Below are 576,716 nucleotides of genomic sequence, written 5' to 3' on the forward strand. Positions count from 1 at the left end.
TGAAGTACTTTCTTTGATTATAGATTAAAATAACAAGCCATGGTTTGGATGGATGGATGTGTGTAGGTATGAATGTGATCAATGGGCCTGAAAGATACTAGAGCCATTGTCTTTACGAGTGGCCCCTGTTTGCTAGGTTTTCACCATCGCACTTACCCAAGGTGCCACTGGAGTGGTTGTTCACCGTTTGGATGTATGATTTTTCTTTACTTTTTTGAATGTTTTTGTATTTCTTCAGGACATTTTTCTGAATTTTTTTGTATTTTTCGATATGCAGGGGAGCCTGATGCTCTATTCAACTTAAGTATAAAACCGTTTGAGGTGCATGCTATTGATTGGATCTGCAAGCGGTTCTCCTTCTGATGTAGCCAACTGATATGCCCTGGACCCGAATACAGCAGTGACAACATATGGGCCTAGCCAGTTTGATTCAAACTTGCCCTGATGTTCTTTGTTTGGTTGGTTGCAAGGATTCTCTCATAGAACAAGATCACCTACCTCAAATGTACGAGATCTAACTCAGTGATTGTAGCTTCTGCTCATGCACTGCTGATAGGCTTTTAGATGGTTGTACGTAGCTTGTTGCTTCTCATCAAGTAACTCTAAGTCCTAAAGGCATGAGACTTTGTATGCTTCATCATCGATGAGATTGTGCAATGAAACCCATAAGGATGGTATCTCGACCTCAATAGGTAAGATAGCTTCAGCACCATAGACCAATGAATAAGGAGTTACACCTATAGGGGTTCAAATGCTAGTTCGATATGCCCATAGCACTAGATTCAATTGAACATGCCAATCATGACCGACATCATTGACTATCTTCTTTAGGATTCTTAATATGTTTTTATTGGATGCTTCAGCCTGAACATTGCCTTGTGGGTAATAGGGGGTGGAAAAGCGATGTTGGATATGAAATTTCTCACAAAGTTCACAGACATCTTGATTTTTGAAAGGAAGACCATTATCTGTGATGATGGACATGGGCACACCATACTAGTAGATGATGTAGTTAAGGATGAATGAGATGATCTTCTTGCTGGTGACTTAGGTAAGTGGAATAGCTTCAATCCACTTTGTGAAATATTTGGTGGCGGTAATAATGAATTTATGGCCGTTAGATGAAGATGGGTGAATCTTACCCACAAGGTCAAGGCCCCATTGAAAAAAAGGCCATGGTGTTGTGATTGGTTGTAGTTCCTGGGCTGGTGCATGTATCAGGTCATCATGAACTTTACATTTGTTGCATTTTCTGACAAAGTAGTAGGAATCTTTTTCCATAGATGGCCAATAGTATCCATTGCGTAGGAGTTTCTTGGCTAGTGATGGACCACTTGAGTGAGTCCCGCAAATTCCTTCATGGACTTCTTCCAAAGCCTTTGTTATCTCACCTTGTTCCAGACATCGAAGGAGAGTACCATCAAGACCGCGTCGGTATAGGGTTTCAGCAATAATGGTATATCGAGCAGTTTGGCGAATGAAGGTTTTATGTTGGTTATTTGATTGTTTGGGAGGAAGGTTGTGATCATGGAGATAGGTGTAGAACTCACCGTACCATGGGGATTCAGAACCGACAAGGTAACATATCATCTCAGATTCAGGGATATCATAAGCGGGGATCCAAAGCTGTTCTACCAAGAACTCATAGCGTGTTGAATTTTGTGGAAGATCTAGGAGAGATGTGATGGTAGCCATAGCATCAGTAGCTCAATTATGATCTCTTGGTATTTGCTCAAAAGTGATAGTAGTAAATGATGTCTTTAGAGTGTCCACCATTTGCTTATATGGCATGATTTTATCATCTTTGGTCTGATATTCATCTATTGCTTGTTGAATGACTAGTTGGGAATCGCCATATACTTGCAGTTCTTATAATTTCCATTGTACGGCTAACCTGAGTCCTGTGATCAAGGCCTCATACTCTGCTATGTTGTTTGTGCATGGAAATGTGAGCCTATAAGACTTCAGGATGCTATCACCCTGAGGTGTGATAAACAAAATGCCTGCCCCCAAGTCGTGCCTAGTGTATGAACCATCAAAATATAGTTTCCATAGTTGTGTTGTTGTGATCATGAATATCTCTTCATCTGGAAAATTGGAAATGAGAGGATGATTGCCTATGAGTGGTCCATCAGCCAACTAATCTGCAATAACTTGATCTTTGATAGCTTTACGGTCCATGTACTCAATGTCAAATTCACTTAGAATCATCACCCATTTGGCCAAGCGGCCTATCAATGATGCTTTATTAAGTAAATACTTGAGTGGATCAATCTTTGCAATGAGTTGTACTTTGTGTGTCAACAGATAGTGCCTCAGTTTAGTGGCTACTAAGATTACTGCTAAGCAAGCTCACTCAATAGGTGTGTAATTGAGTTCATAGCCCACCAGTATGTGAGAGATGTAGTAAACAACACACTCTTTTCCTTCTGCATTATGTTGTGCCAGTAGTACACCCAATGTTGTACTTGTTGCTGAGATATAGAGTAACAACAGTCTACTTGGATCTGGTGGGATCAACAATGGTGGTTTCATGAGATAGTCTTTAAGTGTCTAAAATACTTGCTGGCATCGGGCATCCCACTGAAAGTGGATGTTCTTGTGTAGCAGGTGTGTGAATGGGTGACACTTATCAGCCAATTGTGCAATGAATCTTCGGATGGATTGAAGTCGTCCTTGTAATGTCCTTAGCTGACTGATATTCTTTGGAGGTGGCATGTCCATGATTGCTTTTACCTTTGCTGGGTTGACCTCAATACCTTTGCTTGAGATAATGTATCCTAGAAGCTTCCCGGAGGTCACTCCAAAGACACATTTCTTTGGGTTGAGTCGAACATGGTATTGTTCTAGTCTATCAAATATTTTATCTAAGATGTGGAGATGCTCTTCTCTGGTGAGTGATTTTGCTAGTAAGTCATCAACATAATCTTCCATCATGGTATGCATCATGTCATGGAAGATGGTGGTCATTTCTCTTTGATAGGTTGCTCCTACATTCTTTAGATCAAAGGGCATTACATTCCAGCAATATGTGCCCCATGGACATGTGAAGGTTATCTTATGTTGGTCCTCTGGTGCGATCTTTATTTGATTGTATCCTGAAAAGCCATCCATGAGTGAAAGCATGGCATGTCCTGCTATCAGATCCACTATGATATCAATATTTGGTAGGGGGAAGTCATCCTTAGGACATGCCTTATTCAGATCTCTGAAGTCAGTACAAATGTGTTTGCCTCCTTTTGGTTTTCCAATAGGCACAATGTTGGAGATCCATTCTGCATAATCAATTGGCCTAATGAAACCAACATCTAGGAGTTTCTTGAGTTATGTTTTGACTAGCACTGCAATCTGGGGATGCATCTTACAAAGCTTTAGCTTGATAGGTTTGGCTCCTTCTGCTACGGTGAGGTGATGCATGACTAAATCAGGATCAAGCCGAGGCATGTCTACATATGACCATGCAAAGTTGATCTGATGCTTCTGGAAGAACTCTATAAATTGAGGTTGTTCCTCTGGAGTGAGAAGAGATGCCAGATGTATGAGATGAGGATTTTCAGGAGTCCCCACATTGTATTCTTTGGTTTCCTTGATGAGAATCATTGATCATTCCTGTTGTACATTAGCAGGGAGAATGTCAAACCCTTCATCCTCAAGCACCTCAGAGAGGTTTTCACCATTGGATATGCTCTTTCTTTTTACTTTTGTTAGATCAAACAGTGCCACAGTGTGGTTTTCACTGGAAGATCCATGTTTTATTGTTATATTTTTGCAGCTGAAAGGTTTGGCATCCACCCTGAAGTATGTTGCGCTATTAAGTTCAATGGCGAATCTAGCTTTGTGATCCCCACTTGGTAGGTTATCCCTTAATTCCAAAACGTCAATGATGGCCTCATCATTTTGGAAGAAGTCAAGACATGGAGGATTTGGTTGGTTCCATTCAATGAGTTCAGGGTGGATAATGGGCATTACTTTGTCAATTAGGTTAAGTGCATTAGATGTATCAGTGAGGGTTAAGACATTATGGTGAAGGTTGTTAATGGTACTCTCCCTGTCAAAATCAGGCATAGGATGAGATGTAGGGTCTATGGAAGATGTTTCCAGTTTAGGAACCCAAGTGGTCTTTATCTATGCTTCTCCATAAACAGGGATGTCTTTGCGTGGTGGAGGTGGTGATGTGTCTTCCTCATCTAAAGTATTAAGCTGTACATAATCAAATTCCCATTCATGTGAGTCAGTCTCTGAATCGCTTTCCAGCATCCGATTACTGTACCATACTGGGATGTCCTTTGAGTTAAACACTGCAGGTGTGATTGGTTGATGTACCTTTGTAGTGATCGGTGCCATAGGAAGTTTGATGGGGATAAAAGAATCTGGTACAAGAAGTATCGGTATTGTTGACTTAGTGGTTTTTGCTGGAACTGTTGGTGCCATAGATACTGCTGCGGGGTCTGATATAGTTGTTGCTGCTAATGGTGCTGCTGATGGGATTACGGGTTCATTTGGTGGAATGAATGGCATTGGTGATGGTTACGTTGGGGTTGTGAGCCTCGATGGGGTAGTTGGGGTGGTTCTTGAGGCTGCTTTAATGATGAAAGGTGTCCTTTTTGCCATAGTCTGACATAATGGTTTGCTGGGTTTTCCTTTGAATCTGAGTTTAGGAAAGATTTCTTTCTCAAAGCCTAGGCCTATATTACCTTTGGGCTTTAATTTTGGCAGCAGAGGTTCATGTCGTCCTTGTTTGCAATATCCCAAAGCACTCTGACCATCATATCCCATTCATTGCATAATGAGGAGACCTTTGCCATACTGATCCGTAGGAAGTTTAACTAGCAGGATATCAATGGTGATGGGATCTTTATAGATCCATTTTGCTAGGTCCTCATCTTGGGTTTCTTCCTCTTGACTCTTTCAAAGGATGAAAGGCGTCAAAGCACATGCTAGTGTGATTAGTGGTTGCTGGATTAACTGCTGTGGTTTACCATGTGTTCTAGGAGAAGTGGGCATCTGTCCCACACAAAAGAATTGACTCAAGTTGTATTTCCTAGGACCTTCCTCTGCTATTTTCATCTTAAGCTTTTCTTGCTTGGGTATAGTGGTGTTTTAACTGGCAAGAGAGGCTGGACTTATATATGATGTGGAGGAAATGGCTTCTCTATTATTATGAATGGTAATCTTTGGTTGATGGCTGATGTTATGGCAAAATGCAAAGGGATTTGCATCGCCCAGGATTGTGATCTCTACACCGTTATGTGGGAACTTGATACATTGATGGTAGGTAGATGGAACAGCTTGCATGTCATGTATCCAAGGTCTCCCTAACAATAGATTGTATGGCAGAGGAAGGTCTAGAACCTGACAAATGATGTGCTTTACCACAGGGCCCACTCGGATTGGTAGTACCATAGCTCCTTTGGATGAATGCTCTACATCGTCATAGGCTTTGATTGTGATCTTCTTACGAGGATCCACTGATTCTACCGCATATCCCAATGCGGTGACCAACTGTAGTGTATAAATATTTAGGCCTACTCCATTATCAATCAAGACTTGCTTGATCCTATGATGGTTGATAAAGCCTTCAATGTGTAGTGAAGCATTATGAGGTTGCTAGAAAGAAGAGTTGTCACTTTCGGAAAAAGTGAGACAGGGTGATGGCTTTAGACTTCCAACCATGGCTTGAAATTGGTCTATATTTAGGTTTGCAGGGACTGACACCTCTTGGAGTGCTTGATCCAAGATAGTTTTATGAGATGGCGATAGATGCAAAAGCTCTAAAATGGATATAAGCGCAGGCATTTTTTCTAATTGTTCCACAATATTGTACTGCTTTGGGATGGAGGTGGTACCTTGTGGAGCTTCCTTGATGGTGACTTTGCCATGACGTGTAACAAAATTGCAATTTGAGTTGGGATTTTTGAATCTTATAGTTTCAACTTGTTCACTGGCCTCGTATAGATGATTTACAGTGTAATTATATGCAGCCTGTGTATAATCAGTGGTATCAGTGCCTTGCCTGGAAGTGGAAGGACCCCTTTGATCTTGTAATGGAAGTGGATTTTTGAACATCAGATGATCATTATTGGTTGTTTTTGGGTCATGTCTTTCTATTTCAATTTCTCCTTGATCAATAAGATCTTGAATGAGATCTTTCAATCGGTGACAATTACTTGTCTTGTGTCCTCTTCCTTGGTAGAATTCACAGTGTTCAGTATCTCTCCACCATGCTGGTTTGACTTGAGGCTCATAGTTTGATAGTTTAGGTAGAGTGACCAAATTTTGAGAAATGAGTTGTCGCAATACTATTTCAATGGGTTCTCCTAAGGGAGTGTATGTGCATTTTTGTTTTTGCTGATCAGGTCTTGGTTCATCATGAGATGTGATGCAACCTTGATTAGAAGGAACATTTGTATTATTCTGAGGTGGAGGATTTTTTCCTATAAATCAAACCATAGGTTGTGCGTTTTGGATAGTCTAGGCATCCACAACCCCATCATTGATGATATTCTTGTTTTTATTCTAGAAGCTTGGTTTATCACTATTGAAGCGTGGGTGAGGACTATCTTTTGGTTCATTAAAGATTTTGATGAGTCCTTTCTTGATAGGTGCCCTTTCACATTTCAAACCCTTGGTGATCATATCATTAAAAGAGTCTGTGTCTTTGACATCCAGGTGAAATTCCATTTCTTCGTTTAAGTTGGAAATGAATATTTCCACTAGTTCTCATCCAGGTAATTGAAGAGAATGTCTGCTAGACATTTGGTGCCATCATTGTAGGAATACTAAGAATAGTTCACCTGGTTTTTGTTTGGTGTTGCACAGATCAGCCATGGTGATGTCGTGTTCAATGTTATGAGAGTAATGAGCAAGGAATTTTTGGATAAGTTCCTCAAATGTTCTAATGCCACCTGGTAGTCAGGAAAACCATGACGTGGTTGTTCCTCCCAAGCTTTGGGGAAAAAGGCGCATTAGGTATGTGTCTTCATATGCTACTTTGAGACAAGCAGAATGAAATTCTCGGACATGATCGCAGGGATCCCCTTTTCCTCTATATTTTTCAAATTTGGGTGTTTCAAATCCTCACAGAAAGGGTGGCATATAAAGATTCCTATCAAAAGGATAGAGACAGATGTCGTTGAGTGAGAATTGATTGGTCTTGACACCACTATGAATTTGTTGAGCGAGATTCTTAACTTGTTGCTGCAACGTCTCCATTTCATTTGGAGGAGGAGGTGGTGGGCTACCTCAAGGAATATTATATCTGATGGGATCTCTACCTCTTTCCTCTTCATGGTGAATTTGTCTTTCTGATGCTTGTCTTAATTGGGCAAGATCAAAGTCAGAGGGGAGTTTTTCTCCTTCTTGAGTGAGCTTTAAGAAGTGAGCATCCGCATTGCTCCTGAGTATTTCATCAAAAAAAATTTTAAAAGGAGGGTTATGCTGGGCCCTTTCTATTGTTGCAGGAGTAGGAGTACTTGGGTTTTCATCATTCACATTTCCTCCAAGTGCTTCTTGAAATTCATTGAGATTTTCCTCTTCTTCTTCTTCTATTTTGATTTCTCATTGCCTTGACTGTGATCGGGTTTGAGCCATTTTGCTTGCAAGCTGTTGTTGAAGTTGTGTGAAAATGATGATGAGTTTTTGATGAAATGAAAGGTTGATGGTTGGTGAATTGTGTTGCACTGGATCTCTAGCACTTTTAAGGTGGATGTAACAAAAATTCCTTCTTTGAATTGCTTGTTTGTTTGATAAGTTTTGATGTGATAAGGTGTAGAGAAATTTGAGATGTGTTACAGATTTAACTACCTAGTAATGAGAGGATTCACTCATGAACTAGTTTTAACCTACGTAGATGTGTCTCTTAGGATGAGCTTATCCTAGATGTAGAAATAATATAAAAAGTGATGTGATGTGTTTGATTCAAGCAATATCTAAAAGAGAACTTTGGGACAAGAACCTCTTAATGTTTTGAGAGTTGGAATGAATTGATGATGAAGTGATGATGGATGAATAAGATGATGGATGAAAAAAATGTTTTCAACTTCAATAAAAACTTTGTGTTACAAATGGGACAAACTCTACCTCTTCCCTTTCGGGTGTTGGTGGTATTTGTCGAGCTGTGTTGTATGTGATATAGATGTTTGGGAAAATTTGGGATTAATCTTACCTCGGTTTTTGTGATAACTTAGAGCTCTATATTACATAAAAGCTCTGCGGTTCAAAGTCTCTGAATCAAATTCGTTTGTTTTGCCTTGAAGGTAGAGATGCATGTGACTCTATGTGAGACAAAGATTTGTCTATTTATATAGAAGAATTTCCTCCTTTTGATCAAAGCCTTTGAGCTTAATGGTCTTCTTTTCAAGTTGATATTCTGATGATGCTTCTTCTTTCACAAGATGTGAAGAATGGTCATAAAATTTGACTCTTTGTTGTTTGCACTTTGTTTTTGATGTGTTTGGTTGTTTTGAGAAATGTTATGTTGGATGAATACTTTGTTTTTCGGATTGATTTTCTGATTTTTCTTTGACAAGAAAACAAAACAAGCACACAAACACATGAATGTTTCCCTCAAAGGCACAAATGAGTATGGGTCTAGATCAACCCAATCCTTAGACTTGTATATGACCCTTCCTTTAGATGTATTTTAAGGTGTATTTCCAAAGCTTGAAGTCGGCTCAATTTGGACTTGGTCTTTAAAATGAACACACTTCAAACACTTTTTATCCCTAAGGTCAAATGGCCAGTTGTGATAAATTTAGCTCACATCTTGATATTTCTTTGACTTTGGTACCACATACCTTATGAATCCCATCGTGGCAGGTAAGGATGTGATATACTAAGTCTTGTACGAGCATAACAAATAGATGATCCCTATGATGGGGGAGTCACCACTTTTATCAAGCCACAAGTGACTTTTCAAAAAGCTATGTTTCTACTCAAGGAAATAAGTATGGTGAGTATCTTGGGAGCAAAACCATCTATGCTCTTGCACCTAATTATATCGCAAATATCCTCAATCAATAGAACGGGTGGGCTACTATTTAAAGGTGTTTAGTCATGTTCAATGTTTTTAGACATAAGTTCATTATGCAGTGACTCACTTAAGAGCCTTGTAACTGGTGGTGGGGCCCATTTGTCCTTTCGGCCAGTTACACTATAGGAACAACTATACCCAAGGCTATAGCTTTTTCTCTCACCTAATTTCTATAGCGGCTTGAAGGATTTACCACGCGAGGTCAATCCCAAGAGTGATGTGTCTCTTGGTAGGCCTCTCTTAAAAAGATAAAATTTTGAGTGTTACTAACACTTTTCTCTTGCACCTAGGACCACGAAAGCCAAGGGAGAGGATAGTGTGTGTTAGAAATAGGACCACTTGACCAACTCTTTGCACAAGTGTGCCAAGCACAAAAAACACTTGTTCTTTTTAATCTATCATTGCAATGTGATCTAACTATTTGGAGATGTTGCTCCAACAATCATGGTGTTCTTTTTAACTTCAAAGGCAAAATATTTTGTAAACTAGGAACTTTGAAATCCTAGTCAACTAAATTGAAAACACGTCTTGCTTGAAGTAAAATTGTTTTTGAGCTTGAAGGAAAAATAGCTTGTTCTTTTTAGATTTCCCAAAACAAAGTGTTGATTGTAAATTTCTTTTAAGTTGATGCAAGAAAATAAATTTTGTTTTGTTGATTTTAAGCACCAAAATGAAGTTTGTTTCCTAACTTGCAAGAAATAAAGTTGTTTTGTATAAGTTTGTGGTTCCTTTTACCTTGGAACAATGAAATTCTTTTTAAGAGCCCTAAACAAATGTCTGATTCTTTTTTAAAAGCCTGATTCTTTTTTAAAAGCCCAAATTTGAAATGTGAAGTTAATTTTAAACCAAAATAAAAAGTGAATTCATTTTTAAAACCAACTTCAAAAACAAGTTAGTAAAAAATATAAAAATACTTTTTAATATAATTTAAATCTGCACAAAAGAGAAAAATAGTTAGTAAAATCTGCCTATTTGGTGGGCTTCTACAAGCCTAATTTTTTTTTTTTTGGTTACAAGGTGATTTGTACAACATTCTGTTACAATAGCGGTAGTCTGCATTTGAACAGAGGTGCTATTTAACACAAACATGCTAAAAGAAAGGGAAAGACAGAGAAGGCAAAAGCACTGAAACAGGGTGAATAGCACCAAAACAATGTCAAACGTGCCAAAACAGTGTCAAAAGCGCAACCTGTGTGACATTTTCAACATTCAAACATGTTATTGGTTAAAAACAAGTTGATCTTTTTGGTGTTTGGATTCATGTCAGGTTCACCAAATGATGCTCTACAAAAAGGATTAGAAAATCTGTTTGATGGCAACACACACAAGAACACAAGAAACAAACATTAGTGTTAGCAACAAAAGATTATCCTAAACAGGCATATCAAGAGAGATATTAAGCATGAAATGGAAAGCATATAAACATAGAATAAAATGGCTAATCAAGATGCTCATAGTTGCTCCTCCCTTGTTCCTATCCTCTCCAAGTCCCAAATGAGTGTAGCTCTCAGCTTTTAGCACTAGCCATGGATACCATATGGAGATTCAAGATGGTTGAATATGATAAGCAAATGCTATGCAAGTGTAGATAGTGATGCTATGAGAAAGCTCTATGCTAATGCCAGTATAACAACAATACTCTAATGCTTCTTCTTTGCTTGAGGAGAAGGGTTCTATTTATAGAAGAAATGGGGAAATGAAGGGTTAAGATTGAGTAATCTTAACAAGGGTTAGGATTGAAAGATATTCAATCCATGTGAGACTTTCAACCCAATCCCATGTTGACAAGTGTCACCATGAGGAGGCTTGAGAGGAGAGATAAGGAGCATTAAATGCTTGAGGGGACATGATGGTTACCCTAGTCAAAGAAATAAATGCTTTGAAGAGACACATGGGTTGCATTAGGGTTAAGTTAGGGGTCAAAGTCCTTAACCATGGGTGCAAGTGGAATTAACCATTAATGGTCATGTAAGAGCCATAAGTGGTTTGGAAGACTTTAGAGGTTAATTTGTTGAACACACAAAGCATTAATTGCTTTTCAAAGACTTTGGAGTCTTTGAGAAGTGACTCCAATTTGCTTAGGAATGTGACAATATTTAGGGGATGGATTAGGTTAATTAGGAAGTGTTTAGAAGAATCTAGAAGGGGTTTAGGCATGCAAGTGGATTTTGTAGGAAAATGAAAGTGGAAGAAATTTTGGTATTTTCAATTAAAATAAAATCATTTATTTCAATTAAATGGTGTAATTTGCATTTGGATAAATATTCAAATAAATATTAATCTATTTAAATGAGAAAAGGGAAGATAAAGCATTAAAATGCTTGAAGACTTTGAGGGAAACCATTAAAGGCTTGAAGACTTTAAGGAAATACCATTAAAGTCTTAAGAAGACTTTAAGGGAAGCCTTTAAGTTTGAAGACTTTAAGGGAAACCATTAAAGGCTTAAGAAGACTATAGAAGGAAGCCATCAAGTTTGAAGACTTTAAAGCCATCAAGTTTGAAGACTTTAAGGGAAACCATTAAAGGTTTCAAGTGGGTGAGGATAAATAGGATTTTAAATAAATAATTTATTTAAAATAGATGTGCAACTTGCTTTTGTAGGAAAATACAAATGGGTAGAGGATAAAGGTGATTTAAATAAATAATTTATTTAAAATAATTGTGCAACTTGCATTTGTAAGAAAATGCAAGTGGGTAGAGGATAAATGTGATTTAAATAAATGTTAATTTATTTAAATGTGAGAGGTGGGATTTTGGGGGATTTAAATAAATATTAATTTATTTAAATGGGAGAGAAGATTTAATTAAACAAATATGAGTTATTTATTTAATTAATGGTCTGAATTTGGTTAAGTGAATTAAATCAAATAAATTGAATAATTTATTTAATTAATAGGAGAAGAGGGTTAAGATGAATTAATTAAATATTAATTTAATTAATTATTAATTGATGGTTAAATAATCAAATAAATATTAAATATTCATTTAATTAAGTGGATAGATTTATGTGATTACAAGAATGATTTCTATTTTTGAGCACATTGTGCAAATATTAGTTATTGGAGTTTCAATATACTCAAATATTTCCTACAAACAAATGGGAAGGACAATGTGATAAACTTATAGGCCACTAAGAGGGGGAGAGGGGGTGAATCAGTGCAAGCAAAAATAATAAGAATCTGATCACCAACTTTAACAACTTAAAACTTTTCAAACATATAAGAAATATCACCACATATGGAATCATCCAATAAAGCAAATTCCATACAACACACAAAATTTATACGTGGAAAACCATATGGGAAAAACTACAGTGGGAGTTGGTACCCACAAGATTCACTTTCTATAGAATAGAAATCTTAATTGGTTAAGGTCTTACAATTGTGCCCAATTAGGAATAGAGTTGGTTAAGAGTCACCCGGTTAAAGGATTTCAATGATAAGCCCTTTTAGGATCTATGACATGTTAGGATCAACCTCATGTGAGGATTTAAGACTTTGATATACAGATACCTTGTTATGGGTTTTATAGATTTAAGGCCTATTAGGACCTACCCGGTTAGGGGATTTTACTATAGCAAATTGTTAAGGAAAAAATAGTGAAAAAATATTCATATAACACCTTTTGTGTTTACTAAAATCTATTTCAAATCGTCAAAACATCAACAACACTTCATTACAGAGCTTCCCTAATAACCGCACTATCACATTCATAGTATTTGCTAATGATTTCTCTCTTTTCACACACACTGACTTCATACCTCATCACATTTTATAAACATATCTTTTAGTTGGTTACAACCTTAAAACAATTTCCTAGGTTCAAAGAATCTATACCAACTTGCATTTCACTCTTTACTTATGTCGGCCACCAACATAAGAAATCAAAACCTGTGTCAGTTTACTAATTTAAGTGAGTTATATCACTAGTGATTAAGTTTTCTTCAATTTTATTTTCTCTATACATCGAATCTCGCTCATTCGGTTGAATCTGCTAATGTAGTCATGAACATAGCTCCAAATACCTATCTCCAACACTACATTAAAACTGCATCATCCAACTCTTCAAGAATCTGCTATACCGGTTGCTTGAAAGCAACACTGTCCTTTGTTTACCAGTCGAAGTCCTAATTAGCAGTTCTCTATCAAACTATCTTCTAGACTGGTTAAACCTTACCAGTTGACTTCTAAGACTTAGATGACTACAAAAACTTGTTGCCATCAATGACAACATAAAACTTAGTCATTAAACATGAATCTCAATCTGTTCAATCAATCATCTATCAGTTGCATATCAACAACAATCTTTACCAATTTAGTCAAATGCCAATATTCTCCCCCTTTGGCATTGATGGTAACAATTAGGAAAAAAATTTCAACTAAATATACAAAACAAAAATTGACTCTACACATACTCCTCATTAGAAATTGCAAGATATTACAAAAAAATTCAAACAAGTACAGGACTCCTACAAAATTTTGACTGACTCTTCAACTACTACACCCCCTTTGACAACAATGCCAAAAAAAGAAGGAAATACATGAAATACAAATACATGTGATATCAAATTTGCATCAGAGCATATATATAGATAGAAGAGTTATAATGTCTTTACAATGCAATTCTAGAAAAAGCATCAAAAAAATTAGACTTCAACTATTTCAAGTCATTATCCCCAGTTTCCAAAATTGTGTCGGTTATCTCAACATGTGTCTTTATCTACCCAACTAACTCCTCCATTGCATCTACAGTACTCATTTTTTGATGTAGCAAGAATAGCTTCAGACTCTTTGTAGGCTCTCTGCAAGTTTTCAACTTTTGGAATCAGCTATGTCTATAGCTCCTATAGTGATCTAACTCTATTTACCTGTTCATGCTCATAAACTTCAAGTTTATGTTGGAGGTATGAAAATCATCTACAAAAACTTATAGCTGAGGCATTCAGTCATTTAAATATTTTATTCAAAATTTCAAGGTCTTTCTCAACATCTTCCTTTTTCCTATTTAGATCAGCACAAAAAATTGAAAGTTTAGAAACATTTGAGAAGATTTTACCTCTGTTTTCTAGTATTGTCTTCAAATAGTCCTTATTGATAGTAAGTGTAACTTTTCCTTTGTCAATTTATGTCATTAACTATTTTGTTCTCTTTTTCTTATAAGCTTTTTCAACACTTATATATGTTGCATCTTCAAATGTTTTAATTTTCTCTCCAACATCAACTACCAATTAATGAAGCTTATCAATTGGAGTAACATGACTATCAGTATCAGTCTCTGGTAGGAGACTTGACAAAATTTTGACTGCATTTCTTATTGTCTTGCCTCCTTTTGTTGCTCTTTCATCCTCTTCTTCTATGTCGGGGATTGCATGGCTATTGCAATCTCCATCAATTCAAAAAAACTCAATTTATCCATATCCAAGGGTCCTTGGATGCTTAATTCATCATCATCCTCATCAATAATATTATTTTTGGAATTAAGTGACAAGGGTATCACTTTAGGCTCTATATCCTCTATTTTCTTCTCCTCTATTTTCTCTTCTACTTCATCCTCCTGTTTTTCCTTTTCCTTATCCTTATCATTATATTTCTCCTTGACTTCCTCACTAGCCTTTACAAGTGGTGGTTGTGCAACAACAGTCTGATTATCTATCGTTGGCTCCTCATCCTTCCTTTCTTCTTCATCTTTCTTTTCTTCTTGTTCCTATTTATGCTCATGTTGTTCAAACATTTGAACATCAACATCATATACATCTATATTATCATCAATATTATCAACATTATGTTGGCATTCTACACTCTAATGAGAATAGTTGATGTTGTCATTGATCGCAACCAATTGCCAATCAACCGGCAATAGGTTTTTACATGCATCGGTAGGCACTTACACCGACATTCAGATTTCATCAACAACAATGCATACTGGCACTCATGCTGACATGGGATGAACTTTTATTTATTGTAATATAATTATCTTTTGTAAGCCGACTCGGTATATTGTCAAAGACTCATATAAGTATGAGATCTCATAAGTAATTTTGTATGTAGTATGGAGAGATAATTGTAGAAGATGAATATTGTATAAGGTGATTAGTGACAGTGAATGTTTTTGGTTAAGGTATCTATTTGAGCTTAAACTGGTATTGAACATGGCATTAGAGATTTTGTTTTGAGTAGTACGCTGTATTGGGTTTAATAATCCATTTTGTAGTCAGTGAGCTCTAGGCTGTTGGCCTCCCTGCATGTACAGGCCCCTATTGTAAGTAGTATTTATTCATTGGCTAGTGAGTAAATATTCTAGGTCACAAATCCACTAAGGTTTTTCCCACACTGGGTTTCCTCATTAAATATCTTGTGTTATGGTGTGTTTCTATGTTGTCTCTATTATTTTTGTTTACTGCATTAATTCTTATTTATCGGTACACTATTTTGAGTGGCAAAGTGATAAATAAGTTTAAATATACAACTAACTGGTTAGACACTGATTCACCCCCCTTCTTAGTGTCTGTATAATTGTTATTGAATCTAACAACTGATATTAGAGCCTAGTCCTCAATTTGCAAAAGCCTAATAGCTTGAGGAAGATTCTAAAACTAGTATAGATGGAGAACTTAAGAAAATAGTTGGAAGCAACTATTGAAGATTTTGATGCAGAAAAATTGAAGAATATCAAACTTGAAAATGATCTGAGGATTGCACTAGAATTCAATAAAGGACTTCAGGAGAAACTGGTTATAGCACAAAACAAGAGAAAGGAAATTCATGAACAAATGCAGAAACATGATGATGAAAAGGAAATTCTGAGTAATATTGTAGACAAGTTGAGATAAGAAAACACTAATATGAGGAATGAAATGCAAGATATGACTATGAGACTATGTAACGATGTAGAAGATAGGAAGAAGAATGAAGAAGACTTGACTAGGAGACTTAATGATGGAGCAAATGAAAATTTGAGACTTAATCATGAAAATGATATGCTAAAGACAGATCTGATTCACATGCAACATGATAACGAGGATCTTGCAAGACAAGTTAGAATTCTAGAAAATGAGTTGATCACTGCAAAAGAACATGAAGACAAATCTAAGAAAAGTTTAGAAAAGATTGATGACATGCTGAAATGATAGAAAATTGATGGATATACAAATGGACTTGGATTTGAACATGGAGAAAGTTCTGGTACTACAAATAATCATGATCACAGTAAACCGGTAAGACAACCTAATGCTTATAAATTTAATGGGAAATGTTTTAATTGTAACAAGTTTAGTCATAGAGAAAATTGGTATAGATTTAGAAATAATTAGAATAACTCACCCACTAGTCAATTTTCTAAATGAAACAAAGTTGGTCATAATTCAAAAAATTGTAGAATGAATGTGAAATGCTATGTTTGTGGTAGATTTGGGCATTTATCTAATCAATGCAGAACAAAAACCCATCAAGGATATGGAAAGGCTATTCAGAGGAATAATGTAACTTGTTATGCATGTAGAAAGATTGGACATATTGCAAAATCCTGTAGAAGCAAGAATACATTGACAAACAATAAAGGATCTAGTTTGAAGGGCAAAGAAAAGGTAGATGAAGTAAAGAAAGAATTTCCAAAACAATGGATTAAGAAGAGTGATTAGAGAATTGATGAAACTGTCTTAGCACCTGTAGAACAAAGTAATCCTCCACTGGTAGGAGATTCTTCATCCGATTGAGGAATAACCTTTAGGGGGTATTGCAACAAGCTGAAAATCATGCATTCTACCCTCAGTTGATGGTGAGAAGATACATTTCTTCTTTACCGATAGATGGGTTAAGTTTTCACTTAATTGGTGAGCATTTAATGTGGTTGTTGGAAGATATTTCATTATATAACACCAGAAATCCCTCATTTTTGAGTCACCAAGCATTCAAACAATAAGAAAACATGAAACTGAACAAGGGCATTCTAAGGCAAAGCTGCGAAGTGACTTTCAGGTATTTAGGGAATTTTAGCTAAGAGGTATTTATTAGAATGGCAACTTCCTCTTCTATTCTTGAGTTTATTGAAAACCCTACCATTGTTGAAAACATCTAGTGCCTTAGACCAATGTTTAAGATTATCCTTGAGATTACAAAGCAGGATGATTCTGTCAGAGCTTTTTCAAAAATTCCAAAGGGTGTCACATTTGCTAAAGACCCTATAATCTACACCCATTGCAACATAGAAGACATAGGGACCGAGGATTTAAAGAAAATATTTAATGAGGTTATTACTGATGAACAAGGTGTGATTAAAACTAAACATAAGATTGTGGAAGACTTAGGTTTTGTAGAAATACTAAAAATTCTCGTATTTCCAAAGGAAGTCGTAAGACTTGTATTGAGCAGAGTCCATGGAGAGTTAATTTGGTTAGAGTCAGTTTGCAAGATATCCAAGGAAGCAATTAAGGTAGTTACTGGTTTACCTTCAACTTGTAGTAGGCCTGATAAAACCAAGAAAATACCTAATAGGGGAGTTATGGAGTTAATCAGAGCAACATCTAATAGTAGATCATTTAGAGTCAATGATGTTAAGGATATAAATGTGAGATATGTGAGTATGGTACTTGGATATAAAGCAACACATGCAAATAGACTAAATTTGGTTTCTAGCCTTTATATTCATAGTGCATATGAGATGGTGAACAATAATGTTAAGATTGATGTTTATGAATGGCTTAAAGATGAACTAATTGACAATTTGAAGAAGATTAAGGGAGATAAGAAAGGTACTTTCCATTTTCGAAACCTACTAGTATGCTTAATGCTATACTTTACCAAAGAGATACCCGACATAGGTCACAAATATTTTGGTTATGACATCCTGGTAGGCAAACAGATTCAGGAAGCTTTCACTGGTATGGGCAGACTATGATAAGAACATTCCAGATTACTTTAAATCTTTTCAAACTAAGATGAGAGCTAGAGAAAGGTTACCGTAGAGCATAGTTGATAAGTATGACATACAAATTTGTTTTTTCATTAAGCGAGATGAGACTTGGATGGAAGCAGTAAACCCCTAGAACTATTTGGGTTACTGATATGGGATATGAGGTAGACATACCTATTCTAGAGACATATACAAAAGCTCTACTTGAAGCACCAAGGGAGCCATCTAAAGAAATATTTGGCAATGCTGAAACTATTGCAAGTAATGTATCTATGCAAACATAAAGGAAGAAAAGAAACAAGTTTATCAAAGATGTATCTAAGAAGGCCAATGAAATTAAGGAAAATGTTATTAATCTCAGTGGTATATCAGCTAGTGAGCTTGAAGGACTACAATCGGAAGCTCATATTTCACCGGTTGTCACATCTTCTAACACTGATAGTGGGAAGGAAGCTAAGTTTAAAAGAGTTTAAAGGAAGAAGAGAAAACCCTCACTAGTACCCTCTCCTTCTCCTAATAGGACTAGGAAACTAAGGAAGAAACAACAGGCAGTTAGGGAACTACAGAAGAAGCTTACACCAAAGAAGAAATAGACATCGACTATCCCCACACTAGATGATCTACTGAATGAGATAACACACAAAGGTAATTTGGTAAATGTAAACAAGCAGTATCAATCTTTTAAGGATTCTAACAAAGAAAGTATTGAAGAAAGCATTATTCTACATTTGGATATTTACAAGAAAGTTTTGATTGAAGTTGTGGATGTTTTACCTAATGATCTTTATCTTAGACTTGAGGATAAAATGCTATCTATGATGGAACTAGATAAGAAGTTGAAAGTTGAAGCACTTTTGGTTGTGCATCTAGTAAACTCTAAGGAAGAGATAGATGAGCTTATATTTGAAGATAATTGGTCTGTATTTGTTAGTGGGCATCGGCAAGTAAGTCTGATGGCTAGAAGAGTTAAGGAGATTATAGATGAGACTGCAGATAAATGGGACATATTTTTTGTTGAGAAGGAAAAGAAAGAGGAAAGAAATAGACCAAAAGTGGAAAATACATTCAAGTTATATCAGAAAGATAAGGGAAAAGGTAAAGTTGGTGGTGTACCTACTATAAGAATAATAGATAACATCCCTCCACTAGCTCAAGGCATCCCTCCATTAACTTCAACATCATCGGTACATATAGCTAATCCATCGGATATGGCTATTGAAGGTATAACTCATGATGATACTAACCCAGAGTCAGAAATACTTTTTACCATGAATGTGGACACATAGGATATAAACATTGTTGTGAATAAAGAGACTATAGAGGTTAAGGAAGATGATGTCAAGGACAGTAAGATCTCTGAGATACCGACAGACACTATTGACTCCGAGGAAACAAGGTTACTGGCACAAGCTGAGCAACTAAAGACTAGGAAAATGATGTAGATCCATCCATGTAACCTACAAAACACCTCAAAATGTATGACATTGACCCCTCAAAAAAAAAATGGGATCCTATCAAGGCAAGGCTCTACAACATTAGTTCAATCTTCTCACCATCTTCAAGACTTGTGCCTACTCAATCAGGGGTATCTTGCTACAACACACTCCATGATACCTCCAAGGGTTACAAATCATTTGCATACTAGTTTTGGGTCATACAAGAGTCCCCAAGGTGAGACAAAGCACTAGTTGTAAGGGTTCATGCCCATTCCGTACAGTACCGTACCATAGACCAAAACTCTAAAATTGCAGGGAAAACATAGAATTCTATTAGTTTGTTGGCATCAAAACTCTTCTTTGTATAGTCACACCTTGGGAATTGGATCCACAAGGTGTATATACCACTCCACAACTTCTCCCAACTAAAAACAAGGAGTTTAGACCCATTGGGGGAGTTTCAAATTAACAAAATGTAAAAAGTGCATAAAAGTTGCTCATGACAACTTTTGACAACTTTTGCAAAAGTTGTCAAAATGTCATCTTTTTCCTCCTAATGCCTTGGGTCAGGTTTAACCCTTCCTAAAACATCTTAAAACACTAAGCCAACACATTTGATCCCCTATTGTCCAAAAGTCCTAATTGGCTCATAGAAATGCCAAAATAGGAGTTTGGCTCACAAGATGGGATTCATTATTACAAACACACAATGCATGATTGAAAACCTACACAAACATTCTAAAGACATATTTAATGCCTTAGCCTCCCTTCTTAGAGTCTAACTTATCATCATGAAGGGTTTGATGGGGTGCTCCTACATAATACTCCCTGGAAGAAGAAATCTCAAGTCCACTTGAGATGAGAGTCTGCAGGTCTGCATCATGATCTCTGATCTATTGTTCTATCATCCATACTACTTCAGAATCAAGTTGTCCTTTCCAAGCCACCAAATAATCCATGTAAACTTTGTTCCTAGTTTTCTTTACAACCCTAGTATCTAGAACATTATTCAACTTTGGTGGTTCATGTTTGGGAATGTCATCATCAGCAACAACCTAAATTGTGTCTTCTCCTACACCAACACTACATTTATAAAGAGTTAAGTCACAAACATTAAAAATAGGTGACAAACCAAGATTAGATGGTAGTTGAAGTTCATAGGCATTTGGACCACATTTCTTCAAGATTTGGCAGGGGCCAATCTTTCTTTGCATCAACTTTGTATATCTGCCTTTTGGAAGTCTTTCCTTCTTCAAGTGAACCCACACCAAGTCTCCTACATCAAACTAAACATCTATCTTCTTTTTGTTAGCATGAGATTTATATTTCTCTATAGATTGTTGAAGATGAGTCTTAACTTGGTCATGGATTTTTTATGGCAGTAGCAAAGGTTTCTCCATTTGCACTAATGGCTTCTCCTTGAGGTAGCTCTCTCAACTCCATCACACCCCTTGGGTAGATGCCATATACAATCTGGAAAGTTGACTTACCAGTACTCCTATTCACTATATCATTGTAGGAGAATTTTGCCTAAGACAATATACTATTCCACCTTTCTCCATGCTATCTAGTAAAACACCTTAGTAGATTCCCTAGTGACCTATTTATAACTTCAGTTTGGCCCTCTGTTTGGGGATGGTAGGCCGAGGAGAAGGATAAATTTGTACCAAGCTTCTTCCAAACTATCCTCCAAAAGTGACCAATAAATTTTACATCCCTATCACAGACTATTGTCAAAGGCAAACAATGTATCCGGACAATCTCCTTAAAGAACAAGCCTGCTACATAAGAAGCATCACAAGTGGTTTTGCATGGAAAGAAATGTGCCATCTTACTAAACCTATCCACCACTACAAAAAAACTATCATATCCTTTCCTCGTCCTAGGCAATCCTAAAACAAAATCCATACTTATGCTTTCCCATGGTCTTGAAGGTATAGGTAAAGGCTGGTATAGGCCTATAATGGTGGACTTTCCTTTTGCCTTTTGGCAAATCACACATGTCTCCACAAATCTCCTGACATCTGCCTATAGTTTGAGCAAAAAATAGTGTCACTTCACCAAATCTAGTGTCTTGTCAAGACCAAAATGGGCTGCCATTGCTCCACAATGTTTTTCCTTAATTATATTCAATCTCATAGAGCATTTGGGTATGCATAGTTGTGCACCCTTAAACAACAATCCATTTTGAATAAAAAATTCAGAATACTCAACATGAAACCATTCATCAAATAAAGCACATACCTTATAGGTCTCTCCAAAATCTTCATCTCCCTCATACATGGCTTTCAAAGAGTCTATCCCAACACTCTCTGACTAAATCTGATTTGTAGTTAGGACTCTTCTGTTCAAAGCATCTACCACCTTATCTTGACTCCTTTCTTGTGTTTAAGAATGAAAGTGAAATCTTGTAGGGTCTCTACCGACTTCATGTGTCGATGATTCAAATTTTCTTGGCTATTTATAAATCTAAGGGCATGATTGTCTAAGAAAATTATGAATTCTTTTGGTGGCAAGTAGTGTCTCCACTTTTTCAAGGATTGGACCAGAGCATACATCTCTAGGTCATAGGATGAACATCTTCTCTTTGCCTCATTCAACTTCTCACTGAAGAAAGCAATAGGTCTTCCCTCTTGACTAAGAACTACTCCAATAGCCATGTGACTAACATCACACTCCACTTGGAAGATCTTGTTGAAATCAGGTAGGGCAAGGACTGACTGGTCTACAACTTTTCTCTTCAATGTTTCAAAAGAGTTATTTGCTTCTTCTATCCAACTAAGCCTGCACTTTTGTCTTCCCTTTATGGTATCAAGTATAGGAGCACAAATATGGTTAAAGCCTCTTATAAAATTCCTATAGAAGGTATCTAAGCCATGGAAACTTCTGACATCATTCATTGTTCTAGGTGTTCGCCAAGACAATATGGCACTCACCTTTTCTTGATCCATTTTCAATTCACCATATGAGATTACAAACCCCAAGTAAATGATCTCTTCCTGCATAAAGAAACACTTTTCCATGTTCATCATTAATTGCTCTTCATAAAATCTTCTTGGGACCAAGTCTACATGTTTTACATGTTCTCCTTTAGTTTGATTCAGAACTAGAATGTCATCTAGGTAGACTATAACAAATTTCCCTATGAAATCCCTCAAGACTTCATTCATTAACCTCATAAAGGTACTAGGAGCATTGGATAAGCCGAAGGGAATGACTTTCCACTCATACAACCCCTCATTTTTTTTAAAGGAAGTCTTCCACTCATCTCTTGGCCTAATCCTAATCTGATGATAGCCACTCTTTAAATCAACCTTTGTAAAATATATAGCACCCCCCAAACAATCTAACAAATCTTCAATCCTAGGAATTGGAAACCGATACCTGATAGTAATATTGTTGATATCTCTTGAGTTGGTGCAAAGCCTCCAAGTGCCTTCCTTTTTGGGTGCCAAGATTATAGACTCCACATGGGCTCAAAATTTTGCCAATCAATCTAGAATCAAACAACTCTCCAACGTATTTTTTCATCTCAACATTCTGATCCAGTGTGAGCTTGTATGCTACTTTATTAGGCAAGGTGGATCCAGGTGTAAGGTCTATACAAGGGTTTATGTCCATCATGGGAGGTAGTGACCTTGGCATGCCATTAGAGATGAAACCCTTCTACTTGTCTTGTAGTTGTTGCACTATAGGGTCAATCAACCTCAATCTATCCTCTTTCTTGTCTTTGGACCTCTCCATCTTTGTTATAGTTGGAATAGGGATCAGGGAATAATAGACCATGCCTTCATTTGCCTTGTTCTTCATGAACTGGTTCTGTCCTAATACCAACACCTTGGCCTCCTTTTGTTTGGTCTCCTCATCATCCTCCATTAAAGGTAGCAACTCAATTACCTTACCCTCTTTGGTGATGAAATATGTATTCCTAGCACCATCATGTTGTGCCTTCAAGTCAAACTAGCATGGTCTCCCAAATAGGAAATGACAAGCATCCATCTTTGCAATGTCAAACATCAACCTATCTCTATAGGTTCCAATCTAGAATTCTACCCAAGCCTATTCTTCCACAACAATGTGTTGTCCTTGTGTGAACCATGAGACCTTGTAGGGGTATGGGTGAGGTAGTCTCCTTAGCTTTAGTTTGTCCACCATCTCTAGAGACACAAAGTTCTTAGTTGAACCGGAGTCTATTAGGACCTTTCATACTTTTCCACCCACTTTGCAAGTGGTCTTGAATAGAGACTTCCTCTATGGGGGTTCTCTATCAAACATCTTAATAGTGGTTACTACTCTTCTGATCATCAAAGCTTCACCTCTTTCAGGGTAGCCATAGCTATCAGGGGTATTGACACTTTGGTATGTGTTTGTACTTGCCAGACTTTGGTAGTTAGCTTCTAAGATCAAGTTACTTCTCCCAAACACCTTGGAAAACAAATTATGGATTCAAACACCCTTTTGGAAGTCATGCAAATCTGTAAAAGGAAGGATCAGGGTATGAAAAATAAAGGTCTTTACCAACAGGATGTTAACTGTCTTAAAGGGCTAAATAGGCCTCTTTTGTGAAGCAACTATACTCAGATGAATGAACCAACTAATTAAAATCCCATGAGAATGTGGGGAACCATAAAAAATGATGGATTCTAGGACTATACACCTATAATCATCACCATTTGCACACAAAGGTAATTTAGTTGTTCAAGGTCTAGGTAGCCGTATAGAGATGTCTACCTAGGGTCGCTCCAACACACCTCTCCCTTGCTCCTGCTGCAAAAAACTCTTGGAATCCTATAATACATTTACCATACTTTCCTTTCACCAAATCCCATGAGTCTCAGATTGGTAAAGTGCAAGATATGGCCATGGAGGAGGAAAAACCCAAGGTAAACCATGGTTTTTCGAGTACCTACAATAAAAATTGAATATCAAGAGCAACACACACAATTAAGACTTCAAATAAAAACCAAAGAAAATTTAACTCTCCACTCTATCAAATCCACATCATTGGGAGTGGACCCCAATCTGAATAGTACCGTACCATGGACCAAAACTCCAAAATTGTAGGAAAAACTCAGAATTCTATTAGTTTGTTGGCATCAAAACTCTTCTCCATACAATCACACCTCAGGAATTGGATTCACAAGGTGTATATACCACTCCAAAACTCATCCTAACCAAAAACAAAGAGGTTAGAGCCATTGGGGGAGTTTCAAATTAACAAAATGCAAAAAGTGCATAAAAGTTGCTCATGACAACTTTTGACAACTTTTGCAAAAGTTGTCAAAATGTCATCTTTTGCCTCCTAATGCCTTGGGTCAAGTTTAACCCTTCCTAAAACATATTAAACCACTAAATCAACACATTTGATCCCTTATTGTCCAAAAGTCCTAATTGGCTCATAGAAATGCCAAAATAGGAGTTTGGCTGACAAGATGGGATTCATTATTACAAACACACAATGCATGATTGAAAACCTATACAAACATTCTAAAGACATATTTACTGCCTTAGCCTCCCTTCTCAAAGTCTGACTTATCATCATGAAGGGTTTGATGGGGTGCTCCTTCACCAAAAAATAATAGAGGTTAAGACAACTAACATAGGGAAACCAAAATCAGAGAAACCGATAGTTGTACAGACTGAGAAACAGTCTGAGGTAGAGGTTCATGTTGATTCTAGGAAACTAGAAGTTGTAGAGGTTCTTAATCAAACTGATAAACCATCAAAGGAAGAGGTACATACATAGACAAATCCACTAGAAGAAAATGTAAGTAAAGTGGAAGCATCTAATGGAAATAAAGAGGATATAGTGAAGGTAATTGGATAAACATCTGTTGAGAAGAAACCCATAGTAGAATAGAGCACATCTACAGGTGAATTTAGACCTACTAACATAACAAAGCTTCTATTGGATCCCATCAAGAGGGTAACCAATTGCAATACCTCAGTATTTAAGGCAATTGATAACACATTACCTGTCCTGAAGATGATTGCACCTAATTGTCAGATAGAGCACATTAATGATTCTATAGGCAAATTGGACACATTGTGCAAATTTATTGTTGATAATGTAATAACCATAGATAAGGTGACTGATGATACCATTAAGGAGAGAGTTGACAAAGAGAAAAATACATTCTTTGAGAATACTATAAAGAATTGTACCAATCACTTGGACACACTTTTACCGGTACTCAATTCTACAATTTTGGAGTATAATGAGTTATATAGAGAAGCATGTAAACCTCATTGTTTGATAGAGGACATTGATGAGGAGATAAAAAAGACACAAAAAGAGATTGATTATATTATCGATAATATGATAGGTTCTTTGGGACTTATATCAGTTTTTGAGCAGGAAATGGCAGTTTTTGAGGAGTTGGAGAAACTCTAGAAAGAGAAATCAAGGATAAGGTTAAAAGCCTAGGAAATCAAAAGTAAACTTGGTCCAAAATTGGACAGTCTTATTACTCAGTGGGTTGAATTATCTAAGGTGAAAGGTAAAGGAGAATGATCACTGGAGCAACAAATGCACTATCTCACCAGTATGATCCAACAGACTGAGCCAACTCTAACTGACAACAAGAAGTTTATATAGAGTTTGAATCTAGTTTTGGTGGACATTTTTGAAATAGTAACCAATTAGTTACAAACCTTGAGATAGTATTTTTTTACTCTTTTGATTATTTATGACATCCTTTGTCATTGATGTCAAAGGGGGAGTAATGCAGAGAAAAGTGCATGTACAGAGGAGATCACTTGCTCAAGGGGAGCACATCTTTTTGGATTTCAGTTTTGGGATAATAGTTTTGGATTTTTCTCATGAGTGTTGCCATCAATTCCAAAGAGGGAGATTATTGGCATTCTACACTCTAATGAGAATAGTTGATGTTGTTATTGATGACAACCAACTAGCAACCAACTGGCAATAGGTTTTTACATGCACTGGCATACACTGGCACTAGCAGGTTCTTACACCGGCATTGAAATTTCATCGGCAACAAAGCATACCAACACTCAAGCCAACATGGGATGAACTTTTGTTTATTGTAATATAATTATATTTTGTAAGCCGACTTGGTATATTATAAAAGACTCATATAAGTATGCAATCTCATAAGTCATTTTGTATGTAGTATGGGGAGATAATTGTAGAAGGTGAATATTGTATAAGGTGATTTATTGACAACAAAGATTTTTAGTTAAGGTATCTATATGAGCTTAAACTAATACTGAACCTAGCATTAGAGATGTTGTTTTGAGTAGTAAATTGTATTGGATTTAATAATCCATTTTGTAGTCAGTGAGACTCTTCATTGAGTAGTGAGCTCTAGGCTATTAGCCTCCCTGCATGTGGAGGCCCCTATTTTAAGTAGTATTTATACATTGGCTAGTGAGTAAATTTTATGGGTCACAAATCCCACTATTTTTTTTTCCCACACTAGGTTTCCTCATTAAATATCTTGTGTTATGGTGTGTTTCTATGCTATCTCTATTATTTATGTTTACTAAATTAATTCTTGTTTACCGGTACACTATTTTAGGTGGCAAAGTGATAAATAAGTTTAAATATACAACTAACCAGTTAGATATTGATTCACCCCTGCCTCTCAGTGTCTATGGAACTATCATTGAATCTAACACATTATCAATGCTATCATGATCAGGGATAAATACTATCTCAGTTTGTGTATTAACTAGTTGATCATTTATCGGTTATTCTCCTATCACTATTTCTTTTGGTTCAAGCTCAATTATTTCAACTCTCTGTGGTTCTTCTTCCTCATCTCTTTCATCTTCAATAGGAATCAACCCCAATGATTTCCTATTAAAATATTAGTTTTTTTCTAGACTTATTGGGTCTCTCCAAGAAGCATTCTAGTCAATCTTTTCTTTCATCTGAAGAAAGATCTTGCATTTAACAAAGCATCATCTATTTCCTCCTTGGTTGCCTCCAGTTGAAGATTATTAAGTATAAATTCAACAAATTCTCTATCTTGTCTCATAACAGTCTACCATCTAGCATCAATCTTGTTGCATAGAGAATTAGGAATCTGCCCTTGCAGCTCAATAAGAGCCTTGCTATATTTGTTCATCATGTAAATAATTGCATCCTCTATCTCCCTTTTTTCATATTCATTAAACATTTAATATAGTTTCTTTATACCTCTCAATAAACCATATTCTTTAATGTTTATAATTAAATTTTCAAGAGGTGAAAGTTATTTTCTCAGTTTCTTTGAAGATTTCCTAGTTGACTTACCACTAACCTTAGGATTTTTGACACTAGTCGTTAGGGCTTTCTTTTCTTCCTTAGATTCTATTGCTTCTTCATCAATAGATACCATTTTCTTTGCCTTTTTCTTCTTCCTTTTTCGAGATACCGATGGAGGAGGTGGATCAATAATATTTCCTTTTTCTTAACAACTACTTGTTTACCTTTTTCTGCAGCTTTCTCCTTTCCATCTTTAGTTTGTACACTGATGGGGGTACCAGTTGGTACACTTGTTGTACCTTCCTATTCAGCTACATGATTGTCTCTTACTACTACAATTTTTTCTTTAGTGGATCCATCTTGCTCAGCAAAATCTTCAACCTCATTTCTAGCCTTCTTAACAATAACCATTTTTTGCAATTTAGAATGCACCTGTAATGATATTTCCTTGTACATTCTAAACCTTTGAGTAGCGGAGTCTTCTAGTTGACTAAGTAAGTTATCAGTATAAGAAATTAGTATATCTTTATCTACTTCATAACCCATGGGCATAACCCATGTGGCCCTGGGTTCAACAACTTCCATTATACATGTATCGGTATAAACCATAAAGAAAATTATTTTCTCATACCAATTTACAACTTCTATCGGTAACCTCTCCCTTGCATGCATTTTCTTATGAAAATATTTAAAATATTCTCATGATCTTATCAAAATAATTACCAATAATCTTAGTGCTATTCTTCATTTGCATCAATGTAGGCGTTCCTTCAATCCATTGAATATCACCAATACTGGGGAAACAATTCTGAAAATAAAATAATAGATTAATAATCAATTGACCAAATTTGAATGTTAACCTCTTGTCCTTCTTGATGGCTTTCACATTTAGAATAAATTGACTTCTCAATGCCTCTGAGAAGTCATAGTCAACATCCTCTTTGATCATCTGATAAGCAGTATGAATAGCAGCTACTAGTACATTGTTCATTCTACTTGAATAGTATATTTGGTATTCGATCACCATTGAAGCATATTTCATTGACGCATTATAGATTTTGTTCGTTTACATTGCTCTGCCATCCCATTTAGATCTTGTTAACTTTTCTACAACATTCTTTAGAATGGCTCTGAGTAAGGGGACCTCATAGGTGGCACAAAATTCAGTGACTACGTGAATGGCTTCCTTAGAAATTTTATGTGGTCTATCTAGCCACATAAATTGATCATGTATCCTACTAAGCACAAATATCACATTTTCATTGTCAAAATCATTGACTAAATTGAGTGCATGAAGAAACCCTTTATCGGTAACCTTTCTAAACTGTTCTTTCAAAATACCATTCTCATCACACAGTGCTCTATACTGATAAAAAATAGCCACCATACCCATATCTCCCATTTTTTTAATGATAAAACAACCTAACATCTTCAACATGTAATACACCATAGAGAACTCTGAATAGGGCTCAAGCAAGATCAATTTCTTCATATTTGAATGAGTGTCTCTTAAATTCTAGTCGCGGCCTATTAGTAACATCAACTAAATGTGGAAAATCCATGTTCAATGCTTCAGAAGATAAACAAATAGAAATATCTTTGGATAAATACCTTTTATCTCTATTACACCAAGGGTTCCAAACACCGACTAAGATTTCTCACATTGGTCACTAATTCGTAAATCACTTCAATCTTCTTAAATCTTTGTTGACAGATTAGATGCTGCCATGATAAGCTCTGCTCTACTCTATTATCTCTCCAAATGCTCAAAAGAATGCAATGTGACAAATAATATTCAAAAGGTTCCTTTAATTTTCTTATTATCTACCACATTAATTGCTATTACCGGTAAAACCCTAAAATTTCACTTAACAAACTAATACATACTATGGATTACCAAAGATAGATCAAACTTAATGCACTTCATCCATGGGTTCTTCTAAATATCTATCAATAATCTCTCTCCAAGTTGTATAAACAACTCAGTTTACTGATGAAGGGTTCTCCACACTAGGTGAAGAAATATACTCCTCAAATGGTTTATCATCGCTTTTCTTCTTCCATATGTTATTCATTCCATCTCTAGTTTCCTCAATATCAACCTTCTTCTTTCCTTTCCTATTAGCAAAAAGATTTATAGGTTGATTCCTCTATGCTTTACAAAACTTAGCAATGTGTCCTATTTGATGATAATGAAAACAAGCCATGCTAGATACTCTCTAAGGTCCTGCATTTCCTCTACCTTTCCTTCTTCTATAGTTCATTGACACATGACCAAATTTATTATAGATTGTGCAAACCACATTCATTCTCTTGTCGATCTCATAGGGGCTAGACCGGTTAATGTAGGGTCTTTTCCAATTTCTACTTCTCTAGTCTTTGAAATTCCTTCTCCAATCACCACCAAATCTCTGATTTAGGTGAGGTGTTAGATTGTTTTCTCTATACTTGCATTCAATAGATCTTTTCCCATACATGTTGCATGTGTATAAATAACCTTCAAATCTTCTCAACACATATCTATGATAAAAATTAGTTCTATAACCAGTATTAACATGACATTTGCTTCTAGAGTCATTAGCAGTATGTACTAGTTTGTGACAATTCAAACATGTAGGTTTATAAGGTTTCTTACTGGTGGATCTATGAAGCTTAGGTGGAGGTTTACCTCTATGCATGTTATCCTTTGTACTAGAAGACTCACCTTTCTCAAATATTGTATAACCCAATCTAGCAAGTATCACTTTTCATCCTCTGAGCTTGGATCTGTTCATCAAGTATGGTAGAACTTTTGTTAAAATTTGTAAGCTTCTCATTAGCATCATCAATTTCCTTTGTAAGACCTTCATTCATTTCAATAAGGGTCTCTCTAAGATATATTACCATATAAAGATCCACTTTGATTTCTTATTTTTGTTCATGCTAATGAGCATACATGGTGCCAACTTCTTGATTCAGCTTAAAGATCTCATGTTATTTTTCTTTAATCTTGTCTTCTTCTTTCCTCCTTGCCTCAAGTTATTGACTCATCTGGATAGTTTGGGCTTCTATCTCTCTCCTCAAGTTAGCATTTTCTTCATTCAACTTGTCAACCTCATCAACCAATGCATCTATGTTAGCCTCATGAGAAGAGCTACATTAAGGGGCTTCCAATAGTTGTTCAGTTAACTCTTTTTTCTTAGCAAGTGAAGCTTTATACTTGCCTCTCAAAGTTTCTAAGGCTTCCTCTATTTTTGGAAGTCTTTTGGACATCTCTCTATAGCTCATTCCTTCCCCCATGTTTACCTTAGGGATTCCTTCCAAGTGGTTAAACCTCCAGGAAGTGAGGCTCTGATACCAATTGATAAAATTATAAGGAACTGAGAGGGGAGGGTGAATCAGTGCAAGCAAAAATAATAAGAATTTGATCACCAACTTTGAAAACTTAAAATGTATCAAACATATAAGAAATATCACCACATATGTAATCACCCAATAAAGAAAATTCCACATAGCATAAAAAATTTATACATGGAAAACCAAATGGGAAAAACAACGGTGATAGTTGGTACCCACAAGATTCACTATCTGCAAAATAGAATTCTCGATCGGTTAAGATCTTACAACTATGTCCTATTAGGAGTAGACCTAGTTAAGAGTCACCTGGTTAAGGGAATTCAATGATAAGCCCTATTTGGAGCTATGACCTATTAGGATCAACCTCATGTGAGGATTTAAGACTCTGATATAGAGCTACCCTGTTAGGGATGTAGACACTCAAAATTGATCATTAGTCCTACATCGCTAACCTAATTTTTAACATGTCTTCCATGTCACATTTGATTTTCATCATATTTTGACATTGTGCCATTATTATAATTCAAATTCTCTATTTTCTTAACCATTTAAATCATTTTATCATTAATCATTCATTTCCTAACATTAATTGAATAATCTTTATTATTTGATTAATTCAATCCCACTTTAATTAAATAATCTTTATTATTTAATTAAATTCAATTTCATTTTTCTCATAATTGAATAATTTCTTTAAATTATTTAATTAGCTAATTATTTAATCATAATTAAATAAATTTCTATTTATTTAATAAAAACTTAATTATCTTGTTCCAAAAACCAAAAATGGAAACAAATCTTATTTGTTTTTAATTTAATTTCTAATTATCCTCATCCAAATACAAAAATGGCAATAAATGAAGAAAATGATTTAAAAGTGAAAATAAATCATTATCGAATTTAAATAAATTATTTTCTCATATTCTCCTGATTTTTGAAAATGGAAAGTATGTTGTCATCTGATTTATATGGTTTTACAAATTCATTATCATATCTTCCTAAAAATTGAAGATGGAAGTAACTAGTCAGCTTCTGATTTTCTTGGTTTATCTTCTTGGAAAATATCTCTTTAATCTCAATTTAAAATTTGAAAAAGGAGATATGCCTAGTCAAAATTTGTTTTATGCCATCTTTTTGAATCCACCTTCATTCTCCAATCTTGTCTTCAATTTTCTATAAATTCATCAATCTTTTCCATAATCTAAACCATGCTTTGAGTATCCTTATGTTGTCTAATTTTCTATCATTTTGTCGTCAACTTGCTTTCATTTTCACTTGTGTTTGTAGGTGACATCCACATAATTTCAAGGAGAAAGAAGAACAATGGAAGGGAATGTAAAAAACATTTTCGTTGGTTTGCATTTATTTTAAATGTTTTATTTCCATACCTTTATTGAATATGTTAGGAATATTCTCATAGAATTTAGCTTTGCGGTTGGCAAATTTGTGTTATGATTTCCTTTGCCTAATTTCCTACATCACATTTTTTGGTGAACCTGTCATGAACATGCAAAGTCTAACAATTCTTTGAATCTATTTTTGCATGCAGGTTTTATGTGAGGATCTATTATTGCATGTCGGTTTTATGGAGTCTAAACAATTATTTATGCAAGATTTCTTAACATGCAAATAAACAACAATTGTTTACATAGTTTAATTAAATGGTTTGAATAAACAATAATTCTTCACATAGCCTAATTAGGAGGTTTTAATGAACAACAATTATTCACATAGCCTAATAAGGAGGTTTTATTGAACAATTCTTCATATAGCATAATTAGGAGGTTTGAATGAATAACAATTCCTCACATAGCTTAATTAGGGGATAAATCAACAACAATCTCTCATTACAATCTACTAAGGGTTTCAAAATGAATCATCACATAGTCTAATTAGGAGATTGAATGGACAAGAAATTCTCATTTCAATTCATAAGGTGTTAAAATTAACCCCACAATCTTCATCTAGCTTTCTAAGTAGGGGTACAAATTGGACATTTATTGATGATTTGTGTAGCATATTGGCATTCCTCGGAAAAATATTTCATTGAAACTATTAATTGATTTTGTGCAGAACGTGGTCAAAGAATCTTATCAAAACTGATTGCTTGCAATTTTTAAAGTAGTTGCACACGTTGATTTTTTAAGGTTAATGAACACCATGTTTTCCATGTTTATTTTATTTTTCTCATGTGTTTTTACCTTGAGAAGCGGGACTACCTCCTAATTTTCCTAATACTTTGCATAGGCATTGGTGAGAGGGAATGACCCAAAGTGTTGACAGGGCTAAGGCTAAGCCTCTTCCAAACCAGTATAAATAACACTAGTTGCAATGAAAGTTGTAGACAATGGGTGCCAGAATGGCATAGTGACAATTAAATTTTCTCGATCTACATCCACCCGAATGGATTCCTTGACTAAGAACCTTTGTGTTTAGAGACCAAAAACCATCTATTCATTGCTACTAGAGGTCAGACCTCTGATTTTATCTCACATTTTTATGACTCATAGTAGAGATAGAAATTTCACCATGGGGAGTTTTCATGGGAACTGATGCTTCGCTGCCCGAGAGAAGTGAGTGTCATGGAGGGGAGCCAGTGGGGTCAAGCATCTAAGTCTCCTCTATGAGTAGGCATAGCTGGAAAATCAAGTGAGATCCAATGACTATTTTCCTTTCCAACCATAGGATTTGTTGTTGAAGGTGCATGATTGTCTCGGGTCATCAAAGTCAAACAAACATCTAGTCTTCTATGCTTGTAAAAAGTTGAATTAAAAGGAATTATCACAAGTAGTCTTAAACAACCTTATTTTGAAAGTTTAAACAACATTCAAAAAGTCAAAAATAAGTTTCAATTGTCCAAACAAGATTCAAACAAAGTCAAACTTGGTCCAAATAACTTCAAAATATTCATCCAACAATTTGCAAATTTTTTATCAACATGGCTTGTCAAAAGATTGGGTATCCTTTTTTCAACATTCATGTCACTTAGTGATAGGTTTTGCATAGTCCAACTTAGGTCTTAGGAAATATTATCACATTCCTTCATTTTAATCTATTTCATTTGCAGTGTCCTCATTTTTCACTTAGGTTTAAAATCATTTTCGTAAGTCTTCATTTCATTATTATCATTGAAAAATTAGGTATTTTCTTAGGCTGCAATTTTCATTTTCAAAGTTATTAATCTTCACATATCCCTATCACATTATCTTTGTCATTGCATAGTGCAAACTCTAGGTATTCTCATAGATTGACATTGTAAAGCATTTCCAATCATATCCTTCATTCATATCTTTTTTTCATATCATATCATCTCTATAGATGTCTAAAAATGGTCAATGCTTGCAGAATCATACTTTAACATTTGCGCATTGCCTCATTTTAGGTTTTTTCCATCACATTAACACTTCTCCTAGGATTTGCACTTGGTCTTTATCATTTGCAAGCATCGAGTCATTCTTCTACATTCTTCATTTACCTCGCTCTCAAATTTGGTCTTGTCGACAACAATCTCCAGTCATGATTTTGATCAATCTTATCCTGTCGCATCAATGTGCGTATTCATTTGTCATTATTGTGGACATCGTCAATCCTAATCAGGGTTTTGTCCTCTTTTCAATCTTGTCATCTTGCGATCAATTCATCATCGATCCTTGTCCTCTGATCAAATTGTCATTAATCTTGTCATCATGCAATCGATTTGTCATCAATCGTGGTCAATGTCAATCTTGTCATTTTGCAATCTATTTTATCATTGATCCTTGTCCTCTTGTCAATTTTGTCATTTTGCAATTGATTTGTCATCGATCATTGTCATTCTCAATCATGTCAATTTGGATCAATTAGTCATTGTTCCTCATCAATTGGCACATTTATCAATCAAATTGTTTGTCAGCATTGGTCATTTATCAAGTCAGAATCATGATCAAATCGAATCGATATCAATTATCTTTTGTCAGGACCTAATTGTCATCCTTGCATTTCTAATTCATCTTCTAGGGTTTCATGATTTAATCATTTAACCTTGTTTTTCATTTCTCTCTCTAGGATTAATAAATTATTTATTTATCCTAAGTCTTCTCATCGCAATTAAATGTTCATTTAATTGGCTAATTATTCCTCTTTTTGTGAATTAATTAATAAATGACAAATTATTAATTAATTTACCTAATTTCTCCTAAATTTCTAATTCCTATTTTTCATCAATTTCTAATTCACCTAATTTCAATTCTCTCCTATTTTTTTCCTAATTTCATGGGAATGACATTTCAATTTGTCATAATTTTTCATAATTGACAATCAATCAATTTTGACATAGAAATTTGTCATAAATTGTCATAAATCATCAATCAATCAATCTTGCATAGAAAGTGCATTTTTGTCATAATTTTCATAATTGACATTTTTGATTTGCAATTTCCATTCAAGCTTATTCATGCTAATCTTATCATCTCTCCAATTTGTCTATAAATTGGATGAGTTTCTTCAATCCCAACTAATCACTTTTTCTAATCACTTTGTCGAATCAATCACGCTTCCAGTACTCTTGCGCCACTATCTTGTCTACTTGCTTTCATCTCATGTGTATGCACTTGAAGGTGAGATCCACAAACAAAGGCTATCTAAAGAAGAAAGAAGGACAATGGAGCCACATGAAGGAAGCATTCAAATCTACATTTGGTTTGCTTAGTTTTTAGTTTTGAATGTTTTGCTTTCATGTCTTTATTGATTGTGTTTAGGATTGATCATTGCATTTGAGCTTTTGTGATTGAGCTAGATTAGTTTTGATATGATTTGATGATTTCCACATTTCCTAGCTACATTAATTGGTGAACCTGACGTGAACTAACCCTCTAATCATGCTTTTGAATGCTTTTGAGTTGATGTGCAAGTAAAAAACCCAAGAAATAGGGTAATACAGGGTTTTCTAGGAAATTATGCATCTGTGTAAGACAACCTGTGCCTGTGTCAAGAATTTTGTGCCTATGTTAAGGACAATTTGTGCCTGTGTCAAGAATTATGTGCCTATGTCAAGCATTCTGTGCCTGTGTAAAGTCCAGAAACAGAGGTAAAAATGCAATATTTTTACTTGAAAATTGTTTTGTTTTGCATTTTGTTTCTACTTTTTGGTTTTTGGTACTGATTCTCTATGTAGCACCTTGGCCTTATGCATGGAAAAGACAACAAATGAAACTACTAACATGCTTTATGTAGGCTCAATAGTCAAAGACTAAACATATCAAACTTTTGACTTGGGTTTTTGTAGGTTGCCTTGGACATACAACTAAACTTTGTGTTTGTAATTAATATTTAGGCACCTAGTATGATTTCTAAATAGGATGGAATGAATGTATGTTTGCTTTGATTATTGAGTTTGACATTGGAGTAGGAGAGTATGCTCTCATCCTTCTTAGGGTGATCAGAAATCCAGATCTTCGATACCATGCTCATGTTTTTGATTGTGTGTCACCTTTAGAGGGCCTGCCTTCCCGACCATTTTCTTTCGCAAGCAAGTGACAATCATGAGAAGGGAATGACCCAAAGTGAGTATGGCTAGAATACCTTGGCATTCTAACTCACTATAAATAAATACCTAATGAGTGAAAGCTTTGAAGGAAGGGTTACATGGGAATTGTAGTTACTTGGGAAGTGATGACCCTTGAACTCTTTCTCATATCAACATCTAAGTAGGACCTCATGATCTAAATCATGCTTGCATGACTACATTTGTTTGGTATCTTGGTGGGCTTAATGTCTCAATCACACTTGTGTGACATCAAGGAGTAACACTTAACAGAAATCCTTACTAAACACCTTGTTTTTAGAGGCCAAAAACCCTTCTAGTTGCTTGAGAAGGACAAGTTTGGATACTTGGAAGAGATACTAAGTTCACCATGGGGATATTTCCATGGGGACTAATGCTTGGCTGCCCTGAGAAGTGAGTGTCATGGAGGGGAGCCCGTGGGGTCAAGCATCTATGTATTCTCCTTGAATCCCATAATGAGTCTACCTCTCAAGTACCTAATGTCCTTGCCTACCATAAGTAATGTTGGAATGAGCATGATTGTCTTGAGTCTAAGTTAAAATATCTTGTCTTCTTTGCTTGTCAAAAGTTGAATTGCATCTCATTTCAACCCAAGACAAATTGATTCAAAATAAGATTAAACACAAGAACATTTCATCCAACAAATTTCAAAACACCTTCAAACATGGTTGTCAAACATTTTTCAAAATCTTATCTCAACATTCATGTCACTTAGATTTAGGTTCATCCTAGGTTTGAATTTTGCAAATTCATTGTCAATTACCAAGGTTAGGTTTCACCTAGGTCATACTCCTTTGCATATCAATAAGGGTCATCCATTTGCATGTGTCCTCTTGCATTAGAGTAATACCATTGTCATACATTTGCATTTGCATACCCTAGGTCTCTTCATTAAGATTAGGTCATTATCATATCATATTAGGGTCATTTGCATAGTAATTGTCCCTTTGCATATAGTGTCAAAACTAGGTTTTGTCATACTTGAGTAATCCAAATCTTTGATAAACCCTTAGTCATTGTTAAGAAGTATTGACCTTTTCAAACTTTTATCTTTTGTCATTTCTTCAAACCTAGCTTAGTATCCAAGCATATAGGGGAGACATTGTCATTTTGTCCTTTGAGGTCTAGACATCATTTCAATTTCCTAAGGGTCTCTTTTAGATTTGCATTCCAAAAAGTTTGTCAAAATCTTCAAAAACAACCAGAAACATAGATTGTCTTCTTTCCCTAGATTGCATTTTCATCTATTTAGTTTGCATTTAGCTACATATCATACATTATCCTTCAAAAATTTCAAAAATATTACATTTGCATAAGTGACATGCCTATTGAAACAAGGTCAAAATCTAAGAAGATGGGCAAACCAACGTATCAACCCATTGACAACATAGCAAATTCACAGTTTCAAACTAGTCAAACAGTGCAAGTTGAAGGTTCATCAAACACATCATTACCACCATATGGAATGGTTCAACTTGGACCACCTCCATTATATGAACTAGTATTTGTACCCATGAAACCAGGACATGGGAGTGTTCCACCAACACCAAAAGGAAATGCACCTTTCAATTGGAATCAACCAAACCTGCAACATGACATTCAAACTCAAACATTACATGAGGAACAAACTCTTTCACAAGGATTTGGTTTAGATCAAGGCATTCAACAAGAAACAAATCCAAACATCCAACCAAATTCTTCATCAGATTCTGATGCTTCTGATGATGTTGATATGTTCCTTCAAGATCCAAAGTTGACAAAAAAGATGGATAAATTCTTGAATAAGGTCTTTAAGATGTTCTTGCAAAAATATCTTAACATGATGAGTAATGTGGCTTCCTCAAATGAACAAATTAATGTGCAAACACAACAAGGCGGTGAGCTATTAAGTTTCTCTTCACATCCAAATGAAGAAAATGTGCAACACGAACTTCAACCTACCTTGATGAGTAAACGTGCTTCAAAGGCATTGATAGTGACTATTCCTCAAAACTCACCATTTGAGACAATAAATAATCCATTATTTAACACAACACTTGTAACACAAGATCAAATGAAGACCACGCAAACATTGACAATTGTCCCTCAACAAGAAGTGGTTCCTTACATGCATAAAATTGGATCAAAATCTAAGATGCAAGAAAGCTTCACGACTAGAATGCTTGATATCACTAATGTCCAAAACAATTCCACAATGCAACAAAGTTCTTATGTCCCGTTAAGCTCAATATATTTGCCAAACACTATTGTGACAGATCCTTCAATAATGGCGACACAAAGAGCTATGGATAGTGGTTTGCACCAACAACAAATCTTGCAACAATTGAGTAATACACAAACAGTACAATCGAATGTGCAAACAAACAATGCACAACAAAAACAATATTGCATTTGACAACAAATTGCAGCACCTTCTACTTCATTATAAGTTAATGTAAACTTGCAACCATCACAATGGATTGGACAAACAACACAGCAAGTCAATGCAAGTGCCATACCCCATCTTAAGGAGAAACAACAAAAACCACCTGAACAAAGCTTTTTGCAAATGATGGGATTCACACCATGATGACAACAATTGGCACAAAGTCAACACATTCTGATTTGTCAACATCGACAACAACATGTGCCTCAATATGTGCCAAGGCAAACAAGTTATCATACTTCACAACCACAATTGGTGTTTGTGCAATATCAACAACATCCTCAATTGCAATATCAACCTAGGCTACAAGAAGCATAGCAACAAGGTCAATATCAAGGCATGGCACAACCACAACAACAAGAGGTGTACCAAGAACATTATATGCCAGAGACACCAAAGATGGCAATTTCAGAGTATCAACAACCGATCGAAAATATGATGTATCAAGAAAGAGTACCCACTAGGATTAATGATGGACTTCCAAAATCTGATACAATTGCGCAACAACTTGAGAAATTGCAACAACAAGTTGATGCATTGGAAACCAAAGGAACAAAGAAGCTATATATGGATCAAGATTTATGTCCTAATCCATTCGACAAGAGCTTATACATGCCTCCATTCCCTAAGCATTTTGAGGCACCTAATTTTGAGAAATATAAAGGGAATGGCAATCCAAAAGATCACATTCGAGCATTTTTCACGGCATCTACTAAAGTGAGTTATGAAGAAACATATTTAATGTGCTTATTTGCATGAAGTCTCACAGGACAAGCCATGGATTGGTATTCGCATCTGCCAAGAAACATAAAGACTTGGTCAGAGCTGGCTCAAAAGTTTATATCTCATTTCACATTCAACATCGATAGTGACGTGACCATGTCAGATTTATGCAACACTAAGAAAAAGCAAGGTGAACCATTGGTGACTTTCTTGCAATGATGGCGAAGCTTGTATAGTCTTTCTTCCCTAGATATACCTGAAGAACAACAAGTGAATCTGTTTATCCAAAATTTGGTCCCAGAAATGATGTATGAACTAAAATTGAAGAGTCCCAGTACTATTGAGAAACTCATTAAGAAAGAGATGAACATTTAAACTACTCTTGTAGCTAAAGGAATCATTAAGATTAATAAAGACAGTGACAACACAAATAATTCAAGGGACCGAAATAGATTTTGGTATAGAAACAATAATGTCACTAATGATGGTGTTGTTGATGCAAGAGTGATGAATGCAAATCAACCTCCATTCACAATCAAGAAATTGAGTGTTCCTAATATGTCACCTATGGAACAAAATCAAACACCAATGAGCAATGTTACTCAACAGCCACAATACCAACAACATACTCAACAATACACTCAACAATATAATCAACAATAAGGTCAACAACAAAATCAGCAACGCAAACCTTTCCAATCGAGGGATGGACCTCCTTGATAGTTTACACCATTGGGAGAGCCTATTGAATTAGTAATGAAACAATTAATACAAGTGAAATTTATCAAGCTACTAGATATCAAGGCAGAACCAGTGGTAAAACCACATTGGTGGAATGATAATGCATATTGTGAGTACCACCGATCAAAAGGACATAAAACCATGTCATGTTTTCAATTGAAACATATGATTCAAGACTTATTATAGAAAGGAGTAATTGACGTAGATCCACCAAATGCAACCTCTAACACTGATCATACAATTTTCAAAACTCCTTTGCTTGATCATGACAAGGGTGAAGCATCCTCTTCAAACTCTACCTAAATAGAAAATTATGCAAACACTAGTTATAACAATGTCATCAATTGTTTTTGAGTGTCAAATGAGTATGTTTCCACCATACGAATAAAGGAACAAGATCCTTCTTGCGCGTTCACCACTCGTCGATCCAAAATAGTCTTGAAAGGAGCTCCCGCAGCTCCTCCCAAGCCAACTCCTACAAGTCTATATAATCTCTTGGATCATCTAGGAAAGACACCTGCACAAATATCAATCCTTGAGTTGTTGAAAATGTCCCCCATGCATCGTGCAGTCCTAGATAAAGCTTTAATTGAGTCCACTATCCCGACAGACATTGATGTTGACCAGTTTCAAGCTTGAATTGGACATCTAGTTGTTTCCCAAAATGTTGCATTTTCTGATAATGATATCTCACCTAATAAGCTTCCTCATAATGATCCTTTACACCTTGAAGTCTTTGTCCATAATTGTAAAATCTGATGAGTCTTGATAGATGGCAGAGTGGGTCTTAATATTTGTACCTTGAGAGTGGTCATTAGCCTTGGTTATACAGAAAAGGACATTGATGCTTCTAGAAGAATAACAATCAAAGCATATGATGATACTAAGCACCCATCTAAAGGGATAATTACCTTACCTATCAGAGTCGGTCTAGTGATAGAAAACACTTCCTTCAAGTCTTAGACCTCGATCTCCCTTACAATATGATTCTTGGCCATCCTTGGATCCATGCAATGAAAGTAGTTCCATTGACCTATCATCAATGTTTAAAATATCCTTACAATGGAACTAAGGTAACAATTCCAGGAGATCCTAATCCATTTCAATTTTGTCCTGCCCTAAAAGATTCTCCGCAGCAACAAGTCCCAGTCAATAGAGAAGCCAAATTAGATAGTTATGTGGATCCTAGTTAATTGTTAGATGCTGTCAAAGGAAAATTGAAGATACAAGACCAAGGATGAGAAGAATATTCAATGGATCAAACATTCCTCATCGGGAATTTACCAATATCTCCAAAATCATATAGCAAACCACATTTGTTGCAAAAGGAACCTATGTTGGTTATTCAATATCAGCCTCCCACTATATTTACAAGATGGGGTGAACTTGACAAAGAAACTTTAGATGATGATGTCATAGATTGGCTTTATAAGGATCCAACTGGGACCCCACCTATCAAGTTACAAGTGGAATGGTATGGCAAAGGATTTACTATGCTGTAGAAGAAAGGATATGATGGTTGCAGTGGCTTAGGCCCGGACAAGAAGGGAAGGCTAGAACCTATTATACCCAAAATGTGGCCTCCAACTTTAGGGTTAGGTTTTGTACCATTGCAAATTGGATCCTCATCTACCAAAGTGACCACGTGTGGAAAAGGGTGTAACTCTAATGATGAAATAACACCTGAGGATACCTGACCTGAAACTGATTCCAATGAATGAGTGGAGTTCTTTTTCTTCTAGCTCCTATACCCTTGACAATATTTTCCTCGACCCTAATAATTTGCCTATGGAAGACAAACATGAAATAACTCCCCTTCCTAAAACATGTCCTAATGCTTGGATAGAGTCATTCTGGGACCCAAGCTCTGAATTAGATTCCAGCAGTTCAGATAGTGATACTACAGATGTTTACTTCTTTACCATCTCAGTCCTCTCCCTCCTTAAAACTGATGATGACATGCCCCTCATCCATCCCCAGCTTATCCAACATGACAAACAAGAACCACTCACATTGGATTATTTTCAAAATGATGAAGCAATTATAGAATTCCTTGGACTATGGGAAGGCATACCACAAGGTGATCATAAGGTAGGATTTGTTATTGATTTGGATTCCACAACATATTTTGGGGAGCCAACTCCCTCTTCTAGTCATCAAAATGAAAAAAGAAAAGAAAAAGGAAAAAATCAAAAGAATAGGTCTTTGAGTGAAAATCGTAAGGCACTCTCTAATCATACAAAAGTAAAAATAAAAGACGTACCTGTGGGTGAAAACCTCTCTGAGGTGCCCAAAGGTGGAAGAGTGGACATACCCCTATCAAGCTAGGACAAATCAACATTGCTTGTGGAAATGACCAAGGAAATCAATTTGGGTACACTTGACAACCCTAAGGTCATTCATTTTGTTGCTTCTCTATCAAAATAGGAAAAGATAGATTTTGTCAATTTCTTTCTTGAGAAGAAGATTAGCTTTGCATGGTCCTATGTAGATATGCTTGGCCTCAATCTAGAATTAGTCCTTCATCACTTGCCATTGAAAGTAGGTGCCAAGCTTGTCAAACAGAAACTTAGAAAGATGCATCCCCAGGTGGCTCTTTTAGTCAAGGTGGAACTAAAAAAATTACTAGATGTGGGCTTTATTAGACCCATTGATTATGCAGACTGGATTTCAAATTTGGTACTAGTTAGCAAAGTAACTGGGGGCATCAAAATCTGTATAGATTTTAGGGATCTTAATAAAGCATGCCCTAAAGATGATTTTCCACTGCCAAACATAGACATCATAGTTGACATGACTGCTGGATATGAGATGCTCTCATTGATGGATGGTTTCTTTGGCTATAACCAAATTTGCATTGCTCTTGAAGATCAACATAAGATAGCATTCACCTATGCTTGGGGTACCTATTGCTAGAATGTGATGCCCTTTGGTCTTAAAAATGTAGGCACAACATATCAAAGAGTGATGATGACAATTTTTCATGATTTCATGCATACTTTGATGGAGGACTATGTTGATGACCTGTTATGCAAATCTATCACAAGGGATAGTCATTTAGCCATCCTGGGCCCAATCTTTGACCGAATGGTGACTTACAAGCTCAGACTTAATCCAAAGAAGTGTGTCTTTGGTGTCACAGCTAGCAAATTACTAGGATACATTGTTTCTCATAGAGGCATTGAAGTCGACCCTGCCAAGGTTAAAGCAATAATGGATATGCCTCCTCCTTCCAATCTCCAGCAATTAAGAAGTCTAGAAGAAAAGCTCCAATCAATCCACCACTTTATCACTCAGTTGGCAGACAAATGTCATCCATTCTAGCATCTATTGCATAAAGGAGTTACTTTTAAATGGACTGAGCAATGTCAATTAGCCTTTCAAGCTCTTAAGGACTATTTGTTGTCACCACCTATCCTAATGCCTCCTATAGAAGGAAAGCCATTTATATTGTATATTTCTACAACCAAAATGGCACTAGAAGTTCTCTTGGCCCAACAGGATGAGAACGGCAAAGAGAGAGTTGTTTATTATATTAGCTGGACACTCGTAGGCTATGAGCTGAATTATTCAACTATTGAATGGGCATGCTTAGCAGTGGTATTTGCAACACAAAAACTCTGACTCTATATGCCAAATCACCAAACATTGCTGGTTGCAAAAATTGATCCCTTGAAATACTTGCTCAGCAGAGCAGCTCTGATGGGTCACCTGGCAAAGTGGGTGATGATCCTCAGTGAATTTGATATTGAGTATATGGAGCGAAAGGCAATAAAAGGACAAGTCATAGCTGATCAACTTGTAGAGGCTCCTATTTATGATGATCATCCCATGTTGACAGATTTTTGAGATGAATCAGTCTTTGCTCTTACATCTTCTAATGAATGGAAGTTATACTTTGATGGGTCCCATACCAAGTTCGGGTCTGGAGTAGGCATATTGTTTGTCACCCCCCAAGGTGATGCTATTCCCAGGTCCTAGAGAATAACTTTCCATTGTACCAATAACATTGCAGAGTATGAAGCACTGGTCACAGGACTCTGAGTAGCAGTCCACTGGAACATCACACATTTACAAGTCTATGGAGATTCTCAATTATTCATCTGACAAGTGAATGATGACTATGAAATAAAAGATGAAAAGCTTATTCCTTATAAGCATATGGTAGATTTCTTCAAGACCAAATTCACAGTTATCCATTTCAGTCAAGTTCCAAGAATGCAAAACAAGTCGGTAGATGCGATGGCTACGATCGCTTCCATGTTGAATATGCCCCATAATATGGACAAGTGTGAATTTTTGGTCAAACAATTGCTTGTCCCTTCTTTTGACATTCTGACAGCAGATGTGATGTGCATTCTTGTTGGTCCTAACTCCCCGTGGTACAATGATGTATATCAATATTTGAAATCCTAGACCTTACCACCTAACCTTTCCGCTAACCAATGTCGAGCCTTCATCTAATAGATGACCAAATATGTCATCATTGTTGACACCCTTTACCATCATTCCTTTGACCATACCCTCCTCAGGTGTTTGGATTCTGACAAAGCACAAATGGATTTACATGATTCTCATGATGGTATATGTGGGGGCAATTTCAATGGTCTATGCTTAGCCAAAAAGTTGATTTGTGCTGGGGTATTATTAGCCCACTCTGGAAAAAGATGTTCACGATTTTGTTAAGAAGTGCTACAAGTGCCAGATCCATGGAAATTATATTCATGCACTAGCCCAAGAGCTTCATTCTTTCATATCTCTGTGGACCTTTTCTCAATGGGGATTGGATCTTATTGGCAAGATTCACCTGACATCTGCAAATGGACACAAGTTCATCATTATAGCCACAAAGTATTTTACAAAATGGATTGAGGCTATCCCCATGACCTATATCACTGGTGTCCAAATTTCAAAATTCTTGCTAAATTATATCATATGCAGATATGGGGTACCCCTTGCCATAGTCACAGATAATGGTCGACCCTTCAAGAATAAAGATGTCAAGGAACTCTGTGAAAAGTTTCATATCCAACACCATTTCTCCAGTCCATACTATCCATAGGGTAATAGTCAAGCTGAAGCATCAAATAAAACCACTATCAAGATCCTGAAAGAGGTTGTTAATGACGCTGGTCGAGATTGGCATGTACAGTTGAATCCAGCACTATGGACCTATCACACTTCTATCTGCACACCTACTAGCGCAACACCTTATTCCTTGGTGTATGGTGCAGAAGCCATTTTACCTTTGGAGGTGGAGATTCCTTCCTTGCGTGTTTCCTTGCAACATCTGATTGATGATGAGACACACAAAGTCTCTCAGTTGCATTAGCTTGAGATGTTAGATGAGAAACGTCAGACAGCCCTAACACATTTGCAAGCATATAAAAATTGTCTCCATCGCTCTTATAATAAGAAGGTCAAAGGGTGACACTTAGAAGTGGGAGATCTGGTTTTAAAGGCAAACCCCAAGAATGCATAGTCTACTGACATCACCAAAGGCAAGTTTGAACCTAATTGGGTTGGGCCTTTCATAGTGACTGCAGCCTATGGCTCAGGGGCATATCAACTTGCCACTCCAAAAGATGAACCTTTGTCTGATCCTGTCAATAGCATGCACCTTTGCAAGTACTGGGTATAATTTTCTATCAACACTTCTTCAAGTATGATCCTAAAAAAATACAAAAAAAAGGGTCAAAAAAATACAAAAAAATACAAAAAATAGTCAAAAAATACAAGAAAATACAAAAAAAGTGAAAACAAAAAAAAAAAAGAACAAAAGAGTAAAGAAAAATGATTTGCCCTCTAGTGAAAACCTAGCAAATAGGCGCTTTGGGCAGGTACCATGGTGAAAACTTAGCAATCAGGCGCCATGAGTAATAAGATCATTGCTCCGTCATCTATCATGACTTCTAGCTATGCTTTCTCTCGGCTGGTTTGTCATGTCTATCTTTGTCTTGACCCAATGTTCTGTTTCAGGCCTGTTATTGGTCAACATCATTGTCTTGCATACTCCAGTTTCTTGTACATATGTTTCATTCCTGGTCTATATATATGTCTTTCGGATGTGCATTGGGTGCATTCCCCGTGTCATGATCAATCACTGGAACTTTTAAAAAATTGAAAAATGTCCTGAAATAATCCAAAAAAAAAAGAAAAATGTCTTGAAATAATCCAAAAAAATTGAAAAATGTCCTGAAATAATCCAAAAAAATCAAAAAATGTCTTGAAATAATCTTTAAAAAATCAAAAAATGTCCTGAAATAATTCAAAAAAATTGAAAAATGTCCTTAAAAAAATCCCTAAAAATTCAAATAAAGACCTAAAAAAATGAACAAACACATTATAAAAACTAGCAAAAACAAGCATTTTGCAATAAATTATCCCCTTTGTGCATAAGACCAATCACTAAGCATCCCTCCAATGACACTCACAATCAAACACTATGCTTTCTTGAAATCATGCATTAACAGATGACCTTTTTCAATCAAATCAAACATTCAAACTGATTAAAATTGTCTTATCAATCGAAAATCAACATCGATATCACTCGTCCTTGGCACACTATCATGGGTCTTATACAAGGTGTGGTATACTCGAAACCAGACTGTGTCTTGTATTAGACGGGGTACTGCATTCCCTGAAACCAGACAACATGATTGTCCTATCAACACTTTCAACTTTTGACAATGAAGATCAAGATGCTTGTTTGACTTGTTGAAATTAGCGAGTCTTATCTTTTTATTGATTTATCTTTGGCTTCGATCATGTTCCTATGTTGCTCGATGATGTCACTGAGTGTTTTAGAGTGACCGGGATGGTTCATGGTCCCTTTATTTCTTTTTTGTTGTGATTGTTGTTTGTCTACAATGTGTCTGTCTTTTGCAAAAAGGGTTGCATTTCAACTCTAGCCTTCAATGCCATGATGCTACGCATCCATTTTGCTACATTAAAATAAAGGTTCTCACCTACAAAGTGCATTACTGAAAGCAAGTTTTTCTTCATCTCTAACTGTCCTCTGTCTCATTTCTTTTTACTAACATTTCTTTCATCAGTTCAGATAGTTAGTCCGATCTAGTGCTCCGATCTCCACACATAAGCTGCATCCTGCATTCATTGGTTAGAACATTTGCATTATATCAAACATCACATCAATCATCATATCAAGCATTTTATTCATTCCATATTATAAATGCATCAAAAACACATAAAAAAATTATCCATACATGTTCATAAATAGTGAATAAGCCATTCATACATGGAAAATAACATAAGTCATAACATATTGCATCCCATCATATCGATGCATATCATATCATATATCACAATAATATCAGAGTACAAAATTGGACTGTCTACCCTAAGTATGGCCCACAGGCTAACTACATAATGTCATCTATTTGTCCTAAGGAGCACATGCCTCTATCACTAGGTGCTCCCTCTATCCTCCTCATCTTGGACATGTCTCATGGATGATGTCCCTCCTATCCCAGGTCCTAGCTGTGGTGGTCTCATAGGTCCACTCACCCCCATGCTACTTAATGACCTTCGAGAGCATACCCTACTCTCTATCCTCGATCGTGCCTGATATGAAGCTACTCTCTACTCTGGTGGAACTACACTCTCATATAGTGTCCTCCAATGGCGTATCTCCTCTCCGGTCTCTACCAGCATCTGTGCCATCTCATGTGCACTGGCATCCCTAATCGACCCAATGTACTCAGTGACTCTCTGTTCTTCTTGCTGTGTCTGAGCTATTGCTGCATCTCAAGCCGCTGTGAGTCTGGCTATCTCTACTCTGAACTGCTCATGCTCTATCCTCAAGATGGCATTTTGTCTCTCTAATGTTGCAATATGATCCTACTGACTCACTATGGTAGCCCTGTACATCTCCATATCCTCTATGCTAGCTATCTCCGACTCTATGGGTATATCCTGCAATGCCTCTTGATCACCTGAATCTGGCTCATCATTGTCATCCCCCTCATCATCTCTATCCTCATCATCCCCTTCCTCCTCATCACCACCCTCATCCTCCTCATCCTCATCATCTACCTCCTCCTCTCCTATGAGTGGGAAGTCCTCCTATCGCCTAGGTACTAGAATGTTCGGATCTGTCAATGGCACTAGCCGTCATCGTACAAACCATCTCTCATACTCCTCTATCATCCTAGCATCTGCCACATCTGCCCTCTAATCCCACTATCTCTATTGTAGCTATGTGAAGTCAGCATATGCTATGTGTGGTTGAATCATACTTCCCCACTGACTCGTCTCTCTGTGAGATCGGGAAAAGTGTGCAGTCCTTCTAGGTACATCCTGCCTCTCTCCAAACTGTCATCTGACTCTCTCTAGTAGGTACATCTCAATCACTCTTTTGTGATTCACTGGTCACCCTGTTGAACACTATATTTGAAATAAAAAAAAATCTTCCCATAGGCGTGAAAACTAAAAGATTATCGGCCAAAATATCATATCGAGCATCTCAAAAGGAGTTTCATCGAAAGAATGCTTTCATCGAAATAGAGCATGACATGTAAAACACTATGTAAAGATGTCTTCGGTGGAATATCACTTTCGATAAATGAAGGGAGCTGCTCATCGATACTCCAGTTTCATTGAAAAGTGAAAAGAGCAAAAGATGATGTCAAGGAGATACAACTGTCGAAGAATTTCAAAAAGCATTCATCGAAAAGCAAATCTCATCGATAACATTATATCGAACAAAAATAGAGGGATTTTATCAATAAAGGGGATATCAAAGGAAAAATACTTTCGAAGAGCTTGCATGAACTTTCACCAAAGAACAGAACTCATCGAAATATGATTTCGATGAAACTTACGAATGATTCATCGAGAGAAAGTTCATCGAAGAAAAGATGATTTCGAGGAGATTAGAAAATGGTTTTTCGACATGAACTATTTGCCGATGAAGTGATATCGAGGAAAGTGAGCTTTCGATGAAAGACCAAAGTATTCAGCCGAAGACAAGGGTTTCATCGAAAAACTTGATTTATGATCATTTCAGTTGAACAGTACTTCCCGCGAAAGAGTTAAAAGCCCAAGTGAAGAATGTCACATCTGCAATTAAGTTTAAACATTTGAATAGCTGTTATAGACACAGAGACATTAACTATGCACAAGTTGCCCATGCAATTACAGCTGAACTGATTGAATCTTCATAAGAACCGTATTGTTGCTAAAAGACTGAAAGTTGCAAGGAATTTGCTGAAACTCGTGAATGACAATCAGAGGAGTTAGACATTTCTCCAAGTACGTGTAATTTCTCATATTTACTGAAATTATGGAACCTTCTTCTTCTTCTAAAAAGAGTAGAAAAGGGAAAGAATTAAACCCTAAAGAGAAGCCCAAATGACAAAAAAAGGAAGGTAGAGCTTTGACTCAGGATTTGCTAGACCAGTGCTCGACATCCAGTGTGAGGTCTAAAAAGATCAAGAGTGAAGAAGAAGGATTGGAGGATAGATTCAAACATCTGGGAGATATATGGACTGAAATCAGGGGACATGAGTTGTTCCTGTTTAGTTACAAGAGAAGGGATGCTCCTGAGCCCATAAGTAACCTATGGAAGAAAAACTTAGGGAAATTGGTAGTCCCGAATGTATTTGTAGATGTTGAGTTAATGAAAGCTCTGGTAGATTTCTATGATCCAAGAACCAAAACCATATGCGACTACCGAGGGAATCCCTTGGTGGTGATTAACAAATAGACTATTGATATGGTGTTTGATCTAGACTGGGAGGTGGAAGAGAAAACTAATATGCAGAAACTATCACAAGAATTCTTTAGCTTGGAAAACATCTACAGGACGTGGAGATTACCCATTCACCAACCGAAAGTAGGCCGGTCCTTTGTTCCATTCAGTAAAAATGACAAGGTGACATTTGACGTCAACCAATTCCATCCATATTTTAAGTATACATATTATGTTGCAGCCCAAGTATTAGGCTTGGAGGCTCATCCTCTCATGGATATTGGGGTTATGGTTCTGTGTGCTAATTTACAATCGAAAGACCCTAGGTCATTTGACTATGCCACTTATGTTGCATATGCCCTAAATCATGGGTTGGAAAAGTTAAAAGGCAACCTTGTGAATATCCATTTCTCATTGTACTCTTTATTGATGCACATCATTCTTTATTGTGGACAAGAAATCAGTTTCTGGTCAAATGATTTTTGCATCAAAGCTTATGATAAGAATGGTTTGAAGAAACCAGTTTAGTTGTGGGTTTCTACATGGGATCAAAGATTCATGAACAATCAATACTGGCACTTTCAGGAATATTTTGTGAAACCCCTCAGTGCAGCCTTTGGACAACATAGAGATTATACTTTGTCCCCCAAAATTAAGAGATTCCTCAGGACAAAAGACTTTTCTCTAGAGTCTCAGATTGATCACAACTGGGGTGACTGGTATTGCCACATTAACCATATAGAAATCAGGGTATTTGGGTATGAAGGAAAGCCATACATGCTTCCAATTACAGTACCAAACAGGGTGGCTAGCCTAGAGATTGTGAGACAATTATCTGCTGTCAGTGCTAAACATCTTATGGATTTTGGTAAACAATCCATTGTTCCAGGGTTATTGGTGTTTTCTGATTTAATTGTTAAAAGTTCCAAAAGCTATCATTTACTTCAAAATAAATTAGATTATTATGGCATGACTCTAGGTGATCCTAGAGAAAACTTTGATCCTAAGGGATATATAAGAGCTGCTAGGGTGTCACAAAAACTAAAAGCTAGAGTACATGTGGCTAAAATGCCAGATGACTTAATCAAGAACCTTGAAAGGGAGGAGGCCAGGGTTTTGAGAGAAAGGAGCGGAATGACTTGGGAAGCCTTCAAATGGAAAAGAGAAAGGGGGATGGTGGATGGAGACTTACTTGGAAACCTCCAAGATCCTCTGGAGATAGCCAAAAAGCTACTTCAACATGAAGCAAAAATTATGCATAGAGTGCCCCCACAATTCCTTCATTTTATCGACACTGAAAAGGATAGTCAACCATTGGCTCACATGTCACCAAAATCAACTGCTAGTAGTATCCCTGCTGACTCTCCTAGAGAAGATTATCCTCCTAGTTTTGAAGTACAGGTGAATGTGGACACTGGTGAATTTAACATTAGAGATGTAGTTGATATAAGGATGACAGAGCATGAGGATTTCATTGCTGATGACGGATTCTCCTCTTCGAAGGAATTCCTTTCATTCTTGTATCAGTATAAAGGGGCACATGTGAAACGAAGCATGGCTGGAAGACCAGAAGAAGAACAGATGAAAAGACTACAAGATGAAATCGATACCCTCATGAAAGATATGACCCATGAGAAAGGGAGGAGAATATTAAAGAGGTTGGTGTTATCATCTTTTTTGGTTGGGACATAAATTCAGCACTTCTGTTTGACAGATTCTTGAAGAAGCAAGACTTGAATCAACAAGTCTTGCCTCAAGAAATAGATAAATTGTTCCTAGGCTCCGGGTATGATCCTGACAAAAAGGCTCTCCTACAATGGGCATTATATCCAAAGGGAAAAAGGCCAATTATTGTGGATATCGAAGAAACCTTTGGACACCTCATGATTCATCAGGTTGGAAAGACTGACCCTAGGGTCACTGCTAAATTGAACTTGGATGTTGCCAGATTAAATTTGGACCAGACAAAGTTTTTGGTTAGGGAAAACATCACCTATAAGGGGTTGTATGAAAAATCTAAAGAGGAGAATCAAAAGTTACAAGCGAAAATATTGCAACTTGAGACAGGAACTCCCTTAAATGAATATACCTCATATCCCACAGGACATAGCTTGGATGATGTTTCTGATGCTCTGTATTGGAAATATCAAGTGGATAAGGCTACCAAACAAGCAAATAATCTCCAGCAAAAGATGGATAAAATGGTTAATGATATCATCGGATACCGATTCAACACCATGCTTACACATGTTGAACATTATTGGAAGGTGTACACTGGAACCATAAAGGCATTAAGAGAGCATGAAAGATTAAAAGCATGATTGCACGAAGTGATAATCAGTGTTGATACGATGACGCCAGAGGAGAAAGCTGAAGGGACTGCGTACATGGAAAATCATGTTAAACTCGAAGATACGCTAAAAGGAGATCTTAAGGAATTGGATGATGGGAGACCTATTGGAATGCCCTCGGTTTATAAAGAAGGAGAAGTAATATCTCTGGAAGATTTGTGGGATGAACTTGTCAGCATCAGGGATCGGGCTCTATCAAAAATGGATCGAAGCAAAGACATGGCCCCTACCATCAACCAGATGATATTCGAATACCTTTCACAAGGAGAAGAATTGAAGAAATAGAGTGTTAAAATCAAGACTTTCAAAGATGATGATTATATTCATCATTTAGGAATTCTTAATCTCTTTTTGCTTAAGTTTGTTAGGAATATTCAATTTAACAATTAGTATTTTGAAAAGACATGTCTTTTCATGAATAACTTTTGCTCTCATATATATATGAGAATGGTTTTTGTAATATAAAAACAAGAGATAGATAGGAACAAGATAGCAATGTATGACAGCCTGTAAGTTTTCTATTATACAAACTTTAACGGAATACATGCTATGATCAGTTGTTTTTTCTTTGCGTATGTGTTGTGGATTATTTCATTTTGTTTTGGCAATTGCTTGTGATATTATCTAAAGAGATAAGGTTATTCATATTCTTGGAATAAAATTTATGCTGTATGTTATAAGGTTGAAATAAAAGTTCTGCTTGTGAATTATAATTGTTCTTTGCAGTGCTTACTTGATTGGTCCCTTAAAGGTAGGGTTAAATTCATTCAAGCAACTTATGATATAAGCATTCAATTGATCTCAAAAGAAATAATAACCGACAGGTCCATAAAGGGGTGGGTTAAAAAACTGTCTCACAAGTTCGCACAGTAAATCCTAAAGAAAATATAATGACTCTGTAGCCCAAACAGCAGAGAAGGCACTGGTTATTTACAGATTACACTTATCACTATATTCATCATATATTATTTTAAAGCAACAGGAGTAACTAAGTAGGAAACATAGATCAAATAGCTTCTACAACAAAAATCTTGAACTCATTTGCTATATCTCCATCCTAAGAACTTATGCCATTCTGAGATAGGAGGAAATCAGATCATGACACTTAATCTTCTATAAAAGGCACTGGTCATTAAAAACAACCGGTGAATAGGTATACCTGCCTAGGTCCTGCAGAGCCTGAAGTGAGAGAGTTAACATCTAAACAGGTTTTCTCTATAAGTTGGCCAAGTCAATTGGAGGGTTTGATCATAAGAGTTGGCATTTCCTTAGAACCTATCCAATCTGTTGATTTGAGACCCAACACGCCCAATCAGGTATCTCTCCTATCTTCAATATGATAGCTCATCATGATCATCTAACCATCCAGGGCAATCAAGATATGGCCTCCATGTGAACTCTCTCAGTCTGTCTAGCTCGTGTCGCCAATACAATATGTATCCAAATGGACCCTGTCTTAGTGCTCCCCCATAGCAATACACATATGGCTAGTGTGGTACTACCTATCTCTCTGTAATTGGTCGACATATGGCTATGTGCTCAAATGCCCATACCTGTAGCAATGTGACTCCACAGCTCAAAGTCTGCACTCCCTGATCTGCTATCTGATGCAACTGAAAATATAGCATAGCTAGTACACATGGTCCCCATGCGTACACTATCCCCTCTATCACCATCTGCTCTAGCACTCATCCCCATCCAATAGGGAATCCATGTCCTCATGTGTCTCCTGCTAGTAGGCATGCTATCACCACTGCTATCACCACATATCATCGATCATACTCTGATGCCATGGTCTCCCAGTTGATCTCTCTCTCGATGATATCCAAATCATCTGCGTCACACTCAAATAATCTACACAATGCATCTCTCCCTATCACTAGGTCATACTCTACCATCTCCCCATGAATTAGATTGTGGAGGATACACCATACATCCTCTAGTGTCACAGTCGCCTCTCCAGTCACCAGATGGAATGAGGAGGTCTCTGAATGCCATCGCTCTGCCAATGTGGTAAGTAATCCTATTTTTGCCCTAATCTCAAGGATGAATGTGATATAATATACCCTAAGTCCTACTAAGGTATCTCTATTCGTGCTCCTGAGTCTATGTCATAGCATGATATAGTTTGGTCATTTCTCCCACATGATCAATGGATACTATCGACTCTGCATCACAATTGGGGCACATTTTGTTATTATTAGGGTTTTCTCCTATTTCATGGCCAAATTAGGGTGTTCTCTATCTATTTTGACCTATCCTACCCTTATCCCCCCTTTTCGGATCATTCGCATGCCATTTTTGACCAAATTAGGGTTGCCAATGCACAACTACGCCTGTGTCAAGCATCCTACACCTGTGTCATACAACTTGCACCTGTGTACCCTACACAAGCACAAAAGACATCACACAAGTGTAGGATTCACCCTACACAAGTGCAAAATCAGTTTTTGCATTCCCTATGGGCCCCGCAATGTCCTGCAAGCGATCAAATTTCATGAAATTGAAAATATGGGATTTTGAGATACATATCGCTGCTCCCACATCGTCTGGTCATCTGTAAGTACATACATATTTTTTGAGGTGATCCACCATTGGAATGTTCACCATCTCTCTGCAGGTGTCCTTGTCCAGAGCAACAAATTCTCCTCTTTAGCTAGTGCAAATGAGCCATTTTCACTCTCTTGGTCTCATTTATAGATCTTTGTCAGTGCATAGATGGACATGCACCCTCTCCCTCTCATCGTGGTCATGGTATTTTGCACCATCAATTTCTTTTCCTTCATGCATCCAATCTTCGATTGTTAGTCCATTCGATCCTATCATTTTTATCAATCAATTGGCCTCTTTTTTGTATGTTTCCAGCCAATTCCTCGAGGGGGCATACATATGTCATTGTCAATTGTCTGGGGCATTTTCATTTAAGTTCTTTGAAACAACGCTTAGAATTGCATTGTCTCAAAGAGGGGCAAAATGTAGACATCTAAAAATGGTCAATGCTTGCAGAATCATACTTTAACATTTGCGCATTGCCTCATTTTAGGTTTTTGTGTCGCATTAACATTTCTCCTATGATTCGCACTTGGTCTTTATCATTTGTGAGCGTCGAGTCATTCTTCTACATTATTCATTTACCTCGCTCTCAAATTTGGTCTTGTCGACAACAATCTCCAGTCATGATTTTGATCGATCTTATCCTGTCGCATCAATGTGCGTATTCATTTGTCATCATTATGGACATTGTCAATCCTAATTAGGGTTTTGTCCTCTTTTCAATCTTGTCATCTTGTGATCAATTCGCCATTGATCCTTGTCCTCTGATCAAATTGTCATTAATCTTGTCATCATGCAATGGATTTGTCATCGGTTGTGGTCATTTTTAATCTTGTCATTTTGCAATCTATTTTATCATTGTTCCTTGTCCTCTTGTCAATTTTGTCATTTTGTGATCGATTTTTCATCGATTGTCATCATTCTCAATCATGTCAATTTCGATCAATTAGTCATTGTTCCTCATCAATTGGCACGGTTATCAATCAAATCATTTGTTAGCATTGGTCATTTATCAAGTCAGAATCATGATCAAATCGAATCGATATCAATTATCTTTTGTTAGGACCTAATTGTCATCCTTGCATTTCTAATTCATCTTCTAGGGTTTCATGATTTAATCATTTAACCTTGTTTGTCATTTCTCTCTCTAGGATTAGTAAATTATTTATTTATCCTAAGTCTTCTCATCGCAATTAAATGTTCATTTAATTGGCTAATTATTCCTCTTTTTATGAATTAATTAATAAATGACAAATTATTAATTAATTTACCTAATTTCTCCTAAATTTCTAATTCCTATTTTTCATCAATTTCTAATTCACCTAATTTCAATTCTCTCCTATTTTTCTCCTAATTTTATGGGAATGACATTTCCATTTGTCATAACTTGTCATAATTGACAATCAATCAATTTTGACATAGAAATTTGTCATAAATTGTCATAAATCATCAATCAATCAATCTTGCATAGAAAGTGCAAAATTGTCATAATTTTTCATAATTGACATTTTTGATTTGCAATTTGCATTCGAGTTTATTCATGCTAATCTTGTCATCTCTCCAATTTGTCTATAAATTGGATGACTTTCTTCAATCCCAACTAATCACTTTTTCTAATCACTTTGTCAAATCAATCACACTTCGAGTACTCTTGTGCCACTATCTTGTCTACTTGCTTTCATCTCATGTGTATGCACTTGAAGGTGAGATCCACAAACAAAGGCTATTTGAAGAAGAAATAAGGACAATGGAGCCACATGAAGGAAGCATTCAAATCTACATTTGGTTTTCTTAGTTTTTAGTTTTGAATGTTTTGCTTTCATGTCTTTATTGAGTGTGTTTAGGATTGATCATTGCATTTGAGCTTTTGTGATTGAGCTAGATTAGTTTTGATATGCTTTGATGATTTCCATATTTCCTAGCTACAATCTCTTGAGACCATATCATATTCATATCATATCCTTAGGTCATTGTCATTATAATTGTCCTCTTGCATTTAGTCTCAAAATTAGGCTAGTCAAACTTGCAAAATCAAAACTTTAGATTAAAACCTAAGTTGTTGTTAGGGAGTCTTGACCTTGTCCAATATTTATCCTTTTGTCATTATCATTTTGTCAAACCTAGCTTAGTATTCAATCGTATATGAGAGAAATTGTCAATTTGTCCTATTACCATTTTTTCCTTTGTCCTCTTAAGGTATTGACTTCATTCCAATTTCCTAAGGGTCACATCTTTAGGTTTGCAATCTAAGAGTCTATCCAAACCTCAAAAACAACAAAAAAAATTGATTGAATTATTGTCCTAGATTGCATGATCATTCCCTAAGATTGCATTTAGTTGCATATCATTGTCATTCCAAAAATTAAAAAGGTTAAAAAATATAAGTTTCATTGTCAATTACCTAGGTTGCATTAGTTGCATACATCATTCTTAAAATCCAAAATCCCAAAAATATTGCATTGCATAGTGATATGTCTATTGAAAGAAGATTCCAAGCTTGTATGATGCAACAAAGTTTGACATATCAACTGATGATTGGAAAAATGAATAACACAATGGAATCAAGTTTTAATCCAAGGCAATCACAATTATATCCAACCCAACAACAAAGAATCATTTATCAAACTTTTTATGATGAAACAAGTCTCCAAATATGACAATTGGAGGAAAATCTAGCTCTATCTTGGAACAAAAAGTGAAAAACTATGAGAATATTAGGTCCCAAACATCCAAACTTTTACCAAAATTTTAGGCTCCAAATCCAAATATTGAGCCCATTGATGTAAAATCTCTCATCAAAGGATCATATATACTAGCTCTCCTCACACAAATAGAAATGATGAAACAAATTCAAGCAAAGAGCACAAATTTTAACCATGTTCCATATCAAGTTTCATTCAACCAAATCCCACGTCAAACCTCATTTGATCAAACTCAATTCAAACAAACTTTGGATCAATAAGCAATGATCCAACCAACACAACCAATAGTTCAATATATCCAACATTTTCAATCAACACAACAAATCATCCAACATACACAACCAATGATCCAACATATTCGATCAATACAACCAATGGTGCAATTTCAACAATTTGTCCAACCATACACACAATGTCAACAAATGGTTCAACCAACTATCAAGTATCAACACCAAGTTCAATCAACAAATCAATATCAACAAGTGAACTCACAATACTGGTTCACACTTTTTGACCAACTTTGACACTTAGATGAACATTTTGAAAAAAAAAATCACTTTCTGACACCTATAACTTTTAAACCGTTAAGAATTTGAAGATGATGTAAACTAGTGATTTGTAACATCTTGTTTTTAGATTCTAAATATATTTTTTTCAATTTTTTTTGAATAAATGTTTACTGATTTTTCCATCTCCCTCAAAAAGTAGTTTAATAGAAAACAACATTTTTTAAGAGTAATGTGCATCCCGAAACACATATTTTTTTTTTATAAATGATAAAAACTTAATTATTTTGAATTTGGTTTGTAACATCAATGTTGAGGGCATGCAGTTGGTTTGATAGCAATATGTTGAATATTTTTTATTTTATTAAGTTTTGAAGTCCTACTAATTATAATTTAGATATAGGTGTACGTTTGAACACATACATTATTCTATATATATCAAAATTCAATTTTATTAATTTTTATTAGAAAGAAGACATCAATACCTAGTGCATAGATATTTTTTAGAATTTTCTTGAATTAGTTTGCTACTTTTTCCAATGCATTGAACAAAGAAGTTCATGTTCGGTGAAACACCTACATTATTAAGAAATAAAATAAAAATATATTAAAACTTATACTATTTGGAAAGATTATAATATGGAATAAATACTTAAAAATATAAAATTTCTAAATGAATTCATTTGAGGCCCCAAAAGATAATGTAAAATTAGTTTTTTATCAACATTTGATAGATGCAAAGGAGACTCCGCTGCAAGTATGATTTAGAAGTAGAGAGGTCCTATCCTAGAAATTTTGATCTAAGAGCCTTTGATCTAACTCTATTCAATTAATTACTTCAAATGGGACCTCTTAAACCTTAAATCATTATATTTTCTAAAAAATGTATGATTTCAACAAAAATCATGATGTACCAAAAAGTGGGAACCAACATTGTGAGTTCACCCCACTTACAACCAACAATTCAAAAATAAAAGTTGCAACATAAACTAGGACGGATGAAAAACATGACACACCAATGAAAAATAAAAACATAACACAAATCCAGAACCAAGTCACTTTCAAACAAGTCCAAAATCCAAACCCAATCATGTCAAAATCTCACAAGAACTCAAATGCATCTCCAAAGAAAGGTAGCTTTATTACAAAGCTCTTAAGGAGAGTCCTGAATGATTTTTCTCAAAAAGACCAAAATCATATGCTCATTTGTAGCAATGGCTCATCCCCTCATAAACATATTTTATAAATACCAAGAGGGGGGGTGAATTAGTATGCCTAAAAAATTAACCAAACTCTTAAGCAATTTTACTATAGACCGGTGCAGTAGTTTAAACAAAAAACTGGTTAAACTATAAACAAGAAAAATAGAAAATAGAGCATTCATGCACAAAAGCACAATCACAATAACATAAGATATTTTGATGTGGAAACCCAAATGGGAAAAACTGCAATAAGTAAGACTCACAAGTCAACTGTTTGTAGAATAGTAACCAGACCGGTTAAGGACAGACCAGTTAAGGCCTTACAATGTTCTTCACCAGAATAGATCCTATTAGGAATCCAGATCTCTGTTAGGAGATAAGTCTTATTAAAGACTACCCTATTAAAGGATTTAAGATCCACAACAGTGAACAACCTTGTTAGAGGATTTACAATAGGCTTGGCTGGGCCTACCCGGTTAAGGGTTTCAGACTTGTCGAAGAGATTACTTATCAACAAGTGAATGATCTAGATAGTAGCACATAATTCTTTATTAGATCCTTGACAACTCTCTTTTAATGCATTACAACATTACTTCAGTCTTCTATCCTTTGCATGTTCAATCTCTATTGCACGATGCTTCTATAACAACTTTTCTTCTTCAGCATACATACACACATAGATAAATCTCCAAAACCCTAGACATGATGTCCTTAAATAGGAATCTGATTTCATGTCAGTCTAATAAGATTGGATTACAATTTCCTAGGTTCAATGCATCTAGACAAATTTGGTAACACGACACAGAAGCACCACCAAAGTGTCAGTGGATGATAACTCATCACACTATACAAGTTTACTAGTTGAATCACCATATCGATGTCAGTGGATGATTTACACTCATCACACTTTATAATTATACTGATTTAACATAGTATACCAATTATCAGTTAACAGATAAAGACTGGAAAACTTGAATAGTGTTCTGATAAAAAAGATTAATTGCCGCTAGGGGTCCTTGTTCTGCTTGAGGTCTTCATACATGCTTTGACCGGTAAGCTTCTTCTGCAAAACACTGATAGTCTTCTACAAACAAAGACTATACATATAATGGCATATAATACCAGTGTGAACAATACAACACATATTATCGGTTGAGAATAACTCATATATAAAATAAGTGTGTGTCCATCAATGACAATCATAACTTAAACATCATCAAAATACCAACAATCTCCCTCTTTGGCATTGATGGCAATAGAGGCAAATTTGACATCTAAGTGCTTACAAAAAAAAAATGATGTCATAATCAAAATTGCTCCCCCTAAGCATTTACACTACTCCTTTTGCCAAAATCAAAATTACAAGCATGTGCATCTTCTATTTGCATGAAATTTTCAATACTACTCCCCCTTTGCCAACAATGACAAAGTAATGGAAACACTCCCTCTTTCATAGAAATTTACTAGTTATATTGCATAACATAAAAATAGAGTATATGTTCATGACAATAAAGAGTATAACTTCTTAAAAATAGATTTAAAGTTTTTCAGAAAATCCTTCATGTTTAAAGACCATGAATCGAGAGGTGAAGCAACAATTTCACTCTCGGTCTTCATCTAGAAGGCTAATTCTTCCATGGAATCGATAGTGCTCATCTCTTGTGTGACAATAATAGCCTCCAAATTCATAAATCACTTCTAAAGAACCTACAATTTTGGTAATAGAAGCAAATGGAGCTCCTGCAAATCTTGAGTCTGCTTGCAGATATCTGATTCAATCTTTGCAATCTGATGCTGGTGAGTATGAAAAGTTTGTCCATACACTGTGAAGGAGTCATATGGTAATTTGAAGCTGTCTATATACTGGTTTAACTCTGATATCATCCCTTTGGTTGATCAGCTTGTCTTTGCCTTCATTGAATTGTTTCACCAGTGTAACTTTGAGTTCCGTTTAATGGTTTTTCTTTACAATGGCCTAGGCAAGATCTTCCAAACATTGTACTTGATCATCCACTACTATGCAAAGAAGTTTTAACTTGGCCAATGAGGAATCAGTGCTGGGGAGGTTAGTACCGGGGATTATATTGGAAAGAGTGTCGACAACAAATTGAATGATATCATGTTCTTTCTTTTTCCTCAGTTCTTCCAATCAATCTTGAGCTAGCTAAATGCTCCTCAGTAGCTCATTTTCATCAACTGATTGAGTAATATAGGAAAGTGTCAAATCGGTGTGACCGGTGGGATCAACCTGCTTAGCTTGATCTCTGGTTTCCTTAGGAGTCTTTTCTCCTTCCTTTGCATTGATCTCCTCTTGTCTTTTCATCTCCTCTTCTTCTTTTTCCTGGGCTTCCTTGGTGGCCTTCTCTTTCTCCTCTTTCACTCTCTTCTTCTCTTCTTCCTTCTTCCTTTCTTCTTCCTTATTTTCCTCTTCTTTCTTCTTCTTCTCATCTTTCTTCTTTTCTCTCTCTCTCTTGTCTCGCTTTCTCTGCTTTCTCTTTCTCTTGTTTTTCTTTCTCCACTTATTCTTTCTTTGACTTTTCCTTCTTCACTTTCTCTTTTACCTATTTCTCTTTCTCTCCTCTTTCTTTCTCCATTTTCTCCTTATCTACTTCCTCAGGTTGAGTACCTTCAGCATGAAGAGCACCCACATCAATAGGGTTAATTTGTTTAGTTACTCTCTCACCCTAATTATCAAAGGTTTAATTTGGTTTGGTTGTAGAAGTTCAGGCTCTTGCTCAGCCTCCTAATTAGCTTCAGATACCTTCTACATTATGATAGCTTCTTTAACCTGCAAATGGGTGTCTTTTTCTACTTTAGAGGTTTTGCCTCCAAGTAACTGAAGTCTTCTTCTTTGGATGAAAAAGATGCCTTTGTACTGATTAAAAATCTCAAACAATTCTGAATTACAAACATCAAGAAAATATTGGGCAAAAATTGCTTCCCTAATTTCTTACTCCTTTTCAATGAGAATGCACCATTTATTATCCAAATAATTATACAAATAATTAGGAACAACAAGTTTAATGTCAATTGGAGACCGATCATTATCACACAAATATTTAATGACCTCTAACTCTACCTCTTCCTTTCAGTATCGCTAAGACCATCAAAATAATCTTTTAGATCCTCAAGAATTTTTCTTCTAACATTCTTCATAATCCTTTGAAAATGTGTCATAGGCTGGTAAGAGGCAACATGTATATTTACCGATGCAAAGGTTGTGGGTACATTACTGGTTGTCTTCTTCTTCTTGTTAGGTTGCCTTGTCTTCTTCATTTCTACCTCCGGTTTAGTGTCCTCTAAATCTGGTGAGTTATTCTTGGTGTTTCTCTTCCTTTCAAATACCTTTGGCGGAATGGCCTCCAGTTTCTTTTTGGCTGGTGACCTCTTGGTCACTTTAGGACTAGCAGTAGATGTAACCAGTATCGATGCCGATGGCACATCTTTCCTCTTCTTCTGCTTTGGTACTTCAATATATTTGATCCTCTTTGATTAAGTACCAATCCTCTTCTTCTTTGGATCTAGTGGTGAAGCAAGTAGGGTAGAGGCATACATGTTATGTGGTATTTTGGTGGTGTAACTATTGTGACATTTTCACACATCACCCAATTGCAAATGGTGACCCCTATTTTCTTAGCATACTTGTAAATAAAGTGTCTTAGTTTAGCATAGTTTAGAGTTAGAGTCTTAAAATTCAAAACTGCAAAACAAATTTAAGAAATTGAAAAATACAAAAAAATTCAAAATACAAAAAAATTCAAAAATTGAAAAATCCAAAAAATTTAAAAATAAAAAATTTAAAAATTTTGAAAAATTGAAAATTTTGACTAAGGCATTGTGATATGTCTCACTTTTCTTTTACATACGTTATGCTTTCCTTTTACATGCATCACACCTTGCTTTCAAATACATCATACATTGTCATCACACACTACCTTTGTGCATTGCTCTCGCAGTGATGTTGCGTTACTACTACACTTCACTTTTGCATTGCCTTCACCCATTGCTATCGTACATTGCTTTCACACATTGCATTGCACTTAATGCACTTAGTCGTCATGCATTTCCTTTCTACATCGCTGTCACGCCCTCATCATTGTGTTTCTCTTGCTCTTATCATGGATTTTTACATACATCATGAGAAGCCTTTGTTTTTATGCAATAGCATTGCGCTCGTCATGCCTCACATTCATCACACATTGAAGACTTAATTAATTAACAAAGAAGACGTTTTTTGGTGAACATAGAATGAACAAGGAGCATCATGTGATGAAGTTGCCAAATGAATGTAATAGAGAAAAACAATGCTACCTTACAAGCACTTTACAAATATTATCAACCAAACTTGCATCACGTGACATATCCTCATGTTGCATTCAACATGATGATGCAATGGATTGATGAAGGAGAATTAAATATGAGGCATTTTGTGTTTAAGTTTGATGTGTCTTAACAATTATTGACTGAAGGATATTTAATCAAGGTGGCGAATGGAAATACATACGATGCAAAATACTTGATCAACCTACAAGGCTTGGAATCTCCATGACACAACTCTAAGTGCATTCAATGATCGATCTAGAAGTTGATAATAAAAACCAAGATTGGCAAAGATTACAAAATGATGAACCATAGAATGAAAGGAGGGAGCGCTCAAGTTCATTTCTTTTAATCGGTGCCTTGTGTTGATTCAACAAGAATCAGCAAGGTAGCTAAATCACAAATCTCTATTTAATGAAGGTGGTGAACATTGTATTTGGAAAATCAAACTTCACAAAGAGAGCCTTCCACGATGCAATATGTGTACACAAATGAAGTTGTGTCACATGAATGGTGCAAGCATAATCAAGGACTCAAACAATGATTGGAGGAAATTAATTAGATACAATATATGAATGCAAGCTTTATCGGTGGTATCAAAAGCTCAGTGTGGCTCATTAAAACAAAGTCACCAACACTACCATCAAAGGATGCGATTATTAAGTGGAAATGAAAAATTCATAAGCTACAAAGAGCACCTATTTAAGACTGTGATTGCATCAAACACAGGGACTTGAGCCACTATATTTGAATCACTAGTGAAGATCACTTTGATGTAATGTTTTGATCCAAATCTACAGATGACATTAGCAAGTTATGCTCAGTAGTTATTAGTGGCATCAAATTCCTATTAGCATTAGTTCTCTGCACTACCATCTCCATGATTTATGGGAAACCATCAGTTGCATGGTAGTAGTGTAGTTGCTATGTTTAAGCTAACTAATGCAATTACTTTTCCCCATGAATAACAAACATACAACAACCTATTCTACCTCTTCCACCATGAGTTTTGTTTTATGCATTCATTTTGCCTTTGTTACCTCTACAATTCCTTTCTTTTGTGGTGATGGTTCTCTTTGTATAAATTCACGTATTTACACAATGGTTAATACAATGAATTAATATAATTTCATTCTTGTAACTCTGTTTTTCTTCTCTATTTTCAGGAAGTTTTGTTTCTTACATCCTTGCTAGGTCTATATTTTGCTATGCAGAAAATTTAACATGGTATCAGAGCCCAAGAGCTAGGAGGAAGGACAAATTATTTGCTAGAATATTTTCTAAAGAATAGAAGCTTACGTAAACCTTTTTTTCTAGAGCATTATCCTTGATTCCTTTTTTTATGCTCTTATTTGCATGGACCTTGCCTTCATCATCTCCTTTATGACACATCATTTCAGTGGACCTGTCTTGTTTCTCCATTGGCATATTATGAGCGAGATTTTCTACTGTTGGTGTTAATGCTTCTTTTTTTTGTTTCAAGTTTGATTAGTTCATTATTGGCACCTATATTTTTGACTAATAGCTTCTACTTGCATGGTTGAGTAGTGTCGTTTGGGGTCACTCATGTAGATTCATGTGCCACGTGCATCTTTGAAAGTATCAGATGTTTTGCCTTTCTTTTCAATCTAATTATTGTTCAAGTATTGTTGTCAAGGGAACTCATATAGATTCTTGATCTTGATCATCATCTTACCTTTTGAGGAGGCTCTCCATTCAACACTATGGAAGCAGTTACCATTCGATAGCTGTCCATACTTTTCTTGTCTTTAAAAGGATGTTCTTCTGCACTTCATATAGTTGCATCTCTTGTAATTTTGAGGGGGGTTTTTCTTCCCACTATGTTTTCTATCTTTCATCTTATTAGGTTTATCTCTCCTTAGTTTATTGTACCACCATCTCCATGATTTACGGGAAACCATCAGTTGCTATGTTTAAGATAACTAATGAGATTAATTTTCCCAATGAATAACAGACATGCAATAACCTATTCCACCTCTTTCACCGCAAGTTTTGTTTTATGCATTTGTTTTGCCTTTGTTACCTCTGTAATTCCTTTCTTTTATGGTGATTTTTCTCTCTGTATAGATTCACGCATTTACAAAATGGTTAATACAATGAATTAATATAATTTCATTCTTGTAGCTCTATTTTTCTTCTCCGTTTTCAAAAAGTTTTGTTTCTTACTTCCTATCTAGGTCCATATTCTTCTTGTTGGCATTTTGGCATTAAGTTGTCATTGATGTCAACTGACATGATGGATAGTGGTATGAGTGTGAGAAGACAGAATGATGGGTTACTAGTAAGGCATAAACCAGTCGAAAGGATAGCTACTTGTTTATGATGAAGAGGCACAATGTTAAAGTTGTCTCAAACCACTTGAGGTGAAACCGGTATAGTGTGCACTACCAATTAACAGTAGAAGAAAGCTCTACCAGCAAAGGGATGTACCGATATGTGTTTTCTAGACTGACTGTGTGTTGGTGGGCCACGTCTTGATCATTGTGATTCCATGTGGAGCGGAGGTGGCAAACATGTTGTGGTTGGTGAAGCCTCATCGACAAGGTTGATTAAACAGATAATCACCATTAATGAAATAGCTACAAATCATGTGATTGTAATTGAATGTTGTAGCTCAAGTAAGAAAGAATGATAGAGAAATATCAAGGAGTAGTTGGTGCCTAGATCAATGCAAAGGAAATCCGATTTAAGAAGACCTCGAAAACGAAACAGATGAAGTGTTTTATGTGTCGACAGATTTCAAGGCAAAAGATATGGTTCGAGATTGCTATTTTGAGAAAATGTGCATTGGACAATGGAAACCATGTATAGATGCATCCATGAAGGACAAGTGATAAATCCAAGACAAGCTAGATTGGATCTCATGAAGATCATGTCAGGAAGAGGAAACTCTAACCGCTCCAATGTTTGAATTGTCTTCTAATGGGAAATCATGGTATAACATATGAGAGCTTAAGAAAGAATGAAGTTGATGTTGCAAAGAAGGAGAAGATACAAGTGAGAGTGAGTAAGGAGAAGAATTGATGGCCTTAGAAAGGATTTCTAAGAAAGTTGTAGTGTGTATAAGAAAACATACCGGTGAGAGGATTCTACCAGCATAACTATAGTTTTGTGTTTGAGCCTAACCGATAAGGTGTGGCAGAGCAGGCAACATCCAAGTGAGATACAATGTGTCAAGAGTCTATGTTAGAGAGGGAGAAAAATATAACAGAGGCCAAGAATCAGAAGAAAGTAATTTCACAACTAATAGTGTGAAATTCAGTGGAGGAGGAAAGACTATCAATTGGCAATGAGTTGTTTTATCTAAGTGTTGCATAATTTATTTGCAACAAGAAGCATTAATTGTATTCAAATAGTATTTTTTCAAGATACATCATCAAGTTTAAGCTTGGTGTAGGGGTTGATGCCCTAAAAGTGCATAGGTTGGACCTCCTTGGGTTGGTGCCCTAAATATTGTAATTCAGTGTTTTACCTATGAGGCTGGATTGGAGCAGTAGTCTCCAGCAGTATTTCTCACCAAGGTTTTTCCCATATTGGGTTTTCCTCGTATACCTATTGTTGTGAGTTGCATTTCTATGTTTGGTCTCTTTAGTTTTCATTTTTCTTTATTGGTTTGGTTTCTTAGAGATTGAGTCATTAACCAATATTTTGAAGTTGATTTGAAAGTCAAAAGATTTAAGAACCACCTATTCACCCACCCCTCTTAGTGGTACTCTATGTTCAACAATTGGTATCAGAGCATAGGTTCATAGTTATCTTTAGACATTGGGTAGATTCTAGACTTTGAACACAATGGAAAGAAATGAATCTGCTTCCTCTAAAGCACCCATGTTTGATGGATCTAACTATGCCTTCCAGAATAGAAGAATGGAGACCTATATTTCCTCCCTGGGTTTTGATGTGTGGATGTCTGTCAAGAATGGATATGCTATCCTTAGTGTTTTGCCTACTAATTCGGATGCCAAAAAGGAGTATGAGAATAATGCCAAGGCCAAACATGATATCTTGAGTGGGCTGTCTGATAATGAGTTTGTCAAAGTCATGCATTGTGTATCAACCAAGGAAACTTGGGATAAACTACAGAGGTTGTTTGAAGGAGATACAAAAGTCAAAGAGGCCAAGCTGCAAGCACTAAGGGGCCAACTTGAAAATATCAAGATTAAAGATTATGAAAAGGTTGTAGATTATCTTCATAGACTTGAACAAACTATGAATACCATCAGAGGACTCGATGAAGAGATTGTAGATGAGATTCTTGTCAAGAAGGTTCTTATATCTCTCACACCTAAGTATGATCTTAAAGTGTTTTCCATAGAAGAAGCTAAGGATATGAATATTTTTACAATGGATGAGTTATTTGGGTCTCTAACAGCCTATGAGAGGAGAAAAACCAATGATACTACCTTAAGAAAAGAAGCAGCATTCAACATCACCAAAAAGGGAAAAGAAGAAGCCTCTCATCAACAATCCAATGAAGAATCTAATGCTAAAGTAGCTAAATTTGTCAGGAAGCTCAAGGGAGGATCCAACTGGTATAAAGGGAAGCTACCACTTAAATGTTTCAACTGTGGCAAGGTCGGTCACTTTGCTACAAAATGCCCCCATAAAGAAACTGGTGGAGATGAGTCAAGAGAGTTCAGAAAATCTACAGGCAAAGATAGAGAAATAAATACCTACTAGAAAGGAAGGAGAGGCTATCAAAATTAGAACAACCTATGTACTATTGAGGATGGCACAACAGATGATGAAAATGCATCCGAAGATGATTACCATGAGAATGATAGAAAAATCAATCTCTTCATGACACTTGGTGAACCAATTGATGAAAATGAGGAAGAGGAGGATATTGAAGTTGAAGTGGACTTGGAGGGTGAGCTTATTAGTTCTCCTGAAGAATTCTAAAACAAGAAGAGAACTCAAAAAGGTCAAGCTTTCTGTAGTAGATGAACAAGATCTCTTGAAACAATCTCTGAATGAGTTCAGTCAAGTTATATCTGACATAAAATTATAGATGGAAGAAACTAAAAGGATATGTGAAGCTACAGCCTCCAATCTGACAAAGAAGGAAAAAGAGCATTAGGAGTTGGAAGAAGAAATAGTAAAACTTAGAAAGGAGCTTGAAGAAAGTAAGGAAGAAATAAAAATAAGGAGCAACTATGAAGGCATCACCAAGTCCTTAGATAAGAAGTTGAGCAAATAGAAGCAATCCAAAGACACCGATGGCTTAGGCTTTGAAGAAGGTCAAAGTTCAAATCACAAAGATAAATACAGAAAAGAAATAATGTTCACCTCTTCACTTAAAGGTGAAGAAAAGAAGACATTCATTCTAGGCAAGGATACCGACAAAAAGACATATGCAGATGTTGTTGGAAATCGCCACTCAAATCAGTATACAGTAATACATCGGAGGTCACACTTTTTGCACCAACATGCATATCCAAGGAGAAATGTAAGAATTGACCATGAAGGATTCACTAGACTCAACAACATGAAGGAAGACCCCCAATGAGGTAGTTCCATTTAGGACCAAGACAACCTAACCGGTATGTTCCAAACTTTCATGGTTACTGTTACCGGTGTAACAAATTTGGGCATAGAATAGATGACTGTAGATTAATCAATAAGCCCTTTATGAGTTATGAAAATAGAAATAAATTTAATGCACTCTGAGATATGAATGTTGTCTGCTATCAGTGCAATGGATATGGTCATAAGAGTTTTTATTGTAGGAAGAATAAATCAGCACCCTACAATAATTTTAAGGACATCCCCTTAAATGAAAATGTAAAATGTTATAATGGTCAAGAGTTTGGACACATAGAAAAGTTATGTAGAAACTAGAAGATCAAGTAGAAGAAGACAAATCCTGATTAAGAGCTGGTAACTGAATCTGAGCTCAATATAGGAGCTGACAAGAAGAAGGAGACCAAACCAGTTTGGGTTGAGAAACAAAAGGAAAAGGCAGAATCAAGTCTCATAGTACAGACTGCTTTACATACTGAAAGGAAAAATCTATGGGTGGTAGATAGTGGTTGCTCAAACCATATGATTGGTGACAAAAATAAATTCATTAAACTTGAAGACTAGAATGGTGGATCAGTAAGGTTTGGAGACAATTCTTCCATCAAAATAAAGGGAAAAGGAATTCTAAGCATTGATGGAAAAATGAAGGCACATGATGTATATTATGTGGAAGGCCTAAAGCACAATTTGTTGAGTGTGATTCAAATGTGTGACAAAGGTTACAAGTTCACCTTTGACTCAATCAGTTGCTAGATAAAGAAAGATAGTACCAGTAAAGTTGTAGTAGAAGGTAAGAGAACATATGGAAATGTCTATAATATGAAGGAATGCTATGAGTCCCAATGTAGGTTAGGACAAATAGATGAAAGTTGGCTATGGAACCAAAGATTGAGACACATAAATTTTGATAATCTAGTTGCAATAAGCAAAAAGGAGTGTGTGAGGGATATTACACCTATCATCAAGTTAGTAAATTTTTTTTGTGATGAATGTGTAAAAGGTATGAAAACTAAAGTGAACTTCAGGACAAAAGAGCACAACACCTCAAGACCACTTGAAATTGTGCATATAGATCTATTTGGTCCAACTAGGACAAGAGCACTTGCAAGTGAAAGATATTTTATGCTCTTTACTCAAGAACAACATGGGTCACCTTTCTACAAGATAAATCCCAAGCATTTGAGAGATTCAAGATCTTTCAAAAGATGGTGGAAAAGGAAAGTGGGTATAGGTTAAAATTCCTAAGATCAGATAGGGGTGGAGAGTTTACATTAAATGAATTTGAAGATTATTGTGAAAAATAAGGAACTAGAAGGCAATACTCTACTCCTAGGACACCATAGCTAAATGGTGTGGTAGAAAGGAAGAATGGGAAAATCAAGGAGATGGCCAGAACCATGTTAAATGAGGCCAGTCTATCAACACATATTGGAAAGAAGTTGTTCATACAACTACATATACCTCAAACTGGGTTCAATTAAGAACAAACAACAAAGTGACACCTTATGAGTTGTGGTATGACCGGAAGCCATTAGTCAAATACTTCAAAGTATTTGGAAGCAAGTTCTTTATCAAGAAAGATATGGATGGTCTCAGAATTTTTGACTCCAGGAATGATGAAGGAATCTTCCTTGGTTACTCATCCAATAGAAAGACCGAAAAATGCTACAATAAAAGAGTAAGAAGAGTCATCGAGAGTGTGCATGTAAAAGTTGATGTAGATATGCACAAAGGATGTCAACCATAGATTAATTGGTATGATAACTCTGATGATGAATATGATGAAGTTCAATCAGATATTGAACCAGAGGAACCATAGAAGAAGGCCTCCAACTGATATGTATAGCTAAATCACTTGAAAGAGAAAATTTTGGTAAACAAAAGTGATGGTGTACAAACTAGAAGAAGACTTGCATGGAATGATGAACAAGTCAACCTATGCCTCATGACTGAAGTGGAACCTAAAACATTCAATGAGGCTAGCAAAAGACAAGAATGGATGGATGCCATGGAAGAAGAACTACAATAGATTGAGAAGAACAAGACCTGGGAATTAGTCCCTAGACCAAAAGATAAGAACATCATTGGTACAAAATGGGTATATCAAAATAAGATGAATGAAGAAGGTAAAATTGTTAGGCATAATGCTAGACTAGTGTGTAAAGGATACTCTCAGGTAGAGGGGATTGACTTTGAAGAAACATTTGCACCGGTAGCTAGATTAGAAGCAATTAAAATGTTTCTAGCCTTCCCTACCTATAAAGGTTATAAAGTATACCAAATGGATGTAAAATCTGCCTTCCTAAATGGAAATTTGGAAGAAGTGTATATGGAGCAACCAAAATGGTTTCTGTTGCATGATGAGAAGACATTTGTGTGTAGGTTGAAGAAGGCCTTGTATGGTCTAAAGAAAGCTCCTAGAGCATGGTAATCAAGATTAGAGCACTACCTAAAGGAGCAGGGATTTAGAAAGAGAAGTGCAGATAGCAATTTATACATAAAGAAAGATGGGAACCACATAATCATTGTGGTTGTGTATGTAGATGACATTATCTTTAGAGGCAACAAGGACACCCTCTGCAAAGAATTTGCTGATCAAATATAGTCAAAATTTGAGATGTCAATGCTTGGTGAATTGATAGACTTCCTTGGCTTGCATATATTACAACAAGATAAAGGAATCTTTATCTCTCAAATCAAGTATGCAAAGGAGATGTTGAAGAAATTCAAATTGGAAGATTGTAAACCAGTAAGTACTCCCATGGTGAATGACAGCAAATTGAGCAAGACTGATGAATCACTAGTGGTGGATCAAGCTATGTATAGCTCCATGATAGGTATTCTATTGTATCTAACTACTTCAAGATTGGATATAGGTTAGGCAGTATGCATGGTGGCCAGATTCCAAGTTGCAACAAAGCAGTCACATATGAATGTTGTTAGCATAATTTTTAGATACCTAGAAGGAATGCTCAGTGATGGTTTGTGGTATCCTAAACAAAGATATTTTATGTTGGAAGCATACACTGATGTTGATTGGGCAGATTGCATTGATGATTGAAAGAGCACAAGTGGTGGTGCATTCTTTCTAGGTGATTGGTTGGTCTCATGGCATAGCAAGAAGCAGGACTCAGTCTCTCTATCTACTGCTGAAGCTAAATACATGCATGCTACTACATGCTGCTCTCATGTGCTTTGGATGAAGCAGACTCTCAAAGATATACAGGTGGAAATCACTGATCCTATTCTCATCTGGTGTGACAAATTGAGTGCAATCAACATAGCAAAGATTCCAGTCACACATTCCAAAACAAAGTACATTGCAATCAAGTATCACTTTCTCAAAGAGAAAGTTGAAGGATAGGAGGTAACGATGGGTTATGTTCATACTGGCAAACAAGTAGCAGACATTTTCACCAAACCATTACTGGTCAACACTTTTGAGTATCTCCCTTTGTCATATGGATCAAAGGGGGAGTGCACACTACCCTTTGTCATTGTGCCAAAGGGGGACAAATGTCTAATCTAGAGTGTCTTGCAGAAAGTTGACATCAATGCTAAAGGGGGAGATTATTGGCATTTTGGCATTAAGTTGTCATTGATGTCAACTGACATGATGGATAGTGGCATGAGTGTGAGAAAACTGAATGAAGGGTTACTAGTAAGGCATAAATTGGTCTAAAGGATAACTACTTGTTTATGATGAAGAGGTAGAATGTTAAAGTTGTCTCAAACCACTCGAGGTAAAACCAGTATAGTGTGCACTATTCTTTTAATAAAAGAAGAAAGTTCTATCGACAAAGGGATGTACTGGTATGTGTTTGCTGGACTGACTGTGTGTTGGTGGTATTGTCATTCTACACTCACATGAGAATGGTTGATATTATCATTGATGGTAACCAACTCGTAATAGGATTTTATAGGTCCACCGACAACATAGACATCATCTACCAGCACCGGTAGACACAACAAGTTCATTCACCGAAATCTAGTTTACATCGGCAATGAAGCATACTGACACTTAGGCCGATATGAGACAAAGTTTTGTTTATGTGAATTGTATTGTAATGTAATTAATTATTTATAATCTGACATGATGTATTGTAAAGACTTATATATGTATGAGATCTTATAGGTCATTTTGATATAGCATAGAATAAAGATGATTATGTAATAAATCATAGAAGATAGTGAAAGGATTTTGTAACAAGTGAAGATAGGTTATGTGACCGAAGATAATATGTCAACAAGGTTTTCGGTTAAGGTTTCTAACTGAGCTTAAACAGGTACTAAATCAAGCATTGCATATGTTATTTTAAGTAGTACATTGTCTTAGATTTAATTATCCATTTTGTAGTCAGCGAGACTCTTTCATTGAGTAGTGAGCTCTAGGTTGTTGGCCTTCCTACATGTGTAGGCCCCTATTGTAAGTAATATTTACTCATATTGGCCAATGAGTAAATATTTAGGGTCACAAATCCCACCAAGGTTTTTCCCTTACTGGGTTTCCTCACCCAAATATCTTGTGTTATGGTGTGCATTTATTTTGTCTCTATTATTTCTCTTTACTGCATTATTACTTGTTTAGTGGTACATTAATTTGGGTTGCAAAGTTATAAATAAGTTCAAATATTCCATTACCCAGTTAGACACTGATTCACCCCCCCTCTCAGTGTCTTTGGGACTATCATTGCATCTAACAATTGGTATCAGAGCCTAGTCCTCTATTTGAAAAAGCCTAACAACTTGAGGAAGATTCTGAAACTGGTACTGATGGAGAATTTGAGAAAACAATTGGAAGGAGCTCTTGAAGATTTTGATGTAGAAAAATTAAAGAATATCAAACTTAAAGATGATCTAAGGACTACCCAAGAATTCATTAAAGGACATCAGGAGAACCTGGTAATACTACAAAACTAGAGGAAGGAACTTCGTGAGAAAATGCAGAAACAAGATGATGAAAAGGAAACTCTTAGAGATATTGCAGAGAAGTTGAGATAAGAGAACAATAACATGAAGAATCAAATGCAAGATATAACTATGAGACAATGTAAGGATATTGAGGATAGGAAGAAGAATGAAGAAGACTTGACTAGGAGACTTAATGATGGAGCAAATGAAAATCCGAGACTTTGTCATGAAAATGATATGCTAAAGACAAATCTGATTCACATGCAACATGATAAAGAGGAGCTTATGAGACAAGTTGGGATTCTGGAAAATGAGTTGATCACTGCAAATTAATACAAAGACAAATTCAAGAAAAGTTCAGAAAAGCTTGTTGACATGCTGAAAAGACAGAAACCTGATGGAGATACAATTGGACTTGGATTTGAACATGGAGAAAGTTCCAAGACTGCAAACAATCAAGATCACAACAAACTAGGAAGACAACCTAATGCTTAAAAATTAAATGAGAAATGTTTTAATTGCAACAAATTTGGTCATAGAGAAAATCAATGTAGATTTAGAAATAATCAGAATACAAATTTACCCACCAGTTAATGTTCCAAATGCAATAAAGTTGGTCATAACTCAGAAAATTATAGAATGAATGTGAAATTCTATGCTTGTGGTAGATTTGGACATTTATCTAATCAATGCAAAACACAAACTGGTCAAGGGTATGGAAAAGCTATTCAGAGGAGTAATGTAACTTGTTATGCATGTAACAAGATTGCGCATATTGAAATTTTTTGTAGAAGCAAGACTATGCCAGAGAACAATAAAGGTTCTAATAAGAAGGGAAAGGAAAAAGTAAACAAAATAAAGAAAGAATTCTCAAAACAATGGATTAAGAAGAGAGATCTGAGAGTTGATGAATCTGTCTCTGCACTGGTAGAACAAAGTAACCCTCCACCAATAGGAGATTCTTCATCTGACTAAGGAATAATCCTTAGGGGGTATGGCACAAAATTGAAAATCATGCATTCATGCATTCTACCCTCAGTTTATGGTAAGAAGATATATTTCTTCTTTACTGGTAGATATGTTAAGATTTTATTTAACTGACAAGCATTTAATGCGGTTGTTGAAGAAATTTTTGGTTATAAAGAACGCAAAACCCTCATTTCTAATTACAAAGAATCCAAGCATCCAAAGAGCATGAATTGAATGAAGGCATTCAAGAGACAAAGTAGCTAAGATATTTTTAGGGCATTTTAGAGGATTTCACTTGCAAAAAAGGTATTTATTTCAGTATCATGGCTACTTCATCTTTTGTAATTGAATTCATTGCAAACCCTACTATGGTAGAGAATATTAAGTGTCCTAGATCCATGTTTAAAATCATTCCTAATATTTCTAAGCAAGATGATTCCATCAGAGCCTTTTCTAAGATTTCGAAGGGAGTTTCTTTTGCCAAAGTCACAAGGATTTATATTCACTACAACATAGAGAATTTAGGGTCTGGTGATTTGAAAAACATGTACAAAGATGTTATAAGTGATGAACAAGGTTTAGTCAAGCCAAAGCATAAGATTGCTGAGGATTTAGGATTTGTTGAAATTTTGAACATTCCTGAATTTCCGAATGAGATAGTTTGTCTTGTACTGAGCAGAGTTCATGGGAAATTTATGTGGCTAGACTCTATTTTTAAAATCACTAAGGAAGCAATCAAGGAAGTTATTGGTTTACCCTCAACCAGTACTAGGTTTGACAAAGGGAAGAAGATACCTAAAAAGGGTGTTATGGACCTAACCGGAGCTATATCTGACAACGGATCTCTTAGGGTTAGTGATATCATTGATGCAAATGTGAAATATGTGAGCATGGTATTTGGATACAAACTCATGCAAATAGGTTAAATTCTATTTCTAGCTTGTGTATACATAGTGCATATGAAATGGTGAAGAACAATGCTAAAATTAATAGCTATGAGTTGCTTAAGGATGAACTGCTAGATAACTTGATAAAGATTATTGGTGATAATAAGGGAACATTCTATTTTGGGAATCTACTTGTGTGTTTAACACTTTACTTCATAGAGAAGATACCCGACATTGGTCACAAGGACTTTGCATACTTTGCATATCACATCCTTGTTGGTAGACTGATCATGGAATCTATTACCGACATACGTGCTAACAATGATGACATGGTAACAACCTATTTTAAAAACTTTCAAACCAAGATGAAGGCTAGAGAAAGGATATCGTTGAGTATTGTGGATAAGTATGATAAGCAAATATGTTTTCTGATGTCATGGAAATGGGGACAAGGCAACAACAAAGTTCAATGTTAATAAGTTAGTTTCAACCATAAAAACAAAACAAAGAACTAAAAACCATTCCAAACATATCAAGAGAGATTTCAAAAAGCATGAAAGAAGTTTAACAAAATAAAAGAAAGGAGAAGAGCCTCCCTAAGATGCTTCCATGATGCCTTTTGATGCTTCTCCCTTGTTTCTCTCCTCTCCAAGTCCCAAATGAGTGTAGCTCTCAGCTTTTAGCACTAGCCATGGATGCCATAGGGAGATTCAAGATGGTTGAATATGATAAGCAAATACTATGCAAGAGTAGATAGTGATGCTATGAAAAAGCTCTATGCTAATGCCAGTATAACAACACTACTCTAAAATGCTTCCCTTTTTGCTTGAGGAGAAGGGTTCTATTTATAGAAGAAATGGGGAAATGAAGGGTTAAGATTGAATGGTTTAATCAAGGGCCAAGTTTGAAAGTTGGGGATCCATGTGCACAATTGGCACCAATAAAATGGTGACAAGTGTCAACATAGGATTGGGTTGAGAGAAGAGGTTGGAGGCATTAAAGGCCTGAGAAGACCTCATGGTTATCTAGAAGGTAAGGGTCAAGTCTAAATTAAGATTACCCATTGGATTAAGAGTTAATCCAAGGATAAACCTTTGTGCAAATGTTTAAGAGATAATCATGGTCAAAGCATTAATGGCCTGATGAGACCTTTGGGTTGGGTAGAGGTTGAGTCAAAACAAATGTTTTAACCATGTGGGAGGGTTGAATTAACCATTAATGGTTATTGGAGACTTTGGGGATTAAGTGGTTGAAGGTTGAAAGCTTTCAAAGGTTATCCAAGACTTTGAGGGTTAATTTGTTGAACACACAAAGCATTAATTGCTTTTCAAAGACTTTGGAGTCTTTGAGAAGTGACTCCAATTTGCTTAGGAATGTGACAATATTTAGGGGATGGATTAGGCTAATTAGGAAGGGTTTAGAAGAATCTAGAAGGGGTTTAGGCATACAAGTGGATTTTGTAGGAAAATGCAAGTGGGAAAAATTTTGGTATTTTCAATTAAAATAAAATCATTTATTTCAATTAAATGGTGTAAGTTGAATTTGGATAAATATTTAAATAAATATTAATTTATTTAAATGAGAAAAAGAAGATAAAACATTTAAAATGCTTGAAGACTTTGAGGGAAACCATTAAAGGCTTGAAGACTTTAAGGAAAACCATTAAAGTCTTAAGAAGACTATAGAAGGAAGCCATCAAGTTTGAAGACTTTAAAGCCATCAAGTTTGAATACTTTAAGGGAAACCATTAAAGGTTTCAAGTGGGTGAGGATAAATAGGATTTTTAAATAAATAATTTATTTAAAATAGTTGTGCAACTTGCTTTTGTAGGAAAATACAAGTGGGTGGAGGATAAAGGTGATTTAAATAAATTATTTATTTAAAATAATTGTGCAATTTGCATTTGTAGGAAAATGCAAGTGGGTGGAGGATAAAGGTGATTTAAATAAATGTTAATTTATTTAAATGTGAGAGGTGGGATTTTGGGGGTTTTAAATAAATATTAATTTATTTAAATGTGAGAGAAGATTTAATTAAATAAATATGATTTATTTATTTAATTAATGGTCTGAATTTGGTTAAGTGAATTAAATCAAATAAATTGAATAATTTATTTAATTAATAGGAGAATAGGGTTAAGATGAATTAATTAAATATTAATTTAATTAATTATTAATTGATGGTTAAATAATCAAATAAATACTAAGTATTCATTTAATTAAGTGGACAGATTTATGTGACTACATTTTCTAATCAAAAGAAATGAAACATGGATGGAAGTTGTTACTCCAAGAACTATTTGGATAATAGAGATGGGATATGTGTTAGGTCTTGGGGACAATTGAGAGGGGGGGTGAATCAGTTGTCTTAAAAATATTAAACCAAAAAAAACTTAATCAAATTACTGCTTAATATTGGTGAGATAGATTTAAAAGATAAATGCAATACCGGTGAAGATTAATGCATGAAACTAAAAGACAAAGTCATCCACAACACATAATACCAATATTTGTATGTGGAAACCCTATAAGGGGAAAAACCATGGTGGGAAACCTTACACACAATCAGATGATACTACTATAGATAGTAAGTGTACATAAATGGGGTCTACACATGCAGAAAGGCCAAGCGCCTAGAGCTCACTACTCAATCACAAATAGGAAGTCACACTGACTTACAGTTGGATGGTTAAATCCAATAAGAATGTACTACTCAAAATAGCATCTTCATATGTTGGATTTTGTGTAAGGCCCTCCCCAACCAAGCTTTAATTTACTTAGTTGACCATGTTTGACCCTATTAATAAATGCTATATAATTCAATAGAATGGACTATGTTAGATAGATAGATTGGTGAGAAAAGTAATTAAACCAAGTTATAGAATCATTTCACCTTGTGGTGTACATTTTGATGGGTTATCAATTTGAAATCCTAAAAGGTCCACTGATTGGATAATCTTGATCTAACGTATGTCAGCTATATCTAGATTTAGAACCTATATGATTCCATGAATTGGATAATATTGATGTATGATTGATGCTTCATTTATATTCCTTATGATATAGAACTCTATATGATTCTAGAATAGGATAAATTTGAGATGATGTATGTCATTATTAGATTTTTAGGACTCTACTATGATGATAGAAATAGGATGTATGTTTTATGTATAGATCAAAATTATGAGAATTATGATAATTGCTTATGTGGATTTATTTAGATATAAGATATATTGAATTGTTCAAATGTAAATTGTATGCAGAGTGTTTGATGTGTATTCTAATTCATGTGTTTAATATTAAATGAGGTTATTTGAAATTACTAATGTGTAATTGAGTTGCGCAAGAAAAGTTATCCATGTGACCATGGAAATATTGTGGAGAAACAAACCTAGACCTATGTACGTTCGTAAAACCAGGGTTTGTCTATTTGGAGAGACAACACCCCATTTGTGTCGTATTTTATTTGTAATAGTAAATGATGCATGTGTGTTAAATGTTATTTATTTGATTTATTTAAATCCAACAAGAGACAAAATTTCTTGTGTAATTTTGTAAAAGTATTTCTATTGTGTCGCTTGACACATGTGATCGATTTATGTTTTTCTTTTTGGATTGTCTCTTGGAGGGAGTTATTTCACCGTATCTTTTTCAATTAATTTAATGTGTTTCTATATCTTTCTAGGGCAAAGAATCTTTGGGGTGTTCAACTTAAGTTTGACCCAAAAATTAACTTCAGAGGGGTTTAGAAGGGGTTAAATGGACACCTAGGGGTAGTTTAAACGTGTTGCCTAAAGCCCATAAGGTATACCTAAGGGTTAGGAGTAATTTTAGGCATGTACCAACTCCCATATGACCATTTAGACACCTTAAAAAGTGACTTTTATAAGATGTGCGAAAATTGAAATTAGAAGGCATCATCTACGTTAGTAGCTTTCCTTTTGGATGTGAGATCCCTTTCCCATTCTCTCCTACCTTTCCTTTTCAGTTTTAGTAACTTGTGAGAACTCTCACTAAGGTCTTCTTAAGAAATAATTAGAGATTTTTTGGGTAATAACCCACTCTCCATTTTTGGAGACAATGCAATTTTGGAAAGAGAAAGGATTTGGTGTAGGAAATTTGGCTAAGTGTAGAGAAACTAGGTTTGTGGAATTGGGCTGCTCATCCTCAACTAACCTTGCATACCTTTGGGCAGTTTGAAGGTTGGTTTAACTTTTCTTTGTATTGTTTTTATATTGCATGTTATTTAGAAAAGAATTGCTTGTGTAAAAAGACTAGCTTCTTGTATGTTTTCCTTGCAAAATTATTTGAGTTGTATGTTTTACTTATTGTATGCATTTTATGTGCTTTGGGAGTAACCAAGGCCTCCTACTCTTGGGAGAGAGGATGGTCTTGTGGGTGGTAGAAGTTTCATAGCCCTCGAGTGAGAGGCTCTCATTGTGAGAGTGTTCTCAAGGGATATTTATGTGACCCTTGTTGCATGGCATGTTTATGTATTTGGGTGTCATAAGGAAGGAAATAAGGCTTGAATTCCTTGGGGGGCATAAGGATGTGAGGCTATTATACTTATGATATATTTTGGTTTTCCATGAGGTAGCTTTGTGTTTTACCATTCTTGCAGTCTCCTCAGGGTACTTGGTCCACTACCACCCTTGAAAAGACATCACATTCTATGGTTCAGTGTAGCCCTGGGATGAGAATATTTTGTGATTGTTTTCTCCTACTTGTTGAGTTTGCGTGTGTGTAACCTATCTAGGGCTTGGTTCTCCAAGATTGAGGGTGGCTACTAGTTAGCCTAGGTTGGGAGGTGAGCACTCCATGGTCATAGCTTTGATTAAATTGCAGGTTGTTCGAAGAAAAGAACAGGACAAGTGGAAGTTTGTTGGAGTTATTTCTTGCAGAAAAATATTTGTAAATGTAATTATTATTTTGAAAGTCCTCATTTAATTGAAAAGAGAGACCTATTTGTAAAGTAACAATAGTATGTTTGAAATATGTTTTAAAAAATTGTAATATTTTTTCTTATTAAGCTAAATTGCGGGAAAGAAATGAGAAATCCCATTTGTATTTTTGGCTATAATGTATCTTAAATGTACTCTAAATGAATGAATTTATTTGGTTAAGTAATATTCCATTGCAAAAGAAATACTTTATCTTAGATTAGGATCCCTGTAGTTGCTATTAGTAGTTTGCATGTCAGTTTGGAAATGAAAGTCTATTTTGCATGTGAAATTTCAAAAAAATAAAAGAATCAATTTTATTTCCTATGCATACCTTTAAGATTAGTTTTATAACTCATTTATCTGGTTGCTATTAAATTTAATAAATTTTGTCATTTAAAAAGTTGCTATTAGATTTATCAGATTCTATCATTTGCTATTGCAGAAATAAAACCCAAAGTTAATTAGAATTAAATGAAATAAATATTTTCTAAAGATGTTGTTCTAAGTATATTTAATACTGTTAATTACTTTATTTTTGCAGAAAGCAAAGCCATATTTAGATAGCCTAACTATTTCTTTTGGTAACTAGGACATTAATAAAAAGAATTAATTAAAATGATTAAATTTGAAGAAATTATCTAATCCGTATTATATGTTTTAGAATAAAAATAGTTGCATAAAAACTGATTGCCCTCATTCCAATATTATTATATATATATATATATATATATATATATATATATATATATATGTATGTATGTATGTATGTATGTATGTATGTATATCTATATCTATATATATATATATATGTATATATCTATATATATAGATATACATATATATATATACATATATATATACATATATAGATATACATATATATATAGATATACATATATATATACATATATATATATATATACATATATATATATATAGATATAGATATACATATATATACATACATACATACATACATATATATATATATATTTGTATATATATTTATAAATATATACATAAATATGTATATATATGTAGCATCGTAAATTGTACGCACTTGCTAGGGTGGTACAATTTCACACCTAGTTTAGCACCCGCCTTGGCGCATTTTGTATTTTGCATTGCATTTCCCCTTTAGCACTTAATTAATCAAATTAATTAGGTCTAAGGTTCTATTTCATCATCTTCCATATCATAAAGTTGGGCCCTTTTATTAAAGTGTGCCCTTTTCATGTTATTCCTCCTATACATCATTTAATCAAAAACCGTAATTAGGTCCTATTTCAAACTTGGGGGCTTGATTTTGGGGGTCAAAACATCTCAAAATCACCTATAACTTTGGGATTCTCTCTAAAATCATCATATCCGACGGCCCCGAAAATTTGGTGAAAAGTTGTCGGGACCATGGTGCCCGGAAAGGACCATGGCGCCCGGAGTGCACATGGTCTCGGACATTTTTCTCAAAATTTTAGGAGCGCGATCCAATCATAAAATAAAGCTTAACCCCAAGAAATTGGTGGGAGGTTCAATCTCGGGGGCATGTTAGTGCAACAAGAGGTTATGAACACTTCTTTCAAAGATCTCCTTCCTAAGCATGAATCTTTGGAGAAATATGTTCATGTTCCTCCTAAAAAGCACTCCCTTCATGAGGATCCTTTTGTGCAAGAAGATGACATTATCCCTACATTTCCTAGTGATGGCATTTCCTTTTCCAACAAAATTCCCACTAGAGATGATGAATTAATGCTAAATGCTTACCCTTCTCCTAAAGTTTGTCTTACCCATAAGCATCCCTTAGAGAAAGAAGATGAAATAATAAGCAATTTCCTTAATTCTCCCTCCCCTAAAGATCATATTGACCATATTTTGAGGAAAGAGGATGAGTTTAACACATCTATTGATGCTCTCTCTCCTAAGGATGAGGAATTATTAAACAATGTTATCTCCTCTCCCAAAATTAACAATACTTCAAACATTCCTTTCAACAACCTCACTATTTGGGATGAACCATTAGAAGAAGGTGAAGATTATTCTCTACCCCATGAGAGAACCCTAGCCAAAGGGGATGAAATCAAGATTGAAAACTCCCTTGATAGTTTCTCACCTTCCTTGAATCTCAATTATTCTCCCTCTAAAAATAAAGCATCTCCCTCTCCTCAACTTGGTTCTACTCATAAGGATACCCTAGTTCAAAGCAAGATGGTTAACATCTCTTTCAAATATTTCCCTCTCAAAAGTAAGACTTTAGAGAGTAATGTTGATCCTTCTCCTAGAGAGTTTATTCCCCATGTAGATCCTTTGATGATAGAGGATGATATGACCTTTCCTAGTATTACTCTTCCTACTAGAACATCAATGCCTACCCCTTGTCTCTCTCCTAAAATTGATTTAATCCATGATAAGATTTTAGTGCAAGAGACGACTATCAATAATTCTTCCAACACTTTTGTTCATTCGTCTAAACCATCCTCAATCAATTTGATACATGTGAATGAGACACCTAACAAACCTCTCTTCACTATCCAAGGTGCTTGTCCTTCTCAAAATTCTCAACCTTTAAATAAGCCTATCTTAGTGGTTCAAGGTGGTTATGCTAATCATTCTTTTTTCACTCCTAAGAAACCTGTTATTACTATGCAAGGAGGTTATTCTTCTAAGAGCCCTTATGAGTATGCTAAGCAACTGACTAGAGAGAGTTATAATGCGGTTGCTCATACCTATAACACAAGAAACAATAGGCAACCTAATCCTCCTCCAGTTATCCCAACTTCACTTCCTCCTTCCCAACCTATTCTTCATCAAGCTCCACGTATTTCACAAGCTCTTGGTAAGGAATATGATCTCATAGAACAACCTAAAGCTACCCCTGCTAAGATATCCCTTTGGGATTTGATCCAAACTTCTTCTGTTCATCATGGAATGTTACAAGATGCCTTGAAAGATTTGAATGTTCCTCCACCTAATACATCTAGTAATATAGTATCTTTGGTTAAGTCTATGATGAATCCTAAAGCTCAAATTGTGTTTACTCAAGATGAATTGCCTACTAGTGAAATTCAACATCAATATGATCCCTTGATGATTGTGGTTATCATAAATGACACTGCTATAAGACGAACACTGGTAGATAATGGCTCTGGCCTTAATGTTTGTAGCATTAATCTATTGCATAAGATGAATGTGGATACATCCCTTATTGAGCCTGAATCTCATCCCATTCGAGGCTTTGATAATGTGGCTAAGTCTTCATTAGATATTATCACCTTACCCATCATAGTGGGACCTGTTACTTTGCCTCCTCCTATCCATGTTATGTTAGGAAATCTAACATACAACTTGTTATTAGGGAGACCTTGGATTCACAGTATGCAAGCTGTCCCCTCTACATTGCATAGACAAGTTAAATTTATTTATAACAATAAGACATATACCTTGATAGTTGATACTAATCTTCAGGCTTGTTTGCAAACATCTACTTCCAAAGGGAGTTCTTCTAAACCTTCCTCTTCTAGTGATGACTCTTTAAACAAAATACCTATGGATGAATCATCACCCTCTGATAATCAAAATTCTTTGGATGAGCCTAAAGTTCCTGAAGAAAATTCTTCTCAACTTGAATCTACACATGAAAAGGCTTTTGATCCTGAGAAGGTTCTTGCAGAAGATGATTGGGGATCTCTTGATTTCAATCCCACCTTTGTAGGTGAGTATAAGGTTCCTCCTAGAGAGCTTAAAGTTAAAAAGAAGGAAGAAACTAGAGATCAATCAGTCTTACCTGAACCTATGAGCAATAATTTTGTGGCTACTTCTCAAACTTCTTCTCCTCACATCTCTAATTCTGAAGAATTTGATTCTCTGTCTTATGAAAAACTACCTTCTCTTTCTGAAATGGCTAATCGTTATGGTCGTGGTTTTCACATTTTGGCTAAGAGTGGCTATAGTGGAAATGGTTGTGGCACAAATGAACAAGGAATTAAAGTTCCTTTAGAACATAACATGCATGAATATTCATTTGGACTTGGATATAATCTTTCTAAGCCCACCAAAGCATCTAAAAGACCATCTCTCAATGTGAATGCTATATTTAGTAGTGATGATGATCTCACTTCAACTAAATCATGTTCTACTTCTGTCAGCTCTCATTCCCCTCATAAGGAAATTTTGGCGATGAACAAATCTCTTTATGACTCCCCTCAAATTTCTAAATCCACTTATGAATCTTTATCTCTTATTCATCATAAAGTCCTTTCCCCCAAGGATAAGGCTCTAATAAATTACTCTCATCCCTCTTCTAAGATTTCTTGTGACTTTTCTTCTTCACTTTTATACATGTTTTTGATCTCACTTATAGTTGAGCATTTAGCATGTCATATTAAAATACCTCATCATATCTCTAAATAACATTAATGGCTATTATGTTGCTCATCATTATGTGACATTGGTAGCTCATTTACTGGGGGCTCATTGTCATTCATGATGGTACAATTTCAAGTGCAATCATATTTTTGAAGCAACATAATAGCCTAATTTTCTATGTTATCTCTTTTTCTTATGGAGACAAGAGCGATTTCATACATCTCTTCTTTTTATGGTTAAAATTTCCCTTTGGCGTAATAGTGTGGAAATATTGATCATCTTTTCTTTAGAATCCTCTTTTCCTAGATATGGGAGAAGATGTGTATTCTCTTTCTTATCCTACCCACTTCTTGTGAGGAGCATTTTACATACACTAATGTCTTGCTTGCATGAACTCATGTGAGTATGTAGTACATTTTTCTTATGTCTAAATCTCTCCCTAGAAGATTGTGTAAGTCCTTCTCATTGTCCTTATCCTTGGGAGGCAATGATCTTTCCTTATTTTATCTAAGGATCCACTTTTTCCTATTTCGTGGATGGTGAGAACTTTATTACTTGATGTTATTCCTTGTATGCATTTGTTGTTGTTTGTTCAAGGATTCTCTCTTACAAGAGGTGTAAGCCCTTGACTACAACCTCTTTTGCACTTGGTAAAATACATCCATGATGAATTCACTCTCCCAATTGGGTTAAAAAGAGCATCATCCTTCATTAAGAATCACTTTCACCTCGCAAAAGAAGGAAGTATTGCATTCTTATTCTCTTCTTTGTCTTATTCTAGAAATGTTATATTTGTCTAAGACAATTCCTCTCGGGGATAGGTGTCTTTTGTACAAAGATCTCTTCTCCTCTAAGGATCTCCTTTACACATACTACAAAATATCCCTTTTTCAACTATCTTATCTTTTCTTCTCTTTGCATTTTGTTTCCATTTACATCCTTCATCTTGTGTTAGAGAACTCTCAAATCCTCACACTCTTTGTTGTGTTGGAATTGAGATTTAGTCCTCTTTCTTACCAAATGATTCTCCATTAGTTTTTTATCTCATATCAAATCCTCTTGTGAGAATTTGTCATCAATATTATTTAACAATTCGAAGTGGTAAACATGATACCCTATTTCAACTCACTAAAATTAGCAAGCCAAAATAGGGGGGGGCATATAGCTACCCTCGAATTTTCATCACCTTCCTTAGTAAGCATTAGGTGATTTTGTGATCTAACATGTGTTTTGTAGGGTGCGGTTCCTAACTGTGTACTGCAGATACCGCTAGGGGCTTCGTTTGACAGACTTATGGATATATCCTTTTTCAAATAATCTTTACTTTTCTATACTTTAGCTTGCATATGCATGTACTATTCATATGACCGCTAAAGTGGGGGCTAAATGTAGCATCATAAATTGTATGCACTTGCTAGGGTGGTACAATTTCACACCTAGTTTAGCACCCGCCTTGGTGCATTTCGTATTTTGCATTACATTTCCCCTTTAGCACTTAATTAATCAAATTAATTAGGTCTAAGGTTCTATTTCATCATCTTCCATATCATAAAGTTGGGCCCTTTTATTAAAGTGTGCCCTTTTCATGTTATTCCTCGTATACATCATTTAATCAAAAACCCTAATTAGGTCCTATTTCAAACTTGGGGGGCTTGATTTCGGGGGTCAAAACATCTCAAAATCACCTGTAACTTTGGGATTCTCTCTAAAATCATCATATCTAACGACCCTGAAAATTTGGTGAAAAGTTGTCAGGACCATAGCACCCAGAGAGGATCATGGCACCCGGAGTGCACATGGTCTTGGACATTTTTTTCAAAATTTTAGGAGTGTGATCCAATCATAAAATAAAGCTTAACCCCAATAAATTGGTGGGAGATTCAATCTCTAGGTCAGCCAAAAGCTGAAATTACGACCTAGGGTTTCATATATAAGAGCTCTCTTTCTTCATTTGAAAGGATCCAAATTTTGGATTTCAAGGACCTTCTATGTAGCGAAAGAGCAGATCTTTGAAGACTTCAACAACATTCAACATCCATCCATCAAGCATTCATCCATTTAGGGCTTTGAAGGCATTGAAGAGCAATAAGGGATCACCGACTGAAGATTGGCTTGTACCACTCCCTTGGGGTTGGGTATGATTTCATGTTGTTTTCATGTCTTTGCATAAGCGTCATTATATCATTTGTATTCATGCTTTAGATCACTTTGCATCTTGATTTGGAGCATTTACATTATCATTTACAAGCAATTAGGGTTTACTTTCTAGGTTGCTCTAGTTTGCTTACTTTCATTTTAGGATCTTGCACACACACAAGGTCTGCACACACATTACTTTTACAATACAACTTGGCTATTTGTGGAGGTGGAAATCACCAAAGCGGGGGTTTGACTAAGGCAAAACCCTATATAGCCGCCCACCACACCTTTTCAGATATAAGTGCAGGTTTCAAGATTTGGACGATGCCGCAAGTTACAGATCCGAAAGAAGCAGATGGAGACCAAACTTCACACCAAATTTCAGAACAAAAGACCAGGACAGGGGTGTGGGGCACCCTAGTCCTGCTAGGACAAGGGCACTGGGTGCCCTGGTCCCTGGGATAGGGGCGCTGGGTGCCCTGGTCCCTCTGTCAGATAGCAGTTTTCAGCATTTTTGACAGCTTTGCAAAACAACAGTTTCTGGAGCAGTTTCAGGGGCAGAATCAGGATAGTGGCGCCCGTGCCCCCATCCCGAACATTTTCACTCAGATTTTAACTCTGGGTACGCATTTTCATTCTTGTCTTGTCCTTGTGTTTACATCTTTCCTTTGTTTAAGTTCAATCCTATAATCTTGTTATTAGTTCATACTTGCACTTTGGGGTTAGGAATTGAACTTGCATCATTTTATCTTTCAATTACAACAAAGGAATAGAAATCCTAATAGGTAGCCCATGGCTCTCTCTTTCACCAAAAAGAAGTAGCCAATTGTGTGATACCTCAAGGCTCTTTCGTATTCCACAGTGTGTGGTTGAAAGTGAGATTAGGGCATGTTTGCTTAGTGTCACTTTTTCTCCTACACAATATAAACAAATACATATATATATATATGTTTTATTGCATTTAAATAAAAATATATATATTAAAACTATTTTTTTTTTTTAAAGAAGCAGTGGTTAGGGCACGGGCTGAACCCACTATGCAAAGCATAGTGGTCAGTGCGGCCTGAGCCACCACTATGGGCATCCATAGTGGACGGTGCCACTGTGCCATCCCACAGTGGACTACCCAAGGGCCGCCACTATGGGAAACCACAATAGACACCGCCACTATGGAAACCCATAGTGAGCAGAGTCCGGGTGGAGTTGTCGGCACCCTCCACTCTCTCCACCTCTCCTCCCCTTCACTGAAGACTCTCTAGGGCCGCCCGCTCTGCAAAACTCACCCCTACATAAAAATAAATTTGAAACCCTAACCAAGTATGGGTTAGGGTATTTGAAAGAAAATAAATGTAATAAGGAAATAAAACAAAATAATAGGGGCATTTATAATGATAAAAAAAAATAGGGTTTCTTTATCTTTTAAATATTTAGGTTAAGTTTTATGGAATTGTATAATATAGAAAAATATGTATTTCCATATATTTGCGTTATGAATTAAAGAGGAAAAAAAAAAAATGTAGTTTTTAAAAAGAAAAAATATATAAATAGTCTATAATATAATGGATTATTTATAACATTCATACTTTTATAAATGTTGAATGAACATTTAAATATAATGAATAGGGCAGAATGTAGATTAAGTGTTTTTATAACTTAAATATGTCTTTAGTAATTAAATGGGCATATTTAAAAAGGGTGTTTAAATTTTGAAATACTTATGGAGTTTAATCCTTTAAGAAAATTTATAATAAGTTTGGTAAGTTGGTTTTAGCTAAGGGAAAATATTTTCTGTCCACCTAAATATAGATTTTGATGAGATTATACTTTATAGGAAAATATTTGTTGTGAATTTAATTCGACCCTTTAGTCGATTTAATTTAAGCACATTTTAATTATTGATTTGAATGAATTTTAGAAATTATAAACTTTTGGAGAATAACTATATCTACGTCAATTAATTGACTAAATTAATTTATTGATTTAAAATCAATGAGATAATAAATACTTCTTTTAAGTTTTCCGCATTTGATTTAAAATTAATATCACTTACTTGAGTTAGTGGTTAGAATTAACTCACACATAGATAAGCCATACTTTTTAGTGCATTTCATATTTGCTAATTTAATGTTTTAAGTTGTGTTTTAAAAAAAAAAAATTATCCCGTTCATACCCAAAAGTTTGGGCATGACATTTTGGTATGAGAGCCCTAGGTTAAAACACTTGTGAATATGGGCTACATTCATAACTTAGTTGAAACCAAACTATGGCTCGAAGGATAACACCTAGGTAAAAACTTGCGAAATAACAAAGTGAAACATAAGTGAAAATTCTTGTAAATCAATAGATTAACATATATCAATTCAAGGGGTTCCAAAGGGTCACTAAAAGCCTTGAAATTTGAACTTATTAGTCATAAGGTTTATGGCATAATAAAAACCCCAAAGGCTATGAAATTTTTAATTATTTATTTATATGAAGTATTTTCGGAGTTTAATCACAGAATTTAGCTCCTTAGTACTTATGGGGTACCATTCAATTGGAACCTAAAATGCAATAATTGCCCTAATCAAATCAAGTATGAGGAGTTAACTCTTCACTAAAATACTCTTGATGGTAACTAAGAGAATGCCTTCCATCGATATATGTTCTTGACATGGCAAGTCAAGCAAGATATTTAAACCTAAGATAAAGGCACAATAAACAAGATAAATAAGATGGAGACAGTTCAACATTAAGTTTTAACCTATGTGAAAATTATGATGGTTAAAAAGATCAAGGCTGCCATTGGAGACATGAATGAAGAAGAGTTAAAAGGAACTCTTGTGAATCTCTGATAGAAGCATTAACCTATCCTAATGACTAGGTACCTTAAAGAATGTGGTTATGCTAGATTTCTTATTAAGAGCATTTGTTAGACAATTTTTGTAGTAATGTCGTGAAGATAGAGTTGGGATAATCCTGAAGATAAGGACTAAAATGATGAATGGCAAACTCCTTGATCAGAAAACCCTAGTAATACTATAGATGAGTTAAATAAGGAGAAAGGAGGCATGGACTTTTTTGGGTGAAAACATGTAATTACAATAAACCCTAAAGTTCATCCATGGTCATATAATTGGGGAAACAAGCAAGTAAAACCTCAACTAGTTCCTCTATGGGAAAATAATCTTGGAGAAAGTAAATAGTGGAAGAGAAACTAGAGTTGATTTGGGAATCATACAAAAATCCCCATTCAAGTGCAATGAGTGTATTAGGATCTTATAATCTAGAAATGAGTAACTAATATTCATTTAGAAACTAAGGAGGAAAGTGCAACCCAATCATAGTTAGTCGCTAGGTACAAGACTGTATGTATCACAATTTAACTAGTAGGCACAATCGAAGAAGTTTTGCAAATTATGGCACTGAAGTGTGAAAGTATATGAAAACATTAAGTATGGATGAAGCAACATGCGAATGGAAATGGCTTTTGGAAAGATAGTATAACAATAATATAATACCAAAGCTTTAATGAGAATTAGTTGTGAATATAAAATATTTTATGGGAAGATTAATAAGGAGCCGAATTATTTGGTTAGCCAAGGGAGAACTTAGAAAATTATGGGAGTCTTAAGACATTGGTAATTATTGGACATCCTTATGTTATACCGTAATTGGGTAACTGGATATTAGGATGGTAAGATGGTTTATTTAGATTGAAGAGATCAAAGATTGTGATATGTCAAAAATGGGCTAGTAAGTAAATATAAATAAGTAATATGGAACGAGATAACTACTCTTTTACTAAATTTTAAACTAAAAGGATGGGTGTTGGTCACTTTTCGAGTGTAGGCCCCCTTGACTTCATAGTTTCATAAGTGAAGTAGGAGAGACTAAGTCCACTCTCTGAGTTGTTTGAAATATGTCTTGAAATGTGTGGGCAGAAATTGTTGTCAACTGATATTGATCTTACTTGACAATAATTCCACCCCAAATGGCTCTTAACCTTAAGTGTTCGTAATTTGGCAACAAGCTCCTACCTAATGAAGGCAAGTGAATGTTCAAGGTGAAAATATAAGGGGCTAGTATAAGGTGCTAAGAAAACAAATGATATCCCTAGTAAAATTATATGATTAAATTATACAAATCCTAAGTGGTTTTAAGTAAACAAATGTCAATTTTGTACTAAACTATCAACCGTGTGTGTAAGACATGAAAGTGTTGATACTTGAGCTACCATGTAACATTGAATCAAGGTGTAGCATATTAAGATAATTAATAGAAGCCATATTAAATTAAGTTATTAATGAGGGATGTAATAACAGGATGGAGGAAATTGGATATTTATTAAATAATTGATATTGAACCAACTAAGTATATAAATGTCTATTTAGCAGAAGATGATCTAATTAAGTACTATTAAAGGCAACTGTAATGAAAGGGACTTTTGAGTGAAATTATTTTTGCCCTTATAAAATTTATTCGATCCACTTGATAATAGGAGTTATTGTATTTGTTATGTTAGTAATTTTCTTAATCCTATCGCCTAGGAGTTTTATCGAGACCTAAGGTTTTGTTGGATCAACTTGTTAAGCTTTAACCTCTAATTAAGCATAGATTGCATATAATTAAGTGTTCAAAAAGATTAGTGCAAGAGGAATGGATGAAGAATGGTAGAGTTAGTACAAGCACCTGATTGAATATAATTAAGGATGTTAATAACCCTAAATAGATAGTGGATTATATCAGAAAGTGTTGCTCAAAATAGTAAGCACGTGAAGGTTAAAATGGAACACAATTTATAAAAATAATAAAAAAGATGAATGCGATCTCTTGTGTATAAGAATTTATTTCATAATTCAATAAAGGATTATAAAGAATCTAAGAACTTTAAGAGTCTAACAATCACTTCCTAACACACTCAGGACATGTGATCTTGGGTGATGTGTTGCAGTTACTCCCTAGGGTATGACCAGTATGGTCATCTTGTTTCAAGTTTTGATTCGTCTGTACTTTCAACTTTCTTTGAAAAGTATATTATGACCTAAGGGCTAGTACTTTATTTAATTTATTTATTTTCATTTTTATGAAGAGAGAACCACTAAATTTATGTTTCTTTTTATTGGAACTATGGCACTTGCCATGTTTCTAGTTTTAATATCTTTCAATTGCTAGCATTTTTCTTCTTTTGAAGGGACTTGGTAAAAGTAATTTTTTTTATTTTGACCTTTTAAAGTATCAAGTGGTCATTTTGATGGTTGATATAGCTAGCCCTAGTGATGTGATTGTGCAAATGTCTATCATGTTCATTGAACCACTGATAGTGTGTCAAGGGAGAATACCGCAAGGAGTGAAATTAGGCACAAAGAATTAACAAAGAATATATTTTATCAAATTAAGATAAAGGAAGGAATATCCTCCTAAGTAAAATTTATTGCGAGTAAATCTGAAAGAGAAAAATTTATAACAATAGTGTGACCTAGACCTAATGAATTGCGAAAGTGATGTTTGTCGACTGGTAAATTTGGCAAAATGTATGGAGATGATGGCGTGGATGATATCTAAAATAATTATTAATAATTTCCATCACTCCCTTAGAATGGGATTGTAATGTACCTTAATGTTTGGAAAATTGTGAAAAACGTACCCTATGAGACTTAAAACTTGGTGCCTAGAAATATAAACATTGTAATCCCTATTGGTAGAAAACTACCCTATATAAGGGTGGATTTGAAGAACCTAAATTTGATTATGCCTTGTTACCTAAGGAAGATGGAAGAAATTATGCACCTAGGATGGTTTAGCAAATATTTTTTTAACACCCTAATGAGGCGCCTTGATGTAAAATAAGTAGATTCATTAAGAATTAATTGTGATGTCAATTCTCTTTAGTGGTAAGCATGGATGACAATTGCGATGGGATAAACATGTTTTACACGAACCCTTAATAAGTCTGACTCCTAGAAATTAATAAGTAAACTACCTTGTGTAACCTTGATTGTGGGAGTTGATGTGTGTTATTGATATGATTTGGATGGCACATTAATGTAAGTTGTTGAAAAGTAGAACTTTGTAAGCACCTAACTGAGATCGTAGGGAAATGTAATAAAAATACTATGAATTTAACCTTGTGAAGATAGTAAGTTAATTATAATAATAAGTTGATTTTGGTAATTCACCTTTCTAGTAGGCAAGATAAGATTTTGAGTAACTTATTGAAATTGTGGGAAATGTTATGTCCCTACTTCGTAATTCTACTCATGTGACTTTCAGGAGTAAGTCAAACTCTAGGGGAGGAGGATTTAAGGCCCTCCCCAACCAAGCTTTGATTTACTTAGTTGACCATGTTTGACCCTATTAATAAATGCTATATAATTCAATAGAATGGATTGTGTTAGACAGATAGATTGGTGAGAAAAATAATTGAACCAGGTTATAGAATCATTTCACCTTGTGGTGTATATTTTGATGGGATATGAATTTGAAATCCTAAAAGGTCCACTGATTGGATAATCTTGATCTAACGTATGTCAGCTATATCTAGATTTAGAACTTATATGATTCCATGATTTGGATAACATTGATGTATGATTGATGCTTCATTTATATGCTTTATGATATAGAACTCTATATGATTTTAGAATAGGATAAATTTGAGATGATGTATGTCATTATTGGATTTGCAGGACTCTACTATGATGATAGAAATAGGATGTATGTTTTATGTATGGATCAAAATTATGAGAATTATGATAATTGCTTATGTGGATTTATTTGGACATAAGATATATTGAATTTTTCAAATATTAATTGTATGTAGAGTGTTTGATGTGTATTCTAATTCATGTGTTTAATATTATATGAGGTTATTTCAAATTACTAATGTGTAATTGAGTTGTGCACGAAAAGTTATCCATGTGACCATGAAAATATTATGGAGAACCAAACCTAGACCTATGTACGTTTGTAAAACCAAGGTTTGTCTATTCAGAGAGACAACACCCTATTTGTGTCGTATTTTATTCGTAATAGTAAATGATGCATGTCCGTTAAATGTTATTTATTTGATCTATTTAAATCCAACAAGAGACAAAATCTCTTATGTAATTTTGTAAAAGTATTTTTATTGTGTCGCTTCACACATGTGATCGATTTATGTTTTGGTTTTTGGATTGTCTCTTGGAGGGAGTTGTTTAACCATAGCTTTTTCAATTAATTTAATGTGGTTCTATATCTTTCTAGGGTAAAGAATCCTTGGGGTGGTCAACTTAAGTTTGACCCAAAAATTAACTTCAAAGGGGTTTAGAAGGGGTTAAATGGACACATAGGGGTAGTTTAAAAGTGTTTCCTCAAGCCCATAAGGTATAACTAATGGTTAGGAGTAATTTTAGGCATGTACCAACTCCCATGTGACCATTTAGATACCTTAAAAAGTGACTTTTCTAAGATGTGCAAAAATTGAAATTAGAAGGCATCATCTACGTTAGTAACTTTCCTTTTGGATGTGAGATCCCTTTCCCATTCTCTCCTACCTTTCCTTTTCAATTTTAGTAACTTGTGAGAACTCTCACTAAGGTCTTCTTAAGCAAGAATTAGAGATTTTGTGGGTAATGACCCACTCTCCATTTATGCAGACAATGCAATTTTGAAAAGAGAAAGGATTTGGTGTAGGAAATTTGGCTAAGTGTAGAGAAACTATGTTTGTGGAATTGGGTTTCTCATCCTCAACTAACCTAGCATACCTTTGGGCAGTTTGAAGGTTGGTTTAACCTTTCTTTGTATTTTTTTTATATCGCATGTTATTTAGAAAAGAATTGCTTGTGTAAAAAGACTAGTTTCTTGTATGTTTTCCTTGGAAAATTATTTGAGTTGTATGTTTTACTTATTGTATGCATTTTATGTGCTTTGGGAGTAACCAAGGCCTCCTACTCTTGGGAGAGAGGATGGTCTTGTGGGTGGTATAATTTTGACAACCCTTGAGTGAGAGGATCTCATTGTGAGAGTGTTCTCAAGGGATATTTATGTGACCCTTGTTGCATGGCATGTTTATGCATTTGGGGGTCATAAGGAGAGAAATAAGGCTTGAATGCCTTGGGGGGCATAAGGATGTGGGGCTATTATACTTATGATATATTTTGGTTTTCCATGAGGTAGCTTTGTGTTTTACCATTCTTACAGTCTCCTTAGGATACTTGGTCCACTACCACTCTTGAAAAGACATCACATTGTGTGGTGTAGTGTAGCCCTGGGTTGGGAGTATGTTGTCATTGTTTTCTCTTGCTTGTTGACTTTTCATGTGTGTAACCTATCTAAGGCTTGGTTCTCCAAGCTTGGGGGTGGCTACTAGTTAGCCTAGGCTAGGAGGTGAGTACTCCATGGTCATAGCTTTGATTAAATTGCAGGTTGTTGGAAGAAAAGAATAGGAGAAGTGGATGTTTGTTGGAGTTATTGCTTGCAAAAAAATATTTGTAAATGTAATTATTATTTTGAAAGTCCTCATTTAATTGAAAAGAGAGACCTATTTGTAAAGTAACAATAGTATCTTTGAAATACGTTTTAAAGAATTGTAATAATTTTTCTTAGTAAGCTAAATTACAGAAAAGAAATGAGAAATCCCATTTGTATTTTTGGCTATAATGTATCTTAAATGTACTCTAAATGAATGAATTTATTTGGTTAAGTAATATTCCATTGCAAAAGAAATACTTTATCTTCGATTAGGATCCTTGTAGTTGCTATTAGTAGTTTGCATGTCAGTTTGGAAATGAAAGTCTATTTTGCATGTGAAATTTCAAAAAAATAAAAGAATCAATTTTATTTCCTATGCATACCTTTAAGATTAGTTTTATAACTCATTTAACTAGTTGTTGTTAAATTTAATAAATTTTGTCATTTAAAAAGTTGTTGTTAGATTTATTAGATTCTGTCATTTGTTATTGCAGAAATAAAACCCAAAGTTAATTAGAATTAAATGAAATAAATATTTTCTAAAGATGCTATTCTAAGTATATTTAATACTATTAATTACTTTATTTTTGCAAAAAGCAAAGCCATATTAAGATAGCCTAACAATTTCTTTTGGTAACTAGGACATTAATAAAAGGAAATAATTAAAATGATTAAATTTGAAGAAATTGTCTAATCCGTATTATATGTTTCAGAATAAAAATAGTTGCATAAAAAGAGATTGCCCTCATTCCAATATTATTATATTTGTATATATATATCAAATTCATATGCATGTATAAATGCATAAATGTATTCATTTCTTAAAGTTAAATAAAATAAACTTGTTTGTTTAAAATATATATATATATATATATATATATATATATATATATATATATATTTGTATATATATATATATATATATATATATATATATTTGTATATATATTTATAAACACATGTATATATATACAAATACATATATTTAATATATATATATACATTTTATTGCGTTTAAATCAAAAAAAATAAATATTAAAACTATTTTTTTTTGAAAAAGAAATAGTGGTTAGGGCATGGGCCGAACCCACTGTGCGAAGCATAGTGGTTGGCGCAGCCTGAGCTGCCACTATGGAAACCCACAATGAGCGGAGTCCGGGTAGAGCCGTCGGCGCCCTCCGCTCTCTCTGCCTCTCCTCCCCTTCACCGAAGACTCTCCATGGCCGCCCGCTGCGCAAAACTCACCCCTGCATAAAAATAAATTCAAAACCCTAACGCAGTATGGGTTAGTGTATTCGAAAGAAAATAAATGTAATAAGGAAATAAAACAAAATAATAGGGGCATCTATAATGATAAAAAAAAAATAGGGTTTCTTTATCTTTTAAATATTTAGGTTAAGTTTTATGGAATTGTATAATATAGAAAAATATGTATTTCCATATATTTGCGTTACGAATTAAAGAGGAAAAAAAAAATATATATATATATATGTAGTTTTAAAAAAATATATATATATAAATAGTCTATAATATAATGGATTATTTATAACATTCATACTTTTATAAATGTTGAATGAACATTTAAATATAATGAATAGGGCCAAATGTAGATTAAGTATTTTTATAATTTAAATATGTCTTTAGCAATTAAATGGGCATATTTAAAAAGGGTGTTTAAATTTGAAATACTTATGGAGTTTAATCCTTTAAGAAAATTTATAATAAGTTTGGTATGTTGGTTTTAGCTAAGGGAAAATATTTTCTGTCCACCTAAATATAGATTTTGATGAGATTATACTTTATAGGAAAATATTCGTTGTGAAATTAATTCGACCCTTTAGTCGATTTAATTTAAGAACATTTTAATTATTGATTTGAATGAATTTTAGACATTATAAACTTTTGGAGAATAATTATATCTACATCAATTAATTGACTAACTTAATTTATTGATTTAAAATCGATGAGATAATAAATACTTCTTTTAAGTGCTCCGCATTTGATTTAAAATTAATATCACTTACTTGAGTTAGTGGTTAGAATTAACTCACACATAGATAAGCCATACTTGTTAGTGAATTTCATATTTGCTAATTTAATGTTTTAAGTTGTGTTTTTTTTTAAAAAATTATCCCATTCATGCCCAAAAGTTTGGGCATGACATTTAGTACCAGTGTAGTTTTGATATGCTTTCACAATAACTTAGCTTCATCTTCAAATGATGTCTGCGAGTATAGCTCTGCTTAATATCGGATATACCTTCGCACAAATCCTTTTTCACATTCCCTCATCGATCTTACAATTAAGATCTTACATTTATACCATAACCTAAGACCAATTTTAGTAGGTCGGCTCTACAAGATATTATAATAAAATATTTTACAAATAATAAAAATATCTAATGCAATAACCAATTGAACATGTTGGCTTAATGCATTTACAACAATAATTAATCATCTCCATAGCGTGCCATGCTGATCTAGAAAAGATAAACCTGCCGGTGTAACCCTAGACCTATTTGCTGGTAATAGCAAATATGCAAATACGAATATGCCAATAAATAATTCTCCAAGATAAGATGTCCAAACAATGTCTTCAACATTACCAAGTGTTTTCCAAGTCATTCCAAGTGCCGGTGATCATTATTTCCTATCGGTGTACCATATATCAGTGACTGTGCAAAAGTCACTTGCTTGTCGGTGAGTGTTGTTGGATCTCCAAAGTGCTAGAGTTTTAGTAGGTGTTGACATCAATGAAAAAACCATACCAAAATACCAACAATCTTCCCCTTTGGCATTGATAGCAACACAAGATGGAAAAACCATCAAAGTGCCAAAACAAAAATGGCAAGTATAAAAACCAATAATCTCCCCAAAGTAGCAATCTCTCCCTCTAAGAGTAATATGAGTTTCCTTTTCTGTACCAATCTCTTCCCAAAAGATAATGTATAATGTGTTTTTCCAATAGATATATCTCCCCCTTTGATATCAAATGCCAAAGTTACAAAAAAAGTCCATATACAAAATACCAACCAATTTCAATATACCAACTACTCCCCCTGAGAAGTAGTTTCCTCATCAAAGCCAGAGTAAGAATATATTTCTGTTATTTTTGCCAGTTGATGACAATCATCAACTATCTAAGTATCTATCGGTGGGGGTATGACCCCAAGCTGATCTCTTAGATATTCAAAAGTCTCCTTAGGTAGAGGTTTAGTGAAAATATCTGCAATCTGTTCTTTAGTATTCACATAAACCATTTGGCCTATTTTTGCTTCAACATTTTCTTTTAGAAAGTTCAATTTGATAGAAACATGTTTAGTTTTAGAATGTTGTACCAGATTCTTGGATATATCAATTGCTACAGTGTTGTCACAATAGATAGTTATAGGTTCCTTGCAATTTACCTTTATGTCTTTTAACATTTGTTTAAGCCATAATACCTATGTACAGTTTGTTGCTGCTGCAACATATTCTGATTCTACTGTTGATAAAGATGTGTAACTTTGTTTCTTACTTAACCAAGAAATTAATCTGTTTCCAAGGAAAAATGCTCCACCGATGGTGCTTTTTTTGTCATCTACATCTCCTGCCCAATTTGCATCTGTGTATGCACATAATTTAAAATTTTCATCTCTAGGATAGCATAAGCCAAGATTTGTAGTGCCTTTTAAGTACCAAAAAATTCTTTTTATTACTGATTCATGATTTTCTCTAGGATTACTTTGAAATCTTGAAACAATACATACTTCATTCATAATATTTGGTCTTGTTTGTGTTAAATATAGTAAACCTCCTATCATAGATTTGTACCTAGTTAGATTAATAGGCGTTGATTCATCTCTTAGTGATAATTTGTCATTTGTAGTCATACGTGTACTTACCAGTTTAGAGTTCTCCATCCCAAATTTCTTTAGTAGCTCTTTTAAGTATTTAGATTGACTCAAGAATATACCTTTGTCATTCTATGAGATCTACAATCCTAAAAAGAATTTTACTTCTCCAATCATAAATGTTTCAAATTCTTGTTTCATTTTGATAGAAAAATCCTTACATAATCCATCTTCTCATCCAAAGATTATATCATCAACAAAAACTTCTATAACCAAGATGTCATCATTAGTCACTTTATAGTATAAATTACTATCTGCATTTCCTTTAGAGAAACCAATCTTCAAAAGATACTTATCTAATCTTGCATACCAAGCTCTTGGAGCTTGCTTAAACCCATACAAAGCTTTCCTTAACCTGCAAACCATATCTTTGTCTTTTGTCAAAGAAAATCCATCAGGTTGTTCAATGTAAACTTCTTCTTCAAGAATTCCATTTAAAAAAGGATATTTAATATCCATTTGATATACTTTATAGTTATTATGAGCTGCAAAAGCCAAGAATAATCTAACGATGTCAATTCTAGCTACCGGTGCAAAGGTTTCATTGTAATCATTTCCTTCTTTCTGAGAATATCCCTCACATACTAGTCTTGCTTTTTTTCTGATTACTTCACCATCTTCATTAAGTTTGTTTCTAAATACCCTTTTGGTTCCAATAATATTTTTATCTTTAGGCTCTTTAGGCTCAGGAACTAATGTCCATGTGTCATTCTTTTCAATCTATTCTAATTCTTCTTCCATAGCTTTAATCCAAAATTTATCTTCACATGCCTCATTAATTGATGATGGTTCAATTTGAGAAATAAGACATACCTCTTCATTTACCAATCTTCCTCTTGTCATAACTCCTCTATATTTGTTTCCAATTATCTAATCTTCATAAAGATTCAATCTTACATACCAGGGTGTCTTTGTTTACTGCTATTCCTCAGTTACTATGGAATTTTCAAATGATACTAGTGTAACTGGATCTTCACTCTGTACAGGTGGATTTAGTGTAGGTTCATTTGTTAGAATTTTTGTTGCCAGTTCAGAATCTATATACCTTGAAGTTCCTTTGAATTGTTCATCAAACTTTGCATTTGTGCTTTCAACAATTTTCTGCAATCTCTTGTTAAAACATCTGTATGCTTTTCTTTTAGATGAATAACCTAAAAATATTCCTTCATCACTTCTAGGATCAAACTTTCCAATGTACTCATCTATTCTAATATAGCATTTACTTCCAAAAATTCTGAAATATTTAAGAGTAGCAGTAATGCCAAACCATAGTTCATGAGGGGTCTTACTGATTTCACCTTTGACGTGAACTTTGTTGAATGTATAGACTATTGTACTTACTGCTTCTCTCCAAATATACATGTGGTAGATTTGATTCAGACAACATACTTCTTGCTGCATCCCAGATAGTTCTACTCTTTCTTTCTACAACTCCATTCTGCTGTGGTGTCCGGGGAGCTGATAGTTGTCTTCTGATTCCATTCACTTCATAGTAAGTATTAAATTCCTTAGATGTAAACTCACCTCCTTGATCTGATCTTAAACATTTTATTTTCTTACCGGTTTCCTTTTCAACCATTGCTTTGAATAGTTTGAATTTTCCAAGTGCTTTTGATTTTTCTCTAAGAAAAGTAACCCAACACATTCTAGAGTAGTCATCAATTATTAGGATGAAATATCTATCACCTTGTAAACTTTTAGTTCTAGCTAGACCACATAAGTCAGTATGAATTAAATCAAGAGCATTATTTGATTTTTCTGGAATACTTTTGAGACTAGCTCTAGCCTATTTTCCAAATTGACATTCCTTACATACTGTGTTGTGAGGTTTGACAATTTTAGGTAAATCTCTAAATACCTTAGTAGTACTGATCTTTACCATGCAATCAAAATTTACATGACAGAGTCTCTTATGCCATAGCCAACTTTCATCAATATGTGCAATCAAGCATGTCTTTTCACTATTATTCAAATGAAAGATATTACCTCTAGTCTGATTACCGGTTGCAATTTCTAAACTAGTTCTGTTCATGATTTTGCATTTACCATTCTTAAATTGTAACTGAAATCCTTTCTCAACTAATTGACCAACACTCAAAAGATTATGCTTTAAACCTTCAACATAGTAAACATTGCTAGTGTTATGCTTACCATCAAGAGATATTGAACCCTTACCTTTGATTGAACAAGCTTTGTCATCTCCAAATCTTACTAGACCTCCATTGTACTCCTGAAAAGTTAAGAATATGCTTTTGTCACCAGTCATGTGATGTGAGCATCCTGAATCAATGATCCATTCATCCTTAGTTTCAATTCTAGCAGCCATGGCCTGTTCTACCTGTTGAACAGTAGGTGCCAATTGATATTTTGTTATATCAACAAAAACCCATCCATTGTGTATCAGATCTTCATCAGTATCATTAGTCACTCCTTCATCAGCAACATAAAAATATTTGTTCTTATTCTTCTTGAATTTGTATCTCTGATATTCAGGGTTAGGTTTGTATGTCCTTCTAGCTTCTTCTCTTAACCTAGCATGTCTATCAGGGCATCTTGAAGCCATATGACCAATCATATTGTAGTTAAAACATTTAAAGGGTGCTTTACCTTCATACTTACTTCCAACTGGACCTTTAGGCATTTTTCCTACAAATAGTGCTTCAAGTTGTTCAAGTTCTTCATTTTCTCTCCTGCTTTCTTCAAGTTCTTTCGCATAAAAGGCTTTCCAATCAGACTTGTCAAATGATGGTGTAGATGATGTTGATTCCTTAAAAGGTAAGTCTATTTTTATAGTAGCAACAGGACCAAGTTCCTCAATTTCAAAGGCTGATAGTTTTCCAATCAATGTATCCCTAGTTACTGATGTGTTAGGCATTGTTCTATGTTCATTTATTGCAGTAACTTTTATTTTATATGCTGGTGGAAATCATCTTAAAACTTTTGAAACAATTTCATCTTCACTTAAGGTTCCTCCACAACATTTTATACCCAGAATAATTTCATTTACTCTTTCCGTAAAAGCAGAAATTATTTCATCCTCTTCCATTTTCAGACTTTCATACCTGACCTAGAAGCTTTCAAGTTTTGCAATTTTGACTGTGGAATCTCCTTCATTCAGTGTTTCCAAGTGATCCCAAATAGCTTTAGCAGTAGACCTATCTGATAATCCCATGATTTGCTGATCTGATAGAGCACTCAAGAGTGCTTCTCTTGCCTTGCAATCATTCTCCTCATCTTTAGTCAGATTTCGTGGATTAGGATGACTTACAGTAGGAGCAGTATATCCATTCTTTGTTACATCCTAGATGTCCTTTCCAATGCAATTCAGATGTGTCTCCATCCTGATCTTCCATATCCCATAGTTGGTTCCATCAAGTTTAAGACTATCCTTCCTAAAATAGTTAGTAGACATTGGATCTCCTCAAGCTATTAAGCTTCTGCAAAAGAGGACTAGGCTCTGATACCAATTGTTAGGTCCCGAGGACAACTAAGAGTTGGGGGGGTGAATTAGTTATCTTAATAATATTAAACCAAAAACAACTTAATCAAATTACTACTTAATATGGATGAGACAGATTTAATAGATAAATGCAATACCAGTGAAGATTAATGCATGAAACTAAAAGACAAAGTCATCCACAACACATAACACCAATATTTGTACGTGGAAACCCTTTAAGGGGAAAAACCATGGTGGGAAACCTTACCCACAATCAGATGATACTACTACAGATAGTAAGTGTACATAAACGGGGTCTGCACATCCAAAAAGGCCAAGTTCCTAGAGCTCACTGCTCAATCACAAATGGGAAGTCACACTGACTTATAGTTGGATAGTTAAATCCAATAAGAATGTACTTCTTGAAATAACATCTTCATATGCTCGATTCAGTATCGGTGCAGTTCTAATATGCTTTCACAAAAACCTAGCTTCATCTTCAAATGATGTCTGCATGTATAGCTCTACTTAATCTCGCATATACCTTCGTAGAAAACATTTTTTCCATTCCCTCATCGATCTTACAATTAAGATCTTACATGTATACCATAACCTAAGACCAATTTTAGTAGGTCAGCTCTACAAGATATTATAATAAAATATTTTATAAATAATACAAATATCCAATGCAATAACTGATTGAACATGTCAGCTTAATGCATTTACAACAATAGTTAATCATCTCCATAGTGTACCATGCTGATCTAGAAAAGATAAACCTATTGGTGTAACCTTGGACCTATTTGCCGATAATAGCAAATATGCAAATACGAATATGCCAATAAACAATTCTCCGGGATAAAATGTCCAAACAATGTCTTCGACATTACCAAGTGTTTTCCAAGTCATTCCAAGTATCGGTGATCATTGTTTCCTATCGATGTACCATATACCAGTGACTGTGCAAAAGTCACTTGCTTGTCAGTGAGTGTTGCTAGATCTCCAAAGTGCTAGAGTTTCAGTAGGTGTTGACATCAATGACAAAACCATACCAAAATACCAACAATATGAAGTGGATTTGAATATTCTTGAAGTTCTTATTGATGTTGTAGATTATTTTCCTAATGACTTATATTTGAGGTTAGAGGCTAAAAGAATGTCGGTTATGGAATTGGATAAAAAGTTAAAGGTTGAAGCATTGTTGGTGGTTCACCCTATTAATTCCAGGGAGGAGATTGATGAACTGATTGCCAAAGCCAACCAATTAGTTTTTGTGAGTGGTCACTGGTAGGTCAGCCTAATGGCAGGGAGGGTGAAAGAAATACTAGATGAAACTACTGACAAATGGGAAATATTTTTTGTTGAAAAAGAAAAGAAAGAAGAAAGGGATAGAACAAAAATGGATAATTCTTTTGCAAACGTAAAATTGGTAGTGTACCTGTTATAAAGGTCAAAGATAACCTTTCTCCACCAGCATAGGACACCCCACCAATAACTTCAGGGACGCCGATACAAACTGATAGCCAACTGGAAAAGAAGGCTAAAGAAATAACATATGATCTAGACTGTGAAATTATTTTTACCATGAATGTAGATACACAAGATGTTAATATTGTGTATATCCCCACCCCGATCAAGCTCTGGTTAACTTTGTTGACCATGGTTGACCATATTAATAAATGTTATAATTAAATAGGATGGGCTATGCTAGATGGATAGATTAGTGGGAAAAATAATTAAACCAGGTTATGGAATCATTTTAGCTTGCAGTGCACATTTTGATGTGTTATGGATTTAGATCCTATATGATCCACCAATTTGATAATCTTGATATGACGTATGTCAGCTATCTTAGAATTTGTAGTACTTCATTTTGATGCTTGAAATTTTGGATGCATTCTTGATAAATGATTTAATTCCATGTTTATGATGATGATGCCATTTAGTAGATTATTGTATGTGGATGTTATCAGATAATTTGATACTTGATTTTAATAATTGAAATTTTATGCGATGTCTGAATTGTATTCTTTTTCATAATATTATATGTGATTTTTGGAATTACTAATGTGAAAGTGACATGTGCATGAAAATTATTCCATGTGACCATGGAAATTATTTGGAGAATCAAGCTTAGGCCTATGTGCGATTGTGAAGCTGGGGGTTGTCTATTTGAAGAGACAACCCCTCTTTTGTAAATGTGTTTTAATTTGTAAATGTTATGCTTGGATGTGTGTTTAATTTGGAAATTATTTAATTTATAAATGTTGGCTTGATGATGATGATAATGTATTCATCACTTGTTGTCATTGATGAGACACTCTCACACACATATATGATAACATTGACTACCAGTGTAACTTCAATTGGTTTTCACTACCAACCGGTATGTTTTAAGGTCTATTTCTAACCAGTACTTTGTGTCAACCGGTATGTGCCTTAGAGATAACCTGTGGTAACACTAAGTCGACATTAGAATTAGGATGAAGATGAAGAATAAGATCAAGTGGAAGATTCCATAACAACGATTCACTAGTTTTATTCCAACTGGTATTAAACTGCTCTAACCGGTATCTATTTTTGTGATGAGTTACCAGCACCATTTGTTTGGTGGTCATTTTGTGATGAGTTATGTTTAAGATGTCTAGATTCACTGCACCTAGGAAATTGTGTTCCTATGGCCAACATAAGGTTTTTATGTCTGTTTAAAGACATCCTAGTGAATCATTTGATGATGATAAAGAAAAGGAAGAGTTGTTGTGTGAAAAAGATTTTGTTGAAAGGTGATAAGTGTTAAGATGTAGGGAAGTGTTGAATGTACTTAGAAGGAGCTGATCAAGCAAGTTTTGTGCTACTTAAAATAAATCAAGCCATTCTTGTTGTTCTCTAACCATTAAAAAAGATTCAAATCCCTTAATCGGGTAAGATCTAACAAGCTTTATTGTACAAATCCTCTAACAAGGTGATCTATTAGTTTGGATTTTCAAATCCTCTAGCGAGGTTACTCCTAACAAAGTAGTACTCTTGATAGATGTAAGTTGTGTTTAGAGTCGCCATTTTATTTCAAAGGTCCCCCCTTCTTTTTAAAAATAAAAAAAAAACACCTATCTTATTCGAGGTCTCCTCTTTATCATCTAAGTATCTATCGTCTTTTGGATAGGTTGGTTAAGGTTGCAAGTTTCCACGGTCAATTGCTCCCCTCCCTTTGAATCGCTTTGAATCATTTCGAACCTCGGTTCGAAGTAGTTCAAAGTGATTCGACCAAATTTCTCATACTAACACTCTTTATTTGGCAGGAAGTATTTTTATCACGGTGGCCCTTTTTGAAATACTTTGAACCATTTTGAAGCTTGGTTCAAACCTATTCAAAGTAGTTTTTGGCAAGTACCGATGTCAGGAGTTCATTTTTGGAGTACGTTGCGCCGCCTTTTTCTCAGAACAATCAATGATCCCGTCGGCATGTCAAATCAAAAGATTTTATTTCTTTTTCAAGGAAAAGGGCATCATTGTTATGAGTGTGAGTAGACCTTCGTTTCATGCAAGATTGGATATCACACGAAATAAATTATTATTAACTCATGCGGAAGGGTAAATCATTAATCGAGGCATTTATGCATCAACGCCTCGAGCATGTCAATCCTGATGTGAGCTGATAAACTATCATTATCTGACCTTCCCATGTATAAAATTCCCCTGTGATAAATTTTCATTTAGTTTCCTGGTAAGTTATCCGAAAACAAAGAAAAAGGATAAAGGAGAGGGGGTCCGATTTCGGAGAGAAGGAGTAGTTAGGGAAGCTAGAGGAGATTATTTGCTTTTCAATGGAAAACAGGTGAGAGTTTGGTAACCTTTGTTCTGTTATGCAAAATTGTTATTTTCAAAGGTTTGTGTAAAAGAGGTCTTGCTTGTTTAAGATTAAGAATGAAGTCGGTTATGCATTTTCTCGGTAATGTTTCTAGCCTTGAATGTAAAAGACCAGTGATTTGTGATATCAATTTAGAAGGGGTAAATGTGGAAAATCTTCAAGCAAGTTTTCTTGCGAATACGGAAGAGGTTAAGGGATGTATGGAAATATTAACGAGCGGGTTAATTGAAGCCACTACGTTTCCCCCTGCCTTCGTACACCCTGAACTCTTACAACTCTGCATTGACCATTATGATGTAAGAAGTAAGAGCATAGTAAGCAAAAATGGTAATGTCATACTTTCTATCTCCAGAGAAACCATTTCTTCTATTTTGAAATTAACAACAAGTACCTTTGCCGCTTTCTCACCCATCCAAGCTGAAGCTGAGTATCGGGAAAACCCTAGTGTGTACCGAAACACTCTTGCCAGGAAATGGACCAAGGTTAACTATGGAGGTGGGTCTAGACTTCCCAAGGTCATTACTAGAAGCCACATGAAACCCCACATACACGACCTGGTGGTATTATTACACAGGGTGAAAGGTTCAGCTGATGTATGTTTGTTCGAAGAATGGATGTATAGGTACATTGAAATTATCCTAAAAGGTGAACAATGGATAGATTGGGCAGAGATTATTGCCACTTCCCTGAGAAGCCAACTCAAACGTGCCAAAGAATCTAGAGAAGATTTCCGTATGGCCTCATATTTGACTTATTGTATTGCCTGCACCTGTGATCTAGCCGCTCTTCCACATGAGGTATGGAATGAGGAAATGACCATTTTCCAATATTGCCCATTGTTGCAAAAAGACAGAGTCCTGGAGGATTTCCGTAAAGTGCACGATATATTGTTTGAAAACATTTATTTGGCTTTAGAAGGTGTTCAAATGCCACGACTCTCTTCTGAATCGCTGAAGCTGGTTCAACATTATGGGAGTTCTTTTATTCAGTTCCCCAGGTTCACATATTTGAGAGTCGGAGGGTTTGAGGAAGAACCTGTGAGGTTGCCTCGATATGCCCTTGATTGTTTCATTTTAGCTGAATTGTGTAGGCAACTTTCTGCTGTTATTAAGGACAACCTCCCTCAGGATAAATGGGAAACGGCCTTCCCTATTAAGCTGCGCTCCCTGGTGTGTAATAACATGAATGACGCTTCCATCATCGGAAGCAATTTGCTGGGATTCAATCTTGGTTTCTACCGCAGCAGGAGAAACTTCGATAGTAAAGGATATGGCGCTCTAACCCTCGGCCTTGAAATCAACTCAACAGTTGCTCCGCAGCTAGAAGATTTATGGGAAGATTGTGAAAATGAAGAAGAAGTCTTGAAAAAGGACCATTCTAGACTCACCCTGCAGCAAATTAATTCTTTCAATTTGAAGTTCAAAACACAAGGGATCGTTGAGGATGGTTCATGTTTAGTTGAACTCGAATGGGAAGAATCAAATGAAACAAAATTCTTGATAGTAGATTGGAGCAAGGAGGAAGATGATGATATTAATTGGAGAGCCAGATCCATATTAACTTATACGGATGATTGGCTGCAGAGGAAAAAGACTGGAAACATCACTGAGTCTTCTACTAAGGTGATTTATCTCTCGGAACCGCTTCAATCTGACATTCCACTTTCTCATGTTGCAGGTGATTCATTAGCCTCAGATAAGAAAATAAAGTTTCCTTCCCAAGTCACGGCTCCTAGAACGAGATCCCATTCCAGGAACAAAGCTTTGAAGCAGCCTAGTTCCCAGAAGCAGAAAATGACATCACCAGAGCGGGATTCAAGTGACAAGTCTCCTTTTCGAGATGAAGCTGACGATGAAGTCCAATTCATTGAAACACCAAAGGCAGATCAACCCAAGTTTTTGACTCCGACTAAAGACACTCAGATGGTATCAACCACTCCCACTGTTCCTTCATGGTTGTCAAATTCAATCAATAAGAAACGGAGTTTACAACCAGTGGCCTCGCCAGTAAAGGACATTGTCACTAGGTACGCGGCTAGAGGGTCTAAAGCAAAGAAAATGAAAACGGATGCTTGTCTCACTAAGGATCTGGTGACGGGGAAAATCACAGCGGAAGTGGCTACTTATAAGCAGAAAAGGGAGTCGGGGGAAATTGATGAGGAAGGATTCAAAGTCACTTCTATTGAACTAGGTACCCTTAACAGGAATACTGGCAATAATTTCTTTAAGTTTTCTGCTGACCACATTCTCACTCAATCAGAAAAAGATTCTAGGGAGAAGAAAGAATTGAAAACAATGGTGGTGACAATGGCCACATACATCAATTCACTGACTAATTTAGGGCCTAACTCAATAGTCCAGCTGCCTCAGCCATTCGACCCAAATTCTACCGAAAGCCAGAAATTGATGAAACAAACGCAGAGGGGAAAATTGTTGTCTGACGCTGTGGTTAGTTGGGTAAATAACATATTAGAGCAAGGCAGTAAGTTTATTTCAGAGATTACTAGTATCTATTCCGAGGGTGAAGCATTGCTCGAGGAGATTCAAACTTTGATACCAGTATGGGAGACAGAATTGTCACGGTGTCGAACCATAGTTTCCCGGGTAATTGAGGTTGAAAAGTTTGGAGTTCTCAAATTCTTAGGTGAAAACTCCATGAAGGCCGTGGACCCGTGCACCTTATTTATCCTGAAAAGTAATATGAGCTGGAAGGAGTCCATCTACCAAGAAGCCATCAAAGAAGTCCAGGGCATCAAGAATCAAATCATAGACATACATAAGGAACTAGTTAAGGACATGAAGACTGTCAACCCCACAGGCATCCTACAATTGGATGAAGGCAACATGGACATTGAAGTGTTAACTAAAAATTTCACCGAAGCAGTCGAGCGGATTAGGGACAAAGAAACGCCCAAGGTCGATGATTTCACTTCATTGGCAGGTACAGAATCCATGTTGCGCCTCAATGAGAAGCTGATGCCATGTCAGAGCCTAAACATGAAGGAATACAGGTGGCAGAAGGATGCATGTAGAGCTCGGTTGATGAGTTTAAAGATCCCGCACTCACAGGCCACGCAAGAATTCATGTCTTCTTTCCAGAGCTGGAAGTTGGTATGTCAGACCGTCGGAAATGAAGAAGAAGCCGGCGAATATAGCGGAAATTGAATCGTCACCTGCTGGCGTTCTATCTTTTTGATAACTGCTTTTTAGTTTTATAACGGTTTCTTGTATTAATCCGATAGGGCTGAGTTTTACGGGAGGCCCTTCGGGATTTCAAAAGTAACTATAAATGTTGGGGCATAAAACTATTTTGGGGATTAGCATATAGAATAGGATAGGAGAGGAAGTTAAAAAATAGTTTTTATATATAGATTTTTTGGAAGAACAGTAAGGAAGGATAGTATATGCATGTTTTTAGCTTCCAAAGACTTTGTGCGTTGAAGTTGGATATACATATATGAAAGATTTTGAGTTATACTTTGAAACTTTGCGTTCTGAGTGTTGAATTGTTATCACTTTGTGGAGATAATTCAGCGATTCGAAATTTCCTTATTGCTGTTGGTTAGTTGTAAGTTCATCTTTTTCCTGTTTAGATATATGTGGAAAATCTAGCAGAAAATCCATTCTTTGAAATAGATTTTGTTGATTATATGTGTGTGAATTTTTCCTATCTGCGATCTGTATTTTATAATTACCTCATTACCTCGGAGTAGTTGAGAGAACCTTATGCACTTTCAGGAAAAAGTGTGATTGTAAAAAACTGAATTCATTGTAAATCAGATAAGGGAGCTGTACCTTTAGAAAAATTCAGAGAGGAAGTTAAAATGAAACTAATACTTTCTCAACTGTAGTGAAAGATTCTATTCTCTTCATAACATTGGGCATAGAGTAAATTAAGAGAAATTAAGTAAGAGGACAATCTGTTCACTAACAGATTTTTGGCGACTCTGCTGGGGATCGAATCGAGTCCTTTGAAGGAAACTTAATCTTTAATGTAATGTATAACCATGGTCCTTCAACATAACGAGATCTTTCCTGTATTACAACCCAATCTTCGATTTGAAGATACTCAAGAAGACATAATTTCAGACCTAGCGGCAACTGCTTGGTGAGAACGTAGAAGTGGTCAACACTATCAGCAAATATTAGTGGTCCTGGAAATAGAGGAAGAAAGAGCCGAGTTCTTGAGAGGAGTGCCGGAAGTTCAAGAAGCGGCTGTTGTGAATAGACTAGCCCAGGCACCTGCCAGACCTTGAACACATCAGTAGTTTAGAAACTGGCTACTCGTAGATACACAAGAGGGGAAAGAAAAAAGGGGATTCTTGATGAAAACTTTGAGTTGTTACAAAACCTAAAACTTTTGCCAGACTTTAGCAACCCTAAAAAGAAGCACATCAAATCCCAAAGTAGGCCAAACTCACCACCAAAGCCTTCTCCCTTCTCACCTCTAGTTCAATCCTTTCTTCCATTGAGTGCCCTTGTCCCAGCCTGTATATCAGTTCCACCCTTGCAAGTTGTACCACCCAACATGGCTGTTAATCAACCTTGGGGACATAACATAGGTCCACTGAATTTAGGCATGAATCCTGCACCACTTCCTAAAGGAGCTACTGAGGTTTTACCCAAGTTTAGTGGAGATGGCAAAGTCTCAACAGATGACCACTTAAGTGCTTTTCATTCTGCCTGTGCTGTTATAAGCGTCCCTACACAGGAAGTTGCTGTGAGGTTGTTTGTACGAACCTTGACTGATGCTGCTGCTGATTGGTTCAATCATTTGCCCCATCTTTCTATTACTAGTTGGGATGATATGAAAAATGCCTTTGAGAATAGATTTAAAACCCCTGAAAATGAATGTTCTCTATTTGCCCAACTCAGTCAAATGAAGAAAGATATGCATGAACCTATGAGAGAGTTTGTGGCCAAGTTCAATAGACTGGTTCAAAGAATTCCCACAACGTCAAGACCTAGTGAAGAAAATCAGAAATCATTTTTTATTAATGCCGTTCCAGCAGATATAAGTTTTCATCTTATTAAAGATGCTTGTGCTGATTTAGGCGCTGCTCAGAGGTTGGCCATTCAACTGGAGGATGCATTCATTAATGCCGGTAAATGGAAAAGAGAGGTACATACTCCCGGGACCGTTTCATCTGCTACCCCCACAGACCCAGTCTTACAAAAACTGATGAATGACATAGCAATGATGAAGAGGCAGCAGAATAAAACACATAATCAGTATCCTCCCCCTTATCAAGACATTCAAAGATGACAGCAGTCTCAAAATTTTGGGAGAACTCCCCTACTAACTGCTCCTCAGCCGAGACTACAAATCGAAGAAGCCCCTAAAGAAACAATGTGTTCTTTCCACATGTCTTCAGATCATGATGAATGAGAATGTCTTGACTGGCTAAATTGTGTTCAGCTAGCAAAGAACGCTCTTATGGCAGAAGCGATAATTGAAAAAAAGGATATAGAAAAAGATGAGTCCAGTAGTTACTTCCTAGAATATGAATCTGATTCAGAGAGAGGAGGTGATGTTTTTACAACACTTCAAGAACCTGCCTACACAGTCATGACTAGAGGCCAAAGGAATCAAAAATTCTATCCTGGAAACACCCCAAACGTATCAAATTCTAAAGGTAAGGAGCATGTTCAGGCTGATACCATGGAACCTAAGATTTTGTTCAGGGCTGAAATGAAAGCTAGTGCCTCAGCTTTTGATATTGTAGAATTCTGTAAAACTTCTTCCATATCCATTTCACTAGCTGAATATTTAAAGCTTAATCCTAAGGAGTTAGATAAGTTGGTTCAATACATGAAGGGAAGTTCAGTCACTAGCGCACATGTTACAGATAATGTTTTTGAGGATGTAGGAACTGCTGATAAACTCACTTTCGTATCCGAGAGATGCTCAAAGGACATTGAAACCACTGCTAATTCAGTCCAGAAAGAAACGGAGGAGAAAAAGCCCAATCCATTTTATATATCTTTGTTGTTAAACGGTTAAAGGCTTAGTAATTGTATTATCGATTCCGGAGCGTCAGACAATATTATGCCACAGCCAGTTGCAAAAGCCTTTGGTTTGGAGCTCACAAAAACTTTTGGGTGTTGCTATGCTATGGATGGGAAGCAGGTACCCCTGGTTGGCCAAGTAAAAGATGTACAAGCGGTCCTTTACGCTTGTCCTGAAAAGAGAGTGAAGCTTACTATTCTGGTGGCTGATATTCCAGCTAGCTATGGGATGCTACTTAGCAGAACTTTTTGCAAGGATATAGGTGGAGAAATTAAAATGGACTGGTCTGAAGCATATATTCCCGTGGGAAAAAAGAAAATAAAGTTAGAACCTGAGCCGAAAAACAAATATACTGTGGTACCTTCTGACAATCCCAAAGCACAGATATTATATGAGGAGTGTCAATTCGGGAATTATATCATCTTACCCGAGAAGTCATGCGAAGAGAACACGGTGAGTGCTGAAGAAACCTTGTGGACTTTAGAATTTGATGGAAGCTGCTCGAACTCAGGCTCAGGTGCTGGTGTAGTACTCATATCACCTTCTGGAGAAATTTTCCCTTTCTCTTTCAAGCTGGATTTCCATAATACAAATAATACAGCAGAATACGAAGCGTTACTTCTAGGTTTACAAGAAGCAAAGGAAAAGGGAATACGGCAGCTAAAAGCAAAGGGGGATGCTGAACTCATTGTTAAGCAGGTAAGAAAACAATTCTCTGTAAAAAATGATCGACTGAGGCATTACAGAAATCTGGTTTGGGATGAAATTGAGTCATTTGAAGCCTTTTCTATTGAATTCATCCCTCGCGCTCAAAATACCAAAGCTGATTCTTTAGCTGTCTCTGCATCTTTATTATTGCCCCATCCTGAATTCAAAAACAATGCTTACAGGATTGAGGTGTTATACAGACCGAGAGTTCCAGATAATATTAATCATTGGTAGGTCTTTAATGATGATGAACAATTAAAAGAATTCATGGCTTGTGCGGGAGATTTCGCTGAAATCCTTTTTGAAGGATCTGAACATGGGGGAAAACCAATCGGTGAAGAATCAACGGAAACAGGGGAAGTGATCCAACTTCAAGGAAACAGGATTCCCAAAGGCCTGGTTTCTTTGGAACATCTTTTTGGTAGAAAAGATGACAGTATTTTAAGGAAAGATGTTGGTTCTAATGAAAATAAAGGGGAACATGAGAAGATCAACATTGGAAGCGAAGAGGATCCTAAGCTGATCTCTATAGGCAAAACTTGTTCTGCAAGGGAAAAGAAGAACTTATCCGAGCTTTTAATCCAATATTGAGATGTTTTTGCATGGGGTTATGGCGACTTAAAAAATTTCAGAAATGGTGAATTCGTACATCACATACCATTGAAACTAGGGGCCACCACCTTCAGACAAAAGCTTAGAAATTATAACCCTAAAGTCTCAGAAGCCATTTTTAGAGAGGTGGAAAAGATGTTGAAGGCTCGTATAATTTACCCAATACATCATTCAACATGGGTGGCAAATATCATTCCGGTGAGGAAAAAGAATGGCGAAATAAGGATTTGTGTAGACTTTAGGAATCTGAATCAAGCAAGCCTTAAAGATAACTATGCACTTCCTACTATGGATCATGTCCTGCAGTCAGTAGCTAGATCTGAAGTAATGTCGATGCTGGATGGTTACTCAGGATATAATCAGATTAGTGTCACCCCAGAAGATCAGCATAAAACAGCCTTCATCACTCCCTAGGGTACTTTTGCTTACAACCGGATGCCTTTCGGTCTAATTAATGCTGGAGCTACTTTTCAGTGAGCGATAAATTCCTCTTTCAGAGACCTGTGGGATAAGATAATTGTTATATATCTTGACAATTTAACTGTCTATTCTAAAAGAAGGAAACATCATTTGAAGGACTTAGAGAAAGTGCTGGAAAGATGTAGACAGCATGGTATATCTTTGAATCCAAAGAAGTCTATTTTTTTCGTTGAAGAAGGTAAATTGCTCGGGCATATTGTTTCTAAAGAAGGTGTAAGAATCGATCCAGAGAGGGTAAAAGCAATACAGAAGCTGGTTCTGCCTACAAATAGAAGTGATTTGAAATCTTTCTTTGGTCAGATCAATTTCCTGAGAAGTTTTGTACTTGAATTTTCTGAAAAAGTGAGATACATGCTAGACATGATGAGCGAGAAACGTCCTTTCAGATGGCAAGAGGAGGGTAAGAAAGCTTTTGAAGACATCAAAACAGCTATTGCAAGTGCTCCAATGCTGGTAAGCCCTAATTTTGAGAGAGACTTCATTATTTATTGTTACGCTTCTGAGCATTCTCTATCTAGTATTTTAACCCAACCCAATGATGAAGGAAAAGAAGCTCCAATCGCCTTCATGAGTGTTCCATTAAAGAAGCATGAATTAAATTACAGTCCAACAGAAAAACATGCCTTTGTTGTAGTAAGGGCATTGAAACAATTCAGGTATTACATACTGCACTCTCACTCTGTTGTATATGTGCCTGAGACCGCAGTCAAAAGTATCTTGACCCAGCAAGAAGTAGGAATGAATAAACGAGCGACTTGGGTAGCTAAAGTGCAAGAATATGATTTAACAATCAAACCTACTTCTCTGGTAAGGGGGCATGGTTTGTGCAAAATGATAGCTGAGAATAGGGATGTATCTCTTGGTAAATCCGAGGAAGCTCATACGGTTTTGCTGGTCAGTCTAACAGATCCTTGGTTCTCTGACATTGCATATTTTCTTTCATACGGTGAATGCCCATCGAATATGAATTATAAAGAAAGACGGAATCTCAGACTGAAGGCCACCAAATATGTAATTTCAGATGGTGTTCTATATAAGAGGGGAATTGATGGAACATTCTTAAGGTGCGTGGACATAGAGCAACAAGGAAAATTGTTAAAGGCGTACCATTCTGAGGCTTGCGGAGGGCACTTTTCATCCACTGTTACTGCCTTTAAAATTCTCAGGAGTTGTTTTTACTGGCCAGGTATGTTCAAAGATGCTTATAAGTTTGTGAAAAACTGTGAAAAATGTCAACTTTTTACTGGACGTCCTCAATTAGCAGCATTACCTCTCAGACCTATAGTAATTGATGAACCTTTTCAACAATGGGGCATTGACTTTATTGGGCCTATAAATCCTCCATCAAGCGCTGGACATATCTACATTCTAACAGCAACAGATTATTTCACTAAATGGGTGGAGGCGATTCTGACGAAGAAATCTAACTCTCAAGTGGTATGTGAATTTCTGATGGAGCAAATTTTTGTTAGATTCGGTGTACCTCAGAAAGTGGTTTCAGATAATGCCACTTATTTCTCATCAGGGGAAATATCACTTTTCTGTTATGAGCATGGGGTATCATTAGCACATTCATCAGATTATTTCCCACAGGGAAATGGACAGGCAGAGTCTAGCAATAAGAATCTAGTGGCCATCATGAAAAAATTGGTATCTGATAATTCCCAAGATTGGCACAAAAGGCTCTATGAAGCATTGTGGGCAGATCAGATCACACCAAAAAGAGCTATTGGGATGGCTCCGTTTGAATTAGTATATGGGATTGGAGCTCAGGTATCTTTACCCCTGGAGTTATCGGCAGCTAAATTGCAATCAGTCATCGAGGATCAATTCTTTAAAAATTCATTGGAGAAGAGAGTCATGTACCTGCACAAGCTGGAAAATGAGAGGAACAGATTAGTCGATCACATCACGGAACACCAGAGGAATGTAAAGCGCATTTTTGACAGGAAAGCTCGACCAAGAAATTTCCTTAAGAATGATGAAGTGCTCCTGTGGGATAAGAGGAAAGAACCGAAAGGAACACACGGAAAATTTGAATCTCTTTGGAAAGGTCCGTTCTTCATTTCAGAAGTGGTTGGTCCTAACACCTTCCGTTTGAAGTACCCAGATGGAACAATTCTGCCTTTTACATACAACAGGCAGGATTTGAAGCTGGTCAAATTCTAAGTTTTGATGTCCCCTGCTGTGTACATAGTTTTTTGTTGTGCCTAGTTTTCTCGTTCTTGTTGTTTTCTTTCTTGTCTGCTGTTTTGAGTTCCATCTCTTGTTTCTGAGTTCTCTGTGTATTCCACATACACAGCCCCCAGTCAGAGCCCCTGTAAGTTATGTTTAGAGTCGCCATTTTATTTCAAAGGTCCCCCCTTCTTTTAAAAAAAAAAAAAAAAACACCTATCTTATTCGAGGTCTCCTCTTTATCATCTAAGTATCTATCGTATTTTGGATAGGTTGGTTAAGGTCGCAAGTTTCTACGGTCAATTGCTCCCCTCCCTTTGAATCGCTTTGAATCATTTCGAACCTCGGTTCGAAGTAGTTCGAAGTGATTCGACCAAATTTCTCATACTAACACTCTTTATTTGGAAGGAAGTATCTTTATCACGGCGGCCCTTTTTGAAATACTTTGAACCATTTTGAAGCTTGGTTCAAACCTATTCAAAGTAGTTTTTGGCAAGTACCGACGTCAGGAGTTTATTTTTGGAGTACGTTGCGCCGCCTTTCTCTCAGAACAATCAATGATCCCGTCGGCATGTCAAATCAAAAGATTTTATTTCTTTTTCAAGGAAAAGGGCATCATTGTTATGAGTGTGAGTAGACCTTCATTTCATGCAAGATTGGATATCGCACGAAATAAATTATTATTAACTCATGCGGAAGGGTAAATCATTAATAGAGGCATTTATGCATCAACGCCTCGAGCATGTCAATCCTGATGTGAGCTGATAAACTATCATTATCTGACCTTCCCATGTATAAAATTCCCCTATGATAAATTTTCATTTAGTTGCCTGGTAAGTTATCCGAAAACAAAGAAAAAGGATAAAGGAGAGGGGGTCCGATTTCGGAGAGAAGGAGCAGTTAGGGAAGCTAGAGGAGATTATTTGCTTTTCAATGGAAAACAGGTGAGAGTTTGGTAACCTTTGTTCTATTCTGCAAAATTGTTATTTTCAAAGGTTTGTCTAAAAGAGGTCTTGCTTGTTTAAGATTAAGAATGAAGTCGCTTATGCATTTTCTCGGTAATGTTTCTAGCCTTGAATGTAAAAGACCAGTGATTTGTGATATCAATTTAGAAGGGGTAAATGTGGAAAATCTTCAAGCAAGTAAGAGCATAGTAAGCATTGACCATTATGATGTAAGAAGTAAGAGCATAATAAGCAAAAATGATAATGTCATACTTTCTGTCTCCAGAGAAACCATTTCTTCTGTTTTGAAATTAACAACAAGTACCTTTGCTGCTTTCTCACCCATCCAAGCTGAAGCTGAGTATCGGGAAAACCCTAGTGTGTACCGAAACACTCTTGCCGGGAAATGGACCAAGGTTAACTATGGAGGTGGGTCTAGACTTCCCAAGGTCATTACTAGAAGCCACATGAAACCCCACATACACGACCTGGTGGTATTATTACACAGGGTGAAAGGTTCAGCTGATGTATGTTTGTTCAAAGAATGGATGTATAGGTACATTGAAATTATCCTAAAAGGTGAACAATGGATAGATTGGGTGGAGATTATTGCCACTTCCCTGAGAAGCCAGCTCAAACGTGCCAAAGAATCTAGAGAAGATTTCCGTATGGCCTCATATTTGACTTATTGTATTGCCTGCACCTATGATCTAGCCGCTCTTCCACATGAGGTATGGAATGAGGAAATGACCATTTTCCAATATTGCCCGTTGTTGCAAAAAGACAGAGTCCTGGAGGATTTCCGTAAAGTGCACGATATATTGTTTGAAAACATTTATTTGGCTTTAGAAGGTGTTTAAATGCCATGACTCTCTTCTGAATCGCTGAAGCTGGTTCAACATTATGGGAGTTCTTTTATTCAGTTCCCCAGGTTCACATATTTGAGAGTCGGAGGGTTTGAGGAAGAACCTGTGAGGTTGCCTCGATATGCCCTTGATTGTTTCATTTTAGCTGAATTGTGTAGGCAACTTTCTGCTGTTATTAAGGACAACCTCCCTCAGGATAAATGGGAAGCGGCCTTCCCTATTAAGCTGCACTCCCTGGTGTGTAATAACATGAATGACGCTTCCATCATCGGAAGCAATTTGCTGGGATTCAATATTGGTTTCTACCGCAGCAGGAGAAACTTCGATAGTAAAGGATATGCAGCTCTAACCCTCGGCCTTGAAATCAACTCAATAGTTGCTCCGCAGCTAGAAGATTTATGGGAAGATTGTGAAAATGAAGAAGAAGTCTTGAAAAAGGACCATTCTAGACTCACCCTGCAGCAAATTAATTCTTTCAATTTGAAGTTCAAAACACAAGGGATCGTTGAGGATGGTTCATGTTTAGTTGAACCCGAATGGGAAGAATCAAATGAAACAAAATTCTTGATAGTAGATTGGAGCAAGGAGGAAGATGATGATATTAATTGGAGAGCCAGATCCATATTAACTTATACGGATGATTGGCTGCAGAGGAAAAAGACTGGAAACATCACTGAGTCCTCTACTAAGGTGATTTCTCTCTCGGAACCGCTTCAATCTGACATTCCACTTTCTCATGTTGCAGGTGATTCATTGGCCTCAGATAAGAAAATAAAGTTTCCTTCCCAAGTCACGGCTCCTAGAATGAGATCCCATTTCAGGAACAAAGCTTTGAAGCAGCCTAGTTCCCAGAAGCAGAAAATGACATCACCAGAGCGGGATTCAAGTGACAAGTCTCCTTTTCGAGATGAAGCTGACGATGAAGTCCAATTCATTGAAACACCAAAGGCAGATCAACCCTAGTTTTTGACTCCGACTAAAGACACTCAGATGGTATCAACCACTCCCACTGTTCCTTCATGGTTGTCAAATTCAATCAATAAGAAACGGAGTTTACAACCAGTGGCCTCGCCAATAAAGGACATTGTCACTAGGTACGCGGCTAGAGGGTCTAAAGCAAAGAAAATGAAAACGGATGCTTGTCTCACTAAGGATCCGGTGACGGGGAAAATCACAGCAGAAGTGGCTACTTATAAGCAGAAAAGGGAGTCAGGGGAAATTGATGAGGAAGGATTCAAAGTCACTTCTATTGAACTAGGTACCCTTAACAGGAATACTGGCAATAATTTCTTTAAGTTTTCTGCTGACCACATGCTCACTCAATCAGAAAAAGATTCTAGGGAGAAGAAAGAATTGAAAACAATGGTGGTGACAATGGCCACATACATCAATTCGCTGACTAATTTAGGGCCTAACTCAATAGTCCAGCTGCCTCAGCCATTCGACCCAAATTCTGCCGAAAGCCAGAAATTGATGAAACAAACGCAGAGGGGAAAATTGCTGTCTAACGCTGTGGTTAGTTGGATAAATAACATATTAGAGCAAGGCAGTAAGTTTATTTCAGAGATTACTAGTATCTATTCCGAGGGTGAAGCATTGCTCGAGGAGATTCAAACTTTGATACCAGTATGGGAGACAGAATTGTCACGGTGTCGAACCATAGTTTCCCGGGTAATTGAGGTTGAAAAGTTTGGAGTTCTCAAATTCTTAGGTGAAAACTCCATGAAGGCCGTGGACCCATGCACCTTATTTATCCTGAAAATTAATATGAGCTGGAAGGAGTCCATCTACCAAGAAGCCATCAAAGAAGTCCAGGGCATCAAGAATCAAATCACAGACATACATAAGGAACTGGTTAAGGACATGAAGACTGTCAACTCCACAGGCATCCTACAATTGGATGAAGGCAACATGGACATTGAAGTGTTAACTAAAAATTTCACTGAAGCAGTCGAGCGGATTAGGGACAAAGAAACGCCCAAGGTCGATGATTTCACTTCATTGGTAGGTACAGAATCCATGCTGCGCCTCAATGAGAAGCTGATGCCATGTGAGAGCCTAAAGATGAAGGAATACAGGTGGCAGAAGGATGCATGTAGAGCCCGGTTGATGAGTTTAAAGAACCCGCACTCACAGGCCACGCAAGAATTCATGTCTTCTTTCCAGAGCTGGAAGCTGGTAAGTCAGACCGTCGGAAATGAAGAAGAAGCCGACGAATATAGCGGAAATTGAATCGTCACCTGCTGGCGTTCTATCTTTTTGATAACTTCTTTTTAGTTTTATAACGGTTTCTTGTATTAATCCGATAGGGCTGAGTTTTACGGGAGGCCCTTCGGGATTTCAAAAGTAACTATAAATGCTGTGGCATAAAACTATTTTGGGGATTAGCATATAGAATAGGATAGGAGAGGAAGTTAAAAAATAGTTTTTATATATAGATTTTTTGGAAGAACAGTAAGGAAAGATAGTATATGCATGTTTTTAGCTTCCAAAGACTTTGTGCGTTGAAGTTGGATATACATATATGAAAGATTTTGAGTTATACTTTGAAACTTTGCATTCTGAGTGTTGAATTGTTATCACTTTGTGGAGATAGTTCAGCGATTCAAAATTTCCTTATTGCTGTTGGTTAGTTGTAAGTTCATCTTTTTCTTGTTTAGATATATGTGGAAAATCTAGCAGAAAATCCATTCTTTGAAATAGATTTTGTTGATTATATGTGTGTGAATTTTTCCTATCTGCGATCTGTATTTTATAATTACCTCATTACCTAGGAGTAGTTGAGAGAACCTTATGCACTTTCAGGAAAAAGTGTGATTGTAAAAAACTGAATTCATTGTAAATCAGATAAGGGAGCTATACCTTTAGAAAAATTCAGAGAGGAAGTTAAAATGAAACTAATACTTTCTCAACTGTAGTGAAAGATTCTGTTCTCTTCATAACATTGGGCATAGAGTAAATTAAGAGAAATTAAGTAAGAGGACAATCTATTCACTAACAATAGAGTATAAGCTTCTAATCAAGCTTGGAATCTCTAACAAGATTCGTTCCTAGTAGAGCTCTTTGTAAGACCCTAACCAGTCAGTTTTCTATTATTGTAGATAGTTAACTTGTGAGTACCATTTCACCGTGGTTTTTACCTATTTGGGTTTTCCACGTATAAACACTTTTGTTATGGTGGATGTTCTACTTTATGTGCATTCTATTATTTCTTTTTGGATAGCATGCATTTTGTTTAATTGCTTGGTTAAATTCATCTACTGGTTAGTGTTTAAATTAGTGAGTATTTTGGTGTCACTTATTCACCCACCTCTCAGTGCTTTTCAAGTCCATCAATTGGTATTAGAGCCTAACTTCTTTGAAGCCTAACTGCTTAGAAGGGAATCTTGAAACTACTATGGGGGATAGAAGCTACTTTGAGATGGCTAGAAAGCTAGAAGCTAGTAGAAATGAAGTTGAATCCCTTAGGGGCAAACTAAAAGCTTCTCAAGTCAAGAGGAGAGAGCTATCTGAAAAACTGTTATAAATATCTGACAATAGTTCTTCAAACAAAGCTAATATTGATGCTTTATTAGAAGAAGTTGAAAAGTTGCAGGGTGAGAAATTGAATCTAAGGAGAGAACTAGAAGGTCTCACTATCCACATGAGTCAGGAACTAGAATTTGGAAGAGCTGTTGAAGATTTTATCAAGGAAAGAGATCAAGAGATTCTAAAAATCAAATGGGAAAGAGACACCATGCATGAGGACTTAATAGCTGAAATAGTAGAAAAGGAGAACTTAAAGCTAGACCTTGAGTTGGCATCATCTCTAAAAGAGAATATATCTAAGCATAATGAAGACCTTGTCAATAAGATTACTAAAGCCAATGAGAAATTGGAAAAGTTTGTCAAAAGTTCTACCATGCTGGAAGAACAAATTCAATCACAGAGAATGAAGGGTGATATCTTTGGACTTGGCTTTCATACAACTAAAAAAGGTGAATCCTCTGGTACAAAGAGAAACTATCCAAAGAATAAAAATGCTTCTAAAGTCAATAAGACTACCGGTAAGAAGGATTTTAAACCTGTCTTCTTTGTTTGCCATAAGCCTGTTCATACTGCAAATGTTTGTAGGAACAAGCCTAACAAAAATCTGGGCTATAATACTGATGTAAGGTATGTATCTAGAAAGTTTGAATGACATTGATACATGTATGGAATGTATGGGCATAAACATATTGAGTGTAGATATGGATCAAACAATCCTATACCGCACATGCATCCTAGACCATATGGTGACCGGACAAGGAATCTTGATAACCGCATGAATAGGAACTGGAAAAGATCCTATGACAACTAGTTTAGTCCATTCAAAATTGAAAAGGTAACAAATTTTGTACATACCTTTTGCAATAAAATTGGTCATGTGGCTATGAGCTGTAGAAAAAGAATAGGAAAAGGAAATTCAGGACCCTGGAGATCATTTGGTATGGTATGTTACCACTACAACAAACAGGGGCACCTGGAAAAGTTTTGCAGAACTAGAAACATCAAACTGGTCAACTCTATTAAGGATCAGAAAGGCAAGCAAAAAATTGACATTGAGGAAACAAGAGAAGATATGAACCAGACATGGAAGAAGAAGAGCAAAGAATTTCCTATAGAAGAAATCATTCCTTCACCCAGTGAAGAGAATCCAACACCGGTGACTTAAGCTTGTCTAAAATGACTAAGGGGAGTGTAATGGTAAAACATATTTCGGACCCCTTTTGTAAAATAAGTGTAAGGATTCCCACATATACTAAGAGGGGGGGGGTGAATCAGTATCTAACTGGTGAATAGATTTTCTTAACTTAAAACATGTAGAGCATATTATAACAGTGTACTAGTATGAAAGAAATAAAAGCAACCACATAAGAAACACACCATAACACAATGTTTTAACGAGGAAACCCAGCGTGGGAAAAACCTCGGTGGGATTTGTGACCCACAATATTCACTTACTGGCCAATAAGAGAATATTACTTACAAGAGGGGCCTGCACATGCAGGAAGGCCAAGTTCCTAGAGCTCACTACTAAAATGGGAAGTCTCACTGACTTACAATGTGGATTATACAAATCTAATAACTTGTATTGCTTTACAATAACATCTTCAATACCAGATTCAATACCAGTTTCTGCTCTGTTCTTTACATATACCCTTAACCTAAATTTCACATAATAGGTCTTCCTTATTTCGCTTATCACTTACTTACAAAATGTTCTACAATGACTTCTTATATATATAAGTCATTTTACAATGATATCAAGTCGGCTTACAAAGTTTTTCAAATAATAAACAAAATATAGTATATCAAAAATCTTGTCGGCCTCTATGCCGGTGTGCTTCCTCTATCTGTGTTGGTGCCTATGTTCTGAGTGCCAGTGTAGAGTGTGTTTTGCTGATGTCGGTGTAATGCCTTGCTGGTGCCATAGGATTGTAAGGTTGCCATCAATGACAAAACCTTCAATCACCTACAATGTCTCATTGGAGTGTGCATATGCCAACAATAAGCGGGAAAGATTTTTTTTGAATTTTGAATTTTGGTGACTTTTTGTTTACATGTTATGAACCGGTATTTCACTTAAGTGGTGAATTTAGGGTTTGTAACCTAAAAGTGTGAGCATTTATTGTGGTTAGTAAAATGGATAAAAGCATGTTTTGCCTTATCATTTTTACCCTAACCCTTTTGAAAATAAAATGAAGCGATTGCAAAGCAGAGCGAGATTGTCATGGTGCGAATTGGCAAATTACTTTGTGATTAAGAGAAATCAAGTTGAATCAAAAGCTACAGAGAAGCGAATGAGATTGCATTTGAATAGTTAAATCGGGAAACTAAACGAAGTGCAAGACAATTAGGTATTTCTTTGTACACCACCTCGAATCTTGTTTATCTAGAATGGCATCTACGTCTAAGTCTATAGAGAGATTATTGATCACTACTGAGCCTGAGGAAGCTGTAAAGGTAGAGGAAATAAGGTCTTATAATGCATTGTCACAAGTCCCAAGGTGATTTGTCCAGCTATATTGATTGTAAAATTGAAGATTTGGGAACTCTTCACATTTATACTCAGCTAAAATCACTCTGTATTAAGGAAGGAAAGATTGAAGCTAAATATGCTAGGGTTTTTGAAAAAGGATTCCAAAATGCCACCTACCTTCTTGAAGATGTTGAGGAAGATCACATTAGAATAATCTTGAGTCAAGTCCATGGAGAAAATATGTATCTAGAAAGGACTCACACAATTACCAAGGAAGAAATTAGGGTTGTAACGGGGTATTTCTCAACCAGTAAAATTCTTGAGCTGAGGAAAATTTCAAAAGACACTGTCTTCAAGCTAACCAATTCTACCTATGATAGGCTTTCTTTCTTTGTTAACAATATTAGAGATCCTGTGGTGAAACTTGCAGCCATGGTGATAGGCTATCGAGTATTTTACTCCTATACACTTAATAGTGTTCCATCCACAGCAATTCATACAGCTCATAGTATGATTGTTGGAAATGAAGACTATGATATATGTGAAGCTATCTGAGTCCAACTATTTCTAAATTTGAAATCAATTAAAAAGGACAATACTAATAAGTTCAAGTTTGGTCAGCTATTTGTTGGGTTATTTTTCTACTTTCAGAACTTTCTACCAGGTATAGGCGACATTGAATGGTCCAAAGAACAACCAGTCAATGCTCAGATAAGGAATAGCATTAAGGTTGTGAAGAATACCTTTTCAGCTACCACCAATAGGTACTTTAATGAATTTCAGAAGAAAATGAGCTTGAGAATGAGGATACCTGAAGATGTGGTAAGACATTTTGAAAAAGACATAATCTTCATGGTTACCACTGACTTTTTCTTAATGCAAGCAAGAGAACCTAGAGAGGAAGAGATGGAAGATATGAGCTATGAGGTTAATCATGACTTACTGGTTGGCTATGCTAATACCCTATTAGCATCACCTATAGACAAAAAGAAGGAAAAATTGGACATCTTAGCAATCCAAGCTGCACCTGCTGAAACCAGTACTACACCTGTAGCTAAAGCTAAAGGAAAGAAAAAGAAAAGTGATGAAAAATCTCCTATGAAGAAAACTATAAGGGTGACTTAGAGTGTCCTAATCAAGAAGGAACCAGCACCTAAAATAATTGAGAAAAAGGAGAGTGCACCAAAGAAGAGGAGGAACACAAAACTAATTTTGCAACCAAAGTCCGAGGGAACAGAGTCTGAAGAAAAACCTAAGAAGGAGAAGGCAATTGGAAGAATACCTAACAAGGTACAGGTAGTGCCAAAGGCAACTACAGCATTAGAAATTGCCACCTACAAACTTGACACAATATTTAAGAGAACAATGAAGTCATTGGGAAGAAACAGGTTTGAAAATGTTAAAGAACATTATGATTCTTTTACTCTAGATGAGCAGAAGCAAATACTCCAATAGGTAATAATCTTGTTGAACCACTACTATAGATTTTCACATGATTTAGAGATAGATATTTTAGTATCTTTGTATAATACTTTGTTAGGTAAATGGGAAGAAGCCACTCAGTTGGAAAAGAAGATTATTGATGAAGTATTGTACAATATTTTCCCACATTATCATCAGATGGAATTAGTGCTTTGACTAAGGAATATAAAGTATATTTTGATTTTAAAATGAGGAGATTGAAGCTCCTTAATGGAAAAAGGGTAGTTATTGAGTCAAAAAGTCACCAACTAGCCTGTGTAATCAAACAAAGGGAAGATAACCTCCACTCTATCAATAAGGATGAAACCATAGTTGATGTCTCTCCACTGGAAATGGATATAGAGGAAATTGTTCTAGCTGATATAGTTTATCAAAACAAGAAGATGGATGACTTTGCTATTCTTGTTGCTGAGGACATTCAAGATATAGTGGACCTATCTAGAGACATTACTACACCAGATATGGATCATCCCACAACCACAAAATTATAAGATACGTAAAGTGATCAACTGGGTAATCAACTAAAAGAGGTCAGTAAATCGACAACTGAACAACTGGAGAAACCCCAATCTCCACTGGTCATAGAGATCACTCAAAAGGAGTCCACTATAGAAGCTGTTACTCAACAAGTAGAAGTTACAATGGAAGAAAATAAAGAAAGAGCCATCATTAAGTGTATACCCCCTGAACTGGCAAAGCAAAAACTGCTTGATGATGATGATGAAAACTCTTTAAGTATTTTAGGTCCTATCAATATGAATACCTTGAGTGAATCTAAAAGGATGAAGATTGCTAATGTTATGCAATCTCGTTCACATAAGAAGAGGTTGAAAGAACAAAGAATTGAGGAAGAGACAATCCAAAATGTTGTAAAAATTTTGTCTGGATTACTACTAGAAACCTATGTCGCACATCTTCCCACTCCTATCAACAAAATTGGTTAGTTAGTTATAGAGGCATCTAATCAAATCAAATCACTTGAAGATGTTGCTCAAATATCTACTAAGAAGAGCCACAAAAAGGCATATGGAGATAAGCTAGCTAAGCACATTGAAAATTGAAAAATGGCTTTATCTCATAATGGCAGTCTATTGAAGAAAGCTATTGAATGTTGGTATTTTGGATATGTTGATATGGTTTTGTCATTGATGTCAACACTTGTCAACACTTATTAGCACTTAGAGATTTGGTTATGTTCACCAACAAGTTAGTGATGCATGCACAGTCACCGGTATTTGGTTCACTGGCAGGTTATATTGTTCACCGACACTTGGAATGACTTGGAGCCTACTTAGTTATGTCGAAGACATTGTTTGGATACTTTGTCTTGGTGATTTGTTCATTGCTTTTTTTGGGTTTGCATATTTTCTATTACCAGCAAATAGGTCCAAGTTATGCACCGGCAAGCATATCTATTCCAGATCAGCACAACACATCATGGAGATGATTTGTTATTATTGTAAATGCATTGAGCTAACATCATGCATCATATATTATTTTATTTGTAATTGATTTTAATGTAATATCTTTTAGTGAGCTAACCTACTCAATTGGTCTTAGGTTATGGTATAAATGTAAGATCTTATTTGTGAGATTAAATTACACAAGGATAGGATTGAAAAAGGGATTGTACTAAGGTATATGTGAATATAAGAAGAGCTATACACACATACATCACTCAAGATTGAAAGAAGGATTGAAGAAGGCATATTAGAGCTAAACCAGTACTGAATCTAGCATATGAAGATGCTATTTTGAGTAGTACATTATCATTGGATTTAACCATCCAATTGTAGTCAGCGTGACTCCCATTTTATGATTAAGCAGTGAGCTCTAGGCACTTGGCCTTTCTACATGTGCAGACCCACTATTGTACACACATACTATCTGTAGTAGTATCATCTAATTGTGGGTGAGGTTTCCCACCATGTTTTTTTCCCTTACAGGGTTTCCATGTAGAAATATTGGTGTTATGTGTTGTGGATGTTATTGCCTTTATGTTTCATGCATTAATCTTTACTGGTACTACAATCAACTGATAAACTATCTACCAGCATGAAGTTTGGTTTACCGATATTAAGCATTAAGTTTTGGTTAAGTTGATTTTGGTTTGAATTTAGTTGACAAGTGATTCACACCCCCACTCTCAATTGTCTCTGAGACCTAACAATTGGTGTCAGAGCTTAGTCCTCTTTTTGCAAAAGTTTAACAGGTTGAGGAGATCTAATGTCTTCTAACTATTTTAGGAAGGACAGTCCTAAAATTGATGGAACTAACTATGGCATATGGAAGATTAGGATGGAGACACATTTGAATTGTATTGGAAAGGACATTTGGGAAGTTACAAAGAATGGTTATGTTGCTCCTACTCAAAGTCAACCTAATACACCTACTTTGGCTAAAGATGAGGAAAATGATTGTAAAGCAAGAGAAGCACTTTTTAGTGCATTGTCAGATCAACAAATCATGGAATTATCAGATAGATCTACTACTAAAGATATTTGGGATGAATTGGAAACACTGAATGAAGGTGATACCATAGTCAAAATTGCAAAAAGTGAATTCTTTCATGTCAGGTATGAAAATCTGAAAAATGGAAGAAGATGAAAGGATTTCTGCTTTTATGGAAAGAGTAAATGAAATTGTTTTGGGTATACAATGTTGTGGAGGAACCTTAAGTGAAGATGAAATTGTTTCAAAAGTTTTAAGAGCATTGCCATTGATATATAAAATGAAAGCAACTGCTTAAATGAATTGAGAACAATCCCTAATACATTAGTAACTAGAGACACTTTGGTTGGAAAACTTTCAGCTTTTGAACTAGAGGAATTTGGTCATGTTGCTACTATAAAGATAGATTTAGCTTTGAAGGAATCAACATCATCTGCATCATCATCATTTGACAAATCTAGTTGGAAAGCCATTTATGCAAGAGAACTTGAAGAAAGCAAGAGAGAAAATGAAGAACTTGAAGCACTATTTGCAAGGAAAATGCCTAAAGGTCCAATTGGAAGTAAGTATGAAGGTAAAGCACCCTTTAAATGTTTTAACTGTAATAAGATTAGTTATATGGCATCTAGGTGTCCTGATAGACATGCAAGATTGAAAGAAGAAGCTAAAAGAACATACAAGACTAACCCTGAATATCAGAGATACAGATTTAAGAAGAATAGAGACAAATCCTGTTACCTTACTGATGAAGGAGTCACTAATGATTTTGATGAGGATTGGATAGACAATGGATGGGTTTTTGTTCCTATAACAGAAGATCAACCGACACCTACTGTTCAACTGGTAGAGAAGGCCCTAGCAGCTAGAATTAAAGATAAGGATGAATGGATCATTGATTCAGGATGTTTACATCATATGACTGGTGATACAAGTAAATTCTTAACTGTTTAGGAATACAATGGAGGTCTAGTGAGATTTGGAGATGATAAATCTTGTTTGATCAAAGGAAAAGGGACTATATCTTTTGATGGTAAGCACAATACTGATGATAATCTTTTGAAGGTTTGAAGCATAATCTTTTGAGTGTTGGTCAATTAGTTGAAAAAGCATTTCAGTTACAATTCAAGAATGGAAAATGCAAAATCATGAACAAAACTAGTTTGGAAATTGCAACCAGTAATCAAACGAGACGTAATATTTTTTATTTGAATAATAGTGAAAAGACATGCCTGATTGCACATATTGATGAAAATTGGTTGTGGCATAAGTGATTTTGTCATGTAAATTTTGATTGTATTTTGAAAATCAGTACAACTAAGGTAGTAAGAGATTTACCTAAGATTTTTAAACATCACATTCCGGTATGTAAGGAATGTCAATTTGGAAAGCAAGTTAGAGAATCTTTTAAGAGTATTCCAGAAAAATACACTAATGTTCTTGACTTAATTCATACCGATTTATGTGGTCCAACAAGAACTAGAAGCTTACAAGAAGATAGGTACTTTATGCTAATCATTGATGACTATTCTAGAATGTGTTGGGTTACTTTTCTCAAAGAGAAATTAGAAGCACTTGGGAAATTCAAGCTATTCAAGGTGAAGGTAGAGAATGGAATCAGTAAGAAAATCAAATGTTTGAGATCAGATCAAGGAGGTGAATTCACATCTAAGGAATTTTAATACATTCTATGAAGTGAATGGAATCAGAAGACAGCTATCAGCACCCCAGACACCCCAGCAGAATGGAGTTGTGGAAAGGAAAAACAAAACTATCTTGGATGCAACTAGAAGTATGTTATCAAAAGAAAATATACCTCATGTATATTGGAGAGAAGAAATGAGTACAATTATTTACACATTCAACAAAGTTCACATCAAAGGTGAAATCTGTAAGACCCCTCATGAACTATGGTTTGGTATTACTCCTGCTCTTAAATATTTCAGAATATTTGGAAGTAAATGCTATATTAGAAGAGATGAGTATATTGGAAAATTTGATCCTAGAATTGATGAAGGAATATTTTTTGGTTATTCATCTAAGAGCAAGGCATATAGATGTTTTAACAAGAGATTGCAGAAAATTGTTGAGAGTACAAATGTGAAGATTGATGAACAATTTAGAGGAAATTCAAGGTACATGGACTCTAAACCAGCAATAGAGATAATATCATATGAATGTACATTGAGTACACCAATACAGAATGATAATCCAGTCACACCTACATCATCTTAAAATTCCACAATCACTAAGGAATAACAGCAAGCAAAGACACCCTGGTATGTAAGATTGAACCACTCTGAAGATAAGATAATTGGAAACAAATATCAAGGAGTTATGGCTAGAGGAAATTGATAAATGAAGAGGTATGTTTTATTTCTCAAATTGAATCAACATCAATTAATGAGGCATGTGAAGATAAAGTTTGGATTAAAGCCATGGAAGATGAATTGGAACAAATTGAAAAGAACAACACATGGACATTAGTTCCCTGGCCTAAAGATAGAAATGTAATTGGGACTAAATGGGTATTCAAAAACAAACTTAATGAAGATAGTAAGGTAATAAAAAATAAAGCACGACTAGTGTGTAAGGGATATTCACAGAAAGAAGGAGTTGACTATAATGAAACCTTTGCACCGGTAGCTAGAATTGAGGCAATCGGATTATTCTTGGCTTTTACAGCACACAAGAACTGCAAAGTATATCAGATGGATATTAAATGTTCATTTCTGAATGGAGATCTTGAAGAAGAATTTTATATTGAACAACCTGATGGATTTTCTTTGACAGATGACAAAGATATGGTTTGTAGGTTAAGGAAAGCTTTGTATGGGTTAAAGCAAGCTCTTAGAGCTTCATATGCTAGACTGGATAAATATCTTTTGAAGATTGGTTTTACTAAAGGTAATACTAACAACAACTTATATTACAAAGTAACTAATGATGACATCTTGGTTATAGAAGTTTTTGTTGATGATATAATCTTTGAAGGAGAAGATGGACTATGTAAAGACTTTTCTAATGAAATGCAGCAAGAATTTGAAATGTCTATGATTGGGGAGATAAAATTATTTTTAGGATTATAGTTTTAACAGACTGATAAGGGTATATTCTTGAGTCAATTTAAGTATTTGAAGGAATTACTAAAGAAATTTGGCATGGAAAACTCTAAACCGGTTAGCACGCCTATGACTACAACTGATAAATTATCATTAAGGGATGAATCAAAACCTATTAATCCGACTAGATACAAGTCTATGATAGGAGGTTTACTATATTTGACACAAACAAGACCTGACATTATGAATGTAGTATGTATTATTTCAAGATTTTAGAGTAATCCTAAAGAAAATCATGAATCAGAAGTAAAAAGGGTTTTCCGGTACTTACAAGGAACTACAAATCTTGGCTAATGGTATCCTAGAGATGAAAACTTTGAACTATGTGCATACACAGATGCAAATTGGGCTGGAGATGTAGATGACAAGAAAAGCACCACCGGTGGAGCATTTTTTCTTGGTAGCAGATTAATTTCTTGGTTGAGTAAGAAACAAAGTTGCACATTTTTATCAACAACAGAATCAGAATATGTTGCAATAGCAACTAATTTCACACAAGTATTAAGGCTTAAGCAAATGTTGAAGGACATAAAGGTAAAATGGAAGGAACCTATAATAATTTACTGTGATAATACGACAGCAATTGATATATCTAAGAATCCGGTACTTGACTCAAAAACTAAACATGTTTCTATCAAATTAAACTTTCTAAAAGAGAATGTTGAAGCAAAAGAAGTGAAATTGGTTTATGTGAATACTAAAGAGCAGATTGTAGATATTTTTACTAAGACTTTGCCTAAGGAGACTTTTGAATATCTCAAAGAACAACTTGGGGTTATACCACCATCGATAGAGACTTAGACAGTTGATGTTTGTCATCAACCGGGAGAATTAACAGAAAATTTTTTTGTTCCGGCTTTGATGAGGAGAGCTACTTCTTAGGGGAAGTAGTTGGTATTTTGTATCTGAAACTAATTTTTGTATTGCTTTGGCATTTGATGTCAAAGGGGGAGAGATATCTATGGAAAAACACATGAAAAACACATTAACCCTTGGGGGAGAGATTGTTATTTTGGGGAGAGACTATTTGGAGAGATTGTTGGAGAGTTTGATTACTCTTTATATTTGTATTTTGATTTCTGGTAAATGATCTCTTTGGAAGATTGTTGGTTTTTGGTATTTGGCATTTCTATTTTGGCACTTTGATGGTTTTTCCATCTTGTGTTGCCATCAATGCCAAACGGGGAGATTGTTGGTATTTTGGATATGTTGATATGGTTTTGTCGTTGATGTCAACACTTATCAACACTTATCAACACTTGGAGATTTGATTATATTCACCAGCAAGTTAGTGACTCATGCACAGTCACTGGTATTTGGTTCATCGATAGGGTATATTATTCACCGCCACTTGGAATGACTTGGAGACTACTTGGTTATGTTGAAGACATTGTTTGGATACTTTGTGTTGGTGATTTGTTCATTTCTTTGTTTAGGTTTACATATTTTCTATTATCGACAAATACATCCAGGATATGCATTGGCAGACATATCTATTCCAGATCAACATAGCACATCATGGAGATGATTTTTTATTATTGTAAATGTATTTAGCCAACATCATGCATTGGATATTGTTTCATTTGTAATTGATTTTATTGTAATATCTTTTAGTGAGCTGACCTACTCAATTGGTCTTAGGTTATGGTATAAATGTAAGATCTTATTTGTGAGATTACTATATGCAGGGATAGGATTGAAAAAGGGATTATAATAAGGTATATGTGAATATAAGTAGAGACATACACACAAACATCACTCAAGATTGAAGGAAGGATTGAAGAAGGCATATCAGAGCTAAACTGGTACTAAATCCAGCATATGAGGATGCTATTTTGAGTAGTACATTATCATTGGATTTAACCATCCAATTGTAGTCAGTGTGACTCGCATTCTGTGATTGAGCAGTGAGCTCTAGGAACTTGGCCTTTCTACATGTGCAGACCCCTTATTGTACACACATACTATCTGCAGTAGTATCATCTAATTGTGGGTAAGGTTTCCCATCATGGTTTTTCCCCTTATAGGGTTTCCACATACAAATATTGGTGTTATGTGTTGTGGATGTTATTGTCTTTTTGTTTCATGCATTAATCTTTACCGGTACTGTAATCAGCTGATAAACTATCTACTAGCATAAAGTTTGGTTTACCACTATTAAGCATTAAGTTTTGGTTAAGTTGATTTTGGTTTGAATTTATTTGACAACTGATTCACCCCCCCTCTCAGTTATATCTGGGACCTAACATTGAATCTGGAGGAAAGTATCTTTCCTCTACCTTCAATATTACTTTCTTTGATTCTGATATTTCTAAGAATCAAGTTGAAACTAAGTAGAAAATTGAAAGGTTATGCAAGGCATATATCCCACTCTAGGACTCCATTCATGTCTTTAACCAGTCTATAGATAAACTACATGACAGACTAATCAGGAATGATAATGAGAGAGCTAAGAGATTTCAATCTCTAAGAGAGCTCAAGAGTCAACTCACCTCACAAATTGACATTCTTCAGAGAGCCTACTCTAGTGCAGAAGCTATTCTTGCTACTCCTGAAACGTGCACACTTGACTCAATGGAAGAATTATATTCTCATCTATTGTCTACCTTAGAGTATAGAAATAACATACCGAAATCATGGCAGAATACTCTATCCTAGATGAAGCAAAATTTCAATCATATTTTCATGAGAATAGCTAATGCATGAATTTTTTGTTTCAAATTGTAATATATGTTGAACTCTTTGATACAGAGTTTCTATATATATGTATATATTTTACTTTATAATTTTTCCATTGTTGTTAAAGGGGAAGTAATAATATGTATGTTTGTTTTTGAAAATTTTGTATTTATGCATGCATTGAGGGGGAGTATTGCATTCAAGCGAGTATGAGTATATATGTGTAAATATGTTGTGTATGCACACTTAGCGGTATTGTATTACTCAAAATTTTCTAAGTGTTGCCATCGATGCCAAAGGGGGAGATTGTTGGCTTGATGATGATTATAATGTATTCATCACTTGTTGTCATTGATGAAACACTCACACACATATATGATAACATTGACTACTAGTGTAACTTCAATTAGTTTTCACTATGAACCGGTATGTTTTAAGGTCTATCTTAGACTGATACTTGTGTCAACCGATATGTGCCTAAGAGATAACCTATGGTAACATTAAGTCGGCATCAAAATTAGGATGAAGATGAAGAAGATGATCAAGTGGAAGATTCCATAACAACGATTCACCAGTTTTATTCCAATCAGTATTAAACTTCTCTAACCGATATCTTCTTTTGTGATGAGTTACCAACACCGTTTGTTTAGCAGTCATTTTTGTGATGAGTTATGCTTAAGATGTCTAGATTCACTGCACCTAGGAAATTGTGTTCCTATGGCTGACATAAGGTTTTTATGTTTATTTAAAGACATCTTAGTGAATCATTTGATGATGATAAAGAAAAGGAAGAGTTGTTATGTGAAAAAGATTTTGTTGAAAGGCGATAAGTGTTAAGATGTAGGGAAATGTTGAATGTACTTAGAAGGATCTAATCAAGCAAGTTTTGTGCTACTCAGAATAGATCAAACCATTCTTGTTGTTATCTAACCATTACAATGGATTCAAATCCCTTAACCAGGTAAGCTCTAACAAGATTCATTGTACAAATCCTCTAACAAGGTGATCCATTAGTTTGGATTCTCAAATCCTTTAGCGAGGTTACTCCTAACAAGATAGTACTCATGACAGGGTATAAGCTTCTAATCAAGCTTGGAATCTCTAACAAGATTCGCTCCTAGTAGAGCTCTTTGTAAGACCCTAACCGGTCCATTTTCTAATACTGCAGATAGTTAACTTGTGAGTTCCATCTCACTGTGGTTTTTACCTATTTGGGTTTTCCACGTATAAACACTTGTGTTATGGTGCATGTTCTACATTATGTGGATGTTGTTATTTCTTTTTGGATAACATGTATTTTGTTTAACTACTTGGTTAAATTCATCTACTAGTTAGTGTTTAAAGTAGTGAGTATTTTGGTGTCACTGATTCACCCACCCCCCCTCTTAGTGCTTTTTAAGTCCATCAATAAATTCCATAAAAAAGGTACATTTTCCATGTGTGATTTAGTGATGTTTAATTATTTTTGTAGTGACACTTGACACATATGTTGTAGGATGAGTTGGCATTGTCATGTCCCTTTTGAGAAAATTTATTTTACCAATGCATATATTTTCAATTATCCTAAAATGGTCCCAAGTAAACCTTGGATAGGGAGCCATTAGAAAGGTCAACTCAGGGTTGACCCGTAGGTAAACTTTGGGTGGACTTCTAGGGGGTTAAACTAACTCCTAGGGTCAAGTTAGGGTCATTTTTAGTGGGCCATATGATGTACCTATGGATGAAGGACAAATTTTTCATGTGTCCACTCCCTAGAGCTTATTTAAGCTCCCCAAAAATTGAGTTTCCCAAGTTGGCCGAATTTCATCTTTAGAAGAGCCTTCCTAGGTCAAATAACCCTCCTCATGAGTGGCTTTGGTCTTCCCCATTCCTTTTACCCTTTTTGAGGTGTCTTGGCTAGAGAGTTTGTAAGGTATTGGGAAGACCAACCAATGAACATTCTTCAACCTTCCCAAGTGAGTTGGAAAGGGTGATAAGTGTCTTCATAGGGAATAGTTTGGGAGAGAGAAGTTTGATCACCCACTCTCCATTTTGGAGATTTAGATTTTGTTGAGCAATTTTTTGGCAAGTTTTTGGTAGAGGATAGCATGTATTTTGTTTAACTACTTGGTTAAATTCATCTACCGGTTAGTGTTTAAAGTAGTGAGTTTTTTGGTGTCACTGATTCACCCACCCCCCCCTCTTAGTGCTTTTTAAGTCCATCAATAAATTCCATAAAAAAGGTACATTTTCCATGTGTGATTTAGTGATGTTTAATTATTTTTGTAGTGGCACTTGACACATGTGTTGTAGGATGAGTTGGCATTGTCATGTCCCTTTTGAGGAAATTTATTTTACCAATGCATATATTTTCAATTATCCTAAAATGGTCCCAAGTAAACCTTGGATAGGGATCCATTAGAAAGGTCAACTCAGGGTTGACCCGTAGGTAAACTTTGGGTGGACTTCTAGGGGGTTAAACTAACTCCTAGGGTCAAGTTAGGGTCATTTTTAGTGGGCCATATGATGTACCTATGGATGAAGGACAAATTTTTCCATGTGTCCACTCCCTAGAGCCTGTTTAAGCTCCCCAAAAATTGAGTTTCCCAAGTTGGCCGAATTTCATCTTTAGAAGAGCCTTCCTAGGTCAGATAACCCTCCTCATGAGTGGCTTTGGTCTTCCCCATTCCTTTTACCCTTTTTGAGGTGTCTTGGCTAGAGAGTTTGTAAGGTATTGGGAAGACCAACCAATGAACATTCTTCAACCTTCCCAAGTGAGTTGGAAAGGGTGATAAGTGTCTTCATAGGGAATAGTTTGGGAGGGAGAAGTTTGATCACCCACTCTCCATTTTGGAGATTTAGATTTTGTTGAGCAATTTTTTGGCAAGTTTTTGGTAGAGGATTTTGGCTAAGTCTTGAAGGAGAAAGATAGGGGATTTGGGAAGCTCTTCTCTAAAGGATTCCTCACTCTTTTGTTGGCAGATTTGGGGTTGGTTATTTTCTAATTCTTGTATGTTTTTGTGTTGTTAAAAGTTTTTGTTATAAGATAATTTCAATTTGGTTACTTTGTGTGTGGAAAGATTGTTGAAGTTCTTCCCTATGAGTTTTCCTTCTTTTTGTTATTGTGTTTCCTTGAGTTTTGTTTTTGGGAGTTTTCAAGGACAAACTCACCCTTGGGAGGGTAGAGTGGCCTTAGGGTGAAGGGCTATTTGATAGCCTATGAGTGAGAGGATCTATTTTGAAGAGAGTGAATCACAAAGGATTTTTGTGACCCTTGTTGCATTGTGATTTGTTTATGCAATGGGGGTCATAAGGGGAGTTTTGTTGTCTTGTATGCCTTGGGAGAAATAACAGGTTATAGGGACAAGTTTGGAACTTGTGGATGTGTTTATTTGCAGCCTTGTTATGACATTATGTTCTCTACTTGCAGAATTCTCCTCGAGGTACATAGTCCACTCTCACCCCACTTGAAAAGTCACATATGTGATGTTGTTGAGCCTTGGGTTGGGAGTGTGAATGTTATGAGTTTTCTTCTTATATGTGTTTGAATGTGTGTCTCCCATATAGCCTTGATTATTGTGTCTCCCATATAGCCTTGATTATCCTAGCTCGAGGATGGATTCTAGTAAACCTAGGTTGGGAGGCAAGCCTCCATGGTCACAACCCTAAAGTTTTTATTGCAGGTTGCTTAGGAAAAGATTTGTCTTGGGGAAAAGATTTGGAAGGGAAAGCTTTCAAATGATTCTATTTCTTATTATATTTAGTTACAAAAAGAGCATGTATTTGGCAAGCCCTCATTTAGTAGAAATGAGAGTCTTGATTTTGTTATTTACCTATTTGTATAAAAGAAATCATGATGTAATAAATGTATTTATCTTGACTAGTTAATTCAAATAAATAAAGAGAATAGAAAGGGCTTTGGGATTATTTCTTTGTATTTATTTATTGCTTAAAAAAAAAAGGAAAGAAATTTGCTTATGTTTATTAGGTAACGAATAATATGCCTGTTGAAGATGGAAAGAAAAATAGTTGTATATTTAAGTAGTTTCATTTTTATGTTAATCTACAAAAGGATATGTGTTAAAAATGCAGAAAGAGAGAATACTTTTAAAATGCTATATTTGAATCTTCTAGAAGTTTGGTCCTTGTTGTTGTTGATTTAATAGATTTGAAAGAAAAGTTAGTAGCAGCTATAAATAAAATTATTACTGCTATATTTCCTAATCTGAAAATGCAGGTAGAAGTAGAAAATATTGTAAATCTAGATATTGTTATTTTAAACCAAATAGGAAACTATATGTTAATAAAAGAAAACAAGATTTATTCTATTTTGTTTATTTATCATACCCATTCTAAGTTAGAGTAAGAGAAAATAATAGTGCAGATTTAAATATTTAAATTATGTGTAAGTTTTATATTCTAAATACCCATTATGTAGCATCAATCTAATCTATTGTTAAAGGGGTAAATCTAACAAGACATTTGTTGGATCTAGTTTAAAAAGAAAAAATGGAGTTCATATTCATTTAAATGAGGATTTTACATGCATTAATATTTTGACTAAAATGATAGCATCATTTAAAATTGTACAGAAATATTTATTACATTTAGTATTCTGATTTAAAATAACATATTATTTAACCTATGCAAATACAATGCAACATTTTATATTTTGGTTTAACAGATCAAAATATTTAAATCTGAATATAAACATAATGTGCATAAGAATATATATATATATATATATATATATATATATATATATATATATATATATATATATATATATATATATATATATATATATATATATATATATATATATATATATATATATATATATATATATATATATATATATATATATATATATATATATATATATATACTCATTTATATAAATAAATATAAATATATACATATATGTAAATGTATATAAAATATACATACTTTTGGAATTTATTCCCTAAACTCTACTTATGCCTTTTGACTGAATATATATATATATATGTATATGTATTATATATATATATTATATATTATAATAAAAACTGCCTTTTGAAAAAAATAATAATAATAAAAAAATTTGCAAGTAAAATTTAGGTTTGGCACGGCGGATGGGGTCGAGGAGCCCTGCAGGCCATGACCACATAGTGGTTTGCAGGCCACTGTGTGTGTCGTGCCCCCTATGCCAAACCCCTAGCCGCCCCTTCCTCGTGTTAACCTCGGGAGCTCTAGGGTAGCTTTGCGCTGCCGCGTCCTCTGCCATGGCGTGACCTCCTCTGCCATGGCATGAACCCCTCTGTGTGCCTCCTCGTTGACTTTTCTCATACCTACAACATCAAAAAATTCATCCACCATAAAAATATTTCATGGTGGAATCCTAATCCAACCTAGGGTTAGGGTAAAGGTAATATAAAAAAAAAAACAAGAGGAAATAGAATAGGTTGTTCTCTTTTTTTTTAGAGAAAGAGGAAACCCTAAATAGGGTTATACCCATAGGTTCTTTTAATAAGAGAATAAAATAATAAGGGAGGGGCTTGGAATTTTAAATAAAAGGGGAGGGAAAAGATTGGTTTTAAAATTTAAAATGGGGATTGTCTCATTTAATTTAAGATATTGTTTTATCTAGTTGACTTTTTATTGAGATCATAATTAAAATTGGGAATTGATCATTTATAGAGAAATAATATACTCTTTTGAGTAAATTTATTAAAAAGGTTTATTGATGGGAATTTTATAAAGTTTCATGCTTAAATTTAAACCAAGAGGTAATGTAAACATTGAATATTAAATATTTAATATTTAATGTTTGGAGGAGTAATATTTAAAGGCTTATTAGAAGAAGTTGTAGCTAGGGAAGAAACATATTGGAGACAAAAATCTAGGGAAGTTTGGCTTTTAGATGGGGATAGAAATACAAAGTTCTTCCACTCTTCCACCGAGCTAAAAAGGAGTCAAAATAGGATATTTTGCATAGAGGATCCCAACAGGAAGTTGTTTACTAAATCAGAAGACATTTCCTTAGAGGCAGTTAACTTTTTTAAATCATTACTATCCTTGGGGGGTGGGTGTTGTTCAAATGATTTTATTTCTGATATTCCCTCCTTAGTGTCCCTTGAGGATAATAGGATATTGATTTCTCCTTTCTCTTTAGAAGAAGTCAAATGTGCGGTTTTTGATATGAATCCCGACAAGGCCCCAGGGCCGGATGGGTTTACCACTTTATTCTTTCAAAAGTGTTGGGACTTTGTGGGCAGAGATGTCCTCTTGGCTCTTGAATAGGCTAGGAGAAATAAGTCAATCTTAAAAGAACTTAATACCACATTGATTTCTATTATCCCTAAAAAGGATGTCACTAAGACCTTTGCTGATTTTCATCCTATTGCTTTATCCAACACCCTATATAAAATCTTTACTAGGGCAATTTCCCTTCTATTGGCAAGAATTCTTCCCAAAATCATCTCCTTAGAGCAAGGTGATTTTGTTCCCTGTAGAGAAACACCAAAGGGATCTATTGTGTCTCATGAAGTGCTACATTCTATCTCTATTCAGAGGGTCTCATCCATGATTCTCAAATTGGATATGATGAAGGCCTATGATACGGTTGAATGGGGGGATTTAGGTTGTGTTCTTCTCAAGTTAGGTTTCTCCAAGGCTTGGGTAAAATGGATCAATGATTTTATTTCTTTTGCAAGATTATCAGTTTTAATCAATGGTTCTCCTTGTGGTTTTTTCTCTTCTTCTAGAGGACTGAGATAGGGGGATCCTCTGTCCCCTTTCCTGTTTATACTTTTAGTTGAATCCTTTAGTTGGGCAATTAAGGCTGCAAAGTTAAAAGGATTATGGAAGGGAATTGTGATCCCTAGGGTTCCCATCCCTATTTCACATTGTTTATTTATAGATGATACTGTTCTTTTTGGTCAGGCTTCCTTGAGGGAGGCAAATACTATAAATGAAATTATTCAAAAGTATGCAACTTTTTCTAGCCAAAAAGTGAATGTTGAGAAGTCAAAAATATTCTTCCTTAACACATCATAGTTAGTTTAGCAGAGATTGCAATCCTTTTGGGGTTTTGAACCTAGTATCCCTCCTTGTAAGTATCTCGGTATACCATTTTTTATCAAACAAGACAAAATAACCTTTTGGGATAAGCTTATTTATGTCATCTCAAAGAGGATTTTATCTTGGAGCCACAAATGGTTAAGCCTTGCAGGGAAAATTGTCCTGATCAAATCTGTGTTGAATGTGGTCCCTATTTACCTTATGTTAGTGTTAAAAACCCCTAAATCAGTGATGGTGATCCTATAGGACACTCTTAGGTTCTTTCTCTGGAATAGTAATATAGATGGGAGGAAGAAACCACCTCTAGTTGCATTGGATAAAATCTATTTGCCCAAGGATCTGGGGGGTATAGGAATTAGGAACTTGGAAAAACAAAATCTGGCTTTGGGAGCTAAATTGGTCTAGAAGTTGTATGATAATTCTGATTCTTTTTGGGCACAAATCATGTTTGCAAAGTATTTGAATAATGGGCCTAGGGAGTATATATTTCAAATTTCAAACTTACCTTTAGGATCGGTTATGTGGAATTTTATTTGCAAATGTAGGAATGTCATTTTGCCACATCTTTCTCGGATTATTCATAATGGGAAGAAGGTTAGATTTTGGGATAAGGTGTGGAATGGTCATACTGCTTTATGAAATATAAGGGATTGGTCCCCTTTGATATCTACTCTTTCTTCCCTTTAGGGGGTCTTTGTGGTAGATTACATCAAGGTAATTCATAGTGGAGATCTTAAGTTGGCTAAATGGAAGTCCATTGAGTTCTTGGATGTTGAGAAAGATCTCAAACTACATTATGCAAAGGTTTTGGAAGAGAGAATGATTATCCTATCTAACTCCAAAGATGAACTTGTTTGGACAAGGAAAATCTCGGGCAAATATATGGTTAAAGATGGATATAATTATCTTGTGTTTGTTAAAGACTCATCCTCTTGGCCACATAATATTTTTTGGCATTCGACCTATCTGCCGAAAGCTGGGGCTTTTGCCTGGTTAGCAGTTTAGGATAGGGTACTTACAGGCATGTGCTTGGTTAGACTTGGTATCCCTAATGTCTTTTCTTGTATGTTATGCAACCAAAATTTTGAATCCTCCTCTCATCTTTTCCTTCATTGTGATTTTACATTTCAATGTTGGTAGTGGCTTTTTCATAAATTGAATCTGACTTTTGTTATAGGGAAAGATCTCATTTCTTACTTTAGAGCCTGGCCTCTTCTACTTGCTTCATCTTTCTATGCTTGTCTTTGGATCGTTTCTCCTTCTATTTTAGTCTGGAATGTTTGGTTAGAATGGAATAATAGGATCTTTAAAAAAACTAGCTCTTCTCTTGAGGAGATCTTAATGAAAATTGAATCTTCTATTTCAGAAGTTGTCTTGACTTATATCTTCAGGAACCTAGAAAATCTTTCTTGTTTCTCGCACTGGGATAGTAGGGTGACTAGGGTCTGGAAGTTGTTATCTATCTTGCCTTCTGATGGATCAATTTTGAAAAACAATGATGCTTTAACCAAAAGAAATGTGGCTATATGGAAGCCTCCTCCTCATGGGCATTTTAAATTGAATTTTGATGGTGCTTCTCATGGAAACCCTAGTTTGGTAGGAGTAGGTATGGTGATTTTTGACCATCATGCTAATATTGTCCAGGCTAGATGTCATGCTATTGGGTATAAGTCCAATAAATTTGCATAATTTAATGCCCTGTCTCAAGGCTTGGATATGGCTATATCCTTGGGAATTAAGGATCTTGTAATTGAAGGGGATTCGATGGTAACCATTCAATGTGTTATGAAGAAGAAATCTAACTGTTGGAAATTACAATATGTTCTAGATTTAGTTTTACAATAGTTGGCTTTTTCTTATTCTGTCTTGATCACTCATTGTTTCAGAGAAATTAATAGAATTGTGGATTTCTTGGCAAATTTAGCCATAAACAATAATGCCAATTTGTATGATATAAATATGGAGGAGATTTTGGCTTCCCTTCTAAAATATCAGCAATAAGTCTTTTTGGTTCTTCCTAAGTATGGATATCATAAAAAATTTAGTGCCCTTATGCCCTGAGAGGTAGGCATGTTTGATGTATATGGGCAGGTGGTAATGATGCTTAGTAGGCAACTCCTAGTTGGCTATTAAGTATGGTTATGATTTGGCATAGGCATCAAGGATGGGTACCTTTTATGGTATTAAGGTGGTGCCCTTTCAGCAGTCATGTTTTGGCTTGTTTACTTGCTCTGCTCTCGCACGAGTGTTTTAAAGATTTTATTGTTACGTGATGTACATAGGGAATATGATTTGTTTGTATTCGGTCACATTTTTTTGTGTTGTGATCATGGTGGGATAAGTAGTTTGTTATGTGGCATTGGTTGGGATATGAAGTACTGCTTTCTCCAGCAACCACCATCATGCGAAGTCCTTCATTTATGTTGTATCTTGCATAAGCTTTAATCTTTCTTTAAATGCATTGTAATCATGAACTAGTGTGATTTGACCGACTCACATTTTTGGTGGTTGTTGTCTTTAAAAGCTCATATCATTTTCACTATAGCAGTAAAAATTTGAATTGATCTTGTTGGGCTCTTTTCAGATGTCGAGTGTTATTGCTCTTTCAAGATATAGGATCATTGTTGACTGCCAGATTGAGGAGGATAATGAGGTTCTGAGTAATAATTATGAAATGCTTGGGAAGGTGTTTTGTTTTCTTACTCTTCAGGTGGATTTTGAGGTTCCCAGGTTGGTGGGAACTCTCTGGTTGCAGTCTGGTCCTTCCTTTTCTAGCTCTGAGATTTTGTCTCAATTTCTCACTGTTTGCCATGACATTTTTCTTGATAAATATTTGCTCCAACTCTTGGTTCATGCGTTCATTTCTCCCTCGATTTTCTCCTAGGAGCTTGTTAGGTCTGCATTGGATAATTATCATTTTGAGCTGGGTTCTTTTTATTATGGGGGCTTTCTCCCTCGTTCTGATCTATTGGATAATGGGAGGTGTGGGGAATTATTGTTTGAGTTGAGAATGGGTTTATTATGTGACAGATTGGTTGACATTTTGAATGCATTTGAAACCTTGTTAGAATCGGTTCCCTCATAGTTTGTGGATAAAGCATTGGTGGTGCTTATGGGTTTACATTCTCTACTATCTTTTGGTTTTTTGGCCTCAGCTCCTCTACGGCTAGAATTTCCCTTACAAACCATCCCTCCTTTGAGCATGGATAGAGAGCCTCATGTTGAGAGCTCAAGTTCTTGGTTTCATATTTAACAATTTTATGCAGATATCTATGGGTTGATGTCTTTTTTATGTAGGGTTTTGAAAGGTTTCTATGCTCAAATTTTGGTGAACTTGGGAAGCTTTGATGCTAAGAACCTCTTCTACAGATCATATCTCATGGGCTGGGTGGTTGTCTCTCATGTTTTTTTGGGCTCATATGGACAGTTATATGTATATCTTTGAAAGTCATGTAATGGGAGGGTGATCACAATCAGATATGTAATTGGGTGTATGGGGTTTTTTATTTTTTGCATTTTTGGGTCACAACCGGAGGTCTTCTTGTGGGTTCTTTCCTATTGGTATGCCTTTTGAACCCGTTTGTATCAAAATTAAAAATTAATAAAATATAGTTTAGTGGCTCTCCCACTTTTATCGAAAAAAAATAATATTTAAAGGCTTATTTAAGTTATAAAAATACATTTTGGAAATTCAAATGGTATACATTAGTTGGAATAAATTAATGAAGGTTATCAAATGATTATTATTGATTTAGTGAGAGGGTATTGTAGTGGAATAATATACTTTTCTAAAATAAGTTAATGAACTTGATCTTGTGTACTTATTTAACCCTACAAGAACCTTTTATTAAATAATTTAATTATTATAATAATGTTTGGCACTTTAATTCTAATTTCTCAATTAAATAATAATAATACATTGAAATCATGTTAATATTGAATTAATAGATTTAAGAATTAATTAAGTTAAAAATGAAGAGATTATAATATCAACGAATGGGGGAAACTTGATATTTGATAAATAATTATTGATTCAAGAAATTGTATTAATGTCAATTTGGTAGAATTTGGGCCATTTAAATATCATAAAATGTAATTAAAATTGAAGGGGTTTTTGAGCAAATATATTTAATATCTAAATGGATATTATCCTTATAAAATTTATTTATTTTTTTTGATAATAGGAGTTATCATAATGGTTACCTAAGTAAAATCTAATCCTATCGCTTAGGAGTTAAAATTGAAAATCTAAGACTTCTAGTTAAATTTTAATTCCTCACTCACTTTAGAAACCCATTTTAATATCAATTAAGATTTCATTTGGAACAACTTGTTTATTTGTCACATCTAATTAAGCATAGGTTGCATGTAATTACGTGTTCAAAAACAAAATTTGTTGTTGTGTTTTTTGCCCAAAAGTTTGGGCTTGACATTTTGGTATCAGAGCCCTAGGTTCATACACTGGTGAACATGGGCTACATTCAACTTACCTGAACTGAACTATGACTTCAAAGTATAATACCTTGGTGGAGACTTGTGAAATAACAAAGTGAAAACATAATTGAAAATTCTTTTTAAACCAAAGGATTAACATATATCAATTCAAGGGGTTCCTAGGGTCACCAAAAGCCCTGAATTTTGAAACTTATTAGTCATAATGGTTATGGCATAATAAGACCCCAAAGGCTACAAAAATTTCAAAATATATATAGGAAAATATTTTTGATAATGGAATTTAGATCATTAGTAGATATGGGGTTTCCATTCAATTGGAACCTAATTGCAACAATTGCCCTAATCAATCAAGTATGAGGAGTTAATTCTTCAATAGAATACCTCTAATGATAACTAAGACAATACTATTCGTCGAGTATGTTATTGGCATGGGAAGTCAAGTAAGCTAATTAGACATGAGATGAAGGTGCAGTAAACAAGATAATTGAGACAGATACAACTCAAGTTAACTTTTTAAGCTATGCAAAATTACAGTGGTTTGAGAACCAGGACCGCCATTGAAGGCACCAATGAAGAAGAGTTAAGAGGTACTCTTGCAATCTCAGAAAGAAGCATTAACCTATCCTAATGAATAGGTACCTTAAGTGTGTGGTCATGCTAGGTTTCTTATTAAGAACATTTTTTAGAGAATTCTCGTACCAATGCAAGAAGCTAGTGTTGGATAACCTTGAAGATAACGACTGAAATGGTGAATGAGAATCTCCTTGATAAGTGAACCCTAGTAATACTATAGATGAATTGAGATAAGAAGAAAGGAGTCATGAAACTCTTAGGTTAAAACATGTAATTAGAATAAACCCCAAGTTCTTCCGTAAGTTAGAGAATTGGGGAGACAAGTAAAGTATAGTCACAACTAGTTCCTTTATGGAAAGATAATTTTGAGAGGACTAAGTAAATGACAAAAAGGGTAGAGATGATTTGGGAACCATGCAAAACCCCTATTAAAGTAAAATGAGTGTATAAGAATCATTATCTAATAATCAAGGAGTGATTAACTTATATCCATTCAGAACCTAAGGAGAAAAGTGCAACCCAATCATGACTAGTAGCTAGATGCAAGACAGTATGGAACTCAATTCAACTACTTGGCACAACCGAAGTAGGTTTGTGAAAATCATGGAACTCAAGTGTGAAAGTATGTGAAACATTAAATATTGATGAGACAACATCCAATTGGATAAGGCTTTTGGCAAGATAGTATAGCAGTATTATAAGACCAAAGTTCTAATGAGAATTAGTTGGCAGTGTAAGATGTTTAATAAGGACAATGATAAGGATCCAAATTATGTGGTTAGATAAGGGAGAACATGGAAATTATGGGAGTCTTAAGACATTGGTAATTATTGGACACCTTCAAGTTATGTCATAATTAGGTAACTTGATAATTACAATGATAAGGTGGTTTATTTGGAATCAAGATAGTCCAAAAGTTGTGATATGTTGGAATCGGCTAGCAAGTAAATATAAAATAAGTAATATGGAAAGAGATAATTTCTTTTAAAATTTAAATTAAAAAGGTGGCTGTTGGTTTCTATGTTGGTCACTTCTCGAGTGCACCCCCCCTTGTTTTCATAGTTGCATAAGTGGAGTAGGAGAGGGTAAGTTGATTCTTCGCATCATTTGAGAATGTTCATAGTATATGTGGAGTAGGAATTAGTTGTCAACTGTTATTGATTTTACTTGACAATTATTCCACCCCTAATTGTTCTTAACCATAAGTGTTAGTAATCTGGCAACATTCTCCTACTTGATGGGAACAAATGGATGATTAGAAATGAAAATACAAGAGCTAGCAAAAGGTGCTAAGAGAACAGATGATCTCCCTAGTGAAATCATATGATTGCATTATATGAATCCTAAGTGGTTCTAAGTATATAAGTATCAATTTTGTACCCAACTATCAACCCCGTGAGTAAGAAAGACATAAAAGTGTCGATGCATGAGTTACCATGTATCATTGAACCAAGATTTAGCATATTAAGATATTTAATGCAAAACCTAGAAGAATTGATGAAGAATGGTAGAGTTAGTAAATCACCAGTTAGAATATAATTATGAACATTAATAACCTTGAAGGGATAGAAGGTTATATCAGAAAGTGTTGCTTGTAATAGCAATCACGTGAAGGATAAATGGAACACAATCTATAAAATGATTGCTATCTCTGGTGTAATAGATATGTCATAATAATAAGGAAATATAAATGATCTAAAAATGTTAAGAGTCTAATAATCACTTCCTAACACACTCAGGACATGTGATCTTGAGTAATGTATTGTGGTTACTCCCTATAGTGTGGCTAGGATGGTCACCTTGTTTTGAATTTTGATTCAATAGTGTTTCAACTTTCTTTGAATAGTATATTGTGACCTTGGGGGCAGTACTTTCTTTTATATTTCTTTTTATGGATGGACCACTAAATTTATGTTTCTTTTCATTGGAGCTATGGCACTTGCCATGTTGCTAATTTTAATACTTTTTAATTGCCAACATTTTTCTTCTTTTGATTGGATTTGTCAAGTGTAACTTTTACTTTGATCTTTTCAATTGTCAAATGATCATTTTGAATGTTCATATAGCTAGCCCTAGTAATGTGTTTTGATTAATGTATATCATGTTTATTGAACCATTGATAGTGTGTCAAGGGAGAATACCGCAAGGAGTGAAATTAGGCTCAAGGAATAAATAAAGAGTATTATATCAAATTAGGATAAAAAAAGGAATATCCTCTTAAATAAAAATGTTTTTCCAAGTAATCTAAGCGAGAAAATTAATAACAAAAGTATGATCTAGACCTAATAAATTGTGAAAGTGTTGATAATTGTAGACCTGCTAATTTGGCATGTGTATGGAGATGATGGCGTGGATGATATCTAAAATAAGTATAATTATTTTTTTTCATTACTCCCTTAGAATGGGATTGTTATATACCTTAATATTTGGGTTTGTGATTAATGTAACCTTTGTGACTTAAACCTTGGTGCATAGAAGTCTAAACATTGTAAGCCTTGAGGTAGAAAACTAACCTATTAATGGGAAGATTTGAAGAACTTAAACTTGGATATACCTTGTTTCCTTATGATGTGGAAAGAAATCATGCACCTAGGGTGGTTTAACAAATATGTAATTAACACCATTATGAGGCACCTTGATGTAAAATAAGCAGATTGACTTTGGATAAAGTAAGTTATGATGTCAATTATCTTTGGTAACATGCAATGGATGAAAAGTGCAGGGGGATAAACATGTTTTAAACAAATCCTTAACAAAGTATGACTCCTAGAAAATTAATAACTAACCTAATATGTGTAACCTAGATCATGGGAGTTGATGTGTGGTATTGATATGATTTGGATGGTGCATTAATATAAGGTAAGTAAGGAATGTGTAAGATAGAATTTTGAAACACCTACCTAAGGTTGAGGGAAAATGTAATAAAAATGCTAGATATGTACCTTATGGAGGAAATAAGCTATTACGAAAGAAGGATGATTTTAGTACTGCACCTTTGTAGTAGGCAAGATAAGATATAGATTAATTTAGTAAAATTGTGGGTAATGTTGTATTTCCTATCCTAGTCATGCGACTTCCAGAAGCAAATCAAACTCTAGAGGGGGAGGATGTAGAGCCCCTCCCCGATCAAGCTCTAGTTAACTTAGTTGACCATGGTTGACCATATTAATAAATATTATAATTCAATAGGATGGGCTATGTTAGATGGATAGATTAGTGGGGAAAATAATTAAACTAGGTTATGGAATCATTTTACCTTGCGGTGCACATTTCTATGTGTTATGGATTTAGATCCTATATGATCCATTGATTTGATAATCTTGATATGATGTATGTCAGCTATCTTAGAATTTGCAATACTTCATTTTTATGCTTTAAATTTTGGATTCATGCTCTATAAATGATTTAATTCCATGTTTATGATGATGATGCCATTTAGTAGATTATTGTATGTGGATGTTATCAGATAATTGGATACTTGATTTTAATAATTGAAATTTTATGCGATGTCTGAATTGTATTCCTTTTGATAATATTATATGTGATTTTTGGAATTACTAATGTGCAAGTGAGATGTGCAGGAAAATTATTCCATGTGACCATGGAAATTATTTGGAGAATGAACCCTAGGCCTATGTGCGATTATGAAGCCAGGGGTTGTCTATTTCGAGAGACAACCCCTTGTTTGTAAATGTGTTTTAAATTGTAAATGTTATGCTTGGATGTGTGTTTAATTTGGAAATTGTTTAATTTATAAATTCATAAAAAAAGGGACATTTGCCATGTGTGATTTAGTGATGTGTAATTCTTTTTGTAGTGTCGCTTGTCACATGTGTTGTAGGATGAGTTGGTATTGTCATGTCCCTTTTGAGGAAATTTATTTTACGAATGCATATATTTTCAATTATCCTAAAATGGTCCCAAGTAAACCTAGGATAGGGAGCCATTAGAAAGGTCAACTTAGGGTTGACCCGTAGGTAAACTTTGGGTGGACCTCTAGGGGGTTATACTAACTCCTAGGGTCAAGTTAGGGGAATTTTTAGTGGGCCATATGATGTACCTATGGATGAAGGCCAAATTTTTCCATGTGTCCACTCCCTAGGGCCTGTTTAACCTCCCCAAAAATTTAGCTTCCCAAGTTCGCCAAATTTCATCTTTAGAAGAGCCTTCCTATGTTAGATAACCCTACTCATGCATGTCTTTTCTCTTCCCCATTCCTTTTACCCTTTTTGAGGTGTCTTGGCTAGAGAGTCTCTAAGCTATTGGGAAGACCAACCAATGAACATCCTTCACCCTTCCCAAGTGGTTTGGAAAGGGTGAGGAGTGTCTTCAAGTGGTTTGGGAGGGAGAAGTTTGATCACCCACTCTCCATTTTGGAGACTTAGATTTTGTTGAGCAAATTTTTGGCAAGTTTTTGGTAGAGGATTTTGGCTAAGTCTTAGACGAGGAGGATAGGGGATTTGGACAGCCCTTCTCCAAAGGATTCATCACCCTTTTGTTGGCAGATTTGGGGTTAGTTGTTTTCTAATTCTTGTATGTTTTTGTGTTGTTGAAAGTTTTTGTTATAAGATGATTTCAATGTGGTTACTTTGTGTGTGGGAAGATTGTTGAAGTTCTTCCCAATGATTTTTCCTTCTTTTTGTTATTGTGTTTCCTTGAGTTTTGTTTTTGGGAGTTTTCAAGGCCAGACTCACCCTTGGGAGGGTAGAGTGGCCTTGGGGTGAAGGGTTGTTTGACAGCCTATGAGTGAGAGGCTCTCTTTGGAAGAGAGTGAATCACAAGGGATTTTTGTGACCCTTTCTACATTGTGATTTGTTTATACAATGGGGGTCATAAGGGGAGTTTTCTTGGCTTGCATCCCTTGGGGGACATAAGGGGTTATAGGGACAAGTTTGGAACTTGTGGATGTGTTTATTTGTAGCCTTGTTATGGCATTATGCTCTCTACTTGCAGAATTCTCCTCGAGGTACATAGTCCACCTTCACCCCACTTGAAAAGTCACATATGTGACATTGTTTAGCCTTGGGTCGGGAGTGTGAATGTTTTGAGTTTTCTTCTTGTATGTGTTTGAATGTGTGTTTCCCATCTAGCCTTGATTATCATAGCTCGGGGGTGGCTTCTAGTAAGCCTAGGTTGGGAGGTGAGCCTCCATGGTCACAACCCTAAAGTTTTTATTGCAAGTTGCTTAGGAAAAGATTTGGCTCAGGGAAAACATTTGGAAGGGAAAGCATTGAGATGATCCTACTTCTTATTATATTTAGTTACAAAAATAACATGTATTTGGCAAGCCCTCATTTAGTAGAAATGAGAGGCTTGATTTGTTATTTACCTATTTGTATAAAAGAAATCATGATGTAATAAATGTATTTATCTTGAGTAGTTAATTCAATGAAATAAAGAGAAGAGAATGGCTTTTTGGATTATTTCCTTGTATTTATTTATTGCTTAAAAAATAAAATGGAAAGAAAGTTGCTTATGTTTATTAGGTAATGAATAATATGCATGCTGGAGATGGAAAGAAAAATAGTTGTATATTTAAGTAGTTTCATTTTTATGTTAATCTGCAAAAACATATAAGTGTTAAAAATGCAGAAAGAGAGAATACTTTTAAAATGCTAGATTTGAATATTCTAGAAGTTTGGTCCTTGTTGTTGTTGATTTAATAGATTTAAAAAAAAAGTTAGTTGAAGTTGTAAATAAAATTATTACTACTATATTTCCTAATCTGAAAATGCAGGCAGAAGTAGAAAATATTGTAAATCTAGATATTGTTATTTTAAACCAAACAGGAAACTATATGTTACTAAAAGAAAACAAGATTTATTCTATTATGTTTATTTATCATACCCATTCTAAGTTAGTGTAAGAGAAACTAATAGTGCTGATTTAAATATTTAAATTATACCTGTAAGTTTCAGGTTCTAAATACCCATTATGTGGCATCAATCTAATCTACTGCTAAAGGGGTAAATCTAACAAGACATTTTTTGCATCTAGTTTAAAAAGAAAAAAAGGAGTTCATATGCGTTTAAATCAGGATTTTACATGCATTAATATTTTGACTAAAATGATATCATCATTTAAAACTGTACATAAATATTTATAACATTTAGCATTCTGATTTAAAAGAACAGATTATTTAACCTATGCAAATACATTGCAACATTTTATACTTTGGTTTAACAAATCAAAATATTCAAATCTGAATATAAATATAATGTGCATAAGAATATATATATAAATATATATATAGACACATTTATATAAATAAATATAAATATATACATATATGTAAATGTATATAAAATGTAATGCTCCACTAGGAACCCTGAAGGAAAACCCACAACAAGGATGAAATGATTTTTTTTTTTTTAAAGTATAAACATCATAAGTGCATTATCACAAGATGCATGATAACACAAGTGGATGACTTACACCAGAATTCCTTAAGGGTTACCAACAAAGAATTACTTCAAGAATAAATTTCACAACATCATAAAACCACATATGCATCATTAACTCGATGATCTCAAGAAGCCATAAGCAATAAAGATTCCTCATAGAAAGATAGAAAGGGTACAACATAATTTCCACTTCAATAAGCATTTACTATCATCATCAAGGAAATTGATAAAAAGATCCAAACATAAGATTACACGTATCAGAGCCCATGTTGCAAACATTGGGATCTCTAGTGTCATGTGTGCCCTCTATTGGTGTGAGGTGTATAGACCTTATGTGTATGCTTGTCCTCCCTTGTGTATGTGAGTGATTGAGTAAACCTTAACTTATGTGTGACGTGTGTGTTCACACCTTGTTTTCACCTTCTTGATGTTGGTGTTTGAGTGATTATATGTGCATTGTGTGCTTATTGATGTCTTGGTCTACGATTACTCATATTTTGAAAGAGAGTCATATGTACCTTCCCTTATTGAGTGTTATACTCTTTAGACTAATCCATTTGGGTTGGTCAGTGCTTGTCTTGAATCTGAAAGTGCATATCGTGCCGGTTTAAGATTATGATGTAGCTTAGTGTGGTCCACTTGAAGGACTAGTATGGTAAATATTGAATGTTTATTTTGTAGAAAATTAAACGATTATCACTCTTCCTTCTCTCTCTCTTTCTAGAAATTAAAATGTTTGGGATGTGTGTAATTATCTTTGATTTGAGTTTTCTGTATGTTGCGAGAGAAAGGTTGTGACTTCTTGAGCCCTTGTTTGAACCTCATGATGATTATGTGTTTTTAAATAATAAAAGGGCTTTGGGTTTGAAAGTTAATATTGGCTATTGGGAGAAAATTGTATGTGTGCATTTAAAGTATTCTCCATGTGTATTTTGTAGGAGTAACATAATTAAATTTTATCTTAAGTGAGGTGTATTAATATGTGAATAGTTGAATTATGTGAAACTGCTTGGTTTGTAGAAGAAGTATTAAAAGGAGCATGTTATTGTAGCTTCGAGAGAGTATTAATGTGTTCCTTGAAAGATTGTTTTATGTGTTGCATTAAATCAGTTTGATTGAGGATCTATTTTAGCAAATGCTCCATTGAACTTGCTTTTGAATTTATGTAATTGTCTTATTATGTTTAGGAAGTGCGAATGAAAAGCTTGTTTGATGTGTATGCATTAATATGCTTTATTTGGGTGATAGCTCCTTGCTTACCTTTGATCATAATGTGATTTCTATAATAGGTTGCAAATTATGACATGTGTCGATATTGTATTATTATAGTGAGTGTTCTCAAGAGGTCTGGTATTATCGAAAAGATTGCCTGTTTTGATCACTGTTTTGCTTGGAAAACTAGAACATTCTGTTGCAACCATAATAATTGGGAATGTTTTGTTAGGCGGATTGTCATCCTTCTAAAATGGTAGCGAAATGAAAACCATGCAAATAAAATGATAGGCTTATAATGAGAAATTTTATAATGTAGTGTGATCTTGATTGATCTTGTGTCCTTGTAGGAAATAGTTTGGTTATCAAACTCTCTTTCCCTTCTCTTTGCCTAATCATAAGATTTTTAGAAATGATATTAAGGAACGCATTGATTTAAATAGAATGTTTATAAAACATGTGAAATTGTATTATTGCATTTTGGCTTCATATTGATAGATGAAAGTCCTCTTTAGGAAAAGAATTTGCTTAGCTAGTAATTTAGTTACGGATGCTTAATGAAATTTGAGAAAGATATAGGAATGATGTTATTTCCTCATGTAATTGTGAATTGTTAATAATTTTAGTACTTGTATCTAGAGTAAACTTGATTCAGTTATTTATATAGAAAGCATAATTAAAATCTTCCTTGAATAGATGTTAGCGTACTGAAAAGTACTCCCCGTAAATGTGACTAAAACAATACTGGTGTATTTGTGTGTATTGTAAGAAACCAGTACTTATTATATGTGCCCATGGATTGGTGAAGTAATCAACCATGGAGGATATGTTGATTATGAGTATGGGAAAACCATATTGTTTATGTGATGTTGCTTATTTGTTTCCCTACTGAGTACCAAACCTCGGGTTGTGGGTAACTCAGTATGTTGAGGGGTAGTATTAGAAGTAACCGTTCCTTGAATAGTATGGATTGGTGTATGAGTAATATCAGCACGAAGCAACTTTAGCTTCTCTACTTCAAGGAATGATATAGTTGTACTATTAAACTATATCAAAGGTGTACTCAATACATTCCCTTTTGATGAATCTATTTATAGGTTTATATGTGACAGCCTATTCCTCTCCTTTATTTGAGCATTTTGGATGGTGATTCTTGTGTATAGTGATGGTGTGATTTGGAAGATCCTTTGCCTTGTCTTCATGAAAGGTAGGTTTATCCACATGAGCTGCTAGTTAGTACATGTTGGTGGGCATGTGGGTGGACCCTAGTCATGTATACCTCTGACTTACGGTGAGTATCCTTCTAGATACATCGCTATGCGGGATGTGACCTGCGCGTGCTTTTTCTATGAGGTACACTACCATGCAGGATACGTCCATTGCATGTTTTCTCTGCTTGGGGTATTGCCACGCTGCGTGACGATGTGATGCGGGGTGATGTCGAGGTGCACATCGCCATGCCATGTGGGTAGTGTGACTATGTTGCACCACATGATGAACTACTACAATAGCTAGTCAGTTGTTCCTTCCTTCCTCGTTGGTGGCTAGATGTTAGTCACATAGTGATGTTATGTGCAGTTGTGATATTCTTATTATTTCTTTGGGGACCAGCAATTTATTTTACTTTGACTTTGAAGGTTTAGCCACGATCTTGTGATCTTTTGCACTTTTGATTTGGTGTTGCAAATTCTGGATTATTTTCTTGCCTTACTATTAGAATTGATGATTTATTATCTTTATTCATCTGTACTTTGGTGGCTAAACTGGTTTATCCTTATTGTTTTTGTATGCTGGTCTTGTGTTGAAATGTGGAATTCCTCTCCAAGGATGTATGATACGGACTTGGTAGAGTGTGTACGAGGAAGTTGATGTAGGGAACCTTGAGGATGGGGGTATGTGAGGCTGTGTTGCAGCTGGGATCCACTACCTACCTATGTGTGGTGATTATCTCTTGGAGGCTAACCACCTTACTCAACAAGAGATGTTCACGAAGGTATTGTATGGAAGGTAGCACCGCAATGGTGTGCCTAGAACCATCGAGCCTTGAGTGAGATATTGGATATTTATGATCATATTGTTGTTCTGAGATCAGGCATAGAGATGCTAATTGTGCATGTTATCTTTGATCAAGCATTAAACATGCTCACATGTGGCCTTTTGTGTTATGCATTCTAGTTATGTGAATGGTTATTATGTGTATCATGGAGTAAATTGTGTTAACTTGTCACTATGTTATGGGACATAGTCTTTGGAAAGGTTTTTATATTCCTGGCAAGTGTAAACAATTGAGTTATTTTCATTGCTCTTATTTCATGAAAGTTAAATTGGTTGTAGAAATTGATATTTTAAGCTTGTTTTATGCGATAAAATTTTATGATAAAGATGTATTGTTAAAAGAAATTGATCGTGATGGCATGTTTTCTTGTCATTTTTGGTAGATGATTATGGTAATTGTGTTTACCTCTTTGTAATGCTTTAATTTGGTGAAATGGAAGGGAGAAAGTTCTTGTATCTCTCCTATGATTATTGATAATTCCTAGAATATTTTAAGGAATGTATGGTTTTAGATGTATCTTGCCAATGGATAATGGCGTTTGTAAAGGATTTTGCAATAATATTTCATTTATTTATGGAAAGATTTCTATGTGCAATATGATCTTTGTTCAATGAGTTTCAGGGCTGATGCGTACGACATGTTCTCCATCTAGCCTTACAACTTCCAGGAGGAAGTCGGAACCTAGGGGGGAAGAATGTAGTACCCCTGCCCTAATCAATTTCTAATCTTGGTTTAATCTTGGTTAGTTTATCTTAATATAATGTTATAGTCAGATGTATTGATTTAATGCATAGCTGTCGATGTGGCTTTTGCACCAGTTGTATGCAAGTTGCTTAGTGTTCCTACTTCATGGTATTAATATCGGGCTAACGCTTTCATTAAGTTTATATATATGTATGCATGTATGACTCTTGGTTGCAAGAAATTTCAGATACAACACCGCATGAGTGCAAGGTTCGTCTTCACCTGGATGTGCAGGTTTGAATGTACGTCTTTAATCCTTAGAGTTGGATTAGGCGGTCATAAGACCCTAGTTGACCATAGTCATGCTCAAGTGAGCATCGTCAGTCATCATCGGTATTCCCTTGTTGTTTGGGTTTGTGAGTCATCTGTCTGGTTGACTTTCTTGGTTTGCGTGCTTGGTGTGTATGGTTAAATTGATTAATTAGTCCTTAGGATTTAATTTGATTAAATATGTGTTTGTGCATTAAAGATTAATGGACTAGATTAATCAGGATTTCTTTATGTGAATTATCGTTGATTTAAATTGCTCGATTTAAATTGGGAGCAAGTTCAATTAAATAGTTAATTTTAATATTAAATTTGTTATGTTTATGTTGTTGAAAAAGAAAGATTTAAATTTATTTGCAATAGAATTAATTTAACCTTCTTGGCATTTTTGAAATGGAAAGGTTAAAATGAATTAATTGAGAAAATCAATTTTGAATTGAAAAGCAATTTAATTTGTTGATATAGTTGGAAAATAAAGATTTTTGTGAATTATTTTTAATAAAAATTTTAATTCCAAAAAAATGAAATTTTGGTCAACTCTTCCTTATAACCTAGACTTTTAGAAAATTTTAGGATGATGGATATTTTTGGAAAAATGTTTGTTGGAAAAATATTTGTTGAAAGAAAATTTGGGGGTTTTGGAGGAGGAGAAATTTCTTGAGCCTGTAGGTTGGGCTCCTCACTGAATCTTTTCCAGGATTTCTATAAGAGGTAAGATTCTGGTTTATATTTTGGTTCTTTGCTTATCTGAAATTATTTTGGATTTTGAAGAAATCTGTTGGTGGAGATTATAAATAAATAAAAAATCTTAGCTATTGGGGAAAAAAAAAAATGATACAGTTGTGATCGTAATTCCAATCCAATTCCTTCTTGTTCTATTTCCATTTCAATTCTGGATTATGGTTGCTCTGGTTGTTTTTAAAATTCAAAAAAAGGAAACAAAAAAACTTGAGATGGTTGTTCTTCAATGAAATTTGTTGAAATTCTAAATTAATGCTTTCACATTCAAGTTTTAATCAGAGATATCTGCCTGTTGGTTGATATATGAATGTTAATCAATCTTATTTGGCCAATATGCTGTTGGTTTTGGAGAAATTTTCCCCTTTCCTAATCTGGGTATTTTAAAATTTCAATGGGAGAATAAAGATAAAAATTTATTTTATTTCAGTCTCTATGAGACTGTGTTTTTTTGTTGCTGTGTATGAAATTCTTTTCTAACAACAAAGTTTTTTTAAAAAATATATATATATCTATTGGGGTTTTGGTTTTAAAAAAAAAAAAAAATGATTTTTTTTTAGTCTCTGGGAGACTGTTTTTTTTTTAGACTGTGTTTTACACAATAAACAAATTTAAAAAAAAAAAAATGGAAATAAATTATGTTTAACCCCATCCACGTGGAGAGATTTCCCCACCATGTGGAGGGGTGTTGCTTTCCCTTTGGGCAGCAGCACTTCCCATTGGGGGCTGCGTGCTCCCTTTAGGAACAGCAGTGCTCCCATGGGGGTTGCGTGCTCCCATTGGGAAGCACTCCCAAGGGGGGGGGCCATGTGGAGTTCCACGTGGGTACCCTCCCCCACATTTATGTTTTTTTTTTGTATTAAAAAAATATAGAAAGAAACGTTTTTTTTAACGTATTTTTAAAATATGTATATATATATATATATATTATAGTTTAATATTAGTAAATTTAATTTTAAATTAAGTTTTTAATTATGTTTGATATTTTAATTAGTTTTTTTTATTGTGATTAAATATTGGCATTAATTAATTGTATAAGGTTAAATATACAATAATTAATTTTCAAACCTTATCTTACTATTAATGCATATTTTTTTTGTAATTAAATACTTAATTTGTTAATTATGTTATTAATTATTAATTTGTTATATTTAATTAATCATGGATTATTAAATATATTCATTAATTAATAGTTAAATTTAGTAATTTTCTTTATATGCTCAAGGAAACAATTTGTTAATCTGGGAATGGATTTTCTTTATTTGGCTTCCCTAAATATGTATATTTCCTTGATCTGTATAGTGTAAATTGGTTCTGGAAATGACAGATGTGTAGGATTTATTTTGAACTAGTACGTCAATGATGGTTTAATGGGAGATTAAATATCTTAATTAATTGGTTAATGGTTGTTTAAATTATATTCTTGTGAATTGGTTAAAGAACTCGTTATGGCGTATTTATGTATGTTCGATGCAATGAATCTTAGAGAGTTAGAAAACCAAGAACAACCTGTATCTAAATGAAGTAGATAACTGCAATCTCTTATAGATCATGTAGGAAAACTTGATCAACTTTTAATGTTTAGATCCATTCGAAAAAGATTGTATCTGCTGAATATTACCTATGCGAGTTTAATTTCTGTATTTTCTTTTGCTTATGTAATGGCAAGTCATGCTTTGTTTGATAGGACCCTGTCATATGGATTTACTTGGGGTACCCTTTTCGGTCCTTGATTCCGAGTTGACTGTTGTTTTGTGGTAGTGTCGTATTTGGTGATATCCTTTTTTGTGTGGGTGTCGAATGATGATTTGTGGTTGACCATAGTTGATCAGTTCTCTAGTTAGAATACCGTCAGTAAGTGTACATCTTTTGAATTGTGCTCGACCAGATGGTTGTTCCCTCCTTCTTGAACTCCGTTCGTCTGACCATATCTATTCCTTGGTATTTTGAGTTCGTCTGAGTATAGTCTAGGGTCATATGGGAGAGTGGCTTTCGATTGGGGGCCGCACCCAAAGTGGCTACTAGGTAACCCATCGAAAGTGAGTCTAATAAGTGATAACCTAACAGTAGATTAGAATGTAATCTCTAAGTAAGATATTTCTGCCTCACACATGGGACGAGTGCTAACATAGACTCGACATGCTGTGAGAAGGCCTAAAATGGAAAACCATCATCTTTGTCTTCACGAGAGGATGTGTGGGTCCACATGAGGCTTGGATGGGTCAGAGGTTCGGATTAGGTTGCTAGGGTAACCAGTGTATGGGGTCAGAACCTATGAAGACCTGCCATGGTAACCATACCAGGTTGTGTGATGACACTTGTCCCTACGTTCGCTAGTGTGTTGTCGTATTGTCCTGTTAAGAGCATGTTTGTGGGTCATCCTTTTGTCTTTGCCCTTGTAAGTATCAGTTTCATGTTAGACCTTGGGTGGTGATGACTCAACTTTGTGGATGCTCCAATGGACTTTTGTATTAGCTTTGATTATGTTTAGTTGGATCCTTTTTTTTCCAAGGATTGTTTATGTATTTATTGACCGATGCGGTCACTGGTATATTGTTTATGTTTCACCTTGATGACTGGATTGAAAATGGTGTAACCTCTTGTATTCTTAACTTTATTAATTATCAGAGGGGTCTTACAGTTGAGTAGACCTGGAGATGTAGCCCTTTAGGGGTGAACTCTGAGATCATTATGGTGTTATGTGATGTTATTCTCTTATGTTTCCTTATTCAACTTTATCATGTATGAATAGCTTATGTTAGAATGTATAAGTGGATAAGATGGAATTAACTTTAAATGCTTATATGCAGTCCTTTCTTGAATGCCATTTTGATCGAATGCATAAGTGGTTTAGATGAGATTTATCATAGATGCATGTATGCAATCATCTTTTAAAATGCAATAAATTGGTATTTGAAAGAATGTAACTTAGAGTAATGGAATATATTCAGTTGTTGTTAAGGAAATTAAGTATGCTTGAAAAGATCTCATATGTTTATGATGAAATTCTAGTGTGTTAGAATATTAGATGTATGGCTTGTAGATCTTAATGGATGAATCTTTGTTTGTGATTTATATTTCCATCTTCTGAAAGAAACTATCTTGATTAAGAATTATCTCGTTATTAAGATAATCAGCTTATTGGATTAATTGTGAGAGTTAAGTGAATTGTGAAATTTAAGTAATCTCGTTGGGAAACTCTTTAGGTGTTAGTTGATGTCTTTTGCTATGTAATTTGAATCTTTGATATCTTGTTGTATCTTAATGTGGTGAAACTTTTAAAAATAAAAAATAAAAAATTATTGCACTCCATTCTTAAGTTTTAGCTTATCCCTTCGGGGTTTCCTGGCGGGGCATTACATTGCTCTTCCAATACATAGCTTCTCAATAAACATAAAGGATAGATCACATCCAATTACAAGGTTACATAAGATCAATATTACAATGATACAATGACCACATAGGTCTACAAATACCAATAATCTTCAAAACAAGAGATGAAGCATGAGTCATGAACCACAGGAACACCTGCGAAGCCAATCCTCCAATGAAGGCACAAATTTGAACATCCGATGGGAAGTGGCACTACCACTCGATCATGTAATTCCCAAAATGGAATCACCCCACTGTGCTAGGAGATAGCTGAGGACCCTCAAACAAGCATAAGTGTAACATGATCGATAAAACAATATGATTCCATGATAGCACAATAAGACTCCACAAGAATCTAGCTGACTCAACTTCACAAACACAAGTGAACTGACATCACAAAACACAAGTGAACCAAATGAGAGAGTGTAACTGCATGGCTTAAGATGGTTACCCTAGTACAACCTCCATAGGTCCCGGCTCATTGTCCTGGTAACCTCTCTCAACTATTCGGTTCCAACTAAGTCTCATGTAGACCCTACCAAACTTTCATGAAGACAAGGTGGTTGGTTTGCCATTCCAAGCCTTCTCAGAACATTATGAGCCCTATACAAGCACTCACCTATGCACAAGGTACAATTATCTTTATTATTCATATGACACTACCCACCTAATAAATTCATTATATTACCAGTTATTATCTAACTTTTGTTGGGTCATAATACCTACCACTTTGGGTGCAACCCCCAAGTGAAAGCCACTCTCTCAAAGGACACTACACAAGCAAGGTCACTCCCCAAGGCCCTATGGCGAAAGAGGACAGACATAACACCACTATCAAAAACAAGTGGTAAAACATGGACATATTGACTCTTGACTAACCATAAGGCAAAGACACTACATGGTTAAGACAATAGAGCCAACATATATCACTTGGTCAAAGGTACCAATTACACCACCATAGGATGACTGAACCACAGACCAAAATATCACAATACACACTTGCAAGGATAGCAAAATACATCAAATCCGCACTCAGATAATCTTTGAAAATATCAACATCATAAACACTTGCAACATCATTGATTGAAAATTAAATAAAATACTCCTTTCCAGTAGTCACATCCAATCAATTTGCAAATCAATATTCCAAATCTACCCATTTGAATCTCTAATTCATGCCTTAAGTTTCATTGATAAATTCATTAACCACATAATAAAAATTAAATGAAAATCACATTACATCATGCAATACCACTTTGAACTAGTAACACTTACCTCTTCAAACTGGTAACACTTACCTCTTTGAACAGGTAACACTTACCTCTTTCAACATGTAACACTTACCTCTTCGAACAGGTAACACTTACCTCTTTTAATAGGAACAAGTAACACTTACCTCTTTGAATAGGAATAGGTAACACTTACCTCTTCAAATAGGAACAGGTAACACTTACCTCTTCAAATAGGAACAAGTAACACTTACCTCTTTGAACAGGAATAGGTAACACTTACCTCTTTGAACAGGAACAGGAAACACTTACCTCTTCAAATAGGAACAAGTAACACTTACCTCTTCAAATAAGAATAGGTAACACTTACCTCTTTAAACAGGAACAGGTAACACTTACCTCTTGAACAGGAATAGGTAACACTTACCTCTTCAAATAGGAACTGGTAACACTTACCTCTTCAAATAGGAACAGGTAACACTTACCTCTTCAAACAGGAATAGGTAACACTTACCTCTTTGAATAGGAACAGGTAACACTTACCTCTTCAAATAGGAACAGGTAACACTTACCTCTTCAAATAGGAATAGGTAACACTTACCTCTTTGAATAGGTAACACTTACTTCTTCAAACAGGAATAGGTAACACTTACCTCTTTGAACTATCCATTTCCAGAATTATTTCACAGGAACACACATACAGTGCCAATCTCCAAAATTACAAGGAAGAGTTTACCAGAAAAGTAAATGGTGAAATAAACACACTGGAAAGAATAGATAGCCAAATCATTACAGAATAGAAACAAGGATGCACCCAGCAAGCCCAATCTAAAATTCTTTCTTCTCAAAGAAGAGATAAATCAATAAATTGATTTCCAAGAACAAAACACACAGCAGATAGAGAAATGAGCCATTTCTTTCCTGAATGCAACCATATGATATAGATTTCATAAAACCAGTAGTAATAAACACTAATTCTTCCATTTCAACTATTCCACAAACATCTATAGGAAGACTGTATAAATTTCCATGCATAGGAAACAAACTGAAAATTACAAAACAAATTCAAAACAAGAAGGAAACCTCCAACCTTGAAGCAATTAGAAAGCAAAAAGGGATGAGGAAACTCCAGTCTTGTAGCCAGATCAAATTTCTAGCTCCTTCAAGAAGTTTTTCTAGAATTTTCTCTCCAAAAATTCTCTTCTTCTTCTACCATGAATGCCCAGAATGGATGCCCAAAATATCTTTTAACCCAAGCTTCTAGGTTAAAGTTTTTCATCCAATTAGATTTAAATATTTTAAAACTAAAAGGCAATCATATTTATTTCTTTCCCAAAAAATAATTATTATTTCCAATGATTAAATTAAAAAGGCCAAATGGAAAAATAAAAAGGAAAACTTTTATTTATTTCTTTTTCTATAAATACTTTCTTCAACATAAGCATTTAACCTTTTTAATTGGCTAGGCAATATATTTATTTCACAAAAATATCAATGCAACTTTACACAATAAATTAAGCCATTTAACCATTTAATCTAGCAATTCATCAATTTAAATCAATTAATAATCCCAAAGCATATTAATTAAATGATTATGCCAACACAAGATAGTATCATCCATTTAAATTAAATAACCATTTAAATAAATAGAAACCCTCAAAACCAGGAAAGATCAAATGATGACTCTCAAATGACCAAACCAAGGCACTATGACATGCATAACAGCCAGACGAGAAAACACAACCGACTGACAATCAAGATAGGGTACAAAAACTATCTCCTCCACTCCCATCTGATATATAAGGCATGCTCAGACCTACGAAACCAAGTTGAGTCAATACCCCGTACCTACCTGATACTAGTACCTACAATGTCTTGCACCAAATAACCACACATGCATATAGACCAATATATATACAGAAATGGTAAACACACCGATGAAGGAGAATCGTGATGTTCCCTATCTCACCAGAGTGAGTGAAGGAAAATCATCCCCTCACATCCCAATACACTTGCAAACATGCAACATATAAATAACGCACCGCAATAGAAGGGAAAAGTGTTAGTCCATGATAATGATCCATAAAATAACATTAATTATAAGCACTAAAATACTGCATAAAATCATACACCATAACTCTAGATAAAACATGAAATAACATCGCATAATATCTGAATCAAAGTACAAAAATGTTCCATAGACAGTTACTGAAGTAACTCAAAACATACAAAAGAGGCTGATCGAGGAGGGGTACTACATAAAATATACATACTTTTGGAATTTATTCCCTAAACTCTACTTATACCTTTTGACTGAATATATATATATATATATTATAATAAAAACTACCTTTTAAAAAAAAATAATAATAAAACAAAAATTTGCAAGTAAAATTTAGGTTTGGCATGGAAAATGGGGTTGAGGAGCCCCGCGGGCCGTGCCCCTTGTGCTAGCCACGCCACTATGTGGGCCGTGACCCACCCTGTGGGGCAACCCACTGGTGGCATCGTGGTCACCAAACCCTCGGCCGCCCCTTCCTCCAATTAACCCTGCGAGCTCTAGGGTAGCTTTGTGATGCCGCCTCCTCTACCATGGCGTGACCTCCTCTTCCATGGCGTGAACCCCTCTGTGTGCCTCCTCAGTGACTTTTCTCATACCTGCAACATCAAAAAATTCATATCCGACCTAGGGTTAGGGGAAAGGTAATATAAAAAAAAAAACAAGAGGAAATAGAATAGGTTGTTCTCTTTTTTTAAAAAGAAAGGGGAAACCCTAAATAGGGTTATACTCATAGGTTCCTTTAATAAGAGAATAAAATAATAAGGGAGGGGCTTGGATTTTAAATAAAAAGAGATGGAAAAGATTTTTTTTAAATTTAAAATGGGGATTGTCCCATTTAATTTAAGATATTGTATTATCTAGTTGACTTTTTATTGAGATCATAATTAAAATTGGGAATTGATCATTCATAGAGAAATAATATACACTTTTGAGTAAATTTATTAAAAAGGTTTATTGATGGGAATTTTATAAAGTTTCATGCTTAAATTTAAACCAAGAGGTAATGTAAATGTTGAATATTAAATATTTAATATTTAATGTTTGAAGTAATATTTAAAGGCTTATTAAGTTATAAAAATACATTTTGGAAATTAAAATGGTATACATTATTTGTAATAAATTAATGAATGTTATCGAATGATTATTATTGATTTAGTGAGAGGGTATTGTAGTGGAATAATATACTTTTCTAAAATAAGTTAATGGACTTGATCTTGTGTACTTATTTAACCCTAGTGGAACCTTTTATTAAATAATTTAATTATTATAATAATGTTTGGCACTTTAATTCTAATTGCTCAGTTAATTAATAATAATACATTGAAATCATGTTAAGATTGAATTAATAGATTTAAGAATTAATTAAGTTAAAAATGAAGAGATTATAATATTAATGAATGGGGGAAACTTGATTTTTGATAAATAATTATTGATTCAAGAAATTGTATTAGTGTCAATTTGGTAGAATTTGGGCCATTTAAATATTATAAAATGTAATTAAAATTGAAGGGGTTTTTGAGTGAATATATTTAATATCTAAACGGATATTGTCCTTATAGAATTTATTTATTATGTTTGATAATAGGAGTTTTCATAATGGTTATCTAAGTAAAATCTAATCCTATCGCTTAGGAGTTAAAATTGAAAACCTAAGAGTTGTAGTTAAATTTTAATTCATCGCTCACTTTAGAAACCCATTTTAATATCAATTAAGATTTCATTTGGAACAACTTGTTAAGTTGTCACATCTAATTAAGTGTAGGTTGCATGTAATTAAGTGTTCAAAAAAAAATTATTGTTGTGTTTTTTGCCCAAAAGTTTGGGCATGACATATTGTTATGGATAAAGATACTTTAGAGGTTAAGGCAGTTGATGCTATGAATATTGAGATCTCTGAGTCACTGGTTAACATTGTTGACTCTCAAAATATTGAAATACCGTCAGAAGCTAAGAAACCTGACACTGAGAAACTAGCAGAAGAAGAGGTACATACACAAAGTGAGAAACCAACAACAATTGTAAATAAAGAGGAAATAAATGATGGAAACAAGGAATAAATTATTAAGGTAATTGGTCAAGTGTCTAACGAAAATAAAGTTATTACAAAACCTAGCACATCCACTGTAGATTTTAGACGACCTACAAATGTTACTGATTTACTTTTTGATTCAATAAGGAGTATCACAGATTGCAATGCCATAGTATTTAAGGCCATTGATGATACATTGCCTGTTTTGAAAATGATTTCACCAGCATGTAAGATAGATCATATTGATGGTTCTTTGGGTAAATTGGACGCATTGTCCAAATTCATTGCTTCAAATGTTCTAACTTTAGATAAGGTAAATGAAGAAACTATTAAGGAAAGGGTGAATAAAGAAAAAGGTGAATTCTTTCAACTATCAAGGACTGTACTGAGCATATTTATTCCTTATTACTGGTACTTAATTCCATAATTTTGGAATACAAAGAATTGTATAAGGAATCCTGCAAGCCTCACCACCTAACTGAAGACATTGATGAGTAGATTAGGAAAACACAAAAAGAGATAGATGACATAGCAGATAATATGATAGGTTCTTCAAAACTTACCTCATTTATTGAACAAGCAATGACAGTTTTTGAGGAAAAGATTGAGAATTTGGAAAAAGAAAAAGAAAGGATAAAGATGAAGGCCCGAGAGCTGAAAAAAAAACTTGGTCCTAGATTGGACATCCTTATAACTGAGCGGGTTGAGCTATCTAAAGAAATAATTCAAGGAGACCGATCAGTGAGCAACATATGCATTATCTGATCGACATGATCCAGCAAACCGAAACCATTATTTCTGATAGTAATAAATTCATGCAGAGCCTGAATCTAATTTTGGCAGATATCTTTCAAATTGTAAACAACTGGTTACAAGCAATGAGGTAGAATTTTCTATTCTTTGACTCTTTTTGACATCCTTTGTCATTGATGCCAAAGAGGGAGTAGTATAGTAAAAATGCACAAAAGAAATCACTTGCTCATGGGGAGCACACTTTTTTGGGATCAGTTTTGGACTTCATTTTTGGACAACAGTTTTTGGATTTTTCTCATTGTTAGGATTAATGATAGTCCCAAAGATACTGAGAGGGGGGGTAAATCAATATCTAACTAGTGAGAAGAATATTTGACCTTATTAAGTATTTTGCATTCCAAAACAGTGTACCGGTAAATAATAGTTAATGAAGTAAATAGGAACAATAAAGACATCATAGAAAACACACCATACCACAAGATGTTTAATGAGGAAACCTAGTGTGGGAAAAACCTTAGTGGGATTTGTGACCCACAGTACTCATTCACTGGCCAATGAATAAATATTACTTACAATGAGGTGCCTGCACATGCAGGAAGGCCAACTGCCTAGAGCTCACTGCTCAATCTACAAAATAGAAGTCTCACTAACTTACAAAATAGATTATGAGAATCAAATACAATGTACTACTCTAAATCAACATCAACTATGTCAGGTTTACTACTCGTTTAAGCTCATACTATAACCATAAACCTTATACAAAATCTGCCTTATGCATTTGCATATATCTTCCTTAATATTTGCTCATTCCATCTCATCTATCATCCTTCTTTTAAAATGATTTACAAGATCTCATACATATATGAGTCTAGTACAATATGCCATGTCAGCTTTACAAAAGATAATTACAATTATATATAATAAACAAAAGTTTATTCATGTCGGCTTGGGTGTTGGTATGCATTATTGTTGTTGTCGGTGAAATGCCTGCAGGTGTCGGTGTCTGCTAGTGGTTTACTAGATGAATGCCACAAGGTTGTCTGAAGGTTGCTATAGGGTTTCCATCAATGACAACACCATCAATTCTCATTAGATTGTATAATCTCAACAATCTCCCCCTTTTGTGTTGATGGCAACACTCATGAGAAAAATCCAAAAACTGTTCCAAAAAGTGAAGTCCAAAAATTTATGAAAAATATGTGCTCTCCCTGAGCAGTTGATCTCCTCTGAATAGCCATTTTTCTCTATCCACTACTCCCCCTTTTCCGTCAATGACAAAGGTTGTCAAAAATATGTCAAAAGATTGCAAAATTTCACCTTGAGGTTTGTAACCGGTTGCTTACAATCTAAAATATATCAACCAAAACCATGTTTAAACTTTGTATGAATCTATTACTATCATTCATGGTTGCCTCAGTTGGTTGGATTGTGCCAGTGAGATGATGAATATGCTCTTCTAGTGATCTTTCCCCTTAGAATTAATTCCTTAGAGATTTCATTTCTCAAAGAGACAAGGTTATCCAATTTAGGACTAAGTTTATACTTAAGCTCTCTGGCATTTGCCTTGATCCTTGCTTTTTCTTTCTTAAATTTCTCCAACTTTTTTGCAAATCCTGCTATTTCTTGCTCAATAATTGATATAGGTTCGGATGAACCAATAATGTTATCAACTATATCATCTATTTCCTTTTATACTCTGCTTATTTCTTTTTCAATGTCCTTAGTCAACAGATGTGTCTTGCATGTATCCTTCTACAATTCCTTATATTCCAAAATTGTTGTATTCAGTGTCAGTAAAAGTATGTTAATGTGTTCCGTGCACTTCTTTATTGCATCCTCAAAGAATTTTTCCTTTTCTTTTTCCATTTTCTCTTTGAATTGTATCCTCATTTATTTTATCAACTATTATTATATTTCCAGTAATAAATTTAGACAATGTGTCTAACTGACCTAAAGAATCCTTTACATGATCTATATTGCACTTTGGTGCAATCATCTTAAGAATAGGTATCGAATCATCAATTGGGTTGTAGGCCAATGTATTATAGTCAGTTATTTCTTAATAGATTCTAGAAGTACCTCTGCCACATTTGTAGGTCTGAATTAGGATGTCTGACCAACTACTTTTATTATTTCAGTGCTTCTAGTATCAGTAACTAATTTGCTTGTATCAACCTCTGGTGGATCAGTCCAAGTTTGCATTTCAACTAGCAATGGTTTGGGTTTCTTAGTGATTACCGGTTTCACTATCTCAATATGTACCTGTGCCTCTATCGGTTTCTCTATTGGTTTCTCTATGTTATCACCTGTTGGTATTTCTGTCTTTGTCTCTGTAGGTATCTTAGTACCAACATCTATACTACCAGTATTCATTCCACGATCCAAAGGTTGCTCTGAATGCTCTATTTTCTCTGTTTGTATTTCAACCTCAACATTTTCTATCAGTTGCTCAGCAATGTTTCCACTGTCAGCAATATCAATCTATACCTCTGTGTTGTCCTTGTCCATAACAATGTTCACTTCCTGAGTATCAACATTCATGGTGAATAGAATTTTTGATTTAGGGTTGGTGTCATCATGTGTTATGTCTACACTTTCAGGAGCCGGTGTATCATTAGTATGTATCGGTGTAGTCTTCAAGGGTGGTGGTAAGTTGTCAGTTATTTTGATGTTTGGTATTCCACCAAATTTACTTTTCCCTTTGTCCTTCTCCTTTTGATATACCTTAAATGTTTTCCTAGGTCGGTTCAATTCTTCCTATTTTTCCTTTTCTACAAAAAAGATATCCCATTTATTGACCATTCCCTCTACAATTTCATTAGCTCTACCAGCCATTAAGCTCACTTTCCAGTGACCACTAGCAAAAACTAATCTATTAGCCTCACAAATAAATTGATCAATCTCCTCTCTAGAGTCAATTGGATGTATAGTTATAAGTATTTCAACCTTAAGTTCCCTATCTAACTCCATTACTGCAATCCTCTTTGCATCTAACCTTCTATACAAATCATTTGGTAAGTCATCTACAACTTCAATTAACACTTTCTTGTATATGTCTAGATGTAGAATTATACTATTTTCAATACTTTCTTTTTCTGAATTAGTGAATGTGTTATACAATTTGCATGCATTTGCCAAGTTACTGTCTTCAGTGATTTCATTCAATAAATAATGCAAAGGTGGTATAACTTGTTTCTATTTCTTCTTAGGTGTTAACTTCTTTGCTAGTTGTCTTACTGCTTGTTGCTTCTTTCTCAAGGTTCTTGTTTTCTTGGGTGAAGGAGAGGGTACCGGTGAGGGTTTTCTCTTCCTACCAACTCTCTTGAATTCAATAGGTATCTTGCTATCAGATGATGTACCAACCAGTGAAATGTGTGCCTGTGGTTGCAATCCTTCCAGTTCACTTGCCCTTATTCTAGTAATATTCATGATATTTTCTTTGATTTCCTTAACTTTTTTGATGCACTCCTTATATAAATTTATCTTTTCTTTCTTTGTTTCATTGTTTTTACACCACTCTCAATTATTTCTGTATTACCAAAAACTTCTTCTATTGGTTCTCTAGGGGCTTCTTATAGGGCTTTAGAATAAGTCTCAATACTATTCACATCAGCCTCATAACCCATTTCAGTTACCCATATAGTTCTAGGAAGAACTGTTTCCATCCATATTTCATCTTTCTTAATCACAAAATAGATTTCTTTGTCATATTTATCTACTACACTCTGTGGTAGTCTCTCTCTAGTTTTCATTTTGGCTTAGAAAGCTTTGAAACATTCAGTTATATTGTTTTCCTTAGCAATACCCATGCCAGTGAAAGCTTCTTGCAATTGTTTACCTACCGGTATGTCATATCCAAAATCTTTCTATCCAATACCAGAAATTTCTTTTGAGAAATACAACATAAGGCATACCAAAAGATTAGAAAAATGAAATGTCCCTTTATCATCACCTTTTATCTTTTTCAAGTTATCTATTAGTTCATCCTTTATCCATTCACACACCATATCATAAGCACTTTTTTAATGCAAAGACTAAAAACTAAATTAAGTCTATTTGCATGTGTAGTCTTGTAACCTAAAATCATACTTATGAATCTCACATTGATATCCTTGATGTCATTTACTCCCAGAGATCTACTATTAGATGTTGCTCTGGTTAAGGTCATGACTATGTTGTTAGGTACCTTCCTTGTCTTGTCTAGTCTACTGTCGGTTGAGGGTAAACCTATCACTACCCTAATTGCTTCCTTGGTGAGTTTGCAGAATGAATCTAACCAAAGAAATTCTCCATGTACCCTACTTAGGACGATTCTCACTACTTCCTTCAGAAATTCAGGGATGTCCAAGATTTCCATAAAACCTAAAGTCTCAATAATCTTGTGCTCAGGGTTGACATTGCCGTTTTCATCACAAATTATGGTTCTAAACATCTTTAACACTTCCTCAGAACCTAATTCTTCAATATTGTAGTGAATATAAATCCTAGGGTCCTCATCATAAGCTACACCTTTAGGAAAAAATGCACCTATGGAATCATCTTTCTTAGCTATCTAAGGAATAATTTTGAAAACGGGCCTAGGGCATTTCACAATTTCCACAACGGTAGGGTTTGCCATAAATTCGAGAGAAGAAGAGGAAGCTATTTGAAAAATACCTTAAGCTACCTGATAATGTTTGAGTGCTTAAAAGAAATCACTTCACTTCTTTGCCTTTGAATGCCTCCAGTTAGATTTCATGGCTCTTTGCTAGTTTGAATGCTTGGTGAATCGAAAAAGAGGGAAAACCAATGATTTATAATGAGTTTTCTTTCAACAACCACATTAAATGCTCACTAGGTAAGTGAAAATTAACACACATGCCAGTAGAGAAGAAATAAATCTTTTCACCATCAACCGAGGGTAAACTGCATGATATTCAACTTGCTGCAATACCCCCAAAGGGCTACTTTTTAGTTGGATGAAGAATCTCCTATCGGTGGAGTAATACCTTGTTCTACCAGTGAAGGAATAGTCTCATCAACATTAGGATCTATCTTTCTAATCCATTGTTTTGAAAGTTCTTGCTTTACCTTATCTACCTTCTCTTTGCCTTTCAAACTAGGTCCTTTATTATTTGTCGATGAAGTCTTACTTCTAAAATTTTTTTGCAATATGTCCAATCTTGTTACAAGCATAACAAGTCACATTATTCTTTTGAATAGCCTTTCCATATCCTATGCTAGTTTGTGTTCTGCATTGATTAGATAAGTGCCCAAATCTTCCACAAACATAACATCTCACATTCATTCTATAGTTTTTTGAATTATGACCAACTTTGTTGCATTTGGAACATTGACCGGTGGGTGCATTAATGTTCTGATTGTTTCTAGATCTACACTGATTTTCTCTATGACCATACTTGTTACAGTTAAAGAATTTCCCATTAAATTTTTAAGCATTAGGTTGTCTTACCAATTTACTATTATCATGATTATTTGCAGTACCAGAACTTTCTCCAACTTCAAATCCAAGTCCATTAGTATCTTCATTAGATTTCTGACTTTTCAGCATATCATCAAGTTCTTCTAAACTTTTCTTGAATTTTTCTTTATGTTGATTTGCAGTAGCCAACTCATTTTCCATAATTCCCATTTGTCTCATAAGTTCAGTTTTATCATGTTGCATGTGAATCAAATCTATCTTCAACATATCATCTTCATGACTGATTCTTAGATTTTTATTTCTAGCATCATTGAGGCTCCTAGTCAAGTCATCTTCATTCTTCTTCCTATCTTCAATGTCTCTACAAAATCTCATAGTCATATCTTGCATTTCATTTCTTATAGTATTGTTTTCTTGCCTCAATTTGTTCACAAGCTCATTAACAGTTTCCTTTTCATCATCATCACTTTGCATCTTCTCATGAAGTTCCTTTCTTGTACTTCTAGCAATAGTAAGATTCTCCTAAAGTCCTTGAATAAATTCCTATGCAGTCCTTAGATCATCTTCTAGTTTGATATTCTTCAGCTTCTCTGCATCATAGTCCACAAGAGCTCCTTCTAATTGTTTTCTTAAGTTCTCCATCTATACCGGTGTGAGAATCTTCCTCAAGCCATTAGGCTTTTGAAAATAGAGGACTAGGCTCTGATACCAATTGTTAGGATTAATGATAGTCCCAAAGATACTAAGAGGGGGGGTGAATCAATATCTAACCGGTGAGAAGAATATTTAACCTTATTAAGTATTTTGCATTCCAAAATAGTGTACTGCTAAATAATAGTTAATGCAGTAAATAGGAACAATAAAGACATCATAGAAAACACACCATAACACAAGATGTTTAACAAGGAAACCCAGTGTGGGAAAAACCTTGGTGGGATTTGTGACCCACAATATTCATTCACTGGCCAATGAATAAATATTACTTACAATGAGGTGCCTGCACATATAGAAAGGCCAACTACCTAGAGCTCACTACTCAATGTACAAAATAGAAGTCTCACTAACTTACAAAATGGATTATGAGAATCCAATACAATATACTACTCTAAATCAGTATCAACTATGGCAGGTTCAATACCGGTTTAAGCTCATACTATAACCATAAACCTTATACAAAATATGCCTTATGCATTCACATATATCTTCCTTAATATTTGCTCATTCCATCTCATCTATCATCCTTCTTTTAAAATGATTTACAAGATCTCATACATATATGAGTCTATTACAATATGCCATGTCTTCTTTACAAAAGATAATTACAATTAATTACAATAGATAAAAGTTTATTCCTGTTGGGTGGGGTGTCAGTATGCATTGTTGCCGTTGCAGGTGAAGTGCCTGCCGGTGCCGGTGCCTATCGATGGTTTACAAGATGAATGCTATAAGGTTGCTTGAAGGTTGCCATAGGGTTGCCATCAATGACAACACCATCAATTCTTATTAGAGTGTATAATGCCAACACTCATGAGTGTTGCCATGAATGCCAAAGGTGGAGATTGTTGGCATTCTACACTCACATGAAAATGGTTGATGTTGTAATTGATGGAAACCAAATGGTAATAGGATTCTATAGGTTCACTGGTAACATAGACATCATCTACTGGCACTAGGAGGCACAACAAGTTCATTCACCAACATCAACTTTACTCTACCAATGAATCATACAGACACTTAGACCGACATGAGACAAAATTTTGTTTATGCGAATGGTATTGTAATGTAATTAATTATTTGTAAGATGACATGATGTATTATAAAGATTCATATATGTATGAGATCTTATAGGTCATTTTGATATAGCATAGAATAGAGGTGATTATGTAATAAATCATAGAAGATAGCGAAAGGATTTTGTAACAAGTGAAGATAGGTTATGTGAGCAAATATCATTCGTCGACAAGGTTTTTGTTAAGGTTTCTGACTGAGCTTAAACTGGTACTAGATCAAGCATTGCAGATGCTATTTTGAGTAGTACATTGTCTTGGATTTAATTATCCATTTTGTAGTCAGTGAGACTCTTTCATTGAGTAGTGAGATCTAGGTTGTTGGCCTTCCTGCATGTGCAGGACCCTAGTGTAAGTAATATTTATTCATATTGGCTAGTGAGTAAATATTATGGGTCACAAATCCCACCAAGGTTTTCCCCTAACTAGGTTTCCTCACCAAAATATCATGTGTTATGGTGTGCATTTATGTTGTCTCTGTTATTTCTCTTTACTTCATTATTACTTGTTTACCGGTACATTAATTTGGGTTGCAAAGTTATAAATAAGTTCAAATATTCCATGAACTAGTTAGACATTGATTCACCCCCCTCTCAGTGTCTTTGGGACTATCATTACATCTAACACATGGGCCATGTCTTGATCATTGTGATGCCATGTGGAGCAGAGGTGGAAAACATGTTGTGGTCAGTGAAGCCTCATCGACAGGGTTGATGAAACTGATAATCACTCTTAATGAAACAACCACAAATCATAGGATTGTAACTAACTATTGCAGCTCAAGGAAGAACTAATGAAAGAGCAAGATCAGGGAGTAGTTGGCCCCTGGATGAATGCAAAGGAAATCCGATTTACAAAGACCTCAAAAAGGAAACAGCTGAAGTTTTTTATGTGTCGATAGATTTCAAAGTAGAAGATCTTGTTTGAGATTGCTATTTCTAGAAAATGTGTACTGGACAATGGAAATTATGTACAGATGCATCCTTGAAGGATAGGTGATCGATCAAAGACAAGTTGGATCAGATCTCATGAAGATAATTTGGGGAAGAGGAAACCCTAATCACTCTAAAGTTTGAATTGCCTTTTGGTGGGAAATTATGGTATAAGAGATAAGAGCTTAAGAAAGAATTAAGTTGATGCTATGAAGAAGGAGAAGAGAAAAGTGAGAGTGAGTAAGTAGAAGAATTGCTAGCCTTAGAAAAGATTTCTAATAAATTTGTAGTGTTTAAGAGCAAGCATACCAGTGAGAGGATTCTACCAACATAACTTTAGTTTTGTATTTGACCCTAACCGGAAAGGTGTGGCAGAGCAGGTAGCATCCAAGTGAGACATAGTGTGTTGAGAGTCTATGTGATAGAGGGAGAAAAAGATAACAGAGGCCGGGAATCAAAAGAAAGTAATTTCACAGCCGATAGTGTGAAATTCAGTAGAGGAAGAAATACTATCAACTAACAGTGAGTTGTTTGATCTAAGTGTTGTAGAATTCATTTTTAACAAGAAGCCTTAATTGTATTCAAATAGTTATTTTTCAAGATACATCATCAAGTTGAAGCTTGGTGCAGGGGTTGGTGCCCTAAAATTTTAGGGGTTGGAACTCCTTGGGTTGGTGCCTTAAATATTGTAATTCAGTATTTTACCTATGAGGTTGGATTGGACCAGTAGTCTCTAGCAACATTTCTCACCAAGGTTTTTCCCATATTGGGTTTTCCTCATATACCTGGTGTTGTGAGTTGCATTTGTGTGTTGGGTCTCTTTAGTTTTCTTTTTGCTTTACTGGTTTAGTTGCTTAGAGATTGAGTGGTTAACTAGTATTCTGAAGTTGATTTGAAAGTCAAAAAGATTTAAGAACCACTGATTCACCCCCCCTTCTTAATGGTATTCTATGTTCAACACTGCTATGCAGAAAATTTAACATGGTATTAGAGCCCAAGAGCGAGGAGGAAGGACAAATTATTTGCAGGAATATTTCTGAATAATTGAAGTTGACGTAAACCTTTGTTTCTAGATCATTCTCCTTGCTTCCTTTTCTCATGCTCTTGTTTGCACGGACCTTGTCTTCATCTTCTCCTTTATGACACATCATTCCAGTGGACCTATCTTTTTTTTCCTTTATCATATTATGAGGGATTTTTTCTACAGTTAGTGCTAATGCTTCTTGGTTTTGTTTCAAGTTTGATGAGTTCATTATTGGCACCTATATTTTTGACTAGAAGCTTCTTCTTGCATGGTTGAGTAGTGTCATTGGGTTCACTCATGTAGATTCATATGCCACGTGCATCTTCAAAAGTGTCAGATGTTTTACCTTTGTTTTGCATCTGATTATTGTTCGAGTAGTGTCGTCAAGGGCACTCATAGAGATTCTTGATCTTGATTGTCATGCCCAAACTTTTGGGAAAAAAATGGAACAACAATTTTTTTTTAAACATCCTAATAAAACTAAATGTGCTATAATAAAGATGGAACAATTAAGTTTTGTCTTAACTAAAGGTTAACTCAGGAAATAAAAGAGTGGCTTACTAAAGTTGATACAATTAACTTAACCATGCATGCGATAAAAATTTAATGTGGAAATAATTCTCCAAAAAGTGTCATTACCATTTTGTTTATTAATAAATTAATTTAGCCAAATAATCCTTAACTTATTAGCCAAGACATATTAATTATCTCAAATAATATTTAATTGCTCCTTGGAAGAATTAGAATAATGTTAGCATTTAGATTATTGAATTTAAATATTCATTCAAGCAAATGTAAATAATGCGATTGGATTCGACTATAAAGTTAACTAAAACAATTCTAATAATAGCCTAAGAGATTCATTTCCCGAAATGTCAAATTTGATCCCTTACAATTATTAAATATCGAATATTTGATGTATGGCCAATATAACCCCTACAGGCTAAAATTTTACATTATACTTTTAATAATTCTCATTAATAAAATTTCCAAAAGAAATTTAATCCTAAACATCCATATATATATATATATATAGACATATAAATACTTGCCTAAATTATGAAACTTCATTTAAAGCTAAATGTCTTTTTATTCATTAATAGAAATGATCTTTATTTTCTAAACTATACTTAAGTTGCACATAGGGGTTATCCTTTTAAAATTTGAAAAGGTTATCCCACCTTTCTTATTTACTTTATTATTACTATATTTTTTTTGAACCCTAACTAGGGTTTTGATAACCTTACTCAACTAAACTTGCATTCCTCATTTTTCTCTCCAAAGGCTAACCCTAACCCGAAATATGGGTTAGGGCTCCTTGGACTAACATTTCTTTTTTTTTGTGTGTGTGTAAGTATGTGTGTGCAGGGTTTCATGGTGGCGGGGGCGAACATGGCTGAAGAAACCACGTGGAGGGCCGAATGAAATAGTGGAGGAAGGGATTCGAGGGCAGAGAGGGCACCATAGTGGGATGACTCACGGTCATGGCTGCGTACAACTATGGGTCTCGGCCCATAGCCATGGCCGCCCATGATTATGGGTCTTGGCCCACAGCCATGGCCACCCATGACTATGGGTCATTGCTTATAGCCATGGATGCCCACGACTGTGGGTCATGGCTCACAGCCATGATGCCCATGACTGGGGTTGCGGTTCCCTGCGACTGTGGGTCACGGCCTTGGCTGTGAGTCCACGCCCAAACCTGGTTCTTCATACCTCAAGAAATTTTTCTTATTATAATTTTTTTTTTAATTAATAATTATAAAATGTTATTAAATGCATAATAAAAAAATAAACAGGTATGTATGAATATATATTATTATATATAAATATTTTTGACAACAACATGCATCAGTATTAAATATTTAAATAACCAGAATACTAAAGTAAGATTATTTTCTCTTTATTTCCAGTTTGCTCATATTTTATTAAATACATATGTTTTAATACAAATGGAGCATGTATATATATATATAGAAGTATATTTATAAATATATTTCTATGATTAAATCTATATTTCAATAGATTTAATAGGCTGATCTCTAATTACAGAATAGAAGTATTTTTTTTATTTATTTTCATTTAGAGCATATAGTTTCCTTTTTGTTTTAAAATAAGATTATCAAGATTTATTTTCTACTTTTATAGAATATAAAAATATGTCAAAGTTTTATTTATTTACAGTAGCAACTAACTATTTAAAAAGAATCTATTTAATCTATAAACAACAAATGTGATGCAATATTAATATTCACACTAAAAATCTATTTACTTTATTTTGTAGTATGAACAATAGATAAATATAAATATTTCTTCTCTTTTACCAACATCTACACTTCAACATTTTATTTATTTCCTTTCTTTTACAACAGCTATAAGGAAGAAATAATTTTTCGTTTCAAGAAGAAAATACCAATAAAGAATATCTCAATATCTATAAAAATATAACTTCAAATTTTATTTTATTTTTCTTTGCAAGATCAAAATCTAATAAAAGAATACATCTTGTTTCATGATAAAACATAGACTAATAAATACATTTAATACATCATGATAAACTTTAACAAATAGGTAGATACCAAACTTAGCTTCTCATTTCTACTAAATGATGGCTTCCCAAATACATATATTTTTGCAACTAAATACATAAGACATAGGCTCATCTCCAAGTTTTCCCTTGCAAATATTTTTCCAAGCAAACCTACAATGAAACTTTGAGGTTGTGACCATGGAGGCTCACCTCCCAACCTAAGCTTACTAAAAGCCACCTCCAAGCTCAGAGAACCAAGACCTAAACGGGATACACACAAGCAATACACAAATAAGCAAGGCAACTTCACAACATTCACACTCCCATCCCAAGGGTAAACAACATCACATATGTGACTTTTCAAATGGGGTGAAGGTTGACTAAGTACCTTGAGGAGAAATCTGCAAATAGGAGAACATATTTCCATTGCAAGGCAACCAAGAAACACATCCACAAGTTGCAAACTTGTCCCAACAATTCCTTGTGTCCCCCAAGGCATACAAGCAAAAAAAACTCCCCTTATGACCCCCATTGCATAAACAAATCACAATGCAGCAAGGGTCACAAAAATCCCTTGTGAATCAATCTCTTCCAAAGAGAGCCTCTCACTCATAGGCTGTCAAACAACCCTTCACCCCAAGGCCACTCTACCCTCCCAAGGGTGAGTTTGGCCTTGAAAACTCCCAAAACATAAATATAAAAACTCAACCAAAAATACATAGGGAAGAACACAACATCATCCTATAAAAATAACAATGGAAGAACAAATGCAACATACAATCTTTTCAAAATTAACAACATATATGAGGTAGTGATTTAACCAACCTTGAATCTGCCAAAAGGATGCAAAGTAAGTTTGTAGGAGAGCTACCCAAATCCACAACTTCTTCCTTGTCAAGACTTAACCAAAATATCCTATACTAAAATTCCAAACTTCTCAAGATTCTAAGTCTCCAAAGAGGGAGAGTGGGTGATTACCACCCTATGTCTCAAACCCTTCCCTATGAAGGCTCCTCTCACTCTTTCCAACCTCTTGGATAGAGTGTGAGCTCACATTGGTTGGTCTTCCCAACCTCTTACAGGCTTACTAAAATTGGCAACTGAAAAAGGGGAAGAGAAAGTGGGGAAGAGGAACTGACACAAGAAAGGAAGGTTGTCTAACCTAGGTGGAATCCTCCAAAGTTGGATTTCGTCCATCTTGGAAAAATCAATTTTTGAGGTGACTAAACAGTCACATGGGAGTGGTCACATGCTTAAAATTTCTTCTAACCCATAGGTATACCATATGGACCTTTGGAAAAGCACCTAAACTAACCCTAGGAGTCAATTTGACCCCTTAGAAACCCACCTGAAGTTTACCTACGGGTCAAACTTGAGTTGACCACTCCAAAGGCTCTCTACCCAAGATTAATCTGGGACCACACTCAAATATTTGAAAAAACAATGGTTGAAACAATTTCCCTCCAAGAGACATGTCATTATCAACACACTTTACAACACATGTGTCAAGTGACACAATAAAAGTACATTACTTAATTACAAATGGATAATATTTTTTTTTGGATTAAACAATTAAATAAATACAATTTAACACACATTCAAACATTTACATTTACGAATAAAACACAATACATACGAGGTGTTGTCTTTCCAAATAGACAACCCCTAGTTTCACAAACACACAAAGGTCTAGGCTTGATTCTCCATATAGTTTCCATGGTCACATGGATTAGTTTTCCTGCACATCTCATTCTACACATTAGTAATCCACAAATAACCACATATAAAAAGAATACAATTCAGTCACTCTACATACAATTTCTATCATACTAATCAAATTACCATATATCCAATAAAATCCACATAAAGCAATTCACTTTACAACATTATCATAATCCTCATAAATTTCAACCATTCATAAGACATGCATCCATATTTCTAACATCATGAGAAAGTCTTGCAAACCAAAATAAATGACATACAACATATCAATGTTATCCAATCCTAGGATCATATAAAATTCTATATCCATAATGCATAGAAATGAAGCATGAATAATAGGTCCAACATGAAAATAATTGAAATTCTAGGATGGGTCGGGGTAGGGCCTCATATTGATCATCATCTTTCCTTTTGAGGAGGTTCTTCATTTAGCACTATGGCAGCATTTACCATTTGACAGTTGTCCACACTTTTCTTGTCTTGAAAAGGATGTTCTTCTGCACTTTATATAGTTGCATCTCTTATAATTTTGAGGGGGGGTTTTGTTCCCACAAGGTTTTCCCTCTTTCCTCTTATTAGGTTTATCTCTCCTTAGTTTTCTAAACCACCATCTCTGTGATTTACGGGAAACCATCAGTTGCTATGTTTAAGCTAGCTAATGTGATTAATTTTCCCAATGAATAATGGACATGCAACAACCTATTCCATCCTTTTTACAGCAAGTTTTGTTCTATGCAGTTGTTTTGTCTTTGTTACCCCCACAATTCCTTTCTTTTGTGACCTGATGGTTCTCTTTGTATAAATTCACAAATTAGACAATGGTTAATATAATGAATTAATATAATTTCATTCTTGCAACTCTATTTTTCTTCTCTTTTATAGGAAGTTTTGTTTTTTACTTTTTAGCAAGGTTTGTATTTTTCTATCTAGAAAATTTAACAATTCTGTCACCTTGGATTAGGTAACTTGAACTCACCTTGTCCCCATAGCGATCAGAATTGAATCAATAGTGATGTGATTCTCAAAGAGGTTTCATGGTATACAAATTGCGTAGTGAATTCAACTTTGAAAAGCCATGATTCTGAGTCTTGATCAAAAATTCATATTTCATAAGGGATTAGTATCCTAGCAACAACTAGAGCATCATGCTCTTATCAACCCAAGATATAACAAAGGCAACAATTTGAATAGGTTCCTAAGTGGAGATTCTAATTTCATCTTCAAATCATATTTTGGTCAAAACCAAATTTGAGTCACCCAGGGATCTTACCTTTGACAGTGACTTCATTTGAAAGTGATAAATTCAAACTCCCAAACTACATCAAATTCATCTTATATCTGTCAGCAAATTATGTCTTTGGCAGCAATTTAGAAGAGGTCATGATCACTATATACTGAGTTTGACAAGGTGGCTCGGGTGATATTTAGTGGTGGACTTCTGTAGACAATGATTCATACTTGTTAACAGTCTTTGAAACCAAGATCAATTTTGACACAGTGGTCATCATTGGGTAGCAGAATTAACTTTATTAACAAAACTCCCCAATCAGATTGGTTATTATTGGTGAATATCTTATTAGAAACAAAAGAAAGATAGTGAATTCATATAGAGGTGACAACACTATTTGTCTAGTGGCAGCGAATTTACATTTATTTTGATCACTATGTTTGATCAATATATCTATAAGAGGCAATTAGATCAGTATATTAGTAATCTTAGGTTTAAGATGAGCTTCTTTAGTCATCTTTGATAAAATTTCATCTTACACTAATTAGTTTTGTCTTATTCGATTATTGTATGATCTTGATTACAATTCCCTTCTTTATTTCATTTTGATTGTCTTAGAGTGTTTTGAAAGGATTTTTTTTTTTAAGATGATTATATTTAGTCAATGGTTGAAGGCATGACTTAGAATTACATGATTTTTTTTAAGGTTTTTATGTCTAGATAATCAATTCCATATTCACAAGAAAATGTTATCATGTGTGCTGCTAACTTTCTCAAATATTGAAGGTGTGTAATGGTTGGATTACAAAAGGTTCTTATCAATGAGGACTTGAATAGAGTCATCATCGAGTGAAAGATCACATCACATTGGGGTAACTTAGGTGACACGAACCTTGGGTGCGCCAACATGAAGAAATTTCAAAGTCTTCTTTACAACACTTGGCTATTAGGACCCTAGAAGGACAACTGAGAGGGCAGGTGAATCAGTTGTCAACCAGTTATATGAAATTATAAACCAAATAATAATTATTCCAACTTAAACTTAGTGTTAGTAAACTAATATAACCTATTGGTGAACATATATCAGTGACTATGCATAAGCCACCAACCATATTGGTGAATGATATTGTCAGTTCAATAGTAAACAAATAAAACCATAGTACCAAAACAACAATATAGATCTCCAAGAAAATAAATGTTGACATCAATGACAAAATCAATGCAACACATGACAAAGTCATCCATAATACCAACAATCTCCCCCTTTGGCATTGATGGCAACACTAGATGGAAAATCATCTAAGTGCCAAAGATAGAATGCCAAAAACCAATAAACCAATCAATCTCCCAAAGATAGATCAATACAAAGTTTGTTACAGAACCAAAAACCAAAATACATCTCTCCAAAGAATATATCTCTCCCTCAAGGAAGAATGTTTTTTCATAGATATCTCTCCCTCTTTGATATCAAATGCTAAAGTAGTTAAGAATTGAAAACATAACATTCAACCAACTACTCCCCCAGAGAAGTAGCTCCCCTCCATCAAAGCCGAAAAAAGATTTTTTCATTTGTCCCTATTAGTTTGATGCCAATCTTCATTATCTAAGTCTCTACCAGTGGGGAAATTACCCCAAGATGCTCTCTGGGATATTCAAATGTTTCCTTAGGCAAATAATTTGTAAAGATATCTACAATTTTCTCTTTAGTATTTACGTAAACCAATCTTACTTCATTTGCTTCAATATTCTCTTTTAGAATATTGTACTTAATAGAAACATGTTTTGTCTTAGAGTGAAATATCGGATTCTTTGATATATCAATTCCTGCTGAAATATCACAATAAATGATTATTGATTCTTTGCATTTTATCTTTATATCCTTCAACATTTTTTTAATCCATAATACCTAAGTGCAATTAGTTGCTGCTGCAACATATTTCGATTTTGCTATTGATAAAGATGTACAAGTTTTCTTCTTGCTTATCCATGAAATCAGTCTGCTACCAAGAGAGAATGTATTGCCAGTGGTACTCTTGCTATCATCTACATCTCTTGCCCAATTTCCATCAGTGTATGCACATAAATCAGAAATTTCATGCTTAGGATACCATAAACCAAGATTTGCTGTGCCTTGTAGGTACCGAAAAGTACTTTTAACTGCTAATTCATGATTTTATTTAGGATTGCTTTGAAATCTTGAAACAATACATACTGCATTCATTATATCAGGTCTTGTTTGTGTTAAATACAGTAAACCTCCAATCATAGATTTATACCTTGTTGGATTAATAGGAGCTGAATCATCTTTTAATGTCAATTTATCAATTGTGGTCATAGGAGTTCTTACTAGTTTGGAATTCTGCATACCAAATTTCTTCAAAATTTTCTTCAAGTACATTGTTTGACATATGAATATACCTTTATCTATTTGTGAAATCTGCAAACCTAGAAATTTTTTTATCTCTACAATCATAGACATTTCAAATTCTTCCTGCATCTTGTTAGAAAAGTCCTTACATAATCCATCTTCACCTCCAAAAATTATATCATCTACAAAGACTTCAATAACTAAAATATCATCATTAAGTTTAATTCTATATACCCATTTAGTTCCAATTACATTTTTGTCTTTAGGTCAGGGAACCAATGTTCAAGTATTATTCTTTTCAATTTGTTCTAATTCATCTTCCATTGCTTTTATCCAATGTTCCTCCTTACATGCTTCAATAACAGATGTTGGTTCAAATTGAGAAATTAAACATACCTCTTCATTTATCAATCTTTCTCTAGTCATAACACCTTGATTCTTGTTTCCCATTATTTGATTCTCTAAATGATTCAATCTTATATACATAGGTTTGTTTTATTAACATTTCTTCAGTCACAATTGAGTTTTCTGATGATTCCAGTGTGACTGGATCTTCATTTTGTATTGGTGCAATCTGTGCCATTTGATCTATAATCATTTCAGCTACCGGTTCTATAGAACTTGAATCTCCTCTAAAGTGTTCATCTATCTTCATATTAGTACTCTCAATTATTTTCTGTAACCTTTTATTATAACATCTATATGGCTTACTTCTAGATGAATAACCAAGAAATATTCCTTCATCACTTCTAGGATCAAATTTACCAATATACTCATCTCTTCTAATGTAACATTTGCTTCCAAATGTTCTGAAATACTTAAGAGTAGGAATATGACCGAACCATAGTTCATAAGGGGTATTACTGGTTTCACTTTTGATGTGAACTATGTTTAAAGTATAAATCATTGTATTCACTGCTTCTCTCTAGTACACATGAGGTAGATTTGCTTCCATCATCATGGTTCTTGCTACATTGAGAATAGTTTTATTATTCCTTTCCACAACTCCATTCTACTAGGGTGTTGAGGGTGCTGATAGTTGTCTTTTTATTCCATTCACTTCATAGAATGCATTAAATTCTCTAGATCTAAATTCTCCTCCTTGATTTGATCTTAAATATTTGATTTTCTTGCTAGTTTCATTCTCTACCATTGCCTTTAATATCTCGAATCTTCCAAAAGCTTTTGATTTCTCCCTAAGAAAAGTAACCCAACACATTCTAGAATAATCATCAATTGTTACAATAAAATATCTATCACCTTGTAGACTGCTTGTTCTTGTTGGACCACATAAATCAGTATGAATTAAATCAAGAATATTATTGGATTTCTCAGTAATGCTCTTAAATGTAGTTCTAACTTTCTTTCCCATTTGACATTCCTTACATACCAGATTATGAGGTTTCACAATCTTAGGTAAATCCCTTACTGCCTTAGTTGAACTGATGTTTACAATGCAATCAAAATTCACATGATAGAGTCTTTTATGCCATAACCAACTTTCATCAATGTGTACAATTAAACATGTCTTATCACTGGTATTCAAGTGAAAGATATTACCTTTAGTCTTATTATTGGTTACAATCTCCAATCCAGTTTTGTTTATGACCTTGCATTTTTCTCTTTTGAATTGTAACTAAAATCCTTTCTCGACCAACTGACCAACACTCAAAAGATTAGTCTTTAAACCTTCTACATAATAAACATTGTTAGTAGTGTGCTTACCATCCAAAGATATAGTGCCTTGTCCATTGATTAAACAAGATTTGTCATCTCCAAACCTTAGTAGACCTCCATGACTTTTCTAAAATGATGTGAATGTTATTTTATCACCATTCATATCATGTAAACATCCACAATCTATAATCCATTCATCCTTTTCTTCAATTTTTGTTGTCAGTGCCTTCTCTACCAGTTTGACAATAGGTTTCAGTTGCCCTGATACCACTTGTTACAAGTGCAGTTGTCGTTGCACCAGAAGATTGAACCATTAATGCCTGATACAACCACTAGACTTCTAGAATCCACATGAGGTGGTTAATGATGAATACTAAAATACTAAGAGGGGGGTGAATTAGTAAGCCCAAAAACTTAACCAAACTCTTAAGCAATTTTACTACAGACTTGTATAGTAACAAACAAGCCAAATAGCGAATAGAGAATTCACCCATAGAAGAAAAATCACCATAACATAAGATATTTTGATGTGGAAACCTAAATGGGAAAAAATACAGTGAGTAAAACTCACAAGTCTACTATCTACAGAATAGTAACCAGACTGGTTAAGGTCAGACCGGTTAAGGCCTTACAATGTTCTTCACCAAAACAGATCATATTGGGGATCTAGGTCTTTGTTAGGAGATAAGTCCTATTAAATACTACCTTAATAAAGGATTTTAGATCCACAACTATGAACCACCTTGTTAGAGGATTTACAATAGGCTTGACTGGGCCTATCTGGTTAAGGGTTTCAGACTTGTCGAATAGATTAGTAATAAACAAGTGAATGATCTAGAAAGTAGCACAAAATGCTTGATTATATCCTTGACTGCTCTTTGTTAATGCATTGCAACATTACTTTAGTCTTCTATCCTTTTCATCTTCAATCTCTATTGCATGATGCTTCTATATCAACTTCACTCTTCAATACACATACACACATACATTAAAACCCTAGACATGATGTCTTTAAATAGGAAGCTGATTTCATATCGGTCCAATGAGATTGGATTATAATTTCCTAGGTTCAAAGCATTTAGACTCATTTGGTAACACGACACAAAAACACCACCAAAGTGTCAATGGATGATAACTCATCTCACTATACAATTTTACCAGTTGAATCACTACATCGATGTTGGTGGATGATAACTCATCACACTTTACAATTATAATGGTTTAAAATAGTATACCAATTACTGGTTAACAAACAAATACTAGAAAACTGGAACATAGTGTTCTGATAAAAAACATTAACTATTTCTTGGGGTGCTCATTCTACTTGAGGTCTTCATACCACTTGATGTCTTCATATCACTTGAGGTCTTTAGTCATTCTTTGATCAGTAAGCTTCTTTTACAAAACACCGATAGTCTTCTACAAACAAAGACTATACATACAATGGCATATAATACCGGTGTGAACAATACAACACATATTATTGGTGGAGAATAACTCATACATAAAATAAGTGTGTGTCCATCAATGACAATCATAACTAAACATGCCAACAACCACCTCAACTAAGTACAAAACATTATCAAAATGCCAACAATCTCCCCCTTTGGCATTGATGGCAACACTTAGGAAAATTTTGACATCTAAGTGCTTTCAAAACAAAAATAGATGTCATAATAAAAATTGCTCCCCCTAAGCATATACACTACTCCCTTTGCCAAAATTATAAGCATGCACAAATTCAATGCTACTCATAAAATTTTCATGATGGAATACTACTTCCCCTTTGCCAACAATGACAAAGCAAAACATGCCTCAGCAATTGACCAAAATCATATTACATAATCATGAAAACAGAGTCAGATCACTATGACCAGTGGGATCAACCTATTTAGCCTGATCTTTCTCTGTGATTGCCTTGGGAGTCTGACCTCCTTCATTTGCCTTGAGATCTTCTTGACTCTTCTTCTTCTATTCTTCTCCTCCTTCTCCTTCTCCTCTTTCTCCTTCTCCTCTTTCTTATATTTCTCCTTCTCCTCTTTCTCATGTTCTTGATTTGCCTTCTCCTCTCTCTTTGCCTTCTCCCTCTCCATTTTTTCTTTCTTAAGTTTTTCCTTTTCTACTTTCTCTTTCTCCTCTCTCTCTTTCTCCATTTTTTTTTTCTCTACTTTCTCTTTTTCCAATTTTTGTTTCTCTATTTTCTCCTTCTCCACTCTCTCTTTTTCACTTGTCTCCTTATCAGCTTTCTCCTTATTGGCTTCCTCTAGTTTAGAACCTCCAGCATCTAATGCATCCACATCAATAGGGTTATTTTGTTCAGTTACTCTTTCACCCTGATTATTGAACATTTCATCCCATTTGGATGTAGATAGGTCAGGCTCTTGCTTAGCCTACCGATTTGCTTTGGATACCTTTTGCATCTTGACAACTTCTTTAGCCTATAGATGGGTGTCTTTATCCACCTCAGAGACTTTACCTCCAAGTAACTAAAGTATTCTCTTTTGCATGAAGAATATGCCCTTGTACCAATTAAGAAGCTCAAATAATTTATAACTAGAGGCATCTGGAAAATATTGAGCAAAATTTTGCTCCCTAATTTCTTGATCCCTTTTAATGACAATGCACCATTTATTATCCAAGTAATAATATAAAGAATTAGAAACAATAGACTTAATATTCGTTGGTGACCGATCATTATCACACAAATATTTAATGACCTCTAGCTCTACCTCTTCCTTTTCAATATTTCTAAGATCATCAAAATAATCTTTTAGATCATCAAGAACTTTCCTTCTAATATTATTCATAATTGTTTGAAAATGTGTCATAGGGTGGTAAAAAGAAACATGTATATTTACTGGTGCAGAGGTTGTAGTTACATTACCGATTGTCTTCGTCTTCTTACTTGGTTGCCTTGTCTTCTTTATTTCTACCTCTAGTTTAGTGTCTTCTAAATCTAGTGTGTTATTCCTGGTTTTTCTCTTCCTTTCAAATACCTTTGGTAGAATGACCTCCAGTTTCTTTTTGGCTGGTGACCTCTTTGTCACTTTAGGACTGGCAACATATGTAATTGGTGCTCATGTCGATGGCACAACTTTCCTCTTCTTATACTTTGGTACTTCAATAGGTTTGATCCTCTCTAAGTAAGTATCGGTCCTCTTCTTCTTTGGTTCAAGTGGTGAAGCAAGTAGGGTAGAGGCATACCCTATGAGTACATCATTTACGACTTCATAGCCCATAGGATCAACTTCATCTTGTCTAGGCTCAACCACTTCCATTATGCAATGATCCACTTTGATTGTGAAATAGATATCATCTTCATACTTTTTAACCAGATCACTTGATATTCTTATTCTCTGGTTCATTTTCAATCTAAACTCATCAAAATACCTATTCAAAGTCTTTGGATAAGCAAATCCCACTACTTGCAGACTCTCCTTGATTTGTCTTGAAACTGGTAGGTCATTTGACCATTGAACATCACCGACTCTTGGAGAATTCCCTTGAAAATAGAAAAGCAAACCAACAAGCAGTTGACCGAACTTCAACCTTAGTGCCTTGTCCTCTTTGATGGATTTCAGATTCTCCATGAGTTGTTTTTGCATGTAGGTACATAAGTCATATTCTGCATCTTCCTTGATCATCCTATAAGCGACATGCACCACAACTATAGGAATAGAATTCATTATACTAGCATAGAATAATCTAGACCCAATCACCATGCATGCATACTTTACAAAGTCATCTCTTATGGTGTTTATAGTCATTGCCCATTGCTCGCTCATAGAACTGCTGAGCTCTGTCACTTTGACTTTTGTGATCTTGCAAAGAACAGGGATTTCTCAAACATTGCAGAAATCAGTCAGGGCATGGATTGCCTCTGGTGTGATATCATGGGTTTGCTCAAGATACATCTTGTCACCATGAACCCTATGAAGAATGATCCTTATATGATCTTCTGTGAATTCCTCGAGAAAATATACTGCATTGTGGAATTTCTTTTTCTCGATCATGCTATACTCTGGTTTAATCGTCTTATCATCTCCATAGAACAAACTCAATTGGGAGTGAATCACTAGACACCCTAGGTCTTCCAGTTTGCAATCAATGTATCCTAAAACATTTTCTTCAACAATGACTCCAACAGGAATGTGAGATAGGGCATTATATTTCACCTTCTTCCTAAGAAACTAAGATGACTCCTCAAGTTCAGTAGAACTAGAAGGGATTTTGGATGTAGATGCCATGTCTAAATAATTTTGAATGATTAGAGTGATACGACAAAAAATACCTTTTCACTCTGAACTAGGGTTCACCAATGTCGAATTTGAACTAGGGTTCACCGATGTCAAGCACAAAAAAATTCTCCAAAATCTTGTTTTACCACTCTAACCTTCTCTTTGGATAACTTGAAATGGCTACAAAATCTGGTGCAAGATTTCTTTTCGGATTTCTTCAAATGCAAGATTGATCGCTCCTATTTCGCTTCTCAAGGTAGAAAAATTCTTATTTGAAAATAGGTAAGTAAAAATGATGACAAAAGTCACTTTTAAACATGCTCCTACCTACCACAATAAATGCATCACTGATAGGGTACAAACCCTAACTTTACCAATTCATTTCTTCTATCAGTTGATAGGTAACTGATACTGATAAAGACACTTTAGTGATATACACCGAGGGTGTGAAACATTGTTACCAATATGTAACCCCTTAATATTTTCAAAGCTTAATCTGCCAATTCAGGGGTCTCCACACTAGGTGCAGAAATTGGTGGATCTTGTAGCTTCTCTTCAGATTTCTTCTTCCAAATTTTATTCATATCAGCCTTAACGGTTTCAACATCGACCTTTCCTTCTAGGTCAATCGATATGTCTCCCAATTGATTCTTTCTTAGTCTACATGTTTTGGCATTGCACACTCCAATGAGAATTGAAGGTGATTGAAGGTGTTGTCATTGATGGCAACCTTGTAGTCTTGAGGTTTCTTGGAAATCACAACCATCGGGAGGCACCATCACCAGCACCAACAGGAACTTCACCGGTAGCGACAACAATGTTCACCTGCACCCTAGCCGACAGGAACAGACCTTTTGTATATTGTATTTAATTGTAATATCTTTTTATAAAGATGACATGGCATATTGTAATAAGACTCATATATGTATGAGATCTTGTAAATCATTCTGATATGTATGTATGCATAGGACATGGATAGAAGATGAATAAGGTAGCAGTAATGAGCAAATATTAAGGCATATTTTGTATAAGGTTATGGTCATAGTATGAGCTTAAACCAGTACTAAATTTGGCATAGCAGATGCTATTTTGTAGTAGTAAATTATATTGGATTCTCATAATCCATTTTGTAAGTCAGTGAGACTTCCTTTTTGTATTTGAGCAGTGAGCTCTATGTTGTCTTTATTGTTCATATTTACTATATTAATTCTTGTTTAGCGGTACATTGTTTTGGAATGCAAAATACTTAATAAGGTCATAAATTCTTTTAACCGGTTAGATACTGATTCACCCCCCCTCTCAGTATCTTTGGGACTATCATCAATCCTAACAATTGGTATTAGCAAGTGAATGATCTAGAAAGTAGCACAGAATGCTTGATTAGATCCTTGACTACTCTCTCTTAATGCATTGCAGCATTACTTCAGTCTTCTATCCTTTTCATGTTCAATCTCTATCGTACGATGCTTCTATATCAACTTCACTATCCAATACACATACATTAAAACCCTAGACATGATGTCCTTAAATAGGAAGGTGATTTCATGTTTGTCCAATGAGATTGGATTACAATTTCCTAGGTTCAAAGCATCTAGACACATTTGGTAACACGACACAAAAACATCACCAAAGTATCGATGAATGATAACTCATCACACTATACAAGTTTACTAGTTGAATCACTGCATTGGTGGCGATAGATGATAACTCATCACACTTTACAATTATATTGGTTTAACATGGTATATTGATTACTAGTTGTAAAGCGGAAAATCGCGGTCGAACCCTAGTTGGTCTCCCCTCTTCTAACTCCTAGGAGAGAGAAGGGAGGTTCGCTAGGATTCGATGGGTTTTCACTTAGGGGGAAGACTTTACATTCAAAAGAGGGGTTGAAACTCATAAGATTCAATCCCACACGATGTAAGATTGGATGCTAAATGAATTTCAAGGTTTAGGAAAGCAAGGCTACCCTCTTTTGTAAAGAATGTTGATTAAGGAAATTAAGCTAAGGATGCATAGAAAGTCATAAAGATTCACTTATAAACTGAGTTCGGGTTATAGGATGAAGCTGCGGACCTGGAATTAGCAGTAAAATGTCGATACGGCGCTGTCCTGCAAATTTGAGCAAAAGTTGTCGGGACGATGGCGCCCGGCGCCACGGTCCTTCGAAAAATCTGCGAAACGAAGGGGGATCTGTTTGTCTCGGCACAAGGATTCCAGATCTTCAATCTCAGCCGCGTACCTACAACCTACACACAGAAAAGCGAAGACAATTGGGGGGTTAGGGATTAGGGGTTTGCCTTTAGGTCAAACCCCGGTTTTGGAATTAACCAAGAAATGAGCAAGTGCTATAAATGTAAATGACTGTAATGTAAAACAAGTACTAATACCTTGTTCTAAGGATGTTTGTATCCTTATGTGCAAAGGTTTAGATGTTGTATGTTGTATGTTGTATGTTGTATGTGATCTCCTCTTCAATGGTTGAATCCTTGTCTTGAATGCAACACTTAGCCTTGAATGGAGACTTAGAAGGAATGCTTGAATGCTTGAATGCTTGAATATAATTTCCACGCCTTTTCCCCTCATATCGAATGAAAGAGGAAAATGTAGTTTATATACTTGTCATTTAGGGCTGATAGACTGATTTTCCCGACCTTAGGCCAACCAGGGAAGTATATTTCCAAATTGCAATCAAAAAGACCCGATATCGCTTAGGAAACCGGGCCCAAAATAAGACCCAGGGACCAGGGCGCTGGGCGCCATGGTCCTGGAGGACCAGGGCGTTGGGCGCCCTGGTCCTGAGGGACCAAGGCGCTGGGCACTCTGGTCCCACCTCCCGGGACATCAGGGTGCTAGGAGGTTCAGGCCAGGGTGCTTGAAAAATGCAGTTTTCAGTGTCGTGAGCGAGTTTTGGAGTCTCCATTCAGGTTGCGTGTTGCGTCGCCATCGTGAAGACCGAAATGCAGTCGGAATTGCAAGTGTCACAATTTTAGGACACTACATTTAGCCCCCACTTTAGCAGGAGTATGTATGCTCATACTTCTGGTAAAGTACAAGGAAACAATATTGAAAGACTTTCACCACGTCAAGGAGGCAAGATACACCAAGCCCCCAGTGGACTAAGGATCTTACAACTTCGATTGACAAAGTAAAAGGGAAGATCACAAGGAAGGACCATGACTGTCAGTAGTAAGGTTCCCTCGCTATGAGTCATGCAAAAGAAATACCAAAAATCTTCAAGACAAAGCTAAGTTTGCCAAGAAATTTTCAAGTATCTTTGAAAGGATAGACAGGGTGTATGCCCCCCTACATTAAAGCGATCGCACATGCCTCAACGGGGGTGATAATTTTAACGTAGTGATACACATAAGAAATGAGAAAGGAAAAGGAGCACGTTATCACAAAGATTTAGCCCCCAAGTGTGAGATAAACCCAAGGATAATAAACACAAACACAAAGCACGAGGTAACTTCGCTTTCCTCGGGGTCAGTATACTGTATGATAAGTCATGTATATATCATATGTATGTATGCATAATTGTTCTTCATTCCCCAATCAAGGAAGGTCACCTAGAAGAAGGGAACACATGTGTCTTTTGAGTCAACATGAGAGAGATCGAGAGATCTCAATGCTTTGCATCGTCCTCAAGTAGACAACACTAAGGACGACAAATAGAAGAATGAGAATAACATATAGAAGAAGTAACACAAGAGAGGAGGAGAGAATCTGCTATGCTAATGTAACTAGTCTAGCACGTCATCTACCCCCCGATCTTGCTGATCAATGTTTCAGGAAGGCAGGGAACACGCTAGAGGAGGAACATCCAACACAGCAGATGGAGCTATCACAAGATCCAAACAAGGGCTATGTTCATGTTCCAAGCCACATTGTTCTTGTCTAGGAGCTAGGATAAGTGCTTTAGAAAATTTATTAGATAAATGGTTATCGACATCAACAAGTTCATATTCACTATCAGAAGCAAGAGGAGTAATATTTTCATCATGCATAACATTTTCATCTATATCATCATCAAGATTTATAAAAATAGGATCTTTAACTCGTACAGGATCAAGACCATCATGCATCTTATGTTTAGGAAATTTAGGCTCAATATCCGGCTGAGGAGAAAATGGAATAATGCTTGTTGAAGGTGTTTGTGGAGATTGCAAAGTTTGAGAAGCAGCTGCTTGAGCCCTAAGATGACGCTTTCGTCGGTGTTCCCATGCAGAACGATTACGTCTAGTCTTAGTAGGAAGTGTAGAAGATAGAGGAGGAGGAATGTTCTCATCCTTATCACTTGGATGTTTAGGTTGTGGTCTCTTAGGCTGGATAATAGGAGAAGAAGAAGGTCTCTTCTCTCTATAGAAGGCAGGAGGAGGAACTACTCCATATAAAGGAGGAGTTTTTGGTTTAGGAAGAAGACCAAGTCCATCATGACGAGGAGGTATAGGTCTACTTTTAGAAGATTTATTAGGCATAGACATAGTCGCATCCATAGGGACGGGTTGGGAATCTTCTTGGGGAAAGACATTAGTTTTGTCTTTCAAAGGAAGAATTTCCTTCTCAAGAATGATAGGAATGTCAAGTTTAGGTGCTCTAGGTTCACTTAGAGATAGGATCATATCTGTTTTCCACTTTTGATAAGATTTAAAAAGATGATCACTTCGCAGAGGAAGAGATTGGAATTGTTTAGGCCAAAAGTAATCAATAGGAACACTAGAGGTTCTTTCAGCTGGTTTAAAGAGACTATGATTGACAGTAACAACTTCACCGTTATGGGGAAATTTTAAACACTTATGAATAGGAGAAGCAATAGCTTTCATGGAAGATAGCCAAGGATAGCCAAGCTTCACACGAAATTGTTCGGAAGAAGGAATAATAGCAAAGTTCACATCAAGAGATTTATTATGGACCTCAATAGGCAATGTAATAGAACCAATTGCAGGAGAAGAAAATGCATCAAATAGTTTCACAATCACATCTGTTTTGTCATAGATCACTTGATTCAATTGCAAAGTAAAAAGAAATTCTTCAGTAATAACATTAACCATGCACGAAGGATCAATAAGCACTCCACGGCAAGGCATATTCTTGACTTTTGCAACTATGTATAAAGGACCATCAGGTGCCCTAATGGTTTCACTAGAATCAAATGTGATGGAAGGTTCTTTAGGGTTTTCTTGCTGCTCTACAAAGTTAATCACATTCGGAGTCATAGAAACAAGACCATCAGATGAGAAAGAGGAATCATTAGCCTCAATCACATTAGAAGTATGAGAAGTATGAGAAGGTAATGGATCAGTAAAAATCTGAAGATTTTGGTTAGGAGGAGCTACAGATGTGTTGCCTTTATCATTCACTCCAGAAACAGAAATAGTATTATTATCAATCAAATCTTGAATTTTACCCTTTAGAGAAAAACATTTTTCAGTATCATGCCCAGGCTGACGATGAAAGTGACAAAAAGCTTTGTGATCAAAATAAGGTGAAGTAATCTTTGCAGGATCAATTTGTCGTATAGGAGGAAGAGTAAGCACATTTTGTCCCAATAACTTATTCATAATATCATGCAATGATTCATTCAAAGGAGTATACTTTCTTTCTTTCTTGAAAAATTTAGAAATAGGAGGCACACCTGATGCTGCATTCACATTGTTGTTGATGATGTTTTCATTGAATTTGATGGAATCTCTATTTGGTTTAAACTTCCCAAATGGTTGTTGACTGCTATCACCCTTATCACTCGGAGCCATAGGATGTGATTGTTCCATTTGACTCACAGTCAGTTGATAATTGTGAAGAGTGGCACACAACTATTGGAAAGAAGTAAACTCAGAAAACAGGAGTTTGTCTCGAATATCTTTTTGCAAATTAGAAATAAAGATTCTTTGAATATCATTATCAGGCACTGGAAAAGAAATTTGAGCATACAAATGCTTATATCTACCAATGAAATCAGTCACTTTTTCTTTAACACCTTGTTTACAATGCATTAAATCAATCAAAGTAACTTTAGGACTTATATTATTTTGAAATTGTTGAATGAAAGCATTTGCAAGTTGTTCGAAAGAAGTAATAGAATAAGAAGGCAATGAGCAATACCATTGTATGGCTTTGTCTCTTAATGTTCTGGTGAATAGTTTTGCAAGCAACCTTTGGTCATAAGCAAAATCAGTACAAATTGTTTGAAAAGTCTTAACATGTGTTAGAGGATCTCCTTTACCATTATAAAGTTCCAAATGCGGTATTTCAACATGTTTAGGAGGAATAGCTCGAACAATGTCAAGAGAAAGTGGGCTCGCAACATCAAATGTGGGCACACTAAACTTAGATTGATTCATAGAGGCAATTTGTTGCTGTAAAGAAGAGACAGTTTGTGCGAGATTATTAATGGTAGCTTCAGTCGAAGAGTTCATATTAGGTGTGTTAGATTGAGATGGAGGTGTGATGTTATTGAAAGAAGGTAAAGAGTAAGGTGGTGGGACCCTATGATAGTCAACCATAGGGGATGATTGGATACGAGGAACACTACAAGGAGGAATGGAATGGTTAAATGAATTGCCCCCTTGTGTCATGTTCATTTGTGAAGATGTAATAGGAACACTTATTGAAGGAATGAATGAAGAAGTCGGATTAAATGAAGGAATAGGGTTAATTGAAGAAGGAGGATTGCCCCCATGACTGGTAATCACAGGAGGAATGTCTTGTATAGAGGTAGCCATGATGTTTGATGTAAAGGTAGGTAAACTAGCAATAGAAGTGGTCAAAGGAATAGAATGATTGACTTGTGTAGGAGGTTGTGTATAACCTAAAGATTCAGCACAACTCTTCATAGGCATCACATTCGAATCCACAATGTGTGCGATACCACGTAAAACATCAATTCCATTCTTATCACTTTGAAGCATACGTTTTAGACCCTCAATTAAAGGAAGAGCTTGACTATCGGGATACTCATGAGACATCCATTGGTGAAAATCGTCAAATTGGTTATCCAATTTGGAAAGTTGTTCAACAGAAACTTCATGGGGAGCTTCTTCATCATTAGGAGGATTAGAGGAATTTCCCATGTCCTCGTTAAAAAGGCTACTCAAATTAGGTTCCATCTCCTCAGTAGTTAAACCTCGGAAAGACTTAATTCTACGGCTTTGTCTAACGGGAATAGTGTAAGTAGGGCTTATTGTTGTAAAACTCATGCACTAGAGAGAGAGAGAAAATTTTGATTTTAGAGGTGGCAATTTTCAGTAAAACCAGCCAATCTTCCAGATTTAAGCTATTAAATGCAATCAAAACAGTCTCCCGAAATTTCAGAAAAAATGTTCGGGACCGTGGCGCTCGGAGTGCAACACGGTCCTTGCAACTTTTTTCAAAATTTGCAGGGATGAAAGGTATGATGATTTTAGAGCTAATCTGAAAAAATTGAGGGATTTTACGATCTGTAGATAGGCCAAATTAAAGTTGCAAATTCAAAATTGAACCCTATCAAGATTGCCGAAAAATGCAAAATTTGAATTTTGAAAAAGACAGGGAAACTGAAATTTTGGATTTTATGATTTTAGAGGGAATGTCAAGAGTAATGCAAATTTTGAAATTTAAAAATTGATTCAATTTCACGCAAAATTCAATTTTGAAAGCGGAAATCAAAGTTGTTGTAATTAAGCACTTAATTTCAAAAGTCACAAAATGCAAATATTTGAATAAAGCACTGAAATTTCGAATGAATGCAAATACAATTTTTAGATCTAAGACAGTAAGAACACAATTTTGACACAAAATTTCAATTTCGATAATTTTTGAATGATTAGGAGCCTTAGACCAAGCAATCACAAGACCAACTTTGACTATAATTTTGAAAGTGTTATAATTGACAAAATCAGCCAAAATTCTGGATTTTAGCAGAAAAATACAGCAAGATCTCGCTCCCGAAATTTTGGAAAAAATGTCGGGGACGATGGCGCTCGGAGTGCAACACGGTCCTCGCAACTTTTTTCCAAATTTTCAGGGATGAAAGATATTGTGATTTTATTGCGGAATCCAAAGTTACAACTGATTTGGAGATGTTTTGATTGGTCAAATTGTCGGACAAAGGTTGAATCAAGAGGGTTTCAAAAATTAGGGTTTTGACTTTTAACCACTTAATTTTCAGAATTAAAGCACAAATATGAATTGATAATTTGTAATAGAAGAACAGATCTGAAACAAGCATTAACATTTAGACATTTCGCAAGTTTAATTACTAAAAAGAAATTTTAGGGTTTTAATGCAATCACCTCTAAAACTTTGCCAAAGATCAAACATGGAAATGTAATCAATTTTTTCAGATCTAAGCATGAAAAATCAGAAAGGATGTTCACGTCGGGTTCACCAAAATGTAAAGTGGAAAATCGCGGTCGAACCCTAGTTGGTCTCCCCTCTTCTAACTCCTAGGAGAGAGAAGGGAGGTTCTCTAGGATTCGATGGGTTTTCACTTAGGGGGAAGACTTTACATTCAAAAGAGGGGTTGAAACTCATAAGATTCAATCCCACACGATGTAAGATTGGATGCTAAATGAATTTCAAGGTGTAGGAAAGCAAGGCTACCCTCTTTTGTAAAGAATGTTGATTAAGGAAATTAAGCTAAGGATGCATAGAAAGTCATAAAGATTCGCTTATAAACTGAGTTCGGGTTATAGGATGAAGCTGCGGACCTGGAATTAGCAGTAAAATGTCGATATGGCGCTGTCCTGCAAATTTGAGCAAAAGTTGTTGGGACGATGGCGCCCGGCGCCACGGTCCTTCGAAAAATCTGCGAAACGAAGGGGGATCTGTTCGTCTCGGCACAAGGATTCCAGATCTTCAATCTCAGCCGCGTACCTGCAACCTACACACAGAAAAGCGAAGACGATTGGGGGGTTAGGGATTAGGGGTTTGCCTTTAGGTCAAACCCCGATTTTGGAATTAACCAAGAAATGAGCAAGTGCTGTAAATGTAAATGACTGTAATGTAAAACAAGTACTAATACCTTGTTCTAAGGATGTTTGTATCCTTATGTGCAAAGGTTTAGATGTTGTATGTTGTATGTTGTATGTTGTATGTGATCTCCTCTTCAATGGTTGAATCCTTGTCTTGAATGCAACACTTAGCCTTGAATGGAGACTTAGAAGGAATGCTTGAATGCTTGAATGCTTGAATGCTTGAATGCTTGAATATAATTTCCACGCCTTTTCCCCTCATATCGAATGAAAGAGGAAAATGTAGTTTATATACTTGTCATTTAGGGCTGATACACTGATTTTCCCGACCTTAGGCCGACCAGGGAAGTATATTTCCAAATTGCAATCAAAAAGACCCGATATCGCTTAGGAAATCGAGCCCAAAATAAGACCCAGGGACCAGGGCGCTGGGTGCCATGGTCCTGGAGGACCAGGGCGCTGGGTGCCCTGGTCCTGAGGGACCAGGGCGCTGGGCGCTCTGGTCCCACCTCCCGGGACATCAGGGTGCAAGGAGGTTCAGGCCAGGGTGCTTGAAAAATGCAGTTTTCAGTGTCGTGAGCGAGTTTTGGGGTCTCCATTCAGGTTGCGTGTTGCGTCGCCATCGTGAAGACCGAAATGCAGTCGAAATTGCAAGTGTCACAATTTCAGGACGCTACACTAGTTAATGAACAAAGACTAGAAAACTGGAACATAGTGTTTTGATGAAAAAGATTAACTACCACTCAGGGTCCTCATTCCACTTGAGGTCTTCATACTGCTTGATGTCTTCGGTCATGCTTTGACCAGTAAGTTTCTTCTACAAAACATTGATAGTATTCTACAAACAAAAACTATACATACAATGGCATATAATACCAGTGTGAACAATACAACACATTTTATTGGTGGAGAATAACTCATACATAAAATAAGTGTGTGTCCATCAATGACAATCACAACTAAACATGCCAACAACCACCTCAACTAAGTACAAAACATTATCAAAATTCTAACAGTTAAGCCATGTCACAAACTTGAGCATTACGCTACACAACACAAGGTGACCAAGGGCACACACATTGCAACAATCCCCCCCCAGTGCAAGTGCGGGGTTTGAACCTATGACCAAGCTCTGATACCAATTGTTAGGACCCAGGAAGCACAACTAAGGGGGGGGTGAATTAGTTGTCAACCACTTATATGAAATTATATACCAAATGATAATTATTCCAACTTAAAATTAGTGTTGGTAAACCAATATAACCAATTGGTGAACATATACCAGTGACTGTGCATAAGACACTAACCATAGCGGTGACTGTGCATAAGCCACTAACCATACTGGTGAACCATATTGCCAGTTCAGCAGTAAACAAATATAACCATAGTGCCAAAACAATAATATAGATCTCCAAGAAGATAATTTTTCACATCAATGATAAAATCAATTCAACACATGATGAAGTCATCCATAATACCAACACAGGCCAACAAGATGCATAGGAGCGATCATAGAAAGTAGCATCGTCAAGGCAGTCAGCTTCACTTTAGAAATGCAATACAATGAGCTCATTGTTGAATACGTGAGATACTGCGATCTCAATATTATACTGCATTGAAACAAGTCAAGCCATCTTAGACAAAGGGAAACAACAGGTTGCACAAGACAAAGTAGTGTCACCCAAACTAGTCAATGAGAAAGTAGGAAGTGACACATACATAAACATTGAAGACCATAATGAGAAATATGTGACATCTCCTCCCCAAGAAGAGAATCACATGATAGAAATATAGGTTGAATAAAGATCAGCTATACTCATCTGGTAAAGAGAAGAAGGATCGATGTACTTCAAAGAATGATGAGGATCATGTATAGGTTATGCTAGGGTCTAATGCAAGCGATCAGTGTGACAAACAACTATCAACATCAAATAAAATGATATAAGCATCAACATCACGCACTCAAGAAGAATTTTCACAATCTTGAATTTCCTTCAAAAATTGAAGAATCATTGCCAGTATAGCCAAATGAATGTAGGTGATTGTGAATGCAGGTGATAGTAACAAGGAAAATTTAAGAAGATATAATCAAAGTTAGGAGATCAAAATGAGCGGAGTCATCATCACATCAAATGTTTGTAAATATTGACTATCAAGAAATATGTCTTAGTCAATTGCACACTTATGATGAGTTAAAATTAATAAAGCTAAGGTGGGGCCAAGCAATTATATGAACAATAATATCATTTCACAATAGCACATCCTAATTTGATGAGCCTAACAAAGAAGAAGATTACTACATGGGAATGAAGTTTGATATACCTACCCGCATCACTTATTGGTAAAATTTTGAAGGAGGAAATGTGTCCCCTCAAATGTAATCATGTCATTGGTCAAGCATTAAATACTTTGTAATAGGTTCAACAAACCATAATTAATGTTTCTACCTTGTAATCTTGGTCATTGATCTGAAATTGATCTAAGCCACTGAAATGTAATGAGATCATCATTTAAGGCCTCACTTCTTCATTTGTAAGTTTAATAGTTAGTGAATAGTTAGTTGTCAATAGACATTAGATAGATGGCATTTTAGAGTAGTGCAGAAAGAGAAGGTAAAGATTGTTGCCAAGACATTGTTGCAAAGGACATGCAAACTTCATTAAACAAATGACGAATTCTATGTGTTTATTCAACAATTTGCATGATCTTTATACTTCTCATTTTAATTTCAAGTTAATTAGATGAATGGAAGACTTGTGTGATTAATAGTGAAATTCGTATATCCATACTACTAACACCTTTGCAAGGGTAACATACTTTGTGTAGTCAACTAGATTCATTTATTGAAGCTTAATTTCGATTATCATTCTTCATTTATATGAATCAACTTGATGGTGTCTATTCTTGCGGTGATAATTTGAAATCATAAAGCTATCCTTAGAAGATTTCACTAGTCTTCTAGAGATGTTCACTACGTGTCCAAGAAAGACTTAGTTAGAGTTTCATCAAAGATCATCCATCACTCTTACATTCCTAGAGTTAGACTATATCTCTCTCAACCCCTTATCTTTTTCCTTTTTTTTAAATCAAGTCAAGTGAAATTCCATTTTCCAGCATCATTTGATTATTCTAGCATTCAAGTGTTCAACGCAAGTCCCCTAATAGGTACAACAAATCACATCAACACCATTGAAGCTATGTGAGACATTAAGACCTAACATAAAAGAACCTTGAAGTCATCTCAAGTGATCGTTATGTGAATCATCAGCATTTGATATTCTTTACTCAAGAAAGGATAGAGTATTTAGTTCTTTATTCTATGTGTTATCACTGATTAAAAATGGGCTTTTCCTTTCCCATAATTGGCTATGATTTTGAAGTCTTGAGTAAGATGCATTTTCAATTACTTCAGCTCTATGTTAAGTCTTAGGGGTTTAGGGTTTTTTGATTTTAAATCACCTAATGTTTGATAAAAACCCTCTGGTTTCTTTTCTTTCATTACTTTATCCACTTAAGTAATGGGTCCTGGGATCATAGGAAGTGTCCCCCCTTGTCTTTTGCCTAGGTGGTCATGTGAATTAATCACAAAAAATCTATGCCGTATGTGTATTTCTCCTAAAGTTGTCAGGCCCAATAACCAGTATGCATCTCACGGATGGATCTATGGCTTTCGCTATTTCACTAGGTGAAGTTGCACGTGGTTTAAAACCCACGAAGTTGCGAAAAGGCTTTGCGTTCTAAATGGCGATTTTGGTCCGGTCTAAAGAGGTCTCATCTTGTCCAAGATCCAATGGTTGGCGTTATTTCACAACCTGAACCTGCAAGTGAAATACCTTTCATGAAATGGCGAAAGCATTTGGTGAGACCCTGCATGCAAGGATTTTCTAAGTGACTAAAAGGTGATCAAGTCCCTTTTCATCTGATGGTTTGCGTTATCTCACAGGATGAAAATGCTTGACAGTTATCCTTCACAAAGTTGCAAAATGACATGGCATTCCATGTAGACAGTCTAGCTAGTCGAGAAGGCGAATAGAGTGGTGGCACACAGCATAAGCTATAATAGTTAGCAAGTCGGGGTTAAAGGCTAAAAGGCGGGTCCCAGAGGTGAGTTAGGTCATAGGATAGGAGATGACCTGGTAGATACAAGTGTCAAGAATTAATCAAAGCCTAGTGTTTTCTCTCAGCAAATGAAAAACTGACATGTCAGCTCTAAAGGTGACTGGACGCTAGGTGTTTAAAGTTGAGTCAGAGGGCCCACCCCTCCCGGGGTCTATTCAAATGGTTAAGCACCGAGAACCTAGAAAATGATCTGACGGCTTGTGTGATTTTGCAAGAGTAAGATGCTCATGCTTTATACCCTACAAAATAGCAAAAGTAAAAGAGGACTGTCCATGTCTCATGATAGATGGTAACGTATCCATGGACACATGCTTTTAAAAGAAGTCGTGGGCCCACCAAGGTGGAACCGGCGGTATAAAAGAAAGACACACGGCCGACATTGAGTTGAATGTGAAAGGGTTTTTAAAGCTAGTGGTTGATAGCCACGTGGTAGCATGTAGCCAATAAAGAAGTGGGACGTAGTGCCAAGCCAAGGCTGTTAGTTAGTGTAACGGCTGATCAAGTTTCTTTTGATTGGACGGTTGGCACTATTTTGCAGGACCAAACTGCCTGATGGTTATGCTTCGCGAAGTTGTGAAAGAACTAAAGGAAAGAATTGTAGGAACGTTGTGGGCCATTGGAGTGAAAAATATGAATTCTCCCATGAATTCAATTTTGAAAGGATAGCTCAAGCATGCGGAATCAATGTTATAGTTAAGACCTTGGGTACAATATATGATTTCCTATCAATCGGAGGAAGGTATCTTTTTAAAGAATTATTGCAGAGGAGAGGATACAGAGCTATTTTCTTCAAATACAGAGTGAGTCAATTCAGTTGCAGAGCAAATTCCTTCGAGTTAAGAATAGGTTTTCTCGTATTCTTTTATAACAATTTCTATTTGGTGTGTTTTAGATAAGATATTGATTTGTCACAGAATTATTTAGGGGCAGTATTTATTTCTTACGTTTTTAAATGGCACCTAAGAGAGAATTTTATGGGAAAGTCAATTATCTGGAAAGACCTATCTGTGATGATTTTCTTGAATAGCTGATGTTATCAGCTAACTAGGCATCAAATGTCATGCCCAAACTTTAGGGCACAAAAACGGAACAACAAAATTTTTTTTTTGACGTCATGTACTCGCTATAAATCCTAATACATAACAACTATATTTAAAGTTTTGTCTTATCTAGGATGTAAATAAACTTACTTACTAAGGTTAAGTTAAATAACCAACTCGAGCGAGTAACTTGATTGGTGGAGATTAATTTGCATTGCGGATTAGTTAGCTAGCTCCATTACCTAAGACAAGTGGTCGCTAATTAAATCAAGGAATGATTGGTTATCTTAATGTATTAAATCATTCCAGGTCATATAATGATATTGTTGATGATTATTTGATGCTCATATAAAATTTATTATACACATCCACCCGATGAGGGTTTTCGAATTACTACAAGGTCATTTGCCCACTAAAACCGACAATAAACTAGGGCCAATTCTAATTTTCCCTAAAACCCTTGATTTTGTCAATTAATTTTCAATCCGACCAAAAAACCGGTCTCAAGGGCTTAAGGTTCATAAATTTACAATTTCCTCCTTTTTTTAAATTTTCCTAACGTCCAAATATATATGGGGGGGGGGTAAGTCCATTGATTAATTAAATATATTGCTGGATTAAACGTATAGTTTACCCAACTATAGTAATCCTTTATTATTAACCCCCTTGAATTAATTAAAATTAAATTTCTAAAGAATGAGGACATATAATAATTCAAATATTAAATTAACCCCTATTATCAAAAGTCTAAAATTCCATAATAATTCATTTATTAAATTTGTCCCCAAATATATACATTAAAATCAGGGTTTAAAATTCCGTAATATTTCAATTATAAACTTAACCCCAAATTATATACTAAAATCCAACTTTAAATTTCCAATTTAAATTCCTTTTATACATATATATATATATATATATAAAATCACAATATAAATTCTTAAATTCTAACCCTCATTATAAATTAAAAATCAATTTTAATGTTCCAATCTAAATCTCCTATATATATATATATATATATATATATATATATATATATATATATATATATATATATATATATATATATATATATATATATATATCTAATTACCTAAAATGCTAACCCTAACCCGAAATTGGGTTAGGGTTGCTTTTCTATATTTTACCTCTTATTTTATTTCCTCTTTACCATTTTATACCCTAACCCGAATGGGTTAGGGTTTTATATTACCTCTTTTTTTTTGTTTTCATTTTTGGATGTGACTGCAGGTACAGAGGCGGAGGATTTCATGCGGGGAGAGGCAGAGGGTTTCGCAGGGTATCGGGCGCCGCTGTGCATACGCACAGTGGCGGCAGCGTCGCCCACTGTGTGTACACACAGTGGCGGACGGCATAGCCGCCGCCCACTGTGTATACACACAGTGGCGGGCGCCGTTCACTGTGCGTAGCACAGTGGCGGCCGCGACCGCCCACTGTGTTACACACAGTGCGGTGCCCTTCAACACCGCCACTGTGTGTAGCACAGTGGTTCGGTCGTGGCCGTCCACTGTGTTGCACACAGTGGCCCGCGTGACTTTGCTTCCCCTTTTTTTTGCAACATTTTTAATAAATTTCGTGGGTTGATAAAAATGGTATAAGATGTGGTTTTTTTGAATTTCAAATGTATATTATATATATATATATATATATATATAATATGCATAGTATCATTTATGAATATGAAGATATTTTCTTCTACAGGCATCCACAGAGTATATATTTTTTTTGATGCAGAATATATATATATATATATATATATATATATATATATATATATATATATATATATATATATATATATATATATATATATATATTAAGAAGTCCATTCTGCCATTCTTTTATATGTTTTGTAACAGAGATGCACAGGATTCATAATATATGTCTTTTATTTCGTTGTTACAAGGGACGCACTTACAGGAAACTTATATATATATATTTTATATACATATAGGTATATATTTTCAATATATATACTTATATACATATAGAAATATATATATGACTAAATGTTGAAGTAATAGGGTTAAAAACCCTTATATTGATCTGAGATTTTTAACCATCTACATTCTGTTTTTAGTCTTCTAACAGCATTTAGAATAGGTCTATTTTATCCTTCCTTTTATTTAAACTTTCTACAGCAATAAAACAATACTGGATTCTCCTTTCTTTCTAACAGACATAAAATAACAAGATTTAAAACTATGCAAGTAAATAGGGGATCCTAATGCATTTTTTTTATTTTTTTTTCCTTTCCTTTCTTTAACATTGCAGTAAATAAACTAGTAAATAGTAAATAAGGAATCCTAATGCATTTTTCTGTTTCTTTTCTTTAATATTTGCAGTAAATAAACAAGTGAATAGACCAGGTTTAAAATGTAGACTACAGCAACACAATAGACATCATAATAAAATAAAAATTTACACTACTTTCCAGAATGATAAGTTACAATAGCCCAAATATGAAAATGGGTAGAAAATCTAACAGTCCCTTTTTTTTTTTTTCTAATCTTTACACAGAAAATAAAAATTACATTTATTTAAACAGAAACATAATCATTTTAAGCCCTATATTTACATATGCACTTTCTCTCTCTCTTTTTTTTTGCTACAAATCATAAGGTTACATTTCTTTCTTCCTTTCTGCATTTAAATAAAAATAAGAAATCTGAATAGAAGTCTGCAACACAACAATCTGCAACTCCTAGTCTTTTTCCCAAAGCAACCTGCAAGTAAAGTTTTAGGACTGTGACCATGGGATGCTCACCTCCCAGCCTAGGCTTACCAGAAGCCACCCCCGAGCTAGGAGAATCAAGACCTAGACGGGTTACAATCAACCAATATAACACAACAATAGGGCAAACACTCAACACATACTCTTTCCCATCCCAAGCTACACTTTCACCACACTTGGGGTGATCAATCTACAGGTGGAAGTGGACCAAGTACCATTGGGGAGACTGCAGCCAAAAATATAACACAAGCCACCTCATGGCAACACAAAATACTCAACAGAATTCATCCCAACCACCTTATGCCCTCCCAAAGGCTCAAAGCCATTTCTCTCCCCTTATGACCCCCAAATGCATACACAAGGCTATGCAGCAAGGGTCACAAAGGACACCCTTGAGATCACTCTCCTTAAGGAGAGCCTCTCACCCAAGGCTGTCATGCTTCTTCCACCCCAAGATCATCCTACTCTCCCAAGAGTAGAAGATCATGGACACTCCCAAAGCAAGAAACACAAAATAGAAAAAAACATAGAAAAGAACTACACATTATTTTCTTCAACAACATTATACATACACACTTTCTTTACAAGCATTTCTTTCCTTCAACAAAACAACATAACTAACATAGACAACATAAACAAGAGGAGATAACAACCAACCTTATTCTGCCAATAGGTATGCTAAACTTAGTTGGAGATGAGCTGCCCAATCCACACAACTTTCTGCAATTCCTTGGCCCCCAAATTCCTCTAATTCCTAAAACTGGTTTTTCCTTCCAAGTTTTTTTTTCCAAAAATCTCCAAGGATGGAGAGTGGGTGATTAGCTCACTAAGCTTCCATTCTTATCCTAAGAAGGCCTCTCTCACTCCTTCCAACCTCTTGGATAGAGTGAGTGATCTCCCATTGGGTTGGTCTTCCCTAGATCTTACACACTCCTTAACCTAGGTGCCTAGAGAAGGGAAATGGAATGGGGAAGAGGGATTACTATCTCCAAGGAGGTTCTCCTACCAAGAAGGGCACTCCTATAGATGGAATTCGTCCATCTTGGGAAAACCACTTTTTTGGGTGGTTAAACTAGTCCTAAGGGAGAGACACATGGCCAATTTTGGCCTTCACCCATAGGTACCCCATGAGGCCTAATAGAGAAGCTCTAAAATTGACTCTAGGAGTTGATTTGACCTTCAGAAAGTCCACCTGAAGTTAACCTACGGATCAACTCTGAGTTGACCTTCCTTGTGGCTCTCTAACCTAGATTCCTTGGTTCCTTCAAGGATAATTAGGGGATATAACATTTAATCAAAAATAAAACTCTTAAAAAGGTGACATGACAAATTGCCAACACAACATACTACATAGGTGTCAAGTGACACTACAAAATAATTCCACATCACAATAAACACATGGCAATTGTCCCTTAAACAATTTAAATAATCCAATAAATACAAATTACACTCATGCAACATTTTACATTTACGAATAAAATACAGTACATACGGGGTGTTGTCTCTCCAAATAGACAACCCCTGGTTTTACTAACGCACATTGGCCTAGGCTTGATTCTCCCTAATATTTCCATGGTCACATGGATATTTTCCTGCACATCTCAATTTAAACATTAGTACTTCCCAAATAGCCTCATATAATATATAATCACATAATCAGAATACAATACATTCATTCTGCAAAGACTTGACATTATGAAATATGATTTGTCACAAATCAAAGCAATTTCCTCATAATCCTCGAAATTTGATCCATCTACAAGATATGCAAACATTTTCCTAACATTATATCAAATCCTGAAATTCAGATAATAACCTGCATCATCACAATATTACCCTAATCTAGAATCACATAATATTCTATAATCCACAAGGCATAGAAATGAAGCATCCACACATATCAATGTTACCAAAATCGCGGAACCATGAAAAGTTATATATCCATAGTGTGTCAAAACTAGCATCCAAAATAGTTCCAAAATTAAAATAACTGAAGAAATAGGATGGGTCGGGGTAGGGCCTCACATCAAAAGCAAAAGAATTAGTGCCTAGAGCTCCCCGTTTGAAAGTAGGAGAAGGACTGTATGACAAGGGTAACTGGTTGAGAGACCCATAAGTCAGACTATCTGGGTTGGGGTTATTTAAGGTTGGATTTGGAATGAGAAATTCTTTGGCTCCACAAAATAGTATTTGGGAGTTAGATGATGGGAAGTTGGTAGTCCTAGGGATATTTATGGATATGGATTTGTTGACCCAAATTGCACTAACTATGATCCAGTCACAAGGAGAATTGGAGACATAAATAGAAAAACCCTTATTGAGATTAATATTGAAGAATTCAGAAAGGCTTTTGGGCTTAATGAGTTTACCAATTTTCTAGAACCCATAAATTTCAAATCATTATCTCAAATTTATAGTGCATAGAGGAATCATCTTAGGAATGGGTCCCTCAAGGAATTTTTTGTGAAAATAGGTGGGTTGACCGTTGTAGGACCCAACATAGAAGACCCATTTTCATTGAGTATGTTCACCCTCAGGGCTAAGGGAATGTATTGGGAAATTTGCCAAGTTTTGGGAGAAGATGTTGAAGTGAATATGCCCAATCACTACTTGTTAATGATTGCTCAGGTTTTGAATCCTTCTCTCCCAATTACATTTGACTATGCTTCTTTCATTGTTGATACTATCAATGGAGGGTTAACAGGAATAAAGAATGGAAAGGTGGATAGGCCTTTCTGATGGTACTCACTCTTGATGCACCTATTTCTTTTCAAAGGTGGTGATTACTTTGCCAGTGGATTGGACCTCGTCAAAGAGAAAGAAGGAGAAAAGATGCCAGTACAACTATGGAGTACTATGTTGTCATGGGATAGAGAGGATGCCAGTTTCTTGAAGTTTGACAAATACTTTGCATCCCAGATCAGAACTCTTCTCTGCTCGGAGAACCCAAGAATCCCCAAGGTTCTTTTGAAATTCATAAGTCCAAAAGAATTTACAGAGAACATAAAAATTGTTCACAATTGGGGTTACATTTATCTATACCCAGTCTCAATAGTTTTCCAAGTGTTTGGTTTTAGAAGCACCCCATTCTTGTTACCCTATCAGGTCCCTCTCAAAGTGGGAATTGCAGAGATCCTTAGACAAATTGGTGGTGTACAAGAGGCAGAACTGACAGGCAGGGGTAAAGGGACTATTTTCCCTACAGTTACCATAGCCCACCAATTTGTAATAACAAAGGGTGGTTGGAATTTCTTTGAGGATTTTCTCAAGCCTTATCATTTGTCTACTGCAATATCCAGGTGTGCTGATCCAGAAGATTTCTTCAATGACATGTTTAGAAAGAGAGCAGCGTGCAAAGGTAGGCCCCATCAATTTTAGTTTCCTAAAGACCTCATCAGCAATGAGTTTGATCTAGATGAGCAGGAGCTGAGGAAGGAGAAATGGGTGGCTTATAAGAAAGCCTTGGATTTTGTGCATCAGTTTGATGCCAACTATGACCATTTGTCTAGCTTTTTCCCTCTGCAGGAGAAAATAAAGTTTTTAATTGTTTGCTTTGAGGATGTGATGTAGACCCTGAAGGATAACAGGGAAGTTGTGATTAAAGGTAACCCTGAAAAGGCAAGAGTGGTTGTAAGTAGGTCAGCTTCCAGCAGAGCAATCCCTCCTAGTGATTATACACTACACAAGAAATCTAGTTACAGTGTACTGATGCCTACAACAGGGGAACCCTCTACCTCTAAAGGAAAGAGGAAGATACAAGATGTCATTGACATCCAAGAGAGCCCAAAGCAGCAGAGGGTAGGGAAAGAAGTACAATCAAATGCACCTTTGTATTCTCCATCCCAATCCCCTATCCACATAGGAGATGCGCAAGTAGTAGCTAAGCAACTCCTACAGTTAGGCAGTCTAGGGGAAATTGGCTACACATATGATGAAGTGGAAGAAGGAATGCCAAAAGAACCCCTTGCTACTGAAATGGACATTACCAGCACTGAACTCAAAGGCAAGGAATGGGATCTTGAGATAAAGAAGCCAAGTAATGTCTTCTTGGCTAACAACAATTTTGTCACATCAGGAGCATTTATGCAATTTATATGGAAACAGAACATAGATAAGTACAATGCTAGACGTGAAAAGAGAAATGATGAGTAGCCTAATAAAGATCTAGCCTTGGTAGAGTAGGAAATAAAGTAAGAGATGATGGAAGAATTCAAAACCATCAACCCTGAGCAAGGGAGAGATATGGTGGCACAAGCTGGAGTGCTTATTTTACCTGAATGGGATATAGTAAATGCCCTAGTACTAGAAGCAGTGAGAAAGGAGACCAAACCCATGGAGGGAATTACTTTCAGTAAGGATAATGTTGCACTTGTCATGTGGTCTCTCAAGAGAAATGAGAGTAAGAAAAGCAGAGATACCCCAAGGTCAAGTTACCTTGGTGGGATGATGGTGAAGAGAGTGTAGAATACAGGAGTGGTGGAAGCTGCTAGCACTGTGCTAGAGACTGCAAAATTTATTGTTGCAGTAGCAGAAAAGGAAGCCAAGGAAAAATAGGTTCTCCAAGTCAAGTTGGAGATAATTTTGAAGGCCTATAATAGTGCTAAGGAGGAAGTAAGAGGTAAGGATAGCATCAATGCTAAGCTTCAGAGCTAATTGACTGGACAACACCATCAAGGTGAGTCTTGAACACTGATGATCTCCTCTTTTCCTGCAAGACCTCCACCTACTAGCCCTATCATTGAGTTTCCACCATCTCCAGCACCCTCCATCTCTCAAATGGTTGAGATTACTCCTCAAGAATTAGAAAATTTAAAACAGGCTCAGGCCTTATATGCAAAGAAGTATGAGGAGAGAGTAATGGCTACAATTTCTAGTTTTGCAGATACAATGAATGCCTCATTGCTATATAATAACATAAGCAAGATTTTGGATATGAGGAATGAGCTAAATGGGGATAAGGATATTTTGGCACCCATTCTTGACAAGTGGAAGCCTAGAGAGTAGGACTTGGAAGCTATCTGTGCATCTTATGATGAAGCTGGGGCTGATCCTACCATTAAATCCACTTGTGACATCGCCAAGGATCTAGTAAAGCTGGCAGGAGAGGCAGACAATGCTGAGAAGAAGATCAACCTGTATAAAAAGGAATATATTGATCAAGTTTTTGAATTGATTCCAGAAGTTTTTGCCAGCCCAAATCAATTAAAGGACAAACAAGTGTGGCTTAAAGAATTAGAAGCCAAATTGTCAACCAGGATAAAAGAAATTATTGATTTAGATGATGCTTCCTTTTTTGTTGTAACAATTTAGGAGATAGAAAGAATTAATTCTCATTATAGTTTCCTCAATTCAGAGGTTAACAAGATGAGGAATTCTTGGAAAAGGCTGACCAAGGCTAAGAAAAAGGTGATTAATTTCACATGGCCAACTGATGATGTATACAATGAATGGATAATGAAATATGCCATCTAGGAAGCATACTAGTTAGAGGGTGCTCCGAAATAGTTGGAAGAGGTTACAACCAGACAACAAGTTGAAGAAGTTGTAGAAGTCGAAAAGGACTTGTATTGGTTTTGTAAAAGGCTTTGCAACCTCTTTTGGAAAAGAAATGATTGTAACTAATTCTCCTCAGAAATTCTGAAGCTTTGTGCATCCATGTTGTTATAAATGGATACTAGGACTAGGTAAAGATGGATCGCAAAGAATTGTAAGAAAACACTAGAGAAATTCATATCTAAGATTTTCTAAGTGTAATGGAGGAATTTCCAAAGTTTTTGTAGTACTTTCTTGAAAATATATCAATATACAGACCATTGGCTTTTGAGTAAACTTTGTGTCATCTTCAAGTGTGTTTACAATTTGTTTACTATTTTCTTTTTGAATAATCCAGGGTTATTTTGTTTTGAATGGGGTTGCAAGGCAATTTTTAGTAGATGTGTTCACTGGCTTTTCTCTTCAGGAGGGAAATTAAAGATGCGGGGATCACTCCTACTAGTAAATTCTTTGGAGGGAACTTTGAATCTTGATGATCATAGTTTAATTTGATATGCATAAATTCTTATAATTGTTAGGCATGTATAAGGATTAACAGAAGCCGAGCCAATGGGATGTGTAAAGATATTTTGTTTGGGGAGTATTATCTAAATTTAGATGACTCTGTGACCTTGGATAAGGCACTAGTATTGATTGAAGTTCTTTATTACATGTTTTGTTGGCCACAATGTTGAATATGAGTATAATTTTCATTACTTCATTTCAGTTAGTTTCAAGGTGAATAGATCCACTAGTTTTCTGGACTAGTTTGCTGTGGATTTATCTTTTGAAAGTGTGAATTCAGTTCACAAAGGTATACCCGCCTGGACTTTGAATAAGTCCAAAGTGTAGAAGGTTAAATCAAAGCTTGTCATATGTTGTCCTAAGAGTTTCCTTCCCCTTAACATCCCTCTTGCAGAGAGTTTGATCATCTTATTATAAGGATGTTGAAGTGAGTCATATTTTGAAGACAACAAAAGTGGTGACTCTTCTAGGGAGAATTACAATAAGGATCCAGACATAGATTTGTGTTGAAGCATATAAATAATAACTATTGTGTGTTTGTGGAATCAGACTGCTTGTTTTCATAATTCCCATATTTTTGTGGGTGGCGACTCTGTTATGTTTTTGAACCAGTGCTTGTGAGATACAAATATTTCTAAAAGGAAAACAAGCGGGATGCAAGGAGGAAAAAACACAAGATCATTCATGAAGAAGCATCCTCATGAAACCTTGCAAGAAGTTTTGCCAGAATAGTCATGAAGAGGCCAAAAGAGGTCAGTGCTTCATGAACCATCAAACGCTACCTTGGTGCAAAAGGGCAATAGTACTAGTAAGGCACTTGATCGCCCTGTATATGCAAAGTCTAATTCCTCATCTAGAGATTCTGAAAATGATGTATTAGGTTTCCATTCTAAATTGTTTGGAAATATAGGACCAGTTCAAATGCAATTAAAAACTTTGTGCCTATAATAGTGGATGGGAACATTAGTTTAATCGACATAGATCAAGTCAATATATCTGATTCAAAGGAAACTTTCCCTGATGAAGATAAAGTATCTCAAGAAATTGAGGATCTGAATAAAAGTGTTCACCATCTAATTTCTCTAAGAGCTCAAAAGGAAGCAAATAGGGAGAAGCAAGTCAAAGCCAAATTAATGGAGAGAGATAGGCTTCTTAGACAGATAGCTGATCTTGAAGTACTTGCTAAGGAGAAAGAAAAGAGTGATGAGGAAGGCCCTATGATTAGAGAGATTCTAATCCCCAAAAGTAAACAAGCTTATAAGTCATTAGTTTAGCCAACCAGGGAAGTATTTAGTGACTCTTAGCTTCCTAGAACTAATATGGACAAAGGAAAATAGAAATGGGTAGAAGATGGAAGGGAATCTAAAGTTGCAGAAGATATCTCTCATAAGCTTCTAGCACATGAGAAAGAGATGGAAAGAATGAGGAAAGAAAAGGAGGATCTCCAAATGGAATTAGAGAAAGTGAAATTGGAAGGAGAAAATTAGGAAGTAAAAAGAAAAATTAGTTACTTAAAGGCTCCCCCTATCACATTTCCATCAGAAGATCTTAGCAAGCCTAATCCTCAACACATTTCCCTTCCCCAGGCCAACACTCAACCGATAGTACATGCTAATATTGCCTCAGTAAGTCAAATCCTTGTGAATAAATAGTACACCCAAGTACATCAATCTCCAATCCCAAAAGTTAAAATGACCATGGGAAGTAGTAATGCTATTACCCCTTTTCAAAGGAGACCAATCAATTTAGAACAATATAGACAATTGTTCTTTGATGGGATCCTAGGATATCCCAATCATGTTCCTAGTGAGTTAAGAGACAGACTCCATAATTTTGCTGGGAATAATGCCATTAGTGCTGAGGAACATCTAAAGTCTTTTGGGGACCTAATAAATGATTATGAAATAGTGGATGAGGATGTTATCATGAAACTATTTGTCCAATCCCTGGTTGACGATGCAAGAGATTGGTACAGATGTCTTCTAGTAAATAGCATAGCATCATGGGAGGACTTTAAAAATTGTTTTCAAGAGCAGTATGGTGACAAGACTAATGTGAGCTTCATGCTCAATGAATTTAAGAACATCAAAAAGTCTAAAAATGAAATGGTCACTGATTTCAATGCCAGATTCCAGAAGGCCATGCATAGATTGTATCAAGTGATGAGGCTGGATGACAACATGTGTCTTAATACATACTATAATGCATTTGATTCTAAGATGGCCTATATCTTGAGAGATAATATTATGGCAAGAAACAAAACAACAACCTAATAAAGTTGCTAAGGAGGATGATAAGATAGAGAAATTGGTTACTGCAATGAATAATTTGACTGCCAAGGTTGGTAAAAATGATAAACCTCATTATAACTGGCAAGATAGACCTCCTAGATTGCATGATATGCCATATAATACCAATTGGAAAGATGGAAAGCCCTAAATTGAGAAGCCCAAAATTGCCCAAAGTCAGGACACTCCAGACCCCTTGAAAGGGAAAACTATTAATAATATAGAAAATACTCCCTGGTGTATTGCTTGTGATGGACCACATTCTCCTCATCAGCGTTTAGTGGCTCAGGCTCTTGAAGAATCTATGAGACCAGAAACAGAGCCTAACATCAATATGTTTGAAACCATCATAGAAAGTGATGAGGAATCTATGCAAAGTGGATACAATGATGTGATAGATAATGAAAGGTTAGTTCAAGGACAATTAACCTTAAATTGGCATCCTACATTGAATGTGGTAACAATTGACGATGAAGAGGTTCGTCTTAGGAGGCCTAGTGAGGAAGAAGTTAAAAATCTCACTAAAGTTGCCATTGCCAAAGCAAAACACAATTATAACCTAAGAACCACTAAGAGAGACACTGATCAGGGTGAGCTGGGTTCTATGTTCATAAAAGAGGTCACCCAAAAGGGGGCATCAAGTAGTGCTACCACTATTCCTAAGGTCGGTCAAGAAAAAGGGGAACAAGTTAAAGATGTACCCAAAGGCACAAATGATAAAAATGTTGGTGATGTACAAGGAGCAGCAACAGTGAAAAAGGCAAGTCAGCTAAAGACAAAGAGAGTCAGAGCTAACACTAAAATAAGCAATAGCTCCACATTTGACATGGCTCAATCTCTTACTCAAATGAAGGTCACAATCCCCTTAGTAGAATTACTGAAGATTAAGGAACATAAGGATGTAGCCTTGTCTTTATTTTCTAGTATATCTGATAGTGACATAGTCCTACCCACTGATTCAGTTAGAAAAGGAAAAGAACCAAAGTTCCAAACCCCAGAGGTATATGTTGGAACCACTATTACTCAAGAGCCTTCATAGGTAGATCCTTTTTATGTTACTTTATTAGTAAACAACTGGTTAATAAAAAACTATATGATAGATTCAGGAGCTGCTGCTAATGTAATGCCCTATGGTGTTATGAAAGAATTAGGATAGTCAATAACTACTGTATATGGAAAATGTTATGCTATGGATAACCGGGAAGTGCCTGTGATAGGCACAATAAAAGATGTTGAGGTAAAAATAGTAGCATTCCCTGATGCTACTTACAAAATGGATGTTATTTTTACTAACACTAAACCCCACTATGGTATGTTACTTTCCAAACAATGGGCAGCAGCAGTATGTGGAAATGTTCAACTGGACTTATCCTATGATACCATTCCAATTAATGAAAATTAGGTCAAATTGTACAGAGAGCCAAGAGCTCCTAGGGTAATTGAAAATGTAGACCCTAGTATGCTCAATTCTATGATTGATATAGATCTAGATAACTTTAGGCTTCAACCAATTTTACCTTAATTGAAGAATACTGACCCTATTGTGGTTGAATTACAAGTGCAACAATATGGATTGTGGCAAATGTATTTTGATGGAGCTTTCTCCAAAGAAGGATCTAGAGTAGGGGTTCTTTTTGAGTCCCCATCAAGTATAACTTTTAAGTATTCATTTTTGTTGGCCTTCCAGTGCACAAATAATACTGCAGAATATGAAGCCCTATTACTGGGACTTGAGGTTGCAAAAAGGCATGGAATCCAGCTGTTGAAAGTGATGGGGGATTCAAAATTGGTTGTCTCTCAAGTGAGATCTAAATATGCATCCAAGAATGATAGATTAAAGCAGTATATGCATGCTATTTGGGATGTTATCGAACATTTTGATGCATTTTCTATTAATTGGATAAAGTGAGCAAAGAATATTATGGTAGATTTCCTAGCTAATGTTGCTTTGAAAAATGAAGATGCAACACTAACCGGTATTTCCACTATGGAAATAAAATCTAGGCCTGCTATTCTTGATAATGTGTACAATTGGCAAGTTTTTGCTAATGATGAAGACATTCTTAGGTTTATTCAATGTGTTGATGATTATGATGGACAAAATATTGATTTCAATGCATTGGTGGAAGTGGTAGACAATAGAGAAACAGTATTTGGAAATGATTTGGTCTAGTTGGAAACTAATGAAATACCTAAAGAATTGGTAGAGCTTGAGAGCATGTTCAATTACAATGATAGTCACTTACATCAGCAGTTTACCACCAAATTGGAAGAATTAGAGGAGGTAAATTTGGGGACTGAATCATCCCATAAGTTAGTATATATTGGCAAAAAATCACCTTCTCATGTAAGAAATAATCTTATTAATTTTTTGAGGAAATACAAACATGTTTTTGCTTGGTCTTATGAGGACCTAAAGGCGTATAGACAAGATCTTTTTCAGCATGAAGTTCCTTTACTTCTAGATGCTAAGCCTTTTAGACAAAAATAGAGACCTATTAATCCCTTATTAGAAGCTAAGATGCAGCAAGAGCTGACTAAATTAAGAGAAGGGGGGATTATCAGACCTATAAGACATTCTTCATGGGTCTCCAATCTGGTCCCAGTAAGGAAGAAGAATGGGGACATTAGATTGTGTGTAGATTTTAGGAATTTAAATGTTGCTTCCTTGAAGGATAACTACTCATCCCCAAATATGGAAGCCATGCTACAAAGAGTGACAGGATGTGACCTTTTATCCATGATGGACGGTTTCTTAGGATATAATCAAGTGTTAGTGAAAGAGTCTGAACAGTTTAAAACAACCTTCACTACTCCATGGGGAACCTATGTTTATGTGAGAATGCCATTCAGACTAAAAAATGTTGGAGCTACATTTCAGAGAGCCATGGATGTAGCTTTCAAAGAATTCATTAACATCATCATGGTGGTTTATCAAGATGACCTAACTTGTTTCTCTAAGAAAGCTGATGATCATTGTGGACATCTAGAGAAGGTGTTCAATAAAGCCTTGGAATTTGGTGTATCACTAAATCCCAAGAAATGTCATTTTGGAGTCACTGAGGGAAAGCTATTGGGACATATAGTTTCCAAGGAAGGAGTAAGGACAGACCCTGAAAGAATTGAAGCAATCAATAAGGTGTCTAAACCTAAGAATGTAAAAGGTATTCAATCTTTCCTAGGCAAAGTAAATTTTGTTAGGAGATTCATTGCAAACTTTGTAGAGATAGTGAAGCCTATTGTCAAGCTGCTCAAGAAGGATACCAAATTTTTTTGGGACTGAGAAGCCTCAAAGACTTTTGCTGAAATCAAGAAGGCAATTCAGGAAGCACCAGTGCTAAAATCTCTTGATTATAGTAAGCCTTTCTCTCTATTTTCCTTTGCTTCATATCATACAGTAGCAAGAATATTGTTACAAAAGGATGATGAGGGATATGAACATCCTATAGCCTTCTACAGTAAGTCTTTGCAAGTAGTGGAACTAAAATATGAAACCATGGAAAAACAAGCTTACGCTTTGGTCAAAGCTGTCAAAGCTTCTAGGCCATATTTGGTGAATGCAAATATCACTACCTATGTCCCACATGCTGTAGTTAAGGATATTTTGTCTCAGCCCGAGGTTACTGAGAAGAGATGCAGATGGATCAATAGAATTCATGAATTTTATTTGGAAATAAAGATAACCAAATTGGTGAGAGGTTTAGGTTTGGCTAAGCTCATGACTGAGTCTAATCTCACGAATGTAGAAATACATAATGTTGAAGTTAGAGATGCTTTAGTCACTAGTATTGAGAGGCAGCCTTGGTACTCAGAGATAGTCCAATTTTTAAGAGATGCTACATTCTTAGAAGAAATGACACATAATCAAAAAAGAACTCTGAAACTCAAGTCCAAAAAGTATGTGCTCATTCAGGGTGACCTTTTCTAGAAGAAAAGAGATGGAGAGTTACTAATGTGTTTGGATGAATTCCAGGCCAAACAAGTGTTGACTGAAATGCATGATGGAGTATGTGGAGGCCATTACTCTGCTAAGACTACTACTAGTAAGATAATCTAGGCTAGATACTATTAGCCTACTCTATTTAAAGATACTCATGCATATGTTCAGAAATGTGACCCATGTCAAAAATTTTCATCCAAGCTGAAGTATGAAGGAGCCTTACCCCTAAATCTAATCTCTATAGAAGCTCCTTTTGTCTAGTGGGGCATTGATTTTATTGGAGAGATTGTTGAGAGGTCAGGGAGAGGTCACAGATGGATCATATTGGCCACTAAATATTTCACAAATCGGATAGAAGCTATCCCTACAAGAAGACCTTCTAGTAAAGTTGTCATTGACTTTCTGATGGATAATGTTGTAACTAGATTTGGAACACCTACAAGATTGGTGATGGATAATGCCATGTGTTTCAAATCAGAAGAGTTTGTAGGCTTTTGTACCAGTCATAGAATACTCATGTCCTACTCTTCACCTTATCACCCTCAGGGGAATAGACAAGCAGAATCCAACAATAAAAGCCTTCTAACTATCATCAAGAAAATCCTTGAAGAAAATAAGAGATCTTGGGATCAAAAAAAGAAGTTAGCTTTGTGGGTAGATAGAATAATAGTCAAGAAGGCCATTGGAATATCCCCTTTTGAACTGGTTTATGGTGCTCAGGCCAGATTGCCAGTAAATAATCTACTTCCAGTTTACAAGTTCTTGCAAGATGAGGATTTGGAATTATTTGAGCCTATGGTAGACAGAATGATCCAAATTGTGGAGGTGGAAGAGCTCAGAGCTTTAGCTCACAAAAGAAATCAGAAGATCCAATTGCAAACCAAGTACCTTTTTGATAAAAGGACATCATTAAGGAAGTTTCAAATCAATGACATTGTTCTCCAAGGGAATGCAAAAGGACAGGACAAAGGAAAGCACAAAAAAATCAAATCATTATGGATTGGTCCTTTTGTGGCCTATGACATAAATGGTAAGGATTCATATTTTGTGAAGAATATGAATGATGAGATACAGGAATTTCCAGTGCATGGACAATTCCTGAAGCATTACTTCTCTTAATGTCCATGCACAGTAGGTCTTTTGTTTGTACATATTTTGTTTCTTTCCTACTTTTCTGTTTGGGTCTGTGTTTTGGTCTATTTCTCTAGACTTTCTGTGTTTTCTTGTGTTGACCTTGCGATCAACCATCCACATTCAGAGCTGCTGTTATCACTGATTATAAATGGGTTTTTCCTTTCCCATAATTGGCTATGATTTTGAAGTCTTGAGTAAGATCCATTTTCAATTACTTCAGCTATGTGTTAAGTCTTAGGGGTTTAGGGTTTTTTGATTTTAAATCGCCTAATGTTTGATAAAAACCCTCTAGTTTCTTTTCTTTCATTACTTTATCCACTTAAGTAATGGGTCCTGGGATCGTAGAAAGTGTCCCTCCTTGTCTTTTGCCTAGGTGGTCATGTGAATTAATCACAAAAGATTTATGCCATATGTTTATTTCTCCTAAAGTTATCAGGCCCGGTAACTAGTGCCCATCTTGCGGATGGATCTATGGCTTTCGCTATTTCGCTAGGTGAAGTTGCGCATGGTTTAAAACCTACGAAGTTGCGAAAACGCTTTGCATTCTAAATGGCAATTTTGGTCTGGTCTAAAGAGGTCTCATCTTGTCCAAGATCCAATGGTTGGAGTTAGTTCACAGCCTGAAACTGCAAGCAAAATACCTTTCATGAAATGGTAAAAGCGTTTGGTGGCACCCTGCATACGAGGATTTTCTAAGTGACTAAAAGGTGATCAAGTCCCTTTTGATTTGATGGTTCGCGTTATCTCGCAAGATGAAAATGCTTGATAGTTATCCTTTGCGAAGTTGCAAAATGACATGGCATTCCATGTAGACAATCCAACTAGTTGAGAAGGTGAATAGAGTGGTGACACGCAGCATAAGCTACAATAGTCAGCAAGTCAGGATTAAAGGCTAAAAGGTGGGTCCCAGAGGTGAGTCAGGTCGTAGGATAGGAGATGTCCTGGCAAATACAGGTGTCAAGAATTAATCAGAGCCCAGTGCTTCCTCTGGGCAAATGAAAAACTGACATGTCAGCTCTGAAGGTGACTAGACGCCAGGTGTTTAAAGCTGAGTCAGAGGGCCCACCCCTCCCAGGGTCTATTCAGATGGTTAAGCATCGACCAACTAGAAAATGATATGACGGCCCACGTGATTTCGCAAGAGTAAGATACTTGTGCTTTATACCCTGTGAAATAGTGAAAGTAAAAGAGGACCATCCATGTGTCATGATAGATGGTAACATGTCCATGGACACGTTGTTTTAAAAGAAGTCATGGGCCTGCCAAGGTGGAACCGACAATATAGAAGAAAGAAATGCGGCCGATGTTGAGTTGAATGCGAAAGGTTTGTTAAAGCCAGTGGTTGAGTGCCATGTGGTAGCACGTAGCCAGACCCAGTGCGGAGCCAAGGCTATTAGTTAGTGTAATGGCTAATCAAGTTTCTTTTGATCAAACGGTTGGCGCTATTTCGCAAGACCAAACTACCCGATGGTTATGCTTCGCGAAGTTGTGAAAGAATGAAAGGAAAGAATTGTAGGAACGTTGTGGCCCGTTGGAGCGAAAAATATGAATTTTCCCATGAATTCAATTTTGAAAGGACGGTCGAAGCATGCGGAATCAATGTTGTAGTTAAGACCTTGGGAACAATATATGATTTCCTATCAACCGGATGAAGGTATCTTTTTAAAGAATTATTGCAGAGGAACGGATACAAAGCTATTTTCTTCAAATACAAAGCGAGTCAATTTAGTTGCAGAGCAAATTCCTTCAAGTTAAGAATAGGTTTTCTCATATTCTTGTATAACAATTTATGTTTGGTGTGTTTTAGATAAGAAATTGATTTGTCATAGAATTATTTAGGGGCAGTATTCATTTCTTATGTTTTTAAATGCCACCTAAGAGAGAATTTTATGGGAAAGTCAATTATCTAGAAAGAGCTATCTGTGATGATTTTCTTGAACAGCTGACATTGTCAACTAACCAGGCATCAAAAGCAAAAGAATTAGTGCCTAGAGCTCCCCGTTTGAAAGTAGGAGAAGGACTGTATGACAAGGGTAACTAGTTGAGAGACCAACAAGTTGGACTGTTTGGGTTGGGATTATTTAAGGTTGGATCTGGAATGAGAAATTCTCCAGCCCCACAAAACAGTATTTGGGAGTTAGATGCTGGGAAGTTGGTAGTCCCAGGGGTATTTATGGATATGGATTTGTTGACCCAAATTGCACTTAACTATGATCCAATCACAAGAAGTATTTGGGACATAAATAGAAAAACCCTTATTGAGATTAATATTGAAGAATTCAAAAAGGCTTTTGCGCTCAATGAGTTTACCAATTTTCTAGAACCCATAAATTTCAAATCATTAGCTCAAATTTATAGTGCAAAGAGGAATCATCTTAGGAATGGGCCTCTCAAGGAATTTTTTGTGAAAATAGGTGGGTTGACAGTTGTAGGACCCAACACAAAAGAGCCCTTTTCATTGAGTATGTTCACCCTTAGGGCTAAGGGAATGTATTGGGCACTTTTCCAAGTTTTGGGAGAAGATGCTGAAGTGAATATGCCCAATCACTACTTGTTAATGAATGCTCAGGTTTTGAATCCTTCTCTCACAGTTACATTTGACTATGCTTCTTTCATTGCTGATACTATCCATGGAGGGTTAATAGGAATAAAGAATGGAAAGGTGGATAGGCCTTTTGGATGGTACTCACTCCTGATGCACCTATTTCTTTTCAAAGGTGGTGATTACTTTGCCAGTGGATTGGACCTCGTCAAAAAGAAAGAAGGAGAAAAGATGTCAGTACAACTATGGAGTACTATGTTGTCATTGGATAGAGAGGATGCTAGTTTCTTGAAGTTTGACAAATACTTTGCATCCAAGATCAGGACTCTTCTCTGCTTGGAGAACCCAAGAATCCCCAAGGTTATTTTGGAATTCATAAGACCAAAAGAATTTGCAGAGAACATAAAAATTGTTCGCAATTGGGGTGACATTTATCTGTACTCAGTCTCAATAGTTTTCTGAGTGTTTGGTTTTAGAGGCACCCCATTCTTGTTACCCTATCAGGTCCCTCTCAAAGTGGGAATTATACAGATCCTTAGACGAATTGGTGGTGTACAAGAGGCAGAACTGACAGGCAGGGGTAAAGGGACTATTTTCCCTACAGTTACCATAGCCCACCAATTTGTAATAACAAAGGGAGGTTGGAATTGGTTTTAGTATTTTCTCAAGACTTATCATTTTTCTATTGCAATATCCAGGTGTGCTGATCTAGAAGATTTCTTCAACGACATGTTTAGAAAGAGAGCAATGTGCAAAGGTAGGCCCCATCAATTTCAGTTTCCTGAAGACCTCACTAGAAATGAGTTTGGTCTAGATGAGCAGGCACTGAGGAAGGAGAAATGGGTGGCTTATAAGAAAGCCTTGGATTTTGTGCATCAGTTTGATGCCAAGTATGACCCTTTGTCTAGCTTTTTCCCTTTGGAGGAGAAAATAAATTTTTTAATTGTTTTCTTTGAGGATGTGATGCAAACCCTAAAGGAGAAGAGGGAAGCTAGGATTAAAGGAAACCCTGAAAAGGTAAGAGTGGTCCTAAGTAGGTCAGCTTCCAGTAGAGAAATCCCTCCTAGTGATTATACACTACATAAGAAATCTAGTTACAGTGTGTTGATGCCTACAATAGGGGAAACCTCTACCTAACAAGGAAAGAGGAAGATACAAGATGTCATTGACATCCAAGAGAGCCCAAAGAGGCAAGGGGTAGGAAAAGAAGTACAATCGGATGCACCTTTGTATTCTCCATCCCAATCCCCTATCCACATAGGAGATGAGCAAGCAGTGGCTAAGCAACTCCTATAGTTAGGCAGTCTAGGTGAAATTGCCTATACATATGATGACGTCGAAGAAGGAATGCCAGAAGAACCCTTTGCTGCTGAAATGGACATTACCACCACTGAACTCAAAGGCTAGGAATGGGATCCTGAGAGAAAGTAGGCAAGTTATGTCTTGTTGGCTGACAACAATTTTGTTACATCAATAGAATTTATGTAATTTATATGGAAATATAACATAGATAAGGACAATGCTAGATGTGAAAAGAGAAAAGATGAGCAGCCTAATAAAGATCTAGCCCTGGTAGAGGAGGAAATAAAGAAAGAGATGATGAAAGAATTCAATACCATCACCCCTGAGCAAGGGAGAGATATGGTGGCACAAGCTGGAGTGCTTATTTTACCTAAATGGGATATAGCAGATGCCCTGGTACTAGATGCAGTGAGAAAGGAGACCAAACCCATGGAGGAAATTACTTTCAGTAAGGATAATGCTGCACTTGTCATGTGGTCTCTCAAGAGAAATGAGAGTAGGAAAAGAAGAGATACCCCAGGGTCAAGTTACCTTGGTGGGATGATGGTGAAGAGAGTGCAGAATATAGGAGTGGTGGAAGCTGCTAACACTACACTAGAGATCACAAAATTTACTGTTGCAGTAGCAGAAAAGGAAGCCAAGGAAAAAGAGGTTCTCCAAGTCAAGTTGGAGATAATTTTGAAGGCCTACAATAGTGCTAAGGAGGAAGTAGAAGGTAAGGATAGCATCATTGCTAAGCTTCAAAGCCAGTTGACTGGACAACACCATCAAGGTGAGTCTTCAACACTTATGATCTCCTCTTCTCCGGCAAGACCTCCACCTACTAGCCCTATCATTGAGTTTCCACCATCTCTAGCACCCTCCAGCTCTCAAATGGTTGAGATTACTCCTAAATAATTAGAAAATTTAAAACAGGCTCAGGCCTTATATGCAAAGAAGTACGAGGAGAGAGTAAGGGCTACAATTTCTAGTTTTGTAGATACAGTGAATGCCTCATTGCTATATAATAACATAAGCAAGATTTTGGATATGAGGAATGAGCTAAATGGGGATAAGGCTATTTTGGCACCCATTCTTGACAAGTGGAAGCCTAGAGAGCAGGACTTGGAAGCTATTTGTGCATCTTATGATGAAGCTATTGTTGTTCCTACCATTAAATCCACATGTGACACCACCAAGGATCTAGTAAAGCTGGCAGGAGAGGCAAATAATGCTGACAGGAAGATCAACCTGTATAAAAAGGAATATACTTATCAAGTTTTTGAATTGATTCTAGGAGTTTTTGCTAGCCCAAATCAATTAAAGGAGAAACAAGTGTGGCTTAAAGAATTAAAAGCCAAATTTTCAGCTAGGATAAAAGAAATTATTGATTTAGATGATGCTTCCTTTTTGGTTGTAACAATTCGGGAGATAGAAAGAATTAAATATCATTATAGTTTCCTCAATTCAGAGGTAAATGAGGAATTCTTGGAAAAGGTTGACCAAGGCTAAGAAAAAGGTGATTAATTTCACATGGCCAATTGATGATGTATACAATGAATGGATAATGAAATATGCCATCCAGGAAGTAGAGTAGTTAGAGGGCGCTCTGGAATAGTTGGAGTAGGTTACAACCGGACAAGAAGTTGAAGAAGCTACAGAAGTTGGAAAGGACTTGTAACGGTTTTGTAAAAGGCTTTGTAACCTCTTTTGGAAAAGAAATGATTGTAACTAATTCTCCTTAGAAAGTCTGAAGCTTTGTGCATCCATGTTGTTATAAATGGATACCAGGACTAGGTAAAGATGGATTGCAAAGAATTGTAAGAAAATGCTGCAGAAATTCATATCTAAGTTTTTCTAAGTGTAATGGAGGAATTTCCAATGTTTTTGTAGTACTTTCTTGAAAATATATCAATATACAGACCATTGGCTTTTGAGTAAACTTTGTGTCATCTTCAAGTGTGTTTACAATTTGTTTACTATTTTCATTCTAAATAATCTAGGGTTATTTTGTTTTGAATGGGGTTGCAATGCAATTTTCAGTAGATGTGTTCACTGGCTTTTCTCTTTAGGAGGGAAATTAAAGATGTGGGGATCACTCCTACCAGTAAATTCTTTGGAGGGAACTTTGAATCTTGATGATCATAGTTTAATTTGACATGCATAAATTCTTATAAATGTTAGGCATGTATAAGGATTAACAGAAGCCGAGCCAATGGGATGCATAAAGATATTTTGTTTGGGGAGTATTATCTGAATTTAGATGACTCTGTGAGCTTGGATAAGGCACTAGTATTGATTGAAGTTGTTTATTACATGTTTTGTTGGTCACAATGCTGAATATGAGTATAATTTTGATTCCTTCATTTCAGTTAGTTTCAAGGTGAATAGATCCACTGGTTTTCTGGATTGGTTTGCTGTGGATTTATCTTTTGAAAGTGTGAATTTAGTTCACAAAGGTATACCTGCCTGGACTCTAAATAAGTCTGAAGTGTAGAAGGTTAAATCAAACCTTGTCATATGTTGTCCTAAGAGTTTCCTTCCCCTTAACATCCCTCTTGTACATGGTTTGATCATTTTATTATAAGGATGTTGAAGCGAGTCATATTTTGAATGCAACACTATTATCAATAGTGCCTCAAAGTACCATTAATGGTAACATGTTACAGTTGTTCGTGGTGAGATTTTTCAGTTGTGGTGTGTGTTTGACAAGTTGATTTAGGTCCATGCTATGATGTCTATGGCATTATATTTTTCTGGTGGTTGATTTTATTGGAATTTGCATGAATATTGCATTAATGAAATGTTATGTTGTCATTGATATTAATTAACTGATAATGATGTTGTTATAATCTTGTTTTGTAACAGGTAGGAGGAGCTACTTAAGGGAAATGCAATCGGTAGGTGAGTTTGTGGAGGACACCAGTATTGCTATATATTGGAGAGATCAACTGGTAAACCCTACCTGTTTCTATGATAATCCCTAATTGAGTAATTCTGGTGAATTGGTTGTATTGGTTTATGATTTGGTGATGAGCAGTAATGATTATGACACGTATGCATGTTGTATGAAGAAGAGTTTCAAATGGTTTTTGGCGCATTGAGATAACAATTTTTATATTCGGAATGAGAAAGTTCATTGCATGTAATACAAACTGCGTGATGAGTTATAGAGTTCGATGAAGTGATGATCAAGGAGCATTAGAGGCTATCTTGAATGATGTGCCAAGATTGTTATGTAATCCAATGCTCATACTTGAATCGACTTGTTTGTAATCTCTATGAGAGAATTAGGTTTGTGTTGTGTTACCAACCTATTGATTTTTTTATAAGGTCATTAAATTGTTTTGTTTCAAAGTTGGCAAATTTTTAGCTGAGTGTGGTTGCCAAACTAGATGATGTATCTACAGTTTGTGTAAAGGTAGATAGGAGCATGAAAAGGAATTGAACAATAAAGTGTAGTGTTCTTCAAACAAAATAGCAAACCCATGTTGTTCTCTAACAATTACAATAGTTAAATGCCTTAACCAAGTAAGCTTTAAAATGCTTATTTCTTTCTAAATCCTCTAACCAGGTGGTCCATTAGCCTAGATTTCAAATCCTCTACCAAGGTTACTCCTCATAGGGTATTGCTTCTAATAGGGAATTATCATCAATCCCTTAATCGGGTGGTCCCTAATAGGATTTGTTCTTAACAAGACTTTTTGTAAAGCTTTAATAGGTTTGGCTCCTAGAAAGGAGAACTTTAGAAGAGTTCAAAATACTTGTGGGTATTCATCCCAATCGTGGTTTCTCCAATTTGGGTTTCCACGTCAAAAATATTGTGTCAAGTAGTGAATGTTTTTGTGGTTATGTTTGTTGGTATTATGGATGTGTTGCATTGGTTTTGTCATTGATGTCAGAACTTATGAACCCTTATCCTCTTCTAGATCTTTGGTTATGTTGAACTGGCACATTATGTTCATCGGCAAGTTCAATGACTTATGCATAGTCACCGATATTTGGTTCAGCGATAGGTTATATTGTTTACTAGAACTGAGGATGATCTGTTATCATCTGGAGATCACTTGGTTATGTCGAAGACATGGTTTTGAAACTTGGTTTTGGTGACTTGGTTATTGGTCTAATTGAGTTGAAATATTTGTTGTTACCAGCAAATTGGTCTAGGTTATGGACTGGCATGTGTTATCTATTCTAGATCAGCACGACACATTATGAAGATGATTCAATTAATTGGATATTATTGTAATTGCATTGAACCGACATGATGCATCACATCTTGACTCATTTTTTAATTGATTTCATTGTAATATTCTTGGTGAGCTGACCTACACATTTGGTCTTAGGTTTTGGTATATATGTAAGGTCTCATTTGTGAGATTATGTAATGGTATATAATATGGTATGGTAAGGTTGTGATATTTGGTATATGCGAATATAAGAAGAGATACTCATGCAGACATCATTTGAAGATTCAAGGAAGGTTTGAAGGAGATAATCAGAGCTTAACCAGTATTAAATCAAGCATTAGAGATGCTACTTTGAGCAGTACATTATCATTGGATTGAATCATCCAATTGTAGTCAATGTGACTCCCATCTTGTGATTGAGCAGTGAGCTCTAGGCAGCTGGCCTTTCTGCATGTGTAGACCCCATTTGTACACACATACTATCTACAGTAGCATCATCAGATTGTAGGTAAAGTTTCCCACCATGGTTTTTCCCCTTATAGGGTTTCCACATAGAAATCTCTATGTTATGTGTTATGGATGTTGTTTCTCTTTCTGTTTCATGCATTAAGTTTCACCGGTATTAATATTGACTCTTAAATCTGCTAAGTGGCATTAAGTTTGGTTTACCAGTATTATGTATCAAGTTTGATTAAGTTATAGTTGGGTTGAAATTAATAGACAACTTATTCACCCCCCCCTCTCAGTTGCCTCCGGGTCCTAACAATGTTTACTGTGGTTGAAATGCTTAACTACTAAATCCACTTTGATAAGTTATGTTAACTGGAAACAATTTGAAATGAGGTTTTACTTATGTCAGTAAAGTATTTTTATATTTGTGAGTTTCAAGTTGTTTTACTCTTAATCTATTATTATAGTCAACCAGTTTAACTTGACAATGATATTGCATTTGTAGTTTAGTGGTTTAACTTGTCAATTCTGAGTTTGCTTTGAGAGGTTGATTTTGAGATTGGTGGAAGTTTATATCAGTTTTCTATCTACGGATTCACCCCCCCTCTCAGTAGTTAACCGGATCCTTATTCTTTCATCATACCATCAATTGGTATCAGAGCTTCTCAAGTCCTCCAAGGTCTAAGCCTAACAACTGAGGTAAAGATCTTTTAGAACATGATGAACAAGGAAGGTCTGAAGTTTAATAGAGAGAACTACAAAATATGGAGTGATAGAATGAAAATTTATATCAAGAGTCTAGGAAGTGAATACTGGGAACATGTTGGTACTAAATATGTTGCACCTAGTGGGATTATGATTGATGATCAAAAGAAAGAGAAACAAGAAAATAATCAAGCATTGGAGGCTATTATCAATTCTTTGGTTGATACAAAGTATGTATATGTTCCTGGTTTGGAGACTACTTATGAGGTATGTGAAGATTGCCAAAGAAGAGAGTATAAGAGGAAAGTTTGATGACATGCGGATGGTTGAAGGTGAGAATATACAATAGTATGGTCAAAGGATAAAAGAGATAGTTTGTGAGATGAAGAGTGTTGGTGGTAAAGTGGAAGATTCCATAGTGATTAGTAAGGTGTTGATAACCCTACTACCGATATATGCTATCTGAGTTGCAGTTATTTAGGAGCTAAAGTCAATTGACAAAACTAAGGTAACCCTTGACTCCATCATTGGTAATCTTACTGCTTTTGAATTAAATGTTTGTGATGGTACTGTTCATAAATTTGAATTTGCATTTAGAGCTTCATTTTCTAACACATCTATGAGGAAAACTAGAGATGTAAGTCACAATTATCAATCTAGATCCAACTAAGAAGTTGATGATGAAGACAGTTTGGTTGACCTTGAAGCATTGTTCGCCAAGCAGTTTCCTAGAGGAACCAATAAATACATAGGTAAATTACCTTTGAAATGTTTTTCATTAAACAAGATTAGACATATTGCAGCTAACTATCCTAATGGTGATAATGAACACAAGCAAGAGAAGTTCAAGAAGTACAAGGGAAAAGGAAAAAGAGATTATCTTATTGCAGTTGATGGTGGTATCATTGATGAGGAATCTGAGGGTGATGCTAATAAAGACATTATTTTTGTAGCCATAAAAGAGGAGATGTTTGATCAGAAAGAATTAGTTTCTCACATGGATAATTATCATAATTGGATCATTGATAGTGATTCTTCACATCACATGACTGGTGACTAGACAAAATTTCTTTCTTTGAAGGAATTTGATGGTAGAGTTATGAGATTTGGTAATGTCTCCCCCTACATGGTAAAAGGTAAGGGAACTATTTCTCTTAGTGGAAAGAATAGTGCAAATGATGTCTACTGGGTTGAAAGAATAAAGCACAATATTTTGAGTGTTGCTCAACTCAATGACAGAGGATATCCATTGGAGTTTAAGAATGGTATGTACAAAATCTATGGGAGCAAAGGTGAACTGATTGCAATTGGCAAGTAGACTAAAGGTAACCTGTTTCACCTAAATCCTAAGTCAACAACTATTTAATTTCTAAAGTAGATGATAGTTGGCTTTGACATATGGGATTTTGTCATATAAATTTTGATAACATTGTTAAAGTGAGAGGTTTTCCTCAGTTGGACAAACTGATTAATGCTCTATGTAAGGAATGTAAGTTCAAAAACATGATATCCTCAAATTTTAAGAGAAAATCTTTTTCAGTGGAATATTTGTTAGATGTGGTTCATACAGACCTCTATGGACCAATAAGGACTAAAAGTGTTCAAGGTGATAGATATTTTATGATCTTTACTGATGATTGCTAAAGAATGATGTAGGTCACATTCTTGAAGGATAAAACAAAATCATTTAGTAAGTTGAAGGCATTTAAGGCCTTAGCTGAAAAGGAGAGTGGTAAGAAGATAAAGTGTCTGAGGACTGATCAAGGTGGTGAATTTACTTTTGAGGAATTCACTAGATATTATGAAGAAAATGGCATCAAAATGACACATTTCTACACCAAGGAAACGACAGTAGAATGGTATTGTAGAGAGGAACAACTAGTCATTTGTTGAAGCTACTAGAATGATGTTGTTACAAAGAGGTGCAGCAAAAGATTTCTGGAGAGAACTTATCAGCACAACTATCTACACTATGAACCAGATATTGGTAAAGAGAGGTAAGGATAAGACTCCTTACGAATACTAGTATGGTAGATCACCTAATGTCAGTTATTTTAAGATATTTGGCAGTAAATGTTTTATTCAGAGAGGTGACTATGTTAGCAAGTTTGAGGTTAAAAGTGATGAAGGTATATTTCTTGGTTAATTCACCAAGAGGAAGGCCTGCAAATGTTATAACAACCAAACATAGAGAATCATTAATAGTGCTTATGTTTGAGTGGATGAGTATCTTGAAGTCTTAGGGGAAACTAGTGTGGAGAAAAAGGATGAAGATCCTTGCATTCTATTTTTTAGAACCAGAACCAGTGAAACCTGAAACTTGTAAAGAGAATATTGTTGTACTAGTTCAATCGAAACAAGTAGATTTAGAAGAAGATGATTATAATGAAGAAGAAGAACTTGAAGATAGTGATCATGTTATTCTAAGGTATGTGAGACTCAATCACAATCCTGACTAGATTATTGGAGATAAGGATGCTAGAGTGTTAACTAGAAGAAGAATTAGAGAGGATTCTTGCATGATCTTGACTATTGAGCCTAGAACTGCTAAGGAAGCATTTGGAGATGATCATTGGATTAAAGATATGGAGGAGCAACTTGATCAAATTGAGAAGAACAACATATTGACCCTAATACCCAGACCGATTAGTTTGCAAAATGAATGAAGATGGTATAGTAGTCTGACACAAAGATAGATTAGTTTGCAAAGGTTATGCATAGGAAGGAGGAGAAGATTATGTTGATACTTTTGCACTAGTTGTTGGACTGGAAGGTGTCAGGAATTTACTTGCATTTGTAGTATATAAGGGATTCAAAGTATATTAGATGGATGTGAAATTAAAATTTTGGATTGGAATACTGGAAGAAGAAGTATACATTGAGCAACCAAATGGTTATGCTTTGACTGATGAAGAAGACATGGTATGCAAATTACACAAGGCACTATATGTGAAAGAGGTATTAAAGTCATTTGGTATCAGTGACTGTAAACTAGTTGGGAAACCAATGGTTACATGTTGTAAATTGTCTAAGGAAGATGAAGCCACATCTATTGATGAGGAGCACATGTCAATGATTGGGAAATTGCACTATGTTGTTAACAACAGACCAGATATAGCTCATGTAGTTGGTCTACTTGCTAGATTTCAGAAGAATCCAAAGGAAATAGATTTGATAGCAACCAATAGGATATTCAAATATTTTAAATGTACTATTGACTATGGATTAGGGTATCCATATGTAGGTAAATTTGATTTGAAGGTGTATACAGATGCATACTAGGTAGGTAAAGTTGATGATAGGAAAAGCACAACCGGTGGAACAATCTTTCTTGGAGGAAGACTTGTTTCATGATGTATCTATTGGCATTCTACACTCTAATGAGAATATACTTGATGTTGTCATTGATGGAAACCAATTGGAAACCAACTGGCAACAGGTTTCTGCACATGCACGGGCATCACATAAATCATGCACTGGCAGGCATAGGCATAGGCACCAGTAGGCACATTCACTGACATCTAGATTACACCGGAAATGAAGTATACTGGCACTCAAGCCAACATGAGATAAAGTTTTTCTTATATAAATTTTATTGTAAATATAATTAATTATTTGTAAGTTGACTTGGTATATTGTAAAGACTCATATATGTATGAGATCTCTTGGGTCATTTTGATATGTAAATGGTAGAACATTATTGTATGAAGTGATATAGTGGACAATGAAAGGTTTTGGTTAAGGTATTTGACTAAGCTTAAACTAATACTGAACAAGGCATTTGAGATGCTATTTTGAGCAGTGCGCTCCAAGAAGTTGGCCTTCCTGCATGTGCAGGCCCCTATTGTAAGTAATATTTATTCATATTGGCTAGTGAGTAAGTATTGTGGGTCACAAATCCCACCAAGGTTTTCCCCACATCGGGTTTCCTCATTAAATATCTTGTGTTATGGTGTCCATTTATGTTGTCTTTGTTATTTCTGTTTACTGCATTATTTCTTGCTTATTGGTACAATGATTTTGGTTGAAAAGTTATAAATAAGTTTAAAAATTCTATCAACCGGTTGGACACTGATTCACCCCCACCTCTCAGTGTCCTCAGTACTGTCATTGAATCTAACAATTGGTATCAGAGATTGGTCCTCTATTTTCAAAAGCCTAATAGCTTGAGGAAGATTCTAAAACTAGTACAGATGGAGAATTTGAGAAAATAGTTGGAAGGATCTCTTGAAGATTTTAATGTACAAAAATTGAAGAATATCAAACTTGAAGATGATCTGAGGATTGCACTAGAATTCATTAAAGGACTTTAGGAGAACCTAGTTATAGCACAAAATAAGAGAAAAGAACTTCATGAGGAATAATATTGCAGACAAGTTGAGACAAGAGAACACTCACAAGAGGAAGGAAATGCAAGATATGACTATGAGACTATGTAAGGATATTGAAGATAGGAAGAAGAATGAAGAAGACTTGACTAGGAGACTTAATGATGGAGAAAATGAAAATTTGAGACTTAATCATAAAAATGATATGCTAAAGATAGATCTGATTTACATGCAACATGACAATGAGGAGCTTACAAGACAAGTTGGAATTCTTGAAAATGAGTTGATCACTTCAAATGAATACAAAGACAAATTCAAGAAAAGTTCAGAAAGACTTGATGACATGCTAAAAAACCAAAAACCTGATGGAGATATAATTGGACTTGAATTTGAAATTGGAGAAAGTTTTGGGACTGCGAACAATCAAGATCACAGTAAACTGGTAAGACAAACTCATGCTTATAAATTCAATGGGAAATGTTTCAATTGCAACAAGTTTGGTCATAGAGAAAATTAGTGCAGATTTAGAAATAATAAGAATATCTTACCCACCGGTCAATGTTCCAAATGCAACAAAGTTGGTCATAACTCAAAAAATTGTAGAATGAATGTTAAATGCTATGTTTGTGGTAGATTTGGGCATTTATCTAATCAATGCAAAACAAAAATTGGTCAAGGATATGGAAAAGCTATTCAGAAGAATATTGTAACTTGTTATGCATATAACAAGATTGGGCATATTGCAAAATTTTGTAGGAGCAAGACTTTACCGGCGAACAATAAAGGATCTAGTTTGAAGGGTAAAGAAAAGGTAAATAAAATAAAGCAAGAATTTTCAAAACAATGGATTAAGAAGGGAGATCAGAAAGTCGATGAATCTATCTTTGCACCGGTTGAATAGAGTAACCCTCCATTGGTAGGAGATTATTTATCTAAGGAATAACACTTAAGGGGTATTGTAGAAAATTGAAAATCATGAATTCTACCCTCTATTGATGGTGAGAAGATACATTTCTTCTTTACTGGTAGATGTGTTAAGTTTTCACTTAACCATAGAGCATTTAATGCAACCCTCATTTTGACTCACCAAGCATTCAAGCATTCAAAGAGAGCAAAATTGAGCAAGGGCACTATAAGGCAAAGTAGCAAAGTGATTTTTAGGCATTCAAATTTCAAGCTAAGAGGTATTTATCTTTTGAAATGACATCTTCATCTTTTGTACTTGAGTTTATTGCAAACCCTACTGTGGTAGAAAATGTTAAGCACCCTGGGCGCGTATTTAAAATCATCCCTGAAATTGCCAACCAAGATGACTCTATTGGAGCTTTTTTGAAAATTCTAAAGGGAGTCACTTTTGCTGAAGACCCTAAAATGTACATTCACCACAACATAGAAAATCTAGGAACTGATGATTTGGAGAACATATACAATGGCATCATTACTGATGAACAAGGTTTAATTAAACCAGAACATAAGATAGTTGAAGACTTAGGATTCATTGAGATACTAAACAAACCTGAATTTCCTAAGGAGGTAGTCCATCTAGTTCTGAGTAGAGTTCATGGGGAGCTCATGTGGCTTGACTCTGTTTTTAAAATCTCTAAGGAGGCAATCAAGGTAGTTACCGGTTTACCTTGAACCAGTAGTAGGCCTGACAAAACTAAGAAAATACCTAATAAGGGAGTTATGGAGGTAACCTGAAGCTACATCTGACAACAGATCTCTTAGGGTTAATGACATTACTGATGCTAATGTGAGATATGTGAGTATGGTACTTGGATATAGAGTAACTCATGCAAACAGATTGAATTCAGTTTCCAGCCTTTGTATTCATAATGCATATGAGATGATAAAGAACAATGCTAAGATTGATGTTTGTGAATGGCTTAAAGATGAACTGATTGATAACTTGAAAAAGATTAAAGGTGACAAGAAAGGGACTTTTCACTTTGGCAACCTTCTTGTGTGTCTGATGCTTTACTTCACCAAAGAGATATCCGACATTGGCCATAAGGACATTGGATATGACATCCCGGTAGGCAAACAAATCAAGGAAGCTATCACTAGTATGAACAATAAGAGTGACAACATTATAACAGATTACTTCAAAAACTTTTAGACTAAAATGAGAGCTAGAGAAAGGTTACTTTAGAGCATAGTAGACAAGTATAACAAGAAAATTTGTTTTGTTATTAAATGAAATGAGACTTGGATGGAAGTAGTAAGCCCTAGAACTATTTGGGCTACTGAAATGGGATATGAAGTTGATTTACACATTCTTGAAACATATGCTAAAACACTACTTGAGGCACCTAGAGAATGATCTAAAGATACTTTTGGAAATGCTTAAACCATTGAGAGTGTTGTTTCTATGCAAAAATAGAGGAAAACAAGAGAGAAATTTATCAAAGATGCATCTAAGATGGCCATTGTAATTAAGGAAAATGTGATTAATATCAGTGGTATATCAACCAGTGAGATTAAAGGACTGGAACTAGAAGCACATGTTCACCAGTTGTCACTTCTTCTTATACTGATAGTGGGAAGGTAGTTGAGTTTAAAAGAGTGGAAAGGAAAAGTAAAACCCCACCGGTACCTTCTCCTAAGAGAACTAGGACACCAAGGAAAAAGCACCATGAGGTTAGGGAACCTAAGAAGAAACTTACACCAAAGAAGAATCAAATACCAGCTACCCCTATACTAGATGACCTACTGAATGAAATAACACAAGAAGGAAATTTGGTAAATGTAAATAAATGGTATCATTATTTTAAAGATTCTGACATAGAAACTATTGAAGAAAGCATTATTTTACATTTGGATATTTACAAGAAAGTTTTGATAGAAGTTATAGATGATTTACTTAATGATTTATACATGAGATTAGAAGCTAAAAGGCTATCTATGATGAAATTGGATAAGAAATTGAAGGTTGAAGCACTTTTGGTGGTACATCCTATAAATAGTAAAGAGGAAATTGTTGAATTGATATCTGAGGCTAACGAGACTATATTTGTCAGTGGGCACCGATAAGTAAGCCTGATGGCTGGAAGGGTTAAGGAAATTATAGATGAGACTGCAAATAACTGGGACATATTTTTTGTTGAGAAGGAAAAGTAGGAGGAAAGAAACAGACTGAAAGTGGATAGGACATTTAAGGTTTATCAGAAAGATAAGGGAAAGGGTAAAGTTGGTGGTGTACCTACTATTAAAGTAATAGATAACATCCCTCCACTAGCTTAGGACACCCTTCCATTAACTTCAGCATCACTGGTACATGCACAAAATCAACCAAACATAGAAACTGTTGAAGTAACTCATGATGATACTAACCCAGAGTCTAAAATACTTTTCGCCATGAATGTGCATACATAGGATATAAACATTATTGTGGATAAAGAGACTACAAAGGTTAAGGTAGATGATGTTAAGGACAGTAAGATCTCTGAGATACTGGCACACACTATTGACTCTCAGAAGACTGAGATACTAGCACAAGTTGAGCAACCAGAGACTGAGAAATGAGCAAAGGATAAGATAACTAACATAAAGCAACCAGAATCAGAGAAATTGGCAGTTGAAGAGGTACTTATACAAATTGAGAAACCATCAAAAGTAAAGGTACAAATAGACATAGAATCCAAAAGAAAATGTAAGTAAAGAGGAAGCAACTGATGCAAATAAGGAGGAAATAGTGAAGGTGATTGGGCAAGCAGCTATTGAGAGGAAATCCATAGCAGAACAAACCACATCAACAGGAGAATTCAGATCGATGAACATAACAGATGTTCTATTGGATTTTATCAAGACGATAATAGATTGCAATGCCTTAGCATTTAAGGCAATTGATAACACATTACCTATCTTGAAGATCATTTCACCTACCTGTAAGATAGATCACATTAATGATTCTATAGGTAAATTGGACACATTGTCCAAATTCATTGTTGAAAATGTCATAACTATAGATAAGGTAATTGAGGACACTATAAAGGAAAGAGTAGATAAAGATAAAGGAGAATTCTTTGAGAAAACCATCAAAAACTGTAATGATCATGTGGATTCACTATTACTGGTACTCAACTCAACAATTTTGGAGTATAAGGAGTTGTATAGAGAAGCATGTAAACCTCACTATTTGACAGAGGACATTGATGAGGAGATTAAAAAGACACAAAAAGAGATTGATGACATTGCAGATAATATGATAGGTTCTTCAGGACTTATCTCATTTTTTGAGTAGGAAATGGCATTCTTTGAGGACAAGTTAGAGAAACTTGAGAAAGAGAAAGCAAGGATAAGGTCAAATGCCCGAGAACTCAAAAGTAAACTTGGTCCAAAATCGCACAGTTTTATTACTCAACGGGTTGAGCTATCAAAGGCAACAGTTCAAGGAGAACGATCACCAGAGCAACAAATGCACTATCTAACTAGCATGATCCAGTAGACTGAGACCATTCTCTCTGACAGCAACAAATTCATATAGAGCCTAAATCTAGTTTTGGGAGACATTTTTTAGATTGTAACCAACCAGTTATAGGTGATGAAGTAGCATTTTTGTATTCTTTTTGACATCCTCTGTCATTGATGTCAAAGGGGGAGCAGTATAGAGAAAAATATATGCACAAAGAAGATCACTTGCTTAGGGAGAGCACACTTCTTTTTAAATTTCATTTTTGGATAACAATTTTGGATTTTTCTCATGAGTGTTGCCATCAATGCCAAAGGGGGAGATTGTTGGAATTATACACTCTAATGAGAATATAGTTGATGTTGTCATTGATGGAAACCAACTAGAAACCAACCAATAATAGGTTTCTACACAGTCATCATGCGCCAATAGGAATGTTCATCGATATCAAGATTACACCAGAAATGAAGTATACCGGCACTCAAGCCGAGATGGGATAAAGTTTTTCTTATATGAATTGTACTGTAAATATAATTAATTATTTGTAAGTTGACTTGGTATATTGGAAAGACTTATATATATATGAGATATGTTGGGTCATTTATATATGTAATTGGTAGAACATTATTGTATGAAGTGATATACTAGAAAGCGAAAGGTTTTGGTTAAGGTGTCTGACTGATCTTAAACTGCTACTGAACTAGGCATTTGAGATGCTATTTTGAGCAGTACATTATATTGGATTTAATTATCCATTTTGTAGCAATGAGACTCTTTTGAGTAGTGTACTCTACACAGTTGGCCTTCTTGCATGTGTAGGCCCCTATTGTACATAATATTTATTCATATTGGCCAGTGAGTAAATATTGTAGTGTTATTTAAACAGATTGGCAAACACCGATTGTTCTCTAACAATTACAATGGTTAAATGCCTTAACCTGGTAGGATTTAACAAGCTTAATACTCTCTAAATCCTCTAACCAGGTGATCCATTAGTTTGGATTCAAAATCCTCCACTGATGTTACTCCTCATAGGGTATTGCTTCTAATAAGGCATTATAGTCAATCCCTTAACTGGGTGGTCCCTAATAGGATCTGTTCTTACTAGGACTTTTTGTAAAGCTTTAATAGGCTTGGCTCCTAATAGGGAAAACTTTAGAAGAGTTGAGAATACTTGTGGGTATTCATCCCCACTATGGTTTTTCCCATTTGGGTTTCCACGTCAAAAATATTGTGTCAAGTGGTGAATGTTTTTGTGGTTATGTTTACTATGGTTGAAATGCTTAACTGCTAAATCCACTTTGATAAGTTATGTTAACCAAAAACAATTTGAAATGAGGTTTTACTTATGTCAATAGAGTATTTCAATGTTTTTGATTTTCAACTTGTTTTAGTGTTAATCTATTATAACAATCAACTGCTTTAACTTGACAGTGATATTGCCTTTGTAGTTTAGTGGTTTAACTTGTCAGTTCTAAGTTCTCTTTGAGAGGTTGATTTTGAGATTGGAGGAAGTTTATATTAGCTTTCCATCTACTGATTCACCCCTCACTCCCCCCCCTCTCAGTAGTTAACCACATCCTTATTCTTTAATCATACCATTGGATTTATGTATTGTGTGATGTAATTTTGTAATTAGGTGTTAAGGGCTTCCCCAACCTTGTAGTCAAGGTTCATGATCTATATAAATGGGTGTAATATTCATATAATCAAGTTCATATGTGTTAAGTCTATTGTTGGATACTATTGGTAATTTCTACTACTAGAATATGTTGTTGTCATTGATGCCAACATAATCCTATGTATTACTTTTGTGTTTGTAGATTGGGAAGATCTTATGATCTAGTTTTTAGCATTGTTTTGTTGATCATTGTTTTGCAGAGTTCAATATTTCCTTTGGTATATTCTAATGTAATTAGATCATGTGCTATTTTTTTAGATATTGCTTGGGATGGTCTTGTTTCTTTTCAATTCAAATGATTCTTTATTTGGCTCTTTGCAGGTTATCTTTCTTCTTGACAGTTGTTGATTGGTTGTGTTCTTGAGCTTTTAGATGTTGATCGATGAAGATTTGATAAGTGGTATTAATGCAGTTGTTTTTGATGATTCTAACATGCTTGTTGGTGTTTCCTAATTATTTCCTACTTTTTTTGGTGATCTGCGTTGATCATTGTGTTATTTTTTGGTCATTTTCATCAACCAGTGATGATTTTCATGTTATGCAGTTTTCTTAGTGATGTAGTGTGTTGTGGTTGGTCTTGGATTAATTAATGGTGGAGTTGTGCATTTTGGAATTTGAATTAGGCCCATGTTATGTCATGTAACTCATTATATTTGTTTGATGGTTGATCCTTGCATCTTGTGATGTAATTTTGTAATTGTGAGTTGAGGATTTAGTTGACCTTGTTATCAAGGTTGATGAATTATATATATAGGTGATATATTCATGTAATTTAGGTATCAAGGTTGTCTATATCCTTAGAGAGAGGTTTATGCATGATCAAGTGATCTATCTTTCAATGTTGTGTTGGAGGAGAGATTGGTGTTGGAGAGAAGACATCTCTTCTTAATCAAAACTATAATCGAGCATTTGGAGATGCCATTCTTTCAGTTCAATCTTCCATATTGTAGTCTGAATTTTATTGTAAGTTAGTGAGACTACCTTGATGGTTTTACCCTTTTGAGTCATTATATTTGAGCAGTGAGCTCTAGACAGTGTGCCTAAATGCCTCTACATTCCCCATTGTAATATTTTCACATACTACTCCAGAGTATCATCATGTTATGGTGGGTAGGTTCCCACCATGGTTTTTCCCTTAACCAGGTTTTCCACATCAAAAGTCTTGGTGTTGTATGTTGTGTTGTTAATTTTCTTATCTTCATTATTTCTCTAGTTTATCAGATCTAGTTTTGAGATTAATTTTTTGTAATCGGGTGAAGATTGATTCACGCCCCCTCTCAGTCTTCCTTCTTGGTTTCTGCTAAAAATTGGTATTCTAGAAAGATCCTTTGATAGTGTAGACACCCAAAATTGTCCAGTCTAATTAAATAAATATTTTATTTATTTAATTATCTAAGCTTATTTCTTCTATTAATTAAATAAATCTTTATTTATTTAATTAATTCATTTATCCTCTTCTAGCCTTATTTCTCATTTAAATAAATACATTTATTTATTTAAATTATCCTTTTCCTAAATTAAATAAATATCTTATTTATTTAATTGATCCCACTTCTTCTATTAATTAAATAAATCTTTATTTATTTAGTTAATTCATTAACCTTTTCTACCCATGACACATGTCATTCATCTCTTAATTCATACACTACCTACCCCTTTCATTATTTTATTATTTCTTTTACCTACCCTCTAATCATAGCCGACCTCCTTTTACACCTCTCAATCTTATCCCTCCATTTCATATTGTGTTTTCTATATAAGGAGATGCTTCCTTCATTATCAAACCCTAACTAACCAATTACTTGATCAATTGACTACTTGGCATTTGCGATCCTACTTACAACCACATTCCGTTCTTTGTTGAGCTCTTGTGCACATAAAATTTGAGAGCAAATATATCAAGCAAGATCAATGGAGATATGAAGAATGGAGATCCAAACCCTAATGGACATGTGATGGTATAATCTTTATGATTTCATTTGATTTGCATTGTCTTAGGTAATCTTCATATGTTATGGTGGATCTTTGTTGTTGTTAGGCTAGGGTTTTGTGGTTGAATTCATTTAGCCTTTCAATATCGTTATTATTGTTATCCATTTTCACCATATACAGATAGAATTTTAATCACTCAAGGAGATCTACGATAACAGCTCAAGGTATTATCTTTAAGAATAGTCCAAGGTTTGATTGAAGCAACTATTCTATATGGAAGGATTGGATGGACGTGCACTTGAAATGTCTTGGAGAATATTACTGGAAGATTACAAAGAATGTCTATTCTATTCCTCTGAATGGAATGAAAACTCCTAATGAGATCAAGGAAGTTGAACATAATATTAGAGTGAAGGAAGTATTTCTTAGTGCCCTAACTGATTCAGAGATAAAAAATGTGATGGGACTTTAGACTTCACATGAGATCTCAGACAATCTTGAAATCTTGAATGAAGGAGATAAACAAGTGAAAGTTGGTAAGTTGCACATTTTGAAAGAAAGATATAAGATGTTGAACATGAGAGATTATGAGAACATGCACTCTTTCATGGCTAAGGTTAATGACCTTGTCATAAGTATCAGATGTGCTAGTAGAACCCTTCAAGAAGATGAAATTGTTGCTAACATGTTGAGATCCTTGCCTCTTGGTGTAGGAGCACCTCATCAACAAGATATTTATCACCCTAAGGATGAAGAATATGATCATTAGGGTGTGTTAGTGTGTCTTGCATTTCATGTATGCAATAAACCCGACCATGTAAGCCCATGTCACCAATTAGGAAATTTGAGAAGCCAATTGGGACAATGTAGTAAAAAGAGGTATTAGATGGTTTAGATTTGTGTTTGATAGGTTTTATAAATTTTTTATGTGTGTTTGGTTGGTCCATGTGTGTGGATCCTAACCTTAGAGAGTATGAGAACTTTTTGTGCAAAAATGCAACTTTTGAGTGAAAAAGTGCAACTTTTTGAAAATCGGTAGGGGGAAGCCATTAAATGGCTCCAACCTACTCCAAATTATATGGGAAACCATTTAAGAGTTTTATAAGCCTTATGGGAATGATTCCCAAGGTTTTCATTGTTGGAGTTGGAGTTTGTGATGCAATAATACTCAAAATACTTCAGTTTTCCTAGAAATTCTAAGTTTATAGGTGTTATACATGCCTGCACGGATTGATCTGAACTCCACCATCCATGGAGTAGATAGGGAGATGAAATATATTTCTTTTGGTAGTGGTATGAGGTCTTAACTATTCTGGAGTAGAGAGAACCCTCCATTCTTCTTACTGTAACCCAAAAATTGAGGGTTTGGAGAGGGTTTTAAATAAAAATGGCTTTATGTTGCACTCCAGTCCACTAGAAGACTATTCCTTTGGAGGAATGAAAGATAAGCCTTTTTAATTTAGTTTTTGATGGTTTTTTTTAGGGAATACTTGGTTTTGAGGAAATGGAAGTGAATTAGGTAGGCATCTCTATGTGACTATGTAGGACAAGATTTAGGACAGTCATCATAAGTTGTCATAGCAGTGGATTCTAGGCATGTAACCCTGGAATTAGAAGTTTATAACTATTTCCCTCATTCCCATTAAGTTTATTTTTCATTTTGTGTACTAATAAAGGTAGTTGCTTTGGAAAATAGGGCTAATTGCCCCTATTAGGTCTCTTAACCTCTAAAGGAAATAGACCTTGTAATTGTAGATCTGGCCAAACCATTTTCAGGATCTATGTAACTTTGAAAAGGGTGTCCAAAATTCTAATTTATTTTTATGGGTGTGTGGCTCATTTTTTAGTTAAGGTCTTTTCTATCGTCAAAGAGGGCTCCAAGCCTAGGGGTAGGTTTACAAAGGAGGTACAATGAATTAGAGCCCTAAACTAAAACCAGTATTTAGAAGAGTCCTTAGTTGATATGTTCTAGTAAACTTAAAAATGCCATGGAGTAGGAGTCACCGGTAAAGCATGTTTGAGGTATTGAAGCCTTTTACCAATCTTGAGTAGGCCTAAGCCTAATGAATGTGTGTGTAGGTTCATTCAAGGTATAGAGTCCTTCCTTGTAGGATTCTTGTGAGTAGTTAAGGGGTCACTAGCCTAACCTTGTTTGGGCTTTTCAATAGGAGTTTGGGTAGGCCTCTGCATCAAGTGGTATCAGAGAAAAGGACTGTCCTTTGGAACAGAAGGAGAAGACAAGATTTTAGAAGAAGAAGGATCCCATTAGGCACCTTCAAGAATGACCAATGTAGAATTGAATGTCCTAGTGAAGAAGCAAATGGTAGAGAGTAGAGTGGTCAAGGCTGAGAATTAGGCCTTGAGAAATGAGATGGACCTGTTGAAGGACAGAGTGGAGAGGGGAGAGAGAGACTCTAGAGAAGAAGGGGATGAAGAGGAGATCCCTATGCAAGAGGAGCTAGAGGTACTTGCAGACTATAGACCCTTGTTGAGTGTCCTCAAGTCCATGGAGAGAAGAACAATGGATGTGAAGATGGATCTACCAGTATTTGCAGGCAAGATGGAGCTTGATATAGTGATGGAGTGGATAGACTCCTTGGACAATTTTTTTGAAAATGAAGACATACCAGACCACCAGAGAGTGAAGATGGCCCAGTCCAAAATGAAAGAGGCTGCACTAACTTGATGGACTTTCATCCAAGATGAGAGGGTGAAAGAGGGAAAGAGAAGAATAGCTACATGGAAGAAGATGATGGCTTTGGTGATAGAATCCTATGTCCTAATGGATTACAATATCCAATTGCATAGGAGGAGACATAATTTGAAAAAAAAGGAGTTGGATGTGAGTTCCTATATTGAGGAGTTCATGAAGTTGTGTGTGAGGATGAAGGTAAAAGAAAGTGAAGATGAGAAGGTGGATATGTATCTCAATGGGTTGAGATTTATAATCCAAGAAGACTTTAATCTCCACACCCCGAAAATAGTCCAAAAGTGATTTCAATTAGCACTCAAGGTGGAGGAGAAGTTGAAGAGAAGGCAGGATCAAAATGACAAAGGTAAAGGGAGACAACAAAGAGGAGGAAGAGGCCCTTTTAGAGGAAGAGGAAATGGTTTTAGATAATAGGGAGACTCTAACCAAGAAAGCAATAGAGGAGAAAGTAGTTACAATCAAGGAGGAGGCTACAATCCAAGAGAGAGATTTAGGGGTAGAAGACCACCCTCTAGAGGGAGATCCCAAGGTAGAGGACCTCCTAGGTGCTAAAACTATGATCAAGAAGGGCATATGGCCAATAAGTGTCTAGAGAAGGCTTCTAGCTCCATGGGAGAAAGGATAAGCAATTTGGTCCAGGAATCTGATTGTCAAAGTGTGGCAAGTGCAAGCACTTATCAAAGTGTTAATGTTCTTGATATTTATGGATATCCTGAAAGAGGAGAGACTTTGATGATGAGGAGATTAGTAACCACCATGAAAGTAACTGACAAGGAGCCTACACAAAGGAAATCTCTTTTCAAAACCACTTACAAGGTAGGTGGAAAGGTATGAAAGGTTATGATAGACTCTGGATCCACTAAAAAATTTGTGTCACTTGAAATGGTAGAAAAGCTTAATCTTAGGAAGCTACCTCACCCTTATCCCTATAAGGTTTCATGGCTCACCCAAGGTTAGCAAGCAGTGGTGGAAGAGCAAGCTTGGGTGGAGTTTTAGATTGGATCTTACAAGGATAGATTTCTATTTGACATAGCCAAAATGGATGCATGTCATCTCTTATTTGGGATACCATGGTAGTATGAATTGAAAGATCATCATGATGGGTTGAGAAACACCTACTCAATCACCAAGGATGGGAAAGTGATAGAGCTCTTACCTCTGATAGAGGAAGAGATGGAACCAAAGGGAAAGGATACAAGAGTGTTGATGGTAGAAGGTAAATATTTCATGGAGGAGATTGCACAAAAAGGTGTAGTTTTCTATGCCCTCATGCCTAGCCCCAAGGTGACAAGGATAGAGCAATATACAGTAGAGAAAAAAGGAGGACCAAAGCACATAGACCCCCGAAAGTCAAACCGGTACTTGATAAGGATCAAGGCATCATCTCAAATGGAATGCAAAGGTCCCTACCACTAGTGAGAGACATTAGTCATTGCATAGGTCTAATCCCTAGATCTACATTGCCAAACAAAGTAGCCTACAAGCTCACCCTAGACTAGAATGCAGAAATGGCAAGATAGATTGAATATTTGCCTGATTCAAGACTGATTGGAAGGATTCTAAGCCCATGTGTAGTACCAATAGTCCTTACACCTAAGAAAGAAGGCACTTGGAGGCTTTGTACAGACTCAAGATCCATCAAAAAGATAACCATAAGGTATAGGTTCCCAATCCCCAAAATACAGGATTTACTTGATTGCTTAGGGAGTGCTAAGTATATTACAAAAATGGATCTAAAAAGTGGATACCATCATATTAGAATAAGGCCAAGGGATGAATGGAAAACAACTTTTAAAACTAATGAGGGGTTATATGAATGGAAAGTCATGCCATTTGGGTTGTCCAATGCACCTAGTACCTGTATGAGGTTAATGAATGAAGTCTTGGTGCAATTAATAGGAAAATTTGTCATAGTATACCTAGATGATATCTTGATCTTTAGTCACACAAGGGAAGAGAACCTCAAACACATAGATATGGTTCTCAAGAGGTTACATGAAGAGTAACTAATGATCAATTTGGAGAAGTGTTTGTTCATGCAAGAGGAGATCATCTACTTTGGTTTTGTAATCTCACAAGGTGAGTTGAAAATGGACCAAGAGAAGGTGAGTGCTATATTGTCTTGGCCTACACTTAGAAATATGAATGGCATCCAAAGCTTCCATGTTTTAGCAGCTTTCTATAGGAAGTTCATAAGAGGATTTAGTCATGTTTGTGCACCCATACTTGACACCATAAAAGGAGGACAAAAGTGCAGCTTCACTTGGACCAAAGAGGTAGAAGATTCATTTGAGACATTGAAGAAGAAGGTTGCAGAACAACTAGTCCTTGCCTTACCAAACTTCAACAAGATATTTAAAGTGGAATGTGATGCAAGCCATATGGCTATTGGAGCAGTGCTAAGTTAGGAAGGAAGGCCTATTGCTTTTTTCAATGAAAACCTAAATGATGCTAAGAAGAGATACTCATCTTGTGACTCGGAGATGTATGCTCTAGTATAGTCTTTGAAGAAGTGGAGGCACTATTTATTACCTAAGGAGTTTATAGTTTTTACTAATAATTAGGCACTCAGTTTTATAAATAGTCAAGAGAAGCTAAACCACCGGCACATGAAGTGGGTAGAGACCTTGCAAGCTGTTGTTCACCAAAAGTGATAACCCAAGAACACCTGCAATTGAACTATGAAGTAGCCAATTCAATCTATGAAGAACTTCAGGGCTTGGACAACATGACAAGGATATGAATCCTTCTACTCTTCAGGCTCTGCAAAACCTAGGCGGGTATACCTTTGATGCTTAGAATTAAACCTATTACACATCTATGACAGCATCAACATAAATAGATAGATCTCACTAAGGCTCCAAAACAAGTAGTTTATTGCAGATGGGCTAGATCTACACATAAAACTCAACTATACTTGAGCATGAGATAGATGAAACATTTCAAAACATAACACAAACTAAAGGTATTCTGATTGGATTTTAAATTGGTTTGAGAACCCCTTTAATTGCAAGATCAGTGCCTTATCCAAGGGAAACAGAGTCATACATCAAACTATAAATGAAAGCTTCGATTGCAAATCCATCTTCATTATTAAATATTCATGCATTAATGCCTTGCATAAATGCATTACTAAGATCATTCACAAAATCATCAGATCTTGAAACTATATTCCATTTTTTATGATTTATTGTAGAATTTAAATCCTTCCTTGAAGAATCCCTGCAAACAATCATAACTATCTCCTTGAGATAACAAATTTCATCCTCCTTGAGGATCTGATTTGATAAAATGGAAATACAAATCTAGAGACAATCCTGTGTGAATTTATGTATGCCTTACATACACAAGACCCTGCAACTAAAAACACCTATAGCAAGAATTGAACTCCATTACTGAAGGAAAAGCCCTGCCCTATACAATCTTCAAGAACGCTGAAAATTGGAAGCCATGAAAACTGGAGCCATTCTCACAGAATTCTGGAACCCTTACAACTGAGAAGAATTCGGAATAAAAAGAGGAGAGAAGAAAATCAAATCTGCAACTGAATTGCCAAGTGTCTCCTCTCTAACTGAATTCTGTTCCCGTGGAAACTGCTTCTAAAATATCTCACATTTGTCAAAATTAACTTCAAAATCGGATTCCTCACTCCGAGAGCTTTCCGAAAACATATAACACTTTATACTTTGGCCAAAAATTGGACCCTGGGCGAATTAATTCTCATCATGGATCCGTCATTTAAATATTTCGAATTTCAATATAGTTTGAACTATATTATTTAATCATTTTAAATTTGATTTTGCCTCCATTTGTGCTCTGACGCCTTGCCACGTGGCGGCCTCTGATTGGTCGATGGGGTTGACCGGACGCCACCTGGGATGACACCTCATCATCGCCACGTCATCTGCTTCGTCACTGCCACTTGGCTGGCACGTCATCGCCACTGGACTGCCACCTGTGCGCCAACTGTGTGCCACCTCACTGGGACCCGCCTACTGGACTGCCACCTATCACGACACGTGGACGGCTCTCGTTCACTTTCGCTATTTCGCGGGGTTTAAACGACGTGCATCTTGCCTTCGCGAAATAGCGCGCGCCGTTGATCTCTCTCGAACTTGCTCGCTCGTTAACCCGGCCTTCGTCTGCAAAATTTCGCCTGTTTGCCTCGGGAAGCGTGCCTGTGTGGGGTCCACTTGGTCTTCATCCAGTCAACTCCTCTGTCCCCTCGAGAATCGTGCTCACGCATGGGCCCGCCTTTTGCGCCCATAGGCACCTTGTGTCAAAAGCCTTTATGGCTTAGACATTATAGTATAGTGCATTTTTGTATATAAATACTAAAAGCTCCCAGTGCACAGCCAATGTGGGATAATTATTTATGCCTGGGACTGCATTTTTGAAGCTTTTGCTTAAGCTTTAATGGCTGCAACTTGAATGTCTATTGCCTAAGGTTTAAAACGCTGCCCCTTCACCATCCACGCAAGGGGAATACTGCCAGCCAATACTTGCATTTGATAAAACATGTTTAATATGGCCTCCAAACAACCACACAAAGGGGTTTTCTATTGCTGAATGCATTTTAATGTTTCAAATCCCTTTGTATAGACAGTTACCTGGGGATTACTAAAGTCTTCTACAAGTTCTCCAACACCATGCTGCCCGATCTCCATTGCTATCTGCTGCACATTACTTCTCACACCTCTTTCTAACTTCATTTTGCTTGCTCTCTATGATGGTTGTTACCACGTGGGAAGGGGAAGATTTTAGTATTGCTATTTGATTGAAAGATTTAATTAATTTCCTTCAATCACCACTCCACATAGAATACACAGCAGGGAGGAGAAATGTCTGGCATTGCATTTGCCAAAAACATTTGCTTTTGAGTTTTTCTGTGTTGGCTGCTACCATGCCCCTTTTCAAAGATTTAAATGATTCATTTGCCATTTTCTATTACCACACAGGGAGGGAGGACTGTTGAAGCATTGCATTTACTTTAATGTTTTAATTGCTGCTCTTTCTTACAGCCCCTTTGCCAAAAACGTGATCAGCCATAGCATGGAGGAGAGGATTGCTATTTGCATTGGCTGGTGTTTTTAAAGATTTAATTGAGTTGCTGGTAATGCCTCCCACCAATGGCATTTGCTTAAGTTTTAAACGCCTTTCACCATGCCACACACTGGAGGAAAGAAGATTGGTTGCCAAATTTCATTTGCATTGAAAAAAATCTTTAGCTTTTCAACAGCAACCTTCTCTGCAGCCCCAAATTCGACTCCATGTTGGCATTAATTTGTCTCTGTAGCCTCTTTGCATATCATGTAAACTGTTGGGAAGAACGTTGGGGGGCACATGAAGGTTATTGGTTTTAATTGGCATTCATTTGCCAAAATGCAATTGCTTAAGAGTTTCTTAATTTGTTGTAGTTTCACGTGGGGAGTTTGCCACCAAAATCATTTACCATTGGATTTTTTCTTGTCTTCAACACCTTCTTCAACCTTCCACGCCTAGCCAATACATTTTAGTGATGGTTCCATGTGGAGAGAGGAAATTGATTTGTAATTGAGAATTGCATTTGGTCTGCTCTTGCCGGTTGCCATTTGCATCTGCCTGAAGACTTATTTCATGACACTAAACACTGCCCATTTGCATTGATTTAAAACCTTATTGTTGTCTACTCCCAATTCAACTTCGGCATGCCACGAAATAAGAACAATTCGCCACAAAAATTAGTGCATAAGCATGAGCCAGGTTGGGCGCCAAAGTGGGTCCGACTAAAAAATTTTTCGTTTTGATTCAACTGACCCCTGGAATGCTTCACAGACCTCAAACACACTTCTGGAAATGATCGGCACCATTTTTGGATCATAAAATTGCATTTTACATCCTTCAGGCAATTACGCCACAATTTTCGCATTTAATCGCGAAGACGTAATTTTCAAACCTGTCAAAACACCTTTCTGGAGCTCGCCATCTGACAGGCGTGTACTTTGATATACAAGGATGACATCTATTAAATGGTTTCTCAAGATGAGTCCTGAGCGAAGAGATATTAATTTCCGAAAACGGCCAACTGGCTTTGTCGACACTGCGGACCTGATGAAGTCAATGTTCTGGCAACACATGATGCCTTTCTTAAAAATACCAAACGACCTCCGTAGGCTCTCAAATTTGGAACATAGGTACCTTTAAGTACATATTAAATCTTTGAATTCTCAATTCGATCACCCGACTGACAGGATGCAAACGACGCGCTCACCAAAACGGCTACATTAACTGATCTAACACTGGAAGTGCAGATAACTGAATTTGATGGCAAAATGAGTCCTTTTGAAAACCGATCAAACGGATTGATAAAAGCTTGAAATTTGAAATGTAGCTCACCATTTATACCAACATTTTCCTGGAACAAACATTCTGACATGACATTCACCGAGACATTTTTACACTTGTGCAAGCATCACAAACTACAAACGGATTTGGCTACGAAAACGGAGCAAACGGATTCGTCAGGACTTGAAATTTTGCAGGGTAACTCAGTTTTATGCATAGAATTGAATCCACTTTTAATTTCTTCATGATGATGAATAGGGAAAAAGATATAATCGCTCAAAGTAGGCTACTTAATAAAATTTGCACTTGTGCCTAGAATGCACTTTCAGCTCACCCCTCAAAACGGGTACTTGATAAACTTCTCCAAACTGAATTCTGAAAGTTGCAACACATTGAATAGGCCAAATGAAAGGTGTGGGACATGAATCTCGAGCCTTACCCTCTCAAAATCAACTGGATCCATTTTACCCCCTTGCAAAGTACGCCATTCAAACTGACTCATTCGGGTACCTTTCTGACATACTGAGCAAAATTTTGAAATAGGCCTATAAACTTGACTCGGTTTTAAATACTCCCAACAGTGGCTCTGACTGGGGATGGTTGATTGCAAGATCAACACAAGAATCCAGATATCTATGGTTAAGCAGACCACCCAAAAGATGGGTCATTCTTCTCTTAATTCTTCTCTTTTCAAAAACAGGGCTTCCTTATTCTACCCAAACAGCAGGGCACTTTATTGAAAACCACACAACTTAAAGCAAAGCAACTGTACAAAATATACAACTTATCAATGGCCCCGGGCCATCAAAACTGAAATCAATTCTTACCTCTGTCAAACACATGATTTTCATTTCCACACACTGGAGGTAAGTTGAGATCATCATTCCAATCTGCCTGATCAAAAACACTTCCATTTCCAATCAGCTGATCACATAAAACATAATCAGCAGCATGTTCATAATCATGATATCTTTGAAAATCAAACACATGCTGAAAGGACTGATCACTAGGTGACATAAGAGTGCCATACTCTTTACCATTCTTTCCCAACTGAAATGAAAAGTGGCCTAACTCATTCTGAAAGTTGAAAACATCAGGCACATTTGTATTACTAGTTTGCTCAAATGATGAACACTCCTCCACAATGATGGCTTGCAAACTAGAGAGGAAAACTTCCTCATAACATGACTGCAATTCGTCTCGCTGATCACAATTCCTATCAGCACTTTGCACACATGAAAATACATGATTGTCACTTGTCAATGGTTCATTTCCCACTTGTAAATCTGAGAAGACTACTTCAAATTTGTCATTCTTTTTAACAGCAAGATCCACACAATGCATACCAAAATCTGAGTTCATATCAACATATGAATCTACATTATCACACCTATCAAGCGTATATGCATCTTCATCTTGTCCATCACTCAAATCAAAAATAGGGAAAGAATCAATAGCATATGTATCATACTTCACACCCTCAAAAACATCATCAATATCTAAACAAGTACTGGTTGGGCGTGAGAGATTGGGCACATTTTTGGATGCATACCTCTGAAAATCAGCAGCTAAGAGCTCTGAAATTTGTTCACTACTTAGTGAACCTTCTTCATTTCCATTTTTCTTGGCTTCATCCTCTGAGCTGTAAACATTGTCCCAATCTGATAAAGGTATTAAATCAATAGTGCTCATGTCTCTATGCACATTTGTTTCATCATTGCAACAACTCACATCTGCATCATAACCTTTATCATGCTGCTCATAAAGTGTTGCTATATGTTGCAACATAGTTTCATAACTGGGGTTGCAAACATTTTGTGGATTGAACTTAACAACAAAGTGACCCATATCATTAAAATCTGAAACCTCAACGGGCTCATGAATACTCGAACAATTACTTATTTTCTCATAAATTTCTTCTTGCTCTGAATACACATCTAAACTGTCATGCTGAGAATAAGAATCATCTTCAGCATCATAGGAGGCATATCCACTCACAGATTCATCTCCCTCACTGTCCTCAATCTTGTGTACATTTTCAGATTTAATTGCTTCAATCTTATCTATCCATTCTTTAATACATGCAACACTCTCTTCTCTCAAGGTAGTAGACCAATTAATTGAGTCAGGCTCATCAAGCTCTAAAAATAATTCAATCAAAACAAACTCATGGGGTCTAGCATCAGCTGGAAACTCATTTAATGCAGCTATGAATCTTTTATAAAAAATACATGATGACTCTTCCTCTTTTCTTTTCCCTATTTTCTTTCTTAAAAACCAGATGAATTTCTCTCGGATCTTTTGAAGACATACTACAATCTCTTTATCAATCTCTTTCAGATTTGACAGAGGATTTGGAGATCTAGGAACTACATCTAGATCCATCGAGTTTAAAACATCTACTGAACCACTATCATAACCATGCATCTCACTATTTTACAAATTCTTTTCAAAATACAAGCAGTCACTACTTTTCAGAATCATACACACTTCTCATCATATCTCTGACTGAAAACTTATTTCAATGAAGTATGTAAATTGTAAATTTCTTTTCCTTTCAATAGTGACCTTTTCACCTTATAAGGAACATGAATTGTCTCATTAATACTTTGAGGAATACCTGGAGTAAATTTGTTGCTTCTGTTCACTTCACCTTTGACTGAAAATTTGAAGAACTCCTCCAAATCTTCGGTTCGTTCTTACAGAGTCGCCACCTCCCTGAAGAGGAATAAAACTTAACCACTGATCTTCACTCTGAACACTTTCAGATTTCTGGGTCTCACCACACAGCAGAGTCACACAATATTTTTCAAATGTCTTAGCAACAAGAATTTCCAGGGTAAACACTTCCAAATCTGAAAATGACTTTCAGATTTGTACACTTCTAAGACTCTTCCCCAAATGAATTTTAGCTAGACTCATGGGTTTGACTGCAATCAACAAGGTTACTAGAATTTTTCTCAACCATACTGAATAATGCAATTATAAAACATTGATTCTTATCCCCAGCAGAGTCGCCATTTTTGTTGTTCACCAAAAGTGATAACCCAAGAACACCTGCAATTGATCTATGAAGTAGCCAATTCAATCTATGAAGAACTTCAGGGCTTGGACAACATGACAAGGATATGAATCCTTCTACTCTTCAGGCTCTGCAAAACCTAGGCGGGTATACCTTTGATGCTTAGAATTAAACCTATTACACATGTATGACAGCATCAACATAAACAGATAGATCTCACTAAGGCTCCAAAACAAGTAGTTTATTGCAGATGGGCTAGATCTACACATAAAACTCAACTATACTTGAGCATGAGATAGATGAAACATTTCAAAACATAACACAAACTAAAGGTATTCTGATTGGATTTTAAATTGGTTTGAGAACCCCTTTAATTGCAAGATCAGTGCCTTATCCAAGGGAAACAGAGTCATACATCAAACTATAAATGAAAGCTTCGATTGCAAATCCATCTTCATTATTAAATATTCATGCATTAATGCCTTGCATAAATGCATTACTAAGATCATTCACAAAATCATCAGATCTTGAAACTATATTCCATTTTTTATGATTTATTGTAGAATTTAAATCCTTCCTTGAAGAATCCCTGCAAACAATCATAACTATCTCCTTGAGATAACAAATTTCATCCTCCTTGAGGATCTGATTTGATAAAATGGAAATACAAATCTAGAGACAATCCTGTGTGAATTTATGTATGCCTTACATACACAAGACCCTGCAACTAAAAACACCTATAGCAAGAATTGAACTCCATTACTGAAGGAAAAGCCCTGCCCTATACAATCTTCAAGAACGCTGAAAATTGGAAGCCATGAAAACTGGAGCCATTCTCACAGAATTCTGGAACCCTTACAACTGAGAAGAATTCGGAATAAAAAGAGGAGAGAAGAAAATCAAATCTGCAACTGAATTGCCAAGTGTCTCCTCTCTAACTGAATTCTGTTCCCGTGGAAACTGCTTCTAAAATATCTCACATTTGTCAAAATTAACTTCAAAATCGGATTCCTCACTCCGAGAGCTTTCCGAAAACATATAACACTTTATACTTTGGCCAAAAATTGGACCCTGGGCGAATTAATTCTCATCATGGATCCGTCATTTAAATATTTCGAATTACAATATAGTTTGAACTATATTATTTAATCATTTTAAATTTGATTTTGCCTCCATTTGTGCTCTGACGCCTTGCCATGTGGCGGCCTCTGATTGGTCGATGGGGTTGACCGAACGCCACCTGGGATGACACCTCATCATCGCCACGTCATCTGCTTCGTCACTCCACTTGGCCGCCACGTCATCGCCACTGGACTGCCACCTGTGCGCCAACTGTGTGCCACCTCACCGGGACCCGCCTGCTGGACTGCCACCTATCACGACACGTGGACGGCTCTCGTTCACTTTCGCTATTTCGCGGGGTTTAAACGACGTGCATCTTGCCTTCGCGAAATAGCGCGCGCCGTTGATCTCTCTTGAACTTGCTCGCTCGTTAACCCAGCCTTCGTCTGCAAAACTTCGCCTGTTTGCCTCGGGAAGCGTGCCTGTGTGGGGTCCACTTGGTCTTCGTCCAGTCAACTCCTCTGTCCCCTCGGGAAGCGTGCTCACGCATGGGCCAACCTTGGGCGCCCATAGGCACCTTGTGTCAAAAGCCTTTATGGCTTAGACATTATAGTATAGTGCATTTTTGTATATAAATACTAAAAGCTCCCAGTGCACAGCCAATGTGGGATAATTATTTATGCCTGGGACTGCAATTTTGAAGCTTTTGCCTGAGCTTTAATGGCTGCAACTTGAATGTCTATTGCCTAAGGTTTAAAACGCTGCCCCTTCACCATCCACGCAAGGAGAATACTGCCAGCCAATACTTGCATTTGATAAAACATGTTTAATATGGCCTCCAAACAGCCACACAAAGGGGTTTTCTATTGCTGAATGCATTTTAATGTTTCAAATCCCTTTGTATAGACAGTTACCTGGGGATTACTAAAGTCTTCTACAAGTTCTCGAACACCATGCTGCCCGATCTCCATTGCTATCTGCTGCACATTACTTCTCACACCTCTTTCTAACTTCATTTTGCTTGCTCTCTATGATGGTTGTTACCACGTGGGAAGGGGAAGATTTTAGTATTGCTATTTGATTGAAAGATTTAATTAATTTCCTTCAATCACCACTCCACATAGAATACACAGCAGGGAGGAGAAATGTCTGGCATTGCATTTGCCAAAAACATTTGCTTTTGAGTTTTTCTGTGTTGGCTGCTACCATGCCCCTTTTCAAAGATTTAAATGATTCATTTGCCATTTTCTATTACCACACAGGGAGGGAGGATTGTTGAAGCATTGCATTTACTTTAATGTTTTAATTGCTGCTCTTTCTTACAGCCCCTTTGCCAAAAACGTGATCAGCCATAGCATGGAGGAGAGGATTGCTATTTGCATTGGCTGGAGTTTTTAAAGATTTAATTGAGTTGCTGGTAATGCCTCCCACCAATGGCATTTGCTTAAGTTTTAAACGCCTTTCACCATGCCACACACTGGAGGAAAGAAGATTGGTTGCCAAATTTCATTTGCATTGAAAAAATTCTTTAGCTTTTCAACAGCAACCTTCTCTGCAGCCCCAAATTCGACTCCATGTTGGCATTAATTTGTCTCTGTAGCCTCTTTGCATATCATGTAAACTGTTGGGAAGAACGTTGGGGGGCACATGAAGGTTATTGGTTTTAATTGGCATTCATTTGCCAAAATGCAATTGCTTAAGAGTTTCTTAATTTGTTGTAGTTTCACGTGGGGAGTTTGCCACCAAAATCATTTACCATTGGATTTTTTCTTGTCTTCAACACCTTCTTCAACCTTCCACGCCTAGCCAATACATTTTAGTGATGGTTCCATGTGGAGAGAGGAAATTGATTTGTAATTGAGAATTGCATTTGGTCTGCTCTTGCCGGTTGCCATTTGCATCTGCCTGAAGACTTATTTCATGACACTAAACACTGCCCATTTGCATTGATTTAAAACCTTATTGTTGTCTACTCCCAATTCAACTTCGGCATGCCACGAAATAAGAACAATTCGCCACAAAAATTAGTGCATAAGCATGAGCCAGGTTGGGCGCCAAAGTGGGTCCGACTAAAAAAATTTTCGTTTTGATTCAACTGACCCCTGGAATGCTTCACAGACCTCAAACACACTTCTGGAAATGATCGGCACCATTTTTGGATCATAAAATTGCATTTTACATCCTTCAGGCAATTACGCCACAATTTTCGCATTTAATCGCGAAGACGTAATTTTCAAACCTGTCAAAACACCTTTCTGGAGCTCGCCATCTGACAGGCGTGTACTTTGATATACAAGGATGACATCTATTAAATGGTTTCTCAAGATGAGTCCTGAGCGAAGAGATATTAATTTCCGAAAACGGCCAACTGGCTTTGTCGACACTGCGGACCTGATGAAGTCAATGTTCTGGCAACACATGATGCCTTTCTTAAAAATACCAAACGACCTCCGTAGGCTCTCAAATTTGGAACATAGGTACCTTTAAGTACATATTAAATCTTTGAATTCTCAATTCGATCACCCGACTGACAGGATGCAAACGACGCGCTCACCAAAACGGCTACATTAACTGATCTAACACTGGAAGTGCAGATAACTGAATTTGATGGCAAAATGAGTCCTTTTGAAAACCGATCAAACGGATTGATAAAAGCTTGAAATTTGAAATGTAGCTCACCATTTATACCAACATTTTCCCGGAACAAACATTCTGACATGACATTCACCGAGACATTTTTACACTTGTGCAAGCATCACAAACTACAAACGGATTTGGCTACGAAAACGGAGCAAACGGATTCGTCAGGACTTGAAATTTTGCAGGGTAACTCAGTTTTATGCATAGAATTGAATCCACTTTGAATTTCTTCATGATGATGAATAGGGAAAAAGATATAATCGCTCAAAGTAGGCTACTTAATAAAATTTGCACTTGTGCCTAGAATGCACTTTCAGCTCACCCCTCAAAACGGGTACTTGATAAACTTCTCCAAACTGAATTCTGAAAGTTGCAACACATTGAATAGGCCAAATGAAAGGTGTGGGACATGAATCTCGAGCCTTACCCTCTCAAAATCAACTGGATCCATTTTACCCCCTTGCAAAGTACGCCATTCAAACTGACTCATTCGGGTACCTTTCTGACATACTGAGCAAAATTTTGAAATAGGCCTATAAACTTGACTCGGTTTTAAATACTCCCAACAGTGGCTCTGACTGGGGATGGTTGATTGCAAGATCAACACAAGAATCCAGATATCTATGGTTAAGCAGACCACCCAAAAGATGGGTCATTCTTCTCTTAATTCTTCTCTTTTCAAAAACAGGGCTTCCTTATTCTACCCAAACAGCAGGGCACTTTATTGAAAACCACACAACTTAAAGCAAAGCAACTGTACAAAATATACAACTTATCAATGGCCCCGGGCCATCAAAACTGAAATCAATTCTTACCTCTGTCAAACACATGATTTTCATTTCCACACACTGGAGGTAAGTTGAGATCATCATTCCAATCTGCCTGATCAAAAACACTTCCATTTCCAATCAGCTGATCACATAAAACATAATCAGCAGCATGTTCATAATCATGATATCTCTGAAAATCAAACACATGCTGAAAGGACTGATCACTAGGTGACATAAGAGTGCCATACTCTTTACCATTCTTTCCCAACTGAAATGAAAAGTGGCCTAACTCATTCTGAAAGTTGAAAACATCAGGCACATTTGTATTACTAGTTTGCTCAAATGATGAACACTCCTCCACAATGATGGCTTGCAAACTAGAGAGGAAAACTTCCTCATAACATGACTGCAATTCGTCTCGCTGATCACAATTCCTATCAGCACTTTGCACACATGAAAATACATGATTGTCACTTGTCAATGGTTCATTTCCCACTTGTAAATCTGAGAAGACTACTTCAAATTTGTCATTCTTTTTAACAGCAAGATCCACACAATGCATACCAAAATCTGAGTTCATATCAACATATGAATCTACATTATCACACCTATCAAGCGTATATGCATCTTCATCTTGTCCATCACTCAAATCAAAAATAGGGAAAGAATCAATAGCATATGTATCATACTTCACACCCTCAAAAACATCATCAATATCTAAACAAGTACTGGTTGGGCGTGAGAGATTGGGCACATTTTTGGATGCATACCTCTGAAAATCAGCAGCTAAGAGCTCTAAAATTTGTTCACTACTTAGTGAACCTTCTTCATTTCCATTTTTCTTGGCTTCATCCTCTGAGCTGTAAACATTGTCCCAATCTGATAAAGGTATTAAATCAATAGTGCTCATGTCTCTATGCACATTTGTTTCATCATTGCAACAACTCACATCTGCATCATAACCTTTATCATGCTGCTCATAAAGTGTTGCTATATGTTGCAACATAGTTTCATAACTGGGGTTGCAAACATTTTGTGGATTGAACTTAACAACAAAGTGACCCATATCATTAAAATCTGAAACCTCAACGGGCTCATGAATACTCGAACAATTACTTATTTTCTCATAAATTTCTTCTTGCTCTGAATACACATCTAAACTGTCATGCTGAGAATAAGAATCATCTTCAGCATCATAGGAGGCATATCCACTCACAGATTCATCTCCCTCACTGTCCTCAATCTTGTGTACATTTTCAGATTTAATTGCTTCAATCTTATCTATCCATTCTTTAATACATGCAACACTCTCTTCTCTCAAGGTAGTAGACCAATTAATTGAGTCAGGCTCATCAAGCTCTAAAAATAATTCAATCAAAACAAACTCATGGGGTCTAGCATCAGCTGGAAACTCATTTAATGCAGCTATGAATCTTTTATAAAAAATACATGATGACTCTTCCTCTTTTCTTTTCCCTATTTTCTTTCTTAAAAACCAGATGAATTTCTCTCGGATCTTTTGAAGACATACTACAATCTCTTTATCAATCTCTTTCAGATTTGACAGAGGATTTGGAGATCTAGGAACTACATCTAGATCCATCGAGTTTAAAACATCTACTGAACCACTATCATAACCATGCATCTCACTATTTTACAAATTCTTTTCAAAATACAAGCAGTCACTACTTTTCAGAATCATACACACTTCTCATCATATCTCTGACTGAAAACTTATTTCAATGAAGTATGTAAATTGTAAATTTCTTTTCCTTTCAATGGTGACCTTTTCACCTTATAAGGAACATGAATTGTCTCATTAATACTTTGAGGAATACCTGGAGTAAATTTGTTGCTTCTGTTCACTTCACCTTTGACTGAAAATTTGAAGAACTCCTCCAAATCTTCGGTTCGTTCTTACAGAGTCGCCACCTCCTTGAAGAGGAATAAAACTTAACCACTGATCTTCACTCTGAACACTTTCAGATTTCTGGGTCTCACCACACAGCAGAGTCACACAATATTTTTCAAATGTCTTAGCAACAAGAATTTCCAGGGTAAACACTTCCAAATCTGAAAATGACTTTCAGATTTGTACACTTCTAAGACTCTTCCCCAAATGAATTTTAGCTAGACTCATGGGTTTGACTGCAATCAACAAGGTTACTAGAATTTTTCTCAACCATACTGAATAATGCAATTATAAAACATTGATTCTTATCCCCAGCAGAGTCGCCATTTTTGTTGTTCACCAAAAGTGATAACCCAAGAACACCTGCAATTGATCTATGAAGTAGCCAATTCAATCTATGAAGAACTTCAGGGCTTGGACAACATGACAAGGATATGAATCCTTCTACTCTTCAGGCTCTGCAAAACCTAGGCGGGTATACCTTTGATGCTTAGAATTAAACCTATTACACATGTATGACAGCATCAACATAAACAGATAGATCTCACTAAGGCTCCAAAACAAGTAGTTTATTGCAGATGGGCTAGATCTACACATAAAACTCAACTATACTTGAGCATGAGATAGATGAAACATTTCAAAACATAACACAAACTAAAGGTATTCTGATTGGATTTTAAATTGGTTTGAGAACCCCTTTAATTGCAAGATCAGTGCCTTATCCAAGGGAAACAGAGTCATACATCAAACTATAAATGAAAGCTTCGATTGCAAATCCATCTTCATTATTAAATATTCATGCATTAATGCCTTGCATAAATGCATTACTAAGATCATTCACAAAATCATCAGATCTTGAAACTATATTCCATTTTTTATGATTTATTGTAGAATTTAAATCCTTCCTTGAAGAATCCCTGCAAACAATCATAACTATCTCCTTGAGATAACAAATTTCATCCTCCTTGAGGATCTGATTTGATAAAATGGAAATACAAATCTAGAGACAATCCTGTGTGAATTTATGTATGCCTTACATACACAAGACCCTGCAACTAAAAACACCTATAGCAAGAATTGAACTCCATTACTGAAGGAAAAGCCCTGCCCTATACAATCTTCAAGAACGCTGAAAATTGGAAGCCATGAAAACTGGAGCCATTCTCACAGAATTCTGGAACCCTTACAACTGAGAAGAATTCGGAATAAAAAGAGGAGAGAAGAAAATCAAATCTGCAACTGAATTGCCAAGTGTCTCCTCTCTAACTGAATTCTGTTTCCGTGGAAACTCCTTCTAAAATATCTCACATTTGTCAAAATTAACTTCAAAATCGGATTCTTCACTCCGAGAGCTTTCCGAAAACATATAACACTTTATACTTTGGCCAAAAATTGGACCCTGGGCGAATTAATTCTCATCATGGATCCGTCATTTAAATATTTCGAATTACAATATAGTTTGAACTATATTATTTAATCATTTTAAATTTGATTTTGCCTCCATTTGTGCTCTGACGCCTTGCCATGTGGCGGCCTCTGATTGGTCGATGGGGTTGACCGAACGCCACCTGGGATGACACCTCATCATCGCCACGTCATCTGCTTCGTCACTCCACTTGGCCGCCACGTCATCGCCACTGGACTGCCACCTGTGCGCCAACTGTGTGCCACCTCACCGGGACCCGCCTGCTGGACTGCCACCTATCACGACACGTGGACGGCTCTCGTTCACTTTCGCTATTTCGCGGGGTTTAAACGACGTGCATCTTGCCTTCGCGAAATAGCGCGCGCCGTTGATCTCTCTTGAACTTGCTCGCTCGTTAACCCAGCCTTCGTCTGCAAAATTTCGCCTGTTTGCCTCGGGAAGCGTGCCTATGTGGGGTCCACTTGGTCTTCGTCCAGTCAACTCCTCTGTCCCCTCGGGAAGCGTGCTCACGCATGGGCCAACCTTGGGCGCCCATAGGCACCTTGTGTCAAAAGCCTTTATGGCTTAGACATTATAGTATAGTGCATTTTTGTATATAAATACTAAAAGCTCCCAGTGCACAGCCAATGTGGGATAATTATTTATGCCTGGGACTGCAATTTTGAAGCTTTTGCCTGAGCTTTAATGGCTGCAACTTGAATGTCTATTGCCTAAGGTTTAAAACGCTGCCCCTTCACCATCCACGCAAGGAGAATACTGCCAGCCAATACTTGCATTTGATAAAACATGTTTAATATGGCCTCCAAACAGCCACACAAAGGGGTTTTCTATTGCTGAATGCATTTTAATGTTTCAAATCCCTTTGTATAGACAGTTACCTGGGGATTACTAAAGTCTTCTACAAGTTCTCCAACACCATGCTGTCCGATCTCCATTGCTATCTGCTGCACATTACTTCTCACACCTCTTTCTAACTTCATTTTGCTTGCTCTCTATGATGGTTGTTACCACGTGGGAAGGGGAAGATTTTAGTATTGCTATTTGATTGAAAGATTTAATTAATTTCCTTCAATCACCACTCCACATAGAATACACAGCAGGGAGGAGAAATGTCTGGCATTGCATTTGCCAAAAACATTTGCTTTTGAGTTTTTCTGTGTTGGCTGCTACCATGCCCCTTTTCAAAGATTTAAATGATTCATTTGCCATTTTCTATTACCACACAGGGAGGGAGGATTGTTGAAGCATTGCATTTACTTTAATGTTTTAATTGCTGCTCTTTCTTACAGCCCCTTTGCCAAAAACGTGATCAGCCATAGCATGGAGGAGAGGATTGCTTTTTGCATTGGCTGGAGTTTTTAAAGATTTAATTGAGTTGCTGGTAATGCCTCCCACCAATGGCATTTGCTTAAGTTTTAAACGCCTTTCACCATGCCACACACTGGAGGTAAGAAGATTGGTTGCCAAATTTCATTTGCATTGAAAAAATTCTTTAGCTTTTCAACAGCAACCTTCTCTGCAGCCCCAAATTCGACTCCATGTTGGCATTAATTTGTCTCTGTAGCCTCTTTGCATATCATGTAAACTGTTGGGAAGAACGTTGGGGGGCACATGAAGGTTATTGGTTTTAATTGGCATTCATTTGCCAAAATGCAATTGCTTAAGAGTTTCTTAATTTGTTGTAGTTTCACGTGGGGAGTTTGCCACCAAAATCATTTACCATTGGATTTTTTCTTGTCTTCAACACCTTCTTCAACCTTCCACGCCTAGCCAATACATTTTAGTGATGGTTCCATGTGGAGAGAGGAAATTGATTTGTAATTGAGAATTGCATTTGGTCTGCTCTTGCCGGTTGCCATTTGCATCTGCCTGAAGACTTATTTCATGACACTAAACACTGCCCATTTGCATTGATTTAAAACCTTATTGTTGTCTACTCCCAATTCAACTTCGGCATGCCACGAAATAAGAACAATTCGCCACAAAAATTAGTGCATAAGCATGAGCTAGGTTGGGCCCCAAAGTGGGTCCGACTAAAAAAAATTTCGTTTTGATTCAACTGACCCCTGGAATGCTTCACAGACCTCAAACACACTTCTGGAAATGATCGGCACCATTTTTGGATCATAAAATTGCATTTTACATCCTTCAGGCAATTACGCCACAATTTTCGCATTTAATCGCGAAGATGTAATTTTCAAACCTGTCAAAACACCTTTCTGGAGCTCGCCATCTGACAGGCGTGTACTTTGATATACAAGGATGACATCTATTAAATGGTTTCTCAAGATGAGTCCTGAGCGAAGAGATATTAATTTCCGAAAACGGCCAACTGGCTTTGTCGACACTGCGGACCTGATGAAGTCAATGTTCTGGCAACACATGATGCCTTTCTTAAAAATACCAAACGACCTCCGTAGGCTCTCAAATTTGGAACATAGGTACCTTTAAGTACATATTAAATCTTTGAATTCTCAATTCGATCACCCGACTGACAGGATGCAAATGACGCGCTCACCAAAACGGCTACATTAACTGATCTAACACTGGAAGTGCGGATAACTGAATTTAATGGCAAAATGAGTCCTTTTGAAAACCGATCAAACGGATTGATAAAAGCTTGAAATTTGAAATGTAGCTCACCATTTATACCAACATTTTCCCGGAACAAACATTCTGACATGACATTCACCGAGACATTTTTACACTTGTGCAAGCATCACAAACTACAAACGGATTTGGCTACGAAAACGGAGCAAACGGATTCGTCAGGACTTGAAATTTTGCAGGGTAACTCAGTTTTATGCATAGAATTGAATCCACTTTGAATTTCTTCATGATGATGAATAGGGAAAAAGATATAATCGCTCAAAGTAGGCTACTTAATAAAATTTGCACTTGTGCCTAGAATGCACTTTCAACTCACCCCTCAAAACGGGTACTTGATAAACTTCTCCAAACTGAATTCTAAAAGTTGCAACACATTGAATAGGCCAAATGAAAGGTGTGGGACATGAATCTCGAGCCTTACCCTCTCAAAATCAACTGGATCCATTTTACCCCCTTGCAAAGTACGCCATTCAAACTGACTCATTCGGGTACCTTTCTGACATACTGAGCAAAATTTTGAAATAGGCCTATAAACTTGACTCAGTTTTAAATACTCCCAACACAAGCCTTCACATTCACACTCAAACACAAGAAGGGAGTCAAGAACAAGGTTGCTAATGCTTTGAGTAGGAGGGTCTTGACTATAAACCAGATCAAGATGGAGAGTGTTGGTAATGATTCCTTGAAGAGTATGTATGTTGCTAATGAAGACTTTGGAGAGATCTACAAGGTATGTGAAACTTTTGGTGACCGGTATCATATTGAGTTTTCTGAGTTTCTGATACAAGATGCATTGTTGTTCAAGGGAGTGCAGTTATGTATTCCTAAGTGTTCCATGATGTTGAATATTATTAGGGAGAAGCATTGTGGAGCTTGTTGGTATTTCTGATATGTTGATATGGTTTTGTTCACTGGCAAGCAAGTGAGTTATGCATAGTCACCGATATTTGGTTTACGGACAGGTTATATTGTTCACCAACACTTGGAAAGACTTGGAAACTACTTGGTTATGTCAAAGACATTGTTTGGACACTTTTTCTTGATTATTTGTTCATTAGTTTGATCGGGTTTGCATATCTATTCTAGATCAGCACAACACATCATAGAGATGACTTATTATTATTGTAAATGCATTAAGCCGACATCATGCATTAGATATTGTTTCATATGTAATTGATTTTATTGTAATATCTTTTAGTGAGCCAACCTACTCAATTGGTCTTAGGTTATGGTATAAATGTAAGATCTCATTTGTGAGATTAAGATATATGCAAGGATAGGATTGAAAAAAGATTGTAATAAGGTATATACAAATATAAGTAGAGCTATACTTGCAGACATCATTCAAGATTGAAGGAAGGTTTGAAGAAGGTATATCAAAGCTAAACTAGTACTGAATCTAGCATATGAAGATGTTATTTTGAGTAGTACATTATCATTGGATTTAACCATCCAATTGTAGTCAGTGTGACTCTCATTTTGTGATTTAGCAGTGAGCTCTAGGCACTTGGCCTTTCTACCTCTATAGACCCCTTATTGTACACACATACTATCTGCAGTAGTATCATCTAATTGTGGGTAAGCTTTCCCACCATGGTTTTTCCCTTTACAGGGTTTCCAAGTACAAATATTGGTGTTATGTGTTGTGGATGTTATTGTCTTTCTGTTTCATGCATTAATCTTTACTAGTACTAGAATTAAGTGATAAACTGTCTATTGGCATAAAGTTTGGTTTACTAGTATTAAGCATTATGTTTTGGTTAAGTTGTTTTTGGTTTAAATTTATTTGACAACTAATTCACCCCCCCTCTCAGTTGTCTCCGGGACCTAGCAGTTGGTATCAGAGCCTAGTCCTCTTTTTGCAGAAGTTTAATAGCTTGAGGAGATCCAATGTCTTCTAACTATTTTAGGAAGGACAGTCGTAAACTTGATGGAACTAACTATGGCATATGGAAGATTAGGATGGAGACACATTTGAATTGCATTGGAAAGGACAATTGGGAAGTTACAAAGAATTGTTATGTTGCTCCTACTCTAGGTCAACCTAATCCAGCAACCTTAGGTAAAGCTGAGGAAAATGATTACAAAGTAAGAGAAGCACTTTTGAGCGCATTGTTAGATCAGAAAATCATGGGATTATCAGATAGATCTACTGCTAAAGCTATTTGGGACAAATTGGAAACATTAAATGAAGGAGATTCCACAATCAAAATTACAAAACTTGAATGCTTCTGGATTAGGTATGAATATCTGAAAATGGAAGAAGATGAAAGGATTTCTGCTTTTATGGAAAGAGTAAATGAAATTGTTTTGGGCATACAATGTTGTGGAGGAACCCTAAGTGAAGATGAAATTGTTTCAAAAGTTTTAAGAGAATTGCCACCAGCATATAAAATGAAAGTAACTACTATAAATGAATTGAGAACAAGGCCTAATACATCAGTAACTAGAGACACTTTGGTTGGAAAACTTTCAGCTTTTGAACTAGAGGAATTTGGTCCTATTGCTACTATAAAGACAGATTTATCTTTCAAGGCATCAACATTATCTGCATCATCATCATTTGACAAATTTGATTGGAAAGCCTTTTATGCAAGAGAACTTGAAGAAAGCATGAGAGAAAATGAAGAACTAGAAGAACTTGAAGCACTATTTGCAAGGAAAATGCCTAAAGGTCCAATTGGAAGTAAGTATGAAGGTAAAGAACCCTTTAAATGTTTTAACTGAAATAAGATTGGTCATATGGCATCTAGGTGTCCTGATAGACATGCAAGATTGAAAGAAGAAGCTAAGAGAACTTACAAGCCAAACCCTGAATATCAAAGATATAGATTTAAGAAGAATAGAGACAAATCTTGTTACCTTGCTGATGAAGGAGTCACTGATGATTCTGATGAGGATCCAACAGACAATGGATGGGTTTTTGTTGCTATAATAGAAGATCAACTAGTACCTACTGTTCAACTGGTAGAGAAGGCCCTAGCGACTAGAATTGAAGATAAGGATGAATGGATCATTGATTCAGGATGTTCACATCATATGACTAGTGATAAAAGTAAATTCTTAACTTTTTAGGAATACAATGGAGGTCTAGTAAGATTTGGAGATGATAAAGCTTGTTTGATCAAAGGAAAAGGGACTATATCTTTTAATGGTAAGCACAATACCGATAATGTTTACTATGTTGAAGGTTTGAAGCATAATCTTTTGAGTGTCGGTCAATTAGTTGAAAAAGGATTTTAGTTACAATTCAAGAATGGTAAATGCAAAATCATGAATACTAATAGTTTGGAAATTGCAACTGGTAATTAGACTAGAGGTAATATATTTCATTCGAATAACAGTGGAAAGACATGTTTGATTGCACATATTGATGAAAGTTGGTTATGGCATAAGAGACTTTGTCATGTAATTTTTGACTACATTATGAAAATCAGTACAACTAAGGTAGTAAGAGAATTACCTAAGATTGTTAAACCTCACAATCTGTTATGTAAGGAATGTCAATTTGGAAAGCACGTTAGAGCATCTTTTAAGAGTATTCTAGAAAAATCCAGTAATGTTGTTGACTTAATTCATACTGATTTATGTGGTCCAGCAAGAACTAGAAGCTTACAAGGAGATAGGTATTTTATGCTAATCATTGATGACTATCTTAGAATGTGTTGGGTTACTTTTGTTAGGGAAAAATTAGAAGCACTTGGGAAATTCAAACTATTCAAGGTAATGGTAGAGAATGAAACTAGTAAGAAAATCAAATGTTTGTGATCAGATCAAGGAAGTGAATTCACATCTAAGGAATTTAATACATTCTATGAAGTAAATGGGATCAGAAGATAGTTATTAGCACCCTGGACACCCCAGTAGAATGGAGTTGTGGAAAGGAAAAATAGAACTATCTTGGATGTATCTAGAAGTATGTTATCAGAAACAAATCTACCTCATGTATATTGGAGAGAAGCAGTAAGTACAATGGTTTACACATTCCACAAAGTTCACATCAAAGGTGTAACCAGTAAGACCCCTCATGAACTATGGTTTGATATTACTCCTACTCTTAAATATTTTAGATTATTTTGAAGTAAGTGCTATATTAGAAGAGATGAGTATATTGGAAAATTTGATCCTAGAAGTGATGAAGGAGTAATTCTTGGTTATTCATCTAAAAGAAAGGCATATAGATGTTTTAACAAGAGATTATAGAAAATTGTTGAGAGTACAAATGTGAAGATTGATGAATAGTTTAGAAGAAATTCAAGGTACATGGACTCTAAACCGGCAACAGAGATAATATCAAATTAACCTACAATGAGTACACCGGTATAGAATGATAATCTAGTTACACCAGCATCATCTAAAGATTCCACAGTAACTGAGGAACTACAACAAGCAATGACACCCTGGTATGTAAGATTGAACCACTGAAAAGATTAGATAATTGGGAACAAATATCAAGGAGCTATGACTAGAGGAAGATTGGCAAATGAAGAGGTATGTCTTATTTCTCAAATTGAATGTGCATCAGTTAATGAGGCATGTGAAGATAAATTTTGGATTAAAGCTATCGAAGATGAATTGGAACAAATTGAAAAGAACAACACATGGACATTAGTTCCCCGACCAAAAGACAAAAATGTAATTGGGAGTAAATGGGTATTTGGAAACAAACTTAATGAAGATGGTAAGGTAATCAAAAATAAAACAAGACTAGTGTGTAAGGGATATTCATAGAAAGAAGGAGTTTACTATAATGAAACCTTTGCACCCGTAGCTAGAATTGAGGCAGTCAGATTATTCTTGGCTTTTGCAGCACACAATAACTACAAAGTATATTAGATGGATATTAAATGTGTATTTCTAAATGGAGATCTTGAAGAAGAATTTTATATTGAACAACCTGGTGGATTTTCATTGACAAATGACAAAGATAAGGTTTACAAGTTAAGGAAAGCTTTGTATGGGCTAAAACAAGCTCCTCGAGCTTGGTATGCTAGATTAGATAAATATCTTTTGAAGATTGGTTTCACTAAAGGTAATTCCAACAACAACCTATATTACAAAGTAACTATTGATGACATCTTGGTTATAGAAGTTTTTGTTGATGATATAATCTTTGGAGGAGAAGATGGACTATGTAAAGACTTTTCTAATGAAATGCAGCAAGAATTTGAAATGTCTATGATTGGGGAGATAAAATTATTTTTAGGATTGTAGATTTTACAGACTGATAAAGGTATATTCTTGAGTCAATCTAAGTATTTGAAGGAATTACTAAAGAAATTTGGCATGGAAAACTCTAAACCGGTAAGCACACCTATGACTACAGCTAATAAATTATCATTAAGGGATGAATCAAAACCTGTTAATCTGACTAGATACAAGTCTATGATAGGAGGTTTACTATATTTGACACAAACAACACCTAATATTACGAATGCAGTATGTATTGTTTCAAGATTTCAGAGTAATCCTAAAGAAAATCATGAATCAACAGTAAAAAGGATTTTCCGGTAGTTACAAGGCACTACAAATCTTGGCTTATGGTATCCTAAAGATGAAAACTTTGAACTATGTGCATACATAGATGCAAATTGGGCAGGAGATGTAGATGATAGAAAAAGCACAACTGGCAGAGCATTTTTTCTTGCTAGCAGATTAATTTCTTGGTTGAGCAAGAAACAAAGTTGCACATCTTTATCAATGGCAAAATCAGAATATGTTGTAGCAACAACTAATTGCACACAAGTATTATGGCTTAAGAAAATGTTGAAGGACATAAAGGTAAAATGCAAGGAACCTATAACAATTTACTATGATAATATGGCAGCAATTGATATATCTAAGAATCCATCACTTCACTCAAAAACTAAACATGTTTCTATCAAATTAAATTTTCTAAAAGAGAATGTTGAAGCAAAAGAAGTGAAATTGGTTTATGTGAATACTAAAGAGGAGATTGCAGATATTTTTATTAAACCTTTGCCTAAGGAGTCTTTTGAATATCTAAGAGAACAGCTTGGGGTTATACCCCCACCGATAGAGACTTAGACATTTGATGTTTGTCATCAACCAATAGAATTAACAGAGAAATATTTTGTTTCAGCTTTGATGAGGAGAGCTAATTCTCAGGGGGAGTAGTTGGTATTATGTAATGAGTTGGTATTTTGTATTTGAATCTAGTTTTGTATTGCTTTGGTATTTGATGTCAAAGGGGGAGAGATTGATATGGAAAAACACATTATCCTTTGGGGGAGAGATTGATTACTCTCTGTATTTGTATTTTGATTTCTGGTTAATGATCTCTTTGGGAGATTGTTGGTTTTTGGTATTTGGCATTTTTGTTTTGGCACTTTGATGGATTTTTCATCTTGTGTTGCCATCAATGCCAAAGGGGGAGATTGTTGGTATTTTGGATATGTTGATATGGTTTTGGCATTGATTTCAACACTTGTCAAACACTTATTAGCATTTGGAGATTTGGTTATGTTCATCGGCAAGCAAGTGACTTATGCATAGTCACCGATATTTGGTTTACCGACAGGTTATATTGTTCACCGGTAGGTTATATTGTTCACCGACACTTGGAAAGACTTGGAGACTACCTAGTTATGTTGAAGAAATTGTTTGAACACTTTGTCTTGATGATTTTCTCATTAGTTTGATTAGGTTTGCATATTTGTTGTTACTGACAAATAGGTCCATGTTATTAACTGGCAGGTATATCTATTCTAGATCAGCATGACACATCATAGAGATGACTTATTATTATTATAAATGCATTGAGCTGACATTATGCATCAGATATTGTTTCATATGTAATTGATTTTATTGTAATATCTTTTAGTGAGCTAACCTACTCAATTGGTCTTAGGTTATGCTATAAATGTAAGATCTCATTTGTGAGATTAAGATATATGCAAGGATAGGATTGAAAAAAGATTGTAATAAGGTATATGTGAATATAAGAAGAGCTATACATGCAGACATCATTCAAGATTGAAGGAAGGTTTGAAGAAGGCATATTAGAGCTAAACCAGTATTGAATCCAGCATATGAAGATTCTATTTTGAGCAGTACATTATCATTGGATTTAACCATCCAATTGTAGTCAGTGTGACTCTCATTTTGTGATTGAGTAGTGAATTCTAGGCACTTGGCCTTTCTAAATGTGTAGACCCCTTATTATACACACATACTATCTGCAGTAGTATCATCTAATTATGGGTAAGGTTTCCCATCGTGATTTTTCCCCTTACAGGGTTTCCACATACAAATATTGGTGTTATGTGTTGTGGATGTTATTTTCTTTCTGTTTCATGCATTAATCTTTACCAGTACTGCAATTAACTGATAAACTGTCTACCGACATAAAGTTTGGTTTACCGGTATTAAGCATTAACTTTTGGTTAAGTTGATTTTGGTTTAAATTTATTTGACAACTAATTCACCCCCCCTCTTAATTGTCTCCATGACCTTACAGAGCTATGGCAGGTCATTTTGGCCTTGACAAAACCCTAGACCTTGTGAAGAGATTATTTTTGGCCAAAATTGCAGGCAGATGTAAGGAAGTTTGTGGAGACATGTGTCATATGTCAGAAAGCCTAGGGCAAATCTACAAATGCAGGTTTGTATCAGCCCTTACCCATTCCTTCTAGGCCATGGGAGAGAATAAGTATGGACTTTGTATTGGGTCTGCCTAGGACAACGCGAGGATTTGACAGTGTCTTTGCAGTGGTGGAAAGGTTTAGTAAAATGGCTCATTTCTTGCCATGTAAGAATTCTTGTGATGCATCATATGTTGCAGACCAATTCTTCAAAGATATAGTTCAGATGCATGGATTGCCCTTAAAAATTGTTTCAGACAAAGATGCAAAGTTCATAGGTCACTTTTGGAGGACTCTTTGGAAGAAGATGGGGACTAACCTAGTTTTGTCATCAGCCTACCATCCTCAAATGGATGGGAAAACTAAATTTGTCAATAGGTCATTGGGAAACCTATTAAGGTGTTTGACAAGGAAACATGGAGAGAAGTGTGATAACATTCTATCACAGGCAGAATTCTCATACAATGACACCATAAATAGGAGTACCAGTAAATCTTCTTTCTAGATTGTTTATGGCATCCACCCAAGGGGAGTGTTGGAGTTAAGAGATTCACCCAAAGAAGAAGCCATTAGTGCAGATGGTGAATCTTTTGCATCAGCCATTAAAGAGGTACATGACCAAGTCAAGTCTCATCTCCAACAATCTGTAGTGAAGTATAAGGCTCATGTTGATAAGAAGAAGAGACGTGTACAATTTAATGTTGGGGATTTGGTATGGATACATTTGAAGAAGGAGAGACTCCCAAAAGGAAAATACACCAAACTCATGCAGAGAAAGATTGGACCATGTTAGATATTGAAAAAGTGTGGATAAAATGCCTATGAGATCCAACTTCCTCCTGATCTTGGATTATCACCCATTTTTAATGTGTGCTATCTTACACTTTTCAAAGGTACTAACAATGAAGAAGAGGAACCAATGCAGGTTACAATAGACAATGACATTCCAAGGAATGAATCACCCAAGTTGAGAAAAGTGTTAGACACTAGAGTCAAAAAGAAGACAAGGAAAAAGGAGTACAATGAGTACTTGGTGGCTTGGCAAGATAAACTAGATTCTGAGGTGGTTTGGATAACAAGTGAACAAATATCCAATCATGGTGCAGATTTACAAACTCTGATCTCAAGTGGGCTTGAGATCTCTTCTCCCAAGTAGAATGGTATAGGAGCACCTCATCAACAATCTATTTATGACCCTAAGGATGAATACTAGGATCATTAGGGTGTTTTAGTGTGTCTTGTGTTTCATGTATGCAATAAACCCCACCATGTAAGCCAATGTCACCAATTAGGAAATTTGAGATACCAATTGCGACAATGTGGTAAAAAGGGGTAGTAGATGGTTTAGATTTGTGTTTGATAGGTTTTAGACATGTTTTATGTTTTTTTGGTTGGTCCATGTGTGTGGATCCCAACCTTAGAGAGTACGACAACTTTTTGTGCAAAATTGCAAAAATGCAACTTTTGAGTGCAAAATTGCAACTTTTTGAAAATCGATTGGGGGAAGCCTTTCAACGGCTCCAACCTAATCCAAATTTAATGGAAAAACATTAGAGAGTTGTATAAGCCTTGTGGGAATGATTCCCAAGGTTGCTATTGTTGGAGTTGGAGTTTGTGAAGCAATAATACTCAAAATACTTCAATTTTGCCAGAAATTCTGAGCTTGTAGGTGTTGTATGTGCATGTACAGATTGATTTAAATCCCACCATCCATGGAGTATATAGGGAGATGAAATAGATTTATTTTGGTGGTGGTATAAGGCTTAACTATTCCGGAGTAGAGAGAACCGTCCATTATTCTGGCTGTAACCTAGAAATTGAGGGTTTGGAGAGGGTTTTGAAAAAAAATGGCTTTATCTTGCACTCCAGTCCACCAGAAGACTAATCCTTTGGAGGGATGCAAGATAAGCCTTTTTAATTTAGTTTTTTCATGGGTTTTTTTAGGGAAGAATTGGTTGTGAGGCAATGGAAGTGAATTAGGTAGGGATCTCTATGTGACTATCTAGGACAAGATTTAGGACAGGCATCATAAGTTTTCATAGCAGTGGATTCCAAGCATCTAACCTTAGAACTAGAAGTTTCTAAATATTCCCCTCATTCCCATTAAGTTGGTTTGTCCTTTTGTGTACTAGGAAAGGTAGTTTCTTTGGAAAATAGGGCTAATTGCCCCTATAAGGTCTCTTAGCCTCTAAAGGGAACAGACCTTGTAATGGTAGATATGGCCAAACCATTTTGGGGATCTATGTAGCTTCCAAAAAGGTGTCTAAAATGATAATTTTTTTGTATGGGTGTGTGGCTCATTTTTGAGTTAAGGTCTTTTCTATCATCAAATAGGGCTACAAGCCTAGGGGGTAGGTTTACAAAGGAGGTATAAGGAATTGGAGCCCTAAACCAAACCCAGTGTTTGAAAGAGTCCTTAGTTGATATGTTTTGGCCAACGTCAAAATCCCAAGGAGTAGGAGTCACCAGTAAACAATGTTTGAGGTATTGAAGCCTTTTACTAATCTTGAGTAGGCCTAAGCCTAGTGAATGTGTGTGTAGTTTCATCTAAGGTGTAGAGTCCTTCCTTGCAGGACCCTTTTGAGTAGTTAAGGGGTCACTAGCCTAATCTTGTTTGGGCTTGCCATTAGGAGTTTGGGTAGGCCTCTGCATCACCTCTTGTTTATAAACATAAGGTTGCTACTATTGATGAGATTTAAATTGTGACTACATTGACAAGAGATATGATGGTTGGAAAAATTGTTGCATTTGAGCTAAGTGAATTTGGAGAACCACATGGTAAGTTTGAGACAACATTTAGAGCACCAACATTTGTATGTAGTAAGAAGTTTGATCATGATTACTGCGAAATACATAGATATGAGTGAGAGAGAGTAGAGAAATGGAAGAGAAAGAAAGAGAGTTGGATGAGCTTGAAGCATTCATTTCCTGGAGATTTCCTAAAGGAGAGCTTGGGTAAAAGTATAAACCTGTGTCACTCTTTTACAAAGGAAAAGGTTAACACAACAACAACTGTTCAATTTCGTCGCCATAAAAGTGTCATTTTCATTTTGAATTTGAAGATTATGTAAATTGATGAAATGTGTAAAGTTTGTTGAAGTTTAATTCTAGTAATTTTGAAATTTTTTTGTCAATAATTTTTATGGCTTTTTAGCTTTAAGGTCCTTTTTTTTGTTGAAAAACACAAAACCAAGGCGTTTAGTTCCCACGACGAAAGAAAATGTAAATCAGCTTTTTTTTTTTTTTCCAATTTTGATATCTTTTATAGATGACATATATACAATGCATGAAAAAATAAAATTAATTTTTGATGTATATTTTCTTTGTTATAACATTTGGTAGTCGAATACACCAGAATTTGACAATTTTTGTCTCCCACCATAATTTATCTATTCATTTTATGATAATCAAAAAACTAAAAATAGCCTTTTGGAGAAGACTCTTTCTTCTAGTGAACCATATTTTTTTCAATTTATTTTGAAGTGATTCAATATTTCTTTTTCTTTTTCAAACCAGCCTGTTCTCAAACAAAAGAATACCTAGTTGTAGTATTTTTTATTTTTTATATATTAAATGTAATTAAAACATTATAAAAATTATATGAGTAGAATCAAGACTTTTTTCTCTACAAAATGATATTTTTATTTTTTTTAATAAGTTTAATTTACCTATTGAATTTTGTTGGAGAAGTGACAAGTTTCAGAAAATCATCATTTTTGTTGATGTGGCTGCCACTTGGCATTCCACATAGACAGTTCCGGTCAGAAACGTTTTATCTAGAACATGGAAGGCTAGAACTGTGAAGGCCGACGTGAACTATCCTACAAGCGACCAATTGCTTGAACCACATATAAAAAAAAAAAAAAATTCCCATTAAAAAATCCGAAACAATCAAGTGCAAAAATAATAAGATTGATATTTGCATAAAATCATTTTTTTTTTCTGAAATAAAGTGGCATTTTTGAGCAAGAAGAAAGATTATAAAAGGGTGAATATTTCTAATTTTATAAAGGGGAGAAGATTTTCATTTTTTTTTTGAAGGCGTCTACCCTTTCAAAGTATGTTATTTTAAATTATTTTTTCAAACATTCTTAATTTATAATATTAGATGTTTTTTTGAAAATTAAATATGTTTTAGATTAAATTTAAAACTTTATTTTATTATTCATTGATTGCACTTCAATCATTTATTTTTAATTATGTTATCTTAAATTATTTTTTCAATTATGTTCAAATATACAAATATTTGAAAGTTTTTTGAAATTTAATTATATTATTTAGATTTAATTAAATTTTATTTTATTAATCATTAATTGTTGACTGAATCATTTATTTTCAAGTATATTATATTACACTTTGTTTTTTCAAATTTTTTTAATTATAAACTTTAATTGTGGTTTCAATTATGTGTATCTTATCTTGAATATTTTATTTATGTGTACATGGATTCCATATGTTTTTATTTATATATGTATGAAAATCCATTTTTATTTGTGTAGGAATTCATTTATACATGTTCATATATATGCATAAATTCATTCTTATTTACATATTTAAAATCTAACTAAATAGTGAATTTGTAAAATATATATTAAACACTAATGCAATTGAGTATATTCAACACTATTTAGTACTTAATTATTATTTTTTTAAAAATTAATTCTTGACTCAAATTCTTTATATATTAGCTATTAGATTTCAAGCAATTAATGTTTTTAAATCATGTTCATATGTGCATTGCATAGTCAAATGTAAAATCCAAGTAAACTTAATTTCTTACTCTTTAGATCAATGCTCTTTTTCTTGAATGTTATTTTTTCATTTTCTAAATTTAAAAAATTGGAGTTTAAGACAAATGATCTAAATGGATGAAATTTACACATGTTTAATTAATCACATTTTGTTTGTTAAGAACAAGGAAAAGTAACTAGATATAACTTATTTATTATATGTGTAGATTCATTCTTATAAATACATGCTTAAAATCTAACTAAATAGTGAATTTGTAAAATATATTTAAACACTTTAATGAAATTGAGTCTATATTGATAGTTCTGATACTTAATATAAGTATAGATCCAACAGCCAACAAGATGAGAGGGGGGGGTGAATCATACAAACTTAATCATCCATAAAAACATCAGATTCAACCTCAGTAACATATATATCAATCATATACCCAAAAACTGTCAAACATGCAAACTCAAAAGCATATGAACAATATAAACCTCATAACACTAGATTTAACATGGAAACCCAAATAGGGAAATACCACTATGGGATTTCGGACCCACTAAGAAATATACTCTTCTAGAGTATGCTCGGTTAAAAGCAAATCTTGTTAAAGATTACAAACACATTGCTAGATGTGACCCGGTTAAGGGATTTCCCTCAGATCTGTTAGGATCTTCACTTTGCTAGAAGTGACCTTGTCAAACGATTTCAAACACTCAATCAGAATATCACCTTGTTAGAGGATTTACGTATAAGACTGTTAAGTCCACTCAGTTAAGAGATTTCATGTCACTTTCACAAAATAACAGTAATACAATCTATCTGAAACTTCACATCTAAAATGCTAAAGTAGATTCCTATTTCTTCAATACAATCAAGACATAGAACTAATCTTGTCTATCTGTTGGGCATCAATACTCTGTTATTCTAATAGGTCTTCAAGCTTTTGTGCTCGGTAATCACTATGTAGCATCCCTGTGCATACACTTGCCCGCATACATTTTTTATCAACAATTTCCTATTTATAAACAATCTTCTAACTGCTTAATCTCTTTGATCACGTTTCCCATGATCAATCATAGCCATTAGATCTTCAATCTTGTCTAGGTTCATTGTATCTTTCAATCTAAAAATGTTTTACCCTGCCTTGGAACTTACACATTCACCTTGGAACTTGTGTTAGGGTAATGTGGTTCAATCTAAGTTGTAGATCTTCTTGCTAACTTTCCATTGCCTTAGATTCGTTTAACAAACTTCTTCCATGGCTTGCCAATCATTGATTCACTCTAGCTCATCAGCTTCTTTCATTAAATATCACGTGTAAACATTTAATGCATTATGTTATAGCTCGGTTTCAACTTGGTGAATACTAAACTTCACTCAGTAGACATTTTGTCTTCATTAACTGACTATGATAACCTTAGGGTATACCGACTAGGTTCCTTAGGGTTTTCTGACTAGGTTCTTTGCTTGATAACATAGTATAGTATTTACCTTTATATTTTACAACATATGTATGATGTTAAAACATTCTAGAACATCAAGATCTCATCATTGTCTGACTCGGTAGAGTTGCCCATTGAATATCTTATCCCCTTATTCATCATATTCTTTCTTGTGTCTTTACTGACTTCTTTATAATCTTCATATCATATTTCTTAAGATATGGCAACATCATACTGAATTAGAAAATCAATTTCTTGACATCAATGACAAAATAATAATATCAAGATAGTAAAACAACTTTAATCAGTTATGTCCATAATCGTCAACAACCTTCTTAATATCCTTATAATGTAATATTGCCAACAATCTCCCCCTTTGGCATTGATGGCAAAACCAATTGATTTGATCTTTAGAAAGTTTGGATTGCTGAAATGCTCTCCCCCATTCATTAGACTTGTCTTCTATTTTTTTTTCAGTCTTCTTAGGTATTCTCCCCTTTTGTAGGTCTTCTCCTCCTTAGGTAGGTCTTCTCCCCCTTTGACAACAATGCCGAAAAGAAAAAGAACTAAAACATAATTTCTTCCTATAAGAAGTTATTGCCTGTTGTTATGAATCAATTGAGTCTCGGTCAGAGCATTTGTCTTCAATTCCTATTCCCTATATCATTCTCTATATTATCCCAGTATTAATTCCAATACACTTTCAGAAAAACATTCTAAAGTGTATCAATCCAGCATCAGCTCCCCAAAAGATATTCAATAGAGTCATCGAAGTGATGCTTTCACCAAACTTGGTTAGTGAGTAAAAGATAGGGGTAGGACCCCTAACTTACTTCTAAGATATTCAAAAGTGTCCTTTGGTGGTGGCTTGGTGAAGATATCAGCTATCTACTCCTTTGTGTTAACATATTCCAACACCACTTTCTTCTCTTGAGCTTCTTCTCTAAGATAATGATATTTGATAGAGATGTGCTTTGTTTTAGAGCGCATAATAGGGTTCTTTGAAATATTAATGGCACTAGTATTGTCACAGAATAAAGTTACTGGCTGGGTAACTTTCTCATTTATACCTTCCAACAATTTTTTGATCCATGCAATGTTGTTACAATTCAGTGCTACTGCAACATATTTAGCTTTGGCTATTAACTGAGAAACACATCCTTGTTTCTTGCTAGGCCAACTCACTAGTCTTTCTCCTAAGAAGAAATCTTCTCCACTTGTGCTTTTTCTATCATCAATGTTGCCTGCCCAATCAGCATCAGTATAAACTTTTAAATCAAAATCATTTCCTTTATGATATACTAAGCCATAATCTTCAGTGCCTTTCAAGTATCTAAAAATTCTTTTGATTGTAGTCATGTGGATTTCCTTAGGATCTACAAAGAATCTAGCAACAATACCTACTGCATGTGCTATATCTGGCCTGCTATGAACAACATATTACAACTTTCCAATCATAGATCAGTAAAGTGTCTCATCAACAGATGTAGATTCATCATTCTTTGATAGTTTACAGTTGGTAGTCATAGGAGTACTTACTGGTTTTGAATCCTCGATTCCAAATTTCTTCAAGATTTTCTTTATGTACTTGGATTGAGTAATGAAAATCTCATTTTTTATTTCCAGTATCTATAAACCTATAAAATACTTTATCTCCCCGGTTAATGACATCTCAAATTCTCTGCTCATTTCATTTCCAAAGTTATTGCATAAAGAGTCATTTCCACAAAATATAATATCATCAACAAATATGGTTGAGATTAGTATTCCATTTTCATCATTCTTCATGTACATGTTGATGTTCTCACTTGTCCTTATAAAACCAATCTTAATGAAATAAGAGTGCAATCTCTCATACCATGCTCTCAGTGCTTGTTTCAGACCATATAAAGCTTTTTTCAATTTACATACCTGATCTTTATCATTGTCTTCAACAAATCCTTCAGGTTGTTCAATGAAAACTTCTTCTTCTAATATTCCATTCAGAAATGCAGATTTGACATCTATTTGATATACCTTGAATTTTCTGAAAGCAGCATATGCCAACAATATTCTAACTCCTTCAAGTCTAGCAATAGGTGCAAAAGTCTCACCATAATCAATTCCTTCTTCTTGGGGATAACCTTTGCAAACTAATCTTGCTTTGTTCCGAATGACCTCACCTTTTTCATTTAGCTTGTTTCTGAAGATCCAACGTATCGATTACATTTTTGTCCTTTGGTCTTGGGACTAGTGTCCATATGTCATTCTTATAGATTTGATCAATCTCTTCAGTCATAACATTTATCAAATCTTCACTGTTAAATTCCTCTTTCACAATTCTCAGTTCAAATTCAAATATCAAACATGTTTTCAGTCTCAGTTTGTTCCTTGTCATCACTGGATCATCCTTATCTCCTATAATCTGACTTGGTGCATGGTGTCTTCTGACATACTTGGCTAATATAGGCTCAGTAGGTTCTGTATGATCTTCTTTATCACTCGATAACTGGATATTTTCTACATTTTCTTCAAAATTTATCTCAGTAGGACTTCTCAGTTACACATAGACAAATTCATCATAGTCTTCCAGTTCTTTGGAATTCCCTTCATTAGTTCTTTTTGCAAATTCATCAATTTTCACATTTGCACTTTCTACTATTTTGTTAGATGATTTGATCAGACATTTAAATGCTTTACTTCTAGAAGAATATCCTAGAAATGTTCCTTCTTCACTTTTTTGATCAAACTTGCCATTTCTATCATCTTTATGAACATAGCATTTACTTCCAAAGATCTTAAAATAACTTACATTAGGTTTCTTGCCATACTAGATTTCATAAGGTGTCTTCAAAGTACCTTTCTTCAATTGAACTTGGTTCAAGGTGTAAATAGTTGTGCTTATTGCTTCTCTCCAAAATGTTTGTGGAACCTTCTTCTCAATCATCAATGTTCCAGCACAATCCACAATAGATCTATTTCTTCTTTCAGCTATTCCATTTTGCTATGGAGTTCTTGGTGCAAAGACTTGTCTTTTAATACCATGATCATTGCAAAATAGGTTGAACTCATCAGATGTGAACTCTCCTCCTCTATCTGATCTAAGACATTTCAGTTGTCTTCTTGTTTCATTTTCAACTCTAGCCTTGTACCACTTAAATATTTTAAAAGCTTCTGATTTTTCTTTGAAAAACATTACGGACATCATCCTTGAATAGTCATCCACAAATAATATGAAATAATTATCACCATAATAACTTTGAACTTTCATAGGACCACAAAGATCAGTGTGCACAAGATCTAGAATTCCCTTAGAAGTGTAGGACTTACTTGTAAAACTTGATCTTGTCATATTACCCATCTGGCATCCTCGGCACATAGCATTCTCAGGTTTTTCAAGACTCGGTAGACCTCTTACTCTGTGCTTCTTACTTATCTTGATCAGATTATCAAAATTAACATGACAAAACCTTTTATGCCATAACTAGGTATTATCAATCTTTGCATGCAAACACTTATTGTGAGTTGAGTCAAGGTGAAATGTATTACCTTTTGTTTGTGTCCTTGTAGTAGCTAACTTTCCATTCTTGTCAGGAACTTTGACAATTCCTTTTTGAAATTCTAAGCGGTAACCTATGTTGTTTAGCTATGCTACACTCAACAAATTATATTTCAAACCTTCAACCCAATAAACATCATTGCATCTTTCTTTATCAAGAAGTGTTATGGATCCTTTACCTCTTATCGAACATGGTGCATCATTACAAAATCTAACATAGCCTCCATCATAATCTTCTAACATAACAAACTTCTATTTATCTCCTATCATATGATGTGAGCATCCACTATCTATAATCCAAGAATCATTAGTGTTTATGTGAGATATTAGGGCTTTTTCTTCATACCTTTCTTCATCTGATCCATCCTTGATAGCCACATAAACAACTTCCTCTTTATCAGTCTCATCTGATTTATCATCTTCAGATTCTTCATTAGCTATTAAACATGTCTTTCTATCTCTTCTTCTGAAGTCTCGGTGTCCTTTGTAATGGTTATCTTTTTGTCTGTCATCTCGGTAATCTCTCTTTTCAGTGAAACCTTTGTCCAGACAGTTAGAAGCCATATGCCCAATCTCATCACAATTGAAACATTTCAAAGGTAGTTTTCCTTTATACTTACCTTTGCCTCTCGGTAACCTTTTGGCCAATAGTGCTTCAAACTCTTCTTTCTTTTTTATTTCTTCATATAGTTTGTGAACCTCCTCCATGTTCTTCTGAAACATTTCACTTTCTCCACTGTGATCTCTTTCAGAGTACTTATACTTTCTTTCATTGTAATCATTAGATTCATTCAGATGAAAAGAACTAAATGCAGATTCAACTTTATTTACCGATGATTCACTGTTATCAAAATTACTTAACTCAAATGCATGTAGCTTACCAATAGTAGCATCCAAGGAAACTGGCATATTAGGTACAGACCTCAATTCATTGATTATAGAGACTCAGATTGCATAGGTAGGTAGAAGGGTTCTTAACAACTTACTTGTCACATCCTTTTCTTCAATAGTTCCTCCCGCTCCTTTGATTTGATTTACAATCTGCTTTAGTCTTGTACTATACTGGGTTATGTTCTCACCTTCATTCACCCTCATAGATTCAAGTTGTCCTCTTAAACTATAAAATTTTCCTCTTTGAACATGTTCATCTCCTCCATATACAGATATGAGCCTAGTCCACATTGCCTTTGCATCATTGCAGCCTTCTAGATCATTAAACTTAGAATCGATCAATGCAGATGTTATTTCAATCATTTCTTGAATATGTTCTTGCTTCACCTTTATCTCTTCTATAGTCAATGGATAGGTGCTCGTTGCAACAAAATCATTCTCTCGATAGTATATAACATATTCTCCAACTCCTGATAGATGTAGCTTCATCCTTTTTTGCCATGTAGAGAAACTTGACTTATTCAGCTTAGGTGCATCCCTCTTATACATCTTTGGATCTTTAACTCAAGTGCCTTTAAACTTTCCTTTTGGAGTCCAAAGCTCTAATACCAATTGATAGTTCTGATACTTAATATAACTATAGATCCAATAGCCAACAAGATGAGAGGGGGGGGGTGAATCATACAAACTTAATCATCCATAAAAACATCAGATTCAACCTCGGTAACATATATATCAGTCATATAACCAAAAAATGTCAAAGATGCAAACCCAAAAGCATATGAACAATATAAACCTCATAACACCAGATTTAACATGGAAACCCAAATAGAGAAAAACCATTGTGGGATTTCGGACCCAGTAAGAAATATACTCTTTTAGAGTATGCTCAGTTAAAAGCAAATCTTGTTAAAGATTACAAACACATTGCTAGATGTGACTCGTTTAAGGGATTTCCCTCAGATTTGTTAGGATCTTCACTTTGTTAGAAGTGACCTTGTCAAAGGATTTCAAACACTCAATCAGAATGTCACCTTGTTAGGGGATTTACATATAAGACTGTTAAGTCCACTTGGTTAAGAGATTTCCTATCACTTTCTCAAAATAATAGTAATACAATCTATCTGCAACTTCACATCTAAAATGCTAAAGTAGATTCCTATTTCTTCAATACAATCAAGACATAGAACTAATCTTGTCTATCTATTGGGCATCAATACTCTGTTATTCTAATATGTCTTCAAGCTTCTATGCTCAGTAATCACTATGTAGCATCCCTATGCATACACTTTCCCACATACATTGTTTATCAATAGTTTCCTATTTATAAACAATCTTCTAACCATTTAATCTCCTTGATCACATTTCCCATGATCAATCATAGCCATCAGATCTTCAATCTTGTCCAAGTTCATTGTATCTTTTGATCTGAAAATTTTTTATCCCACCTTGGAACTTGCACATTCACCTTGGAACTTGTGTTAGGGTAATGTGGTTCAATATGAGCTGTAGATCTTCTTGCTGACTTTCCATTGCCTTAGATTCATTTAACAAACTTCTTCCATGGCTTGCCAATCATTGATCCGCTCCAGCTCATCAACTTCTTTAATTAAATATCACATGTAAACATTTAATGCATTCGATTATAGCTCAGTTTCAACTCGGTGAATACTAACCTTCACTTGGTAGACATTCTGTCTTCATTAACCGACTGCGATAACCTTAGGGTATACCGACTAGGTTCCTTAGGGTTTTCTGACTAGGTTCTTTGCTTGATAACATAGTATATTTGCATTTCACTAATTACATTTTTTTTGTTAAGAACTGAGGAAAAGTAAATATATATAACCTTTTCAGTTCAAAGCACTAAATTTTGAAGATCTCCATATTTGCATGTTTGTGTTTTTAGGTTCAAAGCATTAAATTTTGAAGATCTAAATATTTTTTTGAATGGGGAATAAGAGGAATAGATCAAGGTTGTATAATCATAAAAGGGATGATAAGACGAAAGGTCATACAAAACATAGTCAACAACAATCCATTGATGTTCAAGATCAACATGATGATGTTCAAGAAACATCTACTCAGGTATGAGATGAAATTGGTATAGCCATAAGTTCAAATTTTTTTTCTGGTATAGAAAATTTGATGGAAATGGATGAAGATAGTCTTTTCAATAAAATTTCATCTAAAGATATGATACCTGAAAGAACATTAAAATTGCATTGTAATAAATTATGCAATGATTATTTTTTAAATAAGTTTATTATTGGCAGAGCACAATTATTTGCTAAGTTATTTAGGAAAAGGGAAATGAACCCTATTTTGGAGTTGTTGGGTGTTGATAATAAGAAAAGTTCTCCTGATACATTAGTAAAAGAAACTATAATTGAAAATTTACAAGAAGCATTGAATTGTATTAACAATACAAATCAAGGTGTTGATTTAAGTGTTGCATGTAGAGCACTAACAACTATGATTACTAGTAAGAAATTGACTCATAAAAATTAAGTTAATGCAATTTCTCAATTAATGCATGTATCTAGAAGAATTGTTCAAAGATACAATAGGAAGAGAAATATGTTGGATGAAAACATTGAAAAGAATTGGGTAAATATCTATAGGGTTCCTAGAAAAGACAAAATTTATGAAGATGTAAAAAAGACAAGTCACTGATTATTGGACCAACCACTTTCATGTTTCTTCCAATAGAATGGATACTATGTAGATGATAGATGAAGATGGTAAAAATATTACACATCCAAATCATTTCTTACATACAACACAAAGTGAATTGTTTGAAGCATTCAAGCAAGAATTTTTAGATGTAAAGATTTTCCAAAGGATGTTTGAGAGATTGTCTCCTTTCTTTGTATGCATAAATAAGGTACACAAAACTTGTTTATGTCGAAATCATATTGAATTTCATCTACACTTGAAATCATATAACAAGTTCATGGAAACAATTAATCCAAATCTAGTCATCCCTACAAGTATAACACAATTTCTGAAGTCTATTTTATGTGATAAATTAGAAGATTCAGATGAGTTCAAAATACAATGTATAAAAGGTGAATGCAATGATTGTGGAATTTTGAGTAAGTTTGTGTTGCAAAATGAAAATATTGATATTCATGCACTAGTTATATGGAAGAGATTTGAATATGAGACATACCAAACTATGTCAGGAACTAAATCCAAAAAAATTATGTTGAAAGAGAGTGAATTTACCTGCATCCAGTTTATAGATAGATTTTGTAATATGATATACCCACATATTCAACATTGTCATGGTGCAAGATGGTAGGCTAAACAGTTTTGTGACTCAAAGGATTGTTTTCCACCAAGTTGTATTCTTTCAATTGTAGATTTCTTTGAGAACTATACATTTAGTTGTCACAAAGAAATTCAAAGTCAATATTATCATTCCGATCAAGTTGCAATATTTGTACAAGTTTGTTATAGACATGGACAATTTTAGGTGGATGGTATAGAGAGTAGTGAAAATGAACATATTATCATCAAGGAGGTTCATTTCTATATCAGTGATGATACGTGTCATGATAGGAGTTGTTGGCAATATTACATTATAAGGATATTGAGAAGGTTGTTGATGATTATGGACATAACTGATTAAAGATGTTTTACTATCTTGATATTATTATTTTGTCATTGATGTCCAGAAATTGATTTTCTAATTCAGTATGATGTTGCCATACCTTAAGAAATATGATATGAAGATTATAAAGAAGTCAGTAAAGACACAAGAAAGAATATGATGAATAAGGGGATAAGTCATTCAATGGGCAACTCTACCAAGTTAGACAATGATGAGATCTTAATGTTTTAGATTGTTTTAACATCATACATATGTTGTAAAATGTAAAGGTTAATACTATACTATGTTATCAAGCAAAGAACCTAGTCGGTAAACCCTAAGGTTATCATAGTCGGTTAATGAAGACATAATGCCTACCGAGTGAAGTTTAGTGTTCACCGAGTTGTAACTGAGCTATAACAGAATACATTAAATTTTTACATGTGATATTTAATGAAAGAAGTTGATGAGCTAGAGTGGATCAATGATTGGCTAGCTATAAAAGAAGTTTGTTAAACAAATCTAAGGCAATGGAAAGTCGGCAAGAAGATCTATAGCTCAGATTGAACCGCATTACCCTAACACAAGTTCCAAGGTGAATGTGCAAGTTCCAAGGCAAGGTAAAACATTTTCAGATCCAAAGATACAATGAACTTGGACAAGATTGAAGATTTGATGGCTATGATTGATTATGGGAAATGTGATCAAGGAGATTAAGTAGTTAGAAGATTGTTTATAAATAGGAAACTGTTGACAAACAATGTATGCGGGCAAGTGTATGCACAGGGATGCTACATAGTGATTACCGAGCATAGAAGCTTGAAGACCTATTAGAATAACAAAGTATTCATGCCCAGCAGATAGACAAGATTAGTTCTATGTGTAGATTGTATTCAACAAATAGGAATCTGCTTTAGCATTTTAGATGTGAAGTTGCAGATAGATTGTATTACTGTTATTTTGTGAAAGTGATAGGAAATCTCTTAATTGAGTGGACTTAACAGTCTTATATGTAAATCCTCTAACAAGGTGACATTCTAATTAAGTGTTTGAAATCCTTTGACAAGGTCACTTCTAACAAAGTGAAGATCCTAACAGATATGAGGGAAATCCCTTAACTGGGTCACATCTAGCAATGTGTTTGTAATCTTTAACAGGATTGGCTTTTAACTGAGCATACTCTAGAAGAGTATATTTCTTAGTGGGTCCGAAATCCCACAGTGCTTTTTCCCTATTTGGGTTTCCATGTTAAATCTGGTGTTCTGAGGTTTATATTGTTCATATGCTTTTGAGTTTGCATGTTTGATAGTTTTTGGTTATATGACTGATATATACGTTACTAAGGTTGAATATCTGATGTTTTTATGGATGATTAAGTTTGTATGATTCACCCCCCCCCTCATCTTGTTCACTATTGGATCTATACTTATATTAAGTATCAGAACTATCAATTGGTATCAGAGCTTTGGACTCTGAAAGGAAAGTTTAGAGGCACTTGAGTTAAAGATCCAATGATGTATAAGAGGGATGCATCTAAGCTGAATAATTCAAGTTTCTCTACATGGCAGAAAAGGATGAAGCTGCATCTATTAGAAGTTGGAGAATATGCTATATGCTATCTAGAGAATGATTTTGTTGCACCGACCACCTATCCATTGACTATGGAAGAGATAAAGGCAAAGCAAGAACATATTCAACCAATGATTGAAATAACATCTGCATTAACCAATTCTGAGTTTAATGATCTAGAAGGCTACAATGATGCAAAGGCAATGAGGACTAAGCTCATATCTATATATGGAGGAGATGAACATGTTTAAAGAGAAAAAGTTGATAGTCTAAGAGGACAACTTGAATCTATGAGGATGAATGAAGGTGAGAACATAACCTAGTATAGTACAAGACTAAAGGAGATTGTAAATCAAATTAAAGTAGCAGGAGGAACTATTGAAGAAAAGGATGTGACAAGTAAGTTGTTAAGAACCCGTTTACCTGCCTATGCAATCTAAGTCTCTACAATCAATGAATTGAGGTTTGTACCTAATATGCTAGTTTCCTTGGATGCTACTATTGGTAAGATACATGCATTTGAGTTAAGTAATTTTGATAACAGTGGGTCATCGGTAAACAAAGTTGAATCTGCATTTAGTTCTTTTCATCTGAATGAATCTAATGATTACAATGAAAGAAAGTATAAGTACTCTAAAGGAGATCACAGTGGAGCTAGTGAAAGATTTTGGAAGAACATGGAGGAGGTACACAAACTGTATGAAGAAATTAGAAAGCAAGAAGAGTTTGAAGCATTATTGGCCAAAAGGTTACCGAGAGGAAAAGGTAAGTATAAAGGAAAACTACCTTTGAAATGTTTCAATTGTGATAAAATTGGACATATGGCTTCTAACTATCCTGACAAAGATTTTACTGAAAAGAGAGATTACCGAGATGATAGACACAAAGATAATCATTACAGAGGACACTGAGACTTCAGAAGAAGAGATAGAAAGACATGCTTAATTGCTGATGAGGAGTATAAAGATGATAAAATAGTTGAGATTGATACAGAGGAAGTTGTTTATGTGGCTATCAAGGATGGATCGGATAAAGAAAGGTATGAAGAAAAAGCCCTAATATCTCACATAAACACTAATAATTCTTGGATTATAGATAGTGGATGCTCACATCATATGTTAGGAGATAAATAGAAGTTTGTTATGTTAGAAGATTATGATGGAGGCTATGTTAGATTTGGTAATGATGCACCATGTCCGATAAGAGGTAAAGGATCCATAACACTTCTTGATAAAGCAAGATGCAATGATGTTTATTAGGTTGAAGGTTTGAAATATAATTTGTTGAGTGTAGCACACCTAAACAACATAGGTTACTGAATAGAATTTCAAAAAGGAATTGTCAAAGTTCATGACAAGAATGGAAAGTTAGCTGCTATCGGGACACAAACAAAAGGTAATACATTTCACCTTGACTCAACTCACAATAAGTGTTTGCATGCAAAGATTGATAATACCTAGTTATGGCATAAAAGGTTTTGTCATGTTAATTTTGATAATCTGACCAAGATAAGTAAGAAGCATAGAGTAAGAGGTCTACCAAGTCTTGAAAAACCTAAGAATGTTGTGTGCCGAGGATGCCAGATGGGTAAAATGACAAGATCAAGCTTTACAAGTAAGTCCTACACTTCTAAGGGAATTTTAGATCTTGTGCACACTAATCTTTGTGGTCCTATGAAAGTTCAAAGTTTTTATGGTGATAAATATTTCATATTATTTGTGGATGACTATTCAAGGATGATGTCAGTAATATTTTTGAAAGAAAAATTAGAAGCTTTTAAAATGTTTAAGTGGTACAAGGCTAGAGTTGAAAATGAAATAGGAAGACAATTGAAATGTCTTAGACAAGTCTTTGCACCGAGAACTCCATAGCAGAATGGAATAGCTAAAAGAAGAAACAGATCTATTGTGGATTGTGCTAGAACACTGATGATTGAGAAGAAGGTTCCACAAACATTTTGGAGAGAAGCAATAAGCACAGTTGTTTACACCTTGAACCGAGTTCAATTGAAGAAAGGTACTTTGAAGACACCTTATGAAATCTGGTATGGTAAAAAACCTAATGTAAGTTATTTTAAGATCTTTGTAAGTAAATGCTATGTTCATAAAGATGATAGGAATGGCAAGTTTGATCAAAAAAGTGAAGAAGGAAAATTTCTAGGATATTCTTCAAGAAGCAAAGCATTTAAATGTCTGATCAAATCATCTAACAAAATAGTAGAAAGTGCAAATGTGAAAATTGATGAATTTGCAGAAAGAACTAATGAAGGAAATTCCAAAGAACCAGAAGACTATGGTGAATTTGTCTATGTGCAACTGAGAAGTCCTACCGAGATAACTGTTGAAGAAAATGAAGAAAATATCTAGTTACTGAGTGATGAAGAAGATCATACAGAGCCTACTGAGCTTGTATTAGCCAAGTATGTCAGAAGACACCATGCACCAAGTCAGATTATAGGAGATAAGGATGATCTAGTGATGACAAGGAACAAACTGCGATAGAACACATGTTTGATATCTGAATTTGAATCGAGAATAGTGAAAGAGGCATTTAATAGTGAAGATTGGATAGATGCTATGACTGAAGAGATTGATCAAATCAAGAAGAATGACACATGGACACTAGTCCCAAGACCAAAGGACAAAAATGTAATTGGTACAAAGTGGATCTTCAGAAACAAGCTAAATGAAAAAGGTGAGGTTGTTCAGAACAAAGCAAGATTAGTTTGCAAAGGTTATGCCCAAGAAGAAGGAATTGATTATGGTGAGACTTTTGCACCTGTTGCTAGACTTGAAGGAGTTAGAACATTGTTGGCATATGCTGCTTTCAAAAACTTCAAGGTATATCAAATGGATGTCAAATCTGCATTTCTAAATGGAATATTAGAAGAAGAAGTTTTCATTGAACAACCTGAAGGATTTGTTGATGACAATAATAAAGATCAGGTATGTAAATTAAACAAAGCTTTATATGGTCTAAAACAAGCACCTAGAGCATGGTATGAAAGATTGCACTCTTACTTGATTAAGATTGGTTTTGTAAGGACAAGTGAGAACAACAACATGTACATGAAGAATGATGAAAATGGAATACTAATCTCAGCCATATTTGTTGATGATATTATATTTTGTGGAAATGACTCTTTATGCAAGAACTTTGGAAATGAAATGAGCAAAGAATTTGAGATGTCATTAATCAGTGAGATAAAGTATTTTATAGGCCTACAGATACTGGAAATGAAAAATGAGATTTTCATTACTCAATCCAAGTACATAAAGGAAATCTTGAAGAAATTCAGAATGGAGGTTTCAAAACTAGTAAGTACTCTTATGACTACGAACTGTAAACTATCAAAGAATGATGAATCTGCATCTATTGATGAGACACTTTGCTAATCCATGATTGGAAAACTATAGTATGTTGTTCACAACAGGCCAGATATAGCACATGCAGTAGGTATTGTTGCAAGATTCTCCATAGATCCTAAGGAAATACATATGATAGCAATCAAAAGAATTTTTAGATACTTGAAAGGCACTGAAGATTATGGCTTAGTATATAAGAAAGGAAATGATTTTGATTTAAAAGTTTATACTGATGCTGATTGGGCAGGCAACAATGATGATAGAAAAAGTACAAGTGGAGGAGCTTTCTTCTTAGGAGAAAGACTAGTGAGTTGGCTTACCAAGAAACAAGGATGTGTTTCTCAATCAACAGCCAAAGCTGAATATGTTGCTGCAGCACTAAATTGTACCAACATTGCATGGATCAAACAATTGTTGGAAGGTATAAATGAGAAAGTTACTGAGCCAGTAACTATACTAGTGCCATTAATATTTCTAAGAACCCTGTTATGCACTTTAAGACAAAGCACATCTCTATCAAATATCATTATCTTAGAGAAGAAGCTGAAGAGAAGAAAGTGGTGTTGGAATATGTTAACGCAAAGGAGCAAATAGCTGATATCTTCACCAAGCCACTACCAAAGGAGACTTTTGAATATCTTAGAAGCAAGTTAAGGGTCCTACCCCTATCTTTTACTCACTGACCGAGTTCGGTGAAAGAATCACTTCGATGACTCTATTGAATATCTTTTGGGGAGCTGATGTTGGATTGATGCACTTTAGAATGTTTTTCTGAAAGTGTACTAGAATTACTATTGGAATTATACTGGAATAATACAGAGAATGATACAGAGAACAGGAATTGTAAACAAATGCTTTGACCGAGACTCAATTGATACACAACAATAGGAAATAACTTCTTATAGAAACACATTATGTTTTAGTTCTATTCTTTTTGGCATTGTTTCCAAAGGGGGAGAAGACCTACCAAGAAGGAGAAGATCTACCAAAGGGGGAGAAGATTTGGGAAGACTGAGAGAAGACTACAAATTGAAATAAAGACTGAAAATAGAAGAGAAGTCTGATGAATGGGGGAGAGCATTTCAGCATTTCAGAATCACAACAATCCAAATTTGTTTTTAAAGATCAAATCAATTGGTTTTCCCATCAATGCCAAAGGGGGAGATTGTTGGCAATATTACATTATAAGGATATTGAGAAGGTTGTTGATGATTATGGACATAGCTGATTAAAGATGTTTTACTATCTTGATATTATTATTTTGTCATTGATGTAAAGAAATTGATTTTCTAATTCAGTATGATGTTGCCATATCTTAAGAAATATGATATGAAGATTATAAAGAAGTCAGTAAAGACACAGGAAAGAATATGATGAATAAGGGGATAAGTTATTCAATGGGCAACTCTACCGAGTTAGACAATGATGAGATCTTGATGTTTTAGATTGTTTTAACATCATACATATGTTGTAAAATGTAAAGGTTAATACTATACTATGTTATCAAGCAAAGAACCTAGTTGGTAAACCCTAAGGTTATCGCAGTCAGTTAATGAAGATAGAATGTCTACAGAGTGAAGTTTAGTATTCACCAAGTTGTAACTGAGCTATAACAGAATACATTAAATGTTTACATGTGATATTTAATGAAAGAAGCTGATGAGCTGGAGTAGATCAATGACTGGCAAGCCATAAAAGAAGTTTGTTAAATGAATCTAAGGCAATGGAAAGTTGGCAAGAAGATCTACAACTCAGATTGAACTGCATTACCCTAACACAAGTTCCAAGGTGAATGTGCAAGTTCCAAGGTGGAGTAAAACATTTTCAGATTGAAAGATACAATGAACCTGGATAAGATTGAAGATCTGATGGCTATGATTGATCATGGGAAATGTGATCAATGAGATTAAGCTATTACAAGATTGTTTCTAAATAGGAAACTGTTGATAAACAATGTATGCAGACAAGTGTATGCACAGTGATGCTAGATAGTGATTATCAAGCACAAAAGCTTGAAGACCTATTAGAATAACAGAGTATTGATGCCTAGCAGATAGACAAGATTAGTTCTTGTAGCATCCTAAAATTGTGACACTTGCAATTTCGACTGCATTTGGGTCTTCACGATGGCGACGCAGCACTGAACCTAAATGGAGACCCCGAAACTTGTTCATGACATCAAAAACTGCATTTTTCAGCACCTTGCCCTGATCCTCCTTGCACCCTGCTGTCCCTAGAGGTGGGACCATGGTGCCTAGCACCCTGGTCCTTTAGGACTAGGTCACCCAGCGCCTTGGTCCCTGGCCCTATTTTTGGGTCCAGTCTCTTTTGGGGCTTCGGGTCTTTATGTTTGCAATTCAGAAAATAACCTTCCTAGGTCGGCCTAAGGTCAAAAAAATCAGTCTTTCAACCCTAATTGGCAAGTATATAAACTACATTTCCTCTCCCATTTTGGTAGATGAAAAAAAAGGTGGAAGCGATATTCAAACATTCAAGCATTCAAGCATTCAAGCATTCCTTCAAGCAATTGATCATTCTAAGTCTCCATTCAAGGCTAAGTGTTGCATTCAAGACAAGGATTCAACCATTGAAGAGGAGATCACATACAACATACAACATACAACAACAATTACACCTTTGCATGTAAGAATACAAACATTCTTACAACAAGGTATTGGTACTTTATTACATTACAATCATTTACATTTACAACATTTCTCATTTCTTGGTTAATTCCAAAACCAGGGTTTGACCTAAGGCCAAACCCCTAATCCCTAACCCCCTAATTGTCCTCTCTTTTCTATGTGTAGGTTGCAGGTACACGACTGAAATTGAAGATCTGGAATCCTTGTGTAGAGACGAACAGATCCCCCTTCGTTTCGCGGATTTTTCGGAGGACCGTGTGCACGTCGGGCGCCATCATCCTGTCAACTTTCACTCAAATTCGTAGGACAACGCTGTCTTGACATTTTACTACTAATTCTAGGTCCGTAGCTTCATCCTATATTCCTATCTCTGTTTATAAGTGAATCTTTCTCACTTTTCATGCATTCCTAGCTTAATCCTTCTATCTACATTCTTTACAAAAGAGGGTAGCCTTGCTGTCTTAAACCTTCAAACTCATTTAGAATCCAATCTTGCATTGTGTGGGATTGGATCTTGTGGGTTTCAACCCCTCTTTTGAATGTAAAGTCTCCCCTAAGTGAAAACCGTCAACCCTAGTGATCCCCTTTCTCTCTCCTTGGAGTGGTGGGGGGAACACTTAGGGTTCGCTCGTGATTTTCCGCTTTACATTTTGGTGAACCCAATGTGAACATCCTTTCTGATTATTCATGGTTAGATCTGAAAATTGGATTCCTTGATTACATTTCTATGTTTGATCTTTTGCAAATTTTAGAGGTTAATTGCATAAAAACCCTAAATTTTCTTTTTAGTAATTGAGCTTGTGAAATGTTTAATTGTCAATGCTTGTTTCAGATTTACCCTTCTATTGCAAATTATCAATTCATATTTGTGCTTTAATTCTGAAAATTAAGTGGTTAAGTGTCAAAACCCTAATTTTTAAAACCCTCTTGATTCAACCTTTGACTGATAATTTCACTGATCAAAACATCTCCAAATCAGCTGTAACTTTGGATTTCGCAACAAAATCATAATATCTTTCATCCCTGAAAATTTGGAAAAAAGTTGCGAGGACCGTGTGCACCCCGAGTGCCATCGTCCCCGACATTTTTTCCGAAATTTCGGGAGCTAGATCTTACTGTATTTTTTTGCTAAAATCCAGAATTTTGGCTGATTTTATCAATTCTAACACATTCAAAATTAAAGTCAAAGTTGGTCTAGTGATTGCTTGGATTAAGGCTTCTAATCATTCAAAAATTGTTGAAATTGAAATTTTGTGTCAAAATTGTGTTCTTACTATCCTAAATCTGAAAAGTGTGTTGGCATTCATTTGAAATTTCAGTGCTTTATTCAAATTCTTGCAATTTGTGACTTTTGAAGTTAAATGTTTAATTACAACAACTTTGATTTCCGCTTTCAAAATCAAATTTTGCGTGAAATTGAGTCGACTTTTAAATTTCAAAGCTTGCATTTCTCTTAGTATTCCCTCTAAAATCATAAAATTCAAAATTTTAGTTTCCCTCTCTTTTTCAAAATTCAAATTTTGCATTTTTCAACAATCTTGGTAGGGTTCAATTTTGAGATTGCAACTTTAATTTGGCCTATCTACAGATTGTAAAATCACTCAATTTTTTCAGATTAGCTTTAAAATCATCATAACTTTCATCTCTGAAAATTTTGAAAAAAGTTGCGAGGACCGTGTGCACCCCGAGCGCCACGGTCCCTGACATTTTTTTTGAAATTTCGGGAGATTGTCGTGATTGCATTTAACAGCCTAAATCTAGGAGATTGGCTGATTTTATTGAAATTTGCTACCTCTAAATTCAAAATCTTCTCTCCCTCTCTAGTGCATGAGTTTTACAACAATAAGCCCTACTTACACTATTCCTATTAGACGAAGCCGTAGAATTAAGTCTTTCTGAGGTTTAATTACCAAGGAGATGGACCCTAATTTGAATGGCCTCTTTAACGAGGACACGGGTAATTCCTCTAATCCTCCTAATGATGAAGAAGCTCTCCATGAGGTTTCTGTAGAACAACTTTTGAAATTGGATAACCAATTTGATGATTTTCAGCAATGGATGTCTCAAGAGTATCCGATAGTCAAGCTCTTTCATTAATTGAGGGTCTAAAACGTATGGTTCAAAATGATAAGAATGGAATTGATATTTTTTGTGGTATTACACACATTGTGGATTTGAATGTGATGCCTATGAAGAGTTGTGCCAAAACTTTAGGTTATACACAACCTCCCACTCAAGTTAATCATTCTATTCCGTTGACAACTTCTCTTGCTAGCATACCTACCTTTACATCAAACATAATGACTACTTCTATACAAGACATTCCGCCTATGATCACCAGTCATGGGGGCAATCCTTCCTCTTCAATTAACCCTCTTCCTTCATTCAATCTGACTTCTTCAATGAGTGTTCCTATTACATCTCCACAAATGAACATGATGCAAGGGGGCAATTCATTCAACCATTCCATTCCTCATTGTAGTGCTCCTCTTTTCCAATCATCTCCTATGAATAACTATCATAGTGTCTCGCCTCCTTACTCTCAATCAATACCTTCTTTCAATAACATAATACCTCCATCACAATCTAACACATCTAATATGAACTCTTCAACTGAAGCGACCATTAACAATCTTGCACAAACTGTCTCTTCTTTACAGCAACAAATTGCCTCTATGAATCAATCTAAGTTTAGTGTGCCCACATTTGATGTTGTGAGCCCACTTTCTCTTGACATTGTTCGAGCTATTCCCCCTAAGCATGTTGAAATCCTGCATTTGGAGCTTTATAATGGTAAAGGTGATCCTCTAACACATGTTAAGACTTTTCAAACAATATGTACCAATTTTACTTATGACCAAAGGTTGCTTGCAAAATTGTTTACTAGGACATTAAGAGATAAAGCCCTACAATGGTATTGCTTGTTTCCTTCTTATTGTATTACTTCTTTCGAACAACTTGCAAATGCTTTCATTCAACAATTTCAAAACAGTATAAGTCCTAAAGTTACTTTGATTGATTTAATGCATTGTAAACAAGGTGTTAAAGAAAAAGTGACTGATTTCATTGGTAGATATAAGCATTTGTATGCTCAAATTTCTTTTCCAATGCCTGACAATGATATTCAAAGAATCTTTATTTCTAATTTACAAAAAGATATTAGAGAAAAACTTCTATTTTCTGAATTTACTTCTTTCCAACAGTTGTGTGCAACTCTTCACAATTATCAACTGACTATGAGTCAAATGGAACAAGCAAATCCTATGGCTCTGAGTGATAAGGGTGATAGTAGTCAACAACCATTTGGGAAGTTTAAACTGAATAGAGAGTCCATTAAATTCAATGAAAACATCATCAACAACAATGTGAATACAGCATCAGGTGTGCCTTCTATTTCTAAGTTTTTCAAGAAAGAAAGAAAGTTTACTCCTTTGAATGAATCATTGCATAGTATTATGAATAAGTTATTGGAACAAAATGTGCTTACTCTCCCTCCTATAAAGCAAATATATCCTGCAAAGATTAACTCACCCTATTTTGATAACAAATCTTTTTGTCAATTTCATCGTCAACCTGGGCATGATACTAAAAAATGTTTTTCTTTAAAGGGTAAAATTCAAGATTTGATTGATAATAATACTATCTCTATTTCTAGAGTGAATGATAAAGGCAACACATCTGTAGCTCCTCCTAACCAAAATCTTAAGATTTTTACTGATCCATTACCTTCTCATACCTCTAATGTGATTGAGACTAATGATTCTTCTTTCTCATCTGATGGTCTTGTGTCTATGACTCCTAATGTGATTAACTTTTTAAAGCAGCAAGAAAACCCTAAAGAACCTTCCATCACATTTGATTCTAGTGAAACTATCAGGGCACCTGATGGTCCTTTATACATAATTGCAAAAGTCAAGAATACACCTTGTCGTGGAGTGCTTATTGACCCTTCTTGCATGGTTAATGTTATTACTGAAGAATTTCTTTTTACTTTGCATTTAAATCAAGTGATCTATGACAAAATTGATGTGATTGTGAAATTATTTGATGCATTTTCTTCTCCTACAATTGGTTCTATTACATTACCTATTGAGGTCCATAACAAATCCCTTGATGTGAACTTTGCTATTATTCCTTCATCCGAACAATTTCATGTGAAGCTTGGCTATCCTTGGCTATCTTTCATGAAAGCTATTGCTTCTCCTATTCATAAATGTTTGAAATTTCCCCATAATGGTGAAGTTGTTACTGTTAATCATAGTCTCTTTAAACCAGCTGAAAGAACTTCTAGCGTTCCTATTGATTATTTTTGGCCTAAACAATTCCAATCTCTTCCTCCGCAAAGTGATCATCTTTTCAAATCTTATCAAAAGTGGAAAAAAGATATGATCCTATCTCTAAGTGAACATCGAACACCCAAACTTGATATTCCTATCATTCTTGAGAAGGAAGTTCTTCCTTTGAAAGATAAAACTAATGTCTTTCCTCAAGAAGATTCTCAACCCATTCCTATGGATGTGACTATGTCTATGTCTAATAAAATTTCTAAAAGTAGACCTATACCTCCTCATCATGATGGACTTGGTCTCCTTCCTAAACCAAATATTCTTCCTTTATATGGAGCAGTTCCTCCTCCTTCCTTTTATAAAGAGAAGAGACCTTCCTCTTCTCCTATTATCCAACCTAAGAAACCACAACCTAAACACCCAAGTGATAAGGATGAGAACATTCCTCCTCCTCAATCTTCTCCACTTCCTACTAAGACTAGACAAAATCGTTCTGCGCGTGAACATCGACAAAAGCATCGTCTTAGAGCTCAGGCAGCTGCTTCTCAAACTTTGCAATCTCCAAAAACACCTTCAGCTAGTATTCTTCCATTTTCTCCTCAGTCAAAAATTGAGCCAAAATCTCCTAAACATAAGATGCATGATGGTTTTGATCTTGTGTGAGTTAAAGATCCTATTTTTATAAATCTTGATGATGATATAGATGAAAATGTTATTCATGATGAAAATGTTACTTCTCTTGCTTCTGATAGTGAATATGAATATGTTGATGTTGATAACCATTTATCTAACAAATTTTCTAAAGCACTTATCCTAGCTCCTAGACAAGAACAACGTAGCTTGGAACATGAACATAGCCCTTGTTTGGATCTGGTGATAGCTCCATCTGCTGTGTTGAATGTTCCTCCTCTAGCGTGTTTCCTGCCTTCGTGAAATATTGATCAGCAAGATCGGGGTGTGGATGACGTGCTAGACTAGTTTCATTAGCATAGCAAACTCTCTCCTCCTCTCTTTTGTTACTTCTTCTATGTGTTATTCTCATTCTTCTATTTGTTGTCCTTAGTGTTGTCTACTTGGGGACGATGCAAAGCATTGAGATCTCTTTTTGTCTCTCTCATGTTGACTCAAAAGACACATGTGTTCCCTTCTTCTAGGTGACCTTCCTTGATTGGGGAATGAAGAACAATTATGCATACATACATATGATATACATGAATTATCATATAGCATACTGACCCTGAGGAAAGCAAAGTCACCTCGTGCTTTGTGTTTTGTGTCTATTGTCCTTGGGTTTATCTCACACTTGGGGGCTAAATCTTTGTGATAATGTGCTCCTTTCCCTTCACATTTCTTATGTGTATCACTACCTTAAAGCAATCACCCCCGTTGAGGCATGTGCGATCGCTTTAACGTAGGGGGGCATACACCTCGTCTATCCCTTCAGGATACTTGAAAATTTCTTGGCAAACTTAGCTTTGCCTTGAAAATTTTTTGGTATTTCTCTTGCATGACTTATAGTGAGGGAACCTTACTACTGAAAGTCATGGTTCTCCCTCATGTTCTTCCCTTTTACTTTGTCAATCGAAGTCGTAAGATCCTTAGTCCACTAGGGGCTTGGTGTGTCTTGCCTCCTTGACGTGGTGAAAGTCTTTCAATGTTGTTTCCTTGTACTTTACCAGAAGTATGAGCATACGCTTATACTCTTGCTAAAGTGGGGGCTAAATGTAGCATCCTAAAATTGTGACACTTGCAATTTCAACCGCATTTGGGTCTTCATGATGGTGATGCAACACTGAACCTGAATGGAGACCCCGAAACTTGTTCATGACATCAAAAACTGCATTTTTCAGCACCTTGGCCTGATCCTCCTTGCACCCTGCTATGGTTGAAGAGGAGATCACATACAACATACAACATACAACAACAATTACACCTTCGCATGTAAGAATACAAACATTCTTACAACAAGGTATTGGTACTTTATTACATTACAATCGTTTACATTTACAGCATTTCTCATTTCTTGGTTAATTCCAAAACCGGGGTTTGACCTAAGGGCAAACCCCTAATCCCTAACCCCCCAATCATCCTCTCTTTCCTATGTGTAGGTTGTAGGTACGTGGCTGAAATTGAAGATCTGGAATCCTTGTGCAGAGGTGAACAGATCCCCCTTCATTTCACAGATTTTTCGGAGGACCGTGTGCACACCGGGCACCATCGTCCCATCAACTTTTGCTCAAATTCGTAGGACAGTGCCATCTCGACATTTTACTACTAATTCCAGGTCTGCAACTTCATCCTATATTCCTATCTCTATTTATAAGTGAATCTTTCTCACTTTTCATGCATTCCTAGCTTAATCCTTCTATCTACATTCTTTACAAAAGAGGGTAGCCTTTCTATCTTAACCCTTGAAACTCATTTAGAATCCAATCTTGCATTGTGTTGGATTGGATCTTATGGGTTTCAACCCCTCTTTTGAATGTAAAGTCTCCCCTAAGTGAAAATCGTCAACCCTAGTGATCCCCTTTCTCTCTCCTTGGAGTGGTGGGGGGAACACTTAGGGTTCGCTCATGATTTTTCACTTTACAGTTCTATGTCTAGATTGTTTTGAACAAATAGGAATTTGCTTTAGCATTTTAGATGTGAAGTTGTAGATAGATTGTATTACTATTATTTTGTGAAAGTGATAGGAAATATCTTAACCGAGTGGACTTAACAATCTTATATGTAAATCCTCTAACAAGGTGACACTCTGATTGAGTGTTTGAAATCCTTTGACAAGGTCACTTCTAACAAAGTGAAGATCCTAACAGATCTAAGGGAAATCCCTTAACCAGGTCACATCTAGCAATGTGTTTGTAATCTTTAATAGGATTGACTTTTAACTGAGCATACTCTAGAAGAGTATATTTCTCAGTGGGTCCAAAATCCCACAGTGGTTTTTCCCTATTTGGGTTTCCACGTTAAATCTGGTGTTATGAGGTTTATATTTTTCATATGCTTTTGAGTTTGCATGTTTGACAGTTTTTTATTATATGACTGATATATATGTTATCGAGGTTGACTCTGATGTTTTTATGGATGATTAAGTTTGTATGATTCACCCCCCCCCCCCGTCTCATCTTGTTGCCTATTGGATCTGTACTTATATTAAGTATCAGAACTATCAAGGAGCTATGTAGCACATTCTTTTGGAATGTTTTTTGAAGATATTAATTATCACGACATAGATTGTACACAACATTGGATTTGGTCTGATGGATGTGTTGGTAAGTGTTATATTAGAAATTGATAATTTAAATTTTTTCTCATATATGATTTGATCAAGTATAAGAGGTTAAAATCTTATATATATGTTATTCATGTCAGGACAATTTAAGTTCATAAAAGCTTTTAACTGGTTATCCCTACAAGATTCTCGACGTAGAATAAATTTTTTGTGGAACTTCTTTGAGAGTGGACATGGAAAAGGAGAACATGATGGAGCAAAAGCATGTGTGAAGTGTGCACTTTTCCAACATGAACTTGCAGGTAAATTCTCTTCATATTTATGTATAATTTTAATTTAAAAGAGTCTCTAGTAACTAGATATATTTATATAAAGGCACAACTTTTAAAGAGAGAGCTTCTGTACAGGTAACACCACATGTTATTCTAATGATATTGTTGAATGGTGCAAAAATCATTTTGCTAGTTGTAATACAACTTACAACAAGTGTTATTTTTGAGAAGTTAAAGGTGCATGTATAAATATATTCTTGCACTCAAGTGTTCTTGAATTATTTTTAAATTTTGTATGTGTGTGTGTGTACATGCATATGTGTGAAATGAACTAAAATGGACTAAATAAATCGTATTATCAGATATTGATCAATCAAATCGTTATAATTTTCAATCAATTTATGGAATTACAAGTTTTCATCAAGTCATGACTATGGGATTTAGCAAGCCTCTTATTATTCTTGCAAGAGGAAAATCATGCTTTTGTGTTGATTGCATTGTGAATAACACAGATACTCATTGTTAGAACATTGTTGATGGATATGTTTTGCAATGGGAAATGAAATAATTTTACATAATGCCTCCTTACAAAGATAGTGACATTACTAATATTCATGATCCTCTATATTCAACTGATTATGAATGTGTTTTTGATTTCTAGTTGTTACAAGTGCGTGCGTACATATTTTGTAAATTATATATACATACATGTACAAATTTTTAAATTCTTATTTAATTTAATATTATTTAAAATTAATTTAAAAATTTATAATGAACTAATATTGCTTGAAATATATATACATATGGTTTGTTTTCACAGGTTATATTTTTGCAGTGATTGTTGATCCTGACAATACTGAAGGTGTAGATTATTATCTACTAAGATGCACACAAACCAAAATGCAAGTTATTGGAATTAGTCAATGATGATGATGGGCAACATTATCCCATTGGTTCAATTGTTGTTGAAGGAACCTATTATCAACGAATAAAGATAGATACAAATGGTGTAACATTCATTAATTATATGCCTATCCAAAAAGTTCTACACTACAGATACTTAGTAATAGCGACAAGATTGCAGTAGGAGACATTTCCAAAAAGAGGACATGGCAACCAAAAGTGGGGGTTGGCTATTGAAGATTATAATTATTTTTAGAGATTATAAAAGATAGGGAAGATCCAGATTATATGTACTAGGAGCTTTAAGTTCACTTGTCATGTTTGAACAATAAATTGTATTAGTTGGGTCTTATTTTAATGAACTCATATATATTTAGATATTTAGACATGTGTTTACATTCAAATAGTGTGGAAATTTAGTTTTTCCAATGCATCTATTTTATGTTTAATACATTGATTTTACATGTTTTATTCTTAAATTAAATATGTTGTGTCTATGCATTAAACATGTATGAATTGATTTTAATTTTTAAGTTTATTTATGTGTATGAATTCATTTCATTATGTTGTCTTAAGGGGTCATTTACACATTTATGGATTCATTTATATTTGTACACATGCATGGATTCATTTTATTCATCTATGTATTCATTTAATTTGTATTTACACATGTATACTTTCATTTAGTTATGTTGTATGGATTCATTTAATTATGTTGTCCTAAGGTGTTTTAAGTGGTCTTAAGGGGATTTCTACAAAGTGGTCATAGTGCATGTATATATAGTTACACAGGTAGCTTGAATCTTCAATTTGTGAATCACCTATTAAGTCATCTTCAAATGTATGTATACATGTATCAATTCATTTATAGATATGCATGATCCAAGAGATCATCTATATATATATATATATATATATATATATATATATATATATATATATATATATATATATATATATATATATATATATATATATATATATATATATATATATATATATATATATATGTTATCTTAAGGGTTCTTAAGGGGATATTTGCGTCATGGATTCATTTAAATATTTTAACACATGCATGGATTCATTTTATGCATCTAGGTATTCATTTATTTTATATTTACACATGTATGGTTTCATTTAATTATGTTGTATGGATTCATATAATTATGTTGTCCTAAGGTGTTTGAAGTGGTCTTAAGGGGATTTAAGGGGATATTTGCATCATGGATCCATTTTTATTCATCTATGCATTTAATTTAAAAGTGAAAATAACTAAGTTCATTAAATTTTTAAATTAAGTTCATTAAACATACATAAACACTTAACTAAAATGAACAACTAAATTAAATTTTAATGATTAAATTTGTTTAATAGTGAACAATTAAAATATACATAAACACTTAACTTTCAAAAATGTAATATTTAAACACTTAAACTTTCAAAAACGTGCAAAGTCTAACTTATGAAATGTAGATTCCTAGAACACATATATGTATGTGTCTATCTATCACATACACATTTGAAATTCAAATGACTATCTATCACATACACTTAACTAAAACACTTAATTAAATTCAAATGACTATCTATCACATGCATATATATGTCTATCTACCACATACACATGTATTAAATGTCTAGTACACATACACATGAAATATGGAAAATAAATATCTCGTACACATATGGATATGAAATGTGTAGTACACATGTACGAAAGATATAGTACACATGTACAAATCTGAAATGTCTAGAAAATATGCACACATGCACATATATAAACAATGGGTCACTTGGGGCCCTATCTTGAACCGTGTCTCGATCCATGCGATTGCAATAGAGTATGTGCATAAACTCATACATTAAACATTTAATTTATAGTAGAGTAAATTTTTTAAGTAACATAGATTAAGAGTATTTTTGTGTACATATACATTGTAGACAAACATACCTCTGAATGGTCTCTAACATCACCACCATGTGCATGTAGGATTCTAGGACATCTATGTGATTAGGAGCTCAACTTTGCGTGATAGTGGTGCATCCTGCAATGTTCAAATTTGGTTAGATATATATGTATATATTTATAACTTGAAACATAACACTTTAAATATATAACTTAAATATTTAAGAAACAATTAATTTAAAGTTATAATGTATACCTATGTCTCCTAATAAACAAGGCTGGTGGAAATGTACAAAACCTCAAACATCGCCCCCTACGCCTGCAATATATATTACACATGAGCTCACATGTACATTATTTAAACATTCATTATTAAGAGTTTTATATATATATATATATATAATTTAGATAAAATCGAATCTACTTGAACATGTACATGTACGTGGTTGTAGACAAAAATAACTCGGAGTCTCTAACACTTCCATCGTGTGCATGCTGGACTCTAGAATGTTATTGGATGAATGACTCATCCTGCTCAATGCTCACTCATCCTAGACAATATACACATTTTGTTCAATATATAATTTAAATAACTCAATAAATTATTTAATCAAAACCTAGATATCCCTTTAAATAGAACTTTAAAAAATAAACAAAACTTAATTTAAACTTTATATTCCTGTGTCTTCTAATGAACACCTGGGTTAGTGGCACATCCACATCTCCATACATCGACCCTAACATGATATCCTATATAGTTAAAAAAATACTATCCAATATATAATAAATTTAATCTATGCAGTTCATACATGTACAATCAAGTAGCTATATAAAATTGCTAAATTAAAATTAGTAAATTATATTATAATTCATACCTCTCTTGTAGAATGGAAGGCTCGTCTGATCCTGCTGATGTCAGAATCATGCAAGGAGCCCATTAGAACATGATCCCCCTCACTATTTGGCTCCATAAGTATGGTAGTGAACATCCCTTAAAATGCAGTACCAGGTACTGTTGCCTAATCAACTGATGTATATGTTTGTAATTGACACTCATTTGGCTAGTTTCTATATATTTTCATTGATGGCAACATGTTCTAGCTTTCATATTTTGGTTTGGTTGATTACTAGCATACACTTCGCCATCACCGGCACTGACAGGTATGCTCACTAGTTGGAAGGGAAATCTTTGGTTACCAGCATTGCAAGTTTACATGACTTCATCAGGTTATCGATATTGGAGGTCGACATCATTTGAGAGATCTAAAATCGACAATTGATTTTGACATTCATATTTGTAATTGGATTGTCATGTGTATTCATTTTGTAATTGTCTATGTAAGTTGACACAAGGCATGATACATTGTAAAGGGTATATAGGTCACTTGACTAGATTATTTTGATATGTGTGGAAAAGGTTAGGAAATGTAATGGTGATTCAAAATATGCGAGAAAGGCTATGTATCTAAGGACATTTATGTAAGAGGTTATTCCCATAAAGGTTTAGGGTTTCAGACCAAAACAGTCAGAGCTTGAACTAGAACTCAATTAGGCATAGGAGATGCATTAAATGAGTTTAGATTTATGTTTTTCTATTTAAAGTGACTATAGTCAGTGAGACTATTTTGTGATGAGTAGTATGCTCTAGGTTGTAAGCCTTCCTGCATGTGCATGCCCCCATATTTTGTAATATCTTTTCATATGGCTAGTGGATTGATATTGTGGGTCACAAATCGCATTGTGGGTTTTCCTCTATGAGGTTTTCCACCTATAATTCTATGTATTATGGTATTTATCTATTTGATTGTCTTATTTGTTACTTTACTTCTTTCAATCCTATATGTACCGATATATAGGTTGGTGAATGCATGTTTTAATAAGGTTAAAATTGAACATACTGGTAGAACACTAATTCACCCCCCCCCCCGCTCTCTTAGTGTTCTTGGTTTTGAATAATTGATATTAGAGCATTGTGCCTCAAAGGAAGTTTAACAACTTGAGGGAGATCTTGAATCTGGAATCCATAGATATGAGTTTGGAAAGACAACTTAAGGTAGCACTTGAATATTATGATGCTGAAAGGATGAAAAACTTGAAGTTACAAGATGAATTAAATTCTTCTCAGGAATTCATTCTTGTCCTACATGAGAGATTGTCATCCGTTCAAGCTAGGAGGAAGGAACTTTCACAAAAATAGGATGATGAAGAGAAAGATGCACTTGAGGAAAAGTGTCAGAAGTTGAGTTAGGAGAACATAGTCATAACGAATCAAATTCAAGATTTAACTATGAGGATGCTAGAGGAGATTAAAGATCAAAAGAAGGAAGAAAACCTTGTTATATCTCTGAAAAAAAAATTTAAGGAATGTGGTAGGTTGGCTCATGAAAATGATATGTTGAGAATTGATTTAGTGCAATCCTAGACTAATGAACAAGAACTTGAAAGATAGTTGATAACGGTAAGAGATGATCTGGCTATTGCAAATAAGTATTGGGAAAAATTCAAGGTTAGTTTTGCACATCTTGATGAGTTATTGAAAAGTCAAAGATAGAATGGAGATTCTAGTGGAGTTGGATTTGAACAAGGTCAGAGTTCTGTTACTACAAATGAATATCAGAACCAAAAGGCACCGGTAAGGTAGGTTAATGCTTACAAATTTAATGGTAGATTCTTTATTTGTAATAAATTTGGTCACATGGCTAGGCAATGTAGAAATAGAGAACATTAGAACAATAATTCTACTCTCAGTTAATGTTCTAAATGCAATCAGAATGGTCATAAGGAAGATGATTATAGATTGAATGTAAAATGTTATGCATATGGAAAATTTGGTCATATGGCTAATCAGTGCATGTCAAGAAATTATACAAGTTTTAGGAAAGCAATTCAAAAGAATAGTGTTACATGTTATGAATGCAATAAGGCTGGATGCATAACAAAGTAGTAGAAATCCACTAGTTAATAGGGAAAGATCAAATGAGAAAAGGAAAGTGGAGGTCAATGAAATCCAGAAAGAGCATACCAAAAGATGGGTTAGGAAGTTAGAAGATCAATCAATAGAAGGGAATGCTCTGGTTACTCAACTAACAGAGGAGGTTGCTCTTGCACCGACAGGAAACTCAATCGATAACTTGGGTAGATGCCTTAGGGGTAGGAAAAATTCATGATAATAATTCTTAAGCCCCAGGAAGAGGTTTTGGAAGATGTTCTAGACATTGGAGATTCTTATCCAACATGGAGATGTTTAATCAAAATCCTGTATCTTTCACCAGAAGTCATTTATATTAATGATGGATTAGGGTTTCTCTTGGAGGTTAAAATGTTTCATCTACTTCATTTTTTATCACCTTGCATTTGAGTGATTAAGGAGTGATTTAGAGCAAGTATAAGGTAATTTGGTGTGATCAGATAACTTTTTGAGCAATTTCAACAATGATCAAATGAGTTCATTAGGGTTTCATTGACAACTATTTCATAGGTATTTATATTTCATCATGGAAATGGGATCATCATCTACACCTATTTTTATTGCAAATCCTACTATTGTTAAGGTCAAGGACCATCCTAGGATGATTTTTAAACAATGTCCGCATATAGCCACCTTGGATGATTCGATTGGTGCATTTTCCCATGTTCTGGAAGGAGTTGTATATGTTGAAGATGTCAGAGCTTAAATTCATTGCTACATTTAGGATTTGGGAACCAATGACATTAAGAGCATGTATATGAGTGAGTTAATGAGAGATTCTCAAAAAATTAAGCCTTAGTATAAGAATATTGAGGATCTAGGGTTTATTGGCTGTACGTTAGGAAATTAGGAAATCATCACAAACAAATCAAAATATTAATAATAGCTCAATCACAAAAGCTCATTGCAATGATCTATCCTAAACACACTATCAATAGAGACATGAAAACAAAGCATACAAAACTAGAAATTAAGCAAACCAAAGGTATGATTTGAATGCTCCTTCATGCAGCTCCATTGTTCTTCTTTCCTCTTCAAATAGTTTTGTTGTGGATCTCACCTACTAGTGCATGATCACGATATGAAAGCAAGTAAATAAGATATTGCTCAAGAATACTCGAAGTGTGATTTGACAAAGTGATTAGAAAGTTGATAATCTAATTAGGGGATTTGATTGAAGAAATTCATCCAATTTATAGAATAATTGGAGAGATGAACAAATTAGCATGATTCAATTCAAATGGAAATTACAAATCAATTATGTCAATTATGACAAATTATGACAAATTATGCACTTTCTATGCAAAATTTGATTGATTGATGATTATGACAAATTATGACAAATTATGACAAATTGAAATGTCATTCCCATAGAATTAGGAGATGAAATAGGAGGGAATAGAAATTAGAAATTAAGAAATTAGAAAAATTGAAATTGATGAAAATTAGGAATTAAGAATTAGGTAAATTAATTAATAATTTGTCATTTATTAATTAATTCACAAAAAGAGGAATAATTAGCCAATTAAATGAACATTTAATTGTAATGAGAATAGTTTAGGATAAATAAATAATTATTAATCCTAGAGCAAGAAATGAGACACAAGGTTTAATGATAAATCATGAAACCTTAGAAAATGAATTAGCAATTGTGAGAATGACAGTTAGGTCCTGATTGAAGATAATTAATGTCAATTTGATTTGATCATGATTTTGAACTGATAAATGACCAATGTGATAAATGATTCGATTGACAAATGTGCCAATTGACAAGGAACAATGATAAATTGATCCAAATTGACATAATTGAGACAAACAATGATCGATGACAAATCGGTCGCAAAATGACAAGATTGACAAGAGGACAAGAATCGATGACAAAATAGATTGCAAGATGACAAAATTGGAAATGACCATGATAGATGACAAATCAATCGCAAAATGACAAGATCAAACAATGACAACGATTGATGAAAAATCGATCGCATGATGACAAGATTGAAAAGAGGATAAAACCCTAATTAGGATTGACGATGTTCAAAATGATGACAAATGAATACGCACATTGATGCAATAGGATAAAATCGATCAAAATCATGACTGGATAATGTTGTCGACAAGACCAAATTTGAGAGCAAGATGATTGAAGAATGTAGAAGAATGACTTGATGCTCGCAAATGATAAAGACCAAGTGCAAATCATAGGAGAAATGTTAATGCGATGCAAAAACCTAAAATGAGGCAATGTGCAAATGTTAAAATATGACTCCGCAAGCGTTGACCATTTTTAGGTGTCTACATTTTGCCCCTCTTTGAGACAATGTGATTTTAAGCATTGTTTCAAAGAACAATAATGAAAATGCCCCAGATGATAATAATGACATATGCATGCCCCCTCGAGGAATTGGCCAGAAACATGCAGAAAAGAGGCCAATTGATCGATAAAAAATGATAGGATCGAACTGACTGACAATCGGAGATTAGATGCATGAAGGAAAAACAATATAAGGTGTAAAAGACCACGACCAACATAAGATGGAGAGGATGCACATCCATCTATGCAATGACAAAGATCTATAAATGAGACCAAGAGGGTGAAAATTGCTCATTTGCACTAGCCAAAGAGGTGGATTTGTTGCTCTGGACAAGGAAACTTGTAGAGAGATGGTGAACATTCCAATGGCGGATCACCTCAGAGAACGTGTACATACTTACAGATGATTGGATGATGCGGGAGTAGTGGTATGTATCTCAAAAACCCATATTTTCAATTTCATGAATTTTGATCGCTTGTGGGACATTGCAGGGATGAGAAGGATATAGGGAGCACCCAGTGACAGAGGTACATGCTCCTTTATGATAGACAGATGAAATATGTAGTGTTTGACATTTTGTAGTCAGCCTGTGGGCCATACTTAGGATAGACAGTCCAATTTTGTACTCCGATATTATTGTGATATGATATGATATGCATCAATATGATGGGATGCAATGTGTTATGATTTGTAGTTATTTTTCATGTATGGATGACTTATGCAGTGTTTATGAACATGTATGGATGTATTTTCTTTTTTTATTTTTGATGCATTTATCATATGAAATGGATAAAATACTTGATATAATGCTTGATGTAATGCAGATGTATTAACCAATGAAGGCAAGATGCAGCATATGTGTGTGGAGATCAGAGCACTAGACCGAACTGACTATCTAAACTGATGGAAGAAATGTTAGTAAGAAGAAATGAGATAGAGGACAATTAGAGATGAAGAAAAACTTGCTTTCAGTTATGCACTTTGTAGGTGAGAACCTTTATTTTTATGTAGCAAAATGGATGCATAGCATCATGGCATTGAAGGCCAGAGCTGAAATGCAACCCTTTTTGCAAAAGACAGACACATCACAGACAAACAACAATCACAACACAAAAAGGAAAGGAACCATGAACCATCCCGATCACTCTATATCACTCACTGACATCATTGAGCAACATAGGAACATGAACGAAGCCAAAGATAAATCAATAAAAAGATAAGATGCACAAATTCAAGCAAATCAAACAAACATCTTGATCTTCATTGTCAAAAGTTGAAAGTGCTAAGAGGACGATCATGCTGTCTGGTTTCAAGACATGTCGTACCCCGTCTAAGATAGGACACAATCTAGTTTCGAGTATACCACACCCTGTATAAGACCCATGACAATAGGAACAAGGACAAATGATTTTGATGTGGTATTCGATTGATATGATAGTTTGGATCAGTTTGAATGTCTGGTTTTTGATTGAAAAAGTGCATCTGTTAATGCATGATGTCATTAAAGCACAGTGTTGAATTGATTGTCATTGGATGCATGCTCAGCAATCTGTCGATGCACAAAGGGATCATTTTTATTTTTGTTTTTCTATTGGGGTTTTACAATTTTTTTGTGTTCATTTTTTTCAGGACTTTATTTGACGTTTTAGGGATTTTTTCAGGACATTATTTGATTTTTTTTGGATTATTTCAGGACATTTTTCAATTTTTTGGGATTATTTCAGGACATTTTTCAATTTTTATGACTTTTTTCAGGACATTATTCAAGTGATTGATCATGACAAGGGGAACACACCCAATGCGCTTTTGAAAGACACATAGACCGGGACCGAAACATATGTACAAGAAACCAGAGTATGCAAGAAAATGATGTTGACCAATAACAGGCCTGGAACAGAACATTGGGTCAAGACAAAGATAGACATGATAAACTAGCCAAGAGAAAGAATAGCTAGAAGTCATGACAGATGACGGAGTAATGATCTCATTACTCATGGTGCCTGATTGCTAGGTTTTCAGCATGGTACTTGCCCAAAGCACCTGTTTGCCAGGTTTTCACTAGAGGGCGAATCATTTTTCTTTACTTTTTTGCTCTTTTCTCTTTTGCCTTTCTTTTTTTTTCGTTTTTTCACTTTTTTTTGTACTTTTTTGCTTTTTTTCATTTTTTTTGTATTTTTTCAGGATCATATTTGAAGAAGTGCTGATAGAAAACTATGCCCAATACTTGTGAAGATGCATGCTATTGATAGGATCAGACAGAGGTTCACCTTCTGGAGTCGCAAGCTGATATGCCCCCGAGCCATAGGCTACAGTTACTGTGAAAGGCCCAACCCAATTAGGTTCAAACTTGCCCTTGATGATGTCAGTAGACTGTGCATTCTTGGGATTTGCCTTTAAAACTAGGTCTCCCACTTCGAAGTGTCACCCTTTGACCTTCTTATTATAAGAGCGATGGAGACAGTTTTGATATGCTTGCAAATGTGTCAGAGTTGTCTGACGTTTCTCATCTAACATCTCCAGGTGGTGCAACCGAGAGACTCTGTGTGTCTCATCATCAATTAGGTGTTGCAAGGAAACCCACAAGGAAGGAATCTCGACTTCCAAAGGTAAAATGGCTTCCGCACCATACACCAAGGAATAAGGTGTTGCGCCAGTAGGTGTGCGGATAGAGGTGTGATAGGCCCATAGTGCTGGATTCAACTGTACATGCCAGTCTCGACCAGCATCATTGACAACCTTTTTCAGGATCTTGATAATGGTTTTATTTGATGCTTCAGCTTGACCATTACCCTATGGATAATACGGACTGGAAAAATGGTGTTGAATATGAAACTTGTCACAGAGTTCTTTGACATCTTTATTCTTAAAAGGTTGACCATTATCTGTGACTATGGTAAGAGGAACCCCATATCTACATATGATATAATTCAACAAGAATTTTCAAATTTGGACACCAGTGATATAGGTCATGGGAATGGCCTCGATCAATTTTGTAAAATATTCTGTAGCTGTAATAATGAACTTGTGTCCATTTGTAGATGTTGGGTGAATCTTGCCAATAAGATCCAATCCCCACTGAGAAAAGGGCCATGGAGATATGATAGATTGAAGCTCTTGGGCTGGTGCATGAATATAATTTCCATGGATCTGGCACTTGTAGCACTTTTTAAGAAAATCATGAACATCTTTTTCCAAAGTGGGCCAATAATACCTAGCATGAATCAACTTTTTGGCTAAGCTTAGACCATTGAAATGGCCCCCGCATATACCATCGTGAACCTCATGTAAAGCTGTTTGTGCTTCATCAGAATCCAAACACCTGAGGAGGGTATGGTCAAACGAATGGTGGTAAAGGGTGTCGGTGATGATGAAATATTTGGCGGTCTGTCGGATGAAGGCTCGGCATTGATTAGTGGAAAGGTTAGGTGGTAAGGTTTGGGATTTTAAATATTGATATACATCATTGTACCACGGGGAGTTAGGACCAACAAGAACGCACATCACATCTATTGTCAGAATGTCGAAAGAAGGGACAAGCAATTGTTCGACCAAAAATTCACACTTGTCCATATTATGGGGCATATTTAACATGGAAGCGATTGTGGCCATCGCATCTGCTGACTTGTTTTGCATTCTTGGAACTTGATTGAAATTGATAGCCATGAATTTTGTCTTGAAGAAATCTACCATGTGCTTATAGGGAATAAGCTTTTCATCTTTTGTTTCATAGTCATCATTGACTTGACGGATGACTAATTGAGAATCTCCATAGACTTGTAAATGCGTGATGTTCCAGTGGACTGCTACTCGGAGCCCTGTGACCAGTGCTTCATACTCTGCAATGTTATTGGTACAATGGAAAGTTATTATGTAAGACTTGGGAATAGCATCACCTTGAGGGGTGACAAACAAGATGCCTACTCCAGACCTGAACTTGGTATGGGATCCATCAAAATATAACTTCCATTCATTAGAAGATGTAAGAGAAAAGATAGATTCATCTGGAAAATCTGTTAACATGGGATGATCATCATAAATAGGAGCCTCTGCCAGTTGATCAGCTATGACTTGTCCTTTTATTGCCTTTCACTCCATATACTCGATATCAAATTCACTGAGGATCATCACCCATTTTGCTAGGCGACCTGTCAAAGTTGCTCAGCTAAGCAAGTATTTTAAGGGATCAATTTTTGCAACTAGTAATGTTTGGTGATTTAGCATATAGTGTCAGAGTTTTTGTGTTGCAAATACCACTGCTAAGCATTCCCTTTCAATAGTTGAATAATTTAGCTCATAGCCTACCAGTGTCTGGCTGATATAATAAATGGCTCACTCTTTGCCATTCTCATCTTGTTGGGCCAAGAGAACTCCTAATGCTATTTCAGTTGCAGAAATATACAATATATAAGGCTTCCCTTCTATAGGAGGCATTAGAATAGGTAGTGACAACAAATAGTCTTTGAGAGCTTGAAAGGCTGATTGACATTGCTCAGTCCATTTAAAAGCGACACCTTTGTGTAGTAGATGTTGGAATGGATGACATTTGTCGGCCAACTGAGCTATGAAGTGAAAAATTGACTGGAGCTTTCCTTGCAGACATCTTAATTGTCGGAGGTTTGAAGGTGGAGACATATCCATTATTGCTTTAACCTTGGCAGGGTCAACCTCAATGCCTCAGTGAGAAACAATGTATTCAAGTAATTTGCTAGCTGTGACACTAAAGACACACTTCTTTGGATTGAGCCTGAGTTTGTAGGTCTCCATTCTGTCAAAGATTGGGCCCAGGATGGCTAGATGACTATCTCTGGTGATAGATTTGCATAACAAGTCATCAACATAGTCCTCCATCAAAGTATGCATGAAATAATGAAAAATTGTCATCATTGCTCTTTGATATGTTGCACCTACATTTTTAAGACCGAAGGGCATCACATTCCAATAGTAGGTACCCCAAGCATAGGTGAATGCTATCTTATGCTGATCTTCAGGAGCAATGTGAATTTGGTTATAGCCGGAGAAACCATCCATCAATGAAAGCATCTCATATCCAGCCATCATGTCCACTATGATGTCTATGTTTGGCAATGGGAAATCATCTTTAGGGCATGCTTTATTGAGGTCCCTAAAATCTATGTAGATTCTGATACCCCCAGTTACTTTGCTAACTGGTACTAAATTTGAAATCCAGTCTGCATAATCAATGGGTCTGATGAAGCCCACATCTAGTAATTTTTTTAGTTCCACTTTGACCAAAAGAGCCACCTGAGGATGCATCTTTCTAAGTTTCTATTTGATAGGTTTGGCATCTTCTTTTAATGGCAAATGATGAAGGACTAATTCTGGATCAAGGCTAGGCATATCTGCATAGGACCATGCAAAGCTGATCTTCTTCTCAAGAAAGAAATTGACAAAATCTACCTTTTCCTATTTTGAGAGAGAAGCAGCAAAATGAATGACCTTAGGGTTGTCAGGTGTACCCAAATTGATTTCCTCGGTCATTTCCACAAGTAATGTTGATTTGTCCTAAATTGATAGGGGTACGTCCACTCTTCCACCTTTGGGTGCCTCAAAGAGGTTTTCACCTGTAGGTACGTCTTTTATTTTTACTTTTGTATGATCAGAGAGTGCCTTATGGTTTTCACTCAAAGATCTATTCTTTTGATTTTTTACTGTTTCTTTTCTTTTTTCATTTTGATGACTGGAAGAGGGAGTTGACTCCCCAAAATATGCTATGGAATCCAAGTCAATAGCAAATCCTACCTTATGATCTCCTTGTGGTATTCCTTCCCGTAGTCCAAGGAATTCTACAATTGCTTCATCATTTTGAAAATAGTCCAATGTGAGTGGTTCTTGTTGGTCATGTTGGATAAGCTGGGGATAAATGAGGGGCATTTCATCATCGATTGTAAGGAGAGAGAGGGCTGATATGGTAAAAATGTGAACATCTGTGGTGTCACTATCCAAACTACTTGTATTAGATTCAGAGCTTGGATCCCAAAATGATTCTATCCAAGCATGAGGACATGTTTTAGGAAGAGGAGTTATTTCGTGTTTGTCTTCCATAGGCAAATTATCAGGGTCAATGAAGACATTGTCGAGGGCATAGGAGCTAGAAGAAAAAGAACTCCACTCCCATTCATTAGAATCAGTTTCGGGTCGGGTATCCTCAGGTGTTATTTCATCGTCAGAGTTATGCCCTTTTCTACACGTGGGCACTTTTGTAGATGTGGATCCAATTCGCAATGGTACAAACCCTAACCCTAAAGTTGGAGGTCGCCTCTTGGGTATGATAGGTTCTAGCCTTCCATTGTTGTTCAGGCCTAAGCCACTACAACCATCATATCCTTTCTTTTGCACCATAGTAAATCCTTTGCCGTAGCGTTCCACTGGCAACCTGACAGGTGGGGTCTCAGTTGGATCTTTGTAAAGCCAATCTATGACATCATCATCTATAGTTTCTTTGTCAAGTTCTCCCCATCTTGTAAATGTAGTGGGAGACTGATATTGAATAATGACCTTAAGTTCTTTTTGCAATAAATGTGGTTTTCCATATGATTTTGGAGATATTGGTAAATTCTTGATGAGGAATGTTTGATCCACTGAATATTCTCCACACCCTTTGTCCTATATCTTCAATTTTCCTTTAACAGCATCTAACAATTCATTAGGATCCACATAGCTATGTGACTTGGCCTCTTTATTAACTGGGACTTGCTGCTAAGGGGTATCCTTTAGAGTAGCACAAAATTGAAATGTATTAGGATCTCCCAGAATTGTTATCTCAGTTCCATTGTAAGGATATTTTAAACATTGATGATAGGTGGATGGAACTACTTTCATTGCATGGATCCATGGACGACCATGGATCATATTATGAGGGAGGTCAAGGTCTAGGACCTGCAAGAAAGTGTTTTTTGTCACTGGACTGACTCTGATAGGCAATGTAATTATCCCTTTGGATGGGTGCTCAACATCATCATAGGCTTTGATTGTTATTCTTTTGGAAGCATCAATGTCATTTTTTGTATATCCGAGGCCAATGACCACTCTCAAGGTACAAATATTAAGACTTGCTCTGCCATCTATCATGACTCATCGGATTTTGCAATTATGGACAAAGACTTCAAGGTGTAAAGGATCATTATGAGGGAGCTTATCAGGTGAGATATCATTATCAGAAAATGCAACATTTTGGGAAATAGCTAGATGTCCAATCCGGGCTTGAAACTGGTCAACATCAATATCTGTCGGGACAATGGACTCAATTAAAGCTTTATCCAGGATTGCACGATGCATGGGAGACATTTTCAACAACACAAGGATTGATATTTGTGTAGGTGTTTTTCCTAGATGATCCAAAAGATTATACTGACTTGCAGGAGTTGGTTTGGGAGGAGCTGCAGGAGCTCCTTTCAAGACTATTTTGGATCGACGAGTGGTGACCGTGCAAGAAGGATCTTGTTCCTTTATTCTTAGGTTGGAAACATACTCATTGGACACATGAAAACAATTAATGACATTGTTATAACCGGTATTTGCATAATTGGCCATTTGAGTAGAGTTGGAAGAAGACGCTTTACCCTTGTCATGATCAAGCAAGGGAGTTTTGAAAATAGTATGATCAGTGTTAGAGGTCGGATGGGGTGGATCTACCTCAATTACTCCTTGCTCTAATAAATCTTGAATCATATGTTTCAATTGAAAACATGATGCAGTTTTATGTCCTTTGGACTGATGATACTCACAGTACGCATTATCATTCCACCAATGCAGTTTTACCACCGGTTTTGCCTTGATATCTGGTACCTTAATAAATTTTTCTTGTATGAATTGTCTCATTACTGATTCAATAGGCTCTCCCAATGGCATAAATTATCGAGGAGGCCCATGCCACTATTGGAAGGGTTTGCGTTGTTGGTTTTGTTGTTGGCCTTGTTGTTGATTATATTGTTGAGTATGTTGTTGTTGAGCATGTTGTTGGTATTGCGGCTGTTGAGTAATATTTCTCATTGGTGCTTGATTTTGTTCCATAGTTGACATATTAGGAACACTCAATTTCTTGATTGTGAATGGGGGTTGATTTGCATTCACCGCTCTTGCATCAACAACTCCACCATTAGTGACATTCTTGTTCTTATACCAAAATCTATTTTTGTCCCCTGAATAATTTGCGTTGTCATTGTCTTTGTTGAGCTTGATAGTTCCTTTAGCTACAAGAGCCGTTTCAATGCTCATTCCTTTCTTAATGAGTTTCTCTATAGTACTGGGACTTTTCAATTTTAGCTCATACATCATTTCTGGGACCAAATTTTGGATAAACAGATTCACTTGTTCTTCAGGTATATCGAGAGAAGAATGACTATACAAGCTTCACCATCGTTGCAAAAAGGTCACTAATGGTTCACCTTGCTTTTGCTTGGTATTGCATAAATCTAACATAGTCACATCACTGTCGATGTTGAACGAGAAATGAGATAAAAAAATTTGAGCCAATTTTGACCAAGTCTTTATATTTCCTGGCAGATGTGAATACCAATCCATGGCTTGTCCCGTGAGACTTCATGCAAATAATCACATTAAATATGTCTCCTCATAGTATATTTCTGTACATGCCATGAAAAATGCTCGAATATGAACTTTTGGATTGCCATTCTCTTTATATTTCTCAAAATTAGGTGCCTCAAAATGCTTAGGGAATGGAGGCATGTATACACTCTTGTCAAATGGGTTGGGACATAAATCTTGATCTATATACAACTTCTTTGTTCCTTTAGTTTCTAATGCGTCAACTTTTCATTGCAACTTCTCAAGTTGTTGCGCAATTGTATCAGACTTTGGAGGTCCATCATTAATCCCAATGGGTATTCTTTGTCGATACACCGTATTTTTGATTGGTTGTTGATGCTCTGAAATAGCCATTTTTGGTGTCTCTGGCATACAAAGTTCTTGTTACATCTCTTGTTGTTGTAGTTGTGCCATGCCTTGATATCGACTTTGTTGTTGTACTTCTTGGAGCCCAGGTTGATATTGCAATTGAGTAGGTTGTTGATATTGCACAAGCGCCAATTGCGGTTGTGAAGTAGGATAGCTTATTTGCCTTGGCATATATTGAGGCACATGTTGGTGTTGAGGCTAACGGATTGGAATTTGTTGACTTTGTGCCAATTGTTGTCGTGGTGTATATCCCATCATTTGTAAAAAACTTTGTTTAGGTGGTTTTCATTGCTTCTCCTTAAGATGGGGTATAGCACTTGCATTAACTTGCTGTGTTGTTTCTCCAATCCATTGTGATGGTTGCAAGTTTGCATTAACTTGTAATGGTGCCGAAGGTGCTGCAATTTGTTGTCGAATGCAATATTTTTGTTGTTGAACATCATTTGTTTGCACATTCGATTGTACCTTTTGCATATTACTCAATTGTTGCAATAGTTGCTGGTGGTGCAAACCACTACCCGTAGCTCTTTGTGTAGCCATTATTGAAGGATCTGTCGCAATAGTGTTTGGCAAAGATATTGAACTTAACGGGACATAAGAACTTTGTTGCATCGTGGAATTTCTTTGGACATTAGTGATATGAGGCATTCCAGTCATGAAACTTTCTTGCATCTTAGATGTTGAAACTTTTTGTTGAGGGATATTTGTCAATATTTGCATGGTCTTTATTTGATCCTGTGTTACAGGTGTTGTGTTGAATAATGGATTATTTATTGTCTCAAATGGTGACTTTTGAGGAATAGTCACTGTCAATGCCTTTGAAGCACGTTTACTCATCAAGGTAGGTTGAAGCTCCTGTTGCACATTTTCTTCATTTGGATGTGAAGAGAAACTTAACAGCTCACTGCCTTGTTGTGTTTGCACATTAATTTTCTCATTTGAGGAAGCCACATTACTCATCATGTTAAGATACTTTTGTGGGAACATTTTAAAGACCTTGCTCAAGAACTTATCCATCTTTTTTGTTATCTTAGGATCTTGAAGGAACATGTCAACATCATCAGAAGCATCGAAATTTGATGAAGAATCTGGTTGGACATTTGGATTCGTTTCTTGTTGAATGCCTTGGTCTGAACCAAATCCTTGTGAAAGAGTTTGTTCTTCATATAATGTTTGAGTTTGAATGTCATGTTGCATGTGTGGTTGATTCCAATTGAAAGGTTCACTTCCTCTTGGAGTTGGGGGAACACTCCCATGTCCTGGTTTCATAGGTACAAACATTAGTTCATATAATGGAGGGGGTCCAAGTTGAACCATTCCATATGGTGGTAAAGATGTATTTGATGAACCTTCAATTTGCACTGTTTGACTAGTTTGAAACTACGAATTTGCTATGTTGTCCATGGGTTGATATGTTGGTTCGCCCATCTTTTTAGATTTTGATCTTGTCTTAACAGGCATGTCACTTTATGCAAATGCAATGTTTTTTGGAAATTTTCAAGGAAAATATATGATATGCAACTAAATGCAAACTTGAATAGATGAAAATGCAATCTATGTTTTTGGTTGTTTTTTGAAGATTTTGACAAGCTTTTGAATACAAATCTAAAAGAGACCTTTAGGAAATTGAAATGATGTCTAGACCTCAAAAGGACAAAAGGACCAAGTGACAAAAGGACAAGATGACAATGTCTCCCCTATATGCTTGGATACCTTGGTACTTGATAATGAATTTTGCAAAATGCAAACCTAGGATGAACCTAAATGTAAGTGACATGAATGTTAAGACAAGATTTTGAACAATGTTTGATAATCATGTTTGAAGGTGTGTTTTTGAACTTTGTTGAAATTTTGTTGGATGAATGTCTCTTGTGTTTAATCTTATGTTGGATCAATTTTCCCTATTCTTGAAATGAGATACAATTCAACTTTTGACAAGCAAAGAATACAAGATATTTCAACTTAGACTCAAGACAATCATGCTCATTCCCACATTTCTTATGGTAAGAAAGGACATTAGGTACTTAAGAGGTAGACTCATTATGGGATTCAAGGAGAATACATATATGCTTGACCCCATGGGCTCCCCTCCATGGCACTCACTTCTCAGGGCAGCCAAGCATCAGTCCCCATGGAAATCTCCCCATGGCGAACTTAGTATCTCTTCCAAGTATCTGAACTTGTCCTTCTCAAGCAACTAGAAGGGTTTTTGGTCTCTAAAAATGAGGTGTTTAGTAAGGATTTCTGTTAAGCGTTACTCCTTGATGTCACGCAAGCATGATTAAGACATTAAGCCCATCAAGATACCAAACAAATGTAGTCGCACAAGAATGATTTAGACCAAGAGGCCCTACTTAGATGTTGATATGAGAAAGAGTCCAAGGGTCATCACTTCCCAAGTAACTGCAATTCCCATGTAACCCTTCCTTCAAAGCTTTTGCCCATCAGGTATTTGTTTATAGTGAGTTAGAATGCCAAGGTATTCTAGCTGTACTCACTTTGGGTCATTCCCTTCTCATGATTATCACTTGCTTGCGAAAGCAAAGTGGTCGGGAAGGCAGGCCCTCTAAAGGTGACACACAATCAAAGACACGAGCATGGTATCAAAGATCTGGATTTCTGATCACCCTAAGAAGGATGAGAGCATACTCTCCTACTCCAATGTCACACTCAACAATCAAAGCCAAAACATGTTCATTCCAACCTATTAGAAATCACTAGGTGTCCAAAACATTAATGACAAACACCAAGTTTAGTTGTTTCTCCAAGGCAACCTACAAAAACCCAAGTTAGAAGTTTGAGGTGTTTATTCTTTGACTATTGATTATGCATAAAACATGTTAGTAGTTTGATTTGTTGTCTTTTCCATGTGTATACAAAGATTCTGCACAGATAATTAGTTCCAAAAACCAAAACATAGAAAACAGAAAGCAAAAACAAGACAATTTTCAAGTAAAACACTGCATTTTTACCTCTGTTCTGGAATTTACACAGGTGCAGAACTCAGGACACAGGTGCATAATGCATGACACAAGCATAGAATGTCTGACACAAGTACAAAATGTCTTCAACATAGGCACAAGTTGCTTCACATAGGCGCAGAAGTCCCCAGAAAACCCTCCACGACCTTGTTTTTGGGTTTTTTGGCCTGCAAATCAACTTGAAAGCACTCAAAAACACAATAAAGGGATTAGATGGTTAGTGTTCACGTTGGGTTCACCAATTAATGTATGTTAGGAAATTAGGAAATCATCACAAACAAATCAAAATATTAATAATAGCTCAATCACAAAAGCTCATTGCAATGATCTATCCTAAACACACTATCAATAGAGACATGAAAACAAAGCATACAAAACTAGAAATTAAGCAAACCAAAGGTATGATTTGAATGCTCCTTCATGCGGTTCCATTGTTCTTCTTTCCTCTTCAAATAGTTTTGTTGTGGATCTCACCTACTAGTGCATGATCATGATATGAAAGCAAGTAAATAAGATATTGCTCAAGAATACTCAAAGTGTGATTTGACAAAGTGATTAGAAATTTGATAATCTAATTAGGGGATTTGATTGAAGAAATTCATCCAATTTATAGAAAAATTGGAGAGATGAATAAATTAGCATGATTCAATTCAAATGGAAATTACAAATCAATTATGTCAATTATGACAAATTATGACAAATTATGCACTTTCTATGCAAAATTTGATTGATTGATGATTATGACAAATTATGACAAATTTCTATGTCAAATTGATTGATTGTCAATTATGACAAATTATGAAAAATTGAAATGTCATTCCCATAGAATTAGGAGATGAAATAGGAGGGAATAGAAATTAGAAATTAAGAAATTAGAAAAATTGAAATTGATGAAAATTAGGAATTAAGAATTAGGTAAATTAATTAATAATTTGTCATTTATTAATTAATTCACAAAAAGAGGAATAATTAGCCAATTAAATGAACATTTAATTCTAATGAGAAGACTTTAGGATAAATAAATAATTATTAATCCTAGAGGAAGAAATGAGACACAAGGTTTAATGATAAATCATGAAACCCTAGAAAATGAATTAGCAATTGTGAGAATGACAATTAGGTCATGATTGAAGATAATTAATGTCGATTTGATTTGATCATGATTTTGAATTGATAAATGACCAATGCGATAAATGATTCGATTGACAAATGCGCCAATTGACAAGGAAGAATGACAAATTGATCCAAATTGACATAATTGAGACAAACAACGATTGATGAGAAATCGGTCGCAAAATGACAAGATTGACAAGAGGACAAGAATCGATGACAAAATAGATTGCAAGATGACAAAATTGGAAATGACCACAATCGATGACAAATCGATCACAAAATGACAAGATCGAACAATGACAACGATTGATGACAAATCAATCGCATGATGACAAGATTGAAAAGAGGACAAAACCCTAATTAGGATTGATGATGTCCAAAATGATAAGATTGATGATAAGATTGATAAGAGGACAAAACCCTAATTAGGATTGACGATGTCCAAAATGATGACAAATTAAAATGCACATTGATGCAACAGGATAAAATTGATCAAAATCATGACTGGATAATGTTGTCGACAAGACCAAATTTGAGAGTGAGATGATTGAAGAATGTAGAAGAATGACTCGATGCTCGCAAATGATAAAGACCAAGTGCGAATCATAGGAGAAATTTTAATGCAACACAAAAACCTAAAATGAGGCAATGTGTAAATGTTAAAATATGACTCCGCAAGCATTGACCATTTTTAGGTGTCTACATTAGCATTATGGATATCGCTGAATTTGAAGATGAGATTGTCAGATATATCTTAAGCAGAGTGCATGGAGATTTCATCTGGTTGGAGAAACCATATAATATCTTGAAGAAGGACATCAAGGCAATCACCAGTTTGCCACAGGTTGGGCAGCGTCATGATAAGAAGTTTTCTAATTATTATGTCAACAAAATCACCAATGCAACTTTGGACCAACGATCGATGAGGGTTAGCACAATCACTGACAGAGACATCAAATTCAGAAGCATGATTATTGGGTATAAGGTAACTCAATCAAATCATCTAATTTTTGTTTCTAACTCCTACATTTATGTATCACATAAGATGATGAGAGAAAATGAGAAGTTAGATCTTTGTGGATGGATGTAAGATGTGTTGGAATCCAATAACACTGAGAGGGGGAGTGAATTAGTGTTATACTAGATTGATCAATTTTAGCCATATTAAAACATGCATACACCAACCGGTATATCGGTACATACATAATTGAAAGAAGTAAAGTAACCAATAAGCCAATCACATAAATGAGAATCATAACACATAATTATATGTGGAAAACCTCAAAGAGGAAAAACCATGGTGGGATTTGTGACCCACAATATCAATCCACTGGCCATATGAAGAGATATTACAAAATATAAGAGTCCTGCACTTGCAGAAAAGCTTACAGCCTAGAGCACATTGCTCAATCACAAAAGGAGCCTTACTAACTACATTTAAATCTAGACTACAATCCGAAGAAGTGTTGAACTGCTAAGATAGCAGGTTCTATGCTAGAATATAGTTTTGATTTAAGCTCTATCTGTTTCGGTCTGAAACCCTAAATCCTTTCCCAGAATAACCATTACATAAATATCCTCACATGCATAATCTCTCTAATATATTTCATATATCCTTCAATTACATATTTAGATGATGATCGATATCAAAACAATCTATCAAACTGACCTATATACCCTATACAATTTATCATGCCTTATGTCAGCTTACAAAGATATATACAATATCAAATTACATGTTGCCTAGATATGATAAATGCATAAACATAAAAACAATTCCATTGTCAAATCCAAGAGATGTTGGCCTTGAATATTGATAACCTTATTCTAAACCATGTTGACCTATATTGCCGGTAGCCAAAGAAATCCTTTTGTCCTACCGATGTTGATGTTGGTGCTGGTGTAGTGTCTATGAAGTGCTTGTCGATACACAACTGAACCAAAACATGAAGTCAAAACACAATACCATGTTGGCATCAATGAAAACATAGTGAAACCAAACAATTGAGTGTCAATTTCCAACAATATTCCCCTTTGGCATTGGTGGCAACACTCATGTAAAAAATGGTCAAGATTTCATCTGTCGGTTCCATCTTGTGTGCTCCCCCTGAGCTGAATATTCATTAATGAAAAATATTCCATACTCCCCCTAATGTATACAACTTCTTATACTATTTTTCACATCTATAGCACTCCCCTTTTTACATCAATGCCATAAAAAGTTCTAAAAGGAATGTCAAAGATTAAAAAAACTATACAATGAATATCCCAAAAATATCTTACCGAAGCTTAACAAATTTTAAAATTTCTAGATAATCCTTCTCCAATATCTAAAGATAGGTATCCCAACCAGTTTTGAAAGTACCAAAAATGAATACAAGTGCATTTAATATATGTCCAAATGACTCTTTCTCATTTACCTCTGTCACTATGGGCTTTCCCACAATATCCATACATTCTTTCTTATATACACAGAGTGAATCCAAGTGGGGACTCACCAATCCTCTCAGACTTCTAACCCTTCTTACAATTTTTTCTCCTTCCTTCTCAAAAACAAAAATTTGGGCTTCTAGAATCAAAATTTGACCATCAATTGATGTAGTCAATGAAGTCAATCCATCAAAAGAATTAGCTATATTTGCAATTTTCTCCTGAAGTTCTTTAAACTTCTTATCCACATTAGCTATAAGTATATCAGTGTTACGACATACCCTATAAATATTTGTACATTGCTTCAAAGAATTATCTATTAGTTTCAACTTCTCATCAATCTTTTTCTTCTCAGATTCAATCACTTGATCAAATGTGGCTCTCTTAGCCTAAGTGAACCTCTCTAGTGCTTATCAGTTTGAAATATGCCGCATTTGAAATATGCCTAGTAATTATCTTCATATTATCAGATGGGCTTGCTTCATTGTCAATCTTACACTCCAGGATTAGTCTGTGTAAAATAGTGATTGACTAATAAATAATCCCTTTATCTATAGATCCCTCCTTCATTAGTTTTTGTGTTGTCATTATCATGAGTTCCATTGGAATCATCTCTATTATATTTTTCTTTTCAACCTATGAGGTGTTAATTGACAACAATGATAGACCAACTACCGGTTCTTTGCCAGATTTCCCTTTCTTCTCCTTCGATGGTTTATCCTTTATATCTTCCTCACTTGCACCAGTGGCTTTGCCACTCGGTGTAGTCTCTGGAACTATCGATTCCTCTATAAGAACTTTAATCTCAACCTATACATTTGTATCCAGAGGATTGTTATCCTTAATATTAGTATCCTTTACAACATTAACTTTTCCACTCTCTGTATTAACTAATATCTCAATATTTGTTTGTACATTTGTATTTACCGAGAGCTTTATTTCCACTATCCTAATATTTTTCAAAACTGTGGGTGAAGTACCCATAATCCCCTTTCATTTTCCTTCAACTGGGGTGTCAACAGTGTCTATCTTGGATTTTGGTGAAATAAAGAAACCTATATTCTCTTCAAATAAATTAACCCATTATTTTTGAGTGTCCTTTATTGTTTCATTTACCCTTCCTAGCATCACAATAGTTATTCTATATTTGCTATTAAAGACTTTCCTATCTGCCACCTCAAGTGTCCTTTCCATTTCCTCTGAAGAAATAGTAACACAAAAAAATAATAACTCTTGAATTTTCATATGCTTATCTTCTTGCATTGTTGACAGTCTCCTAGCATCTAACATATTCTACTATTCAGCCAGTATTTGATTTTCAATTTATATTAAGGCTTTCTTATAAATATCCAAATATAATAAGACTGCTTCCTCTACCTCTCTTTGTTCATCATCCTCTAAGTGTTCAGAATAAAACTGTACATTCTTTAACATGCCATTTGTTGGCATTCTACACTCATATGAGAATGGTTGATGTTGTCATTGATGGAAACCAACTGATATTAGGTCTCTGCACACACACTGACAAAAGAATCAACACCGATACCATCTATCAACATCGGCAGACACCTTCACCAACATCCAGATTACACTGACAATGAAGTATACCAGCACTTAGGCCGACATGAGACAAGTTTTGTTTATGTGAATTGTATTATAAATATAATTCTCTTTTGTAATCTGATTTGGTATATTGTAAAAGACTCATGTATGTATGAGATCTTATAGATCATTTTGTATGATGATGGAAGAAGTATAAGGATAGGACATTTTTGTAATAGCATGATATAGAAGGATATTCTGTAAAGACAGTGAAAGGTTTTTGGTTAAGGTATCTAACTAAGCTTAAACCAGTATTTTTGTAATAGCATGATCTAGAAGGATATTTAGTCTATGATTGAGCTAAAATGATAAAGAAATTACTCTAAACATGCATATTTAGTCTAATTCTGATCTAAAAGAGGCTAAATGATGAGCATAAAAATGATATGAAAGCTTGAAAGAATTTGAGCATAAGTGTAGTGCTTCAAATTTAGAGGATTCTATATATGAAAATGGAGGGATGGGAGCTCTATTTATAGTCAAAATAGGGTAATGGATGGTCAGGATTGAAAGATTCAATCAAGGGTTGAGTTTGAAAGTTGGGGATCCATGTGCACGATTTGCACCAATGAAATGGTGACAAATGTCAACATAAGATTGGGTTAAAAAAAGGGGTTGGAGACATTGAATGCCTGAGAAGACCTCATGGTTATCTAGAGGCTAAGGGTCAAGTCTAAGTTAGGATTACCCACTAGATTAGGAGTTAATCCAAGGATAAACCTTTGTGCAAATGATTAAGAGATAATCATGGTCAAAGCATTAAAGGCTTGATGAGACCCTTGGGTTGGGTAGAGGTTGAGTCAAAACAAATGTTTTAACCATGTAGGAGGGTTTGAGTTAACCATTAATGGTTATTGGAGACTTTGGGGATTAAGTGGTTGAAAGTTGGAAGCCTTCAATGGTTTTTGGAGACTTTGAGGTTTTAAGTGGTTGAAGGTTGAAAGCCTTTAATGGTTATCAAAGACATTGAGGTTTTGAGAAGTGACTTCCCTTTGCTTAGGGATGTGACAAAGTTTAGAGGAGGGGTTAGGTTAATTAGAAGTGATTAGAAGATTCTTGAAGGGATTAGAAAGGGGTTTAAGATTTTGCAAGTGGATGGAGGGATAATAGGATTTAATTGAAATAAAATAATTTAATTCAATTTGGTTGCAATTTGGGGAAATTAAATAAATTAGATTTATTCAATTTAGGATAACCATTTAATTAAATTTGAATTTAGTTAAAAGTGTCTAGGGGGGATTTAATTGAATAAAATGATTTATTCATTAAATGGTATAGTGAATTTTATTTAAATAAATTGAGTAATTTACTTAATAAAATAGAAGAATGTGGATAATTTAATTAAATTGGATTTAATTAAATAGAAAAATGAACATAAAATATTCATTTAGGAATATGGTCATTTTTATACGTCTACATTTTGCCCCTCTTTGAAGTGACGTGTGTGCACATGTTATTTCAAAGAAAATGATAATGATGTGTTTTTGTGATTTATGATCAAATGCAATTTTTGTGTCACTCTTTGATAAGTCATGCCCTAGATTTGATATTTGATGTGTGATGCCCCAGATTCGATATTTGTGTCATGTTGTCATGATTTTATGTAGTTGTCCAATATGAGTGTCGGTATAACTTGTTTTGATGTGAGATATTTGAAGTTATGTAGATATCAATGTGTTTTTTTGATCAAAATATGATTTATTTGCATGTTCTATTTCAAGTTCAACATGTGAAGCCTGATTTGTGTTACAAGCTGATATGGGATGGAAACTTGAGTTGTGTTACAAGCTGATATGGGTGGGAAACTTGAGTTGTTTTACAAGTTTATGTGATTTTGGTACTTGAGTTGTTTTACAAGTTTTGATATGGTTTTTGAGAGCTTGAGTTGTTTTACAAGTTGATATGAAATAATAGGTTTTTGAATTTGATGTAGATGAGCAAATTTGTTTCATGTTATTGATGTAAGTTTGATTTTGATATCGTTGTTTTGATGTGGAAACTGATATTGGATTTGATGTTGAGATTTGATATGATAATGCCCCCTCAGGAGATCGTTCGTGCAGACAAAGCATGAATGATCTCTCGAAAGAAGAAGAATGTTGTTTGAAAGATAGAAGAGTAGATAGTGATGGCATGCATGGGTTTGATAAGATTGATTAGATTGATTGGAATGAGAGCAAGTCTTGTTTCAGGTATGACACCTCCTGTATAAGACATGGATGATCGATCATCTGGTTTTTAGGAATGATATCGCCTATATAAGACATGGATGATCAAGCATCTGGTGTTAGAAATGATATCGCCTGTATAAGATATGGATGATTGAGCATCTGGTTTCAAGAATGATACCGCCTATATAAGACATGATAGAAGATAGTTTGGAAGAATGATAGAAGATAGTTTGGAAGAATGATGAAGATAGTTTAGAAGAATGATAGAAGATAGTTTAGAAGAATGATAGAAGATAGTTTGGAAGAATGATGAAGATATTTTAGAAGAATGATAGAAGATAGGTTGGAAGAATGATAGAAATATGAAAGTGAAGAAAGATTCCATGATGATGTGATAGATATGCATGCAAGGGATGCAATGATGAATGATGAATGATATTTTGAAAATGAGATGTATGATATGATATGCAACTAATTGTAAAATGATATGCAACTAATTGTAAAATGATATGTAGCTATGTGTAATGATATGCAACTAATTGTAAAATGATATGCAACTAATTGTTTTTGGAACATCCCCATTTTGCATTTTGCCATCCCAATACAACCATATGTTATTTGCTTTCTTTGTAAGTTTCATCATTGAGCATTGATTTGTTTAGGATATGTTGAAAATTTATACAAGCATAATGGTATAATTGAACCATGATGTCCTGAGAAAAATTTACATGATATTTGATTTTGCAAGATAGCACAAGCATCAAGGTATAATTGAACTAGGACAACCTGAGTGCATATTGCGTAAACATACAAGAGTTAACCTTTGTCCCATACAAATCTGAAATGTCCTTAGTGATATGCCACCAGATTTCTTCATAGGACAAATTTGCATGGTAAAAGACTTCACTCATAGATAGAAGACAAATAAAACATCGCATTCCTTCCTTGCTTATCTAGTCGTAAGACATCCTGGAGGTGCTCAGGAGATATGATAAGCAAAATTTAACAACCATAAGTAATCATGCATGCTATTGGAAATGTATTCTTGTTAATTAAAACATCTTGCAAAATAGATCTTTGTTCAGTTGAAAGCAGTTTAAGTTTGTGATGTTTAGCCTTCTTGCATTGTCGATTGTCATTTGTTGGTTGTTTTGATCCTTGTTGTCTTACTACGTTTTTGGTCTGATGTTGAAAATCTTGAAGGCGAAATGCCCCAAGCGAGGTCAGGATTTTGCCCCTTGTTGTTGATACTACTTTGATATGGATATGTATACTAATCACCAAGCCATGGTGGGATATTATTTGGATAATTGTTTCAGATAAACCAAGGACAGTGACTACACTAAGTATGTCCAAGATTGATAAGCATTTGTGAATTTCTGGTGATGCTTCAAATGGGTGGATATGATATGTACAATATGATTTTTGAAACATGTATTTCCATCAATTGATAAAGATAAGGCTAACTATAATAAAATCTAGCAGTCATACTGATCTATGTCATTTTTATGCTTTGGTCGATGATTGATAAGAATGTCTGGTTTCAAAGAATGAGTACCCCTTATAAGACCGATTTGTCTGGTTTCGAGTGTACCTATCCCTGTATAAGACATGTTGATGTTGATGTTGATTTCGAGTAATGAATTGATTAACAAGACATGTGATAAGTTTGATACCAGACTTTGAGAGTTTTCCTGTTGTTGATCTGATTTGATGGATGGTCCATGTGTTCATGCTTTGATTTTTTTTTGTTTTGTTTTTTTTTATTTTTTAGTTTGTGGATATTTTGATGTTTTTGAATTTTTGGATATTTTGATTTTTCTTTTAGTTTTTGGATGTTTTGAGTTTTTTGAGTTTTTGGATATTTTGATTTTTTTGATTTTTTGGATTAGAAGAAAGATGTATTTGGTTGCCCCAATGTATATCAAGACAAGGAATAGATGAATGGATGACTGAACCATTGAGGTGGAAATAGATTTGTTGTCCATAGTTTTGATCAAGATCAAGGATGAAAAAGGGGATATGGACTACATGATATGGATAAGGTGAAGCAAAATTGTAGAAAGAATTGGATGATAGAAGAAATGAATAGATAGGATAAGGGATATGGATTAGAGTGAAGCAAGATTGTAGAAAGAATTGGATGATAGAAGAAATGAATAGATAGGATAAGGGATATGGATTAGAGGACATGGGAGATATGGTAGGAAGAATAGAGTGGATGAACTTTGCCCCCAAGCATAGAGGTTTCCATTTGCAAAAAGGTGATATGTAAGATTGTCATAGTATTTAGCACCATCTGAATAAGTGTTTCTGAACTTTTCAAAGATAGAGACCCAACCCACACTTGGAACCTCTGGAAATTTCAATTGAACATTTCTAGCAACTAGGAAGCAGACTCAAAAGGGAATAAGAATCCCAAACTGGATCAAGGTACTTAGTCTTTGATTACTCATGTGTGTGCAAGTGGGTTCATTCTGGCTCATATGATCATTGTAATCTTCAGAATCCAGCATGGTTAGCTACATGAGTTACCTTAACTTCAAAAGCATCCTGGATAGAGCCTCGTTGCCAGCGAGCGTCCATAGCCCTGACGAGGTTATCGCTGTAATCTCACAAATATTGCTCCACTGCTAGCCAGGCATCCATAGCCCCGATGGAGTTACTTGCATGTTCCCATAGCCAATCATTTTGATATTGCATTTCATTGCATTTTGCTTTTCTTGATATTCATTTTCTTGCTCATGCTTTTGATATTTCTTTTTTTCTCTTTATTTTTCTTGCATTGGCTTGTAAGTGATGAAACTTACATGGGTCCGATAATTACAGTGGCGCTCAAGCAAGATTTTAGATTTTTCATTAGCCATGTCTTCAATTTAAGAGATCACAATGATTTAGAGCAATCAATTAAGTGTATGAGATATAGTAATCAAAAGATGTTGGTACCAAGATATGATAAGTGGTTCTTTTCTGGATTGAGTGTGTATCCCAACCAAAAGAAAATGTTAAAGAGGAACAACCTCAGATTCTGAAGCATTTCATGAATAGATATCTAGGAAAAGGACTGAACATTAGATTCCAGCATGGGCAAGTATGTGACAAAATGACACAAATTCCTATTTCACAGATGAAGGATTTATGCAAAGGATTGAATGAAAGGGATGGAAGGATAGAAAAGAGGTGTTGGATAATAGATAGAATGTTTGAAGATTTGTGCAAGGATAGATAGAAATGTTTTCAGGATGAGTGTTGGTACTTGAGAAGTGATGAAGAGATGGAGGAAAATTGAATTTTTGGGACAGAAGGACCCAAAATAGATAGAGGAAATGATAGAAGAATAGTTTTGGAAAGATGTTTAGATAGAGGGTTGAAAGAATTTCAAAGATGTGCTCCTTTTTTGATCTTGCTTATGGATCATTCGAGGTGATGGATTAGTGATGGAGGGAGGTAAGGACCCAAGATGGATGGAAGGGATGGAGAATTCAATTGTGGAATGAAAGGACCTGAGATAGATTTAGAAGAAGAAGAGTTTGACTTTGGAATGAAAGGACCTAAGATAGATTTGGAGGATGAAGAGATTCCTTGATCTTGATCTTGACTTGGAGTAGGATCATTTGAGTTTGTGCTTTGCTCTTGATTTTGAATTAGAATAGTGGAGGATATGGAAGGAAAATCATGATTCTGATTAAGAGATGGATGTTGAATGGAACTCTACTCTTGAGATGAAAGAGGGTCATCGTGGATGGAATACCAAAATTTTAGGCGATCATCATAAGATTCTTGACAGGTGGGATCTTGATCGAAGATGGGATCAGATTGGGAAGTCATGATATTGTGATCTTGATTTAGGCTAGGACTCATTTCCTTTGACTGAGTTTCCTTTTTCTCGGTTTGATGATGAATGGTCATATGAATGATCAAAGTTGATGTTTTTGATAGGTTGATGTAGAGAAATTTACTCCTTTTGGTAAGGGTCTTAGGACTAGGTTGTCTGTTTTGGATATACTATTTGATTTGATGAAGGAATACCCAATGAGATTTGAAGAGTTGATGATTGATGTATAAAAACTTATTTCTCTTGATGAATTTGGAAAAACTAGGTTGTTGTTTCTTCAACATGATGTTATGATAAAAGTTATTTCTTCTCAAAATAAGGGGATTAGTCATGCATGAGTGATCAATGGTTTCCTTTGATTTGTTTGAATTTAGTTGATTCTTGTTTGAGAAAATTTCAAATCTTACTCTATCAAAGTGAAGGTTTAGATGCCCCTTCATGACAAAGTGTGTCAAATGATATGGATAGAAAGCTTCCCAATCTAGAAACTTGATTTGACAATTTGAAAATTTTAAACAAGTGTTTTGAGATAAAAATCCGTAAGATGGTAAAGGATTCTATTGATACTGATGATGAGATGTTTTGGATTATGATAGGAGAGACATCCTTTATCGTGCAATTTGTTTAGGATTTTGACAACTTTTGTTTGGACAAAAATTTAACTTGAGAAATGGTTTTAATGATTTGTTGGTCACTCCATTTTGATGAAAGATGAATTTGATGGAAACAGGCTTCTAAAATGTTTTTGAAAATTTCAAAATTTTTCCCGATTTTGCTCTTTGTTTTTTTGTTTTTAATCACGCGCTAGAACAGAGACTACATGCACTACTGAAATGTCTTTATGTGCTAAAATTATGACCACACGTGCTAGGCTACCCCCAGAAACGCGCTACAATTTGGATTGTTGAAAAATTGTTGTTTAACTGTTGAAAAAGCTATGCACTATTCTGGGTCTGTGACACTCTAACTTTTGAACTTTATGCACTAATGTTTCGTTTCCTCGCGCTAAGCTATTGCTTCCACGTGCTAGACTTTGGACTGTTGAAAATTTGTTGTTTAACTATTGAAAAAGATATGTGCTATTATGGGTTTGCTACACGCTAACTGTTGAACTTTATGCACTAATATTTGGTTTCCACGCGCTAAGCTGTTGCTCCTAAGCACTGGACTATTTTTTCGATGCACTAAAATATTTCAACACTGATTTGTCTTGGGATAAAACGCTACTGTTTGGAATAGACGTGCTAATTTGAGGTTTGGATGCACTAACAAAAGTACCACATGCGCTAAGAAGTTTCTCTTATGTGCTAAACTGCCCTGATATATTTTGACTTGGTTGTTTTTCTGCAATTTTTAGAATTTTTAACACTTGTGATTTTGATGGATGATTTCTTTTTGGATACTCAAGCTTACTAAGTTGAATAGATAAAATCTTGATTACTTGGTTTGGTATTCCCCTAATCTTTTTGGATGAAAGTCTTTCCTAAAGATAGTTGAAATGTTGATAACCATCTCAAAAGATGTTTTGTTGGATATGGAAATCTTCTCCACTTTATGATTCTTCCTTGTTTGGACTAACTTTTGAGTTTGATTGTTAGATACTTTGCAAGATATTTTAACATTTGTGACAAGAATACATAGCACACATGAAGACAATGATCATCCTAATGCTAAACATTGAGTGTATGTTCTTTTGAGGATGTGTTCAAATCCTCGATGTTATCACTGGTTTGATTTACAACAAAAGACACATAAGATAGACTCTTTATTCAAAGGTCATTAACAATATCATAGCCCACTAGTCTCGATACTCCGTCAGCTCAAACAGCCTTGTCACCCCCCAGAGGGCGCTCATTTTTTTGCCTTTTGCCAGAAATTAACTCAAAGTGAATCATTTCACAATTGAGTAGTTATCTTGGGAGATATATGGTGAGTAATCTTGGGGGCGGATTCTTCCCCACCCTTGCACTATGATATTACCAATGTTTGGCGACTGACTCAGCTCAAAGTTTCTAATGCTAAGGTTCATAATCAGGCTTCCTATTTGGCCGTCAGTGATAAAATCCCTCAGGAGGCTTCCCAACCTTTAGAACAAAGGCTTTACGTATCTCGAGGATACTGGGGGAAGGCTAATCACTGCACGCAACCATTGAAAAGGACTTTCATCACTTTTCACTTTTGATTATAGTGGGTTGGAATACTTGGCGTCAAAGCCGTTCTCCACTTAGGTCGTTCCCCTCACATCGGCCAAAGAATAGCTTTAAGAGTTTTTCAACCCCTCGGGAAGGTAGGCCTGCTAAAGGATTTATTGCTTGAATTAAAGAAAGCTTTAAGAGTGGTTTGGCTTTTTGGTCACCCAGTTATGGGGAGAGCATATACCTTCCACTCTCGAGACAAGGCAATCAAGTTGTTATTTTTAGCCTTCAAGACAATGATTTGCTAACTTCTATTTGGAGATGTTGCTCCAACAAGCATGATGTTCTTTTTAACCATTCATAGCAAAGTGTGTATTTCCAAAACTTTTGTAAAACAAGCCTAGTCAACAAAGTAAATCATGATGTTTGGTCAACAAAATTAAAGTCGATAGGGGAAAATGTTCCCTCTTTTCCTTGCACAAAATGAAGATGAGGTTCTTTTACTTTGCAAAATGAAGTGAATCCTTTTAAACACCAAAGGATGGTGAGCTTCTTTTTAAAAAATTTACCAAAGTAAAGATTGCTGGTTCTTTTTAGAGCTTCCAAAAATGAAGTGTTTTTCCTAACTTGCAGGAATGAAAGGTTTGCTTTGTTGTTCTTTTTACCATGCAATAAAGAAAGATGAATTTTCTTTTAAAACACTAAAAAGGAAGGCATGAAGTTCATTTTATGCATCCAAATGAAATGATGAGGTTTATTTTAACTTTTGCAAAAAGGAGAGTGAGTTCTTTTTAACCAACTTTTGTTGAAAGAAAGTAAAAAAAGAAACTTAAAGCCTCTAAACTTGCTCCTTCCCCTGCACAAAAAATATTAGAACCTGCACATAGTCAGTGATCAAATGTTAGTGTGGGCTTACACAAGCTTAAATTCTGATCTTGGTTACAAATTTTACAATCCTGATCCTGAAATGTCTTGAAATTTGACTAAGTCTGAAATTTGGAAGATCTTCCAAAAACTAGATTTTGCATTATAACTCCTAGAGGTCCAAAACCCCTCTCAAACATCCTGACAATATATATGGAATATAACTTAAAGTATAAGAAAGAGAAAAGAGAAGAGGAAATGTCACTTATATTTAAATGTTATATTCCATATATATTATGCCTCTCACAAGCCTAATTTTTGACTCTGTCATAAATCTTTAGCTCTGCCAACTCTATATGCTAAGAAATGATGTCTATGTGCTAAGAAAAAGCACCTACGCGCTATTATGTGCCCCCAATGCGCTAAGCTATTTTATCGATGCGCTATTCTATTTTTCTCCCATGTCGAGACCTACAGGAAAATATTAGTGGATGTCATGCGCTAAAGAAAGGTCTTCACGCGCTAAACAGTAAGCAGGATGCACTAGACTATTAACCGGATGCGCTACTCTATTTTTTTCCCGCATTGAGACCTACAAGAAAATTTTTTAAACAAAATCATGCGCTAAAGGAAAGACTTTATGTGCTATAGCAAAGACCCCACGTGCTAAACAGTAGGTGAGATGTGCTAGGGAATGTTTCCCAAGCATTGATTCTTGTTTCCTGTGGACCTGCAAAAGTAATTATTTTTCAAAACCGATATGATATGTGGGGTCATGCCCCATGGTGGGTGCCAAAAATGTATGGTGGAAAAGTGGGCTGATAAAATTTAAAATGTGAAAATAACGTTGAATACTAGTCCACACACACACACAGGACTTCTTGGTGCAAGCTATGGAGTAATGTTGTATTACTCAGCTTCCCAAGGAGGGTCCCATGGTTCTCTATCTCACAATGTCCCTCAAACCAATTTTTTTTCTCACAGATTACCGAGCAAAATGTTTTAGGGATGGCAAATATGAGAACGAGAGATACTTTGATAAATTTTAGTATGAAATGGATGCTAAGCTATGTATGATCTTAGAAATGCAATAAACTAGATGATAAGATGAAAAGGTTAGTATGAATACTATCCTAGCATACTATATTTAGTCTATGATTGAGCTAAAATGATAAAGAAATTACTCTAAACATGCATATTTAGTCTAATTCTGATCTAAAAGAGGCTAAATGATGAGTATAAAAATGATATGAAAGCTTGAAAGAATTTGAGCATAAGTGTAATGCTTCAAATTTAGAGGATTCTATATATGAAAATGGAGGGATGGGAGCTCTATTTATAGTCAAAATAGGGCAATGGATGGTCAAGATTAAAAGATTCAATCAAGGGTTGAGTTTGAAAGCTGGGGATCCATGTGCACGATTTGCACCAATGAAATGGTGACAAATGTCAACATAAGATTGGGTTAAAAAAAGGGTTTGGAGACATTGAATGCCTGAGAAGACCTCATGGTTATCTAGAGGCTAAGGGTCAAGTCTAAGTTAGGATTACCCACTAGATTAGGAGTTAATCCAAGGATAAACCTTTGTGCAAATGATTAAGAGATAATCATGGTCAAAGCATTAAAGGCCTGATGAGACCCTTCGGTTGGGTAGAGGTTGAGTCAAAACAAATGTTTTAACCATGTAGGAGGGTTTGAGTTAACCATTAATGGTTATTGGAGACTTTGGGGATTAAGTGGTTGAAAGTTGGAAGCCTTCAATGGTTTTTGGAGACTTTGAGGTTTTAAGTGGTTGAAGGTTGAAAGCCTTTAATGGTTATCAAAGACTTTGAGGTTTTGAGAAGTGACTTCCCTTTTCTTAGGGATGTGACAAAGTTTAGAGGAGGGGTTAGGTTAATTAGAAGTGATTAGAAGATTCTAGAAGGGATTAGAAAGGGGTTTAGGATTTTGCAAGTGGATGGAGGGATAATAGGATTTAATTGAAATAAAATAATTTAATTCAATTTGGTTGCAATTTGGGGAAATTAAATAAATTAGATTTATTCAATTTAGGATAACCATTTAATTAAATTTGAATTTAATTAAAAGTGGCTAGGGGGGATTTAATTGAATAAAATGATTTATTCATTAAATGTTATAGTGAATTTTATTTAAATAAATTGAGTAATTTACCTAATAAAATAGAAGAATGTGGATAATTTAATTAAATTGGATTTAATTAAATAGAGAAATGAACATAAAATATTCATTTAGGAATATGGTCATTTTTATATGTCTACACATTATATTGGATTTAAGTATCCATATTGTAGTTAGTGAGACTCTTTTGAGCAGTGAGCTCTAGGCCATTGGCCTTCCTGCATGTGCAGGCTACTATTGTAAGTGATATTTATTCATATTGTCCAGTGAGTAAATATTGTGGGTCACAAATCCCACCGAGGTTTTTCTGACACTGAGTTTCCTTATTAAATATCTTGTGTTATGGTGTGCATTTATGCTATCTTTTTAATTTATGTTTACTACATTATTTCTCGCTTACTAGTATATTGATTAGGGTTGCAAAGTTATAAATAAGTTCAAATATTCCATTAACCAGTTAGACATTTATTCACCCCCCATCTCAGTGTATTTGGGAATATCATTGCATCTAAAAATTGGTATCAAAGTCTGGTCCTCTATTTGCAAAAGCCTAACAACTTGAGGAAGATTCTAAAACTAGTATAGATGGAGAGTTTGAGAAAACAGTTGGAAGGAGCTCTTGAAAATTTTGATGCAGAAAAATTGAAGAATATAAAACTTGAAGATGATTTGAGGACTGTATAGGAATTCATTAAAGGACTTTAGGTGAACTTGGTTATAGCACAAAATAAGAGGAAAGAACTTCATGAGAAAATGCAGAAAGATGATGATGAAAAGGAAACTCTTAGAGATATTGTAGAGAAGCTAAGACAAGAGAATAGTAACATGAGGAATGAAATGTAGGATCTAATAATGAGGCTATGTAAGGATATTGAAGATAGAAAGAAAAATGAAGAAGACTTGACTAGGAGACTTAATGATGGAGCAAATGAAAATTTGAGACTTAATCATGAAAATGATATGCTAAAGACAGATCTGATTCACATACAACATTATAAAGAGGAGCTTGCAAGACAAGTTGGGATTCTAGAAAATGAGTTGAACACTACGAAGGAATATGAAGACAAATTCAATAAAAGTTTAGAAAGACATGATGACATGCTAAAAAGACAAAAACCTAATGGAGATACAATTGGGCTTGGATTTGATGTTGGAGAAAGTTCCGAGACTGCAAATAATCAAGATCATGGTAAACCGGTAAGACAACCTAATTCTTATAAATTCAATGGGAAATGTTTTAATTGCAACAAGTTTGGTCATAGAGAAAATTATTGTAGATTTATAAATAATAATAATACAAAGTTACCCATAGGTCAATGTTCCAAATGCAAGAAAGTTGGTTATAATTCAAAAACCTGTAGAATGAATGTGAAATGCTATGTTTGTGGAAGATTTGGAAATTTATCTAATCAATGCAGAACACAAACTGGTTAAGGATATGGAAAGTCTATTCAGAGGAATAATGTAACTTGTTATGCATGTAACAAGATTGGACATATTGCAAAATTTTCTAGGAGCAAGACTATATCGAAAAACAATAAATGATCTAGTGTGAAGGGAAAAGAAAAGGTAAACAAAATAAAGAGATTTTTCAAAACAATGGATTAAGAAGGGAGATCAGAAATTTGATGAAACTATGTCTGCATCGGTAGAACAGAGCAATCCTCCACTGGTAGGAGATTCTTCATCTAACCAAGGAATAATCCTTAGGGGGTATTACAACAAGTTGAAAATCATGCATTCTACCCTAGATTGATGATAAGAATATACATTTCTTCTTTACCAATAGATGTGTTAAGTTTTCACCTAATCAACAAGCATTTAATGTGGTTGTTGGAGAAATTTTTGTTTATAAAGCATCAAAAATCCCTCATTTTTGAATCACAAAGAATTCAAACATTCAAAGAGCACAAAATTGAGCAAGGGCATTCTAAGGCGAAACAACAAAGTGATTTTTTAGGCATTCAAGGATTTCAAGTTAAGAGGTATTTATCAAAATGGAATCTTCATCTTCTATACCTAAATTTATTGCAAACCCTACTATGGTAGAGAACATCAAGTGTCCTAGACCTGTATTCAAGATTATCCCTGAAATTGCTAAACAAGATGATTCTATCGAAGCTTTTTGAAAATTCCGAAAGGTGTCACTTTTGCCGAAGACCTGAGAATCTATATCCACTACAACATACAAGACCTAGAAACTAAGGACTTGAAGAAAATGTTTAATGATGTTATTACTGATGAGCAAGGTCTAATTAAACCTGAACATAAGACTATTGAAGACTTAGGTTTTATTGAAATTCTAAGCATTCTTGAATTTGCAAAGGAAGTAGTATGTCTTGTGTTGAGCAAAGTCCATGGATAATTCATGTGGTTAGAGTCAGTTTACAAAATAATCAAGTATGCAATTAAGGTAGTTACTAGTTACCAACAATTGGTAGTAGGCCTGACAAAACCAAGAAAATACCTAACAAGGGTGTGATGAGCTTAACCAGAGCTACATTTGATAGTAGATCCCTTAGAGTCAATGATGTTAGAGATGCAAATGTTAGATATGTGAGTATGGTACTTGGGTATAGGGAAACACATGCAAATAGATTGAATTTAGTTTCTAGTCTTTGTATTCATAGTGCATATGAGATGGTAAAGAACAACACTAAAATTGATGTTTGTGAATGGCTTAAGGATTAATTGATTGATAACTTGAAGAAGATTAAAGGTGACAAGAATAGAACTTTTCTCTTTGGGAACCTGCTTGTCTGTCTAATGCTTTACTTCACCAAATATACCCGACATTGGTCATAAGGATTTTGGATATGACATGCTGCTAGGAAAATAGATTCTGGAAGCTTTCACCGATATGGACATTGACTATGACAAAATCATCACAGATAATTTCAAAACTTTTTCAACCAAAATGAAGGCAAGAGAGAGGTTACTGCAAAGTATGGTTGACAAGTATGACAAACAAATATTCTATTATTAAACGTGATGAGACATTGGTGGAAGCAGTTAGCCCTAGAACTATTTGGGTTACTGGAATGGGTTATGAAGTTGATTTACCCATTCTTGAAACATAAGCAAAAACACTACTTGATGCACCTAGAGAACCATTTGAAGAAATTTTTGGAGGTGTTAAGACTATATAGAATCCTATTTCTATGTAGAAGAAGAGAAAAAGAATAAAGAAATTTATTAGAGATGCATCCAAGATGGCTAAGGAGATCAAGGAAAATGTAACTAATATGAGTGGTATATCAACAAGTGAACTTGAAGGACTAAAATCAAAAGTACGTATTTCACCAGTTGTCACTTCTTCTGATACTGATAGTGGAAAGGCAACTGAGTTTAAGAGATTAGAGAGGAAGAAGAGAAAACCCTCAACAGTACCTTCTCCTTCTCCCAAGAGAACTAGAACACTAATGAAGAAGCAGTAGGCAGTTAGGGAACCTAAGAAGAAGCTTACACCGAAGAAGGAATAGGCACCGAATACCCCTACTCTGGAAGAACTATTGAATGAGATAACTCAGGAAGGAAATCTGACAAATGTGAACAAATTGTATCATTCTTTTAAGGATTCTAAGAGGGAAACAATAGAAGAGATCATTATTTTGCATTTAGATATTTATAAGAAAGTGTTGATTGAAGTAATAGATGATTTGCCAAATGATCTTTATATAAGATTAGAAGCAAAAAGATTATCAGTAATGAAACTTGATAAGAAGTTGAAAGTTGAAAAATTATTGGCAGTACATCTTGTGAATTCAAATGAGGAAATTGATGAATTAATTTATGAAGCAAACCGATTAGTTTTTATCAGTGGACACCGATGAGTGAGACTAATGGCTTGGAGAGTTGAGGAGATTGTTGATGATACTGTGGATAGCTAGGATATATTTTTTGTTGAAAAGGAAAAGAAAGAAGAAAGGAGCAGACCAAAAATGGATAGAACTTTTAAGGTATATCAGAAGGATAAGGATAAGGGTAAAGGAAAAGTTGGTGGTGTTCCTACAATAAAGATTACAGATAATCTTCCACCTACAGCTCAGGATATCCCACCAATACATACAGTCAGTCCACCTGATATGGGAACTGAAGATGTCACTCTTGATAATACTAACCTAGATTTTGAGATTCTTTTTTCTATGAACATTGATAAATAGGATATTAATATTGTTTTAGATAAGGAGATCACAGAGGTTAAGGCAGTCGATGGTGAGAATATCAAGATCTTAGAGACACCAACAAATACTACTAACTCTCAGAATAATGAGACACCAATAGAAGATAAATAGAGAAACAATCTGAGGTAAAGGTTCATGTTGAGACAAAGAAACCAATAGATAATGTGAATAAAGAGGAATCAATTGTTGGTAATAAGGATGAAATAATTAAGGTTATTGGAGAAGTATCCATTGAAAGGAAAACTATTGCAAAACCGAGCACATCTATAGGTGAATTTAAACAGACAACTGAGAGGGGGGGGTGAATCAATTGTCAAATAAATTTAAATCAAAACAACTTTAAACAACATTAATGCTTAATACTGGTAAACCAAAACTTTATGCTGGTAGATAGTTTTATCAGTTAATTATAGTACTGGTAAAGATTAATGCATGAAACTGAAAGACAAAGACATCCACAACATATAACACCAATATTTTTATGTGGAAACCCTGTAAGGGGAAAAACCATGGTGGGAAACCTTACCCACAATCAAATGATACTACTATAGATAGTATGTGTATACAAAAGGGGTCTGCACATGCAGAAAGGCCAAGTGCCTAGACCTCATTGCTCAATCACAAATGGGAGTCACACTGACTATGATTGGATGGTTAAATCCAATGATGATGTACTACTCAAAATAGCATCTTCACATACTGGATTCAGTATCAGTGTAGTTTTGATTGCTTTTAAAAAAACCTTCCTTCCACCTTGTAGAGATATCTATGTGTATAGCTCTCCTTATTCTCACATATACTGAATTACAATCCTTCTCACCTTTGCATTCATACTTTAATCTTACAAATAAGACCTTACATTTATACAATAATCTAGGACCAATTTTAGTAGGTCGGCAATAAAATCAATTTATAAATAAAATAATAATCGATGCAATAACCGATGCAACATGTCATCTTAATGCATTTACAACAATAATAAATCATCTCCATAGTGTGCCATGCTAATCTGGAATAGATAAGCTTGCTAGTGCTTATCAAGGACCTATTTGTCGGTAACAACAAATATGCAATTACAAGTATACCAATGAATAAATCTCCAAGACAAAGTGTCCAAACAATGTCTTCATCATAACCATGTATCCTCTATCTTATTCCAAGTGCCGGTGAACAATATTTCCCACCGGTGTACCAGATATCAGTGACTATGCATAAGTCACATGCCTACTGGTGAACATTGTCAATTCTCCAGAGTTGATAAGTATTAATAGGTGTTGACATCAATGACAAAACCATATCAAAATACAAAAATACCAACAATCTCCACCTTTGGCATTGATGGCAACACAAGATGGAAAAACCATCAAAGTGCCAAAATAGAAATGCCAAATACCAAAAACCAACAATCTCCAAAAAAGATCATCACAAAATGAAAAATGTAGAGAGTAATCAACCTCTCCAAAATAACAATCTCTCACCCTAGGAGTAACATATGTTTTCCATGTGTTTTTCCATATCAATAATCCCTCCTTTGACATCAAATGCCAAAGCAATACAAAAACTAGGTTCAAATATAAAATACCAACTCATCCAGTATACCAACTACTCCCTCTGAGAAGTAGTTCTCCTCATCAAAGCCGGAGTGAAAAATTTCTCTATTATTTCTGTCAGTTGATGACAAACATCAATTGTCTAAGTCTCTACCAGTGGGGGTATGACCCCAAGCTGATCTTTGAGATATTCAAAAGTCTCCCTAGGCAAAGGATTAGTGAAAATATCTGCAATCTGCTCTTTAGTATTCACATAAACCAGTTTCACTTCTTTTGCTTCAACATTCTCTTTTAGAAAATTCAATTTGATAGAAACATGTTTAGTTTTAGAATGTAGTACCAGATTCTTAGATATATCAATTGTTGTTGTGTTATCACAATAGATAGTTATAGGTTCCTTGCATTTTATCTTTATGTCCTTCAACATTTGTTTAAGCCATAATACTTGTGTATAGTTAGTTGCTACTGCAACATATTCTGATTCTACTATTGATAAGGATATGCAACTTTGTTTCTTACTCAACCAAGAAACTAATCTACTTCCAAGAAAATGCACTCCACCAGTAGTGCTTTTTCTATCATCTACATCTCCTATCCAATTTGCATCTGTGTATGCACATAGTTCAATGTTTTCATCTCTAGGATACAATAAACCAAGATTTGTAGTGCCTTGTAAGTACCAAAAAATCCTTTTTACTATCGATTCATAATTTTCTTTCGGATTACTCTGAAATCTTGAAACAATACATACTGCATTCATGATATCAAGTCTTGTTTGTGTCAAATACAGTAGCCCTCCTATCATAGATTTGTACCTAGTCAGATTAACAGGTGTTGATTTATCCCTTAGTGATAATTTGTCATTTGTAGTCATAGGTGTGCCAAATTTATTTAGTAACTCCTTCAACTACTTGGATTGACTTAAGAATATACCTTTATCAGTCTGTGAAATCTACAATCCTAAAAAGAATTTTACTTCTCCAATCATAGACATTTCAAATTCTTGCTGCATTTTAATAAAGAAGTCTTTACATAGTCCATCTTCTCCTCCAAAGATTATATCATCAAAAAAAGCTTCTATAACCAAGATGTCATCATTAGTTACTTTATAGTATAAATTGTTGTCAACATTACTGTTGTCCTCAAAATCTAATTCCCTTCAATGTCCTTAGACTAATATGATCTAAACTGGGTGCAGAGAAGACATCAAAGATAAGGAAATTCCAGAGACAACATATGACAAGGTTTGATTTGACCTTCTACACTTCGGGCTTCCTTGGAGCCCAAGTGGGTATACCTTTGTGAATTAACTTCACACTTTCAAACAACAACCCACAACAAACCAGTCCAAAAAACCAGTGGATTTGTTCACCTTGAAATCAAATGAAAACAAAGAATGAAAATTATAATTAACTTTAGCATTTTGATCAACAAAGTATGCCATAAACAACTTTGATTAATACCAGTGCCTTATCCAAGGTTACAGAGTCACCTAAACTCAAATAAAACTCCTGAAACAATATATCTTTATGCTTCCCATCGGCTTGTTTTCCACTAATCCTTATATATGCCTAACACATACAAGAATTCAATCATTCCAGACTAAGCTATGGTCCTCAAAATTCAAAGTTCCTTCCAAAGAATTTACTGGTATGAGTGATCCTGCGTATTTAATTTCCCTCCTAAAGGGAAAAGCTAACAAACACTTATACTAAGATTGCTTTGCAATTCCATTCAAACTAAACAACCCTGGATTATTCAGAATAAAGACAGTAAATAAATCTATGAACAAACTTGAAGACAACACAAAGCTTTACTCAAAACCGATGGCCTGTATATTGATATTCATTTCAAGAAAATTACAAGAAATTCTGATTCTCCATTAAACTTTGGAAAAACTCAGATAAATTTCTGTAGTATTTTCTTACAAAAATTTTGTGATCCCTTTCCCTCTAGTCCTGGTATCCATTTATAACAACATGGATGCACAAAGCTTTGGACTTCTCGAGGAGAGTTTGTTACGATTATTTCAAAAATTGAAGAGGTTACAATTTTTACGTAAAAACAGTTATGCACTCTTTTCAGCCTCTGCAGTCTGTTCAATCGGTTGTTCGGTTGCAACCTCTTCAGGATTTTCAAGAGCGCTCTCCAACTGCTCCGGATCATGGGTGGAATATTTAACTCCCCACTCATTATATGTCTCTTCTGTCGGCCATGAAAAATTAATCACATCATTTTTAATTTTAGTCAACCTTTTCCAAGAATTTCTCAGTTTGTTGACTTCTGAATTAAGAAAACTATAATGTGATTTAATTTTTTCTATTTCCTGTATTGTTATAACAAAGAAAGAGGTATCATCAAGATCAATGATTCCCTTAACCCTTGCTGACAATTTGACTTCTATCTCTTTAAGCCATATTTGCTTATCTTTTAGCTGATCTGGATTAGCAAAAATTCCTGGGAGCAACTCAAAAACCTAATCAGTGTATTCCTTTTTGCATAGATTGACCTTTTTATCCACATTATCTACATTTGCTACCAAGTGCATTAAAACTTTAGCAACATCAGAGGTAGATTTGATAATGGGATTGGCCCTTGCTTCATCATAGGATACACACATGAACTCTAGATCTTGCTCTCTAGGCCTCCATCTGTAAAAAATGGGTGTCAAAATGGCCTTATCTCTCCTCAGTTCATTCCATATCTCCATGACTTTTCCCACATTGTTGTAAAGCAATGAGGCATTTATCGTATCTGCAAAACTGGAGATTGTGGCCTTTATTTTCTCCTCATATTTCCTCGCATAAAAGGCCTGAGCCTGTGTCAGGTTCTCTAGTTCTTGGGGAGTAATCTCAATCATTTGGGAGCTGGAAGGTGCAGGAGATGGTAGAAATTCAATAACGGGGCTAGTAGGTAGAGGTCTTACAGGAGAAGAGGAAATCATCAATGTTGAAGACTCACCTTGTTGGTGTTGTCCCATCAGCTGGCTATGCAATTTGGCAATGATGCTATCTTTACCTCTTACCTCCTCCTTGGCACTGTTATAGGCCTTCAAAACTATTTCCAACTTAATTTGGAGGGCCTCCTTTTCTTTGGCTTCCTTCTCAGCCACTGCAACACTGAATTTTGCAGTTTCTAGCACAGTGCTAGCAGCCTCTACTACCCCTGTACTCTGCACTCTTTTTACCATCAATTCACCAAGGTGACTTGACCCTGGAGTGTCTTTGCCCTTTTTGCCCTCATTTCTCTTGAGGGACCACATAACTAGTGCAGCATTATCCTTACTGAATGTAACCCCTTCCCTGGGTTTAGTTTCTTTTCTTACTGCATCTAGCACCAGAGCATCAACAATATTCCATTCTGGCAAGATGAGCACTCTAGCTTGTGCTACTAGATCTCTTCCTTGTTCAAGAGTGATAGTTTTGAATTCTTCCATCATCTCCTATTTTATTTCTTCCTCCACTGAGGCTGGATCTTTGATAGGCTGCTCTGCCTTTCTTGTCTCACATCTAGCATTATATTTATTTATATACTGCTTCCAAATGAATTGCATGAATTCTTCAGATGTGACAAAGTTGTCATCAGCTAAAATGGCACTACTTGCCTTTTTTATCTCAAGATCCCACTCTTGGCCTTTAAGTTCAGTTGAGGTAATGTCCATTTTAGCTTCAATGGGTTCTTCTGGCATCCCTTCTTCCACTTCATCATAAGTGTATGCAATCTCCCGCAAGCTACCCAACTGCAAGAGGTGTGCAGCTACTGCTTGTTCATCTCCTATGTGGATGGGGGATTGGGATGGGGAATACAAGGGTGTATCTGATTGCACTTCCTTCCCCACCCTTTGCTTCTTTGGGCTATCTTGGATGTCAATGACATCTTGTACTTTCCTCTTTCCTTTGGATGAAGAGGGCTCCCCTGTTGTAGGCACCAGCACACTGTAACTTGATTTCTTATGCAGGGTGTAGTCACCAGGAGGGATTGCTTTGGTGGAAGCTGACTTTCTCAGGATCATTCTAGCCCTTTCATGGTTACTCTTAATCACAGCTTCCCTCTTCTCCTTCAGTGTTTGCATCACATCTTCAAAGCAAATAATCAAAAATTTTATTTTTTCTTGCAATGGGAAGAAGCTAGACAAAGGGTCATAGCTAGCATCAAATTGATGCACAAAATCCAAGGCTTTCTTATAAGCCACCCACTTTTCTTTCCTTAATTCTTGCTCATCTAAATCAAATTCATTTCTTATGAGACCTTCAGGAAATTGGAATTGATGAGGCCTACCTCTGCATGCTACCTTCTTCCTAAATATACCATTGAAGAAGTCCTCTGGATCAGCACATCGAGACACTGCAGTGGATAAATGGTAAGGTTTGAAGAAATCCTCAAAGCAATTCTAGCCTCCCTTTGTAATTATGAATTGGTGGGGTATGGTAGTTGCAGGGAAAATGGTCCCTTTACCTCTGCCTGTTAACTCTGCCTCTTTTAGGCCACCAATTTGTCTAAGCATCTCAGCTATTCCCATTTTGAGAGGGACCTAGTAAGGTAGCCAAAATAGAGTACCCCTAAAACCAAAAACTCTGAAAACCATGGAGACTGGATATAAATACATGTCGCCCCAGTTATGAACAATTTTGATGTTCTCTACGAATTCTTTTGGCCTTACGAATTCCAGAAGAACCTTGGGGACTCTTGGGTTATCATAGAAAAGGAGAGTCATTATTTTAGATGCAAAATATTTATCAAACTTTAGGAAACTAGCATCCTCTCTGTCCCATGACAACACAGTACTCCATAATTGTACTAGCATTTTCTCTCCTTCCTTCTCTTTAACCAGGTCTAGTCCACTGGCGAAATAATCACCACCTTTGAAGAGAAAAAGGTGCATTAAGAGTGAATACCATCCGAAAGGTCTATCCACCTTTCCATTTTTTATTCCTATCAACCCTCCATGGATAGCATCGACAATGTAAGAAGAATAATCGAATGTGATAGCAAGAAACGGATTCAAAATCTGAACAATCATTAGCAAGTAATGATTTGGCATATTTGCTTCAGCATCCTCTCCTAGAATTTGGCAAAGTGCCCAATACATTCCTTTAGCCCTCAAGGTAAACATACTCAATGAAAAAGGCTCTTGTGTTTTGGGCCCTACAACTGCTAACCCTCCTATTTTCAGAAAAAGTTCTTTAAGAGGCCCATTCCTAAGATGACTCCTCTGTGCACTGTACACTTGGGCTAATGATGTGAAATTTATGGGTTCTAGGAAGTTTGTGAATTCATTGAGCCCAAATGCTGTTCTTAATTCTTCCGCATTGATTTCCACAAAGGTTTTCCCATTTACATCCTGGATACATCTTGTGACTGAATCATAGTTCAATGCCATTTGGGTTAGCAGGTTTGTATCCATGAATACCCCTGGGACTACTAATTTCCCAACATCTAGTTCCCAAATACTGTTTTGAGGAGCAAGAGAATTTCTAATTCCAAATCTGACTCTAAACAGCCCCAACCCGGATAGTCCAACCTGTGGGTCTCTCAACCAATTACCTTTGTCATACAATCCTTCTCCTTTCTTCAGATGGGAAGCCTTGGGCACTAACTCTTTGGCCTTAGATGCTTGGTTAGTTGACAATGTCAACTATTCTAAAAAATCATCACATACACTTCTTTCTAAATAATCAACCTTGCTGAAAAATTCCCTTTTAGGAGCCATTTGAAAATGCAAGAAAATGAATACACTCTTAAACAATCCTGCAACACAAGAATGATTTTACTTAAAACACCACACAAGAATTGCTACAAAATATGAAAGAACATGATGCTTGTTTGAAGGAATTTTGCTCTGCAACTGAACCGCTTGCTCTGTATCTGAAAAAGATAACTCTGTGTCTACTCTTCTACAAAATATTTTAAAAGATATCTTCACTTGGTTCTTAGGAAATAAAATACTTGTACTCTGGGCCTTAACTATAACATTGATTTCACATGCTTCGACCGTCCCTTCAAAATTGAATTCATATGAGAATTCATATTTTTAGCTCCCGGGTCACAACATTCCTGCAAGTGTTTCACTGTTAGCTTTTCGTTATTGATGGCTTTGTCTTTAGTCTGGGTCCTGCTTTTCTATTGGCTACATAATACCACGCGGCACCCAACCATTGGCCTTAAAAATCCCTTTGCATTCCACTTGATACTGACCACGTGTCTCTCTTTTTACTGTGATGAGCCCACATTTTCCTTTTTTGACCATGTCATCATCATGACACGTGGACGACTCTTATTAACTCTCACTATTTCATGGGCTTAAAGAGTGAGCATTTTACCCTTGTGAAATAGCACTGACCGTCGGATCATCTCTGCAATTGATCGGCATTTAATCCTTTGAAAAGGCTCTCAGGAATGGTGGGCCCGCTGACTCATCACTAACACCTGGCATCCTTATCACTCGCAGAGCTGATTTGTCATTTTCTTATTTGCCAGAAGGGAACCATAGGGACCCACATTTTCTTGTTAGACCACGTGTCATCATGACACGTGGATGGTTCTTGTTCATTCTCTCTATTTCATGGGCATGAGGAGTGAGCACTTTACCCTTGTGAAATAGCGTGGGCCATTGGATCATCTTTTAAGTTGATCGGCATTTAATCTTCTAAAAAGGCTCTAATAAAATGTGGGCTTGCTGACCCGTCATGGACACCTGGCACCTTGTCACTTTCGGAGCTGACTTGTCACTCTGTCATTTGCTAGAAGGAGCCACGAGGTCTCAATAAATTGTTAATAGCTATACCTACCAAGTCATCTCCACCTGCGACTTGACTCATCTCTGGGGCCCACTTTGAACCTTTAATCCTGACTCGTTGACTGTGGTGACTTGTGCCATGTGCTACCTTTTGATACGCCAGAAGAAAGCCACGGGGCTCCAACCACCTTTGACAGCTACACCTTTTACTTCGTCTGTCATGACACATGGACGGCCCTCATTCATTCTCGCTATTTCATGGGCCTAAAGGGTGAGCATTTTACCCTTGCGAAATAGCACAGGCTATTGGATCATCCCTGAAGTTGATCACTAATTACTGGGCCCGACAACTTTAGAAGAAAGGCATACAAGGCATAAAATTTTCAAATAATCAACGTAGCCGCCTAGGCAAAAAACAAGGGGGGACACTTCCTACGACCCCGCGACCCATAACTTAAGTGAATAAAGTAATGGAAGATTAGAAACCAGAGGGTTTAACACAAAAAGATAAGATCTAAAAAATCAAAAACCCTTAAACCCCCAAGGTTTAGAACAAAGCTGAAGCACTTGGGATTACACCCTATTCGAAAAATTTCAAGGTACCATAGCCAATTATGGGAAAAGAAGAACCCAATTTTAAAATAGTGATAATAGCAGCTCTGACTGGGGATGGTTGATTGTGAGATCAACACAAGAAAACTCAGAAACTCTGAAGAAACAGATCAAAACACAGACCAAAACCAGGAAAGCAAGAAAGAAAACAAAATATATACAAACAAAGGACCTACCGTGCATGGACATTAAGAGAAATAATACTTCAGGAATTGTCCATACACTAGAAATTCTTGCATTTCATCATTCATATTCTTCAAAAAATAGGAATCCTTACCATTTAGGTCACAAACCACAAAAGGGCCAATCCATAGTGATTCAAATTTTTTATGCTTTCCTTTATCTTGTCCTTTTGCATTCCACTGAAGAACTATATCATCAATTTGAAACTTCCTTAGGGATGTCCTCTTATCAAAAAGATACTTTGACTGCAACTGGATCTTCTAATTTTTCTTATGGGTAGAAGTCCTAAACTCCTCCATTTCTACAATTTGGATCATTCTGTTTTCCATTGGTTCAGATATTTCCATGTCCTCATCCTGCAAAAACTTATACACTGGAAGAAGGTTATTTACCGGTAATCTGGCCTGGGTACCATAAACCAACTCAAAAGGTGACATTCCAATGGATTTTTTAATTGTTATTCTATCTACCCACAGAGCTAACGTCAACTTTTGATCCCAAGATTTCTTGTTTTCTTCTAAAATTTTCTTGATGATATTTAACAGGCTTTTGTTGCTGGATTCTGCTTGTCCATTCCCCTGAGGGTGATAAGGTGATGAGTATGACATGAGTATACCATGACTATTGCAAAAACCTACAAATTCTTCTGATTTGAAACACATAGCATTATCCATTACCAATTTTGCAGGTGTTCCAAATCTAGTCACAATATTATCCATTAGGAAAGCAATGACAATTTTACTAGTGGCTCTTCTTGTAGGAATAGCTTCTATCCATTTGGTAAAATAATCAGTAGCCACTATAATCCATCCATGACCTCTTCCTGATTTCTCAACAATTTCTCCAATAAAATCAATGTCCCATTGGACAAAAGGAGCTTCTGCAGAGACTGGATTTAGGGGTAGGGCTCCTTCATACTTGAGCTTAGAAGAAAATATTTGACATGGATCACATCTTCGAACATATGCATGGGTATCTTTAAATAAGGTAGGCCAATAGTACCTAGCCCGTATTAGCTTACCAGCAGTAGTCTTAGCAGAATAGTGACCTCCACATACTCCATCATGCATTTCAATCAACACCTGTTTAGCTTGAAATTCATCCAAGCACATTAGTAACTCTCCATCTCTTTTTCTCCAAAAAAGATCACCCTGAATGAGCACATACTTTTGGGACTTAAGCTTCAAAGTTCTCTTCTAATTGTGTGTCATTTCTTCTGGTAGTATGTTACCTTTCAATACTTGGATTATCTTTGTGTACCACGGTTGTCTCTCAATACTAGTAACCAAAGCATCTCTAACCTCAACATTGTGTATTTCTACATTCGTGAGATTTGACTTAGTCATGAGCTTAGCCAAACCTAACCCTCTCACCAATTTAGTGATCTTTATCTCCAAATTGAACTCCTGAATTCTATTGATCCATCTACATCTCTTCCCAGTAACCTCAGACTGAGACAAAATATCTTTAACTGCAGCATGTGGAACATAAGCAATGATGTTTGCATTCACCAGATATGGCCTAAAAGCTTTAACAGCTTTAACTAAGGCATAAACTTGTTTCTCCATGGTTTGATATTTTAGTTAAGCCGCTTGCAAAGATTTACTATAGAAAGCTATGGGATGTTCATATCCTTCATTGTCCTTTTGTAATAATACTGTAGCCACCGTGTGATATGAGGCAAAAGAAAACAAAGAAAAAGGCTTACCATAATCCGGGGATTTCAACACTGGTGCTTCCTGGATTGCCTTCTTAATCTCATCAAAAAAATTTGAAGCTTCTTGATCCCAATGAAACTTTGTGTCCTTCTTGAGCAACTTGACAATAGGCTTCACTATCTCAGCAAAGTTTGCAATGAATCTCCTGACAAAATTCACTTTGCCTAAAAAAGACTGGGTTCCTTTCACATTTTTAGGTTCAGACACTCTATTGATTGCTTCAATTCTCTCACGGTCTATTCTTATCCCTTCCTTGGAAACTATGTGTCCCAATAACTTTCCTTCAGTGACCCCAAAATGACATTTCTTGGGATTCAGTGATACACCAAATTCCAAGGCTTTATCAAACACCTTCTCTAGATGTCCACAATGATCATCAGCTTTCTTTGAGAAATGGGTTAGATCATCTTGGTAAACCACCATAATGATATTTATGAATTCCTTAAAAACCACATCCAAAGCTCTCTGAAATGTAGCTCCTGCATTTTTTAATCCAAATGGCATTCTCACATATACATAGGTTCCCCACGGAGTAGTGAAAGTTGTTTTAAACTATTCAAACTCCTTTACCAGCACTTGATTGTATCCTAAGAAACCATCCATCATGGATAAAAGATCACATCCTATCACTCTTTGTAGCATTGCTTCCATATTTGGGGATGAATAATTATCTTTTAAGGAAGCAACATTAAGATTCATAAAATCAACACACAATCTAATGTCTCCATTCTTCTTTCTTACTGGGACCAGATTAGAGACCCATGAAGAATGTCTTATTGGTTTGATAATCCCCCCTTCTCTCAATTTAGTCAACTCTTGTTGCATTTTAGTTTCTAATAAGGGGTTGATAGGTCTCTATTTCTGTCTGAAAGGCTTAGCATCTGGAAGTAAGGGAACTTCATGCTGAAAAAGATCTTGTCTATACACCTTTAGGTCTTCATAAGACCAAGCAAAGACATGCTTATACCTTTTCAATAAATTGATAAGGTTAGTCCTAATATGAGGGGGTAATTTCTTTCCAATATATACCAACTTGGGGAATGATTCTGTCCCCAGGTTTACCTCCTCCAATTCTTCTAACTTGGTGGTAGATTTCTGGTGTAAATGACTATCATTATAACTAAACATACTCTCTAGCTCCACCAACCCTTTAGGTATCTCGTTAGTTTCCAACTGGACAATATCATTTCCAAACACTGTCTCTGTATTGTCCACCACTTCCACCAATGCATTGCAATCAATCTTTTGTCCATCATAATCATCAACACATTGGATGAACCTAAGAATATCTTCATCATCAGCAAAAACTTGCTAATTATATACATTATCAGGGATGGCCGGCCTAGATTTTATTTCCACAGTGGAAATACTAGTTAGCATTGCATCATCATTTTTTAAAGCAACATTAGCTAGGAAATCTGCCATAATATTTTTGGTTCGCTCTATCCAATTAAATGAAAATGCATCAAAATGCTCAATGACATCCCAAACAACATGCTTATATTGCTTCAATCTATCATTCTTGGATGCATATTTAGATCTCACCTGAGAGACAACCAACTCTGAATCCCCCATTACTTTCAATAGTTGGATTCCATGCTTTTTTGCAACCTCAAGTCCTAGTAACAGGGCTTCATACTCTGCAGTATTATTTGTGCATTGGAATGCCAATAAAAATGAGTGTTTAAAAGTTATACCTGATGGGGACACAAAAAGAACCCCTGCTCCAGATCCTTCTTTGGAGCAAGCTCCATCAAAATACATCTGCCACAACCCATACTGTTGTGCTTGTAGCTCGACTACAATTGGGTCAGTATTCTTCAATTGAGATGATATTGGTTGAAGTCTAAAGTTATCTAAATCCACATCAATCATACAATTAAGCATACTAAGGTCCACATTTTCAATTGCCTTAGGAGCTCGTGGCTCCCTATATAGTTTGACCTAATTGCCACCAATAGGAATAGTAGCATAAGACAAGTCCAGTTGAACATTTCACCCTACTGCTGCTACCCACTGCCTAGAAAGTAACATACCATAGTGGGGTTTAGTATCAGTAACAATAACATCCATTTTATAAGTGGCTTCAGGAAATGCTGCTATTTTTACTTCTACGTCTTTCATTGTACCTATCATAGGCACTTCTCTATTATCCATGGCATAACATTTCCCATACACAGTGGTTACTGATAACCCTAGTTCTTTCATAACACCATAGGGCATTACATTAGCAGCTGCTCCTGAATCTATCATGCAGTTTTTAATCAACCGGTTATTTACTAGCAAAGTAACATAAAAGGGATCTACCTGAGAAGGCTCCTAAGTGATGGTGGTTCCAACATATACCTCTGGAGTTTGGAACTCTTTATCCTTTCCAACTTTATCCAAACTAGTGGGTAATACTGGGTCACTATCAGACATACTAGAGAATAAAGACAAAGCTGCATCCTTATGTTCTTTTATCTTTAGTAATTCTATTAATGGAACAGTGACTTTCATTTGAGTTAAAGCTTGGGCCATATCAAATGCAGAATTATTACATTTTTCGGTATTAACCTTAACCTTTTCTGTTTTGAATTGACTGGCCTTCTTCACTGTCTCTGCCCTTTGTACATCACCAGCATTTTTGTCATCTATGCCTTTAGGTAAGTCTTTAACTTGTTCCTCTTTTTCTTGACTAGCTTTAAGAATATTAGTAACACCTCTTAATGCCCCCTTTTTTGTGACTTCTTTTACAAACATAGAACCTGGTTCACCTTGATCAGTGTCTCTCTTGGTGCTTCTCAGATTGTAGTTATGTTTTGCTTTGGCGATTGCAGCCTTAGTGAGATTTTTAACTTCTTCCTCACTAGGCCTCCTAAGATGAACTTCTTCATTTTCAATTGTTACCACATTCAATGTAGGATGCCAACCTAAGGCTAACTATCCTTGCACTAACCTTTCATTATCTATCACATCACTATATTCACTTTGCATAGATTCCTCATCACTTTCTATGATGGTTTCAAACATATTAATGTTAGGCTCTGCTTCTGGCCTCATAGATTCTTCCAGAGCTTGAGCTACTGCACACAGATGAGGAGAATGTTGTCCATCACAAGCAATACACCAAGGAGTATTTTCTATATTATTAACAGTTTTCCCTTTTAAAGGATCTGGTGTGTCTTGGCTTTGGGCAATTTTAGGCTTCTCAACTTGGGGTTTACCATCCTTCCAATTTGTATTGTATGGCATATCATGTAATCTAGGAGGTCTATCTTGCCAGTTATAATGGGGCTTATCATTTTTGTTGACCTTAGCAGTCAAATCTTTCATAGCAGTAACCAGTTTTTCTATTTTATCCTCCTCTTTAGCAACTTTGTTAGGTTGTTGTTTGGTTTCATGCCATAATCTACCATCTATCCTTCTTCCTAATTTTCTAGATGCTTTTCTATTACTTTCTACATTTATGGCAATTCTAAAGGCATCCCTCAGGTTATGAGGATTTTTATCTCTCAAAATATAAGCCATTTTGGAATCAAATGCATTGTAGTATGTATTAAGACACATATTATCATCTAGCCTCATTACCTGATACAATCTGTGCATAGCTTTCTGGAATCTAGCATTGAAATCAGTGACTATTTCATTTTCAGATTTTCTAATGTTATTGAATTCATTCAGCATGAAACTCACATTAGTCTTATCACCATACTGTTCTTGAAAGCAGTTTTTAAAATCTTCCCATGAACCTATGCTAGCTACTGGAAGACCTTTGTACCAATCTCTTACATCATCAACCAGGGATTGAACAAACAGTTTCACAATAACATCTTCATCTGCTATCTCATTATCATTTATCAAATCTCCAAAAGATTTTAGATGTTCCTCAGCACTGACTGCATTGTTCCCAGTAAACTTATGGAGTCTATCTCTTAGCTCAGTGGGAACATGATTTGGATACCCTGGGATCCCATCAAAAAACAATTGCCTATATTATTCTAGATTAATTGGCCTTCTTTGAAAAGGGGAAATAGTACTATTATTTCCCATGATCATTTTAGCTTTTGGGATTAGAAATTGAGATGTTTGGGTGTACTGTTTATTTGAGGGTATTTGGCTTACTGAGGCAATATTAGCATGTACTGCAGGTTGAGTATTGACCTGAGGAAAAGAGATGTGTTGGGGATTAGGCTTGCTAAGATCTTCCGATGGGAATGTAATAGGGGGAGCTTTTAAGTAGTTAATCTTTCTTTTAACTTCCTGATTCGCTGCTTCTAATTCAGCCTTTTCCAATTCCATTTGGAGGTCTTCCTTTTCCTTTCTCATCCTTTCCATCTCTGTCATGTGCTAGAATCCTATGAGAAATCCCTTCTGCGGTTTTAGATTCTACTTCATCATCTACCCATATCTATTTTCCTTTGTCTAAATTGACTTTAGGAAGCTGGGAGTCATTAGATACTTCTTTAATTGGCTGGGCTACGGACTTAGAAGTTGGTCTAATCTTAGGGATTAAGATCTCCCTAATTACTGGGCCTTCTTCATCAATTTTTTCTTTTTCCTTAGCAAGTACTTCAAGATCAGCTATCTATCTAAGGAGCCTATCTCTCTCAATCAATTTGGCTTTAACTTCGTTTTCCTTATTTGCCTCCTTTTGGGCTCTTAGGGAGATTAAATGATGGACTCTTTTGTTTAAATCTTCAATCTCTTGAGACATTTTATCCTCATCAGGGTAGTTTTCTTCAGAGTCTGATGCATTAATTTGATCTATGTTAATTAAGCTAATGTTCCCATCTATTGTCCTAGGAACAGAGTGCCTAATTGCATTTGAACTGGTTCTATCTTTTGCAGAAACACTAACATGAGATAGATCTCTATTTAAAATAGGTGCATCATCAATATTTCCAAACAATCCTGAATGGAAACCTAAAATATCATGCTCTGAATCTCTAGAAGATGAATTTGACTTTGCATAGACAGGTTGATCAGGTATCTTACCAGTATTATTATGTTTCTGCACCCACACAGCATTTGATGGCTCATGCATCACAGATCTCTTCTGGCCTCTTCGTAACTATTCTGGCAGACCTTCTTGCAAGGTTTCACGAGGATGTTTCTTCATGAATGATCTTGTGTTCTTATTTCCTTGCATCTCACTTGTCTTTCTTTTAGAAAATTTGTATCTCACAAGGACTGGTTCAAAAGTAACAGAGTCACCACCCACTAAACTATGGGAAAAATGAAAACAAGCAGTCTTACCCACAAACACACAACAATATTCTCCACAAGTCACGGCACAGATCTGTATTTATATCTTTGTTATAACTCTCCCTAGCAGAGTCCCCACTTTTGTTGTCCTCAAAATCTGATTCCCTTCAATGTCCTTAGACTAATATGATCTAAACTGGGTGTAGAGAAGACATCAAAGATAAGGAAATTCCAGAGACAACATATGACAAGGTTTGATTTGACCTTCTACACTTCGGGCTTCCTTGGAGCCCAGGTGGGTATACCTTTGTGAATTAACTTCACACTTTCAAACAACAACCCACAACAAACCAGTCCAGAAAACCAGTGGATTTGTTCACCTTGAAATCAAATGAAAACAAAGAATGAAAATTATAATTAACTTTAGCATTTTGATCAACAAAGTATGCCATAAACAACTTTGATTAATACCAGTGCCTTATCCAAGGTTACAGAGTCACCTAAACTCAAATAAAACTCCTGAAACAATATATATTTATGCTTCCCATTGGCTTGTTTTCCACTAATCCTTATATATGCCTAACACATACAAGAATTCAATCATTCCAGACTAAGCTATGGTCCTCAAAATTCAAAGTTCCTTCCAAAGAATTTACTGGTATGAGTGATCTTGCGTATTTAATTTCCCTCCTAAAGGGAAAACCTAACAAACACTTATACTAAGATTGCTTTGCAATTCCATTCAAACTAAACAACCTTGGATTATTCAGAATAAAGACAGTAAATAAATCTATGAACAAACTTGAAGACAACACAAAGCTTTACTCAAAACTGATGGCCTGTATATTGATATTCATTTCAAGAAAATTACAAGAAATTCTGATTCTCCATTAAACTTTGGAAAAACTCAAATAAATTTCTGTAGTATTTTCTTACAAAAATTTTGTGATCCCTTTCCCTCTAGTCCTGGTATCCATTTATAACAACATGGATGCACAAAGCTTTGGACTTCTCGAGGAGAGTTTGTTACGATTATTTCAAAAATTGAAGAGGTTACAATTTTTACGTAAAAACAATTATGCACTCTTTTCAGCCTCTGCAGTCTATTCAATAGGTTTTTCGGTTGCAACCTCTTCAAGATTTTCAGGAGCGCTCTCCAACTACTCCGGATCATGGGTGGAATATTTAACTCCCCACTCATTATATGTCTCTTCTGTCGGCCATGAAAAATTAATCACATCATTTTTAATTTTAGTCAACCTTTTCCAAGAATTTCTCAGTTTGTTGACTTCTGAATTAAGAAAACTATAATGTGATTTAATTTTTTCTATTTCCTGTATTGTTATAACAAAGAAAGAGGTATCATCAAGATCAATGATTCCCTTAACCCTTGCTGACAATTTGACTTCTATCTCTTTAAGCCATATTTGCTTATTTTTTAGCTGATCTGGATTAGCAAAAATTCCTGGGAGCAACTCAAAAACCTAATCAGTGTATTCCTTTTTGCATAGATTGACCTTTTTATCCACATTATCTACATTTGCTACCAATTGCATTAAAACTTTAGTGACATCAGAGGTAGATTTGATAATGGGATTGGCGCTTGCTTCATCATAGGATACACACATGAATTCTAGATCTTGCTCTCTAGGCCTCCATATGTCAAAAATGGGTGTCAAAATGGCCCTATCTCTCCTCAGTTCATTCCATATCTCCATGACTTTTCCCACATTGTTGTAAAGCAATGAGGCATTTATCGTATCTGCAAAACTAGAGATTGTGGCCTTTATTTTCTCCTCATATTTCCTCGCGTAAAAGGCCTGAGCCTGCTTCAGGTTCTCTAGTTCTTGGGGAGTAATCTCAATCATTTGGGAGCTGGAAGGTGCAGGAGATGGTGGAAATTCAATAATGGGGCTAGTAGGCAGAGGTCTTGTAGGAGAAGAGGAAATCATCAATGTTGAAGAATCACCTTGTTGGTGTTGTCCCATCAGCTGGCTATGCAATTTGGCAATGATGCTATCTTTACCTCTTACCTCCTCCTTGGCACTGTTATAAGCCTTCAAAATTATTTCCAACTTAATTTGGAGGGCCTCCTTTTCTTTGGCTTCCTTCTCAGCCACTGCAACATTGAATTTTACAGTTTCTAGCACAGTGCTAGCAGCCTCTACTACCCCTGTACTTTGCACTCTTTTTACCATCAATCCACCAAGGTGACTTGACCCTGGAGTGTCTTTGCCCTTTTTGCCCTCATTTCTCTTAAGGGACCACATAACTATTGTAGCATTATCCTTACTGAATGTAACCCCTTCCATGGGTTTAGTTTCTTTTCGTACTGCATCTAGCACTAGATCATCAACAATATTCCATTTTGGCAAGATGAGAACTCCAGCTTGTGCTACTAGATCTCTTCCTTGTTCAGGAGTGATGGTTTTGAATTCTTCCATCATCTCCTATTTTATTTCTTCCTCCACTGAGGCTGGATCTTTGTTGGGCTGTTCTGCCTTTCTTGTCTCACATCTAGCATTATATTTATTTATACGCTACTTCGAAATGAATTGCATGAATGCTTCAGATGTGACAAAGTTATCATCAGCTAAAAAGGTGCTACTTGCCTATTTTATCTCAGGATCCCACTCTTGGCCTTTAAGTTCAATTGAGGTAATTTCCATTTCAGCTTCAATGGGCTCTTCTAGCATCCCTTCTTCCACTTCATCATAAGTGTATGCAATCTCCCCCAAGCTGCCCAACTGCAAGAGGTGTGCAGCTGCTGCTTGTTCATCTCCTATCTCGATGGGGGATTGGGATGGGGAATACAAGGGTGTATCTGATCGCACTTCCTTCCCCACCCTTTTCTTCTTTGGGCTGTCTTAGATGTCAATGACATCTTGTACTTTCCTCTTTCCTTTCGATGAAGAGGGCTCCCCTGTTGTAGGCACCAGCACACTGTAACCTAATTTCTTATGTAGGGTGTAGTCACCAGGAGGGATTGCTTTGGTGGAAGCTGACTTTCTCAGGATCATTCTAGCCTTTTCAGGGTTACTCTTAATCACAGCTTCCCTCTACTCCTTCAGTGTTTGCATCACATCTTCAAAGCAAACAATCAAAAATTTTATTTTTTCTTCCAATGGGAAGAAGCTAGATAATGGGTCATAGCTAGCATCAAATTGATGCAGAAAATCCAAGGCTTTCTTATAAGCCACCCACTTTTCTTTCCTTAATTCCTGCTCATCTAAATCAAATTCATTTCTGATAAGATCTTCAGGAAATTGGAATTCATGAGGCCTACCTCTACATGCTACCTTCTTCCTGAACATACCATTGAAGAAGTCCTCTGGATCAGCACACCGAGACACTGCAGTGGATAAATGGTAAGGTTTGAGGAAATCCTCAAACCAATTCCAACCTCCCTTTGTAATTACGAATTGGTGGGCTATGGTAGCTACAGGAAAAATGGTCCCTTTACCTCTGCCAGTTAACTCTGCCTCTTGTAGGCCACCAATTTGTCTAAGGATCTCAGCTATTCCCATTTTGAGAGGGACCTGGTAAGGTAGCAAAAATGGAGTACCCCTGAAACCAAAAACTCTGAAAACCATGGGGACTGGATATAAATACATGTCGCCTCAGTTATGAACAATTTTGATGTTCTCTGCGAATTCTTTTGGCCTTATGAATTCCAGAAGAACCTTGGGGACTCTTGGGTTATTAGAGCAAAGGAGAGTCCTTATTTTAGATGCAAAATATTTATCAAACTTTCAGAAACTAACATCCTCTCTGTCCCATGACAACACAGTACTCCATAATTGTACCAGCATTTTCTCTCGTTCCTTCTCTTTAACCAGGTCTAGTCCACTGGTGAAATAATCACCACCTTTGAAGAGAAAAGGGTGCATTAAGAGTGAATACCATCCTAAAGGTCTATCCACCTTTCCATTTTTTATTCCTATCAACCCTCCATGGATAGCATCGGCAATGTAAGAAGCATAATCGAATGTGATAGCAAGAGACAGATTCAAAATCTGAACAATCATTAGCAAGTAATGATTTGGCATATTTGCTTCAGCATCCTCTCCTAGAATTTGGCAAAGTGCCCAATACATTCCTTTAGCCCTCAAGGTAAACATACTCAATGAAAAAGGCTCTTATGTGTTGGGCCCTACAACTGCTAACCCTCCTATTTTCAGAAAAAGTTCTTTAAGAGGCCCATTCCTAAGATGACTCCTTTATGCACTATACACTTGGGCTAATGATGTGAAATTTATGGGTTCCAGGAAGTTTGTGAACTCATTGAGCCCAAATGCTATTCTTAATTATTCCACATTGATTTCCACAAGGGTTTTCCCATTTACATCCCGGATACATCTTGTGACTGAATCATAGTTTAATACCATTTGGGTTAGCAGGTCTGTATCCATGAATACCCTTGGGACTACTAATTTCCCAACATCTAGTTCCCAAATACTATTTTGAGGAGCAGGAGAATTTCTCATTCCAAATCCGACTCTAAACAACCCCAACCTGGATAGTCCAACCTATGGGTCTCTCACCCAATTACCTTTGTCATACAATCCTTCTCCTTTCTTCAGACGGGGAGCCTTGGGCACTAACTCTTTGGCCTTAGATGCCTGGTTAGTTGACAACATCAATAGTTCTAAAAAATCATCACATACACTTCTTTCTAAATAATCAACCTTGCCAGAAAATTCCCTTTTAGGAGCCATTTGAAAATGCAAGAAAATGAATACACTCTTAAACAATCCTGCAACACGAGAATGATTTTACTTAAAACACCACACAAGAATTGATGCAAAATATGAAAGAACTCTATTCTTGCTTGAAGGAATTTTTCTCTGCAACTGAACCGCTTGCTCTGTATCTGAAAAAGATAACTCTGCGTCTGCTCTTCTGCAAAATCTTTTAAAAGATATCTTCACTTGGTTGTTAGGAAATAAAATACTTGTACTCTGGGCCTTAACTATAACATTGATTCCGCATGCTTCGGCCGTCCCTTCAAAATCGAATTCATACGAGAATTCATATTTTTAGCTCCAACGGGCCACAACATTCCTACAAGTGTTTCACTGTTACCTTTTCGTTATTGATGGCTTTGTCTTTAGTCTGGGTCCTGCTTTTCTATTGGCTACATAATACCACACGGCACCCAACCATTGGCCTTAAAAATCCCTTTGCATTCCACTTGATACTGACCGCGTGTCTCTCTTTTTACTGTGACGGGCCCACATTTTCCTTTTTTGACCATGTCATCATCATGACACGTGGATGACTCTCGTTAACTCTCACTATTTCATGGGCTTAAAGAGTGAGCATTTTACCCTTGCAAAATAGCGCGGGCCATTGGATCATCCCTCGAGTTGATCACTAATTAATCTTTTGAAAAGGTTCTCAGGAATGGTGGGCCCGCTGACTCGTCACTAACACCTGGCATCTAGTCACCTACGGCACTGATTTGTCACTCTATTATTTGCTAGAAGGAAACCACGAGGGGTCCCACTTTCGTCTCAACAGGTCTATCTCTCACGTCATCATCATGACACATTGATGGCCCTTGTTCATTCTTGCTATTTCGCGGGCCTAAAGGGTGAGCATTTTACCCTTGCGAAATAGCGCAGGCCGTTGGATCATCCCTAAAGTTGATCACTAATTACTGGGCCCGACAACTTTAGAAGAAAGGCATACAAGGCATAAAATTTTCAAATAATCAATGTAGCCACCTAGGCAAAAAACAATGGGGGACACTTCCTACGACCCCGCGACCCATAACTTAAGTGATTAAAGTAACGGAAGATTAGAAACCAGAGAGTTTAACACAAAAAGATAAGATCTAAAAAATCAAAAACCCTTAAACCCCCAAGGTTTAGAACAAAGCTGAAGCACTTGGGATTACACCCTATTCGAAAAATTTCAAGGTACCATAGCCAATTATGGGAAAAGAAGAACCCAATTTTAAAACAGTGATAACAATTACCTTTAGAAAAACTAATTTTCAAGAGATATTTATCCAATCTACCATACCAAGCTCTTGGAGCTTGCTTCAACCCATACAAAGCTTTCCTTAACCCGCAAACCATATCTTTGTTATCTATCAAAGAAAATCCATCTGGTTGTTCAATGTAAACTTCTTCTTCAAGATCTCCATTTAGAAATGCACATTTGACATCCATTTGATATACTTTATACTTCTTGTGTGCTGCAAAAGCCAAGAATAATCTAACTGCCTCAATTCTAGCTACCGGTGCAAAGGTTTCATTAGAATCAATTCCTTCTTTCTGTGAATATCCCTTACACACTAGTCTTGCTTTATTTCTGATTACCTTACCATCTTCATTAAGTTTGTTTCTGAAAACCCATTTAGTTCCAACTACATTTTTGTCTTTAGGCTGGGGTAATAATGTCCATGTGTTATTTTTCTCAATTTGTTCTAATTCTTCTTCCATAGCTTTAATCTAGTGCTTATCTTCATATGCCTCATTAGTTGATGCTCGTTCAATTTGAGAAATAAGACATACCTCATCATTTACTATTCTTCCTCTTGTCATAAGTCCTTGATATTTATTTCCAATTATTTGATCTTTAGAGTGGTTCAATCTTACATACCAGGGTGTCTTTGTTTGTTGTTGTTCTTCAATTACAGTGGAATTTTCAGATGATATCGATGTAACTGGATCTTCATTTTGTATCAATGTGTCTAGTGTAGGCTCATTTGTTAGTACCTCTGTTGCCAGTTCAGAATCTATATACCTTGAAGTTCCTCTAAACTGTTCATCAATCTTCACATTTGTACTTTCAACAATTTTCTGCAATCTTTTGTTAAAACATCTATATGCTTTGCTCTTAGATGAATAACCAAGAAATATTCCTTCATCACTTCTAGGATCAAATTTGCCAATATACTCATCTCTTCTAATATAGCATTTACTTCCAAAAATTCTGAAATATTTAAGAGTAGGAGTAATACCAAACCATAGTTCATGAGAAGTCTTATCGGTTTCTCCTTTGATGTGAACTTTGTTGAATGTATAGATCATTGTGCTTACTGCCTCTCTCTAATATACATGTGGTAAATTTGCTTCTGATAACATATTTCTTGCTGCATCCAAGATGGTTCTGTTTTTCCTCTGTACAACTCTATTCTGTTGTGGCGTCCAAGGTGCTGATAGCTATCTTCTGATTGTCATGCCCAAAATTTAGGGTAAAAATGGAACAATTTTTTTTTTTTAAAGATACTAATTTAATTAACAAGCTCACTCTTGCGACAAGCGTTAAAGAAATTTTCATTATTAAATTCGAGCTAATTCTGAAACGAACTAAGCATCAATAAATTGTTATATTTTAATTGCGGAAAACCTACTGGTTTAAATTCTATCTCCAAGAGATACTTTGTCAATAGTTTTATTAAATTAATCAAACTAAAGGAAATAGGAGAGATATTTTAATTTATCCTCCAATATGACTATATAGTCTTATCAATTTTTTCATATTTCGCTTTATAATTTATCCCAAATTAAAATCAGGATTATATAAATATATACATATATACATATTTGAATATGCATATATTTATATATTTATAATTTAATTACTTATTCAAAATGCTCAAAATTCATATATTTACATATATATATATATTCCCATATATATATATGGAAACATATATATATATATATATATTTTTTACTTAAATGGTAAATATTTTAATTCTAAATTTGAATACCATTATAATCTCCTAATTATAAAACCATATTTTTCCCCAACCCTAATTAGGGTTCTAATTTTACCATATTTATATTATCTAACTAATTAATATATTTCTTTTATTTGTAAACCGAATTGCCCTAGCCCCATCCGGGCTAGGGTTTTAACACATAAATATTTTTTAACAGTCAAAGTTTTCATGCTGGGCCGAAGACCCTAAAGGCAGCCATGAAATTTTATTGCAGGTCATGGGAGTTTGGGAGGCGAGCTGGCCGCGCGCGCCACTGTGTGAGCGCACAGTGGGCGCCGCGGCACCACTGTGTGCCCACACAGTGGGCGCCGCTGGCGGCTCCCCACTGTGTGGCCACACAGTGGGCACCGCGCGGTCGTCCACTGTGCGTACACATAGTGGAGTCCGCGGGGACCCAAAACATTATTTTTTTTTTATTATAATATATAAAAAATATATATATATATATATAAATATATATATTTATATATACATATATATATGTATATATTTATATTTACATAACTTTTATAATCATAGTTAAAAAAAATGAAATTTAATTCAATATAAAATCTATATATAATTTTATTTAAAAGAATTTTACATGCAAAATTTTAACTAATATAATAAAGGGAAAAACATTAAGTTTAATCAAAAATATATATATATATATATATATATATATATATATATAGATATATATATATTTATTTATTTATTTAAATACATCTATAAAATAAGCCTTTAAATCAATGCTAACTAAAATACAATTTAGAGTATTATTCAAAGATTCATTATACTTTTTCTAGAAATAAAGAAATTCATTTATTATTTTCTTTTTTTTCTAATAAAATATTCACATAAAACAACTTTTTCCATTTAAAATACTTAAAAGCTTTCAGCATAAATAAACTTCTAATTTGCCTCAATTAAACATACAGGTAAAATCTAAATGAAAACAATTCTTTTATTTCTTTCCATAATACAAGAAGCTTTGCTTGCAACACAAATTAACTTTTCTTTTTCAAATATACCAGAAGTAGAAATAACAAGCTATTTTTTTTTTAAAACATCTCTAAGATATTCTACCAATTTACTAAATGTTTTCTCTGAATAGTCACAACAATAAGACTTCAAGTCTACTTTCACAAATTACAACTTGCTTCTCTTTTCTATGAATGAGGCATATTTCTATAACAACTTTAAAGAAACATCTGCAACTGAATTCAAGTATCTTCAATAACAATCTTCTATATCTCTTTCATGGTTCCTATTCTCTTTCCTCTGAATTTCCTGCATAATGGAAAACACAAATATGACCACGGAGTGCTCACCTCCCAGCCTAGGCTAACTGGTAGCCACCCTCGAGTTCGGAGAACCAATTCCTAGACGGGTAACAAACAGGAAAACACATAGAATACAAAGCATATAGACATTCCAGACACATTCCCAACCTGGCTTTCACAGCACCACACTTTGGTGATGAACATTTCAAAGGGTAGTAGTGGACCAAATAGCCTGAGGAGAACTGCAAGTATGAAATAAACAAGAAGCCAGCTCATGGCACAATAAAAATATCAAGAATCTCAACCCCTTAATCCTTATGCCCCCCAAAGGCATTCTAGCCTTATAATCCCTCCTTATGACCCCCATTGCACAAATAGGCCATGCAGCAAGGGTCACACAAAGATCCCTTGTGATCGCTCTCAAAAGAGAGTCTCTCACTCGAGGGCTGTCACTGCTACCACCCTCAAGATCCTCTTCTCTCCCAAGAGTAAGAGATCTTGAGAAAACTCCCAAAACACATCAATTCACAAAACAAAATACCAAAAGCTTTTCAAACATAAATTTTCAAGAATACAGATTTCTTACACCAAAAACTTCCAGACATGAACAAGAAAAAGATATTAAAAGTAAAAATTGAAACCAACCTTAATCTGCCCAAAGGTTATTATGATATCTGATGAAGAGCTGCCCAATCCACAAATCTTTTTCCTTCTACCCTTATTCAATTTCTCTATTCCATAACATTATTTTTCTTCTAAATTTTCTTCTGTCTCCAAAAAATGGAGAGTGGGTGATTACCCTACTATTCCCAAAAATCTTCCTTAAGAAGCTCACTCTCTGAGTTCTCAATGGATTCTCAAAAAAAAACAAAAAGAAGAAAGAAAGCAAAATGCAAAAAGACTCTCCTTCCAAAAGGAAAAATCTTGATTTGATTTCACTTCAATTTTCAATTTTCGCTCAACTCAAAAAAGCCAATTTATAAAATGTTAAAAAGATCATTATAAAGTAGAAGCTTATCTAAAATTACCCCTAACCCCTAGGTATACCTTATGGGCTTTAGGAAACCCTATTAAACTACCCCTAGGTGTTCATTTAACCCATTTTAAACCCCTCTGAAGTTTATTTTCGGGTCAAACATAAGTTGACCACTCCAAATATTATATTCCCAAAATATTTTTGACAACACATTAATTTATTTAAGAAAACTATAATTAAACACTTTCCCACCAAGAGACAAAATAAAATAATTAAATTTAAATCCACACGTGTCAAGTGACACTAATAAAATACTTTTACAAAAATAAAACATGAAATAGTCTCTTGAGGTTTTTACACATTAAAATTTAAATAACACTTAACACTCATGCAGCATATACTGTTACGAATAAAATACATCACAAACGGGGTGTTGTCTCTCCAAATAGGCAAACCCTGGCTTTACAAACATACATAGGTCTAGGTTTGATTCTCCGTAATTTTCCATGGTCACATGGTAAATTTCCTGCGCATCTCAATTTACACATTAGTACTTCCAAATATTCATATATAATATAATTCAATAATACAACAATGCACATCATTACTTGCATACAATTTTCATCTGCACAGATTGAATACATCTTTTGTCAAGCAAATTCACATAAACAATTTTCATCCCAATTCACATAAACTAAACATACATCATAGTTCCATATTTAGAGTAAAGTCCTGCAAATTCAATAACGACATCTATCATTGCAATATCATTCTATCTAAAAATCATGTAGTGTTCTATCTCATAAAGCATGTAAGTAAATCATCAAATCATAGCAATGTTATCCAAATCCTGAAACCATATAAGTTCTAAGTCTCAAAATGCATCAAAATAAAGTATCCATAATAGTCTAAAATATAAAATCCACTGAATGTCAGAATGAGTCGAGGTGAGGCCTCACATCCTCCCCCTCTAGGCATGAACTTCCTCCTGGAGTTCATCAAAGAGGTGAGGGTACTCTGATCTCATACGAGCTGCGTCCTCCCATGAAGCCATAACCTCATTATAACAATCCCACTGGGCTCCAAAGCTAGCTGCCCGTCTGACTCCACCTGCAAGGCATCCCAATCTAAAAGGTGAGACTCATCATAGATATATTTTCTCAATAGTGAAACAGGAAACACATTGTGGATGCGTGACAGGCTAGGTGGCAAAGCTAAATGGTGGGCAACTAGGCCTATCCTCTCCAGAATCTCAAAAGGTCCTACAAAGCGAGGTGCGAGCTTAGAACCCTTTCTGTAACGGATCGGACTCTTATGCGGTCGCACTCTCAAGAAAAATTTGTCTCCAACCAAGTAACTACGATCTATCCTCTTTGCATCGGCATACTTCTTCTGTCTATCCTGAGCCTCTCTGAGACGCTGCCTAATCAAATCCACCTGCTGTTCCATATCCCGAACTAACTCAGGACCAATAGCAACTCTATGCTCTATGCGATCCCAACTCAAGGGCGTCCTGCAAGGCCTACCGTATAATTCCTGGTAGGGTGGCATCCCCAAAGAAGTGTGATGCCCATTATTATAGGCAAACTCCACTAAAGGAAGGTACTCCTCCCACCAAGTCTGATGATCCATGATGTACATACGTAGCATATCCTCTAACACCTGATTGACCCTCTCTGTCTGACCATCTGTCTCTGGGTGATAGGCTGTACTCAAATTGAGCTTAGTGCCCATAGCTGCCTGTAATGACTTCCAAAAGGTAGAAGTGAAAAGAGAATCCCTATCAAAAATAATCTTGCGAGGTACGCCATGAAGCCTAACAATGTCTCGCAAGAACACCTGTGCTACTGCTGGAGTTGTGAATGTAGTACGAACTGGTGAAAAGTGAGCTACTTTGGTCAACCTGTCAACTGTCACCAAGATAGCATCATGGCGACGTGAAGACATAGGGAGACCAATGATGAAATCCATGGATATAGTATCTCACTTCCACTCTGGTATAGCATGAGATTGAAGCAACCCACCTGGATGGCGGTGCTCCGCCTTTACCCTCTGACACTCGAGACACCGAGCTACTATCTTAGCAATGAGCTGCCGCATTCTCGGCCAATGATACAACTGCCTCAAGTCTGCATGCAACTTCTTAACCCTGGGATGCGCTGCATAAGGAGCTCTATGAGCTTTCGAGACAATGAACTCTCACAACCCTTCGGAGGAAGGTACATAAATGTGCCCTCTGAAGCGTAATAGTCCATCGGGCTCCAAAGAATAATCCACATATTTCCCTTCTAGAGTAACCTGAGAACGTAATACCTGACAAACCTCTGCATACCATCCATCCTCTAACAAATGTCAAAGTATATGGTCCCTCAAGTCTGTGCCCATGGATATGGTGTAAACCTCATGACGTCTCCTACTCAAAGCATCTGCAACTACATTTTCCTTTCCTTTGATGTAGTGAACGTCAAAATCATACTTGCACAAAAACTCCATCCATCTCCTCTGATGTGCATTAAGGTTCGGCTGAGTGAAGATGTACTGAAGACTCTGATGGTCTGAATGCAACTCGAAGTGATGTCCTAAAAGGAAGTGTCTCCACCTCACAAGTGCATGCACTACTGCTGCGAGCTTAAGGTCGTGAGTGGGATAATTAAGTTCATGAGTCTTATGTTTCCTAGACTCGAAAGCTATGGCCCTACCACCCTGCATAAGAACTGCCCCTAAACCCTCTAGGGAAGCATCTGTACAAACCATGAAGTCAGCTGAAGGATCTGGTACAACAAGGATAGGAGCGCTAGTAAGTGCCTTCTTGAGTTCTTGAAAGGCCTTCTCGCACTTCTCTGTCCCCTCAAATTTCTTCCCTTTATGCTGAAGAGAGGTAATAGGGTGTGCGACTCTGGAGAAACCCTCGATAAAATATCGGTAATATCCTGCTAAACCCATGAAACTCCTGACCTCTGTCACACTGGTAGGTGCTCACCAATCCATAATAGCCCTAATCTTTGATGGGTCAACTGAGATCCCATCATCAGAAATAACGTGTCCAAGGTACTTGACCTCAAATCAAAAGAAAGCACACTTTGATAGGCTGCCAAACAACTGGTTATCCCGGAAACACTGCAATACCTGCTTCAGGTGCTTCTCATTCTCCTTGTCATTCCAAGAATATATTAGTATATCATCGAGGAACACAATAACAAAACGGTCTAGAAAGGTACGGAACACCCCATTCATGAGGCTCATAAAAACTGCTGGGGCATTTGTAAGTCCAAAGGGGACTACAGTAAACTCATAGTGACCATATCTAGTGCGAAATGCGGTCTTGTGGATGTCACTTTCCACTATTCTCAACTGATGGTATCCTGACTTCAGATCTATTTTGGAAAAGACTTTGGCACCCTGAAGCTGGTCAAATAAGTCATCAATTCTGGGCAAAGGATATCGGTTCTTGATGGTTACTTTATTTAGCTGCCGATAATCAATACACAATCAGCGAGATCCATCCTTCTTCTTAACGAAGATGACTGGTGCACCCCACGGGGATACGCTAGGACGGATATGACCCTTCTCAAGAAGTTCCTCAAGCTGAATTTTAAGTTCATTAAGCTCATTTGTGGTCATTCTATAAGGTGCTCTGGAAACTGGCTCGGCTCCTGGTACTAGGTCTATATGAAAATCAATCTCTCTACGGGGAGGCATTCCCAGTAACTCTGAAGGAAATACATCTGAATATCCCTTAAGGATAGGATGGTCATCGAGCGACGTTTCTTTTTCCTCCTCTTCCTCTCTATCACTGATAGTGATAGCAAAAAGCTGACATCCCTTCCGCATGCTCTACTTAAGCTGCATTGCGAAGATCATACGAAGAGACACGGGCCTCTGAATCCTGGTGATAACTATGGGCGAACCATGATCATCCTCACACTCGATCCTTTTCAGGCGGCAATCCATCTTGGCTCTGTGGGCATAAAGCCAATCCATGCCAAGTACGATTCCGTAAGATCCAAGTGGAGTCACTCTAAGATCTACTAAAGTGGTGGTCTTGCCAATCTGCAGCTGACATGCCCTAACCTCTGATTCCACTGACACTCTAACCCTTGAAGCTAATTCCACTTCCCAACTGACACCCTGCCTAGTTCCCACTAGCCCGCAACGCTCCACAACCAATGGAGATATGAAGGAGTCAGTAGCTCCTGAATCAAACAAAATAGATACATTGTTACCTCTGATTATACCTGAAGATTCGATAACCGTTGCCTGATGATCAGCCTGGCAGTTGTCAACCACTGTGAATACTCTATGGGACCTGCCCATATCACTAACTGTCAGCTCTGAAGCGACCATCCGCTGACTCCCTGCTACCTGTCCCTGAGGGAAATCCCTCACCAAGTGCCCCCATGGCTCCACAAGTAAAGCAAGCACCCCATGCCTGGAACTGGGCACCCTGAGGCCTAGAAAATCCCTGACCTCCTATCCTACTAGATCCACTGTACCCACTCCTGGAGGATTGCTGAGTCCCTGCCGGCTGTGTGTACTGCCCCTGTGCTCTCTGATCACGTTTCTGTCCCTGAGTCTACCACTGCTTAGGCTTGGAGCCCTGCTGATACTGTGGAGGCTTCTGATTCTGGTTCTGTGGTGTCTGTTGTGGAGGAGGGGGTTTGGAGAACCCCTGAGAATTTTGGTTGTTCCCCTTCCAATGTGGTTTCTGGAATCCATAAGTTTGAGGTGCAGGATTTCGGTTCTGATACCGATCCCTATTGTCCTGTGGTCTAACCTAAATTTCCTCGGCAATCAGTGCCTTTTCTACAGCAATCCGAAGGCTCTCTGGAGCGGACATCCTAACAGGCCCGGCTATACCGGCATTCAATCCCTAGATGAAGCGGTTTACAAGAAGTTTCTCATCCTTTAGATAATCTACATATGGCAACAACTCAAAGAATTTACTCTCATACTAGGTTACTGACAAGCCTTTTTGTTGGAGATCATGAAATTCGTCTATACGACGCTGCCTGAAGTGTTCTGATAGGTACCTCTCATGGAACTTCTCTGTGAATATCTCCCAAGTGAGTGTATCAGGAACTAATCCGCATTTGTACTCTTCCTGTCTCCACCAGGTGGAGGTTGTCCCTCTCAGAAGATGAACTGCAACACGTGCTTTCAAGTTGCTCTTATAAGAACACAATGCAAAGCACCTCTCAAGACTTAGAAGCCATGCCTCGACCTCTACTCCATCTGTAGAACCTCCGAAGGATGGTGGTTGGAGGTGCATGACCTCCCTGATGAGATCCCCTAGATCTCGATGACCTCTCTCAAAATAAACTGGTTCTACCGCAGGAGGTGGTCCTGACATATGCACTGACTCTGGCTCATTACCACCCTGACTCTCTACTGGAATCGGAGCTGGGCTCCTGCTTCATTCTCTATCAACAGATCTATGACTCCCAGAGTCATGACTCCTACCCTGAGGGTTCTTTGCTGGAATCCTTTCCTGAACAATGCCAATAAGATTCTGAATGGCTGCTAAAATGTCACGGTTAGGCTCATTTGGCTGTTCAGGAGGTGCTCCTGGGTTCTCCTTTGGAACCGATGCCTCCCTCTCTTCCTCATCACATGCTATGCGCTCACGTCTAGGACCCCGTCCGCGCTTGCGAGCTTGTCGCGTCAACGGAGGCATCCTAAGAGGAAATAAGACAAAACAATTAATTTATTTCTTTTAGAATTAAATTTATTTAAATTCAAAATTCCATTTAACAAAATAATTTTAAATATATTTAAGGCGAAACGTAAGTGAGTAAGGCTCCTAGTGTGGAAACCTTGCTCTGATACCAAAATGTCATGCCCAAAATTTAGGGCAAAAACAGAACAATTTTTTTTTTAAAAGATACTAATTTAATTAACAAGCTCACTCTTGCGACAAGCGTTAAAGAAATTTTCATTATTAAATTCGAGCTAATTCCGAAACGAACTAAGCATCGATAAATTGTTATATTTTAATTGCGGAAAACCTACTGGTTTAAATTCTATCTCCAAGAGATACTTTGTCAATAGTTTTATTAAATTAATCAAACTAAAAGAAATAGGAGAGATATTTTAATTTAACCTCCAATATGACTATATAGTCTTATCAATTTTTTCATATTTCGCTTTATAATTTATCCCAAATTAAAATCAGGATTATATAAATATATACATATATACATATTTGAATATGCATATATTTATATATTTATAATTTAATTACTTATTCAAAATGCTCAAAATTCATATATTTACATATATATATATATTCCCATATATATATATATATATATATTCCCATATATATATATATATATATATTACTTAAATGGTAAATATTTTAATTCTAAATTTGAATACCATTATAATCTCCTAATTATAAAACCATATTTTTCCCCAACCCTAATTAGGGTTCTAATTTTACCATATTTATAATATCTAACTAATTAATATCTTTCTTTTATTTGTAAACCGAATTGCCCTAGCCCCATTCGAGCTAGGGTTTTAACCCATAAATATTTTTTAACAGTTAAAGTTTTCATGCTGGGCCGAAGACCCTAAAGGTGGCCATGAAATTTTATTGAAGGTCACGGGAGTTTGGGAGGCGGGCTGGCCGTGCGCGCCACTGTGTGAGTGCACAGTGGGCGCTGCGGCACCACTGTGTGCCCACATAGTGGGCGCCGCTAGCGGCTCCCCATTGTGTGGCCACACAGTGGCGGCCGTGGCCGTCCACTGTGTGGCCACACAGTGGGAGCCGCAAGCTCCCCATTGTGTGGCCACACAGTGGCGGCCGTGGCCGTCCACTATGTGGCCACACAGTGGGAGCCACAAGCGGCTCCACTGTGTGTGCACACAGTGGGCACCGCGCGGTCGTCCACTATGCATACACACAGTGGAGTCCGCGGGGACCCAAAACAATATATTATTTTTTTAATTTTTATAATATATAAATATATATATATATATATAAATATAAATATATATATATATATAAATATATATATTTATATATACATATATATGTATATATTTATATTTCCATAACTTTTATAATCATAGTTAAATAAAATGAAATTTAATTCTATATAAAATCTATATATAAATTTTTTTTAAAGAATTTTACATGTAAAATTTTAACTAATATAATAAAGGGAAAAACATTAAGTTTAATCAAAAATATAAATATAAATATATATATATATATATATATATATTTATTTAAATACATCTATAAAATAAGCCTTTAAATCAATGCTAACTAAAATACAATTTAGAGTATTATTCAAAGATTCATTATACTTTTTCTGGAAATAAAGAAATTCATTTATTATTTTCTTTTTTTTCTAATAAAATATTCACATAAAACAACTTTTTCCATTTAAAATACTTAAAAGCTTTCAGCATAAATAAACTTCTAATCTGCCTCAATTAAAAATACAGGTAAAATCTAAATGAAAACAATTCTTTTATTTCTTTCCATAATACAAGAAGCTTTGCTTGCAACACAAATGAACTTTTCTTTTTAAAATATACCAGAAGTAGAAATAACAAGCTATTTTTTTTTTAAAACATCTCTAAGATATTCTACCAATTTACTAAATGTTTTCTCTGAATAGTCACAACAATAAGACTTCAAGTCTACTTTCACAAATTACAACTTGCTTCTCTTTTCTATGAATGAGGCATATTTCTATAACAACTTTAAACAAACATCTGCAACTGAATTCAAGTATCTTCAATAACAATCTTCTGTATCTCTTTCATGGTTCCTATTCTCTTTCCTCTGAATTTCCTGCATAATGGAAAACACAAATATGACCACGGAGTGCTCACCTCCCAGCCTAGGCTAACTGGTAGCCACCCCCGAGCTCGAAGAACCAATTCCTAGACGGGTAACAAACAGGCAAATACATAGAAAATAAAGCATACAGATATTCTAGACACATTCCCAACCTGGCTTTCACAGCACCACACTTTGGTGATGAACATTTCAAAGGGTGGTAGTGGACCAAATACCCTGAGGAGAACTACAAGTATGGAATAAACAAGAAGCCACCTCATGGCACAATAAAAATATCAAGAATCTCAACCCCTTAATCCTTATGCCCCCCAAAGGCATTCTAGCCTTATAATCCCTCCTTATGACCCCCATTGCACAAACAGGCCATGCAGCAAGGGTCACACAAAGATCCCTTGTGATCGCTCTCAAAAGAGAGTCTCTCACTCGAGGGCTGTCACTGCTACCACCCTCAAGATCCTCTTCTCTCCCAAGAGTAAGAGATCTAGAGAAAACTCCCAAAACACATCAATTCACAAAAGAAAATACCAAAAGATTTTCAAACATAAATTTTCAAGAATACAGATTTCTTACACCAAAAACTTCCAGATATGAACAAGAAAAAGATATTAAAAGTAAAAATTGAAACCAACCTTAATCTGCCCAAAGGTTATTATGATATTTGATGAAGAGCTGCCCAATCCACAAATCTTTTTCCTTCTACCCTTATTCAATTTCTCTATTCCATAACATTATTTTTCTTCTAAATTTTCTTCTGTCTCCAAAAAATGGAGAGTGGGTGATTACCCTGCTATTCCCAAAAATCTTCCTTAAGAAGCTCACTCTCTAAGTTCTCACAGGATTCTCAATAAAAAACAAAAAGAAGAAAGAAAGCAAAATGCAAAAAGACTCTCCTTCCAAAACGAAAAATCTTGATTTGATTTCACTTCAATTTTCAATTTTCGCTCAACTCAAAAAAGCCAATTTATAAAGCGTTAAAAAGATCATTATAATGTAGAAACTTGCCTAAAATTACCCCTAACCCCTAGGTATACCTTATGGGCTTTAGGAAACCCTATTAAACTACCCCTAGGTGTTCATTTAACCCATTTTAAACCCCTCTGAAGTTTATTTTCGGGTCAAACATAAGTTGACCACTCCAAATATTATATTCCCAAAATATTTTTGACAACACATTAATTTATTTAAGAAAACTATAATTAAACACTTTCCCACCAAGAGACAAAATAAAATAATTAAATTTAAATCCACACATGTGTCAAGTGACACTAATAAAATACTTTTACAAAAATAAAACATGAAATAGTCTCTTGAGGTGTTTACACATTAAAATTTAAATAACACTTAACACTCATGCAGCATATACTGTTACAAATAAAATACATCACAAACGGGGTGTTGTCTCTCCAAATAGACAAACCCTGGCTTTACGAACATACATAGGTCTAGGTTTGATTCTTCGTAATTTTCCATGGTCACATGGTAAATTTCCTGCGCATCTCAATTTACACATTAGTACTTCCAAATATTCATATATAATATAATTCAATAATACAACAATGCACATCATTACTTGCATACAATTTTCATCTGCACAGATTGAATACATCTTTTGTCAAGCAAATTCACATAAACAATTTTCATCCCAATTCACATAACCTAAACATACATCATAGTTCCATATCCAGAGTAAAGTCCTACAAATTCAATAACGACATCTATCATTGCAATATCATTCTATCTAAAAATCATGTAGTGTTCTATCTCATAAAGCATGTAAGTAAATCATCAAATCATAGCAATGTTATTTAAATCCTGAAACCATATAAGTTCTAAGTCTCAAAATGCATCAAAATAAAGTATTCATAATAGTCTAAAATATAAAATCTACTGAATGTCAGATTGAGTCGAGGTGAGGCCTCACACTGATTCCATTCACTTCACAAAATTTATTAAATTCTTTAGATGTGAATTCACCTCTTTGATTTGATCTCTGACATTTGATTTTCTTACTAGTTTCATTCTCTACCCTTGCCTTGAACAATTTGAATTTCCCAAGTGCTTCGGATTTTTCTCTAAGAAAAATAACCCAACACATTCGAGAATAGTCATCAATGATTACCATGAAATATCTATCACCTTGTAAACTTTTAGTTCTAGCTAGACCACATAAATCAGTATGAATTAAGTCAAGAGAATTGTTTGATTTCTCTAGAATACTTTTAAAAGATGCTCTTACTTGTTTTCCAAATTGACATTCCTCACATACCGGATTGTGGGGCTTAACAAACTTAGGTAAGTCTCTTACTGCCTTAGTTGTACTGTTCTTCACAATGTAATCAAAATTGACATGATAGAGTCTCTTATGCCATAGCCAACTTTCATCAACATGTGCAATCAAGCATGTCTTTTCATTGTTGTTCAGATGAAATATATTACCTCTAGTTTGACTACCGGTTGCAATTTCCAAACCAGATCTGTTCATGATTTTGTATTTACCATTTTTGAATTGTAATTGAAATCCTTTTTCAACTAGTTGACCAACACTCAAAAGATTATTCTTTAAACCTTCAACATAGTAACATTATCTATATTATGCTTACCATCAAGAGATATTATACCTTTTCCTTTGATCAAACAAGCTTTATCATCTCCAAATCTTACTATACCTCCACTATATTCTTGAAAAAGTCAAGAATTTACTTTTATCACCAGTCATATGATATGAACATCCTAAATCAATGATCCATTCATCCTTAACTTCTATTTTAGTGGCTAGGGCCTATTCTACCGGTTGAACAGTGGGTGCTGGTTGATCTCCTGTTATAGCAACAAAGACCCATCCATTGTTTGTTGGATCTTCATCAGAATTATCAATGACTCCTTCATCATCAAGATAACAAGATTTGTCTTTATTCTTCTTAATTTTGTATCTCTAATATTCAGGGTTAGGTTTGTATGTTCTTCTAGCTTAGTCTAACATGTCTATCAGGACATCTTGAAGCCATATGACCAATCTTATTATAGTTAAAACATTTAAAGGGTGCTTTACCTTCATAATTACTTCCAACTAGACCTTTAGGCATTTTTCTTGCAAATAATGCTTCAAGTTATTCATTTTCTCTCTTGCTTTCTTCAAGTTCTCTTGCATAAAATGCTTTCCAATCAGATTTGTCAAATGATGATGTAGATGATCTTGATGCCTTAAAAGCTAAGTCTGTCTTTATAGTAGCAACAGGACCAAATTTCTCAATTTCAAAGGCTGAAAGTTTTCCAACCAATGTGTCCCTAGTTACTGATGTATTAGGCATTGTTCTTAGTTCATATATAGTAGTAACTTTCATTTTGTATGCCGGTGGAAATCCTCTTAAAAATTTTGAACAATTTCATCTTCACTTAAGGTTCCTCCACAACATTTAATACCTAAAACAATTTCATTAACTCTTTCTATAAAAGTAGAAATTCTTTCATCTTCCTCCATTTTCAGATTTTCATACCTAAATTAGAAGCTTTCAAGGTTTGCAATTTTGACTGTGGAATCACCTTCATTCAATGTTTCCAAATGATCCCAAATAGTTTTAGCAGTAGACCTATCTAATAATCGCATGATTTGCTGATCTAATAATGCACTCAAGAGTGCTTCTCTTGCCTTAGAATCATTCTCTTAATCTTTAGCTAAGGTAGATAGATTAGGCTGACCTGGAGTAGGAGCAGTATAACCATTCTTTGTAACTTCCTAGATATCCTTTCCAATCCAATTCAGATGTGTCTCCATCCTGATCTTCCATATCCCATAGTTGGCTCCATCAAGTTTAGGACTGTCCTTCCTGAAATAGTTAGTAGACATTGGATCTCCTCAACTTGTTAAGCATCTGCAAAAAGAGGACTAAGCTTTGATACCAATTGTTAGGTCCCAAAGACAACTAAAAAGGGGTGGGGGTGAATCAGTTGTCAAATAAATTTAAATCAAAACAACTTTAAACAACCTTAATGCTTAATACCGATAAACCAAAACTTTATGCCCATAGACAGCTTTATTAGTTAATTATAGTACTGGTAAAGATTAATGCATGAAACTAAAAGACAAAGATATCCAAAACATATAACACCAATATTTGTACGTGGAAACCCTATAAGGGGAAAAACCATGGTGAGAAACCTTACCCACAATCAGATGATACTACTGCAGATAGTATGTGTATACAAATGGGGTCTGCACATGCAGAAAGGACAAGTGCCTAGACTTCACTGCTCAATCACAAATGGGAGTCACACTAACTATGATTGGATGGTTAAATCCAATGATGATGTACTACTCAAAATAGCATCTTCACATGCTGGATTCAGTACTGGTGTAGTTCTGATTGCTTTTACAAAAACCTTCCTTCCACCTTATAGAGATGTCTGCGTGCATAGCTTTGCTTATTTTCACATATACCAAATTACAATCCTTCTCACCTTCACATTCATACTTTGATCTTACAAATAAGACCTTACATTTATACCATAACCTAGGACCAATTTTAGTAGGTCAGCTCTAAACGGTATTACAATAAAATCAATTTATAAATAAAACAATAATCGATGCAATAACTAATGCAACATGTCGGCTTAATGCATTTACAACAATAATAAATCATCTCCATAGCATGCCATGCTAATCTAGAATAGATAAGCCTATCGGTGCTTATCCAGGACCTATTTGCTGGTAATAGCAAATATGCAATTACAAGTATAACAATGAATAAATCTCCAAGACAATGAGTCCAAACAATGTCTTCATCATAACCAAGTATCCTCCATGTTATTCCAAGTGTTAGTGAATAGTATTTCCTACTGGTGTACCAGATACCGTTGACTATGCATAAGTCACATGCCTACAGGTGAACATTGTCAATTCTCTAGAGTTAATAAGTGTTTATAGGTGTTGACATCAATGAAAAACTATATCAACATACCAAAATACCAACAAACCAGGCATTACAGATTCTATTTTGAGCAGTGAGCTCTAGGCTATTAGCTCTTTTGAGCAGTGAGCTTTAGGTTGTTGGCCTTCCTGCATGTGCATATTGTAGTCACTAAGACTCTTACATTTGTATGCCTCCATATTGTAGTCACAGGGACTCTTTTGAGCAGTGAGCTCTAGGTTGTTGGGCTCCCTGCATGTGCAGGCCCCTATTGTAAGTAATATTTATTCATATTGGCTAGTGAGTAAATATTGTGGGTCATAAATCTGACCGAGGTTTTTCCCACACCGATTTTTCTCGTTAAATATCTTGTGTTATGGTGTGCATTTATATTCTCTATTATTTCTATTTACTACATTATTTCTTGCTTATAGGTACATTGATTTGGGTTGCAAAGTTATAAATAAGTTCAAATATTCTATTAACTTGTTAGACACTGATTCACCCCCCCTCTCAGTGTCTTTAGAACTGTCATTGCATCTAACACCATCCTTAGTGATTTCATCTACTAACTTTGTACAAGTTTTAGGTGGAATGATAGTCACATTACTAGATTGAATTGCCAAATCAATGTCACTCTTCTTCTTCCTCTTTACAGTTCTGGATGTAGCTGAAGTGGTTACTTTTGGTGTTTGCTTCTATGTTGGTATTTTGAATGTAACCTTCCTAAACAGTTTCTTTTTAGCTTCAATTTTTTTCCTCTATTTTCTTCCTTACAACCCTCTTGAATGCCAAGGGTGTGTCATCCTCAGATTCAAACTCTGTTGTAACAAGCTCAATGTGTACTTCTGGATTCTTCCTCTTCCTTCCTTTCTTTGGGATAGCATCAATTAATGCTTTGATATCTTGTCAGACCTTCTAAACAAATTTTCTTGTTTTTCCTTCCTACTTCTCTCTCTTCTTTCGATTGAACTTTGTTTCAACCTCATATGTTTTTTGTTGTGCAGTACCACATGGCTTCTCTACCTCATCAATAGGTGCATCAATCAACATTTTTGTATAAGCATCAAGGATCTGTGCATCCATTTCATAGCCCATTTCTTTAATCCAAATCTTTTGGGGCTTAATCACTTCCATAAGTGTTTCATCCTTCTTCACCATGAAGCATATTACAGTTGAATATTTTTCTAAAATATGCTTAGGAACCTTTTCCCTAGACTTCATAGATTTTTGAAATCCCTTGAAATATCCCCATACTTTATCATCTCTCTAACTTCCTAAAGCAGCAATTGAATTTTTCAATTGTCTCCCTACTTAGATGTCAAATGCCCATTGCTTTTTACCAAAACTGGGTGTATCATTCATGAAAAATAAAATAAAGCAGACTATCAAGTTGCCATACCATAAAGTTCCCTTCTTTTCTCCCTTAATCTCTCCTAGGTTTATCAATAATTCATCTAACATCCAACCACATAGATCCAATTTCACATCCTCACTCATCATTTTGAATGCAACTAAAATGCAAGAATTGGAAACAGAATTCAGTCGGTTTGATTGAGTTACCTTATACCCTATGGTCATGCTACTGAATCTGATGTCCATGTCGGTAGTAGTGCTCACTCTCATAGATCTCCTATTAGATTTTGCACTAGTGATTTTATTCACAAAATCATTTGAAACCTTCTTATATAGATGTTTCCCAACTGATGGTAAAACAGTGATTGCTCAGATGACTTGGTGATCATGTAAGATCTATCTAACCATATAAAATCCCCTTGTGCTCTTCTCAAAACATACCTAATTATCTCATCTTCAAATTCTAGAATGTTTAGAATGTTGGTAAACCCTAAGTCTTCAATGTGTTTGTATGTTGGTTTGATCTTATCAGATTCTTCCATCAGCTCGCTCATGTACATGCCCTTTATTTTAGATGTTCCCAAGTCCTCAATGTGACAGTGTATGTATGCCCTAATATCTTCAACATGGACAACTCCCTCCAAAACATGGGAAAATGCTCCAACCGAATCTTCCAAGGTAGCCACATGCTGATACCACTTGAAAATTGGCCTGGGGAAATCCTTGACCTCTACTATAGTCGAGTTTGCAACAAAAATAGGAATAGATGATGATCCCGCTTCCATGTTTAAATATAAATACCTTTTGTCAAATTCTTTTAGTAATCGATGAAGTTGCTCAAGAAGAAATATGATTGTTCTATAATTCCTTGATCACTCTTAGTCACTCCTAATCATTCTAAAATCATTATGAATGCAAGGTGATCAATAATGAAGTGATTTTAACCTTTTAACCTTTGAGAAAAACCCTAGTCTTCCATTTATATAAATGACTACTGGTGAAAGATACCGAATCTCTAACAGAATATATCAATGCTAGATACACCTCTCCAATATGTAGAACATCTTTTAGAACCTCTTCCTGGGGCATATGCAACATCTTCATGAATTTTTCCTACCCCTAAGGCATCTACCTCAATTACTGGATGAGCTACCTTCTGATGCGGGAGCAACCTCCTCTATCGGATAAGTAACCAGTGCATTTCCATTTGATGATTGTTCTTCAATCTTCCTAACCCATCTTTGAGTATGATATTTTAGGATTTCACTAACCTTCTCTTTCCTTTACTCATTTGATCCTCCATTACCAACCAATGGATTTCTACTTCTATAGAATTTGGCAATATGTCCAACCTCATTACATGCATAACATGTAACATTGTTCCTTTTAATTTCTTTGCTAAAACCAATGAATATGCTTGACCTACATTCATTAGCCATATGTCCAAACTTTCCACATGCATAGCATTTAACATTCATTCTACAAACTTTTGTCTTATGACCATACTTATTGCATTTAGAACATTTATCGAGAGCAGAACCAAGGTTGTGATTTTCTTTGTTTCTACAATGTCTAGCCATGTGACCAAATCTATTACAAACAAAACATCTACCATTAAATTTATAAGCATTAAATTGCCTTACTAGTGCCTTCTAGTTTTTATCTTCATTAGCAGTATCAGAACTTTATCCTTGCTCAAATCCAACTCTACCAGAATGTCCAATCTGGCTTTGTCTCTCCAATAACTCATCTAGTTGTGCTGAGTTAATCTTGGATTTTTCTTTATACTCACTTGTAGTAGTTAAATATTCTCTCAGAATTATCATTTGTCTCTCAAGCTCTTGTTCATTACTTTGGCATTTTACTAAATCAAATCATCATATCATTCTCATGAACCAACCTACCACATTCTTCAAATTTGTTCTTCAGGGATACAACAATATTTTCTTCCTTTTTCTTTTGGTCATCAATATCCTTAAACATTCTCATAGTTATAACTTGCATTTCATTTTTCATAACCATGTTCTCCTGACTTAATTCTGACATTGTTCTTTAAGTGCATCTTTCTCTTCATCATCCCGACTTTGCAAAATTTCTTTCCTCCTAGCTTGAACAGATGGTAACATCTCTTGTAGGAAAAGAATGAATTCCTTAGAAGAATTTAATTCATCTTCTAGCTTAAAGTTCTTCAACCTTTCAGAATCATAATCTTCAAGTGCCATCTCAAGTTGCTTCTCCAAGGCCATGTCCATAAATTTTGGATTCAAGACCTTCCTCAAGCTATAAACTTCCTCTGAGGCATAGGGCTATGATACCAATTATTGGAATCCAATAACACTAAGAGGGGGGGAGTGAATTAGTGTTATAATGAATTGATCAATTTGAGCCTTATTAAAACATGCATCCACCAACTAGTATACCGGTACATAAATAATTGAAAGAAGTAAAGCAACCAATAAACCAATCACGTAAATGAAAATCATAACACACAAAATTATACGTGGAAAACATCAAAGAGGAAAAACCATGGTGAGATTTGTGACCCACAATATCAATCCACTGGCCATATGAAGAGATATTACAAAATATAAGGGGCATGGACTTCCAGGAAGGCTTACTACCTAGAGCACATTGCTCAATCACAAAAGGAGCCTCATTGACTACATATAAATCTAGACTACAATCCGAAGAAGTGTTTAACTACTAAGATAGCATCTTCTATGCTAGAATATAGTTCTGATTTAAGCTTTGTCTATTCTGGTTTGAAACCCTAAACCCTTTACCGGAATAACCCTTACATAAATATCCTCACATACCTAATCTATCTGATTACATAATTGCATGATGATCAATATCAAAATGATCTATCAAATTGACTTATATACCCTATACAATTTATCATGCCTTATGTCAGATTACAAAGATATATACAATATCAAATTATATGTCAGCTAGATAACATAAATGCATAAACATTAAAAACAATTTTTGATGACAGATCCAAGAGATGTCGGTCTCCAATACCGATAACCTTATTATAAACCATGTCAGCCTACATTGTCGATAAACAAAGAAATCCTTCTATCCTATTGGTTCCAGTGCCAGTGTAATGTCTGTGAAGTGTCTGTCTATATAGATTTGAACCAAAACATGAACCCAGAACACAATAACATGTTTCCATAATTGACAACATAGTGAAACCAACCAATTGAGTGTTAATTGCCAACAAGAGGAGTTGTTAATTACCCTAGGGAAAGTAAAAGGAGAGAAGAAGGGGACATTCCGATATGGGAATCTTATTGTCTATTTATTGTTGTTTTCAATCAATGAAACTCCCAGTTTCGGGAAGAGACAATGGGCATTTAATATCCCACTAGGGAGGCAACTGAAAAAATCTATTGCTTTGTTGGGTAGTCAGTGAGATGATAAGGTTTGGGGTTACTTCAAGGCATTCCAAAAGGCTATGAAATCTAGAGAGAGGGTTCCTAAGCACATTGTTGAGAAATACTCAACTGAGATATGCTTCATGGTTAAGAAAGATGAAACACTTATGGAAGCAATCAAACCTCAGAAGATCTGGATTGAGAAGATGGGTTATGAAGTTGATGCACATATTCTAGATGCTTATGCAAAGATATTGATTGATGCACCTATTGATGAAGTTGTGAAACCCTGTGGTACTACAAAGCGTAAGAAGCAAGAGGTTGAAACTAAGTATAACTGAAAGAAGAGGGAGAAGCAACATGGCAAGGCAAGAAAGTTTGTTGAACAAGCATCTTAGGATACCAAGGCATTAATAGATGCTACTCTGGTAAGAGGAAGGAAGAGGAAAGAACATGTAGCCAATATTACTCTTGTTTTATCAGACTCTTTATCTAATGATGACACACCCTTAGTATTTAAGAGGATATTGAGGAAGAAAGATGAAGAGACCAAGGAGGAAACAAGGAAGCAACTAGTTAGGAAGGTTACAATCAAGGTATGAGAAAAGAAAAGTTCTCCAAAGGAAACACCTTCTTCTCCATCCGACACTGGCAGAAGAAAGAAGATATATGACATTGATCTGGCAGTTGTCACCAGTAATGTAACTATTATTCCACCTAGGACTTGTGCAAAATTAGTAGATGAAATAACTAAGATTGGTATGTTAAACAATGTACAATTTTATTATGAGCATTTGGATGATGATGAATAGAGAGAGGTTGTGGAGGCAATTTTGTTGTATTTAGATATATATAAGAAGGTATTGTTAAAAATTGAAGATCAAATACTGGCATAGTTATATAACAACTTAGATGCCAGAAGATTATCAGCAATGGAGGAGGACAAGCACCTAAATATTTAGAGCTATTGACTATTTGTGGATCCATTTATCAAGAGGAGTTAAATAAGACACTTGAGGTTGCAGACATAAAATTATTTCATAGTAAGCATAGGATAATTAGTCTTATATTAGGTAGGATTAATGAGATTTTTACTGAGACCCAAAAAGAATGGGTTCAATTCTCTGCTAGAAACTATGATTTTTATACTTCACCAAAACCTAAAACTGATACTACAGACATCCCAATTGAAGTGAAGGGTAAAGGTATTGTAGGTACTTGATCTATAATTTTAAAGAATATTAAGATATTGGATATAGATCCCCTGATAGAATCTAATGTATAGGACACAAATGTAGATATACTGATAGATTCAAAAAATATACAGGTTACAAATGTTGAGGATAATAATCCTCTGGATCAAAATGTACAAGTTGAGGTGACAGCTCATAAGGGGGAACCAACAGTATCTGATACTACACCAAGTGGCAAAGCCACTGGTGTAAGAGAGGAACCTATAAAAGTTAATAAACCATCAGAGGAGAAGAGAAAGGAATCTGGCAGAGAGCCGGTAGTGAGCCCATCATTGTTGTCAGTTGACACCTCATAGGTTGAATAGAAAAGCATAACTAAGATGAGTTCTACTAAGCTCATGATGATGGTTGTACAAAAAATGTTGAAGGAAGGATTTGTCAACAAAGGAGTTATTGATCAGTCTATTCCTATTATGCATAGACTTGTCCTGGGGTATAAATTTGACAAAGAAGCAAGCCCATCTGCCAAGCTTAAAATAATCACATAGCACATCTCAAAGGACTTTCAATCTTTACAGTAGATATCTAATTGGCAGGCGTTGGAAAGGATTACACAAGATAAGAGAGAAACTTTTGATTAGATGATTGAGCTAGAGAAGAAGGAGATTACTGATAAGCTGAAGTTGATTGATATTTCTTTGAGGTAGTGTACCAATATTTACAGAGTATGTTGAAACATAGGTTTACTTACAACTGATTTGGATAAGAGGATTAAGGAATCTCAAGAGAAAATTGTAGTTATACTAAATTGTTTTGATGGTTTAAATTCTTTGACTATATCTATTGATGGTCAGATTTTGGTATTGGAAGCCCAAGTTTTAGCTCTTGAGAGGGATAAAGAAATAATATTAAGGAGAGCTAGAGGTCTTAGAGGAATGGTGAGTCTTGGTTGGACTCCTTAAGTGTACATTAAAATGAGTGTATTGATATGGTTGGTAAGCCCACACCGATAGAGCTTAAGGATAAAGAGTCATATTCCCATATGCTTAATGGACTTGTATCTCCTTCCAGCACACTCAAATTAGGTTGGGATACCTATCTAAAGATTTTGGAGAAAGCCTATCCCAAAATGTTCAAGTATATTCAACTCTCATAAGGTATTTTTGGGACATTCATTGTGTAGTCTTTCATTCTTCATCTCGATTTTTGGTTTTTTTTTTTTGGTATTGATGTCAAAGGGAGAGGTATAGGTGAAAAATATATTCTTGGCATTGGAAGTTATGGAGGTATGTAGTATTTTGTATAGATCATTATAACAGATGGATATTTAGCTCAAGGGGAGTAGTCTGAGGGTAAAACTGACAGTTGGAAATTATTTTTCACATGAGTGCTTCCATCAATACCAAAGGGGGAGATTGTTGGCAATTGAAACTCATTTGGTCAGTTTCTATATGTTGTCATTGATGGAAAAATGTTTTGGCTTTCATATTTTGGTTTGGTTGATTACCGGCAGACACTTCACTGCCACCGGCACTGACAGGTATCTTAACCTGTTGGAAGGGAAATCTTTGGTTACCGGCATTTCTGACCAACATGACTTCATCAGGTTATCGGTATTGGAGGTTGAAATTGTTTGGTAGATTCGACATCTACAATTGATTTTGACATTCATATTTGTAATTGGGTCGTCATGTGTATTCATTTTGTAATTATCTATGTAAGCCGACATCAGGCATGATACATTGTAAAGGCTATATAGGTCAATTGATTAGATCATTTTGATATGTGTGAAAAAGGTTAGGAAATGTAATGGTGATACAAAATATGCAAGAGAGGTTATGTATCTAAGGAGATTTATGTAAGAGGTTATTCCTGTAAGGGTTTAGGGTTCAAGATCATAATAGTCAGAGCTTGAACTAGAACTCAATCAGGCATAGGAGATGCATTAAATGAGTTCATCTTTATTTTTTTCTATTTAAAGTGACTATACTCAGTGGGATTATTTTGTGATGAGCAGTGTGCTCTAGGCTGTAAGCCTTCCTGCATGTACAGGCCCCCATATTTTTTAATATCTTTTCATATGGCCAATGCATTGATATTGTGGATCATAAATCCCATCGTGGTTTTTCCTCTTTGAGGTTTTCCATGTATAATTTTGTGTGTTATGGTATTTATCTATGTGATTGGCTTATTGGTTGCTTTACTTTCAATCCTATATGTATTGATATACCAGTTGGTGAAGGCATTTTTAAATAAGGTTTAAATTTAACATACCGATAGAACATTGACTTTCCCCCCTCTCAGTGTTATTGGTTTCAAACAATATAAACAAAAGGAGGAGGTGTATCTTGACAAACTATTGTATGATGGCATGAGGATGTAGGATGTGCAACAATAGTAGGGTGAGAATCTATATGCTCACAACCATGGCTAGAAGTAGTCAGTCATCCAATTGCATGCCTAACATATGATGGGGCCTCCTCTAGTGGGAACCCATGCTCCATAGCAATGACCTGATATATATACAAGAAATCACTAGAAAAGAATGTGCTCATCTTCCATAAAGTATCTACATCATGCATGCATGCAACATCAATTGGTGATGGTATGTCTACTATAAAATATGGATCATCACTCATTGATGCATCATGACCTTCATGAATCCTAGTATAAGAGCACAACAAATATCTACCCACTTGATCTAATATCATCTCATCCAATTGTGTGGCTATAGTAGCAATACTAGAAAAGATGGATTGTTGAGGGGTCTTATGTGGTCCTATTAGGTCTGAAGGGGTGCCGATGTATCGTAAAGGGGCCTTATGTGGTCCCAAGGGGTCACCCATGTGTTAGAACATATGTGTGACCCTTTAGGACCACATAATCTACCACTTGCGACACCATTTTGTCTTATATGGTCCTAATAGGTCCTAAGGGGTGAACATGTGTCATAAGGGGCCTTATGTGGTCCTAAGGGGTTACCCATGTGTTAGAATACATGTGTGACCCCTTTGGACCACATAAGACCCCTTGCAACTAAAGGGTGCACATGTGTCATAAGGGGCCTTATGTGGTCCTAAGGGGTCACCCATGTGTTAGAACACATGCATGACCCCTTAGGACCATATAAGATCCCTTTTGACACCATTTGGTCTTGTGTGGTCCTAATAGGTCCTAAGGGGTGCACGTGTATTGTAAGGGGCCTTATGTGGTCCTAAAGGGTCACCCATGTGTTAGAGCACATGCATGACCTCTTAGGACCACATAAGATCCCTTTCAACACCATTTGGTATTGTGTGGTCCTAATATGTCCTAAGGGGTGCACTGTTGGTATTTTGGTATGGTTTTGTCATTGATGTCAACACCTACTAAAACTCTAGAACTTTGGAGATCCAGCAGCATTCACCAGCAAGAAAGTGACTTTTGCACAGTCACTGGTATATGGTTCACCAACAAGAAATAATGTTCATCGACACTTGGAATGACTTGGAAAACACTTTGTAATGTTGAAGACATTGTTTGGACATCTTATCTTGGAGAATTGTTTATTGACATATTCGTATTTGCATATTTACCATTACCGGCAATTAGGTCCAGGATTTCACCAACATGTTTATCTTTTCCAGATCAACATGGCACGCTATGAAGATGATTAATTAATATTGTAAATGAATTAAGCTGACATGTTCAATCGGTTATTGCATTGAATATTTGTTTTGCTTATAAAATATTTTATTGTAATATATTGTAGAGCCGACCTACTAAAATTGGTCTTAGGTTATGGTATAAATGTAAGATCTTAATTGTAAGATCGATGTGGGAATGCGAAAAAAGTTTTTGTGAGAAGGTATATGTGAGATTTAGTAGAGCTACACACATAGACATCATTTGAAGATGAAGCTAGGTTTTTGTGAAAGCATATCAGAACTACACTGGTACTGAATCCAGCATATGAAGATGCTATTTTGAGTAGTACATTATTATTGGATTTAACCATCCAACTATAAGTCAGTGTGACTTCCCTTATCTGTTTGAGCAGTGAGCTCTAGGCACTTGGCCTTTCTGCATGTGCAGACCCCATTTATGTACACTTACTATCTGTAGTAGTAACATCTGATTGTGGGTAAGGTTTCCCACCATGGTTTTTTCCCTTATAGGGTTTCCACATACAAATATTGGTGTTATGTGTTATGGATGACTTTGTCTTTTAATTTCATGCATTAATCTTCATCGGTATTGCATTTATCAGTTAATTCTATCCATTGGTATAACAGACTATCCCACCAGTATTAAGTAGTAAATTGATTAAGTTGCTTTTGGTTAGTATTATTAAGACAATCGATTCACCCCCTCCCCTCTCAGTTTTCCTCGGGACCCAACAATTGGTATCAATGCCTAGTCCTCTTTTGGAAAAGTTTAACAACTTGAGGAGATCCAATGTCTACTAACTATTTAAGGAAGGACAGTCCTAAACTTGATGGAACCAACTATGGCATATGGAAGATCAGGATGGAGACACATATGAATTGCATTGGAAAGGACATTTGGGATGTAACAAAGAATGGATATACTACTCCTACTCAAAGTCATCCTAATCCACCAAATCTAACTAAGGATGAGGAAAATTATTGCAAGGCAAGAGAAGCACTCTTAAGTGCTCTATCAGATCAGCAAATCATGGGATTATCAGATAGGTCTACTACTAAAGATATTTGGGATCACTTGGAAACATTGAATGAAGGTGATTCCACTATTAAGATTGCAAAACTTGAAAGCTTCCAGGTCATGTATGAAAGTCTAAGAATGGAAGAGGATGAAAGAATTTCTGCTTTTATGGAAAGAGTAAATGAAATTGTTTTGGGTATTAAATGTTGTGGAGGAACCTTAAGTGAAGATGAAAATGTTTCAAAAGTTTTAAGAGGACTGCCACCGGCATATAAAATGAAGGTTACTGCAATCAATGAACTAAGAACAATGCCTAACACTTCAGTAACTAGAGATACATTGATTGGAAAACTATCAGCCTTTGAAATTGAGGAATTTGGTCCTTCTGCTACTATAAAAATAGATTTAGCTTTTAAAGCATCATCATCTGCACCATCATTTGACAAATCTGATTGGAAAGACTTTTATGCAAATGAACTTGAAGAAAGAAGGATAGAAAATGAAGAACTTGAACAACTTGAAGCACTATTTGCAAGAAAAATGCCTAAAGGTCTAGTTGGAAGTAAGTATGAAAGTAAAGCACCCTTTAAATGTTTTAACTGCAATAAGATTGGTCATATGGCTTCAAGATGCCCTGATAGACATGCTAGGTTAAGAGAAGAAGCTAGAAGGACATACAAACCTAACCCTGAATATTAGAGATACAAATTCAAGAAGAATAAGGACAAATCTTGTTATGTTGCTGATGAAGGAGTGATTGATGAGTCTGATGAGGATCTGATAGACAATGGATGGGTTTTTGTTGCTATAAGAGAAGATCAACCGGCACCTGTAGAGCAACCAGTAGAATAGGCCTTGGCTGTTAGAATTGAAACTAAGGATGAATGGATCATTGATTCTAGATGCTCACATCACATGACTGGTGACAAAAGTAAATTCTTAACTTTTCAAGAGTACAATGGAGGTCTAGTAAGATTTGGAGATGACAAAGATTGTTCAATAAAAGGTAAGGGTTCAATATCTCTTGATGGTAAGCATAACACTGACAATGTTTACTATGTTGAAGGATTAAAGCATAATCTTTTGAGTGTTGGTCAATTAGTTGAGAAAGGATTTTAGTTACAATTTAAGAATGGTAAATGCAAAATCATGAAAAGAACTGGCTTAGAAATTGCAATTGGTAATCAAACTAGAGGTAATATCTATCATTTGAATAATAGTGAAAAGACATGCTTGATTGCACATATTGATGAAAGTTGGTTATGGCATAAGAGACTCTGTCATGTAAATTTTGATTGCATGGTAAAGATCAATACTATTAAGGCAGTTAGAGATTTATCTAAGATTGTCAAACCTCACAACATAGTATGTAAGGAATGTCAATTTGGAAAACAGGCTAGAGCTAGTTTCAAAACTATTCTAGAAAAATCAAATAATGCTCTTGATTTAATTCATACTGATTTATGTGGTCCAGCTAGAACTAAAATTTTGCAAGGTGATAGATATTTCATGCTAATCATTGATGACTACTCTAGAATGTGTTGGGTTACTTTTCTCAAAGAAAAATCAGAAGCACTTGGAAAGTTCAAACTATTCAAAGCAATGGTTGAAAATGAAACCAGTAAGAAAATAAAATGTTGAAGATCAGATCAAGGAGGTGAGTTTACATCTAAGGAATTTAATACCTACTATGAAGTAAATGGAATCAGAAGACAACTATCAGCACCCCGGACACCACAACAGAATGGAGTTGTAGAAAGAAAGAACAGAACTATCTTGGATGCAACAAGAAGTATGTTGTCTGAATCATATCTACCACATGTATATTGAAGAGAAGCAGTAAGTACAACAGTCTATACATTCAACAAAGTTCACATCAAAGATGAAACCGATAAGACCCCTCATGAACTATGGTTTGGCATTACTCCTACTCTTAAATATTTCAGAATTTTTGGAAGTAAATGCTATATTAGAAGAGATGAGTATATTGGGAAATTTGATCCTAGAAGTGATGAAGGAATATTTTTAGGTTATTCATCTAAAAGTAAAGCATATAGATGTTTTAACAAGCGATTACAGAAATTTGTTGAAAGCACAAGTGTAAAGATTGATGAACAATTCAGAGGAACTTCAAGGTATATGGATTATGAACCGGAAATAGAAATTCTGACAAATGAACCTACACTAAATCCACAGGTACATAGAGAGGATCTAGTTACACCGGTATTATCTGAAAAATCCATAGTAATTGAGGAACAACAACAAACAAAGACACCCCAGTATGTAAGATTGAATCATTCTGAAGATCAAATAATAGGAAACAAATATAGAGGAGTTATGACAAGAGGAAGATTGGCAAATGAAGAGGTATGTCTTATTTCTCAAATTGAACCATCATCAATTAATGAGGCATGTGAAGATAAATTTTGGATTAAAGCTATGGAAGAAGAATTAGGACAGATTGAAAAGAATGACACATGGACATTAGTTCTCCAACCTAAAGATAAAAATGTTATTGGAACCAAATGGGTATTTAGAAACAAACTTAATGAAAATGGTGAAGTAATCAGAAACAAAATAAGACTAGTGTGTAAGGGATATTCTCAGAAAGAAGGAATTGATTACAATGAAACCTTTGCACCGGTAGCTAGAATTGAGGCAGTTAGATTATTCTTGGCTTTTGTAGCTCATAAGAACTATAAAGTATATTAGATGAATATTAAATGTGCATTTTTGAATGGAATTCTTGAAGAAGAAGTTTACATTGAACAACCTGATGGATTTTGTTTGATAGGAGACAAAGATATGGTTTGTAGGTTAAAGAAAGCTTTATATGGGTTGAAGCAAGATTAGATCAGTATCTTTTGAAGATTGGTTTCTCTAATGGAAATGCAGACAACAATTTATACTATAAAATAACTAATGATGACATCTTGGTTATAGAAGTTTTTGTTGATGATATAATATTTGGAGGAGAAGATGGATTATGTAAGGATTTCTCTATCAAAATGTCTATGATTGGAGAAGTAAAATTCATTTTAGGATTGCAGATCTCACAGACTGATAAAGGTATATTCTTGAGTCAATCAAAATACTTAAAAGAGCTACTAAAGAAATTTGGGATAGAGAACTCTAAACCGGTAAGTACACCTATGACTACAAATGACAAATTATCCCTAAGAGATGAGTCAACACCTATTAATCCAACTAGGTACAAATCCATGATAGGAGGTTTACTATATTTAACACAAACAAGACTAGATATTATGAATGTAGTATGTATTGTTTCAAGATTTCAAAGTAATCCTAGAGAAAATCATGAATCAACAGTAAAAAGGATTTTTCGGTACTTACAAGGCACTACAAATCTTGGTTTATGGTATCTTGAGATTAAAACTTTGAATTATGTGCATACACAAATGCAAACTGGGCAGGAGATGTAGATGACAGGAAAAGCAACACTGACAGAGCATTTTTCCTTGGAAGTAGATTAATTTCTTGGTTAAGTAAGAAACAGAGTTGCACATCTTTATCAATAGCAAAATTAGAATATGTTGCAGCAGCAACAAATTGTACACAGGTATTGTTATCACTGTTTTTAAAATTGGGTTCTTTCCCCATAATTGGCTATGGTTCTTTGAAAATATTCGTAGGGTGTGGCCCCAGGTGATTCAGCTTTGTTCTAAACCTAGAGGGTTTAAGGGTTTTCCAAGTTTTAAACTTTATCTTTTGTATTAAATCCCCTGGTTTCTATTCCTTCGTTACTTTATTCCACTTAAATCATGGGTCGCGGGGTCGTAAGAAGTGTCCCCCCTTGCTATTTACCTAGGCGGTTATGTTGGTTATTTGAAAATTTTTCGCCTTTATTTATTTCCTTCTAAAGTGCAGGGCGCCAGGTGTCTGTGGCATGTCCGTGGGCCCACCTCTTCTGAAAGCTCCTAACAGGGTTTAAATGCCGATCAACTTGAGAAAGGATCTGACGGTCAGCGCTATTTCGCGAGGGTTAAGTGCTCACCCTTTAAGGCTGCGAAATAGCGAGAATGAATATCAGCCGTCCATGTGTCACGACGGGGTAAGTGGAAGGCATAGCTGTCAGAGATAGCTGGAGCCCCGTGGCTTTCTTCTGGCGTATTATAAGGTAACACGTGGCACAGGCCGCCATAGTCAGCATGACAAGGCGCCAGGTGTCCATGGCGTGTCCGTGGGCCCACCACCTCTGAGAGCTTCTAACAGGGTTTAAATGCTAAGCAAGTTGAGATAAGATCTAACGGCTCGTGCTATTTTGCAAGGGTAAGATGCTCACCTTTTAAGGCCGCGAAATAGCGAAAGTTAACCTGGACCGTCCACGTGTCTTGATGACATGCGGTCTAAAAGGCAGCTGTGGGTCTCTATAGTGTATGCTTGACAAATGAAAATGTGACAGGTCGGCTTCGAAGATGACGAGGAGCCAGGTGTCCATGGCGTGTCCGTGGGCCCACCATTTCTGAGATAGACCTGTCGAGACTGAAGTGGGGCCCCCATGGTTCTTCTTCCTGCAAGTGATAGAGCGACAAATTAGCACAGTGGATGACTAGATGCCAGATGTCACTGACAACACAGCGGGCCCACCATTCCTGAGGACTTTTTTGAAGGATTAAAAGGTGATCAACTTGAAAGATGATCCAACGGTCCGCGCTATTTCGCAGGGGTAAGCTGCTCACTTTTTAAGGCTGCGAAATAGTGAGAGTTAATGAGAGCCATCCACGTGTCACGATGATGACATGGCAAAAAGGGTAAAACATGGGCCCACCACAGTATAAAGGGCGACATTCGGCCAGTATCAAAACGGAATGTAAAGGGATTTTCTAAGCCAATGGTCAGATGCCGCGTGGTATTATGTAGCCAATAGAAAGATAGGATTTAGACTAAGGACAAAGCCGTCAAAATGAAATTCACAGTGAGACACTTGCAGAAAGGCTGCGACCCGTTGGAGCTAAAATATGAATTCTCGTATGAATTTGATTTTGAAGGGACGGCCGAAGCATGCGAAATCAATGTTACAGTTAAGGCCCAAAGTACAAGCATTTGATTTCCTAAAAACCAAGTAAGGATACCTTTTAAAAGGATTTTTGCAGAGGAAGCAAACGCAGAGTTATCTTTACAAATACAGAGAAGGCAAATTGGTTGCAGGGCGAATTTCTTCAAGCAAGCATCAGGTTCTTTCTTATTTTGCAGCCATTCTTGTGTTGTAATAAGTGAAATTGTTCTCGTATTACAGAAGTGTTTTAAGAAGTGATATTCCTCTGGTTGTATTTCAAATGGCTCCTAAAAGGGAATTTTCTGGTAAAGTTGATTATTTAGAAAGAAGTGTGTGTGATGACTTTTTAGAACAGTTAACACTGTCAATCAATCAGGCATCTAAGGCCAAGGAGTTAGTACCCAAGGCTCCCCGTCTGAAGATCGGAGAAGGATTGTATGACAAGGGTAATTGGTTAAGAGACCCACAGGTTGGATTGTCTAGGTTGGGGTTATTTAGAATCGGATTTGGGATGAGGAATTCTCCTGCTCCTCAAAATAGCATTTGGGAATTAGATGTTGGGAAGTTGGTGGTCCCAGGGGTGTTCATGGATACAGATTTGTTAACCCAAATGGCATTGAATTACGATTCAGTTACAAGGTGTATCCGGGATGTAAATGAAAAAACCCTCGTGGAGATTAATGCAGAAGAGTTGAGAAAAGCGTTTGGGCTCAGTGAGTTCACCAATTTCTTGGAACCTATAAACTTCACACAATTAGCTCAGGTATACAGGGCACAGAGGACTCATCTCAGGAATGGGCCTCTCAAAGAACTTTTTCTGAAAGTAGGAGGGTTAGCAGTTGTAGGGCCTAATACACAAGAGCCTTTTTCATTAAGTATGTTTACCTTGAGGGCAAAAGGGATGTATTGGGCACTTTGCCAAGTTCTGGGAGAGGATGCCGAATCTAATATGCCAAATCATTATTTGTTAATGATTGTTCAAATTCTGAATCCTTCTCTTGCTATTACATTTGATTATGCTTCCTATAGTGCTGATGCTATCCATGGAGGATTGATAGGGATAAAGAATGGAAAGGTGGATAGGCCATTTGGGTGGTATTCACTATTGATGCACCTCTTCCTCTTCAAAGGTGGAGACTATTTCGCCAGTGGAATGGACCTGGTAAAAGAAAAGGAGGGAGAAAAGATGCCGGTACAATTATGGAGTACTGTATTGTCATGGGATAGAGAGGATGCAAGTTTTCTAAAGTTTGATAAATATTTTGCATCCAAGATAAGGACTCTCCTTTGCTCTGACAATCCAAGAGTCCCCAAGGTTCTTCTGGAATTCTTAAGACCAAAAGAATTCGCAGAGAGTATCAAGATAGTTCATAACTGGGGTGATATGTACTTGTATCCAGTTTCCACAGTTTTTAGAGTCTTTGGTTTCAGAGGCACCCCATTTTTGTTACCATACCAGGTCCCCCTCAAAGTGGGAATAGCTGAGATTCTCAGACAAATTGGTGACTTGCAAGAGGCAGAGTTAACCGGCAGAGGTAAAGGGACTATTTTCCCTACAGCTACAGTAGCCCACCAATTTGTAATCACCAAGGGAGGCTGGAAATGTTTTGAGGATTTTCTCAAACCCTACCATTTGTCCACTGCAGTGTCTAGATGTGCTGATCCAGAGGACTTCTACAATGGTGTATTCCGGAAGAAAGTAGCATGCAGAGGTAGGCCCCATCGATTCCACTTTCCTGAAGACCTCATCAGGAATGAATTTGATTTAGATGAACAGGAGTTGAGGAAGGAAAAATGGGTGGCTTACAGGAAGGCCCTTGATTTTGTGCATCAATTTGATGCTAGCTATGACCCATTGTCTAGCTTCTTCCCATTGGAAGAAAAGATAAAATTTTTGATTATTTGTTTTGAGGATGTGATGCAGACAATAAAGGAGAAAAGGGAAGTTGTAATTAAAAACAACCCTAAGAAAGCAAGAATGATTTTGGGGAAATCAGCTCCTACTAAAGCCATCCCTCCTGGTGATTACACCCTGCATAAGAAAGCAGGTTACAGTGTGTTGGTGTCTGCAAGAGAGGAACCCTCTTCATCCAAAGGGAAGAGGAAAGCACATGAAGTCATTGACATACAAGACAGCCCAAAGAAGCAGAGGGTGGGGAAGGAGGTGCAATCAGATACACCCTTATATTCCCCATCCCAATCCCCTCTCCACATTGGAGATGAACAAGCAGCAACTGAATACCTCTCTCAGTTGGGCAGCTTGGGGGAGATTGCGTATACATATGATGAAGTGGAAGAAGGGATGCCAGAAGAGCCCATTGAAGCACAAATGGACATCACTTCAACTGAACTCAAAGGCCAGGAGTGGGATCCTGAGATAAAGAAGGCCACTAGTGCCTTTCTAGCGGATGATAGTTTTGTCACATCTGAAGCATTCGTGCAATTTATCTGGAAACAACATATAGATAAGTATAATGCTAGATGTGAAACAAGAAAGGCAGAACAACCTGATAAAGATCCAGCCTCAGTGGAGGAAGAAATAAAACAGGAGATGATGGAAGAATTCAAAACCATCACTCCTGAACAGGGAAGAGATTTAGTAGCACAAGCTAGAGTGCTCATTCTACCAGAATGGAATATTGTTGATGCTCTGGTGCTGGATGCAGTGAGAAAAGAAACCAAACCCATGGAAGGGGTTACATTCAGTAAAGACAATGCTGCTCTAGGCATGTGGTCCCTTAAGAGAAATGAGGACAAGAAGGGTAAAGACACCACAGGGACAAGTCACATTGGTGGATTAATGGTCAAGAGAGTAGAGAGTACAGGGGTAGTAGAGGCTGCTAGCATAGTGTTGGAGACTGCCAAATTTAGTGTTGCAGTAGCTGAGAAGGATGCTAAAGAAAAGGAGGCCCTCCAGCTCAAATTGGAAACAGTCTTGAAGGCTTATGACAGCGCCAAGGAGGAAATAAGAGGCAAGGAGAGTATTATTGCCAGATTGCAGAGCCAATTAGCAGGACAACGTCAACAGGGTGAGTCTTCAACATTAATGATCACCTCTTCTTCTGCAAGACCTCCACCTACTAGCCCCATTATTGAGCTCCCACCATCTCCTGCACCTTCCAGCTCTCAGATGATAGAGATAACTCCCCAAGAATTGGACAGTCTTAAGCAAACTCAGGCCTATTATGCAGGGAAGTATGAAGAGAAAATAAAGGCCACAATCTCCAGTTTTGCAGACACCATAAATGCTTCACTCCTTCACAATAGTGTAGGAAAAGTCATGGAGATATGGACTGAGTTGAGAAGAGATAAGGCCATCTTGACACCCATTTTTGACAGATGGAGGCCTAGGGAGCAGGATTTGGAGTTCATGTGTGTTTCCTATGATGAAGCAAGGGCCAATCCCATTATAAAGGCTAATTCTGATGTTGCTAAATTTTTAATGCAATTAGCTACAGATGTAGATAATGTGGATAGAAAGGTAAATTTGTGCAAAAAGGAATACACTGATCAGGTTTTTGAGTTGCTCCCAGGAATTTTTGTTAATCCAAATCAGCTGAAAGACAAGCAGGTATGGCTTAGAGAGATGGATGCCAAGTTGTCAGTAAGGGTCAAAGGAATCATTGATCTCGATGACACCTCATTCTTTGTTCTAACCATACAGGAAATAGAAAGAATTAAATCACACTACAGTTTTCTTAACTCAGAAGTCAACAAACTGAGGAATTCTTGGAAAGGGTTGACTAAGGTTAAAGGTGATGTGATTAATTTTGTATGGCCGACCGAGGAGACGTATAGTGAGTGGGGAGTTAAATATTCCACTCGAGATCCGGAGCAGTTAGAGAGTGCCCCTGAAGAGCCAGAAGAGGTTGCAACTGAACAACCCGTCCAACAGACTGCTAAAGAAGCTGAAAAGAGCGCATAACTGAAATTGTAACTTCTTCAATTTTTGAAGTAATTGTAACAAAATTTCCTCGAGAAGTCCGAAGCTTTGTGCATCCATATTGTTATAAATGGATACCAGGACTAGAGAGAAAGGCATCACAAAAATTTTGTAAGAAAACGCTGCAGAAATATTATCTGAGCTTTTCCAAAGATTAATGGAGAATCAGACTTTTGTAAGATCTTTTCAAATGAATATCAATATACAGGCCGTCAGTTTGGAATGAAAGCTTTGTGTCATCTTCAATCTTGTCCTTGAGTTTATTTACTCTTTTTCATTCAGAATAGTCTAGGATTTTTCTGTTTGAATGAAATTGTAAGGCAATCTCAGTATGGGTGTTTCTAGCTTTTCTCTTTAGGAGGGAAATTAAACATGCATGACCACTCTACCAGTAAATACTTTAGGAGAAGCTTTGAATTTTGAGGGCCATAGTTTATTTTGAAGTGATTAAATTCTTGTTGATGTTAGGCATCTGCAAGGATAAATGGAAACCAAGTTGATAGGAAGTATAGAGATATTTTGTTTCAGGAGTTTTATTTGAGTTTGAGTGACTCTGTAGCCTTGGATAAAGCACTGGTATTAGTCGAAGGCTATTTATTGCATACTTTGTTGATCAAATATGTTGAAGTTGAGTATTGTTTCATCCTTTGTTTTCAATTGTTTTTCAAGGTGAATGAATCCACTGGTTTCTGGACTGGTTTGTTGTGGATTTGTTGCTTAAGAGTGTGGAGTTAATTCACATAAGGTATACCCACCTGGGCTCAAAGAAAGGTCCGAAGTGTAGAAGGTCTAACCAAACCTTGTCATATGTTGTCTCTAGAATCCCTTTCTCCTTGATGTCTCTTCGGCATTCATTTTAGGTTGTATTATTTTAAGGGCATTGAAGAGGAATTAGATTTTGAGAACAACAGGTATTATGGCTTAAACAAATGTTAAAAGACATAAAGATAAATTGCAAGGAATCTATAACTATCTACTGTGATAACACTGCAGCAATTGACATATCAAAAAATCTGGTACAACATTCTAAAACTAAACATGTTTCTATCAAATTGAACTTTCTGAAAGAAAATGTTGAAGCAAAATTAGTCAAAATGGTTTATGTGAATACTAAAGAGAAAATTGCAGATATTTTCACTAAACCTCTACCTAAGGAGACTTTTGAGTATCTAAGAGATCAGCTTGGGGTCATACCCCCACTGGTACACACTTAGACAGTTGATGATTGTCATCAACCAGTAGAACAAATAGAAAAAATCTTTAATCTAGCTTTGATGAGGAAGCTACTTCTCAGGGGGAGTAGTTGGTGTATTGTAAATTGGTTGGTATTTTGTATACTATTCTTGTAACTTTGGCATTTGATGTCAAATGGGGAGAGATATCTATTGGAAAAACACATTGAAAAATACATTATCTTTTGGAAAAGATTGGTATAGAAAAACATAAAGAAACTCATATTACTCTTAGGGGAAGAGATTGTTACTTTGGGGAGATTGTTTGCTTTTATATTTGGCATTTCTGTTTTTGGCACTTTGATGGTTTTTCCATCTTGTGTTGCCATCAATGCCAAAGGGGGAGATTGTTGGTATTTTGGTATGGTTTTGTCATTGATGTCAACACCTACTAAAACTCTAGAACTTTGGGGATCCAGCAGCATTCACTGACAAGCAAGTGACTTTTGCACAGTCACTGGTATATGGTTCACTAGAAAGAAATAATGTTCACCAGCACTTGGAATGACTTGGAAAACACTTTGTAATGTTGAAGACATTGTTCGGACATCTTATCTTGGAGAATTGTTTATTGATATATTCATATTTGCAGATTTGATATTTCAGGTAAATAGGTCCAGGGTTTCACCGGTAGGTTTATCTTTTTCAGATCAACATGGCACTCTATGAAGATGATTAATTAATGTTGTAAATGCATTAAGCTAACATGTTCAATCGATTATTGCATTGGATATTTGTTTTTTTTATAAAATATTTTATTGTAATATCTTGTAGAGCTGACCTACTAAAATTGGTCCTAGGTTATGGTATAAATGTAAGACCTTAATTGTAAGATCAATGTGGGAATGTGAAAAGGGTTTTGTGAGAAGGTATATGCAAGATTTAGTAGAGCTACACATGCAGACATCATTTGAAGATGAAGCTAGGTTTTTGTGAAAGCATATCAGAACTACACCGGTTCTGAATCCAACATATGAAGATGCTATTTTGAGTAGTACATTATTATTGGATTTAACCATCCAACTATAAGTCAGTGTGACTTCCCTTATGTGTTTGAGTAGTGAGCTCTAGGCACTTGGCCTTTTTGCATGTGCAGACCCCATTTATGTACACTTACTATCTATAGTAGTATCATCTAATTGTGGGTAAGGTTTCCCATCGTGGTTTTTTCCCTTATAGGGTTTCCACATACAAATATTTGTGTTATGTGTTATGGATGACTTTGTCTTTTAATTTCATGCATTAATCTTCACCAATATTGCATTTATCAGTTAATTTTGTGCACCGGTACTATTGGCATATGGACACTCCAATGAGACATTGTGTGTGATTGAAGGTTTTGTCATTGATGGAAACCTTACAATCCTATGGCACTGGCAAAGCATTACTCAGGAAACCTTGCAATCCTATGGCACCGGCAAATCATTACTTAGGCAACCTTACAATCCTATGGCACCAGCAAAGCATTACTTAGGCAGCCTTGTAAACCTATGGCACCAGCAAGACATTATACCAGCAAAGCATTACTGAAACAAAACAGTGCACTGGCATCAACAAAATCAATCTACATTGGCACCGGGATAGAAGATGTACACCGGCACAGAAGGAAATATGTATATCGGCACAAAGGCCGACATGATTTTTGATATGTAATATTTTGTTTATCATTGTAAGCCGACTTGACAAACTGTAAAATGACTCTTGTATATAAAATAGATCATTGTAGGCATTTGTAGGATATGGTTAGGGAATATAAATAAATTATAAGGCAGACCTAATGTGTGAATTGTAGGTCAAGGGTATATGTAAAGAATAGAGCAAGAACTGGTACTGAATCTGGCATTGAAGATGCTATTGTAAAGTAGTACAGATTATTGGATTTGCATAATCCTCATTGTAAGTCAGTGTGACTTCTTATTGAGCAGTGAGCTCTAGGCAGTTGGCCTTCCTACATGTGCAGGCCCCTATTATAAGTAATATTCTCTTATTGGCTAGTAAGTGAATATTGTGGGTCACAAATCCCACTGAGGTTTTTCCCTCACCGGGTTTCCTCATTAAACATCTTGTGTTGTGGTGTTCTTTTCATGTGGATATTTTTGATTCTGCTATTTACATTAATTCTTGCATACCGGTATACTACTACTTTATATTCTCCATAGATAAATCTAATAACAAAGAGCAACCGGCAAGAGGAAACAAAGAGAAACCAACAATAAGAAACAAAGAGCAATCAACAGTAGATTCAGAGAAAAAGATGGAATCTGGAACACAATCAGAGAAATCAACAGAGCTAAAGGCTCCAGAACATATGCCACCAGTAAGAAATGATGCAAGAAAACCAATGCTTAAAGAGATGGAGACACAAACAAACCTACCAGAGGTCAATACTGGCATGGTCACTTCCACCAGCACTTAGTTTATTGGGCCACCATCAAATGTAACAGAGGTATTGCTCGAATCTATCAAGAAAATAACTGATTATAGCTCACAAGCTTATAAAGCGATAAATGATTCAATTCCAATTTTGAAATCAATAGCTCCCAATTGTAATATAGCCAATAAAGATTTTTTAGGCTAGTTGGATACACTTTGTAAATATATTTCTGGAAATTTTGAGCAAACAAAGGTAAAAACTATAAAGGAAAGTGTAGAAAAAGAGAAATAGAAATTCTTTGAGGAAGGAATAAAGAAGTGTAATAGGGAATTTGACACACTTCTACTAGAACTGTGCAATTTATTGAAAGAGTACAAAACTATGTACAAAGACAACTATAAGATAAATATTTTGACCACGGATGTAGACAAAAAGATGAGCAAGGTATAGGAAGAGATCAATAAACTTGCTAATAATTTTGTTAACTCACCCAATACATTATCAGTTTTTGAGGAAAAGATAACAAATTTTGAGGAAGAATTGCTCAAATTAGAAAGAGAGAAAGAAAAAATAATAAACAATACAAAATTCTTGAGATCTAAACTAAGTCCAAGATTGGACTATTTAGCATCTTTGCGAAAGGAAATCTTAGAGGCACTAACAGAAGGTAGCAAAACACCGGCAGAGCACTTGCAGCATCTCATCGATACAATATACAGAAATGAGATAGGCATCTTACCATTATTATTGTTTTTCTACATCCAAGCAGCATTTGATGGCTCATGTAACACAGATATCTTTTGGCCTCTCCATGACTGTTCTGGTAGACCTTCTTGCAAGGTTTCACGAGGATGTTTCTTCATGAATGATCTCATGTTTTTTGCTCCTTGCATCTTGCTTGTCTTCCTTTTAGAAATATTTATATCTCACAAGGACTAGTTCAAAAGTAACAGAGTCACCACCCAAAAAACTATGGGAATTTGGACAACAAGCAATCTAATCCACAAACACACAAAAATTTACTTTATAAGCCTCAACACAGATCTGTGTTTATATATTTATTGTAACTCTCCCCAACAGAGTCACCACTTTTGTTGTCTTCAAAATCTGATTCTCTTTTAAACATCCTTGAAATAATATGATTTGAACTTGGTGCAGGAGGGACATCAAAGATAAGGAAATTCTCAAGACAACATATGACAAGGTTTGGATTGAACCTTCTACACTTCGGACTTACTCGAAGCCCAGGCGGGTATACCTTTGTGAATTAAATTCACACTTTCAAATATAAACCCACAACAAACCAGTCCAGAAAACTAGTGGATCTATTCACCTTGAAATTAACTGAAAACAAAGAATGGAATAATAATTAGATTCAACATTTCGATCAACAAAACATGCAATAAACAACTTTAATCAATACCAGTGCCTTATCCAAGGTCACAGAGTCATCTAAAACTCAGATAATACTCTTCAAACAAGATATCTTTACGTATCCCATTGGTTTGATTTCTATTAATCCTTGTACATGCCTAACACCTACAAGAATTTATGCATTCCAAATTAAAATATGATCATCAAGATTCAAAGTCTTTCCCGAAGATTTTATTGGTATGAGTGATCCCCACCTTTTTAATTTCCCTCCTAAAGAGAAAAGCTAGCGAACACTTCTACTAAAAATTACCTTGCAATCCCATTCAAACAAAATAACAATGAATTATTCAAAATGAAAACAGTAAACAAATTGCAAACACACTTGAAGACAACACAAAGCTTCACTCGAAACCGATGGTCTGTATATTGATATCAAGTTCAGAAAATATTACAAGAAGTTTTTTGAATTTTCTCCATTAGACTTTAGAAAAGCTCAGATAAATTTCTACAGTGTTTTCTTACAATTTTTTGCGATCTCTTTTCCTCTAGTCCTGGTATCCATTTATAACAACATGGATGCACAAAGCTTCGGACTTCTCAAAGAGAGTTTGTTACAATCATTTCTTTAAAAAAAAAGAGGTTACAATCTTTTCACAAAAATAGTTACAAGCTCTTTTTGGCCTCTGTAGTTTCTTGAATAGGCTGTTCGGTTGCAACTTCTTCCACCTTTTCAAGGGCACTCCCCAACTGCTCTATATCATGAGTGGCATACTTTATTGTCCACTCATTGTAAACATCATCAGTCGGCCATGAAAAATTAATCACTTTAGTTTTAGCTTTAGTCAACCTTACCCAAGAGTTTCTCAATTTGCTGACTTCCGAATTGAGAAAACTATAATGTGCCTTAGTTTTCTCTATTTCTTGTTTTGTCAAAACAAAGAAAGAAGCATCATCTAGATCAATAATTCCTATAACCCTTGCTGACAATTTAGCTTCTATCTACTTAAGCCATATTTGTTTGTCCTTCAGCTAATCTGGGCTAGTAAAAACTCCTGAGAGCAACTCAAAAACCTGATCAGTATACATCTTTTTACACAAGTTAACTTTCCTATCAATATTATCCACCCCTACTACCAATAGTACTAAATCTTTAGTGATGTCAGAAGTGGATTTAATGATAGATTTGGCCCTTGCTTCATCACAGGATACACACATAAACTCTAAATCTTGCTGCCTAGGCCTCCATTTGTCAAAAATAGGTGTCAAAATGGCCTTGTCTCCCCTAAGCTCATTCCATATATCCATAATTTTACCTACATTGTTGTAGAGTAATGAGGCATTCATTGTATCTGCAAAACTACAAATTGTAGCCATTACTCTCTCCTCATACTTGTTTGCATATAAGGCCTGAGCCTGTTTTAAGTTTTCTATTTCTTGAGGAGTAATTTCAACCATTTGAGAGCTGGAGGGTGTTGGAGATGGTGGAAACTCGATGATGGGGCTAGTAGGCGGAGGTCTTGCAGGAGATCGGAAATCATCAGTGTTGAAGACTCACCTTGATGGTATTGTCCAGTCAACTAGCTCTGCAGCTTAGCAATGATGCTATCCTTACCTCTTACCTCCTCCTTAGCACTATTGTAGGCCTTCAAAATTGCTTCCAACTTAACTTGGAGGATCTCTTTCTCTTTGGCTTCCTTTTCTACTACTGCAACACTAAATTTTGTAGTCTCTAACACAGTGCTAGTAGCTTCCACTACCCGTGTACTCTGTACTCCTTTCACCATCATCCCACCAAGGTAACTTGACCCTGGGGTGTCTTTTCTTTTCTTACTCTCATTTCTCTTGAGAGACCACATAACAAGTGTAGCATTATCCCTACTGAAAGTAATTCCCTCCATGGGTTTTGTCTCCTTCCTCACTGCGTCTAGCACTAGGGCATCTGCTATATCCCATTCGGGTAAAATAAGCACTCCAGCTTGTGCCACCATGTCTCTCCCTTTCTTAGGGGTGATGGTTTTGAAATCTTCCACCATTTCTTTCTTTATTTCCCCTTCTACTAGGGCTGGATCTTTATTAGGTTACTCAACCTTTCTCTTTTCACATCTAGCATTATATTTATCTATGTTCTGTTTCCATATGAACTGCATAAATGCTTCTGATGTGACAAAATTGTTATTAACCAAGAAAGTAGTACTTGCCTACTTTATCTCAGGATCCCACTCCTGGCCTTTGAGTTCAGTGGTGGTAATGTCCATTTCAGAAGCAAGGGATTCTTTTGGCATTCCTTCTTCCACTTCATCTTAGGTGTAAGCAATTTCCCCTAGACTGCCTATCTGTAGGAGTTGCTCAGCTACTGCTTTCTCATTTGCTATATGGATAGGGGATTGGGAAGGGGAATATAAAGGTGCACATGATTGTACTTCTTTCCCTACCCTTTGCTTCTTTGGGCTCTCTTGGATGTCAATGACATCTTGTACCTTCCTCTTTCCTTTAGAGGTAGAGGGCTCCCCTATTGTAGGCATCAACACACTATAACTAGATTTCTTGTGCAGTGTATAATCACCAAGAGGAATTGCCTTGCTGGAAGCTGACCTACTTAGGATCATTCTCTCTTTTTCAGGGTTGCTTTTGATTACAACTTCCCTCTTCTCCTTAAGGGTCTGCATCACATCTTCAAAGCAAAAAATTAAAAACTTTATTTTCTCTTCCAGGGGGAAGAAGCTAGACAATGGGTCATAGCTGGCATCAAACTGATGGATGAACTCTAAGGCTTTCTTATAAGCCACCCATTTCTCTTTCCTTATCTCCTGTTCATCTAAATCAAACTCATTTCTGATGAGGTCTTTAGGAAACTGAAATTGGTGAGGCCTACCTCTGCATGCTGCTTTTTTTCTAAACATGCCATTAAAGAAGAATTCTAGATCAACACACCTAGACAATGCAGTGGATAAATGATAAGGCTTGAGGAAATCCTCAAAGAAATTCCAACCTCCCTTTGTTATTACAAATTGGTGGGCTATGGTAGCTGCAAGGAAAATAGTCCCTTTACCCCTGCCTGTCAACTCTGCCTCTTGTAAACCACCAATTTGTCTAAGGATTTTTGCAATTCCCACTTTGAGAGGGACCTGGTAAGGTTACAAGAATTGCGTGCCTCTAAAACCAAACACTCTAAAAATTATTGAGACTGGATACAAATAGATGTCACCCTAGCTGTGAACAATTTTTATGTTCTCTGCGAATTCTTTTGGTCTTATGAATTCCAAAAGAACCTTGGGGATTCTTGGTTTTTTCGAATAGAGGAGTGCAAAATATTTGTCAAACTTTAGGAAACTGGCATCCTCTCTATCCCATGACAACACAGTACTCCATAATTGTATCGACATCTTTTCTCCTTCTTTCTCCTTGACAAGGTCCAATCCACTGGCAAAGTAGTCACCACCTTTTAAAAGAAATAGATGCATCAGGAGTGAGTACCATCCGAAAGGCCTATCCACCTTTCCATTCTTTATTCCTGTTAACCCTTCGTGGATAGCATCAGCAATGAAAGAGGCATAATCAAATGTAAATGCAAGAGAAGGATTCTAAATCTAGGCAATCATTAACAGGTAATGATTTGGCATGTTTGCTTTAGCATCTTATCCCAAAACTTGGCAAAGTGCCTAGTACATTCCTTTAGCCCCAAGGGTGAACATACTCAACAAAAAGGGCTCTTGTGTGTTAGGTCCTACAACTGTCAACCCACCCATCTTCACCAAAAATTCCTTTGAGAGGCCCACCCCTGAGATGACTCCTCTGTGCACTGTAGATTTGAGCTAATGATTTGAAATTTATGCGTTCTAAGAAATTGGTAAACTCATTAAGCCCAAAAGCATTCTTGAATTCTTCAGCATTAATATCAACAAGGGTTTTTCCATTTATATTCTGAATACTTCTTGTGACTAGATCATAGTTGAGCGCAATTTGGGTCAACAAATCTACGTCCATAAATACCCCTGGGACTACCAATTTCCCAACATCTAATTCCCAAATACTATTTTGTGGGACTGGAGAATTTCTCATTCCAAATCCAATCTTAAATAACCCCAACCCAGACAATCCAACCTATGGGTCTCTCAACCAGTAACCCTTGTCATACAGTCCTTCTCCTATCTTTAAATGGGGAGCTTTAGGCACTAATTCTTTTGCCTTTGATGCCTGATTAGTTGATAATGTCAACTGCTCTAGAAAATCATCACAGACACTTGTTTCTAAATAATTGACTTTGCCAGAAAATTCTCTTTTAGGAGCCATTTTAAAAAAAAAAATGTAAGGAATGAATACCACTCTTAGACACTTCTGTGAATCAATATCCTATCTAAAACACACCACACAGGAATTGCCACAAGAATACGAGAAAACCTATTCCTAGCTTGAAGGAATTTGCTCTGCAAATGAACTGACTCGCTCTATACCTGAAGAAATAGCTCCGCATCCAGTCTTCTACAAAAACTTCTTTAAAAGATATCTTCACCAGTTGATAGGAAATCATATATTGTACTCAGAGTCTTAACTACAACATTGATTCTGCATGCTTCGGCCGTCCCCTCAAAATTGAATTCATAGGAGAATTCATATTTTTCGCTCCAATGGGTCACAACGTTCCTGCAAGTCTTTCATTTTCCTCTTTTGCAACTTCATGAAGCATAACTATTGGACAGCTTGGTTCTATGAAATAGCATCGACCGTCCAATCAAAAGAAACTTGATCGAGCATTATACTGACTGAAAACTTTGGCTCCACATTGGGTCCCACTCGTCTATTGGCTACTTGCTTCCACGTGGTGCCCAACCACTAGCCTTGAAATGTCTTTCGCTTTTTGACTTAACGTTGGCCACGTATCCTTTTCTTATACCACCAGTTCCACCTTGGTAGTCCCATAGCTTTCTTCTAAAACCACGTGTCACCAGACACGTGGACAACTCTCATTCACTCTCACTATTTCATGGGGTATAAAGGACGAGCATCTTACCCTTGCAAAATAGCGTGGGCCATCTAATCAAAAGAAACTTGATCGACATTTAACCATCTGAAATGGCTTTTGGGAGGGGTGGGCCCCCTGATTCATTTTGAACACCTAGCATCTAATCATCTTTTGAGCTTGTAGGACCATCTGTCACTGGACACATGGACGACTCTCATTCACTCTTGCTATTTCACGGGGTATAAAGAACGAGCATCTTACCCTTGCAAAATAGCATGGGCCATCGGATCAAAAGAAACTTGTTTGGCATTTAACCATCTGAAATGGCTTTCACGAGGGGTGGGCCCACTGATTCATTTTGAACACCTAGCATCTAGTCACCTTCTGAGCTGACTCGTCACTTTTTCATTTGCTGAGAGAAATCACTAGGCTCCAATCAATCTTTAATAGTTGTATCCGCCAGGTCATCTCCTAATGGGCAATTTGACTCACCTTTGGGGCCTGCCTTTTAACCTTTAATCCCTGCTAACTATTGTGACTTACGCCACATGTCATCATTTTACTTGCTTTCATCATCTAGCTAGACCACATAGGTGGCATGCCATGTCATTTTCACAACTTTGCTGGTTTTAAACTACATGCAACTTCACCTAGCGAAATAGCGAAAGCCGTAGATCCATCCGTGAGATGCGCACTAGTTAATGGGCTTGACAACATTAGGAGAAATACATATACAAGGCATAAATTTTTGCGATTAATTAACATGACCACCTAGGCAAACAACAATGGTGGACACTTCCTATGATCCCATGACCCATTACTTAAGTGAATAAAGTAATGATAGAATAGAAACTAGAGGGTTTTAAACAAACATTAGAGGATCTAAAATAAAAAACCCTTGAACCCTTGAGGCCTAAAACAAAGCTGAAGCATTTGAAAATGCGCCCCACTCAAAAGTTTCAACAAACCATAGCCAATCATGGGAAAAGAAAAACCCATTTTAAATCGGTTATAACAGTGGCTCTAACTGGGGATGGTTGATCGCAAGGTCAACACAAAAAAACTCAGAAACTTTAGAGAAATAGACCAAAACATAGACCAAAACAAAAAAGCAGGGAAGGAACAAAATATGTACAAACAAAGGACCTACCGTGCATGGACATTAAGAGAAATAATGCTTCAGGAATTGTCCATGCACTGGAAATTCCTACATTTCATCATTCATATTCCTCAAGAAATATGAATCCTTACCATTTAAGTCACAAACCACAAAAGGGCCAATCCACAGTGATTCAAATTTTTTGTGCTTTCCCTTATCCTATCCTTTTGCATTCCATTGAAGAACCATGTCATCAATCTGAAATTTCCTTAATGATGTCCTTCTATCAAAAAGATATTTTGACTGCAACTGGATCTTCTGATTTGTCTTATGGGTAGAAGTCCTAAGCTCCTCCATTTCTACAATTTGGATCATTCTATCTTCCATGGGTTTAGATATCTCCATATCCTCATTTTGCAAAAACTTATAAATTGGAAGAAGATTGTTTATCGGCAATCAGGCTTGGGCATCGTAGACTAGTTAAAAAGGTGACATTCCAATGGATTTCTTAACAGTTATTCTATCTGCCCACAGAGCTAGCTTCAGTTTTTGATCCCAAGATCTTTTATTCTCTTTCAAGATTTTCTTGATGATATTCAACAAGCTTTTATTGCTAGATTCTGCTTGTCCATTCCCCTGAGGGTGACAAGGTGAAGAGTATGACATGAGTATACCATGACTATTATAAAAGCCTACAAATTCTTCTGATCTGAAACACATAGCATTATCCATCACCAATTTTGCAAGTGTTCCAAATCTAGTTACAACATTATCCATCAGGAAATCAATGACAACTTTACTAGTAGCTCTTCTTGTAGGGATGGCTTCTATTCACTTGGTGAAATAATCAGTGGCCACTATGATCCATCTGTGATCTCTCCCTAACCTCTCAACAATCTCTCCAATAAAATCAATGCCCCACTAGACAAAAAGAGCTTTTACAGAGACTAGATTTAGGGGTAGCGCTCCTTCATACTTGAGCTTGGATGAGAATTTCTGACATGGGTCACATTTCCAAACATATGCATGAGTATCTTTAACTAAAGTGGGCCAATAGTATCTAGCCCAGATTATCTTACCAGCAGTAGTCTTAGCAGAATAGTGACCTCCACATACTCCATCATGCATTTCAGTCAACACCTGTTTGGCTTGAAATTCATCCAAACACATTAGGAACTCACCATTTCTTTTCCTCTAGAAAAGATCACCTTGAATGAGCACATATTTTTGGGACTTGAGTTTCAGAGTTCTTTTTTGATTATGTGTCATTTCTTCTAGGAATGTAGCACCTCTCACAATTTGGACTATCTCTGTGTACTAGGGTTGCCTCTCATAACTAGTGACTAAAGCATCTCTAACCTCCACATTATGTATCTCTACATTCATGAGATTTGACTCAGTCATGAGCTTAGCCAAACCTAAACCTCTCACCAATTTGGTGATCTTTATTGCCAAGTTGAATTCCTTAATTCTGTTGATCCATCTACATCTCTTCTTGGTAACCTCAGATTGAGACAAAATATCCTTAACTGCAGCATGTGGGACATAGGCAATGATATTTGCATTCACTAAATATGGCCTAAAAGCTTTAACAGCTTTAACTAAAGCATAAGCTTGTTTCTCCATGGTCTCATATTTTAGTTTTGCTACCTGCAAAGACTTACTGTAGAAGGCTATGGGATGTTCATATCCTTCATTGTCCTTTTTTAATAATACTATATCCACCGTATGATATGAAGAAAAAAAAAAAGAGAAAAAGGCTTACTGTAATTAGGAGATTTCAACACTGGTGCTTCCTGGATTGCCTTCTTAATCTCAGCAAAAGCTTTTGAGGCTTCTTGATCCCAAAAAAACTTGGTATCCTTCTTAAGGAGCTTGACAATAGGCTTCACTATCTCTGCAATGTTTGCAATGAATGTCCTAACAAAATTTACCTTGCCTAAAAAAGATTGAATACCTTTCACATTTTTTGGTTCAGACACCTTGTTGATCACTTCAATTCTTTTTGGGTCTATCCTTACCCCCTCCTTGGAAACTATGTGTCCCAGTAGCTTTCCCTTAGTGACTCCAAAATGATATTTCTTGGGATTTAGTGATACACCAAATTCCAAGGCCTTATTGAACACTTTCTCCATATGTCCACAATTATCATCACCCCTTTTAGAGAAACAAGTTAGGTCATCTTGATAAACCACCATGATGATGTTAATGAATTCTTTAAAAGCTACATCCATGGCTCTCTGAAATATAGCTCCAACATTTTTTAATCCGAATGGAATTCTCACATAAACATAAGTTCCCCATGGAGTAGTGAAGGTTGTTTTGAATTGTTCAGACTCCTTTACCAACACTTGATTATATCCTGAGAAATTGTGCATCATGGATAAAAGATCACATCCTGTCTCTCTGTAACATGGCTTCCATATTTGGGGATGAGTAGTTATCTTTCAAGGAAGCAACATTTAAATTCCTAAAATCCACACACAATCTGATGTCTCAATTTTTCTTCCTCACTGGGACCAGATTAGAGACCCATGAAGAATGCCTTATTGGTTTGATAATCCCCCCTTCTCTCAATTTGGTCAACTCTTGTTGCATTTTAGTTTCTAGCAAGGGATTGATAGGTCTCTGTTTCTATCTGAAAGGCTTAGCATCTAGAAGTAAAGGAACTTCATGCTGAAAAAGATCTTGTCTATACACCTTTAGGTCCTTATAAGACCAAGCAAAAACATGTTTATATCTTTTCAATAGATTAATAAGGTTAGTCCTGACATGAGGGGGTAACTTCTTTCCAATATATACCAATTTAGGGGATGATTCTGTCCCCAGGTTTACCTCCTCTAATTATTCCAACTTGGTCGTATACTGCTAATGTAAGTGACTATCATTATAACTGAACATGCTCTCTAGCTCTACCAGCCCTTTAGGTATCTCATTGGTTTCCAACTAGACCATATCATTTCCAAACATTGTCTCTCTATTGTGTACCACTTCCACCAATGCATTACAATCAATCTTTTGTCCATCATAATCATCAACACATTGGATAAACCTAAGAATGTCTTCATAATCAGCAAAAACTTGCCAGTTGTACACATTATCAGGAATAGCAAGCCTAGATTTTATTTCCACAGTGGAAATACCAGTTAGCGTTGCATCATCATTTTTCAAAGCAACATTAGCTAGGAAATCTGCCATAATATTTTTTGCTCACTCTATCCAATTAATAGAAAATGCATCAAAATTCTCAATAACATCCCAAATAGCATGCTTATACTACTTTAATCTATCATTCTTAGATGCATATTTAGATCTCACCAAAGATACAACCAATTCTGAATCCCCCATTACTTTCAATAGTTGGATTCCATGCCTTTTTGCAACCTCAAGTCCCAGTAATAGGGCTTCATATTATGTAGTATTATTTGTGCACTGGAATGCCAATAAAAATGAATACTTAAAAGTTATACCTAATGGGGACACAAAAAGAACCCCTGCTCCAGATCCTTCTTTAGAGAAAACTCCATCGAAATACATCTGCCACAATCCATACTGTTGTGCTTGTAGCTCAACCACAATAGGGTTAGTATTTTTCAATTGAGGTAAAATTGGTTGGAGTCTAAAGTTATCTAGATCTACATCAATCATACAATTAAGCATACCAGGGTCTACATTTTCAATTACCCTAGGATCCTATGGCTCTCTATATAATTTGACCTAATTACCATTAATAGGAATGGTGGCATAAGATAAGTCTAGTTGAACATTTCCCCCTACTGCTGTTGCCCATTGTCTGGAAAGTAACATACCATAGTGGGGTTTAGTGTCAGTAACAATAACATCCATTTTGTAAGTGGCTTCAGGGAATGCTCCTTTTTTTACTTCTATATCTTTCATCGTACCTATCATAGGCACCTCTCTATTATCCATGGCATAGCACTTCCCATACACAGTGGTTACTGATAACCCTAACTCTTTCATAACACCATAGGGCATTACATTAGCAGTAGCTCCTGAATCTATCATGCAATTTTTAATGAACCGGTTATTGACTAATAGGGTAACATAGAAGGGATCTACCTGAGAAGACTCTTGAGTGATAGTGGTTCCAACATAAACCTCTAGGGTTTGGAACTCTTGATCCTTTCCAACTTTGGCTGAACCGGTGGGTAAGACTGTGTCACTATTAGATATACTAGAGAATAGAGACAAAGTAGCATCCTTATGTTCTTTAATCTTTAGTAATTCTACTAGTGGAATAGTGACTTTCATTTGAGTAAGAGCTTGGGCCATGTCAAATGTAGAACCACTGCACTTTTCAATGCTAGCCCTAACTCTTTCTATTTTGAATTGACTTGCCTTTTTCACTATCTCTATCTCTGCTCCTTGTACATCACCAACATTTTTATCATCTTTTCCTTTTGGTACATCTTTAGTGTGTTCCCCTTTTTCTTGACCGACCTTGGGAATAGTAGTAGCACTATTTGATGCCCCCTTTTTAGTAACTTCCTTTATGAACATAGAACCCAGTTCACCCTGATTAGTGTCTCTCTTGGTTCTTCTTAGGTTATAGTTATGTTTTGCTTTGGCAATGGCAGCCTTAGTGAGATTTCTAACTTCTTCTTCACTAGGCCTCCTAAGATGAACCTCCTCATCTTCAATTGTTACCAAATTCAATGTAGGATGCCAATCTAAGGCTAGTTGTCCTTGTACTGGCCTTTCATTATCTAGCACATCACTGTATTCACTTTGCACGGATTCCTCATCACTTTCTATGATGGTTTCAAACATATTAATGTTAGGTTCTACCTCTAGTCTCATAGATTCTTCAAGAGCTTGAGCCACTGCACACTGATGAGGAGAATGTGGTCCATCACAAGCAATACACCAAGGAGTATTTTCTATATTGTGAATAGTTTTCCCTTTCAAGGGATACAGTGTATCTTGACTTTGAGTAATTTTGGGCTTCTCAATTTGGGGTTTACCATCCTTCCAATTGGTATTTTATGGCATGTCATGTAATCTAGGGGGTCTATCTTGCCAGTTATAATGAGGTTTATCATTCTTGTTAACCTCGGCAGTCAAATCTTTCATAGCAGTAACCAATTTCTCTATCTTATCATCCTCTTTAGCAACTTTATTAGGTTGCTACTTGGTTTCTTGCCATAATCTACCATCTGTCCTCCTTCCTAATTTTCCAGATGCTTTTCTATTACTTTCTACATTTATGGCAATTCTAAAAACATCTCTCAAGTTATGGGGATTTTTATCTCTCAAGATATAGGCCATCTTAGAATCAAATGCATTGTAATATGTATTAAGACACATGTTATCATCTAGCCTCATCACTTGATACAATCTATGCATGGCCTTCTAGAATTTGGCATTGAAATCAGTGACCATTTCATTTTCAGATTTTCTAATATTGTTGAATTCATTTAGCATGAAACTCACATTAGTCTTGTCACCATACTACTCTTGGAAGCAATTTTTAAAATCTTCCCATGATCCTATGCTATTGATTGGAAGACCTCTGTACCAATCTCTTGCATCATCAACTAGGGATTGAACAAATAGTTTTGTAATAACATCTTCATCTGCTATCTCATAATCGTTTATTAGATCCCCAAAAGATTTTAGATGTTCCTTAGCACTAATTGCATTGCTCCCAGCAAATTTATGGAGTCTATCTCTTAGCTCAGTGGGAACATGATTTGGATATCCCAGGATCCCATCAAAGAACAATTGTCTATATTGTTCTAGATTGATTGGTGTTCTTTGAAAAGGGGTAATAGCACCATTACTTCCCATGGTCATTTTAGCTTTTGGGATTGGAGATTGAGGTGCTTGGGTGTATTGTTTGTTCATAGGGATTTGAATGACGGAGGCAATATTAGCTTGTACTACAGGTTGAGTAGTAGCCTGAGGAAGGGAAATATGTTGGGGATTAGGCTTGTTAAGATCTTTTGATGGGAATGTAATAGGGGGAGCCTTTAAGTAATTAATCTTCCTCTTTACTTCCTGATTCACTGCTTCTAACTCAGCCTTTTCTAATTCCATTTGGAGATCTTCCTTTTCTTTCCTCATCCTTTGCATTTCTCTCTCATGTGCTAAAAGCCTATGAGAGATCTCTTCTGTAGTTTTAGATTCTATCCCATCATCTACCCACTTCTATTTTCCTTTATCCATATTAGCTTTAGGAAGCTAGGAATCATTAAATACTTCCCTAGTTGGCTGGGCTATTAACTTACAAGCTTGTTTAGTTTTAGGGATTAGAATTTCTCTAATCACAGGGCCTTCCTCATCACTTTTTTCTTTTTCCTTAGCAAGTATTTCAAGATCAGCTACCTGTCTAAGGAGCCTATCCCTCTCCATTAATTTGGCTTTAACTTCCTTCTCCTTATTTGCTTCCTTTTGAGCTCTTAGGGAGATTAAGTGATGGACTCTCCTGTTTAAGTCTTCAATCTCTTGAGACACTTTATCTTCATCATGGAAGTTTTCTTCAGAGTCTGATGCATTAACTTGATCTATGTCAATCAAACTAATGTTCCCATCAATTGTCCTAGGAACAGAGTGTCTAATTGCATTTGAAATGGTTCTATCTCTTGCAGAAACACTAACATGAGATAGATCTTGATTTAAAATGGGTGCATTATCAATATTTAAAAACAATCTCGAATGTAAACCTAAGATATCATGTTCTGAATCTCTGGAAGATGAATTAGACTTTTCATAAATAGGTTGATTAGGCATCTTACCAGTATTATTGTTTTTTCTACACCCAAGTAGCATTTGATGGCTCATGTAACACAAATCTCTTCTGGCCTCTCCGTGACTGTTCTGGCAGACCTTCTTGCAAGGTTTCATGAGGATGTTTTTTCATGAATGATCTCATGTTTTTTGCTCCCTACATCTCACTTGTCTTCCTTTTAGAAATATTTATATCACACAAGGTCTGTTTCAAAAGTAATAGAGTCACCACCTACAAAACTATGGGAATTTGGACAACAAGCAATCTAATCCACAAACACACAACAATTTTCTTTATAAGCCTCAACACAGATCTACATTTATATCTTTATTATAACTCTCCCTAGCAGAGTTGCCACTTTTGTTGTCTTCAAAATCTAATTCTCTTTTAAACATCCTTGAAATAATATGATTTGAACTTGGTGCAGGAGGGACATCAAAGATAAGAAAATTCTCAAGACAACATATGACAAGGTTTGGATTGAACCTTCTACACTTTGGACTTACTCGGAGCCCAGGTGGGTATACCTTTGTGAATTAAATTCACACTTTCAAATATAAACCCACAACAAACCAATCCAAAAAACCAGTGGATCTATTCACCTTGAAATTAACTGAAAACAAAGAATGGAATAATACTTAGATTCAGCATTTCGATCAACAAAACATGAAATAAACAACTTTAATCAATACCAGTGCCTTATCCAAGGTCACAGAGTCATCTAAAACTTAGATAATACTCCTCAAAAAAGATATCTTTATGTATCCCATTGGTTTGATTTCTATTAATCCTTGTACATGCCTGACACCTACAAGAATTTATGCATTCCAAATTAAACTATGATCATCAAGATTCAAAGTCTTTCCCAAAGATTTTACTGGTATGAGTGATCCCCGCCTCTTTAATTTCCCTCCTAAAGATAAAAGCTAGTGAACACTTCTACTAAAAATTGCCTTGCAATCCCATTCAAACAAAATAACCCTGAATTATTCAAAATGAAAAGAGTAAACAAATTGCAAACACCCTTGAAGACAACACAAAGCTTCACTTGAAACCGATGGTCTATATATTGATATCAAGTTCAGAAAATATTACAAGAAGTTTTTTGAATTTTCTCCATTAGACTTTAGATAAGCTCGGATAAATTCCTACAGCGTTTTCTTACAATTTTTTGTGAACTTTTTTCCTCTAGTCCTGGTGTCCATTTATAATAACATGGATGCACAAAGCTTCAAACTTCTCGAAGATAGTTTGTTACAATCATTTCTTTCAAAAAAATCAGGTTACAATCTTTTCACAAAAACAGTTACAAGCTCTTTTCGGCCTCTGCAGTTTCTTCAACAGGCTATTCGGTTGCAACTTCTTCCACTTTTTCAGGGGCACTCTCCAACTACTCCGTATCATGAGTGGCATACTTTATTGTCCACTCATTGTACACATCATTGATCAGCCATGAAAAATTAATCACTTTAGTTTTAGCTTTAGTCAACCTTGCCCAAGAGTTTCTAAATTTGTTGACTTCCGAATTGAGAAAACTATAATGTGCCTTAATTTTCTCTATTTCCTATATTTTCAAAACAAAGAAAGAAGCATCATCTAGATCAATAATTCCTTTAACCCTTGCTGACAATTTAGCTTCTATCTCCTTAAGCCATATTTATTTGTCCTTCACCTGATTTGGGCTAGCAAAAACTCCTGGGAGCAGCTCAAAAAACTAATCAGTATACTCCTTTTTACACAAGTTAACTTTCTTATCAATATTATCCACCCCTGCTGCCAATTGTACTAAAACTTAAGTGATGTCAAAAGTGGATTTAATGATAGGATTGGCCCTTGCTTCATCACAGGATACACACATAAACTCTAAATCTTACTGCCTATGCCTCCATTTGTCAAAAATAGGTGTCAAAATGGCCTTGTCTTCCCTAAGCTCATTCCATATATCCATAATTTTACCTACATTGTTGTAGAGAAATGAGGCATTCATTGTATCTACAAAACTAAAAATTGTAGCCTTTACTCTCTCCTCATACTTCTTTGCATATAAGGCTTGAGCTTGTTTTATGTTTTCTAATTCTTGAGGAGTAAATTCAAGCATTTAAGAGCTAGAGGGTGCTGGAGATGGTGGAAACTCGATGATGGGGCTAGTAGGTGGAGGTCTTGCAGAAGAAGAGGAAATCATCAGTGTTGAAGACTCACCTTGATGGTATTGTCCAGTCAACTGGCTCTGCAGCTTAGCAATGATGATATCCTTACCTCTTACCTCCTCCTTAGCATTGTTGTAGGCCTTCAAAATTGTTTCCAACTTAACTTGGAGGATCTCTTTCTCTTTGGCTTCCTTTTCTACTACTGCAACACTGAATTTTGCAGTCTCTAGCATAGTGCTAGCAGCTTCCACTACCCTTGTACTCTACACTGTTTTCACCATCATCCCACCAAGGTAACTTGACCCTAGGGTGTCTTTGCTTTTCTTACTCTCATTTCTCTTGAGAGACCACATAACAAGTGCAGCATTATCCTTACTGAAAGTAATTCCCTCCATGGGTTTTATCTCCTTCCTCACTGTGTCTAGCACCAGGGCATTTGCTATATCCCATTCGGGTAAAATAAGCACTCCAACTGGTGCCACCATGTCTCTCCCTTGCTTGGGGGTGATGGTTTTGAACTCTTCCATCATTTCTTGCTTTATTTCCTCTTCTACCAGGGCTGGATCTTTATTAGGCAGCTCAGCCTTTCTCTTTTCACATCTAGCATTATATTTATCTATGTTTTGTTTCCATATGAACTGCATAAATGCTTCTGATGTGACAAAATTGTTATCAGCCAAGAAAGCAGTACTTGCCTGCTTTATCTCAAGATCCCACTCCTGGCCTTTGAGTTTAGTGGTGGTAATGTCCATTTCAGCAACAAGGGGTTCTTCTAGCATTCCTTCTTCCACTTCATCATAAGTGTAAGAAATTTCCCCTAGATTGCCTAGCTGTAGGAGTTGCTCATCTACTGCTTGCTTGTCTCCTATATAGATAGGGGATTGGGAATGAGAATATAAAGGTGCATCTGATTGTACTTCTTTCCCTACCCTTTTCTTCTTTGGGCTCTCTTGGATGTCAATGACATCTTGTACCTTCATCTTTCCTTTAGAGGTAGAGGGCTCCCCTATTGTAGGCATCAGCACACTATAACTAGATTTCTTATGCAGTGTATGATCACCAGGAGGAATTTCCTTGCTAGAAGCTGACCTACTTAGGATCATTCTCACCTTTTCAGGGTTGCTTTTGATTACAGCTTCCCTCTTCTCCTTCAGGGTCTGCGTCACATCTTCAAAGCAAATAATTAAAAACTTTATTTTCTCCTCAATGGGGAAGAAGCTAGATAATGGGTCATAGCTAGCATCAAACTGATGCATGAAATCCAAGGCTTTCTTTTAAGCCACCCATTTCTCTTTCCTTAGCTCCTTCTCATCTAAATCAAACTCATTTCTGATGAAGTCTTCAAGAAACTGAAATTGGTGAGGCCTACCTTTGCATGCTACTTTTTTTCTGAACATACCATTAAAGAAGTCTTCTAGATCAGCACACCTGGACACTGCAGTGGATAAATGATAAGGCTTGAGGAAATCCTCAAAGCAATTCCAACCTCCCTTTGTTATTACAAATTGGTGTGCTATGGTAGCTACAAGGAAAATAGTCCCTTTACCCTTTCCTGTCAACTCTGCCTCTTGTAAACCACCAATTTGTCTAAGGATTTCCGCAATTCCCACTTTAAGAGGGACCTGGTAAGATAACAAGAATTGGGTGCCTCTAAAACCAAACACTCTGAAAACTGTTGAGATTGGATACAAATAGATGTCACCCCAGCTGTGAACAATTTTTATTTTCTCTACGAATTCTTTTGGTCTTATGAATTCCAAAAGAACCTTAGGGATTCTTGGGTTTTCTGAACAGAGGAGAGTCCTGATCTTGGATGCAAAATATTTGTCAAACTTCAGGAAACTGGCATCCTCTCTATCCCATGACAACAGAGTACTCCATAATTGTACCAGCATCTTTTGTCCTTCTTTCTCCTTGACAAGGTCCAATCCACTGGCAAAGTAGTCACCACCTTTTAAAAGAAATAGATGCATCAGGAGTGAGTACCATCTGAAAGGCCTATCCACCTTTCCATTCTTTATTCGTGTTAACCCTCTATGGATAGCGTCAGCAATGAAAGAGGCATAATCGAATGTAATTGCAAGAGAAGGATTCAAAATCTGGGCAATCATTAACAGGTAATGATTTGGCATGTTTGCTTCAGCATCTTCTCCCAAAACTTGGCAAAGTGCCCAGTACATTCCTTTAGCCCTAAGGGTGAACATACTCAACAAAATGGGCTCTTGTGTGTTAGGTCCTACAACTGTCAACCCACCTATCTTCACAAAAAATTCCTTGAGAGGCCCACCCATGAGATGACTCCTCTGTGCACAGTAGATTTGAGCTAATGATTTGAAATTTAAGGGTTCTAAGAAATTGGTAAACTCATTAAGCCCAAAAGTATTCCTGAATTCTTTAGCATTAATCTCAACAAGGGTTTTTCCATTTATATCCCAAATACTTCTTGTGACTGGATCATAGTTGAGCACAATTTGGTTCAACAAATCTACGTCCATAAATACCCCTGGGACTACCAATTTCCCAACATCTAATTCCCAAATACTATTTTGCAGGGCCAGATAATTTCTCATTCCAAATCCAATCTTAAATAACCCCATCCCAGACAATCCAACCTATGGGTCTCTCAACCAGTTACCCTTATCATATAGTCCTTCTCCTATCTTTAAATGGGGAGCTCTAGGCACTAATTCTTTTGCCTTCGATGCCTGATTAGTTGACAATGTCAACTACTCCAGAAAATCATCACAGACACTTCTTTCTATATAATTGAGTTTGCCAAAAAATTCTCTTTTAGGAGCCATTTTTAAAAAGAAAATGTAAGAAATGAATACCACTCTTAAACACTTCTGTGAATCAATATCCTATCTGAAACACACCACACAGGAATTGCCACAAGAATACGAGAAAACCTGTTCCTAGCTTGAAGGAATTTGCTCTGCAATTGAACTGACTCACTTTGTACCTAAAGAAAATAGCTCCACATCTGCTCTTCTACAAGAAATTCTTTACAAGATATCTTCACCGGTTGATAGGAAATCATATATTGTACTAAGAATCTTAATTACAACATTGATTCTGCATGCTTCGGCCATCCCTTCAAAATTGAATTCATAAGAGAATTCATATTTTTCGCTCCAACGGGTCACAACATTCCTGCAAGTCTTTCATTTTCCTCTTTCACAACTTCGCGAAGCATAACTATCAGGTAGCTTGGTCCTATGAAATAGCGTGGACCGTCCAATCAAAAGAAACTTGATCGAGCGTTATACTGACTAACAACTTTGGCTCTGCACTAGGTCCCTTTCATCTATTGGCTACTTGCTTCCATGTGGCACCCAACCACTAGCCTTGAAATGTCTTTCACTTTTTGACTTAATGCTGACCACGTATCCTTTTCTTATACCGCCAGTTCCACCTTGGCGGGCGCACAACTTTCTTCTAAGACCATGTGTCGCCGGACACATGGATGACTCTCATTCACTCTCGCTATTTCGTGGGGTATAAAGGATGAGCATCTTACCCTTGTGAAATAGCGTGGGCTATCCGATCAAAAGATACTTGATTGGCATTTAACCATCTAAAATGGCTTTCGGGAGGGGTGGGCCCACTGATTCATTTTGAACACCTAGCATCTAATCATCTTCTGAGCTGGCAGGACCATCTGTCGTTGGACACATGGATGGCTCTCGTTCACTCTTGCTATTTTGCGGGGTATAAAGGATGAGCATCTTACCCTTGTGGAATAGCATGGGTTGTCATATCAAAAGAAACTTGATCGGCATTTAACCATCTAAAATGGCTTTCGGGAGGGGTAGGGCCACTGATTCATTTTGAACACTTGGCATCTAGTCACCTTCTGAGTTGACTCATCACTTTTTCATTTGCTGAGAGAAACCACTGGGCTCCAATCAATCTTTAACAGCTGTAGCCACTAGGTCATCTCCTAACAGGTGATCTGACTCACCTCTAGGGCCCACCTTTTAACCTTTAATCCTGACCTACTGACTGTTGTGGATTACACTACGTGTTATTGTTTTACTTGCTTTCATCATCCAACTAGACCGCATAGGTGGCATGCCATGTCATTTTTGCAACTTCACTAGTTTTAAACTACGCGCAACTTTGCCTAGTGAAATAGCGAAAGCCGTAGATCCATCCACGAGATGCGCACTAGTTAATGGGCCCGACAACTTTAGGAGAAATACATACAAGGCATAAATTTTTGTGATTAATTAACATGACCACCTAGGAAAACAACAAGGGGGGACACTTCCTATGATCCCATGACCCATTACTTAAGTGAATAAAGTAACGATGAAATAGAAACTAGAGGGTTTCAAATAAACATTAGAGGATCTACAATCAAAAACCGTTGAACCCTTGAGGCCTAAAACAAAGCTGAAGCATTTGAAAATGTACCCTACTCAAAAGTTTCAACAAACCATAGCCAATCATGGGAAAAGAAAAACCCATTTAAATCGGTGATAATAGTCGGTGTAGATTGATCTTTTGATGTCGATGCACTATCTTGCCTATGTTATATTTTGCTGGTATAATATCTTGCCGGTGCCATAGGATTGCAAGGTTGCCTGTATAATACTTTGCCGGTATAATGTCTTTGCCGATGCCATAGGATTGCAAGGTTGCCATCAATGAAAAAACCTTCAATCACACACAATCTCTCATTGGAGTGTCCATATGCCAACAATAATAACCAACCAACTACAAGGTTGAGGTTATGAATTTGTACAACTACAAAATCCACTAACCTTTGTCATTGATGCCAAAGGGGGAGTAGTAGATAAGAAAATTCAAAGCACAGGGATCACATGCTCAGGGGGAGCTCTTACATTTTTGGTAACATTTTTGGTCTACACATTTTTGGATATCTTTTTGAAATTTCTCATGAGTGTTGCCATCAATGCCAAAGGGGGAGATTGTTGGCATATGGACACTCCAATGAGACATTGTGTGTGATTGAAGGTTTTGTCATTGGTGGCAACCTTACAATCCTATGGCACCGACAAAGCATTACTCAGGAAACCTTGCAATCCTATGGCACCGACAAAGCATTACTCAGGTAACCTTGCGAACCTATGGCACCGACAAGACATTATACTGGCAAAGCATTACTCAAACAAAATAGTGCATCGGCATCAACAAAGTCAATCTACACCATCACCGGCACATAAGATGTACACTAGCACAGAAGAAAATATGTATACCGGCACAGAGGCCGATAGGATTTTTGATATGTAATATTTTGTTTATCATTGTAAGCCAACTTGACAAATTATAAAATGACTCTTGTATATAAAAGAGATCATTGTAGGCATTTGTAGGATATGGTTAGGGAATATAAATAAATTATAAGGCAGACCTAATGAGCAAATTGTAGGTCAAGGGTATATGTAAAGAACAGAGCAAGAACCGGTACTTAATCTGGCATTGAAGATGCTATTGTAAAGTAGTACAGATTATTGGATTTGCTAAATCCTCATTGTAAGTAAGTTTGACTTCTTATTGAGCAGTGAGCTCTAAGCAGTTGGCCTTCCTACATGTGCAAGCCCCTATTGTAAGTAATATTCTCTTATTGGCTAGTAAGTGAATATTATGGGTCACAAATCCCACTGAGGTTTCTCCCTCACTGGGTTTCCTCATTAAACATCTTGTGTTATGGTGTTCTTTTCATGTGGATGTTTTTGATTCTATTATTTACATTAATTCTTGCATACCGGTATACTACTACTTTATATTCTTCATATTCAGTTTCAAGAAAATTTCATTACCAGTCAGATACTGATTCACCCCCGCCTCTCAGTATCTGTGGGAACCCTAATAGGTACAACAAACTATCCCACTGGTATTAAGCAGTAAATTGTTTAAGTTATTTTTGGTTAGTATTATTAAGACAACTGATTCACCCCCCCCTCTCAGTTGTCCCCGGGACCCAGCATGCACATGTGTTGTAAGGGGCTTTATGTGGTCCTAAGGGGTCAACCATGTGTTAGAACACATGCGTGACCCCTTAGGACCACATAAGACCCCTTTTGACACTATTTGGTCTTATGTGGTCCTAATAGGTCCTAAGGGGTGCACATGTGTCATAAGGGGCCTTATGTGGTCCTAAGGGGTCACCAATGTGTTAGAACACATGCGTGACCACTTAGGACCACATAAGAACCCTTTTGACACCATTTGGTCTTATGTGGTCCTATTAGGTCTGAAGGGGTGCACATGTGTCGAAAGGGGCCTTATGTCATCCTAAAGGGTCACCCATGTGTTAGAACACGTGTGACCCTTTAGGACCATATAAGACCCCTTTCAACACCATTTGGTCTTGTGTGATCCTAATAGGTCCTAAGAGGTGCACATGTGTCATAAGGGGCCTTATGTGGTCCTAAGAGATCACCCATGTGTTAGAACATGTGTGACCTCTTAGGACCACATACGACCCCTTTTGACACCAGTTGGTCCTATGTGTTCCTAATGGGTGCACATGTGTCGTAAGGGGCCTTATGTGTGTTTGAATCCAAGAACACTAAGAGTGGGGGTGAATTAGTGTTCTGCTAGTAACATAAGATTTTAACTTATTACAACATACACATATAAACCAGTAAATGAAGAAACATATAACATGAAGTAAATAAACCATCCACATGAATGAATGCCATAACACACTGAATTTTATATGTGGCAAACCTCAAAGAGGAAAAACCATGATGGGATTTGCGACCCACAATATAAATTCACTAGACATATGAAAGATATTACATAGCATGGGGGTCTGCACATGTAGGAAGGTACACTGCCTAGAGCACATTATTCAACACAAAAGAGCCTCATTGACTACAAGATTCTGCTGAGATAAAACAGTAATGGTGAACTCACAAAATGCATCTGCAATGCCAAAAATAGTTTTGATTATAGCTCTATTTGTACCAGTTCATAAACTTGAACCCTTTTGCCGATATCTCCTTTCCCCCAAGAATGCTTTACAAACCATCTACTAATAATAGCATGATATAACTTTCACATACAAATGACCTACATACATATCCTTTGCATCACACTATTCTACTTCCTTGTCCTATATATCAAAATGACTGACCAGACTGACTTAGATACCCTTTACAAACAATTTACCTTATGTCGGCTTACAACACGTTACAAAATATATTCAATGTCAGCTCTATACAATAATTACAAAATAATTTTACAAATAAAACCTTTCAAATCCTAAACTGATGTCATCTTCACTGAAGTGTTCGATGCCAGTGTCGGTGATGACCCTGATTACTCCAATGTTGGAATCTATCGATGTATGCCTCAAATGTTGGTATATGTTGTTTATAGAATCTTGTTGCCATCAATGACAATATATGAATCCAATGAGTGTCAATTGGAAACAATCTCCCCCTTTGGCATTGATGGCAACACTCATGTTAGAAATGGATTCCCTGTTAGTTCAACTGGAACTAAAATATGCTCCCCTAAGTTGATTTACTATATTTGTAATATACTCTCCATCTGATATCCTCCCCCTAGGATTATATACATATTTTTGACATACATATCCTCCCCCTTTGGAATCAATGCCAAAGACCGGTGAAAGAATTTAAAGAATAATTACAAATTACTTTACCAGAGCTTGACCAGTTTCAAGATTTCTGGATAAGCTTTCTCAAGTAACTGTATATAGGTATCCCAACTGGTTTTAAATTTTTTAGATATGGATATAAGTCAGTCAGTAAATATGCATGTGTTTCTTTCTCAGTGAATTTAATTAGTGTGGGCTTCGCAAGAATATCCATCCATTCCCTCTTATGAACACCAAGTGAATCCAATATTGGACTCACCAAACCTCTAAGACTCCTTGCTCTCTGAATGATCTTGTCTCTTTCCTTTTTAAAAGAAAAAAATTAGTTCTCCAAAGTTAAAATTTGTCCATCAATAGATGTTGTAAGTGAAGTTAGTCCATCAAAAGAATTAGCAATATTAGCAATCTTTTCTTGTAACTCCTTTATCCTCTTATCTACATTTTCTATAAGAATCTCTATATTACAATAGACCCTATAGATGTTAGTACACTATTTCAAATAATTTTCAATAAGTATAATTTTCTCTCAGACCTTCCTTTTTTCTGTCTCAATAATCTAGTCAAAAGTGACTCTCTTAGCTAAAGTAAATCTTTCAAGTGCTTGCCAATTTGAAATATGTTGTATTGATTGAAAGTTTTTAGATATGTGCTTTGTCAATGCCTTAAGCTTGCCAAAAGGGCTTGCATCATTTTCAATCATACATTCAAGATTCAATTTGTGCAAAGCTATTATTGACTGATCTATTATTCCTTTGTCGATAGATCCCTCCTTCATTAGCTTTTGAGTAGCCATCATCATTAACTTTGTGGAACTCATCTCTATGATTGATTTCTTCTCAACTTGAGAAGTGTCAATTTCCAAAAGTTTTGCTAAGGAATCAGCTGCCGGTGTATCTCTTTTCTCATCCTCTTTTGCACGGGTAGCTTCACCACTTGGTGCATTATCTGTTACTATTGATGGAGTAGTGTCCACAATATTATCAGTATCATGTACAGTACCTGTATTACCTTGCTTAGATTGTACAAATGTTGTCTCTATCGGTTTAGCCTGTACACTCTTATTATCTACTGGTTCATTCAAAATTTGATTTGAACTTCCCAAAATTACTTTTCCTTTAGAACTGTTTGGAATGGTGGGAGTCATTGCCTTAGAAAATTCTTCTTGAGAAGTAAGGAAATTAGGATTCTTTTGGAAGAATTTATCCCAACCATCTCTGGTCTCATTTATTATTTCATTGACTCTACCCATCATTAAGCTTACTTGTCGGGGTTTGCTGCTAAAGATTTTTCTATTTGCAAATTCTATACATCTTTTCATTTCCTCATTTTTTATAGAATGACAAATGCCCAAAAGTTCAACTTTTTTTTATCTCTCTGTCCCTCTTAACTGCATCTAATCTTCTTGCATCTAACTTATCATATAATGATAAAGGAATTTCCTTCAAAATCTCTACCAAAGCCTTCTTATATATGTCTAAATGTAACAAAATTTCTTCTTCTATTTCATTTTGTTCATTGTCATCTAAATGTTCATAGAAATTTTACACATTCTGCAAAATTCCATCTTTAGTTACGTCATCCATTAATTTTGCACAAGTCATTGGGGGGATTATAGTAATATTACCAGATTCAATTGCTTCATCAATCTCACTCTTTTTCTTCTTGTTGGGGGTTGCAAGAGTGGATGGAGCAGGCTTCCTCTTCTAAGGAGGTTTCCTTGTTGGAGGTGTGGATGTTGTTGTCACCTTTCTTACTAGCTTCCTCCTTAGCTCCACCTTATTCTCTTCTACTGGAGGCTTTCTAGCTTTCTTCCTCTTTACCCTTTTGAATGCAAGAGGTTGATTATCCTCTATATCAGAATCAATAGGATATATGAAAGTTGTTGGCCTCTTTACCTCAGGGGCACTTGCTACTGCTAGTTGATCTACTAATTTAGATCCAAAACCTAGTTTTGTATCTATCCCATGAATTACATTTTGAATGAAGGTAGACATTTTGTCTATTTTCTTTTCCCTTCTTTTCTTATTGAAACTAATTTTAACTTAAAGTGCCTTCTGCTCTACAGTACCAAAGTGTTCAGCCTTATTATCCAAAGGAGAATCAATCAAAATTTTAGCATATAGTTTCAAGATTCTATCATCAACTTCATAGCCCAATTCAGTGACCCATATTGTTCCAGGTTCCACTACTTCCATGAGAGTCTCATTTGTTTTTACCATGAAGAAAATTTCAGTGGATTATTTCTCCACAATGTGTTTGGAGATTCTCTCCCTTAGTCTCATGTTCTCTTGAAAAGTTTTAAAGAAGCCCCAAAGCTTCTCATTCCTATTGCTGCCAAGATCGGTATTTGCATCTTTAATCTACATACCTATCGATATGTCATGAGCCCAACATTTCTTTCCCAAACTTGGTAGCTCATTCATGAAATGCAACAATAAGAAGACAATAAGATTGCCAAACTCGAATGTTCATTTCTTAACAACTTTGATTTTTTAGATATTTATCATTAATTTGCTTCTTAACCATTCACACAAATCATACTTTCCACTATTCTTTATCATTTGATATGTAGCATGGATATAGGAACTGGCAACAGAGTTCAATCAACTTGATTGTGTTAACTTGTAGCCGATGATCATTCTAGCAAATTTCACATTTGTATCTTTATTGGTGCTTATCCGCATTGACCTTCCATCATGGGTTGCATCGGTGAGATTTTCAATCTCACTATTGGAGATCTTCTTCCCTGGTTCCTACCCAAATTTGGGTAAGTTGGTGACCTCCTAAATTGCTTCTTTGGTGATCATGTGATGTCAGTCTAGCTAGATGAATTCATTATGGACCCTACTTAGAACATATCTAATCATTTCATCCTTGAATTTTGGTATTTACAGGATTTCGGTTAACCCTAGGTCTTCAATGATATGATATTCAGGCTTGATTTTTTTAGAGATACCTAGTATCATAGATTGATACATTCCCTTGATTTCCTTAGTGCCTAAATCCTCCAATGTGTAGTGAATATAAGCCCTGACATCTTCCACACAAACTATGCCATTGGGAACCCTTGAAAATGCGCCAATAGAGTCTTCCTTCATTGCAATTTGATGATCTGCCTTGAAAATAGGTCTAAGCCTATCCTTAACCTCAACAATAGTTGGATTCATAATGAAAGTAGTAGTAGATGAAGATATGAATGTCATTTCAAAAAAATACCTAGATAATGATCATCGATTGAAAGATCTTGATTACTTCTTAGATAACTGCTAGAAATCTTTAGAATGCTTTTGCTCACTTTTGATCGCCTATGATTCACAGTTTCTTCACTCTAGTTTTCTTGAGTGCTGGGTGAGTGAAAATGAGTCCATTTTCCCTTTTTATTAGTGAGTAAACCCTAATCCTTTAGTGTCATAAATTCTTAGCAGTGTGCCCTACCAGATGTCAGTTTCATAGTTTCATGCTGGATAAGTCTCTATCAATGATCAATACCACTCTCCAAATCTCTTTCCAGATCTCTTTCAGGGAATATATAAGATTTACGATGAATTTTCCAACCCCTAAGGTGTATGCCTCAGTTACCAGTTGAATTTCCAGTCGGTGTAGGAATGCTCTATTCTATCGATGGAGTTACTGGTGTAGTTACCAGTGTAGTTGCATCTCCACTTGGTTCTTCATACTTTCTAACCCATCTCTTGGTGTGATCTTGTTCTATTTCATCTACTTTCTTCTTCCCTTTCTCATTTTCTTTGTCATTGCTAACCAGTGTAGTCTTGCTTTTGTAGTACTTAGAAATATGACCTATTTTATTGCATGCATAACATGTAACATTGTTCTTTTTAATTTCTTTTCCATATCTAGTGTCATTCCTTGATCTGCATTGATTAGCCAAATATCCAAACTTTCCACATGCATGACATTTAACATTCATTCTACAATCTTTTGACTTATGACCATATTTCTTGCAATTTGTGCATTGACCAGGAACTGAATTAGAGTTTTGATTTGCTCTATTTCTATATTTTTTAGCCATATGGCCAAATTTATTACAAACAGAGCATCTACCATTGAATTTGTAAGCATTAGATTGCCTTATAGGTTTCATCTGGTTTGATGAGTTTTGCATATTGGTTGTCTGATCTTTATTTTGTAGTACCAGAGCTTTCAGCTTGCACAAATCCAATTCTTCTAGAATCTTCACTCTACCTTTGTCTTTTAAATAAATCATCCAACTGTGCAAAACTAATCCTAAATTTTTATTTATACTCACTTGTAGTAGTCAGATCATTTCTCAGAGTTATTATTTGTCTCTCCAACTCTTGTTCATTATTCCAAGATTGTACCAAATCATTTTTTAACATATCATTCTCATGAGCCAATCTGCCACATTCTTCAAGTTTATTCTTCAGAGATACAACAAGATTTTCTTCCTTCTTCATTCTATCCTCAATATCTTTTGACATCCTCGTAGTTAGATCTTGCATTTCATTCTTCATGAGCATGTTTTGTTGACTTGGTTTCTGACATTGTCCCTTAAGTTCATTTTTCTCTTCATCATCCTGGTTTTACAAAATTTCCTTTCTCCTAGCTTGAGTAGATGATAACCTTTCTTCCAGAACAAGAGTGAATTCATTAGCAAAATTCAATTCATCTTGCCACTTTAAGTTCTTCAACCTTTCAACATCATAATCCTCAAGTGCCATCTCAAGTTGCTTCTCCATATCCATATTCAATGATTTCGGTTTTAGGATCTTCCTCAAGCTATTAAAATTCCTCTGAGGTACCAAGCTCTGATACCAATTGTTAGAATCCAAGAACACTGAGAGGGAGGAGTGAATCAATGTTCTACCGGTAACATAAGATTTTACCTTATTACAATATACACATATAAACCGGTAAATGAAAAAACATATAACATGAAGTAAATAAACCAACCACATGAATGAACACGAAGACACACTGAATTTTATACATGGAAAACCTCAAAGAGGAAACACCACGGTGGGATTTGTGACCCACAATATTAATTCACTGGCCATATGAAAGATATTACACTACTCAACACAAAAGAGTTTCACTGACTACAAGCTTCTAGTGAGATAAAATAGTAATGTTGAACTCACAAAATGCATTTGCAATGCCAATAAAAGTTTCAGTTATAGCTCTGTTTTGTACCAGTTCATAAACCGTGAACCCTTTTATCGGTATCTCCTTTCCTCCAAGAATTATTTACAAACCATCTACTAATCATAGCATGATATAACTTTCACATAGAAATGACCTACATACATATCCTTGGCATCACACTATTCTACTTCCTTGTCCTATATATCAAAATGACTTAACAAACTGACTTATATACCTTTTATAAAATATGCCTTATCTCGGCTTACAACATGTTACAAAAGATATTCAATGTCAGCTTTATACAATAACTACAAAATAATTTTATAAATAAAACCTTTCGGATCCCAAACTAATGTCAGCTTCACTGAAGTGTTGGATGTAGGTGCTAGTGTTGGTGCTGATGATGACCCTGATTACTCGAATGTTGGTATCTACTAGTGCATGACTCCAATGTTGGTCTATGAATTATATAGAATCTTGTTTCTATCAATGACAAAATATGAATCCAATGAGTGTCAATTGCCAACAATGCGGTCCTAGAGGGTCACCCATGTGTTAGAACACATGTGTGACCCCTTAGGACCACATAATCTACCCCTTGTGACACCAGTTGGTCTCATGTGGTCCTAATAAGTCCTAAGGGGTGCACATGTGTTGTAAGGGGCCTTATGTGGTCCTAATGGGTCACCCATGTGTTAGAACACATGCGTGACCCCTTTGGACCACATAGGACCCCTTACAACACCATTTGGTCTTATGTGGTCCTATTAGGTCCTAAGGGGTGCACATGTGTCGTAAGGGGCCTTATGCGGTCCTAAGGGGTCAGCTAAAATAATTATATACACCTTAGGCTGTATACATACACATACATACCTACACCTCAGGATATGCTATCAGGGGTCGTGTGTTGTCTTGAGGGGTCACTCACAGGACTATGCACGACCCTTGATAGCATGTCCTAAGGTGTATGTATGTCCTAAGGTGTATATAAATATCTTGTGTATTTATGTATGTATGTGTATGTATTTATGTATGTGTATGTACATGTATGTGTGTGTATGTATGTATGTAGAACTATGTATGTATGTTTATGCATGTATGTGTATGTATTTTTGTGTATGTGTATGTGTATCTCCTAAGGTGTACATATAATTATTTTATGTGTATGTATGTATGTATGTAGGTAGGTATGTCTGTATGTATGTATGTGTATGTATGTATGTAGGTATGTATATAAGTGTATGCATGTGTATGTATCTATGTAGGTATGTATGTATGTATGTGTATGTATGTATATATAGGTATGTAGGTATGTATGTATGTATGTGTGTGTATGTGTATGTTTATGTATGTATTTGTATGTATGTGTGTATTTATGTACATGTATGTATTTATTTTTTAATTTTCTAAAGTAATATGATACAATAATACCAAAAAAATAAATTTAAAAACTATTTTAAAAAAACCAACACAAATTAATACAATACAATAATTACATTTAAAAATAAATAAAATAATTGACTTACCACTGAAGCTCTTTCCACCGGATCACTGAAGTTTGTCTCATCTCACCCTCCCACTTAACTCAAAGCTACTCAATGCAAAATAAGGGGCTTGGGTGGATTTATGGGTTTATATAGCGCAAGAGGGTTTCAGCACAAACGTTTCGGCTGGAACCCTTTCAGCCGAAACATTTCCAACCGGAAACCCCTTGCCACATGAGCCTTACATGTCTACCAAATCGGTCTAATTGGAAGTTTTCCAACCGGAATGATTCTTGCCAAAAGGTTTCTAATAGGAAAAGGCATTGCTAGCCTAAAGTGTGACACAAATCCGTACGATCACCCAATTGGTAAGTATGATGGAAATTTTCCCTTGAAATTTTTCTCTTGCAATGAGATAGGAAATTTTTCTTCTAGATACCCAGAGAGAATGGCTAAGTATGATAGGCATGATAAGTTTTATAAGCATGCTAGGAATGATAGATATGAGAAGCATGACAAGTATGATAAGCCTTACAAGCCTAACCATAAGTTTACCAATCAAAAGAACTATTATTATGCTACTGATGAAGGTGTTATAGATGAATAAACAGAAAGAGATGAAGGTGTATTTCTTACCATTAAGGAAGATGTACCTCTAGCTATTGATTCCTCTAGCTGTTTAGTTGAGGAGAAAGCTTTGGCTGCTAAAGTTGAAGAGAAAGTTGAATGGGTGATTTACAGTGGTTTTTCACATCATATGACTGGTGATAAAAGAAAATTTATGAGTATAGAAAGGTATGACTATGGAATAGTTAGATTTGGAGGTGACAAAGCCCATGTGATTTGTGGGAGAGGTTCTATTTCTTTCGATGGTAAGCATAACATTGATGATGTCTTGTATGTTGAAGGTTTGAAGCATAATATTTTGAGTGTTGAATAGATGGTTGATAAAGGTTACGATCTACAATTCAAGAGAGGAAAATGCAAGATCCTAAATGCCTCCAGTATAGAGATTGCATCTAGAACTAAGACTAAAGGTAACATTTTTAACTTGAATGCAGGTGAGAAAAGTTGTTGATTGCTCAGATTGATGAGAGTTGGTTGTGGGATAGGAGAATATGTCATGTTAACTTTCATTCAATGATTAAGATAAGTTCTACACATGTTAGAGATCTACCTAAGATTGTTAAGCCTGCTAATCTGATAAGTAAGGAATTCCATTTGGGTAAGAAAACAATGATTTCTTTCAAGAGCAAATAATATAAATCTGTTGGATTGATAGATCTTGTGCATATTGACCTATGTGGACCTAAAAATTGTTAGAAGTGTGTAGGGTGATAGACATTTTATGATGCCAATTTTTTATTATTCCAGGATGATATGGGTTGTCTTTTTGAAGGAGAAATCAGAAGCATTGGACAAATTCAATATATTCAAAGAAAAGGTGGAAAATGAATCTATTTTGAAGGTGAAATGTTTGAGATCTGACAGAGGTGGAGAATTCTATTCTGGTGATTTCAATTCATTCTATGAGAAGAATGGAATTAGAAGGAAACTATATGCTTCTAGAACCCCTCAATAGAATGAAGTTGTTAAAAGGAAGAACATAACTATCTTGTTTGTTCCAAGGACTATGTTGATTGAAGGGAATGTTCTGAATATCTACTGGAGATAATTTATTTTCAGTCCTGTTTACACATTCAAGAGAGTTCATATTGTAGACACCTAAAATTGTCATGTCTAATTAAATAAATATCTTTATTTATTTAATTAATTCGTTTATCCTCTTCTAGCCTTATTTCTCATTTAAATAAATACATTTATTTATTTAAATTATCCCTTTTCCTAAATTAAATAAATATCTTATTTATTTAATTGATCCCACTTCTTCTATTAATTAAATATATCTTTATTTATTTAATTAATTCATTAGCCTTTTCGACCCATGACACATGTCATTCATCTCTTGATTCCTACACTACCTACCCTCTCATTATTTTCTTATTTTGTCTACCTACCCTCTAATCATAGCTGACCATTTATCTTTTACACCTCTTAATCTTATCCCTCCAATTATTATAGTGTCTTCTATATAAGGAGATGCTTCCTTCATTATCAACCCTAATGGATTCTAATCAAGTCTTCTAGCATTCAAACTTTCATATGCGATCAAGCCTACTTGCAACTACATTTCCATTCTTTGTTGAGCTCTAGTGCACACATAAAATCTGAGAGCAAATATATCAAGAAAGATCAATGGAGATAGGAAGAATGGAGATCCAAACCCTATTGGACATGTGATGGTATAATCTTTGTGATTTCATTTGATTTGCATTGTCTTAGGTAATCTTCATATGTTATGGTGGATCTTTGTTGATTGTTAGGCTAGGGTTTTATGGTTGAATTCATTTAGTCTTTCAATATTGTTTCTATTGTATGCATTTTCACCATATACACATATCAAAGGTGATACCAATAAAACTCCTTATGAGATATGGTTTAGTCATGTTTCTACTATGAGATATTTCATAGTTTATGGTAGAAAACATTATATCAAAAGAGACTAGGATATAGGAAAGTTTGATGCTAGAAGTGATGAAGGTATCTTCTTGGGATATTCTACAAAGAGCAAAGCCTACTAGCACTACAATAAGAGATTAAGGAAGATAGTGGAATGTACAAATGTGAAGGTGGATGAGAATCTTTGAAAAGAGATCATAGCATATGGTTATGATGATGGACAACATATTGTCATATCTTATATTCAAACTGAAGAGCCCAAGTAGAACAATCCAATATAGTCAATTAACTTGGATGTTGCTACCATCAGTGAAGTGTAGGAACCTAAAAATAAGAACAATCAAAAGACTCTGAGGTATGTAAGATTAAATCATTCTAAAAATCATATTATTGGTAATAAGATTAAATGTGTGATGACTAGAAGAAACTTGCTACTAAAGAAGTATGTTTGATTTCCAAAGTTGAACCTAAAGATGTTGTTGAAGCTTTATAAAGATGAGAATTGGATGAGAGATATGGAAGATGAATTAGATCAAATTGAAAAAAAAAATACTTGGGAACTTGTGCCTGAACCTAAGGCTAAGAATGATATAGGTATTAAATGTGTGTTCAGAAACAAATTTAATGAAGCCAGTGAAGTTGTCAAAAATAAAGCTCGATTAGTTTGCAAAGGATATTCATAGAAGGAAGGAATTTATTATGAGGAGACTTTTTCTCTAGTGGCTAGACTTGAAGCTTTTAGACTATTGTTTGCATATTCTACCTATAGAGATTTCAAGGTATATCAGATGGATGTCAAATATCCATTTTTGAATGGTGATTTGAGGAAAGAAGTCTACATTGAGCAACCTGATGGATTTTAACTATCAGATGATAGGGATATGGTATGTAAATTGAAGAAATCTCTTTATCGATTGAAACAAGCCCCTCGAGCCTGGTATGCTAGATTACATAAATATTTGTTGAAATTGGGATTTAGCACTAGTACAAAAACAACAATATATGACTAAAAAAACTACCAAAAATTACATATAAATGACTAAATTTGATCACATGACCATTAGTAGTTTATTGCTGGTCATTAATCACATGACCAAATATATGAATAAACTATTTTAGTCATTTATTGTTTGTTTTGATTGATCAATTTGGTCATTGATTTACTCATTGATTTGGTCAATAATTTAGTCCTTTATTTAGTTGTTAATTTAGTCATTGATTCAGTCATTAATTTAGTCATTGATTGTTGTTAATTGGTCATTTATTTAGTCATGGTAGTGATTTATTTAGTCATTAATTTAGTCATATATTTAGTCATTAATTTAGTCATATATTTAGTCATTAATTTAGTCATTGATTGTTGTTAAGTGGTCATTTATTTTCTCATTGTAATAATTAATTATTAGTAATTGGTAGTATATTTAGTCATTTTTATTCATTGATTTCCAAAATGTCATGCCAGTGTCTTCATAATTTACATAAGTTGTTACCTTGTAAGGCATGTACTTTATTCATTTCATTCTCTTGTTTCTCTCAAGTGGAGATTTAACCTCTATTAGTATAAAGCATGCCACTCCGGAGCAATTGGACTTTGTATTAGTCTAGTTGTAAATGTAATTCAAAGTTAAGAGACCAACACAAGATCTAGCTAGGTGATTCCTACTATCCTCCAAATTACAAGTTAACATTTAGAAGATTTATTGATGACTATCTAATCTTATTAATTCACAAGTCTATTTGAATATGATGAGGTGTCCAAATCAAAAATTACCTTGGAAGTATCAAAATTAAATTAAAAATGATGTTATACATGATGGTATCAAAGCCAATAAGAGAATTACACATAATTTATAGATTTTGAAGTGACATTGAATGAAATATTTAACAAGAACATCCCTGTGAATGGAGCTTTTCAGATTCCCTCTATGTAACCTCTATTTTTGATATTATCTTCTACAATGTTTGTAAAGATTATTCTATAAACATATGGAAGAGCACTTGGATCATAGCCATCATTAGGATGGTCACCACAAGACCTTGTAAAAGAAAAGGCAATTTGCACATCTTTCAATGTCACCTTGGATATGAAGATATCTTTGATATATCCACTGCTTGGAGCATTTTTCAACTTGATACCATATCTTTAATTATATACATTAAAGTTTTCGACTTGCATATTTGCGATTCCCCCAGACATCTCATTGCCTAGAACAAGGCAAACACTTGTGGGTGTTTCTGTAGTAACATGAGGAATGATAAAATTGGAACTAGGATGCCCATAGGCAATACCATATTCATCCCAAAACCTTTTTATTGAGATCAAATCATCATGAGTGCTTATGTAATAGTTTTCAATGCAAACATTGAGCTCGAATCTGCACAGAAAAACAAAAAGTTAGTAGAAATATTTGTCTTCAGATATTTTTAATACTTATCTAATTCCAAGTCCTAAACATATAACCATAAATAATTATTATTTACTATTGGTAAGAAACATACTTTTTGGTCTATAAACTTTAGTTCTTTTCTGAGAAACAATAAAAAATATCCAATAATGTTTGATGCTTGATTTCATTCCAAGAGCTAAAGACATGGAAAATAAAGCCCCACAAAAAATTTGTTGATAGTAAGTACCAGACTTTCAGTTTGAAAGCCACTATATGTTTATTTGAAATAATGTGTACTGTTTAAAAATAAACAAAATAATGGAATTAATTATTTTTTTGTCACATCTCCTTACCTAGATTGGACAGATTCCTTTGGCTAATGCCATGAACTTGACATGGTCAATCTCTATGTAGGAATTATCCCACGAGGATATGTCCTTGTGTAAAACAAACACTTAATATTAGGAAAATATTTTTAGTCTCAACACAAAATCCTCATTTATATGCCTAGAGAGTTTGAAGCATTCAAGAAAGACATGTCATTGTTGCAGAATCCAAAAGTTCAAATTTTAAAAATGCTAACAGTAATAGTCCTAACATGGAACCACTATTTTTATTCCTAAAATATCCATACATAAATACTTGTTTAGGCTACTTGTCGAGGTAATGGATAAATTTGAAAAAAAATGTTGTTTTCTATTTTTGTTTATGATGTATCCCCTTGGCAACATTTAATAGACCTATTGATGATCACATTCCAATTCCTTCAATTCTATTGTATCACAATGCACTCTTTTTTTGTCTATAATCATATCACATAAACAAAAACCTCTTGTGTTAAGTCAAAGGCCTTGACAATGTTAAAAAATATGAAATATGTCATATAAGCCCTCAAAATTCCAATAAGAATATTGGTTAAGAAAACTCATAAAAACTAATATTCTCAAGCACTATAATCCATGAAAAAATATTGAGTTATAGTTGATGATGAGAAAATTTAGTTCTCTTTTATTTGTTGAGCAACTTAAGTACACATCACGTGGTTTAATTACATATACCCATAATTGCACTGGTATACCTATATATTCAAATCCATTAAAATTAAAGTCACCTTTAATGAACATATAACTATTTTAAATTACATATGGACTTGCAGTAATCCTAGTGGAACCTTTTCACATTCTTATAATGTATTTCCATAGATTAGCAAAAAGAAATGTTAGAAATGTTCATATATAAGGGAGCGTAAATTTAGAAGTTTGTGTAATGCTAAATTTTTGAAGCCAAAATTATGCAATTTGGATGTTAGTTTGGTTCTAGAAAAGTTGCATGTCATTATTATCCAATTTTGCTCTTAATCCTAAATTTCCTAAGGTTTGCATTTAAAACACCATTTGGTTATATTCTTTATTTGTTTATGAGTAAAGTTGTAGATTACAGTCAAAAGGTTTATTTTTTATAAGAATGTGGTAAAATGTCAAAAGGAGTCTTGAGGATTACACAATATAGGGATATTTAATGTTGAGTAATGATTTGTAGTGTTAGTATTCTCAAATTAAAAGGGAAGAGTCTTCATTATGTGAGAAATGCTAAATAAGATTTTGATTTCATATTTTTAGAAAAACCTTTAAAGAAAGATTAAGTTAGAGCAACATTTATTAATGATGGATATCCAAGATCATGTAGTGTAGCACTAGTGGAGGCTAAGGAACAATAGTTAGGGGACAAGAGAATACAAAGAGCATCAAGCATTATAAAGAACAGTTAGCTTTGAGTTAATAAGCAACAATAGTAAAATTCAACAAGATAGGAGGTTCATTCAAAACTCATAAACCTATTTCTTTTACTTGTTCCTTTATTCTTCAAGGCTCTTTCCACTGTAAAATGCTCTATTTATGAGATTTTTCATTATTAATACAAGGTACTACATGTTACTATCAAGCTTTGTTCTTCTCTTTGTATGTGAAGTTTTTTAATGTTAAAGGAGGTTAGAAAACTTTGTAGGTTTCCTAGATTTCTTAGCAAATCATTCATTATTTAGAATGACCATTTCATCTCTAAAAGAGGATACAATTCACAAAATTTTATAATTAGTTTGGGCATCATTGCAACATTTCTAATAGTGGATGTTTCAGAGAAAGGTATTTTTTAGAGTCCTTGTTGATGATAATAGGGTCCTTATACAAAGCACATTACCAGCCTAAGAGGATCCATATCCTATGCTATCATGAGAGGATATTTTGATTAAATGAAGGTATTAAAAAGAGCATAGAGCAATCATACGCTACTAAAGGGAACTTTCATGAAGACAAGATTCAACACTTCTTCAAGTTTTTAGGTTTTCAGCCAAGTATTGGTGACATTAAATGCAAAACAAAAACAATAATAGGGAAACATCAAGAATAAGTCATGTTTCATGCATATCTCTACAATTATGAACTGGGCTACTATGATTTTTTCACAGAGATTAGAAAGATATATAGTGAAAAAACCCATTAATTTCATAAAAACCTAGTTTTTGATATTGAAGAAATATTCACTAGTCTAAAGGGAAATATTTGAAGGTTTTTGTTTCTCTATAATGTTTGTTTTGATCAAATAAGGAGTGCCAAGATTAAATTAAGGGTAGTTTTTGAGCCAATGGTTTTGTAGTCAAGAATGTGTAAATACATGGAATATTTAAAATAATGATTCCAAACCTTAATGCTAAAGATACAATAAAGAATATGAGAAAATAAAAGTCATTGGGACTTCTGAAAGCTACAAAAGAAGATCCCAATCTAAGACAGGCTAGATCCATAGTAGATATGCATTTTTAGTATCATAGACATAATTCAAGAGAGTAGGTGCAGTTTGAGACATAAAGACATAGTTTGTTGCCAAAGATAGGTCATAACCCCATAAAGGAATACAAAGTGCAGCTACAATGAGCTTAAGGTTGACAAGGAATATATAGAGAAGCTATCAAACCATCAAAGGCCAAAAATTCTTCAAGGAGAGTCATACGTTGACACTGAAAAGATGTCAAGGAAAGAGAGTGAAAAGCATAGAGATAGCCTAATTCTGAAGAAATCAGAGATTTGCATTATCACAAGCATAGTGTAAAGGTAATTTGAAGAAGCAACCATCAAATAGATAGTGAATGAACACAACCATTAGGGAAAAATTACACTCCATGAGCACCCAAAATGGAAGGATAGTCACAGCCAAACAATGACAAAGATACCTATAATGATAGAAAGACAATATATTGCTGAAGACAATACTTATAGCGACACTCATAGAGGTATAGAAGTGAGTTGAAATGATTAAAGAAGACATTTTTGAGAGGAATGAAACATGTGTTGAAGGTTCTCGTTTAGCAGTTTAGTGTTACAATGATTTTGTGCCATGGAAGCAGTAAGACAGAAAACAAGATATCCTTCAAAGATTATATCCATTGTCAGAAGGACAAAGTCATAGTGAAATACACAGTCCAAAGATCTTAGGATTATAAAGAACAAACACTGAGAACAATAGGGTCTTCACACAAAGTTACAATATCAAAACATGTGTTATTGATTTACATGGTTGTTATTGTGACATTAAAATGATTATTCATGACTATCATGAAATGATATATAATTCATCACAATCCACAAAAAATGTCAAAAAAGTAGATCCATGGTATCAATCAGTAGTGACATGATCAATAGCATGAAGATACACCCTTAGGAAGTTAACAAAAATAGAGATACAAGAGCATTCGATTAAGGGATAGTTAGATCACTAAGGCATTATCAATCTAGGTATAGGAGTTGTAGTCTTATGGGTGATATTAGTGTAGTACAATGTAATGTCTTTTACAAAATCATAGAACAATCATAGTATACAAATAGGGAGAGATCTTGTATTCATCAATAGGTATGAGATATAAAATAAATTGGCAGTCTTTGGCCCAATTAAAACCCAAGATGAAACAAATGATTAAGTCCCAAGTTGAGAATGTCTTCAATGGCATAAGAGCATGGGAGCAGAGATTTTGACAACCAAGTAAGGGGATATGTGACAACCTCATGGAAAAGTAATAGAGGTATGTACCAGCAGAAGATCTAGATAAAACAATGGTATAAGAGCATGACAGAATGCAATTACAATTTAACTAAGTAGACCTATAGTTGTCCATTCATTTAAGGAAATTCCAAAACATGAATGTCGTGTTACAGTGATGAAAAATTCATGAGTCATTACTCAAGAACAATGTATTTATTATCATAATAATGCAGCCAATAAACTTACAGAGCATAGTTCTTGTGATAGGGTTAGATCTAAGATACAAATCATTTCAGTGCAATCAAGATTTCAGAAGAAGGAATAGTTTGTCATGACTATCATAGGAATTAAAGAGTATTGTTTATGATCAAAATAGTGGTAAAGAATGCATAGAACATTGCACACTACATACATTTAAAATAAAATGTATAGACACTAACATATACATCTATAACTGCAGACTTATAAACATATCCAATTTTCACATCCTTTAGTATGGAGTTGTTGGCTCATAAATAATTTTAGTCTATATCAGCTTAAGGAAAGTTAAACGTATTTGACTGTTGCCTTCCTTTATTATATAATAGAATAATTAGTAAAAAATAATGTAGATAAGTGCACTGATAGCTATGCAATGCCACCATTTGATGTACTAATTACAACTATAGGTATATTCTTTCCATCAATTAAATTGATAATGTAACGATAATTTAAGAGTTTATATAACTTGAAAAATATAAAAGAACCATTTCAAGACTTCAAAAAAACAACCAAAAATAAATGGACCAAATATAGAATATTTTTGATGAGAAACATAAATTTTAATGAATAGTCATCTATATATACACATTCTGCGAAAATCTTTATTCAATTTAAGAGTATTATTGTTATGGATAACATTTCAAAAATTCAATTCTCAAACGAATGGAGCAAGGATGGTTCCATCTTGAAAATACAAAAATATGTACTAAAACAATAAGAAAAAGATCCATAAATATTGGAATATTTAATCTTTGTTAATATAAAATAAGAATCATGTCACTTGGATCAATTCCATTTGTATTAGGTGAGTGCAATGGAGCAAGGATGGTTCCATCTTGAATGTGCACATTGTTGCATTCACCATAGATATTATTCAATTACAATATTATAATGCTAGTTGAGGTAAATGTTTATTAAATAAACAACAAGAGTCTACATTGAGACTGATGTATACTAATAATGCAAAGGTTTGGCATGGATGTACAAACCATCCACCTAACAAAGGAATTAACATGAACACAAACCTACAGTACACTGGATGCATATTTCAGAATGGTGAATTTAGGAATGTTAGATTTGAGATGATGACATTAGTTGAATCTACCACCTCAACAAGGTGAGGTCGGGCATAGAGTATCATTATGGTACCAATCTCACCAAATATATCACTGCCCATCAATAGTACCATTGTCACCTATAAAAATGAATATACTAACCAAAATATTAAAGCTATAATAAACTAACCAATGCCATATAAAATATTTACATTAACGGCTTCCACAAACATATAATATTAACATCTTTTAATGATTTGTTGCTCCTCATTCTAAGCAAGAAGGTAAAATAAACATCAATAAAATATTAAATTTTCATAATCTAGTTGTTTAAGATTATACCATAGAAAGAACATTTACACCTATTATTACAACATCTATCACATTGAATGCAGTTACAAGGTTGTTATGCCATCCTCCATTGAGTTCGCTACCTCAACCATATGATCATAAAGGGTCAATCACTAGCCAATGTTTTAAATTCTACATGAGGAAAGCAATAATGAGAAAGGGCAATGAAAGTTTCATTGTTGTCATATATTTCATTTAAATCAGACAATGTTTTTCATGGTAGGCTCTAATGCTTTGCATTTATGAAGATTTATCACAACTGCTCATTTTATTTGTCATTGTTTTTGTAACAATTAGATAGAGTAAAGACTAAAGTTGCACTCCTCTTTCCACCTGTTAACTAAAGTGACACATCAAATTATAGGTGATCCAAGGCAATGAGAATTTATGCATTTCTTTCACATAGTCTTATTTTCTTGTTTCTTTTATTATCCTCCTTTCTCATTTTGATTTGTATAGTAAAGTAATCATCTTTCTCCTTGCTTCATTGAGAAGGATATCCTTGAGTAGTTATCCCATTCTTGTCTATGGTTGGAGAGTTCCTTGGGTTGATTGGACCTAGATAATTCTAGATGTGATTGTTGGCATACCACATGCTAGAGGAGGCTTTATGTGATGTGAGGTTAGCGAGCTCCCCTTGTGGCTAGGAGTCAAGCCAAGAAGTTAAACCCTAAAAGTAACCAGCCCAACATCAAAATTTATAATTTCTTGTGACCCAAAAATCAATTGGAAGACCAATCCTCTTCAAGAACACAAAGATAAGGCTTTTTGAATTTTATTGTTCATAAGCCAAGGTCATTGCTCTAATAATTAGGTGTAATCTCTAGGATGTCATAATATTTTACTTCACATTACCAATACATATCCTTATAGAAGACTTTCTCCAAGTAAACTATAGATTATGGTTTGTGGTTTCCAAGGAATGATGGTTTCATGTTATGGGCTTACACTGATGGAGATTGGGCTAGTGATATTGATGACCAGAAGAGCACTACCAGTGGATAATTATTTTTAGGTAAGAAGTTGGTTTCATGGGCTAGTAAGAAATAAGATTCAATGTCCTTATCTATTGTTGAAGATAAATACATTGACCCTACTAGTAATTGCACTCAAGTAGTTTGGATGAAGCAAATGTTGAAAGATATCAAAGTTATCTATGATGATCCTACTATCATATACTATGATAATTCTAGTGTTATTAGCATGTCAAAGAATCTAGTGCAACATTCAAAGAGTAAGCATGTGTCAATAAAATATCATTACTTGAGAGAGAAAGTCAGTGAAGAGAAGGTGAAGCTAGAGTATGTATCTACAAAGGAACAAAATGGTGATATTTTAACTAAAAATTTCCCTATAGATACATTTGTCTATTTGAGAGACAAGTTGGCAATATCTACCCCTCTTATTTAGAACTAGATGCATTGGGTTGCATCAATCCAATGGATTTTAGAGTCCTATCTTTTTATTTGGATTGGTAAGTTAGTATTGCTCCTCTATTGGAGTAGTCCGTGTTTTGGGGAGAGATATTCACGTTTCATATTCAAAGGGGGAGAGTAAGTTTGATTATCTATTTGAGATATTTGGCATTGTTCTCAAAGGAAGAGAGAGATCATGTGAAAAACTGATTTATATATCCTGATCTTAGGGCAAGTTAGTTGGAGATTTCTTTCTTTGCATTGATTGTTTTTCACATTCATATGTTGTCATGAATGCTAAATATGGAGATTATTGGATATTGTTGTTCATTTTTTCTTCTAAGATATGTTTTTGTCATCGATGTCAACATATTCATGTGTATTGCTCCAGTATTTGCAGATTGGGAAGATCTTATGATCCCGTTTGTAGTGTTGTTTTCTTGATCATTGTTTTGCAAAGTTCAATATTTCCCCTTGTATATTCCAGTGTGATTAGATATTGTGTTGATTTTTTGGGATATTGTTTGGGATAGTCTTGTGTATCTTGAATTCATATGGTTCATGATTTGGTGCTTTGCAAGTTATCTTTCTTCATGATAGTTGCTGATTGGTTGTGTTCTTTGGCTTTTAGATGTTGATCGATGAAGATTTGATAAGTGGTGTTGGTACATCTATTTTTGATGATTCTAACATGCTTTCTAGTGTTTTCTAGTTATGTCCTATTTTTTTTTGTGATCCACATTAATCATTTTGCATGTTTTTGGTTGTTTTCATCAACTGATGATGATTTTCATGTTATGTGGTTTTTCTAGTGATGTAGCATGTTGCGGTTGATCTTGGCATGATTTCTAGTGGAGTTATTCATTTCGGAATTTGAATTAGCCCCATGTTATGTCATGTTAATCATTATATTTTTTTGGTGGTCAATCCTTGTATCATATGATATAATTTTGTAATTGTCAGTTAAGGGTTTAGCTGACCTTGTTATCGAGGTTGATGAATTGTATATATAGGTGATATATTCATGTAATTTAGGTATTGAGGTTGTGTTTGCATAATTTGAGAGAGGATAATGTGTGATAAAGTGATCTATCTTTTAGTCTTGTTTTTAAGGAGAGATTAGTGTTTTAGAGCATACATTTGTGCTTAATCAGAACTATAATCAGGCATTTGGAGATGCTATTATTTCAGTTCATTTCTTCTAGATTGTAGTCTGAATCTTATTATAGGTTAGTGATACTTACCTAAGGGTTGTAGCATTATGGGCCATTATACCTTACTAGTGAGCTCTAGGTAGTGTGCCTGAATGCCTGTGCATTCCCCATTGTAATATTTTCACATACTATTGGATAGTATCATCCTACACTAGATAGGTTCCCACCGTGGTTTTTATTTTAAGCCGATTTTCCACATCAAAACTTTTGATGTTGTGTTGTTAATTTTCTTATCTTCATTATTGTTGCAGTTTATTAGATCTTTTTTCTGTGATTAAGTTTATGTAATCTAGTGAAGACTAACTCAACCCCACCTCTTAGTCTTCCTTCTTGGTCATTGCTAGCATCTACATTATCAAAGAGTGGTGTATGTGCGAACAAGTGAATTCATCTTTGATGTGGTGTATTGAGTAGAGATTATTGAAGGGTATACATTTGAGCTTAACTAGAACTGTCATCAAGCATTAGCAGATGGTATTTTTGCAGTTCATTCTTTCAAGATTTTATTCTAAATATTTTTGTAAGGTAGTGAACCTTCTATGACGGCTGGATCCTTCTAGGTCATTGTAATTTGAGAAGTGATCTCTAGGTAGTGTGCCTGAATGCATGTGCATTCTCCATTGTAACATTTACACATACTACCTGTAGAGTATCATCTTATTGTGTGTAGGTTCCCACCATGGTTTTCCCTTAAGCAGGTTTTCCACATCAAAAATATTGGTGTTATGTGTGTTGCTATTATTGTTAGTATCTTTATTTTTGCTACAATTGATCAGATTTGAGATTCTACTTAATTTATCTAATCGAGTGAAAACTAATTCACCCTTCCTCTCAATTTTCCTTATTGTTATTGCCAATAAGCAGTATAAGAGCTAGATCCTTTAAAAGAATTGTAATTGCTTGAGTAGATTTGGGATGGCCGCTTATGTGTTTAAGAAGGATGTCCTAGATTTAATGGAAATAATTATAGTGTATAGAAGGACTGAATGGAAGTTCATTTGAAGTGTGTTGGTGAATATTTTTGGAAGATTACAAAGAATGTTTACAATGTTTCTCCAAATGGACTAGTTACTTTTCATGAGATCAAGGAAGCTGAACATAATATAAGGGCTAAGGAAGTGTTTCTGAGTGCTTTGACCAATTTAGAGATGACTAATGTGATGTGAATTTATACTGCACATGAGATATGGAAGAATTTTGAGGTCTTGTATAGAGTAGATGCATGTTAAAGTTGCTAAATTGTATAGTTTGAAGGGAAAATATGAGTCATTAAAGATGAGAGAAGATGATAACATAACTTATCCTAAGGCTAAAGTGAATGAGCTTGCTATGAACATGAGATGTGCTAGTGGAACTCCTGAGGAAGATGACATTGTTGCTAAGGTATTGAGATCCTTTCCTTCTTATAAAGATAAAGTCACTATTATTGATGAGATCCAAAGTGTGACTACTATGACAAGAGATATGTTGGTTGGCAAGCTGGCTAGATTTGAGTTGAGTGAACTTCGAGAATCACATGGTAAATTTGAGATTGGATTCAAAGCCTCTATATTTGAGAAGCAATTGTATGATCTGAGAGAGAGTTCATCTAGGATTTCAAGATATTAAAGAGTGATGAGAGATATGGAAGAACAAGAGAAAGAGTTGGATGATCTTGAAGCACTTATTGCTCAGAGATTGCCTAAGGGATCTGATAAGTATGATGTAAAGTTACATTTGAAATGTTTCTCTTATAATAAGATAGGACATTTTGCTTCTAGGTGTCTTGAAAGAATGTCTAGGTATGATAAGCATGATAAGCCCTACAAGGCTTATCAGAAGTACAAATATTTAAAGATATATTAGTATGTTGTGGATGAAGGTGTGACAGATGAAGAATTAGACAATGGGAATTTAGGAGATGTGTTTGTGTTTATTGCTTTCAAAGAAGATGATCCAGTACCAGTGAATCCTACAAGTTGCATTGTTGAGGAGAAAGCATTGGCTGCAAAGATTGAAGAGAAAAATGAATGGGTAATAGACAATAGTTTTTCACATCATATGATAGGTGATAAAAGTAAATTTGCTAGTATGGAAAGGTATTATGGTGGTATAGTAAGATTGGGATATGATAAAGCTTGTGCACTTTGTGGAAAAGGTTATATATCTTTTGATGCTAAGATTAACATTGATGATGTCTTATATATTTAAGGATTAAAGTATAATATTCCAAGTGTTGAACATATGGTTGAGAAGGGATAAGAATTACAATTCAAGAATTGTAAATGAAAGATTCTAAATGCCTTTGGTGTAGAGATTGCAACTGGGACTAAACTAAAGGTAATATCTTTACTTGAATGCTAGTGAGAAAATTTGTTTGATTGCTTCTATAGATGAATGGTGGTTGTCGCATAGGAGGATCTATCATGTTAACTTTGATTGTATGATAAGGATAAGTTCTACTCAAGTTGTTAGAGGTGTGCCTAAGATTATGAAGCCCTTAAAGCAAACAAGAACATCATTTAAAAGCAAATTGTATTGATCTAATGAACTTTTAGATATTACGCATACTGACTTGTGTGATCCTACTAGAGTGAGAAGTATGTAGGGTGATAGGTATTTCATGTTGTTAATTGATGATTATTCTAGAATGATGTAGGTTACTTTTCTAAGGGAGAAATTAAAAGAATGTTAGGAATGGGAAGGACAACTAAGAGGGGGAAGGTGAATCAGTTATTAATGAATTTCAACCCAATTATAAATTAATTCAACTTAATACTTAATACTGGTAAACCAATCTTAATGCTAGTTAAATAGATTAACAGTGTATATTAATACCGGTGAAACTTAATGCATGAAACAGTAAGAGAAACAACATCCACAACACATAACACATAGATTTTTGATATGGAAACCCTGTAAGGAGAAAACCCACGATGGGAAACCTTACCCACAATTAGATGATACTACTATAGATAGTATGTGTATACAAATGGGGTCTGCACATGCAGAAAGGCCAACAACCTAGAGCACACTACTCAATAATGGGAGTCACATTGACTACAATAGGATGGTTAAATCCTAGAATAATGTACTGCTTCAAAGTGCATATACAATGTTGGATTTAGTACTGGTTTAAGCTCTGATAAATACCTTTAAACCTTCCTTTAACCTTCAAATGATGTCTTCTTGATTCACTCTATGATCTGATCATATGATCTTCAATATTCGCACATACCAAGTTACAGTACCATACCATGACCATACATTCTCATCTCACAAATGAGATCTTACATTTATACAAAACCTAAGACCAAATACTAAGGTCGGCTCACTAAGAATATTACATTCAAATCAATGATAAAATAAGTCTTGATGTGATACAAGATGTCAACCTCAATATAATAACCAATAATAAATCATCTCCATAATGTGTCATGCTGATCTAGAATAGATAATGTATACCGGTCCATAACCTAAACCTATCTGCCGGTAATAGAAAATATGTCAACCCGATTAGACCAATAACCAAAACACCAAAACCAAGTATCCAAACCATGTCTTCGACATAATCAAGTGATCTCTAGATGATAACCAGTCATCATGAGTACTGGTGAACCATATAACATTTCGGCGAGCATATATCAGTGACTATGCATAAGTCACTGACCTTCCTAGTGAACACAATGTGTCTATTCAACAATAAACCAATATAACCATTGTTTCAAATCAACAATGTAGATCTCCAGAAGGGTAAGTGTTGACATTAATGACAAAACAAATGAAACACATCCATAATACCAACAATCTCCCCCCTTTGGCATTGATGGCAACAATAGATGCAAAAACATCTAAGTGCCAAAGAAAAAATGCCAAAAACCAATAAACCAACAATCTCCCAAAATAGATCAATACAAGAAATCAAAACCAAAATACAAACAGTATATATGTCTCCCCAAATGAATAATCTCTCCCCCAATGAATAATGTTTTTCCATAGATATCTCTTCTCCTTTGACATCAAATGCTAAAGTAGTTTAAAAAGAAATATCAGAATATACAACCAACTACTCCCCCAGAGAAATAGCTCTCCTCCATCAAAGCTGGAAAAAGATTTCTCTGTTAGTGTCTATCAGTTTGATGCCAATCTTCAATCATCTAAGTCTCAGTTGGTGAGTGTATTACCCCAATATTCTCTTTGATATATTCAAAGGTTTCCTTAGGCAAAGGATTTCTAATGATGTCCGCAATCTACTCTTTAGTATTCACATAAACCAATTTTGCTTCTTTTGCTTCAACATTCTCTTTCAGAAAATTATACTTGATAGAAACATGCTTTGTCTTAGAGTGAAATACCAGATTCTTTGATATATCAATTGTTGTTGATTTATCACAATAAATTATTATTAGTTCTTTGTATTTTACCTTTATGTCCTTCAACATTTTCTTAATCCATAATACCTACGTACAATTAGTTGTTGTTGCAACATATTCTGATTCTACTGTTGATAATGATGTACAACTCTACTTCTTGCTTATCCATGAAATCAATCTGCTACCAAGAAAGAATGCACCGCCAGTGGTACTCTTTCTGTCATCTACATCTCCTGTCCAATTTGCATCAGTGTATGCACATAAATCACAATTTTCATCTTGAGGATACCATAAACCAAGATTTGTTGTGCCTTGTAGATATCAAAAAATCCCTTTTACTACTGATTCATGATTTTCTTTAGGATTAATCTGAAACCTTGAAACAATACATACCACATTCATTATATCAAGTCTGGTTTGTGTTAAATATAGTAAACCTCCAATAATAGATTTGTATCTTGCTGGATTAATAGGAGCTGAATCATCCTTCAATGTCAATTTATCAGTTGTAGTCATAGGAGTACTTACTGGTTTAGAGTTTTCCATACCAAATTTCTTCAGTAGTTCCTTCAAGTATTTTGTTTGACATATGAATATAAAATTATCAGTTTGTGAAATCTACAATCTTAAATTTTTTTTTATTTCACCAATCATAGACATTTCAAATTCTTCCTGCATCTTGTTAGCAAAGTCCTTACACAATCCATCTTCCCCTCCAAAAAGATATCATAAACAAAAACTTCAATAATAAAGATGTCATCTTTATTCACTTTGTAATATAAGTTGTTGTCAGCATTACCTTTAGTGTAAAGAAGCTTCAAAAGATATTTATCCAATCTAGCATAACAAGCTCTAAGAGCTTGCTTCAATCCATACAAAGCTTTCCTTAATCTGCAAACCATATCTTTATTATCTGTCACTTAAAATCCATCAGGTTGTTCAATGTAAACTTCCTCTTCAAGATCACCATTCAGAAATAAACATTTTACCTCCATCTAATATACTTTATAGTTCTTATGAGCTGCAAAGGCAAGAAATAATCTAACTGCCTCAATTATAGCTACCAATGCAAAGGTTTCATTATAATCAATTCCCTCCTTCTGCGAATATCCTTTACAAACTAATCTTGCTTTGTTCCTGATTACCTTACCATCTTCATTAAGTTAATTTCTAAATACCCATTTAGTTCCAATTACATTTTTTTCTTTAGGTTGGGGAACTAATGTCCATGTATTGTTCTTTTCAATTTCTTCTAATTCATCTTCCTTTGATTTTATCCAATTTTCATATTGACATGCTCCAATGTTCATTTTCCATTCTTCCTCTTGCCATAACACATTGATACTTATTTCCAATTATCTAAATTTCTAAATGATTTAATCTTACATACCTAGGTTTATTCACATGCTACTATTCTTCAGTCACTGTGGAATTCTATGATGATGCCAGTGTGACTGGATACACATTCTTTACCGGTGCAATCTATATTGGTTCATTTATGATCTTCTCAACTACTGGTTTAGAATCTATAGACCTTGAATTTCCTCTAAAGTGTTCATCTATCTTCACATTAGTAATTTCAATGATCTTCTACAATCTTTTATTCAAACATCTATATGCCTTGCTCTTAGATGAATAACCAAGAAATATTCCTTCATCACTTCTAGGATCAAATTTACCAATGTACTCATCTCTCCTAATATAGCATTTTCTTCCAAATATTATGAAGTATTTAAGAGTAGGAGTATTACCAAACCATAGTTCATAAGGGGTCTTAAAGGTTTCACCTTTTATGGGAACTTTGTTGAAAGTGTAAACCACTATATTTATTGCTTCTCTTGAGTACATGTGAGGTAGATTTGCTTCCAATATCATGCTTCTAGCTGCTTCTAGAATAGTTTTGTTGTTCCTTTGCACAATTACATTCTGCTGAGGTGTTTAGGGTGTTGATAGTTGTCTTTTGATTCCATTCACTTCACAAAATGTATTAAACTCCTTAGATGTAAAGTCTCCTCCTTGATCAGATCTCAAACATTTTATTTTCTTATTGGTTTCATTCTCTACCATTGCCTTGAATAACTTGAATTTTCCAAAATCTTATGATTTCTCCTTGAGAAAAGTAACCCAACACATTCTAGAATAATCATCAATAATTAGCATAAAATATCTATCTCCCTATAGACTTCTTGTTCTTTCCAGACCACACAAGTCAGTATGAATTAAATCAAGAACATTATTGGATTTCTCATAAATACTCTTAAAAGATGTTCTAACTTGCTTTCCCATTTGACATTCCTTACATACCGGATTATGAGCTTTCAAAATCCTAGGTAAATCCCTTACTGCCTTAGTTGAACTAATATTTACAATGCAATCAAAATTCACATGACAGAGTCTCTTATGCCATAACCAACTTTCATCAATATGTGCAATCAAACATTTCTTATCATTGTTATTCAAATGAAAGATATTACCTTTAATCTGATTACTGGTTGAAATCTTCAATCCAGTTCTGTTTCTGATTTTGCATTTTCCATTCTTGAATTGTAACTGAAATCCCTTTTCAACTAATTGACCAACACTCAAAATATTATGCTTCAAACCTTCAACATAATAAACATTGTCAGTATTGTTCTTACCATCCCAATATATAGTGCCTTTTCCTTTGATTAAACAAGCTTTATCGTCACCAAATATTACTAGACCGCCATTACATTCTTAAAAAGATAATAATTTACTTGTATCACCAGTCATATGATGTGAACATCCACTATCAATGATCCATTCATCCTTTTCCTCAATTTTAGCTTCCAGGGCCTTCTCTACCGGTGGGATAGTAGGTTTCGATTGATCTTGTTATTGCAACAAATGCCCATCCATTGTCTGCTAGTTCTTCATCATAATCATCTGTAACCCCTTCATCAGCATAGTAACATGATTTATCTATGTTCTTCTTAAATCTATATCTCTAATATTCAGGGTTAGGCTTATATGTTCTTTTAGCTTCCTCTCTCAATCTTGCATGTCTATCAGGACATCTAGATGCTATGTGACCAACTCTATTGCAATTAAAACATTTGAATGGTACTTTACCTTCATACTTACTTCCAACTAGACCTTTAGGCATCATTCTTGCAAATAGTTCTTTCTAGTCAGATTTATCAGATGATGATGATGATGTTGTAGATGATGATGCTCTAAAGGCTAAATCAGTCTTAATTGTAGCAACAGGACCAAATTCCTCAAGCTCAAATGTTGAAATTTTTCCAACCAAGGTATCTCTAGATACTGATGTATTAGGCATTGTTCTCAACTCATTAATAGTAGTTACTTTCATTTTGTAAGCTAGTGGCAAAGCTCTTAAAAATTTAGAAACAATTTCATCTTCACTTAAGGATCCTCCACAATAATGTATTCCCAAAACAATTTCATTAACTCTTTCCATAAAAGTAGAAATTCTTTCATCTTCTTCCATTTTCAAATTTTCATACCTGACCCAATAACATTCCAATTTTGCAATTTTGACAGTGGTATCTCCTTCATTCAATGTTTCCAATTTATCCCAAATAGCTTGTCATGCCCAAACTTTTGGGCATGAACGGAATAATTTTTTTTTTAAACATGTCCTAATAAAACTAAGTTTGCTAAAATAATGCAGTATCAAGTCTTGTCTTAACTACGTTTGAATTCTTCTTCTACCAAAGTTTATTTAAACCACTATGTCAAGTAAGCGGGATAATCTAATTTGCATGCAGGAAATTAACTCTCCAAAGAATTTATTATTATCTCATAAATTAATTAAATAATAAATTCATTTAAGCAAAAACCCCTAAATTAATTGACAAGGGATATTATTAATCTCAATCAACCTTTTTAATCATTGTAGGAATTAATTAAATTAACTCTAGCGATTGGATTTTTAAATCCCATGAATTATTTTAACAATAATTATAATGTGTTTAAAATTTGACTAAAGGGATACATAAATCCATAATAAAATTTGCCCTATAAAGTTTAATCTCAACAAGCCTAAATTTGGGTGAACTAAAAATAATCCCCTATGGCCAAAATAACTTACAAAGTCATTATAAATTTCCTAAAAGATTAAACTCCAAACTAATTTAAAATTTAAAACATCATATTTAAATATTTATATAAACACATATAAAATATGAATGTTTAAATAAAAAATTAAACTCAAGTTAGATTTATACATTCATATTTTAAAACTATATATATATATATTAAACACATATATTTTGATATATGAGAATGTTTATTTTCTAAACTAACATTATTATAGAAATACCCCATGTAACCTAATTTTTTTTTTATATAATCTTAACTCTTAAAAGAACCACGAACCCTAAAATTTTAAAGTTATAAACAAGAATACTAACATCCTTTTTTTAATTTCTTTTATCACTTCGAAATACCCTAATGCAACTGGGTTAAGGTTTCTTGTTTTTTCGTAGGGAGGAGGGGCCAAATCATAGGGTGGAGCCAAGAGAGGGGGGGGGGCATGTTTGTTTTATGTAGGTAATGGCTGTGGGGAAAGCCATGGGGACTCCTTGCAGGGACGACCATAGCCATGCCTGCGGGTCATGGCCCACAAAGGCGGCCTTGGCCGCCATTGTGGGATGCAGCCTGCAGCATGGCTACCACCGCTACTATGGGGCACTGCCCATAGGGGGCCGAAGCCACCTAGTCTGCGGGTTGCAGCCCACAATGCAGCTATGGTTGACATTAAGGGTCACCACCCATAGCGTGGGGGGGCCGCCCTGCAGGGGTTCCGCAGGGGCTGAGGGCTCCCTCCTTTTTGTTTTGGTATTATTTATTTTATATTTTTTTTTATATTGTTTATATATATATATATATCTCTCTCTGTGTGTGTGTGTGTGTGTGTGTGTGTGTGTGTGTGTATAAATATATATATATAGGTATTTATATATTTATTTATATGTTTATATGCATTTGATATCTTAGGGCAAGATTTAATATGCAAATATATATATATATATATATATATATTAACAAACTCGCAAGATATTAACAAAATAATGACAGTAAACAATAGAACAACAAAATTATTATTTCATCAGGATCATTTCTTGGATAACTTATAAATAGATTAATTAAAAATTTTGGATTTAAACCCATGTATTTCTATCTCTTTTAAATACCTTGTTGCTAAAATTAGAGATAGCCTATTAATTTGTAGATTTATTTTCTACAATACATCAAGGGGAAATGACAGAATTTAATAAACTTTATTCAGCAACTACATTAGTCTAGGATCAATTAAAATAACCCTTAGAGATAGACAAATTAAATCTATGTAACCAAAATTTGTAAATGAAAATAAAAAATGCATACTCTTTCTCCTACTAACATGCAAGCTTACTATTTCACTCATTTCCATTATTTCATTATGTATAAGGAGTTAAAATAAACTTTTATTTTCAAAGTGTCATGCATACAACCATTATTATTTCAGGAACAATACAAAACTTAAGCCCAACAGAAATATTTCATTTATGTAATAATAACTTAATAGAAATAATGCATTTCTTTAAAGCATTTTTAGAATACAATATAGTCAACATTACAAATTGGTGAGATACCCAACTAGTCTCTCATTTCTATTAAATGAGGACTTTAAATAAAATGAGTACATTTCTTTTTCAAAATAAATACAACATATAGCTTTTCCTTTACTTGCTGCAACTAAAATATAATATTCTATTCCCCAATCTTTTTCTACAAATCAAGTAAAAACCAGCAACTCCTAGCTTGTCTTTTATTTTCTTTCCCAACAACATGCATGCAAATCATAAGGCTATGACCATGGAGAGCTCACCTCCCAGCCTAGGCTTCTTAGAAGCCACCCCTGAGCTTGGAGAACCAAGCCCTAGACAGATTACACTCAAGCAAACACAACAAGCAAGGGAAACACACAACAAACACTTTCCCAACCAAGGCTAAACTTCATCACAAAATGTGATGTTTTTTCAAGGGTGGAATTGGACCAAATACCTTGAGGAGACGACAAGCATGGTAGATCACAGAGCCATCTCATGGAAAACAAGATATGTTAGAAGTACATTAACCCCACACCCTTATGCTCCCCCAAGGCATTCATGCCATACTTTCTCTCCTTATGACCCCCAAATGCATAAACAAGGCTATGCAGCAAGGGTCACATAAACAAACCCTTGAGATCACTCTCATAATGAAAGGCTCTCACTCTAAGGCTGTCAAACTTCTTCCACCCCCAAGACCATCCTCTCTCCCAAGAGTAGGAGGCCTTTGTTACTCCCAAATCACAAAAAAATGCATACAAGAAATAAAAGATAGGTCACAAAATAATTTTCACAAAGGAAAATACAAGAAAACAACTTTTACATACAAACAATCTTTCCAACATAAACATGCAACGTGAAAACAAACAAAAGGAGAAGATGAGCCAACCTTCAATCTACCCAAGGGTTTGCTAGAACTAGTTTGAGGAAGAGCAACCCAATTCCACAATTCTTCCTTCTACACTTAGCCAAAATTCTATCCCAAAACTATTCTTTTCAAAATTGTCAGATCTCCAAAACTAGAGAGTGGGTGATTACCCACTAAGTCTCTCATTCACCATGGCCTTCATCCTCCCTTTGGCCATGTTGCTGCCCTGCTCACCTGCACACACACACAAACAAAAAAGAACAAGCAACCCTAACCCAATTTCGGGTCAGGGTTAGGTTGAAAACAAGGAAATGAAAAGAATAGGGTTAGTGTATTAAGAAAAATAAATTAACCCTAGATAGGGTTTGTAATAAAATAATAATAAAATGAAAGGAGGGGGAATTCTTTTTAATATTTGAAAAAGAATTCCCCCCATTTATCTATAGTCAATATATAGGATTAATTAACCCCTAATATTGACTAGGGTAAAATTGGTTCTTAACATAGACTTTTTAGGGATTATAATTGAATTTGAGATTAATTTTTATATAGCTATATTATTCTCATAATTGATTCAATTTTATTAACAAAGTTTATTAATGATAATTTTATATAGTTAGTTTTCATATTTAATTAAATATGGATATTGGGTTAAAATTCCTTTGGGGAATTTTATTAGTAGAATTTATTAAATGTATAATGTAAAATTTTAGCCAATGAGGTCATTGTTGGCCGAATATTTAATGGTTGAAATTTAAATGTCTAAGGGCACTTAAAATTTGACTTTAGCATAAAATGAATTTATTTGGCAAATATTATAATTGATTTGGTTAACTTTATTAGTCATATTTAAAAGTGTAATCATGTATGTTCAATTAATTATTTTTAATATGAGTTAACGTTATTTTTATTTAGTCTAGAGTATTTTAATACTGTTGAGATAATTAATATCTCTTGATTTAATTATTGGAGAAATTTTAATTAGAGAAAATTAACTAATTTAGTTTATTTAATTAATTAAGTTGTGACGACCCTTTTTAGGGAAGAATTAGTCTACTCTATATTATTGGTGCATTAATGACAGAGTTGAATTAGAGTAACTTAGGTAACCATTCTATTTAACCCTAAGATAACCCTTAGTTAAGACAAAACTTATCCATTCCTTTTTTTAATGTAGATTATTTAATGTATTTATGTTGTTTTAAAAACTTTGTTGTTCCATTTTTGCCCAGAAGTTTGGGCATGACAATACTCATCCAGAGTAGTGGGACCATTCAATGGAACATTATATGTATTCTTAGTAATCTTATAGTACTCTTATCTAATGCATCTTAAATGATATTTCATCTACCTCTTCTACAGAGAGTAGTTTGTTCTATCAAATCTCAAACTATCCTTCTTGAAACTAAAGGTTACCATCCTAGATCTCCTCAAGCGATCAAGCTTCTTCCAGAGGATCTAGCTCTAATACCAATTGTTGGCACCAATGAAGAAAACTAAGGGGGCTGGGGTGGATCAGTTTAAACAAAAACTTATTGAACCTTAAACCACAAACATATCTGATAATTAGCAGTTAAAGAATGAAAACACACCACATCAATAACATGCATAACACCAAGATTTTTTATGTGGTGTAGCATCACAAATTGTAAATCCTTGCTAGGGTGGTACAATTATACACTTAGTTTAGCACCTTCCTTAGTATGTTTGCTTCTTACATTGTAATTTCCCTTTAATAATTTAATTTAATCTAAAGTCATATTTCGCCATTACCCACATCATAAAATTGGGCCCTTTACCCTATGTGTGCCCCTTTTTGTTTTATTCCTGTTATCACTGATTAAAATTTGGTTTTTCTTTTCCCATAATTGGCTGTGGTATGTTGATTTTCTAAATAGGGTGTAATTCCAAATGCTTTAGCTCTGTTCTAGACTTTAAGGGTTTAAGGGTTTTTGATTTTAGATCCTATCGTATTTGTTTTAAGCCCTCTGCTTTCTAATCTTCCGTTACTTTATTCACTTATGTAATGGGTCATGGGGTCGTAGGAAGTGTCCCCCCTTGTTGTTTGCCTAGGCGGTTATGTTAATTAATTGAAAATTTTGTGCCTTATATGTCTTTCTCCTAAAGTTGTCAGGCCCAGTAACTAGCACACATCTCGCAAATGATCCAACAGCCTGTGCTATTTTGCAAGGGTAAAATGCTCACTCTTTATGCCCGTGAAATAGCGAGAGTGAACGAGAGCCGTCCATGTGTCATGATGGAGGAAGTGAAGGGTGTAGCTATCAAGAGTGGTTAGAGCCCCGTGGCTTTCTTCTGGCGTATTAAAAGGTAGCACGTGGCACAAGTCACCACAGTCAGTGAGTCAGGATTAAAGGTTCAAAGTGGGCCCCAGAGATGAGTTAGGTCATAGGTGGAGATGACCTAGCAGGTACAGCTGTTAACAATTTATTGAAGCCCCGTGGTTTCCTTCTGGCAAATGACAAAATGACAAGTCAGCTCTGAAAGTGACAAGGATGCCATGTGTTCATGACGAGTCAGTGGGCCCACCCATCCTGAGAGCTTTTCCAAAGGATTAAATGCCGATCAACTTGAAAGATGATCCAACGGACCGCGCTATTTCGCAAGGGTAAAATGCTCACTCTTTATGCCCAGGAAATAGCAAGGGTGAACAAGAACCGTCCACATGTCATGATGATGACCTAGAGGATATGGTTGTTGAGACGAAAGTGGGTCCCCCGTGGTTTCTTTCTGGAAAATGAGAAAATGACAAGTTAGCTCCGAAAGTGACAAGGATGCCATGTGTTCATGAAGAGTCAGCGGGCCCATCCATCTTGAGAGCTTTTACAAAGGATTAAATGCCGATCAACTTGAAAGATGATCCAACAAACTGTGCTATTTTGCAAGGGTAAAATGCTCACTCTTTATGCCCACGAAATAGCGAGAGTGAATGAGAACCGTCCACATGTCATGATGACATGCGGTCTAAGAAGAAGGTGTGGGCCCACCGCAGTATAAAGAAAGACACGTGGCCAGTATCAAGTGGAATGCAAAGGGATTTTTAAGGCCAATGGTTGGGCACCACGTGGTATTATGTAGCCAATAGAAAAGTGGGATCTAGAGCAAAGCCAAAGCTGTCAGTAATGAAACAGTAAAAGTGAAACACTTGCAGGAATGTTGTGACCCGTTGGAGCAAAAAATATGAATTCTCGTATGAATTTGATTTTGAAGGGATGGGCGAAGCATGCAGAATCAATGTTATAGTTAAGGCTCTGAGTACAAGTATTTGATTTCCTAACAACCAAGTGAAGATATCTTTTAAAATATTTTGCAGAAGAGTAGACGCAGAGTTATCTTCATCAGATACAGAGCAAGTCAGTTCAGTTGCAGAGCAATTTCCTTCAAGCAAAGAGCAAGTTCTCTCATATGTTGTAGCAATTCTTGTGTAGTGTTCTAAATAAGAAATTCATTCGTGTAGGATTGTTTAAGAGTGATATTCATTTTCTTGCATTTTCAAAATGGCTCCTAAAAGGGAATTTTCTGTCAAGGTTAACTATTTAGAAAGAAGTGTGTGTGATGATTTTCTAGAACAGTTGACATTGTCAACCGATCAGGCATCCAAGGCTAAAGAATTAGTGCCCAGGGCTCCCCATCTGAAGATAGAAGAAGGATTATATGACAAAGGTAATTGGTTGAGAGACCCACAGGTTGGACTGTCCGGGTTGGGGTTGTTTAAAGTCAGATTCAGAATGAGAAATTCTCCTGCCCCTCAAAACAGCATCTGGGAATTAGATGTTGGGAAATTAGTAGTCCCAAGGGTATTCATGGATATAGACTTGGTAACCCAAATGGCGTTAAATTATGATCCAGTCACAAGATGCATCTGGGATGTAAATGGGAAAACCCTTGTAGAAATTAATGCTGAAGAGTTTAGGATAGCATTTGGCCTTAATGAGTTCACAAACTTCTTAGAACCCATAAATTTCACATCATTAGCCCAAGTTTACAGTGCATAGAGGAGTCATCTCAGGAATGGGCCTCTTAAAGAACTTTTTGTGAAAATAGGAGGGTTAGCAGTTGTAGGACCCAACACACAAGAGCCTTTTTCATTAAGTATGTTTACCTTGAGGGCTAAAGGAATGTATTGGGAACTTTGTCAAGTTCTAGGAGAAGATGCTGAAGCAAATATGCCAAATCATTACTTGCTAATGATTGCCCAGATTTTGAATACTTCTCTTGCTATCACTTTTGATTATGCCTCTTTCATTGCCAATGCTATCCATGGAGGGTTGATAGGAATAAATAATGGAAAGGTGGATAGACCTTTCGGATGGTATTCACTCCTAATGCACCTTTTTCTTTTCAAAGGTGGTGATTATTTTGCCAGTGGGCTAGACCTAAATAAGGAGAAAGGAGGAGAAAAAATGCCAGTGCAATTATGGAGTACTGTGTTGTCATGGGACAGAGAGGATGCTAGTTTTTTGAAGTTTGATAAATATTTTGCATCCAAAATAAGGACTCTCCTCTGCTCTGATAACCCAAGAATCCCTAAGGTTCTTCTGGAATTTATAAGACCAAAAGAATTTGCAAAGGATCTAAAAATTGTTCATAACTAGGGTGACATTTATTTGTATCTAGTCTCCACAGTTTTCAGAGTTTTTGGTTTCAGGGGCACTCCATTTTTGTTACCTTACTAGGTCCCTCTCAAAGTGGGAATAGCGGAGGTCCTTAGGCAACTTGGTGGCCTACAAGAAGCAGAGTTGGTAGGCAGAAGTAAAGGGACTATTTTCCCTGTAGCTACTATAGCCCACCAATTTTTGATAAAAAAGGGAGGCTGGAACTGCTTTGAGGATTTCCTCAAGCCTTATCATTTGTCCACTGTAGTGTCTAGGTGTGCTGATCCAAAGGACTTCTTCAATGGTGTGTTTAGGAAGAAGGTAGCATGCAGAGGTAGGCCTCATCAGTTCCAATTTCCTAAAGACCTCATCAGAAATGAGTTTGATCTAGATGAGTAGGAGCTAAGGAAAGAAAAGTGGGTGGCTTATAAGAAAGCCTTGGATTTCGTGCATCAGTTTGATGTTAGCTATGACCCATTGTCTAGCTTCTTCCCACTAGAAGAAAAAATAAAGTTTTTGATTGTTTGCTTTGAGGATGTGATGCAAACACTAAAGGAGAAGAGGGGAGCTGTGATCAAGAGCAATCCTGAAAAGGCCAGAGTGATCCTAAGCAGGTCAGCTTCTAGCAAAGCAATTCCTCCTATTGATTACACCTTGCATAAGAAATTAGGTTACAGTGTGCTAGTGCCTACAATAGGGGAGCCCTCTACATCCAAAGGAAAGAGGAAGATACAAGATGTCATTGACATCCAAGACAACCCAAAGAAGCAAAGGGTGGGGAAGGAAGTACAATCAGATACACCTTTGTATTCCCCATCCCAATCCCCTATTCATATAGGAAATGAACAAGCAGCAGCTGAACACCTCTTGCAGTTAGGTAGTTTAGGGGAGATTGCATACACCTATGATGAAGTGGAGGAAGGGATGCTAGAAGAACCCATTGATGCTGAAATGGATATCACTTCCACTGAACTTAAAGGCCAGAAGTGGGATCCTGAGATAAAAAAGGCAAGTAGTGCCTTTCTAGCTGATGACAACTTTTTCACATTGGAAGCATTTATGCAATTCATTTGGAAATAGCATATAGATAAATAGAATGCTAGATGTGAGGCAAGAAAAGCTGAGCAGCCCAATAAAGATCCAGCCTTAGTGTAAGAAAAAATAAAACAAGAGATGATGGGAGAATTCAAGACCATCACACCTGAGAAAGGAAGAGATATGGTAGCACAAGTTGGAGTGCTTATAATGCCAGAGTGGGATATTGCAGATGCCCTGGTATTAGATGCAGTAAGAAAAGAGACCAAACCCATGGAAGGGGTTACCTTCAATAAGGATAATGCTGCACTAGTCATGTGGTCTCTCAAGAGAAATGAAAGAAAGAAAGGCAAAGACACCCCAGGGTCAAGTTACCTTGGTGGAATGATGGTAAAAAGAGTATAGAGTATAGGGGTAGTAGAGGTTGCTAGCATTGTGTTAGAAACTGCAAAATTCAGTGTTGCAGTGGTAGAGAAGGAAGCCAAAGAAAAAGAGGCCCTCCAAATTAAGTTGGAGGCAGTTTTGAAGGCCTATAATAGTGCCAAGGAGGAGGTGAGAGGTAAAGATAGCATCATTGCTAAGTTGCAGAGCCAGTTGATGGGACAATACCAACAAGGTGAGTCTTCAACTCTGATGATTTCCTCTTCTCCTGCAAGACCTCCACCTACTAGCCCCATCATTGAATTTCCACCATCTCCAGCACCCTCCAACTCTCAAATGATTGAAATTACTCCTCAAGAGTTAGAGAACTTGAAACAGGCTCAGGCCTTATATGCAAAGAAGTATGAGGAGAGAGTAGGGGCTACAATTTCCAGTTTTGCAGATACAATAAATGCCTCATTGCTTCACAACAATGTAGGTAAAATTATGGATATATGGAATGAGCTCAGGAGAGACAAGGCCATTTTGACACCTATTTTTGACAAATGGAGGCCTAGGGAGAAAGATTTCGAGTTCATGTGTGTATCCTGTGATGAAGCAAGGGCTAATCCCATCATCAAATCCACCTTTGATGTCACTAAAGTGTTAATGCAATTAGTCGCAGAGATGGACAATGTGGATAGGAAGGTTAATTTGTGCAAGAAGGAGTACACTGATCAAGTTTTTGAGTTGCTCCTAGGAATTTTTGCTAACCCGGATCAGTTAAAAGACAAACAAGTATGGCTAAAGGAAATAGAAGCTAAATTATTAGCAAGGGTTAAAGGAATTATTGATCTTGATGATGCTTCTTTCTTTGTTGTAACAATACAAGAGATAGAGAAAATTAAGTCACATTATGGTTTTCTCAATTCAGAAGTCAACAAGATGAGAAATTCTTGGAAAAGGTTGACTAAAACTAAAGATAATGTGATTAATTTCTCATGGCCAATAGAAGAGGTATATAATGAGTGGACAACTAAATATGCCACTCGTGATCCGGAGCAGTTGGAGAGCACCCTTGAAAAGATAGAAGAGGTTGCAACTGAACAAGCTGTTGAAGAAACTGCAGAAGCCGAAAAAAGTTTGTAACCTCTTTATTATGAAATAAATGATTGTAAAAAACTCTCCTCGAGAAGTCTGAAGCTTTGTGCATCCATGTTGTTATAAATGGATACCAGGACTAGAGGAAAAGGGATCACAAAAATTTTGTAAGAAAACACTGCAGAAATTTATCTGAGCTTTTCCAAGTCTAATGGAGAATCAGAATTTATTGTAATATTTATTGAAATGAATATCAATATACAGGCCATCGGTTTTGAGTAAAGCTTTGTGTTGTCTTCAAGTTTGTTCACAAATTTATTTACTGTCTTCATTCTGAATAATCTAGGGTTGTTCTGTTTGAATGGAATTGCAAAGCAATTTCAGTATAAGTGTTTGTAAATTAAATATGCGGGATCACTCATACCAATAAATTCTTTGGAAGGAATTTTGAATTTTTGAGGACCATAGCTTAATTTAGGATGCCTAAATTCTTATGTGTGTCATGCATATGTAAGGATTAATGGAAACCAAGCTGACGGGAAGCATAAAGATGTATTGTTTGAGGAGTTTTATTTGAGTTTAGATGACTCTGTAACCCTAGATAAGGCACTGATATTAATTGAAGTTGTTTATTGCATGCTTTGTTGATCAAAATGTTGAAGTTAAGTATAATTTCCATCCTTTGTTTTCAGTTGATTTCAAGGTGAATAAAACCACTGGTTTTCTGGACTGGTTTGCTGTGGGTTTATTGTTTGAAAGTGTGAAGTTAATTCACAAAGGTATACCCACCTGGGCTCCAAGGAAGCCCAAAGTGTAGAAGGTCTAATCAAACCTTGTTATATGTTGTCTTGAGAATTTCCTTATCTTTGATGTCTCTTTTGCACCAAGCTTAAATCATATTATTTTAAGGACATTAAAGGGAATCAGATTTTGAAGATAACAATTCCTCCAATAAATCATTAAATAATAAACCCTAATTATGTCTTATTTTGACCTTTAAGGCCCTATTTCACATGTCAAAAAATCTTGAAATCAATTGTAGCTTTGGGATTCACTCAAATATCATCATATCTAATGACCCTAAAAATTTGGTGAAAGGTTGGTTGGACTGGGTGCAAAGTGCATTTTGTCACCAACATTTTTTCCAAAATTTTGGGAGCAAAATTCTTTGATATTATAAAGATTAACCCGAAGAAATTTGTAGGAAATTCAAATCCTAGGTGGGCCTAAAGATGAAATTAAGATCTAGGGTTTCATATATTAGATCTCTCTTTCTTCATTTGAAGGCAACTAAGATCTAGGAAAAACTCTTTTAGAGAAAACACAAGGATCCTTGTATGGAGTGAAAGACAAGCTTATGTGGATTCTTCAACAACATTCATCAATAATTCATCAAGTATTCATCATTAGTTAGGATTCTTGAAGGCATTGAAGAATAATAGGAGATCAAGTGGCTTATATCTCTCCCTTAGGGATTGGTATGGTTTCATGTTATTTTCATGTCTTTGTATGAGCTTATTTACACTCATTTTCACATTTACATTCATTCTTGTGGTTATTTATCATATTTGATTTAGATCATTCTCATTTACATTTACATACATTTAGTGTTTACTGTTAGATAGTTCAAATAACTAGAAGATAACTAAGAGGGGGTGAATCAGTTGTCACTAGATTATCGGAGCCTTAAGCAATTAGACTTTAATACTCGAACCTAGAAGAACAATACCAAAATGCATAAACCACATACCGAAATAAAAGATATAGAAATTAAGCATGGATATAAATCATAGAACAATTACCATCTAGTCATAACACATCACACCCATATTTGTATGTGGAAAACCTGGTAAAGGGAGAAACCATGGTGGGAAGCCTACCCACACTTAGATAATACTTTTGCAAAAAGGCCAATAGCCTAGAGCACACTACTCATCACAAAAGGAGCCTCACTGACTACATAAGAAATCCAAACTACAATCTAGAAGAAAGAATGAACTGCAAAGATACCATCTCCTATGCTTGAGTACAATTCTGGTTAAGCTCAATAACAAAGGTCTTAAACCTCTCTCACCAACCCAATTTGATCACCTATGATCGTCCAAATCCTCTTCCTGAATGATTATTACATTATTCGCCCATACACCCTCATGCATATATTCTACAATGAAATCTTACATCATATATATACAAACCCTCGACCACAAACAATAAGGTCGGCTACCAGCCAATAAAAAATTAAATAATTACAAAAAATTTTGGCCTTAGACCAAACAAATAATATCCAACCCATAAAACATCCCAAAAGCACATTGAGAAGTCCAATCCACATGTTATATTATGTCGGTCCATAACCTAGATAAGTCAAGACCCAATTTAGGTCCATACATTCTAAAGAAATGATCCCAATCAACCAAGTCTTGAACATGATCACCATCAACATCATAAATTCATACCAGAAGCCACACCAACACCACTTATGCAATTCATAAAGGATCCACAACAAAGCTTTGTCAATGAAACCCTCACCAGAACCACAAACCAATCTTGCCAGTATACAAGATAGCATCTGATCACTAGAACAAGACCAATTAATTGAACATGAATCTAAGTAGCATGAGTAAGCCAGTTCCATAAGCCAAACATACCAGATCATACTAGTTCTAATCCAACTAGAAACCAAACCACCTACCTAGACCAAAAGGGTGTTGATAAAGTAACCAAAATGATTGGTGATGCCATCAATGACAAAACATTAATGCAACACATAATTAATTCCTCCAATATTGCCAACAATTTCCCCCTTTGGCATTGATGGCAACACTAGATGTGAAAAACAGCCAAGTGCCAAATAAGTCTCCCCCAATGGAAGATAGCCAACAATCTCTGACTCAAAGATATAGCAATGAAGCTCAGAAACAAATACCAAACTCCCCCTATTAATGCTATCTCTGTAAAGCTCTATTTTTCACATATAACTCTCCCCCTTTGACATTAATGCCATAAATCTGACAAAAATATCAAAGCAAAAACTGAAAACCATTGAATTACAAGGCTAACTACTCCCCCTGAGCAATAAGATTCCCACATCAGTCCAAAATGAATAATATTTGTGATAATGCATACCAGTCTTACTTCATTTGCTTCCACGTTCTCCTTTAAAAAGTTGTACTGGATAGATGTGCTTTGTTTTTTAATGAAATACCAGATTCTCTGAGATGTCAATAGTAGCAGAGTTATCATAGTCAATAACTACCGGTTCATTACAATCCACCTTTATATCCTTCAACATATGCTTCATCCATAGGACTTGTGTATAGTTAGTAGAAAAAACAACATACTCAGCTTCAATAGTAGATAATGAAGTACATTATTGCTTCTTGTTGATCCAAAAAATTATCTTTTTTCCAAGAAAGAAAGCTCCATTGGAAGTGCTTTTCCAGTCATCAACATCTCCTATCCAATCTACATTTGTATATGTACATAGAGTAAAGTCATCATTTGTAGGATACCACAAACCATATTCAATTGTTCCTTGCAAATAACAGAATATCCTCTTCACTGCACTCTCATGATTTTCTATAGGATCACTCTAAAATCTTGATACAATACAAACTGCATTCATTGTATCCGGTCTAGTCTGAGTCAAATATAACAAACCTCCAATCATAGACTTGTACCTTCTAGGATTTATCAATGCTGTCATCTTTCTTTGTCAATTTATCACTTGTAACCATAGGAGTACCAATTGGTTTAGAGTTTTCCATACCAAACTTCTTAAATAACTATCTAGCATACTTAGTTTGATAGATGAAAATTCATTTGTCAGTCTGATTAATCTGCAAACCTAAGAAAAATTTCATTTCCCCAATCATAGACATGTCAAATTCATTTTTGATATTGTTAGAAAATTCCATATACAACTTATCTTCACCTCCAAAAATTATATCATCAACAAAGACTTCAATAATCAGTATGTCATCATTTGTGATCTTATAATATAAATTACTATCAGCACTACCTTTAGTAAAACCAAACTTCAAAATATACTTATCCAATCTTGCATACGAAGCTCTAGGGGCTTTTTTCAATCCATATAAAGCTTTCTTTAACCTACAAACCATTTTTTTGTCATCTGAAAGTGAAAAACCATCCGGTTGCTCAATATAAAATTTCTCTTCAAGATCTCCATTAAGAAAAGAAAATTTAACATCCATCTGATAGACCTTGTAGTTCTTATGAGCAACATATGCAAGAAATAATCTCACAGCTTCAATCCTAGCAGCCAGTGCAAAGGTTTCATCATAATCAATTCCTTCCTTCTAAGAATATCATTTACAAACCAATCTAGCTTTATTCCTTGCAACTTGTCCATCTTCATTCAATTTATTCCTAAAAAACCCAATTTGTTTCAATAACATTCTTATTTTTAGGCCAAGGAACTAAAGTCCATGTAATATTCTATTTTATCTGATCTAATTCTTCTTCCATAGCTTTCATCCAATATGTTTATCTTTATCTGCTTCAATTACTGATGTTGGTTCAACTTGAGAAATAAAAAATACCTCATCAGCTACCAACCTTCTTCTTATCATCACTCCTTTGTTTTTATCTACAATGATCTGATCTTCTGAATGATTCAACCTTACATACCTAAGAGTCTTATGATTTTATGTTTCTCTACTTTGATATTTAGTTATTATTGAGTTTTTTGATGCTATCAGAGTAACTGGTTCAATATTTTATTTTGTTATAGGTGTTATCGGTTCAGTTATGATCATTTCTACTGTCGGTTCCTTCTCACAAGTTCTAAATTGACTTTTGTTAATCTCATCTACCTTGACATTAGTGCTCTCCACAATTTTCTACAATCTTTTGTTATAACATCTATATATTTTTCTTTCATAAGAATAACAAAGAATTATTCCTTCATCACATCTAGGATCAAACTTTCTAATGGATTCATCTCTTTTGATATAGCATTTATTACCAAATATTTTGAAATATTTAACTATAGTGTATGACCAAACCATAACTCATAAGGTGTCTTACCAGTTTCTCCTTTGATGTGAAGTCTATTGAATGTTTATACCATCGTGATTATACCTTCTCTCCAATAGATATGAGGCAAATTAGCTTCCATCATCATTTCTCTAGCTACATCTAAGATAGTTATGTTCTTCCTTTCTACAACTCCATTTTGCTGAGGTGTCTGAGGAGCTGAGAATTGTCTCCTTATCCCATTCTTTTCACAAAATTTATTAAACTCACCAAAAGTGAATTCTCCATCATGATCTTACCTTAAGAACTTAATCTTGAAACATGTCTCCATCTCAACTTTAGTTTTAAATATTTTAAACTTTTCAAATGCTTGAGACTTCTCCCTAAGAAAAGTAACCCACACCATTCTAGAATAGTCATCAATGATTAACATAAACTATCTATTACCCTAAAAAACTTTTGATGTTAGCATGACCACACAAATTAGTATGAATAAGATCAAGAACATCATTACACTTATCTTGTATACTTTTAAAAGAAGTTTTGACCTATTTTCCCATTTGACATTCCTTACATACTGGATTATAGGGCTTCATAATCTTAGGTATATCTCTAACTTATTTAGTAGAGATGATCTTTACAATGAAATAAACATTCATATGACATAGCCACTTATGCCATGACCAACTCTCATCAATTTTTGAAATCAAACATGTCTTCTCACCAAAATTCAAATGAAAGATATTACCTTTAGTCTGAGTACCGGTTGCAATCTCCAATCCAAATCAGTTGATAATATTGTATTTTCTATCTTTGAACTATAATTGAAATCCCTTATCCACCAACTATCCTACACTCAAAATATTATGCCTTAAACCTTCAACATAATAAAAATTATCAATGTTATGCTTACCATCCAATGATATAGTTCATCTTCCCTTGATCATGCATGCTTTCTCATCTCCAAATCTAACTGATTCACCATCAAAATCTTGCAAAGATAGAAACTTCCCTTTATCTCCAATCATATGATGTGAACATCCACTGTCTATCACCCATTCATCCATGTCTTCAATTTTAGCAGCAAGAGCCTTCTCTTTCACTATCCTTCCTTCTAGTACCAAATCATCCTCCTTGATAGCCAGAAATACTTATTCCTTTCCATTGCTAGAACCACTAGCAGAATCTTGTGTTGGTTCATCATCAGAATCCATCACACCTTCCTCATCAGCATTATAGCTTGATTTTCTTTGTTCCTCCTGTACTTATGCTTGTTTTGATAATCATGGTTAGGCCTAAAACATCTTTTAACTCTTTCTTCAAGTCTTTAATTTCTTTTAGGACATCTACATGCAAAATGACCTATTTTATTACATGCAAAACATTTAAAAGGTGTTTTTCCTTCATACTTACTTCATGTCAGTCCTTTGGGTACTCTCCTAGAAAATAGGGCTTCAAGTTGTTCAAATTCTTCATCTTCTCTCATTATATCCTCTAGTTCCTTTGCATATAAGGCTTTCTAATCATTCTTGCTAGTAGATGATGTAGATGCATGAAAAGAAGGTTAAGATTTCACATCTCCAGAAGGTCCAAATTCCTCAAGCTCAAAAGCTAATAACTTAACAACCAACTTATCCCAATTAACGGTAGTATTTTCCATAGTTCTCAATTCATTAATTGTAGTAGCCTTCATCTTATAAGATGGTGGTAAAGCTCTCAGTATTTTGGAAACTATTTCATCTTCACTCTGAGATCCACCATCATATTTAATTCTTGTAACAGTCGCATTAACTCTTTCCATGAAAGAAATAATCATTTCATCTTCTTTCATCTTCAGGATTTCATACCTCACCTAGTAACCATAAAGTTTTACAATTTTAATAGTTGTTTCACCTTCATTCTGAGTTTCAAACTTCTCCCATATAGCCTTTATAGTTGATTTGTTAGTCAATCCCATTATCTACTGATTAGAAAGTGCACACAAAAGGGCTTCTCTAGCTCTACAATCATTCTCAAGCTCCTTATCTAGGTTTGCTAGAGCAGGATCACTAGATACTAGATCATAAGAAGTTACCCCATTCTTAGTGATCTCCCAAATCTCTTTTCTAGGACATCTCAGATGAGTCTACATCTGAATCTTCCACACCCTATAATTTGTTCCATCAAGCCTATGAATGTATCTCTGAAAGATAGTTGTAGATGTGCAAGATGAACTTGAACTCTTAGATGTCATAGGATCTTCCTCAAGTAGTTAATTTGATGCAAAAAGGACTAGGCTCTGATACCAATTGTTAGATAGTTCAAATAAGTGGAAGGCAACTGAGAGGGGGGAGTAAATCAGTTGTCACCAGATTACCAAAACCTTAAGAAATCAAACTTTAATACCAAAACATAGAAGAACAATACTAGAATGCATAAATAAAATATTGGAATAAAAAATATAGCAATTAATAATGAACATAAATCTTAGAATAGTTACCATCCATTCATAACACGACACCAATATTTGTATGTGGAAAACCCGGTAAAGGAAAAAACCACAATGGGAAGCCTACCGACACTCTGGAAAATACTTTTGTAGTAAGTATGTGAAATACAATTTAGGGCCCTCCACATGTAGGAAGTCCAACAACCTAGAGTGCACTGCTCATCACAAAAGGAGTCCTACTGACTACATAAGAAATCTAGACTACAATCCAGAAGAAATAATGAACTACAAAGATAGCATCTCCTATGCTTGAGTACAATTCCAGTTAAGCTCAATATTGGAGGTCTTAAACCTCTCTCACCAACCTAATTCAATCACCTATGATCGAAAAAATCCTCTTCCTAAATAATTATTACATTATTCACTCATACACCCTCATACATATATTCTACAATGAAATCTTACATCATATATATACAAACCCTCAACCACAAACAATAAGGCTGGCCACCAGATAATAAAAAAATTACATAATTAAATAAAACATGTTGGGCTTAGATCAAACATATAATATCCCACCCATAAAACATCCTCGAAGCGTATCAAGAAGTCCAATCTATACACTATATTATGTTTATCCATAACCTAAATAAGCCAGGACCCAATTTAAGTCTACACATGCTAAAGAAATGATCCCAATCAACCTAGTCTCGAACATGATCACCATCAACATCCCAAATCGATACCAGAAGCCACACCAATGCCACTTATGCAATTCATAAAGGATATACAACAAAGCTATGTTGGTGAAACCTTCACTGAAACCACAAACAAAGCTTGCCAGTATACAGGATAGCATCTGATCACTAGAACAAGACCAACTGACTGAACATGAATCTAAGCAACATGAGTAAGCTAGTTCAATAAACCAAACATACCAAAACATATTAGATCATACAGGTTCTAATCCAACCAGAAACCAAACAACCTAGCGGGACCAGAAGGGTGCTAGTAAAGTAACCAAAATAGCTGGTGTTGCCATCAATGACAAAACATTAATACAATACATAATCAATTCCTCCAATATTGCCAACATTTACTCTCCAAAGTGTGGGGTACCTCTAGTTCCTTATCTTTCCCATTTTATGATCTCACACACAGACAAGATTCTTGCACACATGATTTTAATATATAAATCGACTATTTGTTGAGGTGGAAATCACCAAAAGAGAGGTTTCACTAAGGAAAAAACCTGTATAGCCACCGGAACCCTCTCTTTTTAGCTACATGTGTAGGTACAAGTACTCAAGAGACTTTAAGATTAGTATAACACATGGGGACTATCCTAGACCCTCATATTTTCCCAAATACATCAAGGACAGGGGCATGGAAGCATTGTCATACCCAAGATAGTGGTGTGGCACCATGGTCCCCCTCAATTTCAGTGGTTTTCAGTAGGTTCAGGGGTCTGAACCTTCAGATTACAGTCCTTCAATTGTAGCTATCTATCAAACCATTAGGGACAGGGCCATGGCACCTTGGTCCTAGTTAGTTTGGCGCATTTTTCAACATTAGGTACACATCCAAATTCCACCCCCTTCTCCACTTTCAGTATCTTAGGTTCAGATCTACAAGTGTATGCAATTTCAATTCATTGTTCATCTCCTAGTCTAATTGATCAATCTTTCAAATCTTATCTTCATATACCACAAGAGGAATAGAAACCCTAAGAGATAATCCTTAAAACTATCTTTCTCACAAGAATTATCCAAAGTGATCTATCTCCCTAGGCTCCTTCATATTCCCAATGTGTTGGCTAAAGCAGTATTAGGTCCTAGTCACTTGGTGATGCTTTTTCCCCTCCACATTTTGGTGAGCTCGACGTGAATCTAATCTTCTTTAATTATAATTTATGTTCTTAGATCTGAGTGTCTTTTTCTATTTCAAATTCAAACTTACATTTACAAGTTTCAATTCCTTGCAAATTTAAAAAATTTAGAGGTCAATTTTGTTAAAACCCTATTTTTTCAATTCAAAATTGAACTTGTGGATAGCTTAATTTGGATCATTAATTTCAGATCTTATTTAGGAACATATTTCACTCATAAATTTCATTTTCTAAATAAATATTTATAATTCTTTCATTGGTTAAAATTGAACAGTTCCTTCTTTGCATATGTTATCATTTGAAAGAGGAAAATTGTTGTCATGATGCATTCATTTTGTAAATGTGATAATGGGTTAGCTTCCCTTTCTTTAATTTTTATATCTCTTAAATAACCTCCTCCTATCTATGAAAAAATTTTGATGCCAAAAAATATTTGTTACCAACCCCTTGAAAACTCTCCCATGCTCAAAGGATGAACATTTGAAGAATGATTTTGACAATTCTCCTAAAATGTGCCCTTCCCATCTAGCTATCTTAGAGGAAGAGGATGATATCATAAATACCTTTCTTAATGTTACCTTATCTTACTTACATGATACCTCTCTAAGTAAAAAGGTGTTGATGGACATTGACTTATCTTCTCCTAAATTTGGTCTTATTAATGGGGGCATGTTTGTGCAACAAGAGTTTATGAGTACTTCTTTCAAAGATCTCCTTCCTAAGCATGATTCTTTGGAGAAATATGTTCATCTCCCTCCTAAATATTACTCCCCTCATGAGGATAATTTTTTGTAAGAAGATGGTATTGTCTCTACTTTTCTTAGTGATGGCATTTTCTCTTTTGAATTCAACAAAATTCCCACTAGAGATGATGAATCAATGAGAAATGTTTCTCTTGGCTCCAAAGCTTGTCTTACCCATAAAGATGCCTTAGAAAAAGAAGATGAAATCATGATCAATTTCCTTAATTCTATATCCCCTAAAAATATTATTGAACATATTTTGAGGAAAGAGGATTATTTAAACATATGTAGTGATTCTCTCCCTCCTAAGGATGAAGAAATAATGAACAATGTTATCCCTTCTCCCATAATTGGCAATAACAATAAGGAAGTCTTTGTGCAAGATATTTCTAATACTTTTTTTTGATAACCTCACTATTTGGGACTAACAATTAGAAGAAGGTGTTGATGATTCTTTACCCTATGAGAGTAACTCTCTTGATATCATCTCACCTTCCATGAATCTTAATCATTTTTCCTCTAAATGTAAGGCATCTCCTTCTCCCCAACTAGGTTATACTCATAATGATACCTTAGTTAAAGAAGATATTGTTAACATCTCTTTCAAAGGTCTCCCCCTCAAAGTTGAAACTTTAGAGAGTAATGTTGATCCTTCTCTTAGAGAGTTTATTCCCCATGTAGATCATTTTATGATAAAATATGATATGACCTTTCCTACTACTATTCTTCCTTCTAAAACATAAATTCCTACTCCTATTTTACCTCCTAAAATTGATCTTATCCATGATAACATCAACAATTATTCCAACAATCTTGTCCATGATTCTTCTAAAATTCATAAGGACACCTTTGATATTCCTAAAACATATTCAATCAATTTGATACATGTGAATGAAACACCTAATATACCCCTCTTCATAGTTAAAGGTTCTTGTCCTTCTCAAACTTCTCAACATAAGCCTATCTTAGTGGTTCAATGTGGTTATGCTAATGATTCCTTTTGCACTCCTAAGAAATATTTTATGACTATGAAAGGAAGTTATCCTACGAAGAGCCCTTATGAGTATGCTAAGAAAAACATCAAAGAGAGCTATCGTACAGTTGCTCATACCCACAACACAAGAAATAATAGGCAACCTAATCCTCTTCCACTTACCCCAACTTCACTTCCTCTCTCTCAACCTACTCTTCTGCAAGTACCTCATATATTACAAACTCTTAGTAGAGTATGATATAATTGAACAACTTAAATCTATTCATGCCAAGATTTCTATTTGGTATTTGGTTCAAACTTCACCTACTTATCATGTGATGTTACAAGATTCTTTGAAGAACTTAGATGTCCCACCTATAGTGACACCTAATAACATGGCTTCTTTGATTGATCGTACAAAAAATCCCAAAGATCAAATTGTATTCACATAAGATGAGTTACATTCTCATAAAATCCAATATCAATATGATCCTCTCATGATTGTGGCTATTATAAATGATATTGCTATAAGATGAACCCTAGTGGACAATGGATCTGGCCTTAATTTTTGTGGTGTGGACTTATTGGATAATATTAATGTGTATAGTTTTCTCATTGAACTTGCTTCTATTTCTATTTGAGGCTTTGATAATGTTACTAAACAATCTCTAGGTATCATAACCTTTTCTATCAATGCATGTCCTATTACTTTACCTACACCTTTTCATGTCATGCCTTGTAATTTGACATATAACCTTCTATTAGGGAGATTGTGGATTAATAGAATGCAATATGTCCCCTCAACTTTGCATAGGTAAGTCAAATTCATTTACAGCAATAAGATATACACCTTGTTAGATGATACCAATCTTCAAGCTCCATTAAAATTTGGATCTTCTTGTTCAACTACTTGCCATTCTTCTCCCAATCCTCCTAACTCTTCAAATACATCTATTTCCTTTAATGATCTTGTTTGTTATAGTACTCCTAATTCTTCTACTCAATCAGAATCTCCTCCCATAGATATATTTTATCCCAACAAAGTTCTCTCAAGTGATGATTCAAGATCTCTATACTTTAACCCTTCTTTTATAAGAGAGTATAGAGTATCTTGGAAAGGATATAAGATTGAGAAGGAGAAATATAAGGAGTAACCTAAAGATAAACCTACCTTGTCTAAACAACTAAGTAACCACTTTGGGGCTACTTCTAATTCAAATAATTCTTCAAATCCTTCCTCTAATTCATATAGCACTGAGACCTATGATGCACATGTTGGACACAATGGATCACTGAGAGGAGGGTGAATAAGTTATTTAAACTCTTTTTCTTCAACCAAAACATACTGGTAATGTATAAGATAGACTGAGTGCTAACCAGTAACTTAAACAAAGCAAGCAGGACATACGAAGGGACTTGCTAAACTACTAATATATCACATGCACAAAAGATGCAACATGCAACACCAGATATATACAAGGAAAATTGGTATAGGAGCACCTCCCGACTAAGATGATAAGATAGATAAAGGCTAAAGGGCACACATAGGAATGTGACCTATCACCTATGTAACAGGGTAGTCTTGTTTGTTTGATGTTTGATTTTTTTGTAGTAAATTCCACCTTGTTACCCAATGACATGGATTTGGCAAGTTGATAAGCCACCATGGGCATATGGGCCTAGTGGTATTTAGTTGAGTATTTTATAGGTTTTTATGTGTTGGATATGTCTTAGGAAGGTTTAGGACATGTTGAAACATCTCTAGGTAGGCAGATTTAGCATGTAATTAAAAGTCAACAAAAGTAGGTCTCCTAACTGGAGTATGGTTTGGATACTTGTGCTCCAAATCAGTAAGAACCTTTAGGATATGTTTTGTAACTCTCAAAAGGGTATCCAAATCTGAAATTTGTTGTCTAGGTATTTTGGAGAAATAGGAGTTAAGAGTAGAAAACCAGTCTGGTACGGTTACTAGGATTTGTAGGCCTTGTTGCAACAGTTACCCAAACTGGTAGAGGGAACCTAAATTTAATAATTGAAGGAGGTCTCCCTGACCTAGGGGGATTGAAATCAAACCTTAAATAGCCATTGTTGTATTGGAGAAGGGGACAAACAATTGTTGGCCATAGGATCCTTAGGAGCCTCTTGAAGACCTTATGAGATGCTCAATGAAAGGGACCATGTGAGGGAGTCTTTTTGGAAGAAAGGGATGCGAGACTTGTCAAACTGATATTCCTTGACCCCTTGTAGTGTTGTATGATTACTAGGTCCCTTGGTGTGCTTTTGGATTAGGGGAACCTATCCTATACCTATACCAGGGCTCTACATCAGATTGGTATCAAAGCATAGGAGGGATTCCTTTGGGAAGGAGGGTAGTACATGTCAGCAGAAGAATTAGAGGGCAGGGCGAGCAGAATGCCTCCAAAGATGACAAATGTAGAACTTTCCAGGATGGTGCAAGAGAATAGAGAAGAGAATGATCAACTTAGGAAGTTGATTGAGAACTTGGAAGGCAGGCTAGAGAGAGGACTTGATGGCTCAGAGGAAGTGGGAGAAGAAGAGGAGAACCCACAAGGGTAGGAAGAAGAGGAAGTTCCTACAAAGCATAGGTACCTCGTCAATTCCTTGAATTCCATGGAGAGGAGAACCATGGACCAGAAATCAAACCTTCCTATTTTTAGTGGGAATATGGATTCCAATGGAGTGATGGACTGGATAGAGTCCTTGAATAACTTTTTTGAATGTGAAGACATTGTTGACAACCAAAATATGAAGATTACCAAGTCAAAAATATAGGGAGTAGCCTTGACATGGTATAATTTTGTGCAAGGAGAAAGAGTCAAAGAGGGATGAGGAATGATCACCTCTTAGAAGAATATGATTGCATAGATCAAGGGAGTATATGTACCGGAACACTATGAAGTCCAATTACAAGAGAGAAGGTATAATCTCAAACAAAAAGAGATGGATGTGTGTGCCTATATTGAAGAATTTCAGAAATTGAGTATAAAGTCTAAGAAGGTTGAAGATGAAAGTGAAAGAGTGGCAAGGTATCTCAACAGCCTAAGGTGGAACATAAAAGAAGAGTTGAACCTCTTTTGCCCTGACATTGTTCATATATGCTATCAATTAGCATTAAAGGTAGAGGAGAAGCTAAAAAGAAGACAAGAGAAGATCACTAGAGGAAGGGGTAAGTAGCCAAGAGGAAGGAGAAACTTCAGAGGAAGAGGATCAAATTTTGAGTTTCAAGGGGAGAGAAGTAAAGACTCCTCAAGGAATGACAATAACAACAAAGGAAAATTTAGAGGGAGAAGGCCTAATTTTAGAGATAGATCATTAGGAAGAGGAGAAGGGTCAATAAAGTGTTTATGCAACCAAGAAGGACACATTTCCAATAGATGCCCAAAGAAGACGGGGTCTAGTTCCCAAGGAGAAAGGAGAGCCAACCTAACCTAGGAATTAGATTACCAAGGAGGGAGTAAACCTGATTCATATCATTATCTAGAGACCAGAGAGGCACTAATGTTGAGAAGAACCCTCTTGAAGGTACCAACACCTATGGAGCCGCCTTAGAGGAATTCTATCTTCCACACCACTTGCTAATTAGGAGGAAAGGTATGTACAGGTTGACTCAAGATCTATTGAGAGTTTTGTGTCAATAGAAATGGTAGAGAAGTTGAAATTGAGGAGGATACCCCATCCATACCCCTATAAGGTGTCTTGGGTCACAAAGGGGAAACAAACACTAGTAGAGGAGCAATCATGGGTAGAATTCTAGATAGGTGCATATAAAGATAAGATTTTTGATGTTGTTAACTTGGATGCTTGTCATCTCTTGTTTGGAAGACCATGGTAGTATGACCTCCAAGCACACCATGATGTATTTAAGAATACATATTCCATCAAAAATAATGGCAAGGTCATAGAGCTACTGCCGCTAACTAAAAATAATCAAGAGTAGAAAGAGGATGAGTCCCAAGTGATGATGATGGAGGGAAAATCATTCCTTAGGGAGATGAAGATGGAAGAAGGAATATGATTTGCATTTCTTCCAATACCAACCTAAAAGAAGAAACCTACTACTGATGATAGGGAAGAGGGGAAGGACAAGGATCTTAGTCTGGAAGTGAAAGAGATCATTGGAAAATATCAAGGAATAATTGCAGATGGAGTGCCAAGGAGTTTTCCACCAATGAGAGAGATCAGTCACTATATTGACTTGATCCCAGGGGTTTCATTTCCTAACAAGGTATCATACAAACTCACACCATAACAAAATGAGGAGATGGCAAGGCAAATTTAGGAGTTGCTATATTCTGACCTAATTGGAAAGAGCCTTAGCCCATGTGTAGTCCCTACATTTTTGGCACCCAAAAAGGATGGAACATGGAGGCTTTGTACTGATTCAAGAGCTCTCAACAAGATCACCATAGGGTATATATTTCCAATGCCTAGAATAGAGGATTTTGTTTATTGTTTTGGGGGTGCAAAATATCTCTCTAAAACTGATTTAAAGAGTGGATACCACCAAATTAGAATTAGGCCTGGTGATGAGTGGAAAACAACCTTCAAAACAAATGAAGGGTTGTATGAGTGGAAGGTTATGCCATTTGGTTTTTCTAATGCCTTGAGTACATTCATTGGACTCATGAATAAATTTTTGAAATAATTCACAAGGGAGTTTGTAATAGTGTACTTGGATGACATCCTAGTATTTAGCAGGACAAAGGAAGAGCACTTGAGGCATCTAGACATGGTTTTGAAAGGGTTGAGTAAAGAGGAATTGATGATCAATATGGAGAAGTGTTTTTTCATGTAGGAAGAGCTCATATACCTAGGATTTGTGATCTCCAAAGGTCACTTGAAGATGGATCAAGATAAGGTAAATGCAATTCTCTCTTGGCCTACTCCTAAGACTATTGGTGAAGTTAGAAGTTTTCATGGGTTAGCCACATTTTATAGAAATTTTATAAGAGGTTTTAGTTAGATATGTGATCCAATGTTGGAAACCATAAAAGGTGGTCAAAAGTGCAAGTTCTCTTGGACAAAAGAGGTAGATGAGGCATTTGAAACTCTCAAGAAAAAGGTAGCTCAGCAACTGATACTTGCTTTACCTGATTTTAACAAAGTGTTTCAGATTGATTGTGATGTTAGTCATGTGGCCATAGGAGCAATCATAAGCCAAGAAGGAATACCTATAGCATTCTTTATTGAAAATCTCAATGAGGCAAGTAGAAAATATTCTTCTTATGATCTAGAAATGTATGCCCTAGTTCAAGTTTTGAAAAAATGGAGACACTATCTACTACCAAAGGAATTTGTGGTCTATACCAACAACCAAGGCTTGAGTTTCATTAATAGCTAAGAAAAGATAAACCATAGGCATATGTAGTGGGTATAATCCCTACAAGCCTATACCTTTTCCATAAAACACAAGAAGGGAGTAGCCAAAAAAGTGGCTGATGCACTGAGTAGGAGAGTGCTAACCATATCTAAAATTCAATTGGAAAGCATTGGGATTGATGCAATGAAAGATATGTATGCTGTAGATGAGGACTTCAAGGAGATCTACAAGGCATGTACTAAATTTGGTGAAAGGTATCATATGGAGTTTTCTAATCCAAGATGGACTTATTTTCAATGGTGAGAAATTGTACATACCACGGTGCTCAATGAGGACTAATATCATCAAGGAAAAGCATATTGGGGATATGATAGGTCATTTTGGCTTGGACAAGACACTTGAAATTGTAAGGAGGCACTATTTTTGGCCCAAATTATAGGTTGATGTAAGAAAGTTTGTAGATGCATGCACCATTTTCCAAAAGGTAAAAGGAAGAAGTACCAATGTTGGTCTCTATCAACCCTTACCCATTCCCTCAAGACCTTGGGAAAGTGCTTCAATGGAATTTGTAATGGGTTTACCTAGGACCCAAAAGGGCTTTGACAATGTATTTGTGGTAGTGGATAGGTTTAGGAAAATGACACATTTCTTGCCATGTAAGTCCACTAGTGATGCATCTTATATTGTAGGTTTGTTTTTCAAAGAAGTAGCAAGGATTCATGGACTTCCATTAAACATAGTGTCTGACAGGGATGTTAAATTTGCTAGCCATTTTTGGAGAGCTATCTGGAGGAAACTTGGAACCAATTTGTCTTTCTCACCATCCTATCATCCACAAATGGATGGGCAAACAAAAGTAGTAAACTGGTCATTAGGGAATTTGTTGAGATGTCTTACAAGACAACATGGTGAGAAGTGGGAATCAATCTTACCTCAGGCTAAGTTTTCCTACAATGAGAGTGTAAATAGAAGCACATGGAAGACTCCATTTCAGATTGTGTATGGGTTGCATCCAAGATAGGTGCTGGAGTTGAGAAAAATACCCCATATGGATCCCATAAGTGCAGATGGTGAGAGGTTTGCTGAAGCTATAAATGAAGTACATGATCAAGTCAAAATACAACTTCAAAGGTCATCAACCAAGTACAAGGAACATGCAAATCAAAAAAGGAGAGAGGTATAGTTTCAAGTTGGAGATTTGGTTTGGGAAAATTTGAAGAAGGAAAGGTTACCCAAGGGAAAACACACTAAACTCATGCAGAGGAAAATAGGACCATATCATACCTTGAAAATTTTTGGCACCAATACTTATGAAATTCAATTACCCTTAGACCTTGGCATATCTCCTATCTTTAATGTTTGTGATCTAACTCCTTTTGAAGGTGATTCTAATGTAGGTAACTCACAATAGGTCCTAGAAGAAGTAGCAGATATAGATCTTCCCAAACATGAGCCACCTCATCTTGAGAAATTCTTGGACACCAAGCTTGTAAAGAAAACCAAGAAAAATGAGTACAAGCAATACTTGGTCAAATGGAAAGGAAAACTAGACTCTGAAGCCAGTTGGTTGGATGAAGATCAGATCAAGAAGCATGGCACTACCTTACATGAACTCATCTCAAGTGGACTTAAGATTAATTCACCCATAGAGTATGGTGTAGGAGAACCTCATGAAAAAGATGATAAGAGAAAAAAAGGCTAAATGGAACACATGGGAATGTGACCTTTCATCTATGTAATAGGGTAGTCTTGTTTGTTTGATGTTTGATTTGTTTGTAATAAACCCCACCTTGTTACCCAATGACATGGATTTGGCAAGTTGATAAGCCACCATGGGCATGTGGGAATAGGGGCATTTAGTAGAGTATTTCATAGGTTTTAATGTTTTTGGTATGTCTTAGGAAGTTTTAGGACATGTTGAAACATCTCTAGGTAGGTGGATTTAACATGTGTCAAAAGTTGCTCATATGACAACTTTTAATGACAACTTTTGGTTGCAAATAGAAACTTCCTTCTAATAGTCACCTTAGTTCAAAAGGTGGCTGATAACCATTGAGGAAGGTATAAAATTTCATTCCCAATCATCATTGGGATGAGGAGATGATTTTGTAAACATTTTTGCATCATTGAAGTAATACAATTTTGAGAATTTCCTGCAATTTTGTTATTCTACATAGTGTACGATACTGGACAGACATTTTGAGATTATGAAACTAGTGGGATGTGTTATAGTGGCCAATAATGTTTTAGATGCATCAAGTTTGAGCTCCTAATTCACCACGATAGGGAAGAAACCGATAGTTTTCTGGAAGTGTTCTAGATTTGACAGTTTTGCCTAGGGTTTTAGAAAGAAATGGCCTTATCTTACCAATCTTTCATTGATGGTTCATGGATTTGGAGAGGATGAAAGTATGGAAAATTTAATTTAGGATTTTGAAGGCCTTTTTTAGGGTAGGACTAGTCAAATGTGAGGGTTTGATGCATTAATGTGGGAAACTCCATGTGGCCACCGGATAAGTGTAAGCAAACAGGTTTCACATTAGGGGTTAGAGGTCTGATAATGGCCTAAAACTTAGGAATTGGTATATTTTCCATGTCTTAAGAGTGTTCCTTGATTTTTTTTGGTGAGTTAAGGTTTGTGTCTACACACTCCTTTGTAAAATAGGCCTAATTGGGGCTATGAGGTCTGTTAACTAGAGTAGGGTTTTGATTCTTGTGTTCCCAACCAATAAGAACCCTTAGGATATGTTTTGTAACTCTCAAAAGGGTATCAAAATCTGCAATTTTTTTTTCTGGTTCCTTTGGAGAAATGGGAGTTAAGAGTGGAAAACCAGTTTGGCAAGGCTACTAGGATTTGTAGGCCTTGTTACAGGAGTTACCCAAACTGGTAGAGGGAACCTGAATTTAATGATTCAACAAGGTCTCCCTAACCTAGGAGGCTTCAAATAAAAACTTAAATAGATATTTTTGCATTGGAGAAGGGGCCAAAGCATTTTTGGCCATAGGATCCTTAGGAGCCTCTTGAAGACCTTATGAGATGCTCAATGAAAGAGACCTTGTCAAGGAGTCTTTTTGGAAGAAAGGGATGTGGGACTTGGAAAACTGATATTCCCTAACCTCTTGGAGTTTTGTATGATTTTTAGGGCCCTTGGTGTTCTCTTTGATTAGGGGAACCTATCTTATACCTATACTAGAGCTCTGCTTAAAAAACCAAATGTGGGAAAAACCATGGTGAGAATAGCTGCTAGAGATCTTCTAATCCAATGCAGCCTCACAATAAATCTTTGATTACAATATTTAGGGCACCAGACTAAGGAGCACTAACCCCTACACTAAGTTTCAACTTAGTGTTCAAAATATAAATTTCAAATATACAATTGAAATCAATGTTGCAAATGAATTTTTGCAACCTTACAATATTCTCCTTTACCGGTTGCAGTCTTACCAGTTAGTATACTCACCACTCACTCTGCAACTAGACTTTGGTGATCACTTTTCTCAATCTCCTCTCAAAATGATTTCCTTCTCTCAACTCACACTTGATCACTATTTCTTAGGCACAACTTCTACCGGTTTGTCACCTCTGTGTTCAATGCACTCTTCATCAGTTATTCCTTATACCAGTTTTACTTTGCTTTTCTTTATCGATTAGTACCTCACTCCTAAACAGTCCAAGTATTTATCTCTTTGGCTCTCAACAATTATGTAGTTCTCTTCTCTCTTCAGTAGCAACTACAACAGTCTCAGGTCATCCTATTTTAACCTTGAGTTTTCCTGCCAAGAGACAATTCAAACTTAGACAGTTAGGGTTTCCTTCACCTAAGAAGATCTACATGAGATCTAATCTATGCTATCTTGGATCAATCACTTGTATTCAAGGAATGCATCTGTACATACTTTCCATTATCCAATGCATTCTTGCAGAAGATAGTAATCTTGTACATGATTTCCTACCATGAAATTTGTTTCCTTTCCGAGGTCTTCTTGCAATCAGGTTTCTTTGCTTTGATCCAGGTGCCAACTATCTTCTTATTTTCCTTTGTCATTCTTTCTTCCTCGAGCCACCTCAGTCAATCACAATCCTATGAGTTTTGGTTGTTTCATTAATGTTGACTAGCTATTTCAACAACATTGTTGATGGAGGCTTCACCGACATTTGCATGTTTTCCACCTCATCTCCACATGGCAACTTAGTGGTCATACACTCATTTCATGGACACCAGGTTGTTTTACACCTGATCATTCATCCAGCTTATATTGGTACTAACCTTTATTAGTTAGACCTTCTCCTCTTGCTAACCAATAGAGCACACTACACCGGTAGCACATCTTCACTCCTGATGATTTTCATATTGGTTCTCATCTACTACTTCATTTGCCAGTAAACTCTATTGGTTCACCTCTCCTTTGTTTTTCTTTACTGGATCTCCTCCTCACTACAATACTCTTTACCAATACTATACTCTAGACTAGTTTATGTTCTTCTGGTGATCACTCAACATGCTCATACACTCATGCATCTCACCTCATACTAGTGAAGCCATTGATAGTCTCAACCACTACTTGTCTGTCACCATACCAGTACACTTTTCTTCATGTCGAATGACATACCTCTACCGGTAGCCTGCCTACTATACTGATTGACATCAATGACAACTCAATGCCAGCAATCTCCCCTTTTGGCATTGATGTCAACATCTTCTTTTCTAGTTCTCTCCCCCTTTGACAAAAATCACAAAGGGAACCTTAGTCTAACACCCAATAAGTATAAATCTCTCCCTTGATTGCATTCAATTAAGACACACTCTTCTCACATGTCCATGCTTCATGATTCAAGAGTCAGAAGATAGTGGCAATGGTTGACTCCCTCTTAATTGTGCAATTTACTATGCATTGAAGTACTACTAGATTGTGGGACAACTCCCATCTTTTTTCTCAAATACTGAAATGGGCCCAAAGAAAGTGGCTTGGTAAATATGTCAGCAATCTGCTCATCAGTTGGAACATATTCAACTATGACTTCCTTGCCTACTACCTTCTCTCTCAAGAAATGATACTTGATTGCAATGTGTTTTGTTCTTGAGTGAATTACTAGATTATTGGAGATGTTGATTGCACTTGAGTTATCACAACAAATGAGAATAGGTTCTGGTATCTTCACCTGTATATCCTTCATTGTCTGTTTCATCCATAAAACCTGTGAGTAACAAGTAGCAGCTGCTATGTACTCCACCTCAGCAATAGCTAGTGACACTAAATCTTTCTTCTTACTGTGCCATGATACTAACCTATTTCCTAAGTAGAAATCACCTCCACTTGTACTTTTTCAGTCATCAATACTTCTTGCCCAATCTACATTAGTATAAGCCTACAAAGAGAACTCTCCTTTCTTTGGATAGCACATACCATAGTTGATAGTTCCTTGCAGATACCTGAAGATGACTGCATTTAGGTGAGACCATTCAGGAGCAGCTTGGAATCTTGCTACCATGCAAACAACTTGCAAAATATCTAATCTAGATGTTGTTAAATACAACAGACTACTGTTCATAGACCTATACAATATTTGCTCAACTTCTGGTGATTCATCTAGCTTGCTCAACTTACAACTGGTAACCATGGGAGTACTTATAGGTTTCCTATCCTCCATTTGAAATTTCTTTAGCATGTCTCTGGCATACTTGCTTTGGGAGATGAAAATTCCTTTCTCCTTTTGTGAGATCTACAAACCAAGGAAATAGGACAACTCACCTAGCATGGACATCTCAAACTCTATCTTCATCTGATTTGCAAATTATTTGTACATAATGTTCTTATCTCCACCAAATATAATATCATCCATATTTACAACAACAATGATCATGCAATCTCCATTTACCTTGACATACAAGTTGTTGTCTGCATTCCCTTTTCAGAATTCTTGCTTCTTCAAGTATTTGTCGAACTAGGAATACCATGCTTTAGGATCTTGCTTCAAACCATACAGGGCTTTCTTTAGCCGACATACAAAACTCTCATCTTCATGCAATAAGTACCTTTCCAACTATTCCATATACACTTCTTCCAAAATATTTTCATTGAGAAAAGAATATTTTACATCCATATGATACACTTTATATCCTTTATAGGCTAAAAAGGCTAAAAACATTCTTATTGCCTCTAATCTAGCAACTAGTGCAAAGATTTCTTCAAAATCAATACCTTCCATTTGTGCATATCCCTTACAAACTAATCTTTCTTTATGCTGGACTATCTTACCTTCTTTATTCATCTTGTTTTGGTAAACACATTTTGTACCTATTACATTCTTTTCAGCTGGCCTAGGAACAAGTTCCCAACTCTAATTTTTCTCAATTTGTCTCAATTCCTCATCCATGGAATCTACCCACTTTTTACTTCTGGTAGCATCATTAAAATTTTTGGGCTCTACTTCAGTCATGAGATAGAGATTTACCTTCTCACCTTCTCAAGCTAATCTCCTTTTGGTCTGGACACTTTCACTCTTATCTCCTATGATATGTTCTTCCCAATGATTCTTCTACACATAATGGTTGGGAATCTTGTTTGGCATATCTTCTACCAGTCCATTGTCAGATTGTTCTTCAGTTTTAGCATCTGAGTCATCAATGTAGGGTGCCAGTGTAGATCTTCCTCTATGTGTCTTCATCTATTCTCACATTTAAACTTTCAACCACCCTTCTAAATCTCTTGTTGTAGCATTTGTAGGATTTACTATTGGCTGAGTATCCCAACAAGATTAGTTCATCACTTCAAGAATCAAAACTTCCTAAACCATTACCATCTCTCTTGATGAAGCACTTACTTCCAAACATGCTTAAGTTCTTAAGTGATGGTTTCCTTTCATTCCATAACTCATGAGGATTCATTCTATTGTTCACTCTTAACTATACCTGGTTTAAAGTGTAGACAATAGTTTGAACTGCTTCCTTCCAATATATATCTGGTATGTTGGCCTCATTTAACAATGGTCCTAGCCATATCTTTCACTATATAATTCTCCACCTTGGTCTAATCTTAAGCATTTTAACCGGTGTCCACTTTCATTTTCCACCATCTTCTTGAAAATTTTGAATCTCTCAAATGCCTATTACTTGTCATGTAGGAAGGTTACCCAAGTTGTTCTTGAGTAATCATCTATGAACAACATGAAATACCTTTCTCTATCTAATTCTCTTGTTCTTGTTGGCCCACATAAGTTAGTATGTATCAACTCCAAAGGTCTTGAGGTGTTATATTCTTTTGTTTTAAAACTAACTTTTGCTTTCTTACCTCTGACACATTCATCATAGAATGTGCTTGCCGATTTTATGATCTGAGGTATGTCTCTCACATACTGGTTCTTTTTGGTCTTAACAAGATTATCAAAATTTACTTAGCCTAATCTTTGATGCCACAACTAGCTTTCATCTACCTATCCCATCATGCATTGGGACTCATAACATTCCTTTAGATTGTAGACATTTCCATTTGTTCTCTTTCCTCCTACTACCACCTGACCAATACTCTATTTTCTTATCTAACAACCGATAGTCAAATGAGAACTTGCACCCATTGTCACACATCTGACTTACACTCAGCAGGTTATGCTTCAAACATTCTACATAGTACACATCATGAGCCTTCATCTTTCCATCAATATTTAGTGTACCTAGACCTTTGATCTTGATGGAGGAGTTGTCACCAAATAGGACCGAACCACCATTCCAATCATCAAGCTTGATGAACTTTTTCTTATCTCCGGTCATGTGATTTGAGCAACCACTATCAACTACCCATAAATTCCTTCTTTCAACATGTAGAGTTGTTTGTATAATTAGGCTGGACTCTGTCTTGTTTTTCTCTTGCTCTGCCCAAACTGGTTTTTCTTCTTTCCTTTCCTCTTTTGTCACTTTGTGTTCCAGTTTTGTTTTCAACTTCTCATCTGGTACAAATCTCTTTTGTTTGTCATTTTTATGTTGATAAATACCTTTCTATGTGGCTAAAATTTTGACACTTATAGCATTTCACATTAGCACTATAAGATGTACTCAATGCATTCTTGTAGGACATTTGCATATTACCCCTACATTCATAACTTTTGGGACCAAACTCATTACAATTATAACATATGAGATTAGTACTTTGTAATGTAGTGAATGAGTTTATACTCTCAAAATTGGGGTTAACATTCATTTTCCTACAATCTGCAATTTTATGACCGAACTTATTACACTGGTGACATTAGCCATGAAAATTTGGAACATACGAGTTAGGTTGTTTTGGACATGCAAATGATAGCCTTACTATGGGTCTTCCTTTCATGCTACTAACCCTTGTGAATCCTTCATGATCAATACTTGCACTTCTCCTTGGATCTATATGTCAGTGCATTGAGTATGATTTCTAGTTCATTGTTTGAGTAAATTGGTTTGTGTGGCAGTTTCTAGCAACATTTGCATATGTCTTCTTGCTGGTATCCTTGCCTACCATGAATGTCTTCTTCTCCTCACCTTTATTTGAAGAAGTAAATTGTATCTCCTTATTAGATGTATTTTTCTATTTGAACTTTGACCTTCTTGAAAACCTCAGCCACTAGTATCTCTGGATTGCTTCTATTTTCTCAACATCTTGTCCATGGCTTCAATGTTGCCTTCAAATTTTCTTCTCACTTTTGTTTCTTCCTAACTTTTCTCTAAGTCCTTTTGGAGTTTCACTATTTCTGCTTCTAAACTCTAATGTTCCTTTTCCTTTTCACTCAGACTGATACTGATGACTTCACACATCCTCTTGGCCTCTTCTAATTGGAGTTTTAGATCTATGATAGTTCTCTTGGACTCTTCAAGAGATTGCTCCAGCAATTCTTGTTCTTCAGTTGGAGCCCTTTTTACCTTCTTCAAGTCTCTTCTTGTTTTATTTATCTCATCTAGGGCACTAATGAGTTCTTATTTAAGGTCTAATTCTCCTTCTTTCTCTTCCTCTTCTGCTTCTTTAGGTACTAGTACCTCTTGAGGCATAAAAAGGTTTGATTTGACCTCATCTCCTCTACAATAGTCATCTGAGGCACTTTCCTCATTTGTGGTATCATCTTCATGTGTGTAAAGGTTTCTCTACTTCTAGTGGCCTTTTCTACCATGTTAGTAGAAATTTTTATTCCTATCCTTACCATATGATATGCTACCACTTGAATGATCATCTTCATTCTTATCACCATAGAGACATTTAGCAGCAAAATCAAAGGTAGCTTGCCTTTATATTTGCCTAAACCTGTCTTGAGACTTCTAACAAAGTTTGCCATTATATCATCAGTCTTCACCAGTTGCATCATGAGAAGATTATTTTCCTTTTCTTGAAGTCTTTAATGCAGCTTCTTTCTTCACAGCATCAGTACTAGCAGTCCTCATCTCATAGGCAGTTAGGGAGCCATACAACTCATCCATAGTGAATAGTTTTAGATCTTTTGCTTCTTCTATTGTTGAGACCTTTGTATCATACTTAGATGTGAGAGATCTAAGCAATTTCTTCACTACCACCTCTATTATTTCTTCTCCAAGACCTATAATGGTATTTGGTATTTCATCAACCCTTTGAAGATAGTCAACAATCTTCTCTTCATCTCTGATCTTCAAACCTTCAAGTTTTTCTCTTAATGTCTGCAACTTGTCTTCCTTGACTTTAGCATTGCCTTTAAATATCTTCTGCAACTTTTCCCAAGTCTCCTTGGTAGAGGAATGATGTGTGACTTTAACAAACTCACTATTAGACAACCCACTAAGAGTGGCATTCTTAGCTTTAGTATTGTTCTCAAATTCCTTCTTAGCATCTAGATCAGTAGGGGGATTATTAGGGACTGTATACCCATTCACAACCGAGATCCATACATCACAACCTAGAGAGAAAAAATAGGTTTCCATTCTTCTACTCCAAAAAGCATAGTTGACACCATCAAACATAGGAAATTTTGAGGTGTATTCATTTCTTGCCATTGTGAATACTAGACAAGATCTACCCAAAGTAGAGAATTCTTTTGACAAAATAGGGTACCAAGGCTCTGATACAAATTGTTTGACATAATGGATCACTGAGAGGGGGTGAATCAGTGATTTAAACTCATTTTCTTCAACATGAAGATACCGGTAATGTATAAGATAGATTGAGAGCTAACTGGTAAATTAAATAAAGCAAGCAAGATGTGTGAAGGGACTTGCTAAAACACTAATATATCACATGCATAAAAGATGCAACACACAACACCAGATATATATGAGGAAAAACCAATATGGGAAAAACCTCAGTGAGAATAGTTGCTCAAGATCTTCTACTCCAATCCTACCTCATAATAACTCTTTGAATACAATAATTAGGGAACCAACCCGAGGAGCTCCAACTTAGTGTTCACAATATAAAATTTAGATATACAAATGAAATCACTATTGCAAATGAAGTTTTGCAACCTTACAATATTCTCCTTTGCTAGTTTCAGTCTTACCGATTTGTATGCTCACCACTCAATCTGCAACTTCACCTTGCTGATCACTTTTCTCAATCTCCTCTAACAATGATTTCCTTCTCTCAACTCACACTCAATCACTCTTTCTCAGGCACAACTTATGCCAGTTTGTCACCTTTGTGTTCAATGCACTCTTCACTGGTTATTCCTTATACTGGCTTTACTCTAGTTTTCTTTATCGATCAGTATCTCGGTCCTGAACACTTCAAGTGTTTATCTCTTTGGATCTTAGAAATTTCACACTTCTCTTCTCTCTTCAACAACAACTACAATAGTCTCACGTCATCATATTTAACATCAAGTTTTCCCACAAAGAGACAATTCAAACTTAGATGTTTAGGGTTTCCTACCAGACAAGATCTACATGAGATCCGATCCAGGTTTTCTGGGATCAATCACTTGTATTCAAGGAATACATTTGTACATACTTTTCATTATCCAGTGCATGCTTAGAGAAGATAGAAATCTTGTACATGATTTTCTACCATGAAATCTATTTCCTTTTTGAGGTCTTCTTGTAATCTATTTTCTTTGCTTTGATCCACGTGCCAACTATTTTATGATTTTCCTCTGTCATTCTTTCTTCCTTGAGCTGCCTTAGATAGTCACAATCCCATGATTTTTGGTTGTTTCATTAATGTCAACTAGCTATTTCAGCAACCTTGTCGATGGAGGCTTCATTGACCCTTTCATGTTTGCAACCTCAGCTCCACATGGCAACTTAGTGGTCATACACTCAGCTCACCGACACCAAGTTGGTTTACAGTTGATCATTTAGTAAGCTTATGCCAATATAGACATTTATTGGTTAGACCTTCTCCTCTTGCTAACTAGTAAAGCACACTACACTGGTATCACATCTTCACCTCTGGTGATTTTCATAGTAGTTCTTATCTGCTACTGCATTTGTCGATAAAATCTATCAGTTTACCTCTCCTCTATTTTTATCTACTAGATCTCCTCCTCACTATCCTGCTATTTACTGGTACTATACTTTAGACCATTTTATGTTCTACCGGTTATGACTCAACATGCTCACACACTCATGCATCTCACCCCATACCGGTGAAGCCACTGATAGTCTCAACCAATACATGTTTGTCACCATATCAGTACACTCTTCTTCATGCCACATGACATACCTCTACTGGTAGCCTACCTGCTATACTAGTTGACATCAATGACAACTCAATGCCAACAACACAACCATCTCTTTCTGATTTGGCATCCCTTTATAGTCTTGGTTTTCACATTTTAGCTAAGTTTTACTATGATGGCAATGATTGTGGTCCAAATAAAAATTAATTAAATTTCCTCTACAAAATAACACACATGAAGCTTCATTTGGACTTGGATATAATTATTCTAAGCCCACCAAATTATCTAAAAGACCATTTCTCAATGTGAATGCTATATTTAGTAGTGATTATGACCTCACCATAATTAAATCATATTCTACTTTTTTCAAAACTCATTCCTCTCATAAGAAAATCTTGAACAAATCTCTTTATGAATCTCTTCAAGATATTTCTAATCCCACATATGATACTTTATCTTCTACTCATTCTAATATCCCTTCATCTAGGAATAAGGCTTTAATGAATTACACTTATCCCTCTCCTAGGATTTCTTATGTGAAAGAAAAGTATGAATTAGTGGCCTATTCTTCTCCTATAAATTTCTCTCTTTCTAAAGAATTTTTAACATTCATCATCTTATATATGTTTTTAATCTCACATGTAGTAGAGCATTTAACATGTCATATTCAAATACCTCATTCAATCTATCATGTCTTTAAATAATAATAATGGCTATTATGTTTCTCATCATTATGTGACATTGGTAGCTCACTTACCGGGGGCTCATTGTCATTTGTGATGGTATAATTTCACATGCAATCATACTTTTGGAAGCAACATAATATCCTATTTGTATCTCATCTCTTCTCCCTATATATATTTGGGTCAAGAGTGATTTCAAACATCTCTTCTTCTTAACATTAAAATTTCCCCTTTGTGAAGTGGTGTCTTCTATAAGGATTTCTTATTTATTGTAGAGGTGTATTCATATTTGAATTCCTTCTCTCATATTGGAACAAGCATCTCTAATGGGGATCTTAAGTGCATATCCTTAATTAAGACCTATTCCTTGGTGTTTAAATTATTTGATCATTCATCAAATTCTTTTCTTAATTGAGTATTATCTTTTATAATAAACCCTTCTATTTTGTGAGCATTCATGTCCCTGATGAGGATCTCTTGCCTTCTTTAGAAGATTGTTGATATAAATAATCTCTCTTTGATGTCATTTCAATCCTTCATTCTTTTCCAATTTCCTTTATGAAGTTGCATTTTTGGATTATATCTCTTGCATTTGTTTCCATTAAAATCTTTCATCTTGTGTTAGAGATCTCTTAAATCCTCACACTCTTTGTTGGGTTGGAATTGAGGTTTAGTCCTCTTTCTTACCAAATGATTCTTCATTATTTTTTGATCTTGTATCAAATCTTCTTGTGAGCATTTGTCATTAATCTTCTTTCACAATTAAATGTGGTAAACATGATACCCTTTTTCAACTTACTAAAGTTAGCAAGCTGGAATAGGGGGCATATAGGTACCCTCAAATTTTTATCACCTTCCTTAGTAAGCATTTAGGTGATCTTGTGATTTTATCTAACGTGTTGTTTTATAGGGTGTGGTTGCTAACTGTGTACCGCAAATACCATTAGGGGCTTTGTTCAACAACTTGTGGATATATCCCTTTTCATGAATGTTTACTTTTATTTACTTTAGCTTTCATATGCATGTAGTGTCATATGACTGCTAAAGTGGGTTCTAAATGTAGCATCATAAATTTTACGCCTTGCTAGGGTGTTACAATTCTACACATAGTTGAGCACACGCCTTAGTGTGTTTGCTTCTTGCATTGTAATTTACATTTAAGCATTTAGTTAATTAATTTAATTTAATCTAAAGTCATATTTCATCACTCCCTGCATCATAAATTGGGCCCTTTACCCTAAGTGCACCTCTTTTTATTTTATTCCTCCAATAAATCATTAAATCATACACCCTAATTATGTCTTATTTTGACATTTAAAGCTCGATTTGACATGTCAAAAAATCTATAAATTAGTTGTAACTTTTGGATTCACTTGAATATCATCATATCTAATAGCCTTGAAAATTTAGTGAAAAATTGGTCCAACCGGGTGCAACGTGCACTTGGTCACTGACATTTTTCCCAAAATTTCGGGAGCATAATTCTATGATATTATAATACTTAACACCAAGAAAGTGGAAAGAAATTCAAATCCTAGGTTGGCCTAAAGATGAAATTAAGATCTTAGGTTTTGTACATAAGATCTCTCTTTCATCATTTGAAGGTAACTAAGATCTAGGAAAAAATCTTTCAAAGCGAGCACAAGGAGCCTTCTATGTAGTGAAAGAGAAGCTTATGTGGAGTCTTTAACAATATTCATCAAGCATTCATCAAGTATTCATCATCAATTAGGAGCCTTGAAGGCACTGAAGAATAATACAAGATCAAGTGGCTTATATCTCTCCCTTGGGGATTGGTGTGGTTTCATGTTATTTTCATGTCTTTGTATGAGCTTATTTACACTCATTTTCACATTTACATTCATGCTTTAGGTCATTTAGAAAATTTGATATAGATAGTTCTCATTTACATTTACATACATTTAGAGTTTACTCTCCAAAGCATAGGGTATCTCTAGTTCCTTATCTCTCTCATTTTAGTGTCTTGGACACACTATTTTACTATGCAAATTGGCTATTTGTCAAGGTAGAAATCACCAAAACACGTGTTTAACTAAGGAAAAACCCTATATAGCCACCCAAACCCTCTCTTTTCAGCTATAGGTGTAGGTACAAGTACCCAAGAGACTTTAAGATTAGTAAAAGACACGAGGGCTGTCCTAAACCCTCAGATTTGCCTAAATCTATTAGGGATAGGGGTGTGGCACCCTGTTCCCCCTTATTTTTGGTGGTTTTCAATGGGTTGAGGGAAAAACTTTTGATTATAGTCCTTCAATTGCAACTATCAGCCAAATGATCAAGGACAGGGATGTGGCACCCTGGTCCTAGTTAGTTTGGCCCATTTTTCAACATCAGGTACACATTCAAATTCCTCCCCCTTCTCTTCTTTTAGTATCTTAGTTTCAAATCTGCAAGTGTATGCAATTTCAGTTCATTGCTCATCTCCTAGTCTAGTTGAGCATTCTTTCACATCTTATCTTCATATACAACAAGAGGAATAGAAAACCTAAGAGATAATTCTTGACTCTCTCTTTCTCACAATAAGTAGCCAAAGTGAGAAATCTCCCTAGGCTCTTTTGTATTCCCATCATGTTGGCTGAAGTGGGACTAATCACCTGGTCTCACTTTTTCTCCTCCACACATAGAAAACCTATTTAAGTGAAAAATCATTGTGGGAACCTACCTACAATGGCATAATACCCTATTAGGAGTAAATGTGAATATTACTGGAAAATGCACATGCATTCAATCACACTTCACTACTCAAATTAAGAAACCTATAAAAGCTACAACCTTAAGGGAAGGCTCACTACGTTATAGGAAGTCTCACTGACTTACAAAAACATTCATACCACAATCTAGATCACATGAGCTATGAAAATAGAATCTCCATATGCTTTAGTACAGTTTTGGTTAAGCACAAAGTCTTCTCTGCAACACTTCTCTTCTCCTTCACACTTCCAAAAGATCAAATCACTTGTTCCCACATACAAATTGAACATACACTTACAGATACAATGCAGTTACTCATAGACATATGTCTTGCATGATTATTATATTTATTTATACAAACCCTCAACCTCAATCCCAATGTTGGCTAAACCCTTAGTACAAGTTACAAAATAATATCTTCACATGCTATAACAATACATACAGACCAGAAAAATGTTGGCTAAGACATAGTCTGGACCCAAATCAATACTGCAAACATGCAATAACTCCAACAATTACCCTTTAATCATCCACAACATGCTATAGCCACAAAGAATGTTGTATAACATGAAGACCATCCCCGTACAAGGAAAATCTTTAATAATATGCACAATAACCAATGTAGACCACCAATATGCATAGAACACAATCTAGAGACATTCACAAGAAATGTGGATTACATCACAACAACTACAATAACTTGGATTACCAGAATCATCATCATCTCTCTATCGAAGCTCGACAACATCAATATAACTAATTGTCAACCTAAAAGATTTTCTTGTGGATTTCCAAATCCTTAATCAATCAATTTGAGAACACATGTCAATGTCTCGAACACATTCCACACATCTACAAGTAAAGATATATAACTTTTGGAGCAATATGAAGCACAAACTAGAGTAGAAAATAACTTGAACAATTGCATAACATCCCTAATATTAGATCTCATAACTCAATCATAACATCATGCGAACCTCTACAAATGAGAATGAACTATCTAAAAATAACATACTAGAAACCCTTTAAACCATATCAGCTCAATTGCAACACACAGGATAAACAAACCCATCCAATCAATCTATAATACTGTGTTGGGTGACTATTTTTTCACTAGTATACCAATGACAAAATATATAATTCACACATAGCTATGTTGAGAAATTAACCTCTCATCTTAGCAAGGGGAGTTTACCTTTGAACTTTCTTCTCTAATTACAAGAAACTAAAATATGTGGGTAAGTGTCACACATATAACTCTCTTTTTTTAGAGTTTATGTATTCTCCCTCCACTTTGTTACAATTCTCTCTCACTTTTGATACTCAAAGAAATGAAAAAACTAAACTTACAATCAAGAGGCATAAAGTCTTTCTTGAATGTAATTATAACTAAGCTAATGATTACAAATAATAAGAAATTTAACTTGCAGCTCAAAGTCTTCAAGTATAAATTCCAAGTTCCTTAAACTATAGGTAATAGCAGAAATATAAAGCCTACTACAAATCACTTAACATCAGAAAATTTCCCAAATATGTAAGGAGCAGAAAGTCTACTTTCACAATTAGCAAGCTCTCTTACTCACATAAACAATATAACCAATATCAAGGAATTAAAGAACATATATAACCAATGAACATAGGAACATTAACTCATATAAACAATCTTTGACACAACACAAAGTTTAAGATCAAATATAATTGCTTTCTTTATTTGCTTGATTGAATTTTCACAACAAAAGTCTCAGTTGAGGCAAAAATTTGGTAGAGTCTTGCTTAGCATAAATAAAAGATAAATATTTACAAACAAGGTTGCTCTATATATAAGAGAGAAAAGGAGAAAAAGGTGGGCATAGATGACTAATTCAACTGCACATGTTGGAGATCATGCAACTACACATTTGCAAGAATCTCCAACATTTTCATCACAAAAATCAACATTCATTATTACATTGTCAGCTTCAGAGACTAGAAGCAATGTCTGAAAAATAAAAAATTCCCTTAGACAACAAAGGTCGAAAAAACAGAAAATCGGGTTTTTATACTTGATCTACACTAGGATGAGTCAAATTGGAAGGTCGGGTTTTAAAACCTGATCTATTCATGTCCATGTTAAGATTGCAGGTCAGATTTTAAAAATCGATCTGTAGTTGGGAAAAACTTTAGGTTGTAGGTGAGGTTTTAAAAACTCAATTTGTATACGTGCAAAAAAAAGAATAACAGGTTAGGTTTTAAAACCTAACATGTTAGTGGGTAGGACTGGACTGACAGGTCCAATTTTAAAATCCAACATGTCAGTGGGGAAAGACAAGCACTTGCAGGTTAAGTTTTAAAACCTGACATGTCAGTGGGAAAGCAAGTCGAGTTTTAAAACCTGACCTACCAGTTCAAAACACTAACCACTAACATATCAGACTTTAAACTCTAACATCTCAATGAGACCAACTGATAGGTCAGGTTTTAAAACCTGACCTGTCAGTGAGACCTACTAGAAGGTCAAACTTTAAAGTCTGACCTATCAGTAAACTAACAGGCTTTAAAAACTAAGGCAAAAAACAAGAAAAAGGCAAACAAAGACCGACAAGATACTAATTGGGATGTCTAATTATCCTACCTTAGAGTACACAAAACTTGAAATGGTCAAGTTTCATGGGGTTGCCTCATAATTTTGTGCAAGTCAAAATTGGAGATAACAACTATCTCTGATTGGGGAACAAGCTACACCACTTGCATCTTGTAGAAACTTGAACTCCAAGTGCATGTATCCATTAGGCGATAGAGTCAAGGGACAAAGGACAAGATGCAAAACAATTGACTGAAAATAAAGACATAGACTTGTTCAACTGCACTTATTGAAAAGAAAAATAACCTAACCTAAACTAAGTGATAATTGAAACCTTCCTAAATGAAACTATTCACGGGATTTCCAAAATAGCTACCTTTCTTTAGCATCTTGCAATTCCTTCCATGATCATAAGAAAATTTTTATAGATGGAGAATGAAAAAGGGTACTAGAACTTAATACAACACTCCTTGGAAAAGATGAACAAATCCACTTCCTCTTGGGATGAATCATATATGCTACTACTCCAAAGTGGATTTTTGAAACCAAACTGCTTCTGCTTAGCTAAATATACTTTTTTGACTTCTTTCTCAAGTATATCTTCAAGCTCATGTACAAGTGGGACCTCTAGCTTTCCATTAGCCTCCAACCAAGCAAGATTTCTAATTTGACATCCTCTTGATCATACAAAGACTAAATCCTTCATACTAGCTGCAACTTGAACATCTCATTTTTCAGCCATAACAACCTCATGCTGAATGGAATGATATTCTACATGTGATTTAGATGAAAAAATTATTGCATTGTATTCCTTAGAAGGTTGTTCACAAACTTTTAATTGGAAAGAATCATCAACAAGACTTGAACAAAACTCTTCTATAGTGCTCATGAAAAGATCCTCATCAAGTTTTGGCGTAAGTTTCTTATGCTAGATACGCCTAAGTTCAAGACCTTAGAGCACGAAAGCATTCATTTAAACTTGACTAGGATCTTCATTTATATTCACCTTTTCACATCTCATGATGTGATTGTCATCCTCCATGGTACCTGGCATGGTCTTTTCTTTTTGTTCAATAGCTTTCTAGAACTACACAAACTAGATTTGAGAGTCGCCAACTATATCTATTTCCTCCAATTGGAATAGACCAGAAACATCACTTTGTTTATATTTAGAGTCCTCCATTGCTGCATTTGTGGGTGGTGCCTCAAGTGCAATCCCTTCTGGTGGTGAAGGAAGCTTGTCTTGATTTCTAGCTTCATAACTAGGAGCAGTATTTGGATATGGCCTCCTAGGAATGTGTTCATAAGGGGAAGAAAATACACCTTGAGCTATTTCATTTTTGAGGGTAAGAAACTCATTAGCCAACTAATGCACCGTGGTATCTTCTCTCTTGGTAGAACATAATCCCAAAGAAGAGTTTTCTTTGGATCCATTTGGCTCTATCTTTACTTACCTACAAGGATAAGATCATCTTCAACCTCAACTGCTAAGGTTTGTCCAGTTGCAAGGTCTCTTGGAACTACTCTTCTCAACAAGAAACTCACTGTAGGTGAATGAGAATTGATGAAGAGGCACTTGAAATTTTTAGCAGTAGGCTGAGAAGCAATCGAGATGTGATTATGCAACTTATTGAATTTAGCAACAAATTCTCGCATGGGCTCCTATGGTTCCTTCTTCATATTAGTAAATTGTGCCAAGAGCACATGCTCATCTTATGCAGGTTTGAACCTTTCAAAACAAATTACTTTGAGGCTAGCCTAGTGTGTGATAAAATTATTAGGAAGATGATAGAACCAATCAGAAGCTACACCTTGTAAGGTCTCAATAGATAATCTCATAGAAACATCTTCATGTTCAACACTGAGAACACCACATGCAATATAAAAAGCTGTAATGTGCTCATCAGGATGTTGAGCACCATCAGCCAAAAACTTGGGAAAGCTCTTTCGTGAACCATGAGGAAGGACATGTAAGGGTAGAGTCAGGTTCAATGGACAAAAAAAATTCCCCCAAGGACCTTGAGTAGCCATTTTACATATCCTTGGTGAATGTTTGATAAATTGTAAGGAAAGGAATTATAATGAATAGGATACCGGTATACTTAAACAAAAAGCATGAGGCTTTTGGATGTGTATCATATCCCCAGTGGAGTCAGAAAAAAACTATTGGGTGAATATTTTGTCACTAGCGTACCAATGACAAACTATATAATTCAAACACAGGTATGTTGCAAAATTAATCTCTCCTCTCAGCAAGGGGAGGTTCCCTCTGAAATTTATTCTCTAATTACAAGAAACTAAAATCTTTGGATATGTGTTGGCCATATAACTCTCTTTTTTCAAAGTTTATGTATTCTCCCTCCACTTTGTTACAATTCTCTATTATTGTTGATATTTAAAGAAATGAACAAACTAAACATACAATCAAGAGGCACAAAGTCTTTCATGAATGTAATTCTAACTAAGATAATGAACACAAATGATAAGAAAGTTAATTTGTAGGTCAAAGGCTTCTAGTATTGTAGACGTATAAAAATGACCACATTCCTAAATGAATATTTTATGTTCATTTCTCTATTTAATTAAATCCAATTTAATTAAATTATCCACATTCTTCTATTTTATTAAATAAATTATTCAATTTATTTAAATAAAATTCACTATACCATTTAATGAATAAATCATTTTATTCAATTAAATCCCTCTAGCCACTTTTAATTAAATTCAAATTTAATTAAATAGTTATCCTAAAATTGAATAAATCAAATTTATTTAATTACAACCAAATTGAATGAAAATCAAATAATTCAATTAAATCCTATTATCCTCCCCATCCACTTGCAAAAACCCAAACCCCTTCCTAATCCCTTCTAGAATCTTCTAATCAATTCTAATTAACCTAACCCCCCTCTAAACTTTGTCACATCCCTAAGCAAAGGGAGGTCACTTCTCAAATAGCCCAAAGTCTTGGATAACCATTGAAGGTTTTCAACCTTCAACCACCAAAACCCTTAAAGTATTTGAAAACCATTGAAGGCTTCCAACCTTCAACCACTTAATCCCCAAAGTCTCCAATAACCATTAATGGTTATTTCAAACCCTCCCACATAGTTAAAACATTTGTTTTGACTCAACCTCTACCCAACCCAAGGGTCTCATCAGGTCATTAATGCTTTGACCATGATTATCCCTTAATCATTTGCACAAAGGTTTATCTTTGGATTAGATCCTAATTCATTGGGTAAACCTAACTTAGACTTGACCCTTAGCCTTTAGATAACCATGAGGTCTTCTTAGGCCTTTAATGCCTCCAACCTCTTCTCTCAACCCAATCCTGTGTTGACATTTGTCACTATTTTATTGGTGCCAATTGTGCACATGGATCCTCAACTTTCAAACTTGGCCCTTGATTAAACCATTTAATCTTGACCATCCATTGCCCTGTTTGTGCTATAAATAGAGCTCTCATTCCTCCATTCAAAACAATCATCATTCAAATTTGAAGCATCACACTTATGCTCAAATTGTTTCAAGCTTTCATATCATTTTATGCTCATCATTTAGCCTCTCTTAGATCATAAATATAGACTAATATGCATGCTTAGATTATTTCTTTATCATTTTAGTTCAATCATAGATTAAATATAGTATGTTAGGATAGTATTCATACTAACCCTGTCATCTTATCATTTAGTTTATTTCATTTCTAGCATCATACATAGCTTAACATCCATCTCATACTAAAATCTAAAAAAGCATCTCTCGTTCTCATATTTGCCATCCCTAAACCATTTTGCTCAATAATCTGAGAGCAAAACATTGGTTTGAGGGACATTGTGAGATAGAGAACCATGGGACCCTCCTTGGGAAGCTGAGTAACACGTCGTTACTCCATAGCTTACATCAAGAAGTCTTGTGTGTGTGTGGACTAGTATTTCTCATAATTTTCACATTTTAAGTTTTATTAACCCACTTTTCCCACATACATTTCTCGCGCCCACCGTGGGGCATGAACCCCAATAACCTATCATTTTTTGAATTTGAGAACTTTTGCAGGTACGTAGGAAACTAGAATTAGCACGTCTAAGAGATATTTTAGCGCATCCGCATAACAATTTAGCACTTCTAGCCTACTGTTTAGCGCGTGTGCTTTCTGTCTTAGTGCGTCAAAACTGTTCCTTAGCGCATGATACTATTTGACAAATTTTCCTGTAGGTGTCGACGCTGGCGAAACACAGATTAGCACATGTACCTGACAAATTAGCGCATCCGCTTTAACTTTTAACGCTTAAACTGCATATTCCAGCGTGTTACAACTAACAGTTAGCTCATCAAATTCAAAATTTTCCTGCATAAACAGACCGCGGAAAAACCAAACAACAGATTAGCGCGTCTGACACACAGAGTAGTGCATCCAGGTAGCAGAATAGCGCACAGAAAAGAAACTGTAGCACATCCGAGGAGTATTGTAGCGCGTACAGTTTGTTCTGTAGCGCATCACCAACAAAACAAACAAAAAGATTTTTGTAACCGAATTCAAAATTTTAGACTTGTGGAAGTCCCTCGAAACAAACTAACAATCTTCTCGTTCTGTTTATTTGCAGGGATTTAACAGTTTCTTGCAGGTAAAGCGAGGAAGTTTGCCTTTACAGCAAAACGTTTTTCCTTTTGTTGACCTCCAAAAATCAAAATTTGCTTTGTTGATGATTTATTTTCCATAGATTAGATAATTATTGCTATGAAGGATTAAAAAGAACATCATGCTTGTTGGAGCAACATCTCCAAATAGAAATTAGCAAATTATTGTCTTGGAGGTTAAAAAGAACAAACTTATTTGCCTTGTCTCAAAAGTGGAAGGTATATGCTCTCCCCTTAACTGGGTGACCAAAAAGCCAAACCGCTCTTAAAGCTTTCTTTAATTCAAGCAGTTAAAACCTTTAGTAGGCCTGCCTTCCCGAGGAGTTGCAATCAACTCTTAAAGCCGTTTATGGCCGGTGTGAAGGGAACGACCTAAGTGGAGAATGACTTTGATGCCAAGTATTCCAACCCACTATAATCAAAAGTGAAAAGTGATGAAAGTCCTTTTCAACAGTTGCGCGCAGCGATTAGCCTTCCCCCAGTATCCTTGAGATACGTAAAGCCTTTGTTCTAAAGGTTGGGAAGCCTCCTGAGGAAGTTTATCACTGACAGCCGAACGGGAAGCCTGATTAAGAACCTTAGCATTAGAAACTTTGAGCTGAGTCAGTATCCAAACATTTGTAACATCATAGTGCAAGGGTGGGGAAGAATTCGCCCCCAAGATTACTCACCATATATCTCCCAAGATAACTACTCAACTGTGAAGCAATTCACTTTGGGTTAACTTCTGGCAAAAGGCAAAAAAAGGGCACCCTCTAGGGGGTGACACGGCTGTTTGAGCTGACGGAGTATCGAGACTAGTGGGCTATGATGTTGCTTATGACCCTTGAATAAAGAGTCTTTTTGAAATGTTTATCTTGTATCCAACCTGTTAAAACATTGGGGATTTGAACACATCCTCGACAGAACATACACTTTCTGTTAGATTAGGTGAAATGATTGTACTTTGTGTGCCGTGCTTGCATTTTGTATTTCAGAAAATCATCCATCACACTTAAAAATTCTCTCAACAAAAAATCAAAATCCTCACAAAAACACCAAAAGGGAAAATTCAGAGCATTCTAGCACGTAAGAGCAACATCTTAGCGCATGTAATAGTTATTCTAGCGCATCTAGCGTACAAACTAGCGCGTAAAACAAAAACAGTAGCGTCTCCATTCTAAAGCAAAATAGAGAGCAATCTTTTAGTGCATGAAAAACATATTCTAGTGCGTATAAGGAAAACATTAGCGCGTATGTATCCAAAGTTAGCGCATTAACAGAAACAGATAGCGCGTAGAAGGCACAGTGTAGCGCGTTGTTTTCCCAAAAAACTTCACAGCAAATTTCAAACAGCCTGTTTTAGCGCGTGAAACAATCATCTTAGCACGTCGCAATCCTGTTTTAGCACATTAGCCAAATCAGTCAGCACGTGTAAAACCCAGTCTAGCGCATACATCTTTCACAGTCAAAATTTTTTTTTTTCCAGAATCAATCTTTTAGCGTGTAACCGGGGGCAGAGTAGCGCATGGGGAAATCATTTTAGCGCATCAAAAAAATTAAGTAGCGCATTAAACATCTGTTTTAGCGCATGAGAAAAAGGAGAAAAACAGAGAGTTGAAAAACCGAAAATTTTGAAAATTTTGAAAATATTTTGAAAACAGTTTTTCATCAAAACACGTCTTTTATCAAACCAGAGTGACAAAACGAATCATTAAAACTATTTCTCAAGTCAAATTTGTGTGAAACAAAGTTGTTAGAATCCGAAAACGAATCGAGCAATAGAGGATGTCTTTCCTATCATAATCTGGAAACTTTTCATCTTCAGTATCAATCCAATCCTTTAAACATCTTACGGATTTTATCTCCAAAAACACTTGTCTAAAAATTTCCAAATTGTCAATTCCAGTTTCCAGATCAGGAAACTTTTATCCATATCATTTGACACGCTTTATCGTGAAGGGATATCTAAACCTTCATTCTGATAAAGTAATATTTGAAATTTTCAAAACAAGAATCAACTAAATCTAAACAAATCAAAGGAAATCATTGATCACTCATGCATGACTAATCCCCTCATTCTAAGAAGAAAAAACCTCTATCGTAACATCACGTTGAAGAAACAACAACCGAGCTTTTCCAAATTCATCAAGAGAAATAAATTTTTATACATCAATCATCAACTCTTCAAATCCCATCGGGTATTTCTTCATCACGTCAAACGTTATATCCAAAACAAATCCAGTGAATTTGACAAAGAACCCCTGAAAACAAAAGCAAACTGTCAAAAGTCTGCTTTTAATCAAAAGATAAACCGCGGCGGAAAGATCAATCGAGCATTCCTACCCGACGAGTGCATCACATATAACACATCTCGACCAGAACCACCAACGCTAGAGCAAAACATCAACGAGGACTTTGTTCCTTTCATCACTGAAAGTTTCTATTGAAATGCCTATCACTCGCTCTCAATGAAACAAACAAAGCGAGACACCCGCGGAATCAAGTATGAATCGTAGATTATCAAATCCTTTTGAAGTTCCATCATCAGAAGATCCCGAAATTACTGACGCAATTCTTCAGGAATGTCAAGAAAATCCTTCATTCCAAAAACTCATCGAAAAACTCATGGAAAATGACAAAGAAAAATATCTACTCATGCTTACAAGCAAAGGCGTCAAAATTCCTGAAGATTTCGACGCAAACGTCTTTCAAACTGGGTCTCAACAATATACATATCAAGAACAACAAAGGGAAGAAGAGACTCGCATACCTGAACAACATATTCCAGAACAACATGTACCAGAAATGCGAATACCTGCGTTTGAAACCCCAGAACAACACATACCCTTTACTACACCTTTTCAGTTGAGAACAAATACGAGGGAAGAACTCTTCCCTCAGCAAGATAATGTGCCTTTGGTTGCTCTTACTCAACAAATGCAAATGTTGCAAAGACAAATACACGATATGCAACAAGGGACAACAGTGCGGTACTCTATAAACAAAATCTGTCCTTATCCATTTGACAGAAGCTTAATCATGATACCTTTTCCTCCAAACTCAGACACTCCCAAATTTGATAAATATGATGGGAAAGGTGATCCTCGAGATCATGTTCGAGAATTTTGCACTATGAGTCTTGAATTTGCTCATAATGACACTTATCTGATGAGGTTATTCCCAAGAAGTCTGGGAGGACAAACAATGGAATGGTTATCCAAGATTACACCACCTATTAGATCATTTGACGAGTTGGTTAACAAATTCATCACCCATTATTCTTACAACATCCAACATGCCATAACCATGCTAGATATTTGCAACACCAAACAAAAGAATAATGAAACATTCATGATATTCCTTCAACATTGGCGATGCATGGTATCAAGATATCCTCGAGATATTCCTGAAAAAGAGAAAATGGAAATCTTCATTGATAACTTGAATGGTGAAATGAGTTATAGACTCAAACTTCAATGCATACCATCTTTTGACAAACTGATCGAAAATGGCATCCAAGTAGAGGAAGCTTGTGTCAAAAAGGGAACACTCAAGTTCTACAAAGAAGGAACGAACTCATCAAACTACAATAACCAAAACAACACCAATCTAGACAAAACTCGATTTTGGACGCAAAACAAAAATGAAGGCAACAGTGAATCATATGATCCTAAATCTAAACAGCCAGTGCTTACCTTATCAGGAAATGCTCAAAATACGAAAAATCCTAAAAATGCTAGTCCCAGTGCTAACACATATGCACCAAACAATTCTCAAGGACAACTCAATACCAACAACGCCAACGATAATCAAAACAAAAACCTGAATCCAGGGCCTAACAACAATTCACGCAACAACACCAACAATTTCCATAAGCGTATCTTCACACCATTGGGCCAATCATTAGAGTCCGCATTCAGAGAGCTGTTGGCAAACAAGGTTCTTTCTTTACCTCCAATCAACAATTATGAACCCCCAATCAAACCACCTTGGTGGAATGATTCACACTATTGTGATTTTCATCGAAACAAAGGTCATAGAACAAATGAGTGCATGATTGATCGAGGTGACTTAACGGTGGATGGTCTCAAAACAAATAATGATCACGAAGCCTTCAAAGATCCTCTCCCAAATTATAACAAAGATGGAGCATCAACTTCAAATGATACCCGCGGAGCTCGTATTAATCACATCTACAACAACACAATCAATCACATATCAGCTGAAGACCATCAAGTCAATGTTATAACCATTCGAGATAAACGTGATCATGAATCTGTCAATGTAACAACCCGGACTCAGAAATATGTCTTGAAGGGACATACTGCACCTCCAACTACCACACCAAAGATCCAATACGATTTAGTAAATCAACTACGCAAGACTCCGGCTCAGATATCTATCCTGGAATTGTTGAAACTATCTCCAAAACACAAAGACATATTGGAGCAAGCGCTATTAGAAACAAATGTACCTCAAAATCTGGATACAGACAGATTCCAAGCTATGGTTGCCCATATGACAGAATCTCATAACCTCACCTTCTCAGAGCATGATAATACTTCATTGAGTCATCCGCATAATACTCCTCTACATATTGAAGTCATTGTTTGCAAACACCATGTCAAAAGAGTCTTAATAGATGGAGGAGTCGGACTTAATATATGTACTTTAAAGCTTATCAGTGCACTAGGCTTCTCAGAAGAATCTATTGATCCTTGTAAAAGGATTACCATAAAAGCATATGATGATGAGGAAAGGTCCTCTAAAGGAACAGTGATATTGCCTATTCAGGTAGGACCAGTGCAAAAGGATACTATATGTCAAGTCTTAGATATTGATCTCACCTACAATAGCTTATTAGGCCAACCCTGGATACATGAAATGCAAGTAGTACCTTCTACGTACCACCAGTGTGTCAAGTTTCCTTATGAGGGACAGGAAATCTCCATATCAGCTAATCACAATCCATTTCAACATTGCAATGCAATGGAGGCAGCCCAAGACAGTTTGGTTCCTTATAACAGAGAAAAGCGGCGGTCTTCAACATATGATCCACCAATAGAAAAATCAAACTCCTTATGGGGAGACTTCAAACAGAAAATGCAAATCAAAGACCAAGGCATGGGCGAATACTCTATGGAGCCTTTGTGTTTAACCAGACTACCCACATCACCTAGATCACATGGTTTACCAACTATATCAACACATCTGGCAACTCAGCCCATAACTAAATTTGATGGTACCTTCATCCAATTGGGGACTCTAGCACATGAATCAGAAGATAAAGATGTTCTTAACTGGCTATACAAAGATGAAGAAGAAGCTAATAGAGCGGCCGCTCTAGACATTGTTCTACCAACACACCTATATGGAAAAAGTTACTTGATCATGAAACAAATGGGATATGGCGGTAAAGGACCTATTGGGAAATGCCAAGAAGGAGTCACTGAACCTATAGATCTTCCTTCACAACCTAGTAGAAATAAAGCAGGATTAGGTTCTAAATTCACTTTTCTATTGAAAAAGCCGTCACACACAAAATGCAAAACCTCAATGGAAGGAAAAGAAGAAATACAAGGAAGAATCCTGGCAGGAAGCTCTCTTTGAATTAGCAGAAACAATCTGCAAGGCAAGAGAACGTCAAGATCAGAAGATACATCAGGGAAAGCTTTTGAATCATAAGAAGGCCATCACCGTAGCAGTGGCTCATATTCACACACCAATGGCTCAAGAACAAATCATATCATCCCAAGAAACCATCATTCCTCCTTGAAGAAGCACAATCTATGAACAAATCCAGACTGTAGAAGATGGATCGGATACAGAATCAACACAGAATATCAAAATAGTATCTATCATCAAGGATTTGTTTTCACCATACAACATACCTGTTTACAACACAGATAGAATTTGGGATGATGCCTATGAGACAGATTCAAATGAATATGAATGGGGTACCTGCTCTGATACTACTACAAATATCCCAGATGATACTGATTTCATATCCATTTCTCAAGAAGAACATAATGCAGAAGATAGACCTCTCGAATTTGGACCACAACATATCTATGACGTTCAGGAAAGCGAACAGAAATATTACGAACAAGTCTACGTAGAAGATGATACCATCGAAGACCTCGATGAAACCCTAGACTTCTTTAAAAACAAGACCCATCACGATGATAACTCTATCTTAACACTTACAGTAGCTGAACTTGACCCGCCCAATGATTCCTTACCACTTGTCTTCCCTGATCTCATCGACTGGACTGAACCTGAGACTGATGATATCCCAATTTTTCCAGATGATGAATCTATTATCCACTACCTATGTACCGTAAATCCCGAAACAGGCTCTACCAGTGAACTGAATAATGATGTATGTTCTTCAGGGAGTGCCAAGTCTCTCAATCGCAAAAATGAATCAAATAATGAATCTAATGCTGAAAACCAGTCAATGGTAGCAATGGATCCCAAAAAAGTAAAAATAAAGGACGCATCTGAGGGTGAAAACCTTTTTAAGGCACCTAATGATGGGAGACTTGACACTCTTCCTGAACATTTTCATGAACAATCACCCATATTGATTGAGCCCACTCAATCAATCAACATTGGTACCACCGAAGCAGCTAGAAACATTCACCTTGCAGAATCTTTGACAAAGGAGGAAAGATCGGCATTCATCATCTTCTTTAAAGGACAACAAATTAACTTTGCCTGGTCATATGATGATATGCCCGGAGTAGATCCACACCTAATCATGCATCACTTGTCCATCTCTGCGGGAGTCAAGCCAATCAAGCAGAAACTCCGCAAGATAAATCCACAGATAGCACTCATGGTCAAAATGGAATTAAAGAAATTATTAGATGTCGGATTCATTCGACCTATTGGCTATGCAAAATGGATTTCTAACATTGTTCCCGTCTCAAAACTAGATGGTAGTATCAGAATATGCACCGACTTCAGAGATGTCAATAAAGCTTGTCCAAAGGATGACTTTCCTCTGCCAAGTATTGATATAATTGTAGATCTCACAGCAGGCCATGCAATGCTCTCATTAATGGACGGTTTATCAGGCTATAATCAAATCAAAATAGCTCCTGAAGATCAAGACAAAACATCATTCACCTATCCTTGGGGAACATACTGTTGGAATGTTATGCCTTTTGGCTTAAAGAATGCCGAAGCCACTTATCAAAGAGCAATGACAACTATATTTCATGATATGATGCACACATTCATGGAAGACTATGTGGATGATTTGCTAGCAAAATCTTTCACCAGAGCTGAACATCTTGGCATCCTAACAAAGAACTTTGATCGGTTGCAGAAATTCAAGGTCCGACTCAACCCTAAGAAGTGTGTCTTCGGGGTTACATCAGGCAAGTTACTTGGTTATATCGTCTCAGCTAAAGGTATTGACGTGGATCCAGCAAAGGTACAAGCCATCATGGATATGCCATCACCAAAGAATATCAGTCAACTTCAATCTCTCCAAGGATGACTTCAATCAATCAGGCGATTCATTGCTCAACTAGCAAATAAAAGTCTGCCATTTAACCACTTGCTACACAAAAATGTGCCATTCAAATGGGAGACTAAATGTGCAAAATATTTTTACCAAATTAAACAGTACCTGATGAATCCACCAGTTCTAGTACCACCAATTGCGGGAAAGCCTCTTATATTGTATATCTCAACAACAGATGTTTCACTGGGGGCACTATTGGCACAAGAAGATCAACAAGGAAAGGAACACGCCATATATTACATCAGTAGAACATTGAATGGTTATGAACTCAATTATACATTCATTGAAAAGGCTTGCCTAATAGTTGTTTTTGCATCTCAAAAGTTCCGACATTATATGCTAGCACACACTATCAAGCTAGTAGCCAAAATTGATCCTCTCAAGTATCTACTCAGCAAGGCAGCTCTCACAGGCTGATTGGCTAAATGGGTTATGATTCTCAGTGAATTCGACATCCACTATATAGAAAGATGAGCCATCAAGGGACAGGCAATTGCAGATCAGCTGGCTGAAGCACCGCTACCAGGAAAACAAACCATGGACATTGAATTTCCCGACAGGGACGTTTTTGCTCTTTCCTCTAAACAATGGACCCTATACTTTGATGGATCCTATACACAGCATGGTTCAGGGGCCAGCATTCTATTCATCACCCCTGAAGGACACACTATGCCGAGATCATACAGACTTATGTTTCCATATACAAATAATATGGCTGAATATGAAGCATTGGTGATAGGCATCAAAATGGCTGTCAAATGGAAAATCACAGAATTAAAGGTCTACAGAGATTCACAACTGGTCATCAATCAAATCAACAACAACTATTAGACAAAGGATGATAAGTTACTCCCCTACAAATGGATGGTGGATGACTTCAAATAGTATTTTGTGCACATCACCTTTGAACAAATACCAAGGTTGAACAACAAAGCAGCCGATGCAATGGCTACGATCACTTCATTACTACAAATTCCAGAACAACAGAGTCGTTATGAGTTCCTGGTAGAGCAACTGTTCTCCCCTGCCTATGACCACTCTGAATCCCATGTTATATATGCCTTGACCGGTTCAGATTCTCCATTATATGGACCAATATACGACTACCTCAAGCATAATATCTTACCCATTGACCAATCCCGTAACCAAAAATGTAACTTTATCTGACAAGCTGCCCGTTACACCCTTACCGCTGATACCTTATATCGTCGAGGTCTAGATGGTACTCTTCTTCGTTGTCTTGATCGTAATGATTCTGATTCGGCTTTACACGAGCTTCATGAAGGTACTTGTGGCACACATTCAAGTGGCACTACTCTTGCTAAAAAGCTTCTATGAATGGGATATTACTGGCCTATAATGGAGAAAGACTCATATCATTACGCCAAGAAATGTCCTAAATGCCAGATCCATGGCAATCTGATACATGCACCAGCACAGGAACTGCAACCATTTACCACATCCTGGCCCTTTTGTCAGTGGGGATTGGACCTGGTAGGCAAAATACATCCTTCATCTTCAAATGGACACAAGTTCATCATAATTTCCATAGAATACTTTACCAAATGGATTGAAGCAGCCCCCATGACCACAGTGACTGGGAAACAAATTACCTCTTTTATCCTGAATTATCTGATCTACAGATATGGTATTCCAAGTTCAATCGTCACAGATAATGGACGACCTTTCAAAAACCAAGATGTGCAGGAACTATGTGAAAAATTCAAAATCCAACATCGGTTTTCTACACCATACTATCCACAGGGAAATGGTCAGGCAGAAGCATCTAACAAAACGATCTTAAAAATCCTCAAGAAAACAGTGAATGATGCAGGCAAAGATTGGCACATACAACTCAATCCAGCACTTTGGGCCTACAGAACTAGCATTCGCACACCTACAGAGGCAACACCATATTCCTTGGTATATGGATCAGAGGCTATTTTACCCTTAGAGGTAGAAATTCCATCTCTTAGAGTCTCTTTGAAAGGTTTGATTCCAGATGAAAAGTATCGAGTCAACCGACTGCAAGAACTGGAACTATTAGATGAAAGATGCCAACATGCTTATACTCATCTCAAAGCATATCAGCAATGCATGTGCAGGAGCTACAATCATAAGGTCATTCCTTGTAACTTCAAGGTTGGTGATCTAGTCCTAAAAGAAAATCCAAGAAACCAGCAAGATAGAGAAAAGAAAGGGAAATTTGAATCTAACTGGTTGGGTCCCTATGTCATCATTTTAGTCTATGGATCAGGTGCCTATCAGCTAACAAATTCAGAAGGAGATGTTCTTGATGATCCAACTAACAGCATTCATCTGAAGAAGTACTATACTTAAGGTAGCCTTGTGCACGGAAAAAAGCCAAAAAAAAAAAATCAAAAAAATCAACAAATCCAGAAAAAGCAAAAATACAAAGTACAATAAAAACAAATAGTGAAAACCTAGTAAATAGGCGCCCTTGTGAAAGGCCGGCTCCTTTATCTATATCCATTCCATTTTATCCGTCAAAACACTATCTGCCATCGCCCGACACTTAGCATCTATCCATCCAGGACATACTTAGCGTAGTCACTATCCTGAGTTATTCATCTATCACATTCCACCATGGCTTGGAAATCACTGTACATAATCATATCCAGAAGAACACTCATCTAGGGGCATTCAACTGTTCAAAAACTTGCAAATATTCAAGACATGCCAACTATTGTAAAACCTCAGACACAAGACATCCAACAAACACAACTACACTTCATCGCAACAACTAAAACCAAAAACAATACACAAGAAACTTAAGGATGGATGATTTTCTGAAATACTAAATGTTGCATTATCGCATTAAAGTCTTGATTATTTTGCATTTTGAACTTTTTAAATAAATTGGAATCTTCTCCTTATCTCATCAAAAGCTTCAAAGCCAGAGATCATAAGGAACTTCCAAAATTTTCTTAGTCTTCTGTCTGGGAGGCGATCACTTGTACTATGTGAATATTTGCCTCGAGACGTGATCCATATCACTGAAGGCCTGATTCCATTTCATGCATATAAATGATCTAATCTTGTATGTTTACGCAATACGAACTCAGGTCGTCCTGGTTCCATTATACCTTGACGCTTGTGCTATCTTGCAAAATTAAAAATCATGTAAATTTTACTCAGGTCATTATGGTTCAATTATACCATTATGCTTGTATAAATTTTCAACATATCCAAAAATCAATAAATGCTCCATGATGATATTTACAAAGAAAGCAAATAAATGGTTATATCGGATGGCAAATACAGAATGAGAGATGCTCCAAAAACAATTAGTTGCATATCATGTTACAATTAGTTGCATATCATGTTACAATTAGTTGCATCTCATTTTACAATTGGTCGCATATCATTATTACATCTCATTTTGCATCATTATTATCTCATTTTGCATCATCATTACATCATTTTACATCATATCATATCACACATAGCAGCATATTAAAATCATACATCTCATTTTCAAGATACATCTCACAGCATATAAAAACATACATTCTACATCACACATGGCATCATATATATAAGCATTACATCATCATATAAAAGGAAGTAGCACCCATAAAAATGCATCCATAAACACATCACATCGATCAAAAATGGTGCTCTATATATATATATATATATATCTCAAAAAATGATCAAAATCTACAAAATGTGTCAAAACTGTGTCCAGTACAAAGAATACACTGCTCAAAATACAATAGAGACCATGTCTCTCAAGTGTGACTATCCCCTGATGGAGATGGTCTGGCTCCTGATGCACCTGCTCCTGGATCTCCAGGAGGATCCTGTCTAGCTCCTAATGCACTCGCCCCCGGATCTGCAGGAGGGTCCTGTCCCGCTGGCCCTGTCACTCCTCGGCTCTCAGATCGAGTCCCAGCAGTTCGAGATCGACTCGATCTCGACTGTGCAAAGCTCTCGACACGTCGATCTCTAGGTACTGTCGCCTCATAGTGACGCCTGTAATACGCAGCCTCCTGGACACTCCGTGTCAGCTCTTTAAGGGTGTCTCTCAAGGGACCACCCGCCGCTGCTCTCTGCACGGTCGCTAAGGCCTCCTCCGCTCGACCCCGCCGCTCTATCTCTGTATCTCTCTCAGTAATCAACTGAGAAATCTGCCGCTGATAAGTCAAAATCTGTGCCTGCAGCTGTTGCACAGTGATCTGTAGAGTCCAGATCTGAGCATCCTCTATGTGACCCGACACTCGAACCAGCAGTGGTACCTGTGCTGGCGCCACTCCTCCCACTCGGCCTATCCTCGGTGCAAGAGGTGGGAGTATATCTATCCTCCTCCTCTGTACTGGTCTCCCCACCTCCTCCTCTCCTCCCACTGCAGCTAGCACCTCTGTCACTCTACCCTCTCTCCTGGCTCCAATGGCCAATCCTCCCCTCCCCCTCTCAATCCGGCCCTACCGTACCGCTCTTTGTACACCTCTACCTCCCCTACCTACCACGCAAATATTAATATAACTTAAAAATAAAATTAAAATATGTGCAAGTAATGTAAAATTTTAACATCCATAATATATAACTAATTAAGCGATTTTAACATATGTAAGTTAAAATTAATGATTAGTTACACATATTTAAGTTAAAAAAAAATTAAAAAATAAACTAAAAGTAACTAAGTTACTTAGTTAAAATTATTTAAGTAACTAAGTTACACATATTTAAGTTAAGAAATATCAAAAATTTGCTAAACTAAAAATAAAAGGAACTAAGTAACTAAGTTAGTTAAAAATATTTAACCAAGTTACACAAATTTTTTATATTTTTTAAAGCTTCTTTTTAATTATATTATACTTTTATTTTTAAGTTATATTAATAATTTTTTTAATACATGTATTAAATTTTTATATTAGTTACACATATTTTTACTTAATTACAACTTTTTTACTTTTATTTTTATATTAAATTATTATTAAAAAAAGAAATATATAATTAAAAAATTAAACTGTTATTTACCTAATGTATTTTAAAAAGTTAAAAAATAATATTATTAAAATTTACATATATGTTAAAATCACATAATTATATATTATAATACAATTATATTAAAATAAATAAAAATTAAAAAATTAAATATTTAACTTATCGAGCTGATGGATTGATGGCGGTGGACGTGTACGGTTTGATTGGACAGTATTTGGCACGTTTGCGCAGGAGGACGGAGCGCGGTGCAGTGCCGTGCGGTCAGGACATGGGGGGCATCCATGGAGAAGGCATGGCATGCGCGGGCCATTTTGTCCGCTGCATAGCCATTGCCTCCTTCGTCTACCTCCTCCATCATCCCCATCATCCCCATCGTCCCCATCATCTCCCCCGTCTCCCTTCTCTCCATCTGAATCAAAAGCTGGCCTCATCTCCTCTGGATCTGAGATCCTCGCCACGGCCCGAGCAGCAAACAAACGAGCGAACTCGTCAGTCATCCCAGCATCCTGTATCTCTGGGGCATAGTCCTAGACCTATCCGGACAACCCTGTAAACTCTTCAATGGCCACAACACTGTCAATGGTCGGCCCCCAATCAACCACATCCTGCTGACGCCATGCATACAAGCACGCTCCCTGCGGAATCCCCTGCTACCTCTTGAACTACTGCAAAACTCGGGTAACCAGAAACCACTCAATAACAAATGGAGTCCTCCCAATCAGATACCTCATCATGAAAACGAAAGGCATCTCCATCCCATCCTCAGCCCACACCTCACAATCTGTATACGGTCTCCAGGTGACCGTATCTATATCATCGAACACCCTCCTCCAGTGCTCTAGTTTGCCCAGCTTACGCTGGACAACTAGGCCTCTATATCCATAAGCATAAGCCGCCCCTACGGGCCTATCCCTGTCTGCCAGTGGCCTAGCTGCTGGAATGTGCTCCCAGCACCATACCTGTAAAAGGGTCACCCCTGCTGATAAACTCCCATAACCGAGGTATACTACCTCATGCAGGCTCCTATAAAGGTGGGCCAACATCGCTGACCCCCATGCAAATCTCTGGCCCTGTGTGACCATCTGCTCTAGAACCAGCCCCCATCCCACTAAAAATCCCTTTGACCTGCGATCAGGACAAAGGAATCCCCCAATAAATCCTGCCAATACTGATGGCAGCGGTGCATAATCCAGATCCAAGAACTCCTGCCACGGGATCTCATAACCGTAGACACTCTCATCATGAAATATACGGCGCAGTGCCTCTGTGCCGCCCTCCTCTGTCTGTTCATAAGGTAATATAGCCCCTACCACAGGAATCCGCAATATCCGGTAGCAGTCCTCAGGTGTCACGGTCATCTCTCCAGTGGCAAAATGGAAGGTGTTCGTGTCGCTATGCCACCTCTCTGCCAATGCTGTCAACAGTCCCCGGTTCACAGTGAACCGAGGCATATCCAAAAGTGAGGTCAATCCGCATCTCTCAATAATATCCAAGTCTGCCTGTGACAGACGTGGTATCAATGTCCATGGTCTCGGGAATCTCTCCCTCGACTGCACAATACCCAATCGCTCCTGTCAACAAACAAAACATATCCAATATCAGTTTCCACATCAACACAAAAGATATCAAAATAAAACTTACATCAAAAACATGAAAAAATTTGCTCATCTACAATCAAAGTTCAAAAACCTATCATTTCATATGAACTTGTAAAACAACTCAAGTTCTCAAAAACCATATCAAAACTTGTAAAACAACTCAAGTACCACAATCACATAAACTTGTAAAACAACTCAAGTTTCCCACCCATATCAGCTTGTAAAACAACTCAAGTTTCCAACCCATATCGGCTTGTAAAACAACTCAGGCTTTCATACACATTGAACTCGAAATAGATAACGCAAATAATCATATTCTGATCAACACAAACAGCTTGATATCTATACATAACTTGGAAAATTACACATCAAAACAAGTTATACAAATACTCATCTTGGATACATGCATCAAAAACATGACAGGCACACAAAAACACAACTTTTCAAAATCGACCAAAACTACAAATTTTTCATGGATGCGCTAAAACAGACCTCCAATGCGCTAAAACTAGCCCACGCGCTAGGCTGCTTGTCTTACGTGCTAACTTATCTGCCTTATGCGCTAGACTCTATCTATGCGCTACTCTTTTATACCGATGCGCTATCTAATTTGGCCTATGCGCTAGACTCTGTCTACGCGCTAATCTTTTTCTCCATTGTGCTACCCAATCTAACCTATGTGCTAGACTTTGTCTACGCGCTAATCTATCCTCGCTAAGTGCTCCCCTTTTTATCCTATGCACTAGGTTAGTCCTACGCACTAAACCCCTTTGCCTAGGTGCTACCCTTTCAGCCCTATGCGCTAGGTTATGCCTGCGCGCTACACCCCCTGCTTCATGCGAACTTCTGCGACTCCTATTCACTAGGTTAGTCTTACGTGCTACCCTATTCCTCCTACGCGCTAATAGACGCAATACCTGCGCTATTCTACGTGTACGTGCTAACCTACGTGGCCTCTGCGCTAGCAAAATAATTTCATACGCAACCCCTAAATTGACTTCTATGCGCTACTATATACTTCGTATGCACTACTTTAGACCTTAGACGCACTAAAACGATTTGTCCGAACTTGAAAATTCGAAAAACATCTAAAAATGACAAAACCAAAAATCAAAAAGGGGTCAAAAGGGTTGACTTATTGGTGGTCCACGTGCTACTGGTCTCTGGTACCTCCGAACACGCTCGAAACGGTGTCTGTGATAGGGAATAGGCATTTTCTCTCCAGAGCAAATTATCTTTCTTCAAAAGTCAACAAGCACAAATGAGTTTAAATCAAGCCCTTTTCCCCTTTTATAGGAGGAAAATGAAATTAGGGTTAGCTAACTGGGCCTATAATATGGTCGCAGTCTCCCCTATACCAACACATTTGTAATTTATCGGGGGATGAATCAATTTACACACTTTCTACACACACGAAATCCTACACATCATACGAACTTCATCAATTTAAAATAAAAAAATTTCCCAAAAAAAAAAAATTGATTCATCTCTCGAGGGGGCATCACATCGAATATCGAATCTGGGGCATCACATCGAATCTGGGGCACGATTGGCAAATCAAAAGAACGACACAACAAAAATTGCATTTGATCATAAATCATAATAGGACATCATTTTCTTTGAAATAACATGTGCACACACGTCACTTCAAAGAGGGGCAAAATGTAGACGTATAAAAATGACCACATTCCTAAATGAATATTTTATGTTCATTTCTCTATTTAATTAAATCCAATTTAATTAAATTATCCACATTCTTCTATTTTATTAAATAAATTATTCAATTTATTTAAATAAAATTCACTATACCATTTAATGAATAAATCATTTTATTCAATTAAATCCCTCTAGCCACTTTTAATTAAATTCAAATTTAATTAAATAGTTATCCTAAAATTGAATAAATCAAATTTATTTAATTACAACCAAATTGAATGAAAATCAAATAATTCAATTAAATCCTATTATCCTCCCCATCCACTTGCAAAAACCCAAACCCCTTCCTAATCCCTTCTAGAATCTTCTAATCAATTCTAATTAACCTAACCCCCCTCTAAACTTTGTCACATCCCTAAGCAAAGGGAGGTCACTTCTCAAATAGCCCAAAGTATTGGATAACCATTGAAGGTTTTCAACCTTCAACCACCAAAACCCTTAAAGTCTTTGAAAACCATTGAAGGCTTCCAACCTTCAACCACTTAATCCCCAAAATCTCCAATAACCACTAATGGTTATTTCAAACCCTCCCACATAGTTAAAACATTTGTTTTGACTGAACCTCTACCCAACCCAAGGGTCTCATCAGGTCATTAATGCTTTGACCATGATTATCCCTTAATCATTTGCACAAAGGTTTATCTTTGGATTAGATCCTAATTCATTGGGTAAACCTAACTTAGACCTGACCCTTAGCCTTTAGATAACCATGAGGTCTTCTCAGGCCTTTAATGCCTCCGACCTCTTCTCTCAACCCAATCCTGTGTTGACATTTGTCACTATTTTATTGGTGCCAATTGTGCACATGGATCCTCAACTTTCAAACTTGGCCCTTGATTAAACCATTCAATCTTGACCATCCATTGCCCTGTTTGTGCTATAAATAGAGCTCTCATTCCTCCATTCAAAACAATCATCTTTCAAATTTGAAGCATCACACTTATGCTCAAATTGTTTCAAGCTTTCATATCATTTTATGCTCATCATTTAGCCTCTCTTAGATCATAAATATAGACTAATATGCATGCTTAGATTATTTCTTTATCATTTTAGTTCAATCATAGATTAAATATAGTATGTTAGGATAGTATTCATACTAACCCTATCATCTTATCATTTAGTTTATTTCATTTCTAGCATCATACATAGCTTAACATCCATCTCATACTAAAATCTAAAAAAGCATCTCTCGTTCTCATATTTGCCATCCCTAAACCATTTTGCTCAATAATCTGAGAGCAAAACATTGGTTTGAGGGACACTGTGAGATAGAGAACCATGGGACCCTCCTTGGGAAGCTGAGTAACACGTCGTTACTCCATAGCTTGCATCAAGAAGTCCTGTGTGTGTGTGTGGACTAGTATTTCTCGTAATTTTCACATTTTAAGTTTTATTAACCCACTTTTCCCACATACAAGTATTAATTCTCAATTCCTTTAACTACAAGTAATAGAAGCAATACAAAGCCTACTACTAATCACTTAAAATCAGAAAAATTTCCCAAATATGCAAGGAGCACAAAGTCTACTTTCACAATTAGCAAGCTCTCTTACTCACATAAAAGATATCACCAATATTAATGAATTAAAGAACATATATAAGCAATAAACATAGGAACATTATGTTGATATCAACCTATGACTGAGAGGGGGGGTGAATCAGTCAAAACGGTTAATATACAATTCAAACTTTTTAAATTGGCTGGTATGCAACTGCCTTTTTCAAATTAACTTAAAGCATTACATTAGTCATGAAAGAAAGAACATTGAAGGAAAGAGATTTGCATGCATCAAATAAATAGCACATACCATCAACAATTATATGTGGAAACCCTCAGTTAGAGGGAGAAAACCATGGTGGGGATAACCCACAATCCCTTTTACTACAATGAAAAAGAGTGCCCTGTAAAGAGCTTACAATCCTATTCCTTCTGAGAACATCATCCTGTCCTATTAAGAATACCTTAGAATCTATTAAGATTAACCTTGCAAAAGGATTTTACACTTCCTCTATGGAGTGATCCTATTTGTGGATTTTACAAACAGAACTGGTTAAGGTTTACCTTATTAAGGGATTTAATCTACTGCAATTATTAGAGAGCAACAAATCTTTGATTTGTTGATGACACTGTTATGTCAAATAGATCCACTTTGTAGTTGTTTCAATATTTTCTTGGTGATGACTTCACTGATTCATCAAGGAACTCTTCTTCCCTTAACTCATTCCTCACCTTACTTAGCTTTTCAATCTCAACTCACTAACCACTTCAACAACAATCAACATAAAAAAAATGAATATAGTTGTCTTCAATCTTGGTACTCACTTTCCCTCCAGAATTTGAACTTAAAAAATCATTCAATGTTCCAATTTGTTCATTCCTCAAATATCATCGATTGTATCGGTGGGACTAACCATTCATGCCACAAATCTTGTTGGTTCTCTAGTAGGTATTCCAACTTCAACTGGCTCTTTCTAAATTTGATAGAACATGCTTATCCTTTTCACTTCATGTACCTATCAATCACCCTTATGATCGGATACTAGTTGCTTCCTTTATATCGGTGAACCTGCTTCACTCAGCTCAACTACCCATTTCTTCCTATAAACTGATCTCTACTCATCGATGGAAGTCTTTAGTCCCCTGTTCCTCACCAATCCACTACAACACTTTTCTGATTGGTTGTGATGACATTAGAGCCAGTAATTACCATCAATGATAACCTCTTAGTACCTCAAACTTCATCATTCTGACCATGATGCCAACAATCTTCCCCTTTGGTATTGGTGGCAAAACATCTAGCTAGATTGAGAGGAATAATGGATGGCTTCTACTATATTCAGGTTCTCCCCCTGATGTAGCCAATCCTCTATTTCTATTAATTCTCCCTCTATTCTAGTTCTCCCCATGTTCTTTGCCTTCTATGCAGATACTACTCTACCTCTACCAGTGACCTTTTGTCTTACTCCCCCTGTTCTCTGCCTTCTCTTTAGATACTACTATACCTCTACCGGTGACCCTTTTTCTTCTATGTACATATGTACAATTTGATACATATGTACAATTAGATACATATTTGTTCTCCCCCTTTTTGCAATAGTGACAAAGGAGAAAAGAATCAATAAATACAAAAGAGTTCATTACGAGGAGAGTAAGTCAAAAATGACTTTAAAATTGACCTTAGTAGCCTCTAAAGAATATTCCCATGTAGGCTTTACCTATGTCATAGAGTGCATTTGTCCTTGCAGTTTTAGGACAAAATTCTCCATATCATCTATGATTTTGCAGTCAAGTGAACAAATGAGGTTTTCTTCTTCTCTGACATTTCCTTGCATTAAATCAATTAAGGGTGAAAAGTAGAAATGTAGCTCTAAGAGGTGGAGAGCTCATTGTTCTTGTTCTTCTTTCAGCTTTTTGATTTCTTGAGTCAGCTATTTGACTCTTCCACCAAAAATCATTGCAGAGATTATGAGAGGATCAAAATTGCTCATCAGATCTTGGATCTCCTTTTGAGTGTGGACTCTTTTAGCTTCAAGAACTTGGATGAAATCAGTGAATTTTGATAATTTAACCAATAATTGGCCAACTTCCTTTAGGATAGATTTCACATCTTTAGTGCTGTTGAACATAGCAACTTTGTCGACTGATATTTGTTCTATTAGTTTCTCACCTCTTCTGTTTTCATACTACCTCATTGCAACCTTCTCCAGATCGGTTTCCTCTAAACCAATTTCTTTGACAAAAGAGCCCAATTGATCGATGATAGGTGCATTTTCATCAAAAACAATGTTAGGAATAAGATCAGATACAATTGTCTTGGCAGTATTAAGAATAATTGCCTTCTTTTTCTTTTCTCTAAGTTTTGCCTTCTCAGCTTGAACTCTGATTTTTTTTTAAACTTTCATTAACTATTTGGTAGTCATCTTCTTGATATCTATGATTCAGTCTTCCTCTTTTTCCTCCTTTGTTTCTTCTTCTTCTTCTTTCTCTAAGTCTAACTTCCTCTTCACTAGAGGAGTGTCCATCACTATTTTATTACTTCCTTTTGGATGATTGGATGAAGAATCCTCTTTCATCTTATCATGTTTCTCTTCCTTGGTATCCTTTGGACCAGCATTGGTTGTTTCTATTTCCTTCCTTTCTACTTTCTTTTCCTTTATTTCCTTCTTCTCTTCTTCCTTTTTTTTGAGTTATTCTCTTCTTCTTCCTCCTCCTCTTTTTCTTTCTTCTCTTCTTCCTTCTTTTCTGCTTCATCAACAGATAACATTGATGAATATATCACTTTTGAGTTTTCTTCCTCTGCACCTTTTTTTGACAAAAGAGGTTCATTGTCAGTAGGAGTTATTGTGGGATGATTTATTGTTACTGAAATTATTTGAGTTTTTTCTTCATGATATATTTCTTCAATTGTGATTTCATCTTCTCTAGGATGCTTAGTTTGATTAGTTCCCTTTACCGGTCTACCATCAATGTCAAAAGTCTTAATAGTTAATTTTTGTTCAACTGGTGCCTCTACATCCTTTGTCAAATTAGGAATATCTAACACAACTTCACCTATAATATCTTCAATAGTAAATACATCAAATTCATTAGTGGTGTCCTTGTCTTTTCCTTTTCTCTTTTCTTGAGAAACTATATCTTGTCCTTATTTAGCTTCTTTTTCTACTTCCTACTCAGTTTCCTTTTGTTGGCTAAAAATTGTGTTCCATAAGGCAACACCCTCATCATGCACACCTTGGATATCACCTATGGACACTCTCCCTATTTTTTTCCTTATTTTGAAGTGTTGGACACATTCTTCTGCCACTACTAGAGCTTGGTTGAAATATAATTCATGTTGCACTTCCATGAGTACATTTATTATGTGTTCTTTCTCAATTTCTAGAGAAATTTTCCATCTCTTTTCAATTAGATTTTGCAAGTCTGATAGAATTATTCCATGTAGTTCACTAGGAGTTCTGCAAAACTTATGTAAGTTATAGATAAGTGTATCTTCAATTTTTCTTTTGTCCTCCTCATTGTAGAGGAGACATTTTCTCCCAACGCTAGCTAGACCTCCATACTCTTTGATCCCATGGACCAAATCATGAATAGTTGGAGCTACATTTATAACACTTATTTTGACTTCTTTTATTTCCACATCAGATTGGGTGTCATTGTTATCACCCTCCTTTTCATCCTTTTTGAGCTTCTTTTAGTGTTTGTGTCAACTATCCTCTCATTCTTTTTCTTTCTTGCATATGTTACTCCTACCAATCCACTTTTACTTGGGGAGGATGTGGGAGTTTTTGAATCCTATTATTTCATGTATGTTGTCGACTTGCTAGATATAGCACCCTTGAGTTTTTTTTTTAACATTTTCTTCTTTTTAGTTGTTTGTTCTTTATCTTTTCTTGATTTTGTTCCTCTTTGTTCACTTGTACCGGTGGAGATAGTGATATTTGATGCTTCACCTCCATACTTCTTATCTATAGTGTAAATCATTTGATAGACACAATGCACCATTGAGAGGGGGGGTGAATCAGTGGTTCTCAATTTTTTCCTTTTCTTAACTTGTGTGTATACCAGTTATGGGATCTAATCATAATATAGACTTACTAGTTAGTCAAGAGGCCAACACAAATGCAATCACATACAGAGGGTCATCACATAATACTAGCATATAAGAGGAAAACCCAATATGTGAAAAACCTCAGTGAGCAATGTTGATGGAGTCTACTACTCCAATCAAGCCTCACAATGAATCTTTGTTACAATGTTTAGGGCACCAACCCAAGGAGATACAACCCCTGATTTAGGACAACAACCCAAGGAGCACCAACCCCTCATTTGTTTATGGGCTACAACTCAATGTTAAAAAAATAACTTCACATACAAAATTTATATTACTGTTACAAGTGAATCTTGCAACCATTTCATATACCTCTCTTTGTCGGTGAGATACCTTCTCTGCTACACCAATTAACTCTTCTGCTGCTCTCATTTGTTGTTTTTCTTGTCGGTAAACTCTACTGATTCACTAATCCTTTATTCTTCTCTATTAGATCTCCTCCTCTCTACTGTTCTCTTTACCGGTACAATACTCTATCAGTTTTATGTCTGCTCCCTTTGAGGCTTCCTTTAGCTTTGCTCTTTCTTTATGGACTCTATCAGTCCTGCACTACTACCAATTGAACACTTCAACTTGGCTCTCCCTCACACTACTCTAATCTTCTCACATGTAGAAGTAACACTTAATCACTTTGTAACAACACTTTCTATTCATATCCAACAACAATAAGAGGCGGGGTGAATCAGTGTTATGTCGGTATGATAAGATTTTATGCTTTTATAATATACACATATAAATTGATAAATGAATAAACATATAGCTTTAAGCAAATAAACCATCCACACGAATGAACACCATAACACACAGAATTTTTACATGGAAAACCTTAAAGAGGAAAAACAACGGTGGGATTTGTGACCCACAATATCAATTCACTGGCCATATGAAAGATATTACATAGAGAGGGGCCCTGCACATGTAGGAAGGCACACTGCCTAGAGCACACTGCTCATCATTAAAGTGTCTCACTAACTACAAGCTTCTGCTAAAGTAAAACAATGATAATGAACTCACAAAATGCATCTCTTATGCCAAAAAGAGTTTAGCTTATAGCTCTACTCTGTACCGGTTCATAAACCCCGAACACTTCTATGTGTATTTCCTTCCCTCTAAGAATGTCTTACAAAACATCTACAAATCATTGCATGATACAACATTCACATACAAATGATCTTTGCATTCCACAATCCCATTTTTTTATAATTCAAAATCTCATCCACATGTTCTATCTATCATAATGACCTAACAAACTAACCTATATACCCTTTACAAACAATATGCCTTATGTCAAATTACAATACAAAAAGATATACAATGTTGGTCTTATAAAATAATTACAAAAGGATTTTTCAAATAAAGCTTTCTTGATGTCGCCTTCCCTGAAGTGCTAGATGTTGGTGCTGGTGCCGATGTCGGTGCTGATTGTAACCCTGGATACTCCAATGCTGGTGTCTGCTGGTGAATGCCTCCTAATGCTGGTAAATGACTTCTATCTAATCTCGTTGCCATCAATGACAAAAAAATGAATCCAATGAGTTCTAAATGCCAACAATCTCTTGATTTGGCATTGATTGCTCCCCCTAAGCAATACACTCCTTTTGATATCCTTCCCATATGTTTATGCCTAATAGTTTCTGATATTTTTCACATATATACACTCCCCCTTTGGCATCAATGCCAAAGATGGGTGAGAGAATTAAAAGAATTTGGCTCAAAACAAAAGGATGAATAAATACTGATTATTTTATCGGAGCTTGAGTAACTTCAAAATTTCTGAGTAAGCCTTGTCTACCAGCTGTAGGTATGTATCCCAGATAGTTTTGAAGGTTTTAGATATGGATACCAATCCACTCAGTAAGTGTGCAAGTGTTTCCTTCTTTGAGACTTCTATTGTTGTGGATTTTGCAATCATATCCATACACTCTCTCTTATGTACACCCAGTGAATCCAATCTTGGACTCACCAATCCTCTGAGACTCCTTTCTCTCTAAATGATTTTTTCTCTCTCCTTCTCAAAATCAAAATTTTAATTCTCCAAAGACAATACTTGACAATCAACAGATTTTTTTAGAGAGGTCAATCCATCAACATAATTTGCAATGTTAGCTACCTTATCATGTAATTCCTTTAATCTGCTATCCTCATTTGTTGTAAGAATTTCTATGTTACAATAGACCCTGTAGATATTTCTACACAGTTTCAAACAATTCTCAATAAGAATGAGTTTATCTTCAATTTTCTTCTTCTTTGTTACAATGATTTGGTCAAAAGCGGCTCTTTTAGCTAAAGTGAATCTATCTAGTACCCACCGGTCTGAAATTTGCCGTAGTGATTAAAAATTGTTAGATATGTGCTTTGTTAGTGTTTTAAGCTTTCTGGAAGGGCTTGCTTCATTCTCAATCATATAATTAGGTATTAATCTATGAAAAACTATAACTAATTGATCTATTATTCCCTTATCTACATATCCTTCCTTTAGTAGCTTTTGAGTAGCTACCATCATTAATTCAGTGGGACTCATCTCAATTATTGATTTCTTCTTAGCTTGAGAAGTGTCAATTGCCAAAATATTTGTCGAGGAATCAATGTCTACTGCTAGTGTAGACTCCTTTACCTTGACCTCCTTTGCAATGGTGGCTTTGCCACTTGGTGTAGTATCAATTACTGTCGGTGGAGTATTATCCACAATATTCTCAGTATCCTGTACATTGCCTTTCTCTAAACTAGTTTCTATCTGTATAAAATGTACACTCACCCTAGTTGTTGATGGTGTCTATACACCCTTATTTTCTACCGATATATCCAAAATTGGTTTAGAACTTCCCAAAATACCTTTTCCTTTTGATTTATATAGAATGGTGGAAGTTGTTGCCTTAAAAAATTCTGTATGAGAGGTAAGAAAGTTTGGATTCTTTTGGAAGAATTTGACCCAACCCTCACTGGTCTCATTTATAATCTCATTAACTCTTCCCATCATTAGGCTTATTTTTTGGGGTTTTCTACTAAAAATTGTCCTATTAGCAACATCTATGCACCTCTTCATTTCTTCATTACTTATTGCACCACATAAATTCAAAATTTCTACCTATTTAATCTCTCTATCCCTCTTGACTACATCAAGTCTTCTAGCATCTAGTGTATTGTACAATGATCCTCTTTAATATCCATGTGCAACAAAATTACCTCTTCTATCTCATTCTACTCATTATCCTCTAAACTTTCATAGTGCATAGATACATTTTTCAAAATTCCATCCTTTGTTATTTCATCAATTAATTCAGCATAGGTCATTTTAGCCTTACCAGACTCAGTAGCATCATCACTTGTCTTCTTTTTGCTGGGAATTGTTGAAGTGGATGTAACTAGTTTTCTCTTTTGAGTAGGCTTCCTTGCCAAAGGTGGGGTTGCAATAGGTTTTGTTGCCTTTACAGGTTTCCTCCTTCACTCCACCTTCTTCTCCTCTACCGGTGGTTGGTCTACTTTCTTCCTTTGTACCCTTCTAAATGCTAGAGGTTAACTATCTTCTAGATCAGAATCAGAAGTGATGGTAGAAATGTAAGTTTCAAGCTTCTTCACTTCTGGAGTACAAGTCATTGCCAGTTTTGTTGCTAGTTCTCCTGTTGGTTTGGATCTAGAACCCATTTCAGTTCCTATTCTATGAATGAATTTCTACATAAATGTAGATATCTTATCTATTTTCTTCTCCATTCTCTTCCCATTGAAGCCAGTTTTGACTTCAAGGGCCTTTTCTTCTGTAGTGCCAAAGTGTTTGGTTTTGTCATCCAATGGAGCATCTAGCAACATCTTTGCATAGAGATCTAGTATGTTATCATCCACTTCATATCTGATCTTTATGACCCATATGGTCCATGGTTCTACTACCTCCATGGGGGTTTCATCTATCTTCACCATAAAATAGATATCAGTGGAGTACTTCTCCATAATGTGCTTTGATATTCTCTCCCTTTGCCTCATATTTTCTTGAAAAGTTTTGAAATAACCCCAAAGTTTCTCATCTCTATAGCTACCTAGACCGGTGATTGGTTCCTTGATTTGCATACCTACCAGTATGTCATGAGCCCAATGCTTCTTCCCTAGATCGGGTAGCTCATTCATGAAGTAAAGCATAAAAAAAACAAGATTTCCAAATCTAAAGGTTCCTTTCTTAAGACCCTTGATCTTTCCAAGATTCAACATTAGTTCACTCCTTAGCCATTCACATAAATCATATTTTGCATCATTCCTCAGCATCTAATATGTAATATGGATGCAAGAACTAGAAATAGAATTCAATCAGCTAGATTGAGTTACCTTATAACTAATTATCATGCTTGCAAACTTCACATCTGTGTCGATGATTGTACTGATCCTCATTGATCTTCCCTCATGGGTTGTGTCAGCAAGCTCCTCAACCCCTGTGTTAGAAATATTCTTGTCAAGTTGTTGGCCAACTTTGGGTAAGCCGATGAGTGCTTGAATAGCCTCCTTGGTGATCATGTAAGGCCAATCCACCTAGATGAACTCATTGTGAACCCTACTCAGAACATATCTGATGATCTCATATTTGAATTCTGGTATGTATAGGATTTTGGTTAACCCTAGATCATCAATAGCTTTGTATTTTGTCTTGATGGTTCTGGAGCTACCCAGTATCAAAGATTGATACATGTCTTTGATTTCCTTTGTGCCTAGATCCTACAAGGTGCAATCAATGTATGCCCTTACATCTTCAACATAAATCACATCGTAGGGAACCCTAGAGAATGCTCCTACATAGTCTTCCTTCTTAGTTATTAGGGGAACCTCCTTGAAAATAGGTCTCAGCCTATCCTTGACTTTGACAATGGTGGGATCTGCAATGAAAGTAGGAGCTGAAGATCCAAATGCCATTTTGAAGAATACTTGAAAGTGAACGTCAGTTGGAAGATTGAGTACCTCTCAGATAATTGCTAGAAATACTTTTAGAATTCCTTTGCTTGCTCTTAATCATCTGAAATTATCCTTTTCTTCACTCTAAATGCTTGATGCTAGGTGAGTGAAAATGAATCCACTTTCCCCTTTTATCATTGAATAAACTCTAATCTTTCATAGTCATAAATGCTTCGTGATCTACCCTACCAGATGTCAGTTTCATAGTCTTATGTCGGGTAAACCTTCATTAATGATGAACACAACTCTCTAGATCTCTTATAGATCTCATCTAATCTCCTCTAAGGAATATGCAAGATTTTCAATGAGTGTGCCAAAACCTAAGGCTTATGCCTCAGTTACCAGTGGAATTTCCTGCTGGTGGAGGAATGGTATGTTCTACTAGCGGGGTTACCAATGTTGTTGCATCTCCACTTGGTCCTTCAGATTTTCTAACCCATCTCTTGGTGTGATCTTGTTGTATTTCATCTACCATCTACTTTTGTTTCTCATTTTATTTATCATTGCTAACCAGTTGAGTCTTGCTTCTGCATTACTTAGCAATATGACCTATTTTGTTGCATGCATAACATATAACATTGTTTATTTGAATTTATTTGACATATCCGGTGTCATTCCTTGACCTAAAATGATTAGCCAAATGTCCAAACTTTCCACATGCATGACATTTAACATTCATTCTATAGTTTTCTGACTTATGACCATACTTCTTGCAATTTGTGCATTGACTAGGAACAAAATTATAGTTTTGATTTTCTCTATTTCTATATTGTTTAGCCATATTCCCAAATTTATTACAAACAAAGCATCTACCATTCAATTTATAAGCATTATATTGCCTTACCAGTTTCCTCTATTTTGATGATTTATGCACACTGGTTGTTTTATCTGCAATAGCAAAGCTTTCACCTTGTACAAATCCAAGTCCTCTAGAATCATCACTTTGCCTTTGTCTTTTAAATAAGTCATCCAATTATGTAGCACTAATCCTAAACTTTTCTTTGTACTCACTTGCAGTAGTCTAATAATCTCTCAGAGTTATTACTTATCTTTCAAGTTCTTGTTCATTATTCTGGGATTACACCAAACTAGTTTTTAGCATGTCAATCTCATGAGCCAATCTGTCAAATTCTCCAGATTTTTTATTTAGAGATGTAGTAAGATTTTCTTCTTTCTTCTTTCTATCCTCAATATCCTTCGACATCGTCATAGTGAGGTCTTGCATTCAATTTTGCATGAGCATGTTTGCTTGACTCAGTTTTTGACAATGTTCCTTGAGTGCATTATCATCATACTATTTTTGAAAAAATTCCTTCCTCCTAGCTTGAGCTGATGAAAACCTTTCTTGTAGGACAAGAATGAATACATTTGGAGAATTTAGTTCATCTTACAGTTTGAGCTTCTTCATCCTTTCAACATCATAATCCTCAAGAGCCATCTCAAGTCACTTTCCCATAGCCATGCCTAAAGATTTTGGTTTCAGGATCTTTCTCAAGCTGTTAAATTCCTTTTGAGGTACCAAGCTCTAATACCATTTGTTGGGATCCAAGAACACTAAGAGGGGGGGTGAATCAAGGTTTTGCCAGTATGATAAGATTTTATTCTTTTATAACATACACATATAAACCGATAAAAGAATAAACATATAACTTGAAGCAAATAAACCATCCACATGAGTGAACACCATAACACATAGAATTTATATGTGGAAAACCTCAAAGAGGAAAAACCATGGTGGGATTTGTGACCCACAATATCAATTCACTGGCCATATGAAAGATATTACATAGAGAGGGGGCCTGGACATGCAGGAAGGAACACTACCTAGAGCACACTGCTCATCATTAAAGAGTCTCACTGACTACAAGATTCTTCTGAAGTAAAACTATGATAATGAACTCACAAAATGCATCTCTTATGCCAAAAAGAGTTTTGGTTATAGCTCTGCTCTGTAGCGGTTCATAAACCCTAAACACTTCTACTGGTATTTCCTTCCCTCCAAGAATGTCTTACAAAACATCTACAAATCCTTGCATGATACAACACTCGCATACAAATGATCTTTGCATTCCACAATCCTACTTTGTTATAATCCACAATGTCATTCACATGTTCTATGTATCATAATGACCTAACAAACTGATCTATATACCCTTTAAAAATAGTATGCCTTATGTCAACTTACAATACAAAAGGATATACAATGTCGGCCTTATACAATAACAAAATGATTTTTCAAATAAAGCTTCCTTGATGTCGGCTTCCCTGAAGTGCTAGATGTCAATGCCAGTGTCAGTACTAGTTGTAACCTTGGATACTCCAATGCCAGTCTCTACCAATGAATGCCTCCTAATGCTAGTATATGACTTCCATCTAATCTCGTTGGCATCAATGACAACAAAATGAATCCAATAAGTGTGAATTGCCAACACTTTCTTCCTTTCTTTAGTAGTAGCAACCTTATTTGATTTTGGCTTGCATATTTAGAGCCTAGTTTTCTTGCCAAAACCCAATTCAAACTTTGGACAGCTAGGGTTTCCTCACTTACCTCAAGGCAAACCAAATCCAATCAGATCTCATCTGATTTGATCTCCACAAAAGCCAACTATTCATCTCCACCATTATCACGCCTTCCAATACACATTTTCCAAATATGGAAAACTCACCCCTTCATTTTGACTTGCATATGACAAACAACCACAATACCTCTATTTTTTCCTTCATGAGATCTTCTCAAAAATTGATTTTCTTGCTTTGATCTAGGCGCCAACAACTCCAAGATTTGTCTTTGTCGCTCATTCTTCCTTGAGTTGCACTCTTCTAATTCAATCCACAAATCATGGGATCCATATTGAATGTACAACATTAGAGAAATATATCTCTTCATGACACTCAACCAACCTCTGCATGTTTTCCACTTCATCTCCTCATGGCATCCAAGTTGACCAATTGCTAGCTTGGATTGGTGTTTTGGTTCAGGAATTACCAACCAAACACTCAACCAATTCTTCTCTTCTACTAGTTTACTAGCCCTGTCGGTTAAACCCTCAAACCAGTCTGTCATCCACCTTGCACTCTTCTTCTCTTCTGGTGGACTGCTCAATTAGTCAGCACACTTGCTAACCTACCTTATGCACAATTTCATTAGATGGGGAGTCTTTTGCATCTATACCTTGTCCATATTATGGTGAACATTCATACCGATAAAAACCTTATCATCACACTATGTCATGAATCTTCATCAAAATTCATCTTCAATCATGCCATTCTCCTCTGACTGCATTTGTTCAGCCTTACCTTCTCCCTGATCAGCTCTAACCATGTCTCAACCAGTTTTTCAAAGTGACAAACTTATCACTCTTCATCTATACCGGAATCTTAACATGCCTTCTCAATCAGTACAATGCATAGCTCTAATTTCATGCACTCAAGGCTTTCCTTTGACTCACTGGTAGATGCAGTGTGAGCCTTAATACACCTCATCTACCTTATCTCATGGAACTATGATTCACATCATGCATACTGGGAGATGAGTTCCACTTGCTGGTGAGAGTGAAACTTTGTAATCCACATCCTCCAGTGCACTCATGTGGCTTCTCATGATGACTACATCTTCATTCGATGGGAGTCCTATTGTTATGCAACCTCACAACACACTGATGACCTATTCATCCTTCTCCTCCTATGTTGATGTGATTTTGATAGAATTTTTCCTCTTCATCACAAACAACCACTCAAGCACCTTGACCATCCTTCTTGTGCACTTGTCATCATCTTGCCGGTTGACAACCACTGACTTGGTTGATTTGACTACTCTATGTCAACATATCACTTACAAGTTGACATCCTTTCCTTACCGGTGATACACTGTACCAATAACCTACTTATCTCATCTACCAGTAACCTCAGTGATCATTCCTCTAATTGGGATGCTCTGTCTTACCTTACCCATGTCCTACAACACATAGTGATATCAAGGATATCTCAACTTGTCCTGTAATCCTCCTTGACAGTGTTGCACATAACATGTTCATCTCATACCAATAATCATCGCATACCAGTTGAAATCAATGACAACCCAATGCCAACATCATTTTCTTAACTTTCTTTTGTATTATAGGCTCCTTGAGTTCTCTCTTTATTTTGGAGCTTGCCTCCTCATAGGTTCCAAATCTCTTTGCTTTACTATCTACTGGTTTATATAGTAACATGTTTGCATATATTTTGGTAATGTCTTCCCTTATCTCATAACCTATAGCAGGTACACAAAAGGTTCTATGTTGAATCATTTAAATAATAAAACAATCAGTATCAACAATAAAGCAAATGGTGTCCTTGTACTTTTGAACTATACCGGTTTGGGATTCTCTCTCTTTTATGCATTCTAGTTTGGAATTCTTTAAAATAACTCCACATTGTCTCTCCAAACTTATCACCTAAGTCTCTAATAATTTCACCTATCTGAACTATTATAGGTTTATCTTCAAGCCACACTACATTACCCTTACTGGGAAAGAAATTTTTCACATAAAAGAAGGTACATACCAGTATTGAACCATACTTGAATGATTTCTTTTTGTCCTTCTTAATTCGCTCCATGTTTACTAGGAATTGACTTCTTATCATCTCATAAATGTCATGTCTTGTATCCTCCTTGATGATCCGAAAGGCTACATGGATATCGCCACTCGACACATTGTTCATGCATCTTGATTGATAAACACTATAAGCTATTACTACAAAAGCAAACCTCACTTCTGCATCCTCAATGTGAGTGATTGTCATTTCTCTTTTGTCCCATCAAAATTGAGTGAACCAAGTGACTTCAGTGGATGCTATTGTCCTTAGGGTTAGCACTTCACTAGTTGCACTAAACCCTGTTACTCTTAGGATCACATCCTTTGTGATTTTGATTTGTGCTTTAGCTTCTAGCCATAGAAATATCATGCACTCTTCTTAGCACATACCTAATCCAATTGACAAGGAATTGATTGGGAAAATCAACAACATTCAACAAACTCTTGGTCTTTAGATGCATATGTTCTTCCTTCAACATACCATTATCATAGAACCCTTTGAATTCATCTTGAATGATTTTATCTCCAAGTTCTTCAAGCTTGAAGTGGATGAAAGAGAGAATATCTTCAACCAATAACAAACTAGAGGGCATTGATGACTAGGCAGAGGTCATGTCGATCTCTCTGGCCTTCATATGATGTAGCTTGAACTTAGGTTGTGTTCCTCAATTACCTCAACCAACACAAGAGTTGACACGGGAGCTTCCATGATGAGTTTGAACATAATTCAAAGATTGACTTCTTCTACCATTTCTACTAGGGCTTCCGATCACTGAAGCTTCACTGCTTGATCTCCAAACTCACTTTGCATGTAATGCACTTGATAGATTTAGAAAGCCTTTGACTACACTAGGAGCTCTCGAATGCACAAATGAAAGCAAGGTAGACAAAAGGAGCTTTCATTTCCTTTTTTTTTTTAGGTTGTTTGGTGCACTCTTACAACGGTTAAGTTGTATGACCTCAAATGGTAATAACTTATAGTTTATTGGTGTCACTTCCTTACTTGTAATAATACAACCTTTAACACCTATACTTTTAATAATTCACCAATAGAGAATTACAAATAATATGCCAACTTTTTTGTATCTAAGTAATGAAAATTATAGTTACCTTACATTGGTTTTGTGGAATCAGCCATGATTTTTCAATACGTGCTCCCCTAAGCATCAGTATACTTAGTTAGAAGAAGAATTGTCATCACCGGTGGATGATGACTTAGTTTCAAAATTATTCTCTCCTTCTTTCCTTTCTTTCTTCTTAGTCCATGTCTTTTACATTTCATTCCTCACCTCTTCAACTGTCTTCTTTCCTTACAAATCATATGGATCTTTCTTCTTGCCAAACTGGTTCCTATCTTCAGACTGGTTGTAGGATTGGTTCCTACACTCTTTGGTTAAATGACCAATCTTATGATAGTTGAAACATGCCATACCAGTTATCTTCCATGGTCCTATATCATTTCTCTGACCCATTCTCATGCTGTAATTTGCAACTAAATGACCAAAATTACAACAAGTGGGATAGATGGCATTAAGCTGATTATTCTTTCTATTAGGGCTAATCGGTTTGGATGGAGATCTTGATATATTTATCTTGAGCATGCATTCTTCATCTTTGTGTCCATATTTATTACATGTAAAGCAATATCCATTAAAACTTTTTCTACTATACATTCTTTTTTATCGATATCTACACTCATAAGTAGTGCGTCCATACTTGTGAAAGCAATAGAAATAAACATTGAAGGTGAATGACTTCTTGTGACTGATCGATCTATTTCTATAGACATCAGAATTATGACCTAGTTTACCACAATAATTGCAAGAAGATTTAGAAAACTTCATACCTTTCATTCTTGATTTGTTCCTTTTATCATCCTTCATCCTCTTGAGATTAGATGATTCTCCATACTCTATTGGACCTATACCAGAGTAACCAAGACCAGTTGTCTCCTTTGTTCTCCTCTAAGCTTTAAATTGTTCATCTATCTTCTTAGAGATTTCATTAAATTTTCTAAGCTTTTCATGCATCTCATTTGCAGCTTTCAACTCATTTTTTAGTTGTTCAATCTCTTTCATCATCTTCTCCTTTTCCTCTACTTTGTCATGCAAATGCTCATGCATGACTTCATTCTCTTGAGTGAGAATTCAAATTTCTTCATCCTTTTCAATTATTATTGCATCATTCTCTCTTGGGGCTTCTTCAACAAGCATTTTGGCTCTTTTAGCTTTTGACAAAGCTTCTTCTGCATTTCTCTTCCTTTCATCTACTATCTTACTGGCTTCTAGTATTTTAGTCATTCTCAGAGCCTAACTTTCAGGCTCTCTTTTTATATCTTTGATTTGTTCAATCAACTTCTTATTCTTTTCCATTATTTCTGAGACTGCTTCTTCTTCTTCTTCTTCATCTTCAAATCCATTTTGTTCAAAAAGTTGATCTATGATATCCTGACTCTCATTAAGTTGTAGAACAAGTTCCTTCCTTTTAGCAAGTAAGTTTTTCAATCTCTCCTTCAGCTGAGCAATCATCTCATTAGCTTCATCAAGCTGCTTATTATATCGGTATTCCTCCATCATATTTTTCTTAGGATGTTAAACTTTTCTTCGAACCTTTATCTAATACTGATTATTGATATTAACTAGTGACTGAGGGGGGGTGAATTAGTCAAAAGCATTTATATACAATTCAAACTTTTTAAACTAATCGGTATGCAATTGCCTTTAAAATTAACTTAAAGCATTACATTAATGATGAAACCAAGAACACTAAAGGAAAGAGATTTTCATGCATCAAATAAACATCACATAACACCAACTTTTATATTTGGAAACCCTCATTTAGAGGGAGAAAACTAGGGGGGATAACCCACAATCTCTTTTACTCTAGTGAAAAAGAGTGCCTTGTCAAGAGCTTACAATCTTGTTCCTTCTGAGAACATCATCTTGTTAAAGATGATTGGTATCCTTTTAAGAATACCTTGGAATATATTTAGATTCACCTTACAAAATTATTGTACACTTCCTCTATGGAGTGACCCCATTTGGGGATTTTAATAACATAATCAGTTAAGGTTCACCCTATTAAGAAATTTAATATGCTACAATTATTAGATAGAAACAAATCATTGATCTGATGATGACACTTTTTTATCAAATAGATCCACTTTGTATTTGTTTAAATCTCTTCTTGGTGATGACTTCACCAACTCATCAAGGAACTCTTTTTCCCTTAACTTGTTCATCACCTTACACAGATTTTCGAGCTCAACTCACTAACCACCACTTCAACAATAATTAGCATTAAAAAAAATGTATATAGCTATCTTCAATCTATTGGTGTTTTGGTATGTTGATATGGTTTTGTCATTGATGTCAACACCTATTAGCACTTATCAACACTGGAGAATTGACAATGTTCATCGATAGGCATGTGACTTATGCACAGTCACTGGTATCTGGTTCATCGGTAGAATATATTGTACACCGGCACTTGGAATAACATGGAGAATACTTGATTATGTCAAAGACATCATTCAGACACTTTGTCTTGGAGATTTATTCATTGGTATATTCATAATTGCATATTTGTTGTTACCAGAGAATAGGTCCAGGATAAGCACCAGCAGGCTTATCTATTCCAGATCAGCATGGCACACTATGGAGATGTTTTATTATTGTTGTTAATGCATTAAGCTGACATATTGTATCGGTTATTGCATCAGTCATTGATTTATTTGTAAATTGATTTTATTGTAATATCTCTTACAGTCGACCTACTAAAATTGGTCTTAGGTTATGGTATAAATGTAAGGTCTTATTTGTTAGCTCAATATGCAAGTGTGTGAAGGATTATAATTCAATATATGCGAGATTAAGAAGAGCTATACATGTAGACATCATTTAGAAGGTGAAGAAAGGTTTTTTGTAAAAGTAATTAGAACTACACCGATACTGAATCTAGCATGTGAAGATGTTATTTTGAGTAGTACATCATCATTGGATTTAACCATCTAATTGTAGTTAGTATGACTCCCATTTGTCATTGAGTAGTGAGCTCTAGGTTCTTGGCCTTTATGCATGTGCAGATCCCATTTGTATACACATACTATCTGCAGTAGTACCATCTGATTGTGGGTAAGGTTTCCCACCATGGTGTTTCCCCTTACAGGGTTTCCATGTACAAATATTGGTGTTATGTGTTGTGGATGTTATTATCCTTTTGTTTCATGCATTAATCTTTACTGGTACTATAATTAACTAATAAAATTGTCTACCGGCATAAAGTTTGGTTTACTGGTATTAAGCACTAAGGTTGTTTAAAGTTGATTTGATTTAAATTTATTTGACAACTGATTCACCCCCCCCCCTCTCAGTTGTCTCTGGGACTTAACAATTGCAATCAGAGCCTAGTCCTCTTTTTGCAAAAGTTTAATAGCTTGAGGAGATCCAATGTCTTCTAACTATTTTAGGAAGGACAGTCCTAAACTTGATGGAACCAACTATGGGATATGGAAGATCAGGATGGAAACTCATCTAAATTGCATTGGAAAGGATATCTAGGAAGTAAAAAAGAATGGCTACACTGCTCCTACTCAAAGTCAGCCCAATCCATGAAATCTATTTAAAGATAAAGAAAATGATTGCAAGGCAAGAGAAGCACTTTTGAGCACATTATCAGATCAACAAATCATGGGATTATCAGATAGATCTATTGCTAAAGCTATTTGGGACCATCTGGAAACATTGAATGAAGGAGATTCCATAGTCAAAATTGCAAAACTTGAAAGCTTCTAGGTCAGGTATGAAAATCTGAAAATGGAGGAAGATGAAAGAATTTTTGCTTTTATGAAAAGAGTTAATGAAATTGTTTTAGGTATTAAATGTTGTGGAGGAACCTTGATTGAAGATGAAATTGTTTCAAAAGTTTTAAGAGGATTTCCATTGGCATACAAAATGAAACTTACTACTATAAATGAACTAAGAACAATGCCTAATACATCAGTAACTAGGGACACGTTGGTTGGAAAACTTTCAACCTTTGAAATTGATGAAACTGGTCCTGCTGCTACTATAAAGACAAACTTAGCTTTTAAGACATCAACATCACCTACATCATCATTTGGAAAATCTTATTGGAAAGCCTTTTATGAAAGAGAACTTGAAGAAAGCAGGAGAGAAAATGAAGAACTTGAAGAACTTGAAGCACTATTTGCAAGAAAAATGCCTAAAGGTCCAATAGGAAGTAAGTATGAAGGTAAAACACCCTTTAAATGTTTCAACTATAATAAGATTGGTCATATGGCTTCAAGATGCCTTGATAGACATGCTAGATTAAGAGAAGAAGCTAGAAGAACATACAAACCTAACCCTGGATATTAGAGATACAAATTTAAGAAGAATAAAGACAAATATTGCTATCTTGCTGATGAAGGAGTCATTGATGATTTTGATGAGGATCCGACAGACAATGGATGGGTCTTTGTTGCTATAATAGAAGATCACTCGGCACCTACTGCTCAACCGGTAGAGTAGGCCTTGACAGGTAAAATAGAAGTTAAGGATGAATGGATCATTGATTCAGGATGTTCACATCATATGATTGGTTATAAAAGTAAATTCTTAACTTTTTAGGAATATAGTGGAGGTCTAGTAAGATTTGGAGATGATAATCAAAGGAAAAGGTACAATATCTCTTGATGGTAAGCATAATACTGATAATGTTTACTATGTTGAAGGTTTAAAGCATAACCTTTTGAGTGTTGGTCAACTAGTTGAAAAAGGATTTTAGTTACAATTCTAAAATGGTAAATGCAAAATCATGAACAGATCTGGTTTGGAAATTGCAACTAGTAGTCAAACTAGAGGTAATATCTTTCACTTGAACAACAATGAAAAGACATGCTTGATTGCACATATTGATGAAAGTTGGCTATGGCATAAAAGACTCTGTCATGTAAATTTTGATTGCATTGTGAAGATTAGTACAACCAAGGAAGTTAGAGACTTACCTAAGATTGTCAAACCTCACAATCCGATATGTAAGGAATGTCAATTTGGAAAACATGTAAGAGCATCTTTTAAAAGTATTCCAAAGAAATCCAATAATGCTCTTGATCTAATTCATACTAATTTATGTGGTCCAGCAAGAACTAAAAGCTTACAAGGTGATAGATATTTCATGCTAATCATTGATGACTATTCTAGAATGTGTTGGGTTACTTTTCTCATAGAAAAATCAAAAGCACTTGGGCAATTCAAACTATTCAAGGCAATGGTAGAGAATGAAACTAGTAAGAAAATCAAATGTCTGAGACCAGAAGGAGGTGAATTTACATCTAAGAATTCAATACATTCTGTGAAGTAAATGGAATCAGAAGACAACTATCAGCACCCTAGACACCACAGCAAAATGGAGTTGTAGAGAGGAAAAATAGAACCATCTTGGATGCAACAAGAAGTATGTTATTAGAATAAAATTTACCACATGTATATTGGAGAGAGGCTGTAAGCACAACAGTCTACACATTCAACAAAGTTCACATCAAAGGAGAAACTGGTAAGACCCCTCATGAATATGGTTTGGTATTACTCCTACTCCTAGATACTTCAGAATTTTTGGAAGTAAATGCTATATCAGAAGAGATGAGTATATTGGAAAATTTGATCCTAGAAGTGATGAAGGAATATTTCTTGGTTATTCATCTAAGAGCAAGGCATATAGATGTTTTAACAAAAGATTGTAGAAAATTGTTGAAACTACAAATGTGAAGATTGATGAATAGTTTAGAGGAACTTCAAGGTACATAGATTCTAAACCGGCAATAGACATACTGACAAATGAGCCTATACCAAACACACTGGTACAAAATGAAGATCCAGTTACACCGGTATCATCTAAAAATTCCACTGTAACTGAAGAACAACAGCAAACCAAGACACCCCAATATGTAAGATTAAACAACTCAAATGATTAGCTAATTAGGAACAAATATCAAGGAGTTATGACAAGAGGAAGACTATAAAATGAAGAGGTATGTCTTATTTCTCAATTTGAACCAGCATCAATTAATGAAGCATATGAAGACAAACACTGGATTAAAGCTATGGAAGAAGAATTAAAACAAATTGAGAAAAATAACACATGGACATTAGTTCCCCGTCCTAAAGACAAAAATGTAATTTGAACTAAATGGGTATTCAGAAACAAACTTAATGAAGATGGTAAAGTAATTAGAAATAAAGCAAGACTAGTGTGTAAGGGATATTAACAGAAAGAAGGAATTGACTATAATGAAACCTTTTCACTGGTAGCTAGAATTGAGGCAGTTAGATTATTCTTGGCTTTTGCAACACATAAGAACTACAAAGTATATCAAATGGATGTCAAATGTGCATTTCTGAATGGAGATCTTGAAGAAGAAGTTTACATTGAACAACCTGATGGATTTTCTTTGGCAGATAACAAGGATATGATTTGTAGGTTAAGGAAAGCTTTGTATGGATTGAAGAAAGCTCCAAGAGCTTGGTATGCTAGATTGGATAATATCTCTTGAAAATTGGTTTTTCTAAAGGTAATGCTGACAACAACTTATACTATAAAGTGACTAATGATGAAATTCTAGTTATAGAAGTTTTTGTTGATGATATAATCTTTGGAGGAGAAGATGGACTATGTAAAGACTTTTCTATTGAAATGCAACAAGAATTTAAAATGTCTATGATTGGAGAAGTAAAATTCTTTTTAGGATTACAGATTTCACAAATTGATAAAGGTATATTCTTAAGTCAATCCAAGTACTTGAAGGAGTTATTAAAGAAATTTGGCATGGAAAACTCTAAACCGGTAAGCACACCTATGACTACAAATCACAAACTATCACTAAGAGATGAATCAACACTTGTTAATCCAACTAGGTACAAATCTATGATAGGAGGGCTACTGTATTCGACACAAACAAGACCTGATATCATGAATGCAATATGAATTGTTTCAAGATTTCAAAGTAATCCTAAAGAAAATCATGAATCAGCAGTAAAAAGGATTTTCTGGTACTTACAAGGCACTACAAATCTTGGTTTATGGTATCCTAGAGATGAAAACTTTGAATTATGTGCATACACAGATGCAAATTGGGCAGGAGATGTAGATGATAGAAAAAACACTACTGATGGAGCATTTTTTCTAGGAAGCATATTAGTTTCTTGGTTGAGTAAGAAACAAAGTTGTACATCCTTATCAACAGCAAAATCAGAATATGTTGCAACAACAACTAACTGTACATAGGTACTATGGCTTAAACAAATGTTGAAGGACATAAAAGTAAAATGCAAGGAACCTATAACTATCTATTGTGATAACACTACAGCAATTGATAAATCTAAGAATTCGGTACTACATTCTAAAACTAAACATGTTTCTATCAAATTGAATTTTCTAAAAGAGAATGTTGAAGCAAAAGAAGTAAAATTGGTTTATGTGAATACTAAAGAGTAGATTGTAGATATTTTTACAAAGCCTTTACCTAAGGAGATCTTTGAATATCTCATAGATCAGCTTGGGGTCATACCCCCACTAGTAGAGACTTAGATAGTTGATGTTTGTCATCAACCGACAGAACTAACAAAGAAATCTTTTACTCTAGCTTTGATGAGGAAAGCTACTTCTCAGGGGGGAGTAGTTGGTATTTTGTATTTTAACCTTTTTTGTACTTTGGCATTTAATGTCAAAGGGGGAGGGATTGATATGGAAAAGCACATGAAAAACACATGTTACTCCCAAGGGGAGAGATTGTTATTTTGGGAGAGGTTGATTACTCTTTGCATCTGAATTTTGTGATGATGATCTCTTTTTTGGAGATTGTTAGTTTTTGGTATTTGGCATTTCTGTTTTGGCACTTTGATGGTTTTTCCATCTTGTGTTGCCATCAATGCCAAAGGGGGAGAATGTTGGTATTTTGGTATGTTGATATGGTTTTGTCATTGATGTCAACACCTATTAGCACTTATCAACTCTAGAGAATTGAAAATGTTCACCGGCAGGCATGTGACTTATGCACAGTCACTGGTATCTGGTTCATCGGTAGAATATATTGTACATCAGCACTTGCAATAACATGGAGAATACTTGATTATGTCAAAGACATCATTTGGACACTTTTTCCTGGAGATTTATTCATTGGTATATTCGTAATTGTATATTTGTTGTTACCGGCAAATAGGTCCAGGATAAGCACCGACAGGCTTATCTATTCCAGATCAGCATGGCACGCTATGGAGATGTTTTATTATTGTTGTAAATGCATTAAGCTAACATATTGTATCGATTATTGCATCGGTCATTGATTTATTTGTAAATTGATTTTATTGTAATATCTCTTGGAGCTGACCTACTAAAATTGGTCTTAGGTTATGGTATAAATGTAAGGTCTTATTTGTAAGATTAATATGTGAGTATGTGAATGATTATAATTTTTTATATACGAGATTAAGCAGAGCTATACATGTAGACATCATTTAGAAGGTGAAGCAACATTTTTCTAAAAGCAATCAGAACTACACCGGTACTGAATCCAGCATGTGAAGATGCTATTTTGAGCAGTACATCATCATTGGATTTAACCATCCAATTATAGTTAGTGTGACTCCCATTTGTGATTGAGCAATGAGCTCTAGGTGCTTGGCCTTTCTGCATGTGCAGAACCCATTTGTATACACATACTATCTGCAGTAGTACCATCTGATTGTGGGTAAGGTTTCCCATTGTGGTTTTTCCCCTTACAGGGTTTCCACATACAAATATTGGTGTTATGTGTTGTGGATGTTATTATCCTTTTGTTTCATGCATTAATCTTTACCAATACTATAATTAACTAATAAAAATATCTACTGGCATAAAGTTTGGTTTACTGGTATTAAGCACTAAGGTTGTTTAAAATTGTTTTGATTTAAATTTATTTGACAACTGATTCAGCCCCCCCTCTCAGTTGTCTCGGGGACCTAACACAATCTTGGTGCTCACTTTCCCTCCAAAATTTGAACTTAAAAAATCATTCAATGTGCCAATATGTTCATTCCTCAAATCTGGCCGATTATATCAGTGGGACTAACCCTTCATGCCACAAATCTCATCACTTATCTAGAAGGCATTCCGGCTTCAACTGGCTCTTTCTAAATTTGACAGATCTGCATGTTAGCAAGTAAATCATGTTGATGACTTCACGTGCTTATCCTTTTCACTTCGCATACCTATCAATCACCATTATGATTGGCTATTGGTTGCTTCCTTTATATCAGTCAACCCACTTCACTCAGCTCAACTATCGGTTTCTTCCTATAAAATGGTCGTTGCTCACCGATGGAAGTCTTTAGTCCCTTGTTCCTAACCAATCCACTTTAACACTTTTTTGATTGGTTGTGATGATATTAGAGCCAGTAATTTCCATCAATGAAAATCTCTAAGTACCTCAGACTTCATCATGCTCACCATGATGCCAACACATTAACTCATGTAAAAAATCTTTGACACAACACAAGGTTTGAGATCAAATAGAATTACTTTGTTTATTTGCTTGATTGAATTTTAACAACAAAAGATCAAAGTCTCAATTGAGGTAAAAATTAAGCAAAGTATTTCTTATCATAAACAAAAGATAAACATTTATAAATGATGCCCCTCTATATATAGGAGAGAAAAGGAGAAAAAGGTGGGCATAGTTGACTAATTCAACTGCACAGTCCCACTTGACTACAACTATGACATAAAGGGAACATGCAGCTATGAGAAAACTTACAACATCTAAAAATGTAACTACATTAAAAATGAATCTACATGAAAAACTAAGTGTCAAAAATGTAGTGCCCCTACCCTAGTCAACTTTGTAAAACCGGTTTGACCCTGGTTGACTTTTTCTATGTGGCAATCTTGGATGGTTGATTTACCACTATGTAATGTTGTAGTCAAATATTGCGATTATTGTGCGTACTTGTTAGTGTTCTTTCACATCGATTCTTATGTAAGTTTAATTGTTTAAATTCGAAATTAGGAGATTAGGTCAAATTTTATTCCATTTAACCTAGGTTGCAAAATATTTTTGGCGTTTGTTGTTATTTTTGGATGGAAAAAAATTGGGGATTTTGGAAGAAAGGAAGGTTTTCTTGAGTTGCAGGATGGGCTCTCCATCGGATCTTGCCAGGAATGTGAAGAGACTTAGGATTCTTATTTTGTTTCCTTGTTAAAAGAAAAAAAAAATGAAAATGAAAATAAGATTTCTGGTTGTTTTCCTTTGAAGAAATTTCTTGATTGAAATGGGGTTTGGGTTTTGAATCTGTGCATTTTAGTTAAAGTTTAGAAATTGGTGGATTCACTGTTTAAGAAATGATCTCCACTATGCTCAAGATTTGCTTGTTGGGTTTAGTTTTCTAGCAAATATGTGTTTGAGAAAATCAATTTTATTCTAGAAAAATCTTCAAAATGGTGTTATTAGACATTCTGGAAAACATTACAGAGACTGTGCACAAAAGAAATTGGGGATTTTTAGTTATTTTTATTTTATGGGTTTGTTGATTTAGTTTAAAAATCAATTTTGGTATTCTTGGTCTTTCTAGAAAATTTTACAGAGACTATGAACAAAAGAAATTCGAGGGTTTTAGTTTTTTTTTTTTTTTTACCTCATGCGGGTGGTTGATTTAATTTTAAATTATGTTGTTTTTAATCTGAAAACAAAACAAAGAAAAAAAAAAAACATATTTCTTTTTTTTCTTTTAACGTAGGGTAGGGTTGGAGGGCGGAGGAGCTGAGGGCTCTACCCATGCCGCCCTCCCTTGTGGGTTCCGCAATGTCTTGTGCCCGCGGTGGCCGTAGGGCCCTGTGCCTGCAGCGGCCATAGGGAGTGGCACCCACGGTGGCCGCAAGGGCCCCTGTGTCTGTCGTGATGGCTGCGGGGAAGGCCGCGATGGTTTCCACCGCTCCCTTCATGGGAGGTGGACCCCACAGTGCTTTTCCCCTCCCTTTCTTTTTTTTAAAGTTTTTTAAAAAATAAAAATAAAAACTTATTTTATCAAAAGTTTAATGTAATAGTTTTATTCATTATTAAATATATATTATTAATATATGTTTTATTAACGAGGATTAATAAATATATATTAACTAATATTTATTTTGAATGTGGTGTATTAATAAATTATCTTAATATATATATATATTTGATTAATAAGGATTAATATAAATATATATATTAGTTGATATTTAATTTGGAATTGTGTATTAGTAAATTTTTAATGGTTATATGTTATTATCTAGGGGTTGATAAATATGTACTAGTTAATAATTATTTTGGGTAATTGGGAAATTGGAATATTATATCATTGGGTATTTTTGGAAACTTAAATAATATAGTATTAGAAATATTGGGAATTAAATAAAGTATCATTACGAAAAATTTGGCAAGTAAATGAAATTTTCATTTAGTAGAATAAATTGTTAATTTATATTTTTTCTCTAAATTGGGAAATAGGCAAGATTGTACTAGTTCAATTGTGGTATTGAATTTACCTTGTAATGGTGTTTTGTTTTCTGTTATTGTATTTTGAGAACTTAGATCATTTAGAAAACTCGATCAACATTTAGTGTTTAAATCAATATGGGAAAAGATTGCCTCTACCGGTTAATGCCGCAAGTTTAATTTCTATACTCGCTTTTGCTTAAGTAATGGCAAGACTTGATATGTTTGTTTGGACCCTGTCATTGTTTGATTTGGGGTACCTATTTATGCCTTCGGTTTCTAGTGTGGTTGTTGCCTTTTGATGGTATTATAACCAATCTTGTCCCTTATGCAGGTGTCGAGTGTTGATTTGTGGTTGGCCATAGTGGGTCAAGTCTCTAGTTAGAGTACCGTCGGGAAATGGACCTTGTATTTGCTTCTATTAAGTTCAGTGGATCATTTCCTATTTAGGTATCTATTAGGTATTTATTGATCGATGTCGTCAGTTGTATATTGGTATGATCGCCTTGATGGTAGAAATGTAAATAATGTGGAACTTATGTAATCTTAACTTATTTAAATGATTAGAGGGGTCTTACAGTTGAGCAAACCTAAATATGTATCCCTTCAGGGGTGAACTCCAATATCAGTTTTGGTGTTATGTGATGCTTTTGTCCTTATGTTTCATGTTTAGTGTTAGCATGTATGGATGGCATTTTGACAAGATATATAAGTGGAATAGATGAGTTTTATCATAAATGCATGTATGCAGTCATCTCTTAAATGCAATAACTTGGATCCTGAATGAATGCATTTTATTATCATTAATGAAAATAAGTATGCTTGAAAAGATCTCACTAGTTATAATGAAATTATAGTGCATTTTGGAATCAGGATATATGGCATGTGTTAATGTAAAATTGAAAGTAATGAATGGATAACAATTATTTGGATGAACTTCATCTTATTAGCTACATTTTAACTATAATGGATGAACTCATATGGTTATTTACATTTTAACCTTAATAAATGAACTTCATGTTATTAGAAATATTTTAACTATAATGGATGAACTCATTTGGTTATTTACATCTTAACCTTAATAAATGAACTTCATCTTATTAGCTACATTTTAACTATAATGGATGAACTCATATGGTTATTTACATTTTAACCTTAATAAATGAACTTTATCTTATTAGATATATTTTAACTATAATGGATCAACTCAATTGGTTATTTAGATCTTAACCTTAAGAAATGAACTTCATCTTATTAGCTAAATTTTAACTATAATGGATGAACTCATTAGGTTATTTACATTTTAACCTTAATAAATGAACTTCTTCTCATTAGCTATATTTTAACTAAATTGGATGAACTCATCTAGATATCTATATTTTAACCTTAATGGATGAATTCATATGTTATCTATGTTTTAACTTCTATGGGTAAATTTCCTCATGTTAGACTCATCTCCAACCATAACAAATGAGCACGTCCTATTATCTACAAGTTTAAATTACCGAACAAATTATATCCATGTTTCAAGTAATAACATGTAATTAAGTTAACCTGCTTAATTAGATCAAATGCTGTGAGTTGAGTTAGATGTTAGGTTACGTAATCACATTGGGAAACTCTTGATGTTTTGTTTTAGTCTTCCGTTGTGTTATCTGAACTTGTGATAACTCATTGTATCATCATGTTGTGTCTTATAAAAAAAATTAAAAATTGCACTCCATTGTGCAATTTAGCTTTACCCCTTCAGGGTTTCCTGACGGGGCATTACATTTGGTATTAGAGCCCAAGTTGTAACACTGGGGTCTCTAGTTTTACTTGTGCCCTTAGTTGGTGTGAGGTGTATCAACCTTATGTTGTATTCTTGTCCTCCTTGTTGTGTCAGTGTGATTGAGCAGACCTTGACTGGTGTGTAACATGTGTGTTCACACCTTGTTTTCACCTTCTTGATGTGGGTGCTTTGGAATGATTATATGTTCTTTGTCTACTTATTGAGGTCTTGGTCTATGATTTCTCTTATTCTGAAAGAGAATCATATGTACCTTCCTTTTTGATTCATTGTACTCTTTGGACTAATCCATTTGGGTTGGTTAGTGTTGTCTTGAATCTAAAAGTACGAAATGTGCTTGTTTATGGTTACGATCTAGCTTAGTATTGTTTGCTTGAAGGACTAGTGTGGTAGATATTGAATGCTTATTATGTAGTAAATTGAATGATTATGACCCTTCCTCCTCTCTCTCTATAGAAATTAAAATATTTTTGATATGTGTAATTATCTCTTATTTGAGTTTTCTTATTGCAAGAGAAAGGTAGCGATTTCTTGAGCCCTTGTGTGAGCCTTATAACACTTATGTGTTTTTAGATTATAAAAGGGTTTGGGTTTGAAAGTTAATATTGGTTATTGAGAGAAAATTGTATGTTTACATTAAGGATTCTCCATGTGCCTTGTAGGAGTAACATAATTAAATTCTATCTTAATTTAGGTGCATTAGCATGTGAATAGTTGATTTTGTGAAACTAATTTGGTTGTAAAAGAAGTATCAAAAGGGAACATGTTATAGTAGCTTTGAGAGTGTATTAATGTGTTACACGAAAGGTTATTTTAGGTATTTCTTTAAACCAGTTTGATTGAGGATCTATTTTAGCAATGCTCCATTGAACTTGCCTTTGGATATGTGTAATTGCCTTATTATGTTTAGAAAGTGTGAATGAAAGACTTGTTTGATGTGTATGCATTAATGTGTATTATTTAGTTGATAGTTCCTCCTTTACCTTCTTATCATAGTTTGATTTTCAATGATAGGTTGTAGAGTATGATATGTTTTTTTATTGTATTAAAGTAGTGAGTGTTCTCAAAAGGTCTTGCATTATCGATAAGATTACCTATTTTGATCTCTATTGTTTGGAAAACTAGAACATTTTGTTGCAACCTTAGTAATTGGAAATGTCATGATTAGGCTATTTTGCATCCTCCTAAAATGATAGTGAAATGAAAACCATGCAACTAAGATGATAGACTTATAGTGAGAAGTTTCAGCTCGTAGTGTGATCTTGTTGATCTTGTATCCTTGTAGGAAATAGTTTGAATTATCAAACTCTCTTTTCCTTGTCTTTGGCTAAATCATAAGACTTTTAGAAATGCTACTAAGAATGCATTGATTTAAAAAGAATTTTAATAACGCATATGAAATTGTATGTTTACTTTTGGGCTTCTTATGGAAAGATGAAAGTCTTAAGCTTTAGAAATAAAATTTCATAGTTAGTAATGTGAATACAAATGCTTAGTGGAATTAGAGAAAGATATAGGAATGATGTTAGTTCCTTATGTAATTTTGAATTGTTCAGAATTTCAATACTTGTACCTAGAATAAACTTGATTCAGTTGTTCATGTGGGAAGCATAGGTAAAACCTTCCTTGAGTAGATGGTAGCATACTAAAAAGTACTCCCCGTAAATGTGACTAAACCAGTAATGGTGCTATTCCTTGTGTATTGTAAGACACCCGTGCTTGCTATGTGTGCCCATGGGATGGTAAAGTAATCAACCATGAAAAATATATTTACTTATGAGTATGGGAAACTATACTGTTTATGTGATGTTTCTTATTTGCTTCCTTACTGAGTGCCAACCCACGGGTTGTTGATAAGTCAATATGTGAAGGGGTAGTATTAGAAGTCACCATTCCTTGAATAGTATGGAACGATGTATGAGTAATGTTGATGCAAAGTGACTTTACCTTCTCTATTTTGAGGAAAAATATAGTTATGTAATCAAACTATATTATAGGTGTACTCAATACTTTCCCTTGTGATGAACCGATTTATAAGGTTCATGTGTGCCAGCCTATTCCTATCCTTTATTTGAGCATAGTGATGATAGTTCTTGAGCATAATGATGGGCTTTATTGGGGGATCTTTTGCCTTGTCTTAATGACAGGTACGTTATTTTTCACATGAGTTGCCATTTGGCTAGCGTTGGTAGGCATGTGGATGGACCTTAGCCATGTATACCTCTGGCTTACAGTGAGTATCCTGAGAGGAGCGTTTCTATGCGAGGTGTGACCTATGTGTGCCCTTTTAAATGAGGTACACTGCCATGCAAGATACATCCATTGCATTCCCTTTCCGCTTGGAGTATTGCCATGCCGTGCTGAGACACGATGTGAGATGTAGTGGACATTGCCATGTGGCCTACCGATAGGTTTAGGGTATAGCCATGCCATGTGATGACGTGATGCGGGGTGATGTCAAGGTGCACACTACCATGCCATGTGGATGTGTGACTAGGACACACCACATGATGAGCTATTGCGATAGCTAGATGATTGTTCCTTCCTTCCTCATTGGTGGCTAGATGCTAGTCACATAGTGATGTTATGTGTACTTATGATATTTTTTTAATTTTTATTTATTTATTTCTCCGTGGGCCAGGAATTGATTTTATTTTGACCTTGATAGTTTAGCCACGATCTTGCAATCTTTTTCTTACTTGATTTGATGTTGCAATTCCATAATTATTTTCTTGCCTTATTGTTGGAATTGATGATTATTATCTTTATTCTTCTATACTTTGGTGGCTAAACCGGTTTATCCTTATTGTTTTTGTATGTTGGTCTTGTGTTGCAATGTGAATTCCTCTCCAAGAATGTAGGAGATGGTCTTGGTTGAGTGTATATGAGGAAGTAGATGCAGGGAACCTTGAGGATGGGGGTATGTGAGGCTGCGAGACAGCTAGGATCCACTACCTACCTATGAGTGGTGACTATCTCTTAGAGGCTAACCACCTTATGCAACAAGGGATATTCATGAGGGTGTTGTATGGAAGGTAGCACCGCTATGGTGTGCCCTAGAACCATAAAGCCCTTGAGTGAGATGTTGGATATTTATGATCATGTTATTTTGTTTTGAGATCAGGCATAGAGATGTTGATTGTACATGTTATCTATGACTGAGCATTAGACATGCTCACATGTCACCTTTTGTGTTGTGCATTCTAGTTATATGGATGGTTATTATGTGTAATCATGGATTAAATGGTGTTAACTTGTCACTATGTTATGGGATATACTCATTGGAAAGGTTCTTTTATGCCTAGAAAGTGTAATCAATTGAGTTATTTACGTTGCTCTTAACTATTGAAAGTTAACTTGGTTGTAGAAATTGATATTTGAAGCTAGTTCTATGTGATAAAGTTTTGTAAAAGGATGTATTGGTAAAATAAATTGATCATGATGGCATGCTTTCTTGTCATGTTTGATAGATGAGTATGGTAATTGTTGTGTATCTCTTTCAATGCTTTAATTTTGGTATAATTAAAAGGAGGAAATTTTTTGTATCTCTACTTTGATTATAGATAATTTCCCAGAATGTTATAAGAAATGTAGGGATTTAGATGTATCTTGTCAATGGATAATGACATTCATAGAGGATTTAGTAACAATATTTCAATTGTTTGTGAAAAGATTCATATGTGCAAATTGATAATTGTTAATTGAGTTTCAAAGCTAATACATGTTGCATGACTTTCTGCTTAGCCTTACGACTTCTGAGAGTAAGTCAGAGCCTAGGGGGGCATTGTCCTCAAAATTTGATTCTCTTTAAACATCCTTAAAATAATATGATTTGAACTTGGTGCAGAATAGACATCAAAGATAAGGAAATTCTCAAGACAACATATGACAAGGTTTGGATTGAACCTTCTACACTTCGGACATACTCAGAGCCCAGGTGGGTATACCTATGTGAATTGAATTAACACTTTCAAACATAAACCTACAGCAAACTAGTCCAGAAAACCAGTGGATCTATTCACCTTGAAATTCATTGAAAACAAAAGAATGGAAATTATACTTAAATTCAGCATTTCGAACAACAAAACATGCAATAAACAACTTCAATCAATACCAGTGCCTTATCCAAGGTCATAGAGTCATCTATAACTCAGATAATACTCCTCAAAAAAAAAATCTTTATGCATCCCATTGGTTTGATTTCTATTAATCCTTATATATACCTGACACCTACAAGAATTTATGCATTCTAAATTAAACTATGATCATCAAGATTCAAAGTCTCTCCCAAAGAGTTTACTAGTATGAGTGATCCCCGCCTCTTTAATTTCCCTCCTAAAGAGAAAAACTAGCGAACACCTCTACTGAAAATTTCCTTGCAATCCCATTCAAACAAAATAACCTCGAATTATTCAGAATGAAAATAGTAAACAAATTGTGAACACACTTGAAGACAACACAAAGCTTTACTCGAAACCAATGGTCTATATATTGATATCAAGTCCAGAAAATATTACAAGAAGTTTTTTAAATATTCTCCATTATACTTAGAAAAGCTCAGATAAATTTCTGCAGCGATTTCTTACAATTTTTTGCAATCTCCTTTCCTCTAGTCCTGGTATCCATTTATAACAACATGGATGCACAAAGCTTCAGACTCCTCGAGGAGAGTTTGTTACAATCATTTCTTTCAAAATAGAGAGGTTACAATATTTTCACAAAAATAGTAACAAGCTCTTTTCGGCCTCTGCAGTTTCTTCAACAAGATGTTCAGTTGCAACCTCTTCCACCTTGTCAGGGGTGCTCTCAAACTATTCTGTATCATGAGTGGCATATTTTTTCATCCACTCATTGTACACATCATGGGTCGACCATGAAAAATTAATCACTTTAGTTTTAGCTTTAGTCAACCTGGCCCAAGAGTTTCTCAACTTGCTGACTTCTGAATTGAGAAAATAATAATGTGCCTTGATTTTCTCTATTTCCTATATTGTCAAAACAAAGAAGGAAGCATCATCTAGATCAATAATTCCTTTATTTCTTGTTGATAGTTTAGCTTCTATCTCCTTAAGCCATATTTGTTTTTCCTTCAGCTGATCTGGGCCAGCAAAGACTCCTAGGAGCAACTCAAAAACTTGATTTGTATACTCCTTTTTGCACAAGTTAACTTTCCTATCAACATTATCCACCCCTGCTGCCAATTGTACTAAATCTTTAGTGATGTTAGGAGTGGATTTAATGATAGGATTGGCCCTTGCTTCATCATAGGATACACACATAAACTCTAAATCTTGCTCCCTAGGCCTCCATTTGTCAAAAATAGGTGTCAAAATGGCCTTGTCTCCCCTAAGCTCATTTAATATATCCATAATTTTCCTACATTGTTGTAGAGCAATGAGGCATTCATTATATCTGCAAAACTAGAAATTGTGGCCCTTACTCTCTCCTCATACTTCTTTGCATATAAGGCCTGAGCCTGTTTTAAGTTTTCTAATTCTTGAGGAGTAATTTCAACCATTTGAGAGCTGGAGGGTGCTAGAGATGGTGGAAACTCAATGATGGGGCTATTGGGTGGAGGTCTTGTAGGAGAAGAGGAAATCATCAGTGTTGAAGACTCACCTTGATGGTATTGTCTAGTCAGCTAGCTCTGCAACTTAGCAATGATGCTATCCTTACCTCTTACCTCCTCCTTAGCACTGTTGTAGGCCTTCAAAATTGTTTCCAACTTAACTTGGAGGATCTCTTTCTCTTTGGCTTCCTTTTCTACTACTGCGACACTAAATTTTGTAGTCTCTAGCACAGTGCTAGCAGCTTCCACTACCCCTGTACTCGGCACTCTTTTCACCATCATCCCACCAAGGTAACTTGACCCTGGGATGTCTTTTCTTTTCTTACTCTCATTTCTCTTGAGAGACCACATAACGAGTGTAGCATTATCCTTATTGAAATTAATCCCCTCCATGGGCTTGGTCTCCTTCCTTAGTGTGTCTAGCACCAGGGCATCTACTATATCCCACTCAGGTAAAATAAGCACTCCAGCTTGTGCCACCATGTCTCTCCCTTGCTCAAGTGTGATGGTTTTGAACTCTTCCATCATCTCTTGCTCAACCTTTCTCTTTTCACATCTAGCATTATATTTATCTATGTTTTGTTTCCATATAAACTGCATAAATGCTTCTGGTGTGATAAAATTGTTGTCAGCCAAGAAGGCGGTACTTGCCTGCTTTATCTCAGGATCCCACTCCTAGCCTTTGAGTTTAGTGGTGGTAATGTCCATTTCAGAAACAAGGGGTTCTTTTGGAATTCCTTCTTCCACTTCATCATAAGTGTAATCAATTTCCCCTAGATTGCCTAGCTGTAGGAGTTGCTCAGCTACTACTTGCTCATCTCCTATATGGATAGGGGATTGGGATGGGGAATACAAAGGTGCATCTAATTGTACTTCTTTCCATACCCTTTGCTTCTTTGGGCTCTCTTGGATTTCAATGACATCTTGTGCCTTCCTCTTTCCTTTAGAGGTAGAGGGCTCCCCTATTGTAGGCATCAACACACTATAACTAGATTTCTTGTGCAGTGTATAATCACCAGGAGGGATTGCTTTGCTGGAATCTGGCATACTTAGGATCATTCTTGCCTATTCAGGGTTTCTTTTAATTATAGTTTCCCTCTTCTCCTTCAGGGTCTCCATCACATCTTCAAAGCAAACAATTAGAAACTTTATTTTCTCCTCTAGAGGGAAAAAGCTAGACAATGGGTCATAGCTGGCATCAAACTGATGCACAAAATCCAAAGATTTCTTATAAGCCATTGATTTCTCTTTTATTAGCTCTTGCTCATCTAGATCAAACTCATTTCTGATGAGGTCTTCAGGAAACAAAAATTGGTGAGGCCTACCTCTGCATGCTGCTTTCTTTCTAAACATGCCATTGAAGAAGTCATCTAGATCAGCACACCTGGACACTGCAGTGGACAAATGATAAGGCTTGAGAAAATCCTCAAAGCAATTCCAACCTCCCTTTGTTATTACAAATTGGTAGGCTATGGTAGTTGCAGGGAAAATAGTCCCTTTACGCCTGCCTGTCAACTCTGCATCTTGTACACCACAAATTTGTCTAAGGATATCTGCAATTCCCACTTTGAGAGGGACCTGGTAAGGCAATAAGAATGGGGTGCCTCTAAAACCAAACACTCTGAAAACTATTAAGACTGGATACAAATACATGTCACCCCAATTGTGAACAATTTTTATGTTCTCTACAAATTCTTTGGGTCTTATGAGTTCCAAAAAAACCTTTGGGATTCTTGGGTTTTCGAAATAGAGGAGAGTCCTGATCTTGGATGCAAAGTATTTGTCAAAATTCAAGAAACTGACATCCTCTCTATCCCATGACAACACAGTACTCCATAATTGTACCGACATGTTTTCCCTTCTTTCTCCTTGACAAGGTCTAGTCCACTGGCAAAGTAATCACCACCTTTGAAAAGAAATAGATGCATCAGGAGTGAGTACCATCCGAAAGGCCTATCTACCTTTCCATTCTTTATTCATGTTAGCCCTCCATGGATAGAATGAGCAATGAAAGAGGCATAATCAAATGTAATTGCAAGAGAAGGAGTCAAAATCTGGGCAATCATTAATAGGTAGTGATTTGGCATGTTTGCTTCAGCATCTTCTCCCAAAACTTGGCAAAGGGCCCAGTACATTCCTTTAGCTCTAAGGGTGAACATACTCAATGAAAAGGGCTCTTGTGTGTTGGGTCCTACAACTGTCAACCCACCTATCTTCATGAAAAACTTCTTGAGAGGCTCGTTCCTGAGATGACTCCGCTGTGCACTATAAATTTGAGCTAATGATTTGGAATTTATGGGTTCTAAAAAACTAGTAAACTCATTAAGCCCAAAAGCATTCCTAAATTCTTCAGCATTAATCTTAATAAGGGTTTTTCCATTTATAACCCGAATGGTTCTTGTGACTGGATCATAGTTGAGCGCAATTTGGGTCAACAAATCTATGTCCATAAATACCACTGGGACTACCAATTTCCCAACATCTAATTCCTAAATACTATTTTGTGGGGCCAGAGAATTTCTCATTCCAAATCTAATCTTAAACAACCCCAACCCAGACAATCCAACCTATGGGTCTCTCAACCAGTTACCCTTGTCATATAGTCCTTCTCCTATCTTTAAATGGGGAGCTCTAGGCACTAATTCTTTTACTTTCGATGCCTAATTAGTTGACAATGTCAACTATTCCAGAAAATCATCATAGACACTTCTTTCCGAATAATTGACTTTGCTAGAAAATTCTCTTTTAGGAGCCATTAAAAATGTAATAAATGAATACCACTTCTAAATACCTCTGTGACAAATCAATATCTTATCTGAAACACACCACACAGGAATTGCTACATAGGAGTACACGAAAACCTATTCCTAGCTTGCAGGAATTTTCTCTGCAACTAAACTAACTTGCTCTATACCTGAAGAAAATAGCTCCGCGTCCACTCCTCTATAAGAAATTCTTTAAAAGATATCTTCACCGGTTGATAGGAAATCATATATTGTACTCAGAGTCTTAACTACAACATTGATTCCGCATGCTTCGGTCGTCCCTTCAAAATTGAATTCATAGGAGAATTCATATTTTTTGCTCCAACAAGTCACAAAGTTCCTGCAAGTCATTCATTTTACTCTTTTGCAACTTCACGAAGCATAACTATCGGGAATGTTAGTCATACGAAATAGCACCGACCGTCCGATCAAAAGGAACTTGATCGATCATTATACTAACTAACAACTTTGGCTCCACACTGGTCCCACTTCCCTATTGGCTACGTGCTACCATGTGGCACCCAACCACTGGCCTTGAAATGTCTTTCACTTTTTGACTTAGCGCTGGCCGTGTGTCCTTTTCTTATACCGTTGGTTCCACCTTGGCGGGCCCACAGCTTTCTTCTAAGACCACGTGTCACTGGACACGTGGATGGCTCTCATTCACTCTCGCTATTTCACAGGGTCTAAAACATGAGCATCTTACCCTTGTGAAATAGCATGGGCTATTCGATCATCTTTTAGTTGATTGGCATTTAACCATCGGAATAGGCTTCAAGAGGGGTGGGCCCTGCTGACTCACTGTGAACACCTGGCATCTAATCATCTTTAAAGCTAGCATGACCATCTATCGCCGGACATGTGGACGACTCTCATTCACTCTCACTATTTTGCAGGGTCTAAAACATGAGCATCTTACCCTTGCAAAATAGCGTAGGCCATCCAATCATCTTTTAGTTGATCGACACTTAACCATCTGAAAAGGCCTTTGGGAGGATTGGACCTGTTGATTCATTTTGAACACCTAGCATCCAGTCACCCTCATAGCTAACTCATCACTTTTTCATTTTCTGAGAGAAAGCACTGGGATCTAGTTAATCTTTGACAGCTGTATCCACTAGGTCATCTCCTAACTGGCAATTTGACTCACCTCTGGGGCCCGCCTTTTAACCTTTAATCCTAACCTGCTGACTGTTGTGACTTATGCCGCGTGCCACCATTTTACTTGCTCTCATCATCTAGCTAGACTGCCTAGGTGGCATGCCATGTCATTTTTGCAACTTCGTTGGTTTTAAATTACATGCAACTTCGCTTAGCAAAATAGCAAAAGTCGTAGATCCATCCGTGAGATGCGCACTAGTTAATGGGCCGGACAACTTTAGGAGAAATACATACAAGGCTTAAATTTTGTGATTAATTAACATGACTGCCTAGGTAAACAACAAGGGGGGACACTTCCTATGATCCCATGACCCATTACTTAAGTGGATAATGTAACAAAAGACTAGAAACCAGAGGCTTTTAAACAAACATTAGAAGATCTAAAATAAAAAACCCTTGAACCCTTGAGGCCTAAAACAAAGCTAAAGCATTTGTAAAATGCGCCCTACTCAAAAATTCAACAAACCATTGCCAATCATGGGAAAAGAAAAACCCATTTTTAATCTATGATAATAGTGGCTTTGACTAGGGATGGTTGATTGCAAGGTCAACACAAGAAAACTCAGAAACACTAGAGAAACAGACTAAAACAGAAAAGCAGGAAAGGAACAAAATATGTACAAACAAAGGACCTACCGTGCATGGACATTAAGAGAAACAATACTTCAGGAATTGTCCATGGACTGAAAATTCCTATATTTCATCATTCATATTCTTCAAGAAATATGAATCCTTACCATTTAAGTCACAAACCACAAAAGGGCCAATCCACAGTGATTCAAATTTTTTGTGCTTTCCCTTATCCTGTCCTTTTGCATTCCACCAAAGAACCATGTCATCAATCTGAAATTTTCTTAATGATGTCCTTTTATCAAAAAGAAATTTTGACTGCAATTGGATTTTTTGATTTCTCTTATGGTCCGAAGTCCTAAGCTCCTCCATTTCTACAATTTGGATCATTCTATCTTCCATGGGTTCAGATATCTCCATGTCCTCATTTTGCAAAAACTTATAAACTGGAAGAAGATTATTTACCGACAATCTGGCTTGGGCACCATAGACTAGTTCAAAAGGTGACATTCCAATGGATTTCTTAACAGTTATTCTATTTGCCCACAGAGCTAACTTCAGTTTTTGATCCCAAGATCTTTTATTCTCTTTCAGGATTTTTTTGATGATATTCAACAGGCTTTTATTGCTGGATTCTTCTTGTCCATTCCCCTGAGGGTGATAAGGTGAAGAGTATGACATGAGTATACCATGGCTAGTACAAAAGCCTAAAAACTCTTCTGATCTGAAACACATGGCATTATCCATCACCAATTTTGTAGGTGTTCCAAATCTAGTTACAACATTATCCATCAGGAAATCAATGACAACTTTACTAGTAGCTCTTCTTGTAGGGATAGCTTCTATCCACTTGGTGAAATAATCAGTGGCCACTATGATCCATCCGTGACCTCTCCCTGACCTCTCAACAATCTCTCCAATAAAATCAATGCCCCACTAGACAAAAAGGAGCTTCTACAGAGACTAGATTTAGGGGTAGGGCTCCTTCATACTTGAGCTTGGATGAGAATTTCTGACATGGGTCACATTTTTGAACATATGCATGAGTATCTTTAAATAAAGTGGGCCAATAGTATCTAGCTAGGATTATCTTACTAGCAGTGGTCTTAGCAGAGTAGTGACCTCCACATACTCCATGCATTTCAATCAACATCTGTTTAGCTTGAAATTCATCCAAACACATTAGTAAGTCACCATCTCTTTTCCTCTAGAAAAGATCACCTTGAATGAGCACATATTTTTGGGACTTGAGTTTCAGAGTTCTTTTCTGATTACGTGTCATTTCTTCTGAATGTAGCACCTTTCAAAGTTTGGACTATCTCTGTGTACCAGGGTTGTCTCTCAATACTAATGACTAGAGCATCTCTAACCTCAACATTATGTATCTCTACATTCATGAGATTCGACTCAGTCATGAGCTTAGCCAAACCTAAACCTCTCACCAATTTGGTGATCTTTATCTCCAAGTCGAATTACTAAATTCTGTTGATCCATCTGCATCTCTTCCCAGTAACCTCAGATTGAGACAAAATATCCTTAACTGCAGCATGTGGGACATAGGCAATGACATTTGCATTCACTAAATATGGCCTAAAAGCTTTAATAGATTTAACTAAAGCATAAGCTTGTTTCTCCATGGTCTCATATTTTAGTTCTGCCACCTGCAAAGACTTACTGTAGAAGGCTATGGGATGTTCATATCCTTCATTGTCCTTTTGTAGTAACACTGCAGCTACCGTATGATATGAAGCAAAAGAAAATAGAGAAAAAGGCTTACTGTAATTAGGAGATTTCAACACTGCTGCCTCTTGGATTGCCTTTTTAATCTCAACAAAAGCTTTTGAGGATTCTTGATCCCAATAAAACTTGGTATCCTTCTTGAGGAGCTTGACAATGGGCTTCACTATCTTTGCAAAGATTGCAATGAATCTCCTAACAAAATTTACCTTGCCTAAAAAAGATTGAATACCTTTCACATTTTTAGGTTCAGACACCTTATTGATGGCTTCAATTATTTCAGGGTCTATCCTTACCCCCTCTTTGGAAACTATGTGTCCCAGTAGCTTTCCCTCAGTGACTCCAAAAAGACATTTCTTGGGATTTAGTGATACACAAAATTCCAAGGCCTTATTGAACACTTTGTCTAGATGTCCACAATGATCATTAGCCCTTTTAGAGAAATAGGTTAAGTTATCCTGATAAACCACCATGATGATGTTAATGAATTCTTTAAAAGCTACATCCATGGCTCTCTGAAATGTAGCTCCAACATTTTTTAATCCGAATGGCATTCTCACCTAAACATAAGTTCCCCATGGAGTAGTGAAAGTTGTTTTAAACTGTTCAGACTCCTTTACTAACACTTGATTATATCCTAAGAAACCATCCATCATGGATAAAAGATGACATCCTGTCACTCTCTATAGCATGGCTTCCATATTTGGGGATGAGTAGTTATCTTTCAAGGAAGCAACATTTAAATTCCTAAAATCTACACACAATCTGATGTCTCCATTCTTCTTCCTTACTGGGACCAGATTGAAGACCCATGAAGAATGCCTTATTGGTTTGATAATCCACCCTTCTCTCAATTTGGTCAACTCTTGTTGCATTTTAGTTTCTAGCAAGGGATTGATAGGCCTCTGTTTCTGTCTGAAAGGCTTAGCATCTGGAAGTAAAGGAACTTCATGCTAAAAAAGATCTTGTGTATACGCCTTTAGGTCCTCATAAGACCAAGAAAAGACATGCTTATACCTTTTCAATAAATTAATAAGGTTAGTTCTGACATGAGGGGGTAGCTTCTTTCCAATATGTACCAATTTAGGAGATGATTCTACCCCAGGTTTACCTCCTCTAACTCTTCCAACTTGGTGGTAGACTGCTGATGTAAGTGGCTATCATTATAACTGAACATGCTCTCCAGCTCTACCAACACTTTAGGTATCTCATTGGTTTCCAAATGGACCACATCATTTCCAAACACTGTCTCTCTATTGTCTACCACTTCCACCAATGCATTACAATCAATCTTTTGTCCATCATAATCATCAACACATTGGATAAACCTAAGAATGTCTTCATCATTAACAAAAACTTGCCAATTGTATACATTATCAGGAATACCAGGCCTATATTTTATTTCCACAATGGAAATATCGGTTAGCATTGCATCATCATTTTTCAAAGCAACATTAGCTAGGAAATCTGCCATAATATTTTTTGCTCACTCTATCCAATTAATAGAAAATGTATCAAAATGCTCAATAACAACCCAAATAGCATGCTTATACTACTTTAATCTATCATTCTTGGATACATATTTAGATCTCACCTGAGAGACAACCAATTTTGAATCCCACATTACTTTCAATAGTTGGATTCCATGCCTTTTTGTAACCTCAAGTCCTAGTAATAGGGCTTCATATTCTACCATATTATTTGTGCACTGGAATGCCAATAAAAATAAATACTTAAAGGTTATACCTGATGGGGACACAAAAAGAACCCCTGCTCCAGATCCTTCTTTAGAGAAAGCTCCATCAAAATACATCTACCACAATCCATACTACTGTGCTTGTAGCTCGAACACAATAGGGTCAGTATTTTTAAATTGAGATAAAATTGGTTGTAGTCTAAAGTTATCTAGATCTACATCAATCATACAATTAAGCATACTAGGGTCTACATTTTCAATTACCCTAGGAGCTCATGTCTCTCTGGATAATTTGACCTAATTACCATTAATAGGAATGGTGGCATAGGATAAGTCCAATTGAACATTTCCCCCTACTGCTGCTGCCCATTGTCTGGAAAGTAACATACCATAGTGGGGTTTATTGTCAATAACAATAACATCCATTTTGTAAGTGGCTTCAAGGAATGCTGCTATTTTTACTTCTATATCTTTCATCGTACCTATCACAGGCACCTCTCTATTATCCATGGCATAGCACTTCCCATACATAGTGGTTACTGATAACCCTAACTCTCTCATAACACCATAGGGAATTACATTAGCAGCAGCTCCTGAATCTATCATGCAATTTTTAATTAACTAGTTGTTGACTAATAGGGTAACATAGGGATCTACCTAAGAAGGCTCTTGAGTGATAGTGGTTCCAACATAAAACTTTTGGGGTTTGGAACTCTTGATCCTTTCCAACTTTGGCTGAACCGATGGGTAAGACTGTGTCACTATCAGATATACTAGAGAATAGGGACAAAGTAGTGTCCTTATTCTCTTTAAAATTTAATAATTCTACTAGTGGAATAGTGACCTTCATTTGAGTAAGGGCTTGGGCCATGTCAAATGTATAACTATTGCACTTTTTAGTGTTAGCCCTACCTATTTCTATTTTGAATTGACTTGCCCTTTTCACTATCTCTGTCTCTGGTCCTTGTACATCACCAACATTTTTATCATCTTTTCCTTTGGGTACATCTTTAACTTGTTCCCCCTTTTCTTGATTGACCTTAGGAACAGTAGTAGCACTACTTGATGCCCCCCATTTAGTAACTTAATTTACGAACATAGAACTAGGCTCACCCTAGTCAATGTCTCTCTTGGTGCTTCTCAGGTTATAGTTATGTTTTGCTTTGGCAATGGCAGCCTTAGTGAGATTCCTAACTTCTTCTTCACTAGGCCTCCTAAGATGAACCTCCTCATCTTTAATTTTTACCACATTTAATGTAGGATGCCAATCCAAGGCTAGTTGTCCTTGCACTAGCCTTTCATTATCCAACACATCACTATATTCACTTTGCATGGATTCCTCATCACTTTCTATGATGGTTTCAAACATATTAATGTCAGGCTCTGCTTCTGGTCTCATAGATTCTTCAAGAGCCTGAGCCACTGCACATTGATGAGGAGAATGTGGTCCATCACAAGCGATACACCAAGGAGTATTTTCTATATTGTGGGCAGTCTTCCCTTTCAAGGGATCTGGTGTGTCTTGACTTTGGTTAATTTTGGGCTTCTCAATTTGGGGTTTACCATCCTTCCAATTTGTATTATATGGCATATCATGTAATCTAGGGGGTCTATCTTGCCAGTTATAATGAGGTTTATCATTTTTGTTAACCTTGGTAGTCAAATCTTTCATAGCAGTAACCAATTTCTCTATCTTATCATCTTGTTTAGCAACTTTATTAGGTTGATGTTTGGTTTCTTGCCATAATCTACCATCTGTCCTTCTTCCTAACTTCCCAGATGCTTTTCTGTTACTTTCTACATTTATGGCAATTCTAAAAGCATCTCTCAAGTTATGGGGATTTTTATCTCTCAAGATATAGGCCATCTTGGAATCAAATGCATTGTAATATGTGTTAAGACACGTGTTATCATCTAGCCTCATCACTTGATACAATCTGTGCATGGCCTTCTGGAATCTAGCATTGAAATCAGTGACCATTTCATTTTCAGATTTTCTAATATTATTGAACTCATTTAGCATGAAACTCACATTAGTCTTTTCACCATACTGCTCTTGAAAGCAATTTTAAAAATCTTCCCAGGACCCTATGCTATTGACTGGAAGACCTCTGTACCAATCTCTTGCATCATCAACCAGGGAATTAACAAACAGTTTCATAATAACATCTTCATCTGCTATCTCATAATCATTTATTAGATCCCCAAAAGATTTCAGATGTTCCTCAGCACTAATTGCATTGTTCCTAGCAAATTTATGGAGTCTATCTCTTAGCTCAGTGGGAACATGATTTGGATATCCCAGGATCCCATCAAAGAACAATTGTCTATATTGTTCTAGATTGATTGGTCTTCTTTGAAATGGGGTAATAGCACTATTATTTCCCATGGTCATTTTAGCTTTTGGGATTGGAGATTGAGGTGCTTGGGTGAACTATTTATTCACAGGGATTTGACTTACTGAGGCAATATTAGCTTGTACTGCAGGTTGAGTATTGGCTTGAGGAAAGGAAATGTGTTGGGGATTAGACTTACTAAGATCTTCTGATGGGAATTTAATAGGGGGAGCCTTTAAGTAATTAATCTTTCTTTTTACTTCCTGATTCGTTGCTTCTAACTCAGTCTTTTCTAATTCCATTTGGTGATCTTCCTTTTCTTTCCTCATCCTTTTCATTTCTCTCTCATGTGCTAGAAGCCTATGAGAGATCTCTTCTACAGTTTTAGATTCTATTCCATCGTCTATCCACTTCTATTTTCCTTTATCCATATTAGCTTTAGGAAGTTGGGAATCATTAAATACTTCCCTAGTTGGCTGGGCTACTAACTTACAAGCTTGTTTAGTTTTGGGGATTAGAATTTCTCTAATCACAGGGCCTTCCTCATCACTCTTTTCTTTTTCCTTGGCAAGTATTTCAAGATCAGCTACCTGTCTAAGGAGCCTATCCCTCTCCATTAATTTGGCTTTAACTTCCTTCTCCTTATTTGCTTCCTTTTGAGCTCTTAGGGAGATTAAGTGATGGACTCTCCTGTTTAAGTCTTCAATCTCTTGAGACACTTTATCTTTATCAGGGAAGTTTTCTTTAGAGTCTGATGCATTAACTTGATCTATGTCAATCAGACTAATGTTCCCATCAATTGTCCTAGGAACAGAGTGTCTAATTGCATTTGAACTAGTTCTATCTCTTGCAGAAACACTAACATGAGATAGATCTTGATTTAAAATGGGTGCATTATCAATATTTCCAAGCAATCTTGAATGTAAACCTAAGAAATTATGTTTTGAATCTTTGGAAGATGAATTAGACTTTGCATAAACAGGTCGATCAAGCATCTTACCAGTATTATTGTTTTTCTATACCCAAGCAGCATTTGATGGCTCATGTAACATAGAGCTCTTTTGGCCTCTCCGTGACTATTCTGGCAGACCTTCTTGCAAGGTTTCATGAGGATGTTTCTTCATGAATGATCTTGTGTTTTTTCCTCCTTGCATCTCGCTTGTCTTCCTTTTAGAAATATTTGTATCTTACAAGGATTGGTTCAAAAATAATAGAGTTGCCACCCACAAAACTATGGGAATTAGGAAAACAAGCAATCTAACCCACAAACACACAACAATTTTCTTTATAAGCTTCAACATAGATCTGTGTTTATATATTTATTGTAACTCTCCTCAACAGAGTCACCACTTTTGTTGTTCTCAAAATCTGATTCTCTTTAAACATCCTTAAAATAATATGATTTGAACTTGGTGCAGAATAGACATCAAAGATAAGGAAATTCTCAAGACAACATATGACAAGGTTTGGATTGAACCTTCTACACTTTGGACATACTCAGAGCCCAGGTGGGTATACCTTTGTGAATTGAATTAACACTTTCAAACATAAACCCACAGCAAACCAGTCCAGAAAACCAGTGGATCTATTCACCTTGAAATTAACTGAAAACAAAAGAATGGAAATTATACTTAAATTCAGCATTTCGACCAACAAAACATGCAATAAACAACTTCAATCAATACCAGTGCCTTATCCAAGGTCACAGAGTCATTTATAACTTAGATAATACTCCTCAAAAAAAAAATCTTTACGCATCCCATTGGTTTGATTTCTATTAATCCTTATATATGCCTGACACCTACAAGAATTTATGCATTCCAAATTAAACTATGATCATCAAGATTCAAAGTCTCTCCCAAAGAGTTTACTAGTATGAGTGATCCTTGCCTCTTTAATTTCCCTCCTAAAGAGAAAAACTAGCGAACACCTCTACTGAAAATTGCCTTGCAATCCCATTCAAACAAAATAACCTTGAATTATTCAGAATGAAAATAGTAAACAAATTGCGAACACACTTGAAGACAACACAAAGCTTCACTCGAAACCGATGGTCTATATATTGATATCAAGTTCAGAGAATATTACAAGAAGTTTTTTAAATATTCTCCATTATACTTAGAAAAGCTCAGATAAATTTCTGCAGCGATTTCTTACAATTTTTTGCAATCTCCTTTCCTCTAGTCCTGGTATCCATTTATAACAACATGGATGCACAAAGCTTCAGACTCCTCGAGGAGAGTTTGTTACAATCATTTCTTTCAAAATAGAGAGGTTACAATCTTTTCACAAAAACAGTTACAAGCTCTTTTCGGCCTCTGCAGTTTCTTCAATAGGTTGTTCGGTTGCAACCTCTTCCACCTTGTCAGGGGTGCTCTCAAACTATTTTGTATCATGAGTGGCATATTTTTTCATCCACTCATTGTACACATCATGGGTCGACCATGAAAAATTAATCACTTTAGTTTTAGCTTTAGTCAACCTGGCCCAAGAGTTTCTCAATTTGCTGACTTCTGAATTGAGAAAATAATAATGTGCCTTGATTTTCTCTATTTCCTGTATTGTCAAAACAAAGAAAGAAGCATCATCTAGATCAATAATTCCTTTAATTCTTGCTGATAATTTAGCTTCTATCTCCTTAAGCCATTTTTGTTTGTCCTTCAGCTAATCTGGGCTAGCAAAGACTCCTAGGAGCAACTCAAAAACTTGATCAGTATACTCCTTTTTGCACAAGTTAACTTTCCTATCAACATTATCCACCCCTACTGCCAATTGTACTAAATCTTTAGTGATGTCAGAAGTGGATTTAATGATAGGATTGGCCCTTGCTTCATCACAAGATACACACATAAACTCTAAATCTTGCTCCCTAGGCCTCCATTTGTCAAAAATAGGTGTCAAAATGGCCTTGTCTCCCCTAAGCTCATTCCATATATCCACAATTTTACCTACATTGTTGTAAAGCAATAAGGCGTTCATTGTATCTAAAAAATTGGAAATTTTAGCCCTTACTCTCTCCTCATACTTCTTTGCATATAAGGCCTGAGCATGTTTTAAGTTTTCTAATTCTTGAGGAGTAATTTCAACCATTTGAGAGTTGGAGGTTGCTGGAGACGGTGGAAACTCAATGATGGGGCTAGTAGGTGGAGGTCTTGTAGGAGAAGAGGAAGTCATCAGTGTTGAAGACTCACCCTGATGGTATTGTCCAATCAACTAGCTCTATAGCTTAGCAATGATGCTATCCTTACCTCTTACCTCCTCCTTAGCACTTTTGTAGGCCTTCAAAATTGTTTCCAACTTAACTTGGAGGATCTCTTTCTCTTTGGCTTCCTTTTCTGCTACTGCAACACTAAATTTTGAAATCTCTAGCATAGTGCTAGCAGCTTCCACTACCTCTGTACTCTGCACTCTTTTCACCATCATCCCACCAAGGTAACTTGACCTTGGGGTGTCTTTACTTTTCTTACTCTCATTTATCTTGAGAGACCACATAACGAGTGTAGCATTATCCTTATTGAAACTAATCCCCTCCATGGGCTTGGTCTCCTTCCTCACTACGTCTAGCACCAGGGCATCTACTATATCTCACTCAGGTAAAATAAGCACTCCAGCTTCTACCACCATGTCTCTCCCTTGCTCAGGGGTGATGGTTTTGAACTCTTCCATCATCTCTTGCTTTATTTCCTCTTCTACCAGGGCTAGATCTTTATTAGGCTGCTCAACCTTTCTCTTTTCACATCTAGCATTATATTTATCTATGTTCTATTTCCATATAAACTGCATAAATGCTTTTGATGTGACAAAATTGTTGTCAGCCAAGAAGGTGGTACTTGCCTGCTTTATCTCAGGATCCCACTCCTGGCCTTTGAGTTCAATGGTGGTAATGTCCATTTCAGTAGCAAGGGGTTCTTCTGGCATTCCTTCTTCCACATCATCATAAGTGTAAGCAATTTCCCCTAGACTACCTAGCTGTAGGAGTTGCTCAGCTACTGCTTGCTCATCTCCTATATGGATAGGGGATTGGGATGGGGAATACAAAGGTGCATCCGATAGTACATATTTCCATACCCTTTTCTTCTTTGGGCTCTCTTGGATGTCAATGACATCTTGTACCTTCCTCTTTCCTTTAGAGGTAGAGGGCTCCCCTATTGTAGGCATTAGCACACTATAACTAGATTTCTTGTGTAGTGTATAATCACCACGAGGGATTGCTTTGCTGGAGGCTAACCTACTTAGGATCATTCTTGCCTTTTTAGGGTTGCTTTTAATTACAGCTTCCCTCTTCTCCTTCAGGGTCTGCATTACATCTTCAAAGCAAACAATTAGAAACTTTATTTTCTCCTCCAGAGGGAAAAAGCTAGACAATGGGTCATAGTTGGCATCAAACTGATGCGGGAAATCCAAGGCCTTCTTATAAGCCACCCATTTCTCTTTTCTTAGCTCCTGCTCATCTTGATCAAACTCATTTCTGATGAGGTCTTCAGGAAACTAAAATTGGTGAGGCCTACCTCTACATGCTGTTTTCTTTCTAAACATGCCATTGAAGAAGTCTTCTAGATCAGCACACTTGGACACTGTCGTGGACAAATGATAAGGCTTGAGAAAATCCTCAAAGCAATTCCAACCTCCCTTTCTTATTAAAAATTGGTGGGCTATGGTAGTTGCAGGGAAAATAGTCCCTTTACCCCCACCTATCAACTCTGCCTCTTGTACACCACCAATTTGTCTAAGGATCTCTGCAATTCCCACTTTAAGAGGGACCTGGTAAGGCAACAAGAATGGGGTGCCTCTAAAATGAAACACTCTGAAAATTGTTGAGATTGGATATAAATAGATGTCACCCCAGTTGTGAACAATTTTTATGTTCTCTGCGAATTCTTTGGGACTTATGAATTCCAAAAGAACCTTGGGGATTCTTAGGTTTTCCAAATAGAGGAGAGTCCTGATCTTGGATGCAAAGTATTTGTCAAACTTCAAGAAACTGGCATCCTCTCTATCCCATGACAACACAGTACTCCATAATTGTACCGGCATCTTTTCCCCTTCTTTCTCCTTGACAAGGTCCAGTCCACTGGCAAAGTAATCACCACCTTTGAAAAGAAATAGATGCATCAGGAGTGAGTACCATCTGAAAGGCCTATCCACCTTTCCATTCTTTATTCCTATTAACCCTCCATGGATAGCATGAGCAATGAAAGAGGCATAATCAAATGTAATTGCAAGAGAAGGATTCAAAATCTAGGCAATCATTAACAGGTAGTGATTTGGCATGTTTGCTTCAACATCTTTTCCCAAAACTTGGCAAAGGGCCCAGTACATCCCTTTAGCCCTAAGGGTGAACATACTCAAAGAAAAGGGCTCTTGTGTGTTGGGTCCTACAACTGTCAACCCACCTATCTTCACGAAAAAATCCTTGAGAGGCCCGTTCCTGAGATGTCTCCTCTGTGCACTGTAAATTTGAGCTAATGATTTGAAATTTATGGGTTCTAGAAAATTAGTAAACTCATTAAGCCCAAAAGCATTCCTGAATTCTTTAGCATTAATCTTAATAATGGTTTTTCCCTTTTTATCCTGAATGCTTCTTGTGATTGGATCATAGTTGAGCGCAATTTGGGTCAACAAATCTATGTCCATAAATACCCCTGGGACTACCAATTTCCCAACATCTAATTCCCAAATATTGTTTTGCGGGGCCAGAGAATTTCTCCTTCCAAATCCAATCTTAAACAACCCCAAACCAGACAATCCAACCTATGGGTCTCTCAACCAGTTACCCTTGTCATACAGTCCTTCTCCTATCTTTAAATGGGGAGCTCTAGGCACTAGTTCTTTTACTTTCGATGCCTGATTAGTTGACAATGTCAACTGTTCCAAAAAATCATCACAGACACTTCTTTCCGAATAATTGACTTTGCCAGAAAATTCTCTTTTAGGAGCCATTAAAAAACGTAAGAAATGAATACCACTTCTAAATACCTCTATGAAAAATAAATATCTTATCTGAAACACACCACACAGGAATTGCTACACAGGAGTATGAGAAAAACTATTCCTAGCTTGAAGGAATTTGCTTTGCAACTGAACTAACTTGCTTTGTACCTTAAGAAAATAGCTCCGCATCCGCTCCTCTGCAAGAAATTCTTTAAAAGATATCTTCACCGGTTGATAGGAAATCATATATTGTACTCAGAGTCTTAACTACAACATTGATTCCGCATGCTTCAGCCATCCCTTCAAAATTGAACTCATAGGAGAATTCATATTTTTCAGTCCAATGAGTCACAAAGTTCCTACAAGTCATTTGTTTTACTCTTTCGCAACTTTGCGAAGCATAACTATCGGGAATCTTAATCCTTTGAAATAGCGCCAACCGTCTGATCAAAAGGAACTTGATCGATCATTATACTAATTAATAGCTCTGGCTCCGCGCTGGGTCCCAATTCCCCATTGGCTACGTGCTACCATGTGCCACCCAACCATTGGCCTTGAAATGTCTTTCACTTTTTGACTTAATGCTGGCCGCGTGTCCTTTTCTTATAACATCGATTCCACCTTGGTGGGCCCACAACTTTCTTCTAAGACCATGTGTTGCCGGACATGTGGATAGCTCTCATTCTCTCTTGCTATTTTGCAGGGTCTAAAATATGAGAATCTTACCCTTGCAAAATAGTGCGGGCCATCTGATCATCTTTTAGTTGATTGGCATTTAACCATTGAAATAGGCTTCAGGAGGGGTGGGCCCTACTAACTCATTATGAACACCTAGCATCTAATCATCTTCAGAGCTGGCATGACCATCTATCACCGGACACATGGACAGCTCTCGTTCACTCTCGCTATTTTGCAGGGTCTAAAACATGAGCATCTTACCCTTGCAAAATAGTGCGGGCCATCCGATCATCTTTTAGTTGATCGGCACTTAACTATCTAAAAAGGCCTTCTAGAGGAGTGGGCCCACTGATTTATTTTGAACACCTGACATCTAGTCACCTTTAGAGCTAACTCATCACTTTTTCATTTCCTGAGAGAAAGCACTAGGCTCCAGTTAATCTTTGACAGCTCTATCTGCTAGGTCATCTCCTAACTGGCGATCTGACTCACCTCTAGGGCTTGCCTTTTAACCTTTAATCCTGACCTGTTGACTATTGTGACTTATGCCACGTGCCACCATTTTACTTGCTCTCATCATCCAGCTAGACCGTCGAGGTGGCATGCCATGTCATTTTCACAACTTCACTAGTTTTAAATTACGCGCAACTTTGCTTAGCAAAATAGCGAAAGCCATAGATCCATCTGCGAGATGCGCACTAGTTACTGGGCCCAACAACTTTAGGAGAAATACATACAAGGCTTAAATTTTATGATTAATTAACATGACTGCCTAGGCAAACAACAAGGGGGGGACACTTCCTATGATCCCATGACCCATTACTTAAGTGGATAAAGTAATAAAAGATTAGAAACTAGAGGGTTTTAAACAAACATTAGAAGATCTAAAATCAAAAACCCTTGAACCCTTGAGGTCTAAAACAAAGCTGAAGCATTTGAAAAATGTGCCCTACTAAAAAATTCAACAAACCATTGCCAATCATGGGAAAAGAAAAACCCATTTTTAATCAGTGATAACAGGGGGGAGAATGTAGTGCCCCTACCCTAGTCAACTTTGTAAAATTGGTTTGACCTCAGTTGACTTTTTCTATGTGGCAATCTTGGATGGTTGATTTACCATTATGTAATGTTGTAGTCAAATATTGTGATTATTGTGTGTACCTGTTAGTGTGCTTTGGCATTGATTCTTATGTAAGTTTAATTGTTGTCCTAATTCTTGTTATTAATCTTGAGCTAACACCTTCATTAAATACATATATATATGTATGCTTGTGTGACCCTTGCTTGCAGGACATTGCAGGTATAGTACCGCTGTGGTGTGAGGTTCATCTTCACCTAGATTCACAGGGTTGAGTATACCTCTTTCGCCCTTATAAATTGGGTTAGGTGGTCGTAAAACCCTCATTTTACCCTAGTCATGCTCAAGTGAGCGTCACCTGTGGTCTATCAGTTTCCCTTTTTCATTTGGGTTTGCGGGTCATGTATTTGGTTGGATTTCTTGGTTTGCATGTCTTGCATGTGGTAAAATTGAGTATTTCATCCTAAGTATTTAATTTGATTTAATGTGTCCATTTATGCATTTGTAATTGAGGTTTGAAATAAATAGGTTCTTTTATGTGATTAATCATTAATTAAAAAGATCGCTCTATTTATGTGTGTAGCAAGTTTAATTTAATGGTTAATTTAAAATTGTGAATTTATTTAGTTTATGCATTTTAAAAAGGGAAGATTTAAAGTTATTCGAAATAGAAATAATTTAATCCCTTTTTGCTTTTTGGAATAGAAAGGATAATTTTAATTATTTAAGAAAATCAATTTTTATTAGAAAAGCAAGTTTAATTTATATATATATTTGATATAGTGTGAAAGATTGATTTTGGGAATTTAATTTAATTAAAATATTTTACTCTCATCAATATTGCGAAATATAAATGTTAGCTTTGTTAATATTGAGAAAATTAAAATTAAATGAGAGAGAAGCATATTAATTTTAATTAGCAAAGCAAGTTAGATTATTTGAATAGTTGAAAAGAATGATTTTTCATTTTTTTTATTGAAAAAGTGTTTAAATTCGAAATTAGGAGATTAGGTCAAATTTTATTCCATTTAACCTAGGTTGCAAAATATTTTTGGCGTTTGTTGTTATTTTTGGATGGAAAAAAATTGGGGATTTTGGAAGAAAGGAAGGTTTTCTTGAGTTGCAGGTTGGGCTCTCCATCGGATCTTGCCAGGAATGCGAAGAGACTTAGGATTCTTATTTTGTTTCCTTGTTAAAAGAAAAAAAAAATGAAAATGAAAATAAGATTTCTGGTTGTTTTCCTTTGAAGAAATTTCTTGATTGAAATGGGGTTTGGGTTTTGAATCTGTGCATTTTAGTTTAAAGTTTGGAAATTGGTGGATTCATTGTTTAAGAAATGATCTCCATTATGCTCAATATTTTCTTGTTGGGTTTAGTTTTTCAGCAAAGTATGTGTCTGGGAAAACCAATTTTATTATGGAAAAATCTTCAAAATGGTGTTATTAGACATTCTGGAAAATATTACATAGATTGTGCACAAAAGAAATTGGGGGTTTTTAGTTATTTTTATTTTATGGATTTGTTGATTTAGTTTAAAAATCAATTTTGGTATTCTTGGTCTTTCAATTTTACAGAGACTGTGAACAAAAGAAATTCAGGGGTTTTAGTTTATTTTTATTTTTACCTCGTGGGGGTGGTTGATTTAATTTAAAATTATGTTGTTTTTAATCTAAAAACAAAACAAAACAAAAAAAAAATGTATTTCATTTTTTTCTTTTAACACAGGCTAGGGTTGGAGGGTGGAGGAGCCAAGGGCTCTACTCGTGGCCCCCTCCCCCACGGGTTCTGTAGTGTCCTGCGCCCACGGCGTCCATAGGGCCTTGCGCCCCCAGGGGGCCGCAGGGACTTGCACCTGCGGTAGCCGCAGGGAGCGGCACTCATCGTGGCCGCAGGGGCCCCTGCATCCCCCGTGGTGGCCGCGAGGAAGGCCACGGTGGCTTCCAACGTTCCCTTGATGGGAGGTGGGCCCCGTGGTGCTTTTGCCCTCCCTTTCTTTTTTTTAAATTTTTTTTCTCTAAAATAAAAACTTATTTTATGAAAAGTTTAATGTAATAGTTTTATTCATTAATAAATATATATAATTAATATATGTTTTATTAATGAGGATTAATAAATATATATTAACTAATATTTATTTTGAATGTGGTGTATTGATAAATTATTTTAATATATATAAATATATATATTTTATTAATAAGGATTAATTTAAATATATATATTAATTGATATTTAATTTGGAATTGTGTATTAGTAAATTTTTAATGGTTATATGTTATTATCCAGGGGTTGATAAATATATACTAGTTAATAATTATGTTGGGTAATTGAGAAATAGGAATATTATATCATTGGGTATTTTTGGAAACTTAAATAATATAGTATTAGAAATATTGGGAATTAAATAAAGTATCGTTACGAAAAATTTGGCAAGTAAATGAAATTTTCATTTAGTAGAATAAATTGTTAATTTATATTTTTTCTCTGAATTGGGAAATAGGCAAGATTGTACTAGTGCAATTGTGGTATTGAATTTACTTTGTAATGGTGTTTTGTTTTCTATTATTGTATTTTGAGAACTTAGATTATTTAGAAAACTCGATCGGCATTTAGCATTTAAATCAATATGGGAAAAGATTGCCTCTACCTGTTAATGCCGCAAGTTTAATTTCTATACTCACTTTTGCTTAAGTAATAGCAAGACTTGATATGTTTATTTGGACCCTCTCATTGTTTGATTTGGGGTACCTATTTATGCCTTCGATCTCTAGTGTGGTTGATGCCTTGTGATGGTATTATAATTGGTCTTATCCCTTATGGGGGTGCCAAGTGTTGATTTGTGGTTGGCCATAGTGGGTCAAGTCTCTAGTTAGAGTATCATTGGGAAATGGACCTTGTATTTGCTTCTACTAAGTTCAGTGGATCCTATCCTATTTAGGTATCTATTAGGTATTTATTGACCGATGTGGTTGGTTGTATATTGGTATGATCGCCTTGATGGCAGGAATGTAAATAATGTGGAACTTATGTAATCTTAACTTATTTAATTGATCAACGGGGTCTTGCAGTTGAGCAGACCTGGAGATGTAGCCCTTCAGGAGTGAACTCCAATATCAGTTTTGGTGTCATGTGATTCTTTTATCCTTATGTTTCATGTTTAGTGTTAGCATGTATGGATGGCATTTTGATAGGATGTATAAGTGGAATAGATGAGTTTTATTATAAATGCATGTATGCAATCATCTCTTAAATGCAGTAACTTGGATCCTGAATGAATGCATTTTATTATCATTAATGAAAATAAGTATGCTTGAAAAGATCTCACTAGTTATAATGAAATTATAGTGCATTTTGGAATCAATACGTAGGGCATGTGTTAATGTAAAATTGAATGTAATGAATTGATAACAATTATTTGGATGTACTTCATCTTATTAGCTACATTTTAACTGTAATGGATGAACTCATATGG

This window comes from Cryptomeria japonica, chromosome 10 (assembly GCF_030272615.1).
Source record: "Cryptomeria japonica chromosome 10, Sugi_1.0, whole genome shotgun sequence".
NCBI lineage: Eukaryota > Viridiplantae > Streptophyta > Pinopsida > Cupressales > Cupressaceae > Cryptomeria > Cryptomeria japonica.